Here is a 508,801-nt window from a genome sequence, read left to right on the forward strand (position 1 = left end):
AGCAAGGAAATACTCAAGATCATAAGGGATTCTCTGGGTTCTATTTTATACTTCAAATCAACTTTTGTTTAAATAGCATTCATTGTGCCCCCTTCCCATTGGTTAAAGCAAAATTATATGGAACTTGAAAATAAAGGGAGGGGGGAATTTTTAACAGCTTTGGCCACTTGTTTCCATTGTAAGTACACATGACTTTAGTCATGTTCCTGGAGGAGAGGCCATATTCCATTTGAAATCATAGAAATGAGCACCATGAAGGAGGTAAATCAGGTGGCGAATGTATTTCAAAGCGAGACAGCAAAGGCAAGTAGGGACTAGATCTTCTTTTACAGGACAGGTAACATATTTCCATGTTTACTCTAAGACCCATGAGCAGATGGTAAAGGATATAAGCAATAAAGTATTGATAGGTTTGCACTGCGGATTCAGAATGAACTTACCATGTCACCTGATACCCACATTCTGCCTCTCTATAACCTTTGTGAGTAGTTCAGCCTCTGTGCCTCAGTTTCTCATTCAGAAAAGAGAACAATAATGGTTATACAACCTCCCGCTACCTCTCCATGTCTGGTTCAAGAATTCAATCTGTTGGTAAGTACCTGGGAGGTATTGGGATTATAAATGATCTTCATGGGGTTTTTTGGGAGGAGGGAGTGTTCGTTTGTTTTGGTGGTTGTGGGGCTTGAACTCAGGGCTTTAGCACTGTCCCTGAGCTCCTCTGCTGGAGGCTAGTGCTCTATTGCCTTGAACTACAGCTCTACTTCCAATTTTTGAATGGCCGGGCTGGGAAGGTGGCTCAGTGGTAGAGCACTTGCCTTGCATGCTCAAGGCCCTAGGTTCGATTCCTCAGCACCACATAAGCAAAAAGAAAAAAGCCGGAAGTGGCGCTGTGGCTCAAGTGGTAGAGCGCTAGCCTTGAGCTAAAGAGCTGAGGGACAGCGCCCAGGCCCAGAGTTCAGGCCCCACGACTGGACCCCCCCCCCAAAAAAAAAAAAAAAACAATTTTTGAATGGTTAATTGAAGGTAATAGTCTCACGGAGAATTTTCTGCCCAGGCTGGCTTCAAACCTCAGTCCTCAGATCTCAGCCTCCTGAGTAGCTAGGATTACAGGAGTGAGCACCCAGCACCCAACTACTTACATGGTTCTTAAGAATATCTAACAGCACATGTCTACAGCTGAGTTCTGATTCTCCAATCCAGATTCACTTCTTTCAGCTATCTTTATTTTTAAAAATGCATGTGCCATTTATAGGGCTGGAACCCCAAACAACCACATTATTAGTTTGCAGGTGAACCATTCTGCCTACTCATAATCAGGAGACTAGAAGGAAAATCAACTGCTTTGACCTTTATACCAAGCAGAGGGAAGAAAAACATCACAAGGAGCATGACACAGAGGGCACATTCCGTAAAGATGAAGGGTCAGTTCATTAACTAGACTTAAATCCTGAATTATTCGGTACACCATAATAGAGTATTTAAATGTGGGAAGCAAATTTGACAGAACTAAAAAAGAGGGAGACAAATATGTAATCATACTTCAAAATGTTAACACTCCTCTTTCAATGATAAAGTTGTGTTTTTTTTCAACCTGCAAGAATATAGAAGAGATTAACTCTATCAGCTAATTTGACCTAGCCGACATTTGTCAAATGCACAGCAAAAAATTTCTGGTTGTACACTTGGGTGTCTGAACCAGTCTCAAAAATAAACTATATGTGAGTCTATAAAAATCTCAAAGAGTTTAAAACATTAAAATCATACAGAATGTATAATTTAACTGCAATCAGTTAAATTAGATACCAGGAAGACATTTATAAAAGCTCCACATTTGAAAAACTAAACAACATATATTTAATAACCTTTGAGTCAAATTAGAAAGTATTTTAAATCAGATGGTATTGAAGATATAACACATTTGTGAAACACAACCAAAGCACCACTCAGAGGACATTTTACCATTAAAAATGCTGATGTGAAAAAAAAAGTCAGGCCTTACTATGGAGTTCAGGTTGGCTCCAAACTTGTGCTCCCATGATCTTAGCCTCCCATCTGCTGGGATTATAGGCATGTAATACCATGCCTAGCTAAGGAAGATTTAATGTAATGATTTGAGATTAGGAAACTACATGAAAAATAATGAACAAACTAACCCTAAAATAGGCCATAAGAAAAAAAATGATTAACAACCATAAATCAGATTAACAGTACAGTAATTTTAAAATGAAAAATAGAAAAATTTTGAAGATTTTTTCTGAAAAAAAATCAATGAAATTGGTAAATACTAGCAACACTGATTTTTTTAAAAGGAGAAAACTCATAATTCCAGTTAAGAATAAAAGAAAGAGTCTACTATAATTGCTACCAACATTAAATGTAAATAAATTAATATTAGAAACAATTTTATGTAAATAATACAAAGTACCAAAAACTTAAAGTAATAAATTTATGAAAGAAACTGGTAATTAAAAGTCTCTCACAAAGAAAACTCCAGTGAGTGAATATTTTAAGAAGGAATAATACCACTCCTACAAAAAAAATTTTTTTCAAAACTTAGAAGAACTTTCCAAATTGCTTTGTGAAAACATCATAAGCAGTGATACCCAAACTGACAATGATATTAAAAGAAATGGAAATTAAGGACACATTTCATAAATTATATTAAGTGAAGGAAGCCAGGCCCAAAGAAACATAGGCCCCATGGTTTCCCGTATTTGCTATAACTAGTATAAGTTTAGGACAAGCAGAAAAGGTCAAAAGCTTTGTACATATGACCATATAAGATGATGTTATGTGAAATGAACCCCAAGATAGGGGCAACTTGTTTTTGCTTTCTTGCTATTGTTTTTAACATATCTAGAATGTATATGTGATTCTTTTTTGTTTCTCTTGTATGTTCTTCCCCCATGGTATAACCCATTTTCACTGTAATTCATATTGGTGCTCTGCATCTTGTATATACATTTTTCTAATTTGGGGAGGGGAAGGGAAATAACAAAATGCTGAAACAAGGATACAGGTTGACCTGTTGTAACAATAAGGTATATAAGAAATATTGAAAACGAATTTTACAACTTGGGAGGTGAGGAGAGCAGGAATGGATGGTAGAGGAAAAGCAAAGGAGGAGGCAACAGTGCTTGATAGGAAATGTACTCATTACCTTGCTCATGTGATTGTAACCCCTCTGTATACTATTTTTACAACAAAAAAAAAATAGAAAAAAAGATGCATTTCATTTGTGAACAATGACTTGAAAGTCCTTGGTAAAATATAAAATAAATCCATCAGTACGTGAAAATGGCAATCTTCCATGTGCAAGGGTGTTTTATGGCTTTTTTTTCACCTTTCTTTTTTATGTTTTTTATTGTAAAAAGTGTACAGAGGGGTTACAGTTACATTAGTAAGGTAATGAGTACATTTCCTATCAAGCATTGTTAGCTCCTCCTTTGTTTTCCCCCTATCATCTCTTCCTTCCTTACCTCCCCAACTCCTCCCTCCCCCGCCAAATACAGTGAAAAATGGGTTATACCGTGGGGGAAGAACATACAAAAGAAATGAAAAAATCACATAGTACATTTTAGATATGTTAAAAACAGTAGCAAGAAGGAAAAAAATTCTGTCCTATCTTGGGGTTCATTTCACTTAATATCATCTTATATGGTCATATGTACATAGCTTTTGACTTTTTCTGCTTGTCCTCAACTTATACGAGTTATGTGCAAGGGGTTTTAACCTGAAAATCATTTGACTGACTAGTCTAAAACAAATCAATATACTTCATCAAATTAATGGAATAAAAGAGGAATTCCAAGAGTCATTTTGTACATGCAGGAAAATTATTTTACAGAATTCAACATACAGGGCTGGGAAGGTGGCTCAGTGGTAAAGCGCTTGCCTTGCATGCTTGAGGCCCTGGGTTCAAATCCTCAGCACCTATAAGCAAAAAAAAAGCCGGAAGTGAGTGGTGCTGTGGCTCAAGTGATAGAGTGTTAGCCTTGAGCTGAAGAGCTGAGGGGCAGCGCCTAGGCCCAGAGTTCAGGCCCACAACCGGACCCAAAAAAAAAATAAAATAAAAAAATAAATAAAGAATTCAACATACATTTATTATTACAACTCTCAGCAATCAGGGAAACACTAAAACACTCGTATTAAAAACATCTACAGCAATGGTGTTTGTCCGATGATCTGAGTGTATTTAATACTCTGTTAAATGCTATGTTTATACATGGTGATGATGATAGTCAAGTTTAACAGGGTTGTCATTCTGTGAAAGGTCTTGGTTAGTTGCATAACAATGCAAGTATATTGTTTTTCCTAGAGGAAAGGTTTGCTTGCTTTGCTGAACAGGGGATTGAACCCAGGGCTTTGCGCATCCTTGGCAAACACACTGCTACTTCAGCTAAGGAAGTTCCCTGCTCTAATGTGAATATTCTTAACACTATTGAACTGTATAATTCAAAATGATTTAGTAGTATAAATTTTATGGTATGCATATTTTACCTTAATTTAATGTGTTTTATTTAAAAGTAATGTCAAGAATAAACAAAGTTTCTACGTAAAGATGTCATTGTTCATGGGTCAAATTCTGAGCTCTGTCTTAAAAATTGTAGAATTAGTAAATTTCAGAAGATTACAGTCATAGTACATGAGGTCGTTATAGAAAGATCAATTATGCTTTCACTTGTTAGTGATTAGCAATTAAACGATGAAAACTAGAAAATGTTTCTAAGGGAAAGATGAACAGAATACATAGCATAGACTTGAACGATCAATATGATTAAGATACTTGTTCTCGCTAAACGGAACTACAGAGACAAGCAAGCTTAGTCAAAGTCAACAGTGACTCCTATGACAACTGTGGAGCTGACTCTAGTATTAATTCAGAAATACAAAGGATCTATAAAGGCCAAGGCCAATTTGAAGTAGAACAAAGTTATAAGATTTATATGATTTGTTTTCAAGACTTGCTATGAGTGGCAGTGACCAAGATAGTACAGTACTAGATGAATACTCTGACAGACAGAAGTGACAAGATAATGACATTTTCTTTTCAACAGAGCGTGCTGCAACAGTGAGAGAAACACATACCAACCAGAACCTCAACTGCTCAACACCAGTAACTCATGCCTATAATTCTAGCTACTCAGGAGGCTGACATCTGAAGATTGAGGTTTGAAACCAGGCTGGGAGCAGGGGGGGCAGGGGGAAGTCCAAGCGACTCTTATTTCCAATTAACCAGAAAATGTCAGAAGTATATAGAAGTATAGAGTGGTATAGCACCAACCTTGAGTGCAAAAGCTAAAAACAAGAATTTAAGGCCCTGAGTTCAAAACCCATATCCACACCATACACAAACAAAATACACCTTAACTGTGAGTTCACACCAATCACAATCGCTCAAAATGGGACCCTGGGTGATAGATACAGTGAGGACACATCTCTTCTGTGGTGCTCTTGATGAAATGTCTGACCTCAATTAAACCATGAGAAAAAGTAAGGCCTCGATTGAGGACTATTCTTCAAAGTGGTGGCTAATATGCTTAAAGAATGTCAGGTCATGGATGACAGAGAGTGGAGAAGTCTAAGCAAACATGAAAACTAAATGTGATGTGAGGTTCTGGATGGGCCAGTGGAACACAGAAAAGCTATCACTGAAATAACTAATATAATCCAAATGAAGTCTGTGGTCATCTTTTTCATAAAACCATTGACTTACCTATAAAAGTTAAAATGTATTAAACGTCTAAAAGAAAACACAAAAATACTCCTGTCAGTGGTATTCACTTGTGGATGGGGATAGGAGGGAAAAACTTGGAGAAAGAGAGAGAGAGAAAGGGTGACATTGTTCAAAAGGAAATGTGCTCTTTATCTGATTTATGTAACTGCAACCCCTGTGTATATTTTCTTTATAATAACAATTTAAAAAGCATGAAAAAAATACTCCTGTGTCCTTGGATTGGCAAAGATTTCTTATGGCCAGACACCAAAACACACACAATAAAAGAAAAAAAGGTAAAATGTATTTCATTAAAATTTAAATCTCTGCAATAAATAGGACAATATTAAAAATGAAATGGCAAGCCACAGGCGAGGTGCAAATATTCGTGAAACATATAGCTGGTGAATTCTTATAACTCAATAATTTATTTTAAGGAAACAGATTTAGATATTTTATAAAAGGACACAGGCAAATAGCTAGTAAATACATTAAAAAATAAGTTCTACATCATTAATCACTAGGAAAATACAAATTTAAAGCACCATTAGTTACCACAAAGTGCCTGCTAGTCACAATAGCTAAAAATTTAAAGGCTAACAATAGCAAGTGTTGACAAAATTATGAAGCACCTAGAACTCTTATTCATTTTTCCTGGACTTTGAAATATTTATAACCACTCTGGAAAATAGTCTGCCCTTTCCTGTAGAGTTAAATGGACATCTTCCTTATGACCTAGCCAATCTCATTCTAGCCATTTACTTGAATAAAAGTATGCTCTTCAAGAGTCTTGAACAAGAATTTTGTAGCAACTTCATAACAGCTAAAAATGAGAAATCCAAATATTCATAAGTAGGTGAATGGATTTTTTTCAATTGTGGAATATTTGTAAAAAGATTGCTACTTAACATAAAAGCAGGTGACATGGAAATATGCAATCCCGTGGATAAACTGAAAAAATATGATGCTGAATTTTAAAAGCCAGACATGAACGACTACATATTTTATGATTCCACTTGCAATAAGGTCAGAATAAGCAAAATTACTCTATTATAAAAATCTCTGATTTTTTCCCCATGGGCAGAAGAGGAAGGGATAATTAACTGAATGGGAACTTCCTCATTTATAAAGACATGATCTATATTTTGATGCATGGATTTGGTTACGTAGATTTATATCTCTCTCAAAATTGATGTAAGATTTGTCTAAGTTACAGGACATAACTTTGGCTCAATAGAAATATTTTTTAGAAGACAAAGAAAAGCAACTTTTAAAAGAAAAAAAATAAAGTCAAACTATGTTGTTGATTCCAAATAATACATCTAAAAAAATTCAAGCAGGATGACAATTAAAAGATTGAAAAATGATGCCAAATAAGTCCTAACCAAAAGTGAATGATGCAACGATGTTCTTAACATCTCACTTGGACACCTTTCAGCCATTTGCTACGGGATCTGCTAACCACTGGCAGCTGCCCCCCATGCCTTTGGCCCAACAGTAACTGCTTTGTTTCATAGGTTCTATATTCCAGTCCCTTCCCTCTAATACGGAATCAATGCTAGAAAGCAATCTTAGAACTTTCCTGTGGGCTTGGACTAATACAACTTTCCAGCTTAGATAGTCTTGCGCCTTTAGCTATTCTCTCCTATTTCTCTCGCTGGCTTCCTTTCAAGAGCATACCTTCTATACAACCTGTATATCAGAATTTCTGGCTCTGCCCTCCTTTTAGGGAACCCAAACAAAGACAAACTTTATTATCCCACTAAGGGACTCTAACGCAAAAATGCTTACTTCAGATAAAAAGGTATACTCTATAATTTTTTAAGGCTCCATTTACCAGGAAGCTCTAAAAATATTACACATATATGCATCTAATAATACAGCCTCAAAATATTTAAGGAAAATATCAATGGGACTATAAAGAGAAATATATATCAACCCATTATCTCAATAGTTGATTAAACTAAGCAGAACAAAAAATAATAATAATCAATCAATCAATAGAAGATTTAAATAGCATATTTAGGTTGCTTCTGTCACACATTTCACAACTTCTTTTGTCCAAATTACCTTCAGTTCATATCTTGGCAGTGGTAGGCACTGGTTAGATATTGTAAGGCAGAAGGAAGAGAGAAGTCTTCTCCCTCTTTCCCCAACCCTTCTGGTCCTGATGGTAAGTCCAACAATAAAGACATGAGCAGCCATGGGGATGCCAGTGAGGACAGAAGTGCTTGCACCTAAGTGGACAGTTCTCGGACGTCTGGTTCCAGCAACAACTGTGGCTGCATCAGTGGCTCAGTTCTGGTGACGGCTGATGCATTCTCACACTACCTGTCAGTGTACAGGGTCTTGGTTTGCATTGGGCAGCAACAAAATGGTTCTTAGAGCATTAGTGGATGCTGTAACAAACTCAGATGTGTAGGGATCCCAGGCTCTGAGTGAACCCATTTTTAACTTTTTTCCGCTAAAGAAGGAGATGCTAATTGGTTTCTGTGGTTACTAAGCTCCCTTTTTTTCTTTTCTCTTCTAGCTAATCTAATAACTTTATAATCAGTGCCCTATATGGAATTCCCTCCAGTTGATGTACCTTTAATGATTTCCATTTCCCTGGAATTATGTCCATGCCTCAACCTTCTTTGAAGTACTTGCCAATTTCCATGGTGTAAATATTTCTACTATGGCCAGTAACAATATGGCACAGAAACTGAGGGAAAAAAGAATGGTTGCTTACCATTGTTTAGAATTTCATATATATATGTACATATATTATATATACATATATACATGGAGAGAGAGATAAAAGTAGAATGTACCCTTTTCTATACTTCTGAGGCCATATAATATAAATATCATTTAAATAACTAGTAAATAATGAGTTTTGAATATTACTTTGTTTTTCAAATAATTTATACATGCATTTACATAATTATTAATGCTCAATATATTCAATCACTGATTCACAAATGTCTGAACATTTCAGAACTGCTTTTTCTGTTTGTTTGTCAGTTGTGGGACCTAAACTCTGGGCCTGGGCACTATCCCTCAGCTTTTCAGCTCAAGTCTAGCACTCTACCACTTGAGCCACAGTGCCACTTCTGGCTTTTTCTGCTTATATGGAATTGAACCCAGAGCCTTGTGCTTGCAAGGAAAGCACTCTACCACTGAGCCACCTTCCCAGCCCCTCAGAAGTACTTTTAAAGAGCTAGCATAAACCAGTTCTGAAACCTCACTCCTCCTAGCTGAGTTCAATGAACAACCAAATGGAACCCTTCCACAGGAGAAAACAGGAGATTTTGTTGTTCTCATTCACAGGCCTAGAACTACTGCATGACCTACACAGCTTCCTCAGCCACAAGGTTGGCTTAGTTTGACTCCCCTCTACTCTTCTGGTCTTAGAAAAGTTATATGAAAACTTCTGTAAATATTCAAAGGGCAAGCACTGATTTGGAATATGCGTCAAAAAGAGTTACCAGTGGCCAGTGGCTCACGTCTGTAATCCTAGCTACTCAGGAGGCTGATATAAGAGGATCACGGTTCAAAGCCAGCCCGGGCAGGAAAATCCTTGAGACTGTTATCTCCAATTAACCATCAGAAAACTGGAAGTGGCTCAAGTGGTAAAGCACTTGCCTTAAACTGAAGAGCTAAGGGACACTGTCCAGGCCTAGAGTTCAAGCCCCACAACTGACAAAAATAATAAAAAAGAATAAAGAGTTACTGTTATTTTGGACATCGGTAACAGTGGTGAAAGAATCTAATGTCTTTAGGCCAGAGCTGTCAGCTTCCTTAGGTGGAAAAGGAAAAGTTCACCAGGATCCAGAGAAATCAGTCTGCTAACCACGCAAGCCACTGGCAGCAAGGGGCCTTCTGCACAGCAACTTTAAAATAACTCCTCAAAGCCAAGTGTTAGTGGCTCACACCTATAATCCTAGCTACTCGGGAGGCTAAGATCTGAGGATCGCAGTTTGAAGACAGCCCAGAGAGAGAAATCTGAAAGACTTTTTATCTCCAGGCAGATCGTTGCCATTTTTCATTAGCCTAGCCTCAGAGGCTCTACTATAAAAAGCTAGAAGAGGAGATTTGGCTTAAGTGGGAGGGAGGGAAAGAAAGAGGGTGAAGGGGAGGGAAAGAGGGAGAGAGGAAGAGCAAACCAGGGGAGAGGGAAAGAGGGGGAGAGGGAGAAAGAAGAGAGAGAGATAAAATCCTGAAGAAGAATCTCTAGGTCAGAGGGAAGGCTTTAGCATTATCCCCACCTCTGGTCCTCAGCTCCACCCAGACCTGAGCTCCTCCCTGCCCTAGAGTTCCCACTACATAGCTGGCCACTCCCTCTCTCTACCCAGACCTACCTGTGCTTGGACCTTACCACTAGCCCCAGAGCTACCCACCCACATAGGAGCAGGTGCCATATTGCTCCCTCTCCTGGGAGCGATATGGCCCTTCTAATAAGCCTTGGGATAATCTTTCTCCTGTGCATGCCTGCCTCTGTGTGGTCCCCTGGGATGGTCGAGATGGATCCTAACAGTGGCACTAGCTTGCATGTCCCCCAGGAGCAGTCATTGCTGATTCCCCACATGTGTTCCTTTTATTGTGATGATATGTCATTACAAGTCACTCATGCCCTTTAAGTTCACTTGGATTAATTTTTTTGGTGAGCCGCCTGTCATGCCCTTTGCCAATTGCTCTTTTAGATTATTGGAATTTTTCTTACAGGTCTTTGAGAGCACTTTGGTTATTATTAAAGTTGGCTCTTGATTAAGGAAGGAAAAAAAAGGTGCATTCTGGAGAAAGGAATGGGTTCAAATTCGGAATCTTCCGTTTATAAACTCTGATGAGATATTAAGCATTGGTGAAAGGGGTAAGTTACACACTGGAGAGGCTGTTTATTTATTGTAACGTGGGGGTAATTAAAACTGTCTTTCGGGATTTTTGATTGTCATAACTAATATATAAGTGACTTAATAAATATGGAGAAAGGGTGGTTGGTGGTCACTCCTTTCTGAGCCTTCTTCAGGCCAGTCTGGAGTGCATTTCCAAAACCAGCTTGGGTTTCTATAGCAACCTCTACTCAGACCCAGAAACAAACCAGACCTTTTGCTTCTCACTTGTCAGAGTTGCCCAGGCCTCTCTCCTCCATGCTCTGAGCTGCCTAGGGAATTACTGACCGCAGATGAACATTCTCCGGCCAGTCCTCCTCTCAGCAGGTCAGATCCCTGCTTCAAAACCCATTTCCTCATCAATTTTTAACTTGCAAATGCAAGCTGGTGCTGCATGTTAATTGCTAAGGCCCTTGTGATTTAAATTAATCTAGTTCATAACTGAGATGGGAGTTTATCCCCATCAATCTTATGGTTTGTCCTGTGGCAGTAAGTACTTGTACATTAAAAATGTGCTGCTTCTTTTGGTCTTCAAGATCTTGGGAGGTTTAATTAAGCTTCCTCTGTCCCTTGGGTTTTTTTTTAATGGGAGAGGGGAGTGGATTTTATTCTCGTCTGGTTTATGTTCATTATTGTTATATGCTACCCTGTCGCAGTAACTGCTAGCCCCAAGCACTTGGTTCTTGTAGCCCTTGGAACCCAAGATTTTAGTTCCTTAAGCATAAATCTCATTCACCCCTACAAGATTACCACCAGGAGGGGCTGGTGCCCAGCGGGTCACTCCATCTACTCTGGACCCTTCTAGTTAAAGACAATTTTCTGACAGAGTCAGTCTTTCTATAACTTAAGCCTGAAGACCCTATCTTCTCCCAGTCATACTACTACCTCCTATAAAATGGTATTTCCCAACCTTTTCTAATAAAAGAACTACCTGGGGTGCTTACTAAAAGAGAAAACGAAATGAAAGCAATTCTGTAATCCCACTCCATACCCACAAGTCAAATATCTATAAGATCTTGGGATTCCATACCTTTAGCAATCTCCCTAGGTGATTCATGTGATAAAAACATTTTTCTACCTGATAATAGTTCCTTCATTTTAAAGATCCTATCTTTAAACTTTGCTTTCTCCACAAACAAAATTCCTTGTTCCCATAGCCCATTTCTTTCCTTTTTCTTTTCTTTCTTGTCCATCTTGGGGCCTGAATTCTGGGCCTGGTCACTGTCCCTTAGCTCTTCAGCTCAAGGCTAGCACTCTACCACTTGAGCCATCGCGTCACTTCAGGCTTTTTCTGGTTATGTGGTGCTGAGGAATCAATCCCAGGGCCTCATGCATGCAAGGCAAGCGCTCTACCACTGAGCCACCTTCCCAGCCCAACCCGTTTTTTAATCTCTTTTTTTTTCCTTTTTATTATTCTCTTTAAGCACTTGTATAAGGGCACCACCGTTTAACAAAGCAGTTGTGAATACAATATGTCTTGATCAATGTCATTCCTTTCAACAATTGTTTCCATCAGGTTTCTTCCAACTTGTTTGTTTTCCACACAAACAACAGTTTCTATTAAAATATTGTTATCTCATGTGTGTGTGTGTGCGTGTGTGTGTGTGTGTGTGTGTGTGTGTGTGTGTTCAGGACCTGGATACTATCCCTAACCTTTTCTTCTCAAGGTTGGCACTCTACAACCTGAGCCACAGCTCCTGCCAGAGCTGGCTTTAAACTATGATCCTCAGATCTCAGCCTCCCGATTAGCTAGGATTACAGGCTTGAGCCACTGGCCTCAGCGAGATTGTTAAAATTTTGACCTCCCAAAATGAGTCTTTTGTTTTCTTTCTTAGAATAGTGGGGACTTTAAGAGACCACAGTGAAAGAAGTTTGATTCTTCGCCAAGAAAAAAAGCAGGTAGAAGAGCCTCACAAATCAGCTTTTTTAATGGGAACAAAGAAGAGGGTCCTTCTGAATGGAAGGAGGGAAAAGAGAAGATTTTAGATAATAAGTGTCAGGTTTTCCCAACTGCCACATGGTTTAGGCAGAAGAGTTTGTCGAGGGGAGAGCAAACTGCCAGCCTGCCCCACGGAAAAAGATCAACCCCGGTGGAGTGAGGTAGGAGGGCCACAGTGGATTTGGACATGACCTCAGGGTATGAGAAGTAACTGCCCCCAGGTGTGCTGGCCACCTGGGTAATGCAGGTGCTGGGGGAGGGGAAGGGTTTCTAAGGAAGCCCTTGCCATCCTGCATGGAAAACAAAGGGGGAGGAGAAGTCTATGTGCAGACTTGCATGGAGAAAAGGGACCCTTTCTCTGGGCAGGCCTGACAATGAGTAGAAGGATTCATGCTGCCCACACCCCAACCACAACCCTAGAAAGGGATGGCGCCATTTCGGAGTCAGGGGCAGCCTTTTTGGTATTATAAAATCTAGTTCCTGTCTGGGTCAGCAGGGGGACCAAGCTGGTGCTGGTGGAAAATATACCAGTGGACAAAAATGAGTATGGGGTGAATAGTAGGTCAACAGGGTATCCTTTATGGCTGAGCCCAATTTTGTCTGGCTCCATCCTGCATCCATTTTCATGGCAGAAGCTGGGATCCTGGATATCTTTGTTGCAGATTAGGTAGTTGTCTTGTCTGAAACAGATGGCTGAATAGCAAAAATGATTGTTTTTCTCAAGGTTGGAAGTACGACTCAAGTGGCAGAGCACCTGCCTAGCAAGTGAGAGGCTCTGAATTCAAACCTCAGTTCCCTAATACCACAAAAAATAAAAGGTGTTTGCCTGGTGACACTCTGACACCCATACATTAAGAGTATGTATTTATTCGTTGATATATTTGGTAATTTTAACACATTTTTATTGGGTACATATTGACAGGCATTGTGTTACATGTGAAAATGATGAATGTGACCATCACAGTTCCTATACCATTCTCCTAAAGGTTGGGGGAAGAGGAAGCAAGGGGAGAAGAGAGGAGGAAGGGAGATATAAGGGTAGGAAAGAAGAGGAGAGAAATACATATGTTGGGTACTGCAAAAGCAGTAAGCAGAGGGTTTGGACAGTGACGAAATCAGCAGAGATGAACAGAGAGACTACAATGTCATAAGACGTAGTCACACCAAAAGTGAACTTGGGTTTTATTCTATAGGAAGCCTAAAGCTCAAGAGGATTTTAAGCTAGGAATGACATCTGGTTTTTACTGCAAGAAGGCCAGTCTTCAGAGATTCTCATATAAACAGTTATGTAAATCAAAACTATTTCCTTTTCCTTTCTCCTGGATGCTATACAGGAGCAATAAAGAGAATGAAGGGGAACAAATCCCTACAAATTTAATTTTAACTATCCTAGGAGACAAATATAACTTGAAGACTTCAAAATATGCTAACAAGATGATCCCAAGGGCAGAAAGTAAAAGAGAAGAAATATAGACCTCATAAGGAAGTTCAGGGAGGTCAGATCTGAGACATCTATCCTGAAGGTAAACTGTTCCCAAACTTCCAACTGTCTCGTACTTGTCATGAAAAGATGGAGGAGAGCTGGTGACCAAATGACCTCTCAGGCCAGGTCTGGGTCAGAGACCCAGTGGAGAAGAGATACACAATGGATCACCCAGGCAGCCATATTTGCAGAGAGCAGTCTGCCTACAAGGCAACATATCACAGAAAGTCCTTGGATTTTAAACCCTAAAGTTTTTCACTGATCTTCCCAGAAGGAATATCCTGAAAATCAGCTTCAACAGAACTGCCTCTCATCTAATAATAAAAAATGGAAATCTTATGTTTAATGAAGATAATATAAGAAGTGGTGTGTGGTAGCTGCTCAAAGAAAAAAAATAATCTATGGTCAAAAGACACCTATCTCCGGATACAGGTAGACTCACTGCAACAATGAGATGTACAAGTCGTTATGTTGAAAAACGAACTTTACCACTTTGGCCAGGGGAGGGGGGAGAGGGAGATGGGAAGGGCTGGGAAGGGGAAGCAAAGGAGGAGGAAACAATGCTTGATAAGAAATGTACTCATTATCTTGCCCATGTAATTGTAACCCCTCTATACGATATTTTCACAATAAAAAAAAAGACACCTATCTCTAAATGCAGAAAACACAGCATAAATTATAATGACAGAGCTGAAGCCAAACAGAGCTGTCACATTGTTAATAGAAATAACTTAAGATACTTATTAAAATAAAAGTATTTTTAGATTGATCACAAAGCAAACCCTGCCTCTAACTATACATCTGAGAAAAATCAAAATTTTGCAGCAAAGTTGGAAATGGAAGTTTGTGCTAAGGTACTGCAGACAGATGCAAACAGGAAACACAAAGGTCATCATCTTAAATACAAGGTAAGCTAGAATTTAGGCCAAAAAGCATTAAGCAGAGCAAAGAATAAATAAGATATAGCGTACGTAAATAATTAACGAAGTACCTTTGAGTTGGTATACAGATTGGTGGCAAATTATGAATTCTAAAAACTAGAAAGAAATACACCTTCTTTTCAAGTGTCTATGAGATTTTCATACAAAAAATGTCCATAGATTAAGTCTACAAAGAAAATTCAACCAATTCCAGATACTAAAAATAGTACAGATAACATTTCCTATTCAAAGGCAATAACATTACAAATTGAAAACAATCAGAAAGCAAATAGTTCGTTTTACCTTGAAGTCTACAAGGAAAATATAAACAGAAATTCTAGACTTCCTCTGGGAAAAACAGTAACAAAGACATGTCACAGCAACAGAATACAGATATAATGTCAGTGTCAGATGAAGATAAGTAAATTTTAAGATGTAAAATAAAATAAGAAGCCAGGTGCCCATAGCTCATGATTGTCATTCTACTCAGGAAGCTGAGAGTGGGGGATCAGCATTCTAGGCCAGTCCAGGTAGACAAGCTCTGAGATTCTTTCTCAACCACTCACAGGGTAGAAGCACCAGTCCTTGTTCTCTACAGAGGACTGTGATGTGAAGCTAGCCTGTGAGATTCCTTCGAACTAATGGTGGTGGCACATGCCTACGATTCCACTAACCCTGGGAAGTCCAAAAGTAGGTAAGCTGAGGCTCAGGCAGGTGTGTTTGGGAAGTGAAACCTTATCCTAAAAATAACCAGTGAAAAGCAGGGATGGAGATATGGCTTCTCAGTACACCAGACTAGGTAGCCCAAGGTCCTGATGTCAAACCCCCAGTATTACATAAATAAATAAATAAATATGAAAAAAATGAATTAGGTATTTGACTCATTGAGTTAAGAAATGAGCAAAATAAACAGACATCAAACAGAAGAATATAATTTAAATAAGAGCAGAAATAGGGATGGTGTGTAGTTCAATGGTATAGTGCTTGCCTCTTCCCTGAATTCAATCCCAGCAAGGCAACCAACCATTCAATCAATCAATCAATAAAAAGCAGAAACTGATGTTAGAAAGAAACAGCAGGAAGTGGAGCTGTAGCTTAAGTGTTAGAGTGCCAGCCTTCAGCAAAATAGCTCAGAGACAATGCCTAGACCCTGAGTTCAATCCCCAGAACTCACAAAAGAAAAACTGAAAGCAACTTTCCTCATCTTCTCACATCTTGAGATAGACATGATAAGACATGACTCATATCAGCACTGGTAGCTCAAGTCTGTGATCCTAGCTACTCAGGAGGCTGAGCTCTAAGGATCACAGTTAGAAGCCAGCCCAGGCTAGAAAGACTGTAAGACTCTTATCTCCAACTAACTACAAAAAAGCCAAAAGTGGAGGTGTGACTAAAGTGGTAAAGCGCTTGTCTTGAGTAAAAAAGCTCACAGATAGGGCCTAGGCCTTGATTTTAAGTCAATACTGACTAATCCCGGGAGAGAGAGAGAGACAGAGACAGAGACAGAGAGACAGAGACAGAGAGACAGAGACAGAGAGAGACAGAGAGACAGAGACAGAGACACAGAGACAGAGACAGAGAGACAGAGAGAGAGGAGGGGAGAGGCAGAGGGGGGAGGGAGGGAGAAACAGCAGAGGAAGAAAGTCAAAAGTAATCTCTACTAGTAAATCACTAACCCCTGGGAACACATAGAGAACAACCCACATAAGAGAATGAAGAAGTAGAGGAGGAAAATAATGACCAAGTGAAGTCTACGAAGAAAAGCAGAGACATACAACACATTAACATGAATGAAAACTTCCTAGAAAACTACAACTTAATAAAAGTCAACTAGAAGAAAGAAAATCAAAATGGGCCTGGGCTTAGGAAAAAGAAAGTAAGTTAACAAAATGTTAGGCCCACCCCCTGACATGTCGGCATGAGGAATTCTACCAAACCCTCAGAGAACATATTTCTAAGCAAACTGTTTTAGAGCCTGGAAAACTGAAGAAGATATTCAAATTATGATAATAATGACCACAAAATCTATCAGAGCTTGTACAAAATCAAGTCTAGATCAATCTCACATAGTCACTCATTCTAAATTCATAGTCTATTTGAGACTAATTCATTATGACCAAGTCGGGTTTATTCCTACCGTTCCCAGATGACTCATTGCTAACCAAACTATTACTACAACTTATCATATTAATAGCTCTAAAGAGAAAATTATATAACCATTCTCAAAGATCTGAAAGAGCCTTTGACAAAAATCAATTAACTGGTCTTGAATAAACAGTGAAGTAGGAATGATGGATGTTTCTCAACATTTATTCCAGAAAAAAGAACTAAATAGAGAATAGTGTTCCATTTGCATAGCTATGACCAAAATACTGGATAGATAGAACAACTCTAAAGGAAGAAAGAATCATTTGGGCTCATGGTTTCAAAGGGTTCAGTCCATAGTTGCTTGACCCCATGGGCTTTGGAGGAACTATGTAGTAGAGGAGAATCTTTTCCAAATGGCAGACAGGAAGCAGAGTGGAGTATTAACAGGAAGAGGCCAGGATAAACTATAGCCTTAAGGACATCCCGCCCCCACCATGACCTGCTTCCTCCAATCAGGCTCTGCCTTCCACTGTTCTACCATATCCAATAGACTATTCAAATTTGAATCTACTAATGAGTTAAACTATTCATTAGGTCAGAGCTCTCATAATCTATTTCTGGAAATACCCTCCCTGACGCACTCCTAGACATGCTTTACTAATCTCCTACTTGTTGCTTAATTCAATCAAGATTAACCATCACAGGAACTCTGAGTGGCAGTTTAAAATATGCTGGGTATCCACCACTGTTATTTAACATTATCCTATAGATACGAGCCAGGACATATAAGAAAAGGTTAAGAGCTAAAATTCTGGAACACTAAAAAGGAGAAGCTGGTATTATCATTCTTTGAAGATATTTTATCTTTAACAGTTAAATCAACTGAAAATTAATGGCTAATGATAAAAGTTTAAGCCGTATGTGGGTGGCTCACACCTGTCATCCTAGCTACTTGGGAGTCTGAGAATAGAAGATCATGGTTACAGGGATCATAAGTAGAAGCCAGAAAAATTCATAAGACCCCCTTCTCAATCCATAGCTGGGTCCAGTGGCATGTTCTTGTCATCACCAGTGATATGGGAGGCTGAGATTGGGAGAGCTATGGCAGTCCCAGGTCAGCCTGCGTAGAACAGTGTGGAAGACTCCATCTCCAGGCCGGAAAGCTGGGTGCAGGAGCCTGCACCTGTGACCCCAGCAAGGACAAGCCTAAAGAGAAAGTAGGTGCACATGAACAGGAAGCAGGATCCTATTTCAAAAATAATCAGAAAAACCAGGGCCACAGTTATGACTCAATTGTTACAGCACCAGCCTACTACATGTAAGGCCCTGAATTCAAATCTCAGTACTGCTTAAACCCATTTTGTTTTTAAATGATGAAGCTGGTTACCAGTAGCTCACACCTGTAAACCTAGCTACTCAGGAGACTGAGATTGAGGATCATAGCTCAAAGCCAGACTAGGCAGGAAAGTCTGTGAGACTCTTATCCTCAATTAAGCACCAAAAAGCTGGAAGTGGAAGTGTGGCAAAAGGGGTAGAGTGAGAACCTTGAGCAAAAAAGCCCAGGGACAGTACTCAGGCCCTGAGTTCAAGCCCTAGGACTGGTGCATGCGTGTATGCGCATGTGCGTGCATACACACACACACACACACACACACACACACACACACACACACACACACGTAGTACCCTACTTAAACAGAAAATAAAATCTATCCTTTTCCTTTTCACCATGGCCTACTATGAAGATTATGCAGTTGCACGCTTTGGAGTTTATGGCATGCGACGGTGCAGGAGGCAGGCATACTGTCATGGAAGGAGAGTGGATGCCACAGCCAGGCTGATCTGGTTTAAGCCTGGCCTCAGCTCTTGGAAACAGTGTGCTCCAGAGCATAGCTGCCAAACCTTGGACTGAGTGTGAAGCCCATACCTGCTATGAAGGAGCCCTGTGACCTTGGGCACTTGACCTCTGTGAACCTAAGCTTCCTAACCCTTCAAATGGAGAGAGCGCTTGGGTAGAACTCCGTGACAGCATATGTACTTCGCATTCCCTAGGCTCTGGACTCCATCCCCAGCATGAATTAGTAATATATATTATCATTACTATGATATGCCTCAGAGAGTTGTGAACCTTAAGTGAAAGAGTACACACAGAATTCTTGAGTTCTTGTCATCTTGGGCATAAACATTTGTTAATTAATTTGTGAAGACTTACGTCTAAAATGCATGTATGATGAATATTCTTTGACATCAACCACCTACTTCCTGCCCCTACCCAACTGCCTATGGGGAGTGGGCTGGCAAGCATGTCTACTGCATAGAGGTCATCGATTCTGGAAAAGGGAAATTTGACACTCTGTGGGTGCTAGTTAGGAATATCTATCTATCTATGTGTTTTATATATATGCATATATATACATAAGAAAGTTACAAGATTTTCAAAAGAGACAAAAGAAAAAGCCACAGGAAGCCTAGACACCATGTAAATGGTCACTTATTGAAAACCCAGGAAAAGGAGAATGCCAAAGACCAAAAATATCAGACACTGAAAACCAGTAAAGTCAAAGAGAGGGCCACAATGAAAAGAACATTTTGAAAAACCTGAACAAGAGCCCAAGTGCCCACAGCACAGGACAGCTGAGCAGGATTCACCAGGGAACACTGACATCCCGTCCAGAGAGATAGGCAGGAAGGCCCGGAACACTGAAAAGAGCACTGGGAAGAGAGCCCGTGGGCCACCGAGAACCCTGTCAACTATTTGGGGAGGAGGCAGTGGCCATAGCAGGATCTGTCCATGGAGTAGCCCCCCCTGGCAGAGGCCTCAGAAGAGCAGAAGCAAGCTGGGCACAAGCAGCCACCACCAAGCCCATTGTTCCTCTCTCTGTCACAGTTTGTGTAAACACAGATTCACACAAATGTAATGGCTGCCACTGCTGAGCTGTTTTTATTTTTTGGTTTTTGCTTTTGTAACGAATGTCTAAAGCATGTCACAGTAACATCGGAGGAGACTACAGAATGGTCCCTAACAGGAAGCGTAACACTGCAGTTTAAGGCCACTGAAGGGCAGTCCCCGTAAACTCAACACAGTGTGTCTTTGTCAGGCTGTCTAGTCACTGACACCGCATGATAATTGGAAGAAATTTTCTAGGCTCTAATAACCATGTCAGAGAACATTCCATAAGTGGTTTTCCATGATGGCAGATGACTAACCATGTTCTTCTTTATTCTCCCTTCGGGGCTATGAACTCAGATGCAGTAAACAGAGGCTCTGAACTACCTCTTACCTCCTGACCTCTTCCCCATGAACTGCCCATCCCTTATCCAAGCCTCAAATATCCTGTCACTAGATATCAAGTTCAATGTGATTAAAAATAGTTATTTTTCGTTTTAATGTTGAAAAGAAGATTGGGTTGTGAGGGGCAATGCGATGCGTCTCTTTGATCATCAGGGTTTTACCTTTGCCACTTGGTTCTAAATTTGCTCAGCAAGCATTTTTCATTCCTTAACTGAACATTTGAAGGAGCTCCTTCTCCTAGCAAAGCTAGTTTACAGACACAGGCTTGTCCCAGCCATTAGCTTACTCAGAAAAGATTGGCATTCAAACCTCTGGAGTTTTGTCAGGGTGTGTTTTAGCTTGATTTGCTTTGGAGTTTTATTTGTTTGTTTTTTGTTTGGGGTTTGTTTTTTGTGCCAGTTTTGGGTCATGAACTCAGAGCCTGGTTGCTGTCCCTGAGGTTTTATGCTCAAGGGTAGCACTTTTACCACTTGCATCACAGTTCTACGCTCCACCTCCAGCCCCAGAACATCGCTCTTTACACAGCTTCTACACTGTTTTTTCACAATGGGCAAACATAGACAATGATCCTTACTGAGATCAAGACTCAGGCCTCTGAGGACAAGTGGTCCAAAGAATTGTGGGGTAAGCACTGACTGTCCTGGGCTCTGACTGCACTCACACACAAGCACACGCACATGCTAATTGAGCGCATGCTCCAAGGCTCCTAGGCATCATCTTACAGGAGGTAAGACAGCTTTTCCCAAACCCTTGCAAGTCAATCTATGGTAAGAATGCTGAACAATTTAAGAAGTATAAGATGAACTTAGATGCTTAAAACCTGGGGTTGTTACAGAGATGCAAATAAACTGAAATTTCTAAGTTTTGTGGAATGCAACTAATCATTGAAGAACCATCATTGCAATGACATTTACAGATCAATTACGAAGAGTTGGATGACTCTTAGAAACTCTTGTGGTTGACAAGAATGACATCTAGGATAGAAATAATGCAGTGATGGACAAATAATAATTGCTGGAAGCCTCTTTGAAAGACAGTCTAGGACTCACTTAGGAGAATACTTGGTGAGTCTCATGCTGACTGAATGGATCTAACACAGGAAGAGAAATCCAGACTGGAATAATGACCCTGGAATAATGACCCTTAAATGTTTGAGGTCTTTGTTTTTTTGTTTTTGGTTTTTTTTTGGTCATGGGGCTTGAACTCTGGGCCTGGGCTGTCCCTGAGCTCTTCAGCTCAACATGAGCCCTCTACACTTGAGCCACAGTGCCACTACCAGCTTTTTTTTTCCTGTTTATGTGGTGCTAAAGAATCAAACCCATGGATGTGAGGGCGATCCGGCTGCGACATCTGTCACCCCATTGATCGCCAGGGTTGATTCGGCTGATCTGGCTGGCTAGGCGGGTGTCTCCTTCCTCCCTCACCACTCCATGTGCGTCCCTCCGGAAGTTGCATGCTCGGTCGAAGAGGACAACCATCCCCGATAAAGGAGGACCAGTCTTCAGTCAAGGTTATACGAGTAGCTGCGCTCCCCTGCTAGAACCTCCAAACAAGCTCTCAAGAATCAAACCCAGGGCCTCATGCGCGCGAAGCAAGCATTCTACCACTTAGCCACCTTCCCAGCCCTCCATTAGACTCTTATCTCTAATTAATGACCAAAAAGTGGGAAGTAGAGCTGTGGCTCCAGTGGTAGAGCACTAGCCTTGAACAAAAGAAACAAAAAAAAAGCGTAGGGGTAGTGCCCACACCTTAAGTTCAACTAGCATAAAAAAAAGAGAGAAAACTAAGATATTTGAACACTGTTCAAGAGACTAACCTAAGTCAACTCCATGGTAGCTTCTGAATGGATTAAAGCCTTTAATGAATTTGGTATTTCGCCAGATGTATATTGTTTCGTCCTAGAAAATGTGTGGGTGAAAATGTTGGCAAATTCCTTTTGGTCAAACTAAAGTGATGTTCAGAGAGACACATGATTTCCCCAAATAGATGTGGAGTGCTGACACAAAGTGCCAACCCAGCTACTCATCAGAGGCGTCATTATGGAGCCTCAAGGCCATGCGAAGTCAGCTATGATTGGTTACTTTGGTTTGTCCTGAGTGTCCCACACTGCCATGTGAACAGGGATATTTACATACAATGTGTGTTTTCTATGCTATTCCCAGATAGAAATCAAGTAAGTCAAAGTTATTTCATTTTCAAAATGGTGAAAGAAAGAGGTGACACTGCAAAAAGTAAACTGACATGTTGAATTGAAACCCCTTTGTACAACTACATAAAAATAATAAAAGAAAAAAACAAATGAGATGATTCTATTTAAGAATAGAATCAGGGCTGTAGGCATAGCTTAAGTGGTAGAGAACTTACCTACCAAGATTAAGGCTACGGGTTCAGTCCCCAGTACTGCACACATACATGCACACACACACACACACACACACACACATACACAAATAAATAAATTTAAATATATTTAAAGTTTTTTTTGTTTTGTTTTGTTCTTTGGGTCCAGTCATGGGGCCTGAACTCTGGGCCTGGGCGCTGTCCCTCAGCTCTTCAGCTCAAGGATAGTGCTCTACTACTTGAGCCACAGTGCCACTTCCGGCTTTTTTCTTTTTGCTTATGTGGTGCTAAGGAATTGAACTCAGGGCCTCAGACATGCAAGGCAAGCACTCTACCACTGAGCCACCTTCCCAGCCTGTATTTAAAGTTTTGACATTAAGATTCTCCCTTCCCCTTTGTCTTTTCCTTTCCCATTTCTCCTTTGTCTGATATACATACACATGCACTAATCTATGTTGGACCTCATGAAAGAGATTGGTAAAATGACAGAGAATCCTGTTGTTTTAGGTATTAGGTGCTAAAATGATACTTATCTAAGTTTTGGGTCAGCCCTCAAACATAGGCACTAAGTAGTTCAATGGACTTGTTCAGGAGTTGGTTGAAAACCAGTTTACGGAATGAAGCCACACAGGGCTTAAAGAGGATATAAACACTTACATTGTAAAAAAGAAGAGAGAAGATTGGACATGAGACACACACCTATAATCTTATATATGTGGGAGGGAGATCATGGTTCAGGACAATCTAGACCAGTTCTGGCCAAAAAGCTTGAGATCCTACCTAAATAAACAAATAAAGCAAAAAGGGCTGGAGGTATGGTTCAAAAGCTCCTGCTCACCAGGCACCAGTGGCTCATGTAATGTTGGCTACCAAAATAGCTAGGAGTGGAGATATGGATCAAGTGGTAGAGTGCTACCCTTGGGCAAAACAACTTGAGGACAGTGTCCAGGCCCTGAGTTCAAGTCTCAAAACAAGCACAGAGAGAAAGAAAGAAAGAGAGAAAGAGAGAAAGAAAGAAAAAAGAAAAGAAAGAAAGAAAGGAAAGAAAGAAAGAAAGGAAAGAAAGAAAGAAGGATCAATCCTGCCTAGCATGCAGGCTCTGAGTTCAAGTTCCAAGAAATCTGAAAAACCTCACCCCAACCATTAATCAGGTCAATATCAATAGCTATAATCTAATTAACCATGTATCTTTTTTTTTTTTGGTCAGTCGTGGGGCCTGAACTCTGGGCCTGGGAGCTGCCCTTCAGCTCCTTGGCTCAAGGTTACTGCTCTACCACTTGAGCCACAGCGCCACCTCTGGCTTTTCTGCTTATGTGGTGCTGAGGAATCGAATCCAGGGCCTCATGCATGCAAGACAAGCACTTTACCACTGATCCACATTCCCAGGCCCTTAACCGTGAATCTTTAATGTGATTTTTAAAGAATATGTCTATAGTAGATTTCCTCTTAAAACCAACAGTTTTTTTTTTGGGGGGGGGGGGTAGGTCTGGTCGTGGGGCCTGAACTCTGGGCCTGGGCGCTGTCCCTCAGCTCTTCAGCTCAAGGCTAGTGTTCTGCTACTTGAGCCACAGCACCACTTCTGGCTTTTTTCTTTTTGCTTATGTGGTGCTGAGGAATTGAACCCAGGGCCTCAGGCATGCAAGGCAAGCGCTCTACCACTGAGCCACCTTCCCAGCCCCATAAAACCAACAGTTTTAAGAGGAAAATTATTTTAAGAAGAAAACTCTTGGTTTTAAGAGGATATGTATCATAGACATGATGATTACAGAACCAGTGTAATCATGAGAAAAATCTCAGTCCAGTTTCAACATATATGATCATACTCCTCAAAACTGTTGCAATTACCTAAACCAAGAAGAAAGAAACTGTTATCGCCCAGAGTAACCTGAGGAATCATGACAAGCAACTTCAATGTTGTGTCCTAAATGGGATCCTGGAACATGTTACCAAAAAACTAATTGGAATTATCTCAAATGTACCATGCTAATGTTTAATAGAGAAAGTTGAAAAGGGGAAATTAGAAACTCTCTGTACTATCTGCTCAATTTTTCTGTAAATCTAAATCTGTTATAAAAAATAAGTATATGATAATTTATCTAAAACATCCTACCACTTGAGTCACTACCTCCGCTTCTGTTTTCCTGGTGGGTAATTGGAGACAAAAGTCTCACAGACTTTCTTGCCACAGCTGGCTTTGAACTGCAATCCTCAGATCTCAGCCTCCTGAGTAGCTAGGACTACAAGGCATGAGCCAACGGATTGATTAAAAAAAAACCCACCATAAACAATTGTATGTTGACAAGTTAAATAATATAGATTAACTGAAAAAGTTCCTAGAATGACAAAAAACTACCAGAACTATCCTAGAAAGAAATAGAAAAGCTGAAGAGAACTTTAAGTAAGGAGATTCACTTACTAATTAAAACAAACCAAAACAAAACAAAAAACTACCTACAAAGAAAAGCACAGGCCTATACATCTTCACCACCAAATACTACCAAGCATTAAAGAAGCATTAATATTAGCACTTCTTACTCTTCCAACATATAGAAAAGCGGAAACTATTTCCTAACTCATTCAATAAGGCAAGTACTATGCAGATATCAAAACTAAACATAACACAAGAATAAAAAGTACAGTCAGGTGCTGGTGGCACACGCATGTCATACTAGCTACTCAAAAGGCTAAGATCTGAGGATCATGGTTCAAAGCCATCCTGGGCAGGAAAGTCCCCATAAGACTCATCTGTAATCAACCATCAGAAGGCTGGAAGTGATGCTATGGCTTAACGAGGTAGAACAGTAGCCTTGAGCAAAAGAGCCCAGGAACAGCACTCAGGCTCTGAGTTCAAGCCCCACAACCAACAAAAAGTAAAATAAAATAAAATATAAAAAAGAATAAAAAACTACAAACCAATATCTCATAAATATGAACACAAAAACCTTCAACAAAACACTAGCAAACCAATCCAGCAGCATATAGAAGGAATTGTAAACCACCATTAATGAGTTGGATTTATTGTAGGAAAGCCAGGTTGGCTTTAAGTGAATGTAACACAGAATATTATAGAATAAGGACAAAAAAACAAATATTTAAATAAATTCAAATCCCTTAAGTTAAACACATACAACAAACTGGGACTAGAAAGAACCTTTTTTTTAATCTCAAAAATGGCACCTATTTTTTTTTTTTGGTCCAGTTGTGGAGCCTGAACTCTGGGCCTGGGCGCTGTCCCTCAGCTCTTCAGCTCAAGGCTAGCGCTCTACCACTTGAGCCACAGCGCCACTTCCGGCTTTTTTCTTTTTGCTTATGTGGTGCTGAGGAATTGAACCCAGGGCCTCAGGCATGTAAGGCAAGCGCTCTACCACTGAGCCACCTTCCCAGCCCTGGCACCTATTTTTTAAGAACCCAACATCTAACTTCTTGTTTACACTTAGAACACAGACTGCTTTTGATGCTTTGTCTTGTCATTTCAACTCAACCTTATTTTGGAGGCTTTATACAAGGAAAGTGGGCAAATAAAAGTAATAAAAGGCATCTACATTGAAAAGAAAAACTACCTCTATTTGCATATAGCCTATTATATCGAGAAATCCATAAAGAATTCACTAGCGAACTATTACTGATAATGAGTTCAGCAAAATTTCAATATAAGATCAATATTCAAAATATTTGTAAGCAATCACATCAAGAGTTCAAAAACTAAATTTCCTGCAGTTTCATCTATAATAGTATCCAAAAATAGAATAGTTATCAATAAACTTCACAGAAGTGGTGTAAAAACCTATATTTTTAAAACTATAAAATATTGTGAAAAAAGTCTAAGTGGAAAGACATTCTAAGTTCATGGGTAAGAAGATTTGATTTTGTTCATATAGATATAGCAACACTTTCCAAATTTATTTACAGATTAAATGCAATTCTTATCAAAATCCCAGATGGTTCCTTTGTAGGATTTAAAAACTGTTCCTAAAATTGGGATGGAAATTCAAGAAACTCAAAATAGCCAAACAATCTTGAAAAAAAAGGAGAACAAAATTGAACATTTCCTGATTTTAAAATAGATGTACTTGTCAACAAAAGATAACTGCATTGCAATGTCACTTGACTTTAATCTACTGTACTGAGATACTTCAATAAGTTAAAAAAAAAAAAAAAAAGCCAGGCACCAGTACCTCACACCTGTATTCCTAGCTGAAGTTCCTAGAATTTTTAAAGCCTATAAACAATTGTATGTTCACACATTAAATAATATAGATTAAATGAAAAAGTTCCTAGAATGACAAAAACTACCAGAACTAACTCAGGAAGAAATTTAAAAGCTGAAGAGACCCTTTAAGTAAAGATACTAAGTAAGTAAGTTCAGATACTAATTTTAAAAATAAACAAACAAAAACAAAACTACCTAGAAAGAAAAGCACAGGCCCATACATCTTCACCACCAAATAACTAAAGAAACATTAAAGAAACATTACTACTTGTGCTTCTTAAGCTCTTCAAAATGTAGAAAAACAGAAACTACTTCCTAACTCATTCAATAAGGCAGGTGCTATCCAGATATCAGAATTTAAACATAACAAAAATAGAAAAGTACAGCCAGGTGCTGGTAGTTCATGTCTGTCATACTAGCTACTCAGGAGGTTGCGTTCTGAGGATTGTAGTTCAAAGCCATCCTGGGCAGAAAGTCTGTGAGACTCTCATCTCCAATTAATCTCCAAGTGGTATAGTGGGCTCAAAGTGGTAGAATGCTAGTCTTGAGTGAAAAAGCTCAGGGACCACTCCAAGGCCCTGGGAGATAAAATATAGACTTCGATAAATAATAGTAAGACAATTGGATATCCACATGCAAAATAATGAATTAAGACCACTAACTCCTAGTATTGTTAAAAATTAACTCCAGGTGGAAAAAGGGCTTAATGTCAACACTAAAACTATAGAATTCTTTAGAAGAAAACACTGGTATAAATTTTCATAACTTTTTTTTTTTGTCAGTCATGGGGCCTAAACTTTGGGCCTGGGCACTGTCCCTCAGCTCTTCGGCTCAAGGCTAGCGCTCTACCACTTGAGCTACAGCACCACTTCTGGCTTTTTCTGCTTATGTGGTGCTGAATCAAATGGAGGGCCTCATGCACGCAAGGCAAGCACCTTACCACTGAGCCACCTTCCCAGCCCAATCTTCATAACTTTTGATTAAGCATAAGGTTCTTCGATATGACACCAAAGGCATGAGTAACATCATCAAATGGCACACACACATAATCTTAGTTACTCAGGAGGCTGAGAGCTGGAGGATAATGATTCTAAGCCAGCCAGGGTAAAAAAGTCTGTGACTCCATGTCCTCTCACCCAGCATAATGCTGGACTGGAGGCATGGCTCCAGTGGTAGAGCACTAGTCATGAGTAAGAAAGTTATGCAAGATTGCAAGGTCCTGAGTTAAAACCCCCCAAAAGGAACTTGAATCCAGAATGTAGCAAAAACAATAATGCAAGTGAATAATTTTAGAATGCATAAAAGAGCTGACTAGAAACATCTCCAAGGAAAACATATCAATGTCCAATAAACACATGAAAAGAGGCACAGCATCACTGGCCAATAGAGATTAAAAATCAAAACCAAAATCCAGACTCCAGTGGCTCACACCTGTAATCCTAACTACTCAGGAGGCTAAGATGAGGATCATGGAAAAAGTCCATGAGACCTTTTTCTTTAACAAACTACTAAGAAAAAGAAGTAATACTGTGGTTGCAGTGGTAGCGCTAGCCTTGAGAAAAAGAGTCAGTGCCCAGGTCCTGAGGTCAAGACTCAGGACTGGCAGGAAAAAGAAAGAAAGAGAGAGGGAGGAGAGAGAGAGGGAGGGAGGGAGGGAGGGAGGGAGGAAGGAAGGAAGGAAGGAAGGAAGGAAGAACAGAAGATCAAAACCAAAATTAAAAAGCACTTCATACCTACTAGAATAACTAAAATTAGAAGTCAGATTCTTAAAATTGTTGAGAACATATGTTCAAACTAAAACCTTCATATACTATTAGTAGGAATGCATAGTTGCAAATCTCTCTGGAAAATGGTGCAATTCCACTCCTAAGTATACACACAAGAGAAATGAAAATATATCCACACAATATTTATGTGAAGATGTTAAAAATGGTATTATTAAAAAGTGAAAGTAGCTGAATAAATCTGTCAACTGATAAATGAATAAATGAAATGCAGTATATATTTGAAATGGAATATCAGTCAGCCATAAAAGGAAATTATACTTGAATGAACCCTAAAAACATTTATGCCAAGTGAAAGAAACACAAAGGCCCCATTCAAAGGAATCATGGAGGAAAATATCCAGCACAAAGACACAAAGCACATTAGTGGTTGCTAGGAGATGTGGGTAGAGGGATAAATAACTAATGACAGTATGGAATTTCTTTTATGAGTTAACAAATAATTCTGGCATAAGAAATAGTTATGCAACTATGCAAATATTCTTTTTTATGCAAATATTCTTAAAACTGAATTGTAAACTTTTTTTACAGTGTCTTCTCTATGTTAGACAAGCATTCCCCCACTTGAGCTATGCCCACAGTCCTTTTTGTTCTTATATTCTTTAGATTTTTTAAAACATTTTTATGAGCATTAATTAGTTGTACAAGGGAATCTTATTTTGATATGCCCATATATGCATAAAATGTATGTTGATCAGACTTCCTGCCTTCATCATTCCTTCTCCACTCTTTTCCTCCTCTTCACAAAGCAATTCCAAAAAGCAATTTCAAAATAAATATTATTTTGAAACAGGATTTCTCTACTAAATTTTCCTGGACTTGCTTCAAACTCATAATCCTCCTACCTTTGCCTCCCAAGTAGCTGGGATTAAAGACGGGCACCACAATACCTGGCTTTGAATTGTACACTTAAAAAGGTGAATACAATGTTACACATACAAACACACACACACACATATACACACACACACACACTTCTCAGTCTCCACAATCACGTTAGGGCCAGTCCCCTATAATCCTATAGGAGAAACGTTAGAACATCTTGGCATAGACAGGAACTTTCTGAGTAGTTTCAGGAGCTCAGCAAATCTAAGAGAGAACTGACAAATGGGATTATATCAAACTAAGAAGTTTCAGCATGGAAGCAGCTATGTTCATAGTTAAGCTAAAAAGACATTGTACAGAATGGGAGAAGATCTTTGCCAGCTCTACATCAGATAATTGTATAATATCCAGAAAATATAAAGAGCTCAAGAAATTAAACCCTCAAAAAATCAACAACTCAATTAATGAATGGGCAAATGAGCTAAATAGAGGTTTCAGAAGAAGAAATAAAAATGGCCAATAGACACATAAAGAAATGTTCCACATCTCTAGCCATAATAGAAATACAAATCAAAACAAACAGATTCTATCTTATCTCAGAACTGCCATCATCAAGAATACAAATAATGGATACCAGCACTGGTGAGGGGGGAAAGGAACTCTAATACACTATTGGTGGAAATGTAAACTAGAGCAACCACTCTGGAAAGCAGTTTGGAGATTCCTAAAAAAAAAAAAAAAAAAAAAACTAAACATAGACTACCCTATGTTCCAGCCATACCACTCTTGGGCATTTATCCCAAAGATTACAAATCAGGATAGCGTAAAAACCACTGTACAACCATGTTCATTGCTGCAGTATTCACACTACCAAGATATAGAAACAGTCCAGATACCCCTGAATGGATTGATGAATCAAGAAAATGTGGTATCTATATACAATGGAATTTTACTAATATATTTGAAAGAATATTACATAATTTGCAAAAAATAGATGGACCAGAAAAAATTTATGTTAAGTGAATTAAGTTCAGCCCCACAGAGACAAAGGCACATGTTTTCTCTCATATGTGGAAGCTAGACCTAATTTTAAAATATACAAGTAAACATACGGGTTGTATACAAGTATACACAAACTATCACGCAAAGTATTGTATTTGTAAGGGGGAATTCAAAAGATGTAATTCCTTAGAAAACCCCATAGTCCAACCAAAGGAATACCATGAAACTGGCACTTGAAAAGCAGGGACAGAGGTATCTCAAAGACGAAGAGATAGACAACTGAAGAGAGGAAGGAGTGAGAGAACCCCATCATAATATTCAAAGCATATCATATGAAACTAGGGAAATTGCAGGAGAAGTTGGATAAGGAGGATGGAGGAGAATGGTGAAAGGGGTAACATCGGTCAAAATACGTTGTACTCATAAACTGGTTTCTTCAATGGTAATACCTTTGTAAACCACTTAAAGATAATACAAATATAATTAAAACAAACAAGCTTGGCTAACACAATTAGGGAAACTGAGAAGTCCTATGATCTGCAGTAAACAAGCTGGAGACCCAGAGAAGCTGATGGTGTATGTAGGTCCAGCCCAAGACTCAAGGCCTAAGAACCAGTAGAGTCAACCTGCAAAGGCTGAAGGACCAAGGACATAAGAAGTGAAAACCCAGCTCAAGAAGAGAGTAGGTTTGCCCTTCTTCCACCTTTTTGTTCTATGGGGGCCCTCAACAGATTGGAGGTTGTCCAATAGCATTGTTGGCTACTTCCTTACTTGGTTTCCTAATTCAAATGCATGCAAACCTCTTATAGAAATACCCTTAATGACATACCCAGAAGTAAGGTATAAGCTATCTGAGCATCCCTTAGCCCAGCCAAGTTGACACTTAAATCAGCCACAAAGGCCCTGTTTCCTTGGAGCAGGCCAGAGCTAAGGGAAGAGAGAGCATCTACCTTTAAGTATAGCTGGGATTTTCACTATTTTGTGAGCTCAAACATCCTAATTTCTGGGATGTGATGAGCTGATATTTGTGGTGTAATAGGACTTGATTTTTCCTTACTGAGAGTAACCAAGGGAGAGGGGGTGAACCTTGGGACTTGCTTTCAATCATAAGCTAAGTATGGCAAATTTGAGCTGAACCCTACCGGTAAGGTTATCAATGTGGTTGCTTTGGCTGTATCATAGAAGTCAATTCATTCCACCCACTATGTTGGTTACATAAGGTTGTGCTCCATGGCCAAGCCCCCTATAGGCAAAGGACATGACCACAGTGATTGCTGCAGTTGGGCTATGGTTTGAAAGTATCCCCTCCAATGTCGAAGACTGGAGGCATGGTTCCTATTGTGGCAATACTGAGGTCCTTTAAAAGATGGGGCCTTGTACTAGATTCCTGTGAATTGGGGGGCATTCTCAGAAAGGACTGTGGGACACCAGTCTCTGACTTCCTGTTTGGTAATGTGATCTCATGCCACCATGTGCTCCTGCCATGACATCTTTGCTAGAGCTGAGCGAATACCAATATTATGCCCTTGTGAGTAACCGTAACCTCCTTATAAAGTTAGCCAGCCTCAGGTATTTCATTATAATAATGAAAAATGAACAAATACAAAAACTATCTAGAGCTTTATATGTTGTTGTTGTTTTGGTGTGTGTGTGTGTGTGTGTGTGTGTGTGTGTGTGTGTGTGTGTGTGTGTGTGTGCACCAGTCCTAGGAGCTATACCTTTGAGCTTTTGTGCTCAAGGCTAGTAAAAGCTCTTCCAGCTTTTAGGTGGTTAAGTAGAGATAAGAATCTCCTGGACTTACCTTCCTGGAATGGCTTCGAACCTTGATTCTCAGATCTCAATTTCCTGAGTAGTTAGGATTACGGGTGTGAGCCACTGGTGCATGGCTAGAGCTTTACTTTTTCACACATTTTAGTCTCTGAATTTAGGTGGGCCAGATTCCCTGTCTGAAATAATCTTGTCAGACTATTACATTGGTTACAAGGAAACATGTACCTTTAATGTTCCTTTAAAATGAGTAATCGATGGGAAGTGGCACTGTAGCTCAAGTGGTAGAGCGCTCGCCTTGAGCTGAAGAGCTGAGGGACAGCGCCCAGGCCCAGAGTTCAAGCCCCACGACCGACAAAAAAAAAATAAAAAAATAAAAAAATAAAATGAGTAATCGAGCTGGGTGTGGTGGTTTTGAACTTACAGACCCAACATTTGGGAGGCTACCATGAGGGCTGTGAGTTCAAGGCCAGTCTTGAACTACGTGGTGAAGCTCTCTCTCAAGAAAAGTGATCCATCATGCTACCTCTGCCTATATTTAAATCTGAAATTTCCCTTTCTTTCTCTGACCTTATTCAAAATCTAAGCACAGAACCTTTTCTAACAATAGTCCTTTAAAAATCAAGAAACGCCTGCAACTATTTTCTTTTTCTCTTTCCCAATTACAAGGTTCCCTTTTCAATCACATTGGACATTATCTTGGTTTAATATCTTCCCCTTTCCACTGTATTCCACGGTAATTTCCTAAGGGAATGTTGAGTCCTCTGTGTTCATATCTCTATTAGCTTTTAAGTCTTCCTTCACCAGCAACACTTGTATTGCAGTAACTCAATTATTTCAAGGGAGATTGGAAATGGAAAACTACCACAAAGACTATTTATGTTTGCGTGGAGTTATTGCCACTGGCTTGAAAGTTTTGTTAAGAAGAAGGAAGAGGAGGAGGAGGAGGAGGAGGAGGAGGAGGAGGAGGAGGAGGAGGAGGAGGAGGAAGAGGAGGAGGAGGAGAAGGAGAAGGAGGAGGAGGAGAGGAGCAAGAAGAGCTTACTCTAGGGAGTACAAAGAAATAGAAATGAAAATTGGGTGCTGCTGGTTCATAAAGCTCACCCCCTCCCAGGCCATGAGTATGGCAGACAGTTATAGCTGACAGTTAAGTATCCTTGTTGTAAACCTTAAGGTCAGAATCTAATCTCAGCCAAAGTTTACACATGAATTACATTTTATATGCTAAGAGGAACCCTAAAAGCCAAGTCTATGCATTAAAAAAAGCCAGTCCATGTCAGAAAACTCTGCATGTTAACAACAGAATAGCTATGTGTATAAGCCTAGCCTTATAATCACATAACTTGGGGAACAGAGTCAGCAGGTTCTGAATTCAAGGCCAGCCTGGGGTACACAGCAGACCTGTCACAAAATACCAAGGGCTGGGAATGGCACTATGTGGTAAGTATGCTTGCCTAGCCTGCAAAAGGCTCTGAGTTTGCTCTCTAGCACAGAAAATAAAGAAGAAAGGAAAGAAAAAAAAAGAAAAAAAGGAAAAGGAGGGAGAGAGGGAGGGAGGAAAGAGGAAGAGAGGGACAGAGGAAGGAAGAAAAGGAGTAAGGGAGGGTAAAAGGGAGGGAGGGAGAAAGGAAGGAAGGAAGGAAGGAAGGAAGGAAGGAAGGAAGGAAGGAAGGGAGGGAGGGAGGGAGAAGAGAGGGAGGGAGGTGAAGAAAAGGAGTGAGGGAGGCTTTTAATTTCACCGTTTGTTTCCTTTGGGGGGGCGGGGGTGAGGGGAGGTGTGCCAGTACTGAGGCTTGAACTCAGGGCTTGGACACTGTCCTCAGCTTTTTTACTCAAAGCTAGTCTCTAGCACTTGGGCTAGAGCTCCATTTGTGCCTTTTTGCTGGTTAATTGGAGATAAAAGTCACACAGACTTTCTTGCTTGGGTTGGCTTCAAAACATGATCCTCAGATCTCAGTCTCCTGAGTACCTAGAATTACAGGTGAGCTACTGGTACCTGGCCACCATCATGTCTTGAACTATGTAGTCCCTTTGGTCTTTTTCTGAGAGAACTGTGCTGTACAGAGTAAGAAGATGTGAAAGACTGGAGAGTGCAAGCCCCATCTAGTGGGGAAAGTGGCCACCTGGCACCAGCACTGTCACCCTGTGAGAACGCTACCTTTGGTGCAGCCATGTCTGTTGTCAGGAAATGCAAGTGTTTATGTATTTCCATGTTGTTACTAAATGTTTGTTTATTTGTTTGTTTTGAACACTGTATGGGTCCAAACCAAGGGGACTAATTCCATCCACAGACTGGATTTTACCAGAGTGGAGCAAACTTGCAAAATCTGCAACATACACTCAGAATATTTGGAAAGCTTAGCTGAATATTTGTAAATAAATACTGTAGCTAGAGGACTATCTGCTTCTCTTTTAATATATATTATCCGTGTGTGTGTGTGTGTGTGTGTGTGCACGCGCATTAGTATGTACATGTGTCGTGAATAGCCCTTCATCTTGCCAGAGAACCACTCACCTTGGCTCAGTCATCCATCCTATCTGCCCCACAGCCCACTACTCATTCATGACAGAAGCAACACAAGGGCAAATCGACAGCTGCAATACAAGGTGAGTTCTGATTTGGGACTCATGTTGAAGTCCATTGCTGAGATTCTCTACCCAGCATCTTAATGAAATCAATGGTAGTAGTAGTTGATTCCTGACTAGAGGCCACTGGGCTTATAGGTCTTGCATTGCTGCCTCCTTGCAGTGTGATTTCCAATCTCTTTGAGGTCTGAGGATCTCAAAAACTAAAATTGATCCTTAAAATGTTTAAGGAGCATAGCATATATGACTTTTGAAAGAAAGGACTGCTAGGACTCAAACTTAAGCTCTTGTTTAGCTCTTTCTACTACAGCTGGTGCTCTGCCACTCAAGTCACACTTCTACGCTAGAATTCTTGCTGCTTAATTGGAGATAATATTCTCAAGGACGTTCATGCCCTGGGCTGACTTCAACCCAAGATCCTCAGGTCTCAGTTGACTGAGTTGCTAGGATTCTAGGAGTAAGCCACCAGCTCCCAGATTATAATGATCTTTTGAAGGCCATTTATATTCCCAACTTTATATCCATATGAAGTGTTAAAATGTAACAGAACCAGACAGGGCAAGAAGAAAACCACACAGAATCCAAATAGATACCATTTACATTTCAGAAGTATGGTCTGGAGTCAGGTGCCAGTGGCTCAACCTGTAATCCTAGCTAATCAGGAGGCTGAGGACTGGGGTTCCAAACCAACCCACGTAGAAAAGCCCATGAGACTCCCTTTCTTTTCTTTTCTTGTTTTTTTTTTTTTTTGGCCAGTCCTGGGGCTTGAACTCAGGGCCTGGGCACTGTCTCTGAGCCTCTTTTGCTCAAGGCTAGACTTTACCACTTAAGCCACAGCACCACTTCTGGCTTTTTTATGCTTATGTGGTACTGAGGAATGGAACCCAGGGCTTCAAGCATGCTAGGCAAGCACTCTACCACTGAGCCACACCCACAACCCCACCCCCATGAGACTCTTATCCCAATGAACCACCAAAAAACTGCAAGTGGAGCTGTGGTTCAAGGGTTAGAATGCTAGCCTTGAGCAAAAATGACCAGGGATGGCCCCAACACCCGGCGTTCAAGCCCTAGGATCAGTTCAAAACAAATTTTTTTTAATGTGGCCTGGACAACAGGAACAGATGGCACAATTCAGAAGATAGTAAGTCAGGAAATAGATGAACAGAGCCAAGCTGCAAGACACTTGGTGAAATAGGACAGTTAAGAACTAGATATGAAATTTCAAAGCAAAGAAATTGACTGCAATTCTACTCTATTGGAGCAAAGCTTTGTAAAGGACTCAGATGTAGTAAGCTTCATGGGAAAACTTCCCAAGGCATCTGCAGCCCTGAACTTCTGCTACACAGCCAATCTTTCTTCATGGTTCTCCATTTTTTGCCTTGAGTTACAGCACTGACAGTCTCAGCCTGGGCCCCTGTAACAGCTACCTTTAACCATAAAAAACCTTTATCCTCACATAAGTAGAAGGCGAATGGCACAAATCATAAGGATTAACACTTTCCTATTAAGAAGAGATAGGCATATATTTATATATTAAAGATACTGTACAGAGGGATTACAATTACATGAGCAAGGTAATGAGTCCATTTCCTATTAAGCATTGTTACCCTCTCCTTTTTTTTCCCCTACCATCCCTTTCCTCCCCCAGGCCAGTGGTTTTATAACTGTCATCCTAACTACTCAGGAGCTGAGATCTGGAGGATTGTAGTTCAAAGCCAGCCTGGGCAAAAAAATCAAAATAAAAAGGTACTTCAACTCCAAGATGACCAGCAAAAGACAAAACTGGTAGTGTGGTTCAAGAGATAGAACACTAGCCTAGCAAATGTGAGAACCTGAGTTCCCACTCCATACACCCCCTTCTCCCCCCAAAAGAAGAAGGGGGCCTGGGTTCTCTCTCCAGTACCAAAAATTACATTGTGACTTTTAAGTGCACAACTATTAAGAGAATTTTACAGCTTTATGGAAATATTTAATATTGTAGTCATTGGATTTTTTTAGATTGTCTGTGATATTAGTAAGTTACATCTGTTTTGGCTCTTTTAAGCTTTTGAAATGAAAATGGATATATTAAATTTATAAATTTTTAAGATTTAAAATTATTGGCTGGCTCACATAGGCTATTTGATAAATAATATAAGACATAAGCTGAAAAAAGTTGAGGAAAATAAGCCAGGCTTTTGAATTTATAACATTAATAAAGTAACTATTTTTCAATCCCAGTTGGTGAAGATAGCTGTGGAGTTCACAAAAATGTGACCATGAGGTAGAGCAGGGCCAGCAGGCAGCCACGACCCTGCTCCTCTTCATCATTAGCTTTGTGACTTTTAGTAAGTCACTCTACCTGGCTGGACCTCATCTTTTCAAATATGAGAGGTGGCCTAGTTGCTACCTAAAGCCTATTCTAGGTCTAACATTCTGGAATCCTTTAGTCTGCTTGTTCCACTGCTGTCCCTCTTCACATACTGTTGATTTGACCCATCGTTCAGGAAATCTCCCCCATCTTGATAAGACTCCTGTTTGAGCTGGGAGTCATGGCTCACACCTATAATCCTAGCTAGTGCAGAAGCTGAGATCTGAGGATCGTGGTTTGAAGCTCATCAGGGAAGGAAAGTCTGGGAGACTTACCTCAAATTAGCCACCTAGAAGTCAGAGTGAAGCTGTGGCTCAAGTGATACATCATCGTCTTTGAATGTGAAAGCTAAACACTCAAGTCTGAGTTAAGCTCCAGCACAAACGAAGACTATTCTTCAGCTGTGTTCCAGGGACTCTTGCAAATGGATGACTTGGAGATTTTGATATCATCCTATTTGTTTATTTTTAAGCTGTAAGAAAATGTTTCCTTCCTTAACCACAGCTAGGACAAGAAGTAGGGTCATAATCACGTAAAGCTTTATAAACTATAACACATTCTGACTCTTCTTAACCCCAAGAAGCTCAAGAGGAGAGTCAAATCTCTACTTAGACTTTCCTGATCTACAAGTGAGTTGTTTCTCTCTACAGAATCCCTGCCCCTAAAGTCAGAACTACTGACAGACAATTCCACTCCCAGATGAGTCAGATCAAACCCTAATACCACCCAATAGGAAAGAAGGAAGGAAGGAAGGAAGGGAGGGAGGGAGGGAGGGAGGGGAGAAAAAAGGGAGGAAATGAGGAAAGAAAGAAAAGAAACGAATGTGATCATTGATAGAGCCAGCATGATTTAATGACAGTACACATCCTGAGAAACTCATGGATGGTTAATTGCATCAAGGTGAGAACATTGTAGAGTTTATACATAAACTAAGATGTCACTACCAAGCAACATATGAGTCCAATGAGACAATGGTCTTATACTCAATCTGCTGTTGACCAAAGCATCGTTGTGAGACACGTGTTTGTATTTATATATAAGGGATAATTCTCATAGAAACATGATTTCCCAACTTCTGAAAAAACAAATCAGAAGTTCTGGATAAGCCAAACTCAGGAGAGCAGCAATAGATAACCATCACACCTGGCCTGCATTTCCCACCCGCCTGGCTTCCTGGGATGTTGGCAATGCTGAAGGTTAGAGTTCTTGCTACAAATGAACGGACCGCTTGTGCACTTGTTTATCTGCCACTTCTGGGTTTTGTAGTGCGAGTCAGTGCCTTGACTTGTCTCACTTCTCAATACGACAAACCGAAATCGAGTCTATGAAACCTTCTCAAGCTGGGGCTCGAGCCCTGCCTGCCTCCCCACAGAAATCCTGCCTCCACCAACACCCTCCAGCTTTCCAAACTGCTTTCCGAATTTCTCAAAGCTCAAGGAGCAAATTGCCAAATAATCTCTGAAGGGCAGAGCCATCACACCCCAGCTCGGCCTCAAATAAGACCATGACCCTACTTAGTCTCTGAACTTATGGCAGATGCCTAGAACCCCTCTGCTTGCTCATGACTGTCCTTGAAGAACTCAGCCTTAGACGTCCCCCAACTGTCTTATGCAAAACAAAGACCCATGGAAAATCACTATTGACTGACTCACTCCTGCCTTGGTCCCCTTGCCAGCTCTTTGCGGCTTCCTTCATTCGCTCTTTTCCCCTCTCAGGGAAAGCTTGTGACCTTGATGGCCCTGGTGCTTCCTGTCTTGTCCCTGTAATGGAATGAAGGTGTCTTGCAGCTACCCTGGGAGGGAGGGAGGGCCAGATGCCCTCTCAGCTGGCTGCCCCAACTCCTGCTTCATCTCCGCAGGAAGGGGCTTTGCAATCACACAGCTATTTTCTCTCTTCTCACATCACAGCCGAAGCAAACAATAATTTAAATAGCATCTTTTCAGAAGAAGAAAACCCCTCTGCTTTCAACACAACCAGAAAGGAACCCGTTGGCTGCTGCCTACAATGTGCTAGCAGCATGAACTTGGCCTTGCTTCCTGGGCTAGCCATCTGTACTACAGCAGCTTCTCAAGACCAATGTCAGCCTTTGTGTATCACACAGCAGGCCAAGGAGTAGGCAGGCACTGAAGCTAACAGGCCTAAGAGTGGACTCAACCTGGACTTCACTCCCGTGGTCCCTTCAGCCAATGGCCTGTCCGGACCTCCCTATCCTCCCCAGGCAGACTGCACTCTCTCTCTCTCTCTCACTCTCTCACTCTCTCTCTCTCCCTTTCTCTCCCCCCTCTGTCTTTCTCCTCTCTCCCCCTCTCTTTCTCTCTCTGTCTCTCTCTCCCTCTCTCTCTATCTTTCTCTCTCTCACTCTGTGACAGAGAAATAAATATTGGAACATTCCTTTGGGAATGTTCAGAAGAAATCACCTAGTAAGTATTGTACCTGCAAGAGCTAGGTCTGCCATGTTTATAGATTCTTCTGGAACTCTCAAGATTGATGGGTCATCCACAGTATGATCTGGAAATCATCACCCATCATCACCCATCCTTCCCCTGGAGAGCGCCAAGAATGAAAATGGCTTGCAGAAAGCAGCTCTTATCCACCTTCAGGGCACTTACTCTTCTGTTCCTATGGGGTTCACTGAGGTTTTGAAGGTTCCCTTTCTGACTTTCCATGTGTAAGTCTTTCTTCCTTAGTGATGCTTAGAACCCAGTACTTACCTTGTTTGCTGAAATGACTCAGAACCAAGAAGAACAATACTAAGTCAAGGGACTTGGAGTTCAAAAGAAGTTGGAACTTGTTTCCCAGAGCCCTTCTGAACCTTGAGACCCACAAGGTCTCAGAGAAGGAGGTCTTGTTTTTGTAGGATAAGATTACACTGGCTCCCAACTCAAAGTTCTGCACTCTATTTAGCAGCATTAACTTCCCACCGATTCACTGTTTCTGGTTTTGAAACCAATTAAGGGGACTCAGTCATCCAAGGTATTTAGCAGGGAGTCAAGCATTCTTAGGAAAAGTTCACTGAAGAAGAATGGTGATTTTCATGTTGAATCATTGCTGTAGGAACTGTTGAACGGTTCCCCTCCTTTAAATGACAGAGGCTGTCAGCAGCGGCCAGCTCAGCTGCCTAGATGAGTTGGCATTTAATTCCAACCACCACCACCACAGCCAGGACTGAGAATCAATGCGTTTATTTCTGTGCTTCCCATGTCCCCTGTAAAGAACATTGCTGCTGCTACTGAAATTCCATCAGAGCATGCAGCAGCCAGAACTACAGCCACTCTCTCATAGGAACAACAGAGCTATTCACCTACCAACAGCCTCACCCATGATCTGTAAGAGCCTTCATAATGACAGCCAGAACGTCTCACCAATGTTCAGGAGAGTTGGCTCCAGCTGTGGCTTTGATTACAGAGGCTAAAGTCCCTCCGATTAACAGCTGCTATTTTAAGAGATATTATTCAGGAGGTATTGTTTCTGCGCAGCCACTCCAGACACCCTGCAATGGCTGTGGGAGACATTGCTTTGGCCTCAGCAGCTTTGGATGAGCTCTTCCCACAGCTGCTGTGAGGGGTTCCACTCATCCTGCTGATGTCCTCAGTCAGGGAAAGGATGAGATCCCCTCTACACTCATGGCAACTAGGAAAAAGACATCCACTATGCACAGGCAGACTGCTGTGACGAAGCCAAGGGTTTGGGGTTAGCAGGTGAGCCCTGGAAGCACGCAGGACTGGCAACAGAAGCAGCTGTCATTCTCAGAAAGTCAGGCTGGGTCCCTCCGTCCAGGGCATCAGCACTCTTCCATGTGGGCTACAGTCTATGTCCCAGCAAAGCCTCAACCAAGTGGGTTCATTGCCCACTTGTAGTCCTTCATCATAGACAGAATGCACTGAGCTGTTCACGCAGAGAACAGATAACTCCTGGTACTGCTCATCCCAGGCACAGGCAAACACTTTTAGGAAGCAGCTAAAGAGTTCTCAAGAACATCATGGAGCAGAGACTGTGGAGAACTAAGACTGCCAAAGACTGAAGAAGTGCTGGGAAGGCAGGTGTGAGGCTGGACAATTAAAGATGTCAGACAGCTGAGAGACTGAAGAAAGGCTGGGGACAGCTGAGGGACCATCAAAGGTGGAAGGACTCCAGAAGAGCTATAGGGGCTGGAAGAGTACTTTCTGGCCACTGGAAGAGCTCCAGTATTGCCAATAGTTGAACTATCATCAAGGATGACAGAGGTGTTGGCCTTGCTGCTGGGTGCCAGGTTGCTGGAACAGAAAGTCCTCAACTACAGCATGAAGCACTCAGGGCCACAGTTGCTGACAGTACATAGGTCCTTCAACTACTCATGCTTTATTTGAATGGAGATCAAATGGAGCTCAAAACCCTCAGCCTACTGGGAGCCTCTTGGCTTGAAGTTCCCCACTGCAGCTCGTTGGTGTCCCAGCAGTAACCATAGTTCTCAGCATTCCTCAACAGAGCGCAACTCACATTTCTCCAAGATGACTTCAGTTCCACATTGTATATAAATAGGTTTCAGATCTAAATGGTGAGAATGACTCAAACTCAGTGGCAGGGGCTTACGAAAGTCCTCCTTGGTCTCTTTCTTTTCATCTTTAGAGCTCAAAAGAATTGTCAGAAAAAATAAAGAAGCAGAATTATGAGCAGAATTGTATTCTATAGCCTTACTAGGCAGTCAAAACTTCTACTCTATAGATCTGCAGCCCACAAACCTCACAAACCACATGGTGACCAAAACCCCAGCTCAGCCAGGTGATTCTCCATTGCCCCCAAGAGCCTCATCTGTCTTTCACATTCTCCAAGGATGACCTTACTGACCTCTTTGTTTTCAAAGGTCAATAACCAGAACAAACTCTGTGCTCCAGGTTGAGACCACCTGTGGATAAATTGCATGAGATATAATGCAAATACAGAGCTGACCGGGGTGAAAAATTACAAACAGAAAGTCAACAAGAGATGATCAGAAGTTCCCCATGCTCTCACCACCCCAGTGAGAGCCCAGGATCCAGGGAGCACCTGCATATATCTGGTTCTATACTCTAGGAACGTCCCTTCTATTGCTCTAGGTTTGTATAGGATGAGCGGACTGACAGGTAGGAGAAAATGGCTCAGTATAAATTCTAGCTATCTGGGAAATAAACAGGTGAATGCTCCTAGCACCTGGAGACCTTGTAAAAAATCAAGACCATACAGTTTTTCTCACTGGGCATGGAACACACAGTGGTCCCAGATGACTGGTTGCTAGGCAACCTGTAGAGTGTCTGGGGTCATCCAGTGGACAATCCCGATGGTTTCTCTGTAGGAGGGGATTCTGCTCAATGGCAATGCTGTGTGTTTAGAAACTTGTACATGGACCTCTTCCTGTAATGATAAGTATTTTTTCATTCATTTTTGATAGTTGTTAAATAATTCAAATTTTTTATCTGAATTTACAAATTGAGATATGTGTGATCAGGCTCAGTGGGCAAGTCCTTTCTGTATATTCTTTGCATTCCCACTTTAAATAGTCTTCCCTTCACATTCTGGGTACAATTTCCTAGAATACTACTGGTTTATCTAGATTATTAAAATTACCAAATACAAACAAAAGATCATTACCAATCACTGAGCTGTGACAATGGTCAACTCTTCATCTCTATAGATTCCATACCCATAAATTCAACCAAGGGCAGATATAAACTATTCAAAAGAAAAAAGTGTTCCCATGCAAACTGTTGTCATTTCACTTACTTGATAGTGTCCCTTGGTGCTACAAAATTTCAATTCAGCCTTTTATTGTGAGATTGTTGGCTTTTAAGAAGAATGAATGTTGTCATGAATGAATGTTGTCATACATATTATATATTTATTTGTATATATATATATATATATATATATATATATATATATATATATATATTGCTGTGTTTCTGTGTTGATGTTTGAGGTCAAGACATTGGCTGGGGTTTTAATCACCTGAAGTACTCTCAATGTTCAGGTAAAAGTGGGTATGATTCAGGTAGCATTGATGTATTGCTGATCTAAGACTCTCTGGATTTAGGGTATAATTCAGAAATAACAAAATTACCAATTCAGGACCAAAACAGATTAAATGAGATTAAAAATGCAATCCAAAACATCATCTACCCTCCTCCAATAAGGTTCCATACCCCCCCCAAAAAAATCTAGTGTTCTTACATAGGTTACTCTAGGGGGCTAAAAGTATAGGAATTGAAAATTAAGTAGTAAAAAGAAGATGGGCTAAGGAAAGGAAAAAAGGAAGAAAAGAAAGGTGGGGAGAGTATATGAAATAATACATGAAAGTATATAAAATTATATTAGTTTAATTATTGTGGACAAAGACAATATATGCAGCTAAACATTTTTTTTTGGGGGGGGGTCCGGTCATGGGGCCTGAACTCTGGGTCTGGGTGCTGTCCCTCAGCTCTTCAGCTCAAGGCTAGCGCTCTACCACTTGAGTCACAGCACCACTTCCGGCTTTTTTCTTTTTGCTTATGTGGTGCTGAGGAATCAAACCCAGGGCCTCATGCATGCAAGGCAAGCACTCTACCACTGAGCCACCTTCCCAGCCCCAGCTAAACATTTTTTTTAAAAAACAAAAGTTTTAAGACTAGTAAAGAGGTACAATAAAATAAAAATAGGGAGAGGGGGAATAAAGTAGAAGAAATAAGTCAGTTGACATCTATGTATAGCTCACATGGACCAAAACTACTTAAGGGATCCTGAAGCTGATCATCCATTTCCCCAGCAGTTGCTAACGAGCACTATTAAATACCGAGTTGCTTTACAAAATAAACCGAATTCCTTGTGTGGTAAATTCCCCCAGAAGATTCTATTTTTATCCCTATACCAGTCTTGCACAGGCCAGCCCTATCCTGCGAGCGCTGCTGGCTTGGTCAGTTCACAGTATGGAGCTATGTGGTGCTAGACTTAGGATGTTTAAGGTAAATGAATTCAGAGTCACTACTAAGTGTAAACTTATTAATAAGTAAAACACAAGTCAGCCTTTTCTGCATAAGTGGTTTCTACAGCTGCCTCGTCCTCTCCCCTCCCTCCCTCTCCCACACTGTCACCTCTTTACAAATCTCTGTCTCCCTCCCCCCATGCAGAGCCTGGGGTCCTCACCACCTTGGGTGGCTCCCGCCATCTCCCCCACCATCCCCAGCACTCAGCACCTCAGCCTCCAGATGCAGCTCTTGTGACATCTGCACCTTCAAAACTGGCGCTCAAGCTGGGCGCTGGCCTGTAAACCCAGGCTACTCTGCAGGCTGTGATCTGAGGATCCTGTTTCAAAGCCAGCCTGGGCAGGAAAGTCCCTGAGACTCTTCTCTCCAATTAACCACCTGACGTGAAGCTGTGGCTCAAAGGGGGTAGAGCAATTGCCTTGGGCAAAAAACTCAGCAACAGGGCCCAGGGTCTGAGTTGAGGGCCCAGGGTCTGAGTTCAAGCCCTAAGACAAAAAATATAAAAATTAAAAAGAGGTAAGCTCCAGTGGGGTATGAGATGTAGCACACCGCAGAAAGGGAGGAGATGGGAAAACTTGAACTTGAACCGTATGGTGGGATAAAGAGACACTTCTGTCTATCCTGAACATTTGAAAGCTTATGCCATGCTCAAGCGATTCTATTTCAAGAACAGATGTATTTATATAAAATTGTATGGGGGGAGGAGGGACTGACAACCAGGAGCCAAGCGCAGGCCTGACACCCCACACCAGAAGACAATGACGGGCCTTTCACCCTATGCCAAATAAACCATAATCGGCTCACCAGAGCCACCAATGGGCCTGTCTCCCCTTGTCAGAATTGAAGCCTGGCTGTCACCCACCATGACGTCCTGGTAACCAGGACGGGTGCTGTACCTCAGACAGGTTCACTCTGGAAACTTCCTGCTTCCTTTCACAGCTGCGAAGATGGCATGTTGATGTGAATTAAAATCAGTACCCAAGCCCTGCTGCCATGTTCTGAGTCTTGACCTTGCTGGGTTATGTCTGAAGGAGCAGCTATTTGGGGAATGAAGGCAGACTTCAGAGACAGGCAAATCCCTACCCTGACCCCGCCACACAGCCCAGCCTCCAGTGCATGTAGGAAAAGAGAACTGGAAAGCATACCCCAGCTCCGGAGCTCAAAGAAGATGCGGCAGGTGTTGGTAGAGAAATCGCAATGGCTTCTCACCTTTGAAGGTTCCCTTGGAATTCTGTGGTCTGGTTCCTTCAGCATGGTGGTGTGTGTTACATTTTCCTTTACCTTTTCCTCTTCCTTCTAGAAGTTTGAAGGTGTTGGTTGGACAGAAACCTGAAAAGTACAAAAAGCAGAAAAATCTTCTGGGCTTACATGGCAAAGTAAAGAAAAACTGACTCAGTTAAGAGAATGCCCCTGAGTCTTTTAAGAAATAAGGGGAGGGGCTGGGTAAAGTGCTTGCCTCACATGCATAAGCCCCTGGGTTTGATTCCTCAGCACCACATAAGTGCCACAGAAAAAACCGGAAGTGGTGCTGTGGCTCAAATGGTAGAACACTAGCCTTGAGCTGAAGAGCTGACAGTATCCAGGCCCAGAGTTCAAGCCCCACAACCGACCAAAAAATAAATAAATAAATAAAAATAAGGGGAATCGAAGGAAATAACAGTCACAAAGTAGTCATGTAGAAAAATCTGTAACTTGATGCTTTGTATGTCCCTCCCCCACGGTATAACCCCTGCTTTCACTGTATTTGATGTTGGTATAATTTGTGGAGGGGAAGGGAAAAACAAATGTTTAACTAGGGATACAGGTGGACCCATTGCAACAATGAGATGTACAAGTTGTTATGTCGAAAAACGAACTTGTTACAACTTTGGTAGGGGGGGAGGATTGGGTTGGGGGCAGTGGAGGGAAGTATGGGAAGGGATGGGAAGGGGAAACAAAGAGGAGGCAACAATTCTTGATAAGAAATGTACTCATTATCTTGCCCATGTAATTGTAACTCCTCTGTAGGGTATTTTCACAATAAAAAAAAGATAAATAAAAGAAATCTGCAACTTAATAAGCGATGACTAAGTAGCATGTGTCTCAGGCATGTCGAAGTTTAATCTCCTGGTGGCAGGTCATGCAGAAGCTGAGCTGTGTCTAGCCCACAGAGGCCTCCTAGCCCAGCACATGTGTGGAAAGCCTGTGGCTCTCTAGGCTGAGGATCCTGTGCTATCAATGTTTACTCAAAGTTCTGTCCAGGATCCCTCTTTATGCCTGAAAGAGCTGGCAGGGTCAGAGACACAGTCTGGCCTGTAAAGACCAAATTATTTCCATCTAACCTTTCCATAAAAGCCTTTGTTTTAAGCCAGGTGATGGTGGCTTATGCCTGTCATCCTAGATACTCAGGAGGCTGAAATGTAAGAATCACAATTCCAGACCACTCTGGGTAAGAAAGTCCATGAGACTCTTATATCCGATAAACTATTCAGAAAACCAGAAGTGGACTGTGGCTCAAGTGGTAGAGCACTATCCTTGAGCACAAAAGCTCACCCAGGCCTTGAGTTCAAGCCTCAGGACTGGCACGCATGTGCATGGGCAGGCGCACGCTCCCTCCCTCTCCTCTCTCTCTCTGTCTCTCTGTCTCTCCTTTAAATCAGAGGTGTTTTTTGTTCCTTACTTAAACAAGAACATTATTTACAATATTTGTAAAATCAATTAAAAACATCAACTTCTAGCAGTTCAATGCCAGTTATTTAGTGTGACTTTCATCTTTAGTATAATCTAGTTGATTTGAGCATTTCATATCTCTATCCATATCTCTATATATACACACTAATACATATATATATACTTATTTTCTCACTTAAGTACTCATAAACTCTTGTTTTTTTTAAATTTCCCATGCTTGGGAGATTATTTTTTTGACCAGATTACATATTTAGACCATTCTGACCATCCTAAGGTAACTTTTAGTCAATTTAAAAATTTTTCATTATTTTTCTTTTAGAAATGTATGCAGGATGACCGCACTGTATTTGGCGATATAATCAGATAACGTTAGTAATGCACATCTATCTGTCCCCTTGCCTTTTGGGAACGCCTTTGGTGTTCAGTGTCTCCCTTTGATGGTGTAACAATGACAGGAGTGTGTGTGGCGGGTTGTTTTGGGCTCAGCCTCAAGAATGAGCTTTGTCACTTCTGGTTTTCTGAGGTTAACTGAGGATAATTGAGGTTAATTGAAGATAGAGGCTCATAGACTTTCCTTCCTGGGCTGGCTTCAAACGGTGATCTTCAGAGCTCAGCCTCCTGAGTAGCTAGGATTACAGGCGTGAGTCACCACCTCCCAGCTGAAGGAGCACTTTTCGATGTGCAAGGCTAAGCACCTATTTAACCAGTTGCTTAAAATGTAATTGGTCCAGTTGAATGCCAGGCTAGTCTAAGTTCCAAAAGACACAGCTGGATGTAATGGTGGTGCATATCTGTCACCCAGCTATGGTGAAGAGTACAAATCACAATGCAAACTACCACAATGTAAATTAATCACAGTGTGGATTAAAATGGCTCATGTATTCAAAAATATAATTTCTCTCTTGAACAGTCACTACTTCTATTTATCTCACTGCTAAAAGATGAAATTTAACCCTAGTAACAAGACATGAATTAAAAGAGCATTGTAACAACTGCATCTTTAAATTTGGATAAAAGGCCAGTAAATGCTTCTATGAAAGTAGATGTATTTAAATTCTGTAGTCAGTTTGTGGAGCTGGCAATAAGAAATCAATATGTCATTTATGTACATACTCTTCCCATGTCACAAGGATGTCCACAGTTATGAAGAAGTTGGTCTCTAGGACCACATCACACATTTGGAAACGGGAGCCCTGCAGCATTGTGAACTCAGGATCCCTGTGATGTGAATTAGTATTACAAAATGTCCCTCAGCCACCATATATACCTGTTGGAAATGTCACAGGATTAACAGGGAGTCAAAGGGAAGCCAGACAATGGCCAGTTGGACTACTGGCGAATGGCACTGTATTGGATGGAACATTCTTGCTTTGATGCTGAGAGCTCATTGATGACTCCCAGTGGCAGAGGCCTTCCCACTCCTGTGAACACACAGCAACAGGTAAGAAGACATATCTCTCTCAGGCCTCAACAGTGTTCATAGGAAGAATGTCTATAAAGGTAATAGGGGTAGCCAGGCACCGATGGCTCACATCTGTAATGCTAGCTACTCAGAAGATTGAGATCTGTGGGTCTTCGTTCAAAGCCAACCTGGGCCTGAGACTCTTATCTCCAATTAACCACCAGAAAACTGGAAGTGGCACTGTGGCTCAAAATGGTAAAGCGCTAGCCTTGAGCCTAAAAGCTTAGGGACAGCGCCCAGGCCCTGAGATCAAGCCCCATGATCCAAAACGAACAAATAAAAAAGTAACAGATGGTCCTTTGCCAATACAGGGGCCATGTCCTGGGTGACAGAGACACCTAGATGTCTGTTCTCACAGGCAGGTAAGCTGGACTGACTAGAATGAGATCTGACAGTTCAGAAGGTGGACAAGGCCTTGCCAGGTTCTGTGCAGTGGTCCAGAGGCAGCAGGACCTTTGAGCCCTGCAGAGGCCCCAGGGTGGTCAACGGCTTGGGCAGGAGGATATCAAGGAACTACAAATGGACCAAATGACCAGACCAGAGCGGCCCTCACACACTACCTTTGTAGGACATTGCAGGGGGCAGAGTCAGAAGAGAGCCTCAGTAGTTACCAAAATGGAATTTCCTTTTAGCCTAGCTGTCCCCTAGTCCAGGTGAAGTTTGTGAGGTTTCCCATTAGAAGTAGGGACTCTATTGAGGGTCCTTGACTTCAATATCAGAATAAGAATTTCTAGACAAGTCATAATGGTAAGGAAACTCAGCAGAGCTTTATTGAGTAAGCAGGCAAGCAGACCAACAATCGGACAAGCAGAAAGGCCGAGGTACACTCTAACAGATTGTAGGTGCTCTCTAAGGGAGAGGCACAGAGTTCTTTGACATCAGCGCTATTTGTATGATGAAAGCTGGGAGTCTTAAAGTTCTGCAAAGCTTTTTAGCTTTGCTCTTCAACCCTGTGGGTGTTAGGTTTCTGGAGTTCATGGCTGCTGTTTGGGCATTACTTCCTGGAAAGAATGCATCATGCTATAAAAACACATGCTAATCGTTGAGACAAAGAATGTTGTCTTTCAGAAAGGGTGTATTTAGAAGACAGTGCTTCTAAATACCTCATCTCTTTCTGTATTTCCAGATGCCATTTCCCAGGCCACATTTTTTCCTAATCTCTCCTGCCTCAGTTTCCCCTAAAATGGCTTTGGTCCCTTAATCTAAAGGAGAGCTATATACGGGAAGATCTGTCAGCTGTATTTGCTTTAAGCTGAGTTTTGAATACCTGGCTATTGTTTACTAGGCCTAATTTTCTCTTTTTTGGGGGCAGGGGAGGTCCGGTAGTAGGCCTGAACTCTGGGCCTGGGTGCTGTCCCTCAGCTCTTCAGCTCAAGGCTAGCGCTCTACCACTTGAGCCACAGCACCATTTCCGGCTTTTTGCTTTTTTGCTTATGTGGTGCTGAGGAATTGAACCCAGGGCCTCATGCATGCAAGGCAAGTGCTCTACCACTGAGCCACCTTCCCAGCCCCAGGCCTAATTTTCTCTAATCTGTCCTGCCTCATAGCTAGATTAGACTTGATTTGGAGCAGGAAGAAAGAAAAGAAACAAAGGTAACATCTCATGCTCACTTTCACCCATGAGCCCAATGAGATGATAGCTTGGTGCTTTTTGCTCACACCTATAATCCTGGTTACTCAGGAGGCTGAGATCTGAGGATGCAGGTGTGGAGGCACCTAGGCAGACAAATCCTTGAGAGTCTTTGATAAACTAGCAAGCAGTGAAACTGGCTTGAGCATGGCTTGAGTAGGAAAGCACCAGCCTAATGAGAGCCTGAGGCCCTGAATTCAAACCCCAGTCAGGACTGGCATAAAACAACCAACAACCATATCCATAATCTGCCACGTGAGTAATCCAGAGAACCAGAACACCTGCCCCATTCTCACGGGCCCTCTGGAAATGCAGGGAGTTCCTGGTCTGGGGAAGGTGGATGTCAGCTGCCCTGGATGCTTCTGGAACTCACTTTTAGGGGAGAAGTGATGTGTTCCTACACCTGGGAGTCATCCCAGGAAGGATAATAGGGAGGTGCACGCTTCTGGTCCTGCCTGTCCCTCATCCCAGCACGGCACCAGCACCTCAGCTGGAATCCCCTGTGAAGGACCTTTGGTGTGGGGAGGTAGAGGGAAGAGGTTACCATCAGCCTAAGCAGAGGAAGGTGCAAACTTTGGGGCCAAACCCATGATTCTCACACACAAAAATCACTGGAGAAACTGCTTGGGGAAGAGGGGGAGGCTGGGCCAGTCCCTACCTCTGCTCAAATCTAAACAAAGGCTATGCCACCCTGGGAGAGCCTCAGGCTCTGAGCCTTGTCTTTCTGCCTGAATTGAGTTGTGCTCGCTCGGCAGCAAGCCCACCCACAGACAGCAGAGGGCGCCCGTGTCCTGCTGTTGGAGTCCTGCAGGCCTGGCTCACAGGCGCAGGTCCCGCTCCTAGGCTCCCCTCTTTCCCGCTCCCCCAAGGTGAGGCTAGGGTCAGATGAAGTCAGATTTTCTTAGGTGAATGGAGGACTCCCAAGGAATCCTATTTCCTTGGGCCCCATTGCAGTTTTATTCCAAAGTCGTGACCTACCTTCTCATGTGTCAGCTACTGTATTCCTAATGCCCTGTCAGGAAAACAGCTTTTCCTCCTTAAAAGCCTGGGTTTTCTTTTCAGAGACTTAGAACATAGCAGAGGGACTTTAATTCTTTTCGGAATAATCTCTTCCCTCTGGTCTTCTTTGTTGGGCTCCTGTGTTTTAGACTGAAGAACCCTAGCTCCCAGAGCCAGGAGGGAGGGATCTCTACTTGAAGCACCATTTGCTAATGAAGCTAATCTACTCCTTAGCCGACTAGCTGCAGAGAATCTGCTTTTATTTGTTCTTTTTGAGCCAAGGCCTCCTACGTGGCTCAGGCTGACCTCAAACTTGCAATCTCCTCTTGCCTCAGCCTCTAGAGCGTTGGGATTACAAGGCAGGCCCCATCACGCCCAACATTCTTAAAAGTGTGCCTCTCCTAGGAAGAGATAACCGCTTAGCAGAGATGTGAAGGAAAACTAATTGAGGGCAGAGGTAGTTCCCCTCCGGTTCCTGTGTCCCTGCTATGGGGGTGGGGGGACTGGCCAGGCTTTCTTGCTTTGTTCTTAGCACCACCTGCTATCTCCACCGCTAGAGATTGACACTCAGGCCAGGAGCTCTGGGAGACACAATGGACGGAGGAGGGGAAGTGGAGGGGGTGGGGGGAGCAAGCTTATTAACATAATAATGTGGGCATAGAGACACCCTAGTATGGAGACAGCCCAAGTCCTTCTTTCCCTAGCCCCACACAGCAGGAAGCATGGGCTGTGGGGACCAGGAGTGAACCCCCACTGAGTGGGCCTAAGGCCTTAAGTGCTGGCTTCAGAAACTAAGGTGACCTTCCCCCCAGAGCCCTGATTGCAAATGATGGGTGAGAAAGGCATCTGACTGACCTGTCTGCGGCCCACGGGTCCCCCGTTGACAGCCCCAGCCTGCCAGCTCTGGGAGCAGAGCTTCCTCACCGAGGAAGAGAATGGCCATTGGCCCAGAAGACACAATCAGCATTGACCAAGCTTTCCAACAGTAATCTAAGGAGATGAGAATTACCTGAGATGAATACCATCCCCACCACAAGGGTGGAGATACTGGAATCTCACAGACCTGAGTGAAAATGCAGCTGTTCACTGACAATTACCTCAGCCCTCCCAGCCTCTATGTCCTCACTGGCAAACAGGGATGATGGCTGAGCTGCTTTTGCAAAGTCCCAGAAGCATGGTCAGTGTTTAACAAAAGGCAGCTCTGTTTCTGGGAGTTGGGAGTTAGAGTGAGGCAGAACTTTCCTGCCACATGGAGTTATGCCATGCCAGGTGCAAACTTGGGCAGGATACATACAACATTGGGTGGTTGTAATGCTGAAAAGAGATGGCTAGAATGCTTTGGGGAGCTTTACAACCTGAGCTCGATTGATTGCAGGTATTTCCTCTTGCTCCCCAGGTGAGTTTAAGAATTAAGCTCTTGCTGCCTTTGAGAAAAGACCATTGTGGTAAAAGACAAATAATCATACTTGGACATGGTTAATTAAACAGGACTCAGCACTCACACAGTGAGAACAAAGGAAGATGTTCTTAGGCAAGGATCACAAGGTCTCAATAGCTATGGGCATATCATCATATAAAATGATGCTATTGAAAGGAACTCCAAGAAATGGAAACAAGAGATTATTAATTGTACTGTTTTCAGTTATTTATTTTTTCTTTGTTTAATTCCTGTTGTCACTGTTTTTGATTTCTGTACCCTTTGTCTTGTATATAAGATTATCTGATTGGGGAGGGGGAGGGGAAGCACAGAAATGGAGGGACAAAGGGTGAGCCAGTTCAGCAGTGACACTCACTGGACACTATGTTGGAAATGAACTATGCAACTTGAGGGTAGGGGTTCGGAAAGGGGAAAGCTGGGAGAAAATGTGAAGGGAGTGGCACTGTTCAAAAAGAAATGTTCTCATTACCTGACTTATATCACCTTTACAATAAAATTTAAATAAAAAGACAAGACCATGGCTTGATTCTTATCAAATGCAGACCCCACCCACCATTACACAACTGGACAGCCAAGGGGGAGAGGCCACAGCTGGAAGGGAGACTCTCTGTAAGGAGAGATGGGGGTTACTGTCACCCCCACTAGACCAGGCCCCATCTTCAGATGACACAGAAAGGTGGGAGCAGCCAGTGGCCTTCACATGAAGGTTGCCTGGCCGCTCCATCTCGGAACCACATTTCTCAGGGGTCACAGGGATGCCAGGAGAAGCTCCCTGTGCTCCCCGTGGGTCCTTTTTCGTCTCTTCCATTCTACCTCCTGCTTCTCCTCACAGCCAGTTCTCTGGCTAAAGAGCATCCAGTGGAGCTCCAGGTTCCTGAAGGGAGCGTGGGAAACACTGAGCTGATGGTGCTCCCTCACTGAGCTGATGGTGCTCCCTCACTGAGCACATGTGAGCCTCCAGGCACAGAGGCCGGGGAGCCAGGCCGCCTCCCTGCTCCTCCAGGAGGCAGGCAGAGGCCTTGATGGCGCTGCAGACTGGAATTTTGGTGCATCACTTACTTCCTGCGAGCTCAAGTGTGGGTGTCACCCTGTCACAGAAGAGGAGGTTCAGGGGAGGGAGGAGTCCTGGGAACGGCTGCTCCAGCTACTTTCTCACTGGCCCTGGACTCCAGCCTTTGGGAGATCCTGAGGGCTCCCCAGAATATATGCACGAGACCTTGCATATCTGCAAGGGTGTCGAGAGCCAGTTCTTTTGCTAGCCTTCACCGGGCCAGGTAAACCCAGAAGCCACTGGGCATCAGGCCCTGCAACAACTCTCAGCCCTTGTCATGGGGTTCTTGGATTGAGATTTCTGGTGTTAGTGGGAAGAGGATTGGCGTGAAGGTAGATGTCCTCTCCTTCTGTCAGTGTCCTCTTACGGCATGTCCAGAGGGACAGAGTGAGAGAAGGGAGCATCGGGCCTCTCTCTTCCCATGATGCAGTGAGGCTCTGGTAGAATTAGTAGTTGGGTGTGTTTCTTATGACTCCAGCTGAAACTTCCAGTATATTTCCATCAGTGCTTCATATTTGAGGATTTGGGGGGTCCATGAGGGGAAGAGTAAGCCTAACCCCACCTGAAGAAAAAGGCTGGCTGTGATAAGCTTTGTCCTCTTTCCTTGCTCGGGGATGGAGCAAGTGTACAGGAATTGTGTTTTGATGTTCTGGGATATAGGTGTCAAGACTGACACAATCTACTTTGATCTCTTGGAGCCCTGAGCACCATGTCGGATGTCCAATATGGTGGACACCTTGGAGACTAACACATGAGTGTGAGGGGGTCCAGCTGAGTCTAGGCTTTTATCGTCCCCACTGAACACAAGGCAACAGAATGAGACCACCCGGGGCTCTCCAAACCAGCCCGACTGCAATCACTGAGCGATCCTACAGAAGTCCGCAAGGAGCAGAAGAATCTTGCAGCTGAGCCCTCCCCAAGTGCCTGACCCGTGGGATAGTATGGAATAAAATGGGGCCTGTTTTAAGTAACTAATAATGAAGTGGTCTACATGACTATAGAAACCCAGGCTGGAGGACTAGGTACCAACAGGTGCTGGGCCTCCCAAATGGCTTTGGTGCAACCTGGCTTCTAGACAGACCAGAGAGCTGTGGCTTTGTGCTGGAGATTATACTTGGGAGCAGGGTTGGTTTTGTTCCTTGTTGGTCGGTTGCTTTAGCAAGCAAAAAACTTGAAAGTAAAAACTTGAAATCCTTTGTCTTGTAAATGACTGAAAGCAGGGGTCCACTTTGAAATGATCCAGCAACATGGTTAATAAGATCTGATTGATTAGACCAGGATATGAAATTGATATTGCTGTAGTTTATCCTGAGGAAAGAAAAGTGTCATGTAAGTTTGAAGTAGGTTGTGAAATATTTTTTTTGTTGGTGGTGGTTGTGGGGCTTGAACTCAGGGCCTGAACACTGTCCCTGAGCTCTTTGACTCAAGGCTAGCACTCTACCACTTTAAGCCTCAGTGCCACTTCTGTTTTTGTTTTGTTTTGTTTTGTTTTGGTCTAGTCGTGGGGCCCGAACTCTGGGCCTGGGCACTGTCCCTCAGCTCTTCAGCTCAAGGCTAGTGCTCTACCACTTGAGCCACAGCGCCACTTCCAGCTTTTTCCTTATGTGGTGCTAAGGAATTGAACCCAGGGCTTCAGGCATGCAAGGCAAGCGCTCTATCACTGAGCCACCTTCCCAGCCCCTTTATGGTTTTTTTTTTTTTTTTTTAATGGCTTCCACCAAGCAAAGAAAAACCTGGATGTAATTTGGGTGAGCTTATCATCCAGGTATCTCAAGTCTAGCAAAGCCTTTACCTCACACATCCTGCTTTAGTATGCTTCTCCTGGCTCAGAAGAGCTGGCCAATGGCTTGAGTGCTTAGGGCAGAATTTCTTTGGTTTTTTTTTCTAGTTATTATAAAGGTGATGTACAGAGGGGTTACAGTTACATAAGTCAGGTAATGAGTACATTTCTTTTTGGACAGTGCCAAATTTCTTGACTAGCAGTTCAGGCTCTCCCCTTGAGGGCACTTGCTAAAATGATTTATGGCTTCCACCTGAACCTATTAATATAGACTCTCTGAGCTTGGAAATCCAGAAATAAGAACATAAACAACCTTTCCAGGTAATGGTCTGAGGATCATTTACTTGGCTTCTTGAATTCTTTTTGCTATCCTGATTTGACCTGGTGTTGGACAGGAAGGTGTTTCCATGGTCTGAAATTCATAGGGAGGGCATCTGCTATATAAAAGAACATTAAACCTCCTGGAAGGAAGACAGAGTATCCCCCTATGCTTCAGGTATACTTCTACTTCTCTCTCTGCCCCTCACACCCATCCAGTACCAATGATGCTTCCTGTCTAGATTCCTTGGGCAGGGCTCCTGCCACTAGGCCATGCAGAGGACCAGTAGGTTGGCACCAATCAGAATGACAATGTGATTAAATATAGGTTCTGGTATCACAGAGCTAGTGTTGACATCTCTGGGGCTCAGCTTTGCTTGTGTAAAATGGGGGCATTTCTAGAACTCACTCCACGGGGCTGTCGGGGGAACTCAATGGGACAAAAAATGTACATGAAGCAGATGCACCCTGAGTGCATGCTACATAAAATTCTGTTTTGATGAGGATAAGGCTCTAAGCTGGGACACGTGCAAAAGTTAAGATAACAGAGATTTTTTTTTTTTTTCTGGGGAAGAAGTACTTGGCAGAGCTGACATTCCTCAGTATGTTACTGGCTGTTACAACAAAACTTGATTTGTTTGTATAACTTGAAGCGAGGTGACTGACAGAATTGCAGACTTTATAGGGAAGCAGATTTTCCCTGAATAAAAGGACAGACTTGAGAGAAGTGAACAGGAAAAACATGCAGTCTCAAGCAGGGCAAAGCTTCCCATCACTGGGTATTCTCAACCATGCAAGTGGCTAGACGTGTGGCAGGACAGCAAGGAGACAGAAGCAGGCAGGGAGGTGCTGTTTGGTCCCAGCTCTGTGACTCAGGACTCCAAGTTTATTTCAAGAGAGCAAGGGTCCATTAGAGAGAGAGGGTGGGATGGCATGTGTGCACAGTGGTCCCCAGGCTGATTCCTGACTTCACTGTCCATTTCAGAAGTAAAACCTTTTCCCTGTATCTCACATCCACTCATTTCAACTTTGCCTCTAGGACCACGTAGATCAAGGCTGGGTTCTTTTCATACCACGATTCATCAAATACTTAAATGCTGGTGAGCAGGAACTCCATGCCCCTTGCCTCCCACTCACCAAACTGCTCATCAGTGAAGCACCTGTTGCCCAAGTCCTAGCTCCTACTGCAATTGGGATCTTTTATATTCAGCCAGACAGTGTGCCATTTGTGGTGAATGTTTTAATAGGTAGGCAGAGCTTCCTTTGTCTGAAATGTGCCTACACGGAGTACTGACTAAAAGAAAAGTTTGCTAAGCATATTCATTGCTAAAGACTGCAGAGCAATGCTTAAGCTTCTTATGAGAAGTAACTGTTTTCAAATACCCTAAGCTCTTTAGAAAAATTACCAGGTCAGTTACAAATCCATTTTACCTCTTCACTGAGACAAGTGACTAAAGGACCACCTCCAGGGAAGTATTGAGTAATTTGTAGCAATTTGAGGTTGAGTAAAATTCTCTCAGAGCTCTTATGCCTGGGAACACAGGAAGCAGTGTGTATATATATACATATATATGTGTGTATATATATGTGTGTGTGTGTGTGTGTGTATATATATATATATATATATATATATATATATATATACACATACATGTTTGGGATGGGAAAGGAAATGGTTTCCTTGGGTTTGGTGATGAGATCCAGGGGACATAGACCCAACTATCTACTTACCAGGTGGGTCAGTTTAGTGCCTAGGGAGCAGAACTACTTAGGGCATGGGGCAGTGGTGGAGGTGTCCTATGGATCTTGAGAATCCATACCTTCCCAAGCCATCCTTTTTTTTTTTTTTCAACCCAGCAAGCTGGATTTTATTGGCAGACAGCCATTTGCTGATGCTTTTCTTAAATACTGAATTAGGAAATGTCAAATTATGAAATGCCTAGGAGCAGTGTGACAAGGTGATGAGCTCATTACAGGCTCAGGGGTATGGCAACAAGATCTAAAAGATGAACTGGAAAATGGGCCCATTGAAAAGAACCCAGAACTTTGGGCAAGGGCATGGAACCATAGATACATCAACAGAAGGCATGATGAGGTTGTCATGGAAGGAATTCATGGCTCTAGAGATGCAAGGTACCCAGGGCTTAGGGTGATCATTCGGTTAAAAATGGCTCATGCAAACATTTAAGGGCTGGCAGTGCCTGACAGAGAGCTGGTTAAGTGGACTAATGAGATGCACTTATTTAGAGTAAGTAATGGAAGGAAATGTAAGCAGTGCATGTGTACTCACAGGACTGAAGGCAAGGGCGGTTGAAAGGATCTAATGAGAGGCAGAATGAGAGAAGGAGAGGATGGAAAGCTCCCTTGGGTCTCAGGTGTGATGACTCAGATGCACACGGCAAGGTGGAAGATATTTGATTTGAAAGGATGAAGGACCAGAGGGGCATAATCCAACAAGCAGTCAAGGAAGCACAATGCAGAGAAGAGAGCAATAAAATGGCCAGGGCTGTAATTACTGTCTCCGAGAAGGCAGCAATGTCTCCAAGTCTTTGAGCTACAGCTTATATAAGGATAAACAACCCTTCCCTCCTCTTCTTTCCTTCTCACAGTCAGTGGCAGAGAAAATGAGCTACTGTTTGGTGTGAGCATTTGAGTTTAGGTTTCTTCATGTGGGCCAGGTATAAGGGCAACTGGGAAATGCGCTTGTCTGGTTACTATGGTGATTCCAGAGGTTCTTGGGAGATTCAGGCAAGTAGATGGAGCTGAATTTGCAAGTTGGTGACATGAATTCAACAGTCTCAGCCTGGAAGCAAGTGTCTGTCTCTGTATCCCATGAGGCCATTATGGTCATCAGCTTAGGGCCTCACCCAGGGCCTCTTCAACTATCACCCCAAGCTCTGCTTTCCTTAGCAGTACTGCCATTCAAACTGTCAAGTTCCCCCTCCCCCTGCAAGTCACCAGGGTCAACCTTTGCTAATCTGACACATGGTCTTGTAATTACTGGTGGTGAATGAGTTCTGGATTTATCTAGGTACATAGGTGTTTCAAATAATCAAGTGCAGAAAGTTCTAGGCAAAGGAAGGCCAAATCACTGTTTTAGTAAAAAGAAGAGGGAAAAATCCCCAATCTAATTAATTAGAGTTTAAGCAATTTTCCATATGCAGGTGCTATGTCGTGATGCTCAGGCATGCAGACAATGATTTCAGTGTCTATTTTCCTCATTACTGATGCTGGTCCTTTAGCCTCTAAAACTTCCTTCTCGAGAAGCATGGTCTTGTGGTCACCTAGAAATCTACATTTTAATACTAGCTATTCCTGTTCAATCACAGCTGGGGGATGTGATTTGTGCGTAATGAACTGCCCAGGAACTTATGAGGCAAGTTTGGGTTACTGCTCTAAAACAGAAAGCCAAGGGCATGAGGCTAAGGGGGATCTCAGCTCTCCCCAATTCTTCAGGCCCACTTGGCTCTTAACATTTGACACACCAGGACAATAAAATCTCTGTCACGTGAGATGGAGAAGGGAGGACTTTTTTTGTTTGTTTGTTATGGTCTCTAGTACACCTGGCAACAGTTGACTTAACACCAATGTTTTGCTAACAGATGAGACTTGAGCCCTTTCACCAAACTATGTTCCTATGCTCAGGTCAATGGTTATGTTTTGTTCTTAATGGGAAAAGTATCCACTATTAGGTGGCACCATGCTTGTAATCCCACATCTCATGTTAGCAACGTCCAAGTATTTACAGGTGGTGGTCAGACAGTGTGCCATTCCTGCACTGGAATCTGTTTTATTCATCCAGAGAAGCAGAAGCTGAGGGATGCTGGAACATTGCGCTGAGACAGGAATCTGGCTTTAGATCATCCTACCTTTAGCTAGAGGCAAAAGGATTACATTTGTTTCATCTCTTTCCTTGCCTCCTGAATTACCATTTTTGAATCCCCATCCTAAGGAGCTGGTAACTCCACTCAGCTATCACCTGCAGCAGACTCTGAGCCTGGCCCATGGACCTCTCCAGTCCACTGAGGGACGAGAATCCTCCATCTATCAATGCAGGCCAATGGCATCTGCCCTGAGGAGCTCCTAATCCATGTCAAACCCTTCAGAAACATGGTATAAACCCTTCAAGCCATGTTTAGAAGCAGTCTAAACAGAGCTTCTCAGCCTGTCAATCAAAATATCTTGTGGCATCCATTCTCATCCTACGGTGTAATTCTAGAATTTGCCAAACTGTCGAACCAAACAAACAAACAAAAATCACCCAAAAAACAAAAACCTCCTGTCAGTTCTCAATTAGTTGCACCATTGGAGAGGAACAGTGATGTGGCGGATTAAAAAAAAAAAAAAGGTTCTGCTTGACTTTAGAATACATTGATTTTTTTTCAGTAGATTAACTTTTCCAATTATATTTTTGCATAGCCTAATATTAACAGGCAATTCTATTCCCTGAGCACACAACAACTTCCTCTGAGAACTCGGGTGTGTAGTAAACAGTACACAAGTGTGCAGGTCTCAGGGAATGATAACACTGTTAGCTAAGACCTACATGTGGAAAACGAAGAGGAAACCAATTCACAAACAGTAAAGCAAAATGGGAACTCTCCATGGACATGCAAACAAGCATATTAAAATGCTGGAAGACAAACTGTCAAGACTCATCTTTACTGTTAACGGAGCTCGATGAAAAATAAGGCGCAGCAAGGAAGGTCAGTGAGTTACTGGGTGGTCTTTCAAGCAAGAAAACACTAGGCAAACACCACCAACACATTTTACAAGAGAGTTTAAAATGAATTTTATTGTTTGATTTTACAAGTAGTCTTTAGAGGCTTCAAACAAGAACTCTGTTGCAAAACTCTAATAAATAGCTTGCCCCAAGTCCCAGAAGAAAATGGGAAACAAAATGAAAACAAAACTCAGAGGGGTAAGCAAGACACAGAGTGTGTGGATGATAGCAGTGCTTCTCATTTACAAAGGATTTCAGGCAATGCATAATCTCCTTCATACAGGTTAGAGAGAGGGACAGACAGGTTGAAATCTCTACAAAGTACTCTGAAATCTTCCTACTTCCATGATAGAAATGCCAACAACAGCATCAACAACAAAAATCCCATGGAGAAATCACAATTATAAATGAAACGGTAGCAGAAAAATCTGGCGGAAGGTATGTGCGGGGGTGGGAGGGAGCCCTCCTGTTCTCAGGAATGGAGTACAAACCAGTTGAGATTACTTAGGACGGAGACTTCTAAGCACATACCACTAAGTTGGCTGACATTCCCTTAGATCAGAGTCACCACTGAAGGGGCAGAGGGGCCAGTTTAGAGACAATTATGAAGGCATGAAATAAAAGTCTTCTCAATTCAGTCAACACTGGCTGGCCCCCCGAGTCTTCATGCTCTGCAGGGCTGAGGCCCAGAGCCCCAGAACAGCCTGCATCACTAGACAGGGAAAACAGCACATTAATAATTTCTGCAGCAGAGTCCTTTGGATGGCCACAAAAGGATGCAGAAAATGCCGTGCTTAAATTTCACACTGGAGCATGCAGATTCCAAAAGCTCATTCTATTACAGTCATTGCTCCCAAGGACCAAGCATTAAAATTCATGGTCTCACATTCACTGTTGATTTCTCCTAGAGAAGTTATTTATTTAGTCATTTTGAGAAGCAATGTTGCTACATCTCTTAAAATCTCTAACAACCACTATATACTTTTGACCAAAATGCATTCAACGTGTATACAGGTAAGGTTCTAGTTTGGCAGAATTTGGAAACCAATTAATGCTTGGAGCCAGGACTCGGTAAGAGAGGTTGATTCCAATTTAGTGGGGTTTATTTAAGCCAAACTAAAAAGAGCCCCTAGAAAGAACAGGCAGAAGGTGACATCAGGGTTTGGGGTCAGAAGGGGGTGTGGCCTGCAGGCCTGGCAATATGGTGCCTCTCTGGGTTACTGGCTGGCTATTGTGAATGTCTCCAATCCTGCTGGGCTCTGGTGATAGGTCAAACAGTCCCAGCTCATATACAAGGGAGGTGGGACTTTTCTCAAAGATGCCCTCTCTGGTGTTAGGAAAGAAGGTAAAGAAAGAACCCTCCTACTCCCCAAATAAATGAGTTAAAAAAAGTGTTCATTTCTCTAGGACAATGATATTTTGCAGGATAACAGGGAAAGCTTGGGTTACCTGAAGTAGATCAGAAAGCTGATGGAAATACAGGCAAATGGGCCAGGAGGGACCTGATCCTAGGCCCAGTTTCTTTTTATACATAACAGATAAAGATATTGTGCAAAAAAATAAAGACATTCACATTTTAGCAGTTAAACTTTTATTTTACTTTTTAAAATTTTTATTTACTTTTTTGTTTTGCTTTTCTACAAAAGGCAGATAATGATTGTGGATCTGCAGTTGTGTTGTGCACTCCCCAGAAGGGGGCAAAGTGGGAAGCTGGGAAGATGCTCTGAGAATGCTTTCGAAGGCATGAACGAGGGTCTTCAGGAGACCACTAGAGGGCGCGCCACCCCCTCTCCCCTCAGCAGCCCTAGCTCATATCTATGGTATTGAAGACCCACTCTGTGAACTTCTTCAGCTTGTCGGAGGCGTTCTGTGACTCCTCCTGCAACCTCAGGTTGTCCTCCCGCAAGTGCTGCACTTCCGCCTGAAGGTGGGCTTTGTCTTCTTTTTCCTGGGAGGTAAAGTAAGGCAGAATCAAACTAGGAGGGCTGATATTACCTTGCCCCGCCTTCAGGAGAAGTAGCTATCAATCCCTTCGATGAGCCCATTTCCATTCTTCATTCCACAAAACACCTGCCTACATGGCCTGGTCCCGGAGGCACAGCCGCTCTAAGCCCAGGGCCTCTAAACAGATTTACTGCTACAGGATTAGCTCGGCATGTGAACAATTAGTATGTATTTGTTAAGAAGGGCTGTCTTGAATTTTAGGCCATTTCTTTGGTGGCTGCTGTCTTGATGAAGTCAGAGGTACTAAAGAAACAAAAGTGTCCCCTGCTCCTATGCAAAAGCCTGCACAACAGTGCCAAGGTAGGTGGGAATGACACATTACACAGAGGCTGGCACGGCCACAAGAGGGTCTAGATAGGCCTGACTGAGCTTCAAAGACATTCGTAAAGGAGGGAACAATTACTCTGTATGTGCAACAATGAAGGTTTCTGCACACAACCCCCTGGACTCATGGACAGGACAACTGCATTAGGAAAATGCCCACACCTGGCTCTACCAACACACTGACAGTCAAGACAGAGTGTTTCCAGACTGGGAATTAAGAGAATGTGTACCTTCTTCAGATCTTCTCGAAGCATCTTCAGCATACCTTCCAACTGGTCCACTTTAGAAGCCAGAGTGGGAGAGGAATCCTTACTGCGGGAACAAGAGACAAAAGGCCATGCTGGCAAATGCCGCCATGGCTGGGGTGGTGCTCTCTCTTCTTTAAAAATCTGAGAAGGCTGTATTTGTAACATGGATTTCAATGTCAAATTACTCAGTATGGCAACTTCATGTGCATCTCTACTTTAAAAGAGAAAAATGGTGATCTTAACAAAAGATAATACACGATTGAACAGCAGTCAATCAATGGTTTCCTTTGTTAAGGATGATACATCTTCTGACAAAAGACTGCTTGACTATGAGCAAGAAAGGTCTCTGGAAGCACTAGAGGTATTTTCTGGCAGCAGCAACAGTCACATAGTGCAATGATTCCTCAGATCTCTTCTATGAGCTTGGTGCTTTGTGTAGGAGAGAGTTCAGGCAGAATCTGCTTGTGGCCACCAGGATAGGCAGGTCTCTGAGTCCCAAAACAATGGTCTGTAACCACTCTTGGGCCTGTAGCTATGCTTCTATACTCATGTCTAAAACACTAGTCTATATACCCCCAATATTAAAAAAAAACATTACATGTTTCAAAAGTTTAATGCCTTGAATTGTGTGCTATTACAATTGGCACCAGGCTTAACTTAGTTTTATTTAAGTGCTATTCAGACTAGTGGGGTCTCAATGGAGGTGCAGGAGGCTGGAAGGCCAAGCAGACCACAGACCAGGGGTGCTTCCACAATCCAGACCCTCGGCTGCAGACCTCTGTCAACTCTTTATCTCCCCCTCACACCTGAATTTGAGCTGTTAAAAATTTCCTGCATAAATTCTAGCCATATGCATGACTTTAGATTCCTTCAACAGAGAACTTGAAATTTTCATTGGGAAAATGTGCAGCTGCCCCCTTCCAGAGCCCAAAGAAAAGAGGTGGTGAGCCCAAAGAAGAAAGGTGGTGACCCCAAATTGTCTCAATCATGGGATAATAGGCATTTTTTAAAATTCTTTACTTCAAAAACCAAAGTCAAGTTAGAATTCCTGATGTGAAGTGAACTGGGCTGATGCCTTTTGCAAATTCTTATTCTATAACAGACAAGGCCCATGTGGCCTGAAGTAAGGGCAGGCAGCTGGCAAATGAATGATAATGACTTCTGAACTTTTCAGACAAGACAACCAAGAGATAACAATGAGTGGCTTTTAACTGGGAAGGGGTGGCTGCCATCTATGATGTGGGAAACAGGCTGGTCACACCTGGATGGGGGAAGGCCAGAGATGTGGCAGAATGGGAGCAGAAACAATGGCATGTGGGGACAAGGTGCCCAAGGGCCTGCCAGGCCTGACAAAACGCTCAGGCACTTGTCTTGTAAAGCTTCTTCAAAATGAATTCTGTGTCCGAGTGCACTGACAGTATGTTAAAGCACATTCGACCCCGGCTGCATTTGCTCAGTCCACTCTGAATGCGGAGTCCAACTCACCCTCATCCTAAGATTCTAAGACAACGGTCTCTCCCCCAAGAAAAGTCTGACTACTTCTCTTTATTGGAGATGTTATCCTGAGAAGGTCCATTCTGGACTCTGCTTTGACTCTCAATAACCAAACTGCTGCTCTGCTCACCTTTGCTATCCTAGTGGTGAAAGTGAATGAGGCACCTCTGTTACATTCACAATGCACAGGAAATCACGTGTGCTTTTCTCTTCTAAGCGCATGCCCCTGTAGGTTTGTTGAGAAGTCTTCAAACCTTAGTCCCATAGTCCATCAGTGTGACCCTAGCAACCTTGCTTTTCCTATCATTGTCTGCTTTGACCACATTTAATAGATGTCTACCTTATTTTTTTTTATTTTGTTTTATCTTATGAGACATGGCCAACTCTATATAGCTCAGGTGGGTCTTGAATGTATGATCCTCCTGACTCAGCCTTCTGTCAGGATTATATGCCTGCATCAATTACACCTAGCTTACATCCCTGGATTCTTAATCATCCTCAGATGGTTTTAAAGAGAGAGATTTCAAACTGGTGGGATTATTCTGTATGTTCCACGGCTGACCACTGGGTGCTTTCATATACAGAAATATAACACATCTAGCCTGTAACTTCACCATTTTAAACTAAGAGGAAAACAGGAAACACAGTTTCTGCAGTTAAATGGTGGTCATCAAGTCCAGGCTTTCTATCCACAGAAAACCTGCTGAGCCTCCTCCCTTGCTCATTCGCTTGGTGTGTTACACGTCTCTCAGGCATATATATATATATATAACACAGGGACTCTGAGGTGTATGCTATGATGTGGACATATTTACAGCATGGCCACAATGGCAGTTGGGGAAGTGACTAACAAACCAGATTCCAGGACTAAATTGTACAGGGCCCAGGGACATTTAATACTAATCATTTCTCTTGCAATTACGCCCCCAGAAACAAATGATGGATATCCTACAATTTTGATTTCATAATTCAATAGTGAGAGATATTCGTGATTTTGACCTTCAGTCATCCAAGAACAGTTTGTGTTTGCAGTACTCTGTTAGAGGGCGTTCTGACTAAAAAGTAAAGAGGCACCACTGCCAAGACGAGCCTCATTCGGCAAAACCCTGTGTCATCCATCTCCTCTGTTGCATCCGTTGCTATTGGGGTGATATGCAGGGCAGAGTGGGGCCTTACAACTGTTGACCAACCTGCTGTATGCCTTCATCTGCACCAGAGCCTGTTCATCAAGCTGGTCACTGTTGGACGCCGCACTCAGGGGGCGATGGTTTTCATCACTAGCAGCAAAAAATGAGGCTCTCTGGACTGCAAGGGAGAGGAGAAAACAACTGAATGTTCTGGAACTGCATCCTTGGGGCCTGTCTCCCCAAACTTAATGAATGGCCTACCTGACTAGTACATTCGAATCAAAGTCCCGGGACATACTGGTGATCTTATTTCCTAACCCTCACAGGGAGAAATATTATTCTTTTGGTTATAAAGGACCATAACATTGTAACTTCCTTTCATAAACTAGTTGCTATGAATCAGTTTTAGTCTATTCTCTCCCTGGTTATCTTATTTCCTAACTCTCACAGGGAGAAATATTATTCTTTTGGTTATAAAGGAGAGTAACATGGTAACTTCCTTTCATAAACTAGTTGCAGTGAGTCAGTTTTAGTCTATTCTCTCCCTGTTCATCAAAGTAGCTATTAACTAATGTTTCCCTGGAAAGAGGCCTTGTGCTAAATTTTGGACCAAGGCTCTTCACTCAGTGATGATGCCTGTTTACTGAAGTCTTGACCCTTCCTTAAGTGTGTTTCCCACAAGATGCCTGGCCACTCTATGGCCCAATAAGGACTCCTCAAAACCATGAAGTCAGCACAGCTGCCACGTGGCTTTCAGGGAAGCATGAGGAGGGGATGGGGATAGGAAGGCTCGAAGAGGTGGCCTTTAGCCCAAGTCCCTACTTTCTGTATTACAAATTCCTTCCTAAAATCCTTCTCAGATTAACCAACAATTTGAGAAATCAAGTTAATACTTGGGAATTTCCATTAGCTAAATAAACACAAAGGAGGCAAGAGAATTCACTGTCTACTGCTCCCTGGTTGCTGGACTGCTGACTTCTGAAGCCTAGGAATTTTATCCCCAACCTGAAACTTGACAGAATAGCAACATTCAATTCTCCCAAGTAAGACTAATAACAACTCCTCCCCCAATTATTTGCTATCATGATTTTATAAGGGATATTTTTAGTACTGAATGTTTTGGAATGATAAGAACAAAATCAGTCTTTACTCAAAGAAGAATAATTGGCAACCTTATGTCAAAAAAATTCACTGCTTGTAGTTTTTTTCATTTTAGCAAACTAGGACCACGCCAATCTGAGGCCTTGCATTATAGAACCTCTAGCCTAAAGCTAGTACAGAGTCAGAAGGCTGCTGGCACAGGAACAACACAGTCAGCAGGTATGCTACTGCACTAAACATGAAGGGCCAAGAAAGCATCCCACATCTATTCAGACTGGTCACAACCAAGTAGGTCGAGCATCCTGATATCCCCAACTGTGTGCTTTGCAATGCTAACTTTGTGAAACATGAGAATTTACATTCTTATATGAATGCTGGGATGCTTTACCCTCTCCAGCTATGGGAGAAGTGAGGTATCCATGCATAGATTCCTGGGTGGAAGAAATATTAGGTTCCATCCTGAGCTGGGGAGACCATGTGCTCAGCCAGGGTGTTGCCCTACTGAGCACTCAATAACTGTTAGCCCCATTGGGCCCCAGCTGTGCAGGTGAAGTGTGCTCAGGATGGCAAAGTAGACAGATTTGATCTCACTCCTTGCAAATGACAACATGGTGCTGCAGGTTCCTGAGCCATACTATCTGGATCATCAGTGGACAGACTCACCCTCATAGGCTTTGGCAGCATCTACCAAGTTGGACCAGTCCAAATCTGCGGCAGTGTCAGGCAGGGGCATCAAGCCAGGGTCAGGCATGGGCTGCCTTCGGGTCTCCTGGATGTCGGTGAGGGAGCTGTCTGAGGCCGAGAACTCCCCTGCACCAGGGGATAAAAGATAGGATAGTGCTTGTACCCACAGTAGAACTACTAAAGACCTTACCCATATCCCATAATGATTGATTTGTAAGCTATTTGTTGCTGGCATTTGTTGTAGTCTAGTAGGTTATTAGTGACCATTCTAAAGCTAACCTGAAATAAGAATTGACTTCTCTGTCTCTCCTCATTTTAAAAATAACTTCCCATCATCTCGCTCCTGGGAGTGAGTCATGAGAATGTAAATTTTGCACCCAGACAAAAGACAGTAGTTCTGCTTTGCAGGAGCCATCTGTCTTCAGTTGGGTCTAGAGCAGCGCTACTCTTTGAGTCTCCCCTCATGAAGTCAAGGGATTCAGGCTAGGAAGACACCTATTCCAAGACACAGCCAGCCCAAGGATGCTTACTACTGTTAGGGAGACAGCTGGGTCTTTCATTTTTGTTTGTGCCAGTGCTGGGCACTGTCACTGAGCTTTGTTGCTCAAGGCTAGTGCTCTATCACTTGAGTCAGTTCTACTTCCAACTTAAAAAAAAAATTTTGGGGGGGGGGGGTAGGAGTTAACTGGAGATAAAGAGTCTCATGGACTTTCCTGCCTGGGCTGACTTCAAATGTGATCATCAAATCTCAGCCTCCTGAGTAGTTAGGATTATAAGTGTAAGCCAGCAGTGTCTGGCTAGTTGGGCTTACTAGATTTTTATCTGGACTAGGAACCTGGATCTGACCACAGTCTCCATAGGCTCTCTCCCTGAGACTGGCGAGGTCCAGTGCTCTGTGCCCTAAGAGTATCATGGTCCCCACAGCCAGACTAATGCAAGTAGTATGAGAAACAAATCCCAATATGTGGGACTGCTAGGTGACCAAAGGAGGCCCACAAGGGGGCTTTTGGATTGATACCTGTATCACTTTCCTTCCCAAGATCTGGGGCATCACACAAACAAACTCCTTGGTTATGGTGGTTTTCTTTCTAAGGGTGACAGTTTGTTGCATACGAGTACTCAATCTCTATAGCAGTGGACATAACAACCTTAAGCTGTCTGGGCAGAGAGGAACACACACTGGAGCCAGTTTGTGCCACCTGAGGGCACATTGCCACTGCTCATGTTTATGGAGGCAGACAACAGAAAGTAAAGGCTGCAGGGGCAGGAGGGCACAGCTCAAGAGGCAGAAGCTGGGATGGAAACATGGCCGAGTGTGCAATTCCATGAGAAGGACATCTCAGAACGTGACTGTAAGTCCATCAAATGCACAGCTCAAAGTAGAACTTACACTTAAAAAAAAATCTATGGCTCTACAAGTACCTGTTTATAAGGGGTTAAAAAGTTTTCATCTCTTATGCCAGCTTGGTAAGCTAGAGTATATTTAGTGCTTGTTTTCCCTTTCAAATTACGTAAAGAACTGCTCTGAAGTGCAGCTGCTAGTTATTAATGTGCTTAAAATTAGAAAAATTATGAGTAAATGGAAGGCAGCAAATACTGGCAGATATTAAATGCTCATTCCTATTTAAACTTGCTCCCACCAAGGGTAAGTAGGTGGAACAGACAATTTTGTGTGTCACTCACAACCCTCTGCCCTTTTATCTCTGGGACCCAAATTCCCATATAAGGGGAAGAAACAAAACAAAACAAAATGCTTTTTCATCCCCCAAGTATTTCAGTGGTAGTCACTAAAGGAGCCAAGGGCAGAGAGATCAGCCCAACAAGGATTGCTTGAAATCATGAAATCACCCCAGCTGCCATGTGGCTTTCAGAGAAGCCAGAGGATAGGGTGGGAAGGCTGGAAGAGGTGGCCTGTGCCTTCCCTTCCTGCTCCCAGCACTCTGCAGGCTCACTCAGCCTTGACCCCCAGGGCTGCCAGTGACCTGGGAGAAATCTGGGAGCCAGATTTCCAGGCTGTTCTCTTGGAACGTGAGCTTCTTGGAAGAGAGGGCCCACTGTGATAACGGGCATGAAGACAGGGTGCACTGAGGGCTTTTTATTGTTTAAAAAAATAAAAAAAGGAATGGAATAGTATCCAAGTTAAACTGCAGGAGTAATGGGATTCAGCACAAAGTGGGAGGGACATGTTAAGTTACCATCAGGAGTCTTATTCTAGAGTCCAATGGCAGGAAGTGATCATTTCATGTGTGCATTTTGACTTACTGGGAATGACTTTCTGTAGCAAAAGAAAGCTGGACTTGTTCATATGTAGGTGGAAGAGGGACAGAGGAAGAGAGCACCATGCTGAGCGTGTCTGCAGGGGTGAGAGGGAGAGGGGGACTGTGCTGCCAAGCAGTGTGGAGAAAGGAAGACATATTTAAGAGCGTGGGTGCTCAAGAATGCTGTAGGGCAAACAGCAGGCTTAGAAAATACAGCTTCTGAAAAGGAGAATAAATGTGCATCTGAATAAACAAAAGAGAAAAGCTACAGCAGAATTCACAGAAGGAAAAAAAGATGGGAGTTAAGTGTTAGAGCATGGTGTGAGTCAACAGGTGTGTGCTGGGCTAAGCCAGGGAAACTGCCAAGTGGATCTGGACAGGATAAAGGAAAAGACTAAAATTTAAACCTAAAGTCCCTAAAACATGGTCATTAATGAACTGGAACCTAGTTAGGTCTCTGAGAAAACATAGCATAGATGAGCAAGGTACCCATTTCCTTAACTAATAATGCTGGATGAAGGGATGGATGAATCTTCAAATGGGTGGCTGACCCCGTAGGCAATATTGTCACAGCCTGGGAAAGACAGAGGACAATGGCAGGTCTGGCTTATAGGAGGCTGGGAATAATTCTGGAAAATAATATAGTGTTACCATGTCTACTCAGTCCCAGTAGGAGCTGGGATGTTGTTATTACAAACTTCCAGACTATTCCTTTGGAGATTCAACTTCAGCAGGTCTTGGGTGAGGCCGAGGAATCTGTTTTAAACAGGCATACCGGGTGACTGATGTGGGACAAAAGGGCTCACAGAAGGGAAGGGTAGGTGCATGGCGCAGGAAGCCCTCCACTGACCACCTGCAGTGGCAGGCACACTTACCATGCAATGACTTCATTCCTAAGGTGTATGACGGCCTCCGCAGTGGCAGGGACTTGGGGAGAGACGGGTACGTGCTGCTGAAAAGGACATCGTTGGGCAGCGCTTGGTCCAGAAATGAAGCCCTTGAGGTGAAGAAGTGCTCCCTCTGGCTGCTGTAAATGCTCTCGTCTGACAGTGTCCTGTGCAAGGCCCGCCGCGAGATGGGCGTTGGGGGAAAAGGAGACTGAGGGGAGGACAGTGCGTGGAACTGGAAAACAGGGGAGACAAGCAGGCATCAGTGTCTGGCTTAGAAACTCTAGAGCAAGGTTGGGGTGGGAGGGGTCATGTGGCCACTGTTCTAGATAAGCCCCTTCCAATTATGGGGCTCTCATCTATTTCCCCATCCTTAAGAAGAGGAGTTTCCAGTTGTTACTTCATTCCTTGGCTGCTGGAGGGTGGCATGGCAGGGTCCATCTGTAACTCAGACTTAGAACTTAGTGGATTTTATCAATATTATATACAGTGGATAAGAGCAAGACTTAGGGTCAGAAAAATGTTTTATTTGAATCCTCTTTGACCAAATCATGTAATCTCTCTGGGCTTGATTTCTCAGCTATAAAACAAGAGCACAACAGCTGGCAGGATTACCATAAGTTTTAAGTGGAGTTCTGGCTGATCACAATACTGTTCGTCAGAGGTGGTAAAAAACATTTTGTATAGATACACAAATAAATTGACTAAAATGTAGTATATACAGGGGAAGATCCTAATGATGTGACTCCTTTGGACAACTAACTTAGTTTAATGAAACAAATACCAGGAAGCTGAAATGTGTTGTTGAAAGTGGGGGGTGGGAAGGGCAGATAAATGGAGAGAGGAAAGGTGGGCAGTTGTTATATTCAATGGAAGGGTGGGAAGTTGTTATATTCAATGTACACAGGTAAACATGGAGCCAGGCAACTTGAGCAGATGAGTGTCATTGGAGAGATGGGGGAGAACAATGGAAAAGGTAACAACAATCAAGATGCACTATACTCTCATAAACTGACATGTTGAAATGAAATTCTTTGTACAACAACTTGTCAGAGCCACCCAGTAGGGAGAGCAGCCTCGGAAGTTGTCAGCGTGCTTGCTGGTAACAAAGACATTTGATTATCAAAATAAAATAACTTGAGTAATAGATTACTCTTAATAAGAATTAATTATGAAGTTACACTAATTAAACCTCTCAAGACAGAAATTTTCAGTCCTCCTTCCTCAGCCTCTGGAGTACTGGGATTACAGACAGATATCACTGTGCCTGGATTCTATGTATGAAGTAACACAGAAATCAGTCTTATCAATGACAAATATTTAAACCAAAATGACAAATAGTGGGCTGGGAAGGTGGCTCAGTGGTAGAGCGCTTACCTTGCATGCATGAGGCTCTGGGTTTGATTCCTCAGCACCACATAAGCAAAAAGAAAAAAGCTGGAAGTGGAACTGTGGCTCAAGTGGTAGAACGTTAGCCTTGAGTTGAAGAACTGAGGGACAGCACCCAGGCCCAGAGTTCAGGCCCATGACCAGACCCAAAAAACAAAATGACAAATAGTTCCAGACAGGTTTCTTGTGGATATGTTTTGACTTTGGTGACCAAATCAGATTTCAGTTGAGATTTTTTCCACAAGAAGCAAAACTCTGAGAATCCTTTTAACTGAGAAACAGCAGACACAAACTGCAACCTAGAGACCAGCATATTCTGTCCTGTGAACAATCAAGTTATACCTCCTCAGGTTCAGGTCCTCATGGGCTGTTGTTCACATTGATGGGAAACAGCCTGGGTGAAGATGGGAAGAGGAGCAGAGTCGCTGTTGGCAGAAAGACACTAGGGTACTTTCCACCACAGTGAGAATGCAGAATGACTGAAAACGGCTCTCCTATAATACAAATCCAGAAACCTAGAGCTAGGTCCTTGCATATTTATGTTTAATAAGCCATGGGTTAATCAAGTCAAAGATACCACCACACAATAGGCAGAGCTTCTGCACACACCATTCATTAGGCACAGGGTAAAGAAGTCCAAGGCCAAAACCAACTGGGGGAAAAAAAAGTTTACTTTTTTAAATATTTTGTACTAGTCCCAGGGGCTTGAACTCAGAGTCTGGGTGATGTCCCTTTAGCTTTTTGCTCAAGGATAGTACTAGTACTTTACACTACTTTACTCTACTTGAATCACACCTTTATTTCTGGATTTTTGGTAGATAATTGCAGATAAGGTCAATCTTTAAATCACCATCCTCAGATCTCAGCCTCCTAGTAGCTAGGATTACAGGTGTTTGTCTCTGGTACCTGGTCCAAGCATGTTTACTTTTAAAAATCCAAGCCTAGTTCAGCCAGGTCCATGAGATGCTCATGAGGAAGACCAGCTGCTGCAGCAAGCGCTCTGCAGGAGAATCTCGTTTGGTGCGGAGGTGGCAATTTCCTCCCGCACCTATGAGAAGAAGAGGCTAACTGGTTTTCTGATTATAGTTTTTTGTGGTTTTGAAAATTAGATCACCTCTGCTGCCTTCTAGGACTATCTCAGAAAGCTTCTGCCTGCCAAGCCCAACCTCTAGAGCTTAGACCTATGTCTTCAAAACCTGTTACTAAATCTTATTTTTGCTCTTTTTGGGAAATAGTAATAGACTTCAAGATCCTCTGGGTGGCATGCTTTACTTGAAGCTGTAGCATCCTGTACCACAGGTAGGCAGGTTGGGACTAGAAGGACGCAACCCTCCCAGAGCTCCTATCTTATACAAAAATGCTGGTGTGGCACCTCACCTCCTACCTCCTCAATTCCTAGTCTCAATGGTGTGCAATCCTACCCGGTTTTCCAGAACACCCTGACTGCTTTGTCAAACCATATGCCATTCACTATTCTCTTGCCAAACTGTGCTCAGGAAGGAAGGTGTCCCTTCCCACCCCTCCCCAGCCCTCCTAGATTGTGGTGATGGATGCTCTGTCACTGTTTTCCAGGCAGAGCTCAGGGCAGCTGCTTGGATACTCTGGGCTCCAGCCTGTCCAGGAGGGTACTGTCATGTCCTGCAATAGGGAGTCCTGTTACTGGCAGATGAGCCTTGAAATGACAGATAATAGCTCAGACAATAGCAATGGTCATCCTAGAAAGCCACTGTAAGTCACAAGTATCATGGCCCTAAGCTGGCCTCTACCAGTAACTTGAAGCCTGCCACAGTGGCTTGGGTCTTTGAGCCAGGAGTAGCCTGGGAGACTTCTTCAGGCATGCTCCCTGACAAAGCAAAAACCCAGACATTTAGATGATGGCTCTCAGAAGACACATGGAGTTACTTAGCTAGACTCATCTGAAACTAAATCAACTCAAGGAGAAGGGAACAAACCAAAGAAAGCCAGCACATTCCCAGCTCTTGCTCTCAGCTAGCCCCTTGCAGTAGGCTAGAGCCAGCAGACATACTTTCTTTGTAGAGGGTCTCATGTTAACATAGTCAACAGAACAACAAAGTGCACCCCTGACTCAAATAGAAATGTCAAATTCATTTTGAAATTGAAAGCCAAGGCCTACAATAAGGGCAAAATAGACATTTGCCTTCAATTATTTCCACTGCACGAATAAATCAAAAGAATGAGAGCTCTTAATTTGTTTGTTCTTTGCCAAAATGTTCAAGTAGCAATTAGTGGAAAGATCCTTTCCTGGGCAAGTTTTATTTCCTCTGACCTCAAAGAAAAATATCTGTAATAATTTTTATTTTGAAACTGATACTTAAAATTTTTAATATACTTCTTTGGGTTTTGATGGATAAAGAAGTTTCTAGCAAAATCTTCTGCAAGGTTACTAAGGAAACCATTTGTACCCTGGATGATGAATCAAAACTGCTAAGTGCTGGCTTCTGAAACAGAAATGACAGAAGTTAAGAATGGCTGCATCTATAAAACAAGTTGGTAATATAGTAACTCATGTTAATAAATCATTTGTTTTCCAGAGTGGTCCTTCAGAGTGGACCACTTCAGAGTGGTCCTTGGGACACACTGAATTCCTGCAAATGTCGATTTTTTGAGTTTAGGAGGTTTATCTGACCAACATGGGAAAAACATGCATAGGTGTGTATGCATACATATACACACACACACAAATGCACAACATGGGCTGTGAAAGCCTAGAAGTGCCAAGAACACATGGCAGCTCCCGCCTGGTATACCTCTCTCCTCTGCTCAGCAAGAAGCTGTGAGTGGGAGGGACTGTAGCTTCCATTTTCAATCCGTTCTCCAAGTTCTTATGAAATTAAAGCTTTCCAGACCCTTCAAACGGAATTTAAATGATTGAACTAAGGAAACTTTAGCTGAATGCTGGTGACTCCTATCTATAATCCTAGCTACTTGGAAGGCTGAGATTGAGCAGATGAAAGTTCAAGGCTAGTGTGGGCAGAAAAGTTGACCTCTTCTTAATCAATAGCTGGGAAGAGTGTTATGGGCCTGTCATTCCAACAAGTAGACAGATTGTAGTCCAGGCATGTGTCTGGAACTTATCATATAGGAAGGATCATCCTTAGCAGAAATCAAGATTTTTCTTCAAAAATAACCAGTGCAAAGAAGGCCTGGAGGTGTATTTCAGCTGTATGTAGAGTACTTTCATAACAAGTAGGAGGCTCTGAGTTCAAACACCAGTGTCCCCACCCTCATCCCAAACCAAACAAACTAACAAAACCTCACTCTGTGATCCTAAACAAGTCTGGAACTGATACATGAATAAAAATGCTAAAACAGTATTCAGGGCTAGTAGAGGAGAAGATAGGACTTTAGGAAAGTTATGAAGCATCAAGAATTCTGAGGGAAATAGAGAAAAGCTTTAAGAACAGAGATCTGGGGGCTGGGAAGGTGGCTCAGTGGTAGAGCACTTGTCTTGTATGAGTGAGGCCCTGGGTTCGATTCCTCAGCACCACATAAGCAAAAAGAAAAAAGCCGGAAGTGGTCCTGTGGCTCAAGGAGTAGAGCGCTAGCCTTGAGCTGAAGAGCTGAGGGACAGCGCCCAGGCCCAGAGTTCAGGCCCCACGACCGGACCCAAAAAAAAAAAACACCAAAGAACAGAGATCTGAAATGTTCAAAAGACACTGATGAAGACTGGGTTTGCTAGACTGAAGAGGTCTGTCTCTTTTTGGAATGGTATGCTGTGATTAGCCACTAGGCAGGCCTGCTGGTTCCTGGGGAGCACACACCCCGTGTGGCCAGCAGGTGAGCTGGGGGCTTCTGTGAGAGCAGGATGAGGAACCCTCTAGAGGCAGACGGCACTGAAGGCCTTGTGGAAGGGGCAGAATTCTGTGAAGCAATGTCATATGAGGACCAAGGACCATGAACCTTAAGTAGGACACATTAGAAGAAGCAACAGCTGTGGGGAGGGGCAGGTTAATAGGCACCAAGAGTGAAGAGACTGAGTGGGGAGAGCACTGTGAAAAATCACCAGAAAATTGGGTGAGGTTAGGAAGGAGGAAAGTGAAGAGGAGCTAATAACCAGCGCCCCCTGGAGGGTAGAACTTTGACCTACAGTTCCATCATGCCTAATTGCCTTTTTTTTTTTTTAATTGTGAAAATACTGTACAGAGGGGTTACAATTGCATGGGCAAGATAATGAATACATTTCTTATCAAGCATTGTAGCCTCCTCCTTTGTTTCCCCTTCCCATCCCTTCCCATCCTCCCCCTGGCCCCCCACCCAATCCTCCCCCCCCCATAGGGATACAGGTGGACCCATTGCAATAATGGGATGTACAAGTCGTTATGTCGAAAAATGAACTTTACAACTCTAATTGCTTTTTATCCTAAGCCCTTTCCTGTACCTTAAAATTCTTCTGTGATTCGGAAGTTGGGCTTTCAAGGTCGATGAGTTTTTTTAGATCCTCTTCAATGGTGGACTTGGAGGTTGGTTTGGGGGATGCCCGGAGGTCCCTGGTTGAGGCGCGCAGCCTAGTGTGGGATATCTCATTGCCATCACTCTGATGACGCCTGGGAAGGAAGGGAAGATATGGGGAAAACCAAAGGCATGATAGGCTGTAGAGGAGGGGAGTCAACAGACATATGTTAAAGAAGAGAACGACTTCTGTTTACACCACAATCCACCCAGTTACATGTTAACTGAATCCTACAGAAACATGAAATAAAGTCTGATGAGCAAATCATTCTTCGTAGGAAACTATTAGTTCTGCTGTGCCAAAATTAGCACCATGCTTACTAGAAAAGTATAAATTTAAAACTTAACCTTCATAAAACCAAAACAACTTAACTTTTGGCTATACTGTGTCAAAAAGTCCTTTATCCTCTTGTATATTCTCTCATTTTCTAATATTGAACTCAGACTGTGCTCCCAGTCTTTGTGAGAAGGTAGGAGGACAGGATATATGAGGCCAGCCTGGGCTATAGAGCAGGTTCCAGGCTGGCCTGGGAGATACAGTGAAACTGTCTTATGTTAAGGTAGAGACGGACAGAATCAGAGGCTCTAGAAGCAGTCTTAGCACCAGAGGCTCAATTATTCTGAAGTGTGCCCTTCAGACATACTGTTTCCTCAGGGAGCCAAGAGTCTCAGATCCAAATGTTCTGCAGTAAATCTTCAGGGAATAAGGGAGAGAAACAATTTAAGAAAAGTTTATTTGGGAAAGAAAAATAATCCTTCCACTAAACCAATGCCTCCAAACCCCATAGCCTGACTTTGTTCTTTGTAAGATACTGTCCAAACCCTTTCTGTTCTGTGCCATCTTGAAAGCAAATCACTCAGCAAGAGAAGTGAAAGAACCCTTACTTTCTTGTGTCCATAAATCCCACGGAGTTAATAGTTCCTTCGGGTTTTTTCCATCCAATCAGGTACTTGCTGGTAGCTCCCTGACGGGGGTAGAATGTTCTAGGACCAGAGGAAGAGGAGGAGGAGGAAGAGAAGGAAGGTGCAAGCTGTGAGGAGGCGGCAGGATGAAGTTCTTCTTTAGGTGAACTTCTGGCACTGGAGAAAACAACCGGGCTGGCAGAGTGCCGGGAGCTCATGGTACTAAGGAGAGGCAGAACAAAGACAAAAGGTCTTAAGTGTGCATCTCAGGGTCTCTATGTCAGCTACAGAGCTGATATCCAGGGTGGGTGTGATGCCCAGCTTAAAGAGTAGTGAATGTTTCATAAAGTATTAATGGAGATGACTGGCTGGCCTTCTTGTGTTCTCAGTAGAATTCAAGAGTCTGCTCTTAAAGTCGCAAATGGTCACTGGGGCTTAGTTTGTACTTTTAAATTTAAAGGTAAAAACAGTTAAGACTGTCACATTGGTACCACTAAAGTTGGTTCACAGTTAAGTCTAGAAGAGGCAAGTGACATGAGAAAAGAACAGGGGAAAGCCTGGCAGGGTCACTGGCAATGTGTTTTGTTTTCTTAGAAGGAACCCCAGTGATTTTTTCTAAGGCCAAGGTAAGGAAAAGAGAAGACAGAGTGAGGGACATAGCTTTCCCCTCACACCCAGGGCTAAGGGGTGCACCGAGCTCTCCATCAGGGAATCTGGCTTTAATATGAACTCGAAAAAGCTGTTTTATAACAAAGCAAATTTAAAACTATGACGAAGGCAGAATTTTCCAAAACTGGGGATGAGAGAGTAGCTACAATGGCCTCTAACTGCAGGACCTCCAGAGGCCCCACAGACCCAGGGTCACACTTTTTTTTTGGACTCTACTGAGTTTCCTGCTTAGGAGTCCAAGAACAGGTGATTCCTATGGCAGTGAACTTTCTGTTGCTTGAGGTCTCAGAGCACATGGTCAATGGCAGTTCCATTTGTCAAAATCTGATGAGCCACAGCTAAATAAATATGGACTTCAGTTAATGCATCAATATTGACTGCTTGGCTATGTCCTACACTGATATGAAAGGAGGAGAAGCCAGGGGGGCTAAGGAGTGCGTGGGAATTCTACCCTATTTCTGAAACTTTTCTGTAATCTGAAACTTTTTGAATATTTAAAAATGTATGGTAAAACACAGATTTTAATTGTCCCTAGATACTATATATTGGTAAAAACATACAATCAATTCTAGCTGGATTATATATTTAAGCTATACATCAAAAGATTCTGAACTATAATACAAAAGAAGATCTTCACAAGAGATGCACAGGTTTCTTTAACAGGACCATAAAGGAAAAGACTAAAGACATTAAAATTAAGAGCTATTCATGAAAGGACACAAACTACGAGAATATACACACAGTATTTCCAACAATAGGGTCCCAGAAGGAAAATGAAAAGCAGTTTGAAAAACTTACTCAAAAGAGGACATTTAACCAGGCTCCAGTGGCTCACACCTGTAATCCTCACTACTCAGTAGGACTGATATCTGAGGATCATGGTTCAAAGTTAGTCCAGGCAGGAAAGTCAGTGAGACTTTTATCCTCCAATAAATTACAAAAAAAAAAAAAAAAAGACCAGGAGCAGATCTGTGGATCCAGTGGTAAAGCATTAGTCTTGAGCAAAAGAAGCTCAAGGAGGGGCTGGGAAGGTGACTTAGTGGTAGAGTGCTTTCCTTGCATGCCTGAGGCCCTGGGTTCGATTCCTCAGCACCACATAAGCAAAAAGAAAAAAGCCGGAAGTGGTGCTGTGGCTCAAGTGGTAGAGTGCTAGCCTTGAGCTGAAGGACAGTGCCCAGACCCAGAGTTCAGGCCCCACGACCGGACCCCCCCCCCCCACCAAAAAAAAAAAAAAAAAAGAAGCTCAAGGATAGCATTCAGGTCCTGAGTTCAAGCCCCAGGACTGGGGGAAAAAAAAGAGTGTATTTAAAAGATAAAAATAAAAGAGACATAAACACTGGTACTCAACATCCCCAGTTACCAATACAAATTAAAATCATGAGGAACCACTCATATCTACCAGAATGGCAAAATTAGAGTTCTAATATCAAGTGCCAGAAAGGATGTGAAGTACCTAGAACTATGCTGTGTGGAGTATTCCTTGTCATAACCATTTTGGCAAGCTGATTCAGTTTCTACTAAAGCTGAACATAATGTATATCCTTTGACATAGAAAGTGCTCTCCTGCCAATTCAAAAGAAATGCACACAGAGTTGTAACAAAGAACATGCTCAAGAAGTTGTAATATCCCCCAAATGGAAACAATTCAAATGTCCAACAATAGGATGCAGAATTCGGTTGAGGAATGCCCTAACCGTTCTATGCCTCCATCAGAAAGAATGACATTGCCCCATTTGTTAGGAAATGGAAAGACTTGGAAAAAATTATATTAAGTGAAGTAAGCCAGGCCCAAAGAAACATAGGTCCAATGGTTTCCCTTATTTGCAATAACTAGTATATGTCTGAGTCAAGCAGAAAAGGTCACATAAGTTGATGTTAGGGAAATGAATCCCAAGATAAGTATTCAAATGTTTTTTTTTTTCTTTCATGAGATTGTTTCTAACGTATTTATAAGATGATTTCTTTGTTGCTTTGTATGTCCCTTCCCCACGGTATAACCCCTGCTTTCACTGTATTTGAGGTTGGTATAATTTGTGGAGGGGAAGGGAAAAAACAAATTATTTAAATAGGGATACAGGTGGACCCACTGCAACAATGAAATGTACAAGTCGTTATGTCAAAAAACAAACTTTACAACTTTGGTGGTGGGGGGAAGATCAGGTAGGAGGGTGGGGGGATATGCGAAGGAATGGGAAGGGGAAACAAAGGAGGAGGCAACAATGCTTGTTAAGAAATGTACTCATTTTCTTGCCCATGTAATTGTAAACCCTCTGTACGGTATTTTCACAATAAAAAAAAATCCAGCAAAGGATACAAACCAATGCTACTTGCATACATGGGTAAATCTGAGCCAATATAATGCTGACTACAGCTGACTACAGCTGTTATGGCTCGATTTTATAAAGCCTCCTAATAGACAAAATTCATCTGAATTTCTAATTCAGGGTTGTGTTTACCCTGAGGAAATATGAATAAGGAAGGAATGGGGACATATGTAGCACATGGATGCTGGTAATATCTTTTTGACGTGGATAATGATCATGTGGAGTTGTATACCCATGACTGTGCCTTTTCCTGTATGGATGTTACCCTTCCATGAAAACATATGCACCCAATAAGCAAGTCAATAATCTGAAAGGAGGAGATCTCATCAGTCCTTGAGGCTCAGCCAATGGAGTGGAACAAGATGAGGGGAAAATAGGAAACTAAGCAAAGCTCATCTGGTGGGCTTTCCATACGAACTAGATTTTATTACTTCGGATCAAATAGAACGATCCTCTTTAGAACTAAGAAGGAAGAACTGGATTTAAACCTTATAAAAAATATAGTAATAAATGCTTAGCTTTACTCTGGTATCTCCCCCACCCCCCACAACCAGGTATTTTCCAGATAAAGAGAATGGAAGAAACCTCATAAAATCTCAAGCATAAATAAACTGAAAAACAATGAAACCATACCTCTTGATAACAAGTATCAATTTTAAGGAAATACAATGTAAACTTGTTCCAAATTAAATCAATACTAGATAAATAATACAGAATAATACTAGATTATCTGCTATGGTATGGAGATTAAAAGTAGAAAGGTGAAAGAAAAGAAAAAAGGAAGTGAGTAAAAACACAGAGGCTGATAAGCTCATTAAGACAATGACACCAGAGGCCAAGATTACTAACAGCACATATTCATGGAGGGAGCAATGACAAAGACGCTTCCACAATGTAAGAGAACAGCCTTTGGCATACTTTCAAACAGTATGACAGGCTTGTGACTGTTTGTTACCAGGGGAGATGACATAGTCTTCGGTTTGCAGATTTCCCTTGACTTTACTATGTCTACACCTCACATATACTTACAACACAGAAATCTCAATCCTCAAGCCTGGATGGAATTTGAAGCAGATTCTGGTAAATGGAAAAGCAATGATCTATTATCATCTAGCTTACACATCTTTCATCTTGGATAATCATGTGTATATTTTAACAACTTACCATGTCTCATATGCACTCTTTTGAGGGCAGGCATGTTTGAATTACTAAAGCCAGTTCTCAAACTTGAGCAAGATTGCTGCTACCCTCCAGAGATTCTGAAATAGTAGGTGGGATGGGTTTAGGGAGCATGAGAATTCTTGCTTCTGATGTATTCCCATAGGATGCAATGGTCCCTCACCCATACATTGAAAACCACTGTATTTGAGGTACACTTGAATTCCCACATTTTAATTGAACAATATCAATCTTGATATGGTAACCTACTATGATAATAGTGGGTTAATAACTCTGAGGATTTCAAAGACTAATGGTTGAATCAAAGTAGAAATAATTGGCTAGGTATGGTGGCTCATGCCTACAATACCAGCTACTCAGGAGATGGAGACCGGGAAAGTCATGATGGCACATATCTGTTATCCCAGCTCTGTGTGAAGCATAAATAGGAACGTGGTGGTCTAACCCAGTCCAGGAATAAATCCAAAACCCTATTCAAAAAATATGTAAAACAAAAAGATCTGGAGGCATAACTACAATAGTAGAGCACCTATCTAGAAAGTCTAACACTGTGAATAAAAATAAACCCCACAAAAACCAAGCAGATTCTAAATCAGGAAGTGTGGGATTATCATCAAGACCACAGTTCAGATGGCCTGGCCCTGGCAACAACTGAAAGACCCTACCTGAAAAATAACTAAGGTGAAAAGGGTTTGGGTCATACTTCATGTGGTAGAACACCTGCCTTGCACACTCTGAGGCTCTGAGTTCAAACCCCAGTATGTTCCCACCAAAAACAAAGCTGGAAGTAATTAGCCTGGAGAGTAGAAAATAAGTTGAGGGTTCATCAATCTACAAAATACTGCTTCATGTTGTAGAAAATAGTGACTCTGGTTTTGTTGTTGTTGCTTTTTTTTTTTTTTTGCTAGTCCTGGGGCTTGAACTCAGGGCCTGGGCACTGTCCCTGAGCTTTTTATGCCCAAGGCTAGCACTCTATCACTTGGGCCATAGTGCCCCTTCTGGCCTTTTCTGTTTATGTGGTGCCAAGGAATCAAACCCAGGGCTTCATGCATGCTAGGCAAGCACTCTACCACTAAGCTACATTCCCAGTCCACTACTCGTTTTAGCAATACCTTCTGTATCGCACAAAAAGAAGTTAAAGAAAATGCTCAGAAACATCAGAGACAGTGACATATACATTCTATAAAATTTCAGAAGTTTCTGTTTCTCTGATGGACAACAAATAATTGTTTGAAGGCAGAAATTTAATCTTTGCCAGCAACAAAGTGGACTCCCTCCAAAGTATTCCTCAAGCAAATATTCCTATTTAGTATTTGTCACCCTGGATTACACTGTATATTTAATTCCTTGACCTCTTTGCAGTCTCTCCATTCAACTATAAGCTCCATGAAGGCTTGTAAAGCTTTCAGTTCTGCTCACTACCACATTTCTTATGCCTAGGACAGTCCTTGGCAATTATAAGAATTTAATATATGATGAAAGAAAGACCAAATAAAAGACAACTTGGTGATTAATTTTTAGATGTAAGGAAGAATTATGTATGCAGATTATGTGTTTTGTTCAAAGTATTTAAAACAAGCTGTTGCTTTCTTTTTACTGTAAGAAACAGTGAAATCTACAAATGATGTTTCTGCTTCTAAGTGTATCCTCTTAGGATAATCACTTAAAACTATTAAACCTGATTATTGGCTGATTATTGGTTTTATCTATGAACACGACAGTGGATACAGATCTGGGTGTGAAATGCCAAGTACACTTTGTTCACTAATGGTTATAAATCAGTTAGCTTTATTTAACAACTGATTAGATTTGAGAACAAAGACCCAGACAAAAAATATTTCATTGGCCTCTCTTAATGTACAGTATCAACTCTCAGCATGAGTGGACATAGAGTATCACCTGTAAACTCTTCTAAAACATGCAGCATCCTAATCCCAGATGGAATAGTGTTGGGAGATGTCTGGACACTTGGAAAAAAAAAAACCTCCCTGAAAATGTGCATACCAATTAAGAACTGTGTCCCAATCTATGTGAATTGTTGTATTTGGTAAAAATCCAACTTCTTCTTTATCCAAATCCAGATGAAGCTATGGGTTGTGGTTCCTGCAGGTTGAGGTCAATGCAGAGTTAAGATTTTTCTAGAACCCCCAGACATGTGTATTGGAAAACAGTGCTAATAGATCCTTCTATTTCCCAGAGTTTATCAACTGTTATAGGAGCCTATAAACCTCTCACTCTACAATGGCCTGACTCCTTCCCTGTGGCTTTGTCTTTGGACAGCTGTGAGTGGGATTTCATTGAAGCTGAACAGCTTGTTGGCCTCAGTCTACCTTGAGGATGTGCAGCTACACGTCTCCCAGAAATCTCTGAAAGGGGTTTAATTACAGTACAGCTAACATAAAACTGACAGCCTCAAGCTTCTGAAGGGGAACTGTACGGCTGTACTATTGCATAATCCTACAGATTTTATGTTAATTCAACAGGTTCCAATTTTGTTTTACCCATGGTGACTCATTACTTGATAGGAATTGTATAGGAAGGTAACAGGCTAATAATATAAAAGGAAGACTGGCAAATATACCAGGAAAGACAACTGTAGTTATCTATTTCTTTTCTTACTGTAAAAAAAAAGAGTTCATATGTTTGGAGGATTTAGACAGGATGTCACTGTGAACTGAGCATTATCTCCTTTTTTTTTTTTTTTAATGAATACCACAGGCTACTTCTTTCCACCAAATGGAACAACTCAGGCTTCTGTTTGGTTGTTTTAGGATATGCATTTTGAAAACGAACACATATACACACATACACACCAACACCACCACCACCACCACGACCACCACCACCATCATAAACACAAGAAGGGAATAGAGCAACAAGGTAACTGAGAATATGAGACTCTGAATTTGTCCAGATTTCACATCATGACCTGATACTCAAAAGAAAGCATGAACCCAATGTGCTGCAATCTGGCTATTTTGCATTCCTTGTTGTGGTAAAACTTTGTAAGTGGGAAGGATCAATGGGCAAAAGTGATGCTACTCATTATGGTACTGTTTGCTGACTTCACAAAGGAATAAACCACTGGGATGGGGAACCTGAATATTGATCAAATCCCCAAGTGTCAAACAAATGACGGCTGGGGAAAATGCTATGGATTTCTGCATCATCACTGGGACCAAACCTTCCCATGAAAAATATCTGCTCACCACTGTCTGTACTGTTATAAGCTGCTGAAGGGTTTAGCTGGGACTCATCTACTATTCAGGCATGGCACAAGGGAATGGGTTTTAGCCATGCTGGGCCTGCTAAGGATGGTGTTTTCAGAAGGAGGAAAGCAGTAATTAGTCACCTGTCAAATGGCTGTGGCAAAATCTGGGCAAAGGCTGAATGCTGGCTTAATACCAAGGGGAGGGGAGCTAAATGGGTTTCCCATGATTACTTGTACAAATAACAAGTCTTTCAATGATAGATAATATGGAAGATAATGATTAAGCAGGGCTCCTCTGACTGACTGTGTTCAATACCAGCCAATTCGATACTATACCTAATACTGGCTCCACAATTTAGGAGGGCTTCAGGAGACACTAATTCCAAAGCACTGGGGGAAAATAAGTGAAATAGGAATGATTAAATGGGTGAGAGGGATATCCAAGTGACTACCCTCTATGAGAGGGACATATTCAGTAATCACAAAAGCATACTAATACAGAGAGCCTAGAGAAACATGTGGCTCAGGTTAGAGGTATATACAGCAACAGAGGCTTTAGGGACCACTGCGGACCACAACATGAATAGGTCTTCATATTAAGCTATTTAAAATAAGGAACTATGCAAATACATCACCCCCCCCCACACACACACCCCACCCCCACCCCCACCAACTAAGTTTGGCACCTAAAAAAGATAAATGAAGATGAACACTGGTGGTTCACGCATGTAATCTTAGCTACTCAGGAGGTAGCTGAAAGTAAGGTCAGTTTGAAGCCCAGTCTGGGCATTGGAGGGTCTTATCTCCAATTAACTAGAAAAAAAGCTAGAAGTGGTGCTGTGTTCAAGTGATACAAAATTAGCCTCGAGTGAAAAAAATGAAGAGATAGTTGTTGAAGCCCCAGTACCAGCACACATGTGCATGTTTGTGCACACACTACTCACAATAAATAATTAGCTAATTAATTAAAATGGAAACAAAGAAGTTAGAGGAGAATATGACTGCAAAATGAAACAGAGGCAGAAATACATAAAGCTGTGAGAGCTACATGGGTACAACAGGAAGAAAGGTAGGTGACTGTTTAAAGTAGGTGATGAAGAGCCAGAAAAAATGACAACTCAAATGGACATTTTACCTCTGACAACTTTCTTTATTCTTTTTTTTGCAGGTCATGGGGCCTAGTCATTGTCCCTCAGCTCTTCAGCTCAAGGCTAGCCCTCTACCACTTGAGCCATAGCGCCACCTCCAGCCTTTTCTGCTTATGTGGTGCTGAGGAATTGAACCCAGGGCCTAATGCATGCAAAGCAAGCACTCTACCACTGAGCCACCTTCCCACTCCCCAACTTATTCTTAACAAGCACAGAAGCTAAAGGACTAGTCTGGGGAAATGGCCTGGCAGGCCACAAGTCACAAAGCTGGTCAGTGGTTGAACTGAGATGTGAACTTGATCTCAGGCTCCAAATCTATTTTCCCTATGGTTTTCTCTACATGTGCCTGAAGGTGAAGGGGTATGAAAAAATTTATTCTTTTTCTCATGATCTGCACCCAACAACTAGGATAGGGCAAGCAAAGCCAATCATGTATTTATATACTTTTTTTTTTGGTCCTGATGCTTGAACTCTGTGCCTAGGTAGGCATTGTACCTGAGCTGTTGCTGCTTTTTTTTTTTTTTTTTTAAATTCACAGTGCCAGTTCTGGCCATTGGAGAGTCTCATAGACCTTGCTGTCCCCTCTGGCTTTGAATTGTGATTCTTAGATCTCAATCTCCTGAGCAGCTAGGATGTTACCAGGCATGAGCCATCGATGCCCAGTTCACATATAATCTAAACTGCCTGTTACAGCTGTACCTTGAGGAACAGGACCAAATGTCAAACAGGAAGAGAACTGTTGTAGACACTGAACACACAGTGAAGCAGAAAAATCTCTCCTGTGGAGATTTGTTTTCTCTTAATGATACAGTTGCATTTAATTTTCATTTTGATGAGGCTTTAAGTATAGCAAACAATGGGCTCTGCACTTTCAGAATTTCTTTTGGGTCTATAAGTTAATGGCATTTGGAAAATTTTCCCTTACTATCTCAATCAAATGAAGGGGTGAGCTACTCTGTAGAATCAAGTCAAGCATTTGTGGCTTGACAGAGGGCTCATTTCAACCAAACAATTCTATTTTTGGCTTTGCAGTCAGCAAAAGTAACCCAATTCCTGATAAAATAACCAACCACCCATCTAAACTGGGGTAAATTTAACAGGATATTTTAGACCAGATTACCTGGAGTTCTACTATATAAAGGCTAAGCAACTATATTCTGAATGTATGAGAAGCAAAAATTACTAACAACTAGACCAAGGCAAACATAGATAAGACACATCATTTAAGAGAAGTTCTCGGTTTGGAATTTTAGAGAATGCACATTCTGTAGAAAATAATATTCTCATCCTCAGGAAAAAAGACATACAAGAGAGGCAATTAGTTATTAATAACTGAAGATACTCTAGGTAGAAAAAGATTTAAAAAGGGAAATGAAACAGATAAAAGACAATGGAATAATTTCTAAAGGAGGCATAATTTTTAGATAGATAAGATGCCAAAGGGGTAAGAGAACAACATCTAAGCCATGGCTCTAAGACAAAACCAAGGCATACACAAGTAGCTGATAAGTACATCAGTCTGAAGCTTTTCTTGATGTTGCATGTAAACTATATGCAAGAAACCCTCTGCCTTCTGCTTTCAAGAAACATACAGCTTTTCTGGCATGAACAGTTAACTTAGTAAGTCAGTCAGGGGAAGCCTACTCATAAAATTGAACTGCACTGGGCAACTATGGGCAGACATTTCTCTTAATCTTTAACCAACCCTTCTAGTGAATATCAGGCACTGACCAACACATATGTAGATCCCAACTGATATTTGCATAAATAGTATTAAGAATTTTCTTTCTGATGTTATATCTCTGATTTCTAAAACATTTATACAGAAGTGACCTTACTAAAGGAAACTATGCTATACAAGGCCTTTAAGTACATTTTAATACCAAAATCTATGCATACAAGTATTATAGCTGTATCGAAGAATCAGTATAATCTTTGAAATATGGGTTATGCAGGGGAGAGGGCGTTGAAGATTTCTGACTTGCAATTGATTTACTGCAAGGCCTAGAGTCATCAAGCAAAAAGTGGGAATAGTAAATGAGTTCTTGTTTGTTCACTAGAATGTACTAATAAGCCCTTGTTTATGCAGAACATGTGGCAAAGGTGGGAAATCCTCCTGTACAGGAGGCAGGACACATGTCTGTGAGCACGTACGTGTGTCTTAATTTGGCTATAGGCTCGAAGAGGGCGCCAGTGGGAAGCACAAAGAATTATCAAACAGTGAATGTCTGGCTAATAAGAGTGAGGAAGAGGTCTGGATACATAAAGAAGTCAGGTCCATATTTTACAGAAAATGTTATGTTAGACATGGAGTATATCCCTCAAAAGGCTCATGAGTTGAAGACTTAGTCCCAGCTGGTGAATCCAGTCACTGAATCATGAGGATTCTGACCCACCAATGCTTAATCTACTGATGGATTTAGCATTTGACGCCATTATTTGAAGATGATGAAAACTTTCTGAGGAAAGCTAAAGAAAGTAGGTCACCAGGATTGTGTCCTTGGGGGCTAAATCTTGCCCCTTGGTTTCTCTATGCTTCCTGGCTGACATCAAGGAAGCAGCCTCTTCCACTGCATGCTCCCACTGCTGTCATGTTCTCCCTCATTTCAGGGATGGATCTGGCTGGCTCAAGTGGTATTTCAGACATTGTGCGCCAAAATAAATCTTTCTCCCACCCAACAGTAGGTATCCCACTGGTCAGCAGGAGTACAGCACAATATACTAACGGAGGAAGTCCTTGGCTGCCACATAAACTGGCTTTACCTATTACCAAGGCAAGAATTCTAAAAAAATAAACAAAAAAACCAACCTTTCCCTCTAAACAAACAGAAAATAAATCCAGCTTGCAAGGATATACTAAATTGGAATGATTTTTACTTCTCCTATGCTTGCCACAAATAATTTTTTTCTTAAAGGATTCACTTCAGGATATGGAAGTAAAATAGCCAGTACAAAAAAGCCATGGAAGTTAAAATATCTCTCTAGATTTTCAAGCTTCATAGAAAAATATATATTCTAGAAAGCAACGTTTTAGATTAAGACTTTTAAGGCTGGGATGTAGCTCAGTGGCAAAGTGCTTGCCTAGCAAGTACAACGTCCTGGGTTCAATTCCCAAAAAAGAAAAGACAAAAAAAAAAGGCTTTTAAAATGTAGCAAGTTATCAGTAGGTATTACTCTTCTTAATGACATTCAAATCTAACAACCCTAGTAATTACCCACCTGCACTAACATGGTTCTCATGGGGCTCACAAAAAAACCTGCACAGTCATCAGCAGAGACTGGAGGACAGAGGGGGTAGGAACAGCCTAGCCAGAAATATACAGCAGAATTTAATCACTGTAATTTAGAATTTTGTCACCGAGTCCCAGGTACAAGCTCTTTTATACACTGTCAAGAGATCTCCACATTAATTGCTGTTCCTGTCTTCTGAGGACACAAACACTCTAATTTGCTGTGATTTTAGCTTCTCTAGCAATGTGTGTTTGGTGGCTAAGTCCCCTTTTCCTCCAAAAAAGAGAGGCTGTTAAAGCCCTGATTATCCAACTCATTCTGCCAAGATCAACAGACTGAAGTTACAAAGCATCCCAGTTTACGGGAGTCTAGAAATGAATGTGACTCAACACTCTGGTAGGCGGGAAGTCCTGCCACCCTCCCTGAAAGGCCACATTCTTCTCTTTCCTGGTAAGTTTGACTTTGAGTAGAAGGGTTATTTCTAAGTGATGAGTTCAATGATTCCATATGGTATATTGGAGGCAGAAAATTTACATCATCATTTGAGGTCTTGGGGTAGATCTAGTCAGCACAATTGGAACAATAAATGAAAACCCGGTGCCTACATTTTATCTGGGGGAAGAGGGAAGCTTTATAGATTCCATAGATTTGTCCGTAATGGCATGACCCTAGGTTTTGTGCTTTAGCAACAGAGGTCCAGCCTCTTTGCAACCTTGCTCACAGTAATGGCATTCTGAACAATCCTCCTGTAACCTACTTTCTGCTGCTATCATGTTAGACCATAGATTGCTCTATTGGTAGAATATTATCCTTAAGTAAAGGTATCTCCTTTCAAAAGGAAGAACTGATCACCAAAGAAATAGGAGTCCAACTAAACTCAGAAACGATAAAGAAACCACTCTGAGGTGAAAAACGAACAGCCTGTAATTGGTGAGATAAACCATTATAATCCTGGGCCATGTGATCAGATGGGTACACCATTAAGGCATTCAACGCACATTACTTACCTCTTTTGAGCCCAACACTCTTACTGTTTGAATTGTGGAAGGATAAAGAAATGATTAGTACCCAAAATACTGACTTCATTTTTGTTTGGGTGTCATGGAGTTCTCAGACAAATCACAAATCATTTTAAAATAAGGCATGTGGGAGTGGGAAACAGAAACAGAAATGCTTCCTACCCATGGGCCTGGAATTTACAAAGAAGGAAAGCTTAAAAAAATCTTATCAGTAAGAATACAAACACCATGAGAAAGCTAAGTAGCTAACTCCAAATTAAGTAGAGAATATCTTCTTTCATTCAGGTTGCAGGAGCCTTACTAAGAGATTATGAACCTGGCTTCTCATTTGAAAAATAAAAAGCTAAGTTAAGCTTCTCTATTATTTTTATTTTTTGGTAGAGTATAAGAAGCAAAACTCAGAAACAGCAAGATTAGATAGTATTACACAAGTTGACTGGTGACTGACAACAATGAGGGATAAGAGGACAAAATGACTTAGAGGCTGAAGAACATGGAGAGACTTCCTCCCTCAGAGAAAGAATTCTACCAGACTTGTGATTTTTGAGGGAGTGAAAAATGTCATTTATTTTGTTTGGTAGAGTGATTGCCATGGATACAGGGGAATGTTGTGTTTTTCTGTTCTGTAAGGTACACGGAGTATGTCTAACTTTAGCTATGGGTTTCTGTTGGACATCTCCATGCTCAACACTTCACTGTCAGGAGCCAATTACTGAAAAGAATTATCATGAAAACAAAGGGTCAGTAGTGTTCTCAGACAGCGGGGCAGTGGGAAGATGTGTTCTATATAATGAAAAATGCTGTTACACTTAGCAAATACTTCTTATAAAAATACTATCCAGATCAATCTTTAACAATTTTTAAAAGACTATTCCATTGTATAAAGTCTATCACTAGGTGAAAATCCAATTACCAAACCCCTCTCTAATTCTGGAAAACAGAAAAAATAAATAAATAAAATCCAGCTAAGCAGCAGTGGCTCATGCTCATATCAATCATCCTCGGATCCTGGAAGGCTGAGATCTAAGAATCACGGTTTGAAGCCAACCAAGGCAGACAGATCTGAGACTTTTATCTCCAATTAAGCAGCAAAAAGTCAGAGGTGGAGGTATTGTTTAAGAAGCAAAGCGTTAGCCTTGACCAAGAAAGCCAAGTAAGAATGCAAGGGCCTGAATTCAAGCCCCCGATCAATCAATCAACCAATAAAATAAAATGAAAGCCAACTTTATAAAAATTAAAACTGAAAGTTTTCTCAGCTTAAAATAATGCCTTAGCCAGGCACCGGTGGCTCACGCCTGTAATACTAGCTATTCAGGAGGCTGAGATCTGAGGATCGTGGTTCAAAGCCAGCCTGGGCAAGAAAGTCTGTGAAACTCTTATCTCCAATAAACCACCAGAAAACCGGAAGTAGCGCTGTAGCTCAAATGGTAGAGCGCTAGCCTTGGCTGAAGAGCTAAGGGACAGCACTCAGGCCCAGACTTCAAGCCTCACGACCAAAAAAAAAGAAAAAAAAAGAAAAGAAAAAAAGCCTTATGATTGTAGGGCTATTCTGCTGGCAAGCAAATGTCATGGCACATAAAAATGCAGTGTTTTTTACAGGATGGAATAGGAGAAACCCTAGGTCTCCTTGGCTCAGGCCGAAATTTTCTGAATAGAGACCCGGAAACACAACAAATCAAAGAAAGGTTGGACAAATGGGATTGCATAAAGTTGCAGAGCTTCTGCAGGGCAAATGACATAGCTAGCAAGATCAATAGAAAGACCACGGATTGGGAGAAGATCTTCACTAGCCATACAATGGACAAGGGTCTCATATCTAAAATATACTTGGAACTCAAAAAATTAAACCCCCCAACAACAAATCCTCAAAGAAACAACTGCCCAATAAATAAGTGGGTGAAAGACTTAAAGAGAAACTTCTCTGAAGAAGAAAGAAGGATGGCCAATAGACACATGAAGAAATGTTCAACATCCCTAGCCATAAAAGAAATGCAAATCAAAACAACATTGAGATATCACCTCACTCCAGTTAGAACGGCAAAAATCAAGAACTCTAACAACAACAGATGCTGGAGGGGATGTGGACAGAAAGGAACCTTACTTCATTGTTGGTGGGAATGTAAACTTGTTCAACCACTTTGGAAAGCAGTATGGAGGTTCCTCAAAAGACTTCACATAGAGCTCCCCTATGACCCAGCAATCCCACTTTTGGGCATTTACCCTAATGTTTACAAACAAGACCACACTAAAGCTACCAGCACAACTATGTTTATTGCAGCATTATTTACCATAGCTAAGATATGGAACCAACCCAGATGCCCCTCAGTAGATGAATGGATCAAGAAAATGTGGTATATATACACAATGGAATTCTATGCCTCCATCAGAAAGAATGACATTGCCCCATTTGTTAGGAAATGGAAAAACTTGGAAAAAATTATATTAAGTGAAGTAAGCCAGGCCCAAAGAAACGTAGGTCCCATGGTTTCCCTTATTTGTAATATCTAGTATATGTATGAGTCAAGCGGAAAAGGTCAGATAATGTGATGTCAGGAAAATGAACCCTTAGATGTGTATTTTAATGTTTTTTTTCTTTCATGCATGTGTGTCTAACACATTTATAAGATTATCTCTTTGTTGCTTTGTATGTCCCTCCCCCACAGTATAACCCCTGCTTTCACTATATTTGATGTCAGTATAACTTGTGGAGGAGATGGGGAAAAACCAGTTGTTTAAGGATACAGGTGGACCTGTTGCAACAATGAGAAGTACAAGTTGTCATGTCCAAAACGAGCTTTACAACGTTGGTGCGGGGGGGGGGGGTGGGGGGGGGTGGGGGGGAAGGAGAAGGATTGGGATTAGGGGGGGAGGGGGGAGGCTGGGAAGGGATGTGAAGGATAAACAAAGGAGGAGGCTGCAATGCTTGGTAAGAAATGTATGCATTATCCTGCCCATGTAACTGTAACTCCTCTGTACAGTATGTTCACAAATAAAATTAAATTAAATTAAAAAAAAAATGCAGTGTTTTTAAAAAAAGATAAAAATCTACTGCCTAATTTGAACATCACTGTATGTATACACTGTGGAGTAAGGTAGGGCAGGGATGGGAAACTGGAGAGGAGGGCAGCGTGGATGGACACAGTTACCTTGTGTGGGAAGCAGCATCATTTATACTGAAAGTGCTGTTCTCCCTTGTCAGAGGGCTTGAGCCGCCTTGGCTCTTGCTGTGGATGTCCAGGCTCAGCGAGGACTCAGCTTTACGGTCCATGCCATGGCTCTCTGTCTCTAAAGTCCGTTCTGCCATGGAGAGCACTTCACTGGAGCTATGCCACAGGGGGGGCACTTTCTCCTTGCCTGGCCCCGAACGGGGTGATGAGGTGGCAGCCCCTAGGGAAGCTGTGCTGCCATGGCTGGGGCCATAGGAGGTGGTGTCGATGCCACTGTCAGCAGAGGTGCCCTGAAGATAGTTGTAGCTATTGAGTTCAGATTCTGTGCGGTCCCCATCGTACCACTTCTCATCACTGTGGGCACTCGATGCATTGCTGGAGAGGGTATTGCTACTGGAGTGGCTCGAGTAGTGGCTATCAGCCTGAAAGGAAAGTACAACTGACTTCAGAGCAAGATCCCACTTTTCCACAACCCAGAAGAACAATGGAGAATAACACTGTGATGTGCAGTCTAGTTACAGAGTTCCAATGGTACAAAAGTTCTAAAGTGACAAAGTGATGTCTTGTCCATTTAGTAGTGCTCATGAAAAGAGTGCAGGAAAAAAATTTTTTTAAGGAGCCTATTTCTCATTATTTGACTTATGTTAAAGTATCAATACAACTGTATGAAGACCATTTTAATTGGAAAATAATCTAAATAATCATAGAAGTTTTTAATATCTTTTTTTTTTTTTTTTTGTCGGTTATAGGGCCTGAACTCTTGGTCTGGGCGTTGCCCCTCAGCTCTTCAGCTCAAGGATAGTACTCTACCTTTTGAGCCATAGTTCCACTTCTGGCTTTTTCTGCTTATGTGGTGCTGAGGAATTGAACCAGGGCCTCACGCATGCAAGGCAAACACTCTACCACTGAGCCACCTTCCCAGCCCAGTTTTTAATATCTTAAAGAAAGGAAATGACATTTCTAAAAGGCTTAAAATAGGAAGTATGCCTGATTCTAGTGTTACCAATGTTTAACTGACTTTTTAATTGGTTACATTGAGATCGGAACTCAAGGTCTCATGTTTGTTAGTCAAGTGCTCTACCACTTAAGCTATGTCTTCAGTTCCATGCTTGATTTTGCAGTTATACTCAGTACAGATATAAGACATATAAGAATATACAAGGTACTGGTGGCTCAGGCCTGCAACCCTAGCTAATGAGGAGGCTGAGAGTTTAGGATTGTGATTCACCTTCTTGGGCAGTAAAGTCCATGAGATGCGTATCTCCAATTAACAATAAAAAAACTGGAACTATAGCTCAAGTTGTAGAGTGTTAGCCTTAAGCATAATGCCCAAAGACAGTGCAAAGGTCCTCAAGTCAACCTCCTTCCTCTCCCAAAGAAAAAGAATACAGGACATATTAGGTCTGAAGACTCTCCTGTTCCTTTCTCTATTTAGTCAGTTTTCTAAGATAATTCTGTAGGGAAAGCAATCCTACCGACAGATGGTCCAGAGACAACATGAAGAAAAGAATGTAGCTGGATCCTTAAAAGACACAAAGATCTAACCATCAGAACTAAAACTATAAAGAGCGTAAGTTTAAGTTCTGTGACTGTGAGCTATATGATGTGTTTCTAGATATATAAAACCAAAAGCATAAGAAACAGAAAGAACAACCTCCCAGATAAATTGGACTTTTATCAAAATTAAAAACTTTTCTGCTGGGGCTGGGAAGGTGGCTCAATGGTAGAGTGCTTGCCACCCATGCATGAGGCCCTGGGTTTGATTCCCCAGCACGACATAAACTGAAAAAGACGGAAGTGGGTGCTGTGGCTCGAGTGTTAAGAGTGCTAGCCTTGAGCTGAAGAGCTGAAGGACAGTGCCCAGGCCCAGAGTTTAAGCCCCACGACTGAGAAAAAACAAAACAAAACAAAAACCCCTTTTGTGTTTCAAATAACCCAATTAAAAATGGCCAAAGATTTGAATAGGCATTTCTTCAAAGAAGATATGTACATATCCAACAAGCATGTGAAAGATATTGAGTACCATTAGTGCCTAGGGAGATGCTAGATCACAGCAAGGTCCCACCTTACACATACTAGAATGGTTATGTGCAAAATGGCAGACAAAAATGGTGTGAAAGAGTTGGGAATGTAAAGTGGTAGCTGCTATGGGAAGACAGCTACAATTCCACTCCTTGGTATGTACACAAGAGAAATGAAAGTATGTTCACATAAAAATGTGTATTGTTTCTAGCAGTATTAGCCAAAAAGTAGAAATAACCCAAATGACTATCATGTTATGAATGGATTAAAGAATACATCTTTTCCCCTTAAGAATCAATTCCAGCTGCTTTCGGTAGAACTCTTAATTTTCTTGGGAACAACTTATAGGATGTTGCTCTGAAGCCATATTTAAATATGGCTGGTCCTAAAGTAGACATCCTGAGAATGTAAAGCAACGTGAAAATTCCTACAGAGATATAATGTGAACCACCATAACACTATTTTCTAATAATCGGCCAGGTAAGCTGGTGTAGGCATTTAATTCTAGCACTTGTGTAGGGCAGGCAGCAGGATTGCAACTTGAAGACCAATGTGGGTGACAAAGAAAGACTCTGTTGCAAAACAACAAAAAACACAAAACCAACCAACATTCATCTCCAAGACTTTAGTAGCCAAAAAGCAAAGAAAAAAAAAAAGGAAAGATAAAATTTTAATAAATTCCTCAGTAAATCACCAGAGCTAAATATAGGGTAGTATTTCCCATGTCTGCAAATTCAGTGTTCAATATGAATCCATTCATTAAAAGTTTTTGAACATCTTTATAAATTAGTGATATTAAGTAGATAACCTCCTCCCCCATCCTATCAAACAACATGAATACAAATACAATTCTACAAAGAGACAGATGAAGGAAATCAGCTGCACTGGCAGGGGGAGGGAGAATGATAAGGGACTGTGTGTTACTATAGTAAAAGGACATTATGTGTAGCTGTGGAAGATGAGCAGTAGATGCAAGGGAAACTGTCTGTCCCTTTGACTGATGCTCCCATCTTCTATCTCATGCCTACAACTACCTAACATTATTCATCTCTTTCTAGCACATTTCTAGCTCTAATATTTTAGGATTGTTTGGAATTGAACTAATCTTCTTCCATTCAGATATGCCAGGTTGCAAGGGCATAACGATGAGATTACAGTTTACCCCAAACCAACCTTATAGTGCTATGGCAGCAAATCCCCTGTTAGGATGTAGGATGACTGTCTTTTTGACCACACAGAGCAGAGGAGGGCAGGACAGAGCAGACTTGTCCCATTTTCACAGCATAGGCAAGTATGTTAATAGGAATCTACTGTATTATTACTCAAGTTTACAGTTCACTTACATGCCCTTGTTTGTTTGGAGACAAATGGACCACTGGATCCTGCCGTATTAATCTCCCACTGGGGCTCTCTCGGAAAGCTGGCAGTACCTTTGATACTGCTGGGAGATGGCATGTAGGTTCTGGAATACAGCACAGGACATTATGGTGCAGGTACTAAACAAAGATAAGCCCAACTGACAAATGGAGATGGCTTGCCATTGCATCTTCAGTTCACTGACCAGCCAACTCTGAATTTCAGTACTAAGCTTGTTCGGAGTCTACACAATAGATAGCATTTCACAAACTAAGTAGCTGATGGATAAAGCTTGTAGCCGGTGATAACATGTCACATCATATACATGTAGCAGTCAGGAACCACCAAACCAAAGGCCATGAAAAAAATGCAGCAAAATTTGGAACCAATTTTTGGTGTGGGAGCAGGTTTAGAATCTATGGATTAAAATGTGCAATTCACTCACTGCAAAGTATGGCTAACCTAACTCAGTCTACATTCCCTAGACAGGCATGGATGCAATCCCGTGTTACTTACCATGACATTTTGGAAATGTTTTACCTGTATATTCATGCTGCTCGAGGACAAAAGAATTGAAATCCTGAGGTCCTCTATAACTGTAAGCTAAGCACAACAGAAAAGACACACAGCAACTACTTTACTTAAAACAATTGCTTCCTTTTGGACTCCAAACTGGCATCAAGATTGAGCTTCCAAAAGCGAGACAGGTGATTAATCCTCTAACATACTTAAGAGTTAACAGCAAGAATTCTGCATTTCTGCAACATCCCTTCCAACTTGCAGAGGATGAGGCAGACTACTCCTTGAGTTTGGCTCAAAATCATTTCCAAGAGTAGAGAAACAAAACATCTGTGGAGATGAGTGAGCCAATTAATAAGCAAGTTAAAGTTGCATGTGTCAGTTCACTAGGGTCCAGTTTTGTTACACATTGGTGTATGAGGACAGGTGGGCCTACCTAACAGAAGAATCTCGTCAGTAATCTCTATCACTGAGTCGTTAAGAGAAATATGCTCGTACAATTTGAGCATAGAAAGGTCTTATACTTCCACTATCACATAGTGAATAAAGAAAATGTTTAAGAAAAAAGCCTTGGATTCTTTCTGATGTGCCAGTTAGGAAAGGCTGGGTTCTTCATTCTCCTGGACTACCAAAACTTATAAAACTTATTTGAACATAATATTCTGACCTGTAGATTTTGAGCACACAAAAAAGCCAGTGGTTAGGCCTCTTATACTATGGTGAAAGGGGCTTCTCTGAAAGCTCCAGGAGTATCTCGTGTATTTTGTTAAAAGAAAAGAAAAAGTATACCTTACTTGAAGGATAAGCAACTATGTTTCACCCATATTCATGTTAAGAATTAATAAATAGTGGGATGCCCTAAACTGTACTAGATGCAAGGACAAAAATATGAGAGGTAGCATGTATGAGAATGAACATGGGTGTAGGATGAACCCTGCATTTAACTCTGTCCAGTCCTTGGTCTCCTTCTCTTACCCCCTGGGACTGTCTGTGAGTGGAAGTGTGACAATGTATTCTGTATAAAAGGCTGGCTGCCAGCCTTACTCAAAACCTGCACTAGAAGCCAGAAAAAGCCACTAAGATTATGCTCGAAAAGGGATCATTTTCATGTGTCGTTTCTATCTCAACAGTATCAAAACATATGGGATTAAAAACATTCTGTCAAGAACAGAAAAGCAGATCAGAATATGCTCAGGTTTTCTGTGTCGGGGGTGGTGTGGTAAGAGTGGGGAATGACAGATGGCTTCAATAACAAGGCACAACTCGCTGAAGTGACTAGAACAAAGCATTTCTTTAGACCTGAGAAGTATATTTCTTTTCCTTAACTTTAGTCTTAGATGAATATTCCTCTGTTCCTTTCTAGGCTCATGTTGTTACGTTTACTTGGGCATGGTCATTAAAATAGAACAAAACCAGGAGACTAGAAATGATAAGGTATGATAACTTTAAGGTCATTGACTTAAAATTTATTTCAGCCCCGAAACGTACATCTTTTTATCTCCTATGGATGGCAATGCATTTAGGCACAAGATAAAGGTGAGGGGAAAAATAAAACAGTAAGTCTAAATTCAAGTTCTTGAAGTATCAAGTACACTGGTACCAAATACCCAGTGCTGCTGTGCTGGAACTTAATCTTGTCTCATGGCAATGTTTTTATTGTATCACCTAGTGTTATGTTAGGGTATCATTGCAGAACATCACCACACACACAGAAGGCTGTGCATCAGAAATCCAAATGAGTGCTCAATAATGCAAATTGTTTCCCATCCAGTTGTTTCATACTGCTAAGATGTCTTCTTAGCTGACAGCTTAATGGTACCATGGAAGAATTAAAAAGAAATGCACATAAGAGGAGGAAAGAGCTCCTAACCAAGCTGCAGGTATAGACTTATCAATAATCCTTTCTTCTCACTTCTATGTAGTTTTTTTCTTTTTCTTTTTCCTTGTTTCTGGGAGGGTCGTGGGGCTTGAACTCTGGGATTGGGCACTATCCCTCAGCTCTTTAGCTCAAGGCGAGCGCTCTACCACTTGAGCCACAGTGCCATTTCCAGTCTTCTGGTGGTTTAGTGGAGATAAGAGTCTCATGGACTTTCCTGCCCGGGCTGGCTTTGAACTGCGATCCTTAGATCTCAGCCTCCTGAGTAGCTAGGATTATAGGTGTGAGCCACCAGCGCCCGGTTTGGTTTTGTTTTTAACTTGACATTAAGAATGCCAAGGAATCTTTTAGGCCCTAGCCCAAAAATCAACAGACAAACAGGGTCAAAGCTACTTAGGATACAAGTGGTTTGTTAAGGCTTTTTATCTTGGTTATCTTTGTATGTTTCCTGTGTCCTTTCTGTTTTTAAATTCTGGGTCATGCAGAATTCCTTGACTTTCTCTCAGGTCTTAATTTGTTACTGGCAATTAAATCACTGTCTGGCAGTGATTTAATTCTAATGCAGTTATTAACCAAGGCTGCTTTAAAAAATGATTAGCACACATTAGTTGTACAAGGAGGGTTTCATTGTGACATTTCTGTACATGCATACAGTGTACACTATCAAACAGCCCCTCTATCATCCTCTTCCCCCTTCTTAAAACAATTTCAATAGGGTTCATTGTGCTATCTTCATACTTTTAAATAAATCATATGGACCATATTGATCTACACAATACTTTGATGACATCAAGTCACCAAGAGGTGCTCAAAATCAATTTTTCACAAATGCATCTGATTTTCTTAGAAAGTATCTACTTACCTATTGGGTCGGCAATGCTATCCTCACTTCTTTGCCAGCTGGGTGTGGATTTTCCACTGCCCCCAAGGTCTGACTGGGTGTTCTGCCTGTCCATGGAAGCTGGTGATCTGCGACTCACTCCAAACCTGTGGCAATTCCCGAACAAAGGCTGTTAAAGATAGATCAGATACTCTCCCAGGGAGGGAAAGGAGTCCTGTGTATAATGAACTTGACTTTAATGACTGGTATTACTAGTTTTTGCTTACATGTCTGTACATGTAGACATATCGTTACGAATGGGTGTGGAAATGTGTTTATTTTGGTCAATATATATTGCTCTGCTCAGAAGGTAATCATGCCTAGGGCAGAAGCCATTAGAATTGAGCTAACCTAAGTCATGGAGAGTAAGAAACCAAATCTAGCCCTCAAGGAGACAAACTCAGATTCATTCTTAACTAAAGGAAAAATTTCACAGTCGAAATGCACCCCCCCCCCCCCGCCATCTTTCAAATGGTTCATTTACATTTTTGGGATAAGATTCTGCCAACTCAGAACTTCACTGAAAATATTTTCTGAGCACTTACTTGCTCTATGGTTTGCATGACAAAGATCAAAATTGCTATCACTTACATTACATGGAAATTATTTTTAAAGTATACAAATTTTAAATTGCCTTTGGGAATGACAATTTGAAAGTAAGCATGCTGGGATGTATAAAGGCAAATGACTATTTCTGGAAAGAAATGTAGCTATTTAGTGAGGCAGTTTTATTTTCCCCTAGTAAAATAATAATATATACTTAATTAAAGCATATGACTTAATCATCAATCAGCAAAAACTGAGCCAACAAAAACGGCCAGAGTGTACATTCAAGTGTTCTTGTGTAAATTTACTAATTTCTATGATTACTAGTGTTCTAAGCAATCTACATAATAAAGAGTAGGGCCTACATCAATCAAGAATATGATGGATATTGTATTTCCTATAGAGTGGAAATCCTATGGCCAAGACAACAAGTGGTATAATGTAAAGAACAGATTAAGAGTAAGAAGATTTAGAGCTGACTTCCAACTCTATTACCTAATGTGACTGAATAAAGTCACTTTTTTGCCTCATTTTCTTTCTTTCTTTCTTTTTTTTTTGTCGGTTGTGGGGCTTGAACTCTGGGCCTGGGCGCTGTCCCTCAGCTCTTCAGATCAAGGTGAGCGCTCTATCTACCATTTGAGCCACAGTGCCACTTCTGGTTTTCTGGTGGTTTATTGGAGATAAGAGTTTCATGGGTTTTCCTGCCTGGGTTGGCTTTGAACTGCGATCCTTTGATCTCAGCCTCCTGAGTGGCTAGAATTATAGGCGTGAGTCACCAGCTCCCAGCTCTCAGTTTCTATATATGCAACCTGGTCATTCTATTACAGAGTTCACAGGAAGAAAAATCTACATGAAGGATCTGTGAAAGCAGAGAAAGCTATTAGATATTTGCTTTAGTAAAACATATCATCTCTCTAGTTGCTTGGCTAATAAGCTCATTTACAGGACTATTCATAGGGCCCACTAAGCAAAGTTGCCTTATGTACCAACATAGCCATTACTAAAAATGAAAATCTTGATTCACAGAAACTTCAGAGAAAATATTTAAGAGAAAAGGGAAATGTGTGTTTTGTATGTATAACTCACAGCTATTTTTTGTTTCTTTTGCTCCCTAAGTGAATATCCTCAAACGGACCCTGTGATTGTCTAAATCTGTACTAAATTAGAACTTCCTGAGAAAGGTACAGTCAAGTTAGAAATGGATTTGAGGGCTGGGAAGGTGGCTCAGTGGTAGAGCACTTGCCTTGAATGCCTGAGGCCCTGGGTTCAATTCCTTAGCACCACATAAACAAAAAAAAAAAAGAAAAAAAAAAAGAAATGGATTTGAATCTAGCTTTTATTTATTTCTTGCAACAGTAGAAACTAAAGATGCTAATTTAAATCTCTGAATCTAAAGTGAAATATTTTTCTAGCTCTCTGCTTTTAAATAAATGATAAGACTGTCTTTTGAAAAATATTTCCATTGGGTGAACTTCTTAATTTCAGTTCTTGCACACACCCCTTGAGTGTGTGCCAGGATATCAGTGATATAACATCTTGTCCTTGAAAAGCTCAGACAAATCTTGTTCTAAATTTTACACAGTGCTTCAATTTGAAGAGCTTGAGCATGACTCTGTTTGGAGGAGCATAGTCGTTCAGGACGCTAAGGTCAGATCTGAAGCTCAGAGATGACACCCAGACCCCGAGTTCAAGCCTTAGTATTGACAGAATAAGTAAACAAATAAATATAATGGAACAACCACCACCTTGTTAACAAAAACTGAACAGTAGCACAGATGTTAGCATCATGCTTTTAAAATCAAAATTTACCAAAACATGAGTATTTTCATGTTTGGGGGTATGTATTTAGCAAGGGTAGGGAACTTTGTTCTGCCAAGGGCAGTTTGAGTATGAATAAGGATATTCAAGGGCCATATAAAATTATCAGCCCAGCAACTCTGAGCAGCTCAGGAGAAGCCTATAAGAAGTCTATGTGTTTGCCCAGTCATGTACTGAATGTACTGAATGGGTCTAATATGATCCAAGGGCTGGACAGTCCCCAACCCTGAAATTTCAAAGAATGTAATAGTCTAGAAGACAGCTTTTACGTTTGCTTGCTCATTTATATTTTAGTGCTGTACTAATGCTGAAGTTGCAGTGACTCTTAATTTTTAAGGCAAATCAGGCTATTCAAAATCTAATTAAAACAAGAAATAATTAGTTGGGCTTGTGGTGCAGTACAATAAATATGTAATTCATAAACCTTTTGCAGAGACTTATGAATAAAGGCTAAAGTTATTTTCTAATTGTCACTGAAGCAATTAAAATAAGAAATGTGCATCTCAGACAGGCTATTGTGGGAGTCCTAGGGGAAAAAAGTATGGAAGCAATATTTTATAGTGGTTTTACTACCTGCTTTCTGCTAACATAAACATTTAGCAACAATAACAAAATCAGACCTAATGGCTGTAAAAACTAGCAAAATACCCATTACAAGGTATTGTTAGAAAGCATGCTTGAGTCAAGGTGAAATCTCAACAAAGTAACCAAATCAAGTATCCATTTGTTTAAAAATACATTTGGGAGCCGGGTGCTGGTAGCTCACGCCTGTAATCCTAGCTACTCAGGAGGCTGAGATCTGAGGATCGCGGTTCAAAGCCAGCCCGGGCAGGAGAGACTGTGAGACTCCTATCTCCAATAAACCACCAGAAAACCAGAAGTGGCGCTGTAGCTCAAGTGGTAGAGCGCTCGCCTTGAGCTGAAGAGCTGAGGGACAGCGCCCAGGCCCAGAGTTCAAGCCCCACGGCCGACCAAAAAAAAAAAAAAAAAAAAAAAATACATTTGGGGAAAATGTAGAAAAGAAATATCTGTTTTTATAAATATCTCTAATTTGATTTTGAGTTCTTTTTAAAATTGTGCAGGGAGAACCCCTAGCAGGAAGTTTGATAGTTCTTTTACTCTTCCCCCTGAGCAAAGGTGGCTGGTTTGTGCTATGTAGGACTGTTCTACTAATTATTTCCCTAGCTTCAGATATTCCAATCTCTCTACCTTTGGTCTGGTCGTGGGGCCTGAACTCTGGGCCTGGGTGCTGTCCCTCAGCTCTTCAGCTCAAGGCTAGTGCTCTACCACTTGAGCCACAGTGCCACTTCCAGCTTTTTTTTTTTCTTTCTGCTTATGTGGTGCTGAGGAATGGAACCCAGGGCCTCATGCATGCAAGGCAAGCGTTCTACCACTGAGCCACCTTCCCAGCCCCCAATCTCTCTACCTTTGAAGTGGCCTTAAAATCATGAATACTTTGCTTGGGATTGAACTCAGAGCCTTATACATACTATGTAATCATGCCACCACTGAGCTATTTGCCATAGGGTACACACTCAGCCTATTTTGTAAGTTCTGTCTGGAAGCAAATAGCTACTTTTGTGCACTTAGTACTTTCATTGATGAATGAAAAAGGAAAGGCAAAGTAGTCTATTTATTTATTTATTGTTGGTACTAGGGATTAAACTAACAGGTTTGTACTTGCAGATTGCATACTTGAGCCACAACTCCAATCCTTTTGCTTCAGTTATTTGGGGGAGGGGGAAGAATATCCAGTGTCTGCCTGGACTGGCCTAGACCATGATCTTCATATATAGCTGAGATAACAGGCATATACCTATTGGTTGATGTGGGGACTCTCCTAAACTTTCTGCTTCGAACCACAATTTTCCTAATCTCTGCCTCTTAAGTAGCCTGGATTGCAGGCATGAGCCACCACACCCAGACAAGAAAGTCTTAAAGAGTATGAGACATATAACTTTAATCTGTGGATATGGTTGTCATTATCCTTGCATTAATAGCAATATAAAGTCCAGTAGTCTGCTGAGTTCACTTTGGAGGACATATTAAGAAGTGACAAAACCCTTCCTGTAATATTAATCCATAATGTAACAGAAGAATGCCTGTGATTTGGTTTCTTTGCCACTGAAGCTAATGTAGACACTGATGGATGAGAACAACACAATTTCATAAGAAAAGGTTTTAATCAGTCATTAAAACATTTTCTACCTGGAATATTAGCTACATTTCTCCTAGTATCTGTAAATTGACTAGGGTTGACTAAGTCATTGTATTTTACATGTCTAAATACAGATGAAAGACAGTCACATGGTCTAGAATCATGTACAATGGGACAAACAGCATGCTTACCCTTCAGGCATGGATTTCTGTCTGTAGGTGCTGCCCCCAGAGCCTGTCTCGCTGGATGAAGACAGGTTGCTAGGGGAGTTACGACATTGAGATCTTGCTAAAGCCATGGATGAGACAGTCACATAGATGTCCGAACCCGGAGACAGGCTGCATATGCAAACCAAAAATATGAAGTCAATCCAAAAGGAAAACTCCTAATGCAATGCATGATGGATAATATCATATAAATGTGACAAAGGCAGCGACTGCATAGAGATAGTGAAAATGAAGCCAGCTGGAAGCCTACAAAAGAATCTTTCCCATAAAATTCCCCAAGGGAACAGCTGGAAAATTGCCTTGAAAGGGGTGGGGGTGGGGGTGTCAAAAAATAATGGAGGAAAAGAACAAGAAAACATGTATGCTTCCAAAATCTGCCAGAATTCAGTAGAATTACTTGTGTAGTCTCCTAGCATGGCAGAGCAGAGCATAATTGAACCCAAGTGACATTAACACAGCAATTAATTCTGATTTCTCACAGAAATTTAGTCCTCCCAGAATACATAACCACAGTGAGATAGCCACGGTCTTTGTTTGCTTCTTTGTTGTCCAATTTTACTGCTCAAAGTCTGGAATGAATATTCAGACTTTGCTATTTAGTATTTGATACTAGCATCACCATACATAAGAACCTCCATGAATTTACTTAGATTTATATCATTTCACAGTAGAAATGTGTTACAGCATGGACCCTTCATTCTATCCACTGGTTATTGAGGAAAAAGCTGGAGCTTTTGGGAAGATTTTTTGGGAAGATTTTCTCCCTGTATCTTCTCTACTCTAGAAGAGAACGGGGTGACTACAAGGATGTCAATACATGTCACTGGCCATTGTGACCAGGTATTGAAAAAAGTTAGTATTATCTTGCTCTAAAATTGAATGTTGGCACAGCCTCTCAATTCTGAGAAAGTAGGATTTAAGTCACTCCTTCCAGGTTGTAATGTACCAGGCTTCTTGATTAAGTCTACTGTGCTCTATATTATAAACTACTGCTATTAAAGACGGCAGTTTCCTTTTCTTCCTGAGTCTGTAATGGTTCTAGGATGTTCCAAGATCTTTGTACCTCAAGCTATTTTATATTCTGGAAGCCTTGGGATAGAACCTGATTCACTAGAATGAGGTCATTCCCACTGTGAGCCTATGGACCTATGCAGCAGGAAAGAGACTCGGGCAAAGAAGGTGACATAAGGGATAACAGAATCACACTGAGAAACGACTTTAATAGAAAAAGAACAAGAATACATTTGAAGAAGTATGTAAGTCCCAAGTTTATCTATGTCCACGAGGCAAATCTGAGTTGAGAGCTCCAAGTTCTCTCCAGATGTCTCCTGGCCATCTCCTCCTAACTACCCCATCAGTAATTAAAAATAGTTTGCCCCAAGGCCCTAACACTCAACTTACCCCTCCTCTGCTTGTTATCTCAAGCTAAACATCTTGAAGCCATTTTTAGGTTCCTCTTTCCTCAACTGCCAGAATCAACAGACCTAATTACATTGAACTCTTGTTACTGTGCAGGAACTATGTCTCAGGAACCCTAGGTGCTGGTCTTGAAAACACAAAAGATAAGATATCTGGTCTCCATCCTGATGGTCATCCTCTAAGTTATCTCCTCACTAGTCTAGACCAGTAAAATCTTTTGGTCTGCTGATTTCCAATGCCTCCTTCTCATATTCTCTATCATTCTTCCTCTACCATGTCATCTAAATGCTAGAAGCTTTTTTCAAGTTTCCCTTTTACAGGGATCAAATCCCTGGCACCCATACAAGGCTCTCAGTCATCTGACCTGACCCCACCCTCATCTCTACCTGCACCCCACATGCCTGACAAGTTGAGATGCATGCTTTCTCCTTTCTCCTTACACAAAATCCTTTTTTCAAAGCCAAATTCATCTTTGAATTCATTAAACAGAACCTCCTCATATCCTGGAAGTCTGTTCTTCGCACCATCAAATTATATCCTATAGATCAGTGAGGTTTTCAATGTATGTGTCTCTCCACTAGCTTCTTCCCTGAAAAGATAGGACTAATCCTTATTTATCTCTATTTCTTGGTGTGCTTAATGTATGTTTTCAGAATGAAGGATCAAGTAGAAGGGGGCAAGAGCCCACAATTACATTATATATTCAACTCCAGGGATCCTTAACCATTGTGGAAATATACAAGTCAAAAAAATTGATGGTTACTAGTAATAAAGTACTTCAACTTGTTAACTGAAAACAGTGATAATGTTAGTATGCCTTTATAAATGTAAGAAAACAGGGATGGTAGAATTATGTCACAAAGTCATTAAACTTACAAATAGTGAAAAAGCGTAATGACAATGCCTGCTCTAAATAGTTTGAAATAAGACAAACAAGATGACCTTGGGAGACTAGTCTTTGGGGAATGTGACTAGGAAAAAGAGTTTCTAGGCTCTTCCCATCATGAATACCAATCTTTGTCCCTGTAGCTAATGTCTAATTAATTCCATGTTTTTTCATGTCATAGATGCAGTGTGAAAGCCCAATTTTCACAGATGTCTGAGATACTTGCTTTTTGTTCTACCACTAATTAGAGTAAGAGTTGTTCCCATACTGTATCTGCTGCTTTCAACATCACCCATCCTTGTATTGTTACCCAGTCTGAGAAAGGAGAAGTCTGCCACACAGACTCCAGTGAAGATCCCAGGAATGGGGGGGAGTAGCTATAATGAGTCAGAGATCAATGGAACACTAGCTCATCTCTATTATGGGGTAATGAGTTTCGATAGGAGAAAGATCAAAACATTTATCCAGGTATCATAAATTGATGCCTCATAATTCCTGTCCACCAAGAAATCTCCGAAATTTTCTCACAACTTATTCTAAGTAAAGTTTGGATTGAAGGAGAAGTTGAGGAAAAATGTACAAAAAGACAAGAACAAGCAAAAACTTCCCACAAAAACTCACCCCAGTTATAATGGCTAAAATCAAGAACTCTAATAACAACAGATGCTGGAGGGGATGTGGTCAGAAGGGAACCTTACTGCATTGTTGGTGGGAGTGTAAAGTTGTTCAACCACTTTGGAAAGCAGTATGGAGGTTCCTCAAAAGACTCCACATAGAGCTCCCCAAATGACCCAGAAATCCCACTTTTGGGTATTTACCCAAATGTTCACAAACAAGACCACACTAAAGCTACCAGCACGACTATGTTTATTGCAGCACTATTTACTATAGCTAAGATATGGAAACAACCCATATGCCCCTCAGTAGATGAATGGATCAAGAAAACGGAATTCTATGCCTCCATCAGAAAGAATGACATTGCCCCATTTGTTAGGAAATGGAAAGACTTGGAAAAAATTATATTAAGTGAAGTAAGCCAGGCCCAAAGAAACATAGGTCCCATGGTTTCCCTTATTTGCAATATATAGTATATGTCTGAGTCAAGCAGAAAAGGTCAGATAAGTTGATGTTAGGGAAATGAACCCCAAGATATGTATTCAAATGTTTTTTTTTTTCATGTGATTGTTTCTAACACATTTATAAGATTATTTCTTTGTTGCTTTGTATGTCCCTCCCCCATGGTATAACCCCTGCTTTCACTGTATTTGATGTCGGTATAATTTGTGGAGGGGAAGGGGAAAAACAAATCGTTTAAATAGGGATACAGGTGGACCCATTGCAACAATGAGATGTATAAGTCGTTATGTTGAAAATGAACTTTACAATTTTGGTGCGTGGAGGTGGGGGGAGGATTAGGTGGGGGGGGGGGTGGGGGGAGGATGAAAAGGGATGGGAAGGGGAAACAAAGGAGGACCTACAATGCTTGATAAGAAATGTACTCATTATCTTGCCCATGTAATTGTAACCTCTCTGTATAGTATTTTCACACACACACACAGAAAACACAAAAATCTAAGGATTAAGAGATGGCATAAATCCAAATACAGTGGATACCATTCTGCCTTAAGAGTTTGGCTTTTACATGTACCTAAAATAAAGTTTCATATCATAAGTTTCATTTTAAAATTAAATCATTTTGCTGCAAAGAGGAAGTGATATTTCAGAAAAATGGGTGTGGGGGTGGGGAAAAAGGAGACACAATAGAATGTGAAGACACCTGGGGCTAAGGTAGTATCTGGCCTGGTAACTTTTTTAGTTTCTTCTGGATAGGCAAGAAATGCCAGTGATAACTGGTAAAATGCTTATGCTTCAGTAAGGATGTAACAATAGGGTTCCTTGGGAAAGTTAAGATGTAACTTTGTCTTTAGGGCTTGCTTTTCTTAGCCTGTTCTCCAAAACGCACATTAAGCTAAAATATCTCCTGTTAGTTTCAACCCTCAGTTCTTTTATTTGGTAAATGTATCAGAAAATTCTATCTGGTTACTGGAGTTGTCTCCTCCATTCCCCCCCCTCAAAAAAAGGCATTTCCAGAAGGCCAGCATTCATTCCCCCATCCCTCTTTAGAATTTATATAACTCAATAGTAGCTTTGTTTTCCGACTGTTCACACACACAGAGCACACATACAGCAACTGATGGAATATTACCCAAATGTTTTACGGCTCCAATGCAAGTACACTGGGCAAAAAAATAAATTAAAAAAATATATAGAGAGAGATTAGTCCTTATTCTTACTACTTGTGACTTTCTATTCTTTCCAAATACTGTGACGTTAATGCCATCACCTAAATATCTGAGACCAGACATATTCAGGGAGGAGGCACTACTCCCTTAATGCTGGTGATCTACTTCTACCAAAGGGCAGAATGATACTTATTGCTAGAACTTGGCCTGCATGCTGCTCTTCCACTTTAAAAAGTGTGCTGACAAAGAACAGTCTCCTCCAACTGGCTTCTGGCTTGCTGACCTCCTCAACCTGTCTACCTGTCCCCACCCTGCAACTATGAATTAAGAGTTGCTACATCCACTAAATTACAGCAGTGTCACCAGTCTTTTTTTCTGAGATAAATCCAGATCTTTCTGCTTTAAAGGGCCCAAAAATCTGAAGCTAGTGACCAAACAGGTTTATAAAATGAATACTAATAACTCAGCTACTGTGAGATCTTTCAACTCTATGGAATATAATATTTTTAAAGAACACTCTGGTACTTGCCAGAAAGGAATTCTCTAAATGTTTTAGCATTGATTTCAGAGGTCTCTCTTCCCTACATTTAAAATTCTTCTTAGTTAAGAAATAGACAAATGCAGTTGCATGCTGGTAGTGCTCATAACTGCAATCCTAACTACTTTGAAGGTTGAGAGCAGAAGGCCCAGATCAACCCTGGCAGAGAAGTTCTAAAATCTTATCTCAAAAATAACCAGCAACAGGGCGGTAGAATGGCTCAAGTGGTAGAGCCCAAGTGTAGCAAGCACAAGGTTTTGAATTTAAATCCTAGTCTCACCAAAAACAAAATACAATTTAAAAAGAAATGAACATTTTTGAGCTGGGTGCTGGTGACTCATGCCTATAATCTTAGTTGCTTGATTGAAGTTGGGAGGAATGTGGTTCTAGGTTAGCTTAGGCATAAAAGTTCTCAAGATTTTCTTCTCAACCTAAAGATAGAAACAATGGCATGTGCCTATCATCCCATATCAAGTGGGCCGAGATTGGGAGGACTATAGTTCGAGACCATCCAGGCCAGAAAAATCAAAGAAATTCCATTTCCATGGAAGAAAGCTAGATGCGGTAGCAACATATGTTATGGTTCCAGCAAACATGGGAATTATGGCATGATACTACTCTAAAAATAACCAGTGAAAACAAGGGCTGGAGGCATCGTTCAGCAGTAAACTGTCAGCCTAGTAAGCATGAGGCTCTGAGTTAAACTTTTTTTTTTTGGTCTGGTTGTGGGGCCTGAACTCTGGGCCTGGACGCTGTCCCTCAGCTCTTCAGCTCAAGGCTAGCACTCTACCACTTGAGCCACAGCGCCACTTCTGGCTTTTTTTTTTCTTTTTGCTTATGTGGTGCTGAGGAATCGAACCCAGGGCCCCATGCATGCAAGGCAAGTACTCTACCACTGAGCCACTTTCCCAGCCCTAAACTTTTTTTTTTTTTTTTTAAATGCCATGATCTGAATTTCTTTTATTTGGTTATACTGTTTTCTTTTCTTTTTTTTTTTTGTTGGTCGTGGGGCTTGAACTCTGGGTTTGAGTGCTAGCCCTCAGCTCTTCAGCTCAAGGCTAGCACTCTACCACTTGAGCTACAGCGCCACTTCTGGTTTTCTGGTGGTTTACTGGAGATAAGAGTTTAACGGACTTTCCTGCCAGGGCTTGCTTTGAACCGCAGTCCTCAGATCTCAGCCTCCTGAGTAGCTAGGAATACAGGCGTAAGCCACCGGCGCCCAACTTCTGAGTTAAACTTGCCCATTCCCCCCCCCCCCCCCAAAAAAAAAGAAAAGAAATAAATCCTTTGTTTTTACATTTTTAAATAACTAATGCTACACATTCCTTGTAGATCCCTTTTTGTCCCCCCTCACACCATAAAAAGAAGACATCAAGTACTCTGTCATGGTACTAAGGATGCAGCGAGTGGAAACCTCAAGCTCATGAGCACCAGCAGACAACACATCTGTATTCTGAAGGACAACACTTGATGCCTGCTCCTCTTTCTTTTTTTTTTATTGTAAAGATACTATACAGAGGGTTACAGTTACATGAGTAAGGTAATGAGTACACTTGCCTGCTCCTCTTTCATATTAAGTTCATCTCACTGAAATAGAAATGAAGAATAGAAGGGGTCACACATATGGGAATAGATGGTCTAAGATCACTATCAGTTCATTTTCCTCATTTTCCCAGAAGTATTCCAATACCAGGACTAAAAAGAGAACTGTCAAAATAATCCCAATTTCTAATAAAATAATTCTTGTTCCTACATTCCTCCCATGAATCAATTCACTGGGCAGAGAGAACTTTTTCAAGGTAAAAGATGCTTAATAAAGCTGACCACTCTAGACTATGACTGATTAGAAATTATTAATCTATCAGTGAGGGATTATTGGTATCCAAGTAGTTATGGGTAAAATTGTTTCCTGAGTATTTAGGATTAATTATACTTCTATTTTCTGTTTTTTCTTCAAAGTGACAATACTGCTTAAATGAGTCCAAGGAGATAAGGCCCTCTGTAACCCAAATACAAAGAGTCAAATCACAGTCTAAACAATCCAGAGGATTTCAAATAACAGCCATGACTGACAAATTAGATACCTGAGTCTGTAATTATACACAGCATTTTGCCACAACTGAGCAATTAAAATGCTATTCACCCAGGGAATGGGACCAAGTTAAAATGCTCTGCCCTCATCTGTGTGTATCAACTAGGTTTCTTTTGGAATTATGCACAGAAAACCTCTCTGAAATGGTTCAAGGTCATATAAGTATTTTATCCAGAACACATCTGGACAAGTTGTGTTCAAATTCAAGTAACTCATCCCTCTGTCCTTCGTGCTTTCCTATGTGCTCTGAAAAGAGTTACCATGAGCTCCTGACCTTATAATTGACATCAGTTTTTAGCCAGGATCTGGAAATACTATTCTGATAAGCTTCCAAATGACAAGGTCAGTGTACAAAACAGAACTTTCTTGTACAGCTGGGACAATACAATGTTTTCCACACTGAGATAAATGGATTATTACTTTACAGCTCCTGGCAAGCTGCGAGAGTTAATAGCCAGTATACATCATGGATGCCTCAAGAGAAGAGTCAATTTTATATCTAAAGGTGATTTTGGAGGATGAGAAATAACAATGACTGCAGGCAGACCAGCTACTTAATTTGTGGCATTCAGGAAATAGTGAAAATGTGGGTCCCCTTGATAAAACAATCTCAAGATGACAGCAGAATACTCTGTCCCTGCTAAGTGTGAGGACCTATACAACGGCGCAGGTAGCAGGCTCATAAAGCTGGCCCTGACTGCAGTGAATGTGGCTAGACCCCCTGGCAGGAAACACACATTTGTTCTGTATACATTTAGTGAGCTCCATTATGTGTGGTGGTAGATTTACTCATAGACTGAGTATACTGGCTCTCCAGCATGAGCTGATTCTAATCTCAGTTCCACCACTAGCTAGCTAGGACCTTGTACAAATTATTTCATCTCTTAGTTGTTGGGCAACCTCACCCACATTTATACCCATGTTTATAAAGGAGATAAATAACAACCAACTGATTATTCTGTTGTGAGGATTAACTGATAAAACCTATCACAAAGGACTGAACAGAGCTAGACATAGAATAAGATCCCACAATAGTTCCCTATAATTTTTAAGTAAAGTGTACTGGTCATGAGTGCAGGGGACCCTCAGGCAGGTTAGCAGTCAGCTCTAGCTGGGTACTATGGAAAAGGAAGTTTAATGAAGGAAATACTCAAGATGGGTTTGAAGGAAGGCAAGAACATTTCTAAAAGTCAAGAGTAAGGGTGTAGGAATGTGAGGCATCAAATCACTTTCCACAATGGCAATGTTAGGCTGGAGCATGACACAGGCAGAGGACTGATTGTACTCATGACTGAAGAATGAGAGAGTAAACCCTAATTAAGTAAAGCGAGGAAGTAGATCTACAAGGCAAAGGGAAGAAATTCCAAGGCAAAGCAATAGTGTGGTCAGTAGTCAGAGCTTATCCTATAAGCCAGGGTGAATACGCGTAATAGGAAATATCTCCTCCTCTCTTTCTTTTCTTTCCTTTCCTTCCTTCCTTCCTTTCTTTCTTTTCTTTCTTGACAATTAGGCAGTATTTGGTCTTTTGGAAAGCCAGGAGTATTATACATACTTTCAGGCAGAGCCATAGGAACATTGTGAGTCAATTCCCATTGTCCCCTCTCTGTGTACTTGTGCTTTGCTCCCTAAAATCAGCCTGCAAATTCTAAAGAGGTGGGTATAGATCAGATGCCCTGGGACAGAAGCTGCGCCTTATTCTACGCTCTTGTGATTCACCAATCAGTTGAGAGCATTCAGGTGAAAAGAGCACTTCACCAATGCTGGCCTATCTCATTATAATGACAGCAATTGTTCCTGTAAGTCAAAAGGAAAGAAAAGCCACTTTATTTCAGCAATTTAATGATTGGCAGGTAGCAAATGGACACTTTGTCATTATCCTAAGTGATTTTCATCACAGGACATAGATCTTAGGCCATTTATAGTTCAGGAAGGTTATATCAGAACACATGATAGATCTGGATTTTGAGAAGGACTTCGATGTATCTTGGTACATTTGTAAATAGGTGAGGGAATTAGGCAAAGCCTGCGACCAATGTGACAGATGATGTGTGACCAAGCTAGACTTTCCAGAGTGGTCCTTATACAGAACATCTCTTAAAGGAGACAAGTCCCAGCTGTTGGGTTTATATGACAGTGACATAGAGGACACCCTACCAAGTATCATCTTACTGTTATTCCAGAATACAGAGTCCATCTTAGTTGAACACATGATTTTTCAGACACCATCTTATAAGTCTCCTTCTCACACAACAGATCATTATGCTCATATTCAGCACAGCTGGCATCTTGAATTCATTTCTGTAACCACAATGTTGTTGCTGAAGACAACAGAACTTGCACAGAGAAATTCACTGGCCTACCACATGCTCGCCAACACCAACATGAAGCTGAACATGGATTCATCAGTTCAGCCCAGGAGGCTCTAGCATACTGGTATCCCTACTATGTTCAATTTCCTGATGCCTCTCTCTGTTCCAGGTGGGAAGTAGTACAGCACAAGTGGCTCTGAAGGAAGGAGACCCCTATGAGAAGGCTTCTCCAGACTAAGTACCAAATAGCTGGCTTAAGGAATGATTAGTAAGAATTCTGCAGCCTAAGCTGGGGACTATGTTTAGCCATTGTTCTGTCATTTTTTGAGCCACTGTAGAATGTATGCATAAAAGGGGAATCGGGAGACATGCCAAGTTTGTAAAGCTGTGCCCACTTCCTAAATGCCTGAATAGTACCCACTGTTGCAACAGCATCTAACAATGTGAACTTGCAAATCATGTTAACTTCAATCCTAATGAGAAGCTCCCTGAAGAGAGAAAAAGGAAGTTCAAAGCCCAGTGATTTCACTTCAAGCATGGTGCTTTGCTTTTCTACCTTATCATAATGACAACTATATACTATAATATAGGAGATTCAATCAAGAATTTGAAGTCATCTGGAGTCAGTTTAGACCAGTTTTATAAGAACGAACCTTACAATCCTAAACTTAGCCAACAAAACTTTAAAAAGCTATATGAAATCTAGTTTTAATGTTATCATTTTATCATGCTACAAAACATTTTTCTTTTACCTGTCATCTAATTTGTTATTTGCTCCTGATTTGAGTAACATCTGAACTTAAGTTATTCATTTGGAATCTATGAAGGGCAGAGACTGTGGTTGGTTCTTAGATTATAAAGATGAATAAAGCAAGCTAATTTGGAAAAGTGGACAAATAAGATTAAAAGGAGATGTAGTATGTTCTATGAATGAAGAGGGCATTTGGTACTGTCAAAATCACAGAAAAACAACTGAGATAGAGATGGGAGGAGGGTTTTAGAGAAATTAAAAGCAACTTATCCAAAAGGCTCACAGGAATTGAGCTGTGGGGAGAGTAGAGGATGGACAGGGTAGAGTGGAACCATTCAGATAAGGGTGAGTGTAGTCCTTCCAGAGACCAGTCATCCATACCAGATACTGAGGTTTGTGTGGAGTTGTGATGACACAGGGAGCAGGAAAAGTCAAGGCCAAGCTAGCTCACTTGCAGGTCTATTACCAGCAATGTTCAGAAGTTGGACCCGACCCTGAACACTATACAGAACGATAGAAGGCTATTTCACTGTATTTGATGTTGGTATAATTTGTGGAGGGGAAGGGAAAAAAACAAATCATTTAACTAGGGATACAGGGGGACCCATTGCAACAATGAGATGTGCAAGTTGTTATGTCGAAAAACGAACTTTACAACTTTGGTGGGGGGTGGGGGAAGGGAGGGAGTATGGGAAGGGATGGGAAGGGGAAACAAAGAGGAGGCAACAATTCTTGATAAGAAATGTACTCGTTACCTTGCCCATGTAATTGTAACTCCTCTGTATGATATTCTCACAATAAAAAAAAAAAGGAAAGAAAGATAGAGGGTTGTAACAAAATGCTTGGCCTGAGAAACATCTCAATTTCTGTTAGACCAGCAGGAGGCTGGTCAATATATTTAAAAGCTTTTAGAAATAATTTATGCAACCCTTCCCACCTTAGCACAAAACAAGTGTTCTTGAGGAAATAACAAGAAGCTTAAATATGGGGAATTTAACAAGAGCCAAGGATTTTGTGGGTCACTGGGTGTAGGGAGAAGAGCATAGGGAACGTTGACTGTGAATCCTAATGATCTGCTTTGGATACTTGAGAAGGTGCCATTCACTGAGAATCATCACATAGAAGAGGTAGAAGTTGGGCTGGGAAGGTGGCTCAGTGGTAGAGTGCTTGCCTTACATGCATGAGGCCCTGGGTTCGATTCCTCAGCAACACATAAGCAAAAAGAAAAAAGCCGAAGTGGTGCTGTGGCTTAAGTGGTAGAGCGCTAGCCTTGAGCTGAAGTGTTGAGGGACAGCACCCAGGCCCAGAGTTCAGGCCCCACGACCGGACCCCCGCCCCCCCCCCCCAAAAAAAAAGAAGAGGTAGAAGTTTAATTCACTTTGGATTTGTGAGTAATGAGATACTATGCAACATTCAAAGAATATAAGAGAGGCCAAAGTGAAATATACAGCTGGGTTCTAGGACACATCCATAAGCCTAGCACTACTTGAGGCTGATGATGGAGGAACACAAGTTGTAGGTCACCTTGGACTATAGAGTAAAAGTCCAAAAAAATTTTTTTTGAGGAACAGTAACATTTGTTTATAAAGAAAGTATCAAGCAAAAAAGTAGGATAACTAGAAATGAATCTTGGGTTATAAAAAACATTCTTCAAATACCACAGGAAGGCTTACTTATTACAATGAGTTCATTCTTAGGCAGAATGCTAAAAGGTGAGGTACATTAAACATTTTAGGGGAGCCAACCACTGAAGACACAGGTATGATTTTTTTTCTCAAAAAAATTTTTAAAGGGAGTGCTTATATACTTATGATGGCTGAGATTACCAAAGTAGATAATTATCTAGAGCTATTACATAGTGTGGAATTAAAGAAAAATAATGAAACTATCATGGAGAACAAAAAATGAACAAAGAACTGATGATAAACAGTAATAAAGTTTAGGAAGACAATATATTTGTTAGCTTCACATTACTACTATGGGAGACCTCAGAGTGGCTATCTATGAAGAAAAAGAGCTCTATTTGGCTCACAGTTCAAATCAAAGACCAAATAGTTCTATTAGTTTGATCTTCTGGCAAATGCAGCAATCATTGCAGGTGAGTACTGAATTGGGTGCTCACATCTCAAGTCAGAAAGCAAAATAACAGAAGGGATTATAAAGGATCCTAATATCCCCTTGCAAGGAACACCACCCAGACCTAAGAACCATAGGCCTCACTTCTTAAAAGTGCATGGTATCTTCCAATAGGGCCATCCTCAGAACCAAACTTTTACAGTTAATCCTTTAGGGATCATTCACCCAAACTATAATAATAAGGAAATAATTTAAAGAGAGGAAGTTAAAAACAGTGTCAAAAAAGCTACGTACTGAACAATACTCAGTGCATTGGAAAATATGGAAATCAAAATGTACTTAGCCAGAGTAGCCTCAGTAAAGCTCTCAATTCAACATAGGGGTCCTCATGTCATGTCCTACAACTGTGATCCACGTAAAGTGTAGATTACAGCAATTGTTGATAAAAATCTAACATCAACTACTATGCTTGCTCTTCATACAAAACCCCTAAAATGGCTAGACTTTTTCAAGGATATTATTCCAGATCAGGATTTTATTACTGATCCCCTATGGTCAATGTGATTCTCATTCTACCTTGAAACTCTAAATAAACTTAAGGCCAAAATATAAAATCACATTATCTATTTATCTACCAACCTATCCCCCACTCTCTTTCTCTCTATTAAATATTATGTTAAAAATACTACTATCAGAAATTCGATGAAATTCTGTCATCCAATGGCCACCTGAGGACCATAAAACCACATAGAATTAGATTTGAGGTTCTGATGTGTCAGAATCCATCTAGCTGAAGAACTGCTAAAAACTCAAATCTTAATATGTCATAAAAATCGTGACCTTGGTATTAAAGAAAATAACTTAGTCTACAAATTTAAAAGAAATGTTCCTTAGTGACTTCCAAATCTCAGTTTTTGCATACAATGATAGAAAAACTAGGTTTCTCTAAGCAGCAAATGAACATTTTCATCCAAAATGAACTATGCTAGACTCGTCCAGGGTGAACAAACCAGACAGACTGTACAGTCTGAGCAGAAGAGACTTGAGAGTGATGCTAGCTTAAGCTTAAACATAGCTGGGTTTCTCAATTCAACATTCTGGGGGGAGAAAGATGAGTGGAATGAGACAATTCTAAGGGAAGATTCAAAGTATAGTAGACCATGGCATTCATTTTGACTATTTATGACTCATCCGGAAATTCCATGTCTTATTTACTGTGTATGCCAGACACAACTCCAACTGGCACTCAGGGCAGGAAAAGACCAAGTAAATAAGGCAAGCTCCAGTATAGAGCTTCACACTTTCACATCTCAGGTGAGACATTTTATTTCCAGCAAAGTAACAGAGTAATGACTATACTTTCCATTTCATTCCAGGTAGAAGATTATATTCCAGTGTGAGCCTCACAAACCTGGAGGTTCATAAAGCACTAAGGAGTATTCTTCATGAATGTATACTCTATGCCCCAATATTCTACTGTTCCTTCTTAGACTTTAAAGTTAAACTTTTAACATGGAAATTGCATGTTACTGATGTTACTGAAATCTAGGAATGTTAGAATAGGAAACAACACTGTCCATCTAGTAGCCATGTACTTCAACATTAAGATGAGCCAAACGACTCCTACCAGCCTGAGATTTTAAAAGCCATCTCCAAGTCCTCCATCCTACAGTCTGAAATTGTAACCTAAGATATACAAAGACAAACTACAAAGCCTGAGAAGGTGTTGAACAGCATGAAATGTTCCCCTCAAACCAATGCAGTATCACTCTGCCTCTTCTATCCCCATATCTCAGAGGCACAAGGCTGCTCCTGTTTTCAGGTAAGCAATGAGATGCCTTTTCCCCTGGGAAGAATTAAGATGGGCAGCAGGCACAAGCATACCCAGGAGTCTCCTATGGAGTCCCAGGAGCTATCTGATAAAAAGAAAAAGAAAGTAGTCCTGTGACAAGCTGCTAGAATTTTAAGACAATTAGCCACAAGAAATATTTTCACTGCTGAAAGACAGTTTCCTGAACTTTTGTTCAGCAACAGGCTTCAGCTTCTGTTGCAGAAATTAAATTCAACACAGAATCAAAATACATTCCATCATTTTATCATACAGAATATTGTGAAGGCAAATGCCTCAACCAGTTTTACTTCTGAAAGCCCCTAGATCATTCTACAGCAGAAAAAAGGTCCCTCTCTAAACAATGGCTTCCTAGGTTCATCTTTCAAAATGTAGGCCAAATCATGAATTACAGCTGACACACCCTGGAAGAAGCCAAGCTTGAAATATGTAGAACAAAGAGTTTATTCAGAGATCTCTTGGATGCATTTCCCCCTCAAAAATAATGAAAGCAAGAGGAGTCCAGATGGGAATGGGCTACTTTGGGAGTGGAGTCTTTTATTGAGATAAGCTGCAAAGACTCTGAATAAATTTCTGAGATTAAATGAGGAATTTTAGAAAGCCAATATTTGTGTGTGCATTTGTTTTGGTAAATTATTTCTAGTGCGCTCTACTGTTCTGAAATGGGTTGTTGTTAAAATGGGTTATGTTTCACACAACAGCACAGAAGCCAGACTATGATAAAAAGAACTCCTAGTGTACTTTCTCTGATTCCTGCCTTTTTGCTCTGCAGTAGACCAAGGACTACTTATGCATATCGGATAAGAGTGACATCCCATTCTTGCTGAACCTGGTTCTATTGCTCAGATGAGTAAGGATCATGTTTTGGCTTCCACAAGGACTCTCTTACCCAACATAGTTCCTGGAACACAGAATTCTCCCTAGCTTATAATGGTTTCCACACAAATATCCTGAGATGTGACAGAACAAGTACTAGTAAGAGCACAGGTCAGTAGTAGAGAGAAAAAAGCTGGCTGCTCTCACCAGGTGACTTGCATATTTGTTCAAATCAACTGGTACCTCCAATAGCATTCACAGTTAAAGAAACTAAATTCACAGAGAATTTCTTTAAAAACAAAAATAAAAACAAAGGAGGATGCAACAATGCTCAATAGGAAATGTACTCATTACCTTGCTCATGTAACTATAACCCCTCTGTATAGCATTTTAACAATAAAAAATGTACAAAAAATCCCCCCCTTGATGGTCAATTTGTTATCCACATTTTGAAAGCATGTATTCTAGTATAATTTTATGGGTAGAGTTCAGTCTAGTCCAAGGTGCTGCATCTCACAGTTAATTTCAAACTAAAGCACTCACTGGGCATGCTTTTGTGAGGAATCTACTGTACCATTCAATTTATCACCAATCCTTGGTTCCTTACACTCTGGGATTCCTCCATTCTTCTCTCTTTTGCTTATGTAACTCAGGGTTGAATGTTTTTGTGTTATCCTTGCATGACACTTTCTACTGACTATTTTCTTCTACTTTCCAAATAATGAAAAATATGCTGTGTTGTTCTAGGTTTCCTTTCTCAGAATATTTTTCTTTACTGAAGAGAAACACAGATAGTCCATAAAAAAAAATAAACAACGCTATATTTAGATGCTCCTATCTTATCACTTGCCCTGGAACAATGAAGACTGGAAGAGATGATAATATAGTCATTGTCATCTCAAAAAGTCTACTACACTCTAATCCATGTGGTGCTAAGTACACAGTGATAATTTGTTGAAAACCACATAGAAAATAAAGAGCAAAGCACAAATAAATACTACCACATGGGGCTGAATGTTCTGCTGGGTGTACAGCTTCACTTACCCCAACAGCTCTAGAAACCCCCCATGCTTTGAAAGTCATGCATGCATCCATCTTGTATTTATGTTTTGATTTCTAAAAACATGTGCATGAATCTAAAGTGTTGCTTAAATTCAGGGCTAGAGCGTTCTAGCAAACTTTTGAAGGTGCACTTACCGCCTCTCTAGTGGGCGTCCATCGCTGGAGATGCTTCGAGGAATGTTGGCTGCTCTTTCTGGAGGAGGCATTTTCCCATCACCTTTCCCGGTATTCATCCGGGAGGTCATGGGACTCTGTACCTGGGATGGGACTTGAGGTGAATGAGGACCTTTGTTAGCATTCCGCTGCCATTTGTTATTATTTCGGAAGGGAAACTTGAACTCATATGAAACGCCATCATTCATTTTATACTCCATCACTGGCATGCGGTAGGTTTCCGAGCAACTCCTATAGAGTGGGACGAGGAGTGGGAGGAAGGAGGAACAGGGAGAGAAACAATACACTCTGTCTTATTTGACATGAATCCCAAATTTCGTCTTGTTCCTAACCCTTTCAGTCTTTAGGCCACGTAATTATTTTCCTCTTAAAAATCAGAATCCCAGCAATTACTACACTAGTGTTTTCCAAATGAATTTCAACTGAGGAGCCTGAAATACTGAGACTCTTAAAAGAAAAAAAAAAAAAAACAAAACCCCAGAAACCAAGATCACAGTGGGAGATCTGAGGAGGAAGACCAGTTGGGTAAAGGGGCAGATCCTGCAGCATGCAGTCTTGGAGGAAATATGTAATCAGCTTGACATGTCTTTTCAGAGTATTACAATTGAGGCCCTATGAGAAGGTATAGTTCTAAGTGTGCTAGGGTCCCAAGAGTGAAGAAATTAAGTCAGGAGAAATCTTGAAATCCAAACAGAAAGCTAAATTTAGCTTAGGAAGGGAAAAGACCTAATTATAGAAATATTGTAATTATTAAATCCCCAGGGAACAAAGCATAATCTAAAATCAGACTTCTGTTTTCCTTCATAGAAATCTCTCAGGGTCAGGATTGGCTCTAGGGAACAGTCGGAGTGAAATTAACAGCAAGCAAATGGATTTCTTTAGTTTCATTTTATGTTATCACCTGAAACCTAACCCTCAGGACCCAGGAACCCACCTTCCATTGCTTTATATCCAAACAGTAAAGGGAGGTGCAATCAATTATTAATTTGGCAGGCAAATACAATTCCTACTAAAGTATTAACTCAAGGTGTATTTGAAGTTCATCACTAAGTAGGAAGATCATTTCCTTTCTTTAAAGGAATTGTAAAGACTGGGTAACAAGTGGGAAAATTTGGAAAGAAATGATAACACAGCAACTATTAATCAGCCCTTCAGCAGGGTACTTTAGAGCTAAAGACTTTTCAGTTCGAGACAAACGGAATGAGAGCCAAACACATGACTCTAATAGAAGGTAAAAATGGTGGAATAAATGTTAATGATACACTCTATGTAACCCAAATGGTTTTCATGGCAAGGTACCCACTCCTGGCTTACTGCTCTCTTAAGGATCTGCAAAACATAAGAATGACTTAAGAAATAAAGAAGTAGACAGTACACTGAAGAACAAAGATAAAGGTGGGTTGTAATACTACACATAAATACTAATGAAAGGCTTTTCACTAGATCAATCAAAGTAAAAGACAAAGTCAGGCGAGATTAGTTCTGGCCTCAGACTCAGGAAGTAGTGCTGCGTCCAGCCTTCCACTGAGTCTCCTCAGATGCACGCCTACATAGACTCACCCCTGGAAGGTGACTCCTATCCATATTGGTCCTCAGGAAACAAGACACTTGAGGGAGGTGCTCTCTCCCCTGAGGTCTGAGGCACTCACCTACAAGGGGGCTTCTGGGGGCCAAGGTCCAATGCTGTCCAAATGGATTTTCCCAGTCAGGGAACCAATGTAATGACCTCAAGGTTGAGAAAATCCATGGAAGCATGGGCAAAGGTGTCAAGGAGTTTTATTTGGCTGGCTGTGACTACCTTGTCCCAGGGCTGAGAGCAGCCCCAACCTCCAGCAGGGCAGAGTTTATAAAAATTAGAACCACATACAGGTGGCAGTTTACAGAAGCTTAAAGATGATTAGGGGCAGGGATATTCTTCAGCTGTGGTCAGGGTCAGGCAGACATCATTCTGTAGCCCAGAGATTCAGGACTGGAGGGATTGGGGTTTATCAAGGAATGAAAAACAAGCTGGGTTATTACAAGCCCAGGAGAAGTTATGGTCAGCAGGAATTATAATTTCATTGCTAAAAGTGACAAAAAGATAACCCTTTGAAATTAAAAGCCACATCATCCCCTCATTTTATTTTTCATTCTCCTTTCATTGTTATTTATCATCACTCTCTCCTTTTTCCTTTAAAACTATGAAATATAAAGAAATGAACCATGTATTGAATATAACAGCTCGACACTGCTCCCAGTTCTGAACACTTTATGTTTTGAGTACAGCTCTATCACTAGCAGCCATGTAACTAGGGGTCTGGAGAAAGTGTACATCTTTCAACTCAAAGATTGAGATTTGAACTAGTTGAGTTCCAACAGCCTTTCTACCTCTAAAGCAGTATGCTTTCCCACTTTCAAAGGAAGAAAACACTCTGCAACCTATTCTTATTTAGAAAGTAGTTTGATTCTGAAATCTCCCGGAAAAAAGTAATTTGGTCTTTTTATATAACTGTTTGTTTTTAGCTCTTGAATGGCCCTTGATTGCCTTCTTTAAGAACTGCAGGCTAGTGTCTGCAGAATAAAGGTTCTCCACTGCCCCCCCCCACCCCCCACCTTGCAATTCTATATAGAACATCGCAATTGATTTTGTTAGCTAGGTTATTTTTCCTCTTGTCAAGGATGACTTCTAGACTTAGAGGTCATAGATAGTGATGGTCACAGACTCTGAAGGTGGTGAGAAGAGGAGGTGAGGAGGTGGACGGACATGAGAACATGATGGACAGAAGACTATTCTGACAAGACTACTGAGACTGCTTTCATCTGCTGTCCTCACAGCTACTGCTGTTCAGTCTCTGGGTAGATATTTCACCCTTCAGGCCTCATTCTCATCATTTTAAAGGAAACAAACCTACTATGAGGGTTTAAAGAAAAATAAATGCACTTTACATAGTAGAGGCTCAGGAACTTTGCTTTTCTCCCTATCTCTTCTCTTGTTAAAAAAAAAATAGTTGGGAAGCAATTCACAGAAGGGCATGCTTATTTTCCTAGAACTGGGACAAGAGCCCTATTTTACGTTTGTTATTTAAGTGCCTTTTTGTACCTGTTAAATGAGCTTTCATTTTTTTTCCCCTAAAAAGTATCTTTACAAAATGATTGGCTATCCCACAATCTCAGGAGTCTGTATGTCATTAACATGGCCTTGGCTGTTTGGGACCCTGAGGGTCCTGGTGATGCCAAGACCTGTGGGGCAGTGGGTAATGGGCAAGGCCTGTTCTCTGAACCTGCCTAAAAGAATGGCTGACAAAGAGAAGAGTGACTAGTCAAAGAACAGAGTAATTAGTTGCTAGGAAAACAGCAGTGGGAGTGTGAAGTGCAGAGGAGAAGAAAAAAAAATGACAGAAAAGCATTAGCGTATTTTGTTGAAAACTATAACAAGGTGTTAATGCTTCAACTGTTCACTTTGAAATCATTTCTAAAGGGAGTAGGGAGCAGGATTTCAGTTCTCCAAGGCATCCCTATACTATCTTCCAACCCAGAGTCAGATAGTGGCTTCACTGATAGAATTCACAGTGAAAGTGGCTGAGATGGATCCACTATCCCTTTATCCAGCCTCCAGTCCCAGCACCTAGTACATGCCAACATGTACTAGTCCTGGGAGGTCAAAAAGATGTCAGAGTACTTCCTAGCAGTGCAGGGAGAGGCACAGATGCAGCTCACTTGCTCTTGGAATATAGGAGCTGCCTGTACTAGGTTGCAGGAGCTGGTTGTCCCCACAGATATCAGAGGTAGCTTGAAATCAGCCACTTTGAATTACTGGCCCGATGAGAATTGGCAATACTACAAGTCAAGACAATTTACTAGCATTTCCACACTACTAACTGGCATTTAAGGCAAGGAACTATAAGAGTGTTAAAAACAGTGGCTACAATCTCAAGTTAGACCTAACTAACCTTCTTGAGTCTTAGTTTTAAGACCAGAAGAGTAATAATCCTGTTACCTCACAGAATTGTTATAAGGATTAAATGTTGTAAGAATTAAATCTATAGTGCTTTTTTCCAAAACCTGGTGCATTAAGAGTACAACATCCAGAAAAATGTTATTTTTACAACACACTAAAGACAGAAAAAAAAACCTATCTAGTACATTGCTGAAGACAAATCGCTTTTCATTGTGGGTGCAACTAGAAGGGCTGGTCTTTCAGAACCATCTTCCTAGGAATAACTATTCATGGTTTCAGTATCAGGAATGCTGTGTACCAGCAGCAGCACCCTCACATCAATCTGATTCTTCTCTGCTTCCCAACACAAACCTTGGGATAATGAAAAGATTTCTAAATAGATAAGTCAGCATCACAATTCTGTGGGCTTCATTGTTGAGAAGAAAATCCTTACACTAGTCTCTATAATTCTTAGTTGTATATAATTAAGAATGACAACTCACAAGCTGGGTTTACACCTATAATGGTACATGCCTATAACCTCAGCTACTCAGGAGTGAAGAGGATATAGACTTTAACCCAGCAGTGAAACTTTTCAAAAAAAACCAAAACAAAGAAAACAACAAAGGAAAATATGCAAAAAAGAACTTGAGAGCATGGCTCAAGGGGTAGAGAGAGCTTACCTAGCAAGCTTTAGGCTCTGAGTTCAATACCCAAAGCTGGAAAAAACTCTAAAATTCATGAAGCTTGGTTATTTTCTCTTGCTTAGAGACATCAAAGGACAGTAGACAGACAAACGGGAGTATAGGGCACTTGGAGTCTCTCAGTAAGAACCCAGATCTCCCTCTGAGCCACCAACAGTAATGTTTGAATTCCAATTCAGAAATATGTTTAATACTAATGATGATGTACCTGAGGAAATCTGAAAGACTAATGGTCTATCAGACCTGGTTGGCCAGGACAGCACATGCATGTGGGACATTTTTTGAGTATTCCTCAACCCCAAAGTAACTGACAGACCAAGTTCTGCATAACTATCTTCGTTTCTTGAGAAATCTACCAAGTTACTCTTAAAAACCTTCACTGTATTTTTACATAGACACATAATCCCTGGTTCACCTAAGAGAAGCAGAACTAGGAAACACTATGCTGAGCAAAGTTTGCTTTGAATAGAAGAACATTTGGTTGTCATTGTTACTTGATCTTTAAAGAACTCAAACCATCGTAACTTTATAATCTACTATTTGATAATCATAAATCCATGGGCACTCAGGTGCAAGATAGGTCATTTAGAGGAAAAAATAGGATGAGAAACTTTGTCTTGGCTTATGAGACCTATGAATTATTTGCCAAAGCTTAGGAGAAATTCTTAGAAAATAATGGCTAAGGGGCTGGGAAGGTGGCTCAGTGGTAGAGCGCTTGCCTTGCATGCCTGAGGCCCTGGGTTCGATTCCTCAGCACCACATAAGCAAAAAGAAAAAACCAGGAAGTGGCGCTGTGACTCAAGTGGTAGAGCGCTAGCCTTGAGCTGAAGAGCTGAGGGACAGCGCCCAGGCCCAGAGTTCAGGCCCCATGACCGGACCCAAAAAAAAAAAAAAAAAAAAAAGAAAATAATGGCTAAAAGAAACAGATATTTTTTAAAGCCAGCAAAAATAGCATGTGCAAGTCTAAAGGGGAGACAGTTGATTAAATTTATTCCAGCAGCAACCTCTCCAGAGGAAGAGAAATTATTATTATTTTTCACAGTGCTTCTGGCCTAGCAAAATTTGGGCAGGCAGATGCTCCGGGGTTCTCCTTTTGGGAGAAGGCTGGAGACCAAACTTCCAAGGCATCATGAGCAGATCATGCAAATCATGCAGATGCAGTTAGGAAAAAACTCGTAGGTCATGCTCAGCTGCCTAGGCTCTCAATAGATTTCAAAACAACACTTTGTATTTTGGATAGTAATTGGGTACAAATGGGTTAAGTGAGGAGAATATGAGCATCATGGAATATAAAAGAGAAAAAAATCTGGCAGTGCAAAATGCTGAGTGTCCTTGGATTTGTTTCTTGGCTACTGGAGCAAGATGTTTGAGAACATTACCAGACTTCTTTATCTGAAGCAATCCTGGGGCTGGCCCAAGCAGTCATTCTTTCTAGCTGTTACTGCTACATGCAGAAAGGGAACTGTGATCTGAGTCAAGCTTTCCATGGAAGGAACTTCCAGCATTGCACAGAATCTACTGTTCTGCATAACACCTGCCTCCCTACCTGCTAGTCATTCTATATGGCACACAAACCCCACCCTTCAAGTCTCAGACCTACCTTCGTGGGGTACAGTCATCATGGGGGGGAATGATGACAACTTTCACTGTGACGGATGTCCTCAGGAGATCAATCATCTGTTCATGGCTCAGGGTGGCCACAGCCACCTTGCAGATCTCTACCAGGCGGCTGCCCTGCCTCAGCCCTGCCTGCCATGCATAGCCATACGGTTCTACATCTGCCACAATGCCCTCGTAGTTCACGTGAAAGCCAAGCTGTCCTAAACCATTTCTTCGAAGAGTCATTTCCACTGATTCACAACCTTTTGAAACAAACTAGAAAAGGAGATAAAAAGATTGGGGCTTAATGTATGAGGTATTAAGGAGAGACATGGAACTGGAAAACTGCTGCTAAAGTAGGGTTATTGCTGAATGCCTATGACCAGCTGAGGGACAGGCTGGTCCTTCCTCTTTCATTCATTTTTTTTTTTTTTTTTAGTTCTAGACATTTTTTTTAATTGTGAAAATACTGTACAGAGGGGTTATAATTACATGAGCAAGATAATGAGTACATTTCTTACCAAGCATTGTAGCCTCCTCCTTTGTTTCCCCTTCCTTCCCCCCCCACCCCCCCACCCAACTCTCCTCCCCCCCCCAACCAAAGTTGTAAAGTTCATTTTCAATATAACAACTTGTACGTCTCATTGTTGCAATGGGTCCATAACACATTTATAAGATTATTTCTTTGTTACTTTGTATGTCCCTCCCCCATGTCCCTCCCCCCATGGTATAACCCCTGCTTTCACTGTATCTGATGTTGGTATAATTTATGGAGGGGAAGGGAAAAACAAATCTTTCACTCATCTTTTACAGCCAAATGTTAACATACTATTGCATCCAAAGAGCTCAATGGCTTTCCTGAGGTTTAAAGGAAATCTCTAACAGAGACCTGCCAACAATGAGAAACTATAAAAAATTTATGACAATAGATCCTCCAATAACTCTTTAAACATCTACATCAGTCACCAAGATAGAGAGGGATCAAGTCACATGCAAATGAGAAATGTGTATTCCCCCACTTGACTGAAACTTTTCTCAATACATGATGGAAAACATAAACTTTTATGTTGCTCTCACTTGCTTTGATCTAAGGGAGTTTCTAGGGTAGTTAATAAAAGTACTAGCTTGGATAACTGAGAACTGAAAACTTTATGTAAGAGAAGAGGCCTGTGAATGAGAGGAAGGAAAAGACTCACCTGCAGCCGTTTGACAATCTCTTTGATATCTTCATTGCTAATGAAACTCTCTACCGACACGCACTCTCCTCGCTCATAGAAGATTTTGACACTGGTGTCAGTTGAGGTCCACCCTATCACATCTCTGCAGGAACAATTGAAAACCACACTCTTTGTTTCCTGTTCAATAAGGACGATGAACTCATTGGAGATCCCGAGAAGACAGTCTATTTCCATAGCCTTGTTATAGTCCTTGGCCCGGACTGCCCACACAATGGCCCCCATGCTACTAAGCTCAGCTCCTGGATATGGCTTAGACTTTTCCTTCTTCTTAGAGGCCAGAGAGATGAACGGAAATTTGCCAGAAGGGTCAATAGGGGTGTTGGTGACATTCTTTTCTGCCAAATCTTTCAGGTATTCCTGGCGAGTCCGAGTTGCCATAGCCCGGAACTTTTCTGATTTATGAGCAGCATTCTCTGCATTAATCACTTTGGCCAAAAGGAAGTCCCTGAACACATTTGACTTGGGAAATGTGACCCCTTTTGGGATAGGAGGTCCAAAGGAAGGCACATCTCTGGACCTGGTGACTGCCACACTAGGAGACAAAGCAAAAATCAAAGGGAAAGAGCATATCAATATATCTTACAATATGAAAATAAAATATATTTTTACAAACACAGAGCTGGGGAAGTAAGGGAGTAGTCAAGTATTTGCCTAGCATGTACAAGGTCCTGGATTAAAGCCCCAGGAAAAAACAAAGGGCATACCTCGAAAGAACGTCTATTTCTCATCTCCTTCCTTCAAAGCAATACACATTTCTGCTAATATGAGCATCATCTTTTATTCAATCACATTCAGACATTAGGGAACATAAAATACTTTTCTAAGGCAAAAAAGTAAAGTTAACAAACTTCCAATTCCTTTATAAATAGCAGGCTAAACAAAACTCCATTAATAAAACCTTTGTCATAATACTCTACATAAAAAAATCAAATGTATTTTGAATACCTAGGAACTGTTTTGGGGTTGGTGGGTTATACAATTATTGAACCTTCTAGACCATAAGCAAATACACATTGTATTAGAGCACCAATGTGCCTTCCATTTGAGACAGGATGCCTATAAACAACTTATTATGAAAATACCACAAGATACAAAATATATAGGAAGCAAATTTCTATTAAACAAATAAATATTATCTGTTGTCCTATGCCATGATATGACCAGATTAAAAGCATTGATTTTAAAATAAAAATGCTGAGTAATAGGATGATTATGATCTTTATTTAATAACAACACTTTAAAACTGTATTTAAGCTTTATATTTTTGTGCCAGTACTAGGGCTTGAACGTAGAGCCTGGCACGTCCCTGAGCATTTTTTTTTTTTTTTTACTCAGGGAGTTATGGAGCCATGGCTCCATTTCCAGCTTTCTGGTGGTTGATTAGAGATAAGACTCCCAGGGACTTTCCAGCCTGGGCTGGCTTTAAACAGTAACTCTCAGATCTCAGCTACTCAGTAGTGGCTGAGTAGCTAGGATTTTAAGTGTGAGACGCCAGTGCCTGGAAAACTGCATTTATTTTTCTTAAACTGGTATAAATTGTCTGTTTTTGGTATGTAATTCTGACAATCTACTTGTGAGGAAGATTTTCCCTTTCCTATTTCTTTAGGCAAGACTGTCATGAGAAAGTTTGTTTCCATCATTTCTTCTGCATATGTATTTCTAAAAATGGAACTAAGAAAAGGGCCATATGAATATCTCTATTGACCTGTAATTTTATGGTTTTTCTTTTTTTTTTTTTTTTGGTCCTGTCGTGGGGCCTGAATTTTGGGGCTGGGCGCTGTCCCTCAGCTCTTCAGCTCAAGGCTAGCGCTCTACCACTGGAGCCACAGCGCCACTTCCGGCTTTTTTCTTTTTGCTTATGTGGTGCTGAGGAATTGAACCCAGGGCCTCGTGCATGCAAGGCAAGCACTCTACCACTGAGCCACCTTCCCAGCCCTGACCTGTAATTTTAATCATAAAAAGTTAAATATTAAATTTAGAAACATTGAAAATTCTAAATTTCTGCTGATTTTCTGAAACAGAGATTAAATTTAACAGAAGTTAAATGGAGAGCGTGTAAACAGAAGTTAAATGGAGAGCATGTATCTCCACATTATATTCTAAGACTACATGTGATATCCTTAGCCAAATCTTAAGATGTCTGGAATTTATGATTCTAACAGTTCAAACAATCCTCTTCTCAGATCATCTAAAAGTGACTCAATTATGCAATTATACTATTAAGGAAATAATATAAAAATTGGCTTCATCTAAACTCCCAGAACAGGAATCATGAGTATGTACCTTTCAAATTAAGCTGAGGAACTGTTTCACATTCTCTATTTTAAGAAGAATCTGCTTTAAGATATTTAATTTTACTTTTACTATGCCTTATGAAAGCAGGATAAAAATCAGTACTCTTATGACAAAACTATTTGGTGAAATGGAAAAGCCATACCAGAAGATATAGATAGATTTGCCTATTGTTGATTCTACAAATACACACACAGACACACACACATATACACACCCAAGACTACCTGGCTTACATTTTAACAAAGAAAGATGTCAAGTAATGCTACGTTTTCCAACTGAAGAATTCATAGAAACCTCTATATGCATGCAGTATAGCCTAATTACACCAGTATTAGAAAGGCATTTTTTCTGGTCTGTTGTAACTGTCTGACTTGAATGCTGACAGCTGTATAATTTTGATCTTCTTCTCCCCTGCCCCCCCGCCCTGCTATGGAAGTCGAGCAAAAGATGCTGAAATCTAGATTTGCTAGATTTTCTAAAGGAATCCTGTAAGTGTCCAGAAATACTTAGTATTTTTTCATTTTAAAACCGGTGATTTTTTTCTGTTGCTAATTTCACTCAAATCATTCTTCTTCCTCAGGGAACAGCTGGGATTTTATTTTAAACAAGGAGAGGAACATGCTTAGCAGGGGGTGTGATTATGAGCACCGTCTATCTATTTGCTCTCAAACCCACTGGCTTTCTACAGATCTATTTATTAAGTGACAGAATTTTAGACAAACATATACTGAAAACCCACCAATAATTAGAAGCCTCCAGATTGAATTGAGGGAGAGAACTGAAACTTTAACATGTAATTATCAGTGATTCACCACAGTAGGGAGGTAAATGATATAGACACTAAAATCAGCTTTGTGTTATTACAAATAGAATCTTTACAGAAAAAGAAGATGAGGAAGATGATACTTTAGAATGCTCTTTTCAAATGAAGAGTTTTGTTGGGATAAATCTAACTTTCAAGGTTTCTATGAGGTTAAGAGCTTATTAATTTCAATGCCACTTGTGCTGACCTCTTTATAATAAGGCCTGGTTTAAGCAACATAGTATCATTTGTCTTAAAAAAAAAAAGCCCATTTGCTATAGATACTTAAGACATATTAATTATAAATGGTTCTAACTATTTTTAGAAGCAGATTCTCTAAAAAAACGAGCCTCAGTGTGGCCAAATTCTGTTAGCTATGCTAGTATGCAACACTGGATCCCAGAAATAATACATCTTTTGCAGTTATAGCCATGGTTTATGCATTAGGTAGGGTTATAAACTAGGATATCCTGTCCAGGAGTCTAACCTGGAGGACGGACAATGCTAAGAAACTAGCGCAAAGCAGTCAGGGAGCTAGCACATGAAGTTACTGCCTTTTGAACTCTTCTAATAAAAATCTTGGGCTTTAAGAATTCACTTTGCTTTTACAAAAACCATTAAGGAACATTTCTGCAACATCTGAGAATGATGGAGAGAACTAGATGGTATCCTGTGCTTATCTCCCTGAGAACATAACATATAGATTCTTCACTTCTCCAGGAAAGAGATGTAGAGAAGTGAGATGATTTATACAAAACTGTCAAGAGAGAGCCAGGGCTAAAGTGAAGCCCTCAGAAGCCAACAGAGAACTCCCGGACAAGATACCACACTTCCCTCTGAAGATAGGTTTTTCAACCTCCCCTTCGAATCTCAAGATACTTGCTAAAGACTGCCATCCACATGAGTCTCATGGGCCAAGAGACCACCATGAGGCTTTACGTAGTTGATTAGGGCTATGTAACATTTGCTGACATCAAACACCTTGGATGAAGCAGTGGGTCTTGATACTCAAAGCCAAACTGAAGTTGATATACAGGGATACATCTGAATATAAGTCTGACACTTGAACTTTAGAAGCTCAATGGAAACAACAATAAACAATATTTCCCAATCCCCAATCTAAATGAATAACAAAGAATAACAATCTAAATGAATGGCAAGCTAAAATGAATGACAAAGAAAACACCCAAATAGAAGAAGGAGGTTCCGCTGGTTCTCTTCTTGGAGCCTGGCTCAAATTGCCATGCATGTGGGGAGCAGAACTGGGCAAAGGAAGAAAAGATCAAGGACAGAGCATACCTTGTCACTCATTTTCTCTAGGGAGCTTTATATTTCTACTGGTACTCATTCCCCCAACAACACTATCCAGTTCCCATTAGTTAAGCTCTAGGCAACTTTTAAGGATAAAGGATAAAACCCAAAGACTGGCGAAGATTAATTCCAATAGATTGAGCTACCTGCTAAAATCACCATAGTCCTAGGAGGTCAGGAGTTTATCAGGTGAAGGAGGGCAGGGCTGTGAGAGCAAAGACATTGGCCCACAGAGCAGTAGATACAGACTACTGCTCTTAAATTCCTGGAGATTAAGTAGTTTCACAAGAGTAAGTGGGTAGAGACAGGGAGAGGGGTTGGCAAAGGAGTCAGAAGAGGCTGAGACAAGAGATCAGACTTGAAGGACCCCACACAACAGACTATATTGAACCTGAACTTTTCCCTAAGTTATTTTAAAAACAAAGTGAACACACATAAGTCTTAGGAAGATCTGGTAACGTACTTTTATGGGGGAAAAATCCTACCACTTGGCCATTTTGGCTTTTTCTTCTTAAATGAACCTTAACAAAGTATGTACATTTAATGTGCATATATCTTACTCCCTTGTACACATCCCATATTGACTGGAGTTTGAATAGATGTCACAAACAATCTTCCATTGTACAGAAAGGGAAATTTAACACCTCAGAGGGTTTACAATCTGATTTAATCCAAGAGCAGTTTTAAAAAATTATACTGACTCTTCTATATTTATTTCATTCTTGACCCTAAACTAAGCTACCAATTACAAGAAACATTTGTTCTGAAGGCTCAGGGTTGTTGTTGTTTTTAATAACGACTTATTGCAACCATAAAATTAGTTATTTCTTAATTTTTATCAAATAAACTATCCATTATCTAATTTCCAGTTGTTTACAATATCTTAAGATTTTTTTGCCTAAATTACGACTCAAGGTCCACACATTGCAATTATTTCCCCCCCCCCCCCCCCCCCAGGTATGGAAGCCAGGGCCTTAACTCACGCTAGACAAGCCTAGACAAGTTTGAATTTATCCACTAAAACTAGGCTGCTCTCTCTTCTGTATTTCTTATCAATTGGCTTATCTAGAGATTTGATCAGATTCAGATTTAATGAGAGGGAACTGATTCATAGGTGAGGTTCTGTTTTTCCATTATGAGGCACACATTTGTCTTTTTTTATGATGTTGGCAGCCTTTGATCATCAAGGCTAGATTCATTAATTCATTAGTTGTTGAAAAATGGAGATATTCTACCCTTTGTTTTGTTCTTTCTTGCCCTCAGGGGTGAGTGAAGTATATTTGGTTGTTTGCCTCCAATCAAATGACCTCATACTGCTATGCTTATTGAATTTGTATCTTTGATTTGAGTAGTGTTTTCTGCATCTCCCCTAACAGTAATCACATGTTGATGGTTTTCTGTATATTCTTGCCTTTAACGGCTCCTTCATCTTTTTGATTTGTTGCTTCTAATTTGCTCTATCAGCTGGGACCAGGCAATTAAGCTTACTGTAATGATGCAAATAAAATAACAGAGACTGGAGGCTTTCACTGATCAATTACAGGGTATACTTTAGTACATAGACTTAAGTAACTATTTGAGTTCTTGGCTATGTCAAGACTATTCAAGGTTAACTGGCTTCTAGAACTAGTCAGTTTTTCCTATATAAACTTCCAGTTCTCAGGGAGAAATAGCATTTCTTTAGTTCAGGACCTTCTCTCTGGACATACTCTAGGTAGCACACATAAGTACTGAATAAATACAGAAGCACAAACAGATAACAATAACTTCCAAATTATTGTTCTGTCATTGTTTAGATGGATTTTCCTAAAATTTTATTTTACTCTGATGCCCAGCATTGAAAAACACTCTACTGCCTAGTTCTCTTCCCTACATTATAAGTTCCCTAATGGTGCTCTCCCTCTTCTTTCCTGTCTCTATTTTGGGCATAAATGACTATTCATTACTCCTAGACTTACTCCTCTTGTTACCATTGAATTCCATCCACAAATGCTCTAAAACACACAAACTGAGTCCCATTTTTGATTTTTCTCTGTAACTTGACCTTGCAGTGCTCTATGTTCCATTTTCACATAAACTTGTCATGGAGAAAAATTTCTAGAGATGAGAATGGCTGAAGAAATTAAAATGCAATTTATGTTCTAGTTTAGTTGAGAAAATAATGCTTCCATGATGTATACATCAGATAGTAAGTAGGGGACAATAAGAAAAAAACATTAAGATTTCTACTGAAAAAAGTTGGGAACAAAAGATTTTAGATGATAGAAAAGTAATTGATTTACTGTCTCACTAGATTACTTAGGGATAAAGGTAAATGAGATTTAAATAAATTTAGAATAACTCAATGTATTTAGAATAACTCTAAACATTTTCACCATAGTAGCTCTAATGAAAGAGGACTATAAATTAATGTTCCTTTTAGTTGGGAGAGTAGCTATGGTTTGAGGAAAGCTCATAGCTGTGAAAATTATTTGAAGGCTCCTGTATCATGTTAAAATTGATGAAAACTTTCCATTCTAACTTATATTTATTTTCATGAGGAAATTAACTCCTCCCCCCTTATCCCCAACAATAAAGGTTGCAAAAAGGTGCCTTATTTACTGAGCCTCCAAACACCTCTGATATGTCACAAACTTCAGGAACTATGTACAGCTCATTTGAAAAAGTCAGTGAAGAATCTGATTCCTTAAGTTTACAGCAGAAAAAAGTCACAACTTTATAATTTTTGTGATTTGTTTTTCAGTGATACTCAAACATAATTTTCTTGGATTTGTAAATAGCTAAAAATTCACAGATGATAGCCATGTGTTGGGTCTTCAGATAACTTTTACAACTAGGGAATTCCAAACAGAAGTCATGAGCAGGAGTGTGTTCAGTGTGCTACTATTAGCAAAGACAAGCACAGTTTCACATGATGGGGTTAAAAACGATGGGCACTTTAGCCAACAGGTCAAAATAAGGGAGATAAAGAAAGGGGTAACAAGGTTGACTAGAAACATACTCATTACCTTACTTATGTTACTGAAACCCCTCTGTACATCACTTTGACAATTAAAAAAAGGAAAGAACTCATTTTCAGTGTGTGTATTTGTATTAAGTACATGTACTTAACATACCTAATTAAGCCCTAAGTAAGGGCTTAGGCTTTTTCTTTAGTAACAATAATTTCAAATAAACTTCTTCTCTCTCCTAATTATTATGATCATTTTTCTCTGCTCCCAGCAAACCAAAAACCATATATAATTAGTATAGAAGTAATTAGTTAGATGGTGACCAGATGGTATGGATGAAGGACAACCACACAAGGAGGAGGTGCAAATGAAAACAACAGGTGTCTGACCAAGTCTGGGAAATGCCAACACTATCAGATTATGTCACCAGGTGAATTTTAGCCATGTGCACACAAATTGTGAAGACAAAATAGTAATAGACTCCTATTGCCACTTTAGAAAGCACAGCTGGATGATGCCTCTGCACAGCAGCCACGGTCCACATAGCCAACGTTGCAGCACTCACACATACCTGTAACAGACACTGTCCGTGCAAGGGTTGTGAGCTCGGACAATAACGAAAACATGCTGAAAGTGAGACCGGATGTTTTTGGGGCTAAATGGCTGTGCTCCAGGCTCTTGGAAAACAATTGTTACAATGTCATTGCCAATGTGACGCTTCCGTAGGAGCTGAAAGAAACAATAAGCAACCAACATAAATGACAACGCTCTGACTGTTTGCCCACCCCAATTCCCTCAGATAATTATATTTAAAACATTCATTACTATCCACACACACCAGAGTAAAAAATCTACAGTTACTATCAATATTTTAGAGTGTCTTATCATTCCCTCCAAGGAAGAATACGGAACTTGCACAGAAGACATAGCCATTTAAATTGATCTAATCAATATTTGCTAATATTTAGTATGCCAAGTTTCAGCATCTCCAAATCTTCAGTTTCTATAACAAGAGGTCTGTTCCATTTTCATGTAAACTTGCCATGTGGAAGACTTCTAGAAAAGAGAATGGCTGAAGTAATTACAATGCAATTTATGTTTTTGTTTAATTGGCTTTATTTAAAGAAAATATTAGCTAGAGACAATATTAGCTAAAGTTTTATCTGACAGAATTTTGTGTCACAAGCTGGGAATAAAGGAATTGATGTTATTACACCGTGTAGTAACAAGTTAAATGCAGGTTAAATTTTTGGCTTAAATAGTTCCTTTAAGTACAAAGAAAGGTCTTTAAAACCACCTTCAGTTTTGTGCTAACAGGTAGTTGAAATGGGTGGTTGGCAAATGCAGAGATTCCCCATATCATTCTAGGACAGTGCTTTTTCAGGAGAAGCTTTCTAAGTATTTAATGTCAGTTGTGTAAAGAAAATTAAACAAAATTTGTATGTCTGATGCTTAGGGAAGCTCATATCTGTAAGCTCCTATTTACAAAATTCATTTTTAAATTTGCTAATGACATGGGCTAGGGGTATGGTTCAAACAGAACAGTGTTAGCAAGTGCAAGGCCCTGAGTTCAATCTCTAGTGCTAAAATAAAAAACAAAAACAAAAAAACCTCTGGTGACATTAAGATACAAATTGCATACCAGTAAAATCAGTGACTTACTACTGGCTGTCATCTGGAAGAAATAACAGACTGGATTGAGAACCGAGACTTAAAAATAGTTGGGAAATATACTTTTAACTAGAAATTTGAAGACATCTCAAATTATTTTCCAGTGAGGCAACTTACTTCATTTCTAAATACGACATATAGTCAGATGTAACAGAAATAAAACCCAGTCTGAATTGATTACTCTATACAATATACCAATAATTTAAAATCAATATACTCAAGATGAACATAAAAATATACTACTCATCTGTATTCATTCTATCTATCTATCTATCTATCTATCTATCTATCTATCTATCTATCTATCTATCTATCTATCTATCTATCTATCCAATTCCTGCACAGGTGATACCATAGTCATTTCATATGGTATTCTTTCAACATATATGAAGTTAATCTTAATAATGAAGTCAAATAGAACCACCTTATGGTATATATAATGAAAGATTATACTTATTTTGAAAAGTATGCAAAAAGTGTATGCAAAACAGATTTTAAACATAAAATCATTTCTATAAAGAAATCAAATTCACTAGCTAGAGAGTAAAAATGTCTTAATATAAAGAATTACTTTGCTGGGTACTGGTGGCACTAGCTACTTAGGAGGCTGAGATTTGAGGATTGTGATTCAAAGCCAGCCCAGGCAGGAAAGTCTGTGACTCTTATCTCCAATTAACCATCAGAAAAAAACCTGGTGGTAGAGTGCTCGCCATGAGCTGAAGAGCTGACGGGCAGCATCTAGACCCAGAGTTCAAGACCCATGTCCGACAAAAAATTGTTTTTTGAAAAAACAATTACTTTCTCGACCATATCGTGTGTGTGTGCGTGTGTGTGCGCGCGCGCGCACACGCACTTGAATTCAGGGCCTCTAACTCTTTTTTTTGCGGGGGGGGGGGGGGGGCGGGGGGGGGGGGGGTCCGGTTGTGGGGCCTGAACTCTGGGCCTGGGCGCTGTCCCTCAGCTCTTCAGCCCAAGGCTAGCGCTCTACCACTTGAGCCACAGTGCCACTTCTGGCTTTTTTCTTTTTTTGCTTATGTGGTGCTGAGGAATCAAACCCAGGGCCTCATGCATGCAAGGCAAGCACTCTACTACTGAGCCACCTTCCCAGCCCAGGGCCTACAACTCTTGAATTGACTCACTTGCTCATGGCTGGCACTATACCACTTGGAGCCAGCCTTGCTTTTTACTGATTAACTGGATAGGAAATCTTTCAGACTTTTCTGACCCAGCTGGCTTAGAATCTAAGTGCTAGGATTATAGATAGGCATGAGCCACTAGTACCCAGCTTGACTATAACTTTTTTTAAAATGTCTTTTACTTAAGTAATCAAATTCCCTGATTAAATTATTTAAGTAGTCGTCCATTTAAATGACAACTCACTCTGTCCAAACTTTAACTTATTTAATAGTCATATGTTGTTATTAACTATTTTACCTACACAAATTTCTTCTTTCTCTTTGTAGGAATCAGGTAGAATAAGCCTTTATCTCCTCTTAAAATGTCATTAGTTAATTTTCTTTTCTCCTCTACCGATTGGTCAGAGTAAGAAATCTAGTATGTCTTTCTTTTTTTTTTTTTTAAATTGTGAAAATACCATACACAGGGGTTACAATTACATGGGCAAGGTAATGATACAAAGCATTGTTGCCTCCTCCTTTGTTTTATTATGTCTCTCTTAACATATTTTGTTTGTCTTGTTTTTGGTGGTCCTAGGGTTTGAACTCAGGGCCTCTTTCTGCTTGCCAGGCTGGTGCTCTACTACTACTTGAGCCATGCTTTTTTGCTGATTAATTTGGAGACAGAATCTAGCAACCTTTTCAGCCTGAGGTAGCCTAAAACCTTGATGTTACAGATCTCAGCCTCCTGAGTAGTGAGGATTATAGTCATAAGCCACTGGAGCCCAGTTACCATGGTACTTCTCTCTCAGAGAAATGTAGAATATGGAGTTTGCATCAAAAAACTGTCAATAAAGTCTAGGTCAGGGAATTTAACATAGGGTTATTTCATATTTATAGCTGATTCATTGCCTTATTTCCTGATTTTGATTACTTTGGTAATCAGGAACACAACATTTTGTTGGTGAGGTTAGTAATTTAATCAAACCTAAAGTGATGATGTAGAAGATTAGATCAGTGTTTGGTTAAATTCTGTAAAAGAGGATGTGATTCATTCTGCAGCTGGCTGGTGTTCTATTAGCACAATTGACAAGAACAAAAGTTTTTCTACTTTAAGGTCAGAAGTAAAACTAGACTGAGAGTCTGTGAGTTCTCCACTTCTTGCACATTTCAGTCTGGCATTGTTCATTTAGAATTTGTCACTTCTTACATTCTGCATTTTGCTATCTTGGTTCCATTTAGTATTTGGGCATTGTGCTTTTAGATGTTTTAAAGATAAGCCTCTGGATCTAATATACATATATGAAATGGTTATTTAAGTTCTTTGCTATCTCCTGATGAACAGGCTAAGAAAGAACATTATCAGATCCTGCTGACACCTTTTCTTCAAGATGGTATACAGAATTTCCTTTGAAATTTCAATGAAACATCATTACTTGTCTCCTTTGTGCACTGGCCTCTTAGAAGAACCTTTACCCATTCATATCTGATCTCCCAACTCTTTCTAGTCATCTAGTCACCATGATTTCAACCTATTCTCTTTAGATTTCATGGGAACCTCTACCCCATGTGTGAAAAACAAATGATTAATCCACAGAGCCATCCAGCTGGCTGTTAACCTAGAATTTTTGTCTCATCATTTATTTGTAGCTCATCTGTCATTCCTTACTTCCACAAAGCACAAAAGCTTCCTGCTGCTATAACAGGTGAAACATTGAATTCAGATTTTACAAACTTGCAACTTAGGCTTGAGTTAGGAAGTGAATTGAGGGGGAAAACATAGATAACATAAGGATCTCTTACCTGTTGCTTGTTGTTAGGTGTATATGGCAGCATAGTAGAAACATGGAACATAATTTCATAGTCTTTGTATGCCGTGTACAGAGAATGGGTTCCAGTGGAGTCAGCTGCAGTTAAAAAAAAGTGCACAGTAATGACTGTGAGAATAGAGAAAAAATAATTTGAGAAATATCTCAGAATGATTTGAAAGAAAAGAGTCTATTAAAACCTACTGTAGGGGCTGGGAAGGTGGCTCAGTGGTAGAGTGCTTGCCTTGTATGCATGAGGCCCTGGGTTTGATTCCTCAGCACCACATAAGCAAAAAGCCGGAAGTGGCGCTGTGGCTCAAGTGGTAGAGCACTAGCCTTGAGCTGAAGAGCTGAGGGACAGTGCCCAGGCCCAGAGTTCAGGCCCCATGACCGGACCCAAAAATAAAAAAAATAAAAAAAAGACCTACTGTAGATGTATTCATGTTTTTAATACCTGAGCCTCTGGCAATCTAATTTCAGAAGCCTATGGGCTGGAATCCATACAGAAAAAAAAAATCTATAGTATCAAAAGAAATTAAATCAGAAGATAAACTATTAAATGATTTTAAAAGGTGCTGAGCACAAGATTGATATTATTGAGATATCTGCAACAAGAAGCAATATGAAGATATCTGCTTCTGATAAGTCTATAAATCCACAGGTAGAACTTATAAAACTATAGTTTACTGTCTATGTTCATAATTGAAAGAGATGCTAAATTTCAAACTAGGGACAGTGAAAATAAAGGCAAAATTGTTTTCCATCCATGCTCACAGACATCACGTTAAGAGCCTCTTTTCTAATTCTCTGAATACAAGCCAGGAAGCTGTTTTGTTCATTACAAAAAAAAATGACCCCTCTGTTCAGCATCTTAAAAATAAAAAAAGTTGATAATTTAACAATATTATAACATGTAAAAACAAATTTACTGCTGGGTGTCAGTGGCTCACAGTTCAAGTCAGGCCAAGTAGGAAAGTCTCTGAGACTCTTTTCTCCAATTAACCACCAAAAGCCAGAAGTAGAGCTGTGTGGCTAAAGTGGTGGAATGCTAGCCTTTAGCATAAAAGCTCAGGGACAGAGCTCAGGCCTTGAGTTCAAGCCCCAGGAATGGCACCAAAAGAAAACAGAAGAATGGGGGAGAGAGGGGGAGGTACTATAGGAATATCCAAGAAATTGACTTGAAACTTAAATATTTGTTGTATTCTCACTGTCCTTAAGGAAAAAAAATAACCTATACTGCCTAAATGAAAAGGTTTCAGAATCAACAAGCACACAACTACCTGGGGCCAAAACAGAGAGTGTAGATACTTATTACTGCCCAGCTGAAAGGGACTACCTGTTTAAACTCACAGAATCCTGGATGCATGGACTCCAAAAGGAGCAAATGTGCATCCGTTCTGGGTAAACTCACCTCTATCAACCATATTTTTGAAGAGCAAAACACTTATTACATTTTAGAGAATGATGCTGCATCAGGGGTGAAAATGTTCAACCTTTAGAACATAAAAGATCCTTGAAATAATTTGGCATCCAATGAAATATGTGTTTCTTGTATGCTTCTTGTCAGCTGCCCCAGAGATGTCTACCTATATTGATATTTTGTATGGTCCATGGATGAAGTTATAAATACCTAAATGGCTCTGGGCAGAAAAAAATGTTCCCCATCCCTTTAACAAAACCCCTGGCTTATACTTAAGTTAGTAGTTCTCAAAATTCAGCATGTACATCATCAGTTAGGGAACTAGTTTAAAAAGGCTTCCTCCCTAGAAATGCTACATGTTGGGTGTGGGGCTTCAATTCTTAGATCGCAGCCTCCTGTGTAGCTAGGATTATAGATGTGAGCTACCAGCTTTACAGACAGCTTTAAAAAAGCTGTTTCAAGCTTGAGCTTAATGGAAGCTCTTATTTTTGAACCTGATGTAAAATGCAAGGATTTAAAATAAACCAAAAGCAGAAAAGAGCAAAAATGACTAGAAAACTGCAAAAATATGTAACTCAAGAAAAACAACATTAATGACCACCACTACAAAAGACTGCATATTGCTATAATAGAGTTTCACTGAACTGCTTAAGATCAGTCTTGAGTATAAAGAATTTATCTATTGTGAAGAACCCCTGCTATAAATAGCAGAAATGATTAGTACATTTTTAATATTTTAAGGTGAATGTGTCAGTATTGACAAGTATTTACATGTGTTTCAAGCCAATTTTAAGAAAAATTAATGAACTAGAAAAAAAGACTGTCACCAGTATTCGCTTACTACATTTTGCTTTATGTCTGTCTAAAGCTAAAAGGATTACTACCTGAGAAGAAAAGTAAAATGGAAGACAGCCCTGAGGATAGTTTGTTTTGTGCTCTCAGTCCATTTTCTCCTTTATATGTCTCATTTATACAATGCAAGCTACCTGACTAGCATGTTTTTCCCCTGAGGATGTTTCTAAAAGTTCTAAATTTTTGCTGATATTTTTAACAGTTTGGAAACAACTTCAAAAGTTTTAGACATGAGTCCAAACAATGAAATCTTCCTTTCTGAGAAGAAAGGATTTCCAAAATCTTAAAATTACCACATATGTAACAGAGTTGCTACACTTAATCAGGAAGAATAGAAAGGAATGTTTGCTATTTTCTATAAGGCAAGTATACAATGATCCTACACTTGGATTTTGAGTGACTATGAAATCTTGAACCATGCAAGTCTTAACCATGCAAGTCTTAATAGGATGACAAAAAAATGCATTTTATCTTGTTAAAGAGAAGATATATTCAGCAATCTCTGAAAGGAAAAAATGCTTGTTAAGCAGAGTGATGAAAAAAGATAGACACTTTATATTTGTATGGGGTTTTAATACAGTAAATTCAGATATTATATGGGTCATTTTGATAGTCAACGGCCCACCTTAAACTCACACCACCAATAGGTGGCATATAACCATTACTATGGTTCATACTTTAACACTAATGTGGTGCTACGCCTGTAATCTCAGTGCTCGGGCAGCTGAGGCAAGAGCATCACAAGTTTGAGTCTAACCTGATCACACAACCAAACTGTTTCAAAATAACCAAACTAAAACAAAAATGTAAATTATTGAAAGTAGGCATTGAAAAACGGAGGAATGATGACATTCTCAGGTATAGATCAGTGATAGTATGCTACTGTGCACATTTCTTCTTAAGGATGGTATCAACAGGTTAGCAAACTCATAGAAGCAATGTCAGTCTTTCTTAACTTCTCTTTTCACTCAACTGTTTTGCTTTTGAGTAGCCAAATGCTTGGATGGTAAAGGTATATGCATGTGAATCTGAGTCAGAAAAAAAATAGGCTTTTGAGTAACCTTTGCGTTAACATTAAAGGGGGCACAAGAAAAACTAGATGATAACTGAGCCAACTAAGTTTTTGAAAAGCTTATAGCTTCTCTATGGAGACCGGATGTAGAGCTTAGAAGGACAGCACTTGCTTGGTATGGGTGAGGCCCTGGGTTCTATCTCCAGTACTCCAGGAAACAAATCTATGAATACATGGATAAAAGGAGTATCACTGAATGCAAGAGAAAACCAGATAATTTGTGGGCTTAAAATACTATAATAGGTTGCTAGCTGTTGGAATCAATCATTTGTGATCCTCATGCAGTCAGAGAGAAGCAGATCTCCTATGCATGGAAACTAGCCTGAGAATGGTGGTGGGGTGGGCTGGCACGGAAATCAATGCTGAAAAGCACAGCCAGGCTTGGTGTGCTTCTGGAACACTGCCATGTATCTGAGATGATAACATTTTGGGCCCTATGGTGCTATTTCACTCATCAATGAAGCAGTTGGAGAAATCAAGGATTCCACCATTCTAGCATCTATATTTACTTATTTTTTTTAATACGATTAAAACCATGCTCAGGAGATTGGCTACTTTATTCCATTAAGGATAGAATCAAAGAGAGCATAGATATATCTTGGCAAATTGATACTACTTGATTTGGTTCAAATAATGTACATGGGGACTCATGGCTTCTCAAAATTGATAACTGAGAGAAAAGAACAGAGGTAGTGTTGAGCTGGTACTTAAGAGTCAGCCACTACTATTTTCCACCTCCTGTGCAGGTTGCAAGAATTCTGCAATTACATTGATTCCCTATATGAAGTAAGAAGATCACAATTAGAAGTCCAACAACATCATTTGCTAACTATCTACCAACTAGTCCCTCACTCTCTACTTAGGGCTCTCACTGCCATAAGGCTCATGTGAAAGTATATGCAAACATTAGCCCATAAAAGTTAATTAATAGATGTGTTGGTAACAATGTAAAACTTTGCTTAGTTAGATAAAAAAGGCAAATTTCTTAAAAAGAATCCTTTATCTATATAAACACTCTTCCTTTACTAGTCTAGAACTCTGAATAGCCTTTTGTATATGCAAAGCATACAAGCAATGCTGGTTTGGTCCTTTCCCTTTCAAAGTTTAAATGTTCTTAATGAAAAAGGATTTTTTTTTTTTTTAATGAAAAGCCTATGTCCTTTCAGAGACTCTGAAATCAAAATTGCCTTTACACGTCACTAAAATATATGGAGGCAGTGACAAACTCTAATACCACAGCAAATTAATGAGGGCAGGGATTTGAAGGAATGATTTCTAAGTGCTTTTAAGTCTCCCTTGTGCTGATTGGACAAACAATGCTCAGTCAGGAAATAATTTCCCTATGAATAATCCATATATGCAGCTTAAAACGAGGGTGGTCTCCAGCTTTCAAATAATAAACTGCCTAGTGGGAAGTTGATTTTTATGTTTATTTGTAGTGTGAGGAAATGGAATTATCTAGAGCTATATCATCCAAATACAGAAACAAAAACAAAAAGTTAAAAAAAAGCCACTACTAAAAATTTCTTTATGGCATCCTGTGACACATTTACTTGTAGCTTATTTGTTCAATAAATATATTTCTGAGATGAAGAAATGAACTTTATGCAGATAACTATGTAAAAGAAAAAATGGTTCATAGTTGTATCAACTCCTCTCTTCACTAACTGGTTCACAGAGTGGAGCTATCTTCTCATGAGATGGTGTGGGCACTGTTGGGCTTGAGAGAGAAACACAGAATCAGAAGGCAAGGTGGGGAGATTCAGTTACGTTTTCTGGAATGATTCATTAAGAACACTACTGGGATCTGTTCTATTTCCCTAATTTTTACTAGCTATCTCATCACAGGCATGCTAATTAATCTAAAGAAGCCAATTCTGTAAAATGGGGTTAAATGCTGTCTCACAGTATGAAGGTTTTAAATAAAATGGCGCGCGCGCGCGCGCGCGCGCACACACACACACACACACACAAAATCTTGGATTTCTCATTCTAGCCATTAGAGGATTCCTAGTATAAGACTCACCCTTCCAATGCAAATTAGAAAAATTGCTAAAATAATCTGAGCCTATTGTTTATGTCATGGAAGCAATGATAGCTTTAGACAGTGATTTCTGGAAAACAACAACAACAACAACAAAAAGATGAAGATTATGAATCCTCAGTTTTCTACCTCGAGTCGCTTCTTAGACAATGGCACAGAGCAAGACTTTGAAGAGGAAAGCCACAATAGCGTAGAAGTCAGGGAGTACAAGCAGGGGACATTTGCTAGGCAAACTACCCAAGAAGAGGACCCACAGTGTGAATTGGGTTAAGAAATTTTAACAAAGTTCCCTTGACCTTGGGGCTTAGTAGTAAACTGCATATGTATAGTATTAACTTCTAAAAGCCAATCAAAGAAAAACTATTACGAAAGAACTACCACCTAACTTTAAATCAAACAATCCATCCAGTTTCACACTGAGTCAGAACACATTCCATTTGTGACCTTTGTAGAGGCACCTCATTTAATGAGTGGGAAGCTGAGGGTAAGAAAGACAAACCTATTGGGCTCCATTAGCCACAGTGTGTATTGTAGATATACTCGAACAAAGATTAAAATCAAGCAAGATTCAAGAAGATCAAGCTATTCCATGAGTGAACCAACTGTTCACACAAAACTTATCACTTCTTAAAAATAACAGTATAGCCAGGTGCCAGTGGCTCAAGCCTGTAATCCTAGCTACTCAGGAGGCTGAGATCTGAGGATTGCAGTTCAAAGCCAGCCTGGGCAGGAAAGGCCGAGAGACTCTTATCTCCAATAAATCACCAGAAAACCGGAAGTGGCGCTGTGTCTCAAGTGGTAGAGTGACGGCCTTGAGCTAAAGAGCTGAGGGACAGAGCCGGGGTCCAGAGTACAAGCCCTATGACCAACATGGGGCTGGGAAGGTGGCTCAATGGTAGAGCGCTTGCCTTGAATGCATGAGGCCCTGGGTTCAATTCCTTAGCACCACATAAGGCAAAAGAAAAAAGCCGGAAGTGGCGCTGTGGCTCAAGTGGTAGAGTGCTAGCCTTGAGCTGAAGAGCTGAGGGACAGACAGTGCCCAGGCCCAGAGTTCAGGCCCCACGACCAGACCCCCCCCCCCAAAAAAAAAACCCAAAAAACAAACAAAAAAAACCCAGCAAAATCTTATACCCAAACAGGAAAAAACCCAAAGAAAAAATACATAATATGAAGGAGATGACAGAATTGGTGGATTCAGATGATTCAGACTTTGAAATAACTATTATAAAAGTGATCAAGGATTTAAAAGATAGCATAAACCTAATGAAGAATGAATAGAAGATACTTTTGAAAAAAATTACCAAATATAGTTGAGTGCCAAGAGCTCATTCATGCCTGTAATCCTAGGGAGGCTGAGATCTGAGTATCATGGTTCAAAGCCAACCTGAGCAGGAAAGTTGGTGAGACTTTTTTTTTTGGTCGGTCTTGGGGCTTGAATTCTGGGTCTGGGTGCTGTCCCTGTGCTCTTCAGTTCAAGGCAAGCGCTCCACTGCTAGAGCCACAGAACCACTTCCGGTTTTCTGGTGGTTTATTGGAGATAAGAGTCTCACAGACTTTCCTGCCCGGGCTGGTTTTGAACAGCTACTCAGCCTCCTGAGTAGCTAGGATTACAGGCATGAGCCACGGGCTCCCGGCTAGTGAGACTTTTATATAAAGTTTAAAACAACAAAAAGCCAGAAGTGAAGCTATGTCTCAAGTGGAAGAATGCAGAAGAGTGCTAGTCTTCAACAAAAAAGCTAAGGTATAGCACCCAGACTTTTGAGTTCAAGCTCCAGGACACAACCGGCCCCCTCCCCACACCCTCCCACCAACACACACATAAACCTTAATGAAAATTTAATTGGACTGGTTTAAAACCAGGGAAGGAAAGAAAACTACAATAAGCTTCAATAGGACTGAAGCATGGAGAAGAATATAAAGCATTAGAAAAAAGTTAGGTAGAGCTTCATTAACCTGTGGTACCATAGTACATGGTAGTACATGTAGAACTGGAGACTCAGAAAAGAGGTGGAATGGTGAAAAAAAGGCAAATATTTTAATTTGATGAAAAGTACAAATACAAAGATTTAAGTGGGATCTACTATGGGAATTATTTGTTTGAAGAACATTTGTTCTGTAAAGCATTTTCTTTTCTTTTCAAACGAGTACTGAAAGAAAGAACTTCTTGACACAAAAAAATTCCTTACAATTAGACAAGCTGTGCTGAGGATATAACTAAGAACATGGGGCAAAGTCCTTTCTGTGGGTGAGCAGAGAGAAGACATTTCTCTGCCAGTAAGGGTGTTGTATGTTCTTATTTTGGTGGTCTATTATTATGTAATAGCAGGTAAAATGATGATTCTTTTAGTCATCTAGACTCTTCTAGTTTTTATCGCAATTAGCTTAGGATAAAAGGGATAATTCTGTCCCATTAAAATACCAATATCATTAATTACAGAATTAGAGAAATAAATTCAAAAGTTCATAAAGGACCCAAAGTGGCAAACATAGTACTAAGAGTAAGGTTGAAGGTATCACAATACCACACTTCAAATTATACTACAGAGCCACAGTAACAATAATAACATGGTACTGGCACACAAAAAAAGACCTGAAGACTAATAGAACAGCATATAGGACCCAGGGATAAAACCACACAGCTACAGCTAACTAATTTTTTTGACAAAGGAGACAAAGCATATTGGAAAAAAGATGACTTCTTCAACAAATCATGCTTGGAAAATTGGGTGTTGCAAGATCTCGCACCTCCTACAAAAATCAACTCCATTTGGAACAAAGCTCAAGAGCTCAAGCCTCCATACTAGAAAAAAAAATCAGTTTAAAGTCTTGAAACTTTAAATCTACTACAGGAAAAGAGAAACACTAGAAATTACAGGTAAATATTTTCTGAATAGGATACCAGTTGTACACAGAATGGGAGCAAAGATTTACAGATGGGACTTCATCAAATTAAAGTTGCTGCAGTGCAAAAGACTCTATCTCCAGAACTAAGAGACAACCCACAGAATAGGAGAAAAATCTAACCACCCATTCATAAGATAAGAGAATAATAACTAAAGAAATGAAATGTCTAGAAAACAAATAACCCAACTAATAAATGGAAATTGAACAGTTCTCCTAAGAAATGCAAATGGCTAATACATACATGAAGAAATGTTCAACATCTTCACTCATAAAGAAAATGCATATCAAAACCATACTAAGATTCCATCTCACCCCAGTAAGAATGGTAGTTATCAAGAAAACAAATGCTGGTAAAGATATGGGGGGAAAAGGAAACTTTATACTCTGTTGGTAGAAGTATAAATTAGTATAACCACTATGGAAATCAATATAGAGGTTCCTCAAAAACCAAAAATAGACCTACCTATGATCCTGCCATTCCATTATTGGGCATATATCCAAAGGAGAGTAAATCAATATACAAGAAAGATATCTACATATTTGTTTATTGAACATCATTCAAATAGTCAAACAATGGAGATACTCTGAGATGCCAATATGGTATACACACACACATACACATACACACACACACACACACACACACACACACACACACACACACACACACACACACACACACACACACACACGGAATATTACACATGCATAAAGAAAAATAAAATCATGTCATTTCCAGAAAAATGGATGGAATTAGAGAATATATTGAACAAGACAAGGTAAAAAAAGAAGATACTGAGCTGGTACAAGTGACTCATGCCTAAAACCCTAGCTACTCAGGATACTCAGGAGGCTGAGATCTGAGGATTGAAGTTCAAGGCCAGCTCACAGACAAATCTGCCAGGATCTTATCTCCAGTTAACTAATCAAAAATTAGAAGTAGAGGTATGGCTCAAGTGGTAGAATACCAACCATAAACTTTCTTTACATAATTCTAAAACATTAGTGAGTGTTGTAAATCCCCCTCTTCCCCTCAAAGTTTTGGGATATTGGGGGTAAATGTGCACAGAGTGCTATGTTGCCTTACCTACTGCAACAGTGCAATCAAATCCTAGATGCACATCTCTCACATCGCTCTTTATTATGAAGGAGTAGCCATGTATATATGAACATACAAATAATATAAAATCTTTTTAACTTAATCTGACCATACTTTTATAGAACAAAGGTAATTAGACCTTTTCTTCTTAGTTTTTTTACATAATTATTTCATTATTATTGTTCTTGTTATTATTATTGGTAAAACCAGGACTTGAACTCGGTTCTGTGCTGGCTAAGAGGTACTCTACCACCTGAGCCACATCCCCAGATTTTTTTTGCTTTATTTTTCAGATAAGGGCTTTTTCAAAAATTGCTACAATAAAGGTGATGTACAGAGGGGTTACAGTTACTTAAGTCAGGTAATGAGTACATTTCTTTTGAAATGTACTATCAGGGCTATCCTCTGATGAAAATCATCCTAACTTTCCTCCCAAGTAGCTAGGATAAAAGATGTATACCACTACGCTTGGCTTATTGGCTAAGATGGGAAGTCTCACCAACTTTTTGCCAGGGCTGTCTTTGAGCCACGATCCTTCCAGTTTCTGTCTACCAAGTAGTCTACCATTTCTGGCTCAGATCTTTTCAATATATTTTTGTGGTGATGATGAAAGTTGATCTAACATAACAATAAATACAATAAATTGTATGAGGTGAATATCAGAATATTTAGATAAAAAGAGCTTAAGAGAATATTGCAATTTAACATCTCATGCGGTTACAAGTAGAGTACAGAACATTAAAATAATATTTAAGAGACTAGGCTATTTATGGGTTTTAATAGTCTCTCTTGTATGTCGTTTCCAAGTTGGCAACAGCAAAACCATGGCAACAGGAAATTCTTTCCTGCAGTGGAGTTTATGAATGCTTTTCTGTTTTCATGACTCAACTCCTTATTTAATTTCCTGTACAAAAAAACTAGGAGAGATTACTATAGACTGCAATACAGATGTGCTAATCCAGAGACCCTCTCACAGGAAAACAGGTCACAGGTGTCTATGCAACAATTTTGAAATAAAATTTAAAATGACTTCCATGCAGACAAGCAGCAGAAGCCAATGAACTTGAACAAAAATAGATATGAGAATTCAACTATTTTATCTACAACTTAAAGTATGTGAGTGGACACCCTTTCTAGATTTATGTATCATAAACAGATAGTTTCATTACTGCACCTTTAATCAACACAATTTATGGAGCCAAAATAACATTAAAGCCAAAAACCAAATTCTCTTAGAGATTAAGATGGAATGTGGATAATAATGGAAGAAAGAATTGTTAAAAAAAAAAAAAAATCTCCTAGGTATTAAAAGAATACAAAAGAAAACCATAGGAAGGCTGACTATATAGACCAATATGAGGATTAGCAAATGAGTAACAGTAAAACCTTCTAGGGTTTACAATCAAATTATAAGTTTCTAGAGATTTTAACTACGCTTTCATTCTGCTAAGTATAATACAATTAATACATTGCTATTCTGAAGCAACTCTGCAGGATCTACATCCACTGCCCTGTGTTCATTGTCTACCCACACCTCTCCTCAGAGAGCAGTCCAACTCTGGTGACTCTGATTATGAACCCAAGTATTCTAGTAGTATATCCTCTCTCTCTGGCTCTGTATCTCTATAGCTAATAGTTCGCTTCAATAAATGGTAGTGTTTTATGGATAGCTTAGCAGATAGATGTGCATCAGCCCAACAGGAGCAACACAAGCATAACAGGATATGTTTTCTTTACTTTTGGTATCAAGTTGTGCACGATACTTCTCAAATCCTTTTAGTCGAACTCTTTCTCCCAACAGTTGAAGGAACTCTTCAAAGGCTGGGCCTGCTGATTCATTGTTGTACATCTCTTCTTCAGTACTCTGGCCAGCTTTGCAGTACATGATGCCTACTTTCTGCTGATAGTTCAGCTGTGGAGACAGGCAAATACAATGTACATGAAATTACTGACAGATACACTCTGTCCCACTTCAATGCTAGTAAGTTCTAGTAAGGAATATGCACAGCCAATAGCTAACATCCTTCTATTTAAGTCCCTTTATTTTAAGTCTCCGGTCTTTGACCCAAAACTTACAATGGAGAAAACATCTATAATCTTCATGAATTACAGAAAAAGACCAGCTGGGCATCAGTGGCTCATGCCTGTAATCCTAACTGCTCAGGAGGCTGAGATCTGAGGATCATGGTTCCAAGCCAGCCCAGGCAGAAAAGTCCCCATGAGACTCTTATCTACAATTAGCCACTCAAAAGCTGTAAGTGGTGCTGTGGCTCAAGTGGTAGAGTGTTAGCCTTGAGCATAAAGCGGCTCAGGGACAGCACCCAGGCTGAGTGCAAGCCCCACAACCAACAATTAACCAACAAGAAGGAAAAGAAAAAGGCCAGAAAAAGTAAGTTATAATCCCTGTTGATATTTCAGAAAATTTCTTTTAATGGGTCACAAAGTATTGCCTCACTTTGTGAGGCAGTAAGAAATGGTCTGGCAATGGTTTCCTCGTTGAAAGTGAAGCCTTTGCAAATTTAAAAGCAGAGATCCACTTTATAAAACATTTTAAAATAAATTGCTTCACATTGCAAAGTCCATTCGAATCCTTGCTCTTTTTCTTATAAAATTAGACTCGTCATGATTAAGATGTAGACTTAACAACTTCATGTGCCCAATTAAATTATGAACGTGGTTATATCTTTGTTAGAGTGCTAGCTAGCATCATCAACAATGTACTTAGAGAAACTTCTTTCTCAAATATTTTTCTCCAAGTTGAGAATGTGGCATAGTGGTAGAATGCTTGCTTAGCATGCATGAAGTCCTGGGTTTGATTCCTCAGTACCACATAAACAGAAAAAGCCAGAAGTGGTACTGTGGTTCAAGTGGAAAAGTGCTAGCCTTGAGGAAAAGCTCAGGGACAGTGAGTGCCCAAGCCCTGAGTTCAAGCCCAGGACTGGCAAACAAACAAACAAATAAATAAAAGAATAAAAAAAAATTCTCCATGGAAAGTACCTGGAAAGAAATGTTAAGAGGTGCCTCACAATGGCAATTCAACTTGTGACAAATACTCTTTCCTCAACTATAGTTAAAGCATTCAAGTGCTGATTCACACACATCATCACAACTACTCAAGAGGCAAAGATGGGGAAGTTAATAGTTCAAGGCCATTTTGGTCAAAAAAATTAATACAAAGCCATCTCAATAAAAGAGCCGGGCATTGTGGTTCAGAGCTATGATTCTAGCTAGATAGGAGGCATAAACTGAAGGATTATGATTCAGATTAGGCTGAGCCAAAAAAAATTTAGAGTTTACCTAAGAAGCATAAAGGTGTGGCTCAAGTGGTAGGGCATCTTCCTAGCAAGCACAAGGCTCTAAACCTCAACCCAAAGCAATGACAAATAAGTAAATAGTAAGTAAATAAGAAATACCCGAGTTATAAATATAACACTAATCAAAACATCTGTTCAAAAATATTCCCCTAAAAGAAGTGACAGGTATTCAATTAATAATAAACAAAATACTAGCACCTATTTCATGGTTGTTTAGTGAACTATGCTCATCTCCTTGGTAGATCATGAATACATTAGTGCTCGCAGATAGATGAATAGATATTAAAAATGATTCATCATCGAAAAGTCTAGTAATTTTGCAAAGTTTAAGGAGACACTGGTCCTCAAACAAGAAATAAGTTTGCAATATAAAAATTTAGGCTCTTAAAACTCCCATAGCATTAGGAAAATTCTTTGTACATAATATTTTTTTTTTCCAGAATGGCACTGTACTTACTTAGTAAGTTTTTGTGTAATAGAAACAAATTAAGGATGTAGCTTGCTGGTAGAGAATTTTCTAGCATTCACAAGGACCTAGGATCCTCAGCAGAGAGAGGGAGCAGGGGAGAATACAGGTGAAATTATGATTACTATTATAAAGTGAAAGAATGGGCTATACTTCCAAGCTGGACCGAAACTCTTGAGCTCAAGTAATCTTCCTGCCTGGGTCTCTTGAGAAGCTGTAGCTACAGGTAGGTGCTTCTATGCCTGGAGAGGTGAAATTTTAACAACTAATAGTATTACAGATCTTACCATTTGATCCACAAGTATATGGAAGGTCAGAGAATGGAAGATAACTTATTTAGGAAGGAGGAACACAAGCTCACCATTGTAGTAGTCCCATGATATGGTCCAAGAATACTATTAAGAGTCAATCAGCCTTGTCTAACTCTATTTCTATCAATACACACATAGGCCCACAATCTCACATTTGCAATTCTGAGGTTGAAAGGTAAGATTCAAAATCTAAGCAAATACATTTTGCGGCAAAATTGGATATGAGACTGACATTAGCATATTAATTTATTCTTTGTGTGAATATTCATATTTCTTCCTGCATAAATATTAATGTGTTTGATTATGGGGTGTTGTCCCAGATCCCACAGGGAATATATTAATATATGGTGCATGCATTTCATTACTCTTCTAGAAATGTGAACTTTTCTGAATTCCGAAACACACCCAGTTTCTTCCATTTTACACTGAGGGGTTGTAGACCTGAACTTTCTTTTTTTTTTTTTTTTTTTGGGGGGGGGGGTCTGGTCGCGGGGCCTGAACTCTGGGCCTGGGCGCTGTCCCTCAGCTCTTCAGCTCAAGGCTAGCACTCTACCACTTGAACCACAGCGCCACTTCCGGCTTTTTTCTTTTTGCTTATGTGGTGCTGAGGAATAGAACCCAGGGCCTCATGCATGCAAGGCAAGCGCTCTACCACTGAGCCACATTCCCAGCCCCTGGACCTGAATTTTCTTTTACAACTTTCTGAATCAAGTGTTTCCGAATACCACCACTATGAAAAATGTCACAGGGAAGAAGGTGTGCTTTGCCTGCTTTCTCTGCTTGTCTGGATAACAAGGAATCCCAACAGCTTTCACATAACCAACGGACATATATGCTCCCTGGGAGTTCCATAACTGCACAGAACAGTCTGCTCTGAGCTACCTACTCCTGTGGGTAAAGTTCCAGGTCTAGAACTTGCAAATAGCTACATATACCAATCTTAGAATATTTTTTAAATAGCATACAAGCTGACATTATTGCTACTTAATTATTAACAGGAATACATTTGGGACTTTTTGGTGAGTTAGGAAAGGACAAAATAACAACAACAAAAATCAAAGTAAAACCTGTTAACATCACGGACATTGAACTCTTCTGGGCTGGTCTGTTTCTAAAGTCTCAGTGTGCTTAATGCTTGAGAGGAGCTCCCACCGGTAAAAGGTTTCATCCTTAGAATTGAGTTGAGTACCCTTATTAGGTTTGACAAATAAAGAGCTAATGGAGGGAGTAGTAGACTCCAGGTCTATTACAAGGGAAGATCTTAGACTCCAGGACATCAAACTCTCTTCCCACAGAAAAACTATCAGAGATAAAACAGTCTGGGGGAAGTAAGAGAGCTTAGAGTTGTAAGTTGTCAGCCGAACAGCTTCCTAAGGCATAATACAAGTCACTCAGGTCAGTAGAAAACATTAGAACTCACTGTATTTGTGGATGCCTTTAAAAAACTTCTTAGATAAAAGGCCTAAGATTTCACTGTGCAACATCCAAAAGGATTCATTTATCTACTGAAAAAAATTCACTGAAGAAAGAAGATAAGTAAGGAAGCCTCCCTCAAAGCACCAGATAAGCAAGCCCCAAAGGCAATGAGACAATGTGGCTTTTCATGGGTTTCTCCTACTCTGGTCAGCGCCACCTGCAGACAGGAGAACTAGCTTCACTGTTTTGAAAGGAATGCTTTAAGAAAATTAGGAAATGAACAATGTCAAATTTTCTTCAGTTTGAAACTGCAAATGCCTCCTGTTCTATCCTCCCAAGGAGGATTGTTTCCTGATTTCTAATACAATTAAATCAAATGTAGGTGGACTTCTCTGAACTCAGCTTCTGTAATTTTTAGTAATCATGTTCAGAAAGTGGAAATCAGTGACTTAGGGAACTGTAACAAAAAAAATCCAGAAAAGAAACAAATGTCAGTGGACATACATGTCAATGGCTTTGAGATTTTTATGAAATAATATTTCCTATTTTTCTTTTGAGAAACACACAGACAAGTATCCATATGGATATTTGGACAATATTCAATGTTATTATCAAAACAAGCTGGTTTTATCTGATAGGAGATTGTGCTTTGGGTGATCTCTGGCCATTGTGTACAGTGACTGGATTTGTGCTTGCAGACAAACTGTTCCTTTGGAGTACAAATGAGAGTGTTGGGCACTTAATCTTTTGTGTCATAAAAAGTGAAGATGTTCAAACCAAGAGGACAAAGACTGCATCTGAGAGAAAGGTTTTTTAATCTCAGCAAAGTAAAATATCTTTCAACACCTACAGAAAGTGCTGTGGGCTACGAGGGCTAGAAAAGTACAGTACTGAGTTGTTTTTTTGCTTCTCCTAAGTATGTACTTCAAGAAGAATCTAAGGAACGACACAGGCTGAAAATCCCTACATTTTTGAAATTTTAGATTAGGAATGCTCGACCAAGAAAGTTTATGAAAACATTCCCAATCTTCAACTCTCTGAAATCTGAAGCATTTTTGGTCCCAAGTATTCTAGTGAAGAGTCAGTCAATTGGCACTGGAATCTGACTTACACAATCCCTAAATTCCTGGGAAGATGACGGATAAAGCTAGAACCTTTTACCAGTAGAAATAGGTTTGAATAACCATCTTCTCAAAGACCTCCCAAGAAATCTGGCATGTTCACAGTCTTTCCTGGTGTAATGGTCATAGAAAGGACACTAGGATGACACAGAGATGTAGACAATACATTTTATACAAAAGCATTAGTATTTAATATGAATCTAGAACTTTATGAGGTAGGAATGATAGAGGTCTTTCAATGTGCAACAATTCTCCAACAATAGAATATGAACTATTAAAGGTCTGAGACCTTCCGGGCTAGGCCCAGGATTGTCAACATCATCTTCACAGTAACAGGAAAAGGCTATTTGCCCTTTTCCTGCCATTTGCATTGATGGGCCTACACTTGAATCATACCAATGCCAATACAGGGTTTGATGGTATTCTTTTTTACAACACATTCACTACTATCTCCAAAAACACCAGTTAAGAAGTCCTTGATGAAGCAATAAAACACTCATCTCCAAAAACAATCTACCCATATGCATATACACTCTAAAAAATATTCTGTGATGAAATGGAGTGTATGCAAAAAGCATTTGCTGCCTAGTGAAGTACAACAGATGCCTCAAGGAGAAGCCCTTGTTGAATGAGTTTCAAGCTGAACTAACTAGGCTGTAAGAGGGGAAATGACTCCTTATCCTACTAAGATACCTACATCTGAATTTGTGGATCCTTTGAATATGTAGTGTTATGTGGAAGAGGAGAAGGTAAGGTATGAATTTAATTAAATTTGCTTATCAACAGATAAGGAAGGGATTCTGGATTATCCAGCTGGGTTTAATGACAAAGGAGTCCTTAAAAGTGGAAGAGGGCTGGGCTGTGGTGGCTCAGGCTAACTATTCAGAAGGCTGGTATCTGAATACTGTGGTTTGAAGTCCAGACAGGAAAGTTTATGAGACCTATCTCCAATTAACTAGCAAAAAGCCAGAAGTGGAGTGATGGCTCAAGTGGCAGAAGATCTGCCTTCAGTGGAGGGAGAAAAGAGTTAAGGGGGAAGTGCCCAGGCTCTGAGTTCAAGACCACAGGTACTGGCACACGCAAAAAAAAGAGGGAGGCAGAGAGTGATGGATAATTGCCAGGAAAAGTATATGACAGAGGCAGGGAAGACTGCTAACTTTGAAAAAAGGCAAGTGCAGGAACAGAGAACTGCAGGCCACACAGTTCTCTCCTCAAGCATTGAGGTGGGTTTATCTGTTATACAGCAATAAAAACTAAAAGGAGTGACATTGATCAAGATGCCCTATATTCATAAACTGCTTTGTTGAATGGCAACTACTTTATACAACTACTTAAAAGTAATATAGTAAAAATACTTTAAAGAACTGCCAACAACACGGCTGTTTACACTTGCATAGATGGCCAATTCTTGCCTGAAGACTAAAAAAATAAGTCTGTTACTTCAGGGAAAACAATCGACAATATTTTATGCCAATTATGATGTTTAGTCTTTATGGCAAAACATTGAACTGTGGAAAACTTGTAGCTATCCCAAAAAGCTTGCACGCTCCATAACACTGGAACTTTTCCAATAATATCAATGCTTCTGTTACTAGGATGTTTTCATTATTATGAATCGAGTAAACACCTGCAAAATCTACATAGGTGGGTCAATATTCAGTAATAGCTACATGAAGTTACAAAATCATGTGCTGGTAAAAACTTATTCAAAGTGCACAAAAGACAATACATTTTTAGTATAACTACAGTACACTCGTGGTTTCAAATTTCATAGTGCTATTTATCTTTAAGAAACCACCAATTTGCATTGAGTTTTAATATCATATCAAAGAAAAGTAGCCACAATCATCTGAAAGGCCATAAAATACCCTTCTTTCCCCAAGTATCTACACCATGTGAAGACAGATTTTCTCCAACCACTCCAACCCAAGCAGAATGCACAGACAAACAGTAGAAGCAAATATGCCAGCCCATTGCCTCCTCTTATACCAGATATTAAATCATATCTGCAAAGATGTTCAATGATGCTATTCACTGCATTATTTTTAGTTGTTCTCGCAAAATTTTATATTATGGTAAAATAGCCTTACTATTGTTATTTTTAAATGAATTAACATCTCAATGTCTAAAATTGTCTATTTAAAAGTTAATACTGTAAATAAACATAAACAAGCAAAAAGTCACATAAACTAAAGCTTTGGGGGGGGGCCTTTGGGAACTTGAGAACAAGATGAAAATGTTTGCAAACAAAATAGTTTTTTAAAAAGATTAAGAAAAATAGAAACAAACTTAAGAGAGCTATTGTCTACCACTGCTTTATTCTGTGCTTCTCAATCAGGACTAAGGCGGGCAAGTACCGTTTCTTATGTTTCTCATTATTCTGATGATGTCTTTTCTGAAGATTCTTTCACGATTTTTCCCTTTGTCTGCATCTAAGGTTTTCTCTGTACCAGTGGTTTATAGGTTTTTGTATTCTTGAATCTGCACTGGGATCTGTGAGTTCAGAGTCTGAAGCCATATGGAATATGTTGAGTTGTTATAGCCTCACTGACACTGTCAGGTGTTGCTAACCCCTCTGAGGACTCTATTATAAACTACTAATAGGCCAGGTGATGGATATCCCACAGCACACTTGCTAGTTTGGGGATTTTTTTTCTTAATTAACTTGTTGGTATATAATTTTGTTTTTAACTACAATTCTGTGCACTGTGTAAGCTGCAGTTAATCCTACCCAATGTATTTTTTTCAATGGTTTGTAGTTTTTACATCTATAATTTAGATTTGGAAATTTATATCTATTTCTGTTTAGTACTCTGTAATCTTTCCTCTTACCTCCTCAACATATAGAAAGAAATTTGTGTCATTAACATGATTGGCTTTAATTTTATCTTCCCTTACTAAGGACTTGTCTTTTTTCTTGCTTGCAACTTCTAACTGATTGGTCAATGTAATTTTGAATACTGTACTAGGCTTTCAGGTACTAAAATATTCCTGTATACCTATTAAATATCCTATTTTGAGGGAGGCAATTCAGACAGAATTTCCTCCCTGTAAGTATTCTTGGGCTTTGTTCTGGGACAGTCAAATTGTTTGGAAATAGCTTTATTCTTTTAGTTCTTGTTTTTTTCTAATTTTTATTTTTTATATCTGCTCTACTTGATCTAGGTTTAATCCAGTAATAATTTCTGTCCTACTATTGGGCAAGAATAGTCTGAGACTCTACCCACTGGCAGATGAAATCTGAGTTTTCCTGTATGTTTCCTGTATGTTTTGTGGAAGCAGAAACTATTCTCACATGAGGGAAATTGAGTGTATTCTCTTCCCTAATGCACTATTCTAGGAACTTTAGTCCCCCAGCCTTTAACTGTGTGTTTCAACCTGAGCTGCAGCATAGAAATTATTCAGGTTGAATGCTGGAGAAGTGTTAAGAGCTCTCAACTTCCTTCTGACTTCACTGTCCTGCCGTGCCTAATGTCCAATGTCACATCTCCCTTCAGTTTGTAAATCAACTTTACTGAGATACAATTTCTAAAGGGTACACTGCATGTTTGAGGCATGCAACTTAATGTGTGCTAACAAATGACCACTCTAATGACCACTCCCCGGTATTTCATCCATTTGCACATCATCTCAAGCAACTGCCTAAGGCAACTAGTGAAGGCAACTAGTGACTGAGTTTTTTTTTTCACTATGAATTACTTTTGCATACACTTTTCATGAATATTTTCAGTGGCAGTACTCTACAATGCCTTCTACCTACTCTTAATGCTTTGTAGCTCAGCCAATATTGATGGCCAACTGTCTGTCTTATTGCATCTGGCTAGTCTGCATTTTTTTCTCTTTTTCTCTTCAGAAGTTACTATTAAAATTGGTCCAACTCTAAATTAGTATTAACTTGCTAGGTAAAGAGAGAAGTTCTTGATTCTGTCTTAATACATGTTTTCAAACTTCTCATCAGTTTTAAGTTACTTTCTACAAATATCAAAGTATTTCTTGGAATATTGCTTCTATTCCCAACTGATGCATAAATGTCTTTTCTTCTAGAAATCCAATCACACATTTGTATTACACTGGGACTCACATGCCTTTTAGACATTTTTCTGTATTTTTCATGTTCTCTTGTCTTTATTCTTCAGCTGTTACTTTTTTCTGATAAACTGTCTTCATTGATTTTCTCTTTTCTTATGTTGAATACAGTTTTAAACACATCTACTTTTAGATGAATACGACCTTATCCTATTTTTATATGAGTTTAACTTACATTTATTTCCAGCTTGATTGTTTTATAGGTTTGAGTTTCTCTGGTATGACTTGAAATCCATTTTTTAAAATCTCTGTAACTCTGAGAGCTGTGAGAACTCTTAGCTGTCTGCTGATATGAATCTGCTGCTCTATGTAGGACATCAGCCTCTCCCTTTTACATACCAGGCAAATATCCTAGGGAAGAAACACTGCAAGATATTTCAGAAGTTCAACTCTAATTTCCAAATTATTTCTTTGGATCAAAGTTTTTGTGTCATGTTCATGAATTCCTCCATAAAGCCACAAATCCCATTAAAACCTTTTTTTTAGGTTTTGGAAATAATTTTCATGTAGGTTACGATATTTAAGTCCAGGATTATAATTTTGTTTACGGATGTCCAGTTGTCCCCAGCACTATTTGTTTGAAAAGCTTATCCTTCCTCCTTCAAATTGCTTTTATAGCTTTGCCAGAAATCAGTTGGATACATTTGTGTGAAGCTATTTCTGGTTTTTCTATTCTGTTCTACTGACCCATGTGTTTATCCTTTAACAATAACACTCAGTCTTGATTACTCTAGCTATATAATACATCTTGAAATAAGGCAGAACACATTTCTTCCATTCCCAAATGATTTTAGCTCTTCTAGTTTCCTTGCCTTTTCACATAAATTTTAGAATTTTTGTAACTATAAAAACTATTGCTAAGATTTTGATAGCAATTGTGATAAATGAAGAATCAGCTTGGAAAGACCAGATGTTATTAATATTAACATGCACTGAATCTTTCTATAAATGATTACAGTATGCCATTTCTTTAGCCTTCTTTGACTCCTTTTACGAATGATTTGTGGCTTTCTGCATGGCAGTCCAATGCATGTTTAGTTCAGTGTGTGCCCAATTATTCTTCCTTTTCAAAAAAGAGGTATTACAAATGATATTGCCAGTTGTCACATATTCATGGAAAGAGATATAATTAACTCAATGTAAGTAGATGCTGAATCATCCATCCTAGACAAACATACTTGGTAGCTCTAACATTTTACTGATTCTCTGAGGTTCTGCACAGCCTAGCACTGCTATTATGTTATCTGAAATCAAGAGTTTTATCTTTTCCTTTCCTGTGTCTACATGATTTCTATTTCCTTTTCTTATGTGGTTAAAATGACTAGAACTACCAGTACTATGCAGATTATCAGTGGGGAGAAAATCTGAATACTGTTCAGACTTTCATTATTATAGAAAGTACACACGAGGTTTTCTTGTCGATGTTCTTCTTCAAGAGAATATTTCTTTCTATCTTTGTTTATTAAAATCATGAGTGAGTTTGAATGGTGCCAAATATATGATTTTCTTTCTTTAGTCAGTATTTTGAATATACATACCAGTACAGTAAGTTTCTTAATTGACTTTTTTTGTGTGTGTGTTGGTCGTGGGGCTTGAATTCTGGGCCTGGGTGCTGTCCCTCAGCTATTCAGCTCAAGGCTAGCGCTCTACCACGTGAGCCATAGCACCACTTCCGGCTTTTTCTATTTATGTGATGCTGAAGAATCAAACCCAGGTCCTTATGCATGTGAGGCAAGCACTCCACCACTGAGCCATCTTCCCAGCCCTCTTAATTGACTTTTGAACATTGATCCATTGTAAAAAAAAAAAAAAAAAAACTACATATACATATATACCCACACACATATACATACCATACAAATATATTTATAATTGAGTTATAGTTGCTAATATCTGACAAGGAAATTTGCAGGTATATTTATGAGGTATGTGGTTTGTGGATTTCTTTTTCTTACTTTGTCTGCTTAGGTAATTTTTTGCCTAAGCAGACAACAGCTTTCAGTTATTTTTCAGATAGGGAGTTCCCTGACAGTGATCCTCTTTACCTATAACTCCAATTGTAGGTAGGATCACTGGTGATATCCACAATATCCAGCTTGTTTGTTGAGATGCAGGCCTCATTTTTTTGCCCAGGTGGACTTCAAACATAATTTCACTCTTCTTTATGGCTGCATAGTACATCATTGTGCGTATATACTACATTTTCTTTATCCATTCAGTCAATGAAGTGTACCTATGTTGATTCAATATCCTGACTACTATGAATAATAAATAACATATGCATCCAAGTATCACTATTGTATGTTGCTAATTTCCCTTTTATCCCCAGTACTTCCCTTTGCTCTAAATTCTACTTTATCTGGTATTATAGACATTATGGTGTGTGTGTGTGTGCGCGCACGTTCATGCGCGTGTATATGTGTGTATGTGGTGTGTATGCTTGTACCTGCATGTGTGCATGCATGCACCTGCACATATTGGGTATGTTTGTACAGTCTTTTTGTCTTTTACTTTCACATTTCAAGTGAGTTTCCCTGAAATAGCCTAATAGCTTATATTGTAACTGGACATTGGTTTTTAAAAGCCCGTCCTATCAATCTGTGTTCTTCAGTATATTTAGACCATTTTACATTTAAAGAAATAATTTGGTGGACTAGGGATGACCTCTACCATTTTATTATTTTTCATTTATTTTTGTTATTCTGTCTTTCTCAAGGACTAAGCTCTGTTTTAGAACTGTGCTTTGACTTATCTACAGTGCTCTGGAATATGTGTCTTAGCAGTGTTTTTAGGTATTGTCATGTCTGTCTAGTTATATCTATGCATTAGATCCATGTCTTTAAGTGTCAACCTCCTACTAACTGGAGTGAAATGTATATACATGATTGCCCTTTAGTGGTAACATTTCCTATTTATACAACTGCCTTAATTTCTCTATGTACCTCAATATACATCTCAGATAATATCACTATGGATTCAAGTGCCAAAATAATATAGAAAATAGCAAAAGTACTTGCTAAAATTTTTACTTTTTTTTTTTTTTTTTTTGCCTGTCCTTAGGCTTGAATTCTGGGCCTGGACGCTGTCTCTTGAGCACTTTCACTCAAGGCTATCGCTCTACCACTTGAGCCACAGTGCCACTTCTAGCCTTTTCTGTGATTCAATTGGAGTCTTACAGACATTCCTACTAGGGGTGGCTTCAAACCAGACCTCAGTCTCCAGAGTAAAATTTTCACTCTTTATATTTTTTGTTCCTCTTTCTTGAAGGTCTGAACCTCTTCTTTTATCATTTGCTATATAGGGAACCTTTTTTTTAGCCACAATTCTCTTTCACGAACAGGCTTTTTTTCACTACTAAAAATCTGAATTTTCAATAGATTCATATTCAACTGCCTGGTCCTGGTCTCTACAGTAGCTTTCCCACAACTATGACCTTCACTATGATGTTCCATGATTTTTCCCAATTCAAACTTGTGCTTTTTCAGCATTTTTACTTTTTTTTTTTTTTTTAAAAACAAAACCTCCTATTGGCAAGCCTTTAACTAAGTCTCTCCCAATGCGGCCAGCAATCACTTTAACACTTTCTGAGCATGGAATTCATTTTGTCACAGGTAAGATCCATGTCATGGAAGATGGTCAGGCATTTCTGGCTTTGAACATCCTCAGTAATTACCATGAACTTTATAAATGCCACTTCATGGTTCTGTAGATCAGCAAGATTCATGTCAAACACATGACGCTTTAGACCATGTGTTTCCGTAAGAACTTATTAGTATTTTTCGATACTTCTTAGATTGAACATGGCCAATTGTAACAATCATACTTAGAAAATGGATCAACCACTTTCCTCTGGGCTACCATTTACTGCCTTTTGTAAGCCACTTGTTCTTACCACGGTGTTGCTCAAAGAGTCAAAAGGGAATTAGCCATATTTTAGGGGTAGGTCTACTGGTGACAAAGTCTATTCGTTCTCCTATGATCTCAGCATCTTGACTTGCCTTTCATTCCTGAAGCATGCTTTTTTTTTTGAATACAGAATTCTGAGTTGATAGTTTCTTTTTTTTCTCCCAGTACTTACAAAAAGAATGTCATGTCATTGCCTTCTGCTATCCACGGTTTCTAGTGAAAAATCTCTCATTCAAATTGGTTTTCCTTAATAGGTAGTATGTCATTTCTCTATTTCAGCTCTTAAACTTCTTTATTTAGTGTTCATAATTTGACTAGAATGTGCCTTTGCTGTGGCCTTCTTTAGATTTATCTTATTTGGTTTTTAATTAGCTTCTTAAATCTGTGGGTTTATATCTTTTGCCTAATTTATCTATTTCTTTTTGCATGATTTTTCAAGACCTGTCTACTTTCTCTTCTCCTTCTAAGACATTAAGGACACAATTGTTAAGTGTTTTCTTTTAGTCCTACAAATCCTGAGGCTCCCATTTTTTCACTGTATTCTTTTTTGTTCAGAACTGGTGATTTCTACTGTCCTATCTTCAAGTTCATGGATTCTTTTCTCTATCCCTCTTTTGCTATTAAGCCCATATATTTGAATTTCTTTAATTTTTTATTTTTTTTAACTTTTAATTTTTTGTCGGTCATGGAGCTTGAACTCTGGGCCTGAGCACTGTCCTTCAGCTCTTCAGCTCAAGACTGGTGCTCTACCACTTGAGCTACAGCGCCACTTCCAGTTTTCTGATTACAGGCGTGAGCCAGCAGCACCCCAGTTCTAAAATTTTTATTTTGTTTGCATTTACAGCTTCTATTTCTGTGTTGTCTTCTTATCATCTCATAAATAATAATCATAATTGTTCAGCGAAGCATTTTTAATGGCTGTTTAAGAATCATTGTTAAGGGTTGGCATTCATTGTATCTTTTCATTTTCCAATTATCCTTATGGTAAGTATGACTAGAAATTTACAATACAAATATGGACATTTGGGGTATAATGTTATGAGAGTTGGGCCTTATTTAAATCTTTTGTTTTAGTAGGCTTTCATTATTACCACTCTGGGAGGTAAAGGGAACACAACCAGGTGATGTTCAGAGTCAAACTTCCCTTTTAGTCTCCATAACTCTTTAAGGGAAAGCAATACCTTTGGGGTAGAAGTTTCAGCTTCCTATTAGAATTCTATTGATGTGACTGTGGCTGGAAGTATATCGTTCCTGTATTCTATGTGGCTTGATAGACGTTGTAATGGGTCTCAAGGGGATATCAAAACTGCTCTCCAGGGCTGGGAAGATGGCTCAGTGGTAGAGCGCTTGCCTTGCATGCATGAGGCCCTGGGTTCGATTCCTCAGCACCACATAAGCAAAAAGAAAAAAGTCGGAAGTGGTGCTGTGGCTCAAGTGGTAGAGCACTAGCCTTGAGCTGAAGAGCTGAGGGACAGCACCCAGGCCCAGAGTTCAGGCCCCACGACCAGACCCAAAAAAAATAACTAAACAAAACTGCTTTCCATTAAGCTTTCTCTGATGCCCTTCCCCATGGGAATAGCAAGGAAGGGGTTCCTTGCCACTCTACAAATAAGGAAGTTCAGCTCTTCACTTAGCCCTTCTCCAGCAGTGTTGCACCAAGGATCAGGAAGAAGATCAGTAGTCAGCTGGGATAGAGAGACTATTGTAAATATTTTTTCTCTTTCAATAGCTTTCCCCTTTGGGTCTTTTTGCTAAAGATAAGAAACTATTGGGGCATTTTTTGTCTGAGGTTGCTGACTTCTTCAGATTCATACTGGGATGTATAAACAACAAGAACAAATAAAAACTGAGAGACTTCACCATGCTTATTCCTAAGATCCCAAGGCTCCTAGCAAGTCTGTTTCTTCTGCTTATTTTCCAGATTTGTGTGTGTGTGTGTACACGCGCGCATGCACACGCCAATACTAGGGCTTAAGCTCAGAGCCTGGGCCTGGGTACGGTCCCCTATCTTTGTTGTTCAAGGCTGGTGCTTTACCATTTTTTCCACACTTCTATTTCCTGCTTTTTGCTGGTAATTGGACATGAGAGTCTCATACACTTTCCTGCTAAGGCTGACTTTGAACCACGATCTTCAGAACTCAGCCTCCTGAGTTGCTAGGATTTTAAGTGTGAGCCACCAGAGCCCAGATTCTAGATTATTTTAATTTTTTTCTTTATATACAATGTCCAACATTTTTGGCTATACTTAGGAACAAGAATAGAGAAAATAAAACAAAACAAAATAGACCTATCCTTTTTTCCAGAAACTGAAGTCACAAAATAGTTTTAAAAATATTTCGTCTATTTTTTCTAAATAGTGGGTGTTATTCTCACTGGACAATCTGGTCTACAGTAAGCTACTCTGCCATGGCTGGTCCTTTGTGTTTTGAAATCTTTATGATTCACATTGACAGTACTCATTTTGGTTTTATGTTCATAAACATAATTTTCTGAACTACTTCCTTCAGATAAATCTATATTGTCCTCTAAAAATGAACACCAAAGAGACTAGGAAAAAGCTTATTTTTGAGAGCAAAAAAATGCTAATTTGAAATTTTATCTTCATTGGAAATTACTAACAAAAATCCAATTAAAAAACAACATATGGATACTGGGTAGGAAAGAGTTTTTATAAAAGTTTTGGCAGACGTTTTCAAAACTATTTATGCATACTTACATAGATATATTCTATTTTTATCTCTAGCATAATGTAAAGGAAATATTCTATATCACATAATCTTACTTAATGATGTGTTGTGAAAAACTTCTCACAAAAATAAAAAAGCTTCATCTGGGGTATTAATCTGATACTAACTCTACACGTGATTTGACACTGAGATGAATTTCAATTAAATAGGAAAAAAAAAACCTCCCTTGCAGAATTGTTAACTGTAGAAAAAAACTAAAATCAACCCAAATGCCCATCAATAGAGAGGCAGTTTAAATCAATTATGGAACAGTAACATAATGGAATATTATGCAGCCATAATGATGATAATGGGAAACTTTTCTATGTAATGACATAGAAACATCTCCAAACTCTATTAATCAAGTAAAAATGTATGGTCTTCAGATTGCCTTATTTTATATAAGAAAGCAGGGCAATAAAAGTACATATGTCACAGTAGTAGGACAAGGAAACACAGAAATACTGTATATAAGAAACCAATAAAAGTAGCTGGGCACCAGTGGCTCACACCTGTAATCCTAGCTACTCAGGAGGCTGAGATCTGAGGATTGCAGTTCAAAGCCAACCCAGGCAGGAAAGTCTGTGAGACTCTTATCTCCAATCAACCACCAGAAAACTGGAAGTGGCAATGTGGCTCAAGTGGTAAAGTGCTTGCCTTGAGCTGAAGAACTGAAGGACAGTGCCCAGGCGCAGAGTTCAAGCCCCACGACTGACAAAAAAAAAGAAAAAAAAAGAAAAAGGAAAAAGAAAACAATAACTGATAACTGAAAGAATAAAAACAAATAGGTAAAAGGTAGAAATGAGATTGCTCAATATAGTTACATTATTTAAGGCTACTACTACTCAAAATCCTATAGTGAAGAAACAGTTTAACTTTTTATTTTATAGTTAAGTGTAAAACACAAGCCATAATTTAAAAGCAGTAAGCTGTACAACTGTCACCAGTCTTTCTGTTTTTGTGGACTTTGAACCAAATAATCCTTACTACAGGTAACTGTATCTTGCTCTGCTGTTACCACAGTCAATGTCTCCCAATGCCAATGCCATCAGTCATGTTAATCATAGGATATTCTCAGTAGAAATGTCTCCATCCTGTCATCCAATCCAGCCTCAGTCAGGCAAAACATGGATGTGCTAACATAGACTGTCCACTACTTGTAAATATATGAGACAAAGTTGCCCCTGCCCCCTCCTTTCTCCTGACGCAATGGGTGACAGGTATATTTTCCTCATGAGAATGCACATTAAGGTGCAGTTGTGGTCTGAAACTACTTTGTAGCCATCTAAACTTTAAACATGCATCAGCTACTCATATAACCTAAAAGGAGATTTAAATTCTAGGAATGACATTGTTCTGCCAAAGTGTCATTCACAGAAAATTGGTTTTGAAAAGTATGTTTCCCCAATGGGTCATTTTTCAAAACCATCTAACTGAATCAAAGAAAAAAGTGGCTGGTCAAACTCATTTATCCTTTCAATAAAATAATCCAGCCCAGCAGTGAGTAGGCTAAGTCAGCAGTGAATTTCATTCATGCTCAAAGGCTCAACGTTGCTTATTACTGGATAAATATTGCACTTTCCTTATATTCCTTAATATATATTACAAGTTACATTAAATACAATTACTGTTCTTCTTAATCTAACTTACATGACTTGAAGATCAACTTTTTACAATTTAAAAAATCAATACATATTTTTTCATTTCAGTATAGATTTAACAAACATCTAGAAGAACATGACAGACACTTTATTTAGGCAAAATGACTACTGTGTAAATACAACCTAACATTTCCTAATTGAAAAGGACTACTATAATGTTTAATGAGGACTACTATAATGTTTGTACTTTAAATATGTACAGGAGAGCCCTGCTCCAATTTTATTTGGGTTTAATGTGTTAAACTTAATATTGACCACTGAAGCCTGCAGCTACCTGCAGCTATGAGGCTTGGAACCTGTTCCATGCTCTTCACTTCTCATGGGAATGGAAAGGAGGTGAGGTATACAGCATACTGGTTGAGAATGTGGGCTCTGCAGTCTGTGTGCCTGAATTTAAGACTATTATTTGGAGATCCTAACTGATCACCTCTGACTGCCTCAGTGTACCTGTCTGAAAACTACAAATAAGAGAAGAAACATAAAAGGATTCTGAAGATTAACTGAAAAAATTTATGTAAACTGCTTCACACAATACCTGGCTTTGTCACTACTACATTATCTACTTTTCTTACTCTACTCTCTAACATGTACCTCATGTTCCTGCTCATCCAGACTTCTTATTGCTCATGAACACACTCTGCTGCTGTCACTCTACTTTGTTATTTCTTGATGAGTTTGGGCCACCCTACCATGTATTTTTCTCCAAGGTACAGCTCATTTGGATTCTATGAACCAGCCATTGCTTAGTCTCATTGGTTTGCACTAACATTGCTCTGTTACTCTTATTATATGAAGCTTGACATCCATTATAATAATGTATAATCTTCTCCCCATCATAAGTAAGGAGCATATCTTACTGCCCTATTTATTCTCTGCAATATTTAACAATCTACAAGAGTAAGACACCAAAACATTTATTAGATTTGAAATGGTCATTCCTACTTGTAATAATCAAGTATAATGTCACTTATAGTAAGAGTTTTTTCATAAGATGTTCATAAAGATTAAATGAAGTAATGTATGAAAAGCACAATCAGCACATTTATTATTTCATAGTCATCAACAACAGCTCAACAGCTAATGTTTACTCTGTGGTCAGCATTACATTGAGGTATTGTACACGTATGAATTCCTGAGCTTGGCATGACAAGCTTTCATTCCCCTATACAAAATAAATGAGATAGAGGTGTTTTTAAATAACCTCTTAAGAAAAATAGCCTTTTTTTTTTTTTGGTCAGTCATGGGACCTGAACTCTGGGCCTGGGCGCTGTCCCTCAGCTCTTCAGCTCAAGGCTAGCGCTCTATCACTTGAGCCACAGCGCCATTTCCAAGAACAATAGCTTTGATACAACAAATTTTAAAATAACTGAATTAGTCATGTAACTTAAAAAAATCATCTGAACAATAATGGGATTCCTAATAATTGGCTATATAGTTGTTTTACTGATAAAAATAGCATGAAAGAATAAATAAAAATTAGCAAAGCTTAAAATATAAATAATATTATTAAAAACTGCTATTCAAGAAGCTGGGATACAAGGATCACAGTTCAAAGCCAGCCCAAACATAGAAGTCGATGAGAATCTTATGTCCAATTAATTAGCAAAAAGCTGGAAATGAACATGTGGTTCAGGTGGAAGACTGCCAGTCTTGAGCAAAACTGCCAAGTGAGACCACGAGGCCGAGTTCAAGCCCCAGTATAAGCACAATCCAGTGATTATTAGGAAATGAGAGGAAGAAAATGACTGAGAACTAGTGTTTAACTCAATCCCCTCAACTGTAAAACAGCCCAGTATCATACTGCTAAAGGGGTGCTGCCAGCACTAAATCATATGATACTAATTAAGTGATTAGACCATAGTAATAATGCAACATACACTTACCTAATTTGTCTCTATCATAACAGATGTTCTCAATTAGCTAATAAATAATGACCTGCAAACATGACAGGTAAATGGACTCCAGAGTTGATCCAAATTTTCTAAAGCCCAAAGTATGAAAACAATGTCCATGATTTATAGCTTCTCACTCTCATTTTATGTAACAATGAAAATAGACAGAAATAAATAGTGAAAGATCCACATCATTATCAGGAAGTAGATGTGAATGTCTGGATAAAGTGTAAAGCATAAAGTTATTTTCCAACATGTATCTTTTCAGGTCAGGAAAAAAAGCATACATCCCACTCATACATACGTACCATTGTAAAGTCAAAATGAAAAACAAATTATTAGGTCTTGTGCAGTGTTTCCTTGTATATCTTACAGATAAATTTTTAAATTTTTGTTTTGCGCCAATTTTAGCTTTTTGTAGTAGGAAAAAAAAATAAAGGAACAAGAATCTGAAAGGCAAAAATGCCACCACATAGGAACAAATTGTGTTTTCTTTTCTTTTTTTTGCTGGTCCTGGGGGTTTGAACAGGGCCTGGGCACTGTTCTGAGCCTGTTTATGCTCAAGGCTAGTGCTTTACCACTTGAACCACAGTGCCACTTGCAGCTTTTTCTGAGTAGTTTTTTTTTTCTTTTTTTAAAATCAGAGATGAGAGACTTTCTGCCTAGGTTGGCTTTGAACCAAGATCCTCAGATCTCAGCCTCCTGAATAGCTAGAATTACAAATGTAAGCCACCAGCACTTGGCTTTGTGTATTTTTATAGACATAATTAAGTCATTTAGTAAGAGTAGAAAAGGTAGTAACTGATTAGCTTTTAAACATTTAAACAAATTTAAAAGTTCCTTATACTAAATCCAATTTCTCTTTATTACATTAACTCATTTTAAAAACAAAGACCTAGAAATACATGAATTACATCTCAACATATAGCTTGAAATTTTAAAAAAATGACTGCAACCATAGAAAACAGGATGTGTAATCCATGCATGTACATTGTGCATTCACATGTGTAATTCATGCACTTGCATATGCATTTCATTTAAAAATACATATTTCTTTAGAGAGGGGGGAGAAAAAGAAGGAAGGGAGAGTCAGAGACAGACGCAAAGATAGAAACAGAGTGGTGTGTGAACCAGTACTTGGGATTGAATTCAGGGCCTTGCCTTGCTGATGATCTATCAATTGAATTACAACTTCAGTTCAGGGCTTTTGGCTAACTAACCGGAGATAAGAGTCTCAAAGACTTGTCTGACTAGGCTGGCTTTGAACTGTGATCCTCAGATCTCAGCCTTTTGAGTAGCTAGATTACAGGTGTGAGCCGCTAGTTCGCAACTTAAAATAATTTTTTTTTTTTTGGGTGCCAGTACTACTGCTTGAACTCAGGGCCTGGGTACCTCCTTTAGCTTTTCCTACTCAAGGCTGGTCCCTAATACTTGAGCTACATATTCATTTCTGGCTTTTTGGTGGTTAACTAGAGATAAAGAGTTTCATAAACTTTCCTGCCTGGGCTGTCTGTGAACCTCAGTTCTCAGATTTTAGCCTCCTAGGTAGCTAGGCATGAGCTATCAGCACCAGGCAAAATATAAATTCCTAAAAGCACACAAAAAAAATCACTTTCGCAAAATGGTTCCAAGGCATTAATAAGATTTTCTGGCCCCAAAGTAACACTCATACTGAAGTCACCTTTGTATACCATGTCACCTTTATACAACAACCTGTATACTCCTAACGCTGAATGCTAGAGATGGACCTAAATAAGCAAAGACAGGGGTCATTGCTGGTGCCCTTAAGTCCAAATATGAAGCTGCTACTACAGCGTAGCATACTTAAAACTTCTAGATGCTACTAACTGGTAGCATAGTGAGATCTTTTCATAGGATAGCATATTTAAGGCATTCTTTTCCAAAATAAAATTGGATAAACTCAGTGATTGCCAAACTTAACTTTTAAGACAATTGCCATAGATTATCATTAAACATTTATGAAGGAAGGGATATTTTAATATCTCCAAAAATAGGAAAGCCATATTTACAAAATAACAGCCAATTTTGTGAATTAATTTGTGTTAAACTCACACCCTGAAGGAACCATAAAGTGTTCATTACAAGGCACTATCTTCAATCTAACGTTTTTCAATCACTAATAGAGGACATAAGATGAACCAGAGATCCCAAAAGGTATTATAATTGGAATATCTATGTTTGAGTACCATGGTTTTTAATTTATATAACTTTTTATTATCTTTAAGTAATTGTGCAAAAGAGTTTCAATTCAACTTGTCAGGTTATGAGTACAATGCATCTTACTCAATGTCAAGCTTTTACATGTTTAAAACAAGGGAAATTCATAATATATACTTTCTTTATATACAAGATTTCTAATATAAATTTATGCTAAATATGACTATGGTATTAGTGTCTAGGTGAGTTTATTTCTTTGATTAGCATAGTATCTGAAATGAATAAATCAATGAAGATGAAGTTGAATCTAATCTTCATTAGCACAAATGTCTAGAATATTTACTAGAAAAATAGTTAAGTATCAGTTGCCTTCTGAAGCATTCAGAAGCTATGAATTATTAAGAGCAAAGTGGACAGAAACCTGAGGATGAGAAAAGTTATAAGCAACTATTGGTTCATTTCATCTTCTCACTGGCTGAAACAGAAAAGCAAAACTGATTTTTTTGGTCTCTATTTTAATAAAACTGGAAATTTTACTTAAGAAAATGTTATCCAAATTTGTTATGATAATGGCATTCAATGTCTGGACCAATACATTGTAAAGAAGTTTTTCAACGGTATTTGAAACTAATTGTACCTACTAACAGGGTATTAAACAGGTGATATACTAAAAAGGAGATAAAGAAAGATTATATAAATGCAATATAGTAAATCTCCTTATTTGTAGATTTATTACCTAGATCCCACCAGTCAAAAATAATAGTAATTAACATATCAAAAGACATTTCAAAACATTTCAAATATTAAGCACATCAAGTTGCTCAGTTATTGAGGAAACTCAATCAGTTCCCATTTATTATCAATTGTGTTTAAATTGTGTATCTGCTGAGTACTTCCTGGCATTTAATTTTAAGAAAATACCTCCTCCCAAAAGCAAATGATGCAGAAAGGTGAAAGTTAATGTACTTAATTTACATGATAAAGGGAAAATGTATTTGTTGAAAAGCATCAAGGGCCTGGTGGAAGTTGGGATGCTATGGAGAAATGAATGAAAATACCTTCAATATGGTACCTGAACTCTATGCTTTCTGGAAATTTATGGTTTTTTTCCCTCATTGATGGTCTCCTTGGAATTACACCTGTAGATACCAAGGGTCGGCTGTATCTATAAAATTAACCCATACGCTAAAACTTCTTCACACAGAATGTGAGTAACACTCTCTGGTTAGTGACTGATTCAGATCATAAACTTCTACGCTTCCCTTCTGCAAGCTGTAGAGGGAAAACATTTTTTTAAAGTATATAGAAACGGACTACAGAGGCAGCAAGTATTTGCTAAAATGCATCTTTGGTGCTACTTATAAGTTTTAAACTCTAAGCTGTTAAGAATGGTGTGGTGTAGTGGCTTGTAGTGGTTAGCACCCAAACTTTGAGGCAGATGATTGTTAGAATCCTGGTTTTACAACTTTCCAACTGTAAAACTGGATTTAGTAAGTAATTTCTCTTTGCCTCAGATTTCTTATCTATAAAATGGGAAGAGTAACAGTATTATTTTCTTAGGGCTGGAAGACTAATTAACATATTTAAGATAGTTACACCCTGGTGAGTATATTCCTTAGTGCTAGTTATTATTATTACTATATTACTATTAATATAGTAACATTACTATATTACCACTACAAATTATTCCCACATACTCAAAATTTTATTTCATGTATGGAAGACTCTTAAAAGAGGTGAGCATAGTTTAGGAATTCTACCTATCTCCTGTGATACTCTACCTATCTCCTGATTTCATCAGATGAACAATGTTTAGAGTTAATTAAAAAAGAGATTCAAAAAAATAGCACTGTGAATATGCTTCATAATAGATGGTAACAGTTTCCAAAAGAAAGAAAGAAAGGAAAGAAAGAAAAAAGAAAGAAAGAAAGAAAGAAAGAAAGAAAGAAAGAAAGAAAGAAAAGAAAGAAAGAAGGAAGGAAGGAAGGAAGGAAGGAAGGAAGGAAGGAGAAGGAAGGAAGGAAGGAAGGAAGGAAGGAAGGAAGAAAGAAAGGAAGGAAGGAAGAAAGGAAGAAAGGAAGGAAGAGAGAGAGAGAGGGAGGGAGGGAGGGAGGAAGAGAGAAAAAGAGAAAGAAAGAGAGAGAAAGAGAGAGAGAAAGAGAAGGCAGGAAGGAAGGCAGGAAGGAAGGAAGGAAGGAAGGAAGGAAGGAAGGAAGGAAGGAAGGAAGGAAGGAAGGAAGGAAGGAAGGAAGGAAGGTTAAGGTTGTGTCCTCGAAGTCAGCAGGAAATATTGAGTAGCAAGAAAGGGCTCCTTTGGAAGCCACACTCACCCCTTGCTCATCCAGTTTCATGAGCTGCTCCGTGACTTTGGGTGTGTTGAAGGCCAGCCGCAGGCACTGGACATTGAGCTCTGGGATCACATGTTCCAGCACCTCTTTCAGAGGCAGTCCTCTGGCTGTTGAATGCTTCGCTGTGGAGGGAATGGCATCTTCCAGGACAGAACCCCTTAGTGTCATGAGCTGCAAGAGAGATAGGTATAGGGGTGAGGCCTCTCTGGGGCAGGGGACTGCTGAATGTGTTGAAGGCCTAGACAGCCATTCTCTACAAAGCTGGAAAATGGTATCTGTGGCCAATCTGCCACAAGCATCTTATGTAAGATTCTTTATATATGAAATTGTGCATATGATACTTTACACATGAAGATATACTTTAATATACTTTCATATACTTTGTATATGAAAAACAATACTTTAGAACACCCAAGTTCAAAGGAACTCATAATATATTATCCAGAGGATAAGTTACTTAACTGCCAAATATCACATCGCCTTCAAGAGATCAGTAAGATCAAAGGTTCTATGAGGCTATATAATGGCACTAAACACATTAACCAACATATTAAGAAAGACATCTGAAGAACACATACTTAGAATGTGAATGTTGTAACTTTTGAAAAGTTGAGTTAATATATATATATCAATCATATATCACTGATCAGCACAGACTTGTGTTCTTTCCTTCCTCTTTTTTTTTTTTTTTTTGTGCCAGTCCTGGAGTTTGAATTCAGGACCTGGGCACTGTCCCTAAGTTTCTTCTGCTCAAGGATAGCACTCTACCACTAAGCCATATTCCCAGCCTTCAGCACAGACAGTTTGTATCTCTCAATGCCTCTCTATCAGAACAGCAATTGTAGCAGGCAGCACTGAGAAATACTTACCCTTTCCTTCAATCCTTTAAATACTTTCCATTATTGTGAAAGATAAACTCAAGTAAAGACATTCCTCTATGTCATGATGATTCATCAGAGAAAAGCTAACCAGGCATAGAGCCTAAAGTAGTATTGATTTCCAAAAAAATTCATGTGGCAAAATTGTTAACATACTTCAAATGCTGCTTGTGATTGAAAAAAAAAAGATCAAACTGAACACTTTTACATTAAAAATATATAGGCTTTAAGATGTTCTGCTCCAATAGCAATCTATGAAATTAGCAGAGGAACATGTATTGAGAGAGGGGTGAAATAAGAAATACACACAGGTAGTCTGGGAGGAACACATTTACTAAGAGAAGCACAATAGCAGGTCTCAAGACAGTCCAAAGGCAGAGAAGGCATCACAAAAGCTCAGACCACAAGGAAAGGCCATACTAGGAGGGGTGTCATAAGAAAGAGCTATAGAATAGAACAAAGGTACAGTTTCTATAAATAGAAGTTGTCAGAGAGAAAGTGAATTAAGAAGGAAATGGAGATAGTAAAAAAACAAAACAAAACAAAAAACAGGCTACAAGTGGGAAGACGTGACAGATAAAGTTAGATTAAGAAAGGATGGGGCGGTTTCTCTGTAAGTCTTTAGCCCATTTATTTATTGGGCAGTTGTTTCTTTGGTGATTTGTTGTTGGGGGATTTAATTGTTTAAGTTTCAGGTATATTTTAGATCTGAGACCCTTGTCCATTGTACGGCTAGTGAAGATCTTCTCCCAATCCGTGGGCTTTCTATTGATCATGCTAGCTATGTCCTTTGCCATGCAGAAGCTCTGCAGCTCCATGCAATCCCATTTATCCAACCTTTCTTTGACTTGTGTTTCTGGGTCTCTATTAAGAAAATTTTGGCCTGTGCCAAGGAGATCTAGGGTTTCTTCTATTCTTTCCTGTAATGTTTTCAGTGTCTGCTTTGACTCTGAGGTCTCTGATCTATTTGGAGTTGATTCTGGTACAGGGTAATATATAAGGATCTAGCTTTAGTTTTCTATAGGTGATTAACCAATTTTGCCAGCACCGTTTACTGAAGAGGCTGTCATTCTTCCATCCTGTTTTTTTTAGCTCCCTTATCAAGGATTAGGTGGCTGTAGGTCTGTGGTTCATTTCTGGGGTTTCAATTCTATTCCATTGGTCCTGAGGTCTGTTCTTGTGCCAGTACCAAGCTGTTTTGATTACTATGGCTTTGTGGAAGAGTTTGAAATTTGGTATTGATATTCCTCCAGCACTGTTCTTTCTGTTAAGGATCATTTTTGCTATTTGGGTCTTTAATTGTTCCATATGAATTTTTGGATTGCCTCTTCTATTTCCTTGAAGAATGAGGAAATGGAAAGACTTGGAAAAAATTATAGTAAGTGAAGTAAGCCACACCCAAAGAAACATAGATCCCATGGTTTCCCTTATTTGCAATAACTAGTAAGATAAGATGATGTTAAGCAAAATGAACCCAAGGTAGGGACATAAGAGGTTTTTTCTTTCTTGCTATTGTTTCTAATGTATTTATATAGTACCATGTGATTTTTTTTTTTGTTGCTTTGTATGTCCCTCCTGCACAGTATAACCTGTTTTCACTGTATTTGATGTTGGTATAATTTGGGAAGGGGAAGGGAAAAACAAATTGTTTAAATAGGGATACAAGTCGACCCATTGCAACAATGAGATGTACCAGATGCTATGTTGAAAAAACAAATTTTACAATTTAGGCGGGGTGGGGGGGTGTAGTTGAGGAGGTGGGAGGGAAGAGATGGTAGGAGAAAAACAAAGGAGGAGGCAACAATGCTCAATAAGAAATGTATTCATTACCTTGCTCATGTAACTGTAACCCCTCTGTACAGTATTTTTACAATAAAAACTTATTAAATTAAAAAAAAAGAAAAAAGAAAGGACAGGGCATGATGGTGGAATTGTGTGCAGGGGAAGAGCAGAGAACGCAGAGCAGAAGGCCCTGCCATTGATGAAGGGTGGGTAACTCTGGCTCCACAGGCAATATCAAAGTGGGTTCAGATGGGAACAAGGATCCATACCTTCAGAAATTAAATGGGAAAATAAGATAAAATGCACATGGAAGAAACTGGAGGCAGAGAAGAGTTAGGAAACTAAAAAATTATTCCAAGTAACAAGAAAAGAAAGTCAAGTGTGGTGATGCACATCTGTAATCCCAGCACTTAGAAGTCAAAGTAATGGATTGGCACATCAGGGAACAGTCCAGGCAGTGAGATGCTTTCTCAGGGTTGGAGCATGGCTCTGACTAGCAGGTAAGATTCTTTAATCCCCAGGACTTTGGGGGAAAAGGAAGAAACACTGAAACCACAGGAAGGATTGCCAGGGAAACAAAATCTATAAAATTCGTCAACTGGTAAGAGTAAAAAGAAACAGGAAGCCAGTCACTTGTGATTCATACCAATAATCCTAGCTACTCAGAAGACTGAGATCCAGAGAATCATGGTTCAAAGTCAACACAGGTAGAAAAGTCTGCAACATTCCATCTTAAAAAAAAACGCCAGGGCTGGGAAGATGGCTCAGTGGTAGAGTGCATGCCTTGCAAGCATGAGGCCCTGGGTTCGATTCCTCAGCACCACATAAACAGAAAAAGCCGGAAGTGGCACTGTGGCTCTAGTGGTAGAGCGCTAGCCTTGAGCTAAAGAGCTGAGGGACAGAGCCCAGACCCAGAGTTCAGGCCCCATGACTGGCAAAAAAAAAAAAAAGCCAAAAAAAAGAAAAGCAAGGAAAGGCATGGATCAAGTGGTAGAACATTATCTGAGTAAGCAAGGCTCTGAGTTCAAGCTTTGGTACCAATTAAAAAAAAACAAGAGAAGCCAGGTGCTGGTGGCTCATGCCTGTAATCCTAGCTACTCAGGAGGCTGAGATCTGAGGATCATGGTTCAAAGCTAACCTGAGCAGGAAAGTCTGTGAGACTCTTATCTCCAATTAACCACCAGACCCAGAAGTGGTGCTGTGGCTCACCTGGTAGAGCACTAGCCTTGAGCTGAAGAGCTCAGGAACAGCATCTAGGCCCCGAGTTCAAGCCCCATGATCGCAAAATAAATAAATAAATAAATAAATGAATAAAAAAATATATATATGTCATTTGTCATTTGCAAGGAAATGTATAGACCTGGACAAAATTACACTGAGTGAAATAAGTTTGGCTCAGACAAAGGGTGAACCATTTCTATATGTGGAGATCAGATCTAAAATATAGCCATATTTGAACACACACACAAATATATATATGTATATATATGTATATATATACACACACGATCAAATTGACTGAAGTATGGTATAAGAAGGAGCATATTTCTTAGTGTAACACCCATTATAACTGAACAATTGACAGGTAGTTCAACAAAATGACTATCAGGAAGCTGAAACATGTCTTGAGGGGGCAAGGATTAAAAGGGGAGAGATGAATGATGGGTTAATGTAGTCATAATATTCACTGTACATACATGAAAATAGAACTGGGAAACTTGAGAGAACAGGTGGGATTGGGATTAGAAGGAAGAGTAAGGAAAATGATAGAAGGGGTGACACTGATCAAGATGCACTGTATACAGAAATTAACATGCTTAATTGAAACCTCTTTATACAACTATTTAAAAATAATAAAAAGTGAATTTTTAAAAAGTCAAATTTATTTACATCTTGCTCTCAATAAAGAAAAGGGGATGAAAGGTATTTTCAGTTTATTCATTTGGTAAGTATCTTTTTCTCTCTTACAGTTTCTTTTTTAAATAATACATATAAAAGTAATCATTTTCCTATCAATCTCTTGTTGTATGGTTCCTATCAATCTCTTGTTGTATGGAATGTATTTTTGTTCTGCTTTTGTTTCTAAATCACATAAAATAGCTGGATAACTCAGTAATTACTGGGTTCTTCTTCCTTCCATAGGATAATGTACCTTGGATCAGAGATCACAGGAGTATTTTCAATTTAGAAGACAAGACCAGAAATGCAGATCATTGCATCTTGCAGTACTGAACGACTGCAGCTAACTTGAAAGTCAAAGCAGATGAGAAAAGAATGGCTCATTTTTACAACCTAACCACTAGCATTATGTATTGATATATTTGTTAATGGCTTCCAGGAACAGAGATTTCTGTGCTCTTAACTGTTTATAAACAAACCACCATGCCTACAAATACACGTCAAGTCTTTTTTTTATTGTGTTTTGCAGTGAATACTGCTAAGAGATTTGTTTGTATCTGTTATTTTGATGCTATTCACTGAAGCCACAGTGATGAACAATCTTTTTTCTCGGACTATTTACTGACGTGAGAAATTTATACATGAGAAGCCTCTAATTCTAATTTTATATATATATATATATATATATATATATATTACATATAGTAAGCTCACTTCTATGAAACAAGTAAAATGACTGTCGCTAGAAGTCCAGAAGTTAAGGTTAAAGACCTACTTTTTAAAGTATACCTATCAAGCCAGGCACCGGTGGCTCACACCTGTAATCCTAGCTACTCAGGAGGCTGAGATCTGAAGATCTTGATTCAAAGTCAGCCCAGGCAGGAAAGTCTGTGAGACTCTTATCTCCAATTAACCACCAGAAAACTGGAAGTGGAGATGACTCAAGTGATAGAGCACTCGCCTTATAGCCTTGAGTATAGAGACTCACAGACAGAGCCTAGGCCATGAGTTCAAGACCAGGACTGGCAAAAAAATAAAGTAAAAAAGAAAATAAACAGGAGGGAAGAGGAAGAGGGAGAAAAGGGACAATTTTCTTTTCATTATTTTATGCCCTTTTTTTGGCGGTGCTAGGGATGGAACCCTGGATCTTGCACTTGCTAGGCAAGCACTACACTACAGCCTATACCCTGAACCCTGAAAAGGGACTAGGCATTAGGCAAGCAAACAGTAATAAACAACTGAGATAAAAGTGTTCATCCTCATGGATTAGTGGAGAAATAGCAACAAAATACATAAGTATAGTATGTAAGATAGTGTTAAGTATTAATGAAAATAAAGCATGCAATTAAGATATGAAATGAGGCAGGGTAAAGAAATCTAGTAGTCTAGGAAGGTCACTGTGACAAATAAAGGCCAGGGGGAAATGAGAGTGCTGGAGCTAAGGGGTGCTGTGGAAACCAGCACTAGACTAGAAACTAAAACTAGACTGGCGAGAAAAGACTAAGCCAGAGGAAGATCCTGGAGATGAGATTAGATAGATAATGGAAAGCACATCTGCTAGATTTGTTAGGCTAGCAAGGATGTTATCTTTTACTCATAATCATAAGAACATGAGAGTCCTTAAAGGAGGAATGAGGAAATATGGATAACATTTTGCAGAGATGAATTTAACAGGCTGGAAGGAAGCAGGGCTTCAGAGCAGAGGTAGAACAGAGTAAGACCAGGCCCAGACCACAAGTGTGGGGGTGGAAAAGTAGATGAGTTCCAGACATATAGCATTTTGAAGACAAGATCAGCAAGGATTGTTAAAAGACTAGATCTTGAAGCAGGAAGAAGAGAGGAATCAAAGGTGATTTTAAGGTTCCTGGTCCAAACCTACAATGTAGGTTTGTAGAAACCTACAATGGCCCGAAACTGAAAATTATTTGAACCTACATAATAAGTGCAGTGGTTTTCCAAAACTACATCTGACTTGGACCTTTTAAACAAAGGCTATGGAAAGGAACTAAGGATGGAACTCAACTGAGTGGACCTTCCACAGAACCTGTGACTATAGATCTGGAGGAAGAAGCACATAGAACACTTCAGGAGAGAAGGCAAAGTGGAAGCACAGGATAAAGACCAGAGTTTGTGGGTTCACAGGCCATAGCAGAGAACAAAACAGAATCAATCCTGGAGAGTATGTAGCGCTTGAAGCTGTCCTTGGTAACTAAGGAGGTGCAATGCAGAAAAACCACTGGAAGAACCCATTGAAGAAACTCCACCAACACCAAGGAATCAGGTAGGCCAGTGGTTAGGAAAGTAGAAGAAACTGATAAAAACAACACACAGAAAGAAAACTATGATGATGGGACTCTGATTCTAATAGCCTTGGCAGGGAGATAATAGTAAGAGCAGATGAACAGAAACAGTTGGAAATAAGAGAAGAGCCATTCAAGGAAATCTAATAGATTTGGAAAGCCAGAAAGAGGCAGCTACCTGTGTGCATCTCACTCATCTCATAGAATGTGCACATCTAAGGATCAGATCTGGCACACACAAGAGAAAAGCAAACAGGCTTTCCCTTTCTCCTTAACCACTACAGACAACACATTAGATAATAAATCCTTACTTTTAAAAGTCATATTTTTAATTTCCCCAGAGTTTCAGCTCAGGGAAAAATCCTAAGTGAAGCTAACCTCTGAAACTTGCTGTGTCCAGTGAGGGAAATGAAGACAAATGTCCTATCGAAACTAGATTCAAAACCATTATTTTCTATATATCTCAAGGGAATATCGGGCATTACGACATATAAAGTAAATTAGGAGCTGAGAGGCAATAAATTGATGATGGGAACAATTATATACAAATGCTTCGAAAGAAAACAAGTAGGAATTTTATAGTCCCAATCAAGTTTACAAGTTCAATTTAAAAATGATTTGTTAGCTGCTTTTTTAAACTTTTGCTTTAAAATAGAAACTCATATACAATATGTATTTCATGCCTAAAGATTTCTCAGGGCTGGTTTTACCCACAATTAGATAGCTTCCCAGTTCAAATACTCTTTGTTGTAGGCCTCAGAGAAAAGACAAATTATAGAGAGGTAAAAGAGGAAGAAGGAAAGTCTTTCTCTTCTAGCTTCAGAAATGTTCTTAGCAATAGTTTGGAAGACTGAGCTAAATCTTAGATGACCCTTTCTCATCTGTTAAATCTCTTTGTTTACCAACACTGGGTACTTCCCAATTGTCCTGGGTAGGATATGCAATAGTCCATTTGAGCTTTTAAGGATAATTTCTTTTAGCCACACTTCATAAACCTATCTCTCTGAATCAAAATTTCTATTCATTTATTTTATCTACTCAAGAATTAGAAAGGATCCATTTATACCCATCTTGTCTGCTTACATTTCCAGTAGAACTACAGAAAAGTCTTTTTTACTCTGACATCTGTGATCGTGGGCTACTGAATATAATTGCTCTTCTATTGCTTCTACTCATCCTCCCCAGCCCCCACACACAAACAGACATTGCAATTAAGCCTCAAACTCCTCTCACTTGCCACTTACCTCACTAGTTCTAAAAATTATTCGATAGTTGTATGGAGATCCATTTTCTTTCATTTCTTCTGGTTTTTCCCTTCGAATACTTACAGCCACCGGACCAAGATTCTCATCAGCCCCAAAATAGTTCCAGTGTTCTTAGATAAAATGAAACAAAACAAAATTAGAAAATTCATCTAACACTGGAATACCTGCCTGGTTTTTAAGATCACTTCTGAGAAATTATACCAGTAAGATATAAGCATGCCTTACAAATACTAATATCCTTCAATGAATTACTTAAAACTAAAAAGGCAATGCGGGTTTTGTTCTGGAAAAGGTAACACTGAACAGAAATGGTCTGTTGTTGTTTTGTTTTTTACTAATCTAAAATTGATTACTGTAATTTCTTAAATTTGCTTTTACGTCCTATGTCCCATCATTTTAATAGATATATTATGTACAGGTACTTCAGTGTATAAGGGGAAATTTAACATTGAGACTTTTTTTTAAAAAATCCAAAACCTACTGAGAATAGAATGCAAAAGAGTGAGAAATCTCCTTTAGATTCAACTGATATCCACAGAGTGAGTGGGACATTGTCTCTGGACCTATGTCCCCATTCCCAGTCAGCCCCAAGCTGGATTAAGGAACTCAGAAGAAAGAGCTTCAAACAGCTCTGCAGAGGCAGCAGCCTGGACTCAGAGCTCTGGGGTTTAGCAGTGGTCCCTCTGTAGTAAGCACAAAAGTAGCCCAGCAAGGCCATCACACCCAGGAGGAATCTGGGAATCTAAAGAATAAGCTTCTTTCAGTCACCCAGTGTAGCCAGGGCACTGTCAGTGAGGTCCAGTCTAGCCTAAGGTCCCAGTATAGCTCAAGGTCCCAGTATATCCTTAGAGTTAAGGCCAAGTCACCAAATGACCCTGTAGAAAATTACCTTCCTCCCAACATGGAAGAAGGTAACCAAAATTAAGTGAATTGGGAATAAGGACGTAGTTAATGATAGGTAGAGGGCTTTCCTAGAATGTGTGAGGCCCTGGGTTCAATCCTTAGCACAGAAGAAGAAAGAAGAAAGAAGAAGGAAGGAAGGAAGGAAGGAAGGAAGGAAGGAAGGAAGGAAGAAGAAGAAGAAGAAGAAGAAGAAGAAGAAGAAGAAGAAGAAGAAGAAGAAGAAGAAGAAGAAGAAGAAGAAGAAGAAGAAGAAGAAGGAGAAGAAAGAAGAAGAAGAAGAAGAAGAATAGGAGGAGGAGGAAGGAGAAGCAGCAGCAGCAGCAGCAGAAGAGTTCATAGGAAGTATTAAACTATTTATTGGGCATCTAAGAATATATTTCTTTAAAAATTAAAACACTTATATGAACATGGGATATTCACACATGAAGTCAATATCAACATGAAAAATTCATAAGCAAGAGTATATAACTGGTTCTTCAAACCGTCCAGAATATTTGTTTAACTTTGTTCCTTTACATATGACATGGGTACATGACCAAGTTGTGACATGATATGTTACTTTCATACAAATGCATAAATAGTTGAAAACACATGTTATTTCCATATAAAATATCAGTATTTGAAAATCCATGAGAATAATAAATAATAATAATGTCTAAAGCGGGTTTAAAATTTAGCTAAGGATTATGAAAATATAAGAACTAAAACACAATTACAAAGATATAATCATAAATATTAAGGACTAATATATTATAATCCATGGAAATTCAAAGTAAGAAAATAAACACAATGGAAATACAAGCAACAAACATTTCACATGGACAACTGAGAAACAATCCAATAAATGTCACAAAATTCATGTACAAACACTCATGTACATCCTCAAAGCACAGCACATGAGAATCACACTAAGATGTTATATACTCTTACTTTGCACAAAATTCTAACAAGCTTGGTTGTCTGGTCTTCAAGCCCACAGCTTTATTTCAGGTGTGATAATCCCGAAGTTGACAAAGTCCAGAGTGTAGGGCTGATATAGACTTGCATGCAGACAGCAATGTGATAGAACAACTGACAACAAGGAAAAAAACAGAAAGGGAGTAGACAAATAGTATAAAAAAGCAGACAAAAACTTAAAGGAAAACAAGACAGCAGTCTGGAACCATTTACTGAAGAAGTAAAGGGGTTCAGTTCACACACACTTCAATAACTTCAGAGGAATTTTCAATACTGCAGCACAGAACAATGGTGGATGTTCAAGGAAGTGAATCACATTCACTGTATTTCCTTCCTTGCATTTCAGAGACCCACACATCTCAGGAAAGGCTAGTGTGATTGCTGTTCTAAGCTGCTGGAGAAATTCATGAAGATATAGTCCCACTATGAATTAATCATCAATACCTGAAACTCATTCTCTTCCTCAAGTTTTCCCTGGGCCCTGCTCTCTCTACTTCTACATACCTAATGTTTCAGACATCCTCTATTCTCCTTTACTCTTCCCTTCCACCCTCTTCCCAAACATTCTCTTCAGTTCAGCAAATGGGAATGTTGTGTTTATCACAAAGAAAACAGAGAAGTCGGGGCTGGGAAGGTGGCTCAGTGGTAGTGCGCTTGCCTTGCATGCATGAGGCCCTGGGTTCAATTCCTCAGCACCACATAAAGCAAAAAGAAAAAAAGCCGGAAGTGGCGCTGTGGCTCAAGTGGTAGAGCGCTAGCCTTGAGCTGAAGAGCTGAGGGACAGCGCCCAGGCCCAGAGTTCAGACTCCACGACCGGACCAAAAAAAAAAACAAAAAAAAAAAAAGAAAACAGAGAAGCCACTACAGAAAACCTCCTCACCCTCTACCACCAAGCATACAAGCTCATCTGCATTCAGACTCTCGCTCATTTTGGTATTTTGTTATTTTTTGTTGGTCTTGGGGCCTGAACTCTGGGTCTAGGCACTGTCCCTGAGCTCTTCAGCTCAAGGCTAGCGCTCTACCACTTGAGCGTCAGTGCTACTTCCAGCTTTTTCTGCTTATGTGGTGCTGAGGAATTGAATCCAGAGCCTCATGAATGCAAGGCAAGCACTCTACCACTGAGCCATCTTCCCAGCTCCTCTGGCTCACTTTTTTTTTTTTTTTGGTCGGTTGTGGGGCTTGAACTCTGGGCCTGAGCACTGTCCCTGCTCTTCAGCTCAAGGCAAGTGCTCTACCACTTGAGCCACGGTGCCACTTCCAGTTTTCTAGTGTTTTTTATTGGAGATAAGAGTCTCATGGACTTTCCTGCTCGGGCTGGCTTTGAACAGTGATCCTCAGATCTCAGCCTCCTGAGTAGCTAGGGTTACAGGCGTGAGCCACCAGCACCCGGCTTACTTTTACCTACTGTCTAAACCCAATATAAATTGGGTGCTGGTGGCTCATGCCTGTAATCCCAGCTACTCAGGAAGCTGAGACCTGAGGATCTCGGTTCAAAGCCAGCCTAGGCAGAAAAATCCATGACACTCTTATCTCCAATTAACTTTCAAAAGGCTAAAAATGAAAGTTCAAGTGGTAAAAAGCCAAGTAAGAACAGAGGCCTTGAGTTCAAGCTCTAGTACTGGCATAAATATATTCACATAAATCCCAATGTCCCCAAAGCATGCTCCCAAAGCCATAACCTTCGCTCAGTGTACGCTCCAGGAATGTCAAAGTCTTGATCACCTTCTCTATCTTCAACTTCTTCCTCTTCTTGCCCATTCCTGTCACTCTATCTCTTTTGATATAGATTTTACAATATATTGTTACGAGCTTTCAACTCTAAGTTATTCCCTTCTCTCCTTTTAAACTTTGGAAGGAACTCTTAATTCTCACTTGAGAATTGCTGTAATATGACTTCCATTGCATGGGTCATCAATGATTCCTTTACAGTTAAAATAAAGTACTTTTGTTCCTTATCTTGCTCAAAATCTCTGCAGTAGCTCAGATCACTATTACTTCTTTCTACAAACACTTCACAATTTCTATGACATCACTTTGTCCTAAATTTTGCTAGTACCACCTGGATGGTCTTGCTTACTTTTCATTCTCATTTCCATCTTGAATATCTATTTATGATCAGAACTTCAATTGTTATCTCAATGCCTTCGGCATACATCATTCATCATTTGCCTGTGTTTGTAGTAAGGAGTTTTTAATCAACTCATTCACACAGAAGTCAAATTATCTGCCTGAAACACAAATCTGACTGGCCATCATTAAATTTCTTTATGGTCTTGGGATACTTTTCATGGCTTCCCAAAGGGCTTAATAATATGTCACTAGCCTATCATACCACTCTCCACTCAAACCTTTCTCTCATCTTTGCATGTCCTACACAACTCTATAGAATTTCTTGTTGTGCAGTCTCATTATGTTCTTTCCCATCTAGAAAACTCTGCCTAGAATATTCTTCCCATAATTCCTCATCATTTGACTAAATCTTCTCATCTTAAGTCCCATCAGAAGTGTCCTTTAGACATATAAGACTGTGACTGGAATCTGGAGCAAAAAAAGTGTTCACATAGTAATATTAATATACTAAAAATGTTTGCAAGAATCAAGAACTCATAATATAGACTGGTGAAAAATTTTAATATATCTCAATGTAAAAATTTAGAAATATCAAAAAGCAAAAATATAATAAACTAGAAAATACAGAAGAAATAATTTTTTAAGTAAATTTGTCCTTCTAAAATTGAATCAAGAGAGTGTTAACCACTAAAAAAGATCTAAAACAAGCAATAAAGTTGAAAAACTAATAAAGAGCTTAGTACTGGATGTATTCTCTAACAAACGCTACTACACTTTTAAAGATGAATCCACCAAACCTATTCTATGCAGCCAATATTATCCTGACACTAACATCCAATAAACACACACACACAAATTCCTTGATGACTATGGACACAAAAATTCTCAATAAAATACTTGCAAGCATATTAAAAAGATCGTACACCATAATTAAGTTGGTTTCATTCCAGAAATACAGGATGGCTTCACATAAACAAATTAATGCAATAAAGCACATAAACAGAATCAAGGGCAAAAATCATATGGTCATCTCAATTAGATGCATGAAATGTTCAACATCTATAGCTGGAAAGGAAATGTAAACCCTAGCCAGAATGGTAATCATCAAGAAAACAAACAAAGGCAGGGGAGGGTTGTAGGGAGAGGACAGATGGGAATGTAAACTAGTGTAACTCCTATGGAAATCAGTATGGAGATTTAAGATTCATCAGATTAAAAAGTAGACCCATTTTAAGACCTTGTTCTATCATTCTTGGGCATATATTTGAAGGGTCATAAATCAACATACAAAGGGAATACCTGCACACTTCCATACTTCCATGTTTATCATGGAACCATTACAACAGTCAACCAGTGAAATCAGGTTAGGTACCCAACAACAAGGAATGAATACAGAAAATATATATTTATATGAACATAATGGGATATTCAACCAAAAAAAAAGAGTGAAATTATGCCATTCACAGGAAAGTGGATGAAGCTGGAAATCACGATACAGAGCAAAATAATCTAAGCTCAAAAAGCAAACTAATGTTATGACTCATATGCAGAACTGAGGTCTACATGATAATAATTACAAGACTTGAGGATAACAGAGGTACTGTGGCAGAGGGAAATCAGCAACAGGGGGAGTGGCAGAAGAAGAAATGTGTAAAGAGGATCAAAGTCTATTACATATATATGCATGAAGACAGCAAGTCAATTAATTCACAAGTAAATTAATGTAATTCAACCCATCAATAAAAGCAATGACAAGAACTACATGATCATCTCAATAGATCCAGAAAAAGCATATGACAAGATCCAACACCCCTTTATGATAAAAGAGTTGGAGATATTAGGAATCCATGAACATTCCTCAATATAATAAAGGCTGTAAGCTGGGCATCGGTGGCTCACACCTGTAATCCTAGCTACTCAGGGGACTGAGATCTTAGGATTGCAGTTCAAAGCCAGCCTGGGCAGGAAACTTCATGAGACTCTTCTCTCCAATAAACCACCAGGAAATGGAAGTGGCGCCATGGCTCAAGTGGTAGAGCAGCTAGCCTTGAGCTGAAGAGCTGAGGGACAGTGCCCAAGCCCAGAATTCAAGCCTCACAACCAACAAAAAGAAAAAGAAAAAGAAAAAGAAGAAAGGAAGGAAGGAAGGAAGGAAGGAAGGAAGGAAGGAAGGAAGGAAGGAAGGAAGGAAGGAAGGGAGGAAGGGAGGAAGGGAGGAAGGGAGGAAGGGAGGGAGGGAGGAAGGGAAAGAAAGAAAGAAAGAAAGAAAGAAAGAAAGAAAGAAAGAAAGAAAGAAAGAAAGAAAGAAAGAAAGAAAGAAAGAAAGAAAGAAAGAAAGAAAGGAAGGAAGGAAGGAAGGAAGGAAGGAAGGAAGGAAGGAAGGAAGGAAAAGAAAGAAAGAAAGAAAGAAAGAAAGAAAGAAAGAAAGAAAGAAAGAAAGAAAGAAAGAAAGAAAGAAAGAAAGAAAGAAAGGAAAAGAAAGAAAGAAAGAAAGAAAGAAAAATGAATCAAAGAAAGAAAGGCTGTATATAACAAACCTACAGGCAGCATTATACTTAATGGTGAAAAGTTTAAACCATTTCTGCTAAAATCACAACACGACAAGGATGGCTGCTCTCTCCACCCCCTTTTCAATATAGTATTGTAATTCCTAGCTAGAGCAATAAGGCAAGAGGCAAACATAAAGGGGATCCAAATAGGGAAAGAAGAAGTAAAACTCTCCCTCTTTGCAGATGACATGATCCTGTATTTAAAGAACCCCATAGATTCCTCTCCAAAGTTATTTGAGCTGATCCAAAACTTTGGCAAAGCAGCAGGGTATAAAATTAACCCACAATTTACCCACAGAAGAATGAGGCTGAAGTCAGGAAAGCAATTCCTTTTGTAATAGCCTCAAAAAAAAAAAACCTTGGAATTAACCAAAGAGGTGAAGGAGCTCAATAATGAAAACTTTAAAAGCCTGAAAAAGGAAAAAGTAGATTTAAGGAACTGGGAAAACATCCCATGCTCCTGGATTGGGAGGATTAACATAGAGAAAATAGTAATACTGCCCAAAGCTATTTATAAATTCAGTGTAATATCCACCAAAATCCCAATGTTCTTCCATAACTCAGAACAAGAAGCAACCCAAAATTTATATAGAATAATACAAGACACCAAATAGCAAAAGCAATACTTAGCAGGAAGAACAGTACTGGAGGAATTTCAATACCAAACTTCAAACTCTATTACTAAGCTGTAGTTATAAAACAAAGCCTCTTCAACAAATGGTGCTGGCAGAACTGGCTATACACAAGTAGAAAACCGAAGTTAGATCCTTATATATCACCCTGCACCAGAATCAATTCCATTTTGATCAAAGACATCAATGTAAGACCAGAAACTGAAAATATTACAGGAAGGGATAGGGGAAACATGAGTGCTCCCTGGCACAGGTTGAAACTTCCTAAGATTCAGAAATACAAGGACTCAGAGAAAGGCTGGATAAATGGGATTACATTAGACTGAAGAGTTTCTGCATGGCAAAAGACATAGCATAGCTATCAGTTTAAATAAAATGCCCACAGATTGGGAGACGATCTTTACCAGCTATACTTCATACAAAGGCCTCATATCTAAAATATACTTCGAGCTAAAGGAAGAAGAAATAAGAATGGTCAATAGGCATCTCTGGCTATAAAAGAAATGTAAATCAAAACAACACTCACCCAAGTTAGAATGGCTATTATCAAGAAAACTAATAATAACAGATGCTGACAGGGAGGTGGCCAAAAGGGAGCACTACTACACTGTTGGCAGGAATGTAAACTTGTTCAACCACTCTAGAAAGCAGTAGGGATATTCCTCAAAAGATTAAACATAGAGCTTCCCTATGACCCAGCAATCCCACTCCTAGGCATATACTCAAATGACCACAAACCAGCCCACACTAATGCTACCAACACAACCATGTTCACTGCAGCATTATTTACCAAAGCTAAGATGCCCCTCAGTGAATAAATGAATCAAGACAATGTGATATATATACACAATGGAATTCTATGCTTCTATCAGAAAAAATGACATTCATAAGGAAATGGAAAGACTCGGAAAAAATTATATTAAGCAAAGTAAGTAAGACCCAAAGAAATATAGGCTGCATGGTTTCCCTCATTTGCAATAACTAGAATAAGTCTATAAATCTACAAGTTAACCCAATGGGTAATAAAAAAAACAAATAATTAACTCGGATATGATTAATCAAACAGCATTCTAAGCACTGCACAGTGAGAACAAAGGAGGATAGTCTTAGGAGAGGATCATAATAGCTCAATAGTTATGTGCATATAAACATAAAAAATGATACTTATCAAAATGAACTCCAAGAACTGGAGACAAGAGGTTTTTGTTTTTGTTTTTTCAGTGTACTGTTTGCAGTTATTCCCCCACCTTTTGGTTTTTTTCCCTATTGTCACTGTTTTTGATTTCTGTACCGTTTGTCTTGTGTGTAAATTTACCTGATTTGTCCCACAAAAACAGTGGGACAAAGGGTAAAACAATTCAACAGTGAAATACACAAGACATCATATAGGAAATGAACTTTACAACTTGGGACAAAGGAGATTTGGTAAGGGGAGAAAATGATAAAAAGAAATGTACTCATTACCTTACTTATGTAACTGTAACCCCTCTGTATATCACCTTTACAATAAAATTTAAATTAAAAAAAGACATCATAATGAAACTCACCAAACTGTTTTACTAAGGGAGGGGAAGAAGGAGTAGGGGCAAAGAAAATGTAATAGACTGGGTAAACTTGCTCAAAATACACTGAACTCATATGTGTCATTCACATGAAACGTCTTCATACTATTGAATTTTATTTTTTTAACTTAAAAAACCAAAAATAACTATTAAACACAATCATTCTAATATTAACTGACAGGCAAAATTTAAAAAGATTATTTAAAAAATAAACTGTACCTTATAGATAAAACAAGCTATAATAAAATTAAAGGCTAAAAAATAAAGACCACACATAATTAATAATCATTTAAACTTTTCACATTTTTCTATATAAACCTAATTATATTTTCCTACACAAAAGTTGTCTACATTGGGGCTGGGAAGGTGGCTCAGTGGTAGAGCGCTTGCCTTGCATGCCTGAGGCCCTGGGTTCGATTCCCAGCACCACATAAGCAAAAAGAAAAAAGCCAGAAGTGGCACTGTGGCTCAAGTGGTAGAGCACTAGCCTTGAGCTGAAGAGCTGAGGGACAGTGCCCAGGCCCAGAGTTCAGGCCCCATGACCGGACCCAAAAAAAAAAAAAAAAGTTGTCTACATTTTTATGCAATTTTTCTCAACTATTACAGAAGTATAGTTCTGAGTTGGAGAATGGTAATGAGATAAATGTAAACTAACTTCAAACACATTCTTTAGAACCTATCTTCAAACAACCCACCTTTAGTTTGATAAGGATGGAAAGATCTTTTTGAACTTATGCCCCTGTTTGTGCAGACCCCATCAATAGTTTTAATTGAAAAAATAGTTCTAGTTATTATATCTGAAACAGCCTCCCCTGTCAGTCTTCCATCTATGTCCTTTCCGTTGGTATAGAGAAGAGATTATAGCCTGGATTCTGATGTGAAATATTCTGCTATCATCATCAGACACTGCTTCCTCAAAAAAAGTTTTTCACCTTGAGTAAGAATAATTCTTACAATTAAATTTTGTCTTTTCATCCACTGACCATTTTTTCCTTCCAAGGATTAAGTCATAGACTATTTTTTTTAATACCTTTTTACACAAAGACCTAAGTTTACTAATACAGAATCCTAGCATGTGTGTTACTCTCTGGAACAGAAGAGTTTTAGTACAGCAAACAAACTTAAGTTAAATTTTCAGGTTTTTAGACTTTGCTGTCAAAAGAAATGAGTCACATTTTACAGCCACAGTCCACTCCTTAATACTCTTGGCTCTGCCTCTCCTTCAATTTCACTGGAGTACATTACTCTCAGCACCTCAGCCTCTGGGCTTTGCTTCTATACTTGCTTCTTAATGCAGCCCCATTCCACAGCCATTCTGGGGTAGTAGAGATAAGGAGCTCTTTCAACCAAATCCATAGTCAACTCTCTCTTTGCACATGGAATGATGAGATGAGAGGAGAAGGGGAACAAGAACAGAGAGTGACAGATGGGGAGTGTCAAAGGAAGGCAAGGACAACTCTCAAGTGGGAATTAAGATGAGGAAAATGAGAGAAGAAGAGAAAGGGAAGAGAAATTGAAGACTTAAGTAGGAAAGCCACTGATGGATTAATTGAAATACAAATAATACCACCAAATATAGTAATACACCAGCACTAAGAAGGTCAAAAAGCAATATTGTAACCACCACTCTATTAGAAGGATAAAATTGAGCAACTTTACCAAGTACTCTCTTCATTCACATTAGCTATGAAAAATATAGGTAGCTCCTTTTTTCTTAGATATGACAAATATGATTTATACAGGATGTCACAAACAGTAGTCCTAGTCAAATACATTATTATAACCACTGATATTAAAACTCATTTTCTTTACAATTGCCCATTAACATTATATTCCTGAAGAATCTGAAACTTTATTAGGAGTAGAAGTCAATGATGCCTAAAGGGACAAGCCATTTATCTAGTCAGACCACAATTAATGCTTTATTTCCTGGTATATCATGTGGCCAATGTTTCTCTGTGTTGACAGAGAGAGGTATTATTAATATTACATATGTATCATGCATATTTGTTGATTCCTCCCTTATCTTCACGGCTCACATTTGGCACTTTGCCAAAGCACATAAATAGCTGCATTTTTAGCTGATATAATAATAAAAATATAAGAGGAAATAGTGAATGATTCACAGTCCACCTACTTAGGTGAGATACAGTCAAATTGTCTTTTTATAAGCTGTGCACACAAAATACATACACAGACAAAAATGGTGAACCTGGAATTTTAATTGTAAAGAAAAACAAGTCACAAAAGTTACAGGCTTCAACCAACAATTTCTGAATTTGTCAGAAGGTTCTATACCTATAAACTATTGTACCTGTTGTACCAAGTCCCTAGAAACATCAGTATAATAATATATACTAAGTATAATTATGATGATTATTTAGCTTCTTAATAGCATACATTTATCATTTGTTGCCTAAAAACTCATGCACAATTTTTAATTTAAATTTTTTGTGGAGCTGGTCTTTTATTTTTTTTTTGGTCAGCCGTGGGGCTTGAACTCTGGGCCTAGGCGCTGTCCCTCCGCTCTTCAGCTCAAGGTGAGCACTCTACCACTTGAGCTACAGCGCCACTTCCTCTTCTATTATTTTTTAAAATATAAATTCATTGTTATTATTAAGGTGTTATACAGAGGGATTTCCATTTCATAAATCAGGTAATGAGTATATTTTCTCTTTCAGACAATGACACCCTTTCTTCACTTTGCCCCAATTTCACCCTCCCATCCTTGCCCACAAGTTACACAGGTCATTTTCCATGGAGTTTATAACTGAGTTGTATAATTACATTTGTTCACACTTCGTCCCTCCTTTTCTGCACCTCCTCTTGGCCTTCTTAAAAGAAGAACAAATCCAAAGTAAAGACAAACTGATCACCACCACCACCACTGATAACAACAATAATAACAAAAACATGTTTCTATTTCCTGGAGTTTGTTTAGAGATATAATATTTTAAATGCTCAGACAAGTTTTCCTTCCCTAATGTTCTCCCTCCTTTATTCTGACTGTTGGTATGTGAATGTCTAGAGTCCTGTATATATTTTAGATCTAGCTTCCACATATGAGAGAAAACATATGCCATTTGTCTCTCTGAGCTTGGCTTACCTCATTTAGCATGATTTGGTCCATCCTTTTCCCTGCAAATGACATAATTGTATTCTTTGTAATGGATGAGAAAAATTCCATTGTGTATATATGCCACATTTTATTGATACACTCATGTACTGTAGGGCATCTGGGCTGTTTCTATAATTGGGCTACTGTGAATAGTATAACAATGAACATGGATGAACAACTAGAAAGACAGCCAACAGACTGGGAAAAAAATCTTTACATCTGGTACAAATACCTAGTATCAAAAATATACAAGGAAGTAAAAAACTTAACACCCCCCCCCAAAGCTAATAAACCAATTAATAAATGAGCAAAGGAGCTTAAGAGAGACCTCTTGAAAGAAGAAGTAAGAATGGCAAATAGACACATGAGGAAATAGACACAAATAGACACATGCTCAACATTCCCTGCTGTAAAGGAAATGCAAATCAAAATGACTTTGAGATTCCATTTCACTCCAATCAGACTGGCCAACATCAAGAATTTGGACAACAACAAATGCTGCCAGGGATGTGGGGAAAAAGGAACCCTCCTGCACTGTTGGTAGGAATGTAAAGTAGTATAAACACTCTGGAAGGCGGTTTGGAAGTTGCTCAAAAAACTAAACATAGACCTTCCCTATGACCCAGCCATACCACTCCTGGGCATCTATCCAGAACATTACAAATCAGGACATAGTAAGGACACTTAATTTAAAGTTGTTGGTTTTGTTTTTTTTTTTGTCGGTAGTGGGTCCTGAACTCTGGGCCTGGGCACTGTCCTTCAGCTCTTCAGCTCAAGGTTCACGCTCTACCACTTGAGCTACAGAGCCACTTCCAGCTTTTTCTGCTTATACGTACGGAGAAATCGAACCCAGGGCCTTATGCATTCCTGCAAGACAAGTATTCCACCACTAAGCCACCTTCCCAGCTCCTTAATTTCAACTTTTAAGTAAGGAAAGTAAACAACATAAACATACATCAAAGAAGCCCAAGGCAAACTTAGCTACTATCTCATGCCTAACACAATTAGAAACAAAATCTTTGATATGAAAAAAATATACAATGAAAACCCAGCTCTTGGCAAAGCAGTAACATATTCCTACACTGCTACTGGTGGCACTGTGGACTGATACCAACCATTTTAGAAAGCAATATGGTAATATATGTTAAATTCACAAAAATATTCATATTCTTATCTTAGAGTTACCTAATTGACTATGCAGAAGGAAAAATAAATGCTTCCATTTTCTCAGGAAAAGAAAAAGAGATGCTCAAGATACAAGTAACAAGCAGAAGACTGAGCAGCCCACAAAAGGGAATAGTGACTGACCTGTATTAAAATTATTTCACCAGTTTTGACATTTTCAATACTTTTTTTTTTAAGCAGCGTACTCTACTTTGAAGTATAGTTGTGTTAAGTCTCAGTACTGGGATATTAACCCTGGCTTGTTCAACCTGCTTGCTGGCTGATGCTTTAATATAAGCCATGCCTCCAGCCCAGCCTTTTGCTGGTTATTTTGGAGATACAATCTTGATGACTATTTTGCTTGGGTTAGCATTGTAATGAGACCCTTCCAATCTCAGTCTTCTGAGTAGCTAGGATTACAGGGATGATCTACTGCTGCCTGGAAGCTGGGTTTGCCAAAGTGGAGGTTAGAAATGGCCAACTATTTAAACAAGGACTCTCTTTGCTTGGAAACACCCCAATCAAAGATTCTGTCTCTGGTCCCCAAAGAAGTTATACTAATTATAAGGGTGGAGGTTCCACAAGAACTAAATAGGTTAAAATTTTGCATCATAATTAAAAGCAGGTCAGAATAATGGAGACATTTGCACAGTACTGGCCATATGCCAGAATTCTATCCTAAAGCACTGCAGTAAGCTTATAATTATTGCTGCATAAGAATAATTGTTAGGCACTTATGCTCAGGACTCAGGTTCCAAGTCTTTTTCAGAAGTAATTCTTCAACACTTTCTGGAAGCCAGGTGTGGTGTTATACATCTGTAAGCACACTTGTCATCCCAGTACTCAGAAGGCTGAGGCAAGAGTCACCAGTTCGAGAGTGGCCCAGACTACATAGTGAGCACACCAAACACAAGAACAAACAAACAAAAACAAACAAGAAAGGCTACATAGAGTGGTCAAGATTAAAACAGCATTTGCTAAGCAGTCATGAAAAGGCAAGCTTTCAGATGAAGCTATATTGACCTTACAAAATTGCATGGAGTTGTTGAAAAAAAAAAAAAGAAAATCCTATTTAAATAAAGAAGAAATAAAAAGAATTGCAATCACAAAAACTTTTTATTGACCACTATCAGTCTATGACAGCCAATTATCTTTTTAAATAGTCAACCTTACAAATAATCAAAAAAAGTCTTACATCTTTTTCGGCCTACAACAGATGTTTAAAAAATAAAAGTGTAACTGTTCTTCTACTTCACCATTTTGAACATACCATCAGTGTGTCTATTCAAGTTTACAAAGTTAAAGTCATGACTGCACTGACTTTATGGGAATTAATTGGTGGTCTTTGCTAATCTCCACAAAACCGTTAGGATCACTCACAGACTTGTCTGTGGTCTCTCATTTCCTGAAGAGTGAGGAAAAAGAACTATATGCTCTGTTGGGTATCTGGAATATATTTAACACAAGGTCACAAACACAGAGGGCCCTAAATGATCATATCTGATGCTGTAAGTACAAGATTCAATGGCTCATCAGCTCAATCCATCTAATACTCAAACTAGCACTAAACATTCATTAATTGTGAAGCATATGCTGAACCTTCTAAGCTGTGGTCCTGACCTCAGAGGTGTGCTTAGACTGCTGTGGCCCAGTCAGTGTATCCTCAAAGCATCCTGAGGAACAAGGGTAGTGCTAAAGGATCCAAGGCACCTTTGAGAAGACTGCAAGGCTTCACAGCCTGGAGGATAGGCAGTTTGTCATGTGAAAGTAGACTTACCCATTTCACTGCAGGCAGTGAGGCTAGAAAGAAAACACAGATCCAAGGAGAGTAACATAAAGCTCTCTAACTTGGATAAACCATGTTTCTATCCTTTACCCTTCTCTTTCTTGGTCCCTTCACTTCAATGCAACATCTACCTGTGGCGAGGTCATACTACTTTTCCAGTCGTAGTCCTCAGCACTCCAGTGTCTAGAGAACATTCAACACTGCTTCAGGCAGAGAACCCAAGCCAACTTGGTTTTTAGTCACAAATACAGCATAACTTTGTGACCACTATGGAAAACCAGTAATATGAAGGAGAACAAAAATCAGAAAAAAAGAAAAACTGTGACTGAGAAGATAAAAATCATTCAAGAAAAGAAACATAGGAAAAAAGTTTAAAAATTAATACCAATAGAGCTGGGGCTAGTGGCTAATATCTGTAATCCTAACTATTCAGGAAGCTAAGACCACAGTTCAAAGCTAACCTAGGCAGCAAAGTACATGAAACCCTTATCTCTAATTAACTACCAAAAAGCCAAAAGTAGAGCCATGGCTCAAGTGGTAGAGCACCAACCTTGAGCAAAAGGGACAGTGTCCAGGTCTTGAGTTCAATTCCCAATACTGGCAAAAACATACATACATACATACATACATACATACATACATACATACATACATACATACATACAGCCAACCTTAGAAATGATCAAATACGTTTCATGTCTCTTTTGGCCTACAACAAATGTTTAAAAAATAAAGGTGTAAACATTCACAGTTTTAATCATATCATCAGTGTGTATACAAGGCCCAAAGTTCAAACCTCAATACTTCCCCAAAAAACCCAAAAACTTTTCCACTATTTATTTTCACAGAAATTACTGTTAAGTTCAAGAGCAGAGAGCATAATATAGCTCAGGAGGGCAGACATGTTGGGTGCTTATCATTTACACAAAGATAAAACTATCCATGTCAGAAAACCAAACATGGAATAATATTCAAAGAATTTGGAACTGTAAAACATTTGGTAGTACTTTTCTCACAAAAATTAAGCTGCTCAGTTTGTTACATAGATTACTAGTGTGTCAGGGCTGACTATTCTGGCCATGCTAGTTACACCAGAGCTTAGATAGTTTACCATAGAATCACTGGAGAGGTTTCTTCACTTGCTTCTCTACTGCAAACAAAAGGACTAACTGCACATGAAGAACTCAAGCCAGTTACTAGCTATTAACAAATACAAAACTGCCAGGTAGGGCAAAGCTGTAGCCAAGGTATAGCTAATTACTTATCCAGGTTATTAGGTATGCTGATGTTCCTGCCTCATACATAAAATGTGCTATATACACAAGAACTCCTGAAGAAAAAACAAAGCTTACTCTCTAGTGTACAATAAAATAAAAAAACAAAGCTTACTCTCTAGTGTACAATAAAATAAAATAAAACTCATGTACAAAAAAATTATTCTAAGAGCAGATAGTTTAATGATCTATTATTACAGTGTACAGTTATGAGTTGTAAAGTTGGTATGGCTCTTTGGGTCTCAATTGAGACCACTTTTATTCTGGCTCCTGCTTTATGATACTGTATAGAAACTATAACAGTCCACCAAAACTTAGAATAGCTACTTAATGATGATCATTTAACAGAGTAGAATCTGAAAAAAACTAATTCTTGGTAACAAAAGGATTTAGAATGTGTCAAAGTACTGAAGCTGTCACTTGTAAGAATGGTTGTTAGAGATGGCTGATTTCACAGGGAGTGAAAAGTAAAGAAAGAAAATTGGACTATAGTAGTATCAGAGTTCTACTCTGGGGATTATTCTGGGGCCTGGCTTACTGCTCAACCTCATACACATCATGTGGCAGGAAGAGGAAGGTGAACAATAAGAACAATAAAATGCAGTGGCATAAAGTTATCAGACTAATTAACACATAAGCATTAGTTTTCTCTCTGTTTAAGGACTGAGAAAATATTCTCAAATGGTACAGTGCTAACTTTCTCTTGGCCATTGAGCAATAGAGGAAGATCTTTCTCTATCATAATATCTTGACTTTGAGAGCAACCCCAACCTGACATAGGGATAAACCTATCAGCATAGTTGATCAATGGTTCTACTCTCAAGGCAAATCACTGGCTCCTCTGTCTTCTATAAATACTTCCTTTCTAAGAGTGATTGAGGTGTGTTCCTCATAGAGAAATGTAAGCCCAGTGAAAAGCAGAAAATGTTATGTGGGGCCACAGTGAATGAGGTGATAGTTGAGAAAGAGTCCTATCTTCAATAAGGCATATTCGCTATAGTAACATTTAATTATTATATAATAATATATTCCACTTACAAATCTACCTGGTACTTTTAACTGTTGGAAGTAAAAACTAGTCACAAAACACATAAGTACTCAAAAGAAAATGACTACCTTGATTTGAATGCTACCCTATTGTCTAGTCTATGATTCTATTACTTGAACTTTGATCACATGTCAGATTCTCTTCATAATCCAATGAGTATTAAGGAAGGAGGTCTACTCAAAGCATGAAGCAGTAAATGTTAGCTGTTATTACTGTCATGTCATCCTGGTTGTACCCCACACATATTAGCAAAGTGGCAGATAGAAGTGACAGGAGAAAGTACTAGAAGGAAGATCGATGGTGTATTGCTTATTTTAACCAGTCCAAGCAATAAAGTCCTTCTATTGGTCTAACATTTTTCTAGAAATAGTCTTGGCTTATAAGCCAAGTCAAAGAATCTATAAAGTAAACTTGCAAAATAACGGAGTTTATAAAAATAAGATAATATTAAAGTGATCATAACTTCTTTGGCAGAAAAGTAAAATTTTGTTTCTGGAGACTTAGGCAGAATAAAGTCAGGAATGCATTAAGTAGCAGAAAATAAACTAGAGATGAAGACACTGGGTCATGTGCACTGCTAGAGGGTAAATTCCACCTGATACTGCTATACAGCACTGTTTTAACAAGAGGATATGCTTTGGTTTTCACCAGGAAAAAAAATGGGTTAGGTCCCTAATCTTAGTGAAATAAAGCTGTATAGTAAAAATCATCCCATAGAACCATTAATTTGTGATGTTACTATGTTGTGATAGATGACTAGAACTCTCTAAGCTGTGTCTTAAGCAGAACTATCAAGAGTGGGCATCCTTTGAGACTGGCTTTCCTGGGAGTAGCCTCCTGGATTAACCATGCTTGTCCTTCCTGATACCAGGCTGGGCAGTGCCCACTGGTACTGGCCAACCATCTCTGGTGCCACACACACCTTCTGCTGGCACCAGCAGGACTTCATATTGGCAGAATCTGCTGCATCTTCCCAGACCTGCTGATGCCAACAACTTGTTATTTTAATTATGAAACTTAATTATCATGAAAGCTGATAAAACATGAGTACAAAAGACAAATGTGGTTTCTATGAAATACTGAGTTGAAAGGTTTGGGAAGACTTAACTAAAGGCCAAGTCATTAAGAAGAAAGCTGCTGAATCAGATATAAGAAAGACAGCTACAGAAATAAGAAAAAAAAAATGATAAAACAAATTCTGTGCTGAGACTTCTTTGCAAGGTCTATACTCTTGCCTCGAGGTTTATTCTACTAATACAATGTTGAATTCAAAACAGTTAAAGACAAGTCCTTCAACTTAGGAGTTGGGCAAATATATTTTTATTTCTCAGTGAAAATGAATACATGTATATATATACTTTTCAACAACTTTTACTGTTTTCTTCTTTTTTTTTTTTGGTTGGTCGTGGGGCTTGAACTCTGGGCCTGGGCGCTGTCCCTCAGCTCTTCAGCTCAAGGCGAGCGCTCTACCACTTGAGCTACAGCGCCACTTCCATCTTTTACTGTTTTCTTGGGGGAAAGGGAGAAGGGGGTCGGTTGTGGGGTTTGAACTCAGGGCCTGGGTCCCTGAGCTCTTCAGCTAAAGGCTACCACTCTACCATTTGAGCCATAGCACCACTTCCAGCTTTCTGGTGGTTTATTGGAGATAAGAGCCTCATAGACTTTTCTGCCCTAGCTGGCTTTCAACTGTGATCCTCAGATCTCAGTCTCCTGAGTAGCTAGGATTATAGGTGTGAGCCACCAGTACTTGGCTTTACTGGTATTTTTAATCAAGCAGTCCTACTTATTTTCAGCAGAACGGTGTTGTCCATGTCCCATATTAGTATCTATTACAGTTGTGGCTTTTAAATTTATGAGGTATGATAAACAGGACTTCTCTGGATTGTAGGTGTACAAATTTTGTATATTTGAAAACAAAATATGTGCATCAGACTCCCCATATGTGCATCGGACTCCCCTTCTCTTTCACTTTACATAATACTGATCAGGGGATAGTAACTAACAACATGTCATATGCTGAGAGAGTAAAGTGGAATCCTGGCTCCCACATTTACTAACTCCATGACAGTCTATCACCAAAGCCCCAGTTTTCTCATCTGCAAAATAACATACACACCAATGCCTACCCCATGGGCACCAAAAGGGTGAGATGGGAAAAAAAATGTGTGTTGTATCAAAGGCTTAGCACAGTGCCTAGTACCTGAGTGCTAAAAATGTTCACTATTGATAGTATAATACTGACTAGTAGAAAGAAAATTACTCACTACTATACAAATAAGATAAAAAGAATACATGCCAGGCTGGCAATAAGGCTTAGCAGTAGAGTGCTTGCCTAGCATGCATGAAGCCCTGGGTTCGATTCCTCAGTACCACATAAAACAGAAAAAGCCAGAAGTGGTGCTATGGCTCAAGTGGTAGAGCCTAGCCTTGAGCACAGAGAGGCTCAAGGACAGTGCCCAGGTGCTGAATTCAAGCTCCACAACCAGCAAAAAGTAAAAATAAATAATAATACATGCTGTCTTAGGCTCAACTCACTGTGTCAGTTATAGGTGAAGACAAGATGGTTCCTTTTAGAGACAGCTGAACAGTTGAGAAATGCTTTTTTAAAATGTCCCAAGTATCATAAAGAAGTTGTTCTTATCTAGGGAAAATTTTACCACCTACAGGACATTTGACAATGCCATCTATATTTTAGGCTGCTGGGGGCACAGAAGAAAGCTACTGGCTATCTACCAGTAACATCCTATAATATACTAGACAGCCTCCACCTCAACAAAGAGCCATTTGCCCCCAAATGCCAAGTTGGTGAGTTTGAGAAGTCCTGTACTCTTAAAGGCTATTGAAAAACAGACATGTTTCTAAAACCTAAACTCCAGGCAGTACTTCTGAAAAAACATACTTCAAAAATGAAACTAGAATTTTCATTATATTGAGTCCAAGACCTTTGCCATAGTTATTTAAGAATGAGAAGAGATGTGAATATTTAGCAATGAGACCAGTTCTTTCTATTGATGCACCTTCAATGAGATTCTTCCTAAAATAATCTCAAAATATTAAGGTTCTAAAGTAAACAATGTCATAAAGCTATATTTGAAACAACCAAACACTGCTCAAGGAGTTTATAGAAAGAAGCCTCTTAATCACAGGCTTCTTTCCATAGCTGTAAACATTGCTGATCTATGCGATCTATACCTTGCTTTGGCTATCACCTGTTTATAGCAGGGGGACCCAGACTGAGGGATTAAACTCATACCTCAATTTTAACACTTAATGCTTAAAAAACACTACTACAAAGGCTTTAAGAGTTAATTTCACTTTTTGCCTTTCCTTTTTTGTCTAAACATACTTTTAATTTTTCTATTAATTTTTATTTTTTATTGTTAATATAAAGGTGATGTACAGAGGTGTTCTAGTTACATAAGTCAGGCAAGGAGTACATTTCTTTTTGGACAATATGCCAGTCATGGGACCTGAATTCATGGCCTGGGTACTGTCCCTCAGCTTTTGTGCTAAGGCTAGCACTCTACCACTTAGGCCGCAGTTCCACTTCTGGCCTTTTAGTCATTAACTGGAAATAGAGTCTCATAGTCTTCCCATTAAAACTCTCATATGACTTATTTCCATTTGGAATATACTTTGAGAAATAATTGAGATATATATATTTCAATATAGATATCTATATATATATCAATGTATATATATTCAGTATATATGTATATGTCTGAGGCTTTGCTTCTTAAGTTATGTCATCAAGAACAATGACTAGATATTTTGTGGCTTTTGCTGTTAATGTTATAATGGGGTTGGGAAAATAAAGGCACTATAATCAGACTATAGGCTTGGCTCTGAAATGATCCATCCTCTTCTTCCTTCTCCTCCTCCTCCTCCTCCTCCTCATCCTGTGCTAACTTAAGTCTCTATAATCATCAGTTCAATCATCCATGAAATTCAGACTATAGAGTTTCTTCACAGTGAATTTATTTCCTCCAGACCCTTGTCCCGCTTTTACTCATTTTTTTTTAATTTGACTGGGGTGTAGAACCTACATCCAATTAAACTATTTTGACATTGTTTTTATTCACCTCTTTTAATACTTCTTCCTTATCTACCTCCCTGCATATATCTTTATATTCTATCAGTATAAAGATAAATATTATTTTCAATTTTTCTTATTTTATTTTTTTAATCTTCATCGAAAAGGTGATGAGCAGGGAATTACAGTTACATAAGTAATGTACTGAGTACATTTGTTTTTAAACACTGTTACCCCTCATTTTCTCCCCCTTACCTCTTCCTATGTTCTCCCCCCAAGTGTAAGGTTCATACCCAAAAAAATCAGTGCCTTTCCTAAAACGAAGAAATATCACTGAAAACATAATTGCAGCTCTATCAAACTAGATAGACCAATTCCTCCAAGAAAGACTGAAAAGAAAATCACTTTTTGTACTTTTTTCAGTGCCTTTTCTATTCCAACATATGACTCAGACTTAATTTTCTTGGCTGTGAAACATTGCTCTGTAACTTTTGTCAAACAGTGCAATTCATTTTCACCAAAGTTCCTATAAAATAAATAGGAATTACACATTATAGTTCCCACTTACTAATTAGAACACTGAGGTGACAAAGAAATGATCCTGTATTAACTGCAAAAGTGTCAAAACATAAAAGAATTTTAATTATTTTAGCAATCCAAAAAATATAAGCTACAAAACATTTCATAAAATAAAAATACTTTGAACTTAATAATCCCTAAGGGTGACATATCAAATTAACACAACAAAGACTATAACTTTATCTAAGTCAAACTAACTTAAGAAAAAAAATCCTTATATTTAACTTATAATACCTCCAGACCTCTGTATAGCTAACAGGGGAAATGGGGGGGGGGTGGGGGGAAGCAAAGAGAACAACAGAGAAATACTTTAAATATTTTACCAGTAATAAAGATAAGAAATTCACACAAATTTTAAATTACATTACTAAAACTTTTAATAAATAATACCTTTTTATCATGTATTGCAAAAAAAAAAAATTCCAGTAGACAATTTCTACTCACCCTTCTGGTAGAAGAATTTCCTATAATAGTAAGCGCCGAGATCCACATGCTCCACAATGTACCTTTTCACTCTATCTAGATGCAACACCAAGTTTTCCTTGGGGACTTCAAGTACTGCCACTCCCGCATTTGTGCAATGGGAGCTGAGGGTAGACTCAAAGGAGGCACTTTCACAGCCACTAAACGAGCCAGAATTTGATTTTGACAGGCTGATTTTCCTTTCGCCTTCTCCACCTATCTCATTCCGAAAATACGGACAACTCATTACAAGTTCATTGCTTTTATCATCTCCCTGGTCCATGCCAAGGCTTCCCTTGGAATTCAGGTCCTCTGTGCTGCCCATTGGTGAGCTGAAACTGGCCGAATGGGACAAAGGTCCAGAGACCAAGGACGCCACAGCAGCTGCCGAGGCTCCTGTGGTGGTGTTTCTCCTCTTAATAACGTTGTGCCGGTTCATAATCGCCTCATTCAAATCAAATAATATGCTCTGGACATCATAATGTGCAAAGCACTTTGGACAAGTCCAAGGCCTGACAGAGTCTTCTGATCGGTTGTCTTCAAGGTCCGACGATTTCCCAAGTTCTTCACCTTTGGCATTGCGTAATTTACGAAAAATGGATGAGTCTCCAGTTTCAGACTTGGAACGTCGCTTGAGTGGTTTTTCCCTTTCCTTAAAAAGCCTGAGATTCTCTCTCTGTGAAATGGGCCCATCAATAACATCCAAAGAGAAACCAGAACCCTTGCCCCCACCAGCAATAAGAAAGTCACTGAGCTTGGTTGGAGTTGGCCCTCGATCAGATTTGTCATCTTTGTAGCCCTTTAACAAATCAAAAAAGCTTTCTCCAGACGTTCCCTGCTTATCAATGGAAGATGTGCTACCATATTCTCTGTGCAGTGATGGCCCAGTCTTGTATGTGGGGGAAATACATTCATCAAAGCTATCCACGTCAAGTTCACTTATGGTGATATCGCTGTTGCTCCTCTGCCGTATTCTGCGAAGGGCTTTCCTAGGGGAACTGGGATAGGCTTCAGGCATGAGGAATCTGGAGTCCATGTTCTCCGATGGTCTGGTCTTGTTTTTCAGTGTGTTCTGTATGCTCTTTAGCATGGCTGAGTCATTAGAATTGAGGCTAACAGAACTTCCCTGACTCACAGGACTGCTTTTGGAGGACATGCTCTCAAGGCAACTTGAGGTTTCTATTTCCTGGCTTGAACGGTTAGACTCTTTTATGTTTTCCTTTCTTGGAGGCCAATCTGCAATCCTTGCTCGAACCCCCATCTTTGGGACTCCAGGAGTGGAGGTTATATGATGAGAACCTTCACTTCGTGGGGGCCCTACGGGAGCCATGACTGATGATCCTAAGCTGCCATTTTGGGACCGGAAGCGGCGCATGTAGAAATCATCCGTGTGGACCTTGGGAGGGCCATCCGTGCCAACAACAGAGGTCCTATCAGTGGCAACAGGCCTTTCTGTCTGTGATCGTTTCAAGCTTGTCATGATGTAAAAGAAATCAGACTTAAATCCCTGCAGAAAGGAACATCATGTCTGTGTTTCAATGTGCACTTCTGTTTAGGAGAATGGCTTCCAAAATATACAGCAGTTGTATGAGGTCTTAAGCTTTTTCATCTAAAAGGTTAAAAATGATGCTTTATTTTCATATGACTGAAAATCCAAATCGTCAAAATATTGTAATCCACAATAAGTCCCTTTTGCTTCACTTTAACAGACAGCTCTCTTTCAGAAAAAAATGAATGGAACTTGTGTTACTGAGACTCTGTGATTGCCATAATCCCATGTTTTCTCTAAAAGAGAGAAGAAATTTGAATTAGCATTTGACAAAGCTAAAAATAAATATGCAATGGCCAAAATCAGATACATGAAAAATCAAAAATTCAATACTGGATTATGGTTCACAGTTCCATTATCCAAATTGTTAGTAAGAAGGTTTAAAAGAAAGAAGTGAAAGCATTTAATAAAATCCATACTTAACAATGAGAAAGAGCTATAATATTTCAGTCTGACTGAACTCTTTCATAAAACTGGGAGGGGGTATGCTCTTGTCCTGGGACCTCAGACACCCACCCCAAGCCTAGATTTTTTTTCTCTTATGACCTCTAATAATGTAGAACATCAAAAACCACTGTGCTGATCTGAAGTTTGAGACAAAATCAAGTCAATCTGATAGAGCAATGCAGTTTCTTGATAAAACTACAAAATAATTTCACTAAATATATTGTAACATTCACTTTTTTAACTCCTTCCATATTTCAATATCAATACTTGTTTCCTCACAGAAGCTTAAACATACCAAGAAAAAGCAAACATAGCAGAGAGAAAATAAACAGGGTTTTCCCGAAGCCATTGTATCCATTAGCAGTCTTCTGCATTTTCCTCGACTTTATAACTTACCCAGATGAGGAATATTACAGAATGAATCCAGTATTCACCACCACCTCTTTCCAAGCTCTCCTTAGTTTCATCTACTTTCAAAGATGAAGTCTTTCACTAATTCACAAAATGCCTGCATTTCCTTAAGCAGTGAGTGCAACCTCCTCCATTCCACCAGCATTAATTTATAACGGCAGAAACAAAATGCTACTCTGGGCAGTCCTCTTCATGTCCCCCAAAAGACTACAGAGAACTGTTAGCATCCTTCCAGGTGAAGGGCAGGAAGACAAACTTCCTCTTGAGCACGTCAGACAGAAGACAGCAGGAACAGATTTTGAATACAAAATCCTCCATGGTTGCGTACATCCTGAAAAGAAAGGCAGACGATCCTTTTCCAAGACTCTGCAAATTACACAAGAGGTGGCCTTTAAATTCTTGCCAGATACATGTTTGGAAAGATGCTGCTGAACCAGCACTGAGCTGACAGGGCGGCATTGTCTACAAATCACACTCTGACACCGAGGAGGACCCGCTCACTGCATGCTGTACTCAACAGTAACAAGCACTTACTTCCACGATAATTAAGCATCTCGCTAGTCGGCTTCCTGCCTCCAAGGCAGCCACTTTCATTTCTCCTGCAGCACACAGCATCATTTTAGGAGACTCGCTGCTATTTAAAGCTGGAACATTTAGGGGTGTTTTAAAAACTGCTCTCTGCCTGCAGAATGCAAGGCTTCACAGGCTTGGTCTGGCCAGCTGGCCAGATAAGTGCCCATTGTTTTCATGCACACATTTCAACCCATCTTGCATGAAAGGGATAATGGTTTGCATTGCTACCTAATTAAACCTGGCTTTTGAGCTTTCTGGATACTTCTAAAGTTGGACTGTTATGATTCCCTTTACATTCCTGAGCTTCATATACTCCTCTTTCAATTGGGAGCTTTTAAGGAAAACAGTGTACTAACTGTTGCTTCCAACAACAGCCAGGGACAGCATGTGTGACCCCCAACTTAGGCCAAAAAGTGTTTCTTGTAACCTTGAGCATAAAAGCTAAGAGACAGCCACCAGGCCCTGAGTCCAAGCCCCAGTACTGGGACAAAAACCAAAAATTAAAGTGTTCTTCGTAAGATGGAAGGAAAGCTAATCTACTAAACTAAAATGCAAACACCATGCCAAATGCCAGTGTGCCGTGCCTGTAATCCTAACTACTCAGAAGGATGAGATATGAGGATCACTGTTTGAAGTCAGTCTTGGCAGGAAAGTCCATGGGTATCTTATCTCAAATTAAACACCAAAAAGCTGGAAATAGAGCTGTGGCTCAAGCAGTAGAAAACTTGTCTTGAGAAAAAAAACAGAGATAGTGTCTAGGCCCTGAGTCCAAGCCTCAGTACCAGCACAAAAAAAGAAAACACTTGTCCACCACTCTAAGTAGATTAAGTATTTCTCATAGCCTCCTAGAAAGCCAAATGAATTATTTTCCATAGTGAAAACATTCATTCCCTCAAAAGCCAACACACCAATCCTTCCAAAATAAAAACTCATTCTTGCCATATTTATTTGCTTTAAAAAGCAGCTTACTAGGGGAAAAACAAAGGAGGGATAACAATTACCTTACTCATGTAACTGTAACCCCTCTCTACAGTATCCTTACAGTTAAAAAAATTTTTTTTTAAAGCAGCTTACTGTAGATTGATCTTTCTTAGGATAAGTGAAGTTATATACATTATAGAAGAAAACTACAAGTAACATTAAAATATACTAAATAAAGCTACTAGAAATGACCAATCTTCAACATGAGTTTCTTTTCCAAACCAGTCATTTGCTTCCTGTATTTTTAAGAAGTTTTACAAACCGTATTTTTAAACATAAATATTTAGCAATTTACATGTCAGGAGTTCTATTACATGTTGGTTATAACAATTCAAAATTTCCATTCCAAGATATAGGGGAGAGAGAAATCAGTTTAATGACCTATAAAAGTTGAAGTTGGAGAAAGGCAACTAAGTGAAATAAGATTTTTTTTTACAGCTGTCAGAACTACTTTCCCTTCTTTCTGTCCTTCCTTTCTTTCTTCCTTCCTTCCCTCCATTCTTTGTCCCTCCTTTCTCCCTTAATTTGCAGAACAAATTCCTTTGAGGTACAAGCTCAATTTTGGGTACTAATGAGGAAATATAGAAACATAATAATTTGCACTTATTAAAACATCAGCTGCAAATGACTTTGTCTATCTACACGTGCCATATGATGGCAGATCAGTAACAACCTATTCCTTAGAGTTCACTGAAAGAGCAAGCATATGTTGTCAATTATTAGCAGTTCTCCTAAATATCAGCAAGCCTGCCTAAGCATCATTATATATGGTAAAAGGCAATAGAATTAAACATAGAACAATATTAACTTACAGCATGTCGCCTCCATCTGTTAAAAGGGCAGGCTATATAAAAATTTTCCTTATTACATATTTAATTTTATAGCACTTTGGTGCTATTTAAGTCACAATAACTCCATTTAGCTAGAATATTAATCTCATTTACAGGGACTACACTTTCGTTCAATGAGTTCAATTCTAGTTCAAAGTTGTTTCAACCTAACCTACCAACTTGTCTAAAGCCATTCCTGCAAAAGTGTCTCCTTTTGTTTTCTAAATCATTCCCAGCATTTCTACATTCTCTTCTGAGCAGGAACCACACATGGTGCTTAGAATTTTGAAGGAACAGCCCATCATTTCCAGGGAAGCTCAAGTACAGTAGGGAAAAGTAGATAGGTAAAAGTAACAACAAAGAAATGCACAGTTCCATTGTACCTCCTGATGGGGCTTGATTGTACCATAGCAACTCTGATGTTCAGAATAGCAAGTCCCTAGTAGTACTAAAAGTGAAATCTCCAGGGATCACATCAAGGCTAAAAACAGTATTTGTCTTAGACTCAGTAAGACATTTGCACTTTGACCCCCTTCATTCTCCCTGAAACTCTTCTCTATGGACCTCTGTGAAAATCCTATACTTTTGCTTTTCTTTTTACCCTCTATTTAGTGTTATTCATGGGCTCTTTTTAAAAGCTAGTGAACTCAGGGTGATGTTCTTGAGTTAGTTTTCTTAACACCTTTTATATTTTTGGCAAGGGAGAGAAAGGGTATTATATTAAGATACTTAGGAGCACTGAGTGGATTAGGGTAAAACCACAGGCATGAGTACAGTGATACAAAAGTATTAGTATGGAAAGCAGGTGCTGACTTGTTTGGGTCATAATTAAAAGCAAACAAAGACATAACAATGAAACTGGGGAGGAGGGTGGCAATTGTATGACAACCAGTACACTGGCAACATCACATTCCATGTGCTCACCTCAGCTTTAAGGTCTCCTCCCCTATCCCCTAAACTCCAGCCAAATAAGAGTATATGCTGGTATTTATTTGCTATCTTCCACATCAATCTAGTTCCTACAATGAATTAACACCAGGAAAAAAATATATGGGAAAATTAGTGTTTTTAAAGAAATGAATGAAGTGGTAAGGAAGTGGAACAATAAATAATTCAAGGAACTGAATGAAAGAAACAACATAGGAAACTTTCTGTGTGCCAAGGGAATGCAGTTTCAAAGTTACACACATGTGGAAGGGATAAGGGTTGAAGAGAATGCTATAATTCCTGTTCTGAAACAATCACAATGCAATATGGCAAAGTCTTAAAAATATTTAAATCCTCTAATCAAAGTGGAGTTCATGGGAACTATTACACTATTAAAAGGAAAGTATTAAAAATGGTAAGATTAGCAGATTTTATAGTATTTAAATAATGATTTCACATTGATGATTAACATACTCACTATCTTTCCTCGTTTGCTGATGCTTTCTTTGCAGTTAATATTACCACTAGAGTCTTCAAGAGCAAGAGCCCTCGTTTGCCCCCTCAGAGCTCTAGTGACTTAGGAATAGCAGGTGAAGGTCCTGCAAACAAAGCCAAGTTGCCACCAGTGTCCCTTTTCCTGGCTAGGATGCACCTACCTTCCCAAATACAGTTTTTCTGCAATACTTTAGGCCAACTCTGAAGAATGCCAGCCTCCAGACTTTCTGAAGAGCACTACTATGCAGGTGCTCAGAGAGGAAGTGGGTGTATAGGCTGAGGAGGAAAAACATGGCAGTACTGAAGAGAAAGAGGTTATCTAAACTATGTGAACTCAGATGAGCAATAAAAAGTGTCACGGATTGACATTTACTAAACTCCATAAAAACACTGGGGTGAAGAATAAACCTCACTAAAATGTTTTTTCATGCCACCAATATGGGTTGTTTGAGCTAGTCAAGCTTGGCCATGGGAAGGCACATTTCCACTCTTAAGCCCCTGCGACCTACCTGGAAGCAGAGAGGCGTACAATGCAGGGAATCAAAGGGCTCATTAAGAAGCAATGTCACAAGGGGCTTTCTTAAGAATATCATGGTTTTCATAGAATATTTATATCCCAAACGGAATTTACGAAAATGCACTTGGAAAAAAGCAAATTAAATTTAGCCTAGGGAGAGAGCAGAAAGGAACAGCAGTATGAACAGTAGATGAACAACACACTGTTCTATAGAACTCCAAAGCCCAAATCATCACCAACCATGATTAATATCAGATAATAGCAAATAATATCAGATTAATGGCAGAGCTTAAAATACATAAAAAACTATAAATATAAAATTTGAAATCCCAGAACATTGCCTTATATGCAGACTATGAGATCAGAATCTATGTGTCTGTTTTGTTGTATCCTTATTTGTAGGCATAAGACTGCAACATGCACTTCACCTTCTAATCTGTAGTCCTTCACTCCTCACCAGCACCCAGTCAGATCAGTATCTCCACTTTCATGAATAAGCAAACAGTTTGGGGATAAATGCTGTGCCCAAAGTCATAGACTGTGGACAATACAAAGTGCTTACTCGGTAGTAGACTCTCTTTCAACTAAAACAGCTGGCAGTTAAATAATTTGTAGCAGGAAACTACTTTGAATTTTTTTTTTAAAGGGCTTCCATTTACAGCCTGAATATCACATCTGAAGTCTCACCCAAATTTTATGCAATAAAAATGTATCTAGTGAGAGAAGAAAAAAAATATACTAGTGATTACTTTTTTAAAATGTTCCAGTCATCATTGAGTTTGGGAACTTTTAATGGCTTACCAGCTGCCACTGATCATGGCCTGTCTTGACTTAGGATCCAAAACTAACAGGCACCTACAAAGTGCTTCCTTCTTGCCTGAACACAAGAAAAGTAGGTCTGGCCCAGGCGAACTACAGCACTATTTCCACAAAGCTCTACCAGCCAAGTGAGCCAGAACTGAGAAGCTGACATTTAGAAATCAGAACTGTGAATTATTGTGAAGAAACCACCTGAACTCAACATTTCCCACATGCAATCTCTCAGGTTAAACAGCCAGGACAGAGTCCACACATGAGGTTAGACTTCCTAATTACTCTATTCTTACCGAGTCTGTCATACTATGCTGACCTTCCAGACATGCTTTTCAAGTAATACAATGCCACTCTGCTGTGTACTCAGTTTGAAAAAACCGCCGTAGTTTTCCCAGGAAGATCCTACAGTCCCTGGGGCTCTGGGGTCTGATGCTGAGGCCATGTTCCTTGCAGTAGGGCATCCTCCATTCCAAAATGTTTCCTCCTCCTACTACTTATGAAATTTCATGAATAAGTGTACACATAAGAGCCTTTTCTCTCCTATTAGACTTGTAGCTCAGAAGGCAGAGACCAGTCCAATCCTCATCCCCAAAGCTCATAAGCTTAATAGCTCTGCAATGTTCAATATTAGAAATAAAAGCTCACAAGATTGCAGTAAAATGATCTGAATTGTGTTGTAGTAACAAATATGGCTATAGTAATCTCATTAATATCTGTATTAATAATTAAGAGACAAGCCCCAAATTACCATCACTATAATTTCATAGGGATTTCATATTTTTGTAGTTAACAAAACATGTCAGTTGGATTATTTTCCTTCCTGATGAATGCACATTAAAAAGCATGTAAATAAGTACATCTTTAGCAGAACAACAAGTAATCTAGTTGAAACTGGTTATGTCACAATAACTGAAAGTAAACTAACATGCAATAGCTCAGCTATTAAAACCCCACAAAGTCAATAAGCAAACTCACATTGGACAGCAGAAGGCAGAGTGATTCGTTAATACAGCATATGTGGAAAGATAAAAGATGACAGACTGAAAATTAGTTACCATCAAATCCGTGATGATTAAAACAATCTTTAAGTACTTAACTAGCAAGATATATAGAAAGCCCACAGACTGGGAGATCTAAGATCTTCACTAGCCATACAATAGACAAGGGCCTCATATCTAAAATACACTTACAGCTCAAGAAATTAAATTCCCCCAAAACAAATCCCCAAAGAAACCATCACCCCATTAACAAATGGGCTAAAGACTTAGAGACTTCTCTGAAGAGGAAAAAAGAATGGCCAATAGATACATGAAGAAATGCTCAACATCTCTGGCCATAAAAGAAATGCTAATCAAAACAACATTGAGATTTTACCTTACCCTAGTTAGAATGGTCATTATCAAGATATCTAATAGCCACAGATGTTGGCAGGGATGTGGCCAAAGGGGAATGCTACTACTCTGTTGGTGGGAGTGTAAACTTGCCCAATCACTCTGGAAAGCAGTATGGAGGCTCTCAAAAAACAACATAGGAGAGCAGCCCAAGATGGCCGATTTCGAGGATCGGGTGTCGGATGAGGAGAAGGTACGCATAGCTGCTAAATTCATCACCCATGCACCCCCAGGAGAGTTTAATGAAGTATTCAATGATGTTCGGCTACTACTTAATAATGACAATCTCCTCAGGGAAGGGGCAGCACATGCATTTGCCCAGTATAACATGGATCAGTTCACACCTGTGAAGATAGAAGGATATGAAGATCAGGTCCTAATAACAGAGCACGGTGATCTGGGTAATAGCAGATTTTTAGATCCAAGGAACAAAATTTCCTTTAAGTTTGATCACTTACGGAAAGAAGCAAGTGACCCCCAGCCAGAGGAAGTAGATCGAGGTTTGAAGTCTTGGAGAGAATCCTGTGACAGTGCTTTAAGAGCCTACGTGAAAGATCATTATTCCAACGGCTTCTGTACTGTTTATGCTAAAACTATAGATGGGCAACAGACTATAATTGCATGTATTGAAAGCCACCAGTTTCAGCCTAAAAACTTCTGGAATGGTCGTTGGAGATCAGAGTGGAAGTTCACAATCACACCACCTACAGCCCAGGTGGTTGGAGTGCTGAAGATTCAGAATGAAATCCAAACTGCCAAGGACTTTATTAAAATCATAGAGAGTGCAGAAAATGAGTATCAGACAGCAATTAGTGAAAACTATCAAACAATGTCAGATACCACATTCAAGGCCTTGCGCCGGCAACTCCCAGTTACCCGCACCAAAATCGACTGGAACAAGATACTCAGCTACAAGATTGGCAAAGAAATGCAGAATGCTTAAAAGCTGACTATAGGATTCTTCAGTGTGTGGAAGGAAAAGGAGTCAACGTGGTCATATGATAAATAAGTGATTTATAAACAAGAGTGATATTTTGCTAGGGCTTTCAAAGTTAACTGATTTTCTAGCCTCATGGAATACTGTTGAACCTATAGCATTGTCTTAGTATTTTTTTTTTTGTGTTCTCTACCTTGTAGTTCTCTGTTATCACTATATCTACTAGTGTAAATCTTTTTTTTTTCCCCCTCCTTGCTACATTTAATGGAGAGATCTATCCTGGAGTCATTTTACAGTTTAGAAAATTTTCCTAGCCATGAATTCCTGTTATTGATTTAAACAGAAAATATGGTCAGTAGGGGTTTTGTTGTTGTTGTTTTTAACCCCTATTCTTCAAAGCACTTCTGGTACCTGCAGTAGTTTTTACTGATCCACCAACAGCTAAAGAGGCTATGCTACAAATTAGCTAAATAGAAGACACATTCATCCTTCTCCCTCTGCTTAGATCATCACCTATAACATCTCACAAATGTAGTTTGCAGAAGTTTAGACTTTTCAGATCTATAGGTTGCGGGGGTGCGCAGAGGAAATTTTCTAGAAATTCCATGATACTTGGCTTCTCTGGGGATCTTGTTTTTAAATCCAAAGAGTTGAACCACATTCCTTACACATGAACATTTGCTTTTTTTTCATTCTCGCATTGTCTTCTCATTAAGCAGCATTGTAGTTAGAAACATCTACATTTTTAGGCAAGTTCTGCCCATTTATATTTTTGTTTCCTCTCCAAGAACTGCTGACATATTGTGGATGTAGTAGAGTATGAAACTTGAAAAACATAGATGTTGAAGGAATGAATAATAGGTATCTTGTGCTTTAAGATTTTGTGGCAGGATTGTAATATAAGCAAATGAAACAGACAACTATGTAAATCACAAAAACTAAAAATGAACCAAAGTGAAAAGGATAACTTCCAGGCAGTATCTTTCTATTATTACCTGTTATTTAAGGGAATACTAGTGTTTTCTTCTAAATAGGTATAAAACTTGTTCCAAATTACTCTTCCTTGATCCAGCCTGCCAAGAACTCATGTAACTGTGATATAAGCAACCCTTCCCAGGTATATTGGCAGGTATGTTTATGATCTCAGAATATGCAGGTAACATAGATATGATAATGACAACTGGTAATGGTGGATTCATTTACATTGTTTACACTTCTATGACCAGGCCTTAAAGGAAGGTCAGTTTTTTAAAAACCAAGTAGTGTCTTCCTACCTGTCTCCAAATAATTGTCAAAACAGAAGGGTGTTTGTGCTTCAGCTTTGTTTTTGCTCTGTAATACAGTCAAGCAACAGTTTGTTTCTCAGTGAAAGCTATGTAAGCATTTTTGTTTATTTCAAATAAAATATATTTGTATTATTTGTCATTCATACTATCCATCTATACCATGCTATCTTCTGTATCAGGTAGTCCAATAGAAATATACTTGTTTTGTTCTAAAAAAAAAAAAAAAAAAAAAAAAAACATAGGAGCTCCCCTATGATTCAGCAATCCCACTCCTGGACATTTACCCAACTAACCACAAACAAGATCACACTAAAGCTACCAGAACAACCAAGTTCACTGCAGCATTATTTACCATAGCAAAGGTATGGAAACAACCCAGATGTCTCTCAGTAGATGAATGGATCCAGAGGATGTGGTATATAAACACAGGAGTTCTATACTTCCATCAGAAAGAATGGTATTGCCCCATTTGTAAGGAAATGGAAAGACCTGGAAAAAATTATATTAAGCAAAGTAAGCCAGACCCTAAGAAAAGCAGGTTGCATAGTTTCCTTCATTTGTAAATCCTAGAATATGTCTATGATATTCTTAACAGATGACCTCAATAACGCAATTGCTAAGTGCATAGGACCACATATAATGAAGTGTATCAACATGAACTCCGAGAATTGGAAACAAGAGGTTCTTATTATGTCCTGTATGTAGTTAATTTTTTTTCTTTTCTCTTAGTTTTCTGTACCTTGTGTTTTATATGTAAGTTTAATTGATCTGTTGAAGGGAAAAGGAATCACAGAAACAGCAGGACAAAGGATGAACTAATGCAACAGTGATACTTACTCGACACCATGTTGGATATATACCTTACAACTTGAAGGGAGGGGAGTAGGGAGGTTTAAGTGGGAGAAATTAAGGTAACAGTGTTTAAAAACAAATGTACTCATTACCTCATTTATGTAACTGTAACCCCCCATCACCTTTCAATAAAGATTTTTAAAAAATGAGTAACCATCAAATTAATGACGATTAAAACAATCTTTACCCTCAAATGATTGTTTCCCCATACAATTTAATCCAAATTTTCAACTTTTAAAAATCAACCAATTATGATTGCCACTAAAAAGTTTTAAAAGTGAAAAGTATGTGACTTCTTCAAGATGTTCCAATCCAAATATTGTGGTAAACATGCAGAACAGTTAGTGTATTTATCTAGACATGCTCTCTGTGTAAGCTGGCTCACAAGATAGACACAATGTCTGTGTATTCAACAGTGTACTTCTGAAGAGACTTGAATGCTTACAAAAGCAGAAAAGAGGAGAGATGTTCAGGAAAGAAGGAGGACTTCCTCATTCAAAATTGACAAAAGACACCTCATGAAACATTTTACATCTGAAACTTATGAATTCTTCATGCATATTATGCTTCTGAAAATAGGAACCCTATACCAATAACTCCAGCAAACTGTCAAGAACAATTAAGACAGGTGACGATGAAATATTTTTCTCTAGTCTGATGCACTCTCTATCCCTCTAGGTTTCTTTTTAAATTAATTGTGCACACACTTAAATATGTATACAAAGTAAATTTTATCTATCTCCAAAACTTAAATGTCCTTGATTTCTAAATGAGATTTTTTTCAGAAAAATCTGTTTCCTTGATCATTTAAACTTTCATTTACAAGTTAGAAAAAGCAGTGAAGAAAAACACAAACCAACCAAGTTGCATCTTCAAAGATAACAACTTGTAATTGAAGCTCTCCTTTTATTTTTTGGGCACGCTTTTCATTTTTTCTGGTAGAGTGAAATTAACTTCCAATCTAGAATGATGAGTTTGATTAGGGCAGTTGAGAGGGAAAGTAAAGCTTAGAGAAAGACTATTTACTTACAACATACAGGCCCTATGTTCAACCTTAGCACTCACCCCCAAAGCAGAGTAGTCTTTTAAGTAATCTTGCAATAGTGTGACCTTCAAAAGTAGGTATATGCAAGCACAACTCACAAACTATCTTGCTTAAAGCTTCACAGTAACATCCTTATACTTTCAGGGTAAACCAAGAGTTACTTGAATGCAGAACGTATCTCCCTGACAGCAGTTCAATCTTTGTATGCTTTCCACCTCCTCTTTCTCTAAACCTTTAACTCCAATCAAAGGGAACAGAAACCTCTGCAGTTCCTTGAAACAGGTTCTTAGGAGACTCCAGAGGAAACCAAGAAGTGACTTCTACCAGACACAACCCTATATAATTACCTTCCTTCCTTCTTCTGCCTTACTCCAACCTGTAACTTTTCTTCCTTAGTTTACTTACACAGTGCACTTCAGTATATTCTCTCTTTCAAAAACATTGTACGCCCACTCCCACCAAGACCATCCCCACCCTTTGGTCATATTTTTAGTGTCCCTTACAAAGTTCATGAGGCACTAATAATGATTATATTTCAAAATTATTACATTAGAAGCCAAAACTTTCCTTTGAAGAAATAAATCATGATTTCACTATATATTATAATCTTTTAACAGCAAGTCTGCTGCCAAGAAAAAGTGAGGGACTGCCTTTTTGAAGTTTTCTGGCAAAACTGAAGTTCAAACAAGTTTAAGAGAGAGAATATGCTGGAATAAGAAAAAATTAAAAACACAAGTGCAAAAGAAAAAAAAAAGCCTATTTAGCCAGATTTTATGCCTAGCTACTAGGAGGCTAAGATCCAGAGGATGTCCATTTAAAGCCAACCTGACAGAAAAGTCTATTGAGACTCCATCTTTAAAAAAAGTCATCGGCTTGAGTGATGTATGGCTCACATGATAGAGCATCAGCTAGGCAAGCAAGCCAAGCAAATATGAGGCTCAGAATTCAGTACCAGCACTGACAAAAAGGGAAAAAAAAGGGTGGTTGTGAGTCAATCCTGTAATCTTAGCTACTCAGGAAACTGAGATCTGAGGATCTCAGGTCAAAACTAGCCCAAGCAGGAAAGTCCATGTGTCTCTTACCTCTAATTAATCACAGAAAAAGCCAGAAGTGGTAGAATGCTAGCCTTGAGCAAAAGAAGCCCAGGGACAAGACCAGGCCCAGACCGTACAACCAGCAAAAAAACAAAAAGAAAAGGGAAAAGGCCCATCTCATGTTAAAGCAATATCGCTACAAATAAGAGCCAACAACATATGAACCTAAACAACACTACATCACTTTATATCTACTACGAAATTTTCTAGAAATGCCACTGTTTACTATTAAAGGTAATTCAGTTAAAATGGGCATGATTATGTTACAATGTGAGGCAATGGAACGTAGAAGAATTCTTTTAGGAGAAATAACTGGTAGGTAAGCCAGAAAATATTCATCCTGTTGAGTGTCCTATTCTCTAAACATTTAGAATGTACACAAGGAGAAGGGTCTTTTCTGCACAAGGCTTTGGTTATCTTCCTTCCTTGGGCAGGTTCTACTGTCTGCAGTTTGTTTCATTGGCTAACTATTTTCTCCAATGCTTTCTCTTAAGGCCCCAACCCTCTCCCCACCCTTCTAGTTTTCAAAAGACAACCATACCGCATATCATGATTTTTCAAAATCTTCTCCATGGAATCCTAAGTATTTCAAACCAGGGATCACACCTTAATTTTAGGATTATTAGAGTTTAAACATAAATGTCAACAACATCTGATAGGGAAACAAATGGCACAAAAAACCCTGATAAATGAATTTAAAGCCTATAGGGAGGCAAATCTGTTGTATAATGATGTTCACCAAAATGCTATTTATTTAACTTTTAAATTGATTAGTTTTTATCAAAATAATGCCTAAAGACTATTAATAGCACCAAAGTCATGAAAAGAGTAAATAACAAGTACTGCTTTACTTCTTCCAGAAGCAACTATTTCTAATTCAAGACACTGTCTCCTACATTACTTCCATATTCCTAAATCGCAGGTTCATAATGGCCTTATACTTGTGATCCTCCTGACTCAGACTCCTGATTGCAGTGATTACAGAAGGGTGCCACCACAACTAGCAGTATTCCTCGCAGGATTTTTATTTTTATGGCTATGTTTGCTTGGTTGCTTGTATTATTTTTCCTAGATTTTAGGACTCTTCCTCTTTCCTTTTCTTGCTTTCCAATTCCTTAATTTCTTCTTTTTCTTCTCTCCCTCTCTCTTTGATGTACTTAGTTTCTTCCTAAACTCTACATGAGATGCAAAAAGGTCTGCTCAATAATGTTTTCTGCATGATCAAAAGGCATGGATCCCCTACCGTTTCCACTCTTCTTCCCTGGAGAACCCTTTCCTCAAAGCCCAATCCAGCCCTCACAATTTCCAGGTCCACTGGGTAGGTATTTCCAGGAACATCCCATCAGTTACCACCTAGAAAGTTCCTTCTCTTTTCTCCTGGATGGAGATACGATGTTTCCGAGATGTCATTTTTCCCTCTTAGTTTACTCCCTATTTGTCTTCATTTGGCTACTGCCTAAGAAAGAGTGCATGAAAGCCAAGCAATAGTGGGCTCATGCCAATAATCCCAGCTACTGAAGAGGATGGGATCTGAGGATCATGGTTCAAAGCCAGGGCAGGAAAGTCTAAGACTCTAACCTCCAATTAACCACCTGAAAACCAAAAGTGGAGTTGTGGCTCAAAGCAGTAGAGCACTAGCCCTGAGCAATCAGTACTCCTCAGGCCTTGAGGAACCAATATCCCGGGCCCTGAGCTCAAGTCTCTTTACCAAACAAAAATAAGGGAGGGAAGGGAAGGGAAAGAAAAGATGCACAGGCAGTAAAAGTTTTAAACTTTAGCAAAACTAGCTTTACTGATGGCAGGCTGAACAGAAAACCACAGGTAGTAAAACATTTACTGAAAGGATTTTCAAGGCATCCTTTTCATTATCTTCTATTTTCTACTGTTTGAGTTCAAAATCTAATAATATTTTGATTATAAGTTACATGTTTTTCCCTGGAATGTCTTAAGAATTATAGTTTTAATATTATAGGGGCCTTTTATAGATCTTTCTGTTGTCCTAGTATTGAACAACCTAATTGGCCTAGTTAAAATGTATTTCTCTCAGTTAGGTGATTTTTTATTACATTTTCAAAGATTAAATTCCTTTCATTCCCCTTCTTTGTTCTTTCATTCTGTAGATGTTCAATTTGTTGGATACAGGACCTTCTGAACACTATCTTTTCTCTCTTATCCACCATTACTTTTTCTTTAGTTATTTTAGAAATTTTTTAAATTTCATTTTTAATCAAATTATTTGATCTTTCATAACAATTATTGGGCTTGATTCTGTGTCTTGTTTCTAACAAAAAAATATCCTATTTTAATTTCATAATTTTAATTTTGTATCATCCTACTAATGTTTTTTTCCCCTGGGACAGTCTGGCTATGTAGCTCAGGCAGGCGTCCAACTCATGGTCACCCTGAGTGCTGAGATTATAAATTCAAGCCACTATATACCCAGCTTAACCAACAGTCTGCCTTCTATGATAGAAGCTAGAATTCCATATGGCCACTCAACCTACTATTTCTTACAAAGAAGGCTCAGACATGCAACCTGACAAGATGTACACATTCTGAACTCTAGATTGAAAGGAAATATCAGATGCAAACCAGACAAAGCAAATCAATTTACATGGAACTTGGTGCCAGCACTTTGGCAAATGAAGTATAGCGCTGGTGATGGCAGTGCAAAGCTGGACAGTCACTGAGAATTGCCCCCTGGCATCCTCCCTTATCCACTTTTCAAACCTATGTTACTCCCATAAATTCCTGTCCTGTTTCAAATTGACCAAGGGTCTTCCGTTCTATACTAGGCAACCCACAAATGCCAGTTTCCACAGGCCATTCATTTCTAGAATACACTTATCTAGAGAATATCTTCATTTCCTACCTGGATGCCTGCATTCTGGAAATTAAGTTCAGAATTTTTTTTTCAAATAATTTCTCCCTGTATCCAAACTTTCCATGATTACACTGAGGAGGGAAGGAACCCATCTACATCCAATCTCACCTAAGTCCAATCTTCCCAGTGACTGAGGCCTCCAATCCAAGGGTTGTATGAGGACAACATTTCAGCCCAGATATATCTCAACTCAGATTCAGACACTTCCCTATTACAAAATCAGTTACAGCCCAACTTCTCCAGGTCTTTTCAGAGAATCTTTTCTCCACAGAATATGATTACTTTTTTCATGCATACTCTTAAACTATGGATTCATACCAAACATGTATGTACCCACACAACAATTACTGTGCTCCTGAAACTGATAAGAGATGGTAGCATTTGGTACTCATTCTTATCCTTTCCCAATTTTCTTTTTCTATGTGAAATTGTTTCTGAGATCTATTTGTGTTGCTACAAAAGGTTACAGATCCTTTGTAACAATTTCTTTACATTTCCCATTTCTTTCTATTCAGTATTTATGTATAATAGAACATGTGGCTAAAGTCTAGATTATTCCCATTTACAAACTAATAAATAAACATTCCTGTCACATTTTTATTGGGAAAGTCTTGGAGAATGAAGTAACAAAACTGCTGAAAACCTGAATTGAAGTACCTTTCAGCATCATTAAGAACTGTTAAATTGAGACTGGAGGCTCAGTGGTGGAGCCCTGGCCTTGCGTATATGACAGATGAGTTAAATATCAAACCATCCAAAGCAAACAAACAAACCCTCCAAAATGTCTGAAATAGCACATTAGAATCCATCAGTAAAACATAGGACATCAGAAGTTGCCACATTTTGACTTTAAATTATCAATATGAAGATATAAAATGGCATCTTACTGTGCTCAGTGGCATTTTCCCTAATAATTTAAAGTTAGTGACATTATCTACTATGTTTTATCTATTTTTCTACTATACCAGTGTCATCTTGTTAGAATTTATAGGCCACCTTTTATATGCTATCGAAATTATTCCTTAAGATATGAGTGACATTTTCATCATATGTAACTTATCTTTGATCTGTGCTTAAGGTACATTTTCTTATACCTCTATTTGAAATTTTTAATATGATCAAATTTATACTTTCTCATGTTTATGTTTTCTTCTCAAAGTTCTCTCCATTTCTACTATCATACACATTTTCCTATATTTACTTCTAAACTTTAAAAGTCTTAAAAACCATGTCTTTCATTTATTTGTAAGAATATAATTTAATGTTCATCCCAGTGTCCTATAATTACAACTTGAGCAGTCATCAGTACTTTTTACTTTTTGGCAAGGTCACAAAGAAGTACTCATATACCATGCACGTGGTAGTCTTTCTTTTCTGCCTGGGTCACAACAATGTGAATACTACAGCATTAATAATTGGCTCACTTCATCTTACTTCCCCAATTAAGTTTAGAATCATTCTGTCAAGTTTTGTAGTAAATGTTCTCAGTTCTTTTCTTTTCTTTTTGAATTACATTCATCTTATAAGTTAACCCAGGGAACATGAAATTCTTTTCAATATTGGGTCTTCACATTTAGTAACATATACAGCTCCTATTTTTCATTTTTAAAAAATTTGTGCTGATACTTGGGCTTAAATTCATGGCCTTATATTGTTGCTTAGCTTTTTTACTGAAGGAGAGTGGTCTACTTCTTAAGCCATGCTTGCACTTCCAGCTTTTTGCTGATTAAGTAGAAGTAAGAATCTCTTGGATTTGTCTCTCTGAGTTGATTTTGAACCTAGATCCTTATATCACAGCTTCTTGACTAGATAAAATTATAGGCATGACTTAATGGAACCTCCTGGCTCAACTGCTATTTGTTTGGCTTTAAGACTTTTTTTTTTAATAGTCTGGGGTTTGAACTCAAAGCCTCATGCTTCTCAAGTGAGCTCTTTTACTACTGAGCAATACTTCCAGACTAGCTTTTCAATTCACAAGACCACTGCATAGTCTAGGTTTGTTTGTTTGTTGTTGTTTTTAAAGTTTATTATTATCTTTAAGTAGTTGTACAAAGAAGTTTCCATTCTACAAAACAGTATATGAATACAAGGTATCTGACAACATTGTTATCCATCGCTCCTAACCCATCCCTTCTCTCACTTTTTTTAAAATTGAGATTGGCTGATTACATAAATTTCACATATTTCACAGTATTGTGGAATAGTGATACTTAAAGTCACAAACATATTTTAACCTTCACAAGGCACATTGTCATTATCATGGTCTATACAATTTGTAAATTCTATGAGCTTTGAAAATACAAATTATTTTTTTCCATATCAGGTGATGTTTACATTTCTTTCCTTTTGCTTAGTGCAGGCTGTTACCTCTTTCGCTCTCATTCCTCCCTTCCCATCACTATCTTTGGATTGTTTAGTTCTTTTTCTTCTATGTCCAGTGCAGCTGATGGGACCCTTTGTTGTATGTTGTTCCGTTTCCCACTTATTCTGTGTCCTTCTCCTGTCTTCCCTCCTGTGTGTGCATATATCTACCATATATATGGTTAAGAACATGGAGTCATTTAGTAATGATATGACAAAATGAGTGGCTGTCCTTTGTTTCTCGAGTCCTGTTTACGTTGTCATATCTTCTTGCATTTTGGCTTTAGCATCCACATATCAGAGAGATCATGTGCCATTTTATCTTTTTGTTCTTGGCTTACCTTGCTCAAAATAATTTGCTCTAGTTCCATCCATTTCCCTGCAAATGCCATTATATTGTCCTTTCTAATGGCTGCATAATATTCCATTGCACATTGGTACCACAATTTTTGAATCTACTCATCAGTAGTGGGCAACTGGGCTGTTTCCAAATCTTGGCTACTGTGAACAGTCAGGCTAGGTTTGTTATATGACACTTTTTAATATCTTACTCTTATAACTAGGATTGTTTATTATATAATCACATTTTCTTTTCTTTTTTGTCAGTTGTGGGTCTTGAACTCTGGGCCTGGGCGCCATCCCTCAGCTCTTAAGATCAAGGCTAGCACTCTATCACTTGAGCCACAGCACCACTTGCGGTTTTCTGGTGGTTAATGGACATAAGAGTCTCACAGACTTTCCTACCCAGGCTGACTTTGAACCATAATCCTCAAATCTCAGCCTCCTGTGTAGCTAGGATTACAGGTGTGAGCCATGGGTACCCGGCTTTGTAATCACATTTTCTAAACAAGAAGTGCTTATAGAAGAAAGAGGAAAGTTCACATTTATAAGAGAATAAAAGCAGGTCTTACGTTTAAAAGTTGAAAAGAAAAGAAAGAAAACTCATTATTCATTTATTTACATTTGACCCCCAAAAAGTTGAGTTTGTAGTACAGGGAACAAAAATAATCAACTTATCTATTGGGGTTTATTTTTGTGTGTGATGGTCCTGGGGTTTGAACTCAGGGCCTGGGCACTGTCCCTAAGTTCTTTTGCTCAAGGACAGCATTGTACCACTTGAGCTATAGCTCTCTTTTGGTCTTTTCTGGTATTTAATTGGAGTTACGAGTCTCACAAACTTTCCCTCATCCTTATACCTCAGCTTCCTGTCTACTAGGATTATAGATATGAGCCACTGGCACCAGCTTGTTTTGTATCTTTGTTGTTGTTTGTTCTGGGTTTTGGTGACAGGGGTGGAATGAAAGTCTGGAAGTATGATGGGCAAGCATTCTAGCACTGACATATATCCCCAACTCCAAAACAATATTGACCTCTGAACTCTAAAAATATTATCAATATTCTAGTCAGCTGTCTACAGAATGTATGTGAAAACTAAGTAAACATTAAAATATCTAAAATGTAACAACTTTTCAAAACTTAAGTCTATATTCTCAGATCAACTTAATTTTCAGGAGTATCCAATAAAAACAAAACAACAATAGGTAAGATGTAAACTATCCTGATCAAGTAATAGTGGCACACAGCTATAATTCCAAATAAGAGGATCTCAAAATTCAGTCCAGCCTGAGCTACATAATAAGACCTTATCTCAACAAACAAATTAAAATCTCTAGAGTGCTAGAAATAAGTCTCTCTGACATCTCGATTAATGACTTCTAGGTTTTTGAACTGCAAGAATATAAATGTATGATGCTCTAAGGAGGAATAAAAAATTCTGACCTATTGGTTTAAGACAAAGTTGTATGCTAAGAAAATTTTATCCTTTTTACTACAAATGATGAAGTGAGCATTCAACTCAAAAAGAAGTGAGAAAGTAAAATTTTGTAAACTGTAAACAAGATAATTGAATAAGTGTGTGTGTGTGTGTGTGTGTGTGTGTGTGTGTGTGTGTGTATGTGTAGGATTCTTTGGCTAAAAAATCACATCTTTTGTATCTTTGTATCATATCTTTATATAATTTGTATCTTTACAAAAAGGACTAATAGAAATAAGTTCAAGTAAAACAAATTAACACACATGTAAATATTTTTAAAAATCTGAAAATGAATATGTAAGGAAGGACACAGATGATTTCCTATTAAAACACAATAGCAACAATGGACAGTAAAAGACAAAAAAATTATACTTGGACATGATAAATTAAACAGGACTCTAATCATTCACACATGAGACCAAAGGAGGATATTCTTAGGAGAGGATCATAAAGGTTCAACAGCTATGCATATATGATCATATGCTTATTGAAATGAACTACAAGAAATAGAAACAAGATTTTTTTTTTTACTTTTTGTGGATTTTTTTGTTTTTTCCCTTTTTGTTTTCCCCTTTTCTGTGTTTAATTTCTATACCTTTTGTATTGTATGTAAGTTTATCTAATTTGGGAAGGGTCAGGGAAAAGCAAAGAAATGGTGGGACAAAGAGTGAACTAATTCAGCAGTGATACTCACTAGACACTATGTTGCAAATGAACTATACAACTTGTGGGGGAGGAGGTCAAGATGAAAACACAAGGGAAGAGGTAACACTGTTCAAAAAGAAATGTACTCATTACCTGACTTATGTAACTTTAACCCCTCTGTGCATCACCTTTATAATAAAAATTAAGAAATAAACAAAAAACAATAGCAGGCTATTGTTGGTTGGATTAAGAAGTAGATATTTGCCTGGCATGTTAAAGGCCCTAGATTAAACCCAACACAAATGAACAAACAGTAGAATAACAGAAAAAAAACTAATAAAAAATACTCTCAAATATAGCCTATATAGAAACTGCTAGTAATCCAACTTTTCATTTTAATTCTTTTGGTTAAGAATTCATGTATACTTTCCATTTAATATATGCACAACAAAGTATGAAATAAAAGAAAAATCTAGCAGGTTATCTGTAAGAGTTAAAAAGGGTTCCAATAACCACACTCAAGATATTACAAAAACTACTTATTACAATTTACTGTATATCCAACACCATAAAAATGCAATTACCAAAGCACACAAATGAAATGTGAGAAGATACTATCAAATCTGCTATCAATCCACATAAATGAAAGAGCAAAAGTATAAAATGATTTAACAGACACAAGTAGACATGATGAAATTCAAAGTTTGAGGAGAATGGACTCTATATTTGCTACCTTTAAAGGAAAGATAATCCACAATGAATTAGAGATTTGAAAATTCAGTATCATAAAATGAAATGATAGAAAATGTAGGGGAAAATGTAAAAGTAGTACTATTGTTAGTCACAGACAGACTGATACTACATTGATATGCAGTGCCCCTATGGTCTAATATATTATCGATCATATAATTTATCAGACAAATACTATATATATACATACATGCATATAATGAATTAATAATTCCTTGCATATTGTGCTTAGAGACATTGTTCAGAAAAATATTAACAATAGTACTGTGTGAGGTGACAAGGGCTAACAATTTTCTTCACTGAGTGTATCAATTTTATAATGAAACTACATTTTGTTACTCTAGAAGTAACAAATTAAATAAAACAGGAAGCAGCCATTTAAAAGAGAAAAAAGAATGTCAAGAGAAAAAAAGACTAGCCTTACTACCATAAAATGAAAATCAAACCATTCATTCACTTGTTGACTAAAGTTTTTTCTTTTATACTTAATAATTATTCAACCATCCTGGAAAGCAGTATGGCAGTTCCTCAAAAAATTAAATATAGAACTACCCTATGATCCAGTAATTCCATTCTTGGGCATTTGTCCAAAAGATTATAAACAAGGATACAGTAATGCCACCAGCACAACCATGTTCATTGTTGCAACATTCACTATAGCCAAGGTATGGAATCAAGCCCAGATGCCTCTTAAGGAACAAAATGGGTCAAGAAAATGTGGTATATATACATCATGGAATTTTACTCATCCATTAGAAAGAATGGTATTATACTATTTGTAAAGAAACGGAAAGACATGGGAAAAAATTAAGTGAAGTATGCCAGGCCCAGAGAGACAAGGATGCATGTTTTTGCTTATATGTGGACACTAGATTTAGCCCATAAATTTATGTGAATACTTTAGGTGGTATGCAAGTGTATACCAATGTATTAAGTGAAATATGTAGATTCTAGGAAGAACTCAAATAGCATAATTCCTTAGAAAGACAAAGTCAAAGTTGAACAAAACAAACACCAGGAAGTGGGTACTTGAAAGGAATGGGCTGGGTCAAGGGGTAAAGGGTAGAAGAATGAAGAGAAGGTACGAGGTAGAATGGAGCCAAAAATTCAATGTATATCCTACAGAATTAAGAAGTATAGGGAAAAGGTAAGTAGGGGAGGCATGGGTGAGGAGAATGTTGAAAGGGGGACATGGATCAAGATATGTTGTGTTCATAATAAATTGCTTTGTTAAATGACAACTCCTTTGTACAACCAGTTAAAAAAAAATTTTTTAAGGAAATGGGCTTCCTATAAAGAAAAAAAATGAAAAAATACTGGGGGATGTAAGTAACTTGTGTTTTTATGTCTTGCTGATGGGCACTGTAGAATATGACTCTATTACAATTAGCTAAATGCCTCAAAAGTCAGTAAGATGTAAAGAGTCTGAATAAATTAACCCACAGTATTAAAAGTTAATCTACAATAAATATGCAAATTGCAACATTGTAATAGCAGAACAGAAGGAAGGTAACTTAAGTGGATGACCAGAAAGTAGTTGACTTCATTAGGACACCAAAGCAATTAATTTTTCAAATGTATGATACTACATGGGAAAATCATACTACATGTGACAGTATGGTATCAATTTTAAAAAGCAGAATGAGTCAGGTGCTAGGTACGCACACTTGTAATCCTAGCTATTTAGAAGGCTTAAGTAAGAGGACTGCCATTTGAAGACAGCTGGGGGCCAGAAAATCCATGAGACTCTTATCTCCCATTAACCAGCAAAAAGCTGAAAGTGGAGGTATGGTTCAAGTAGTAGAATGCCAGCCTGGAGTGAAAAAGCAAAGGAACAGAGCCTAGGCCCTGAGTTCAAGATCCAGTACTAACACACACAAAAAAAGGAGAATATGAACTCACACATTTACACACACACACACACACGATGGTCAATGCCCATGAAATTTAAAAATGAATTCTTCAGAGTATTTTATTTACAAATAAAACCAAATTAATCTTTTAGACAACTACTAAAAAGAATTCTTTTTGAAAGTATAAATTTATCAAATTGGTTTCAACTATGAATTCTGAAGAATAACTGAAATTCCATTTTTTATCATATAATTGACATTAGGAATAATCTTAAAAATAGTTTTTGCTATTCTAGCATCTGAGCCACCTAGCAAATTGACAAGGATGACTAGAGATGAATAGCTAAAAGAATGTCAAAAATAAAATCCATAATTTATTCCAGGAAATTAAGAATGAAAGAAAGTCAAAGTGAACTTCTGAACTTATCTAGCATATACGGACTCATTCCAACAGACTGGCAGACACTGTACATCACCTACCTTGTCCAACCCTTCCATTCTTCACTATCAATAGATTCTGTTTGTTCAGGCAGTGTGCAGTACCATGGCATGAATTCTGTACTCATGGCTCCTGTGCTTCTTGGTAGGCTAGGTGTAACTAGCAGGTCCTCTCAGTCTGAGTTAGGAAACATAAGTTCAAGTCTCCAAATTGCAATTTATTGGTAGACTTAAGCATTCCTGATATCAAGGAAGGTCTCAGCCTATCTTTCCCACCACTTTCTGTTTCCTTTTTGAAGTAAGGATGCCTGGAAGAACAGTAGGCATTGTCATAATAAACCAACCATGAGAAAGATACCAGTGGAATTAAGGACAGAAACCAGCATCCTGGGTGGTACACCAAGCACCAGCCTTGGAATAACTTCAAAGGCCATTTCTCATGTGAGAAAATAAACTTGCATTTGCACACGTCACATAAGTAGCTTACCGCTGACAATACTTAGTGATAAACACAAATATGTTTGAATAGATTAATTTTTATTCACAAATAATTGTCATTTAATTTCTACCAAAACTGTGCAATATTTTGAACAGAGAGGAAGGTTTAAACAGGACTTTGTAAGTAGAAGAAACAAATGAATATATAAATTGTAAGATATACCTCTAAATTGAGATGCTGCAATAATGAACTCACTAAAGCTATACAAAGATCTTACACATCAAACACATATTTGGTATATAAGTAAGTCTCTCTCAGCCTTTATTTCAATGACCATCATGGGCAAGTATTCCATGGCTCAGGAAAGTGAGCCAAGAAGTGAATACACACACACACACACACACACACACACAAACATACACACATACATAACCCAAGCAACCTTATACAATTTAACTTTAAACAGGAGTGTGCTTCTTATTATTTTCAACTAGTGGAAAACACATCTTCAAAGATTTCAAAATTAAATTTTACATTTGGTAGGAAAAAGCACTGACAAATTTCTGTCTGTTTGTAATAACCAATGGAGTCCTGAGTATTCTAATGATGAATCAGGACCTAGGTGCTGGTAGAAAAAAATGTCTTTACAGGGTCCCACACTATTCTTCAGAGTTATCTCTTTAAGACAATTACCCCTCTAAATAACAAAATTATAAATCCTTGACACAGACTGTTTTGCCAATTATAAAACTTGTCCTGAGAGAGTCCAGTGCTACTGAGGGAGTGTATTTACTAAGAAAAGCTAGTGAAGTGGTGCTATGGTTCGAAGTGATAGGGCACTAGCTTTGAGCAGAAGAGCTCAGGGTCCAGGTCCTGAGTTCAAACCCCACAACAACAACAAAGAAAGAACAAAAGAAAGACAGAGAGAGAAAAGCTAATGTTATGCTTTTCCTTACAAAAAGTGAAGTTGCTCCTGCCCATGTAATTGTAACCCCTCTGTACAGTATGTTCACAAATAAAATAAAATAAATTAAAATAAATTAAAAAAAACAAAAAAACAAAAAGTGAAGTTGCAATATTGAACAGAAAATGAAAATATTGACATCTGTTAGTTTGTAAGCATTCAAAATGTTTCAAAAATTATTAAGATTCACAAACCAAATCCTACATGTGTGTACAAAAGTACCCCATCAACCACAGCATCTACTCACCTTGCATGCTATCTACTTCTGATTACCTAAACATATGGAATGGTTCACTGAGGCACGTTGTTTTGATTTGTGGTGCTGGGAATGAATCCAAACCCTCGCACATGGTAGGAAAATACTCTACCACTGAGCTGCACCTCTAAATCCCACTGAGGCTTGTAACTAAGCTCCTCTCAGAATAGAAATCTACTTTCAAAAACTTTGGAGCTCTCCACAAGCCTAGTTTTATGCCAGCTTCTAAAAATCTATGGCTCAGGACTGATGTGTAGCCTGGTGGTGGAGCACTTTGCTTGCATGCAGAAAGCCTTGCATCTGATTCCCAGAAAGGAGGGAGGGGGTTGGAATCTAGAAATAATTACAAAGTATCAAGCACTCCTATACTAAAACTAGCCTGCTTATATTTTGCTATTTGTCTCCTGTAATTAAAAAAAAATCAGTACAATGTAGAGGATCCGCAAGTAATAAAATATGATTTCTGAAGTAGAGAACTACAATATGTATGGAAATCAAATTAAAGGGCTTCCAATCTACACATCTTCTAGTACATTTTCCCTTCTCTAAAAAAATCTGTTCAAATTATACTGCTAGTATTTTCTAGAAAAAAATGTCCAAGAAAGCATGCCTTTGCTACCTTGACTCCCAATATAAAAACATTTAAACTAATAACACATTTCTTTGGCTAAGGAGGAACAGGAGGGAAAGAAATGAGTTTTATCTTCTTCAGTCATTACTGTCTCTCAAAGTGTTTAGCTCCATGGTAATGGGGAGGCGGAAAAAGGAAAAAGGGGAGGGGAGGGGAGGGAAGGGAATCACTGAAAGTACCAATCCCATCAGAATATTATAGCACTTCTAATGTAAACATTTAAATGGAATTACAGAAACACACAAGTTGAAAATTCATTTGTATAATATAGTAACAGTATACAACAATCATTCTTTCATAATCACTTTTAAAACTCTGCTTAATTTCCCCAGCTAAAATATCTCATCTATATCAGCTATTTATCTGATTTTTCAATTATAATCCTGCAATATAGAGAAAACCTATTTAATGTAGAAGTGTAGTTTTTGGTAGGGAAGATTTTGCCCTCCCAGAGGACAACTGGCAGTGTCTGGATGCTGCAAAATACTAATCATAAACAGCCTTTTAGAAAAAAAGAATTTTGTGGCCACTTATACCAAGGTCCTGTAGTTGAGACGTGATTTAACATTGGTTTTGGTTTTGTTCCCCCTGCCCCCTCCATCTCCACCATCTCAATACTGTGGCTTGAACACAGAGTCTTGCACATGGCAGGCAAGCACTCTCTAAGACCCACACTTGCAGCCCAGAGCCTCTGCTTTACATGTTCACTCATGTGTCCTTTGATGACAGGGCTTGTTTTGAGAAATTTTTATTTGGCATTTCTGTTGTTCAACAGAACATTATAGTAACATCATAGATGTTACTCAAGCCTAGATGAAATAGACTACTATATACCTAGTGCTTGACGGTCTAGGATATTGTTCATACAATCTGTTATATACCACATGGTATAACTTCAAATGCAAAATTTTGTAATTGCCTAAGTGATTACATTTGCTTAGGTCTAAGCAAGGAAGACACTAAGGCTCTATACACTTCCTTAGGCAATGCACCATATAGGTTCTGCCTTCACTGTCCAGATACAGTCTTGAAAACTGCTATAGGAAGAGAAGCCATTTTGAATAACTTAATGAATTTAAAAAATACAGGATATGGAAATGCATTTGTGAATAAACTTCAAAGGGTTTCTTTTTCTATTTGTTCAACAAAGATAGAGATAACCTATTAAATGAAAATGAGCACCAATGATATTTATAGATTTCGTAGTTGTGATCATTTTGTAGTTGTATACTTACTGATTTTTGTTTGCTAAAAAGTATTTCAAGATCTCCTTTTTCCCAGAATTTTAATTAGATGCCTTGGGGTAAATTTATTCTTTACTTCAATTAATGCTATTTCCTGCAAGAAGGTGGAAAGAAGAAATGAGAGTGACAGAGGCAATGAATCTGATTGGGGTACACTGTATGCATGCATGGAAATACCACAATAAACCCCCTTGAAAAACTCATATATGTTAATAACAAATACTGAGGGGAAAAAAGTTCCCTGGATGTCTATCATTTGGCTTGCTTTACAGCTTGGAACATCAACTGACCTTTCTAACGGGGTTGCCTAAAGGAGAGAGCAAGAGCAATAAGCACTATGGAGGAGGGCAGTGGCAAGTGCCATTCAGGAAAATAAAATATGATCATGCAGCCAAGAATGTCTGGCTGGCTACTTTATACTGACTGGTCAAAAAAGGCCTCTCTGGGTGCAAAGTCATTTAATAAACTGATAACCTAAGTGTCAAGGAGGAATCAAGTTACACAATCACACCCTTTTTGTAGGACATGCCAGGCAGAAAGAAGAGGAAGCATAAAATTCTTAAACATAAACTAGCATATCCAAGGTAAAAAGAGCCAGTGTGGCTAGAGAGGAGAGGAGATAAGAACCTGGGATGAGAGGCAGGTGGGTATGGCACTATGAGGAAGCGTGGAGAGTCTAGCAAGAGGGTTGGATACAGAGTTGGATTTTAAGAGCAACGAACTGGAGTATAGCTCAGTGGTAGAACACTTGGCTTAGCACAAACTAGTCTCTAGGTTTGATCCCCAGCACTAGGGGGGAAAAAAGCTTCAGAGCAGTGGTAGGGACTGAAGTGAATCACTTAAGCCCAGGAATTTAAGAGACAAACCAAGACAGATAAGAATACCATGGTGGGATTGCCAGGTTCCATAGCCCAATATCATTATGTGACTTAGACTAGATAAAAATGGCATTCATGGAAGTGGCGCTGTGGCTTAAGTGATGTAGCACTTGCCTTGAGCTGAAGAGCTGAGGGACAGCACCCAGGCCCAGAGTTCAAGCCCCATGACAAAAAGAAAAAAATAAAAAATAAAAATGGCTTTCATTAAAGTGGGATCAGTAGAGATGAACTATGCACAACTGGCTATTTTTGAGGGTGCAGAGAAGAGAAGGCATGATGATGGATCATTAGACGTTAAGAAACAGCATGGATGGGTTGACGAGAGTTGAATCAAGAACACCCCTGAATACCCAATTTCAGCAACAGGAAGACTGAGCGGAAGAGAAACAGGTTAGAAAATTAAGGTCTACTGGATGAGTAGCCACACTGGCTAATCGGCTGAACTTTTTTCACTTGATGACCAAGTAAAATGAGCAAGGTTTGCTGAACATAGATAGTTGTGAAAATTCAGAGAGTCAGTGGGAAAAATCTGAAGAAAGTCTGAGCAGGGAAAAAACAGAAGGGGGAACTCCAGAGACTCACAGAAAACTAGATGATATCACCTTGGGAAAGGAAAGATAAGGGCCCAGAACAGAGCCACTATTTTTTTTTTCATAGAAAATACATTGTAAGCACATTGCTTCACAGCCACTACTCTGTGTGGCCTAAGAATCCTCATTTTTAATTGCTTTTCAGATCTCATAGAAAAATGAGATAAAATGTACTTCCAGATTTCTGTGTAGACTAAACTAAGTTGTTTAGATCTTGAGCTCTGACTCCCTTCCCAGTCATACACTTCCTGAGCTCTTCCCCTGAGAGGTTCTTTTCAAGAGCCTAATGGGCTGAACAGCCAGCCAGCACCCTGAATTGCCCATGGTTTCTCTTAATTGTTCCAAAAGCTACATTGAAAAGAGCTGAAGCTACTGCTATGGCTACTGCCAAATGTCTGGTGTCATTTTCCTATTCCCAAACCTATTTCTCCTTCTAGCTAATTATCTCCAACAAGCATAAGCTTCAACGTCCATAATGACAACACCAAATTTCACAACTCAGAGAAAGGGAACACAGAAGGAGAGGAATAGACAAAATTATTCAGGGCAAGTTTCAGTACAGAGGGTTGGCTATAATGCCCTTTAGGTTTTTGAAAGGATCCCCAGCACCCTTGGATGCAACTTAACTGGGTATATTGATACTTTAAAAAAGGAACAATTACAGGAGTAAATCAACAGATGGCCCATTTAAACTACGGGATTAATAAAATGTGTCTGGTGACCTATTTTTATAAAAACCTCCCAATTGGTCAACTTGTGATTAGAACTATCAAATGTTTACAGCTGACCTTCAAATCTAATCTTGTCTAGTCAATCTTATAATAAGAATAAAAGCGACATAAATGATCCAAAAAGGTCCTGAGACTTGGAATGGCCATCAGCAGTGCACCTAGGACATTACCTTGGATAGCTCTTTCTCTGTTGGAGTAAGTACAGCTTTGGAGGGAGGGATGGAAGGAGGGAGGGAGTATTTCCCACCGAGAAAAATAACTGAAAAGCACTTCAGAGATAAACAATAATTAGGAATAAATTACACGCAGTAAGTCCCAATATACTAATGTAGTTGGCAGTACTGGGGAATAATCCCAGTACCTGTTAGGTAAGCGGTCTACCACTGAGCTATACCTAGTCCCAATATACATACTTCTTACCTTATATGTCTCATTTTAGCTATATGGATATTATTTAACAAATAATAAGTAAGATTTATTTCCTACATCATGAAACAAGAAGTATATAATTCAATTTGTTTATTTTTAAATTGCTTTTAAGTACTATACATTCATTCCCATGAAAGCACCACATAAATGTCTCATGTATGGAGACAGGCACTGGTGGCTCAAGCCTGTAATCCTAGCTACTCAGGAGGATGAGCTGAGGATCACGATTCAAAGTCAGCCTGGGTAGGAAACTCCGTCAGACTCTTCTCTCCAATAAACCAGTAGAAAATCCAAAGTGGCACTGTGGCTCAAGCGATAGATAGCCTTGAGCTGAAAAGTGCAGGGACAGCGCACAAGCCCAGAGTTCAAGCCCCACGACTGACAAAAAAAAATTAAATTAAATTAAAAAGTCTCATGTATAGACTTTACAGACACTGTGCATGTCTTATGATTTAATAATCTGAAAGCTGGTTGAGCACTCCTTTAAAAATGTGTTTTATGGTATTAATACTGTTTTAACGAAATTAAGCAGAGCTAGAGCTGAGTGTGGTAATACATGTCTTAGAGGTATGCGTAAGAGGACTGTGGTCCAAGTCAAAATCAAGCAAAAGTCCAAGACCCTACCTAAAAAACAAAGTAAAGAAAAAGAGCTGGGATGTGGCTGAAGTGGTAGAATACTTCCCTAGTAAGTTTGAGGAACCAAATTCAATTCCCAGTACTGTCACAAGAAAGGAGGAAGAGAGCGAAGGAGGTGAGTGGGAAGGGGTAGGGAAGGAAGGGAATGTGTAGACCAGAGGGAGGAGAAAGAAAGGAAAGAGGAGAAATAAAGAAAAAGAATAAGCTGAATTATATGAGAGGCAATCTGACAACAATAGCAACAGACATGGATTAAGAAAAGAACGAAAGGAACACAAATTACACACATTCTACTGACTAGCAGTTGCTCAGAGACATACTATAGGCCAGTAGTAACTCAAAGTCTTCCAAAAGGAAGTTTCACTAAGGATTGTGGAATACATTCCAAAGTTAACTTCATAATTTTTCACTATTGCTATCTAATGATGAAACATAGGACATCCATGAAGAAAAATGATAGTTTCAGTGAGCTTTTCACCAGGCCAGGTGACATGCCTCGGCCAATTTCTTCTAGAATACCCTGAAACCACCCTCTTTCAAAGGACTTTCTCATTTTTCGTGCTTGGCAGGTGAACTCTCTGGGACAGAGACCTGGTTTCATATACAAATATGGCTTCACATGACACATTTAAACACATGGACCTAATCAATACATGAAAGATGTTTATAGTAATATTACTCATAACAGCCAATATGTATAAACAATCCAAATTTTAGCAACATTTCAGATTTACATACTTTATTACACATATACTATATGTAACCTTCTAAACTTTAATTCCCTGGTACTGGGGTATGAACCAAGGGCGCTTCCCTTGTTCCTTCCGGCACATTATTCTCCACTTCTCTGATCTTTCCCATTCTTCTATGTGGAAAAACAAAAAGCAGTAGAGAGGAAGGACTATTTCATAACTCTTTTTATGTATTTACTCTTACTTAAAGTTATTTGGTGGCTAGGAATGTAAACTCAGTGGTACAGTTCATGCTTACCATGTGCACTCTATTCCTGAGTTATGCATTCATTCCTACACAGTACTTAAAAAAATAGAAAGTTCCTGGGGAAAGAAAGTCTATGAATCAGATTTATCAGAGCTTTTTATGTTATTTGAGTCTGGTACAGATCAGCAAGGAAAGAGCAACTACATGAGCTCAGAAATGCTCCCAATCAGGCAGATTTACAATACATGCAATAATTGGTCCGTCTCTTCCTCTCAGCAGAATCATTTATTGACACTAAGTGATTAGTGTTCTGAAACAGGTGTTCTGAATTCCAAGAGCCTTTCTTTCCATGGGAAGACTGGCAAGCCACAAGAAATGTCAAACTGCCAGGATACAGTATTTTTAGGGCTCCCCATTAGTCAATGCAGGTTTACTAGAAGAAATGGCAGCCACAGTGGAAGCATTGTCAGCTCAGGCCTGCTTCCAAATGTGAGATGGCACTGCGAGGCTCCTCACCTGCCTCTCTGCACCCACAGGCATTGCTGAGGTCACACAGGCAACCACACTTCTGCTCTCTAGCTCCATAGGTATTTGATTATTTTGTTACTTCAGGAGAGAAGGAAAGGAAATATCATTCCCCCTCAATTCTCCTTGCAAATTCTACTTCCTGTGGTTCATTCAAGTCACAGATCGCTGGGTAAACAGAAATTTTCACATTAATGATGCACACTGACAAGCCTGAGGACAAGAGTTAGGTTACCAGAAAAAAGACAGAACAAAGGCACAAGTTCACCTTTTACAAGAAGTTGGGCTGAGACTGAAACAATCATTGCAAATGCAGCTGTTCTGCTTAGGGCCAACTTGTGGTCAGGGGCAGCAGACATCTTGCTGGTGTATAAAAAGGGCAGGGTCTCTTCTATTTACAAATACTATGCAATACCAACAACATGTAATACATAACACATTCATTCAATGTCAAGAAATTTCCTTTAACAAAAGGTCCAAGTAGGTAAAGCTGGGCTCATCAAGAAATAGCTATTTCCTGGAAACAGTATTATCAAAAGTGTTTCTAGCAGGTTGCCATAAAGTGAATGGGCCACTTAGGCAGAGAGTAACAGTAAGGAAAGTCATCTCCTCTCCGATTAGCAACACTTTGTGTCTTACTACATACTATTTTTGTACTTTTATTTCATTTGGGAAAATGGGCTACAACACAGGAAGGGCTGCCAAGAGTACCCCCTGAAGCAGGCCACAAAGGAGCATCCTCCCAACAAACCACATGGCTTTCTAATGGTGACAAGAAAAAGAGGCCCTCTGCTCTTGGAAGAAAAAAAAAAAACAAAATAAAATGATTGTATCTCCTCTAATTCTGAAAAACAGTGGAGAAATGGTAACTAAGTTGCTATGTAGTAAGACTGCTTCTCCCGGACTTGAAAGAAATACAATTGTGGGCTGGAAATGTGGCTTCATGGTACAGTGTTTACCTAATATGCATGAAGCCTTGGGTTTGATTCTTCAGTACCACATAAGCAGAAAAAGCCAGAAATGGTACTATGGTTCAGAGGGCAGAGCGCTAGCCTTGAGCACAGAGAGGCTTGGGGACAGTGCCCTGAATTCAAGCCCCAAGACTGGCGAAAGAAAGAGAAGAGAAAGAGAAAGAGAGAGAAAGAGAAAGAGAAAGAAAGAGAAAGAAATGAAAGAGAGAGAGAAAGAGAAAGAAAGAAAGAGAGAGAGAGAGAAAGAAGGGAGGGAGGGAGGGAGGGAGAGGGAAGGAAGGAGGGAGAGAGAGAGGAAGGAAGGAAGGAAGGAAGGAAGGAAGGAAGGAAGGAAGGAAGGAAGGAAGGAAGGAAGGAAGGAAGGAAGGAAGGAAGGAAGGAAGGAAGACGTGATTGCCATTAGTAAAGAACTGGGCTGAACCAGAAGGACCAGAAGTAAGAAAGAAGAAACCAGACCTGTTTATCATCCTCCCTCTTTCCTTGCATCCCTGTCCTTATCTTTCTCTCTGTCTCTCACCTACCCACCCATCCCTTTTTCTTTTTTTGTCATGCTTTGAAACTTAAAGTTGTATTGAGACCCATCCATGGGTCTGCTCCATCCTTTTATAACCAGAAATACAAGTAAACACAGATGTGTCATTCTCTCCAAAGCAACACAGACCTGCCCATGCTGTGCGGGGACAAGGTGATCCTGAGGCAGCAGCTGGGAGACCTAGCAGCCAGGACTGAGTGCAAGCACCCACTGGATAAGGTAGAAGAAACTGGGGAGTCCAGATCCTATCCTCCATATCTCACTAATTCAATTGCCTTCCTCATAAAGGCACATATTCCTGTGCACAAGGAGAAAGAATCCTCCCCCTATACGCAATTGTTCCAAGCTGTGCTTCTACTGTTAGAGGATTCTAAGAACTGCAAAGAATTTTGACAAAATTTTTTAACAAAACTTCAATTTAACCAATTCATGGGAAACTAAGGGAAAAAAGTAAGTATAGTTGTAAATCACCCCCACTGGGCTCTAAAGAACTATTCAATGGTTTGTGTCTGTTGGTGGGGCAGGAGGGCATGCTAGGCAAATGCTCTACTACTAGAGTTACATCCCAGCTCTTTTTGCTTTAGTTACTATCCAGGTACAGTCTCATTCTTTGTGGCAGGGCTGGACTCACACCAAGATCCTCTTAACTGAAGTCTTCCCAGAATTACAGACATGAATAACCATACTCAGCTTGTTTGTTAAGTCTTCCTAACTTTTTTGCCTCAATAGCTTTGAATCATAATCCTATTGACTCCTGACACTCAATTCTTGTTTTGAAACCTGAAGAGAGTAAATAATTTTATTTCTCCGGTAAAGAATTTTAAAAATAAAAAAAACAGATCCTGGTGTATTATAGTAGGGAAAACAAGTCTATTTTTAAATAATAGTAATGAAGTTCCACTAATTTCATAGATTTTTCAAAGAAGTAATGAAGAATTTACCTGACAGAAAATTCAAATGCTATTTTAAAGAGAAGATCATTTCTAACACATCAACAACTATGCCAAACTTTCTATTAACTGAGAATCTGCTAAGGGAAAAAAAAAAGTCTGTTAAGTTAGTTACAGCTCAAAAAATATCCTCAGACTTTCCCTAGAAAATAAAAGTAATCAATTCCAGATTTTACTTTTCAGACTACAAACAAATCTTCACCAAAACTTGTTTTCAATTTTCTTCCCAGGTTGGTTCACCACTTCATTCTTTGCCCAAGCTTGGTTTTACTCCCATCCTCCTATAAAAGGTCACATCACATCTCTTATCAACAAAGGAGAAGGCAATGGAGATGGAAAAGAAATATAATCATGGTAAGGGATGGGGAAGAGGATGAAGATGGAGAGACCATTTAAGGCTGGGTCTAAATCCTGAAGAGAAACTACAATGGAATTGTGAGAGACAACCTAAAAAATATCTTGTGGCGCCTGCAAATTAACCAAAAGCCTCCCACATAACTTTATACTTTGATCTGAGTTATTCCCTATTACAGATACTTTACAATCCCTTGGAAGCTGGACAGAGGTAGCTCATGCTTGCAATCTTAGCTTCTCAGAAAGCTAAGATCCCAGGACTGAGGTTCAAAGCCAGCCCCAGCAGACAAATTTGGAGACTCTTTTCTCCAAATGATCAGTAAAAAGCAAGAGTATGGATCTAGAGGTAGAGTGTCAAGCCTTGAGGGAATGAACTAAACAAGAACGTGATGCCCTGAATTCAAGGCCTAGCAAGAAAGAGAGAGAGAAAGAGCGAGGGAGGGAGGGAGAGAGGGAGGGAGGAGAAAGAAAGGGAGGGAGGGAGGGAGGGAGGGAGGAGGGAGAAAGAAAGGAAGGAAGAAAGAAGGAAAGGAAGGAAGGAGAAAGAGAGAGAGAGAGAGAAAGAAAGAAAGAAAGAAAGAAAGAAAGAAAGAAAGAAAGAAAGAAAGAAAGAAAGAAAGAAAGAAAGAAAGAAAGAAAGAAAGAAAGAAAAGAAAGAAAGAAAGAAAGAAAGAAAGAAAGAAAGAAAGAAAGAAAGAAAGAAAGAGAAAGAGAGAAAGAAAGAGAAAGAGAAAGAGGAGGGAGGGAGGGAGGGAGGGAGGGAGAGGGAGGGAAAGAGAAAGAAAAGGAAAGAGAGAGAGAAAGATATATAGAGATAGGAAGGGAGGGACAGAGGGAGGGAGGGAGGGAGGTGGGGAAAGACTTACAAAACTTGGGTTTCAAGGAGAATAGAATTCACTGGTAAGTATCTGTGACTGAGACAAACTGTCCCTCAATCAGACAATTCCATCTTACCATCTTGAAGAAAACAGCCAAAAATATCTCAGGATGCCACCCACCAAGGAACTTGTTCCCCTTCAGGACCAATAAAGTGGTAATTCCTCCAGAGGCAAAGACTAAGCTAATGATTAACAAGGCCATACAAGTTACTTGAAACTATTATTGTGCATATCGTTCTTGCCCTCTGCCCTATTTTCTCCCTATTTAACCTGATACTGATGTCAACAGCTCTAAAGATGGCTAAGGATATAGTGAGTGTTGCCTTCCCATGGCTCCCACAATAATAAATCTCTTCTCTCTATATAGCAAATGGGGGCAAATGGCTAAACCTAACTTGGAACTCCTGGATTTGGGACTCTGGGTCTAAGGACCTGGTTTCTGAATCCCACTTAAAATAAAATCCTATGGCTATGTCTTGGTACAAGTAGGAAATAATACAATCAGGAATCTTGCTGATAGACAAACTGCTGGTGATCCAGTGAATTGTAAATTGAGTCCAAGAAGCAAATAAACAGAATAGTCAATTGAAACAAATCTAGTAAGTGCTATTCAACAAATCCAATTGCTGCACAGATTAAAAAACAAAAGTGTTCAAACTACTCTACTTCTTAGGAAGCCACCTGTGAGGAAAACCAGACAACAGAAAGGATAGAATGGTATTTATTAATGATAATTTGAAAACAAATAAACATATTTTCTTCCACTCTAAAATCTCAATCTGATGTCTGAAGTTAAAAATGTTATAAATCCAATGCCCCAAAATTTATGCATTTTCTAACAACATGCTACAAAATGATTTAGAACTGGCAAGATTTGCCTAACACAAGTGAAGTCAAACTGTGAATGGAAATGAATGCAGTTACAAAAAGTGAAATCCAGCAAAATGCTACTTTCTACCAAAGAATCTTTGAAGACAGGCTGAAGAAACACTTGCTTTCAGAACATCTTCACTTTCTTCAGAGTGGAGTTTCCCAGAAAATTCTGAGCTAGAATCTAGAGGGATGCTTCTCCAGAATGTAGTGGCACCACAAAATGCAGATGTCTTTTAAAGAAAGTGTGTACTTTCTACTTGGAAGAGTGCGCAGAGGACAAAGCTCTCATCATTTGCTCTGTTTACACCACAATGGCTTCAGGACAAGGAACTGAGGGGGTCATTACTGGTCAACTGGTGCATCATTGCTCCTGGAGAATGCCTCTGTTAGGCTCAGCCACTTAAAAGCAGCCCATTGGAAATGAAGCAGGCTCCCACCAGACTAATTTCAGCATCAGAGGAGGCCAGCAAACTTGCCTAGAAATTATCAAAATACCAAAAAAGGACAAATACTTTCAGACCAAGGCAGATATCTGCTCCTACCCTGAATGTCTGTAGTGTGCTGAGTTGAAAATCAGACAATGACACATGTTGTCTACAAGGAGGCAGGATAGTTCTAGTGGGATTATGTGAACAGTGTTAAGTACAGAATGAAAATGTTTACACAAGAGCACTCAGGTTACTTGAAGCTGCTAGTGATATAAGTTAGCAGAAAAACAGCCAATCAGGGAATTGAGCAGCTCATGAAGATATGACACAGGTTAATAGAAAAGCCTGCAGGGAATTGTAGACTGGTGACAAAATGGAGTCAGGGGCTACAAAAGAATGAACACGTAAGAAGGACAAATGAATGGAGAAGAGTAAGGATGGAACAGTAAATCTTTGGTATCACAACCTTACAGAAAACAAAAAGGAGACCCACCAGTCAGAAAGCCATCCAATTCTTAATATTGAACCCAAGGCAAGCTCTGTAACAAAGAAGCCAGTTAGATCGCTGACTTAGACTGTCTTTTAGCGACACATCTATATCACTTTCTCTTTCTCTCCCTTATGTCTTTTTAAATAAACTTTCCTGTCATTTTTACTTGCCTGAACCTTATTTTGCATCCTACCTGAGAAGTGAAGTTGTTTAGCTGCCCTAAGCTTTCTGGCAACACATTTGGTGTGCTGGCCATGAAGTTAGGGATTAAGTATGTCTTAGGGATTAAGTTTGTGTCCTAACTTGGACACAAACAAATAGTTATACCAGAACAGAAAGGCAGGCAGCAAAGAGAAAAGGCACATCACACAGAATGTGGCAAGGGACAGATATACTTTATAGAAATAAAATTTAAATTTCAGGAAGGACTCTGACATTCTAATATCCTTGATAATTACCATATAAAGTGTCCTATGACTTCACTTTTCTCTCCTATCTTCTTTTTTTAAAGTATACTATGCTTCTCCTCTTTCAATATAAAAGTTCTTTTTATGTGAAAGCATCACATAAAAATCACCTGAACATTGAAAACTGTGCCCTGCACTAAAGACAATAATAGCAACAAAAATCTCTTCCTAAAATTAAGCAGAAACAAAAGTTAACCAGAATGGGCCAGAGTCCAGTTGCTTCTTCAGAGGTGCAAAATAAACAACGCAGTATGTGAAAGGGAAAGGAATTCACAGAAACAGCAGAACAAAGGATGAATCACAGCAACATTGATAATCACTTGACACTATATGGGATATAAACATTACAACTGGGGGGGGGGGATAGGGAGGAGTAAGTAGGAGATAAAGAGGGATGGGGTAATGATGATGATTACAAACAAATGTACTTATTGTCTCACCTACGTAATGGTAACCCCCCAGCTCATCACCAAGTCACAGCTAAGTTTTACACCTATCATATGTAGACATTTAAGAGTCTCTGGCTGCAATGATCTCTAGCCCATCCCTTATCACTAACTGTTGTGTCCAATGTGTATATTTTAATGGTAGGCTCTGTGTCATATAAGCTCACACTGTTAGCTGATATTAACAATAGCACTTATGGGTAGTAAAATTACAAGTGATTTTCTTTTTTTTTTTTTTTTTAATTTTATTTTATTTTATTTGAGAACATACTGTACAGAGGGGTTACAATTACATGGTCAGGATAATGCATACATTTCTTACCAAGCATTGCAGCCTCCTCCTTTGTTTACCCTTCACCTCCTTTCCCAGCCTCCCCCCTCCCCTACAAGTGATTTTCACTTTTTACTTTTATCTGTATTCTTATATGAGTTACAAGTTTGTATCATTTTTGTAAAATTTATTCTAAACTGAGATCAGAATGTTAACTTAAATTTTCTTTGTAGCCAGCAGATCAGAGGAGATGGACACACCATGTTTTCTCTATTTTTAAACTGAGGCCACTGTACAGTAGCAATAAAATGGAGATGATATTAAATGTGGGAGACAAGTGCTAAGTAGTCATAGAAAACAAGAGACAGATGGTCTCTCTCTACTCACACTGTTTGGTAGGGCTTTCCAGATTATAGAGGGAACCCCTAAACTCCACACTAATTCCATTTAATTAGTTTGAGAGAGAAATAGGAAAAAAAATGAAAGCAGGAAAGTTTTCTCAGGGATTAGCACTCATTCAGAAAATTGAGGCATCTGTTACTGGATGTGATATACTAGAATCAAGCATAAAACTCCCTCAGATACATTCTACCCACTAAGAACTTTGGAATTTTTGACAGAAATCTTAAGCTCACTCTGCTAACAAGAGATTCACTGCATTAGAAAAAATAATTTACCCAAGAAACGAGAAACCATAAAATGATCATACTTCCACTATACAGAAACCTTTCACACACCCCTGTTTAGATGTTGGCTAATGACCTAATTATTTATACAATATGCAAACTGAGGATAGATTGAATGATTTGTTTTTAGTACTAAAGGATGGTCCCTTGAGCCCTAATTACAAAAAGAGAATAAGCAAAAGGTTAATTGGGTACTAAACAAGTTCATATGAGAAACAGGATCACAATTCTTAGTGAACAGGCACTGTTTATTACAGTCTAAATCCCACCTAATAAGAGATTTTTATTAAAGATATTTACTATTAAAATATTTTATCAACTACCTTCTTAGAAACTTAAAATATTTCAATTTAACTCGACAGATGTGTTAACAGTAATTTCATAATGTAAATTTCTAATTTTCAACTACTCCAAAATGAACCAAATCTAAGGAACTGCAATTTCTATTCTAACAGACAATCCAACTCACACCTGTGCACTTACACCCACAGACACCAGACAGTAGTTAGGCCTACAAAACACAAAATTACACAGCTGGCTAGCTTTGGCTTCTTCTTCCTGCCAAAAGAAGCAGGAAGCTTCTTGAGAAGCCCACCTACTTATATTCCAGCATGAAAACAAAATTTACCTACATATTAAAATATCAACTCACATTACAAGTTAAAAATGAGATCTTTCTAGGCGCTGGTCTAGCAACTGAGGAAGCTAAGATCTGAGAATAGTGGTTCAAAGCCAGCTCAGGCAGGAAAGTCAGTGAGACCCTTATCTCCAGTTAACCACCAAAATGCTGGAAGGAGAACTGTGGTTCAACTGATAGAACACCAGGCTTGATTGAAGTTAAGAGACAGTGCCCAAGACCTGAGCTCAAGTGTTACAACTGACATTAAAAAAAAAAAGAAAGACTGATCTTTTTGCTACTGAATGGATAAATCTGCTTGTCCTTTTCTCTTCAAAGCAGACACAGTAAGAAGATATTAAGTGCCAGACCCCAATTTACCCTCAGAAAAAAATCAGAAGAAAAGTCACCATTAAAAAGCTTACTCTGTAAGGAATAGTAGGAAAAAACAAAGAAGGGAGTAACAATGTTTGATAAGAAATGTATGTACTTTACATTACTCATGTAACTGTAACCCCTCTGTAGAGCATCTTTACAATAAAATATTTTTTTAAAAAAAGCATACTCTCTATATCTAGGAGGAGCCTTCATTTTATCTCTGACCTGAGTGAATTATAAATGACTTCAACTTTAGAATGAACAAAATTATTTTAAAGTTTTACTATAAAATGAAAACAAATTAAGTTTTTAAAATATTTTTAATACATAAAATAAAAAGGTGCCAACTTATTGGTTAGTAAATACAAAAAGAGACTTTCATCCACTTCATTTCCAGACACCTAACAGGTTTCAGTAAGTCTGCTGGACCATCACTTTGAGTGAAGAAAGAAAAAAAGCTGAAAGCACTGAGGAATCCTTTCAGTCACAAAGGAAAGAACATAAAATGAGAAATGATCTTTTAAAACAAACCTAGAAATCAGAACTGCTATAACTGTCAAGCAATTCATACTTTTCATTCTATGGGAGAAGAAATCTATTTTCACCAATGTGAATTTACTCTCAATAATCCTTTCAAACTCAAAAACAAAGTCTCCTTTTCTAATTTCCTCAATCACAGAATAAAGAGTAGAAACATTACAGATAATTTGTGCCAATTTAGATGATTCATGCATTGCTTTCCCAGACTAAATGGTCTATGGTCAGTGCTTTCAAATCAACAAGGGTGCGGAAAGCAAGACCTAATTACAGATCTGAGTCACTGTCTAGAAGCTCCCGCAGCCCAATGGACCATTCCCACAAAGGCACACTTCATTTTGAGGAAGGAAAACAAACCAACTCTGCAATTCCCTTCATAGATTAAGAAGAAATAAAGAGGGCCGGGAAGGTGGCTCAGTGATAGAGTGCATGCCTTGCGTGCAGCGTGCATGAAGCCCTGGGTTTGACTCCTCAGCATCACATAAGCAGAAAAAACCCGGAAGTGGTGCTGTGGCTCAAGTGGCAGAGCACTAGCCTTGAGCTCAAGAGCTATGGACAGCACCCAGGCCCAGAGTTCAGGCCCCAAAACTGACAAAGACAGACAGACAGACAGATAGATAAAACAAGACACCATTCCTCAGAAACAAAATAGAGCCACACTAGTGATCTTTCTAAGAAATTTTTCCATTGCTTTACCACTTAAAAACCACATGCAATCTAAACCAAGATGATTTAAACCAACTTAACAGACCCATATCAAGCAGCGAAATAGAAACAGCAATAAGAGACCTCCCACCCAAGAAAAGCCCCACAGACCAGACCTACAGTCAACTAATCTTTGATAAGGGAGCTAAAAAAAAAATAGAATGGAAGAAAGACAGCCTCTTCAGTAAATGGTGCTGGCAAAATGGGTTAACTACTTGTAGAAAACTAAAGCTAGATCCTTCATATATCATCCTACACAAGAATCAACTCCAAATGGATCAAAGACCTCAGAGTCAAAGCAGACACCCTGAAAACATTACAGGAAGGAATAGGAGAAACTCTAGGAATCCTTGGCACAGGCTGAAATTTTCTTAATAAAGATCCAGAAACACAACAAATCAAAGAAAGGTTGGACAAATGGGATTACATGAAACTGCAGAGCTTCTGCATGGCAAAGGACATAGCTAGCAAGAGCAATAGAAAATATGGATTGGGAGATCTTCACTAGCCATACAATAGACAAGGGTCTTAAATCTAAAATATACTTAGAACTCAAAAAATTAAATCCCCAATGACAAATCCTCAAAGAAACAACTGCCTAATAAAGTGGGCTAAAGACATAAAGAGAAACTTCTTTGAAGAGGAAATAAGAATGGCCAAGACACATGAAGAAATGCTCAATTTCTCTAGCCATAAAAGAAATGCAGAGCCGGGCTCAGGTGGCTCACGCCTGTAATCCTAGCTACTCAGGAGGCTCAGATCTGAGGATCGTGGTTCAAAGCCAGCCCGGGCAAGGAAAGTCTGTGAGACTCTTTTCTCCAATAAACCACTAGAAAACCGGAAGTGGCACTGTGGCTCAAGTGGTAGAGCACTCGCCTTGAGCTGAAGAATGCAGGGACAGTACCTAGGCTGAGTTCAAGCCCCACGACCAAAAACAACAACAAAAAAAAAGAAATGCAAACTAAAACAACATTGAGATTCCACCTCACCCCAGTTAGAAATATAATAATAACAGATGGTGGAAGGGATGTGGCCAAAAGGATACCCTACTGCATTGATGGTGGGAGTGTAAACTTGGTTCAACCATTCTGGACAGCAGTATGGAGTTTCTTCAAAAGACCACACATAGAGCTCCCCTATGACCCAGCAAACCCACTTTTGGGCATTTATACAAATGACCACAAACAAGGCCATACTAAGATATGGAACCAACCCAGATGCCCCTCAGTGCGCAAGAAAATGGAATGGATCAAGAAAATGGAATTCTATGCCTCCATCAAAAAAAAATGGCACCGCTCCATTTGTTAGGAAATGGAAAGACTTGGAAAAAATTATATTAAGTAAAGCAAGCCAGGCCCAAAGAAACATAGGTCCCATGGTTTCCCTTATTTGCAATAACTAGTATATGTCTAGGACAAGCAGAAAAGGTCAAAGGCCATGTACATATGAGCATATAAGATGATGCTAAGTGAAATGAACCCCAAGATAGGGAGGGACACAAGAAGTTTTATCTTTGTTGTTTTTAAAAATGTACTTACAATGTACTGTGATTTTTCTGTTTCTTTTGTATGTTCTTTTCCCATAGTATAACCCCTGCTTTCACTGTATTTGATTCTGGTGCCCTCCATCTTTTTTTTTTCCTTCTGCTTATGTGGTGCTGAGGAATCGAACCCAGGGCCTCATACATGCAAGGCAAGCACTCTACCACTGAGTCACCTTCCCAGTCCTGCCCTGAATCTTATATATACATTTTTCTGATTTGGGGAGGGAAAGGGAAATAACAAAAATGTTGAAATAAAGATACAGATTGACCCATTGTAACAATGAGATGTACAAGACACTATGTTGAAAATGAACTTTACAACTTGGCCGAAGGGGAGGGGGGAATTGGGGAGGGAAGAGATGAGGAAAAACAAAGGAGGGAATAGCAATGCTCGAAGGAGATGTACTCATTACCTTACTCATGCAACTGTAACCCCTCTGTACAGTATCTTTACAATAAAATATAAAACTTTTTTTAAAGAATTAAAAAAACTCACATGCAATATTAAAAATGTTTAATCAACAAAATGAACTAAAAGTAGGATTGTAACATAAATACCTTGTTTCTTTATTTGACCTGATGTCCAAAATGTCAGCCCATCTTGAATATGATATGTTGCTCTCAAAACTAAAGATTTGGTACTATTTTCATAGAGGTGTCATAGATTGGCTTATTTCCATTTGGTACCTCAAGTTGTCTTACCATGGATTTTTTTTTTGAGGGGGGGGGCAGTTGTTTTTGAAATAGCATCTCTATGTGTAGTCCTGGCTGGCTGTGAAGACATACCTCGCCCAGGCTAGCAATGATATCAAGATCCTCCAGCTTCAGCCTCCCAAGTATTGGAATTAAGGGTATGTCCCAAGCATAGTTTATTTATCTATTCATGAAACTGGGACATACTATGCAGCCTAGGCCACTTTCAATGTCCTCCTGTCTCAACCTCCCTAGTTCTAAGATTTCAGTCCTATATCATCATACTTAAGCCATGGTAGGGGGGAAGCTAAAGACAATTACATTTAAATAAAAAACTTTCGAAGAACCTATTCTTTTTTTTTTATTGTGAAAATACTGTACAGAGGGGTTACAATTACATGGGCAAGATAATGAGTACATTTCTTATCAAGCATTGTAGCCTCCTCCTTTGTTTCCCCTTCCTATCCCTTCCCATCCTCCCCCTGACCCCCAACCAATCCTCCCCGCTCCCCCTCTCTCCACCAAAGTTGTAAAGTTCGTTTTCGACATAACAACTTGTACATCTCATTGTTGCAATGGGTCCACCTGTATTTAAACAATTTGTTTTTCCCCTTCCCCTACACAAATTATACCGACATCAAATGCAGTGAAAAAAGTGGTTATACTGTGGGGGAGGGACATACAAAGCAACAAAGAAATAATCTTATAAATGTGTTAGAAACAATCGCGTGAAAGAAAAAAAACATTTGAATACATATCTTAGGGTTCATTTCCCTAACATCACCTTATCTGACCTTTTCTGCTTGACTCAGACATATACTAGATATTGCAAATAAGGGAAACCATGGGACCTATGTTTCTTTGGGCCTGGCTTACTTCACTTAATATAATGTTTTCCAAGTCTTTCCATTTCCTAACAAATGGGGCAATGTCATTCTTTCTGATGGAGGCATAGAATTCCATTGTGTATATATACCACATTTTCTTGATCCATTCATCTACTGAGGGGCATCTGGGTTGGTTCCATATCTTAGATATAGTAAATAGTGCTGCAATAAACATAGTCATAGTCGTGCTGGTAGCTTTAGTGTGGTCTTGTTTGTAAACATTTGGGTAAATGGCCAAAAGTGGGATTGCTGGATCATATGGGAGCTCTATGTGTGGTCTTTTGAGGAACCTCCATACTACTTTCCAAAGTGGTTGAACAAGTTTACACTCCCACCAACAATGAAGGTTCCCTTCTGTCCACATCCCCTCCAGCATCTGTTGTTATTAGAGTTCTTGATTTTAGCCATTCTAACTGGAGTGAGGTGGTATCTCAATGTTGTTTTGATTTACATTTCTTTTATGGCTAGGGAGGTTGAGCATTTCTTCATGTGTCTATTGGCCATCCTTCTTTCCTCTTCAGAGAAGTTTCTCTTTAAGTCTTTAGCCCACTTATTTATTGGGCACTTGTTTCTTTGAGGATTTGTTATTGGGGGATTTAATTTTTTAAGTTCCAAGTATATTTTAGATATGAGACCCTTGTCCAAGGACCCTTGTCCTTGGCTAGTGAAGATCATCTCCCAATCCATAGGCTTTCTATTGATCTTGCTAGCTATGTCCTTTGCCATGCAGAACTTCTGCAACTTCATGCAATCCCATTTGTCCAACTTTTCTTTGATCTGTTGTGTTTCCGGGTCTCTATTAAGAAAATTTTGGCCTGTGCCAAGGAGACCTAGGGTTTCTCCTATTCCGTCCTGTAATGTTTTCAGAGTGTCAGCTTTGACTCCGAGGTCTTTGATCCATTTGGAGGGTGATATATAAGGATCTAGCTTTAGTTTTCTACAAGTAGTTAACCAATTTTGCCTGTCTTTCTTCCATTCTATTTTTTTTAGCTCCCTTATCGAAGATTAGATGGCTATAGGTCTGTAGGTTCATTTCTGGGTTTTCAATTCTATTCCATTGGTCCTGAGGTCTGTTCTTGTGCCAGTACCAAGCTGTTTTGATTACTATGGCTTTATAGTAGAGTTTGAAATTTGGTATTGATATTCCTCCAGCAGTGTTCTTTCTGTTGAGGAGCGTTTTTGCTATTCGGGGTCTTTTATTGTTCCATATGAATTTTTGGATTGCCTCTTCTATTTCCTTAAAGAATGAGGTTGGAATTTTGATGGGTATCACATTGAATTTGTAGATAGCTCAAAGAACCTATTCTTTTAACAATAACACAATGCATGTGGCAAAATGGAAACCTGAAGCTTGATTTCAACAAAAGCTGTTAGTGTTTTCCTTCCTGTAACATGGATATAACATGTATGAACCCAGAAGAAAAAAAAAACTTCTAGGTTTGCCTCTTCTGAAATGTTAAACATTTAAATAAAAATGTCACCAAAAAATAACTGAAAATCCCTCTGATTGTGCTAAATCTTTCTCAGACACTATTGGTAATTGAGTCCCCAAGATAAAAGGATTAATGGTTTCTGCATGGAATTGACTACTCAGTTTCCTAGAGGCAATAGACCAAATAAGAACAAAGGGTAATATGAATCCCCCAACAGTAAAAAAGTGAGTTTTCTGAAAGGGGAAATTAAATGATTTAAGATAGATTTCTGACAAGAATAATACCATGTGATCTGTTAGACCCACAGAAGAAATTAGGGCACAGTAAAGATTTTGAGGGCAGCTTCCAAAGACTTGGGAGGTGTTTCAAGGCATAATTTCCAAAACCACTGTCCCAGTACAAGTAACCCATCAACAAATGGGCAAATTTAGAAACCCCAGGAATATACTGTGTATTGCCTGTTAGTAAAATGCATATATTTATGAAAGTTTGCAGGAAACATGCAAATGAAAGTATACATGTGAATAAAACATTACCTAACACATTCTGAGAAGGTCACTGGTAGCACTGTTGGTGTGAAAGTATCCTGCCCCAGAATGCAGCAGCAGATTCAGATAGTGAACTAAGTGGCAGACTAAGTGGCAGAAGAACATACTTTAACCAGCAAATAAGATAAAAAGCTGCCAGCATGTTAAGTTCTTCACACACTTAAACCCTAAAAGTATTTTTTCTTCACACACTTAAACCCTAAAAGTATTTTATTACCAATCACGAGAATGTTCAGTAACAACCTTGACAGGTATCTAATCAATTTTTTACCTCTATCAGTGATCCTAAAATGTCCTAAACTCTTGTGATTTTAAACAAATGCACTTCCCAGAGAGAGAGAGAGAGAGAGAGAGAGAGAGAGAGAGAGTCAAAATCATCATAAACATGGGAACAATGAGAACCAAAGCCAGAGAAGTGGTTCACCGGAGTAGATAGGAGCTACCAACAGGGAGAATGATCCTAGACTTTCAACTTTTGGTAGACTTGGCAAGCTTTCAATTTATATAATGTATTGGGGCCTACATGAATATTTTTATGCTTATCATGAAACAACTTTGAATCTGAAATATTTATATCAATTTCTGAAGAACAAAAACAAGGAATTAGAAATTGAGTACAGAATCATCTACAAAAACATACAAAGAACAGGTTGATACTACTCTCAATATACACTTTTTTCAGAGATGGTTTCACAACTGATGTTTCAAAAGCCTTTTTCAGCATTCATAGCCTGAGTAAATTAAGGGCAAAAAAGACCAAGAATAACACCTGAAAGTAACACATTATCCCCCTGCTTCTGAATGCTAAATCACTACCTGCTCCCTGTTACAAATGAAGAGGATGCCAGTCAACACCAACACAATGTGCCAGCTTAATTTAATGGTATTATTTTGCCTTGCTTTGCAATTACTCCCACATTCCCCAGAGAGAAACTAATGGATTACTAAAAATAAAGTGGAGATTAAGTGACTCACTTGGAATGTTTTGGCTCTCAACTTAAACTGGCTTAAACAAAAAGGAAATGTATGGGCTCAATATTGATGCCCAGAGGACAAGTATCAGACCTAGTTTCCCTGGATTCTAGACTCTGTCCCCTACTCTGTGTGGCTTCCTGCTCAGGCTGGAAGCCAGGAAGCTGTAGCTACAATAGCTCTCATACTACCACACAATACTCAGAATGAAGAAGCAAGCAACAGCTTCCAATATGAGAACACTTAGCCAGATGCTCCAGGCAAATCTGCCTTGGAATCTCACTGGCTGCAACAAGATTACAAGACCATCCCTGAGATCACCCCTGGACCATGTAACATCTAACACTGACTGATGTAGCCAGAGCTGTAGAATCAGTGGTGGACAATGCAGAATGGATTGCTCCCACCACCCCTCAATAGGGACAACCTGGAGTGACAGTCAGTTGTTAAGCACATAACATGGAGAATAAACTCTATGCATGATACTGATCTAACCCTACCCTAATGTCTACTCTATTGGCAATAATGTGTTTCACAAGATAAAATAAATCACCATTGTGAAATATTTATATATAAAATTAAAGTCTCAAAATCTAGATTATAAAAAAAATTTGAGAAAATAACTTTTTTTAAAACAACATTTTGGTTTCTGTCTGTCCAATTACAAAATTTGAACACACTGGCTGTGAGTGTAACTCAGTGATGCAGTTCTTGCCTGGCATGGTCAAGGCCATAAGAAAAGGAAAAGGATGGGGACAGAAGTGGGGAAAAGGAATCAAAGTGAAAGGGGGAAGGAAGGGGAAAGAGAAAGGGGGAACAGAGAAGGGGGAAGGAGGAAGGGAAAAGGAAAGTGAAAAAGAGGAAGGGAGAAAGAAGAAGGTGAAGAGTGAAAAAAATAAGGGGGAAAGGGAAAAGGAGCAAAGGGAAAGGGGAAAGGGAATTTAAACAGAATCAACACTTTGTGAGTATGTTAAATACTTACCCTGTTTTTCAGTCATGGCAATGAAAACATAGCAACATCTGCATTAATGATGTACAATCTGGAAAAAAATGGAAATAAAGAACATGAGAAAGGTAACTAAGATAGAGTGGTTGCCTATTTTTGTTCTGAAAGGAGCATAAAGCTTTCCTGGAGGAAGCAATTGCAGATCAAGTAGACATGAGAGAAGATGCCTACGTACAGTTAAGAGCATCAAAACTATTCTGTAAATTATTTAAAATATTTTTTAAAAAGAAAAGAACCCAAATGCCCACTGGTAAATAAATTGATAAATTAGATAAAATATAGGTAAAATGACTCAGCAATAAAAATTAATTAGAAATAAAAGATCACATGCAACAATTAAAAAAAAAACTCATTTCAATCCCCAGTTATACACACATACACACACACACTAACTCACTCACTCACTCATTCTGCCCGAGACTATTTGTAAAAGCAATACAAGATGTGGGGGTTGTGAATTATTCAATGGACTTCATATAGCCTTAAATTTTTTTAGTGTAGTCTAATTTCTATAAAAAAAAAAAAAAAACCCTATTCACTCAAATGTAACTTAAAGCTGGATAAATCAACTTAAATTCCTAGATTTCTAATCAAGGATCTAAAGAAATAGTTCTGAAAAGAAAAAGAAATGTGAATCTCTGATTCAAGTACTTGATTGCACTTCATCTTACTTCATAAAAATCTCTGTTAATTCGAGCCAGGCACTGGTTGCTCAATGCCTGTAATCCTAGCTACTCAGAACGCTGAGATATGATGATCAGGGTTCAAAGACAGCCCGGGCAGTAAAGTCCATGAGACTCTTATCTCCAATAAACCTCCAAGAAACCGGAAGTGGGGCTGTGGCTCAAGTGGTAGAGCACTAGCCTTGAGTTTAAGAGCGCAGGGACAGCTCCAGGCCCAGAGTTCAAGCTCCATGACCTGGGGCAGGGTCGGGGGGGGGGGGGGATACCTCTGCAAATTCAGCATGCCATGGAGTAAACAATCATATCCATGGAACTGAAGACATAGGAATCACTTTTAATATTTACAAGTAGAAGTAGAAGATAAGAACTTTGTCCTTGGCCAGACAAGGAAAAGACACCAACAAAACAAAAGCCAGGCTACAAAGCACTAGGCCCTCCAGTCCTAGGCAACATATTGAAATCTGATCTCTTAAAACTTAAAAAAAAAAAAAAAAAACCACTCCCAATTACAGGAGATTTAAGTCCATAAAAATTTATCTAAACTTCAAAAGTAGTGCTTCCTGGTAACATCATGACAAGGCTGGGGATAATAGCATGTCTATCTTCAGATACTGTCTAATTTTAAGTTTCCTCATTGTGTATGACATCCAGTCATGCTGCAACATTATCTATGTTGCATTTTTCTTAATGTTTAAAGAACCAAACAACTATAGGTAGAAGTCTCAGAACAGAAAAAAATATTTGGAATATATATGTCTAAAGAACTCCAGAATGTATAAAGAATGCCCACAAAAACAAAACAAATACAGGTCACTCATAAGGGTATCAAAGACATCAATAAGGATACATATGGACAAATGGATAGCCTCCCTATCAAACTACAAATTAAAACTACAGTGACATAAAATTACATTGGCCAACATGACAAAAATTTTAAAAACTAACATCATGTCTTAGGATGAGCCACTCTTCTCTCATACACTGCTGGTGAGAATATAAACTAGAAAATGTACAGTATGTAATAATGCAGACTACAAACAAACCCCAGGAAGGAACCCTGGGTAAACAAACCTCCTAAGAAGGTTCATGCATGAGTTTCTGGGACACTTAATATTCAAAGAAGCACTAATAGTAATAGCCAAAGCCCAGTAACAATCTATATTCATAATGAAATACTAGACAACAGGAATCAGTCACCTTTTTCTGTAAAGGGCTAGACAGTGGATAATTAGACCATACTGTCTTTGTCCCATCATATCTAATTGATTCTGCTGCTGAAGTACAAACAAGCTTTAAACAATATGAGTTTGGTTATTACAATATTTTTTTTTCCCCTAAAGCTAGGCATTACTGACTAATGTCAGTAAGCCTAATTACTAATAGAAGGTGAGGTATGGAGGATCCAGATCAAAGCCAGCTGGGGCAGAAAAGTCCGCAAGACTTTTTATCTGCCAAGAGCCAGGTTCAAGATACAGCTCAAATATAGTGAAGCAAACTGAATGAGAACATGAAACCCTGAGTTCAAGTCCCAGAACTAGCAACAACAAAAATTTTACAAAACAGTCAGCCAGTCTAGCAGTTGTGGTTTCACCTGCTACACAATACTGGTGAACCTTAATTTAACTAACAATGTTGAGAGAAGCAACGCAAACATACAAGATAAAATATTACAAAATTCTATTCTATGAAGTACAGAAATAGATAAAATTATGGTGGTGGTAGTAGTAGTAGTTATCTTTGGGGGGTGAAGGAAGTAAAAAGCTGTGAAAAGGAAAAGGCTTGTCAAGCTATTAAATTCCCTGATTTCAGTGAAAGTTTCTTGCAACTTGGGAAAATTCACTGATATATGCATTTAAGACTTACTTAAGGGACTGGGAAGGTGGCTCAGTGGTAGAGTGCTTGCCTTGCATGCATGAGGCCCTGGGTTCGATTCCTCAGCACCACATAAACAGAAAAAAAGCCGGAAATGGCGCTGTGGCTCAAGTGGTAGAGCGCTAGCCTTGAGCTGAAGAGCTGAGGGACAGCATCCAGGCCCAGAGTTCAGGCCCCATGACTGGACCCCCCCCCCCAAAAAAAAAGACTTACTTGGTATCATTTCAATCCACTCAGTGGATTCTTTCACATAGCTCACTGTCCCTAGACATCAAACTCAATTGCCATGTGTTTTCATAACAGGCTCCTGAAGTTCCACCTCTATTTTCAAAGGAAGATCTGCATGGCAACCTAACTTCTCTTCCAGGATGCAGAAGTACTTTGGAGAACATCAGTGATTAGACAGAACCCACATGAATGGCAGAAGGTGAATGTAGTACAGAGGAAGAGAAGAAAGTAACATATGGGTGGATGAGGACCCCTGTAGGATAAAGTCCTACATTTTAACATAATCTGCTCAATAATCTATACAGAATAGAAAGTAACTTAAGCTGCTTAAAAGCACTATTTGGAAGGTCACCAATCTTGCCTTTTGAACAAAAATCATGACAATTTTAAAGCTTACTAAGGTTCTTAAAAGATTGTTGAAGGGATTTATTTCCAGTCCAACAATTTCTTCCAAGCTAACAGCTTAAATGGTCAGGAAGTTCCCATTTTACAAATAAAGACCCAAATTTGATATGAGTGATAGCACAGTCAACTTTCTAAGCCTGCATGCTTTCAACAATTTCTATATCTTGATTTCATCTTATGCCTAAATGTGGTAAACTGAATTTTATTATGTTTAAATTTTAATTAAGACATTGTAAGGGTCACAGAAAGTCAATAGGGTGGAAAGCAAATTTATTAGGAAAGGCAGAGATTATTCAAAAGCCAGGACAAGATCACAGGCATCACATTGTAAGGATTTACATCCTATTACAATGAGCTTTTATCATGAGTGAAATGAAAAGAGGAATAAAGAAAGAAATACGTGAAAGGAATAGAAATGTGTTCACTATACTCCATAACTGACCTGCAAGAAATTAGACTACACAAAGAAGCTAGAAACATAAAAAACTCCATCTTAGTGGATCTCACAGTATAGAGAAGCTGTCAGGCTTTTGTAACAATAATTTAATGTCATAAGAGTTACAAAGCATGTACAAGTGCTATGGGAGCTGGGAATTAACAGGAAATAATTATTAAAATGCAAGAGGGATGAAATGCAAATAGGAAGAGGAAAGGAAGTCTTCCCACAAGTGAAGGAAATGTGCTTCAGGTTACTACAGATGAGCAAGGTAAAAAGGAGAAAGAAGCATCATTCCAGGCGGAGAGGGTGCTTTAAGCTTGGAGGCAAGACTGAGGCAGTCATTTCTTAGGACCAACAAGATATTTGAAGCAGACAGAATTTGGTGCAAGAAAACAAATATGATCGTGGGATTTGTTGATCACAGGTTTGCACTTTATCTTATAAGAACTATGGAACTCTTGGATATGGGGGAATGAGAACTTAATAAGAAATTAAAAGAAGGGCGATAACATGTCTCCAAATGTTTTTGTATAATTCTGATATTTAGAATCATGATAATGTCTTACTGGAAAAAAAAAAATACTGAGCATGTTGGTACATGAATATAGTCCCAGCACTTGGAAGCCTGAGACTGGGGATCGCATGAGCCCAAGAGTTCAAAAAATAAAGTTAAAATATGTAAATGATTAAGATCAATGAGTATGTGTAAAGAACATTAGGAACATATAACTACACTAAAGAGAATGCAAGAGAATTAATCACTTTGGAAACCAATGTCTTAACTAGACAACTAAGGCTAGGGATACAGGAAGAAAAAAGACAGAATTAAAATGAAATCAGACTTGACCCAGAATTATCACCATGATCTCTTAATACTCATTTTGACAGATGGCTAGACAGATATAGATGTAAACATGTGTGCATATACACAATTTCCTAACTCTCTCTTCTGAGAGACAAGGATATGGATGGACACATTAACCACCCAGATACTGTTTTCTGAACATTATCCTCCAATAAAAAAGAACCAGGTCTGCTTAGAGAAATGTCCAGCCTCAAAACTGGGGCAGAGAATATACCAGACGGGTCTAAAAATGTCTTAAGGTACCACAAAATTAGAAAATATATTCAAAAAGGATGGGAATGCATTAAAAAAGGCTCTGAAACAACTTAATTAATGAAAGTATAAATTGCATTAGATGAAAATTTGAAAGTTCATATTGATACCATTTTTTTAAAGTAACTGTGCCAGCAGGATATTCATACCTGTAATCCTAGCTGCTAAGAAGGCAGAGATCAGGAGAATCACAATCCAGGCCAGTTGGGAATATGGCGCAAATGATAGGAAGGGTGCCTGCCTTGTAAACATGGGACCCTGAGTGCAAACCTCAACACTACATATATTTGTGCATGCACATATACACATACACCACATAAGCAATCACAAATATGTGTACTTACAGATATCTGAATGCATAAATAAATGCAAGAGTAGACAAACTTCTTTCTTGAAGAAATTCAATTAATAAATGCAGAAAAAATGGTGAAAATCCATCCTTTCTTATACTCTGTGGGATATAATCCATTAATATTTTTTACTATAATCAATTACTACCATCATTTATTTGGTGGCAACCTGCCCAGATCTGGCCAACAGAAACCCAGATCTGGCCAACAGAAACCCAGATCTGGGTAGGTTGTCATTTGATCAATATCAAATAATCCTATCCTTTGAAGATCAAATCATTTGAAGATTAAAACTAGATGTTTCCATCTAATTTTGTTTTTTGTTTTTTTTTTTTACCATAGAAGCAGCCATTTCTCTAAGACTATCTTCCTTTTACTAGAGAATGGTATTTTCAATTCAAAACTTAGGTGCTACATCTGTTCATTGCTATTAAACTCTTAATGGATGGAGAAAGGGAATAAATATGCTTTTTATGCTACACATACATGCATTTTCATGTATAACTACAGAATTTTTTTAAACATCTTGACAGGCTGATTATATGAGAAATGGAAAAGTCCATGATGGAACACAGTTTTCAAAAAAAAAGTGAGATGGTTTGCCTTACCAACTATAATCACAGCACAGCAAGAATTGTAAATGTGTATAGAAAGACTGAGTTACTTGATAATGGTACTTGCGCATATGCTTATCTATGGGGAACAAAAATTAAACGAGTTCTCATTTTACTTTCTATGTAAAAAAATTCTAATTTAACTGAATATTTACATGTAAATTCAAAATTGTAACACTTTTAGTATACAATAAAAGAGTATTTTATAGCCTCACAAAAGGTTAACAATTTAAAACAGGAAAGTCATAAAGAGAAATAATAAACTCATTGTACATTACAATAAAGAACTTCTGATTAAAGGACACCATAAAGAAAATAAGCGACAAATTATAAAAAATTAACTATCTAGGGGCTAGGAAGGTAGCTCAGTGGTAAAGTGCTTGCCTTGCATGCATGAGGCCCTGGGTTCGATTCCTCAGCACCACATAAGCAAAAAGAAAAAAGCCGGAAGTGGTGCTGTGGCTCAAGTGGTGGAGCTCTAGCTTTGAGCTGAAGAGCTGAGGGATAGCACCCAGGCCCAGAGTCCAGGCCCCACAACCGGACCAAAAAAAAAAAAAAAAAAAAAAAAATTAACTATCTAGGATGTACAACGCTAATAAATGTGTAAGAAGGACAATTCAAGAGAAACAAAGAAAATTCTTAAGTTCACAAAATGAGGCTGAGTTCCTTTAGCAATTATAGGCACCTATTTAACTTGACTAAACTTTAAATCAAACAGTGTTGAGGATAAAGATGTAGGGCAAGAAAAATGCTCAGAACTCAAGTGGGAATGTACTTTTTACAATGTACATCATCACTTTGGAAAACAGCCAAGCATGGGCCTATCTGATAATTCCACCCCTAAAATTTATGTTTACCAGAACATAGGTCTCACTGAAAACAGCACAAATTCCAATAGTAAAATCAGAAACCAATACAGATTTTTTTATAAAGTCAATGATTTTAAATGTATCAAGTGGGAAAACCTAATGGGACACAGGACACTTTGAGCACCTTTTTAGAAAGTTATAAAATTTAAAAATAAATTAGGCTATGGAACTTAATGAAGGCTGGATCAACATCTCATCATAGTTGTAAAAGTTTCTCTGCTTTAGTTGTTGTGGTTGTTTCCAAATCATATGCTATTAAGGACTCCAAGAGATGGCCCCTAGCTTTGGATACAGTGTTAAGTCTAGTGTTAGGATTAAATGGGGGCGGGGAGGGGGGAGAGAATGCATGTAGAGCTCATTTATTATTTAGAGAAAGTACCTTAATTCCCAAAACCCAGTTACAATATTTGAGATAGCATCATTTCACACCATGGATTTACAGAAGGGGAAAAGAGGGCTGGGAAGGACATATTTAAGGAAAAGGCAAAACAAAATGTTAGTTCCCTATAGGGACAGGTAAGATTGTTTTTCAGGTAATAAAAAATTGTTTTTTATCAATTTATTCAAATATACTATATATACTAGAACAGCATAACTTTCAACCGAAAAGATTAAACTTGAAATCAATATAACTAGAATTTAAACAAACTGCATGAGTGTAATGCTCAGTCTCCACTGTGTCTTTCAGACACTTGACTGTCATCTGCTTGTTAAGATAGGATCTGTCTGTGGTTGGGGTGAAGAGTGAGTACGCAGAGCATAAGTCACCACCCTCAAAGCAAAAAGCTCTTCATACCATATTAAGTGAACAGATTCTAATACTGTAAAATATATATATATATAAAATACATAAGCCATATATTTTAATTTGGTATCAAAGATACTATTTCTCTTGGGTTTAAATGTTATTTAATGTTATATAATGCTGTTTATTTAGAATTTAAATATTATGGACTATATTTTGTGAGTGACAGTATGTACAAGTCTTTATAACAGATGGTAAGTTACATAGAGACATCAAGTGACAGTTCTAGCTGATTCAGCTCTAATTCATTTTCTTTGCTTTCTAACAGCACTATTTCAAAAAGAGCAATTCCATAGCCCCACAGAAGAGATTTTCATTTTAAGCAGAAGTGACATCTTTATGTAAGAAGCAATTGCACAGGTTAACAGAAGAAATGAACTGCCATAGAATACACTAGAGATATGTTTTTGCAAGCCATTAGTTCTCATTCTCAAGGGTGTGTGTGTGTGTGTGCACGTGTGTGTGTGTGTGTGTGTGTGCGTGTCTGTGTGTGTGTACTATCAGTCTTACAGTCACTGAATTTATTAAGCCATAATTTTGTTACACAAATCTCCATTCTTTTCTTCAGAGTACACTGAATAAATCAGAAGGCAATGTTTGCTTTCCTCTCCACAGTAACAACTGTGCATTTGGATTGAATTCTAAATAATCAGGTTCTTTATGGAATTTCTGAAATGCAGCCAATATACAGATCTTTTCACTAAAAATAAGCATGAAGGAAATGGGCTGAAATCATAACTGTTCTATTTAACTAACTCAAAATGTGGGAGGAGAGCCTGCTCAGGAAAAGCTGGATCAACACACACAGATCTCACTATCTTTGCATATGCTCTAAGGTCACCAACACAGCACTTTTTTTAAGAACCTGAAGCACGAATATTCAATTAGCTGATTCACAGCATCAGCATCTTCAGCCAATCACAGTGTCTTTCTATCCTGGTTAGGCTGTACTAGGTATGATTATGAGTATGCTTAGTATGAGTGAGAATCTAAATTAGATCCCCTGCATAGTAAACAAAACTCGACTAATCTAGATGTTGGTATGAAGTTAATTTTTTTATTGGGGGTGGGGCTCACATCTACAATCTGTGACCAGAAAGTAAGAGAGATTATTCTCAATAATGGGAATGAGCTTCATCCAATCAGCTTGAAAGGCCTTAAGACCTACATAAAGATTATCAAAGAAGAAGCACTGCCTCAAGACTATATTAACTGTTTATGTTTACAGTCTGCTCTACAGACTTCTGACTTGCCAGCAAAGGACTGAGCCAACTCCTTCCTTAAAGTCAGTCTCAATCACTCTTTACACTCATTATTTTATAAACATATGTAACATGCATGTGCATAAACTCATGTGCAGACAAACAATTCATATTGGTTGTGTCTCTCTAGAAAATGTTCACTAATAAAAATCTTTACCAATACAAAAAAAAAAAAAAAAGGAAAACGAACACTTTCTCCCACACATAACAAAGGAATTCCAATATTTAATGTGGGTGGGGTTTTCTCACACCATCAGTTTTTCAGTTTTTGGTAGACACCCACAGGACATTCATCCTACATTGTTGACATAGTGTTCCATGAAACCTCACAGGGGCATGTTCTCACAAGACTGCCCCCTTCAGATGTCAGCTGAGAGGCAGGTTCTCTATACCTCTGAAAAGTAAGTCATACAAACTAGAGGTTCTTATGATCCTCTACTCAGACTAAACAATTGCTTGTAATGGCTCACAGAACTCAAGATACCAATTAAGTCAATTGCTAATGTTTACAGATTTGTTACATACAACTGAAGAAGAGTCAAATGGAATAAATGCACAGCGCCAGATATGGGTAGATAGGATGTCTTCTTGATAAACCATATAAACTAGGGGTTTATATGACCCTTTGCTTAGATTTGATAATTGCTTAGAATGGCTCACAGAACTCAAAAAATCAAAATGTAGAAGGGATAACCCAGATCAAGATATATTGTACACATAAGGTGCTTTGTTCAATAGCAAAGAAAAATTAAAATACATATCCTACAAAATTAAGAAAAGTAAGAAAAAGATGGGTGAGAATGTTGAAAGGAATAACATTGAACAAGGCACATTGTACTCATAAACTGCTTTGTTGAATGTCAACATATAACTACCTTAAAATAATAAAAATATATAATAAAAATATTCAAAAAAAGAGAATTCAAATCAATTATTCAGTTGCTTAGGTTTATTGTTCTGTTACATACAACTGAGGAAGAGCCAAATGTAAGAGTTGCACAGGGCCAGGAATGGGTAGGATGTCTTCTTGGAGGAAATCACCTGGATGTGTTCACCATCCCAGAAGCCCATCTTTTTAGGATTTTATGAAGCAAGAAGGCTTCCTCTTAGAAACTTCATGTAGTGATTTAATCTGTCATAGCTGAGTAACTATATGTGAATAACAATTCAGCTTCCAGAAAGTTCCAAATTTTCCTCCCTCTTTCTATGGAACATGAGAAAATTTATCTGGATTTTAATCAGCACACTGGAAAATACCATCAGATAGTGAAAACACAGAAGTGTATCATGTACTTTTGGTTTAAAATAATTTTTAATTACATAAGCTAAAATACATTTGCCTATTAGGCTTCTTCAACAAAATTATTATAAAAATGGTAGAATATGGATGAATCCGTAAGAAAATATAAATTCAGTATTAAACGTATGTGGAAATAGCTTTTTTCTTGGGTAGAACTATGGTTTGAACTCAGGATCTATGTTTACCAGTCAGGCAATCTACCACTTGAGCCAAGCTGCTATCCCTAAAACACCTTCATTAACAATTTAAATTAAAAAAAAAAAAAAAAAGCTGGGTGTTGGTGACTCAAGCCTTTAATCCTAACTATAGGAGACTGAAATCTGCAGATCAGGGGTTCAAAAGCCAGCTGTGTAAGAAGTCCATAAGACTCTTTATCTCCAATTAACTACCCCCATAAAAACTAGAAATAGAGCTGTGGCTCAAGTGGTAAAATGTTAGCCTTGATCAGAAGCTCAGGGAGAGCAACGCAGGCCTTGTGTCTCAAGCCCCTGGACTGGCACACACAATTAATTGAAAAAAGTGAAGTATCCATCATCATAGAGCTATTAAGTTAGCTATTCATTTCAAGTATTTTATACATTTGATGCTACTAAGCCTGAATTGTTGATTCAGGCCTGTAAACTGGGATAACACTTGTAAAACACCTGTAAATACTTTCCAGACTGCTCAAAAAGTATTCAGTGATTCTCCTAGAAATGGATCCTACTCAAATAGTACAACAGAAGAAAAATGATATATGAGCATACACTCTGATACAGTTATTTAAACAAAATAGTCTGGAAATAAATCAATGATCCAGTAACAAAAATATTATAGTATCAATAATATAATCAATCATTTTTTAGGGAGACAATTAAAATGATATACAAAGCTGAAAAAAATAAATGATAGCATATCAAAGTAAAAGAAAAAAAATGTCTACCATGACTACCAATTAGGAACAAAATGGAAGCTTGTATGTGTGTCATTCTAAGGATGGAAATACTCAAAAAGCAGAATATTAGAGTTCACAGATTTATTAAACCTCTACTTAGTATTTTTCTAATAATAAAGAGTAAATAACATAGGCATAAAATCTAAGCATCATAGTATTATAAAATGGGGGCATAAACCATAAACAAACAACAAAAGAAAAAATAACAACAGCCATAATGCCAGAAAACAGAAGATAGGGAGAGCCCCAGAAATTTTAACACATGAACTAAAGAGTGGTCATCAGCTTACAAATTGAGGGAAGTACTGGTAGCCTAAGAAAATTATGGTTTCAGCAGAAAGGTAGCTGCTCCCCTAAGATGTGTCCATACATCTTAGACAAACAACTAATTAATAAACTACTTAATAAGTAAGTAATAAATAACTGAGATGACAAAGTATCTTCCAGTAATGCTGGTAATTCTGGAAAAGAAAGCATGGGATAATCTAGAAATAGAAAAAAAAAAAAATGTGGTTCTCTGCCAGGTGCTAGTGGCTCACACCTGTAATCCTAGCTACTTAGAAGGCTGAGATCTGAAGATGGCAGTTCAAAGCCAGCCTGGCAGAAAAGTTTTTGAGACTCTTATTTCTAACTACTAAAAAGTTTGAAGTGAAGTGTGCTCAAGTGGTACAGCACTAATATTGAGCCAAAAACTAAGGGACAGCTCCCAGTCTCTGATTGAGGAAAGGCTTTTCCAGATTATAATTATAATTTGTAGTCATAATAGATATATTTTTTACTTTGTACTTTGATATACTATCATTTATTTTTTTTCCAGATTTGCAAACGTTTTCATTGTCTCCCTGAAAAAATAAATGACTGGTTATATTATATATATATATATATATATATATATATATATATATATATATATATAATGTATTAGTTTTGTTACTGGATCACTGATTTATTTCCAGACTATTTTGTTTAAATAACTGTATCAGAGTGTATGTTCATTCCAGAGTATAAAAGGAGTGAAGAGAAAAAACTGAAAAGCAAAAAGAGAAAGAACTTTATAAAAAAGGCTTTTAGAGGCTACATATAGCAAAGACTTAGTTATATTGGAACATAGACTTGTCTTTTAAAAACAAAAGTTATCTTCCCTAAAACAAACATTCAAGTTTGTCTAAAAAAGTGAAATTTCATTGAAAATGTTCATATCTTCTTAAAGTAATTTAAAAATTATTATTTAAATTACAATATTTAAGATTTAAATTTAAATATTTAAAATTATTCAAAATATCTCCAACCATATTTTAGCACAAAGGAACCCAGAGTTCAAATAAAAGTTCCTATACTGATTTCTAGAAAAGCTAGTGGTCCCAAGTTAAATCCCAAATAAAACAACTGCATTAGAGCAGCAAATGTTTGGCATGGATCTAAAATCCATTTTTCTTCCTTTTATATGGCTAAAACCATATAATTGATGGGATCCCAGCACTTTCATACTTTTGAAGACTACAATTTCATTCTTAATCATACATAAAATAACTGTTTTTTCAGCTGAAGGCATCTTTAAATCAGTAAAATGTGGATTGGCATCCTTCTGTTCTTACAACCTGCTGTTTTCTACTACTACATAACTACGAACAAGAAAAATAAGGGGAAGAAATATCTGGCATATGCGATTTTAAATTACTTTAGCTTTTGTTTCAAAAGTATGAAAGTCTAAACACTTCACCAGGCAGATGACTGATTCTATAACTAAAGAACATCCATGATCCATATTCAATATTTATTTATGCTCAAAAGTATAAACATAAATCCCACATAACACAAATATCTCACATCATTCCATAGATTGATATGTTACAGCAGAGAAAAGGTACCATTTAAGGAAAAAAGAATTTAAATAAAGTTCTATTTAAACACAACATAATTTATAACAAAAATGTTTTTCTTTTGACCAAAAATCAAAAGCAAGAATATTTTTGTTTAAAAAAAATCAAACTTTTAACAGAAATACCAATTAATTAATTATCACTTAGGAAAATCTGAAATATACAATACCATCTTTGCAAACTTCTTGTAAATCTGGTACCTTTTTCAAAATAAAGAATGTATTAGCTAGGTCCTGTAATCCCAGCTACTCCAGAGGGTGATTTTTTGTTGTTGGTTGTTGTTGTTGTAGGACTTGAACTCTGGGCTTGGGCGATGTCCCTCAGCTCTTCAGCTGGTAGCACTCTACCACTTGAGCCACAGTGCCACTTCCGATTTTCTAGTGGTTTACTGGAGATAAGAGTCTCACAGACTTTCCTGTCCAGGCTGGCTTTGAACCAAGATCCTGAAATCTCAGCCTCCTGAGTAGCTAAGATTACAGGCGTGAGCCACCGGCACCTGGCACAGAGGGTGATTTTTAAATATATTCTCTGGTTCAGATTCACTCACTCAAACACTGATCACTGCAGCCTCATCTGTCTTAATTCTCTGGGCTTCTTCAACCACACTGCCTTTCCTCATTTTCATTTTACCAATTGGGAACTTGCTTTTCTCCCATGATTTCATCCATTTGATTTTCTTCTAACCTTTGTGTTATGCATTCTTCGAAAGTTATATCTCTCTATATTTGGATAGTATAATTGCTTGTTTATGCTTATCATTCCCTATGAATTAGTGTACAGACTTTCTGAAAAGAATGTCAATGTTTATGACATTGGAAATGTCCTTGGAAAACTACATTTCTTTACTGACAGAGCCTTTGACTCAACAGATGTTTAAGAAATATCTGAATTAACTGGACACTGGTAGCTACAAAAGCTGAGACTTGTGGAATCACAGTTCAAACCTGGCCTGGGCAGAAATGTCCTTAAAACTTCATCTTTAATTAACCAGCAAAAAGTTGGCCTAGAAGTACAGTTCAAGTGGTAGGGTTGCTAACACAGTGATCAAGTAAACCAAGCCAAGTACAAGGCCCTTAAGTTCAAGCTCAGCTACTGGCACCCAAAACAAACAAACAAACAAACAAAAGATTAGTTTACCAAGATAAATAAACCAAGAATTGTGGTTCATACCTTGAATTCCAATACTTTGGAGAATGAGGCAAAAGGCCAGTCTATAATACGCAGTGAGATCCTATTGAGGAGGAGAAGGGGAGGAGAGGGGAGGAAGAAAAGGGAAGGAGAGAAGGATGGAGAGAAGGAGGGAGGGAGAAAGGGAGGGAAAGATGTATACACAAACCACTAAGAATTTTTTTAGTGACAATTCCTTTGTTTTCAGGCTCAACAGATAAGTTATCTGAAAATATTAAAGAAAAAATACTTGAAACTTAGAGCATCAAGCACTTTGGCAATTACCATAATTACAATTGCCCACTACATCGGCATGCACTACAAAATTTTAAATATTTATCAAATAAGAAAACCCAAAAATTTTACCCAAGTTGCTAACCAAAAAATTTATTATACCCTGCCTATACCATTAGAAATACTTAAGACAATATAATCACCATCTTAAACTGTTTATCAGCATTGTTAACTTGTTAGAGTGGGCCAGTGATTTACTAAACATATATTAGGCACATATCATTTCAGATGGGACAGCTTGCAATAAGTTGCATTATTGCCATATGTAAGCAATAAGTAGCTGGGTGCTAGTGACTCAAATCTATAATCTAGGTACTCAGGAGTCTGAGATCAAAAGATCAAGGTTCAAAGTCACCCATGGCAGGAAAAACTCTTATCTCCAATTAACCACAAAGAGAGAGAGAGAGAGAGAGAGAGAGAGACAGAGACAGAGACAGAGAGAGAGACAGAGAGAGAGAGGCAGGGAGAGAGGGAGAGAGAACGAGAGAATGAGAGACAAAATTGGAGCTGTAACTCAAGTAGTAGAATGACAGCCTGAGTTCAAGCCCCAGTAGTGGCCATAGACAGACAATCAGACAGACAGACAGACAGACTGACTGACTGACTGACTGACTGAGAAAATGTATTAGAATTCAAAACTTTTAGGATTTTACTACAAAGTCTTCTAAGAGTTTTGAGGCAAACAACATTTGCTGTTGTTAATAAAGGCAATGTATTATACTAGGAAAAAATACAGAAACAGTTCCTGCCCTCAAGGAAACTATAGCACTCTGAGAAATAAAATATACAGAATTTTACCAGGTGCAGAATATGGTAAATGCCATTAGTCTTATGAGAGCACAGGATGATAAAATCCTAAGATTAACCAAGTAGTATATTAAACTGTAACTGGATTCATGTCATTGCAAGTGATAGATATTCTCTTTAGACTTGAAGGATTACCAGTAATAATATCAGCACATTATTTTAGTTCTTTGTAAACATATTAAGCACTGACAAATTTTCATATTTTATAAATCTACTATAGTTTATTCCCAACATAACAGCTAAGACTTTTTATCTGGCTCTTTAAAATATTCTCTAACTCATAATAATGCCAAAATAACCAAATAAAAGCATAAATCCATGAAGACAAAAGGTTTTTAAGAACCATTATGGCCAACACTAAAGAATTCTAATTACATATCAACATTCTAGAATGCAGTATGAAGCACAACAGGAAAAGAGTTAGGGTCAACAGATTTTTTGGGGGGGAAGGGAGGTCCGGTCGTGGCACCTGAACTCTGGGCCTGGGTGCTGTCCCTCAACTCTTCAGCTCAAGGCTAGCACTCTACCACTTGAGCCACAGCGCTCTACCACTGAGCCACCTTCCCAGCCCCAGGTCAACAGATTTTTTTCAGTTAAATGTTTATAAAAACTGAAAAGCACATAGGAGTATACAAGTCCTAAGTGAATATATAATAATTTTTACAAATTGAACCTACCCACAAAACCACTACTCAACTAAGTAAATATCTCCAACAGATATTACAGATCCTGAGTAACTTCTAAAGCCAAAGACCATTATAGGTTCTAGCACCATAGACTGATTCTGTTTTCAAACTGGTTATTTTACAGCATAGCAAAAGTAATTTATTTCATGGGAAAAGTAACATTTCACTGGGGTCATAAAGGTATGCATGCTTTCCTACCTGTGTTCTTTCACCCAACATTATAAATGTCATCTGTTACAGAAAGCCAAATATCATAGATGAAAACTATGTTCTAGTTTGTTGCTAGCACAAACCAAACTATTAGAAACCTTTTTTGAAAATATTCTTTGTAGTACACACGTGCACTTCTGTAGAATCTGTATACCTGAGGATGGCACCACTAGGTCAAAGGGTAGACCAACTTATGATCATTCCTATGAGCAAGGTATATGATTTCCAGTTTAGTTGTTCTACATTTAGAATTATTGCTCTATTTCATTTGTTATGCTGGTGATAATGTTATACCATCATGATGATAATTTGCATTTACCTGATAAGAAATAGTTCTGGGAACATGTCTAAAGACTTCTTAGTCAGGAGTGGTATTGCTGAATCATAGGGGAGCTCTATGTTTAGTCTTCTGAGGAATCTCCATGCTGCTTTCCAAAGTGGTTGAACAAGTTTACATTCCCACCAACAGTGTAGTTAGCATTCCTTTTTGGCCACATACCCACCAGCATCTGTTATTATTAATTTTCTTGGTAATAGGCTTCTAACTGAGATAAGGTGAAACTTACCCAAATGACCACAAAAAAGGCCACACTAAAGCTACTAGAACAATCATGTTCACTGCAACATTATTTATCATAGCTAAGATATGGAATCAACCCAGATGCCCCTCAGCAGATGAATGGGTCAAGAAAATGTGGTATATATACATAATAGAATTCTACGTTTCCATCAGAAAGAATGGCATTGCCCCATTTGTAAGGAAATGGAAAGCCTTGGAAAAAAATTATATTAAGCAAAGTAAGCTAGACCCAAAGAAACATAAGCTGCATGTTTTCCTTCATTTGTAATAACTAGAATATGTCTAGGATATTCTTAGAAGAGGATCACAAAAGCTATGTGCATATGATCATGTAAAATGATGCTTATCAAAATGAACTCCAAGAAAAGGAAACAAGAGGTTTTTTTCAGTGCACTGTTTGCAGATTTTTCCCCCTTTGATTTATTCCCTATTGACAACTGTTTTTATTTCTGTACCCTTTGTCTTGTATGTAAGTTCATCTGATTTGGGGAAGAAAAGGGGAATTACAAAAAGGTGGGACAAAGGATGAACCAATGCAACAGTGATACTCACTAGACACTATGTGGGTAACTTGGAGGGGAGGGAAGAGGGGTGGGAGAAAATAAGGGAGGAGGTAACTGTTCAAAAGAAATGTACTCATTACCTTACTTATGTAGCTGTAATCCCTCTGTTTACCACCTTTACAATAAAAATAAATAAAAAGTAAAGACTTCTTAGCTGAATAGGCATCTTCTGTGAACTGTTTTAAGTTTTACATACTTGGCTGGGATATGAATAAGTGTTGATTTGTAATTCTTTTTGTACTTGTTTTTATACTGTGGCTATGAGTCTTAAGACATATACATAGGGCTGGGAAGGTGGCTCAGTGGTAGAGTGCTTGCCTTGCATGCCTGAGGCCCTGGGTTCGATTCCTCAGCACCACATAAGCAAAAAGAAAAAAGCCGGAAGTGGCGCTGTGGCTCAAGTGGTAGAGCGCTAGCCTTGAGCTGAAGAGCTGAGGGAGAGCGTGCAGGCCCAGAGTTCAGACCCCACGACCGGACCCAAAAAAAAAAAAAGACATATACATATACATTGCAATTTTCTCTTCTGATGGGGGCTTAACTTTTGCACTCTCTTTCTTCTCTCTCTCTCTCTCTCTTTCTCTCTCTGTTATGGGGCTTGAACTCAGGGCCTGGGCCTTGTCTCTGAGCTCTTTGGCTCAAGGCTAGTGCTCTACCACTTTGAATCACAGCTCCACTTCTGGTTTTTGAGTGGTTAATTGGTCTTTTGTAGCTTTTTTCCCCCCAGGGCTGAGGACCGAATCCAGGGCCTTGCGTGTGCCGGGCGGGGCGCCCTTCCGCTGGGCTAAACCCCCAGCCCCTTGAGTGGTTAATTGGAGATGAGCCTCATAGGGACTTTTCTGCCCAGGCTGGCTTTGAACCACGATCCTCAGATCTCAGCCTCCTGAGTAGCTAGGATTTCATGCATGAGCCACCCATGCCAGCTTAACCATATATTTTAATATAGTTCAAATTATCAATTTCTTCCATTATACAGTTAATTTCAATGAAATTAAAACATTATCTTCAGGAACCTTTAAGGTCAGGGATATAGACCAGTGGTAGATTGCTTGCCTTCACTGAGCCAGGACCTGAGTTCCATCCTCACCACAAAAAAGAAAAAAGAAAACATTTAAATTAATTCCACTAAAACTAGAATATTTATAATAGAAAGATGATCATTTTAAACAAGTTCATAAAAAGTTTTCTGCAGATTTTTTGGGATATTTTAGTCTATTTTTGTTGTAGTATTATGGAATGAACCCAGACCTTTAGCATGTTAAGAATACACTGTCAAATTTAGTGTAAGTAATCATTCAGTAAAAATAAATAAATTGCAAAACCTTAGGAGGTATTTTACTGTCACAAAATTAGAAATGTAATCTTTTAGAAATGTTTTAGTGGGCCTCATCACACCTTAACAACTACTATCCCCAGCAAACATTTTCAAATTTCCACTGTGTTCAAACAGAAGCTCCTAATGATAAAGCTATTTGGGAAACTAAGTACACGTGATTTTTTTTTAAGTCCACCAAAACAAACTACAGCCCTAATATAACTAAACTTAAAGCAATAATAATTTAGTGTATTTCACAATTTAGGTAGTTTTTCTCTGCTTACTTTCTACTAATACACAAAGATTGCTATCCTAATTCACATCCTGAAATAAGAACCAAAAATAACTGAAAAAAATAAAGTTGTCTGGTTGATAATTTAAGAGATGGCATTTGCATAACAAATTACCATATTATGATATAATTACATACTCTTTAAACAAGAGCTTTCTTGACAGTGTGAGGCATGTAAAGGAGTAAAGCACTTAGATGAATCTGATGGGTAACTGGAAAGTAGAAGTTGTGCTTATATAAATTACAGAGAAATCGTTTCCTTTTTTTGCATGCATAGGTGTGTGTGTGTGTGTGTGTGTGTGTGTGTGTGTGTGTGTGTGTGTTTGTGTATGCTTGTGCACACTAGGGGCTTGAACTCAGGAATCCCACTTGTGCTTGCCTTTGTTTGCCCAAGGCTGGCATTCTACCACTTACGACACATCACTACTTCCTAGCGTTTTGCTGGTTAATTGGAGATAATGGTCTCAAAGACTTTCCTGCCAGGACTGGCATCAAACTGTGATCTTTAGATCCCAGTCGCATGAGTAGCTAGGATCACAGGCATGAGCCACACCAATGCCTGTCTCAAGCCACTAAACAAGTTTTACTTAAAGCAAATGTTTGATAAATTTACAATAAATGTGTCAAAATGACACGAATGGGAAATAACCAACCCCACAACCCATGATTTAAATATTTTATATGCAGTAATGATGTGAGGAATACACCTTTTCTTGTCACCTTTGAGACTAAGGCTAGTAATAACTCATGTGGGCCTTCTCATTTGGAGATTTGGAGAGCTTGCATATATATCCCAATGTTTACAAAAATCTTTTTCTTTCTTTTTTTTTTGGTCAGTCGTGGGGCTTGAACCCTGAGCCTGGACACTGTCCCTTAGCTCTTCAACTCAAGGTGAGCACTCTACCACTTGAGCACAGTTCCACTTCCGGTTTTCTGGTGGTTTATTGGAGATAAGAGTCTCACACAGACTTTCCTGTCTCGGCTGACTTTGAACCCTAATCCTCAGATCTCAGCCTCCTGAGTAGCTAGGATTACAGGCTTGAGCCACCGGCACCTGGCTTACAAAAATCTTTTGAATAAAATAGTCCATACTGTAAAATCAAAAATTAGTATAATACCTTAAAATGAATATTTGACAATCAAACTACACCACTACACAAACTACAAAACCTCTTGGATCCTGTCAACACTTCTCAGGAAAGCTCTACCTGGCAAATTCCACTCACCACACCACAACTTGCCAAGTAAAGAAAAACAGTAAGAGTTGATAAAGTAAGTACAGGAGAAACAACTGAAACTCACAGCTGTTTAACAACATCCATACACTGCTGAAAAATAGTAGAGTCCATACAGCAAAACATATTGTTTATTCAGCCTACCAATGCTATGTGGTTACAATTTATGGCCTTAGACCCTTCATGCCACTCATGGCCCCAGTATGACAAGCATTAAAACAGATGTTGCAAAGTTTAAGTACTTTACTTGGAAAAGAGCTCTCAGGGCACTTACTAAGAGGTATATCACTATTCTTTTTCAAATTGTTCTAACAGACTTATTCATGATTATTTTATTAAAGCAGTAAACCAGAAAGGGAATGGGAAGTGGGATTGCTGCCAGGATTCGCCATACCAGCAGCAGGAAAGTAGCACTGCAAAGACAGGCACGGCCCTGCTACCCCACCGTACTTGATAGCTTCCCTGTAATTCCAACCCCATATAACAATCACAGCTCATAAATGACCTTTGTTAGCAAGGAAAGATTATGTTCTGTGTACTTAAAATCATTTTTCTCAGAAACAGTTACTAGAGAATAGTTAAAAGCTTAAAAAGAAAAACACTTCACCAATGACAGAAGAATAAAACAATACATGAGATGTTTAAAATCATAAGCCATTAACACATGCATATTAAAGCCAGGAAATAGATACTGCTATGCATTTATTATAATTTTTTTAATCTTGGGAATATGAAGAGGTAGGAAGGATGGAGAGCAGCTAGAGCTCCCAAACACTGCTGATAAACAATACAGTCTTAGAAGTTTAATATTGGAGCATTTACTCAAGAAAAATGAAAACTCATCATGCTGGAGATGTACCTCAGTGGTATAGTGGTAGCCCCACGTGCATGAGACCTTAGGTTTGATTCCCAGCATGGCATGAAACAGAAAAAAGAAACTCAAACTCATTCACAAGAACACAAATGCTGCAAGCAGCTCTATTCATAATCACTCACAGCCAGAAATAACCAAAGTATCCTTCAATGCTGAATACATAAACAAACTGGTACATCTACCAAAGGCAATACTGCAGCAATAAAAAGGAATGAACTACTGATATTGGTAATCACTTGGACAAATCTCAAAGGCAAGCTAAGAGGAAGAAGTCTGTCTCAGAAAATCATGCACTGGATGACTTTATTTATGGCATTCTAATTCAGTAAGTTAAATGAAAATCTCAAAAGGAAAAAAGTTAAAGGAATGAAGGAAGACATGCGTAGCTATCAAGGCTGTGGGTGGTAGGAGGGGACTATAAACAACATGAGGGACATTTTTAGTTATGAGACTCTTTGAATCCCTTACTGTGACAGAAGTTAAAACAGCAGAGAACTGTATGCATGATGATAGTTTAAAATTCTATGATAATTTCCAAAAAATCTTTTTGAGTTCATTATTATCATGTGAATAAAAAAACTATGAAAATGCAGATCTGAAAAAATATATAAAAATTACACTATAACATTCTCGACATATGACTTACATTAATGCCTTGAAAGAAGGGAAAACATACAACATAAATAGTAGCCCTAAGAGACCTGAAGGTTAGGATAACCAGGGGGTAGACAGAGCATATGCACAGCACACATTAGACCTGGGTTCAATTCTAGGAACATCGGGAAGTAGAGCTGTGGAAGGAGTATGGGGAAGAGCAGATCTATATAATGATGAAAGAGCAAAAGCTGGAGAAGTTGCACTATTATTAGACAAAATAGATATTAAGAAAAAAATTACTGAACAAAAAGAGAGATGAGTTAAGATGGTAAGAGGCAGTTTGCCAAGGAACTATAAACATAAATGTCACCAAACAGCAGAGCCTTAAAACAAATGGAACCAAGTAGAGAGAACAGAAAGGAGAAACAATTCATCAATAATTGAAGACCTCAATACCTCACTCTAAAAAAATTAATATAACAACTATACAAAAAAATTCAGTAAGGGTAAAATCACTATTAACTATATAGACATGACATCAGCCAACATCACAAATATATTTGTTACGGTCCAAGATAAACCTATGATGCCACCAATTTCAATAAATTTACAAGTACTAAAAGAAGATGAAATATGTTCACTGACTAAACCAAGGGAATTTGCACAAAATCTCCAATAGTTGGAAATTAAAAGATAACTAACTTCTCAACAATCTATAGGTAGAAGAAAAAAACAAAAATATAACATATCAAAATTTGTGGGATGCAGCTAAATAAAGTAATGATAGAATTTTAGCTTTACACTTAAGACTATGTTAGAAAATAAGAGCTCAAGTCACTTCTACTTTAAGAAACTAAATAAAACTAAACCTAAAAAGCAAGCAGAAAAACATTATACAGCAAAAACCAATGAAATTAAAAACAGAGAAAAAAAAAGTAAAATCAAAAGTTGGTTCTTTATAAAAGTCAGTAAAATTGATAAACCTTTTAGATTGGCCAAAAAAAAAAAAAAAAAAAATTACCCAAACAATCCCCAATTAGCAAATTCAGGAATAAAAGAAGGAATCAACTTTTTTTTTGGGGGGGGGGGGGGGGTTGGGGGGGGCGCAGTCCTGGGGTTTGAACTTAGGGCCTGCACACTGTCCAGGAGCTTCTTGTGCTCAAGGCTAGCAGTCTACCACACTTGAGCCACAGTATGAAGTGTTCCAACTTTGTCTTTTCATGTGATATTGAGAAATCAAACCCAGGGATTCATGTACACTAGGCAAGCACTCTACCACTAAGCCACATTCTCAGCCCAAAGGCACATAGTCTACAGAAAATGATTATAAGGAAATACGAAAATGTGTATGCCACTGTATTAGTTCATTTCTAATGCAAGATCAAAGACCAATATGAGAGAGAGAGAGAGAGAGAGAGAGAGAGAGAGAGAGAGAGAGAGAGAGAGAGACTAGATTTGGTGATGATCTTCGCTGGCAGAGTTCTGCAATGGCACTGATCATGATATCAGTGTAACTGGTCCTAGTCTCTCTCCCAGTTCCATAAATCCACCAGTATCCAATCACAGGCCCTCAATCCTAAAGACTATCTAATCCTAATTGCTTTGTTAAGACCCTGCCTCTTAATAGCACAGTCAGATTAACTTTCTACCTCTTAATTGAATTCCAACAGTTTCACAGAGAACAAATCCTAGTCAAATGTAACATCCACCAAATTAGACAAGTTAGATAAAAGCAACAAATTCCTAGAAGGCAAGTATAAGTAAACTAGCTCAAAAGAGGGAGGGGGGGGGGGGCACAAGGGACAAAAAATAGAAAATCTATAAATCAAATTATCTATAAAAAGAAATTGATCTAGCAATTTAAAGTCTTACCACAAAGAAAACCCCAGACCCAGATGGCTTCACTGTGGAATTCTATCAAATAATTTTAAAAAGAATCAATGTTAATATTTCACAAACTTTCAGAAAATAGAAGAGACAACCCTTCCTATTCATTCTATGAGTTCACTGTTACAACCAATGCCACACCAAGATACCATACAGACATACAAGAAAACAATAGACTAATACTTCAAAAATATACACCTTAAAATTCTCAATTAGAAAAAAAATCTTCAATTAGTAAACCAAATTCGGTAACAATATAAAGGGTTAGGAGGTGCCATGTTCTGATCAAACAGAATTTATAACTGGAATGTAAATCTGGCTTCACATTTGAAAAATCAATTGCAATGCATGATCTACAAAATCAACAAATTTAACATATTATCTGAACAAAGGATAAAAGAACACATGATCATATCAACATATCAACATCATCAACAGAAAAAGCACTTCACAAGATTCAGTGCCACATGTTGGTAGTTTACACCTATATTGAGCTGTATTTCCTGGTAGGATCTACTTTGATAGAGACATTCTGTCAAAGTATTGGAGGAGAGGTTGTAACTTCGGAGAGTTATAATGAAGGTTTCAGTCACTTTAGTCAATTGATTTAATTTTTCACTAGAGTTTTTTCACTAGAGTTCAGAAACCAAACATAGTAACTTCACATTGTTCACAAAAGAAAACAAAACTTAGCAATAATACACAGTTGTTGTAACTGTTTTTTGAGGGAAGAGTCAAGTGATCTGCACCATTGACTTGCTCCTTTGACAGGAACTGAGTTAGACATGGAAGAGCAGTAGGGAAGTAGAAGAGATGACAGACCCTCCCTTCCAGTGCAATAAAAATAGATATGTGAAAATGACATTTACTTCCCTAAAGAGAAAATGAGATAAACTATCTCAGGCTTTACAAGAATAGTAAAACCACTTCCAGGCCCACTTATGGTAAAGAGATAGAGCTCAGCATTCATGCACAATTCCTCCTCACTAGGGCCAGCATAGCACTACACTGGCCTCCACACCTGAACTTTTGAACCATTAAGAGCCAATGGATGAGCCTGATCCTGCCATACAGTCTTCAAATCTGAACCAAAGAATACACATCATTTACACATAGAGTTTATATGAACACAATCTAGCCTCAAGAACAAAGTGGATGCCCTCCTTAACATATGCCCCTATTACTTAACAGTTGTCAAGCTCTGTCACAGATCTATCTTAAGTAGTAGGAACTTACTGAAAATGTGACCTACAGGGCCTATTTCTTATTTCTCCCTCTCTAATAAAACATCACACTTAAGCTGTTGGGGAAACACAGTTATTTTGAAATTTAAAACCTGTTCCTAATTTTTTTGCCTGCTTCACCTGACCTTGAAACTTCAAGAAATCCACACTTGCTGCCAGCTGCCAACTCCTTATTGTCGCCATGCCTCCAGGATACTGGCTAATGTACTAGTTTCTTTGCTCTTTAGGCCTAGTGATACCAATATTTCCCAAATTAGCCAAAGATATGTTGTCAAGGACAAGAACTTAAGCTTATGCTGCTGCCTTGGTTCTTTACCATCAGACAGGTTTAAATACAATCAGATCACCTGGGTTCAGAGCACAGGACATGCTGACAGTTGTGAATTAGCAAAAATCCTAAGTGACATTAGAGTGTCAATCCCTTCAGATTTTTCCCTCTGCTAGAGATAAAACCTAGTTTCATCCAGAACTAAATAAGAGTACCAATAAAATGTTTAAGGTTCCAAATAATTTGTTTTCACATACAATTTTCTTCAAAGGTAACCTATAAATTCTGACTTAACTACTCTTGCCTCTTTGCTATTTGTTGGTGTTTAATACAACATTAGAAGCAGAGGGTGGCTATAACTCAGCAGTAAAGTGCATGCTTATATATATGTAAGGCCCTGAGATGAATCAATCACTAACAAAAAATGATCAGTTATCAGATTGCTTATTACTATAGGAAAGACACAGACTTCTTCCAAAGCATTTATATTTACTTGTTTCATGTCTCTTCCACTAAACTATAAGCATAGTAAAGACAAGTATGGTATCAGTTTGTCTGCAGAGCCTAGTATAATGTCTGACACATAAGAAGGGCTCTCAGAAAAACAGAACTATTACTAATGGGAACATGTGTAACTTTAAAAGTTCTGAGAGCTGTAACTTTTAGTTTTTAACTCAATTTTCAAGAGTCAGCTTCAAACTTTTATGTTGTAATGGAAAACCCAACGGAAAATAAAACCAAGACTGAAAAGAAACTGCTTAAAAACAAATAGTAGTTGACAGTTCCTTTTTAATTTGTAAGAAATACATCAGTATGCAGACATAGTTTCTTTCTTTTAAATGTGGATGGCCTATGTATTTGAAGGGAGAATTCTGAGGATCAAAAGGAGTGTCAACTGCTTAAGCACTCAGTGGCCTTTCTAAAACACTATTAAAATATTGACACATTATAAATCTTAACTGCTAATAGGTAAATGAGCAAATTTCTCACTCTTCATTTCTACTGATCCAGAAACTAAAAATGTGCTCTATACCATATGGATCTTATTAGGTAACTAGTACTTATAACTATCTTGTTTTGTTTTGTTTGTACCAGAACTAGAGCTTGGAATCAGAGTATTGTATTCTTGCTTGGCATTGTTCTCAAGCCTAAGACTCTATCATTTGTCTTATGCCTCTATTTCTAGCTCTTTTGCTAGTTAATTAGAGAGGAAAATCTCTCTAATTTGTCTGCCTGGGTTGATTTTGAACCATAATCCCCAGATCTCAGCCTCCTGAGTAGCTAGATTTAATAAGCATGAGCCACTGATACCCAGCAAGTCATCTTTGTATGGAAATTCTATTTTTTTATTCAATATTTATATTATGATGAAAAATGACTATTGCACACAAGTACTTTGCTTTTATCTCAATAAATAAGAAGGTAATTTTAAATTGCCAAAAATGTCTCAAACAATGTCACTGTATAACAATTCTATCTTGGCTAGTTTGGTGTGGTAATTATGGTGTTCCCATAATTACTTGTATAATACAAAAATATTCACAGTAGTGTTCTGTCAGAAATATATCAACTATTATAATATAGAGTACATATCCTCTACAAACAATATATAGTTTAAAACACCTACTTTCTGTTGGAAAGATACTGGTCTCATCTAAAAGAAGTTACATTGCAGAGTGAGGTCACAAAATAATATATAATCCTATAGCTGAAAGTATCAAAAGACATAATGTTAATCCCTGACATCATGAAAGGTATGTGCCTCAAAAAAAAACTCATTGTATAATTGTATTTGTAAAGATGATAGTCATTACATCTCTAAGAAAAATGGAATCCAGAAATATAATTTTTTTCTTTTATATTTTAAGTCATGCAGAAGTATTGTCCTTCACAGATTTTTTTTCAATGAGGACATATTAATTGAACTATTTATGTTAAGTTTACAAGTTTGTTTTAGTTTTAGAAAAAAATATACACAGGTCAACTCCATCAATATATATTTCTCTGATAATTAAAAACATCAGTAAGCTTCTCCCCAACCCCAACCTTATCCTCTTATGAACCTTTCTGTTGAACACTGTCCATAAAAAACATAAAGATGCCAGACATAGTGGTGCATACCTTTGTCTAGCTTGCAAGGCAGTAGGAGGATCACAATCCAAAGCCAGCTTCAAAGCACAAGACCCTATTTGAAAAATAAACTAAAACAAAAATGGCCAGGGATGTGGCTCAAGTAGTAGGCAGTTTACATAGCATGCAAAAGGCCAGTATTCAATAAACAAAAAGAGCCAGGGATGTGGTTCAAGTAGTAGGCAGTTTGCATAGCATGCAAGAGGCCAGGGGTTCAATAAACGAAAATGGCTAGGGATGTGGCTCAAGTAATAGGCAATTTGCATAGCATGCAAGAGGCCTGGGTTCAATCTCTAGGAGGACAAGGAGAATGAATAGAAGGTACGCGGCGGGGGGGGGGGGGGGGGGGGGGGGTAAGAATAAGGAAGAAGAGTCTTAAGCTTGGGTATGATAAATGTTTCAAAGAATCACTCCACACTTTGATAACATTATGCATTATTTGTCTGACTTTCTACAGCAGGCGAGAACTGTGACTAGTCTCATTTTCTCATGGTTGAGGGAAAATAACATTTATGCTGTCCCCTGAGGAAAATTCCTGCCTCATATAAATAAACTGAATAAAATATTAACACAATGGTTTGTATCAACTTAAAATTAACTGGTCAGATTTTCTGAGTTCTCTAATCTTTCTTAGTCAAACTAGAAACTCCAATAAAATTAGATTCAAATATCAAATTCTATTCTGTAACAATTAAATTCTTATCTCACTCTGAATTTAATGGAAGTAATAGTATGGGATGAAGCACCTGATGTGTGGCCCAATGACTGAATCCCAAGTTACAAGTATACACTGCCTTTGAGAGTCTAAAAGAACTACATGAACTATATGAGCTAGCCTATCATACAACAAGTACCACATATGCCAAAAAAGTCATTTTTCTAAAGCCACTGTCTATTTTTAAGCAAATATAAGTTGGGTTCTAAATTTGACCTGCATTTAAATTATCATCCTCTAGTGAGGAATGTCCGGCTGGACATTTAAGTAATTTAAGTTGCTTAATGAGGTCCAAACAAAGTTCATTTTATATGCAACAGACAAAGCTTTCTCTTAGCAACTGGTGTCCTCCACCAGGCAAAGCACAACAGCTGGGAAGGAAGAGTCATCTCACATCAAGGAGCCCTGGAATTTCTTCTTCACATAACTGATGCAAGCAGGCCATTCTTAACAATAAGACAATTTGGGAAAACCAATTTCCGATTGCTCAGCACAACAAAATGAAGTAATAGAGTGTATTTTCAATGTTGTGCAGAGTACATGGATACATTCCAAAGAAGATAACAACAAAAACCTATTTGAGCTTCCTCACAAATACACTGCTCTCCAGAGAGTACAAGTTCACAAGGCCACTCTGACCAAAATAGTTTCACAGACAATGAAGAAATAATTTTCTTTTGAATTTTGTATTCAGAACTGAGAAGGCAAAAGAAAACCATGCATTCTCCTTTATAATATCTGTTAAATAATTATGGCATGGATTGATAATTTTGGAAATTTATACCATCTGCAATTTTAAGAAAACTTCAAAGCTCTGAGAACTTTAGCATTTCCCCAACTGCCCCACAACCACCACAACCAGCACCACCACACCACCACCATCACCACAGGCTGGCCATGTAACCAAGATGGCTTCAACCTTGTGGCCCTCTGGCTACCACCTCCCAAGAGCTGAGATTACAAGCCAACCTCATCTGGCTTTTGTTGTTTTGGTTTTTTTTATTGCTATTATAAAGGTGTTATGAGGTGGCTTTTGTTTCTCAAAAACATATTTTACAAAAGTAACCTAGTGTTGGGGAGGTGGAGAAGGAAGGGATGGTAGGGAAAAAACAAAGGATGAGGTAACAATGCTCGATAGGAAATGTACTCATTACCTTACTCATGTAAATATAACCCCTCCGTACAGTATTTTAAAAACAAAAAATATATACAAAAGATTTAAGTAATCCAATGGTATAAGATTAATAATAAATAGCATACTATACCACTTAGGAAATTATGTTCGATCAGTTTTAAAAGCAGTATTATAACATGTGAACACTGTTATATATTACAGACTGTGGTAGACAATTTGCTCCAGGGAAGTTAGAATGAACTTGTGACTTTGAAATTATGTAATCACTTAATCACAATCAAAAAAAAAAAAAAAGAACCTCGGGGAAGGGAGGGAGGGAGGGGATGGTAGGGGGAAAACAATGGAGGGGGTAACAATGTTCAAGAGGAAGTGTACTCATTACCTCAAAAAAAAAAAATAATAATACAAAAAAAAATAAAAGCAGTATTATAAAAATCACCACCAAGACATAAGTGAAAAAAATACATTTCTGGAAAGACATTTTTAAATACAGAAATATGGCTAAGTGTCAGTGGCTTACACCTGTAATCCTAGTGACTCAGGAGGCTGACATCTGAGGATCGTGTTCAAAGTCATCCCACAACCAGGAAAATCCCTGAGACTCTTACCTCCAATTAACCACCAGAAAATGGGAAGCAGCAAGCACTGTGGCTCAAGAGCAAAGGAAGTCAGGGACAGCACTCAGGCCCTGAGTTCAAGCCCTACAACTCACACACACACACACACAAAGCTGGACGTGTGTGTGTCTGTGTGTGTCTGTGTGTAACAAAGTTTGTTCTCTTATCGGCCTGTCATTCTGACCCACTCCACATGCCTAAAGATGAGTTAACATTGTGCTTCAGAAAGCAGAACAAATCCAAATATTTCATTTTCTTGGTATCTGAAAGGTCAATCTGTTTTTTAATAATAAACCATAGATTGTGAAAAGTGAAGTTCAGTATCTGCTCCAGAAGCCTTGACTCCACCATGCACACTCTCACGCATACTTTCTGATCAATGTTTCAGGTTCTTGTTCCACTCAATATCTACTTTCCTCTAGTTCCCAAATGAACTGCCAACTTGTCTATAAGAAGAAACACCTAACTTTAAAAGCTAGTTTTCAAAGCTTCCCTTGCAGTTAGTTGGGTGCCCATATGACAAAGATTTGGCCAATGAGAAACAGTATGTGTATCTGGAGAAAAGAAAAATTAAACAGAAAGGATTATTAAAGAGAGCTAACTGTTGAGAATTTCTTATTTTTCTCCTCCTTTCTACTTTTAAAAATATGAATAATGATGCTTTAGCAACCAGTCTGTACTATGCAATCACCTTAGAATGCATACCCAAGCTCAGAGGAGGTCTAAGCAGTATTATGTTGTCATATCCAGGGAATTAGCAGTCAAAGATTCTGGCACTGTGGAGCTACACAATTGCCTCACGCTGGTTTTGCCTTGCTGTTGTAAGCAATGATCTGGTGTCTCTAATGTATGAACATAAACAAGTTCATAGATTCTGAAGAACAGAGCTTAAAGAACAACACTTACCTTCCATAAAGAGAACTGCTGTTCTTAAGGAAGAAACAAAGCCTAAGAATCATGTGTTCATTCTTGGTTCGTAACCTTCATCTATCACTTAAACATACACTGAAGACTGGGTATGTATGTGTGTATCTATCTCTACTTCCCCCATCCTGGAAAAACTTAAAAGCTAAGATTACTCTTACTAATTTTCCCACTCTAAAACCCAGCACATATCAGATACTCGTATGTTAAAAGATCATCTTAAAGAAATAAGTACTGAGGGCTGGGAAGATGGCTCGGTGGTAGAGCGCTTGCCTTGCATGCATGAGGCCCTGGGTTTGATTCCTCAGCACCACATAAGCAAAAAGAAAAAAGCCGGAAGTGGCGCTGTGGCTCAAGTGATAGAGTGCTAGCCTTGAGCTGAAGAGCTGAAGGACAGCGCCCAGGCCCAAAGTTCAGGCCCCACGACCGGACCCCCCCCCCAAAAAAAAATAAATAAGTACTGAGCTAAGTTAGGTCTCCCAATCACAGAAAATTCTACAGTTACAAAGCATGCCATGCATGTGCATGAGGTCCAGCCCATCCAAAATAGCAAAGCACAGTGGATCACTGTAGTTTCCTGATGAGCTGCCAGGATCTTTACAAGGGTCTATGTACTTTAATGCTTCAAGTTTCCAGGGGCTGGATATAATAATGTGAACACTAGAAAGCTTTATCTAGTCTTCCTTCCTCCTTCTCGTATCTACTCACTTATTCATTACACATTTACTGAGCACCTACTATACACTGCATACAGTGCAGGGATGCCAAAATTGTTTTAACAAACAAAGCAATTGCCCTTAGGAATTTGTCACCAAAAACAGCACTTATCAAGTTATAATGCAATGTGAAAAAATGTAAGATATACAAAACATGCTTTCTATGCAGAGACAGGCATGGTTTGGAGGGCCTCAGGAGTACTATCTCATGTACTCCAAGACATCACAGCTCTATTCCCTCCAGAGATAAGGTAAGCCAAACCAGAGAACATTCCATGAAAGCATGTACCAAACAAGCCACAATGCCAGTCAGGAGATGATGCGGTAGGCAGGCATATTGCATGAACCATGAGATAAACTAGAGGAAGTAAAACCTGAAGGACCAACACAATCTTTCCAGGTTATAACCTACAGGGAGAACTTTTCATGCAGATAAATTACCAGGCCACGACAGAGGCAAAAAAGATTATGACACTAGATCAACAAGCCCAGCTGACCAGAGCAGATCAAAGCAAGAAAGTGGCAGAGCTTTGAAAAGTTATGTCTGTGGAGTGGCTCCATGAGAAACACGGATGGTTTTTCATGAATGTGTCTATAAAATGTACCTTTGGGAAGTGCATGAAAGAATTTCTTAATCTATAGCACATTATATCTTTCCTACTCTGTTTTAAATCTAGATTATTAATACTTAGAGGTTAAATGGTTATTTATTAGAGAGAATTTTTAAAGTTCATTAAGAATTTTATGAAAGTGCAGAAATGAACTGGGAAAGAAATCTGCCAAGACATGAAATATTTCTTTAAAGTAGTCCTCTAACTTTTGGAATGATGGTTAGCCAGATTCATGACTTACAAAATAAATTTTGCATTTAGTAGCAGAGTCTCAACTTTGCAAATTTGATTTCCACTCTTCCCAAGTAATAGAAGATTTTATTTAGGTTGGCAACATGCCTACTTAAACACCACACTTGAGTCTCCCTTGAAGACAGCAGTGGCCAAGAGTTTCAAGTAGAAATCAAGAGATCACAAGGAGTTCCTTCTGCCCCTCTTCTTTCCCTTACTCTTGAGACACCTAGGCTGGAGCTCCTATAGTGCCCTGTGGTTTGGGAGAAAAAGACCTCAAAAGTAGTTATTCTGACAAACAGAAGACACTCAGTAGCTCCCGAGGATTTGGTAGAACCACCACTCTAAATGAATTCCCAAGACATTTGGGGAAATCATACTCAGTGTAATCAGATACCTGTTCCCACAAGTCACAGACAAACTTCACTGCCAATGCTAGAAAATACTAAAGTATAGAGGGTAAGATTTAGTGAAAGGCAGTTTTCAATTATGAATACTAAAACAGTTCATAATTTACTACCTATTTTTGTTTAAGCCATACATCCATTTTATGATCATTAAATAGTCTCTGGATTTTTAATATTTCAAGAACTAGCCATCGAAAAACTGAGGGAAAACAATAGAGGCTTAGTGGAAGGATCACTGGAGAGCCAGCATGTAGGTTAAACATCTACAACACAATAAACACTACAAAAATTTCCTTCCTGTTTTACAAGTCAGATGAGCTGTTCCAGAAGAGTTAACATGGAAATCTATGATCTTAGAGACTCACTATTAAAAAACCATAGTATAACTGAAATAGCTTATTTTTTTTTTAGTCCACTTCCTATCCCTGTCATTTCATTCTTAAAAGATATAGTTGCTTTAAATTAATTTGTCTTATATAGGTGAAATAATTATTGTACTTCATCTTTGAAGAAATGCTAATATACCTCACACTTGCCAACAACTAAAGGATTGTAGGCAGTAATTTTGCCAAACATAATTCCCCAGAGGTAGGATACGGTAAGAGGAGGGGACACTAGTCTTTGAGCAGAATGAGATATTTATTGAAAAATAAGTCAGAGTCACCTTCTTTATTCTAACTTAAAGCTAGGAACAAAATCCAAATTGACACGCTAAATAGAAAATAATACTATTTCCATCTGTGTTCATTTTTTTTTTTTTTTTTTGTAATACGGGGCCTCAGTGCTCTACCACTGAAACCATGCCTCCAGCTCCTTTGCCTGGATTATTTCTGAGGTAAAGGTCTTTATATTCAAGCAGGCCTAGACTGGAATCCCTCTATTTGTGCTTCCCTGTGTCCCCTGTGTGGTGATAATAAGCATACATCATTTCACCTAGACATTGGCTGAGATGAAGTCTTGGTTTCTTTTGCCCAAACTGGCCTCAAACCATGATCCCCATCTCTGCCTCTCAAGTACTAAGAGTATAGGCTCTACCACCATGTCCAGCCCTCTGTATTCACTTTTTTTTTTATTGTCAAGGTGATATACAGAGGGGTTACAATTACATAAAGTAGTAAGTAGTAATAAGTGCATTTCTTGTTGAACTTGTACCCCCCTTATTTTTCTCCCACCTTCTCAGCCCCTCTAGCCCCCCCCCCAGTTGTACAGATCATTTCCAACATAATGTCTTGTGAGTTTCACTGTTGCATTGGTTCCCTCCTTGTCCTCTGTCTCACCATTTTGCTGTTCCCCTTCCTTTCCCTAATTCAGATAACATATACACAACACACAGGGTACCAAAATCAAATACAGTGACAACAGGGGATAAACCATAGGAGGAACACTCAAAAGAAACAAGAAATCATAAGTATACTAAAATCAACAAGAAAGCAAAAGTTCTTGTGCCCATGTCTTAAGAGTTCATTTCAGACTTCTTAAAAAAGTTTTTCCTCTGTATTCTAAACAGTGTTGTCAGTCTAACAGCTTTCCAGTCCAGTCACTACTGCCTAACAGCTATAGAATTCTTGCTATATGTCACATCATTACACAAACTGTTTTCTATAAAGCACAGTGCTATGCTGGAAATGTACACAATGGCCGGACTCAGGCCTTGGATTTCCATCGTCAGTAAAACAATCACCAACTATAAGGTCAAACTTTGGGCAAACTAATTTACTGCTCTCTAGCTTCAGTTCCCAAACCTTAAGTGCAAATGGTGTCATCATTCCCCTTCCATTATTATCAGAAAAAAGTGAGACTGTATATTAAAAAAGAACACACACACAAAATTTTTACACAAAGGAACGAAGCATTTTTAGCTATTACTATGTTAATTATTAAAAAGATTTTTAAATACTTAAGTTACTGGGTTGCTATGAGTGTCAAAGATAAAGTAAAAGAAAACTAAAAGCATCACCAAACAAAATGAAAGGTCAAGCAAAACTAACTGAACAATAAGAGCCCTTTCAAGTGCCTTCTGAAATGCTGTAGTGATGAGACTTGACCACCACAGGAGGCACAGTCATCTTCCATTCAGTTTCACTGAGACATACTGAGGACTGTATCTTCTATGTATCCGTTTTTGCATAAGGCTTGAGGGACACGGCTGTCAAGGAATCCATAGCTCCATCATCTTAGTGCACAAAGTCAGTACAGTAATGAGCAGAAAGGTACATACACAGAGCATAAGGTGGGGCACACAGCCCAATTCATGGTGTCAGAAGGAAGGAACTCCCTATGCATTATCTTATAGAACAAGAAGGTAAATAGACAGTGGACAGGAATAGCAGAAGCACCCTGAAATGAGACACTGGAAACCAAGTTAAAAGCAGGAAGTGGTAGATAATGGCAAGGTTGCTACCAGAGGGTTTGAATTCCACATGGATCATCCTGGACTTACTCCTTTAGACTATGAAGAGCCCTAGAAAAGATTTCAGGAAAGTGACACAGCTAAACATACTTTTTTTGTGTAGAAACTCTGGTGGTAATGTGGATTTTGAACTGGGGACTAGGTGGAATAGGACCATAGTCAGTAGTTCATGAAAGCAAGAGTAAGACTGCAGAAATAGAACTCACATGTTAAGTTCATCCTGGCTGTTAAAAGGTTTATTAGGGAAACATGATTATGCTATACTTCCTTTTGTTTTTTCTTTCCTTTTTTTTTTTTTTTTGCCAGAGACCTGGACTTGAGTTTGGTATCTGATGCTAGGATCTGGCTAGGATCTACCAACTAAGCCATGCCTCCAACCCCTAGAGGCTTTCTAAATTTTCATAATGAGAATTACAATGTTATATATACACACTGTAAATGAAAGGAGAATTAGACGATACTAAACAACCTGAAACTTCATGATAAAATACAGAGCATGTTCCTCATTGCCAGTTTCACACACAAACGCTTCTACTTATAATTAACTATTACTAATATGAAGACTAAATCCAAAATATTTTCACTTGTCCATGTGATGAGCATAAACTATTATCTAAAACAACCACTTCAATTTTGGTAAAAATAATGTTAAATAATGTCTAATTGCTCTCAAATTTCAATCACTTTTAAGACTTGAAAGATGCTAACAAGTCCTTGGCCTACCACTAAAGTAATTTTGTTGTGTGAGTATCACAAAAGGATCTTATCTGTGCTCCGTTGACAGCTAAAATTATTCATAAAAGGAAGGAATACCACACACATTGTCTGTGTTAGCTGCAGTCTGTATATTCACAAAGAAAATATGTGTAAACATGAACATCCAGGCACAAACATCATCTGCACAGGATGTTAACACCATTCCTCAATTCTTCAAGGTCCTATTCACTATTAGAAGTTTAAAACTTACCAATTAATTTAACTGTGTGAGAGAGGGGGAATGATAGAGAGAAGCAGCCATAAGTTCTGAACCAAAACAAGGAATTTTCTCTCCATAAAATCATTTGGAAAGCGTTAAGATGCTAAACACACCAGGATCCTAAATCATACCCATGAAAAAAGCACCAAGTTCTCTTTTTGAACCTAATCTACCTATGTCTTCCTCTGGATGTGATCCTCAGCACTAGATTAATAAAGCTTATCTCAGCCACAATGATATTAAATGAGATGTTATCAGGAAAAGAGTGGCAGTGAAAAGTAGTTATTTATTATCAAACTGACATCAAAGAAGTACTCTGATGTCATAAGGAATCACAGAAGGAAGGCTCTTTCCACTCTTTCTTTGGTTTGCACTGGATAACCACTAAACTCAGCACTTAACTTAGCTTTTAAAGCTTCTATTTACCTGGTCAAAACAGCCTTTCATTTTACTAAGGATACATAGTTAATTTCTAGTATTTAATTTGCTCTTCTCAATTCCCTCTCCCAGAAATTTACCTAGTTCAGGGCTGGGAAGATGGCTCAGTGGTAGAGTGCTTGCCTTGCATGCCTGAGGCCCTGGGTTGGATTCCTCAGCACCACATAAGCAAAAAGAAAAAAGCCGGAGGTGGCGCTGTGGCTCAAGTAGTACAGCGCTAGCCTTGAGCTAAAGAGCTGAGGGACAGCGCCCAGGCCCAGAGTTCAGGCCCCACGACCAGACCCAAAAAAAAAAAAAGAAAAGAAATTTACCTAGTTCAAATAGGGGAGGGATTCTGGTTTGCTGTTTTGTTTTTGTAGTGCTTAGGGATTAAACCCAGGACACCTTTGCTAGGTAAAGGCTGTATCACAAAGGTGTAACAGCCCTCAACTAGGGAGTCATAGAGCTATATATTTAACAGTGAATTACCTAGAGCCTGACCATCTCTCCTCCTTGGTCCCATGTGTTCCCCAACCCACCAGCCAGTCTTTCAGAGTTCTTACAAGGATGTCAAGGGAAAAGCAATGGAAAGCACTCAGCACAGTCAGTGGCACCATGTCCCATAAATGCTCCCAACTCTTGCCAGTCTTAAGCAACAAAAGCAAAGAAATCATCAGGGGCAGAATTAATTACCATGGTGATATATCTATAAAGGGATACCAAGGGATTACCAACTATCTGTTATCTTTATATTTTTACTGTCATTTCCTATAATTCAAATGCTAAGTGAATTATTCCCAATTACCTCTTGCTTGGCCTTCCTAATTATCTATTCCTATACTTCTCTGCTGTGATCCCATTAACACAGCCTCCTGAGGTATATTTCAAGGTATTTATGACATCCCACAGAAAATTCCCTCCTCATTAATCTTTTATGATTTTGTACTGATAAGCAATAACCTAAAATAAATTAGTTAATTTCTAGACATGTAGTTGTTTCCATTAGGAATCCACAGAACTGTATTTGTTTTTCACCGGCTGTCTGGATAATTATATTTAGTCCACATTTTTTAAGTCAGAAAAGAATGAACATGCACATCCTCAGCCTCTTCTTCTTGGACTTCCCTGCATTCTCTAATTTCCCTGAAACCTTGTATGAGGATTTAGAAAGGAGACAGGTCAACTCACATCTTAAAGATAACCAGTAACTAGATATCAAAGGATTAAATTTAGACAATTCTTAGTGTGACCAAAGATGAGAACCACAAGGCAAATAGTGAGTGACAAAAAGCATCGGTGGGTATCCTTCTGCACCTGAAATCAAACACCAGCAAAAGGTAGTTTGCATGCAGTATTAAAATAATTACCTTAAATTATCTACTTTTCTTTTTGATTGGGAGAAGAATCCCAATCCACAAAACTTAAAAGTTTCTGCTTTGTTAACATACTTTATACAATGTGAATCAACTTAGCCAGTAGCTATTAAAAAAAAATCTCTGAAAAAACACTGTCCACAGAATGTCTATTATCTCATGTAACAGACAATATTTACAACTTGCCCTAACACGCCTCAAATTTTGTACTTAAAAATAGTAGGTCACTGGTTCCAGAGCAGGATAAAGTCCTTCCAGCCATTCTATGCAGCTGAAATACCTGGACAAGCTTCATGAGGCAAAGCAATGGCAGCAAACTGACAAGGAAGGAAAGCAGTGCTCAGAGGACACAGCACCAGCACAGTTTCCCCACATTTTCCCTATAAAATTCCCTAACCCTGGACTCGAGGCAACCTGATATCCAGAATTGCTAACAGAAAGAGTAAGTCTTTTTTTTTTTGAGTTCTACCTGGAGGAGCTAGAAAGGATTCCTAAACCTAAACAGCAGGAACCACAGTCATCTAAAACTGAGGAAAAGCCATTTTCCTCTCTGACCTGAGAGAAGAGTTATGATTCCAAAACATAGAGCCAAACATCTGTTGCCATCTTCCTCTTCCATCCTGGACGTTAGTAGTCACAGGAAGAACAGAGCTACATTCTAAAGTCCTATCTTTGTAAATGCACAAGGGAAGCCCCAGGAAAACAGGAAATACTAGAAAAGTCAACCTACACAAATACAATCAACTAGCTGAAGTACAAAGGCAATTCAATGGAGAAAAGCTAGCTTTTCAGCAAATGGTTAGATGTTAGACATTCATATACAAAAATGGAGACCAGCCTGAGATGCAAACCTCAGATTTTCTACAGATATGAATGCAAAATAAATTATATTTATCTAAGCTATGGAATTTTTTGAAGAAATTATAAAAGAAAATACATATAGACTGGAATAAGTCAAAAAATAATTTGGCCATATTCCTCAAGGCTTAAGCCATTTGAGAAAAAAATAAGAGATTAATCATACTTCTTCAACTTAAAAATTCTTGCTGAGATAGTATTATTAATAGGATGAAAAAAATAAGTCACACATACAATAAAGCTTCTGTACCTAGGGTATGTTTTTTATAAAAACTCTGAAAATTCAACCAAGAAACAAAAGAACTCAATTTTAAAAAGGTAAACACACACATATAACACCTTGAACAGACACTTCATCATAAAGGATATACAAATGGAAGCTTGTCCATGAAAGAATGCATTAAATATTAGGTCAAAAAAGATTAAGAGCAAAATAAGCTATACAAGCCATCTGTAAGAATGGTAATATAAAAAATTCTAACAACCCTGATGGTACCAACTGTTGACAAAGATGCCAAGCAACTAAAACTCCCAGACCTTGCTAATATGCATGCAAAATGACACAGCCATTCGAGGAAATGGCTTGAAAGTTCTTTAGAAAGTTAAATGTAGGCCAGGCACATAGATCACATCTGCAATCTCAATCTCAACTACTCAGAAGGCAGAGATCAGGAGTATTGTATTTTAAGGCTAATTTAGGCAAAAAGTTAGAAAACATAAACTTAACAAAAAAGCTGAGTATGGTAGCACACACCTATAAAATAACCCCCAACTAGGCAAAAGCACAAAACCTATCGCTGGGCGCTGGTGGCTCACACCTGTAATCCTAACTACTCAGGAGGCGGAGATTTGTGAATCATGGCTCAAAGCTATCCCGGGCAGTGCAGGAAAGTCCGTGAGACTCTTATCACCAATAAACCACCAGAAAACTGGAAGTGGCACTGTGGCTCAAGCAGTAGAGCGCTCGCCTTGAGCTGAAGAGTACAGGGAAAGTGCCCAGGCCCAGAGTTCAAACTCCACAACCGACAAAAAAAATAAAATAAAATAAATAAAAATAAATTTTTAAAAAAGCAAAAAGGATTATAGGTTTGGCTAAAAGCAAAAAGGATTAGAGGCAGAGAGCCTAACTAGCAGGACAAATTAGGTCCTGAGTTTAATCCCAATACCACCAAAAAGAGGAAAAAATGTTATATGGAGCAAAGCAGTACACCTAGAAAGTGCTGCAATTTGGCATCAGCCTATGCAACAGCCATGTATAATCCAATACCCCACTCCTAGAAGAGAAAGAAAAGCAAATGTCCACATGGACACAAATGTTCACAATAAATTTAACTGTAATTCTCAAAAACAACAATAGCAAGGCACTGGTGGCTTATACCTATAATCCCAGCTACTCAGAAGGCTAAGATCTGAGGGTCATGGTTCAAAGCCAGCTCAGACAGAAAATTCTACGAGAATCTTATCTCCAATAAATCAGCAAAAAGCCAGAAATGGGGGTGTTGTCTCAATTGATTCAGTGCCAGTCTTGAGTGAAAAAGCCAAACAAGAGTACATGGCCCTGAGTTCAAACCTCAGTACTGGCACTAAAAAATGGGGGGGGGGGGAGGGGGGAGGGAACCGGGGAACCTCTCACAAATATATTGTGATGGGATACTGAATAAATACACTGCAGTGCATGCATGGAGTAAACTCCTTGGCAATTGAGAGAAATCAACTATGCAACCCACAGAATGTCATAGTTGAGAGAAATCAACTATGCAACCCACAGCATGTCATAGTGAAGGAGATCAGGTTCCAAAACAAGCTATAAAGTAGACTTCCATCCAAACCACATCCATCCCCTGGTTGCTAGGTGGTAAAGAGGGACTAGGTACAACCCCAAGGAACTTTAAGAAGAGGGGGGGTGGGGAGGTGGCCTACAAAATCTGTATGTAATGCACTGACCTCAAGGGCAAAAAAACATTTCATTCATGTGAACTTAAAAAAAAAAACAGGAAATACTTTAAATTCACAATGTTTTGTATAACTTAAGCCAATTATTGTATTGAATATTACTACAGAAATATCTTTTAAAGATAATGCAGCAGTGTGGTATTATTTAAATCAAGTATTTTTAAATATACCACAAAAAAACCATTCCTTTACAAAGTTAACTGTTCATCCTCAAAAATATGACTTAAGAAGCAAGAGTGCCAATGATCAACAAAGCTCAACAGTTCTGGCCATTTTGGTTCCTGGCTTTAGAGATACTGATGTAAAAGACAGACAGCAGGTGAACCATCAGGAAAACAGGCAAGAGCCCGGTCACCTTGAACTACTCCCATCTCTTACCCACTAAGCTTTACACACCACTACATACCCTCAATAGAGAGCAAGCACAGACACAACCACACACACACAATTTTGGAGTGTGTATACAAAAAGGCCATGGGAAAGAGAAGCAGCTTCACCCAGAGCTCACTGCCACCCCAGCCTCCACACATTCCGTCAGTCTCACAGTAGAGCTAATGTTTCCTCAACCCAATGGGCACCCAGGAGGAAAAAGGTCTCCATGCCACTGCTAAAGTGAGACGATGCCACCCTCATTCAAAACACAGTGATAAATTCAAAGACACATCTCTACACTCTGTCAAAACATTGTTAGTCTTCCACCCACTTCAAGCAAGTTTAACAGACACAGTTGTTGCTTTTCTCAAGCAAAAACACCACCACTGAGCCACCCAGATCCTGTCCCCTGACCACTTTCATTGATTCTTTTGCAAACATAACCCAAATACAGAGCACCAACCACTCTGCTACAGAAAACAATCACAAATGTGCTACTCTGGAAAAAACGTTTTCCAAATAAAATGCTTATTTTGATACAGAGGCTATGTTTGTCTGCTTTTGTTTTCCAAAGGTTTCCAACACTCAAACATCAACATAGACACACAAACACACTCCCAAAAGATTCCCTCATTCTACTCCTGAAACAATTTTTCATGAATTTTGACAACTATTGTGCTCATTAATACTCTGAGGGAAATCCTACTTCTTAAGGATATTATCTAGTTCCTAATTATTGCCACAAAAATGAAAGAGGGAGGTAAAACACACTTGGCTTTCCAATAACATTGTTCTCACCAATTATTCAGTCACCAACCTAAAGAAGTGCTGGTTATTTCTCAGTGGTAGTGGTAGCTTCTTGAGTTTAACTTTCTGGAGACAGTATATGGGGACACTCAAGCATTCTGCATAATTGCCTTAATTATAACATCCAAGCCTCAAGTATACTACATTTTTCTTTACAGAGGAGAGTGCTGCCTGGAGTCTTATTAGATATGTATGTATGTGTATGAGTCACCTAACAGCACATGAGTGAACCCTGACTCAAGACACACACAGGGGGTAGGCTGCTTTCTGTCAGGTGTCTTATGTGGAAGGAGATGTCAAGTAATATCACCACCACAGAGCTTCCTTTCCCTGACTGAAGATGCAATTGCATCCGTTAGACTTAGTGGCCAGCAAAGATACATAATGCATTCACACATAGAATGTAACATACTCATGCACACAAGCATGAAAACTCATTTTTACATGACTTAAGAGTCTGAAATGTACCCCTATATTATGGTTCAGAATAAACTATAATAGTAATATACCTATCAGCAATAACACAATTTCAAAAATAAAAACTAAGAATTTAACTATAATTACATCCGATTACAAATGACAAAAAGGAAAGCTTGGTACTACTCTGGGAGGCCAAAGTGTCGCTCAGGTGGCTCCAAGCAAGGCTGATCAGCAGAGTGGGTATGGCAGACAGATCTTCATCTGAACCATTAAAGCACATACTAGTGAAAGAATCCCTCACAACTAAGCAATGGAGGACTGATGCCTTTTTAAGGTTTTGTCTTCTCCCTAACAAGCTTCTAGGAGCTAGAGACAATAATAAACAGGGATGGCATAAAATGAAAAACAGAAAGTTTGCTTTTTTGAAAAGATAGTAACGCAAATCCCACTAGTACACTAACGCGCCCAGTGCATGCACTCTCTAGCACAATCTCCCCCATTTTGTGTTAATTCCACAAAGGAGAACTGAACTGTCTTAAGCAGAATTCACTTTCTAGTTAATGCTATAGTGGTAATAGATTATCCTGAAGAATTCTCAGCTTTGCTATATTTTTCCAGGTCATTTGTGTTTGCAGCATCAAAATTACCTTCCAACCCACTGATCTCCGCAGTCACTTCTTTTTTTTTTTTTTTTTGGTCAGTCATGGGGCTTGAACTCTGGGCCTGGTGCAGTCACTTTTTAAAACCAAATGTCAATTTTGTGTCTGCTGCATTAATTATAATTGGTTAACATAATCTGCAACTTTTCTGAGGAACATGTATGAGTAGTTACTCATATGTATTGAGGGCTAAAAGTAGTTGGGACCTTCTGCTTTGAGGAATCCCACATTGCCCCAGGAGTAGCTATGGCCCAAACGAAAGCCTTGTCTTCAGAGGATCTGAGGTATCTCAGGTTTACTTTCAAAATTAGATATCAGCAGTCCCTGACTTGTGAGACTTTGACCTAATTTGTTTCCGTTTACAATGAGGCAAAGTGATTTGTAATTTCCACTTTGATCTTTTTCTGAGCTCGAGATAATCAGCATGTCCTGCAGCAGTATCAAGCTCCAGTTCTAGTCAGCTATTGTTCCCAATCAGCCAGATAATCTCAAGAGTAAATGACCAAAACTCCAGTGTAGTAAGAAGAATGCTCATTTGATAGGTTGAATGCATTAGCACATTTTTTTACTTGCTATGTATTTATCAGGACAGAGCCTCATTGTAAGCTGAAGAGCATGCTTATTAGTAAATTTAAGCTTATTTCTTTTCTTAAAAAATTTTATTTTATTGTAAAGATGCTGTACAGAGGGGTTCATAAGGATGAGGCAATGAGTGCATTACTTGTCAATCTTTGTTACCCCTTCCCTTGTTGTTGTCCCACTATTCTTTCCCTTTCCCGCCTCCTACACTTCTCCCCACCCCACCCCACCCCCGAAGTTGTAAAGTTCGTTTCCAATATATTGTCCTGTGGGTATCCTTGTTGCAATGGGTCATATCACATCCTTTTTTCACTGATTTGTTATTCCTCTTCCCCTCCCCAAATTAAACCAATGTATATACAAGATGCAGGGTACCAAAATCAAGTACAGTGACAGCAGGGGATATACCATAGGGTGTAGAACATACAAAGGAAACAAAAAAAAAAAAAAAAATCACATAGTACATTTAAAACAACAACGAAGACAGACCTCTTCTGTCCATATCTTGGGGTTCATTTCACTTAGCATCATCTTATATGGTCATATATACATAGCTTTTGAGCTTTTCAGCTCATCTGGTAAGATTATCCTATATTTATACTAATTATTGCAAATAAGGGAAACCATGGGACCTAAATTTCAGCTACCCTATGACCCAGCAATCCCACTTTGGGGCATTTACCCAAATGAAAAAAAAAAGGCCATAATAAGGCTACCAGCACAACTTTGTTCATCACAGCATTATTCACCATAGCTAAGATATGGAACCAACCCAGATGTCCTTCAGTAGAAGAGTAGATCAAGAAAATGTAGCATACACACACACATGCACATGCGCTCACATGCACACACACGCACACGCACACGCACACGCGCACGCGCACGCACACACACACACACACACATGTCCGTGCATGCCTGTACAATGAGATTCTATGCCTCCATCACAAAGAATGACAGCATCCCATTTGTTAGGAAATGAAAAGACTTGGAAAATATTGCATAAGCTTATTTTTTAGAACAGCTCTAATACTCTCTTCTGGAACTCTAACCGATGCAGTTATTTGAAGAAAAAAAATCTATTAATAAAAATATAATTATAAAAATAATACCTATTCAAAAGTGGAAAACTAGAATCTTTAAAATAAGTTTAAAATATAAACTCATTCATTTACCATGCAGAGATTAACCCTATTGATATTGTATTCATTTAAAAATTGAAATCAGAGCATATGAAACATTATGTCAACTTTGTAATTTAACAATCTGCTGTGTTCAATTTTCATGTCATTTAATATTCTTCAAATACCACATGTATGCTCACTGTAAGACAGCCAGGTCACTACATAAAGGGGCAGCAAGCTAACCACATAAGCTGCACATCGTTTTCATGTTAAAATTGTTAAAAAGATAAACATCTTGGGACATAAATGTTTTCAAATGGTTAAAAAAGAGATGTCTTCACAGAATGAAATCCTAGAAATGTTATAAGCAAGACATTAACTATTTTATGAAGGTTCTTAGCACAAACTCCAAACTTGTTTCTACCAAGTTCATATAGTAAAAATTCACTTAAAGTAACAGGACAATAATTAATTTGGAAATTGAGAAGGCTTTTTTGGAGAGAGAACCATGAACATTGATACATTAATTTTATATTGGAAATTAATGTGCTATATATATTCACTTACCAAAGTCAAAGCCTTTTCTAAAATATTCAATGTTCAGATTGAGTGTTCGGCTAGCCATTCTCATGCAAACCATATACCCAAACACACAGCACAAGTTCCGATTTCCCTTCTTCATTAGCATGGTATACATACTCAGAGACTATCTAGAAGCAATCTGAAAATTCTTATGGAAATTTATTCCCCAGCCTTTTATACTCAGCATGACCATACATAATTTAATGACATTTTTTGGAGACTTGCCTTTGGAGGCTTTCCAAAATATTTAGCATATTTCTGTAAAAAGTAATATTCATATTTGATCAGATTACATAAAATTTAATTACACAGTTATAACAACAAGAACTACTTACAAAAAGAGGTTTCATTAAGCAGTGAAACTGACTGGATACATTCCACTCAACCAGCTGATCCAGAAGGGCAGGACTGCCTGGGGGTGGCTGTCTATCCCTGTTGAACACCATGGATGTCACAATGTTTCATCAGAGATCAATGTAGAGATCAATGCTCCAGTAACTACCACCATCCACACAGCCACTGAACAAACAGCCAAGCTGTCCTTGACTTTTCTATTCCCAATTCCACATCCAGTCTAACAGAAATTCTTAACACCTCTGTGTTTGAGTATAGTTCCACCTCCTTGCCTTAAGAAGTGAGCTCCCTCCAGAGGGCAAGGATTCTTGCCTTGTTCATGGTTCTATCTCCAATCTCCAAAGCAGTCTCTGGCACAAGGGCTTTAACTCACACGGTTGATTGAAAGCAGTTCTGAAAATGTTTAACTCCTCTGGGAAGTCTGCCATATATAATTAGAAGGCCTGTGATAATTTCCAACCCCTTTAAGACTATACAATATTCATAGTTTAGGATCAACCACAACTACTGCCTCCATACCCTCATTTCACAAAATTGTACTCCATAACCCAGAAAATTTACATAGTTTATCCAAGATATTTAGGATCCAGAGCTCCAATACAAAACTCAATGCAGTACAACCAGCCCTGCCAGATGGCTACTCAACTGAGTTCCTACTTCTTTTGTTGTATAAAACATGATTCTTGCAAGTAGTTAGAAAACTGAGGTGAATTAATATAAGACATGTGTACATTTTTTTTTCCATTTGGGGGATATAACAAAACATTGAGCCAAAGGCCTCCTGCAATGCTTCAAGAAATGACACAGCAAGTTGAAAAGCCCAGGACCAGTTTGGAGACTGATACAATGCCAGACAGTAGTCACAGCAGACAGAAAGTAAAGGGCAAGTTGACTGGATTCAAATCCCAAAGTCATTGGAGAAACCTGCTGCTGCTAACTTTGCTTCCTGCTAACTTTTCTTCCTTCGTCTAAAAGCTCATCTTTCATTGAATCTAGTATAAATCTTTAACACAGCAAGAGAGAGAGCAAAATGGTAAATATATTGAAATAGTAGGAACTACTGTTATCTGTAATTTGGTAATAATCATCTGTTTTCACGGTTACTGTTCAATACAGTAACATAGCTGGGTGCTGGCAGCACAGGCCTGCAATCCTAGCTACTCGGGAGGCTGATAACTGAGTATTATGGTTCAGAGCCCGCCAAGGCAGGAAAGACTGTGAGACTCTTAACTCCAATTAACCACCAAAAAAATCGGAAATGGAGCTATGGCTCAAAGTGATAGAGTACTAGCCTTTAGCAAAAAAGAAAGAAAGAAAGAAAGAAAGAAAGGAAGGAAGGAAGGAAGGAAGGAAGGAAGGAAGGAAGGAAGGAAGGAAGGAAGGAAGGAAGGAAGGAAGGAAGGAAGGAAGGAAGGAAGGAAGGAAGGAAGGAAGGAAGCTCACACTCTGCAGTCTTACCAATTTGTCCTTATTATATGCTAGGCACTGTTCTAAGCACTCTATGCGTAATAGCTTTCATAATCATAAGTCTATAAAGTTGATCTACTGTCTCTAAAATTACCATTTTGCAAAGAAAGACTGAAGTACAAAGATGTTAAGCAGATAGTCCAAGGTCACAAATAGTTATGTGGTAGATACAAGACTGGAATCCAAATAGTTGGGTACCAGAGTTATGCATAAAACCTTATGCATCAAGTTCCTTCTCAAAGTAATCTGTTATACTAGAAAAGCATGAGGACTAAATGTTGCTGCCATTTTAAATCTGTAGTAGCACTCATATATTTTTTAAAATCTGACATCATGTAAACCACATTATGTTTTTGGGTTTTTTTTTGGGGGGGGGGGGGGGGTTGTTGTTGTTGCTGCTGTTTTTTGTTGTGGGGGCTGAACTCTGGGCCTGGGCACTGTCCCTCAGCTCTTCAGCTCAAGGCTAGCGCTCTATTACTTGAGCCACAGCGCCACTTCTGGCTTTTTCTGCTTATGTGGTGCTGAGGAATCTATCCCAGGGCCTCATGCATGCAAGGCAAGCACTCAACCACTGAGCCACCTTCCAAGCCCCCATTACTTTTTTTTTTTTGGGGGGGGGGGGTCTAGTTGTGGGGCCTGAACTCTGGGCCTGGGCACTGTCCCTCAGCTCTTCAGCTCAAGGCTAGCGCTCTACCACTTGAGCCACAGCGCCACTTCCGGCTTTTTTCTTTTTTGCTTATGTGGTGCTGAGGAATCAAACCCAGGGCCTTATGCATGCAAGGCAAGCGCTCTACCACTTGAGCCACCTTCCCAACCCCCCCCCATTACATTTTCTAATGACAAATCCAAGATTTTAGTATGCTTCTAAGTAATATTTAGATTTTACTTTGAACTTTGCATGTTCTTTTTACTAAGCAGTCTATCTGCTCTTGGCATTAAATATGACAAAATTAGTTATTTGATGATTACCTAACAAGAATGTCATGCTATCACCTGTTCAAACAATCAGTCAATGCTAAATGCTGCATCTTCAAGAAATTTCTTTTTAAAAACATTCAGGTATACATAGCTAAGCAAATGCTACTTAATTCAAATCACCTAATATCTATCACAACAAGACAGCTCTTTACCTATAAAATATAGTCAGTAGTCACTTGGACAAGGAAGTACTGGAGAACAGTACATTTTACATATGACCCCCCCCCCACACACACACACACTCTGTTAGCTCAAAGCATCCCCTGGCAATAAGTAATGTTCATATATGTATAGATACTGAAATGACAATTGCTACTTTCACATGACAACTGTAAGTTCTGTTCCAAGCAGGCAAGATGTGTTTCTAAGATATGTTCCAAAGCCCTACCTATGAGTTAGGAGACACAGCTAAGTGTCCGAAGATCTAAATGTCTGTATGTTGAAGTTGATTTATAGATCAAAGCCATTTATATGGCATGGCTTGCTTCTTTTACACAGAGAAAAGAGAAAATTGCTATCTAAACACAGTGACTGTTGGTGGAATGTTCGCCCAGTATGTATGAAGGCCTAGGTTCCGCAACCAGCAATGCACATGTGCATGTTCTAAATATGTTATATGTAAACTATATAAATATACATACGTACACTTAAAAAGTATACACTAAAATAAAAATAAGGCCATTAAATTTGTTTCTTGAGGACAATACAAAATAGCTCATGAAAAACTAATTGTTCAACATGCTTAAAACCACAAATACCCATTTAAGGCAAAAAAAATAGTGGCAAACACTAAGCAAAACTAGTACTATTTAAGAAGAAGCTGTTAATTTAGTTAATAATGTATACAAATCTCTACTTTAGGCATCATTTTGGGGTTAAAAATGCAGTATAAGCCTGTTAGAAGGACACAATTAGAACACAGTGAATTTTATTACCTCTGCTTTCAGCATGGTTCTATTAATGCCTGTTGTTTATCTAGGCAAATAAAGAGCAGCCTGGGAACTGTCCCAGTTTCTCTGAGAGTTATCAACTGAAGCTAATGTTTCCTGAGAGAGAATTCCACTTTAGAGGGTACTATGAGCTGGCCAGTGCCCTGTGCTGTTCCCACAGGCCCTGCTCAGTGTACAACATGGGCAATACCATCTCTGAGTCAGAATTGGGGTTCTAGGGAGTCTCCTCTCAGTCCACATTGCATTCCTCTCATCAGACAATCTAAGACCAAGGACAGCCCCCTAGCAAATAGCAAGGTACATCATGAAGTCTGCTGGGTGGCAGTGCAGTAACAAAGTGAAGATCTTTCTGATAACAACCCTGGTTTCTTTCTGATCTGTTTATCTGCAGTATCCCAGTATTAAGCAGTGCCATGGACATCCACACAACATGTATACCCCTGAAACGCTTCCTTTTCCCATTAAGTACCTCAGTATTGTAGTGTTGAGTATTCCAACAAATACTTAAAAGGACTCATAAGAAGCCACAACTAGAAAGTTGACTGGAAGACTATTGTATGCTCCCCTATGTATCACCCAAGTATGACTGACAGCCTCCTCACTTCCTCTGTAAAACTGGAACGTTGTGAGAGGTAACACGTTTACAGTATGGCTGGCACACACTAACTAACCATTCAAAGTACACAGCACTAACAAAACAGATCTGCAACAAAGAACTCTCCCAGCCTGAGAACTCTCCTGGCTTCAGGAGCTGGTCACTGCAACACAGGAGAGAACCCCACACACCAAGAATAAAGTGTGACTCGAGGTAATTAAAAATAGACAGTAATATCGCTAATGAAAACATTAAGGTAGGCTGTCAAATATCTAAGCCAACTTGATTCCTTCATATCAACTTGATGCAATGTGATGAAGTCTCTTAACTCACACAGGTCAGCTACACATAACATCGTACATCGATATAATGACTTACCTGGCAACATGTATGCATGCCAAGGCTGCATGGCTGCACTCTTCCAACCACTGATTGACTATGAACCAATAACCAAAAGCACATTCACTTGTAAGCAACAACTTGACACTGTCATGAAAATTATGAAGACGTAACTCAAAATATCTAACCAAATCACAGCATATAGAGTTTGACCTTTCTTGTATTTTCACCATCATCATCCCTCAACAGTGCCTAAGTTTCTAAATAACATGTCTGCAGTGCCCAAGTATCAGAGGGCCCCAAATCTTCATTTACAAAATAGAAGTTATACTTCTTTTAAAGGACTGAGTGTTAATAACCAGGCATATGGAAGGAAAAGAAATAAAATAGATTATCAACATAATGCCAAACTCAGTCTACTATTTTCAAGAGAAAATAGTAAGTATTGTCCTAAAATATTTTAAGGATAGGAGGATAGGTTAGGGCTTCCTAAGGCATAAAGAGTAACAATCATAAAAGAAAAAGCTGATTGTCTTTCATCATATCGCTGGGTGCCCACTGGCTCAGACCTATAATCCTAACTGTTCAGGTGGCTGAGATCTAAGGATCCCAGTTTGAAGCCAGTCTAGTTAGGAAAGTCCCTGAAACTCTTTAAGTTCAAATTAACCAGCAATAAGCCAGAAGCAGAGTTGTAACTCAAGTGGTAAAGTGCCACCCTTGAATGAAAAAGCTAAGGGACAGTGCCAAGGCCTGAGTTCAAGCCCAAGTACCACAATGAATGCACACATACACATATACAATCAACTTTTTATCATCAAATAATGCTGTTAAAAAAAAAGACTAAATGCAAGCATCAAACATGGGGGAGGGGGGTGCAGATATGAGACAGTTGCAAAACATAAATCTCAAAAAAATAGAATGATTATCTAGGATGAATGACTATCTTCCACAATGCAGTATTAAACTATACACTGCCAGTGGTTTATAACAGCCTGTGTAGAGGAATATCATGAATGAGAGACTAGCCATGCTGTCCTGTGAAGAACTAAAGGCTATGAACTGAAGGAGAAGAGTAGATTGCCTAGAAGACTACATGAAGAAGGAAGAAAATAAAAAATAGGTGCCAGTATAGTTCAAGTTACTAAAGAATAATAGATTATAATTATAAAGTACCAGTAAGTCTCCATTGAAAAGAAATTTGGATCAAAGTGGCCAGCATTAGCAAGGCAGAACATTGCTGGCCTGTAATCCCAGTACTTGGGAGACTAAAGCAGGAGGAATATGGAGTATTCAAGGCAAGCCTGGGCTACACAGCAAAACTCTACCTAAAAAACTAGTATTAATGATAACTTATTATACTGATTTCAAAAAAGCCTCTGCTCAAAATTTAATTTTGGAAGCAATATTCTAAGTCAGCTATATTAACTTATCCAGATAAAGAAGTATAAGGTTGTTTGAATGGAAAACATAACTTACTTTAAAAAACTGGATTTTTCAGGTTGTAAAACAACTACTCAAAGAGGTACAGTGCCTGCCTAGCAAAGTGCTGAGCTTAAATCCTCCTATTGAAAAAAAAAGGATTCATAGCACATCACATCTCAGTAGACGTTCTAAGATTTGTCTAAAAAACTTCTACAATAGGCTAACACTAAGAAAACACAAAGTAATATAAAATGACATAGAGCTTCCAATAATTGTTAAAATTATTCAACCAGAATTCCTGAGCCATGACTTAAGTAATTATACAGTTGGTTCTGTCTAGACATGCTATTCAGCTGGATTCATAAATCATGCCATCCTACCCTGAAAGTGCTGGCAGACTAGTATGTAAGAAGCAGTTAGCCTTTCTAGTATTTTAGGATATGAAATAACCATTGTATTTCAATATAGATATGACTACTTATGAAGATTTTTTTAAATTTTTATGGGGTTCAGACTCATACATGCTAACCAGCTTCTCAACACTGAACTATTTACATTTACTTCAAGTTTTTTCAAAAAACATATCTAAATCCTGCTCTGTCACCTGCTTTGTCTTTCTCTTGGCTTTCAGGGCAGAAATATAAAAGGCCAGCTTAGTTTGCTATCCACTCACCACGCCCTTGCAGTTAGACCACACAGCAGCATCAGATGCTGTTTTGCACAAATTCACATTAGAAAGTATGAGTTCTGCTTCAGAGGACTACTGGAAGCTGTTCAGCCTGAACTGCCACTTAGAAAGTGATACCACATGTGAAATAAAATCATTTCCTTTCTTCCCTTCAGCAATAAAAAGAAAAGAGAAACATGTGATTTCTAAGTACTATAAACACAATAGTAAGCGAAAGAGCTTTGATCAGAGTAGCTAAAGATGTCAAACCAATAAATATTGCTACAGAGAAGACAGACAAAAGGTCTATTATTTTCAGCTAAAACAAGAATGTATCCTACTTCTATACTAAGTGAGAAGAGAGGCATCATAAATATTTAGGGGGAAAATAGGAAAAGAACAACTTAACGTATGACACAAATTTGAGTTCAAATCCCAGCTCATCCACTGACAAGCTCTTAGTCCTCATAAACCATCAGCCTCATCAGTGACATAAAATTGTCCATCAAAATGTCACAGGATGACTAGAAACAGTAAATGAGATAAATACCAAAGTATTTAGCGAAGTCCTCAATTAATGGTAACTATTACTGTAACTGTTAACTTAAAATTCCTCAGTAAGGACTTGGAATTATCAAAATGAAAACCAAATTCATTAACAAGAATCATACCAATTAAAGCTTTCTAGTTGAAGAATTTTAAATTAACAAAACAATATAAGGATTGTACTTCATCCTTTTTCCTATTCAAATAATTTAAGTAAAGGGGTTTTTCTAGCTTTTTATTTCTTTTTTTTTATATTGTGAGCTTTTTATTTCTTTTTACTGAATTTTTTATTGTAAAGGTGATGTACAGATGTACCGTTACATACATAAGGTAATGAGTACACTTTTTTTGAACAGTGTTATTAGCCCCCTCCCTCATTTTCTCTTATTTTCCTCCCCAACTCTCCTCCCCACTACAAGTTGTAAAGTTCATTTCCAACATATTGTCTAATGAGTATCACTATTGTATTGTTCCACCCTTTGTCTAGCCATTTCTGTAATTCCCCTTTCCTTCTACAAATTAGATAAACTTATATACAAGGCAAAGGATACAGAAATCAAAAACAGTGACAATTGGGCATAAAAAAGGGGAGGAAGAAGAAAAAAATAAGTAACTGCCAACATTACATTATAAAACTTCTTGTTTCCATTTCTTAAAGTTAATTTTGATAAGCTTTATTTTATATGGTTATATGCATCCAGCTATTGATCTATTGTGATCTTCTGCTAAGAATAAAATAAATATTTTCCACCCAAAGCTAAGGACCAAATTCAGGGCTTTGCAAGTGCCAGGCAAGTGCTCTTCCACTGAGCTAAATCCCCAACTCCAGAAAAGGAATTTTTTAAGGAGAACAAAAACAATCATCTGGAATCCACTATTGCTGTCAATCATTGAAACAACCATTGCAAAGGTAAATTACTCTAAGTAAATATAAAATTGCACAGTTCCTTTACCTGTAAACCAACTTGTTGGGGTTACAGTGAAGTTCTGAGGAAGGCTGCCAATTATCCAAACACAAACCTGTTTGTGAAAAAATACGAGCTTAGTTTTTTGTTTTGTTTTCTTTTCTTTTAAAAGGTGCCCTATCTTGTTCTCTGCACAACCATTCCTGAAGGTTCCAGCCAGTTCTGTAACAGACTGTCAAACACTGATAGGACACGCAATCCTTTCAAGGAGAAGAATACAAAGTGTAAAGAAGGTGTGACAAATCACCTCAAGCCTCACAGCCCATGATTCTGAACTTCCATAATAGAAGAGTAAAGGCAGTCGTAAAAGTAGGGTGAACCATACAGACAGGACCACAACTGAAGGGCTCCTCTGTTGTGTGCATGATGTTCATACTAAAAACTACAATTTTGCTACACATGCCATGGCACTATACACAATTGTATGGATTTATTCAGCCATAAAAATATGAACTCTGTTCTGCCATTGCCAGACAGTAGTTTCTATGCATCTGCACTTGACCTATTCTTCCTAGACCACCCTCTCTAGAAAGCATTTCTCAAAAGGCTGAAATCATTTTTTGTTGATTTCCCTATAGCACCACCTGCTTCATGCCAGCTTCTTTCTCTGTTTTGAACTAATGTCATCCTTCTGTACATCTAGATCTCTTCTATACTTAGGAATCCTAAGAACAGGCTCAGTTCGATTCACCTAGAACAGGGCTTTCCTCTGAACTCCATACTCTTTTCTTTTTTTCAAAGACTGAAGTTAGCCGGGCACCTAGCTACTCAAGAGGCTGAGATGTGAGGATCGCAGTTCAAAACCAGCCCGGGCAGGAAAGTCAGTGAGACTCTTATCTCCAATAAACCACTAGAAAACCGGAAGTGGTGCTGTGTGTGGCTCAAGCCGTAGAGCGCTCGCCTTGAGCTGAAGAGCTGAGGGACAGCGCCCAAGCCCAGAGTTCAAGACCCATGACCAAAAAAAAAAAGAAAGAAAGAAAGACTGAAGTTAGGACACAAAATTTGCTTGAAGATGTTTTCTTTTTCTGTGTGCTGGTACCAGGGGGCTTCGACTCAGGGTCTTGTACTCTCGTTTGCTTTCTCACAGCTGGTGTACTACCACTTGAGTCATACCTCCAACTCCAGCATTTTTGCTGGTTATCTGGAGAAGGAATTTTGTAGACTTCTCTGCCTCAATTGGCTTCAAATTATTATCCTCCAGGTCTCAGTCTCCTGAGTGGTTAGGAATACAGGCATGGGTTATGGGTGCCCAGCTGAAAATGTTTTCTCAATTTGAGAATTTATGTATCTGTAAGAAGCTTCTCCATACAATTCCCTATTTGTTGATCTGAGGCTCAGCAACCTGCCTCCTGTTTAACTGCCTCCTGGTAACCAAGACTAAAGAATTGATAGAGGATTATTTAAAACAAAGGTTCTAAAGCTGTAATTGTCTATCAGAATAATCATAAGAAGGAAGTTCCACCTATTTTTTTTAATTATGTGACCTTTTTCAATCTTCATTTCCTTATAAGAGAAAAGGTACAACACTGCCTTACTCACAGCAGGTTTAAATATAACATGTCTGACAATGTTTGCCTCCAAACCTAGGGACACAAGACTTGCTCAGTCTCTATGTTATTTCAAGAGGACAGATTGAAATTCTGCTATAAGGTCATCCTCTTCTAAGATCCATAATTCATAAATTTCATATCTCTTCATTATCAAACAAGTTTAATATAAGAAGCTAGAAGCTGAACTCCAGAATATCAATCCTCCCACAAATATTCCATTTAGAATCACTTTATTCTAATACCTCATGATTCAGTTTAACATTCACCAGTAGCTATTTACTCTCTAGGGAAAATAGTGTTACTTTGATTCCAATCCTAGATACTCACCCAAGGACTCAGAAAACTGAGAAATCTGTACATATCAAGAACAGGGAGGAGGTTACAATGTTGAAAGAGTAGGATTGTTGTCTTTTCCCTTTTCTCCCTGACTGACAGCAGAAACAGAAAATTTCTACTTAGATTTCTCTCTTAGATTTCTTACTAACCTCAGGATAAATTAAAAACCATTAATAAAGCAATTCAATTGAACATTCTCTTCCATTAACTTCAATTATTTCATGTAAACACTTTTCTCTCCTCAAGTAAATCATATATACACAAAATTCATATCAAAAATAATTTTATATATAAATCTGACATCTATTTGCTTAGGTTTAGCATTCTAACCCCAGGTCCTGTGGTGCAGGTTCCCTTGTGTAGGAAAAGGTTTTTATGGGCACAAAACTGGCTCTTGGGGAGTGATAAGCACTAGTCATTTCCCATCCCAGCCTTTAAGTGGCCAGTACATCATTGACTTCCTTATAATCTCCCAAAGCTGTGAGCATCATTTGTGATTCCCTCATACAATATAAAGACTCTAACTCAACAGCATGTAAGGGTAAAGACTAAAATAGTTCAAGCATGTAAGGGTAAAGACTAAAATAGTTCAACCATGGTCCACACAGCAAAAAACAGTGAATAAGTACTCCTTGTAGGCATGGTACAAAGATGCCTAATGTCAACACCATTTTCCCAGAAGCAATGAAAAAAGAAAAGTTTTGTTTCTCACGGTCCTATTAAGAACACAAACCATTTGCATAAAAAGAAATCACATCCTATCTCCCAAGATAAGCTAAAGAAATACAACCTGGGAACAGTGGCTGGGAAATAGTCTCAGGTACTGAAAAATCTGATAAATATCCATTTCCTCTTATAAGAACCAAGAATAAAGAGAGTCCAGGTATTTTCTACTCTGTTCTTCTGAAACTGCTCTGATTTCAAAATGTTCTCTTCAATCCCAAGGAAAAGGACTGAATGGCATGCTATTTTTTTTTAAATGAATGTTAATTTGATGAGAACTTTATCCTGGTCCCATTGAAATGAGTAAGGTCTTCCTTTGTATCCACAGAGAGCAGGGAAGGATGGTAGTTTCACACTGTTTGTAAAGGCTCTGGGCACCCACAACTTAGCCATGGATATTACTTTCAGATACATGAACTGCCTGCCTGTTTAACGTACTCACTAAGTACATGCAGAAACAAGACCCCAGGGTTCAGAGTGTCTGAACACATAAAATGGAATGTGCCAAATCACAGACATCTAATCTTCACAAATGTCTTTTCTTGCTTTGTTTAATGACTATAATAAGAGTTCCTTGGACAGGAACTGAGAACTAAAGAACAACTTGTCAAAGACAGTCTACATCCCAATGTTACTCATTTCTATGGGACAAAGAAATAATGAATGCTAATTCTAGGCTCTCCCTCCTACCTCTGCAGGTCCCCAGAGGTGTACTCCACAGATGTAGAGCTGTGGTTCAAGTGGTAGAGTGCTAACCTTGAGCAAAAAGACTCATGGACAGCATCGAGGTCCTGAATTCAAGCTCCAGGACTAGAAAAAAATTACTTCCTTATAAAAACTATAACCAGTAGATTGCATAGAACACAACTGAGGCTGTATCAATGGCCTCCTTCAAACTAGACACCAGGCTGCAAAATTATAAATAGAAACTGCAAAAGGCAAAATATCTTCAGAAATCATCATGAATTGCCTAGGGCTTGCTGGACTCCAGAACTGTAAGTACAACATTCATACTGCTACCTACTACTCTAAATTGGCTCTATTATGCCTAGCATAGAGAAGATTCTACAGGGCAATCTAAAAGTCAACCCAATGTTTCTCATCTCCTATTAGGCTACATTAGCTTCAAAAGCCTGTGAGGAAATCACAGACTCTCTCAGGATGATAAATCTCCTTTCTTCCCCTAGGGTTTAACTTCAGGACCTTGCACTTGCTAGATACTCTTCCACTTGAGCCATGCCCCAGCCCTTTTCTAGTTTAGTTGTTCTTCAGATGGGGTCTGGCTTTTTACCCGAGGCTGCCCTTGAACTGTGTATCTCTGCCTCCAAAGTTGGAATTACAGAAGCATACTACCATGCTGGCTTGTTGAGATGACACCTCACTAACTTTTTGCCCAGACTAGCATGGAACCATGATCCTCCTATCTAGGCTCACCTAGGGTTTTAGGTAGAAACTACTATTTTTCCTCAAATTACCTGTTTTTCCTCAAATGTTCCTATTTACCTGTTAGGAAAAAAATACTTAATATTTACCCAAAAATTATCCATTTTTTTCAACTGCTTCTTTATTAAATGATAACAAAATAACAACTTTTGTCATTAATTACTAGAATTAGAAAATTTCCAAATTGTTAGGGATGGGGAGGAGGTAAAATCTCATTACTGTTTCATGCTCTGGCAAACCTTACTGTACTTCCATCTATGCTCTGGGCTTTGAGTCAAGTAAATGAAATCTTGGCGAGAAAGGAGATATGTTAATTTAGAATCCTGACCCTTCATAAAGCAAAAGGAAGAGAATGTTAATACTACATTCTTTGAATTTTTTTTAATTAGCCCAAGAGGTTTTATATTTTTACTTCTCTTCTGTTTGGTTATTTTATCTAAAATGAATTATAGAGTATCATTAACATTCTAAAGCAACCTATCAAAAAAACCTTTTAAATCCTTTACCATGAACTAAAAAATATCAAACTGGAAGAAAAGAGTCTTCATTTTCAATGTAACCAGTTTTTCAGTAAACTACAATAGCTATGACATGGCAGATTCATTCAATGTACATTCAACAGCACTTAATATCCCAAACACTATCCCCAATCATGGATAGAACACGAAGAACAAGACAAATGCAGGACGTGATTACAGTCTGATAAGACAGTGTCCTACCACCTCTAGATTCATCTAAAAAAATGTGCTTGAAAATCAGTCCCAACTAATTTTGAACACATTTTCTCCTCACATTAATGCTAAATGGAAACTTTATTATTATAAAGCACAAAAGAAAATTCTCTCCCAATAGCAGTCAAATAGCCCTATTTTTATAAATAATCTAGATGGCTCAAGGTCCAAAAAGCATACTCTGGGAACTTCTGGGCAGTATATCAAGGACAAAGGTCATCAGAAGTCTAGCCAGATCTGGCTCTTTGCTGGGACTAAGGAAGACAACTCAGGGAAAGCCCTGTGGAGTCTCAGCAAAATGTTCTGGCTAGTCTTATGCTCCATGGGAAAGACACTCCATGTATGACTTGGATTAGAAATAGACTCATAAATCACCTCCATCTGCAACATACTTAGCTGTGTAAGCAAAGAAAGATGTCTTCCTATTCAAATATATTTGTGGCAGTATTATGTCTCCGCTTATTTCATAGGCACAAACCCACCTCACTGACAAGATTCTGAAAACAGAAAATCAGAATTAAAACAAACACATAAAACGAACTAGGTTTAATGATCTTTCCTAGATGGCAAAACTGAGATGCTTTTACATCATCTTAACTTTCCTCAGCCATATCTTTTAAAGAGTTTAAAAACAATTTCAGTTTCAGAAATCATACAAGACATTTTTACCTTCTCCAAAACTATCAACGGTATCTCAAAAACAAATGGTCCCAATATTTTGGGGGGTGGAGGGGAGAAGGGTGGGAAGAAATGCTGGCACTGGGACATGATCACAGGGCTGCATGCTCTTGCTCAGCTTTTTTTTTTCTGTCTGAGCTGACTCTGGACCATAATCCTCAGATCTCAGCCACCTGAGCAGTTAGAACTACAGCTGTGAGCCACGGGTACTCAGTCCCCCTGATTCTTTAACTGAGCCCTCCAAGCTCAGTTTCCGATCAAAGCTTTCCACTTCACTTCCTGCTCGACCCCTTCACACATTCATCACTACAGGTAAACTGAACTATCCTCACCCATCTGGGCATGCAGCTCAGTTTAGCTTTTCCATGTGTTTTCTCTTATATTCTCAATCTGTATAAAATTTCCCAGACACCACGGTAATCTGCCCAATTCAAGGGCTATCTCTTTAGCATTCCAAATGCCCTTCTGCTGAATTTTCATACAATGGGTTCATGTGGAACAAGCATGAGCTTTGGAAATAAACATCATTCAATTTTCAACACAACTGTGTTAGTCAGGCCCTGATCATGAACCTTCTCTCACAAATTTCAACATGAACAATATGTTCATAACAATTGCTTTGCAGGATCTGAAAGCACCGAGCAACATTTACTGCCAATCCTAACAAAGATCTGGACTTTAAAAAGAACTGAAACACCACAAACCTCACTTTCTATCAGTTGGCTCACAGGTGCTGCATCTTATCTCCAAACCTAAATAACAAACTGACTCCAACATGCTGTAGGCCTCTGCATGCCCACATCCATCCCCCAGAGTGGTTGGTGACTTGTCTCTCCCTGGGCTCCAAGGTACCCTATGTTCTCCTCACTCAGGGTATCTCTAGTTTTCTCCATCAGGAGCTCCTCCAGTGGCACCTCTGCAGTCCAAGAACAGTCTCCCTAGGTAATAAACACACTTGAAAAGAATGTGAAACACAAAAATAAAACCCAAAGACATTTTGAGATTCTGAAGCTGAAAAACAAAGAAAATACTTGCTAAAATGCTGCAGTCTTTAAAATTCAATATAAAAAATAATGGCTGTGAATTCAAATCACCTACTAGGCACTAAACTGCATTGCCTTTGCCTACAACCTCCTCAGTGGCAGCTACCTTCTCTGCAGACCTGGGGAGGTCATCTAACCTCTGAGCTACCATCACAGGTAGCTCATCTCTAGCATAATTGACCATACACTGTATACATTTTCATTTTTCTATCATCTTCCTTCTACAACAAGATTAGAAATTCTAGGGGAATGAGACCTGTGTGCCACTGGTCTTTCTTTCCAATGCTTCTCCTTTTCCCCTTCACATAAAACAGAACTAACATGAACTAAAAGGGAATGACAAGCTTCCAAAAATAAATATTGACAAGCACCCATGGCCTAGCCTGTAATCCCAACTACTCATAAGGCTAAGCTCTGAGAGATCAAGGTTCAAAGTCATACTGGGCAAAAAAGTGTGACAGAACATATCTCTAATTAATCAGTAGAAATGGTAGACTAAAGATGTGGCTCAAATGTAGAGCAGAACCAGCCATAAACAAAAAAAGCCAAGTGAGAGCATGAAGATACCACAATTAATTAAATAATAAATAAACCTATTAATTGGTAAATAAATAAATAACCCAACCACAAGGACATTCAAAATCTTTTGGTTTTGGAGGGGGGAGTCCAGTCATGGGCCTGAACTCTGGGCCTGGGCACTGTCCCTCAGCTCTTCACCTCAAGGCTAGCACTCTACCACTTGAGCCACAGTGCCACTTCTGGCTTTTTTTTTTTTCCTGCTTATGTGGAGCTGCGGAATCGAACCCAGGGCCTCATGCATGCAAGGCAAACGCTGAGCCACCTTCCCAGCCCAGAAATTCAAAATCTTATGGTTGCTTTGACAAGTGATTCAGTCAAGGTTCTGGTAAATCCAGTCAGCTTTCTCACATCTAGGCATGTAATCAACAAAATCTCTTAGTTAAAAGAAAACAAATTCTGACCTGAAAAATATTTCATTAAGAAAATCAGAAAATAACAGAAAAAGAAATGAGCTAAAAGTGTAAGGAGGCAAAACCTCTTTCTCTCTGATCAAGCATTGTAATGTCCATGATACTTTAATATTCTTTTCCCCTCCAGCCAAATATTTTTGTTATAAAGAAAAAACAATGTTTAACATTCCATAGTCATGATTAGTTATAAAAATAAGCTAGCATCCAGTAGGGTGGAGGGTTTTAAGTTACTGATCAGATTAATTAAACCAATGACATTTGACTTACAAAATAAATTTTGACCTTCCTGCTGCCCAACAGGATATCAACTCATTAGAAAACCTATTTTTTATCCCCAATACCTCAGAATCTGTAAATGTAGAATAAAAGTTGAATGCTTCACTCATCTTTGTATGGAGTGGTGATGAAGAAGAAAGATCACAACTCTAGAATTAACCACTGACTTTCCCTCTTGTTGACAACACATTCCTAACAGCTACAAGAGTAACAGAAGCTACAAGAAGTAACTGAGCCCACTGATGCCTGCACACACTGCTAACACAGTTTCAGGGGGTCACATTAGTGACCCTTTGTTCCACCCTAGTCCTCATGAAGTCTTCCTGGTGAGGACTGCCCAACCCTCCCTGGGATCCCAGAGAGCTCTGGGGAAAGGCAGTCCTTAAGCTAACATCAAGTTAGTTAATCAAATCCAAGAACAGCAGGCAGGGAAGCCAGAGGCAGGAAAAAAAAAAAAAGGAGGGTTTCTGGGCCATATTCCAAGAACTTTCCTTCTCCCTCTGCCAGCAGCACCCATCAATTCCCATAGTAACCAGCCCACAGTTTTCCAACTTGTCCAAGAGGGAGGTGTATAAGCTGTAGCAGAAGCGCATGAGATCAAGGCCCAAAACCCCAGGCACCAACTGGATAGTTACTTAGTGGCTTAAATATTCCAACTCTGCTCCTGGCTTTCCAATTCCCACATTACCAGATGGTTCCCTTTCCTCCCTTTGGTGATACTGAGACAAAGGAGATTCTTTCCAAGGAGTCTGCAAAAAACAAATTTCTGTTTTCTAATATGATTTTTGCTCAAGTCTACTTGTACTAAAGCAGCCATATCCTTCTTACCACCAAGCATGACTACTTACCAAATGAAGGAATCTCCTAGAGTAGAAACTGAGATTGTCAAGATATGGTTGAAGAATATGAGATCCATGATAATCAGAGGACATCAGGGAACCAGGACCATTTCAGTTCCCATCACATTTCTCAAGGACATTTCAGTTGACTTTCCACAGGGCAAGAGGGAGTTGTCAGAATTACAGAAATATAGGTGATAATTTAAGAAATTTGAGGGAGAGAGGGAGAGAAAAGGGAAAAAGGAGGGGGTAGAGAGGGAAAGGGAGGGAGGGGGTGAAATCTATCCAATCTGGTTATCTAAAGAATTACTATATTTGAAACCGGGTGCAAGTGACTCACGCCTGTAACTCTAGTTACTCAGGAAGCTGAGATTTGAGGATCTAGGTTCAAAGCCAGCCTGGACAGAGAAGTCTCCACGAGACTCTTATCTCCAATAAACTACTCAAAAGAAAAAACAGAAGTGGTACTGTCTCATGTGGTAGAACACTAGCCTTGAGCACAAATAGCTCAGAGACAGTGCCCAAGCCCTGAGTTCAAGATCCAGGACCAGAAAAAAAAAAATGCTGTATTTGAGATACTATTTTTCCAACTAAAAAAGTAGACAATTAAATTAGAACTTCCTAGCATGACCTATGAACCAATTCTGCAAGCTTCACATTTCTCTAACAGTTCAATGGCTAAAAGGAAAGGGGATAATAAGGGTGACAGGAGGTAACACAAAAGGCAGTAGTGAAGTCACCACCCATGGAGGCTATGCTCATTAGTAAGACGCACATGCTTAGGCTGGATGTACAGTAATCTAGCTAAAGAATAATAGTGTATGCCAGTGCACATTTTAAATTTTAAGAGAGATATTCCTAAATTACCTACCTTGAGAATTCCATAGCAGTATGAATGAGAACTTCAAACTTTTACCAGCTGTACTCATGGTACTCTGCTAATTATAGAATGTATAGGAATAAAAGATTCTAAAATATGAGTCAGTACCACCAGAAATGTAGAATAAATGAAAAGAAATATATAAACAGGAAAGCTTGTTGTGGTAAGAAGGGGAAATTATAAGTATCTGACCTCTATTCTACTCAGTAATAAAATCTTTTTTAAAATAGATTTTTAAAAAACTACCATAAGAAATAGTTGAGTTGTAAAAAAAAAAAAAAATCCACAATTGTCTAGGGAACTAATGCTTTCAAAAAATCTAAATTAATATGTAAATTTACTACAATCTCAGTAATACCAACATGATATTCTTTTGGAAATGCAGCAGCTAAGTTCACAAGAGAAAATAAATGAGCCATTATAATTAGGGTAATTATGCAAAGGAAGATTAATGAAAGAGACAAGACTTAACACGTGCCCCATAGCAAAAGTGTTATAAATCTGTAATAATTAAAAAGGTATGAAACTGGTTCATAATAGGCCATGAAATAGATATACCAAATAACTAAAATATTTCAGGAATTCAAAATAAGATGAAATTTGACATTTAAAGTTAGTGTTGCAAAGGTAAATCATCCAACAAATGGTGATAACATAATCATGTAGCCAAGTAGAAAAAATAATAGGGAACCAATTTACAACAGAATAAAACCCAAACTGAGTGAAATATTTAAATGTATACCAAGAATCCACACAAGTATTAAAAGCAAGTAGAAGACACTGTACATAATCTTGGAGAACTTACAAACTTTCTAAGTGGAACACAAAATCCAAAAACAGTAATGTAAAAATTTAAAATTTGAAAATAATTATATATGACTAAAGTTAGCATAAACAACAAAATACAAATCTAGTATTGAAAATAGTAGCTTTGCTCAATTCAACAGCTTATTTAAATAGACAGATGGGGAAAAGAACACAAGAATAAATTCATACAAAAGAAATTGCTCTGAAGCACATGTCAGTATATTCACCTCCATCTATGTCAAGACAAATGTACAGAAAAATCACAATGAGAGTCCACAGTCACATATGAAATTTCAGGGCTATACTCCCAGATATTCAGAGAATTATAGTTCATGGCCAAGATGAGCAATGTGAGCAAGACCCATCTCAAAAAAAAAATAGATATCATAGCATGTGATATGAGGGAGGTATGGGTAGGAGGACTACAGTCCAGAGCTAGAGGGGGAGGAGGTGGGGAACAAGACCCAATATGAAAATGAATAAAATACAAATGTCTGGGTGTGGGGGACATAGATCAAGTGGTACAGTGCTACCATAGCAAGTACAAGGCCTTGAATTCAAACCCTGGTGCAGAAAGAGGAAGAAAAAAGAAAGGGAAGGATGGAGAAGGGGAGAAGAAAGGAGGAAAGGAGGAAGGGAGGGAGGAAGGCAGGGAAGAGGGGAGGAGAGAGGAGAGGAAAGAAGGGAGAGAGAAGAGAGGGGTCTCAAGCAAAATAAGATGGCACACATGTACAAAAGTTAAATCCCACACTAGTGGCAAGGGGGGAAGAAGGGATATATTGCAGATGACAACATACATCTATAAAACTTATCTTTTTAAAAAAAGTAACTGAAGAGCATCCACAATACATAAAGACAGGAAGACATATATTCTTTAAACCAAAGTTTCCCCTATATATACTTGAAAGTTCAAGGATCTGGGAACCAGTGGCTCACCTCTGTAATCTCAGTTACAAATGAGGCTGAGATCTGATAGAAGTAGTTCAAAGCCAATCCAAACAGAAAAGTCTGTGAAACTCGTATCGCCAATTAAGCACCATAAAAGCTTAAAGTCGAGCTGTGGCTCAAGTGGTAGAGTGCTAGCCTTGAATGAAAAAGCTCAGGGACAATACCCAGGCTCTGAGTTCAAGTCCCAGGAACAGCACCAAAACAAAGAAAAAAAAACCATCCCAAGGATTCCACTATCTTCAGCCATTTTCTGCTGTAACAAAATGTCCGAGACAGCAGAATAGATGCAGGAAAAAAAATTTGTATGCTGCTATTCCAAAATTGGGTGGCCCATCAGTTCAGCTTCTGGTAAAAAGCTTTCTAGCTTAAGCATGACTTAGCAAATTGCATCATGATGGGAGGATGCTTGAGAAGGAAACAGCAATCTCATATCATGCAGGTAGAGATCCAGAGGCCAGGCTTGATCATGTAACAGATCTTCATGAGAACTAACTCGCTTTACAAGACCAGCATACTATCTGAGGATAGTATGTCCATGGCAAACGTGCCTTGCGTAAAGCCCCACCTCTTAAATGACCACCACATAAACTGGCCATCAAGCTTCTAGCACATCAACTGTCCATATCCAAACTAGCAGCTACTGTCATGTTGTTAATAATATCTAAATATGAGAAACGACTTACAGCCCATCACTAAGAGAGTGAAGGAATAAGAAAGGACAACCTTAACCTGAAGGAAAGCACAGTATAGTATGCTACCATTTGTGTCAAATTTTAAAAAAAAATAAGACTCTAAAATCAAAGGGATACTAGCAGATAAATTCCTAACAGTATCTATATAGCTTGGCTTAAAAGCACAATCTCAGAATATTATTCTGTGGACATAGATTAGCTATTTAAAACAAGCATAAACTTCATTTTAAAAGGTAATTATTTTATGGCTAAACTCACTTCATCCATGGTATCCACATTCTTTTATGACTGCTAATGAGAACCATAAATAAGCTATATTGTACTTCCTCACTTCTAAAAATCCTTGGGGGAACAATCATAAAACTCAATACATTTCCTACAAAATTAAGGAAGCTGAGGGGAGAAAAAGGGTTAGAAGGGATGAGGAAGATTAATGAAAGGGGTGACATTGATCAATTTGAATTGTATTGACAAACTGACTTGAGTGGTAACTCTCTTGTACAAGTTAAAATAATAACAATACAAAAATTAAAAAATCCTTCCCTTACTGTACGTATCTCACCTAGAAGAATTCATAGACTTCATAGATCAGCTGTCAAATACAAAAGCCAAAAATTAATATGCTCCAGGCCAGGTACTCAATACTTGAGTGAGAAATCCTGTGTTCCAAATACAGTACCAAATATTTTTTCTAAAGATATGCCTTGGTCCTTAGTCATAATGACATGGAGGAGAAAAGAAGCCAAGAGCAGAGAGAGAGAGAGAAGTAATTATCACTGAAGATATAGATATGAAATCTGGCACGTTAATTATACTACACCGTAACATGCTAAACATTTTGCTCCATCCTAGAGGCTGTAGAATACAACAGATAAAATATAGCTTTTAAAGCACAAGTATAATTAATAATTATTGAAAGTCAACATTTAAAGAGGTAAACACTATGAAATTTGGCTTCGATTTTCAAGAATATTTTCTATAGATACAATAAAGTAATTTTTTAGGAAAAAAAATTCCTTATTCTGGGCTGGGAAGATGGCTCAGTGGTAGAGTGCTTGCCTTGAGCCAAAAGAGTTGAGGGACAGTGCCCAAGCCCAGAGTTCAGGCCCCATGAACAGCACCCAAAAAAAAAAATCCTAATTCTGTAGGAGAAAAATTGATAAAACTTCAGGTTTGACAAAATTTTGCTTTCCTATGTTATGTTCTCAGGAAAAACTCAGGCTTTAAAACATGTAGAAACAAAAACATACATACATACATACATACATACATTACAATGAAGAAATAACCAACCCTTAGGGGTTGGAGGCATGGCTCAGTTTAAATCATTAGCTAATGAGTCAAAGTGGCCATAGGAACCCAGTTTGAGAAAAACATGTAGAAACAAGATTTTAGCTTCAACCTGCAATGATACTCTAATCTTCTACATGTCTAAAGGACAAAAGAGGGTCTAATTTTTGAAATATTCTTGAGTCCCTTAAATGGGTAAAGAGGGCTGGGGATGTGGCTTAGTGATAGAGTGCTTGTCTTGAATGCATGAAGCCCTGGGGTCAATTCCTCAGTACCACATACACAAAAAAGGCTGGAAGTGGCACTGTGGCTCAAGTGGTAGACTGCTGGCCTTGAGCAAAAGAAGCTCAGGGACACTGCCCAGGCCCAGAGTTCAATCCCCAAGACTGTTAAAAAAAAAACAGGGGGGCGGTGTAAAGAAATGCTACAGAGTTTCTCCCTAAAACATCAAGAGTTCCCTATCTCCAGAACTCAGAGCTCTGGGTCTCATCTTCCACACCACAACATAGGATGAACTTAGCACCATCCCCTGCTTTCTGTGAATATTCACTTCTCATCTGTAAAATGAATAACAACTCATTTGTTCCCAGGCCTAAAATTCCATCATACCTCTTTCTCTACATCAAAATGTCAGATCTTACATTCCTTTCATAAAGATACATGCTACAATACATGCATTGGTGAATATCAAGAAGCAACTGCCTAAAAAAGAAGAGAGGAAACCCATATTAATAGGATTAGGGATGCCACAGGAAACATCACAACACGTACCCAAGATATCCAAACAATTCTAACAGACTACTTTCAAAAGCTATACTCTCTAAAGGAAGAAAATCTGGTGGAAATGGATGCATTTTTAGAGAAATACAAGTTACCCACACTGAGCAAAGAAGAAGTTAACCAATTAAATAAGCCAATATCCTATAATGAGATACAGGAAGCTATCAAAAGTCTTCCAACAAAAAAAAAGCCCAGGACCAGATGGATTCACAGCAGAATTCTATAAGACCTTTAAAGAAGAACTAATACCCATACTCCTCAAGCTCTTCAGAGAAACAGAGAAGGAGGGAGCTATCCCAAACTCATTCTACGAAGCCAATATCACACTCATCCCCAAACCAGGCAAAGACCCAACCAAAAAGGAGAATTACAGGCCAATTTCCTTGATGAACACAGATGCAAAGATCCTTAACAAGATTCTAGCTAACAGAATCCAGAAACACATAAAAAATATAATACACTATGATCAGGTAGGCTTCATCCCAGAGACACAGGGATGGTTTAACATACGTAAGTCAATAAATGTAATCCAGCATATCAACAGAGCCAAGGTCAAGAATCACATGATTATCGCCACAGATGCAGAAAAGGCCTTTGATAAAATTCAACATTCATTCATGCTAAAAGCTCTGGAGAAAATAGGAATAGAAGGAACATTTCTAAAAACAATAAAAGCCATTTATGACAGACCAATAGCCAATATTATACTTAATGGGGAAAAGCTACAACCAATCCTCCTAAAAACAGGAACAAGGCAAGGATGCCCACTGTCTCCACTCCTCTTCAACATAGTCCTAGAACCCTTAGCCAGGGCAATAAGGCAAGAAAAAGACATTAAAGGGATCCGCATAGGGAAAGAAGAAGTTAAACTATCCCTTTTTGCAGATGACATGATACTATACCTCCACGATCCCAAAAACTCCATCCCCAAACTTTTAGAAATCATAAGTCACTTCGGCAAAATAGCAGGATACAAAATAAACCCACAAAAATCAGTTGCCTTCCTATACACTGATAACGTAAAGGAAGAGAGGGAAATAAAGGGAGCAACCCCATTCACAATAACCTCCCAAAAAATAAAATATTTAGGAATTAACCTAACCAAAGATGTAAAAGAACTATTTAATGAGAACTATAAAAAGTTAAAGAAAGAAATTGCAGAAGACACTAGGAAATGGAAAGACCTCCCATGCTCCTGGATAGGCCGACTTAATATAGTAAAGATGGTGATACTTCCAAAACTAATATACAAATTCAATGCAATTCCTATTAAAATCCCAATGACGTACATCACTGAAATACAGAAAACAGTCCAAAAATTTATATGGAACAACAAAAGATCTAGAATAGCCAAAACAATTCTAGGGGATAAAGACAATATGGGAGGGCTATCCATGCCGAACTTCAAACTCTACTACAGAGCTATAATAACAAAGACAGCATGGTACTGGCACAAAAACAGACCCGAAGACCAATGGAACAGAATAGAAGATCCAGATATAAATCCACAGGCCTACAGCCAGCTGATATTCGACAAAGGAGCCAAAGACATACAATGGAAGAAACACAGCCTCTTCAACCGCTGGTGCTGGGAAAACTGGGCAGCCACATGCAGAAAACTAAAAGTTGACCCCAGCCTATCACCATGCACCAACATCAACTCAAAATGGATTAAAGACCTTAACATTAAACCTGAATCTTTGAAACTACTGCAGGACAGAGTAGGAGAGACACTTGAACTAATAGGCACAGGAAGGAACTTCCTGAACAGAGTCCCAGGGTCACAACAAGTTGGAGAGAGACTCGACAAATGGGACTACCTTAAAATAAAAAGCTTCTGCACAGCTAAATCTATCGCAACTAAGCTAGAAAGACAACCAACTAATTGGGAAAAAATATTTACCAGCAATATATCAGACAAGGGGTTAACATCCTGTATATACAGGGAACTCAAGAAACTAATCCCTCCCAAACCTAACAAACCAATTACTAAATGGGCAAGGGAACTAAAGAGGGACTTCTCAAATGAAGAAATAAAAATGGCAAAGAAACACATGAGGAAATGTTCATCATCCCTGGTGGTGAAGGAAATGCAAATAAAGACAACCCTGAGATACCACCTTACCCCAGTCAGAATGTCCCACATCCACAAATCAGCCAACGACAAATGCTGGAGGGGATGTGGAGAAAGAGGAACCCTATTATACTGCTGGTGGGAATGTACACTTATACAACCACTTTGGAAAGCAGTCTGGAGGGTCCTTAGAAAGCTAAAGATTGACCTCCCTTACGACCCAGTCATACCACTTCTAGGCATCTACCCTGAACAACAGGAACCAATATACAAGGACACGTGTACCTCCATGTTTATTGCAGCACTGTTCGCAATTGCTAGGATATGGAAACAACCTAGATGCCCCACCACAGATGAATGGATCCAAAAATTGTGGTATCTATACACAATGGAATATTATGCAGCCATTAGAAATGACAAAATAATGGCATTTGCAGGGAAATGGATGGAGCTAGAAGGAATCATGTTGAGCGAGGTAAGCCAAGAACGAAGAGACAAACGGTACATGGTCTCTCTGATAAGTGGATGCTAAATCCAAAAGGTTAGGTGATACGACAAAACTAACAGGACTTAAGAAACAAAGAACTCCCGCTCATCTGGTTGAACCACTACTAAATATCCCCATGCTGCTGATCACAAACATGGTATATAACATGTGAACAGTGTTATATATTACAGACTGTGGTAGACAATTTGCTCCAGGGAAGTTAGAATGAACTTGTGACTTTGAAATTATGTAATCATTTAATCACAATCAAAAAAAAAAAGAACCTCGGGGAAGGGAAGGAGGGAGGGGATGGTAGGGGGAAAACAATGGAGGGGGTAACAATGTTCAAGAGGAAGTGTACTCATTACCTCACTCATGTAACTGTAACCCTCTGTATAGTAGCTTTACAATAAAATAAAATTAAAAAAAAAAAAAAAGAAGCAACTGCCTGTCACATTTATTTCCCATACCCATAGAAGTCACGGGGGGGGGGGGGAAGAAGGAAGATAAGGAGGGGGGGGAGAAGGAAGGTATTTAATTACCAATTTAATTACCAATCATACAGCAGTTCCCAAATGAGAAGAAAAATAACTTATTTAAGTAAATATGTTGACGAAAAATATATATGCTATTTAATAAAACACAAACTCAATTGTTCATTCACAGTTAGGGTGGTATTCATTCAGTTAGTTTCCAGGTGAAATTTTACAGGGATCATTAGTACACAAGTAATGTCTTCTGAAAGTTTTGCCACTTGTTATTTTTGTTTCCCACATTGCCTACCATGAGAAGTGGCAAGAATGTTCACCCACATGCAAAGTCACATGAATCACCAGTGGAGAGTTCTAACTTATTTAACAAAATCCTTACAAATGGGCCGCTGACTTGGAGGTGACTGCTTGAAAAGCAGGCTAGAGATCTGTGAATAGGAATTAACAGGCTAAAAACATACTATGTATTTAATAATTTCTATAAATTCAAATTTTCCCTTCCAAAACACACAGATGACATTGGGTTGTGAACAAACAGAGCTTTGTTCTACATTTCTTTTTCCCTAAAGAACCAGCACTTTATGACACAGATCCTTTGTAAATAATATGAGAATAAAGTGTTTTTCAGAAAATCTACAAGTTAGATAAAATTTCCACAATCAAAGATATACTAGAGTTAAATAGGAAATGAAATAATATCCATCTGTAAAGATGAGCCAGAATCTGCCTTCCTGAGGAAATGAACTGGAACATGTTTCAAAGTACAGAAAGGGACTGACAGTTACAGAGGAGAGGGAAATGGTAGGCAAGGAAACAACCTGGGTGATACTGCCTCTTCGGTTTCTCAAGGAACAGAAGAAGATCCTTTACTCAGATAGGACAAACAGGAGAAACAACATGTTGTACCATATTTTTACCTCTGGGTCCTGCTCAGCTGACACCTTGCTTCCTATGAGACACTGCACTGGTACCTAGGGCTCCCATCACCATGCACCTGGCACACGGGCCTATTTGATAAATGAACAGAGCAAGGCTCAGAATACAGATAAGGTTTTCAGCTAGAGCAGTTTGAGAAATAAGAGGAACTGTCAAGATCACTCATGTAAGAAAGAAGTGGCATATGAAGACTGATGATTTTCAATATCAGAGGTTTTAGACATAACATATTTTTTTCAAGTACCACATTGTTTCCTTATCTTGAGAAAATAAAGACATCTTCCTCATCATACCAGCCACACTGAAAAGAAAGAAGACATTTTGTGACCAAGAGTCCTTTAAGACCCCAAGAAGTGCTGTCTCTCTTCCTGTCCCAGCAAGAGCTCTCATTCCAACATGAATTCTTCAGCCTGTGGTATCCATAATGAGGGAGGTGCTGTGCTGGGCACACAGTAAATTCCTCAGCCACTAGAACACAGATCAACCTTCAGTGAAGAGGCCTCTCAAGCCTCAGAAGCACTTCAGACAGTCCTCACCCAGTACAACTTTCAATGTACAAATTATAATGAACTGTTATTTTATACTGTAATTTGTTGCTATATACAACAACAAAGGCCCAATGGTCACTATAATACTTGGCTAGTAATCACTTATTTGCAGAATACTCTGCTTCTAAATAAGTTCATATCTAGAAACATATCTACAGATGACCTCGTAAACACTTGGCCTGACAAGTGCACAGAGAATCACATGCCCTACACCTCCATGTGCACAGAGCCATGGCCAAGGGTACTATCTACAGTCCTTGCAAGAGGAACTACTGAAAACAACCAATTCTGATCACTATCACCTTATGCTACTGCAGCAGCTGCCCATCTCTCACAGGCAGCCAAGGGTAGAGAATTACACACAGGTCCTACAGGAGCCAGGGTAGGTAGGATCTATGTTATGATTTGTGCCCTGAGTATTTTTTGCTGCTTCTGATCACACAGGTACAGATGACACTGCTGCATCAACTCCCCTTATTGCAGCCATTCTATCCTCTGCTGATGTGAACTGACAAGATATAAAAAGATATCACACTCACCCCACCCCCTTTTTCTCTTTTCCTCTTTTAAGAATCAGAAGATACAAACAGGACATTTGGTTAACTAACTGGGAGGACATTTGGCTAACAACCACAAAGCCTCTAGATTCAATCTCAGCACTGCCCTCCAACATCTCCTCCCACATCCTCCCCCCCAAAAAAGATTGGCAATTCAAAAGCAACTGCACATGTAAGGAAAATTGGAAAGTGATCATATACATCAAGGGAAAGGGCAAAAAATCTAACTCTTGGCACAGAAATAGCCCATAATAATAATAATAATAAAAATCCTGAGTAAAGGAGAGAATCTGATTTCCAGAGTTACCATGTGTTATCAGTTCTCTAAGTCACAAAAAAGTCAACAAAAAACATTCCCTGAAAAACACCTGATGGCTTGGTGCTGGTAAATCAGACCTACAATCCAAGCTATTGAGGAGGCTGAGCTCTGAGGATCACAGTGCAAAACCAGCTCAGACAGGAAAGTCTTTGTCCATAGACTCTTTTTTTATTTTTGTATGTTTTTTATTTTTTATGTTTTTAGTGTACAGAAGGGTTACAATACATGAGTAAGTCCATAGACTCTTATCTCCAAGTAACTACCAAAAAGCCAGAAGTGGAACTGTGCTCAAGTGATAGAGTATCATCCTTAAGCAAAAACCTCAGCCCCAAAACTAACAAAAACAAAAGCAAAATACAAACAGTGATAGCAGATTTTCTTTTTCGTTTTTATTGTGAAAATACCACACAGAGGAGTTACAATTACATGGGCAAGGTAATGAGTACATTTCTTATCAAGCATTGTTACCTCCTCCTTTGTTTCCCCTTCCCGTCCCTTTCCATCTCCCACCTTCCAACACCTCCCCACATCTCCCACCCACCCCCACTTTCCCACCCCTCCACCACCACCACCCCCGCCCCCCCCCCCCCCCCGCCAAAGTTGTAAAGCTCGTTTTTTGACATAACGTCTTGTACATCTCATTGTTGCAATGGGTCCACCTGTATCCCTATTTAAATAATTTGTTTTTTCCCTCCCCTCCACAAATTATACCAACATCAAATACAGTGAAAACAGGGGTTATACCGTGGGGGAGGGACATACAAAGCAACAAAGAAATCATCTTATAAATATGTTAGAAACAATAGCAAAAAAGAAAAAAACATTTGAATCCTTATCTTGGGGTTCATTTCACCTAACATCAACTTATCTGACTGTTTCTGCTTGTCTCAGACATATACTAGTTATTGCAAATAAGGGAAACCATGGGACCTATGTTTCTTTGGGCTTGGCTTACTTCACTTAATATAATTTTTTCCAAGCCTTTCTATTTCCTAACAAATGGAGCAATGTCATTCTTTGTGATGGAGGCATAGAATTCCACTGTGTATATATACCACATTTTCTTGATCCATTCATCTACTAATGGGCATCTGGGTTGATAGCAGATTTTCTAGACAAAGATTATATACAAACTGTTAAAGATGCTAAAAGAAGAAGGTATTTTTTTAAAAAAGCAAGAGGGCATGGCTCAGTTGACAGAGCCATGGGTGAAAGCGGCAGGTACCAAGTTTGAGTCCCAATCTTGGGCCTAAAAAACAAACAAACAAACAGAAAGGAAAAAAAGTCAAGAAATGCTGTGAGAACAAAATGAAAACACAAACAATAAGACAGAAATCCTAAGGAGAGGGCTGGGAAGGTGGCTCAGTGGTAGAGCGCTTGCCTTGAGCTGAAGAGCTGAGGGACAGCACCCACGACCAGACCAAAAAAAAAAAAAAAAGAAAGAAACCCTAAAGAGACTCTGAGAAGAAAAACAATGGAAATGAAAAAATTTCACCAGAGCATTAAAAGACAGTTTTGAAGAAGCAAAAGAATGAATAAACTTGGAGAAAGGAAAATGGAAATTTTCAAGTCTAAGAGAAGTCTTTCAAAAGAGGAAAGAAGAGTGAATCAAGAGTAGGAAACCTACTCTCTGGGTCACCATCCAGTGACTCAATACACATACTGTGGGAGTCCTAGCAAAAAAAGGAAGAAACAGAGAATATTAGGAGTTTTAGGTTCATAATTTATGCTTGTAATCCCAGCTACTTAGGAAGTATTGGATTACAATTCAAGGCCAGCCAAGGCAAAACTTAGGGAGACCCCCATCTCCAACCAATAAACTGAGCACAGAAGTAATACATCTATCATTAGTTATGTGGGAGGTGAAAACTGGAGACTTTATAGTCTCCAGTTTAGTTGTTTGGTCTACAATCTCTACTTTATTTATCTGAATAATAATTAAAGCAAAATGTGCTGAGGCATGGCTCAATTATAGAGTACCTACCTAACAACCAAAAGACCCTGAGTTCAAACCACAGCACCACCAAAAACAAGAAAAAAGAAAATAAAGGAGAATGAAAATGGGAAAGGGTAAAAAAGGAGTAAAGAGAAGGGATGAATGTCCCTCCAATTTGGTGGAAGACATGTATGTAATTATAAACAAAGGTAAAAGTAAGCTGTCAACTAAGACTCTCATATCTAGCAGAACTGTCCTTCAAAAGAAAGAGTTAAGATAGTCTCAGAAAAACAAAAGCTGAGGAAATCTGCTACTATTACACCTGCTTTCTGAGGCAGTCCTACAGAGTAAAAAGGAAGGCCACTAGACACCAACTTGAAGCTACATGTAGAAATGAAGATCTCAATAAAAGGAAATGCAAAGGCAACTCTAAAAGCTGACACTACTAACAGTCCATAACTGTACTTTTCGATTTTTTAAGATTTCTATAAGATTAATATATTTTAAGTTATTAGTCTGAAAGCTATTGTTATAACTCTACATTTTGCTTTCTATATGATTTCAGAGACAAATGCACTAGCCTCTGATTAGTTCATATGAGTATATTTTTGAGTAAATGTATACAGATATAATGTTGTGACAGCAACACTGTAAGGGATGGGGCCAGAACTTGTAAGAGTGTAGTTTCTGTATGTTATTGCAGTTAAGCAGGTATAAATTCAAATTAGGGTGCTATAACTTTAGGTTTAGGTTTTTAAATGTGATTTCCATAGTAACCACAAAGGAAATAGCTAAGTGTGTGTGTATGAAGAAATGCAAATTTTAAATAGATAGATACACACACACACACACACACACACACACACACACACACACACACACACACACACAAATCAACTGAACACAAAAGAAGATCGTAATTCAAGGGACATAAAAAGTTACAAGGGGACTGGGAAGGTAGCTCAGTGGTAGAGCGCTTGCCTTGCATGCCTGAGGCCCTGGGTTCGATTCCTCAGCACCACATAAGAAAAAAGCCAGAAGTGGCGCTGTGGCTCAAGTGGTAGAGCGCTAGCCTTGAGCTGAAGAGCTGAGGGACAGTGCCCAGGCCCAGAGTTCAGGCCCCACGACCGGACAAAAAAAAAAAAGTTACAAGGGCCAGGCACCAGTGACACATGTCCATAATCCTAGCTACTCAGGATGCTGAGATCTAAGGATGGTGGTTTGAAGCCAACAGTGCAGGAAAGCCAGCTCTTATCTGCAATTAATTATAGAAAAAGCAGGAAGTGGCACAAGTGGTAGAGCACTAGTTTTTAGCAAAAAAAAGCTCAGGGATAACAACCAGGCCCTGATTTCAAGCCTTAGGTTTGTTACAAAAATCAAAAAACTAAAATTAACAAATAAAACTGAGAAAAGAAGGAAAACTCAGCTAGTAGATGGAAGAAAACAGTAACAATTAAAGCAAAGATAAACAAAATAGGGAATAGAAGAATAGAGAAAAATCAATGAAACCAAAAGTTCATTTGAAAAAATGATCAACAAATGTTTAGCTGGATAGGCAACAAAAAAAAAGAGAGAAAACTCACACTGCTAAAATCAGAAATGAGAGTGGAAATACTGATTGTACAGAAATAAAAGATCTTAGAAATGACAATTGTATGCCAACAAAAGGACAAATTCCTAGGAACATGAATAACTAAGATTCAGTGCTGATGAAATACAAACTAAAACAGATCTAAAACTAGTAAGAAGATTAAATTAGTAATCAAAATCTCCTGACAAGGAAAACATTTCAATCTGATAACAACCTCACTTTCTACCCTGCCCACAAAGGCTATATAAATTTGAGGTACTCATCAAATGTTACTTAGTTAATTTCTCAAACCATTTATTTTCCAGCTAACTGTGAGGGAGAGAAAAAAACAGCTGTCAGTAACAGAAAAGGGCCAGCTGCTGAATTAAGATATAGACTTTTTTTAAAAAGGATTCCCTTGAAAAAGAAGTCCATTTCTTCTTCATCCTTAATGCATCCATTACAGAGCTTACTAAATGCTCCTCTTGAGCACCACTGCTATTAAGGATGCTAGTAGTATGGGCACAAAACAGAGGTGGTCATGGGCTAGGACAAGCAGTAGTGGTTCAGGAAACATGTTACACTCTGAAAGGCTTACATGTGAAAGGCTGCTCACCCACGATGCTCATGTGTTCTTTATCATCTACTCACCAGAGACCTTGACACATTTAGGACAGATGTGAGCAGTAACTTTTTTCAAATCCAAAACACTCATCTCTAACTCAGTCCTGCTTTAAAATTCCTCTCCAAAAGAACAAAATAAAGGCTTTCTCAAAAGAGCAAAAAAAACTCTGTAATGTGGCATATCAGACTTTTCCACAGATAAGACTTCACTCATCATATAACCTTGACTTTTCATATATAAGTTTTGATTTAAGGCACTTAAATATCAGTAAAGATCTTTACAACTTCCTTTTATTTTTGATCATGAGGCTTCAACTCAGGGCCTGGATGCTGTCCCTGAGCTTTTCTGCTTAAAGACAGTGCTTTACCACTTTGACTCATAACTCTACTTCAAGTTTTGGGGTGGTTAATTGAAGGTAAGTCTCACAGACTTTCCTGCCTGGGTTGGCTTTGAACCATGATATAGGCAGGTGCCACCAGTGCCCAGATTAACAACTCCTTTTATACTTAAAATATATTTAAGGATTGACCAACACTAAAATAAGGTCTATATTTTAAAACACAACTGCTGTCACTAAGAGTTTCCCAGTCCCTTAAGAAATTTGTCTGAAGAACTGGGAACGTTCTCTTTCCCTCAGCCTCACAGCTTCATCTCTAGTCCCCCAGGTAAGGCAGGTCTTCAGAAATTCTTTTGCCCACCCAACTTTTTAAGGTGGTTGCAGGATTTGAGCCTGCACAATTCACACACTGATCTGTTCTACCTACATCTGCTCGTTTCTCTGTTTTCTGTTTTATTTTTTTTATTTTTTTTTGGGGGGGGGGGGGGGTGTCCGGTCATGGGGCCTGAACTCTGGGCCTGGGCGCTGTCCCTCAGCTCTTCAGCTCAAGGCTAGCGCTCTACCACTTGAGCCACAACGCCACTTCTGGCTTTTTTCTTTTTGCTTATGTGGTGCTGAGGAATCGAACCCAGGGCCTCATGCATGCAAGGCAAGCACCCTACCACTGAGTCACCTTCCCAGCACCTGTTTTCTGTTTTAACTTGAGATTATTGCTCAAGTCTACTCCAATTAAGAAATCTGAAATTCATTAAACAATCAAAAAGTGGGAAACATAACATCATAAACTACATGATAACATTATTACAAAGAATCACAGAGACCCTGCCTCCAAAAAAATATGACAAGGTATTAAGAAATAAGACAATCCTCCAGAGACAATTTAATCTGAACCTCCATTTCCAAGTATATTCTTTGTCAGCAGAACCTAAGTTTAAAAGAGGCAATCAGCTACATGATATGGAAAGCTGTTCTCTCTTCTTATACTCTAGAGAACATAAAAAGAAGAGTTCAGTGTAAGTTGTCCCTAATTGAGGGAAAGGGTGAAAAGACATTAGTAAATGTGAAGGAGAATATGAAAGTTCTATAGGCTTTCTAAAAACATTTGCCAAGCCAGAGGATTTCATATCTTTTTTTTTTGCAAGAATAAAAGGGCTTTGAATAAAAAATAAGCTTAATAAAAAAATTCTGGGGCTAGGAAGGTGGCTCAGTGGTAGAATGCTTGCCTTGCATGCATGAGGCCCTGGGTTCGATTCCTCAGCACCACATAAGCAAAAAAGCAGAAGCGGCATTGTGGCTCAAGTGGTAGAGCACTAGCCTTGAGCTGAAGAGCTGAGGGACAGCTCCCAGGCCCACAGTTCAGGCCCCACGGCCAACCGAATAAAAAAAATTCTGAAGTGGCCTCAGGATGTGCCAAAATTTAACTCAAATTATTTACAGACAACCATAAAAAGTAGCCTTTATAATCGTCCCTTTGTTAGTATTCACATTTAGTAATTCCATAACAGTAAACATTTTCAATCAAATCTACTTAAAAAAAGAGTAGATTTGACCTTAACATAAAAGTATTTATCTTAGGTTGTCTCTTTTTGGTGCCCTAAGTGCCAACTGTTAAACTTTACTTTAGGATTAGTTGCTAAAAGAATTCTAACAAGATTTCTCAAGGTGAATGTGGGAGTTACTTTCTTTTGGGGGTTAAAATATTCAAACACTAAGCCAGGAACCAGGGGCTTATACCTATGATCCTATCTACTCAGGAGACTGAGATCCAATATTGTGGTCTGAAGTTAGCTTTGAAACTCTTGTCTCCAATTAACCACACACACACACAAAAAAAAAAGTCCAATGATAAAGACAGTGGACAGTAGGTTAAACAAAAATAAGTCTCTAAAATAAATTTGGGGGAGGGGGAGAGCTGGTCCTGATACTCAGGGCCTACATGTTGTCCCTGAGCTTTTCTGCTCAAGGATAGTGCTATACCAGTTGAGGCACATCTCCACTTACAGTTTTTTGGTGGATAACTGGAGATAAGATTTTCATGGACATTTCTACCCAGGCTGGCTTCCAACTGCTATTCTCAGATCTCAACCTCCTGAGCAGCTAAGATTTCAGGCATGACCCACAGGTGACTGGGTGTCACTGGACATTTAACAGGAATCTTTACTGGATGTGGACAGCTTTTCTCCCATGTACTAAGAAGACACACTTCCTTAGAATAGTGAAAAGAAGCAGGGTGCATCAGTAGAAAGGAGGGATCAACAGAGCTGTGGTTCAAGTGGCAGAGTGCCAGTCTTCAGCGGAAAAAGCCAAGTGAAAGTGCAAGGCCCTGAGTTCAAGCCCCAGTTCCAGCACCGAACACAAAAAGAAGGGAGGGGTAAGTGAATCTTGAAGAAGAGACTGAGGACGCTCAATCACATGTATACTAATCCTTTGGTATCTATGGAAGAATTCCTCACAGATTGAGAAGGAAAAAAAAAAAAAAAAGGCCAGGCACCAATGGCTCACACCTGTAATCCTAGCTACCCAGGAGGCTGAGATCTGAGGACAGCAGTTCAAAGCCAACCCGGGCAAGGAATGTCCATGAGACTCCAATTAACCACCAGAAAACTGAAAGTGGTGCTGTAGTTCAAGTGGTAGAGCGCTCATCTTGAGCTGAAGAGCTAAAGAACAGCACCCAGGCCCAGAATTCATGCCCTATGACCGACTAAAAAAAAAAAAAAAAACACTCCAGAGAAGCTCTAGTCCCTTATATAACATAATGTTTGCATGTAATCTATACATATCTTCTGGTGTAACTTCAGATAATTTGTAGTTTGCTTCCCATATCAAATATAATGTAAATACTAATGTAAATAGTACTATATAGTGTTATTTAGGGAATGTAAGTCTGTACATATTCAGTACAATGCAACTTTTTTTAACAAATAGTTTCGACCCACCATGGAACTGAAAATACTTTCCTCTTGGTAGCACAGTGGCAGCTCCCATCAGGGAGCATTCCTACTTCATCATTAAGCATTTCATGATGTTCCAAAGATGGTACATTCTCAAAGACGGTTTTTAAGTTGTCTTGCTAATATTTTTCATGTGTTTCTCAAATGGCTAAAAATTACAAAAATAAAACATCTTTCTTGGCTCCACCTCTTAAAAAAGAATGCTAGGAATAGTCAAATAAATGCATCCCAGAAAGTTGTCCTAACGTACTTTGAAAACATTTTCAGAAATAACCCTTCCCCAATTTCTCTTACTGAAATTTAAGGAGGTCAGAAATAGAAAACCACTTTAAAAGCAGTGCTCCAATTACCCAGCAGGCATCAAAAGAAAGCCATGAGCTCCGTATAAAGGTTTGTGGAGGTGAGATGCTCAGACAGGCTTGACCATCTTTTTCATAGGATGCAGTTACTGCAGAAGAGCTGACTCCTTAGGCAATTTTCTTCTGACAAAGCAGCAGATAAGAAAACTCCCAACACCTTTGTTTCAGCACCTGGCTAAGATCAAGGTTAAGTACAAAGTAATAAAACCCGAAACCTGTGCAACCCAAGCCACTTGTTTCATCTGAATTTAAAAGTTAAACATATTTACAGTATTTTTTGGCCTGTAGAAAAAAAGAAAGACCTTTCAATTTTAGTTAAGCTGTTAATTTTCTCAATAAGAGAGTACCTTTTCATAGCTGATTAAAATGTTTGAGAAGTACCCACTAAAATATATAAACCTAGGTTAGAACTTTCTACTTAAAAGTAACCAAGTACACCTAGCTCCAAGAGCAATAGCAATACACATACCAGGAAGTGCCACAGAGGAGAATATCCTCTCATTATTCAGAGTAAGCTTGCTATTCCAGCTAAATATCAGTGCATCAAAGTCAGCAAGGCTCTCACTTAGAAAATAGTATGAGGTTTGAATTCACATAATTTAAAATAAACATATTTTAATGAAGTTACCATGGAAACATAACTATGGAACAGAAAACATTCTTATTAATTAAGCAGCCAGGAAAATATCTGAACTATTTTATCTGTAAAGATGGCAATTCTGAGTCTAGTAATCAATGAATAAAACTACACAAGCATTTCATATCTTACACTTTTCTACTGTGCCTGTCAGCAGAAAAGCTGCAAAAGAGGAAAAGCCAGTAGGAGAAAAATATATAGGACATACATTTTATGAATTAATATTCTGCTGAAAGTGAGCAGGTCTTCTAAGATTGAGGGTCTGATTGACATTTCTTACCCACAACAGGACTTGGTGGCAAATCCACTTTATTCTATCTCAAAATATGAAGTAAATATTGCTTTTGAATCCAACTTGAGGTAATCTCTCAAAACAAATTAAAGTGATTGCAAACTTTTGTGTAATAGTTATCAAATACTAGAAAATATACAACTGTAGCTCATTTACTATGAGTAAGTAAATTATGAAAAATGATAATCACTACAAATGGAATCTTAATCTAAAACCCTATGTAATTTGTAATGTATATGCAGTTCAACACACTTAAATTCAAGCTAAACAATGCCTTAAAACTGACTATTCAATCTCTATGGAGATCGACTTTTCGAGGCTACCCCAATAATTTGTTTAGAAGTATTGGGAGAATCCCAGGAATTTATAAAAAGCCACCCTAGGAGGTGATACTGACACAGTAGTCAGTCCACCACCCACGTAGAGGATCTGCCTTTCCAAAGCAGAGGTTTTCAACAAGGGCAAGTCTATATCCCAGTGGAACATCTTAGAATGTCTGGAGACATTTCTGAATGTCACAATCAGAGAAAGCCAGGGATGCAGCTAAGTATGCTATAATGTACAAGGCAACCCCTTCACCTCCTATCAACACAGAACTATTCAACCCAACATGAAATAATCCCAAGGTGAAGAAACCCTGACCTAAAACAGCCAGACTGGCTATTTAGACTTTCTACAGTCCTCCCACTACTCATTTTCAGATAGCTAAGTTCTAACCACAGTCACAAAACATTTTCTATGAATGCTGTTTTTTATTCAAAGAAAATACATGTATGCTCAACAACAATTTGCAGTAAATATATCCATTTCCAAAAATACTTAAATAAATCAGAGCATGTATGATCTTAGCACTTCCCAAGAATTTTTTTTTTAATTTTGCTGAGGTCAAATACTACTTCACTATGAATTTGCCAAACCCAGTGCCTAAATCACGTAAAACAAACACTGAAAAAAAAAAAGAATACCCAAAACTATAAACTTTAATCACAAATATTCCTAATTCCTAGTGAGACAAACAGGAAACTTCTCTTTTCAGTCTCTAACAAGACATTAACACCCCCTTTCCCCTCTCCCCACCCCCCCACCATGCTTGAACTCTGGGCCTGTGTGCTGTCCTTTAGCTCTTCAGCTCAAGGAGAGCACTTTACCACTTGAGCCACAGTGCCACTTCCAGTTTTCTGGTGGTTAATTGGAGATAAGTCTCAGACTTTCCTTGCCTGGGCTGACTTTGAACTGTGATGCTCATATTTCAGCCTCCTGAGTAGTTAGGATTATAGGCATGAGCCACCAGTGCCCGGCTTCATTAACACCTTTATTCAGCCAAATGGAAAAACATTTCACGTCCTTTAATTTTATATACTAACCAGGACCTACTCAAAGCCTCGTATGTCTTAGGACTATGAAGCTATATGGATACAGCAGAACAGAGTTGTATAATACCCTGCTAGGGTCTTTCTTACACTGCTTGAGTCAAAAGCTACACACTTTAGAAGCAGTGAGGCAAAGAACCTATTTAGTAGGATATTTTCTGATAGTCAGATATCCCAGATAATAAAATATCGTTTCTATATGATTGGCATACAAAGTACACCCCCATAATGGACAAAAGATATCATTAACACTCAAAGTATATACTTTGCTTTGTCAATTTTAATTGTTATAAATAACTAATCATATAATAAGACATACCTGACAGATTTGCACTAGTAAACCACTTAGGTATATGAATAAACATGCAAATATGAAAGCATGTAGGTTTCTTCAGAATTATTCTTTTCCAGCTAGACAAGATTTTCAAACATAGAAAATGAACTTGTTCGGACTAAAGACTGGTAAGCCCTTCTGAATCTTCAGTGCTCTGCAGAAACAGCCCAAATCAGATTCAGCCACATTAACTCCATCTAGCCAGTGGGCAGGAGGAGAAGGAAGAGGATCAGGCACTGGCACTTGTATCGGAAAGCACCAAGAGGTTTGATAGTCCAGACAGAACCTATGTGTTATGGGCAAGACTCCAATAAGAACTTCTACTTGCACTCTGAAACATGTGAACCAGCAAATTCCTTGGAAACTTTGCTAAAAGTTGTATATATTTTAATGTGGGATAAAGTGGATGGGGCTAATAGAAGTCCTAGATTCAAGGTGCCTGTGAAAACTGTGGAGAGCCCTCCATACCTCCACTGCTGAAAGAAAACAACTGAGGAGGGTGGCCTGAGTCAAGAGCCAGAACAACGATGGATGCAAAGAGCCAGAAAAGAAAAGAGCCAGAAAAATGGTGGAAGCTGACTTCCTGATATCCACCAATGGCTGAATAATAAAACAACTCTACAAAGGAAGGAAGGCACAAATCCACTAGGAAGGTTCAGAAGCAGCAGTACACAATGTGAAATTTAACCCTTATCCCTATTTTTCTGGATTTAAATTGGTCTTTAAATCAAAACTCATAATAAACTTTCAAAACATAAACACTTCTTTTTTTCCTCTCTCAGCAGTAAAATATATTCTGCTCAAAAAAAAAAAAAAAAAAAGAAAGGTTGTTCAATTTCCTGTCAAAAGCAATCCGGAGAAAGCCACCTACACTGCAAAAGTAGCAAGAAAAAAATGCTAAAGAAAAGCCTGTGCATGTGGGTGTAAACTAAATGCAATGTAACTACCACTCTGGGATTTTAAAAGCTCTTTTACTTGATCATTCTGAGAAATATGAAAATTAGTATAACTGCTAAAGAGAAATTTGTCCTCCAACCTACCTAAAGAAAAGAAGAACTATGGTAGATTTTAGTTCTACCAGAGAAAGAGCATTCTGGAGTGGGAGGATTCAATATTTTTAATCCATTATTTTCTATATCCATGGAAAGGGCAGATTCTCCAAGACAACTTAATGTAAAATGCTCACACAAAGACCTCTGTCTGCTCTGACCATAAACCTCTTCCCCACGACTAATAGGACTAACCCAACAAATGCCTGGACTAGCCCCCATTTAGTCCTAATGTGTTTAACACTAAACTGCTGAGAGCTAACGATTAAGAATATGAACATTGGGGCTGGGAAGGTGGCTCAGTGGTACAGCACTTGCCTTGCATGCTCGAGGCCCTGGGTTCGATTCCTCAGCCCCATATAAGCAAAAGGAAAAAAGCCGGAAGTGGCGCTGTGGCTCAAGTGGTAGAGTGCTAGCCTTGAGCTGAAGAGCTGAGGGACAGCGCCCAGGCCCAGAGTTCAGGCCCCACGACCGGGAAAAAAAAAAAAGAATATGAACATTATGAATGCACATCCACTCCTGCTGGTACTTCCTGAAAACTCCAAATTCTGAGATAGGCAATGAAATAGCCCAATACCTTAAAATAAAATAAAAAAATTTTAAACTCAAAGCCTACTAAATCATGCTCAATACTGAAGTAAATGCTATGTGGTAGAAAGAGAAACAAACTGCTTAACCAGCTCATCAACAAGCTGAGGAGAAAGAGCAGGAATGCACAAAGTAAGCTAAATGTTAACATTATTGACATGTGACACTTTAACATGCCATATTTTAGTAAACCACACTTTGCATTCAGGAAAGCATTTCTACAGGGGCAAAACTGAGGTTGCGGAAATAGCAAGCATAAAAAGAATGCAGTGATGAGGTGACAGCAAATTAAAGAGCCAGCATAGAGAAAGATGAGACAGGAAGCCTCAATACAAGATCAGCTGCAGTTGTACACAAAGCAAACTTTTTACACCTTATACATGATTTCTTTGATAAGCTAACAATTCTGAGCTACTCAGTTAGCAGAAAGGGTTGTATTTTGGGTTTTTTTTTCTTTTCTTACACAATAATCTCAGAAAACTTATAAGAAAGATATAAAAACAGTACAAATAATCGTTTCTTTTAACCACTTAATGTAAGAAGCCAACATGATAGCTTACCAGATGGTTTCATGAGTAATTCTTATGAACAAGGGCATTCTACAAAAACTACCATGACCATAGAAAGTCAGAAGTTAACACTGATGTCAGAATTGTTATCTATTATACATATAATCATCTTTCTCCAATTATCTCAATAATGTCCATTTTTATTAAAAAAAAATACCCAATATAACCTCACACATGTACTTAGTTGCTATGTCTCATTAGTCCTAATTCAATCTGGAAGACTTCCCTATATTACTATTAACTCCTGATCTTCCCATTTTGGAAAGTTCCAAGTCCATTTTGTACAGTGCATCTTTAATTTGTGCTTGTTTGACATTTCTAATGATTCGGTTCAAGATATGAATTTTCAGCAGACATACCATAGAAGATTCTTTCACCACATTCTACCATTATTCCTCATCTTTCATTATTTGGTATTGTTAAATTTATAGCACTTGATTTAGGTAGCATTTGCTAGATTTCCTCATCATAAAGTTACTTTTTCTCTTTTTGTAATTATTATTTTGTGGTCTTATTTCCAAAAAAAAAACACAAATCTTTACCATACTTTTAATGTCCATTGATAATTTTGGCCAAATTAATTATTCTTTGATGGTTGCCAAAAAAGTGATTTTCTACTCCAAAAATGCTTATCATTTTACTAGGAAAATGGTACTCTGAAACCAAGATCTGGGTATTCATTGTAGCTACTGCAACTGGTTTATTACTGTTTTTAAGCTCTCAAAGTGAAGAAAAGTAGGCACACACATACGCACACACACACCACCCAACATATTTATTTCTATTTTTCTTTTTTATGAGCCATCTTGAATTCTAATCCACACCAAATAGTTCAAAAGTACTTTTCACATTCCTCTTCCTTATAAAAGCAGTAAATCTGGTTCTCATTAACTTTAATATATTTATTTATGGGGTTCATTTCCTGCACTGTGTGTCATATAGTATAATTCCTGTCTATAATGCAATAAAGAAAAAAAGCCTATTTTCTCTAACTAAAAGACCTGTAAAGGGCTGGGAAGGTGGCTCAGTGGTAGAGCACTTGCCTTGCATGCCTGAGGCCCTGGGTTCGATTCCTCAGCACCACATAAGCAAAAAGAAAAAAGCCAGAAGTGGCACTGTGGCTCAAGTGGTAGAGCGCTAGCCTTGAGCTGAAGAGCTGAAGGACAGTGCCCTGGCCCAGAGTTCAGGCCCCACAAACCGGACAAAAAAAAAAAAAAAAGAAGACCTGTAAAGAGGGCATGCTAGCAAGACAGAAAGTGTAAAAATAAGAAAAATTAAAAATTTTAAAAAAAACTATTGTATTCCAGCCAGGTGGCAGAAAAACTGAAAGCCTACATTCACACCCTCTCTTATCAGAAAAGGCCAAGTGGAGAGTCAGGAGTTCTACACCCACCTTGATGTGATGAGGCTTCCTTATTTATAGACGACATATATTATGACACCATTTTACAGAACCTAAATAAGCACAGCTTAAAATACATTCTTCACAGATACGCCTATTTTAAAAACAAGGGATTTGTAGCCTACAATTAAGGACAATGGTCATCTCCAAAGGGAGACAGGAGAATGCCATTGTAGAAGAACATACAATAGCTGCAGAGTATTTCCATGCTCTGGTTCTTTAAGAGAATTTGAAAGTACTAAGCACACGTTCCTTGACAAGCAAGACTTGAGCCTCACTAAACCACAAGAAGGCCATAAGATGCGTCTCAGTTTTACATCTGAGATATGAGGCTTTAAAAAGTTGTGCTATCCATGATCACACAAAAATAAGCAAGAATTCAGGTACAAATACATGTCTGTCCAACTTCACACCTCTCTCTGCTATGTCTTCTTCTATCTTTAACACAGGAAAGAAAGAAGAGAAAGATGGCCATGATTCCAAACAACTTGACGACTTCTCAAGTAAGAAGCTTTCCTTCTGTGTTTCTGAGCCATTTCAAGAAGACAAACAAGAGAAAGATGGCCATGATTCCAAACCACTTCATGACTTCTAAAGTAAGGAGCCTTCCTTCTGTGTTTCTGAGCCATTTCAAAATAGTTATGGGGTATGGGCAAGTCTAGATCCACAGCTAGAAGTGGAAAAAGAAAATTCCTAAAAGCAGAAAAAAATAGGCAAAGGCACAAAAATGTGGACCATGTTTGATAATTCATCTGCAAAATGAAATAAACATACATTCCTTTATGGAAATATTCCATCACATTTAGAGACTGAAAAGTCTCATCCAACTCAGTCATCAAATAAATTTAAACACCCTGGTAAAATCATATCTCTAGCTGGTTGTTTTGTTTTAAAATCTGGACAAGGGAAAGAATACCAGAAAACAAATCATGAAGTTGTAAATATAGTCTAAGTACTTTTAAACTACAAATCATTCATTCATAGTATAAAACATGAAATTAGTAACAAAGCAGAACACTAAGGCAGAACATTACTTCTCTATAGCAAAGGCAAAACATCTTGGGAAATTTAAATATCATTCTGTTATTTATGGATGGTTAAAAAGCTTTTTTTTCTTTCTTTTTTTTTTTTTTTGGTCAGCCATGGGGCTTGAACTCTGCACCTAGGCGCTGTCCCTGAGCTCTTCAGCTCAAGATGAGCACTCTACCACTTGAGCCATAGCGCCACTTCCGGTTTTCTGGTGGTTTATTGGAGATAGGAGTCTCACAGACTTCCCTGCCCAGGCTGGCTTTGAATTGCGATCCTCGGATCTCAGCCTCCTGAGTAGCTAGGATTACAGGAATGAGCCACGAGCACCCAGCTGAAAACCATTTTCTAAAAACTAAAATGATAGTCACCATAAAAATAAAAATGAAAGGCAAGTATTGTCTTTGTTAGTTTTTGTTTGTTCATCGGTCCTGGGGCTTGAACAGGCCTGGATGCTGTCCCTCAGCTCTTCAGCTCAAGGCGAGCACACTTTACAACTTGAGCCACAACGCCACTTCCGGCTTTCTGAGTGGTTTACTGGAGATAAGAGTCTCATGGACCTTCTTGCCCGGGCTGTTTTTGTATCATGATCCTCATATCTCAGCCTCCTGAGTAGCTAGAATTACAGGCGTTAGCCATTGGCACCCAGCTTGTCTTTGTTTTAAAAACCAGAAAGAGTTTAATTATTAAAATTGGAAGTATTTTAGTTGCATTTCAGGTTGAAATAGCTCCAGAATCATTACAATCATTAATACTAAGTCATATTACTTGGAAGTCTCCCCTCCAGCACTGATATGATTTTGTGACCTCAGTTCATCCCTTCTAAGACTATCTTTAAGATAGAATTGAGTTTTTCTATTGCATAGCATAAATGAATTTTTTTTAAAAAATGGAAGCCTTGATTCCTCCTACAAAGGAGGGAAAAAAATTACTAAGTTCCATCTTTCTTCTCCTGTCAATCTTTCCCTCCCAAACAAAAAAATGTAAACCTAAGTCACACTCCAACAAAAATGCTGCAGAACAAATATATATATAAGAACATGTACAAGATGGTATAAAAATAAGTAAAAACTAAAACAAATGTCATGTTGCAGCCTCAAGCTACCTAGAATACATCGAAGCTAAGAAATGTAAAGTCATCCTTTGTAATAAGCAATCATTAATATAGGAACACTAGATATCTTTATGTACTTTTATCTATTTAGTATCTGTTAGTCAATTATTCATCATAGTAACAAAATACTGGAGAGAATCAACTTAAAAGGAAGATAACATATTACAGTTCAGGATTTCACTTTTCATTCCAAGACTAATCCATTGCTTAGGGACTGAAGTGAGACAGAATATCAGGGTAGCAAGTGCCTGGAAGGTTGTTCCCCTCCTGGGCATAGGAAGCAGGCTTCCTGCCCCTTCTACTTTTGTTCTAGGAAGCCTACTTGTCGGGAGCCCTAAGCTTGACTATCTCGCTGGAACATGTCGAGGCTGTTTATAGAATCCGGTCCTTTCATCCTGCCCCAAACAAACACCAGGTAGCTGCTAAGGACCACCTTTTCACACTGCCCTAAGCAAACATCCTGCAGCTGCTAAGGCCAATGAAAAAGCTTCCTTATTCTAAGCATATAAATACCCCTGTGGGAAAAATAAAAATTGACAGCTTGATCAGAACCCTTGTCTTGCTGTCATTCTTCGTGTCTCTTGTCCCTTCATTCCTTCTCGCTTAGGTTCACTGCCCTCGTTGAAGTCCTGCGGGTCGGGACACCTACTGTTCCATGTTCAGCCTACTTAACCAAACCACCTACATTTAATAGGACTGTCCCTTTCAGTGTCAAATCTCTGGAAAAGTGTCACAGACATACCCCAAAGTATGTTTTACTAATCTCACAGGTCTCTCAATCCAACCAAATGGATCATCAAGACTAACCAAAACAGTGATCACTCTCCTTGAGGGTAGAAATTTTGTCTTTTTGTCATCCCTAAATGCCAAGAGCCAAAAATTTGTCTTCTGTAAAACTGTTAGATAAAGACATAATTATTACAATCCCAAGGATCAAACTATCTCCAAGTAAGTTTGAAAAAAAAGGAAGGACGGCACTACACAGAAAGCAAAGCGTAGGAGCTAGGAATTCTAAATTCAAATTTCCAGAGTCATCATGTAATGGTGCTCAAAAAATTCTCAGTCCTCAGTAAAATGAAGAAAATCTCTCTCCTAAGTTATTTAATCAGAAGCCTTTACAATACTAAATATAATTTTAAAGCTTCCAACAAATTGCTTATAGTCATAAGCTAGTTATTCAACCAGAATATACTAAACCCCTACTCAGGCTGTAACCTAAGATGAAATTATAAAACATTTTTCTCTTTAATAAACTTGGAAGGAATCAATTTTACCTTTCAAATCCCTTTGAACATACTTCAAATTTTTTTCATTTAAAAGGGAACTTGGTTTTGCCTTCTGTCCATCTTAGTTATGATTTTTTAAAAAGTCACTCAAAGGGGGCTGGGAAGGTGGCTCAGTGGTAGAGCGCTTGCCTTGCATACCTGAGCACCACATAAGAAAAAAGCCGGAAGTGGCACTGTGGCTCAAGTGGTAGAGTGCTAGCCTTGAGCAGAAGAGCTGAGGGACAGCGCCCAGGCCCAGAGTTCAGGCCCCACAACTGGACCACCCCCCCCCAAAAAAAAAAAAAGGAAAAGTCACTCAAAGGCAAATTTAGGAAAAGTTAAAGACTATTATCACACTCCTGAGTGCCAGTCTCCAAATCAAGATTTTTTTTTTTTAGCTTCTGGCAAAAATTTATTAGTTCACTAATTTTATGCCCTTATTGATCTCAACTGAAACTAAAGCATAGTGCCTTCACTGCACGTTAAGAATGGAAGAAGGGGGCAGGAGAGGGAAAGGGAGATAGGGAGACAGAAAGACAAACAGGTGAAGGGAAAATAGGCATCACTCTATATACGAATAACTTGAGTAAACAAGTGGCCACTAGAAGAAATATAAGGACCAGCTTGCATTGTGAACAGAGGACAACAAGGATAAACCCAAGCCTTTAGACCAGCAAGTACACTGAGCCTCATGACAACAATGTCTAAACTGGTCAAAAGTGTTACAATACACATTTATTGAAAAGCAGAATGTAAAAACAAGTACGATTAACCCATCTTTTTATGACCTTTTCAACTTAATATATATATATATAGGTAATAAAATATATATGTATAAATTAAATCGGTGTGTCTAAAAATTAAGAACATAGAAAATCAAGGGAGAAAGAAACTACATAGGAAATCTACAACTGCTGGAAAAAGACCTTGTTTGAGTGGGACAGATATACATGATCTACAAAGTACCAACAAGAAAAATTAATGGCACATATATTACCACATAATAATTATACACAGTAGCTTTTCATTACACATGTAAAGGTCATAAAAAAAATTCCTCTCCACATATTATTCCAAAATTGGGGATGGAGGAAGCAGCTAATATCAAACTATTCAAACAGTTCACATTTAGCCACAAGTACTTTAGATAGTAAGTTCCAATAAAATCTAGGGTATTTAGAAGCTTCCTCCTTGATATTGTACAAATAGTCTAATGTCCAAATTTATCATCTAAGCAAATAATTAAATAATAATGATAGTAACTATTCTGGAATATCTGTTAATATGTCAGGCACACTGTATTCTGTATATCACAAATGTAACAATCCAAGGCAGAGAGTATAAGTAAGACATATTTGATATACTAAGATAAGCTTAGAAGTGATGGCAATGGAATTTAAACACAAGATTGACCTTTTCAACATCTTTTGTCTTTCCTAATGTAGTATTTATTGTGAAGCCTCTCCATAATACCACTTGATACTCATTGCACTCCTGGCACTGTGTAAATGGAACTCCTGTAATGCCCTCAAAAATGCTTCTTACGCATATTTTTATTTGGGGAAATAGACTCATCCATTTCTATGCTTACCAAGTGCATACATTTAACTTACTCACAGGACAAGAAGGGATGTGTACCTAAGTCTGATGCAAAGCCTAAGTTTCTACCTCTGCACTGGGCAGCTTCCACTGTGTGCAATTTGGGGTGGCAATAACTCAAACACCACGCATAAATTACTAGTTTGCTGTTCACGATACTACATGAAAAGAACATATTACCGATAGCAAACTATGTCAAAATATGTACTTTATGAACATTTTTAGAAATGGGAACTATGCATAAAGTTAAACAATAACAGCATTTATGAATGACAGTATTACTGACAAATTTTTAATTTGTTAATTTTCTACCTTTTAATTGTAATACATAATTTGCTCAAGGGTTAATTTTTCCTTAGTGTTCACTTAACTTTTTATGTTAATATTTATACATTATTTGTTATAATTACAAACATAACTTATTGGAAGTATTAGGGGACAAATGAGCACAATGAAAAAGTAATTTGTAGAAAAGTGTTAAAAAGAACACATAAAAAAGATATTTTAATATAAAGATTTTCTTTTTTGTTTTCCAGATAGTTTATCAAAACATAGTTTATCAAAACAAAAATTTTATTGTACAAGATAATATAGTTTAATGTAATTTCAGATTTGGGCAATGAAGAAAAATCTGCCATATAATTAAGTCACCGAAATATTAAGTAATATCAAGGAAAACAGCCTTTTTCCTTTTATATTTTCTTTATTAAGATGGGAGAGGGAGGGAAAGGGAGAGAGAAAAAAGGGAAGAAGGAAAAGGAAAAGAGGGAAGGAAAGAAGGAAGAAGGGAAGGGGGGGGATTAATTCAAAATCCAGATATGGAGCAAATATTTACCAAAAATTAACAGAACCAATGGAAACTGAAAAAACAAAAACAAATACTTTTGGAAACTACGATTCAAAACAGTCACATACAAAAAAAGGTCATATTTAATTATTATTCTGGCATTTGAGCAAATTATTAGCAATCTGAACAACAACTGACAAGCTCTTAGATATTGTAGATGCTAAACAGCTAATCAGAATGTGAACACCCACATTCAGTCAAATGGACCTTTGGAAATACGTATACTTCTCACCTAGTTCAAGACCCTACATCATATTCACTAAATCTCTTCAGAAGCACACTTCCTTTGAGGTAGAAGATGCACCAAAGCGAAATACAAGGTTTCATTTCCCTGAAGGAATCCACCACTACACTACTCACAGGGTGATCTCACTGGAATATAATGGAGTCATCAACAAATATGCACTTTAGTACAAGAGAGGTAGTATGGAATCAGGAGGAAGAAAATGACAGCTTCAACTTTGGGGGGATTTTTTGCAGTTCATTTCAATAAATACTATTTTATATGATCAAATATAATATAAATGTGATCAAATATGATATATTATTTTATATGACCATTTTGGAAAATGGTCCCTAAAGGAAATAGGGTAAAAATGTTAAGAGTCAATGAAAGTGGAAGATATTATATAATTCCCTATCCTTTCCACTGTTTGAAGTATTTACAAATTAAAAATAATAGAATGCTTACAATACTCATTCCTCTACATTGAACTGATTGAAAACACACACACACAGAGTACCAACATTCCTCCAACACAATCTACAAACTCTTGATTGGCCAAGGAAGCCATTACTGAAAATTCTGAAAAACTGCACAGTAAAGAACTAAAAAAAAAAATTAAAACTGTTCATGTAATAATGCCAAAACAGTCAGAATTCACCTGAAATATTCTCCTGGTTTTCATTGAATCATTTCTAAACTGGAAACAAAGTGGCTTTAGCTCTTGAAATAACACACTGCCAGAAAGTATAGACAGGGAAAGCACAGGCTCTCCAGACACCTACAAAATGTACCACCAACTCTTCATGCCAAAAAAATCACTTTGGGTACTAAGGTGACAAGAAGACATATTAAGACAAGCTTAGAGCCTAATAAAGTAAACTGACTTTCTAAAAGCGAGATCCTAGGGCTCTTCACATCACAACAACAACCTATGTTCATATGTTGCTTCCAGTTACATAAATGAAGGGCACCGATGTAGAAATTGCTGGCTCTTTATACAGGAAACAGATGGGGTAGATACCAGGTAATCAACTGCCTCTTCAGTTCCCTTCACTGGAACTTAAGAAACATGTAGTTAATGACAAAACAAAAACAGAAGTTCATAGTTGGAGACTTGGATATACATCAAGAAACACTTACTAGGTCTGATGCTGGTAACTCACACCTATAATCCTAGATACTCAGGAGGCTGAGATCTAAGGACTGAGGTTCAAAGGCAGCACAGAAGGAAACACTGTGAGACTCCTGTCTTCAATTAACCACCAGAAAACCAGAAGTAGAGCTGTGGCTCAAAGGGGTAGGATCTCACTTTCAGAAAATCAGTTTACTTTATCAGGCTCTAAGCTTGCCTTAATATGTCTTCTTGTCACCTTAGTATCCAAAGTGATTTTTTTTGGCATGAAGAGTTGGTGGTACATTTTGTAGGTGTCTGGAGAGCCTGTGCTTTCCCTGTCTATGCTTTCTGGCAGTGTGTCATTTAAAGAGTTAAAACCACTTCTGCCTTGGGCAGAAAAGCTCAAGGACAGCAGCTAGGCCCTGAATTTAAGCTCCATGACTGATCAAAAAAAGGAAAAGAAACACTTATTAGCACTCAGAAATGATCAGACCTAAATTCAAGAAAAAGTCCCTCAGTTTCCTTTTTCCTTGTGAGTGCTGTTTGCTACAGCCTCAATTAAAACTCAGATCTATCTTCACCCAAACCAGCAAATGTTAGATCACAACTGACTTTAATTTTTTTTTTCTGCTAGTACTAGGGCTTGAATTTAGTGGGGTATTGCATATGCTCAGTTTTCCTTTCTTCTGGCAGTCTACCACTTAAGCCATTATCAATAAGCCTAAATTTTTGTTGGTTAATTGGAGATAGACTCTCAAAGATTTTTTTTTTTTTTTTTTTTTTTGCACAGGCTGGCTTTGAACTGTGCTCCCTCACATCTCAGCTTCCTGTGAAGTTAGGATCAGAGATGTAAGCTACCAGCACCCAACTAATTCAGACTTTTTTTTTTTTTTTTTTTTGGCAGTCCTGCCTGGAACTTGATTTCAGAGGCCTGTGCATGTCTCTGAGCTAATGCTCAAGGATAGCATTCTACCACTTAAGAGCATCACTTCCAGCTTTTTCTGAGTAGTTTATTGGAGATCAGAGTCTCACCGACTTTTCTGCCAGGGCTGGATTCAAACCACAAATTCAGATCTCAGCTTCCTGAGTAGCTAGGATTATCCGCCTTTTTTTCCCCCAGACACTTCTTAAACATGGTCTTTTTGAGTAAAAAGCTCTGAGCAAAGAAATGTAGATCTCCAAAGATCATATAAACAGTGACATTCCTTTCAAAAAGTCTGCAAACTAATTCACAGGAAATGGTACATAAAACAGGCAATTGTATAAATCCAAGTATAAAAAGGTACAACTTTCAAAGAATGCATAACATAGAAGTTAGAAGAAAGTAAAGGTTAGAAGATAAGTCAATGGAATCATGGAAGAAAAATGAGTAAGTTTCCAACTGGTAAAATGAAAATGAGAAAAGTAATATGGAGAAAGAAGCCCAGAAAATAAAGATAGGTGAGGCTTTAATGTTCATGGTGTTTCAAGTCCAAACTAGAGAACACATTTTAAATAATATTACAAAAGTCTTTAGGTATCAGACTCCTGGGTAGCTGGGATTACAAGACTGAGCTAGCAAACTCTTTATCTTGGAATGATTTCAGACTTACAAGAAAGTTGTAAAGATGCTGATATGTATTTCAAATTCTCAATTAGTATTTCTAAAAGTCTGGTATTTTTTAAAAAAGATATTCTTGCACCTGATTTTTAGCCAAAAGTAAAATACTTTGTTTAAAAGTATATTTTTATTTAAATGGAACTTTGATGTTTGTTGTTTTTTCCTTAAATGCTACTTTTTCTGTGTTGGAACATATCCATCTGTGGAATGCTATGAGATATTTGTGTTATGTGGAACTTGTGTTGTATATTTATGAGCGTAAATACTGAATATGAATTATGAGTATCATTTAATTATAGAATCAATAATCTGACTGGTAAAAGATGAGGGGATGGGAAGGGGAAGGAAAAGAGATGAGGAAGAGGAGGGGAGAGGAAGGGGGAAGGGGAAGAGGAAAGAAGGAGGAAGGGAAGAGAGGGAAAATGGGGAGGGGAGGGGAGGGGAGGAAAGGCTAGGGGAGAGAAAGGAGACAGCAAAGAAGAAGAAGGGGAGGGGAGGGAGAAGGAGAGAGAAAAGGGAAGAGAAGGGGAAGGGTGAAGCGAGGGTGAGGAATGAGGAGAAGAGAGGGGAGAAGGGGGAGGGGAAGAGAAGAAAAGGAAAAGGGGAGAAGGAGGGGAGAAAAAGAGAGGGGGGAAAGGAGGGGAGGGAAGAGGAGAGAAGAAGGAGGTAGAGGTTCAGGAGAGGAAGGAGGAAGGGAAGAGAGGTGAGAAGGGGAGAGGAGGTGTAAGAAAAGGGAAAGGGAAGGGGAAGGAGAGGGGAAGGTGAGGAGAGGAAAGAGGGGAGAAGGAGGGGAAGGGGAAGGGAGAGAGGAGAGGGAGTGGACCATTCTTTTTTTATTTTTTAATGCAATAATGGGGCCTGAACCCAATGCCGGGAGCTGTCCCTCAGCTTTTTCACTCAAGGCTAGCACTCTACCACTTGAGCCACAGCTCCACGTCAACTTTTTATTAATTAGAGATAGTCTCACAGACTTTTCCTGCCCAGGCTGATTTCAAACAGCAATCCTCAGATCTCAGCCTCCTAAACAGATAGGATTACAGGCTTGGGCCACCAGCACCTGGTGGGAGCTACTCCCTCTTAAATCATGTACACAGTGGATAATGATATACATATGGTTATGTGCATAATTTCTTCTGAATGATCTTCCTTTTCTGCTTATACCTTAGAGCAGTTAAAACCTAAGCAGTTAGCTCTGCTATCACAGACATATATATATATATATATATATATATATATACACACACACACATATTTCTTACTGAATAACTTGCCTGTTCATACTTGTATTATCCCAAAATGAGCAATAGTAACAAAATATTTTACAGTACCTACTACTGATTTAGGGAAAGCTTAGAATTATATTTTAGTTTGATCTTTTTCTCAACAAATGTCATTTTTTGCAAACTAGACCTGTTTCTCACAAATTCATACATACAAAATATCTTGCATAAAGTATGTGCTTTACTCTAATATCTCAATTCATACACCTAGCTCTGCAGAGTGATTTGTCTTGGCTTCTAACCAAAAGGATGCTGAAATGAAGTGTTTTCCTAGTATATTGATAGTCTAAGTGTTAACTTTAATTCATCTTTAGCCTTTTAGTCATAACAAACTGAATCACACCCAAAGAATCTTCCTTAAGTGTTTATTTAAATGTTAAGCACAATAAAAGCCAACCCTCTTAATGGCTCAAGATACAGCATAAAATCCAAAAACTTAATCACTCAAGGATAATTATGCTAGGTGAGTATTTTCCTTCTATATAAGAGATAAGTCATGATTCCACATTCTAGAAAGCAATCTCTATATAAGATACAAGTCATTATTCCACATCCTAGAGAGCAATCTCTGTACAAGCAAAATGTTTATACAGAAGCACAGGTGAACACGCCCTTTTATAAAGTCTTTTTAGGGGGCTGGGAAGGTGGCTCAGTGGTAGAGCACTTGCCTTGCATGCATGAGGCCCTGGGTTCGATTCCTCAGCACCACATAAGCATAAAGTCTTTTTACTCATCAAACTTGTTATGTGCCTTCTCTAATTCCAAAGTTCCAAGAATCTATAGAATCTATGTAATGCTGCTCTCCTGGCTATGGTATCCACATCTTTGATTACTAAAGACAAACTATAAGATCTAACCATTCAGTAATTTTAAATAGTTCAGTATTAACAATATTTAATATCTATTCTTACCAAATAGCCAACTTCTTTCTAAGCCAGGCACAGCTTATAGAAACCAGGGAACAGATATGCAGTAGTGAGAAGAAACTACACAACTGGGACTCAAAAAGATTTGAGTCTGTATCCTGCTAAAATCACATATATGTTCAACCTACCTTCAACTTTAGCTATGGATCCTATAAACACAACACCAGTCAAACCAATGCCATTGGGGGTAAGGCATCAACAAAATATGTTTGAAAAGAATCTTCAACTAAAACTATAAAGCATTATGCAGTCACAGTTATAGCTAGAAACTGCCCAAACAAGTAAAACAGTTTTCCTTTTTCCACTCATCTTTGAACTTTTACCATTTCCTCCTCCTCCTTTTTCTTTCATCTCTTTTTTCTTCCTTCCTTAACAGATACTTACACCTCTGTCACAGGCCAGATACAGTAACATAACTTCATTGGTGCCATTGGTAATGGCACTAGTCCAAATTGAGTTGCAATGCAATTATAAAGTACACACTAGATTTTGACTTCATGTGAACCAAGAACGTGAAAAAACTATATATTGTTTATATAGCTTACAGGTTGAGATAATATTATTGATAGAAAGTGTTAAATAAAACAAACCATTAAAATTAATTTTACTTCTTTCTTTTCACTTTTTCTTAATTTACCAACTAGAAAACTTTAAACAGTTTCACATATTATTTATTTCTCCCAGATAGGCTATTCTAGACACTAGGGGGTTTAACAGAGAAAAAGGCAAGTCCTGACCCTTATGGAACATATGTTTGTCAACATTTATAATACTAAAACCTTGAGCAGTCAATGGCAAAGAAAATCTGAAAATCAGTCACTGGGTATATATAGAGGGGACACTGAGATGGGGGCCAAGCCTATGCCTACCTTCCTTTCGGTGTTTCCAGAATAATCGGGACAGGTTAAAATTGTGAGCCATGGCCACGGGAAAACTGTTTCTTCCATGTCAGGCTCTTCTAAGTACAGGCTCAGTTTTCATCTGAACTTAGGAGGAAGGAAAGCTTTTCATTTGAAGCACCGATAGTTGCAAGGCATCATTTCATTAGTTATCTCTGGGTTATACCTCAAAGACACTTTCAAAGACTCCCAATGTTGGAAGATGTTTCTAAACAAAAACTCTCTCCTATATCATGAAAGCCCTTATCAATTTCTTCACAAGTCCAATGAACACAGACCCTTAAGTCCTCACATTGAGCAAAGGACTTCTAGATAAAAGAGCAAGAAGCTAGATTTAAGTACCTAAGATCCTTACAGCAATGCTGAAAGTCCTCACTGATCTGCAAAGAAACAAAGGAAACTTGAGCCAGGGTGGGTACAGAAGACATGCCAGTTTATATGAGGTTACTTATGGCTTCAAGATCTTAAAGAATTTCCACAGGATAAGTTTAATTCAGACCAAACGGGCCTATTTTTTAACAGCAGTTTACCACCAAAAAGGCACCCTGAACATTTGAATGTCACATTCCATATGTTAGGAACTTATCTTAAATGAAAACCACCACATGGCAAATGTTCTGTTAACCTATTCATCTTTCTGGCAGACAGTTAAGAAATCAAGATTTTGGAGAGATTTTCTATGCCAAAAAAGTCCTGAGCATAGTCAGTAGGCAAGCCTAGATAGGGACTCATGTTTCAGAAGCAACAGAGTATAGTCCACTCAGTCCACACCTCCTGCTGTTCTCTCCACTGGGTGGGCCGCAGCCCTTTGCCAACTTAAACGTTACACCTCCACTAGAGCCAAGCCCAACAACCAGGCTGCACACAAAGCCAGAACAACCTACTGTCTTCATTCTCACTGGAGTCCTAATCAGCCAAACTATTAGAGCATGAAGTACTTTATCTCTTTTGTAGGTATTCCAAACACCTGTAACTTAGGAAGAAACAAGTCAGCCCAACCTGAAAATTCATCACCTTCCCTTTTGTTCTGGTGAGATTCTATCTTTATATAGCAACAATATATCCTTAACACCAGGAAAGGCAAAATATCATTTAGCAATCCAACTTCAAGTAATTTACAGTTTGGCTGAAGGGGGAAAAAAAGGTAAATATGACCTTATGACCACTGTATTAAAGGCACAGTACAGGCCCAAGAGCAGAGTTCCCCAGACTGCTCTTCTTCCTAGATGATTCAAAACAATACAAAAGAAAAAGTAATAGAGGAGCAAAGAATTTTAAAATGAGTAGAATTTACCAGACAAACTAGGAAAAGCATTCCAAAATCAAGAAAGTACTTTCTTAAACCACTTTAGTATATATATGTGTGTGTGTGTATATGCATATGTATATGTATATATATATGAATATATATGTGTGTCCTGGCCAGGCATAGCAGTTCACACCTGTAATCCTAGCTACTCAAGAGGCTATAATCAGAAGGATCACATTGTGAGGCCAGCCTCGATAAAATGTTCAAAAGACCCCATATCTCATCTAAGCTATGTGAAATAATGCTCACCTCTCATCCCAGCAACCCAGGAAGAATATCAACAGGAGAATCACCGTCTGCCCTGGAGCGTAGGGGGGAAGGACGGAAGATGAGACACTATTCAAAAAATAATAATAATAATAAAAGAGTACTGGAGACATGGCTGAAGTGGTAGAATGCCTGCCCAGCAAGTATGAGGCACTGAGTTAAAATCCCAGTACTGCCATCCAAAACAAAAAACAAAAGAATCTTCCAATAGCCAGCATTCAAGGCCAGCTAGATTAGCCCCACTTCCCCAATTCTAACACAGCAAGCAAGAAAGTACCTATCTGGAGTCAAATCCTACTTGTAACCTCAAATATGTCTCTTAATCTATCTGGGCCTTAACTTCTTCATTTGTACAACAAGGGTGATGGTACTACCTACATCAAAGAGTTATTACTGTTAGAAGAACAATATACGAGAAGCATTAAAACACTAATTAGCTCAAGTAAACTGTCAATGAACAGCTAGTTCAGTTAGCATTATTTACTTTTCCAAGGTTGATAATGTAACAAATCTGAAGTCTTCATTTATTCCTAACACAGCCCAAGAACTCTTTATAGGTCCAAGTCCCATAGGCAACACTGCTTACACATTGCTTCCCACACACATCCTCACTTCCCTCATTCAGTGGGAAAGAGTCACTCTTCTCCCTCCTCTAAGTCCCGAGGGCATTCTGCTGAATCTCTCTTTAGGCATTTGCCTCTGCATTATCCATATGCTCTGGTCAGATTTTTCCCTAAGAACAGTAACTGCATGCTGGTCCCTCCCCAAGGAAATGATCAATAACCTTCATGCAGGAACACATAATATTTGTTAATCAATAAAGTACAATAGCCTCCCTTTTAACTAAGTTAAGAATATAATTCTTACAATAAAAACTCATTAAGAGAGAAACCATGAAACAATTTTATATCACGCTGCTCATGATGCCTAGAGAAAGGAGGAACAAGAATGTATTCTAAAAGCAAGTGATAACTGTCTAAACTGAATCACTTTCCACTGCTGCGTAAACCCATCCCTTCCTCCTTTCTTAACCCTTGACAAGTTCTAATGTAAATTTGTTCAGGCTATTGTTGTTTCTCCATTACATGTTTACCAAAGGCAGGACAAAGTTTCACAGAGTGTCATTTCATTGCTTATCTGGATACTAAGCCTATCCTGGCTGCTTACCATTTCCCACCTACCAAGTACAAGGCTAGCCTAGACCCTCCCTCAACAGTTGGCTTCCATGTAACAGTGTCAACACCAAACAACACAGGATTCTTAAGTGCCTCTTTCTCCAATGAAAGTCACTGGAGGACATTCAGTCCAGAATCATCACTCTCCATACTTCCTAACCCAATTGCCATAATCATGCCTTTTAATAGATTCAAATAAAAAAAAAAAACTTTAGCAGAAAAAAAAACAACTCCTTAATCTGGATTGGCTTACTCTTTCAATGAAAACATTTGACATTTAAGTGAATAAAAGGAATTCAAGGACAGTCTTCAATGCATACTGATGACTTTTATAAAACAACCTAAAAAAAGTAAGGTTAATAACAAAAAAGAGCAGAGAAAGATAAAGTAGGATTAAAACAGCACTTCTCATCCTTAAAACACATATATGTCATTACTTCCCATAATATAACAATAGATATAATGGATTCCAAAAGAAGGAATTAGGTTTAGGAAGGAAGTGAAGTTATCACAACAGAAATATATTCACAAAGACAATGGTACCAAGAGTAAGTAACCTGACCAGCACACGCAAAGTAATCACATTGTGGGTACCAACAAAGTACTAACCTCAACAACAATGCTATGTTATGACACATTATTGTAAACAGTTCTAGAACCAAAAAGATCATTTTATAAAGCAATGCTCTAGAATTTCTTTTCTTTTTGTTCCCCTATCCTCTTTCAGGATGCAGGGTACTGAGACAGAGCCTCATTATACAATCCAAACTCCCTAGAAATCTGCTATGTAGCCCATGTTGGTTTCAAATTTACAATCCTCTGGACCCAACCTCCCAAATACTGGGATCACAGGCATGTGCCAACATGCTCCACTAGAATTGCTTCTAAAACCAAATTAAAGAGTTGGTGCACTAAAACTGTTTACACTTTTTGTTAACACATATAAAAAGTCAGAGTTACATAGCTCTATTTTCTATTTTTAAATGATTTTTAATGATTACACCAAAATTAAAAAAACCATTAGAAATTTACCATTTCTCCAATAATTTAATTGCTTTCAAATATAATAGATGGGAAAGAGAGCTTCCAAATTCCTTAAGTTTTATCAGTTAATGCTTTCCACTTGGTCCAAATGCCAAATGTGTTGTGCTAGGAACAGCAATTATTAATAGTCCTCTATTCTTCTGCCTTTCCAATTAAGTGTAGGAACACTTCCATTTTCCTCACTCTGAAACTTGCTACGAGAAGCTTGCATAAGCAGCACTACATGTTGCTAAGCTACTAGTATTTACACCTTTGGTCTTCAAGTGCCATCAATTTCATGCTTGAATAGGACAGTGACCAAATAAATATCCCAAGTGGGACTGGATCTAAAAGGGATTAAATAATAACCATATTATTCCCACTGAAAAATATTCCCTTGCTTTCCAAGGCACTAGGAGATATGACTATCAAAAGCCTATCATCCCTGACATTCACTGATTTCAGGTTTGTCCTATTCTCAGCTTCAAAAAAAACTTGATAGATGGGCTGGGAAGGTGGCTCAGTGGTAGAGTGCTTGCCTTGCATGAGGCCCTGGGTTCAATTCTTCAGCACACATAAGCAGAAAAAGCCAGAAGTGGCACTGTGGCTCAAATGGTAGAACGCTAGCCTTGAGCTGAAGAGCTGAGGGCCAGCGCCCAGGCCCAGAGTTCAGGCCTCACAACCAGCAAAAAATTAAAAAAAAGAAAAATTGACAGACATCTCTCTCTCATTCCCTTTAAGTTATACTCTCCAGATACACCAAATGGATCTAGCATGCCAAAACTACACAATATCTCAAGATATAATTTCAGTGACAACAGAGGCACTTAGGAGGTTTTAAAAGCATCCGAAAATACTAGGTTGAACATGAAACAATTTAGAGGCCTGTAAATTCCTGAGCATCACTAAGTAACATGTAAGCAGCTGTCTATTCAACCTTCATGCAGGACTGAACTAGGTTATAAAGGATTTATGAGATGAAATCTTGTTTTACAAAGCATATGACAAGTCTTACACAATAAAGAATATTCAAAAGTTACTTCCAAGAAGCATTCAATTACCAGTGAACACAAACAGAAACAGCATAATTCCAGACTACATAAGAGTACAAAAGTTCATTCATCACTTTACACACGTGACCTAATTTATAATCTTTCGAACATTTTTTTGTATCTTACTAAACGTTTGTTGTCTTAAGGCAAAACACCTTTAGCAACTTTGTGAAGCTTACATTTCTCACTTCCGGGATGTGCATGTATTTGTATGTGTGCATACACATGTACACACATGGTTTGTCCCGAGAATGGATGATCTACCAAAGAAAAGTCCCAAAGTGGCAGCTCCATGGAAATCAGAAAGCATGCAGTCTAGAACCAGAAAGATACAGATCCCTGGGAGAAATAGTGCCAACAGAAAAATAGAACTTGGATGGGAAGGGGAAACAATGGAGGAAGCTACAATGCTTGATAAGAAATGTACTCATCATCTTGCCCATGTAATTGTAACCCCTCTGTACAGTATTTTCACAATAAAAAAAAAAAAACAGAACTCATTGATGACCTAATACAGTTTACCCATTTGAGTTTTTATGGTCGATAAGTAGAAAACTAAGCAACTGAAAACGAACTAACCACTATCTCTGAGGAATGCTAAAGAAATAAGAACAATGAATGCTCTGTGGCCAGTAAAATTCAGATGATAATATTGTACACAATGAATAATGACTTAACCAAAAATTTGACAGAATTATCACTGGGAAGATGGAAAATGAGATGTGGGGGAAGATAAATTTTCATCTTCTGTAGGAAGAAATCAAAAGATAATAATAACAACTGAAATTGCAAGCTCATTTGAAAGAAAAAGAACAGTTGCCTCTGAAAGAGTCAGGAAAGATACAGAACAGGGATTTATTATTTCAAGTCTTGTATCTCTATTTTTCTAGCTATTTAAACCCAGCAGGTCTGGAGATGTAGCTGAACAGTAGAATGCCTGCCTAGCAAGCATGAGGGCTTGAGTTCAAATCCCAGTACACAAAAAAATTTTTTAAAAAGAATAATAAACCTGACATAATGATTACTTTGCTAATAATTAAAGTTTAATTAGAAACAATAAATACTTCCAATAAAAATCAAGTAAGTGTTCAACATTAGGCTTCTGAATTTTTTTCTTAAGTTACAAATTTAGTTTGAATAAGACACATGAGAAATGTACACAATTATAAAAAAGTTAGAACTCGTACTTTACACTGAAAGATGAGTCATTCAATAAAATGTTTAGTAGAACATTTAAAAATGCTGATTCTGGGCTGAGGATGTGGCTCAGTACAGAACATTTGCCTAGTGAGTATGTACGAGGCCCTGGTTTTTATCTCAAGCAAACACAAATAAAGAAAAAAGCCAAGTCTTATACAAATATAATCAATTTCCCGATAAATACTAAAAAAGACAATAAAGCAAGTAAAACTGTCCAAAAATATTCACACCATCTCTTTTGGGCATCTTCAATATGCCCAAAAAGGCTCTTCTACTATGAGCAAACAGAGACACAGTATTTCATTTCTTCAGAAAACAAACATATTATTTAAGCACTTTCAAATGCTGCTCAGAAATCCCAAAGACCAGTCTCACATCTGTAACAGAGTTATGGACCCATTACCAATTATTTCAAATAGAAGTCTATTCCACTCAGTCTTAGAGCTTGAATTTCAAAGCACAAAAATGGAAGGGAGGGAGGGAGGAAAGGCGAAAAGGAGAAGAGGGAAGAAAGAAAAGGAAGAAGAGAGGGAGAGAAAAATACCATTAAAAATTTGGGCTGGGAAGGTGGCTCAGTAGTAGAGTGCTTCCTTGCATGCATGAGGCCCTGGGTTCGATTCCTCAGCACCATATAAGCAAAAAGAAAAAAGCCAGAAGTGGCACTGAAGCTCAAGTGGTAGACGCTAGCCTTGAGCTGAAGAGCTGAGGGACAGCACCCAGACCCAGAGTTCAGGACCCACAACCGGACCCAAAAAAAATATTTTTTTTTTTGAAGAACACATACATTTTTTAAATAATCTAGCAAGTTATCTCATTCCTGGCATCACTGTCTCAGAAAATCCTCAAGGAAATTCTACAGACACTTTAAGTAATAGGTTCAAGATGGTGAGGTAACTTCTGGTGGATGCGTGTGGTCCATGTGCTCACTCCTGTACGATTGTGCAACTGAACATTACAGTCACTCCACACTGTTCTGTGTTTAAAAATAAGTGCGTATATGACCATATCCTGCCAAACAACCATAATACCACTTAACCTCAATTCAACCACTGCTTGAATGAACTTGTTAGGATTACATTGAAATAACAGATTCAAAACAAGTAGCAAATATATTGCCAAGGAATGTGATGGCAATATAATGAGAAGAAAAATTCCTCAGTCAACAGTAAAATGTAGATGAGTATTTAAATGTATAAGCTAAACATGTAAGTGCCCAACAGAAAAATAAGGCAATTGTAAAATGTGGAGGAAGTAAATTCCTCTAAAAGTGGAAGATATCACCTCAAAAAGGCAGTTCATGCAGGTGGCAATAAAACACAATGCTACTTTGGATCTATCCAAATAGTTTCATACATCTAGAAACAAGAGAAAAATATAAAATGAGTTTTTAATATGTATAATATATTATATAATATGCATAATATATTATCCAGAGCACCTATCCTCAGTCTGATATGAAATCTATGCATAGCAATAGCACCTAAAAGTTCTACTACCCAAATACTTCCTGTAATGCCTTGTATTGGCAAATTCTTAGTAAACAAGTCCACACAAGAAACTGAGCCAACACACACTCTTTCCCTTCTGTCAGCTACCAAATGTGTATCAGCCAAAACACTAATCAGGAATAAGATAGCATGATAATACCTAAACTACAGTTTATTGTGTTTTTTAGCTTCTCAACAAAATAGAGTTTAGCCAATAAGTCAGTCTACCAATAAAGTTGTTTCAACCATTCAGGTACCATATTTCAATCATAAGACACATTAAGGAAACAGCTAAAAAGCTGACATGACATGAGCTCCAAGCTATACCACTTAGAATTTTTTCACTCCTTTAAGGGAAATGTAGCACAAGGATCCACAAATAATGTACATGATCACACACTGGCTAAACCTTGAACAACAAGAATCATTATTGAGAACTTAAGCACCAAGTGGCTCATGCCTGTAATCCTAGCTACTCAAGAAAGAGGCTGAAATCTAAGGACAGAGTTGTTTGAAGCCAGGACAAGGAAGTCTCTAAGACTATTATCTCCAATTAACCACCAGAAAACTAGAAGTGGAACTGTGGCTAAAGGCTAGCACACTAGCCTTGAGCAAAAAGCTCAGGAACAGCGCCCAGGCCATAAGTTCAAGCCCTATGACCAACAAAAGAAAAAAAAAAGAATCATTATTGAGAAATACCCACCCACAGTTCTATAAAAATGCATAATCATACCTATGAATATTAACAGACATTTCAGTTGCTTAAAAATCTCTGAGGAAAGTGGTTAAAAAGAAATCTCTGAGGATGTTATTACTTTTATCAATAGAGATAAACTATTTTCATCTTTCATTTGTCAAAAACAACTCCTCCCGGAAATGCCCTTCTTATTACTCAAAATAAGCAGAAGTATTGCTAGAATTCCATTTTGCAATTCATCTGGATTACTACAGCCAAATGTTCTCACAAGTATTAAGCATTCACAGTAAGTTACTTAGGATGACAATTGAGTAAGTAGCGCTTAGCCTAGCACTACTTTGTCAGTGAGGAAACAGCATTATTTTTTTTTTTTTTCCGGTCATGGGGCCTGAACGCTGGGTCTGGGTGCTGTCCCTCAGCTCTTCAGCTCAAGGCTAGCGCTCTACCACTCGAGCCACAGTGCCACTTCCGGCTTTTTCTGTTTATGTGGTGCTGAGGAATCGAACCCAAGGCCTCATGCTTGCAAGGCATGCACTCTGCCGTTGAGCTACCTTCCCAGCCCCGGAAACAGTATTATTTATCAAAGGTATCCTGTTATCTAACATAAAAAAATTCAAGATCAACTGTCCACTTAGTGGTCTGTTTCACACTATTAAACGCAGTAAGAAGCATTTACGTTCATCATCTTATATACTTAGGTTGTATACAGTTTTCTTTATATGTGCTTTGTATAAAAATGGATACTGCTGAGCTTGGACTCTTTCTGCATGTTAAATTATTAATAATAAGCCAGATGCCAGTGGCTGAGATCTGAGGATTGCAAGTTTGAAGCCAGCCCAGGCAGAAAAGTCCTGAGAGATTTTTTTTTTTTTTTTTTGGTCAATCATGGGGCTTGAACTATGGGCTTGGGCGCTATCCCTGAGCTCTTCAGCTCAAGGCAAGCGCTCTACCGCCTGAGCCACAGCACTACTTCTGGTTTTCTAGCCTCTAGATTTTAATTCTGCATAATTCTATGTTATTTTACCATTTCAGTGAGACTGTATTTATGTTGTACTTGTGTAACCTATGAACACCAAGGAAAGTTTGCCAATAATGAACTAGGGCAAATACAAGTAAAAATAACTTCTAGAAAGCATTTAACAGCTTACAAAATCCTTTAACGTATTATCTAATCTGATCTCCACAATAAACTTCTAGTATTTCAGAAAGTATCATTACTTTAAATGTGAGAACAGACTCAAGTATTTAATAATTCATAGTTAATGAATGCAGAGCTGAACCAGAAATATGGTCTTTTGAGTCTAAAACCAGTTATTTTGTCTTACAGCTATGATATCTCCAAAGAAGTCTGGCATCTACTGCAAGGATGTCTAAATCTGTGTAGTTTCTGTTCACATCAAAAGTCATAGTGTAAAGGAAAAATCATTAATTAAATGGGAGTTAAAAGACCTAGATTGTAGCCCTGAGTAATACTAACACTAAGACTTGATAGAAAATCACTCTACAAATATGATTCTCTGCAGCTGCATTATCAAAATACTAATCCTCAAACTTGACATCCAGAAACTAGGACTTAATCAGTATGGCACATCAGACCGTATGTTAAAATTTCATAGATTAACCGTATGTTAATCTAATGTGAGCTGGGTGAAAAACCACAGCTTTAATACTTAATACCTTTAACTGATAATAAAAATAAAAGGTATTATAGGACAGTTTCCTATATACCTCAAAGAGGTGAAATGATGCATGAATACAATGTATGAGAAACCCCCTTATAAATAATAAATGCCTTTTGTAGAAGTGTAAAGCAACTGTTATTCTCTCAAAAGTATTAAATTTTCCATGTGCCAAATATGTGCTCAGTCAGGATCAAGAAAAAAGATAATGCTCTCAAGGAAGTAAAAAGCTATCATGACCTCAACTAACTGCTTAACAGTGACAAAAGGCACAGCAACGGCCAATAACATCCTCAGGGCTTAGAAGTGCCTGGAGTGATGGTAGAATGCAAAGTCAGGAGGATTTGTACAGAGGAAACCCTTGAGCTAGATGGCATTCTAGAGAAAGGATGCAGCATACCTAGTAAGCCATTTAAGATGGCTAGAACATAGTATGAAGGCCGCACAGAACCCCTAGGGACCTTGAAACTCTTTGACCGGCCTACAAGGTCAATGCTAAAACACCTAACTACCAAAAACTGGAAGAAACTCAAATGCCCTTCAACTGGTTCAAACTGAGTATATTCCTACATTGAAATAGGAATGAGCAATAAAATAAAATAGTAATACATGATACAATTAAATCTCAAATGCATTATGTTGAATCGAAGAAGCCAAATTTAAAAGACTATATTCTATAAGACTCTATTTATGTAACTTTCAGGAACAGGAAAAACTATTCAAATTTTCGATGTTTTCTACTGGAAATAAGTCAGAGAAAGCAAGGATAAGGGAACATCATGAAGAGATAAAAAAGTCCTGTATCTTCATTGTGACCATACAACCACCTGAATGTATCAAATCCCACATAGAACATCCAAACATTCAAACACAATTTTATTTTCGATTTCAGTATCATAAGCATATACAGTGTTTTCCAAAAGTCATAAGACTTAGCCAATGTCATCATGTGACAGATAATGAATATACATTTGTATATTCTTATGCTAAAAAAAATTTTTTTGGGGGTGGTCCAGTCGTGGGGCCTGAACTCTGGGCTTGGGCGCTGTCCCTCAGCTCTTCAGCTCAAGGCTAGCGCTCTACCACTTGAGCCACAGCTCCACTTCCGGCTTTTTTCTTTTTGCTTATGTGGTGCTAAGGAATCGAACCCAGGGCCTCATGCATGCAAGGCAAGCGCTCTACCACTGAGCCACCTTCCCAGCCCGCTAAAAATATTTTTGCACTTTAACTTCTAAGACAGTAAATTGTGAAGGATATTCTAGATATAAAAGTTATCTTGAATACTCAAAAATTTTAAACAATAAAAAAAGTTTCTAAAGCCTAAAAATTTAAAACTACTGCTCTAAGTTTTAGAGAAGCAGGAAATATTCCAGCAGGGAAAAACAGAGTGATACAGGTAAGAAGGTGCTACAAAGGTCTGATCAAGGCTGGGATGGACTGAAAATTAGGTCCACATATCATCTGTAGTATATTATAAACCTCACCCAGTTTCTCTCAATTGGCCTGCTTTTTTGTTAGTGTACTGACCAATTTCCATACACTGATGGTAAAGTTAAAGAACTAAGCTGGATGCTAATGAGTAAATTTAATTCACTCAATTACTACTATTTACTCTTAGCACTGACTTTTATATATATTTAACCTTGAAAAGTAGCCCTCTTTTTTTTTTTTTTTTTTTTTGCCAGTCCTGGGGCTTGAACTCAGGGCCTGGGCACTGTCTCTGAGCTTCTTTTTGCTAGAGCCACAGTTCCACTTCCAGCTTTTTCTGCTTATGGATATTGAGAAATCAAACTCAGGGCTTCATGCATGGTAGGCATGCACTCTACCACTAAGCCACCTTCCCAGTCATAAAAGTAGCACTCTTAAAAGAGATACTAAGCCAGGCATTAGTGGCTCACACTTGTAATCCTAACTCAGGAGGCTGAGATCTGCAGATTGTGGTTCAAAGCCAGTCAAGGCACAAAAGTCCATGAGACACTTACCTCTAATTAATCACCAAAAAAAAAAAAAAAAACAACGAAGTAGAGCTGTGGCTCAAGTGTTAGATCGAAAAAGCTTAGGGACAGTGCACAGGCCCTGAGTTCAAGCCCAGGACTGGCAGGAAAAAAAAAAGGTACTAAACTAATAGGGAAGTAATTCAATATCTCACGGTCAATCATACAAATTAGGTAATTATTTTAAAAGCCAATTTGGTATTACTTCTCTAAAATACATTTTTTACTTGTATACATAAACGTAAAGTACATAAAAGTACAAGTTTTTCCTATGCAATGTGGCTTTCTGGATCGGGGCATGGGGCAATTAGACTTGTTCTGTTTTTGTTTCCACATTGGGGGAACTTCTAAATGCTTGTCCTATAAATTAAAAAATTATTTCATTACAGATATGTTTCTATAATTCTTTTATGCCCAGAACTATTATTTAGCCAGGACACAGAGACAGAGACAGAAAAATTATTCTTAAAACCATCCTTTTTTTTTTTTTGGGTCCGGTTGTGGAGCCTGAACTCTTGGCCTGGGCGCTGTCCCTCAGCTCTTCAGCTCAAGGCTAGCACTCTACCATTTGAGCCACAGCGCCACTTCCGGCTTTTTTTGTTTTGCTTATGTGGTGCTGAGGAATCGAACCCAGGGCCTCATACATGCAAGGCAAACGCTCTACCACTGAGCCACCTTCCCAGCCCAAAACCATCCATGTTTTTAAGCTGTAAGTAAATAGAAGATGACTGTATGGATGGACAGATGACAAACTGATCAAGTACCATGTGATGAAAATGGTTTTAGAATTCTTCTCACGCACACATAAAAGTTAAACAGCCATCTTTAGTATGTATGTCTGCATGTATATGTCAGTGTGTCTGTACATGTTTTAGCTGCCATTATGTATCATTTCTTTAATTGTTTTTAAGTAGCCAACCTACTGATAACTTAGTTAAACAAAAATCTGTCTAGAGAATTCAAATTAGATTCATTTTTAAAATTCATGCATACTTACATTCCAGAAATCTAAACAATTCCAGACTAGCCAAAGTAGCTGCGAATTATTAAGATAAGGTAAAATTAGAACTCTTACCTGAAAGTATAGTCCTTATGATTCTACCTTTTATAAAAATCTTCAAAATTTGATTACAGTCAGTACTACAGGAGATTCCAATACAAAATTTCACCTATGGATTGAAAGAGAAAATACAATTAATTTAAAATATATGCACAATGAAGATAAACACATCAATTTAATCCAAGATAAGATTCCCATACATTTGTTAAAGCCAAATAGTTTCTGCAAGAAAAGTGTTTCTGTGATATAAATCCAAAATGGAAAACACAGCAAGAGCCACACAGCTTCAGCTAAAACTATCCTTCCATCAGCCCTTACACTGCCTAGGCTTAGATAGAGTAACCCTCTTCAGCCTAAAAGTTCATTCTCTACTAGAAACCTTTTACTTATTCTTTTTAAATAATATTTTAATAGACTACAAACAAATTCAAAAATTCAATTTAAATCTAGAAAATATGCAAAATGGTAAGATCTAAATCCCAAAATAGTAACTCTGGAGCTGTGATCTCTTTCTTTCTTTTGTGTGTGTGTGTTGTATATGTATGTGTGCATGCCCCTTTTGGGGGCCTGAATTTAGGGTCCTCATGCTTCATTGCTGGGCTAGCTCTCTACCACTGAAGTCACACCTCTAGCCCATCATTCTGGTGGTTAATTGGAGATGGAGTCTCGAAGACTTCTCTGCCCAGCCTGGCTATGAACTTCAATCCTCCAGGTCTTAGCCTCCTGAGTAAAGTAGGATTACAGACAGGAGCCACTGGTGCCCAGCAAGAGTCATGATTTCTAAAAAAATAAAATAAAATAACTGATGGGCTCTCTGGGGTCCTAAGCTAGAGTAGCAGAATGGAAGTAGGGCAGGGGACTGTTGCCTTGACCATAGCTGTTCTACTTTCTTTACTCACAGGGCACCCAATATTTGCAAACACATAATTAGCCAAAGACACTGTATCTGAACTTCTAAACAAACATTTAACTATCAGCATAGGATAGGAGCCTATGAAAACTTATGAGACTTATGATCTAGCTGGATGAAGTAGATCACATAGTAGGTTATACAGGGAGGAGCCTTCAGACATGTCTGCTCCATGGCCCTTCCTGCCTCTCTCTCTCTCCTGTCTCCCTTCAGGTGAAATTCCTTAACTGTCCCCCTTAACACACGCTTGCTACCATGGTGTTCCACCCAAGCACATGAGCCCAAGCAAACTGGACTTAACTTTCTGAAGCCATGTGCCAAAGTAAGGCCTTTCTCCTTTAAGTCCTTTATGTCAGTATATGATCACAAAGATGAGAAAAGTAATATGGAATCTAGTGATCCTATAGGGTGTTTCTGCATATCCACCTACAACTGGCAAATTAGTTCGCCTTCAGTGAGGAAAAGATCACAAGAACAGGAGAACACACCAGAACAGAAAAAGAATTGCACATATGCTACTATCCAACTAAATATGAAGTCCATAAATTATTGAAAGCCTGAAACTATGAGACAAAAATTCAGACAGCTGCTTCTAACGTTAATATGAGGATTGCCCAGAGTTAACAGAAATCTACTTATATAAAGATCCCAAAGCTGGGCACCGTGGCTCACGCCTATAATCCTAGCTACTCAGGAGGCTGAGATCTGAGGATTGCAGTTCAAAGCCAGCCCAACCAGGAAACTCCATGAGAATCTTATCTCCAATAAACCACTAGGAAAAAAACTGAAAGTGGCACTGTGGCTCAAATGGTAGAGTGCTCGCCTTGCGCTGAAGAGCGCAGGGACAGCGCCCAGGCCCAGAGTTCAAGCCCCACGACCGGCCAAAAAAAAAAAAAAAAGATTCCAGGCCCAATGTGAAAATTGTTCAAGTCTTGGGGGGGGGGGAGGGGAACTTTCCTGGGCTACCAGTGACTGCTTAGCAAGTATTGCCATGGGTATTCCTCTAGTGGACCCACAGGAAACCCCCCTGATCCAGGCTGCAACCAGGGGAACCAGCTCCTGAGACAGTTACTGAAATGAAAAATATGCATACTATTAGTACATTTTGAATTTTAGAAAAGATTTATATGGCACAGCTAAGCATGTCATGGAAAAATACAGAGCACATGGGCTGGGAAGGTGGCTCAGTGGTACAGCGCTTGCCTTGCATGCATGAGGCCCTGGGTTCAATTCCTCAGCACCACATAAGCAAAAAGAAAAAAGCCGGAATTCAATGAAAAAGCTCTGGGACAGCACCAGGCTGAGTTCAAGCCCCATGACCAACAACAAAAATCAGTACTATAAAATACAGAAGAAAAAAAAAAGAAAAAGAAAAAAACCAAAAGAAAAAAAATCAGTACGAATTCATACAGCAAAAATAATGTCTTCCTTCCCTTACACAGAACATGAAAATAGCCAAAACAACAATTTTTTCTTATGAAAATGGGTTTACTATATAGCCTAAATAATGTGTTTTCACTACATTATAATTACTTTCCTCTAATATGTCAACTTCAAACTAGTTCAAGTAAATATTTTTCTCTGTGGTACTTTCCTTTAAAACTTGGACTTTTTAACATTTATTCTAAGACAACAGCCTAACAATGATCTTTCATTCTATTCATTTCCTGTCCAAATGGCAATTCCTCAAATAAGCACATTGTTGCATGAGTAATGAAAATAAACAGGCTAAAATACATAAAATAAGAACAAAAGCTTGGTGCTGATGGCTCATGACTTTAATCCTACCTACCCCAGGGAAGTTGAGATAAGGATTTCAATTCTGTGCCAACCAAGGCAAACAAATCCAATTAAACAGCAAAAAGTTGGAGATGAAGGTGTGGCTCAAGTAACAGAGTACCAGCCTTAAACAGAAAAAGCTAAGCAAGAGCTTGAGGCTCTGAGTCTAAGCCCCAAAACCAAAACAATTAATTTAAATTTTTAAATGGAAGCCAGATGTCAGTGGCTCACACATATAATCCTAAACTATTCATGAGGCTGAGATCTGAGAATCATGGTTCAAAGCTAGCTGTATAGGAAAGTCCATGAGACTCTTATCTCCAGTAAACCACCAAAAAACTGGAAGAGGAGCTGTGACTCAAGTGGTAGATCGCTAGCCTTGAGCAAAAAAGCTTAGGGACCAACACCAGGCCTTGGGTTCAAGATCCAGGACTGGCACAGATTAAAAAAAAAAAAATTAAGGACAGACATAAATAATTTATATGTATGACTTTTTTTAACTTGCTCCTAGCTACTAAGAAGGTTGAGATTTGAGGATCCTGGTTTGAAGCCAGCCCAGGCAGAAAAGTCAGTGTGACTGTTATTTCCAGTATCTCTAATAAACTGTTCAGAAAAAGTTGGAAATGGCACGGTGGCCCAAGTGGTAAAGCGCTAGCACTGAGCACAAAGAGGCTCAGGGACAGCACCCAGGCCTTGAGGTCAAGCCTCAGGACCAGCAGAAAAAAATGAAAAAGTATAGTTGTTCCATGTTATTTCCAAAGAGAGGTTTACATGCTATTAAGGATACTTTGTTGGGTGCCAGTGGCTCACCTTTGTAATCCTAGCTAATCAGGAGGCTGAGACTGAAGATCACAGTTCAAAGTCAGCCCAACCAGGTAAGTCTGTGAGACTTTTTCTCCAATTAACTACCAAAAAACCAGAAGTAGAGCTATGACTCAAAGTGGTAGAGTGCTGGCCTTGAGCAAAAGAGCTCAGGGACAGCACCTAGGCTCTGAGTTCAATAACAACAACAAAAAAGAAGTTATGATGCTGGGAAGGTGGCTCAGTGGTAAAGTGCCCGCCTTGCATGCATGAGCCCTAGGTTCGATTCCAGCATCATATAAGCGGAAAAGGTCAGTGGCACTGTGGCTCCAGTGGTAGAGCACTAGCCTTGAGTTAAAAAACTGAGGGACAGCACCCAGGCAGAGTTCAGGCCCATGACCAACAAAAACAAAACAAAAAAGAAGTTTTGACAAAAAATGGTCCCAATTCTGCTATTAAGTAGCTGTAAGATACTGGGCAAGTCATTTAATCCTTGAACTTAAGCTCATATGAATAGTATGTTTGATTTCTAGGATATTTTTTAGTTTCCTTAGCATTTTTCTAAGGCATTTTCTCTTCATTTCTCTTGAATTCCTAAAGTCAAATATATCTTTAAATGATAAAATACAACACTTATAAACTAGCTTATATTCTAACAACCATCCGCTTAGCTAAATGGTAATTTTAGAATATTCCAAATTTAATCATTAGGAACAGATACCTTGTCTTAATTCAATTTCTCCAAAAAGGAGAGATTGGAATGTACTAGCACCTCTGGATGGCTACTGAAACATCTTCTAACTCTGCCAAGATACAAGATCTCATTCCTCTTCCTCCTCACCCCTAGTCCATCCTCTCAGAACCTCTAAAACCTGACTTAAAGCTATCATGCCTACATCTATATGTGAGAACTTCTGTATACATTTTTATCATTTACATTCTAGATATAACCTTTGTTCATCTTAATCAGTTTCTTACTTGCCAAATAATTTATCAAATTACTAAATTACATATGGAGATATATACAGTATTAATAATTATGTGCCTTTGAAAAAGACAAGGATAAGAGAATCCATGGATGAATGGAAAAGAGGGTAATTCATTCTTAAGTAGGGTGGGTTGGGTAAGATTCACTCTGAACAAAGCCGTGAAAGTGATGGAGAAGTAAACCTGACTGAGGCTTCCTAGTAACTCTTCACAAGTATATAGTAACTCTTCACAAGTATATATGCATATAAAAGCAAGTATCTTAGCAAAAGAATTATGAACCCAGAAGAAAAGCAAAAGAGCTGTTTGTAACTCCATTTTTTAATCTTATTTTACCAAGTAAAACTGACATCTTCAATTAGACATGCTCAGTGAATTTTCTAAGTGATATTTTGAACAAATTCTTACTTCCGCAATTCATTTTCCTTAAAACTTGAGAACAAACATCCAAGTATTCATGTGACACATAAAAGAGCATCAACATTATCCAACCAACAGTAACTACAGTAAGACAATTATACAACACTCAAGTCTCCGTGCAGGATGCATAGCAGCTTTCTCCCAGTAATCCCTACTAGAACTGATTACACTTTAGAAAAAAGAAAAAAATTAGAAAAATAGCCATATATTATGCTATAATACTACGCTTTGCAACTCCTCTAACTCACCACCACAATTTCTGATAAAGTAATGAACTGGCACTGGTCCACTGAAAAATCTCAAGTCTCTAATCGAAAGAACAAACTCACAAAAAAAGGGTCTTAACTTGCAGTGGTATCAGCCAAGAACAAAAGAAACTAAAACTGTTCTTGTTACCAACCCACTCTTAGTAAATTAACAGAACTCTAAAGTAACAGAAGCATGAAAATACTGCCAATTTGAGCATTCTTCCCACTATAAAAGTACATTTTCTTGGATGCTGGTAGCTCACACCTGTAATCCTAGCTATTCAGAACGCTGAGACACAGTGGATCACAGTTTGAAGCAAGTCTTAGAAGTCCAAGAGATTCCATCTCTAATTAACCACCAAAAAAACTGGTCTGACTCAATGGAGGCATGACCCAAGTGGTAGAGCCAGCCATTATTCAAACTATATCAAATTGGTGCTATAATGAATCTCTGTTATTCATGGGGCCCAGAAACACCTTTGTTCCATTTTCACCTCAATTCCCTATCATGTAAAGCTTATTTTCCCAGTACAGAATTAAAATATGGAAGCAGGTAAATTGGAATAGGAGGACTATCTCTTGCCATACAGAACAACCATGCATTTAAGTTAGGTGCCTCCAATCAGACACACATGAAACTCTTAAAATGGAATCTCACGGAAAAGAAGCAGGATAACAGAATGTGTTATCACTGTGCTGGAACCAAGAAGCAGGTGCTTCTGGGTCTGACTTTTAAATTGGAGCACTCTCTAGTCTGCATCAGAATCTAAATGGGCCACTTCTGCAACACTCTAATAGCAATGATCCCTACAAACACAACCTACATTCACTTCAACCCTCCAGATGATTTGCTAAACTAGTTGTACTAATAAATCACTTTTTGCTGACACTAACTTGAGTAGATCTTGCTGTCTGTAACTTAAAACTCTAACAAATATGTGTAGAAAATATTTTCATTATGTCTATATATCAAGGGCTGGATTGAAAGAAACAAATAAAAAATTAAAAAAAAAAAAACAGGGCCCTATATAAGCCATGCATTTTCTCTGTCTCAACCAGGACTCATATCCACAATCAACACTTCAAACCTTTCCTTATATGTCCATTCTCAAAATTTCATCACCTCTGCATGCAAGAAGAAAATGATATTTGCCTAACTAATTTTCTATCAATAAAAAGTCTGATGACAGTAACTTGGCAATACTGTTATAGGATATGATAAACATCACTCTCTATACTAGTTCAAGTTTATGGAGAATCCTACAGTTGGTAGCACTTTTGGAACCAAAGTGCAAGTGAGGTGATCTAATGTTCTGTATATGCCAAAATGATCAGCACTGTATGCCAAAGCATAACTTAATTCACAAAGCAGCAGTGAACTTTTCACTGATTTTTCTCCATCCCTCAGGGTAAAATAATCACGTTAAAACTACTGACTCATCAAGTAACTGAAATATGACACTACTGCCTAACATTAAAAGCAGACCAAAAATGCCAGTGCCTATACACGTTAAAAAAAAAATCGGCATAAAAGCATTCAGATCCATACAGCCATTTGGCAAAGATGGAAAAACTAATCAACCATTAATAATACTATTCTTTGAAATGGCAAGATTCTTAAAGGACATTTGATATCTCTAACAACCAAATTACTTCTTATGACCAAACTGCACAAAATGTGCTTCAGCTAACACTCAAAAATATAACTTTCTAAGAGATCACTTGCACTATTCTGAAGCCAGGTAATGGCATTGATACTCATGCAGAAGGTGTCTCAAGACTCTGACTGACAGGAGGAAGTGGAAAGAAACCTACATCAACAGCTATACTAATGATAACAGACTACTCATAATGGTGCCAAGCAAGCTCTAGGTCACAAGCCCTTGGAGTAGCTCTTCCTTTGTTACTGAAGGACCACCTGCCCCACTCCTGCTGCCCCAACTTGCTTTCTTCAAACTTTACAATGCATTATCTTTAGTTCTAATAGGAAGAACTAGAACACAAAAAAGTGAAAATATTTCTCCTCTAAGCACAAAGCATATCAATTTACTAAGGAAAACTTAGAATGTGGCAACTTCAAAACAAAATTCTAGAAACAATTATTTCATTAAAGCTATCTGTCAGCAGGAGTGACTAAACTGAGTACTGAGCTTTACTATGAGTGCATGTGTACCATATGTGTCCTTTGGCTGCATCTGGCTCTTTCTTTTTTAAGAAACGAAGTCGTTACTGGTTACAAATGATAGGTTGCCTACTTTCAATTTTTTTGCTCATTTGTTTCTTATATGTCGACAGACTCATCTCAACCTTTAAGGATATACTATTTATTTATTAAGTGTCAAAACAAAAGCATAGACCATACTACAGTGATTATCACAGCTTGTCTAAAACATACTTGCATTCATACATCCAAAGGATAGAAGATGGGGAAGAGAACAAGTTTGACTACATCAAAAAACTAAATTTTCCTAATGGTCTTTCATTATAACATGTTGAAAATATGGCAAACATCTGGGTGCCTCTGCTCCACATTTCTGTACCTTCTCCATCCACAACATCCCAGCACTACTCCTTCCACCCACTCATGCAAATAAAAACAACAAACTTTGTGCCATTCTTAACCCCATTTTTTTCACACCCCATTTTCAGACTGTGTATGCATTCTGTCAGCTTTACACCCAAAAAATATCAATATTTCTCCTACCTTTGGGTCTATGTCCCCATCACTAATACCTGAGGACCAGCAACAAAACTTCTTAACTGGCCTCCCTACCTCAGCCCCGGTTACAGCCATCTACTCTTAACACAGCAACCTAATGGTCCTGTTAAAACTCAAATTCATCATGACGATCCTATGCCTAAAAACCCTTCAGGAATCTGTCTTGCCACCTCTCTGAGCTCATCTCTGCAGCCCTGCTTCTTTGGCCTAAAATACCTAACAGTACACACAGTCCTGCAAGATTACATTACTTCTTTAGGTAGTTACTCAAATTCTATCTTTATCTTTATGACTTTGGGGTATGCAAAACTTTGCTAAATAGGAAAATATTAACAGCCAGCAAACACACACATACACACACACACACACACACACACACACACACACACACAGCATACATCCAATAAAGTAATCATGTATTAAGATACGGGATGCTTGAGGTATGGTTTAGCTCTACTGCTAAGAGCTCTACTGCTTAGTTGGAGTAAAAGCACAAGCCCTAAGTTCAAATCCCAGTACGACCAAACAAATACATAAATATATATAATATATACTTTCTATAAATCAGTGGTATTTATAATAGTTATGTATTGAAGTAAAACTTGCATACAATATGCACTTTATAGTGTACAGTTCTATTAGTTTTGATAAGTGCATATAGTCATGTAATTGCCACCACAATGAAGACATACACATTTCCATCATCACAAAAAAGTGGTATCAAGAAACATGAAAAGTCACTCAAATACATTAGTCTTCTATGATGGAATACCTCTACACACTCACCAGCATGACTGAAGTTAATGGCAGACATTACAAAATACAAGAACGTGACGTTCTCACATGTTGCTAGAAAGTCTATAATAAATTGATATAACCATTCAGAACACCATGTCTGTGTCCACTGAAGTCAATGTCACTCGTAATTATATCCCCTAGAGATGTCTTCACTAAAAAGACACATACCAGAAAGATGGCAGCACTACTCATTAGCCAAACAGGAAACGGTAAATTATGGTATCATCACACAATAAAATACAGCCAAAAAAAACTAATAAATAATTGTAAGAGCATGGAAAATTTTCATAAACACAATGGTGACTAAAGAAGTCAAAAACAAAAGAACACAGAACGTAATAACGCATTAATATAAACCTCATCCACAGACCCTACTGAGTTATGGTGTTAGCATCAGGAGGTAATGCTTTGGGAGAAGGGGTGATCAAGTCTGCTGAAGAGCTAACAACACTGTGTCTACAAATCTGAGTAAATTTCCCTTGTAAATAATAGACATGTTTGTGCTTGCTTGTATTTTTCTGTTTGCTACACTATAATGTAAAATTTATTTTGCATTTTATTTTGTATTTGGTACTGGGGATAGAACCCAGGAAAATTTTCTCACATATGCTAGGCAATTGCTCTACCACTTAACTACATCACCAGCCTTTAACATTTTCTACAAATCATTTCAATGAGGCTTTTACTAACCACCCTATCTAAAATATCCAAAATTTCACCTTCTCTATCCTTATTTTCCTCTTGAGCATTTGTCACAGAGCATTAACACAGAGATATAATTTAGAGAGCAAGGGAAGGGATGGCATGGTTCAAAAAGAAATGTACAAAGCCAGGCGCCAGTGGCTCACGCCTATAATCCTACCTACTCAGGAAGCTGAGACCTGAGGATCATGGTTCAAAGCCAGCCAGGTCAGGAAAGTCCGTGAGAATCTTATCTCCAATAAACCACTAGAAAACCAGAAGTGGCACTGTGGCTCAAGCGGTAGAGCACTAGCCTTGAGCTGAAGAGCACAGGGACAGCGCCCAGGCCCAGAGTTCAAGCCCCACGACCAACAAAAAAGAAAAAAGAAAAAAAAAAGAAAAAGAAATGTACAGCCAGGCACTGGTGGCTCATACCTGTAATCCTAGCTACTCAGGAGGCTGAGATCTGAAGATCACAGTTCAAGACCAGCCGGGGCAGGAAAACCTATGAGACTCTTATCTCCAATAAAACCAGAAGTAGCCCTATGGCTCAAGTGGTAGAGCAATTGTCTTGAGCTGAACAGCACAGAGACAGCACCCAAGCCCGGAGTTCAGGCCCCATGACTAAAAAGAAAAAGAAATGTACTCATTACCTGACGTATGTATAGTATGTAACTATAACTCCTCTGTACATCACCTCTATAATAATAATAAAATATGTGTTTTAAAAAAAGAATAAACTCTATTTTTTTCCTTCACACAAAAATATAAACCAAGGAACATTATTCTACAATGGTTCTTTGGGGGCCTGGGCTTAACATAGCACACTTAGGTATCTTCATCTATTCCTATCATAAGTTTTTGCTCATCATTCCAGCAGTTAAGTTTGGATTTGTTTTCCCATTCCTCTTTTTCAGCTGAGTTTTTGGGTTGTTGGTTTGTTAACTGTACTAATGTTTGAACTCAGGGCCTCACGCTTGCTAGGCAGGTGGATCTAGCACTTGAGCCATACCTCCAGACCCTTTTACCCTTGGTTATTTTAAAGGTAGGGTCTCACTTTATACCCAAGATGGCCTGGACTGTGATCTCCTACTTGTGTTTTTCCATGTCACTGGGAAGACAGATGCACCACTGCGCTCAACCAATCATGCTACAGAGGACGCATGATTGGCTCAGGGGCAGTGCCCAGGCCCTGAGTTAAAGATGCAGGACTAGCAAATATAAAAAAAAAAAAAAAAAAAAATTTAAAGACAGCATTCTTCTACGTAGTAATATATTTCATCTTTTCATAATCATTTTTAAAAAGAAAACAAGATTGGGCTAGGAAGGTGGCTCAGTGGTAGAGTACTTGCCTTGCATGCCTGAGGCCCTGGGTTCAATTCCTCAGCACCACATAAGCAAAAAGAAAAAGCCGGAAGTGGCACGGTGGCGCAAGTGGTAGAGCGCTAGCCTTGAGCTGAAGAGCTGAGGGACAGCGCCCAGGCCCAGAGTTCAGGCCCCACGACCGGACCCAAAAAAAAAAAAAAAAGATTAACTAAAAATAACTTATTTTACTCTCTCCTAAATCTAAACTAAGTGACAGTACATAAGATATTATTCAAAAAAAAAATAAGGCTTCTTTTCTCTGTTCCCCAGTTTTAAGCTCTCCCAAACATAAACCACAGACACACTGCAATTTTCCTAAGGCATCTCTCTTCTGTCCTAAAAAGGAAGACTCTAGTTTACTTCTTAATATTTGAAAAAAGTATGGTCAATTCCAACGAAGTTTTGGAATCCTCTTGTAACTCAAAAAAGACACACAGAAAAATCTAAGATCAAGGGCTGGGAATGTGGCTTAGTGGTAGAGTGCTTGCCTAGCATGCATGAAGCCGTGGGTTCAATTCCTTAGCACCACAGAAAAAGCCAGAAGTAACACTGTGGCTCAAGTGGTAGAGTGCTAGCCTTGAGCAAAAAGAAACTCAGGGACAGTCCCCAGGCCCTGACTTCAAGCCCCAGGACTGGCCCAAAAAAAAAAAAAAAAATCTAAGATCAATGCTCTAAGATCAATGCTGCTCTCCAGGTTTTACTCCCCATTTTCAGGAAAAATATGAGACACACCTTCCCTAGACAAAAATACTGCAATATTCCCAGCTAATTGTTTCCCCTTTCCCGACCAAATTTCAAATTTAAAGCACCTTTTTCTGGAAGAGCTCTGTGTTTTGCCCATTTTGAGAGGCCATCTTTAAAAGATAGGAAATTAATGGTGGTACTCCTTGGATAGTAGAAAGATGAATGACTATTCTTTTTATACTTCCCTATACTTTGCAAATTTTCTATGGATGTGCAATTTTTTCTGGGTTCATAAACAAAGAAAAGAAAGAGACAAGGTACTTCAAAGGTTTCCTGTGTCTTACTGAACATTTTCCTTCCTCCTTGTGGCTTTGTAGCTTCCTTAACTGGAGGCATCTTGAAGACAGACTTGTAAATGCCTTATCCACACAATACTCAGCATAGTCCTTGCATATAGTCCATACCAGCCAGTTCAGCAAGTATCTAGCAAGTGAATGATGAATGAACCTACTTGGTAGTGACAAAGGGGAAAGCAGACGGTGTGAGTGTGACATGTCCTTAACGGACTCAGATTACTGCAAATCATGTAACAATATTTTAAAAGTAGCCCTCAACAATTTAAGCAGTTACACATGAAAAGTTTATAAGGCAAAGACAAAGTGACCTCCTGGGTGATATACTGTGACAGTGGTGAACCAAGAACAAGCTAGCAAATATGTTGCTAGTAAGTCACCAGGATTTGAATTTATTAAATCAGTTTGAGACTCTGTCATTTCAAAAGCACATCATAGCCCTGGTTCAGACATCAAAACTTTAACAGTGTTCTCCAAAATTAATTTTTGTTCATAACAATAAATAAAACTAAATACTAAAGCATACAAACGATTAAGATAAAAACCATCCTAGCCTTATTATTAAATACCAGAAAGCCTTATCTAATAAGCCAAAACAAAATTTAAGGATTTAAGAGAAGTCTCAAATATTTGACTTAAAAGAAATGACCTGTACATACAATCTGAAGAGATACAACATCTGAACAAGGATTCAACAAATATACAAACCCTGCACTCAGTAGAAAAGTCCTTTTTCCCAAAAGTTAACTTTTACCACTGATTTCAACTGTATGATCAACTGAATGTGCATTCCTCGAAATAGCTATGATTGAGCTAACACCAGTTTTTGCATTTTCAGTTAACTTCACTTAGATTAACCTCCTTGTAAAAATTCTAATATACCTCTAGGCTCTTAAAAGACACTTATTTCAAAACAAAGCAGATGCTGAATTGATGACAACATGGGTAGAAGTCTATGATAGGAGTCAACTTCTCATCAGAATCCACAATGCAAGATGAAAAACAAAGTATTCTACCACAGAAAATAAATGTTTCAAGTTTTCCTATCTTGCCTGGTTTGGGAACAAAGTGAAAATATTATATATATATGTATATATATATATGTATATGTATATGAATATGTATATACAAATATATATATATATGTATCTTGTTATTACAAAATGTTAAGATTTATACTAGCTTTACCACAACTATAAATGTTTGCATTTCATCTAGATTGTCTAACTAAAACTTCACAAGTCTTTTACTTCCCTATCAGGTGTGATCATAGTGTATGACTGCTCCCCAAATTCTAATAAATTCAGTTAACCAGAGAAGGCATTCAATAGCAATGATGACCTTAGCTCCACTGCAAGAAATTAAATATACTATTTGTCTAGAAGGCTGTAATACTTGCTTATCTTTACCTCCTGAAAGTTTATTCAGTTGCACACTTGCTACAGCCAAAAATCTAATCATTCTTAGTGAGTCCATAGAAAACATGAGAAAAACCATGCCTGAGTCCCTTGGGAAAACAGCAAACACATGAGCATATGTAAGCTAGGCAAATTAATTAGCCTTGCTAGCCATCAGAATCCTCATCTGCTAAATGTTTTCAGTACCTATATTCAAAGAATTTCGTAAGGACAAATGAGATGGAATGAGTTAAGAATCTAATACAGGATGCTGTATTGGGCATTAAAGAGAGCACCCTGACATACCAAAGTCCTATAAAAGGTAGCTGAGGGGAGATGGGGGAAGATCAACAAATCAGACATATGACAGGTTTGGAAAAACCAGACCTTCACTGAAGATGTCTTCTGTGGCACAACACAGTCAAATGGTTAACTGTATACCAAGTTTTAAAATGATACCAGCAAGACTAGCCTTTCATGGGAGAAATGGGTGGAGAGGTTGTGTCATCATACAACATGGTGTTTAGAGCAAATTACCAGTTTAGCTACCAGGGTGATGGTCATAACTACCTTATTATAAGTAGGCAGACTTTTGGCATTAACAACAATAAAATTCACTTTACTCACATAGCCAAAACATGACTCCAAAACATTTACTCCCAAGAAATGGTGTGCCACTGCAATGTATGCTAATGCAAGAAGAAATTCGGAGGGAAGCTCAATAGCCTGGCTCTGAATGTGAATGTCTAACTTGCAGGCCTGTTACAAAGATTACTAATAATGGAGCATGAAGGGCAGGCACAATAGATCCTCAATAATGGTAGCCAACATCTGAAGCAACAATATCAAAATGAGAAATGTTCCATGTCCTCAAAGAATCTATCTTCCAATACCTAAAGAAAAAGCATGGGCTTTCACTGCTCTATCTGTATTCTCTTCTAAATTCTATGCCCTATACAGGCAAAACCAAAACTTTACATTGCCATACAAGAGAGCACTCAATAAAAGTGTGGTAAATAAACGAGGCACACAATCTAAGGATTGAAAGCAAATGAGGCACACAATCTAAGGATTGAAAGCATCATTTGATACAAAAGTTTCTAAGCCAGGCTTCACAGACTGTTTAGTATGAACTTCCACAGTAGAAACTGAGAATATGTGTACTTAAAACGCTTCCCAGGTGATTCTAATACGCCCTAGGAATTGTGAACCTCTAACTTACCTGGGCCTCCATGAACTGTCTGACTGTCCTTATCATGACCTTGTCCAGGAATTATTGTGCCTTATACATAGCCACCTTCAATAATGAGGAACGTAGCCTATCACACCTTCAAGTAAATGGTCTTTCTGACATTCAGTCAAGTATCTGCAATTTAATCTCTTCATTGTATTCCACGCCATGGGTATTAAGAAGACATTCATTTCTGCTATATGATAGATTTTGGCAAAGGATAACAACACCTCTGAGTCTTCTTTAAGCTAGACATCTCTGATGAACTCTATACATCAATAATTAAATGCAAGGTTCTTTAAGCATATCATATAATACAACTGAATTTCAGAGAAGGGAGAAATCAGATTGTGTTACTGCATTTAGAAAAACCTCAATGAAAGAGATGGGTCTTGAAGGGTAAGAAAGATACAGTTAAAACTAGAGCTCAAGCCAGGGGTGGTAATGAAAGGTAGGAGGATCATGAATCTGAGGCCATTCTAAGCTATAAAGCAAGACTATCCCAAAAGAAGAAAAAAATATATATGAGTTCAGGTACTGGTGTAGCAACAAAGAGTAAAAGAGAGATAAGATAATGATAAAAAGCAGGAGGTACTCGGAAAGAATTAAGATAGATAAGACTATGAATAAGCACCTTGGGAGACTGCACTTATAATATTGAACTAAAACAAAAAATAAGGACTCAAAGGAATCAGAACAGTTGGCAAAAGCAGAGTCCTATGACAGTGTCTCACTTGTTTACCAAATTTTTATTGAGTTCTTGTGATGTATGGCACCATAAAGCAGGAGCCCAGCATATGAAGTCAGAGACACATAGTCCTGAAGAGGCCAAAGAATTCAGAGCAGCAAAATTGGAGAAATCCATACTGAGAGGTGGCTCACACCTGCAATCCTAGCTACTCAGGAGGTTGAGATCTAAGGACTGTGACTCAAAGTCTGCCCAGGCAGGAAAATATGTGAGGCTTATCTCCAATTAACCACAGAAAACTGTAAGTTGTGCTGTGGCTCAAAGTGGTAGTATGTTAGCCTTGAGTAAAAAAACTCAGGGACAGTGCCCAGACCCTAATAAATTCAAGCCCCACTACTGCCCTTCCCCCTGAAAAAAAAAGAGATAGACCCATGAGAATGGTCATAAGCCCTAGAGAATGTGAGTTTGGTGTGGCTAAGTGCAGGAGCCACTGCGGTTCCTAGAGAGCGACGCATGTATCTAAGGGCACATTAGAAAAACACAAATCAGATGAGAAGGCCTAGGACAGCAAGAGTCAGAGTAATCAGGAAGGTGACTACTTCAGCCACTGAGATGGTGGCAATAACAAGTAAATAGCCAAGTTGAGAAATGGGAATCAATTCAAAGAAAAAATAAGGGCAAGGCCTGGTCACAGATCAGATCAAAGATAAAACAAAAGAAAGAAGCAGAGATATCTGAAAAATCTCAGGGAGAAGCACAACCAAACTCAGGCAAGGAGAAGTTACAGACTGATTGCATGCATGGCTCCATAAGAGGTGGCTTTACTTTGTTTACAAAAGCTTCAAAGTTCATTCCTTTCTCCACATACTCCTTTCTCCACATACTGGTAGATTTTTGCAGGTCCAAGTACAGGTTACAATTTCTGTGTCAACGAACGAGGCATATCTGGTTGGTTGATTGGTTTTAATTTTTTTTTTTATTATCTTCCAACTGATTTACAGAGGGGTTTCAAGTCAGCATGCCAATTTATGTGTAAAATTTATTTTGATCAGTATCACCCCTTCCATCATTTTCCCCATCTCCCATCTATCCCAACTCTACCCATCTCAAGTTTACTAGTTGCAGTTTCTCATGTGTATACCAAGCATAAAGAGAGTATTCTCTCTATACAAAATTTGTGGCATTTCTAAAAATTTAGTATTTGCAAGAAATAAAATGTACTTTAAGATAGCTACATAGAAGCCAGTCACAAAGTACTATATATCATATGATTCCACTTAAATGAAACTCTTAGAACAAAGAAAACAGATTTTTTATTTTAGAGCTGGTGGACAGAGGGTAGAATTGGGAAGAAATGGGGAGTAACCACACATGGGTTTGACCGTTCTTTGAGGGGTGATAAAAATGTTCTAACATTGCTTATATAGTTGCATAACCCTATGAATAAACTAAAAACAAAAAAGTAACATATGTTGTACAGTAAGTTATAATTTAATGAGGTTATAAAAAAAATTAACAGTTCAAAAAAGCCAGGCATCCATGGTTCATACTTATACTCCTTGCTACTCATGGGGCATGCTACTCATGGGGCAGAGATCTGAGGATCATGATTCAAAGCCATTCTAGCTAGGAAAGTCCATGAGACTATCTCCAATTAACCACCAGAAAACTGGAAGTGGCACTGTAGCTCAAGTGGTAGAGCACTCACTTGGAGTTAAAGAGCTCAGGGACAGCGCCCATGCCCAGAGTTCAAGCCCCAGGGAAAGATAGATAAGATAGATCAAACTATTGAGAAGGTATGAGGAAATATTGCATTTCTAGGATATAACTCTACTACAATCTTTAAGGAAAGACATTTAATAAATTCAAAATATTACCAATCAAAATGTAAGCCCAATGTTTTCAACATCTTTACTCAATTTAAAAATTTAAGTCAACAGGTTCAAATATACATACATGGCTCATCTGCACATGAAAAAATTTAAACTGACCAAAAAACCTAGCACTATATCAATAGATATGTTTAATTGAAGAATATGCAGAGTGGCATCACTAATAAATTTGGCCTGTTAGGTCATAATGAGCTGTCAACCTAAAATGATAAAACAACTTGAGAGTCAGTTTCCCTACTATAATATCCTCCCACTTAAAATTTCTTTGTTTAAAGCTGGGCGCCGGTGGCTCATGCCTGTAATCCTTGCTACTCAGGAGGCTGAGATCTGAAGATCGTGGTTCAAAGCCAGCCCAGGCAGGAAAGTCCGTGAAACTCTTATCTCCAATAAACCACCAGAAAACCGGAAGTGGTGCTGTAGCTCAAGTGGTACAGCGCTAGCCTTGAGCTGAAGAGGCACTCAGGGACAGCACTCAGGCCCAGAGTTCAAGCCCCACAACTGACAAAAAAAAAAAATTTTCTTTGTTCAAAACTATGTTTACAAAAAGGCAGGTCTAATGCCCCACTTCCACACACACTGGCCCCAGTAACTCTACACAAAACTAAGGCTCTGACAGCCAGGAGGGAACTAAAATAACAAGTTCTGATAGAAGCTGTACAGAAAATATAGGATGGATCAAAAAGAATGCTTACCATTTACCAGGAAAGACATGTGCCTTTGGTGGGCAAATGCCCTCTAAACTTTCCACAGTACATTCAAGCCTATGAGTGAAATGGTTCATTCAAAAGACCAGAAAGTACATAAGATGGCAGTCAGTCTTGTTCCCAGTAATAAACCCACAACTACAGGACGCTGCTTTAGCTGCTTTACTCTCCACACCCTCATTTGGTTTCTACATTCTGAGAAGGGCAGTGCTTTCTCCATTTCACAGATGAGCAGCTCCTCGAGGCTGACAGACCTGCCTGCCTCCCTGTCTATTTGACTTTGCCACTTGCAAGTCAACTTGAATCGCATACCCGAGATGTACAAATCAACTCTGAATTCCCCACCCAAACCTGCTGGTTCAGTCATCTCCATCCCCAGTAAGTGACACCTCCATTATTCCAAATGCTATGGCCAAAAACCCGGTGTCATCTCTGACTGTACTCCTCTCGCTGTCAGCACCTCACCCATCAATGAACCGCAGCAGCCCCACTTGAAATACTTGCAGAATCCAGCCACTTCCCAACACCGCCACTATCCCTATCCTATATCTAACATCTCCCTTTACATCTCATCCCCATTCTATTCTCTATAATAAGTTTGTCTTCTCAAAGTATATCACATCTCAGCCCTTTATACAAAACCCTTCAGTGGCTTCATGCTTCTTTCAGAGCTATTCACTAATATATCTCTGGGTGGAAAAAGTATCCGCCACCTAGAAGGTGCTCAATGAATCAGTACATTGAAAAGAAAACAGCCAAAATCACACCAATAGTATATAGCAGAACCACAACTAGAAGAAATTTTCTAGTGTTCTTTGGCAACAATAAGACCAGATTTAAAGCAGCCAACAATCCACATGGGAAAGAATTCTTACACTTTACATAACTGGATCTTTTAATGCATAATAAATAAAGTTGGGTTTCTAGCAAGAAATTAAAATGAAAATGTTACTTTATAAAGACATGAACTCTCATGGTAGGTGCTCTGAGTATTTACATACCTGGCAGCCCAGGCAAATGTCAGGTTAATTATCAAAGCATTAACACGCAGCTCTTCGATGTGATTCCTCTGCACTCAATGAGAAGATATCACCAGAGCTGAAAATTACTATAGGCCTCAATGGCCAGGATTCTTAAAAGACTTGAGTTGAGCATCTAGAAGAGGTAATAAGCCTTTCCCACACTATACCAATCATCTGACACAGGAGTTTAGTTTGTAGAGTCAACACCAGTGTAACAACAGCATATAGTTTTGACTCAGGATTATCTACTACCAGTATGACTTGTGAGAAAGATATGAGAGCCAAATTTAAATGTTAGTTGTTTCTGGATGAGAATGAAAGTAATGCTAAAAGTAATCACACTATAGAATTTTCTTACTTAAATGTTTTAAGAGTAAAAACAAAAACCTTAAATTTCTCATTCCACAGTTCTTTTAAAAAACATTTCTACCATATACAAAAAGTGCAACAAATCTTATCGTCATAATAATAAATGCACAGAATTTTAACAGTAGGCCTTAATAAAACTTAGTTCAGTCCTTTACCGTTTTCCTTCTTAAAAAATAAATTACTTGGCAATGTAAGAGATGAACAATGAAGAGTTAGGTAAATGAACAAATGAGTGAGTAAATAAAGATGCAAAAACATCATGACTCTTCCAACATCTAACAATAAAATTCAGGATTTTCCAGGACTAGATTTTTAGATTCTTTTCAAGTAGATGTAGAGGAAAGCAAGATTTGAAAAACCTCAAGTTCCTTAGGAAAACCTTAATCAAAACGTATTAAAGCAATTTCCTTTAGTTCTCTTACTTAGAAAAGCATTTGATAAAATAAATTTTGCCAAGACTTATCTCCTTGGAAACCAGGAAGCAAAATTGTGCAGTGTTTCTTCATCTATATAAAGAATATTTAATATAGAACCATTTTTATATTAAACACCTACAATTGTTTGGCATCCAAACTAAAACAGAAAGGCTTTGTCTAAAAGAAAAAGCCCAAACAGATAATGAGAACAGAACACTGAAAAAGACCTTATAAGTAACTAGAAAAATATTAGCTGCTTGAGAACAAAAATCATGTCTCTTCTATCCACCAGAAGTGGCCACCAGCACTAGCATAGTGGAATTCAATAAACATGTAGGAAGTGAGTGAAGATCAGCCCAGGCAGACACAAAATTTTTGGTCAGTATTAAACAAATTTTTATAGTACACCTAATATATGCAAGTATACTATATTTTTTCTCACAGAAATTCTACCAAATGACTGTTCAAGCAATATGCCCATCCAAAATATTATCCATAGTTTTACTAAGAAAATAGAAAAGCCAGATATGGTGGTAGCTATAGTCCCAGCTACTGAGGAGGCTAAAGCCAGAGGATCAGAAATTCAAAGCTAAACTGGATAACAGTGAGACCGTGTCTCAAAAAAAAAAAAAAAAAAAGTGAAACAGTATGTCTTAAGGATCCAAAATCACTTACAAAAAGCAGCCACTTCATTCATCCAATTCATCCTATGCATCCCGCATCCCAGCAAGACTAATTGCTGTTTACACATCCAGAAAATGAAATAGTACTGTGGTTGAATATTCTGCTTACATACTGATGGCCCACAATTTAAAAAACATAAAAGAAATCAGAAATGGCTGAAAAAAAATAGGAAAGGCAACACTGTGTCAAGGGAAACCATATCACAAGTGGCATTTCTTATTATAACTAATCCAAATGAATAATCTTCAGATTACCCCGAGGGTCTTTTATTAAAGACCTCCCTCTGTCACTGAGACAAAAGTGACAGAAGATGGTGTTGAGCTGAAATTCAGACCAATTAATACACATGAAATCTTACAAAGTCTTTTTTGAAGCATTTCCCAAGCCACTGAATGTACTATCTGTGATTGTACCTTGCAAATAGTTAGTGCTAGACACACAGTTCTTATTATACTGCAGGCCTTATTGCATTTTTTAAAATATACGACAAGCTTTCTGTGAATTCCCTATCACTCAACATCTGTATCAGCATAATTTTAGAGTGTCACACTTGATTTCAAAAACCTATTACAAAACTAAAGAAATGCAAACAGTGTAGCATTGATATTGACAGACTAATAGGTCAATGGTCTAGAGTCCAGATATAAATCCATACATATATGGTCAAAAGATCTTCAACAAGAGTATCAAGGCCACAGTATAAAGTACTGTCTTTCCAACAACGAGTGCTGGGAAAAGGGTTTGTCCACATGCAAAAGAAGGAAGCTAGGGGCTGGGAAAGTGGCTCAGTGGCAGAGTGCTTGCCTTGTATGCATGAGGCCTTGGGTTCAATTCCTCAGCATCACAAAGCAGAAAAAGCCAGAAGTGGCTCTGTGGCTCAAATGGTAGAGCGCTAGCCCTGAGCTGAAGGACAGTGCCCAGGCCCAGAGTTCAGGCCCCACCACCGACCAAAAACTAAGGAAGACAGATCTTTATCATAGACAATATCAACTTCAAACAAACTACAGATAAACAAATATGAAACTCATAGAAAAAATAAGGAGGGGCTGGGAAGGTAGCTCAGTGGTAAAGCGCTTGCCTTGAATGCCTGGGGCCCTGGGTTCGATTCCTTAGCACTACATAAGCAAAAAGATAAAAGCCGGAAGTGGCGCTATGGCTCAAGTGGTAGAGTGGTAGCCTTAAGCTGAAGAGCTGAGGGACAGCGCTCAGGCCCAGAGCTCAGGCCCCACGACCGGACCCAAAAAAAAGAAAAAATAAGGAAAAGGATCATGATGATGATTCTTCTACACAACCAGAAAAGAATAAGCCACAAAAGCAATCATGGACAAGTGGGCCTAAATCAAACTTTAAAACATAATTGTGGGGGCTGGGAATGTGGCTTAGCGGTAGAGTAATTGCCTAGCATGCATGAAGCCCTGGGTTTGATTCCTCAGTACCATATAAACAGAAAAAGCTGGAAGTACCGCTGTGGGTCAAGTGATAGAGCACAAGCCTTGAGCATAGACAGTCTCAAAGGCAGTGCTCAAGCCCTGAGTTTAAGCTCCAGGACTAGCAAAAAAAAAGCATAATTGTGCATCAAAACAACAAAAATAAAAAAACAATAGTATTAAACACATAGACACTGTTGTGAAACAGATGTCCAGTAGTGGTTTATTAACACTTCAAATCTGAAACTATGTACATGTCAAACAACTTTCTATCTCTAAACCCCTTCCCCTAGCTTCTGACAACCACCAGTAACTTATTTACTGTCTTTACACTATGACAACTCTAGGTACCTCATAAGTGAAATCATGCAGTATTTGTCTTTTTGTAATTGGCTTATTGCACTGGGCATAATGTCCTCAAGGATAATCATGTTGTAACATAACAGAATTGCCTTCCTTTTAAAGGCAATAACATTCTATTGCATGTATCTATCACAGTTTATCCATTCAACCACAAATAAATATGTAGATTTTATTTACCTCTTCCCTATTATGATTTTGTTGGTGGTATTGTTATAAACATGGATGTGGAAAATATTTCAACGAGGCCCTACTCAAGGCTGGAATTGCTGGGCCATATGGTTCATCCTATCTTGGAGAGACCACCATACTATTTCCCACAGTGGTTGTATGATGTTCCAATCCCACTAGGTTTCACAAGTTTTCCAAGTTCTCCACAACCTCACCAACACTTATTTTTTGTTTTGTTTTGTTTTTACTAAGTGATCATCTTACTGTATAGGAGTATTTTATAGTGATTTTTTTATTTTCCCTGATGATTATTTATGCTATCTTTTCATACATTTATTTTATATTTATATACCATCTTTAAGAAATATCTGTTCAAGACCTTTGCACATTTTTAAATAGCAAAGATAAAACATTTCATGTTTTTAGCACATTTAAAGTGCCAACATCAAATTACGAAATTAAATTTGCCAGTCCTTTTCCCACTGCAAAACCTAAGGAGACTAACCTTTCTACCGTTGACAGTTACTTCCAGATTTCTTCCAAAGTGGTCTTTTTCAATCAGTGGGACTCTGAAGGGGACTCAAGGGCTCTCCTTTTCACCTATCCAAATGACATGTCAACTATGCCAAGCAGATGCTTCCTGGTCTAAGCTTACTTTTTCTTTTTTCCCCCCAGTTCTGGGGCTTGAACTCAGGGCCTAGGAGCTGTCCCTAAGCTTTTGTGCTAAAGGCTAGGGTTCTACCATTTGAGCCACAGCTTCACTTCAACTTTTTAGTAGTTAACTGGGGACAAGAGTCTCATGGACATTCCTACCTAGGCTGGATTTGAATTGCAATCTTCAGCCTCCTGAGTAGCTCTAGGAGTATAGGCATGAGCCACTAGCACACCACCACTTAAGCCTACTCTTTACTTATCTATCAAATATAAGCCTAAAACTGCTACAAAAGCCACTATGTTTTCACCAGGGTGAAGGTTCAGAAAACAGAACCACCCATTAAGTTTCTTCAAGCTACCCATCCACTTCCTTATACAGGGTATTGCCCTGAACTTCACTGTGATTCTCTACCCTCCCCACCTACTTGCTCACTGCCTCCCCAACAACTATCGACCCAAGTAAGACACTACTTTAAAACAATCCCACCAAAAGGGATTATTAGGGTGAGGTTCTTAAACTTTAAAAAGCCTTTCCTTGAATTGTAGACACTTCATAACCATCACTTTCCTACCAGAACATTATTTTGTTATCCAATTATTATGCTTTATTTCCTGTTACAGAAGAGCAGCACTAAGATCCTAATGCTCTAAAAATGAAATAACAATGAAACTCTCTGAAGACTCACAGGTATTTTTTTCTCAATCTGCAAAAGAGGGTTAGGAAGCATATATGAGCTTCTAAAAGCAGAACGTAAGCTAGGAGACAAAGCCAGGTCTGCACACAAACATATACATACATACAAGCACTCTTAACTAGTCCAATATCAGCTACTAAGAAGTTAGATTCTGGCAAAGCACACTGGCAGAATCTTCTGAGTGGGGCAATCAGAAGAATGTCTGGGGAAAAGAGAAGAATTAACCAACTACATATAGCCCTCATTTCAAGAGTGAGCATGTATTTTTGTCAAGTCTTCTAAACACAAGCAGTATGAATTTAGAAGAGCCACAATCAGTGTTTCTTGCAAAAATAATGAGAAGATACTGCCTTTCTATCCCCCCAACCACCAAGGGCAGAGGATACAAGTAATAAGAGCCAAATATGGTATGAACATCCTCTGTTCATGTATAGTTACATTCCTTATAGGTATCTTTTAATAAAGAGATTCTCTTTTTTTGTTCTTTTCTTTTTTGTACCAATGCTGGGACTTGAACTCATGGCCTGGCACTGTCCTTTATCTTTTCATTCAAGGCTGGTGATCTACCACGAGTCACAGCTCCACTGCCAGCTTTTTTTGGAGATTAAGAGTCTCATGAACTTTCCTGTCCAGGCTGGCTTTGAACCACTGTTCTCAGATCTCAGTCTCCTGAGTAGTCAGGATTACAGGTACAAGTCACGGGCACCTGGCTCAAATGTCTTCTGAACTGAATGTGATTTCATAGTTCATTTATCAGTTGCTTCACTGCTATCATCATCAGGTTGTAAAAACAAACGGTCAGTCATTTCTGGGAATTAGAGAGTATCAAAGGAATTGCAAGATGCTCACAATATAGCCAACTAGAATTCCCATTTAGACAAATCATTTAGAAAACAAATTACAGAAAGATAAACACAGGGCTAAAATAAAAAAATACTGATCAGGCAGTGACAGACCATTTGCCTTGCATGAGACCCTTGGTTACATCCCCAGTACATCTATCCCACACACACACATATACACACGAAAGTACTGATCATGTCAAGTCCTGACTACAGAAATGTAATCATTCAGCACATAACCCCATGCTTTGGGGGGTTATTCTTGTTGTTTTTTGGGAATATAGGGAAGGGGGCAGTGCTGGCATCTAAACTCAAGGCCTTGAGCTTGTAGGATGACACAATACATCTTGAGCCCTATCTCCAGTCCTACTTTTGGCTGAAAATGGAGTATAGCGAACTTTTCTGCCCTAGCTGGCCTTGAACTGAGAACCTCCAAATCTCAGCCTCCTAAATAGCTAAAACAACAGATACAAGCCACCAGTGTCAGGCTCCTAGGCTTTCTATTTCTTGATAGTCTTCTGAGTAGTTTAAAATTCATTATAAAAGGAAACAAGACTTAATGAACTATAAAAACAATAATGACTACACTAGTTTTGGTAGAGGCTTTATGGGAAAAGTACAGAGATAAGATTACCCAAATTCATTTTTGTGTCTGGAAAATGCACTTAACCTAGATCTGCCCTGGGGGAGAAGAGACAGAAAGGAATTCAATGTCAGCTGTAGCGGAATGTCCTGTTGCCTCTAAGTGACCCCTGTGTTTGTACAAATCAGCAACTCTCCTCTCCAAGCTGGCATTCCCCAAAGCGTACATTCTCCTGCCTCTCCTGAACTGAATAAAGGAAAATCTAACATTATGTAATTGCCTGTTTCCCAAAATTTAAAGTTAGGCATACTACAATCCTAATTAGAGGGAGAATTTAGTGCAACATGACAAGTAACAAATTAGAAATCTACGAGCTAGAAATTCTCATCCAAGACCTCCAGAGACAAAGAAAAACTTAGCCTTACTTTTTCACAGCATAACAACCAAAGCACTACTACTTACAAAGCTCTTGCTACTGCAGCCCTTTTTATTCCTCTATGTCATTTTAGTGTCATCTCTCTAGACCTTTAAGAAAATACTTCCACCTCAGGTTATTCTACTAAGGTCATAGTAAAAGGAGAAAATAGATGAAGACAGACAAAGCTCTCCCTACTCTCAAAAGATCTACCCAAGCTAAGAGGAGCCTGTAGCTCATGCATATAATCTGAGGAGGCTAAGATCTGAGTTCAAAGCCAACCAAGGCAGTAAGTCTATAAAACTCTTATTTCCAATTAACCATCAAAAAAAGCCAGAAGTGGAGCTGTGGTCCAACTGGTAGAGTGCTAGCCTTGAGCAAAAAAAAAAAACCTCAGGGACAGCACCCACACTACTGGGGACAGCCCCAGGACTACTACTACTACTACTACTACTACTACTACTACTACTACTACTACACACACACACACACACCACAGAGAAAAAAAAATCTACCCAGAGCTTTTTCTTGCTCTCCTGAATGTAAAATCAAATTACACTCTTCTGTCTCTCACTCAAATTACTTGTGTTGAAGACATCAGAAGAGCCAAGATAATCCTCATGTTTCTATCATTCACTCTAGAACCAAAAGAATGTGATATCTAATAATCATTTATCTTACTTTTAAGGCAAAAAGTGCCATAAGTACATGGGGTTTGTTTTTAATTATGCATAGAAAACCAACTAAACCTGCAATGACACCAATTTATTTTGATTCCCCAAAAAATCAGAAGTACAGAGGACAGAAACCTGGATTTCAATCTCAAGCATATGACATAGACCCCTCAGTGAGCCCTGTAAGAATACAGTAATGCATGCCTGTAATCCCAGCTACTCAGGACATTAAGACTTAAGGAATGTGGTTCAAAGCCACCCCAGGCAGAAAAGTCTTTGAGACTTTAGTTTCCAAATAAGCAACAAAAAGGCCAGAACTAGAGATAACGGTCAAGTTGATCACTAGCCTTCAGCACAAAAAGCTCAGGAACAATGCCCAGGTCCTGAGTTCAAGCCCCAGGACCCTCCTCCCCCCCAAAAAAAAAAAATCACCACTGTAAGAAACTGTCCAGAAAATGGTAGGTATCTGAACATTACCTTCTTCTGAAGGTAAATACTGGGCTATGTTATTTCAAACTTTTTAAATAAATTGAAAGTCAGACATAATTGCCTGATACGAAAAACTTTTCAGGAGATATCAGGGTATCATCACAGGAAACAGAAAAGGTTACTACAAATGGCCCCAGTGTCCCAACAGTTCCACAGTCAAAGAACACAAGTGCTTTCCACCAGAATCATAGAAGCCAGCAGCACATCTCCCATGCAGTGGGACCCAATAAATTCTGCTTGACTCATCACAAATCTCGAAAGGATATAATAAGTACTGTTATAGGAGAGGTTAAAATACACACACATACACACACACACACACACACACACACACACACACACACACACACACACTTTTGTCTTTTATTAAGATTCAATTTCTGTGATTTGAGCCAAATCCATCAGAGCTCTAGCTCTTTATTGTGGAAGTGAGCCTGCTCATCTTCCTTGGTGAAAGTCCAGTTTGGTCAATGATCCAAAAAAATCAAATGTGAGTTGTCACCTGAAAACCTTAAGGATTTTCACAATTCATTTGTACACTGGCTAGGCCAACACAAATGATTATAGAAAGTTGGCAAGAAGCACATAATGATGTTATCATTCATCAGTACTAACTTTCCACTAAAGTGGAAAGAGTTGGAGAAGCTTTACCCTTATAGCAATTCAGTTCTCCTCATGCTACACAGTTGCATTACATTACAGTACATTTTTTTAATTCAAAATGCAACTTAAAAGTACACATCGAATCTCTACCAGTACTTTGTATTATCTCATCAAGCAAGCTTTTGTTTCATCCTGGTAAAGGGAGCTTAATTACAGCTTTCAAAAAAATGCAAAAGGGGGGCTGGGAAGGTGGCTCAGTGGTAGAGCGCTCACCTTGCATGCTTGAGGCCCTGGGTTCGATTCCTCAGCACCACATAAGCAGAAAAAAAAACCCGGAAGTGGCGCTGTGGCTCAAGTGGTAGTGCTGGCCTTGAGCTAAAGAGCTAAGGGACAGCACCCATGCTCAGAGTTCTGGCCCCACAACTGAACCCAAAAAAAAAAAAAAATGCAAAAGGGGAATGAAAGTGAAAGTCATTAAATCAAGATTATATAGAATCTTGTACAGACTATATAGAAACTGTGTACAGATTTCCCAGTTTATAGAACTGCTAGTCTCAAACAATCCCCAATCTACAACCTTCAGTGAAACTGTAGATTTTTTTAGCTATTAAAAAAAAAAACAAGATGAGATTATAACTAAAATTGCACACATAATCCCAAGCCAAGTCTAAATAAATACAAAAGCCAGAGAATACCATGGAAAATAGCACAGTCAGAAGAGTTAAGTGGATTTCAATATGTAATTTCAGTGAAGTACTTTCAAACTACTAGCAAGAGTTCAAGCCAAACCTGCCATAGAATTTTGAAATGAAATCACTACCTGACACTTGAAATCTAAAAAGTAAGAATGCTCTGATTTTAAACTCAAGGAGCAGGACCAGGAACTGCAGAGAAGCTAACAACAGCTACACCTACTGACTGTCTCCAGCCACTGGCTAAACTTGTTCTCTAAGTCAACTGAGGAAATATTGTGACAGTCAATTTCATGAGTCCTTTAATGAGACAAGTAAGTCATCAGCAAAACAAAAGCATTCATCCCTTCCCCAAAAAAGTCTTAATTTTCCCCTAAGCTCTTATGTACAAACTATTACCCAAGTCATTTTAAATGCAGTTAATCACTGCCTTAGAATAATGTATATTCCACAAAAATGCCTTAGTAACAATATTCTAGTTAATAACTAGGATGCCATCTTAGTTGGACACATCAGTGACTGTAACCTGCTTTAACTTAAACCTTTTAACTGAGACTTACTGCTATTACCAGTACTTTGTATTATCTCATCAAGCAAGCTTTTGTTTCATCCTGGTAAAGGAAGCTTAATTACAGCTTTCAAAAACTGCAAAAGGGAAATGAAGGTGAAAGTCATTAAATCAAGATTATATAGAATCTTGTGCAGACTATACAGAAACTGTGTACAGAAGCCGTTTGGGAGAATTTAATCTTGTACTTTTCAAAAAAAAAAAAAACTGCCAGAAAAATCTTCACCGTGGAAGATATTCTTTCTATATAAGAGCAAACAGGAGAAAGTTGACACTTAACTCCCACAGAGTACCAGTATAAAAACAATGGCTTTAAGATTGAGTCAGAGTTTCAACATGAAAGGCTTGCTTTATAGAGGAAACAGCCACCCCGGTTCATCCAGATAGACCTGGAAACGGATGAAAGTAGACACCTTTCACTCTGAAATTTGCAGTGCATCACTGGCTCCAATTTAGAAATATAATCGTATCCTAAGTAGTCTGAATTTCAGTGAGTGCTGCCTCTACCCGTCATGAAAAAATAAAATCTATAAGGTAAATGCAATCCAGGAACCATCCATGCCCAAAAGCTTCCCTTCAAAGACAAACGACCACAATTCAGTCGGTTCAGTAAGACATCATCTTCCTTCCAAGTGGGCTGCTTCCCTTGTCTATCTTCCAAACCGTGAGCCCCGATGAAATTTCAACCTACCCAATGCAGTAACTTGTCCAGGAAGACGTGCCGGGGAGCGATTTAAGAACCTTGAAAACTGCCTTTAAGGTCAGAAGAGAAGTTGGAAACGGGGCGAAGGAAGAAAAGTTCTTTACGCAGCCCCTCTCTGCACTGACTTCCTCCAAGGCAAGCACGCACGTTAAAGCATCCCCGGATTTCACCCCCCCCCCCTCCAGAGCCCCAAGAGGGAAATGAACCACCACGGGCCCCGAGCTGAACCTCTTTCATGATCCCACAGTTAACCCACTTGGCCTCCCCCCCCCACACACACACAAACACACACACACACAACCTGCAGCCAGCTCACCCGGGCGACTGAATGGGGAAGGGTCGCTCCGCGGGGAGGAGAGCCTCAGGACCGGGGGGGGGGGGGGGGGGGTGGAGGGGAGGACGCGGGTCTCCCGGCCTCCCGAGGCGTCCGCCCGCCGCGTACTTGTGCAGATTCGGATTCCGAGCTGCGTGCGCGCGCGCCCCGGTCGCGGTGCGGCCGAGACTCGCCCCCGCCGGGCTGCGCTGCCGCCACCACATCGGAAATCAAACTTTCAACGCCCTCCGGGTGCCCGGCTCGGAGCCCCCCTCCCGGACTCGAACCCCTGCCAGAGACGGGAGTCAGGGCCCGGGGCTATCGGCAGTCCTGCACCCCCACACTCCCTGCCCCGACCCTGGGAGGGCGCGGGTGGGGGAGAGAAGCCCACTTACCGCTGGGCCCGGCCTCCCGGGGGCCGCCGCGTCCGGAGCGCGTCCCGGGGTGCTGTCCCTGGGGGTGGGGGGGAGAGAAACCGTGCGGACGGTCGGGGCCGGGGTACGGACGGCCGGGGTCTGGGTCGGGGAGCTGACCGTCCCGTCGCGCTCGCCGCCCCGACTGCCGAGCCGAGTCTGAGGGAAGCGGAGGCGGAATCAGCCCGGCTCCGCGGGGGACCCGGGACGCCGCCGCGAGCAGCCCGCCGTGGCCGAGCCGCCTGCTGGGGCCCGGGCTCCGGGACGCGTCGGGGGCGGAGGTGCGTCCCCCGAGCATCAACTATTGTCTGGGCGCCCCGGCTCGCGCCGCCCCCGAGGCTCGGCGCCCCTCATCCTGCCTCCCGGCTCCCCACAGCGAACGCGCCGAGCGGCGGCGGCGGCGGCGGGAGCGGGGGAGCGCGGGCGGAGCGCAGGGGCGTCCGGCCGCCCCGGTCGGAGGCGGGCGCGGGGCCGAGGTGCGTGCGGAGCGGGGGAGGGGACAGGTAACCACCGGCCCGGGCGGGGAGGCCCGGAGGACCCGGGGAGGGGGGGGAGGGAGCCGGAGGGGCGGGAAGGGCTGAGGTGATGGGGGCGGCCTCGGGGGCCCAGACCTGGCCCTCCCTGGGGCCCCTCTTCCCGGGGACTCGGCGCCGCACTGACTTTTCGCTCACACGCTCACGCTTGCAACTGAACTCGTTCACAAAGTTGCCGGCGGTGGCGGCGCGGCTCCCGCCCTTCCCCTCCCCTCCCCTCCCTGCATCCCCGCCCCATTCCTTTCCCCTCCTTCGCTCCCTCCTCCTCCTCCTCTCCACGCCCCCTCCCCGCCAAGTCTCGGGTGAGATCACCGCCCGCTGGCTTAGAGCTGCGCACAAATCTCGCGAGAGAATAGGCAGAGGTGGAGGGGGGGGGAAGTGGAGAGAGACGAGGGGGAGGGGAATCGCGGAACTCCTGGTTGCCATGACAACGGCAAAGCCTTGGATTCCTGTGTCTGGCGGAAGACCAGTGCAGTTTTCACCTGCCCCCCACCCCCCATCCCTTGGCCCAACTCCCTTACAGGAAAGCTGGGAGCTGAGGGAGGACTTTCCCCATTAGAGAGGAAGGAATCTGCAGACCAACTTCATGGTACCTGACCAAATTTAGCAAAGAAGGCTCTGGGACCGTAGAAGCCAGCTTTATCTCTACTTCCAAATTTCTACTACGTATTCAGTTTATCCACTTTCCCCGTCTAATCTTATCCCATTCCTACACGCCATGCTTTCCACCTTCCCTAATAGTAAATAGACAATGTCTGCTTTTAAAATTTAAACAGGCAATGCGGATCCTCAGTACTTTCCTTTGTCCTTAGAGTACTTATATTTTATGTGTAATTTTCTGCACTTCAGTGGGGTTTTTGAATCCTTTAAACAACACCTCCATTTTTTTTTCTTCCCAGATTTTTTTCAGGGGTTACAATCCCTCCTTTCTCCATCTTTGTTTCTGTAATCATGGATGGTAGAAGGGGGGGGGGGGGTCCCGTGAGAAACAAAGCATTTTAAAAGATCATCAAGCATCCTCAGATGCTGTGTGTGTGTGTGTGTGTGTGTGTGTGTGTGAGAGAGAGAGAGACCAAGCAAGAATAATGAAGCGTTAACTCGGGGCCGCCCACACTTATCTTTTTCACTCAGGGTTGGTGCTCTACCACCTGAGCCACACCTCCACTCCCCCTCAGATATTTTTGTAACTGCTGCAGAATTCTATTAAGGTGGAAAATGAAATCTTTTCATCCTGTTACTTCTTTTACTTGTAGAAACTTTCCTGTGTGTAAGGGAGGTAGATACTTGCTGCCTAAGTAAAGTAGGTACTGTTATTAGAAGTTAAACTTAAGATTTAAAAAATAGATAAATAAAAATAGATTCTAAGGCATGTGAAGTATATGTTGATTTCAAAATAGGATCCATCTATAAACATTAATATGAGACACCATCACTTAACTCAATCCCATAAAACTAAAAACCTAACATAATTTTTTTAAGTGGTAGGTAAAATCAAGAAATAAAGGTTTGACTCCTCCTTCAGAAGCATTTAACCTCTTTCACTCTACATCTGTAAAATTAGGGGGTGACCCACAGGTTAGGTTATTACAGCTTTAAAATTCTAAAGCACTAAGCCGGGCGCTGGTGGCTCACGCCTGTAATCCTAGCTACTCAGGAGGCTGAGATCTGAGAATCGTGGTTCAAAGCCAGCCCGGGCAGGAGAGACCGTGAGACTCCTATCTCCAATAAACCACCAGAAAACCGGAAGTGGTGCTGTAGCTCAAGTGGTAGAGCGCTCGCCTTGAGCTGAAGAGCTGAGGGACAGCGCCCAGGCCCAGAGTTCAAGCCCCACGACCGACAAAAAAAAAAAAAAAAAAAAAAAAAAATTCTAAAGCACTTAGACCTATAAAAGTTCCAATAAATTACAGATATTTTCCTGTTGCATCAAGCAATAGAAAGCAAATGAATGCTCCATACATGTTGGCAATTTTTTCATATTGACCTTTAAGTTCTCTCTTGTCTCATCTACAAAACCAACAGAAATATTAATCCTGTTACAGTCATTACAAAAGTACTTTTGACTGTGATTTGTTTTTACACTAACTCAAAACAGATTCCTTGTTTTTAATAAATATGCCAAATTCAAACCAAAGATCTAGACTAACTACATCCCCACTACCTCTAAGATAACTATAAGAAGGAAAAAGGGTGGTAAGGAAAAAAGGAAAGTCTTAGATTCACAGACCCATGTGTTTAAAATCACATTTTTACAAAGAAACACAATGGAACATTACCATCAATCTTGTGGATTTGTTTTATGGTCCAACCCTTCATAACATAGCTCAATATTATAAATCAGTTGTTGCTCATTTTACTCTAAAAATAATTTTGCCCTTAAAAGTTCACTGCCAATCTGTATCCAGCAGCACTGTGCAATTTCAAGGCCTTTTATGACTCCCAGATACCCATTTGAAACAATTGACCTAAGTGCTAGCCAAATCTGTTAACTTTCTTCAGTGCTTCTTATGAAGCTCGGGAGATAGTTGTTGGATTTCAAAGTCCAACAACATCAACTTACAAAGGTAATTTCCCTAATCTTTACACACAGTCAAATAGTAGAATTGCCCCAAGTATCTAAAACTCTTTCCAAGCTTTGGACTACTTACCTACTCCTTGGTTTTTCTGTAAATATAAAAACTGAAATCCACCAAAGCTGAGCATACAACCACACATACTCTGAGTCAAGAACTCCTGCTCTATACTTTTTGACCTCCCTGGTGTTTCAAAGTAGCAGAGAGGCAGCCGCAGCACCAGAGGGAAAAGGGGAAGTGGAGATTTAGCCAATCACAGAGCAGATCTCAACCTCTTGCCTACCACTCTCTCCACTCCTCTAATCTTCTGGGCCTCTACCCCTTCCACTGACACAGGATCAGCAACTTCCTACTGATAAGAAGAACAGCTCCTCATGTATTACATTACCTCCTCCCTATTTGCTAGTTTGTTAAAGCTTCATTTCCCTCTGGCTGTTCACTTTTGCTCCACAGAACACCCTAACACATGGAATACAGAACAAACTTTTGAAGTAGAAGCAGGCTCAGCAAGGAAATTTTATAAACATACATAATATGTATGTATTTTTAATATCACAAACATTTATATTTGCAGATTTATTCTGGCTTACTCGCCCTTTTAGCATGCAGTTCAGAACTTTGCCTTACTAATATCCTGAAAGTGATTCTGCACCATTGAAAAGTCCAAAAATGCCTCCCAAACCATCCAACACCACTGGTTAAATTTCATTAGCTTAGCCTTATGTAACTCCACCAGAATAAAAATTCCTTTTTTTTTTTTGCTCATTTCCCCATCTAGGTAATTGTATTTATTACAAATTTAAAACACCAATGACTTCATACTAAAGTAATTTTCCATGTTAAGCAATTACAAGGAAGGAAGCTACTACACTTTCCTGTCACTCTCCTACTCCATAAAGGTCCATTTCATCTCTCCTTTAGCTTCATCAATCTCTGCTTGTTACTCACCACCAATGGCCTCGTAATGCTTCTTTCTTTGGTGAGACAGAGCCATCAAAAGAGGACTGAGCACACACACCTACTCTACCTAGAAAACTACCTGCATCTGTCTGCACACACACTCTTCCTCCTATCATTTCTGCTGAACTATTGGTGCTGATCTTTTGTTCTGAATACTAGTCCCATCTTCACTAACTCAAGGACATAAAGTCAGCAAATTTTCTATTTCTGAAGAATCAATTCTAAAGTTGGAGGAATGCTATAATGTCTGCCATGGTAAATAATAATAAAATACTTTCATTATGCTCTATCTGCTCCAGTTTCTGTTTACCTTTGCTGTTTTCAATCCTCTCTACCACCTCTACTCTGAGCTGTCTTTCACTCCCTCAAGGCCATGGAAATAGGTATCTCCAGAAATATCAATGATGCTTCATGGCTAAATCCAGTGCTCAGCTGCTCTGCTCAGCTGCCTGGATCCCATAGCAGCTGGAGGGGGCTAAGTAAGCTCACCTTTGAAACACTTTTCTGCTGTGGCTTCTAGGTGACGTTCTAGAATTCCTTTCAGTCTCCAACATGCAAACACAAGAAGGAGGCGAATCCTCAGATACCTTCTCTTTGTGTTTTCTGACCCTCTGGCAGCCTAATGATAGGCCATTATCTAGATACACACTGCTCCCAGATTTTCCCAGGCATCCCTGCAAACCTCGCCCATCTCTTATTCATTGTCTCCAGATGGTTATACACCCAGAATCTCAAACCTCATAAGCTCCAAGTATCCCCCCAAGCAAGTGCCTTTTGACAGTCTTCCTAATCTCAGTCAAGAGTGCCCTCCCAAAGGTTCAGAGGTTTTGATCCTGTTTGGGTTTTTTTCCATCTTCTCAGAGCAAACACCTGATATTCATCCTTAACTCTCTTACTTTTTTCACACCCCCTCAGACAAACTCTCAGCGAATATTCTTGACCCTTTCTTCAAAGTATGTGCAGAATGCAATCACTTCCCACCTGCTACAACTCTACCTCCCGGTTCAGGTATTTCTTACCTGTCACAATAATCTCCTTATTGGTCTCCATAGCTGGTTTACCTACTTCTGCCTTCTGCCCCTAATTATTCTATATAGAGGATCCAGAGTGTGAACATAAATCAGACCGTGCCATTGTACTGTTCAAAAGCCTTCCTGGGCTTCTCAAGTCACTCAAAGGAAAAGCCCAAATGTATATTCTGGCCCAGAGAACTGCATAAAGTTGTTCTTTGGTATCTAAGAGGAATTGGATACCAAACTTCCTAGTGCTTAAGTTCCTTATATAATGTGACACAGAATTTGCATAGAACCTAGGCAATACCTTCAGGAATACCTTAACTCATCTTTGCATTACTGTACTTATCATATTGAATATGTTATTAAATACTATATAAATAAATGTTAAACTACTGTTTACTAAGACTTGTAGATGTTTAATAGAGTTTTTTATTAATTAATTTATTTTGCCATGCTGAGGTTCAAACCCTAGGCCTCCCACGTATGCTCCTATGTATGCTCTGCCACTGAGCTATATCCCTAGAGCTAATAAAGACACATTCTTACCTTTCTGATTTACCAGGTGCAGGGACTCGTGCCAATAATCCCAGTTACTTGTGAGGTAGCAATTAGGAAGATCAAGTTTTGAGGTCAGATTGGGTGAAAAGTTAGGGAGATCCCCATCTCAATGAAAAAACATGTCTGTCATCCCACCTATTTGGGAAACTTAAGTAAGAGGATCATAAAGTTGTAGGAACAAAGACTGAAGGAACAAAGCACAAGATTGTGCCCCCAAATAACTAGTTCAAGTGGTAGAGCACCTGTCTAGCAAGTGTGAGACCCTGAGTTCAAAAGTAGATATATATATACACACATATATACATATATACATATATACACATATACATATATACATATATATGTATAGATATTAAATTTAAATTTTTGCCAGTCCTAGAGCTTGAACTCTGGGCTTGAGCACTGTTCCTAAGCTTCTGTGCTCAAGGCTAACACTCTACCACTTGAGCCACAGCTCCACTTCTGGCTTTTTGTGGTTAATTGGAGATTAGTCTCATGGACTATCCTGCACAGGCTGCCTTCAAACTGCGATCCTCAGATCTCAGCTTCCTGAGTAGCTAGTATTATTACAAGTGTAAGCCACCAGCACCCAGCTAAAAGCATACTTATATATGTACATATCTGTATTTTTTTGATCCACAGTTGATCAAATCTATTGGATGTGAAACCTGCAGATATGGAAGGTCAACTGTATTGCTCTCTGACTCTGTGTCCTTTTTCCTTTCTACCCAGCCACAGTGGTGCCTCTGCTTCTCCCTGAAGGCCTCAGGTCCTCTCCTGCCTCTTGGCTTTGCATTTGTTGCTCCCTCTGCCAGGAAAGCTCTTACCCAGTAGCTGCATGACTCACTCTCCAAGTTCCTCTAGCTGCTCTGTACAGAGGTAATTGTGTTGGTTCTTTGCCTACTTACTTTTCAGTGCTCTCTCTTCTGCTCTATGTTGCAGCAGGTGCATCTCCTCCTTAGCTTCAGGTTCTACTGGACGAGAACACCTTCAGGCTGAGCATGGTAATACCTTCCTGGTGGCAGTACCTTCTCTGAGTTGGGCTGGTGGTGGTGGTCAGTAGTAGAACAATTTTAACCTAGCATAAGGCCCAGGGTTCATCCCCTGCACCACAAAACAAACTCCTCTTGGTTGTCAGTCATCCTGATTGGCTTGGTAGCCCTTTGTGATAGTTTCTTTGTTTTGAATTACCAAGACAAGCTTCCTTCCTCAGACATGTCCTTGTTATAATCAACATTATGAAACTGTAGTTGGCTGCATCTTAACCTCCCTAGGGTCCCACACAGCTTTATTTTTCTCTAGAGCCCTATCACCTTCAGATACACTGTTTCATTATTGATTGGTATACAAGCCATCTCCCATCTGGAATGTAAGTTGCCTGAGGATAGGAATTACTTGTCTGCTCTCAATTCACTGCTGTATAACCAACACCTAGAATTAGCACATCTGGCACATTGTTGGTACACAGTACATATTTATCAAATAAATAGTCCTGTTGGTTTGATTGGTTGGGTGGTGAGGTGGAGAGTGGGTTTGGGGAATTTGTTGTTTGTTTGTTTTTGTTGGTAGTGGGGTTTGAACTCTGGTCCTGGGCACTATCCCTCAGATCTTCAGCTCAAGGCTAGGGCTCTACCACTTGAGCCACAGTGCCACTTCTGGTTTTTCTCATGATTAGTTGGAGATAAGAGTCTCACAGACTTTCTTGCCTGGGCTGTCTTTGAACTGTGATCCTCAGATCTCAAACCCTAAATAGGTAGGATTACAGGCGCCCGGCTGTTGTTTGTTTTTTACTGTAGTTGTTTTGAGACAAAGTCTTGTTGTGTTGTCCAGGCCTGTTGCAAAATTCCCTAGAAGCTGGAGCAATAGCTCTTCTGTTTTAACAACAAAGTAGAAAGGACACAAATACAGTAAATAGTCCAAATCCTAATCCATAGAACCCATGAGAATGGTATCTGACATGGCAAAAGAGACTATAAAAGTGTCCCTTGGTTAAGAATCTTAATAGAATGAGATTATCCTAGGTCATCTGAGTGGATCCAAATAATCACAACATTGAAGTTGCTGTGTAGCTCAGGTTGGCCTTGAACTTACAATCCTTCTGATGGGATTACATGTGTGCACCACCATACCAGGCCAGGACATATACATTGTTCACTCTTCAATCCCCACAGTCTCACTTCCTGACACATGTGAAGTACTGAAGAACTGCTTGTGGAGTGAATGAATGAAGTTGTACCATAAAGCAGAATCAGAGCTCTTATCTCTATGGAGCAGTAAAATCCCTTACTTGCCTTAACCTGATCTCAAAAAGAGAAGAAACCCCTTGCTATTAGCACCTTACTTCTTGAACTTTCTGAATGATAAAGAAGATGGGAAGGCAATCCAGGTCTTAGGCACCATTGTCAGCTAGAGAGAACAAGGACAAGATACAAGGGCCTGGTGCAATAATGTTAAGGACCAGGGGATTTATTCTGTAAGCAATAGGGAGTCATTAAAGGATTTACAGAACCCTAAAAAGTATGAGATTTAGAAATAAATAGGGGCAAAGAACTCAGGGCTAGTCATAAATATTTATAGTCATAAATAATTGCTAATTATGTTTAGATAACATTTTAATTAAAAGCACCCTCAGACATTTTTTTTACCTTCTCCTGGGTATCTTCTTTTAAAACATCTTCTAACAAGATGCTGTATTAATTCACTACTAAGTTTACTGGTCCTCTTCTTACAATCAAGAAATCATTAAAAACCCCGGAACAACCCAAGCTTCTTGGCCCACCAGGTTCTCTGTAGGCATTTGCACATGCTATTCCAGTTATAATGTTTGAAAGAAATCCCTGAGTCATTTCACAATTTTCACAAAAATTCATCTCTCCTATAATATCTCCTCTCAGGAAACTCATTGTTCTGTTGTAGATAACTTGAATATTCTCTTATAGGCTAGAATCCTCTTTCAGCTGACCCTTACCTCTTTATTCCTCTAATCAATTTTTATGGTAGAGAAAGTGTGAGGAGAAAAATAATGACAAAAATAAAGGCCTCTCTCTACTTCTTTGTCTTCTTTTTTTAATGTCTAGAAATGAAAAGAGACTTGTTCAGGATTTGGAAGTGGTGGGCTGAGGCCTCTTGTGCCCATCTGCCTTGTTCCACTGCCAGACATTGGAGGCAAAATTCACTCCTAGGAGCTGCAAGGAAGCTAGAGTTACAGCTGCCTGATGGCACTCAGGGAAAACACAGTGAGAATCTACAGGAGAAATCACACTTTGCATGTTCCTGTATGCGGGAAACATGTGTAATGGGAGGTCTGTTAGTGGTCATACCCAGGAGCTCAACTGAAATACCAAAGCCATCATCACCTGTATTTAAGGAAAGGAAAAAGAAGAAAGAATGAATGTGCTGATAGCTTAAATATACTTAGGACCTTGCAACAAAACAGTTCAACACTCATCCTGAGTTTTATAACATCACTGATCTAATATGGAGCTTTGAAAATGCATTTTTAATTTTACTTGTTCATTTGGAAGATAGTGATGAATACACTACCCTTCCATAGACAAAGCACTACATATAATTTCTCTTTCCTTTTTTTTCCTATCTCTTCTCTTCCCTTTCCTCTTTCATTTATACTCCATGTGGGGATCAAGTCCAGGACTTTGCATATGGTAAACACAAGGTCTGAGCAACTCTTCAATTTATCCTTTTTTTTTTTTTCCACACAAAGAATATAATGCCCCACGGAACACAAGAAAATCTCAAGACCTTGAGGCCAACTTGAATTCTGTCCTCTAACTGAGAGCCTATCTTTAATTAGCTGAGTAATTTCAGTTAAGCAACTTTATTTTTTGTTTTAAAGAGAGGGCAAAGAGCCTATTCCTTCACATCAAATGTATACTGTCATGGTCACCTCCTTAGAAGTCTGTTTGCTTCTAGTCCTGAAACTTAAGTCTCGACTTTTTGCCCAAGGTTTCTGAAGCTCTCTTCCTTATCATCCATTCCCATCTTCTTATTGGATTTTCCCTCACCTCTCTTGTCTTCCACCATCACCTCCATTCCACAACCCATCTGAGATATGAAAGATGACCATAAGTTAACATCATAGAATGCATTGGGATGAAGACCCAGGAGCAGATCTTACGGACTTCTGTTGCTCTTTCATGGTGACTGGAATTGCTAAAGTAGATGTCAATCATTGCTTTTGGTATGGCCAACCTGTACCAGCTGCTATTGTTGGAGGTGGAAGTGCAGGGATTGCCACACCCTGCTGATCCCTTTTAGAATCTTTTGCAACTGCCAACTTCAAGGTTTCTCTGGGCTGCTGGTTGGTTATGCTTTGCTTGTTGCATACTGCCTCTAGAGGGCAGCGCAAATCACCATCCCCTACTAGGTCCTGATGTAGGACTGGCCTATAGGATTCATTCCCATCCCTGCAGCCTGGCTTGATAGTATAGGAACAAAAATGAATAGATCCCTCAACACTCCACCTATGAGCATGTAATTTGGCAAGATGGAGTCAGATGGACCCACCATATGTTCCACATTACTTCTAGGCTTAGTAGCAGAATAGCTTTGGGAAACTTTACTTAACATCTCATCTAGGTCTAAGATTTTTAACTTTTAAAATAATAATAGCAGTGATTGCTTTTTAAAGACACATGGATACTTGATAAGTGAGATAATACATGTTTTTTTAGATCCTATGGACTAGCTACCTGGAGGCCGTCTACAATCCCTTTTCCTAACTAGCTTAACGCAAATCAAGGGCATCTAACAAATAAATAAAAAGAATAATGGTATTCTAAGTTCCAAAATATATCCTGGGTAGTAATACAGTCCTACCAAATTCTACCACTCATTTGTCTCTCCCTCTGATCTGCCACTACAGCATCCTACTTTCTTTCTACAGATCAATTTCCTCCATTTTTCTAGTCCATAGGGGAAAAAAAAACCTCCTGGATTGATTCCAAAGTCAAAAGTCTCTAAAGCTGTCAAAATATCTATGGAGAAAAAGGTCTGACCCACCCAGATTAAAATTGGGCTCACCTGTGACTCAATATACTATGACCAGGAGTCTAGGGAACAAGTGCCTACAATGGCCTGGAAGAACAATGGAAAGACTGGAGTGCCAGCATTTTCCCTGGAGAGAGAGAGAGAGAGAGAGAGAGAGAACAAGAAGGTGTAGGGTGAGGGAGTAACATAAGAAGCCTAAGGATGGGCTTTCATCTTTAAGATCATAATATTACTGGGGAAAGATGGAAATATTGTCTCCAGTTTAAATTAATTTTCATACCAGGAGGGATGATAAAGGGGGAAAATCAAAACAATAAACAGGGAAGGAAGTCTTTTTGTCTCATGAGATCCCAAGTTTGAAGCCCAGTGCAATGACAGAGGTGGTGTTATGACTCTACAGTGTTCGCTGCCAGCCCTCTGCTCCTCAGGACTTCCTGATAAAGGTCTAGGACCCATCTTTTCTTGGAAAGCAAGATGGTAAAGCACTTTGAAAAATAGCTAGGAAAAGAACTTGTCAGAGAAAGAAACCTTTGAAAGTGGCTTCTTTCTGCCTTGGGCAGGATTTAATGGAATTGAGCCATAAAGGGGGATTTACTACACACATGAAAGAAGCTGCAAAATAGGATAAGACAGGATTACTTAGTACAATTAGAGTTCACAGAAGAGATCAAGAAGCCCAGAGAAGTCTGCATATCTTGACCTCTGCCATGAAAAAAGGAGAGGTGTTTATAGAGAAAGAGTCAACGAAGGAACTAAGGTTGAAGTGAACATAGCATGTTTATGGACAGTCTAATATGCAAGGGAATACAGCAATCAGAGCTATGGGATCTACAGTAGAACCCTCCAGAGTTCCTGTTACAATGTAGGTTCCTAAGCTGGGCTGAGTCACAGGTCTGGACTCTTATAGATGGTGCTGCCAGGGGTCCACAAAGCAAAGTCTGAGAAACACTGGTGTCATTGTGAGCACTGCCCACTAAATTAGGCAAAAGAAAAAGCTTTTCCTTTGTGTTCTAGATAACAGTAGCTAACCACTATGATGTCCTTTATGATGGCTCAGAAGAGCTGTCTAGACCATTGCCTTTGGGGCCACTGAGCTGTCACCGACCTATGCTACTTCTTCAGGCTCCATTATACTTCTGATGTCCAAAAGTGCCACTTGATCACAAGCCAGTCTGTCCATCTCTCACATCTGGTGTCTTTTGATGGGATTGTGCTCATTCAAAGAAGCAACAGGTATTGCCAAGATATTGAATTCTTAGTGTTGTTTACATGACTTGCTGGTTTTATTTACTTGCTTTCCATTACATAACCACAATTAATTTTTTTACATAAACTTAATCATCAACATATGGATAACTAACTGAGTGATCTGTTTAATTTTTTAAAAGAGGATATACATTTGAAACGGATGGTTTTGATTCCATATTTCTCAAAATTTGATGCTACTTAGTAATTGCATATTAGTTTTCTTTTTTCCTCCTTTTTAAACCTCCTTCTCATCTCCTCTGAAGTTCAACCCACATAATTTCATGAGGGAGCAGAGAAGTATCATTTTACAACAAGAAAACAGTTTAGAAATAAGTCAAATCACTTGCCAGGTGTTGAGCTGATATTGAGGTTTCTTCATATTTGAAAAATCTCTGCCTAAGGATTTCACATTAAGCCATTATCTTCTCATTATTTTATTCTTGAGCTGTTCCCTTAAGTTGTTTTTTTTTCTAATTTAAATGCTAGTTAATGTGTTTCCCAGATCTCTAAATCAGAAGTTCCAAGTACACACAAGATAAATGAGTTTTCATTGGCCTTCTACTCTCTACTCAGATATCTCTTATACTTTGCCTCATCCATATTTCTATTTTTTCAACATATTTTTCTGGATCTACCATTAGGGTAAGGAAAAATTGTATCTGCCTTCCATGGTTTTAATTTAGTCTTGTGATTCTCACTATATCATCTCCATGAAGTCTTTGAATCTTATATCTAATTTCCATCTAAGCCTATTCTATTAGAAGTGTTACTTCTACCCAGTGGTTTAACTCTGGGTAGAATATTGTGGCTTTCCCAATAGTCACAAAAAAGAACTGCAAGGATTCAGTGCTTTTGGGTTCTAAGTGTTAAATACAATCTCTATGTACTGAAGCACAAAGAATGAAAAAATAAAAAATAGCATTTTAGCTTATTATGTATGAACTGTAGTAATTTCACATGCACTTACCTGATCACATTCATCTTACCTGATCACACGCATGCCTTCCTGCACTAGTCAGGTAAGCAATACTTGTGAGTGCATAAGCTGATCCCCTAGAATTTTGTTCCGTTTACATTATGTAACAAATTACTCCAAAACTTAAGAGGATTAAAACAACAACCATTTATTATATCCCATGATGTTATGGGTCAGAGAATTCTGGCAAGACCCAACCAGACAATTGTCCCATTCCTAGAGGTATCTTGCTGGTAGACCGGAGGCTTCCCTCACATACCTGCACCTTGGCGACAGTGGATAGGAGGTTGAATGCTGCTGGACCACTTCTCCAGCAAAACAGCCTTGTGGTGGTCAGACTTCCATGCAAGCCTTCCAGATGAAGTGTTCTGAGGGACAGGAGGCTGAAGCTACCGATCTCTTCAGACCTGGGCCAAGTAATGGGCATGTCATTTCTGTTATTTTCTACTGATCAAGCAATTATATCATCTGTCTATATAGTAAAGACTATGTGGTTATCTTTAACCTATCATGGAACTTATTCATGAAATGGTTACAGCATTTAGTAAGGATCAGCCTGAGTGTGAGACACTGGGAATGTGGGGAAAGTTTACAAATAGCCCTGCCAGTTAGAAGTTAAGAGGAAAAGCCAATATGGATAGAGGATTATACGTGTGTGTGTGTGTGTGTGTGTGTGTGTGACCTATTTGCCACCTTTCAGCAATACTTTCAAAGCAAGATATTAATGAAACCCAGAGTAAAGTTTAGAAAATAATTTAAAGAAAAGAAAAAAATTACAATTATTTCCAGTTACCCATAAATCAAATGTCTGTTTATCTAACAATACCCAGCATGTAAATAAATTGCAGAGTGGAGGTAAGGGGAAGCTTGAAGGGTTAGAAGAGGGGAAGCTAAATGGCAGGGAGAATGTCTGTGAGAGATAGCCCCTGTGCATGCTAAGAGGAAATTATAGAGAGGGCTTGGTGACAGTGGGATGAATTCCAAACGACTTGGGCTCTCCTTAGTAAGGCAAGCAGTTAAAGTCAGTGACAACTGACCTTGGAAAACTTGTCAATCACCAATCAGAAAAGGCTGTGCCCTAGAACAGTGTTGGATCACAAACGAAAGGCAGAGCCGTCACAATTCATTTTTGGGGGGGGAGAAAAGGGAAGGTGTTTTTTAATCTAGCAGGCTTCTAGATGTTTCTAATCTAGGCTTGCTTCTCCAAGAAGCAAGGCTATTAGGCATGAAGCCACTTACATAGCTTAATAGACTGGCATGTCACAGTTGTTTAAGGTTTGAGATTTCTAAAAGAGTCTGAGAGAACATAGTCATATTGTAATAGACAACTATACTCATGAATCAAAAATATGTAAGCATTTTGACTCCAGGGAAATTGGTTTAGATTTCGTTTTTAGCTACCCCCCCACACCCCCCCCCCCCATGGACATGGTCATCAAGATCACTGACATTCAAGCCATCTTTTGAGTGCCATGAGCGGGTGTGTCTCTGGGCTTTGCACCTGTTGCTTTTTTTCTTTCCTCTGGAATACCTGGGGGCCACTGGAAAAGAGAAAAAAAAGTTGGGACCAGAGAAATGGTCTTGGGAGCCCAAGAGCTGGAAGACACATGATGGTAGTGTTAGTGTTGCAGGTGACAAATGCCTTGGTTTAGAGAAGGAAGAAATCAATGAGAACCAATGTGGTACAAAAGTCCTCTTGCAAGATGGATCTTTGACTAATCAGAGATATCAAAGGAAAGGATGTCAAGCAGGTGACACAGGACATGTAATAGAAATTGCATATAGTTCTGGCCAGTGGTTTGTAAGCACTAACCATGTGGTCATCATTGGCTGGTAATGAGCCTGATATGCACACAGGACACATTTAAAAGATCTCTAGAAGCCTGACCCAATGCTTTGCTGTTTGGAAAATATTGGGAAAGAAGGGTAGCACCACTGGTATGACCGTGTTAGGGAAAACACTGAATCCTCTACTAAAGTCTTTGAAGGCAATATTCTTTATTCTAGAAACATAAATTTCCTTGTCTGCATCTAAGAAATTCTTGCTAGATTCTTTTCCAAAAGCAGAGTGTTTATTTCACAGCAAAAAAAACTCATACATGTCTGTTGTCATTATTGTTAAGCATAATTTATAGATCGAATCAAATCTCAAGATTTTTTTTAACCCAGTCCTTGTAAACTTTAATTCTCATTCTTATATATTCTTTGGTTTAGATATGACCTAAACTGTGCACTGTATAGGCTATCTTTAGAATAGTATTAGGTTTATTTGGATTAGAAATTAAGAAAAAAGCTAAATTATTACATATTCCTCAGTCACATGATTAAGTATTCCGTTTACTCCAAGATGATGATGCTAGGAGAAGGAAATATAAATAGTATGTAAAAAGCAATTTCCTCTAATAATCTCTATCCTCTCTCCATTCCTTTCAGCATCTCTTCTCTACCCATCACATTTTATGATGTTCTTTCTAACCTTTCTATCCCCAGTGTTCCTCTTTCACTTACATAGTTATTTCTTTACCTCCCTCTCTCCCTTCCCTCTCTCCCTCCCCTCCTCCTTCCCTCCCTTCCTTCCTTCCTTTCTTCCTTCCTTCCTTCCTTCCTTCCTTCCTTCCTTCCTTCCTTCCTTCTTTCCTTCTTTTCCTCTCACTGTCCCTCCATCCCTCTTTCCCTACCTTTCTCCTTCCCTTTTCCCTCCCTCTCCCTCCCCCCAATCTCTTCTCTGCTTGTTTTAATGCTACTGGAGATTAAACTTTTAAACTCAGGGCCTTGAGTTTGTTTGCTGGGCAGGTACTCTTCCATTTGAGCCATGCTTCCAGCCTCTTTTTGTGTTGGTTATTTCTAAAGTAGAGTCTCACTCTGTGCCCAGGCTGGCTTGGGCTACAATTTGCTTAGTAGTGCTTCCCCCTGTTTCAAGGATGACAGGTATATACCACTGTTCCCAGCCAGTGGATGAGATGGAGTCTCATGAACTTTTACACCCAGGCTAGCCTCATACTGTGATCCCTAGTCTCTGCCTCCCAAGGTGGTAGGATCACAGGCCCAGCTCTTTCTTTTCTTTTGTTTTGCTTTGGTTTTACTTTTATATTGCCCAGACTAGTTTCAAACTCACTCAGGTGATCTTCTTGCCCCAGTCAGTCAAGCAGCTGGGCCAATAGCTGCATACTACTGCACATGGCTTAGTTTTTAGCAACTAAAATACTAAGCGTTTTGAGAACAAGAAGTAAGTTACAAACATCTTTTAGATTTGTTCAGGATGCAGCTAGTAATAACAATATCCCATATTTATTTTAGCAATTAATTTTGCCAAATGTTTTATATACATCATTTGAATGATTTCCACAACCATCCTTTAAGGATGGTGCTATTATTAATTCCCACTTTACAGATAAAGCAACGGAAACTTAATCAATGTTATATGGGCAGGATGAAAGGAGTACAAAATTTGAATCATGCCTTTGGACTCCAGTCCATGTATTTAACTACCAAATAAAACAAATATCTTTTTTTAAATATTTACTATGTGTCTTATATTGAGTTAAATTCATTACATGGATTATTTCATGTGGTTTGTACACATATCAGTGAGGTAAGTGTTATATTATTATTCTCCACCTGAAGGATAAGAACATTGAGAAGCAGTGAGGTTTTAATAGCTCTGTCAAGATCATATAGTTTGTAGTGCTTGGCATAGATTAACACCAGCTCTGACTCAATCTAGTGCTCATCAAAGTGCATAGAACCTTCACCCAATTTGGAATGCTGTCCTGTGGATATGCCAACATTTCAGGTCCAAGAATTCTCTCACTTCAACCCTTTCTTCCAGGACAGCTTTGTAATACCTATTCTAGACTAATCTTAGTTAATAGCCATCTTGAAACATTGTTTTCTGCACAACTGCTAACAACTTAGATGGGATCTGATCGGACCATGTTGTCAGTCTGCTCTCCTGCATGTCATTATAGTGTGCCACGTCTGTTGCTTCTTCTGCCACACATATGCTCAGCTGCAGACTCTGAATGTGGTGGTTGTTAGGATTTCCACTTCCACAGTGAGCAGGGTATTACCTTGGACTGCTATCCATTGTGAACATTAAAGTATCAATAGTTTAAACAAAAGGGGTTATCATTCTTCCCTAGCAGTCCAGATGTATGAAGTTTTTAATATTTAGTGCCTCCATGAAGACAGAGTTGAAATCTTTGTGGTTATCTTGTTTCCGCCCCCCCCCCCCCCAAGCTAAATTTTGTCAGGAAGAGAGGATGCAGGACTATGTCAGTTTTGCTCCTTTCAACAATGCAAGATTCGGGCTGGGAAGGTGGCTCAGTGGTAGAGCGCTTGCCTTGCATCCATGAGGCCCTGGGTTCGATTCCCCAGCACCACATAAGCAGAAAAAAAAGCCAGAAGTGGCACAGTGGCTCAAGTGGTAGAGTGCTAGCCTTGAGCTGAAGGGCTGAGGGACAGCGCCCAGGCCCAGAGTTCAGGCCCCATGACCGGACCAAAAAAAAAAAAAAAAAAAAGCAAGATTCCCCTACACCATCACCTGCAAACTTCTCCTTGTGTCAATGGTTACCACTGTGTCACATGTCACTTGGCTAAGAGTTCAGACAACAGGATTGCTAAGACCCCCTTATTCTTTTCATGGTCCATTGCCTGGGGTTAGATGCTAGGGGAACATAGTAATATATCTGCTAACATGAGGCATGAAACTCTGCAGCCCTATACCTAATATATAGTTTACTTGGGGGTAAAATTAGACTTTGGGTAGAAACATATGCATCCTACTACAGATGTTCCCCCTACACCTAAACAGCTGAAATCCATTCCCACTGATTTCCCACCAGAACTGAGGTCCAGTAGATGTTGTGAATCCATCTAGCTTGTGCCAGTCCCTTTCTTTAGACAATGTCCCTAGTTACAACTTGAGGAATCCAAACAGATGTTCTTGATTTGGGACTGAGATGTAATCTCAAAGAATTAATACTATTTGTTGCTCAGAAACCCTGCATCATGTCCCATTCTAACTTTTAAATCAAAGTTTTTGGTTTTGGGTTTGGACTGTATTGGGTAATGGTTCTGGCTGGTTTCAGCTCAAGTCCTCTTCTCAGCTGACAACTTCCAACATACATTGTAGCTCAAGACACATTGACTTCTGATAGCTGACAAAAAGTTCTTGGTGAATTGCTTTGAATATTTATATCCTAGGATATCAATTGCTACTATTATCAGCAATAGCCATGCGTCAGAAATGCTACTAAAGAAGTAACTCCACTTAAGGAAGATTTGTAGCAAGTTAACTTCAATGGATTAGGCAATGTGGCCAAAGATAAATGAAGTTTCATTTGTTAAGTAAGAAACTTTGGAAATGTTCATACACTGAATTATGAGCCACTAAAACAAATGGACAGTGATAAAATAGGACAGATCTGAATATGGGTTGATCTTATTATGCTCTATGGACAACTTACACTGAATACTGATGACGGACACTTTATATAAAGGAACTAAAAAGAGACATATAGAATACTTATTGGATAACAGGGATGAAAGTATGGCAATATCATTATGAATCTTAGTATCTATATTCTGGGCAGAGTCTTGTGTGAAAGAGTGCAAATAATTTCTTTTACTTAGAAAATTCGAATCTTTTAACCCACCATATTTCTCTATAGCTCTGAGCTAAGAAGAATGGTTCACCACACTTTCCTGGAGCCCTGGTATATGGATGGCCCTATACCAACTAGAACTAGGTAGATGGCACAAACACTTCATACATTCTAAGTTGGTCTATTAACATCCTTTGACAAGTTTTCAATAAGAAGTACATGGAGGCTGAGCATGTACTGCTACAATGAAATTCCATGTGCTATGGTGATCAAGCGCGCCCATGTCAAAGATGGTTTTAAAAAGTTCAGAAGCCAGGAGCCAGTGGCTCACACCTATAATCTTAGCTACTCAAGAGGCTGAGATCTGAGGATTGCCGTTCAAAGCCAGACCAGGCAAGAAAGTCCATGAAACTCTAATATCCAATTAACCACTAGAAAACTGGAAGTGGTACTGTGGCTCAAGTGGTGGAGCTTGAGCTGAAGAGCTGAGGGACAGTGCCCAGGCCCAGAGTTCAATCCCCACAACTGACAAAAAAAAAAAGTTCAGAAACTCAGCTTATTTTCTTATTATCTGTAGGGTCTCAACTTCCTCCTTAGGCCGTACTATTATTCCAAGGGAAATTCAAATATCTGAATGAATATTTGCTTGAGATCTTCCAGCACTAAACCTTAGGCGGTTATGCCAACCCTGACTGATTTGGAGTGATATTTGTTGGCCACTGTGTTGGAAAGGGCTCTCATCCAGACTCAATAGGAGAGATGCCCAGCTTCAATAACAATGTCTGTCAGGAATGGAGGGCGTCACGTGCAGTAGGAAGCGTAAATATATACCATCCATGTCATGGATCATCACTCCCACAGACTTATTAAATCACAGATTGTTATGTGCTGATAGGTCTGGGGTAAGACCTGAGAATCTCCATTTCTTTTCTTTCTTTTTTTTTTTTTTTTGGTCGGTCATGGGGCCTGAGCTCTGAGCCTGGGCACTGTTCCTCAGCTCTTCAGCTCAACAGCACCACTTCCAGCTTTTTCTGCTTACATGGTGCTGAGGAATCAAACCCAGGGCTTCATGCATACGAGGCAAGCACTCTACCTCTGAGCCACTTTCCCAGCCCAAGGGGAACATACTTGAGAATCGCTGTGCTAGGTTAGAGCAGAAATAATAACCAAGATACCTTTAAAAAAAAACAGAAACAAAAAAACAGGATCAGAAGTGGCACTGTGGCTCAAGTGGTAGGGTGCTAGCCTTCAGTTGAAGAGCTCAGGGACAGTGCCCAGGCCCAGAGTCCAAGCCCCATGACCAACCAAAACAAAACAAATAAAAAGCAGGATTGAACAATTGTTTCAATTGTTCTAACCACTTTTTCAAAAAACAAATTTGTTACTAAAAGATTTTCTGATGTTAATTAACAAACACCTCCATGAAGTCACTTGGAAGAATTAACTGCCCTTTGTCCTCTGCAGCAAATGGTGCGTCAGATGACTTGTTAAAAACTGACCATTTACAATTCAAGGACAGAATAGCTGAAAGTAGTAGTCTGAAGTTTAGTCTAATGTAGATGGTTCTCTCAGTGCTGATTAGATAACCAGGAAAAGCTGTATATTAAGCCCTCTCCAGGTTCATGGATCATGAAATTGGAATAGAACAAGACATCTGTTCTCCTATTTCCTGGGCCCTGCTCATCTAACAGTTATTAACAGCAGTTCCTAACTTAGTCTGTGGCAGGCAGATGATGTATTTCATATATCATCACATTTAATGTATTGCCATACTCAATGCTCTTACCCATTTCCCAGTTGAGAAAAAAAAAACAAACCAGAAGCTCAAAGTGGTTAAGTACTCCCCGCCAAAGTCATAAGTGGTATAACTGGAAATTCAATATAGTCGATTGACTTTCAGGATTAAATGTTTACTCCTTTGATTGTAGCTGGAAGCCAAAGCTAATTAAACAAGCATTGTCTGAACAGGAGGGGACAAGGACATAACATTTGAGCCAGCCACGGGATATCCAGAGCTGGTTTCTCCTCACTTTGACTCTAGAGAAGCTATTTTAATGCAACCTCCGTGCACTTGAATCAGTAAGGCTGCCCAAAAGACATGGATGGGGATGTACCTCTATAAAAGCTTCACGTATGTCATCTGCTGTCAATCAGGTCTCCTTTCAAGCATGCCAAGGGAATTGGTTATTTAAAGGAAATCTATTGGCAAATACTCCTCTTGGAAAATGAAAAAAATCTTTTCTCATAATTAATCACCCATATTCTGTTTTACAAGTCTGATTATATTTTAACACCAGATTTTTTTTTTCTTAGCAGGTGGGAAGTGTTTGGTTTGAGTGGGAAGAGTATTGCCTGGAGAAGAAATCCAGAGTCAAAGCCAGAAGCCCATTTGGTTTTTTATCCTTTTTAAATCTAAGGGACAAGATAGGCTTGAGACTAGGAGTAGATGCTGAATGCAGATTTCTCTGCAAAGATAAATTATTGTCCTATGCCAAGCAAGAGTTGCCTGGCCTACCAAGCTTCCCCAGAGTCATTTCCAAGGCTGCCTGGTAAGTACATGGAGCCAGACCACTAGCACCATTCATGTTTTGGTACAGACCAAGGCGGTGAGAGGAAAGGTAATGAGAGGTTCTCATATGGGAAGCCAAAGGCATCCTTCATAACTTTCTTGTAGTCATCCAATGGTGAATTATGAAAAAACAAATCCAGTGGTACTTTCTCACAAAAAACTCTCATCTTGGGAATCTTAATGGAATTCTTCTCACGATTGTGAGTTTGCCTGGGTTTGTGTCTGTATACTTAACTGATATATAGAGCCATTTAGTATTGGGAAAACTCTGAGGCCATGAATAGGGAATGGGAGGGAAGACACAAATCCCAGACTAAAGCTTGTGTCTCTGGAATAATTGCTCTGCTGCACTAGCTTCTTTATGAATCTTCACACATTGTTATTTAAATTATGTTTAGAAACACTGAAAAATTTTCCCTTTAATACCTTAGCTAAATATAGATTAGTGTTTTTCAAATATTCCCACTGAAGTATCTCTAACTGTGAAAGGGTTGAACCATCCTTTGTCCCAGATCCCCACTCTCTCCTGATGTCAATGGGTCATACAAAGAACCTGCTCCAAAGTCTTCTAATCTTCCTCAAAGTATTCTATTTTTAGCTGAAAACTTCGCAGGGGTTTTGTAGCACCTATGAATTGCTACCACATAGGAAGATGGGCATGTCATCTGCCTACTGAATTCTGGATTAACTAGTTTGGACTTCAAGGCTACATGTGAGGCCAAATAGATTCATAGTCATAAATTCAAGGTCATACATGGGTTACACTTTACTTCCAGCACGGTAAGTAACCAGACTGTGTTTCCAAATTTCTGATTTTTAAATATGAAAGAGCACATTGAATCAGTTTAATTTTTAACTGACTGTGGTAAAGGCAGAGGAAATAGACAAGGGAGTGAATGTGTATAATTTTAACCTGACAGAAGGATTTGTAAAAATATGAACATCTTAAATGTAGTATAATACAACATACAATAAAATTACTATACTCTGTATAAATTTAGAAGGGGTGTTTATAGGATAGCATGTATAAAACCATCCTCTTTTTTGTTGCATTTTTGTTGTTGTTGTTTGTTTTCAGTACTGGGATTTGAACTTAGAGTCTTGCTAAACAGGCACCCTATCATTGAGTCATGCCTCTTGCCCTTTTTTTTTTTATTTTTGATGTTCACATTCCAGATTGGCCAGGCATAAAGCATGACACATCTCAAAAATAACCAATGCAAAAGGACTGGCAGGATGGGTCAGTGGTTAGTAGAGTGTCTGCTGAGCAAATGCAAGGCCCTGAGTTCATCCCTCAGTACTGTAGAAAGAGAGAGAGAGAGAGAATATTAAGTAGGGCCATTGTGGGGAGGGATGGAAAAGCATAGATCATGATTAAACAGTCCTGGTCAAAGTAGTCCAGTACTAGTTTTTCAGTACTAGTTTTGACAGGGGTTCTGGAAGAATTGTTATTGCTGTCATCATCATTTGTGGAAAGAGATATGGTCAGGATCAGTAAGTCATTGTTGCCTGATGGGTGGTCTGTCCTCTGGAGGCTCTGTCATCACTCTTCTTGTGGGTAGTTTCCTCCCTTCCTCCTTGTAAAAACGTTATCAATCTATCCTATCCTTCCTGGATTCCAAGGTGATTGCAAAGTGACTGCCAAAAGACTGACTTAGAGCAAAGACAGGTACAAAATGGAAGCCAAAATGTCAAGCTTTTTCACTGCTAGTAGTTAATTCATGGGCCCGAGTAAGGAGTCAGTGCTTTTTAGCCAAAGCAATCTGTGTCCATTACATCTTCAGTGATCATATTGATGATGATAATATCAGTACTTTTACTCTTAAACCTGTAGTATAAAATGTAGGATGAAGCTTTAGCAACCAGAAAGATGTACAGTTCATATACATTTTAGGTACTGCTTGGGTGCATAAACAACCAACACCCTCTTGGCCTTTTGGATTAGCACTGAGGCCACGCCCCCAGGGCTGCTTCCAGCCAATGAATGAGCACAGACAGGTACTTTAGTGCATACTTGTTCTTTCTTAAAGAGTTTACCTTTGTGTAGCTGAACTGTTCTTAGAATTGAGCCTCAGTCTAAAGCTCTTTTTGCCCAGCATTTCCCTAGCCCCCTGTCCTGGTGTTAGACTTGCATTATTTCCCTGCTACATTTTATTTTCTTTCCTTTTTGTGAGACAGGGTCTAGTGGTGTGGCCAGGTCGGCCTGGAATTTGCTATCTTCCTGCCTTAGTTTTCCAATACTCACTACTCTTGTTTCAACTCCTATTTATATTTCCCAAGTGCTTCCCCTCCAAAATACCTTGTATGTTTAATTTCGACTTGGTGTTCCACTCTTTGAAGACCTAACCTATCATAAAAATAAAAAACAATTATGAAAGATTCTATTTGCTACAGTGCTTGCTATGAAAGAAAGGAGCTATCGTATAGAATACGCTAAGGAAAACTGAGTTTTGAGGAAGTATCAATATGAATTCATGAATAATTTTTATTTATTTTTTTCTTTTGTGCTGGCCCTAGGGCTTGAACTTAGGGTTTGAGTGCTGTCCCTGAGCTTTTTCACTCAAGGTTGGTGCTCTACCACTTAAGTCAAGCTCCACTTCTGGCTTTTGGTAGTTAATTGGAGGTAAGAGTCTCACAGACTTTCCTGCTCAGGCTGGCTTCAATCTGTAATCCTCAGGGCTGGGAAGGTGGCTCAGTGGTAGAGTGCTTGCCTTGCATGCCAGAGGCCCTGGGTTCGATTCCTCAGCACCACATAAGCAAAAAGAAAAAAGCCGGAAGTGGCGCTGTGGCTCAAGTGGTAGAGCGCTAGCCTTGAGCTGAAGAGCTGAGGGACAGCGTGCAGGCCCAGAGTTCAGGCCCCACACCGGACCCAAAAAACAAACAAAAAAAGTGTAATCCTCAGATCTCAGCCTCCTGTAGAGCTGGGATTACAGGTGTAAGCTGCCAGTGCCTAGACAATTTTTATTCTTAAGTACCAGCCAAACTGTTGGTCCCCAAGAGTCCTTTGCTTTTAGTATTTGTGCTGTTTTGTAGTCTTATCTCCTATCCTGACCCACGTATATCCTAGGATTTATAGACTGTAACTTCCAAGAATACATCATAAAATTACTGTAACTTCTGCCATGTTTTCTTGGCTCACCCTGTTTAGGGAAACCCAGCTGCCATTCGGGCATTTGAGAAGCCCGGTAAGAGAGATCCTGTGGTGACCAACTGAGGCCTCCTGCCAGCAGCTAGCATCAACCACTTGCCAGGCTTAAAGAAGCCACCTTGGAAGGGAATCTCGGCCAGGTCAGCCTGGCTGACATCTTGGCTACAACCTCATAAGATAACCCTAAGCTGATTCAAACCAGCATGTCAACTACTCTGGGAATCCTGACCTGTAGAAGCTGTTTGATATAATAAAGATTTATTGTTTTAAGTTGCTGTGCTAGGAAGTGATTTGTTACACAGTACTGGATATACATACACACAGAATTTCTACTTTGTCCATTGGAAAAGCCTCCAAACAACATCTCCTTGAAATATTTCACTCTAAAAGAAACAGCTTCTTGAAGAAGTAAGTTAGGTTAGGAAATGTACCAGATAAGTATAGAATATATTCCCATTCTAGATAGTCCTCTCAAAAGGACTCAGGAGTGAGCATTGGTGGCTTATGTCTACAATTCTAACTAATCTGAAGGCTGAGATCTAAGGATTGTGGTTCAAAGCCAGCTCAGGCAGGAAAGTTCATGAGACTCTTACTTCCAAGTAACTACCAAAAAGCTGGAAATGGTGCTGTGGCTCAAAGTGGTAGAGCACTAGCCTTGAGTACAAAAGTTCAGGGATAGCGCTCAGGCCCTGAGTTCATCCCCCAGGGCCAGCACAAAGAAAAGGACTCAGAAGCCAACTTGAAGTGGCTCTCACTAACCCAAGAGGTGATAATTACAATGGATTTGAAACCCTATCAAATATTCTTAACTACTCAAGCACATAATTAAACAGAAAACAATTGTCCATCATTGGAGATGACAAAATAACTTGTTATTTTGAAAACTGATTAAAAATTGAGAAAGAATCAAGCGCTTATTAACCTGGCTTTATAACTTGTGCCACTGAATAGTCAATGAGGGTAACATTTCTTTATAAGTATATTTTGGCTAATAAATGAATAAAAAAGGTAGGATTAGAAGATTATCATTTTGCAGCCCATAATGAGTTAATGGATCTAGGCATTTTCAGCCCTTTTTCATGTCCCCAAAAAAATGACAAGCAGACATTATGTGCCTCCTGATGAGAGATCAGCACACAGCCTATAGTCTTGCCAACGAGGTCAACCTGAAAGCCAAATAAGCCTCTGGATTCAGTGGCTAATTTCCAGGGAATACAGAGGACAGAGAGTCTGTTGGACTGCATCATTGACTCCATCATCAGTAAAATCCAAATAGTGGGACATTTCATAGACTGATCAGCCTGAGTCCCTTAACAGATACACTGTAAAGAAAGAAAGACCTGAAGAGGAAAACTTTGCATTAACAAAGTGACTTCAAGATATGTCCAATATTAAAAAAAAATAAGCAAGAACAAACTAGTGTGTAGAGGTGCATACTTTGATGAGAAAACAACAAAGAAACACAAGGAAGCGATCATTATAAATAATGATTCTCAAGCTATAAACACATGTGAGAATCACCCGGAAGGTTTCTTAGACGAATTGCTTGGCTTCACACCAAGAGCTTCTGATTTCCTCAGAACATGCTGGGACCCAGAATTTGCATTGGCATCATAATCCTAGAGAATGGTGCAACTTCCGGCTCAGAGACCACACTTGAGAACCACTGCTGTAAAAAGTCAGGATAATCCTTTCTTGGCATGAGAGGGTGAAAAAGGCGGGGTGACTGTAATAGGGACAGGGAACATGAAGGAGTTTCCGGGGTGGTTGGCCAAATTCTATTTCTTGACTTTGGTACTGGTTATAACAGTGTTTCCATATAACCATCCCTTAACACTATACATTTGTTTCATGGGTTTTCTGAATGTATTTTAAAATATCAAGGTGGAAAATTCAAATTCTATAAGATGAAACAGATATAAACCATCATCATCATCATCGTCATTGTCATCAGTATTTTGACTTGTAGGTAATGTTGGTGATCAGACCCTGAGGACATTGCAAATGCTAGGCAATACTTCTACCACTGAGCTATACCCCCAGGCCCTAGACTTTTAAGTTTTGGGTTTTTGTTTTTGTTTTGTGCCAGGATTGGACTCAGGGCCTAGACACTATCCATGAGCATTTTTGCTCAAGGCTAGTGGTCTACCACTTGAGTCACACTCCACTTCCAACTTTCTGGTGGTTAATTAGAGATAAGAGTCTCATGGACTTTCTTGCCCAGGCTGATTTCAAACTGCAATCCTTAGATCTCAGCCTCTCAACTAGCTAGGATTATAGGCATGAGCCACCAGCACCCAGCTAGATTCTGAAGTTTTATGGTCCAGTAGAGTGACTTCTTCATGTTGCAAGACCAAAAAGGAGGTATGGCAAATAAATCTCAATATTACCTAATAACTTGGATTCTAGTTCTGGACTTGATATAGCTATCATGTACACTTCTATAAAAATTAGATAAATAACTGAGAAATGAAACATCTCATATAATATGACAACTTGTTCTTTTTGTTGTTGTTGATAGTGAGGCTTGAACTCTGGGCCTGGGCACTGTCCCTCAACTCTTCAGCTCAAGCTAGTGTTCTACCACATGAGCCATAGCACCAGTTCTTGTTTTCTGGTGGTTTATTGGAGATAAGAGTTTCATGGACTTTTCTGCCTGGGCTGGCTTAGAACCACAATCTTCAGAACTCAGCCTTCCGAATAGCTAAGATTACAGGCATGAGCTACCTGCACCTGGCTAACAATTTTTTCTTTATACTTCTCATTCATCTTTATCACTAATAGTATCTTTTTCCTTCCCTTCTTTCATCCTTCCTTCCCTCCCTCTCTCGCACCCTCCCTCCCTCCCTCTGTCCCTTCCTTCCTTCCTTCCTTCCTGCCTGCCTTCCTTCCTGCCTTCCTTCCTGTCTTTCTGCCTTCCTTCCTTCCTGTCTTTCTGCCTTTCTTTTGACTGGTACTAGGGATTGAACGCAGAGCCTAGGTACCATCCCTTAGCTTTTTCACTCAAAGTTGGTGCTCTACTACTTGAGCCACAGCTCCATTTCTGGCTTTTTGGTGGTTAATTGGCTTTGAATCATCATCCTCACTCAGATCTTAACCTTTTAAGCAGTTAGGATTACAGGTGTGAGCCACTGGCACCCAGCAGTAATAGTAGCATCAATTACTCAGTATTACACACCAGACATTAGAAAGAGAAATCAAAACATACCATGATCCCACCTTCCAAGCCACTTTGGTGTATCAAGGATAAATAGAGTTTTTAATGTTAAATAACGCAAAATAAAGTTAGAAAAATACTTTTAATTGTCCTCTTAAATATATCTGATATTTTTAATTTACAAGGTGATCAGGTTAGAAGTCACATTTATCCTTATTCTTAAACTATTTGGTAAAATTGCTGGGGATGTGGTTTGATGGTAGAGAATCTGCCAAACCAATGCAAAGCCCTGAATCAAACCTAAGCACCATCAAAAGAAAAACAGTTGACAAATTTAATCTTTTGCAAAGCTTTTGTGACAACATCTTTATACTGTTTCATTTTTACTTCATCCTGTTTCCTTCTTAGCACCATTAAATATTTATTCAGTTTCTTTTCAAGATACACTATCAAGAGCCTTACAATAGTTTGATTGTTATTAAAGTCAATAACCTAGGTGTAACATCCTGGCTAGAGGAAGGGTATAATTATTAAATGAGAACTTGCCTCGTGTCAATGCCAGTAAAATGATTGTAGTGCTCAACTCCCCCTCCCCCCTTTTTTTTTTTGTCGGTTGTAGGCCTGAACTCTGGGCCTGGGCACTGTCCCTCAGCTCTTCAGCTCAAGGTTAGCCCTCTACCACTTGAGCCACAGCGCCACTTCCGGCTTTTTCTGCTTATGTGGTGCTGAAGAATCGAACCCAGGGCCTCATACATGCAAGGCAAGCACTCCCTCCTTTCCCGAGAAGACAGAAGTGGAGCTGTGACTCAATTGGCAGAGGCCCAGCCTTGAGTGAAAAGCTAAGGGACAGAGCCTAGGCCCTGAGTTCAAGGCCCAGTACTGACATAAAAATTGAAAAAAAGAAAAGAAACAAGTTAGATTAAAATATTTGTATTGCAAGAGAAGTATGCTTTAATTGATCTATATACTGGTAAAAGCCTTTTGGTGAATTACACTATTATTTATATAGCTGTTGTTATACCTTTTCCCAAATAAAATGTCTTAGAGCTTTTCATAAACTATATTGTTCTGGACAGAAAAAAAATGGGAGGAGAAGAGAGACTCTGAGCTTGCCAAATATGACTCAGCAAGTCAGTGACATCCTAAAAATAGAAATGAGAAATGAGAAGCATTTTCATCAGTCTACCTTGAAACCAGCAATCTCTGCACTTGTTCAACAGTGCAGTGGGAAGAAAGGCTACTCTTGACACTGGGGGAGGAGGAAGCCGGTGAGTCAGCTCTGTGTGGAGATCAGATTTCACGAGAGCCCTCCTATGTAGAATGTTACAGAAGAAGGGACTTTGTGTCTTAGTCACTTCCTCCCCGGTGGCTGGACAGCCTTGACCCAGCTTTAGTCAGCTGCCCGTGCTGTCACTTGTATTTTACTTTATCTCTACACAGATCAATGCCTCTTGTGACTTCTTAGAGCATCTCTTACAGGTAGACCAACTGGGTAGAGGCTGAAGGTGAAGGGAGTCCTGACTTTTAACTCTGTCCTGTGGTCTTTTAGTGGAAATTTGTCTTGCTCATTCGAAAGTCCCAAGAGCCCCATCTCCTGGGAACATCATTTATTTCCCAACTCATCTATGAAGGTTCTGGCTTAGTTGGATGCTCAAAAACGGTGGGTTGCAGTTGTATGCAGTGGTTCATATCTATAATCACAACTACTTAGGAGGCAGAATACAGGAGGATCACAGTTTAAGCCTAGCCTAAGCTAAAAGCTAGCAAAACCACATTTCAACCCAGAAAGCTGAGTGTCGTGGTATATACCTGTAATCCTAGATATAGTGGTTATGTAAGTAGGAGAATCATGCTCCAGGTTGGCCTGAGAAAAATCATGTGAGATCCTATTTGAAAAATAAAGCAAAAGCCGGGCGCTGGTGGCTCACGCCTGTAATCCTAGCTACTCAGGAGGCTGAGATCTGAGGATCGCGGTTCAAAGCTAGCCCGGGCAGGAGAGACCGTGAGACTCCTATCTCCAATAAACCACCAGAAAACCGGAAGTGGCGCTGTAGCTCAAGTGGTAGAGCACTCGTCTTGAGCTGAAGAGCTGAAGGACAGTGCCCAGGCCCAGAGTTCAAGCCCCACGACCGACAAAAAAAAAAAAAAAAGAAAAGAAAAATAAAGCAAAAGAGGACTGGATCCCTAGGTCAAGTGGTAGAATACCTGCCCAGTAAGTATAAGACCCAGTACCACACAACACACAACACACAAACATGTGTGATAAAAGTGAGATACTTGGTTGTTGGGGAGGTAGGGAAGGAAGGGATGGTAGGGGAAAAACAAAGGAGGAGGTAACAATGCTAGATAGGAAATGTACTCATTACCTTACTCATGTAACTGTAACCCCTCTGTATACTATTTTTACAATAAACATATAAAAAAGTAAGATACTTTATAATATGTGAAGTGATAAAATCATGAAGTTGTATGCTTAGTATTATAAACTGTGGCTTCTAAAAGCAAATATGACATTTATTTATTTCTGCATCCTTAATAAGGAGGATAGTAGATAATCAGTTAATGAATTTCTATTTTATTTATTTATTTATTTATTTATTTGTGGGGCTTGAACTCTGGGCCTGGGCGCTGTCCCTCAGCTCTTCAGCTCAAGGCTAGCGCTCTACCACTTGAGCCATAGCACCACTTTCAGTTTTCTGGTGGTTTTTTGGAGATAAGAGTTTCATGGACTTTCCTGCCCAGGCTGACTCTGAACTGTGATCCTCAGATCTCAGCCTCCTGAGTACTAGGATTACAGGTATGAGCCACCAGCACTCAGCCTAAGTTAATGAATTTCTTGAGCACAGAATTATGGAGAATCCATATGTTAGTTTTTGAGAACAAAAATAATTGCAGAGGAAAAAAGCAGATCAGTAAGGACATTTTATTGGTTTTTTTAATTCCCATAGCAACCACAGAATAAAGAAATTTATCTAAATTTTTTTTAAAAAACTACGATTAACATTGGGTTAACATTATTCCAGTCACCTCTTAAAGATTAAAAGGTAATAAATGTTTACAAACAAGACCACACTAAAGCTACCAGCACAACTATGTTTATTGCAGCATTATTTACTATAGCTAAGATTTGAAACCAACCCAGATGCCCCTCAGTAGATGAATGGATCTAGAAAATGTGGTATATATACACAATGGAATTCTATGCCTCCATCAGAAAGAATGACATTGCCCTATTTGTTAGGAAATAGAAAGGCTTGGAAAAAATTATATTAAGTGAAGTAAGCCAGGCCCAAAGAAACATAGGTCCCATGGTTTCCCTTATTTGCAATTTCTAGTATATGTCTGAGTCACGCAGAAAAGGTCAGATAAGGTGATGTTAGGGAAATGAACCCTAAGATATGTATTCAAATGTTTTTTTTTCTTTCACGCGATTGTTTCTAACACATTTATAAGATTATTTCTTTGTTGCTTTGTATGTCCCTCCCCCACAGTATAACCCCTGCTTTCACTGTATTTGATGTCGGTATAATTTGTGTAGGGGAAGGGGAAAAACAAATTGTTTAAATAGGGATACAGGTGGACCCATTGCAACAATGAGATGTACAAGTCGTTATGTTGAAAATGAACTTTACAACTTTGGTGAGGGGATGGGGGTGGGGGGGTGGGAGCGGAGCGGATTGGTGGGGAGGGAGGATGGGAAGGGTTGGGAAGGGGAAACAAAGGAGGAGGCTACAATGCTTGATAAGAAATGTACTCATTATCTTTCCCATGTAATTGTAACCCCTCTGTACAGTATTTTCACAATAAAAAAAGAAACAAAAAAAATCGCATAGTACATTAAAAACAACAACAACAAAAAGATTAAAAGGTAATATTTTGAAATATTTAACAAATTCATTGTCATTTCCTTCCTAATTAGTTTCCCCAGTAGCCTTCTTCATTATTGAGTTACTGAATAGAAGACTGTTCCTGGGGGGAAGGACAGGTAACAGAAACAGGGAATATTGGTCACAGCTGAATTCTTCCACCTCTTGATTTCAAACAAGGCAATATTTATGAGAGCCAGACATGATCAAGAGAGAAAACAATTCCCAAGCTATGTTATTTTCCCCTTTATCATCCAGACTAGCTCTGGAGGGCTCAGACTATAGTTTCTTCCCCAGTATGAAATAGACCTTCCTCCTGGGTATGATCATGCTGCAAAGCTGGCTACTTTAGGAATTGCATGTCAGAAGAAGGACATGAGCTAAAAGTTAAAAACTAGGCTAGCACCAGTGGTTCTCTCCTATAATCCCAAGGAACTTGACAGGCAAAGATAGAGAGGATTGCAGTTGGAGGCCAGCCTGGACAAACCATTCACTAGACCCTTTCTCAAGGGTTGAGTGAGGTGGCACACACCTGTTATCCCAGCCACAAAGGAGACTAAGATCAGGAGGATTGATTATTCTCCCCCTGATTTCCCAGCATACCTGGAGCAGAGATGCAAAGTTGCTGATGGACAAAAGCCTGAGTGGGTGGGACTTCAAACCAGAGACAGGTGGCCATAAACTCAAGTGGCCAGTGACTGGAAAGCCACCTTCAAGGAAACAGCCTAAAGATGCTAGTTCATAGCAGAGATCAAAGATTATGCAAAAGTAAAGAAATGTACATATCACCCCATGTGGAAGAAATAACTGCATTGTCAAAGCTCATAGAACTCATAAACTTTATAGACCACGATAGACAATTTGCTGCATGAAAGTTAGAATGTGTTTGTGACTTTAACTAAGCATCACTATCCCACAATACTGTGAAATTATGTAATCACTTAATCACAATAAAGAATTTGCAGGGGCTGGGAAGAGGGCTCAGTGGTAGAGTGCTTGCCTTGCATGCCTGAGGCCCTGGGTCCAATTCCTCAGCACCACATAAGCAAAAAGAAAAAAGCCAAAGTGGCGCTGTGGCTCAAGTGGTAGAGCGCTAGCCTTGAGCTGAAGAGCTGAGGGACAGCACCCAGGCCCAGAGTTCAGGCCCCACTACCGGACCCAAAAAAACAAAAACAAAAACAAAAGAATTTGCAAAAAAAGTGAATGAATGAAAGTGAATGAATGAAAAAAAAAGATGAGGAAGGAGTGGGCATTTGAGGACTTTGTCTTCCCCTCCCCAACTGAAGCCACCATGGTTTCATTGTTTCCTCTGCTTTACTTCCCCTTGGATAGCAGCTAGGAAAAGGAGAGGAAAGCCAGAACATTTTCCTGAATGAATTCTTTATATCATTTCACTGTATTCACTTCAACAGATTGAAAAAAAATTGAAATCATTCCTTCTTTGTATTCTACCCACTTCAACAACTGTATCTATATAAGCTGAAGGAGCTTGTGAGAAAGAGAACATTTATTTATTTACTTGTTTATTTATTTATTTTTGTCAGTGGTGGGGCTTGAACTCAGGGCCTGAGCACTGACCTGGAGCTCTTCAGCTCAAGGCTAGCACTCTATCACTTTGAGCCACAGCTCCACTTCTGGTTTTCTGGTAGTTGAAGATAAGAGTCTCATCGACTTTCTTGGTGTGCTGGCTTTGAACTGCTATCCTCAGATCCCAGCCTCCTGAGTAGCTAGGATTACAGGCCTGAGCCACCAGTGCCCAGGTCAGCATTTACTTTTCTGGAGAAAATAATTTCATTAATCCATAAGGATTCTCAGCTACCAGCTACCTTTCATGACTTTCATGGGGAGACATTTGTTGTGGTTGTCTTAACTGCTACCTTTTCTGGGACCCCTATCTGGTATAATAATTCTGCTAATACTGTATTTGGTTCTGCATTCTCAATCTGCTAGTTAAGTTTGTTTCTTCTAGAGTCTATCAATCTACAAGGCCATTATAAAGGAGCTGCATATAAACTGTCCTCAGGGGTTTTATTGTGGCCCACTGGAACAGCACAAAACACTACTCCTACACCTAAAATATCTGTCCCAGAGGATCCCCAATTGCTCTACTCCCTCTGCCTTTCTCATCAGGAAGCACCCTGGAATAGTCATCACCCCTTTTCCCACAGTAGCAGTTAGGATTTCCATCCCAAAGGAAGAATGAGGGAGAGAAAGGAGACCTGCTAGTTTGCCAAATATAACCCAAGACAGATAATACATGGCCCATGGTACTTCTCGCTTCCATAGTGCCTTGGGCTCCTGCTCAAATGCTGCTTCTTCCCATAATTCCCTGGGTGTCCTCCCAACCAATGAAAAGAGCCAGGGTAAATCATCTGTACAACTTGGGGGGGTTAAGGGGGAAGGAATAGAGGGAGAAAAATGAGGGAGGGGTAACAAGTTAGACAAGAAATATAATCACTACCTTACTTAAGTAACTAACCCCTCTCTACATCGCCTTGACAATAAAATTAAACTTTTTTTTTTTAAAGAGCCAGGTGGGGGCATGCACAAACCATCAAGCAATCAGGGAAAAGACCAAGGGAGAAGGTGGAGGAGCCCCCTACCCTTCTATTGTATTCCTCTTGGAAGCCCTCTCTTTGGGGAGTCTCCCAACTTCCTTTTGTGGCTTCCCTTTCACTTTCAAATAAAATCTGTCTGCTTAAAAAGAAAAAAGAAAAAAGAAGAAAAGGAGCAGGGCACCTGTGGTTCACAGCTGTAATCCTAGCTATTCAGGAGGCTTAGATCTGAGGATGGAGACTCAAAGCCAGATCCCGAAGGGAAGTCTATGAGATTCTTATCTCCAATAAACCACCAGAAAACTGGAAGTGGTGCTGTGGCTCAAGTGGTAGAGCACTGGCCTTGAGCTGAAGAGCTCAGAGTTCAAGTCCCATAACCACCACCACCAACAACAACAAAGAGGAAATAATTTGAAAGACATTGGGATTTTTGTTTGTTTGTATCTATTACTATAGCAAATTTGTAACCTAGTTATACAGATACTCAGAAACAAGTGTGTTCAATGCTGATGGACAGGATGGATCCAGGATCCAGTTTTACATAGCATAAACATTCTTGTACTTTAAGCAGGCAAGGAGTTAGACACAAACGTGATGACTGGATAGCCCAATGGGAAGACATGGAGTTCAGTTTTTCAGCACCAACTTCCAGAATCTGGTGTTGCTAGTGGCATTTACCTCTGAATAGTCAGTAATCTAGAGAACCAAGGTACCCCACATTCAAGGCCCAGAACTATGCTCCTTATGATAGACTGGATATAGGCCTCCAAAAGGTATTCACATTCTAATATCTAGTATCTGGGAATATTATCTTATGCAGAAACAGAATTTGCAGATGATCTGGAGGTAGAACTATTCTGGATTATTTGAGTTGACCCTAAACAAAATATAAGTGTTATTATAATGGATTTAACACAGGTGGTGACTGAAGATGGAAGAAGGCATTAGTGAGGGGGTTATGGCCATGAGCAAAGGTGGAAGATGAAAGGAACAGACTTCCCTTAAGTCCCCCCGCAGGAGTGCTGCCTTTCTGATACTTTGATTTTGTCCCAAATAATAATCAATTTAAACTTTTGGTGTCCCAAACAGAAAGACAGAATACTGTTTGTTGTTGTTGGTGGTGGTGGTTGTGGGGCTTGAACTCAGGGCCTGGGCACTGTCACTGAGCTGTTTTGCTCAAGGCTAGCACACTATCATTTTTATCCATAGCTCCACTTCCAGTTTTTGAGTGGTTGATTGGAGATAAGAGTCTCAAGGGGACTTTTCTGCCCAGGCTGGCTTCAAACCATGATCCTTAAATCTCAGCCTCTCGAATAGCATTACAGGTGTGAGTGAGCCACCAGTGCCCAGCAAAGAAAAAGGATTATGTGTTTTAAGCCCTGTGTGTTATTACACAGGCCGCTTTCTCAGTGGTGGCCTCAGGAGCTATGGGGTTATCTTAACTGATATCCAGAGGTCAAGCAGTCTGGGCCACAGAATCACAGTATAAATGCTGGTGCTTCAACACAGATCCCTTGCTGTTCTCCCACTGTTACTGTCTTGCTAAACTCAAGTCCCATACAAGTGCACCTGGCTGCCAGCACCTAAATCCTTAGAATAAGAGCCTTGAGGGGGTCTGAAAATAGACTTTGCCATCCCAGCCCCTAAAGAAAAGGAAGATGCAATAGACTGACGTAAGTCTATTGTAACTACCAAGCTAGGTGTGTTATTTTTAGTAAACTTCTAAATTTAGTACCACTCTCAGAAAGAAGTTGAAGAGATAAAAGGGAAACACCTAACTTACACAACTATATCTGTATCACCTAATGATAATACATCCTAAAAGAGCCCTCTGGAATTAATGGAAAAACATTATTCTTTAAAAAACACTTAATAGATTGGAATGTTTGAAAACAATGGATACAATTTGAGACAAGATATTTTGACTTTCTAGGATACATTTGTACTTTGCTCCAAAGATTACCTAATTTTTTTGTGTGTGTTTTTAAATTTATTTTACTCTTGAGACAGTTTTGGTTTGGGTTTTGATCTAGCTTGGTTTGCCCTCTTATTCTCTCCAAACTTGCTTGTGTGTTTGGTTTTTTTGTTTTGTTTGTTTGGAGGCACTGGGGTTTAAACTTAGGACTTTGTACCTGCTAGACAGGTGCTCTACCATTTGAGCTACACTTCCAGCCCAGTTCCCTTCCCCCTTTTTTAGTGTTTTTGTTTGGAGAGGACATTTTATTATTTGCATATTAATCTGGGAACCAGCTCTTTCTGTCATCTTTACCTAAAATTCTCCAAGGACTACTTTGGAAGATAAATGTGTTGGAAGGTCCATTCAGTAGCCAGGTCCTCAGGACCTTATTGGTCACAAATGTTGAAGACACACAAAGCCACTCCATCCAGGCTGGCTGTCTCTGCTACAGCAGAACGCATTCCCAGTGGCAAGGAGCATCTTGGGAAATGGTGCTCATACAGTTGAAAATAGTTCTTCTCTTCACAGTGTCTTCTTATTACCAGCCAAGGATTCCCAAGCTTTCCACATCTTCTCCATCCTGAGTTTTTCTTTGTCACCTTCCCCATGAAATGATGATGCCCAGTACATAGCATTACAGATAGGAACTCAGTAGAGCAGGGCCTAGTAGCCCAGATCTTCTTTGCTTTGGACCCAGTAAGTCCATAAATATGCTAATATTTTTGGCAGCCATATTTCAGTATTTACTCATTAGACTCTCTAACTCAACCAATAAGGCCTTTGTGCTTGTGTTGCTGTGAGACTGTCTGCCTCCCAGCCGGTATTTGTGTAGCTGCTATTTTCCACTGTGATGTGTTCTGTTTTTAGGCCTTCAGTTATATATCCTGTTTACATTCGTTATTTTAAATTTGGTCTATCATTCTGCACTGTTAATGTTTTGGATAATGATTTTTGTCTAATGCATTAACTGTCCTTGAGAGCTTTTAATGTTATAACAGAATCCTAACAGTGCTTACCTGGATAATAGCAATGGTTTGTAGTTGAAAATGCCCAGGTTTAAGTTGTAGCTTACCTAGCTTATCTTCTTACTAGTTAGGGTCTTTTTTGTTTGTTTTGTTTTGTTTTTGTGGTACTACAGTTTGACTCAGGACCTTGCACTTGTTAGACAGGCACTCTATCACTTTAACCATGACTCCAGCTCTTTTTGCCTGGTTATTTTTCAGATAGGGTCTTGTGTTCTTGCCGTGGTGCCGGACTTGAACCACAATCTCCCTATCTCTGTTTCACACATAGCTGGGATTACAGGCACTTACTACCATGCCTGACTTGTTTGCTGAGATATATATCTTGCTAACTTTTTGCCCAGGTTAGCCTCAACCAATCCTCCTAATCTCTCCTTCCCTGTTTTGTGATTAGCACCTACCATTTCCTAGCAGCAAGAACATCTGTCTTATTCATAAGACATATGTCATTTTTCTAAAGAAGCCCATTAGCTTTCTTTCCTCTCTACTTTTATTTTTAATGTCTGCATCTTTTAGATGTTGTGCAATGAGCAGTCTTCAGATGCAGCACTGGTATGAATGCAGAATCGTGTGGGCATTGGCTGTTTTTCTCTTCTTGTGCCTCTGGAGAGTGACATTTGTCTCTCACAGATGTTGCTTGTTCCTGGAACCATTGTGTGGCAACACTGCTGTGGTCCTTGAGTCTGGAATAAACAGTCAGTGCAGGGAAACAAAGGCTCAGCATGCAGGCCTGCCATGAGAAGCTCCTTTGTCATTCCCACACCTGGCAGTTAAGCACTTCCACTCTCTTCACTTGTCTCAATACGGATAGACGTCTGAGCAGGTGTATGGACAATGGCAGCAAAGAAAGTCAAGGTTCTGGGTAAGAAACTTGCTATGGGGCACACAGAGTGGTAACAAGAACCAGATAAATGGCCTCTGGGATTCTAACTGATCTTATTGTCTATCCCACATCTCCCCTGGGAATCTAGAAGTCCAGGAGCCACCCTGTATCCTCATCTTTACTCCTGTATCAATCACTGAGTACTTCGTAGGTGCCAGCTACTGTTCTAAAACTTGTACTTGTATTCCAACTTGCAACTTGTATCCCAATCCAGGAGTTGGGATTTAATCTTATCCCCATTTAGTATATGAAGGAACCGAGACACAGAGGTGGCCCAAAGCCACCCAGTACTGAGTAGCAGGGCTGCCATGTGAGCCCGGCAGTCTGCCTTCTCACTCTGGCCCAGACACTTTCAAATAGATATTCTGTCCTCAGTGTAAGTAAACCTCTCAGAGAAATGGGAAGGGATCTGAGGCCAGTCTGTGGGCTGCCTCAGAAAATCCATTCTTTTTTTCTTCTTGCTCACAAAGCTCTGACCTTTCCATTATGAAAGCACACATGCTTCCACAGACCAGGGCCTCTTCCAGGCAGTTAGCCATGATTGCTCTCACTCCCAGCCTTGACTGGTGTGGGTTAGACTTAGAGGCTGACTGAGGGGATCTGGGTATTTTCCTTCGTGTTTCCTAGAGTTGTACAGGAAGTTCTCCCATCTTAACTTCAGGTAGTCTCTTGAACAAGTAACTGTGATGCTTGTAGCTCTTGCATGATGGAACAATCCAAGGACAAGACTATTGAATGGAATGGTAGAGAAGAAAGTGCCAGATCAACGAGCCTCTGAATTTACCACCTCAGGGTGCCTCATGTCAGAGGTTGTCATTTGAGGCACCAGCTGTTCCTTATTATCTAAGTAGGGTCTTTCCACCTTGATGCTATTACTATTAATTCTTGGTTGGGGGGGGGGTGCTCTGTACATTGTGGGATGTTCCCCAACGTCCTTTACTTACTACAGATCAGTAACATAACAAACTAAAAAAAACCAAAAAACAAAAAGAAATCTTCAAATATTTTAGCAAAATCAATGGGTTGAAACTTCTGGTCTCTAAAATGGAGCATACACAAAATGAGGCATTGATCTCTTTGGTGGTAAGAGGCATTAGGACTTGGATTTGAAATAATTTTATCTCATCCTCTAAAATAGTTCTACTTTGGAATTTTTTTTTATTATGTACATACATTGATAGAAATTCTTTAAAAAGTCAAAATGGCTACAGAATGTTTTTTGAGATCAAAAGTAAAAATCCTTTCTTGAGCTTTAGAGATTTAGTGACAGGGAGAAACTTGCCATGTAAACACCATCTTGGAAACAGGATCTGCCGCAGGGGACAATTTTCTGGAATTCTAGCAGTACCTTGCAAGACTTGAGAAATGCTGGAGTGGCCAGGTTACACAAGGTCACCAGGCTTTATTTTCAAATAAGGAGGCAGAGCCTTGAGGCAGTGGAAGAACTTCTCTATGTAGCAATAAGCCATCAGCACCAAGAAGACTTGGTCCATGGGAACTCCCAGCCCACCACGATTTGTTCTGTTCCAACAATGAAGAGGGGATGTTAGAATCAGTTGTGCCCCACCCTTCCTCTCTTCCTGTCTCTTCCTCTCTTTCTTCTCCTTTACTCAGATATTAACTGTCTCTCCCACCACCAGTACCGATCCCAAAGCTTGATCTATATCCTTAAGATTCATTTCAAAGTGCCAGAAATCTCAGAAAGCTACCAAAGCCCCCAGGATCCTGTCCTTGGCTGAAGTCAGGAAGCACAAAGGAAACTCTTTTTATTGGCTTGTGCTAAGCAAATACAAGTATGGTAATATGTTCACTTTCAAATTCCATTTGTTTATTGATGGAAATTGCCTGCACTTGTTCTTTAAATTAAAGCAATTTCTTCTTCAGAAAGAAGATTAAAGTAACCGCCATTGACCTTTGGTCTTAAAATATCTTTACATTTCCTCTGCATGTGGCAAAGCACAGGTGGATTTCCCAAGCCCTCCAAGTGCTGCCTTTCCCCTTCTCAGAAGCTGCTGCTCACTTTCCATCAGAACAGCTGGGACTAGAGCTCAGCGCAGAATGACCAAAACTAGTAGATGTCACCAGAAAATACTCGGAAATGTATCACCCACGAGTGATATGAATAAAAACAGGAAGCCATGGTCAGAGTTATTTCAAGACTCTTCTGGAAAATAGTATAATCCCTTAGAAAGGCAAAGTCAAAATTCAACAAAATAAACAGGAATAGGGTCAAGAGGAAAAGGGTAGATGAATGAAGAGGAGAAGAGGGGGAGAATGCAGTCAAGAATTCAATGTACATACTACAAAATTAAGAAGAGTGAGGGGTAGGGGACGGATGAGTGAGAATGTTGAAAGGGGCAACATTGAGCAAGATGTATTGCATTCATGAACTGCTCTTTTGTTTTGTTTTCCTTTGAAACTCAGGGCCTGCGCACTGTCTCTCAGTTTTTTTCTGCTCATGGCTGATACTTTATCACTTGAACCACAACTCCACTTCTGGTTTTGCTGGTTAATTGAAGATAAAAGTCTTATGGACTTTCCTGCTGGGCTGGCCTTGAATCACAATTCTCAGATCTCAGCTTTCTGAGTAGCTAGGATTACAGGCATGAGTCACCAGCTGCTCTTTAAGGTACTCTTGGATACCTGATTTACCATCTTTTTGATGACATCATAGTTGGTATATATATATTTTTTTCCAGATGCCAGGTCAGATCTCAGACTGCCATGTTGGAAAAAGGCACACATAAGGTTATGCCATTGAACCTGCCATTTGGCAACAGTCCAACCTTGCTTACAATCTTGGCAGTATCAACAGATTGTGGGGATGATTTACTGGATATGGCCAGTACCAGTTTCCCAGAGGGGACACCTATGCATTTCTGTGTAGCATGTCCCTCCATGAGGCCCAAGTTTTCATGGATGACCTTGGCCAGGGGTCAAGAGGTTGGTGATACAGGAGACATTGCTGATGATCTTGACTGAGTTGTATATCTCATGGTCTGTGTCCTTCACAAACATGTAACATTGGCAGGAGGGACAGAGACAGATGACCCTTTTGGCTCTACTTTTCATGGAAGGCCCAGGATGAGAGTAAAGATGCCAACACACTTAACATCAGTCTCACTGGAGGTGAGGTTGCAGGTTTTCACTCTGGAAGACAGAGATGAGCTTCCTATTGGTAACAAGCTTCTCATTCTCCCCTTCATGGGCTATTGATCTTGTCATGGCTGACATAGTGGGTTGAGGTCAACAAAGGGTCATTGTATTTTGTGTTGCTGGCACAAAATATCTGCCATAACTTAAGAGACGGAATTATTTATTTTAGCTTATGGACTCAGAGGTTTCCGTTCCTAGTGCCTGGCTCTGTGGCTTCTGAGTTCACAGTGAGGCAGAACATTGTGGCAAAAGCATGTCGCAGAGACTACTCGTTTCTTGTCAGGCAGGAAGCAGCTGCCAATTAACAGAAAGAGATCAGGCCATGTTATTGGGAGCTCTCAAGGACCTGCCCCTGTGGCCTACTTCCTTCAGTCAAGCTCTAGTTCCTGCAGTTCCACCATCTCTCAATGGTCTACTCAGATTTTGAACCTATCCATGGATTAGATCTGGAAACACCTCACAGACACATGCAGAGGTGTTTACTCTCTTAGGTATTTCTTGATCAAATCAAGTTGACAATCAAGATTAACCGTCATGGTCATTAACAGTGAGAGCCACTTTGCTGGATTTACAAGCAGCCCTGGTGATTGGGCCTTCAGTACAGTCAAATTCATTTACTTTCACTATCATATCTCAAGGACACAGCTCACAGCTCACACTACATGTCATCCAAGGAGGAGAGGCATATAAAGCCAGACCATGGAGCTTTTAAAGTTCTAGTGAATGGGGAAGCTGAAGTTGGAGGAGGAGGGTGGGTGACCTATAGAAACACTCCCCACTCTTGCATCAAAAGCCCCAGGAAAGCTTCATGTTCATTCTCTTGAGACCTTCAAACACTCTCAGGATAACATTCTTGGCTGTTGTGATATTTTATGGCCTTCTGGACTTCTTGCCTGGACATCTTGCCTCCTTTGATCTCTTATCTAGTACTCGGATTGCAGGATATTTGAGAAGGAGGCAGATACTGGAAAGCACAACAGGCAAGATGCCAGGAAATGATCTACCCATCCCACAAATAGTTGCTGAGTAGCCTGTATATGCAATGTGCTAAGGAGATAAAAGAGAAGTCATTTCAGGTCTCAGCCTCATCTGGAAATGAGTCTCATAAATAACTCTAATACAATTTCTGTCACCTCAAAATGGCTTGAATAACAATTAGTCTCAAGTATCAAAATAGTCAAGAGATAGGGCAGGTGTCACGCACATGAACAAAATTCTGTATTTTCTTCTGGATAATTGAGATCTATTCTGTGTCTTAGATATGTGTTTCTCTGTGTGTCCTGACACCTGATCCAGGTTAGAGGTCAGAGGGTGGCAGTGGCAGCTCCAATCACATCAGACATCACAATATTCGAAGGGAGAGACAGGACCATTCCTTTCTTTGCTTCTTAGAAGGAAAGAAACAGTTCTCAAAGTTCCCCTGTAGATGTACCTTCTTGTCTTAACTCAGGATGGGCTCACTGCCAAAGGGAACAAGATTATGTTGGTTTGCTCAGATTGCTCCCAAAAGGCTGTACCAACAACAGCAGAGTGCTGATTTCCAAAGCAAGAAATAGTCTTTTTACTCTAAGTCAGAGACTTCAGTCATGCAGTCTTCCTGTTTCCTATGAGGTATGATTGTGCCCATCCTAGAAATGAAGAAACTAAGGCTCAGAAAACTTAGCTGGCACAACTGAGCCATGTGCTTACTTATTGGCAAAATTAAGAGTGAAACCCTGGCCTGTCAGATGAGTCCATTCTTTCCAACCAAGCAAGACTGTCTAGCAGCTTTAGCTACACACTGAGAGAGGGACCAGCTGCCCTGGCCTGCCTTTTGATTCTGCCCAGAATTCCTAATGTTGCAAATGCTAGAGTTAGGAAGTATTGAGTTATTTTTTTTTTTAGAATAAGTTTCAGGTACCACAGAGTCATAAGGTAGTATCACCTGCAAACACAACCATTGAGTACCATAAACAGGGTTCCTTTTAGTGGCTTTCAGCAGTGAGAACAACACAGGAGCAAAGGGAAATTATTTCACTTTCCTTTAGCCAGAGCTAAAAATATGTGTTGTGGTAGTATTACTGAAGAAAAGCCTAGGCTTTTCTTTTTTTTTTTTAATAAGTTTTTTATTGTGAAAATACTGTACAGAGGGGTTACAATTACATGGGCAAGATAATGAGTACATTTCTTATCAAGCATTGTAGCCTCCTCCTTTGTTTCTCCTTCCCATCCCATCCCATCCTCTCCCCACAACCCCACCCAACGCTCCTCCCCGCCACACCAAAGTTGTAAAGTTCGTTTTCGACATAACGTCTTGTACATCTCATTGTTGCAATGGGTCCACTTGTATCCCTATTTAAACGATTTGTTTTTTCCCTTCCCCTCCACAAATTATAACAACCTTAAATACAGTGGAAGCAGGGGTTATACCGTGGGGGAGGGACATACAAAGCAACAAAGAAATAATCTTATAAATGTGCTAGAAACAATTGAATGAAAGAAAAAAACATTTGAATACATATCTTAGGGTTCATTTCCGTAACATCATCTTATCTGACCTTTTCTGCTTGACTCAGACATATACTAGTTATTGCAAATAAGGGAAACCATGGGACCTATGTGTCTTTGAAGCCCAGGTTTTTCTTGTTCTTTGCTGTGGACTTGGATGAGATTCTTACAGGTCCCCATTTATGCCTGTTTGATCTTGAGTAGGAGTGTGCCCCACCACACCTAGAACTAAACTTCCTTCTGTTCTCACATGACCACTGCAGGAGGGGACAGAAACCAGTGAATGAGATGACCTCTGCTCACAGGAAAGGCTTTATGGAACAAAGCCAACAAGCTATACTAGTAAACGATCATTAACCTGTTCACAGAATCCTGATAAGAAGTACTGAGCACTTGGGTTATACCTAGGAGGCAGATACTGGAAAGTACAATAGGCAAGATGCCTGTGACACACACACACACACACACACACACCTGTAATGTCAGGTGTGGGAGGTAGAGATCAGAAGGATTGTGGTTCAAAGTCAATATGAGCAAAAAGTTAGTGCAAGCCTCTCAACGAACAAGTTAGATACTGTGGCATGTGCCAATCATCTCAACTAGGTAGAAGGAAAAGGTAGAAGGGTCACAATTTGAAGTTAGAAATGAAAAACGATGGAAGTGAAAAGGGCTGGAGCCATGGCTCAAGTGTTATAGTGCCTGCCCAGCAAGTGTAAGAGCTTGAATTCAACTCCTAATACCACAAAAAAAGTTCTCCCTATGGGTAGGCACTGGTGGCTCACACCTATAATCCTAGCTATTCAGGAGGCTAAGATCTGAGGATCACAGTTCAAAGCTAACTAGGTAAAGAAAATCCATGAGACTCTTATCTCCAATTAACCATCAAAAAGTTAGAAGTGAAGCTGTGGCTCAAGAGGAAAAGGCTGGCCTTGAGCACAAATGCTCCGAGTCAGTGTTCAGGACCTAAGTTCAAGCCCTAGCCCTAGGACTGGCTGGCATACACACACACACACACACACACACACACACACACACACAGAGGCATTTTTCTTTCTTTTGTGAAGAGGGGAGTGCTGAGATCAAAGCTTGGGGCCTAGCACATGCTGAAGATAAACTCTATCCTTAGGCCATATCCCAAAGAAAAGTGGGTAAGGGCAGGGCTTAAATGGTCCATGCAGATCCTGGGGTGCCAAAATGAGATATGAGAACAACATTGCTAGGATTTGCATATGGTTTTTGGCCCAAAGGTTCAAGAGATGGAAGCTCAGTCTCAGTGTGGTGATGTTGAGTTGGGAGAAACTGTAACAAGTACGGCAAAAAAACACAACAAAGAAACCACTGGGATGTAGTTCAGTAGCAAAGCACTTGCCTAGCAAGTACAACATCCTGGGTTCAATCCCTAGTACCAAAAAAGAAGACAAAGGGGGAAGGAACAGAGGGAGAAAACAAAGAGGGACGGAAGGAAAAGATAGAGCCTTAATAGAAGACAATTCATAGTGGGCTCCTCCTTCATGAGTGGACTAATGCTGTCTTGCAGAAGTGGGCCTGGCCTGGTAGGAGTAGATTAGTACCTAAGAGAGCAGGGTCTTACAATAAAAAGATCCCTTCCTTAGTCTCTTACTTCCTTGCTTGCACACATCACCCCTTTTACATGTAGCTGGCTCCTTTTTCACTTCTCTATCATGTTGTGATATACCCAAATAATCCTCAACATGGTACCAGTGGTACACTGCTTAGACCTCCAGCCACCAAAATGATGAGATACATAAACCTCTTTATAAGCACTCAGCCTTTTGGCATAGCTAAACAAAATAGCCTTTGAAATATATATATATATATATATATCCTTCAGTATAGTCACAAAGTTGTGCAACATCAAATAAATAAATAAAATTTGCAATATTTTCTTCTTCCCCCAAAAGAAATTTTATGATTGGTATCAGTTACTCTTTGTACTCCTGGTTCTCAACCACTACAAGTTTAATTGTCACTGTAGATTTGCTTTTTATGCTGGACATTTCCTATAAGTATAATCCTACAACACATGGTCCTTGTAACTTCTTTCATTTAAATAGTTTCAAGATTCACTCATGTAGCATGTATCAACATTTCATTCCTATTTATTGTCAGAAAATATATTTATTATCAGGGATATGCTGCATATTATGTTGATAGATGGGTGACTGACTTTTTTCCGACTGTTTTACCCTTCATTTCTAATATAAGCATTTACAAATATAAAATCCCTTCTGAATACTTGGCCTCAGGGCCCAAGTGCTAGCATTTAGCTTTTTCACTCAAGGCTAGCCTGGGCGCTATCCCTTATCTATTTCTCTCCATTCTACCACTGGAGCCACAACCACATTTCCAGCTTTTTGTTGGTTAGTAGGAGATAAGAGTCTTGTAGACTTTCCTACCAGATCTGGTTTTGAACCATGAGCCTCAGATCTCAGCTTCTTAAATAGGATTACAGGACTGATCCACAGTTCAGTTTCTCATGTGATTTTTTTAGTTTAATGCTGGCTACAATGAAAGTTACAATGTAGAGACTCTGGATTCCATTATGCTCCTTTGAAGGGTAATCTTTTTTAAACTTGTCTGGACAAATTCCAAACTTGTCTCTCAGCATTCAGCAGCAATTGAACTCTGCTCAGTTTTTTTTTTTTTCAGCTTGTAGTTGCTACATTTCTTTATTCTCTATTTTATTTTTATTTATCTTCCTATTTCTCTATTTTTGGATCAGTCAAGTCCAATAGATTATTTGGATAGAATTGGAGTCTCAAAGTGCATAAAGGAGAAATGAAAGACAGAAACAGATTTCTTTCTAATACCTCTCTCCTTAATTGTGCTCATCTGCCAGTCTGATCTCCTAGAAGACTAGACAAAAGATATCTGAACACGCTCAGATTAAAAAATTGCAAAATGAAAAATCTCACAATATATGTATTTGGCCTGCAAGAGTGGACATCTTTCTGCTGTGCTTTTGATAGATCTCCAGGGTATCTAAATTCTTCTCCTTTCTTTTCTCCATTTTCCTTCCTTCTCTCCCTCCCTCCCTCCTTTCTTTCCTTCCTTCCTTCTTTCCTTCCTTCCTTCCTTCCTTCCTTCCATTTCCCCCTCTCTATTATATTTTGTCCAGGCTTTTGGTGTTGTTTCTGAAAATATTATTATTCACAAAGCCTTGAGCAAAAGAAGCTTAGGGCCAGAGCCCAGGCCCTGAGTACAGGCCAGGCCCCAGGACTGACAAAAAAGAAAAGAAAAAAGAAAAAAAAAAAAGAAAAGAAAAAAAGAAGATGTTAGCATGAATATACTAGCTTTACCATTATCCAAAGTTAAAAACGGGGCCGTGGGTAACAGCACAGTGGTGCAGCACTTGTTTAGTCTGAACAAGGCTCTGGGGTTGATGCCCAGAGCGCACGCACACACGCACGCACGCACGCACGCACGCACGCGCGCGCATACACACACGCACCACACACACCACACACACACACACACACGCACGCACACACACACGCACGCACACACACGCACGCACGCACACATGCACGCACGCACACACGCACACACACGCACACACACCACACACACACGCACACACGCATGCACGCACGCACGCACGCACACACACACACGCACACACACACACACACACAAATAAACTATTATACCAGAATTTCTGAAATTCTATTTTTTTTTACCAAGTTTCATTTAACGCTTGAAAAGGTGATTGTATTTCCGAATGCAATTCTAGGTCTCACATTTTAAGCATGCTTTGCCAGTTGCTGTGTGAGATGTCCGCTAACTGATCCCATGTCCCTCAAATGGTCTGTAGCTATTAATGACCAGCACAAGTCCCTGCGGTAGTGTTTAAAGCAGCTGCAATGGACAGAGCCTGTGACCCTGAGGGTGGCCAGGTCACAAAGAGGTTCAGACTCCAGTGCCCACCCACCGGAAGGAATGGCAGTCCAGCATGGCCAGGCCTGCTTCATGACTAAAGGTTATGACTAATTTTATCATCAAGAAAAACTCATTTTTCCTCTTTGGCCAGAGACTTCTGTAGTAAATATGTAAGTTAACTTTTTTAAATGGTGCTAGGTATTAGACGAAGGGCCTCAAACATGTTAGATCAGCAGTCTACCACCAAGCTCATCCTCAGTCCTAACATCCATCAAGTCATGTAACTCAAGCTATATTTACAACCAGGTGGCTGATTAGTAAATCAGCAAAATGAGCCAGTTCAAACATTATTATCATCAAGCAATCCGTTTAGGTACTGAGTGTTCTCTAAGATTTGTGTTTTAGAAATGAAGTTACAGCCAGGCACCCATGGCTCATGTGTGTAAGCCTACTATTTCAGAAGTTGAAGATCTGAGCATCAAGATTTGAAACTAGCCTGGAAATTGTGAGACTTTTATCTCTATAAACTACTCAAAAGAAAAAGCAAAGATTAAAGCTGTGGCTCAAGTGGTAGAGGGCTAGCTTTGAGCAAAAGAAGCTCAGGACAGTGCTGCAGGACTGCCACAAAGGGCTGGAGCTGGGGATGGAGAGGAGGAGGAGAAAGAAGAGGAGGAAGAGGAGGAGGAAGAAAAGGAGGAGGTGGAGGAGGAGGAGGAAGAAGAGGAAGAAGGGGAAGAAGGAGGAGAGTAGGGGGAAGAGGAAGAAGAATAGGAACAGGAGGAAGAAGAAAAAGAGGAAGAAAAAAGAAAGCAAGAAAGAGAGAAAGAAGAGGGAAGAAGAGGAGGTAGAAGAAGAGGAGGGAAAAGAGAAGGAAGAGGAAGAGGAGGAGGAGGAGGAAGAAGAAGAAAAAAAGGAAGAAGGAGGAGGAGGAAGAGGAGGAGGAAGAGGAGGAGGAAGAGGAGGAGGAGGAGATGGGGAAAAGGGAGAGGAGGGGGAGGAGGGGAAGAGGGAAGAGGGGGAGGAGGGGGAGGAGGGGGAGGGGGAGGAGGGGGAGAAGAAGAACAAGAAGAAGACGAGCACAACGAGGGCACTCCCATAAACACTAATATCTTTTGTTTTATTTTGTTTTTAACACTAATATCTTAACACTTTGTAATGAAAATGTCTTCTAAAAATCTTTCTTTCTCTACCTCCATGTTTAGGGATTGTTGAGTTTTAAGTACCATAATTTTTGCCCTGAAATCACTGAGTTTATGACCTTAATTTAGATTTTAAAAGTTACAAGGTCAGATGATCCAATGAACCCATGTTCAGAGGGAGTGAAAAAGAGAGGAAAAACCTAGGTTTCCAAGAGACACAGAGAAGCTGATGACCAGAAGATAAGATGGAAGGAGAGATGCTATGGAATGTGAGGTGGAGCTGATGGTAGACAAGAAGAAAGCTAAGCAATTCAGTGTCATTCTAAGACTCAGACATGGAAAGTTCAAAGCACTATGACCTGTCATTTTAACAGTGTATTAGCTCTTACACATTTTTTAAAGCTTTTGACAAAATTGGTCATCATAATCTTGTTTGGTGACACCAGGGTTTGAAGTTGGGGCCTTGTGCTTCTCAAGCAGGTGTTCTACCATTTGAACCATTGTTAAGTACATTCACATTGTCAGTTAACTCCAGGGAGGAGTTCCACATAACTTTTATGGGGACTTTGTGATCAGTTTCCCAGTGCCTGCTGTCTCTTAAGTCTAATGGGTTTTCCTTGAGAAAATATCTTCTCTTCCAAGAGAAGACATTGGTCAGCTGATAAGGTAACAGTCTCAGGAAGGAAGAATTTGGCTCAACATGAGAAAGAACGATCTATGTTTAGATTGGACCAAGAGGGACAGGAGGCTCCCCGCTCTTCCCCCCAAGCTGGCTTTGAAGGTGGAAAGACTAGGGAAGAGAAGCCTGGGGCCACCTGTTGGGCCAGTTTAGGAAGGGATTCCTGATCTGGGTGGGAGCGAGACCTCTGGGCTTGCTTCCAACTACCAGATCCCAGAGTTGAGATGACTAAGGGCTTGCCATAAACTCGGATTGAGAATTTCAGATGAGAATGCTAGATTTGACTGTTTAAGTAGTCACTCTTAAAACCAAGCCTCGACAAATTTGGTCCTTTCCTGGAGCATTTCTCTGCTGTTTTATCCTAAACTATGGAGAAATAATTAACAACAGGATATTTGGTTTTGGGCCTGGTACAACCAGTTATTAGGCAAGCGATGCCGGCAGGAGACCTTCACCATCAGCCAGCTCTCATTTACAAGGGCCCTGCTGGTTTCAGGTTTGCTTCATTCCAATCTGTTTTTCAAATGACATCCAGAAAAAAAAAAAATTCCACTGAGCATGCTACTTTCTCTCCCATTAAAAAAATTCTTGCCTAGTGCTGGTGGTGACTCATGCCTATAATCCTTGTGACTCAAGGAGGCTGAGATCTAGAGGATTGCAGTTCAAAGCCAGCCTGGGTAGAAAAATCCAAAATAACCAGCAAAAAGCAGGGCTGAAGGCATGGGTCAAATGATAGTTGAGCAAGCCAGCATTCAAACCCCAGTACCAGCAAAAAAGAAAAAAAAAAGTTCTTCTGTTGGCTCCTCTTCATTTCCAGACCACCTGCTGTCTCTTTACTTTGCTCACTATTTCCCCCCTCAAACTCTAATCTTATCTAGATGGAATTAATTTTCATTCTCCTATCCTTATTTATCTGGCTCCTACATATTTCATTCTATCAATGGAGTGCATCCATGCAGTGGATTATTATACAGTCATTAATGTGATTGGAGTAACACACTTCTGCAGAAGAACTACAAACTCTGTCATTTACTGAAAGAAGCATCATGCATCAGTGGTCTCCAGAATGGGGAGAATATGAGGCAATAGATTGAAGTAGGGAAAGACCAGAATTTCTGTTTGCTTTTACTTTAAAGTGAATAGAAACAGAAATCCATTCATATAAATTGAGCATTGCTAGTCCAAAACTTGAAAATGTTCCCAAATCTAAAACGTTGTAGCCACTGACGTGATGCTCCAAATAGAAAATTCCACACTGACCTCATGTTGCTGGGTCACAAGTCAAAATGCAGGCTCATTATAACCATGGCAAGAAATGACCTCGGGGTCATGTGCATGTGGCACGTGTGAGGCATGAAGAATTTCATCTTTATATTTGGGTCCCATTCCCCGGAAATCTCCTTATGCATATGCAAATACTCCACAGTCTGAAAACACGTCGAAAGCATTTCAGAGACATCTACTCAACCTGTATATGTATTGGAATTAATTATCAATAAACAGATTTTTAACCGATAAGGTTTGCATCAGCAAAGCCTAGGCCTGTTCATTTTTTAAGAGGATATATGTGTATGCTAAAAAGCGGTATGTTAGCAGAGTTGACAGGAGAATGGCTGTGGTGAACTCTGAGGAGAACTGCCTGTCTGGGGTGAGGAATAAGAAGAATTACTCATCCTGAATATTCTTCTGCTCCTGATAGGTGGGTCACATTGCTCACCCCCCTTTCTATTTAGAACAGTATGCATGCAACTTCTCTACTCCAGATCCTTGCTTCTTAACCCAGCACCAGCAGTGCAGGTGTCCCTAAGTGACTCAGGTGAGGACACAGAGCGGCCCAGACCCTGACCTACTGGATGAGAACAGACATTTAGTAAGATACCTGGGTTACTGTTCTTATACATAAAGTCTGAGACACTCAGTTCCTGATATTATCATATACTTATGATACTACGGTGCTGTTTTCTCTTTCTCTCTCTTGTCATTTAGAACTCCATCTCCTAAACCTACATAGCAATTGGTACAGAGTAGACACTCAATAAATGCTTGCAACGTGAATAATGTGGGCATACTTTTTGAGGGGATATTGTTTGCTTTGGGGAGAGGGCTGTGTCTGAAGCCAGCTGGCTAGGTTCATGGCTAGGTTCCCGCTAACTCTCAGGCCCCAGCAATAAATGGATCTACTGTCTCCTGGTACTATGGACTGTTCCATTTCTTGTTGAAACAATTAGCATGGTGATTAAGAATGTTTCCCTCCCCCCCCTCCCCTTAAGTCAGAGATCAGAGAACTATTTATTTGGTGGCTTATTTAGGTTAGGATGTTGGAAGCATCCCAGAAAGTCTTTTAAAAAAATAGAGTCAAGGAGAATGGAATTCTATTAGGCCTGGCTCATTGCATAGAAGAGAGAAGTGGTCTGGATCAAAGTCTGAAATGTATTATCAGAAAGGGAGTGATAAAGGGAGACTGAGAGGGACAAGAATGGAAAACAAAGAGAACAGAGAATGTCTGTGGAAAAAAAGAAAATTCCCCCAGCAGCACCAGGCCCCACAGACAGGAAAGAGAAGAGAAATTTGAGAGTCCCATCAACTACTCAGTGCCTGTTAAGTACCAACTGAATTAAGTACAGATACGGTAGGCTGACACTGAAAACTTGCCATGTGATTTCTGAATTCACCGAGCAATCACTCTTCCTATTATCCCTATGTGTGCCCCATGCCACCCAAATAATATTACTTCAAGCTGATCTTACCCCAAGCTGATCTTGATCATTGCTCACAATGCCCCTTTGACCTACATGGTCACCTTGACTATCACCTAGAAAAATTCCACTCATCTTTCAAAGGTGCTTCCAAATGGTCCTTCTTCCTACAAGACCTCTATTTCTTCTCGTAGATAGCAAACTTTCTCTTTTTATAGCAAATTCTCTTTGTCACTTTAATCATCAAATCTAGATCTTTGTGTACTTATTTCTTCTAACTCAAATGCAAATGCCACAACTTCCCGGAGCAGAGTCCCCAAAAGTTCAGGTCAATACACATGATATTTATTGGACATGATAGAAGAAAAACACTTAGTTGATTAAATCATCATTGAAACTGATTTGTAGTATACTGGAAGGATTTCCTTCTTTAAAAAGTTACTCAGCTGGACGCTGGTGGCTCACACCTGTAATCCTAGCTACTTAGGGGGCTGGGATCTGAGGATGAGTGCTAGCCTTGAGCAAAAAAAAAAAAAAGCACCCAGGACCTGAGTTCAAGTCCCAGGATCAGCACATTAAAAAACAAACAAAAACTTCTCACTGTATTAAAGAACTCTGGAGTCATTCACTATCAAGAGGAAATCAGTTTCCTTTCTCTGTGCATCTCAGTCTCTCAGAGAGGTCCTCCTCCATCTGCCTCTGCAGATAACTTCCCTTAAACCCGTGTTTCACATAGAATAAACACAGTAAGCCACTGTCATACTTTACCTTGAGTTTCACTCTTTTTTTTTTATTGTTTAATTTGGTCAGTCATGGGGCCTGAGCTCTGGGCCTGGGCGCTGTCCCTCAGCTCTTCAGCTCAAGGCTAGGGTTCTACCACTTGAGCCACAGCGCCACTTCTGGCTTTTTCTACTTATGTGGTACTGAAGAATCAGTGCCTCATGCATGCATGACAAGCACTCTACCACTGAACCACCCTCCCAGCCCGAGTTTCACTCTTGATCTTCTATACTCTATGAGCTTTGAAAAATGCACAACATCATATAGTCCCCACTAGGGTACTATACAGAATAGTCCTAGAAACCACTGGCCTTTCCTTTTCTTTTCTCTTCTTTTCTTTCCTCTCCTCTGTTCCTCTTCCTCCTTTTGTCTCCTTATCCCTTTTCTTCCCTCACCTCTTCTCTCTTATTTCTTTCTTCTCTTCTCTTCCCTTCCCTTCCCTTCCCTTCTCTTTTTCTCTTTCCCTGTTCTTTTCTGCAGTGGGGTTTGAACTCAGACCTCAGCTTTCCAGGCAGGTGCACACCACTTGAGCACCGCCCCCCCCCCCCCAGCTCACTGATCTTTTTTACTGTCTTGTAATTTTGTATTTTCCAGAAAGTTGCATAGTTGTATGCTTCTAGTTTGGATAAAGATAAAGCTTCTGTGCACATTTGTGTGCAGGATATTGCCTAGACAATATAATAAGTCAATGGTTAGCTTTTTTTTTGTCAGTCGTGGGGCTTGAACTCTGGGCCTGGGTGCTGTCCCTCAGCTCTTCAGCTCAAGGCTAGTGCTCTGCCCCTTGAGCCACAGCGTCACTTCCAGTTTTCTGGTGGTTCATTGAAAAGTCTCACAGACTTTCCTGTCTGGGCTGGCTTTGAACTGCGATCCTCAGATCTCAGCCTTCTGAGTAGCTAGGATTACAGACCTGAGCCACCAGCACCTGGCTAATGGTTAGCTTTTTAAGAAAATGCCATTTTTCCTACCTCTGCCATTACTCTCATATTGAATACCTGAGCATCATAGAAATTGGTGGGACAGAACATTGTTAGTCCTCTAAATCCACATTGATCCCTCTAGAACATTTTCTATACTTTAGTACAGTCATACTATAGGTTATAATACAACGTTCTGATCACCATGATCATACCATTTCTGTGGGAATACATGTTAGAGTTACAAATAAAAAAAGCTTAAGGTGGAATTTAACCTCCTATGTTTTAGATACACAGTGTTCCCTTCAAAGGCTCATGCATTTCATTGTCCTTGATGAACTCAGTGTTGGGTGGTAAGGCTTGGGGAGGTGTTTGGCTCCTGAGGGATCTTTCTTTACAATAGATTTATCCTTTCATGGATTCATAATCTGGTGGCATTACTGGGAGGTGGTAGAAAGTATGAGGAGGAGAACATGGCCTGGAAAGATGCATCATCTCATTGGCCTCTGCCTCTGCCTCTGCCTCTGTCTCTCTCTGTCTCTTTCTCTGTCTCCGTCTCTGTTTCTCTGTCCCCCTCCTCTGTTTCTTGGCTTCCTGGCTATCATGAGGTAAATATCCTCCTTCTCTGTTCTGTCTCATCTCAGGCCCATTATTTCCAGTTTATTTCCAGATGCAAATAAATCTTCCTTCTCAGTTATTCTTTTCAAGTATTTGTCACCCCAGTGAGAAACTAACACACAACTCTGTGTGTTAAACTGAAGCCACGTATAGCCCAATAAGTACAGGAAGAACATTTAGTGCTTTGTACTCACAACTGCAGTAAAAGAGCCAGGCTAGGCAATCAGGGCAAAGACTCTCCCATAGAGGTTCTGTATCACTTACCATGGCCTTGAGCAGGCCCCTAACCATCATATCATATCACCATGGCCTTGAATGGTCACAAGGGTGGGCCCCTGGGCATCAGGTCATGGTCCATCTCCTGGAAAGACCTGCATGTAAACAGTGGACTAGTTGGATCCTACAGGTATGCCCAGGAAGGGCACCTAGTCAGAGAGGCAAAACAAGCACCAAGAGTTTGAGCAAGTTGCATGGACACTTTGGGTATTGGCTTGCTACGGCCCACGGGCTGTTCAATGTATCTTTCTCCTAGATATACATTAACCGCTGCACATCACCCCCCACCCCCCACCCAGGCAGTACTCTCCCTGAGACCACTTCTGCCTAACAGGAGCTCCGCTTATCTTTCCATTCAATGAATCTTTGTCAATTTACTCTACCTCTCTGTCTGTGGACTCATTCTTCATGACCATAGAGACCACGCATCTGATACAGGTGTTGCAATTTATTGGGATCACTAGACTGAAGCAGGAGTGTGTGTGGAAAGCTACACCACTTACAAATGCATATTTACAGACATTAGTAAGTGTGCATGTGGGAGGGAGAGAAGGACAGAGGGAGGGAGAGGAAGAAAGCATTGTTACAGTTCACTCAGTATTCAGATTCAAACCTCTGTCTTCTAAGAATCTTGGCTCTTAGAGGCTTTAAGTGTTAAATTTCCACAAGGACACAAGCACCTCCATGTTTATTGCAGCACTGTTCACAATAGCCAGGATATGGAAACAACCCAGATGCCCCACCACAGATGAATGGATCCAAAAATTGTGGTATCTATACACAATGGAATATTATGCAGCCATTAGAAATGACAAAATAACGGCATTTGCAGGGAAATGGATGGAGCTAGAAGAAATCATGTTGAGCGAGGTAAGCCAAGAGCAAAGAGACAAACGTTACGTGGTCTCCCTGATAAGTGGATGTTGAATCCAAAATGTTAGGTGATATGACAAAATTAACAGGACTTAAGAAACAAAGAACTTCCACTCATCTGGTCGAACCACTAATAAATAACCCCATGCTGCTGATCACATGTATGGTGTATATGTGTACACCATTATATGTTATAGACTGTGATAGACAATTTGCTTCAGGAAAGTTAGAATGAGTTTGTGACTTTAAATGAGTATCACTATCCCACAATACTGTGAAATTTGGGAAATTATGTAATCACTTAATCACAATTAAAAAAAAAAGCCAGAAAACTAGAAGTGGTACGATGGCTCAAGTGGTAGAGCATGAGCCTTGAGCTGAATTGCTCAGGGACAGCTCCCAGGCCTAGAGCTCAAGCCCCACGACTGAAAAAAAAAAGAGAGAGAGATCTTTCATGCAATTGTTTCTAACATATTTATAAGATTATAGCCTAGTGATGGTGGCTCACGCCTGTAATCCTAGCTACTCAGGAGGCTGAGATCTGAGGATTATGGTTCAAAGCCAGCCCGGGCAGGAGAGACCGTGAGACTCCTATCTCCAATAAACCACCAGAAAACCGGAAGTGGTGCTGTATGTAGCTCAAGTGGTAGAGCGCTCGCCTTGAGCTGAAGAGCTGAGGGACAGCACCCAGGCCCAGAGTTCAAGCCCCGAGACCAACCAAAAAAGAACAAAAACAAAAACAAAACATATAAGATTATGTCTTTGTTGTTTTGTATGTCCCTCCCCCATGGTATAACCCCTGATTTCACTATATATGATGTTGGTATAGGTGGAGGGGAAGGGAAAAAACAAATCGTTAAAACAGGGATACAGGAGGACCCATTGCAACAATGAGATGTACAAGTCGTTATGTCGAAAAACGAACTTTACAACTTTGGTGGGGGGGACAGGCGGCGGGGGGGGGGGGGGGGAAGGGGGAGGATGGGGAGGGAGGAGCAGCCTATCAGCCTAAAGAATCTTCTATAGAATTCAAGAAGAGAGTTGTCTAGCTCACAAGGCAACTAAGCCAGGCAGGCAGGGGCAAATTTCCCAAAACTCTGAGGCAGTGGTTTTCAACCCTGCTGCACATAAAAATTATCAGAGATCTTTGAAAACCTTCCAGAACCTGAGTTCTGCCTCAAACCAATTAAGCTAAATTCTCTGGTGTTAGGCCCAGGCCATGCAGAATCACTAAGGTGATTTTAATCTGCAATTTGGGCTGAAAAGGCCTACTCTACGAGTGTGAGACTCAGCCGTCTCCCTCTTCAGGTGTGATGCTAGCACCTAATAAGCTTATCTGAACATGGATCCCACACACACTCCTACAGAGGAGGCTGCTTATAGATACTTTCTTCTATGACATTACAGGCACCTGATGCACTAGACAAGCTCCAGATTGCCTTTTTAATAAACAACATTCTCTCTTTCAAGAGAGAAGGAGGCAGAATTGCGATCCATTGAGATAATTGAAGTAAATAATGGTAGACATAGATGACAAGGAGTTCTTCCACATACCCCTTAAGTGCTCCTTTAAGAAGAAATACAATTTTTTTGTGCTAAATCTTCCCCACTTTGGAATTATCTATAAATTTCTAAATTAACTTGTACTTGTTGAGATATTTCTTATTGTAGAGAAATCAGTCCCTCCCTTCATTCTTTTCTCTCACATCTGTTTTTATTCCTCCACTTTAAAAAGTTTTTGCTACAGTTGTAAGAGCAAAAGAGAAAGTCCTTGGTGTGTTTGCAAAGAACATCTGAAGTCTTATCAAATCAGGAAATCGATCCAACTAAAACCAGGCACAGTGGCACACCTGTAATCCCAGCTAATTAGAAAGCACAGGTAGGAGAGTGGCAGTCTGAGGCTGGCCTGGGCAAAAGCTCAAAATCCTATTAAAATCATACTAAACCAAAAGGGATAGGGAGAGTGTTGGGGATGTGGCTCAAATGGTACAGCACTTGCCTAGTAAGCACAAGGTCCTGATTTCAATGCCCAGTAACACACACACACACACACACACACACACACACGTGCGCAGGCACATACACTCCGCACACACAACAGTATTTATGGTTCATTCAACAGCTACATGAGGGAGAAACTTGTAAATATTAGTTTCCTCTCACACAGATTGGTCAAAATCTAGGTTACCTATAGAGGAGGCTCCCATTTATGGAGACATGGCAGACAGTGAAAGACCTAAGGTGGATTTCAGATGAGCCTAGGATGCAAAATGGGCCAGGCCAAATGAGGAAGTGAGTCACACCAGAGAAATGGGCCAGATAGAATACAGATCTGAAAACCATGAACCGGAGGCCACGTACAGTTCTTGTCTCTGCATGATTGAGAAGTGAGGGACACTGACCTGCTTCAAGCACTGGGGTGGTTTGTTCTGCGATTTGCACGTGTGCTCCACCCCTCAGGGCCAGGGAAGCTGGTGCAGAGTGCTGATTGTTTTCTTCCTGAGTCCGCAGGTGGGGGCAGTGAGTCCACTGGCTCTGCAGAGCAGGGAAAGTGAGGAAGGTGAATATCTGAGGAAATGGGGGAGGGGTGGGGAGTGGGGGAAGAGTGGGGAGTGGAGGGGGAGCGGCTGGTGTGGAGAGGACAAGTGGAAGTGAGAATGATCGGCAGCACAGGTGTGCTGATACATATCCCTACTTCTGAGGTCATTATTGTAATTCATTTACTCTTATTAGATCCGGCCTCATTTGTGACGTAGGCAAAGCTTGAATGGGCCACAGACGGTCAGCTCTTGGGTTTAGAGGGAAACTGTGGCCTTCATCACTTGCTGGCCATGCAGCTGGATTCACTGTCACCCAAAGAACAAGCACTCAGGACCTGCATTCAGTCGATGCCATCATCATAGCAGAAGACAGATGGCCTTTGACATCAGTGCCATCTGTTGGGTTTGTCTGCTCAGTGTTGGGCTGCACTGACAGGCCAGCTTTGTTGGAGTGGAGGAACTTGTTGGGCCTGTAGGGACGGTCTGAGAGGGGCTGGAACACATTTACACTGGCAGAAAGATGACAGAAGAGGAGAAAGGAGACCAGGAGCCTCAGTTCCTCACACAAAGTCTTATCTGTGAGGAGTTGGACTTTCCATTTTTCCAGAACTTGTCTTTAGGATTCTGACAATAAAACAATTAAAAGACTACGCATAAGCATACTGGTAGGAGGATATACCAGGCATGTACAACAGCTGTTCTTATTCTTTGCATGTCCTGCTCCTCCCTCATCCATTTTCCACACCCTCCTCTTTCCTGTTTGGCTTCCTGTTGAGTTTCACCAAGGTTAAGAAGAGAGAGATTGAGAGGAGCGAAAACTGGAGTCTTTGCTACCACATCTACGTCTACCAACTCTAAGCCAGTGTCATTTGTCTTAGACCTTCTGAGCGCCCCACTTCTTGCCATGGTACCTACCTCTCACAGGACTGCCCCCTTTGAAGGAACTCACAGGGCAAGGGGTGCGTGGTAGAGATGGCACTACAGAAATGAAGCAGCCACTATGATCTCTCAGGTAGTCAACAGCCAAACCAGCTCGCTCTGATTCTGAACCCCTTATTGTTTCTACTGAAATGACTATGTCTCATTTCACTATGTTGGCCAGGTCTTCTAAGGTCATGCAGGGATATCTGCCCTGTATTGAGCCTTAGCTACCATGGTTAAAATGCTACCAGGAGGGAACACCAGGCTGTGGTAGAAAGGTGCCAAACTGAGACAGCAAGGAGGAAGATCTCTTCCTACAGGGAACCTTACTTTTCTACACTGATTAATTCTCTGTTACAATTCTTCTCAAAGGCCAGGGTAGAGAGCCGAGGGAAAGGCTGAACTGAAGCGCCCTTTTCCCACAGCTGTTTACCAGGCCCAATCCACGTGCGGTTTGTTCTGTTCCTTTCCCTTGGTGACATGTATCCCAGCCCTGTTTGCTTACCTGTGAATGATCATGTGGCTTCCGCGTCCTGCAGGAGAAGACTCCATTGTCTGCTGAGTCCATTTGCTTCACTAAGAGATTGTTTTAGGCATGAGAATGCTTCATGCAAGTCTGACTGACAAGATGGGAATGGTAGTTGAAGAAGAAACTTCCTGGGAAGGAATTCCTTGCTCCTAAGAAGATACAGAAGTAGCCGGGCGCTGGTGGCTCACGCCTGTAATCCTAGCTACTCAGGAGGCTGAGATCTGAGGATCGCGGTTCAAAGCCAGCCCGGGCAGGAGAGACTGTGAGACTCCTATCTCCAATAAACCACCAGAAAACCAGAAGTGGCGCTGTAGCTCAAGTGGTAGAGCGCTCGCCTTGAGCTGAAGAGCTGAGGGACAGCGCCCAGGCCCAGAGTTCAAGCCCCACGGCCGACCAAAAAAAAAAAAAAAAAGATACAGAAGTGAGGAGCTTTGTATTTTTTTCTGTCTTCAATACTGTTTTCTGCATTGATGCCTAAAACTGCAGAATCCATGAGGAGAGGTATTCTGAGAGTATATTGCTCAAAGGATGAGAAAGGGAGGGAAGGGGAGAATGGAGGATTTGCTCACAGCACCGGGATCCTGATTTAAATAACCCACCTTGCCCTAACTCACCTGATGTCATGCTTAATGAGATGACAGATATTCCTATAATACTTGGATAATTTAAGCAGACTCCTGTGAATTGAGTTCCTTTCTGTGGAGTCCTCAACTACTTAGAACCAAAAGCATAGTGACAGTAGATGGTGGGTCTTCTGTTCACTCTGAATATCCTGTTGTCTAAGGGGATGATTTTGTTCTTGTCATTTGGATCCTATTAGTCTGCTGCCTCTGTCTAAACCACTATGTAGCTATGGCAACATACCTTATAAAAAGAACAGTTGCTAGGCATTGGTGCACATACCTGTAATCCTAGCTACTCAGGAGACTGAGATCTGAGGATCAAGGTTCAAAGCCAGCCTGGGCAGGAAAGTCTGTGAGACTCTTATGTCCAATTAACTACCAAAAATTTAAAAAAATCCATAGATGGTGCTGTAGCTCAAAGTGATAGAGCACAAGACTTGAACATAAAAGCTCAGGGACAGTACCCAGGCCCTGAGTTCAAGCTCTAGGATACACACACACACACACACACACACACACACACAGAGAGAGAGAGAGAGAGAGAGAGAGAGAGAGAATGCAAAATAGTAGACGCTCCAGACTTTCTTTGTTCTGAATCTATAGCCATGACCCCTCCAAACCAACCTTCCCAGTTTTCAGCTGCTGTAACTAGTGTCCCCCAGTGTTCACCTTTCACTCTTCCTCAGGATGGACCTGAGCACCACCTCCTCTCATACAGCTTTGACTTGACATTGGTCAAAATTCAGGGTCTGCACAATGCTGTATTCCCTTCACATGACTTTGGTCAATGTCCCTAGAAACTTCCCCTCTCATTTTGTAGTTCCATGCTATCCCATTGACTCAAAATTGGGTCATCTCAAGACATTTGTTTCCTCTCCTTTTCATTTTAGTTTTTCTTTTGGGCTTTCCTGCCATCATACCTGTTCACCCAGACCAGAGGTTTATCTGATAGTGGAGACTCCTTAGTTTCTCTATTTGCAGTGGTTCAAAGTTCTCTTCCTTTTTAGTTCTGCATTATCATCAACTCTGTTTCAAGGAGGGTTGCCTCTCTGCAGTGCAGACTTCATGGAGAATGCCAGCTGCAGCTGTTACCAGGGAAGAGCTCTCTGCATAGCTGTCTCTGCCCCTTCTCTGTCACACAGGTGGTTTTAATGGGAAGAAAAGCACTCTCAGACTAGAATTACTGCGGACCACCTTCTCAGACCCAAGTTGAGCAGCTAGGGTTTTGTTTTTTTTTGTTTTTTCTGTCCAGTGTTTCAAGCCTATAACCTAAAGACTAAATTAGGAACTGAGAGGTATGCAAAAATGCACCCAAAGTCTCCTTGCCCTTATTTTAATAGGAGATGCCTGCCTACCTCAAAGGTCCCTTCCAGCTCTTAAATTCCAGGCTTCCAATAAGACAGTAAAATATTCAACTTTGTGGATTGCTAACAGATTCTTGGGCTGGAACACAAGCCACCTCCAACATCCCTGATTGGGTAACAATGTAAAGTACAATGGTATAACATGTGCAATGCATTGTCTTTCTTTTTTAAAGATGCATTTTATAAAAACTCCTTAATTAAATCAGGCTTGAACTTCCTGTGGCATAAAACCAAATAGAATTACACAAATGCTAAAAATGTAAATGTTTCCCAGATACTACTGCCTGATATATTCTTGGGAACATTTGAGCCTATAGACTTGCATGCACATACTGTGATGATAAAGCAGAGCATGGGGTTCAGGCATTAGCGATATAAATGCTTACAGGAAATGTTTTTAATTTCTCACTTTCTTATGATTGCAAACTAGCTTTGGCTTTGGACTCCTGGAGGGTGCGACCTGGGAAGATCTGTAGAAGAAGATCATGGGTTCATTCTCCAGAGGAGCTGAAAAAGGATGCTAAGAGGGATAAAAAGACACAACTCCAGGGCACTCAAAATACAAATAGAGCTGGGGCCAGGTTCTGTACAGCACACCAGGGTCACATGTCAACGTTGACTAGTACTGTCCTATGTATTGAGATCCAGAGCCAAAGAACAAACACTATCCCAGCGGCTGGGATATCCAGGTCAGTCTTTGATTTGCTTTGTCCCTCATTCTGAATGGATTCCTGGAGAAGTCTGGAACTGTATGCGTTAGCAGTGTGTGCCTAAGGAGCCTGGGAGAAGGAAGGGAATCTCACCCTTTTCCCTTAGTCTTGAGCCCCTTCCTGTAAGCCCAACCCCTATCCTGACTCAACTAGTTCTGCCTCTTCTACAACTTCATTCTCAGCCTCATTCCTTCCAGATGCTTATTTCTTCTTATTCATTCATAACATATCTAGGCACAGCCTGGTGACATCGCTGCTCATCCATCTCCCTGTTTGGTGGCAGGTTAGAGACCATCCTTTGGCATGGAACACTTATTTTTCTTTTCTTTTCTTTCTTTTTTTTTTTTTTAATTTAAAGGAAAGTAGTCAGCCCTCCATCACCATGAGGAAAACCATATTAGGGGACACTGTTTCCCCAGTGTGCAGATTTTGACTCTAATATTGGGGCCTAGTCTGTCTCTGCCTTGGTGCTGTTGCTAGGCAGACTTGTTACTGACACACATTTTCTCCCTGCTAAGTTGAACTGTCTCCCCCCTCCCAACTTCATTATGCCTGCAGCCGGAGCTCTGCTGTAGAGGATGCCATGCCAGACACTCTGATTCATGCGCCTAAAATATCAACCGGCCTGGGTTTGCAAGTGATGCGATAAATCTGGAAAACATAAATCAGATCATCAGATGCTGTATCTATTCGTGCACACAGGCTGCAGTGGGCATGGTGAAATGCCCTCCGACTCTTTGGGGGCTCCATCTTAAAGAAGGTTAGAGGGGACAGACAGGGACAGGTAGGTGAGGAAGACAGGAGACGACATGAGGAAGAGGTCTTAAAACCATCCACAAACAGCTAAGCTGGAGTCAGCCTCAGAGACCAGGAAGAGATTGGGGACAGGAGGCCCCAGTGTTGGGGGAATCTTCTAATGTAAAGAACTTGGGCTGAAGCATGATCTAAGTTTGGACATCAGGAAGAAGTTGGCTTCAGTTTCCATCAGGATGGAAAATAGAACATACCAAATCTGGCAGCCTGAATGACTCCTCAAAGAGCACTCTGGCAAAAGCCAACCAACAGGCTCTTCCTTTAGTGAATAGAGATTGAGCCACTTGATCACTTCCAAAGCAAGGAAGAATTCAAGCCATCAGATCCTAGCTATGTTGACGTACGTCTGGGGGCAGCTGACTTGTTCACAAATTACCATGCTCTGACATGCCAGGATGCTTAGCTCAAAAGGAGTTTAAAGCTAAGCATTAGTGGCTCATGCCTGTCATCCTAACTACTTAGAAGGCTAAGAGGAGGAAGATCACGGTTCAGGCAGCCCCAGGCAGAAAAATCCAGGAGACTATCTCAGCAGAAGAAGCTGGGTGAGGTAGTACATATCTGTCATCCCAACTATGAAAGGAAGCCTGATCTAGGCAGAATGTAGTCTGGGCAGTAAGACCCTTTCTAGAAAAACAAAAAACAAAAACAAACAAACAAAAAACAAAAAAACAAGGTCAAAAGAGGACTGGAAACATAATTCAGTGGTAGAGTACCAGCCTAGCAAGTGTGGGGCCTGGTATCACCAACACAATGTAGTTTAAAATCATGTGAAAGGAGGGAGGCCTCCTTTCTAACCTTCAGGCATTGCTTTGCTAGGGCCAGGTCATGCTGGGCACTGTAACCCTACCTGAAGTCAGATAAGACTCTGGGGCTTTATGCCTAGGGACTCGGGAGTGGGAGGAAGAGGGGTAAGGTGGGAGTTGCCATTCAGAAACCGTTGCGGGGGCTGGGAAGGTGGCTCAGTGGTAGAGTGCTTGCCTTGCATGCATGAGGCCCTGGGTTCCATTCCTCAGCACCACATAAGCAAAAAGAAAAAAGCCGGAAGTGGCGCTGTGGCTCAAGTGGTAGAGTGCTAGCCTTGAGCTGAAGAGCTGAGGGACAGTGCCCAGGCCCAGAGTTCAGGCCCCACAACTGGACCAAAAAAAAAACAAAAACAAAAACAGAAACCATTGGGGTTATAGGTATAAGGAATTTAAGCAGCAATGTCCCACCCCCAAATGCCCACTAGCTACATCAGATGGGGCCAATAAACACCCAAGAACAGATGGAAAGGCGTTAGGACCAAAGGCTCCACCTGACATCCTAGTGCCAGCTAGGTGAGCACAGCTGACCTTGTTTTCAGTGAGACTATCAATGTATAGCTATGTGAGACATTGAGAAATTAATTGTAGCACCCCCCCCCTCCCTCTCTTTCTCCCCCTTCCCCCCTCTCTGTCTCCTCTGACCTAGCAGCAAAAACAAAGAACAAATAATTTCCTCCCTTCTCACTGAGGAAAGGTAGCCAGGGCTTTGCATTCCCAGGCCTGGGTGCCCTGACCCCAGGCAGGGAATTTCCAGGTCTTTGTGAATCAGGCCTGGGGGGTAGGGTTGGGGCAGGGCAGGGCGGGGAGGAATTAAAACTGCTTCCAAGGAGGGAAAGGGGTAGAGATTTTTGCTGTGGGAGTGAGAGCATGTCAAAGCCTGACCCAAGGAGGGAGTTAGATCCTGGGCACATGGAAAACAAGAAAGGATGCGGCTTGTGGGATTCTCCACGTGGTCAACCCCTCTCCTTCATGCCATGGCCATTCCCAGGTGGCTGGGAATACTCAGGGTCCCAGACACTGTTGTAGCTTTCAGAGCTAGGCTAAAGGTCCTCTTAGAGCCCCTACGGATGTACAGAGGAGCCAAGATAAACAGAGGCTTTAAAGAGCCAAAGCAGCCACATGATAAGAATGACCCACCACTGACTGACAGACAGCAAGCTGGTGAATGAGTTGACCTTGAGCTGTGCCAGGCCCTTGGTAAATACATTTATATGACCTCTGTCTTCTTTTTATAAGTTGGTCTCCCCTCATCCAACAAACCCAGATGGACTAACACAATACCCATGGATTCCTAGTTCATGAGCATTGTCTATTCTCTCTACCTGGGCCAGGGGGATGGTTATACAACTGTGTACCCTTTGAATGCCACCTTCTACAAATGAGCCCACACATGTGGGTACTGGGAGAAGCCATGTGTTGCAAATGCTGACAAGAAGCATCAGCTTGGAGATTGAATGGGGAAAGCTCCTGTTGCTTTCATTGTCAGTCTGCAAATCAACATCTGTACACAGTCAAACTGTGCATTATAGGGGTCAGTTCCCTGTTTGCACAGGAAGCTCTGCTGTGTTCTGTATTTATCAGGAACCACACCGTGGAGCCAGGTGAGGTCTCAACTCTGGCCCTCATACCCAGTTGATTCTGGGTTGGCTTTCTAAGTTCAGCTCACTTTCTGGGTCACTTCCCCAAGAAAGACAACACTGCCACACCATGGCCTGACAAATCGTTTGATCAGCTTGTTCAATAATGCTACTATGCCTAAAACTAGTTAGTGGTCTCAGGGATAGGGCCTGTGGATACATCTTTCTTTGATTCACCTTCTAATGTTCATCCATGTGTTCAAGGTTTAACTCTAGCACACTTCACCGAGGAACCCTCAACGAAACCCAGGCAGAAGTCCTTGCCAGTTCTCTGGTTGGGCTCACTGTTTATTTCATGTAGACTATAATTAGTTGCTTACATACCTTTTTTTTTTGCCAGTCTGGGAGCTTGAACTCAGAGCCTAAGCGCTGTCCCTGGGCCTCTTTGTGCTCAAGGCTAGCACTCTACCACTTGAGCCACAGCATCATTTCTGGCTTTTTTGAGTAGTTTATTGGAGATAAGAGTTTCATGGGGACTTTTCTGCCCAGGCTGGCTTCAAACCATGATCCTCAGGTCTCAGCCTCCCTGGATTATAGGCATGAGCCACTGGAGCCCAGCTACATATCTTTTATTACTTATTAGATAGCATATCCCTAAAGAAAAAAAAGTGATGTTTACTAATTCCCTAAGACTGGTATAAATACAGGTAAGTATTTTTCTTTACGTCACTTAAAACATTCGTTCAAGGGGCTGGGAAGGTGGCTCAGTGGTAGAGTGCTTGCCTTGCAAGCCTGAGGCCCTGGGTTCGATTCCTCAGCACCATATAAGCAAAAAGAAAAAAAGCCGGAAGTGGTGCTGTGGCTCAAGTGGTAGAGCGCTAGCCTTGAGCTGAAGAGCTGAGGGACAGCGCCCAGGCCCAGAGTTCAGGCCCTACAACCGGACCCAAAAAAAAAAAAAAAAAAATTCATTCAAAAGGGAACAATGTGCAGATGGGGAACATGAACTAAGGAAAGATCTGGCTTTTAAGAGATCATAAACCATAGTAAAATTAGGTCATAGTAAAATTGCCTGTGAAAAGCTACATCTAAAAAAAATATGGAGCCATGTGCTAGTGGCTCATGCCTGTAATCCTAGCTACTCACTATAAGGAAACTGAGTCCTGAGGGTATCAGCATAAAGAAAGGGCAAAAAGTATAATCAACATACCAACAGACTTTATTTGGGAGTGAAGCTGGGAAGGGCAACTAAGTCTCCTTCAACCTGGATGAAGGGGAAATTGCACCCTCTTCCCTTACAGCTAGGGCTCTTTAAATATTAGACAAAAAGACTGAAGTCAGAGGGGCAGATGGAAGTGGGGTGAGATGGAGGTGGGGTGGGTGAGCAATGTTATTTTGTCTGAAGAGTTTCAAGGTCTTAAATGTATGTGTTCTTTAGGGCCTTGGTCTCAGGCTCACTTCTAAGACTGCCTGTACATTCGTTTAAGGGGAAGGGAAGGGGAGATGGTTCAGCAGGGTCTATACCAAAGACAGTTCTAAGATATGGCTAAAAGGGGGAAGGTGAATACTTTAGGTTAAGTCATTTTCCATCACTCAGCAGGCTGAGATCTGAGGAGCAAGGTTTGATACCAGCCTGGGCAAAGAAGTCCATGAGATTCTTATCTCCAATTAACTAGCAAAGAGCTGGAAGTGGAGGTGTGACTCAAGTGGTAGAGCACCAGCCTTGAGCCAAAAAAAAAAAAGCAAGAGCTCAAGGCCCTGAGTTCAAGCACCAGCACTGGCACAAAAAGAATTCAAATAATATATATATAACATAAAATATATTTTAAAAGACATTAAATTGATCAATTTTGGTACAGTTCTGTGGTCTTAATTATATTTACATTCATGTCTAGTCATCACCACCATCCAATGACACAGAATTTCATCCTTCCACACAGAAACTATGCACCCACTAAATAGTAATTCCCTATGCCCTCTTCCCCAGCCTTTGTCAATTACCATAACTGTCCACCTGCAGATTTCTCTCCTCTAGGTAGCTCATGTAAGTAGAATCATTAAAATACATCCTTTTATAATGGGCTTATTAGAGTCTTCAGGGTTTATCCATGCTATAGTACAAGTCCAAACTTCTTTCCTGCTTAAATACTATTCCTTTGTATGTGCACACCACATTTGGTTATGCATTCATCTGTCAACAGACAGATGGTTTCTATCTGTTGAATATTGGAATATCAATGCTTCAAAAACATAGGTATATAAATATCTGTTCAAATTTTTGCTTTCTGTTCTTTTGGGTTTATACTCTGAAGTAAAATTGCTGGATCCTGTTATAATTGTATATTTAACTTTTACAAGTATCTCTACTCTTTTCCATGCTGGTGCTACCTTTTTTTTTCTTTTTCTTTCTTTTTCTTTTTTTTGTCGGTCATGGGGCTTGAACTCTGGTTCTGGGAGCTGTCCCTGCACTCTCCAGCTCAAGGCAAGCACTCTACCACTTGAGCCACAGCACTACTTCCAGTTTTCTAGTGGTTTATTGGAGATAAGAGACTCAGAGACTTTGTTGCCTGAGCTGGCTTTGAACCATGATCCTCAGATCTCAGCCTCCTGAATAGCTAGGATTACAGGCATGAGCCCCAGTACCTGGCTGGCACTGTTATTTTATGGACCCATCAACCATGCGTAAGTACGCTCCTTTCTCCAGAGTTTCTCTTACATGGTTTGGACATGACTGAGTGTGGCCCCCATGGATTTGCATACTGGGAGCCTGGTTCTCAGTTTGGTGATGTACCTGGTAGAAAAAGTCATTGGGATGTTGCTGTCCTTTTGGGCTCTGGTTAGTTCTCATGAGAGGGTTGATAGAAAATACAAGGATGAGACTGACCCCTCCCTGCTCTCTAGTTTCTGTCCTTGACATAAAATTTCTCTTTCTCTTGGACATGCTTTCATTATGAGGCTATCTGCCATTGTGTTCTGCAGCTGAAGGGACTTTTACCAGAAGTGCACCTGATTTGGGACTTCAGACTCCCAAATGGTGGGCTAAACAAGTCTCTTTTCGTTGTAAAATACCCAGCCTTGCATAGTTTGGTCATTCCAACAGAAAATGAACTAATGAACTCATCAACACTTACTCTTTTTTGTTTGTTTACTTGTTTTTTTAATCATATCCAATAGCCAGGTATCAATGACTCACACCTGTAATCCTAGCTATCCAGATTTCAGATCTGAGGATTGAAGTTCAAAGCTAGTGTGGGCAGGAAAGTTTCTGAACTTTAACCACTAAAAAGCCAGAAGTGGATATGTGTGGCTCATTCAACTCATAGAGAGCTAACCTTCAGCAAAAAGGGTCAGGGACAGTGCCTAGGCCCTGAGTTCAAGCCCCAGGACCAACACACACACACACACACACACACACACACACACACACACAAATTTAACCCATCCTAATGTGTACAGTATTGCATTGTGATTTTTGACTTGTGTTTCCTATCCTAATGACTACTGATGCTGAGCAAATGATACATTTCTTTACTATAAATGATTTAGATTATTAGAGAAATACCTCATATTCTAAGGAACATTTGGAAAATTCAGAAACAAAAAATAAAAGTGTAAAAAATACAAGGGGAAAAGTCTATTAATTTGATTCTCTAGAGGTAAATGCTGTCAATATTTTAAGATATCTTTCCAGTCTTTTTCTCATATAAATAACTTTTTTCTGGCAAAAATTAACATTCTTAGGAGCAGTTCATCATTCAATCCTGCCCCAGTGACTTGTTTTCCAAGTTTCCTGAGGGGGTTCTACAGAAGGAGAAACTCTATCATTGGTTTGTGGTTTACTACTAAGTTCTGTTTCTGCAGAATGGGAAATGAATGCCCAGGCAATGTGGAAGTATTTGGCCAGAGGAGAATAACGAGAATGTCAGCAAGGGAAGAGAGCTTTGGAGGAAGGAACAGATGTCCATAGAAGAATTTGATTACATTGCATAATCACACAAGGTCTTCAGTAAAGTCTTTACTGTTCATCAGTGCATGGCGGAATGTGTCTGCTTGCTGAGAATGCCATGCACGTTCCAGGAAGTAGAACAGGCTGAAGAAGAATCACAACAAAGGTTTGCCATGGGGCTGAAATACTCCATATCTATACACATGTGAGAGAACTCACGTGTGTGTAGACATGGGCTATAGATTCCATGCACACTGCTCTGTTAGCACTTTCCTATGCAGTTTAATAACCCAAAGCATCCTTTTGTGGTTAAGGTTGTGAACAAAGTACTAAAAACTTATGATTCCTTCCTGGCTCTTTTACTCTTTTCCCTCATCTGAGGAAAAGTAGATTTGGTGTGTACCATTTCTGGGCCAAAGTTTAAAGAAGCTTGCTCCTTCATTCTCCTCATCCTCTTTTGGCTTAATGAGGGTGATGGTCAAGGGGCCCAAGGGAGTCAAAAGATGGACAAAACCTGGGTTTCTGAAAAGCTAATGGAGTCATATGAAAGAGAGCTATTTATTGACCATGGTCACTCACAGAAAAGTAAATTTCTGAAATGTAAGTTTCTATTGTTGCAGCTGGTACATCAATGGGCACAGTTTAATTGTCTAATTCGTTATATGTATATGTGTGTGTGTATACACACATGCATATGTATAATAGGACTAGCTAAAATCAAGCCTATATGTTCCCTTGTTCCACTCTACCAACAGGAAAGTATTTTTCCCACAACCAACCAAAGGCAGCTCAAAGTTCTGTGCTGATTGGGTCCATCTCTGAACCAGCTTCCATGCTATCAAGGCCTGGATAAACATGGCCTAGACCAATCAGGAGTAGAACAGAAGCTAGGCTTTGTCCTACAGAAACCGTAGGACTGCTATCAATTATGGTTGTTTCTATATAGAGGTAGATGGGATGGGTTGCTCAGATTTACAGAGGAGAAAATCACTTGACCTTTGCTTTCTCTGAGATAGAAAAAGTTCTTTGGAGATATTAAGGGAAAGTGAAGTAATTTTCCTCTTATATAAATTGAAATATGTCTTTGGAAAAAAATGACTTTCTGCAAAAAAGACAAGAGGATTGAAACTGTGAATGAGATAAATGATTTAAAGACAAGGACACAGGATTTAACAGCCTGAGGAAAATTAACTGACTTAGAAACAAAGTTCAGATATGTTAGAAATATTTTATAAGAGGCACTTTCATAGTGAGATGACAGAAAGAAGAATAAGAAAGAGAATGGTATGTCCTGAAATCAAGTGTGGAATATCTAAGTTCAGATTTGTTCCTCAGTTACCTCTGTGTCACAGGAATTTCTTACACACTCATCTGTGCAGTACAGATACTGTCTCTGCACTAACTTTAAGCCAGATGTGCGGATCTCAGCTCCTCAACAAACAGAATAAAACAATTTCATTGGACAGAAGACTAAGTAATGGAGAAAAAAGAAAGGTAGTTAGTTGAGTGCTTGTCTTCTCAGACCACATCAGTCTTTATCTTAGATATGTTTTATTTGTTGGTTCAGAGAATTCAACAAACTGTATTGATTTTTTTTTGTGTGCCAGTCTCAGGGCTTGAACTCAGGGCCTGGGCACTGATCCTGAGCTTCTTTTTGTTCAAGGCTAGAACTCTACCACTTAAATCACAAGGTCACTTCTGGCTTTTTCTGATTATGTGGTACTGAGGAATGGAACCCAGAACTTCATGCATGCAGGCAAGCATTCTATCTCCAACTAAGTCACATTCCCCAGCCTGTACTGAATATTTTAATGCACACAAAAACCATAAATCTTAGCCTAGGTTCTCTTGGATTGACTAAACCTGTATCTATACAATCTGCACAAACAAAAGAAATTTGCAGAGATCCTCTGCCATAAGAATGGCAAGACAGGTATTGAATTTGACATTAATTGTCAATGCCACCACATAATGGTCTAATTCACCTTCCTTACTGCTCTAGAACAAAAGCATGGGAGTCTGCTCTGATCATTGTTCTGCTTTCCTCCCTCCCCATGTAACCCTCAATATCTGGCTTAATTTCCACTTCCTCTAAGGAAACTTCCTGTACTTCTCTGGCCCTTATTGCCAACTCCTAGATGACAGTGGAGAATAAATGAAGAAAGCAGACTGTAAAGTCACGCTGTAATTGATTCAGATATCAGGGTGCAAGCTGTGTGGCCAAGGAAAGTTAGTCGTCCATTAGGTGCCTCAATTCTTCCTCTGAAAAATGGAATGAAATGAGATAATTCAGCAGAATGCCTAGCACAGCGACCAGCTTGATGCAGTGAAGTAATGCCAGTTGGTATTAATATTTTCATAGTCTCCCTCATGTGTTTGGAGCAGTACAACATTGAATGGACAGTCCAATTGGACAGTTCACCAATCATCCTACTTACAGTGAACTGAAGGGGATTTAAAAAAAAGTTTGCTAAGGCTGAGACCGTAGCTCAGTGATAGAACATTTGCCTAGCATGTACAAGGCCCTGGTTTCAATATGTAATACTACAAGGAAATAACTACAATTTCTTGCTGGCTGCTGGAGGTTTAAGCCTGTAATCCTAGCTACTCAGAAGGCTGAGATCTAGAGGGTGGTGGTTTGAAACCAGTTCAGCCAGATAATTTATTAGACTCCATCTCCAAAAAATAATCAACAGAGTAGAAACCCATGCCCAGCTATGCGTACTGCAGCACTATTTACAATAGCCAAGCCATGGAAACAGCCTAGATACTTTACAATTGATGAATGAATGGAGAATTATTCAGTTATAAAGAAGAATAAAATTATAACATATACATGAAAAAAATAATCAAAAAACAGATCTGGGGGCATGGCTCATGTGGGACAGCACCAGCCAAACAGACTGAGTAACCTCAAAACAGTGACAACAAAATCCAGCCACACACACACACACACACACACACACACACACACACACACACACACGAACGCTTTGCAAAGTGGAGATGGTTGTGGAAGGCCAGGAAGGCCAGTGGCTACAGGATGAGGTGACTGTAGGTGAATCTCTGCCAGAACTGCAATCAGCTCAAGTGACTGCAGAAGACCCCGGTTCTGCTGGGCTCACAGGAGAGCCTGCACAGGGGCATGGCTGGGCGCCGCACACCATTTTCAAGGGCACTGCTATCTGAACTTGTCTGATGCCCATTCAAACATGAGTCAGAACAGAATTTAGAAATGGGCCAAACTCAATTAGGAAAGTTTTATTGCTGTAGGTTCTGTTTCAGTCTGTTGTCTATAACAAAATACCATATTCTAGGTATTTTATGGAAAGCAGAATCTATTTCTCCCAGTTGTCAAGGTCATGGTACTGGTACATTCGATGTCAGGTGGGGCTTTTTCTTCACATGACAGAAGGGGAGAAGAAACGGTGGGTCCCTTCTAGAAGATCAGCAGTCCTAAAGGCTAAATTGCCCCATCTCTCCCCTACTACCCTCCCATTAGAATTTCAACGTATGAATATGGGGAGGACACAAACATTTAGACCACAGCAGATTCTCATTATGTTGGGTAAAAGACAAACCACTTGATATTTTAAGGACAGCAACACATTTTCAGTTATCTAAAAGTCAACAAATGACCTGGAGAATTGTGGTTTAAAGACAGCCAGAACAAGCCGGGTGCTAGTGGCTCATACTTACAATCCTAGCTATTCAGAGGCTGAGATCTGAGATCGTAGTACATAGCCAGTCCATGCAGAAAAGTCTATGAGACTCTTATCTCCAATTAGCCACTGGAAAAGCAGAAATGGAGGTATGGCTCAAAGTGCTATAACACTACCCTTGAGCAGAAAAGTTCAGGGACAGTACCTAGGCCCTGAGTTCAAGCTCCACAACCAACTACAAAAGTAAGACAGCTAGGACAGAAAAGTCCTTAAAACTCTATCTCCAACTAACCTAGAAAAATGTCAGGCTGGAGACGTAGCTCAAGTACTACAGCACCAGTTAGGAACAAGAAAAGAAAGTCAAGTTAAAGCTTGAGACCTTATGCCCAAGCCCTAGTACTAGACCATACAAACACACACACACACACACACACACACACACACACACACACAATCAATCAATCAATCAATCAATCAATCAATCAATAGATGAGGTTTTTTCCCTGCTTTTTCTCTCCCCCCACCCCTACTCCAGTCCTGGGGCTTGAACTCTGGGACTGGGCTTTGGAACTCTGAGACTGGGCTCTATCCATGAACTTCTTTTGTTCAAGGCTAGCACTCTACCACATGAGCCACAGCCCTACTTCTGGCTTTTTCTGAGTAGTTTATTGGAGATAAGAGTCTCATGGACTTTCCTACCTGGGCTGGCTTCGAACAATGATCCTCAGATCTCAGTCTCCTAAGTAGCTAGGATTACAGGCATGAGCCATGGGCTTCCAGCTTAGATGAGGATCTTACAAAGAATCTTCATGAATTTGTTCATTCAATCAAGTATGTTAGGCCCTAAATGGAGGCAACACAAGCTAACCAATAACCAATGTTTGTTTCTCAAATACAAACATTCATTGCTTTTTCTTGGGCAGTAAGTAGTACAAACCTGGCCCACAGAATAATGTATGTCAGCATCAGAGCTCTGGTTTTGTCTCCCATAAGGTACAGGATCTGGAATGGGTTATAGATCTCTTCAAGTGTTATCCTCCACGTTGAAATAAGGCTACATAATAATTGTCTCCATCTCGAATGCTGGCTCTGAGGATTAAATGAACTAATCCAAGCAAAGACCTCTGTCTAATATCTAACATGTAATCGATTCTCAATGAGTGTATGTCATTAGGATAAAACCTATCCCATGGTATCCATCCCCCCCAACCCCACCACACACCTCAGTTTCCTTTAGCATTGTCTTCAGATCCTCAGAGTAAAGTTTGCTTAACCACCATCTCCACATGAAACTCTGGAGACAGCACTCTGCTGTTTAGAGGTATCGGCACTTTTTCACGCAGTAAATCTGAGCAGTAGCTCTCTGTGGATATTAACCATGATAAGGATAAAAGCTGTCACTAAAAAAAAAATCTGTGGAGGTGAGAAAACTAGACCCAAAGGTGAGGCAGGTTGCTATCATTTACAATTACTTCTGAGAAATCAGCTCTTCTTCCAAAATTGAGTTGTTTCCTTATCCTCAGCAAAACATGCTTCAATTTCTTCTTTGACTGGAGGAAATGTGTACAAATCAACCATGCCCTTGAACTGAACTTGAGCTCTGAGTTATGATTATATACACCTAATATGGCAGGAATGAGTTGGAAAGTAATTCTCCTTTGAGAGCTTTGAAGAGTAAGATGTCCTTTGTATCTCTTCTGAGGGGATATCATCGTCTCTCTGTCATTGGAAGGTGTCAGGAGTTGTGCTAGGGCTGGGTCCCCAGTAATGATGAATTGTGCCTCTCATCTGGACCCTTTAACTCCATTGTAAGATGTGGGCCAGACCCTTCTCTATGTGCACTGACTCTTCTCTATGTGTACTGAAATTTCTAGATAAGCCTTATTTATAGGAAAGGGTGGGGTTTTTGTTTTTTCCTGTACTGACATTGAACTCAGGGCCTAGGTCTCTGAACTTTTTCAGCTTGAGGCTAGTGCTCTACCTCATGAGCCACTGCTCCACTTCTGGCTTATTGGTGATTAATTGGAGATAAGAGTCTCATGGACTTCATTGCCAAGCTGGCTTTGAACCATGATCCTCAGATCTTAGCCTGCTGAGTAGCTAGGATTATGATTACAGGTGTGGGCCATAGATGTCCAGCCATAGGAAAGGTTTAACCATCAAGACTGAAAGTCACAGTTCAGTCTGGCATTGCAGGGAGCTCCTGAGACTGTCAACAGATAAATAACAGAGCAAATGTGGCTTGATGACTTGATATGCAACAACGCACTATTATATTTTACACTGTGATCTGAAGGAGAGGAAGAGGAGAGTTAAGTATCAAATTGAAAACAGAGTTGTTTCAAATTAGCACAGATACATGGTACGTAATCCTGCTTCAGGATTAAAGAAAAAGCTGAAGAAAGTGAAGAAATCACCCATTTCTTAGGAATACTGTGTCTCTGGTTCTTAGGGGTGGCTATAAAGCAAGAGTTGGAGAAACCCTGGTAGGCGCACTGCAGTGGAGTGCTGCAGTGGTGGAAATCCTCAGAAGCAATGACAAGGGGCCTGCTGGACGACTGGAGATCAGCACCCAGCCAGGAAGCCCCTGGCCCAGCGTGGCAGCCACCAATACGTTCCTAGCTATGATGGTTCCCATCCTCCTCCTCTTGTTTTATGTTGCCATTCAATCTCTCCTTCTTCCCTCAGGTGCTGATGAAGCTGTGTGTCTTTGGATACAGAGGAGCCTGTGTACATGTGTGCATGCATATGTGTGTGTGGAGGGGTGGGGGGATGAGCTTAAACAGAAGGCCAGCAAAGAAGGAAGCCACCTGCCTTTCTCATTCTTGCTGCACTCCTTTCACACGTTCCCTTTCCCCTTTTTCTTCCTTCCCTCATTTCTTTTTCTTTGTGTGTGTGTGTGTGTGCTAGTTCTGGGGCTTGAACTCAGGGTCTCACTTTTCTTCCCTTGAAGGTGGTGCTCTACTACTTGAGCTATAGCTGCACTTCCCACTCTGTTCCAAGAACTACTGAATCTCAGAATTCTTGAGCAGAAGCAACCCTAAGTAAAGATAGTAATGAATGACTGAGTTGGGAACTGGTGGCTCACACCTGTAATTCTAGCCACTGAGAGGGCTGAGATCTGAGGATCACAGTTCGAAGCCAGGCCAGAGAGAAAAGTCCCCTGGAGACTCTTATCTCCAATTTACTATCAGAAAACTGGAAATGGAGTTTTGACTCAAAGTAATAGAGCACTAGCCTTGAGCAAAAGAACTCAGAGACAGTGCCCAGGTCCTGAGTTCAAGCCTCATGACCAAAAAAAAAATAACTGAAAAACTTAGATGACCAATAATTCTATGACTTCTTTAGTTATTTGCAAAAGAGCTAGTTATTTGATTCCTTGACATGCATCTTTAACAGTTGTCTTGCTGTTACAATAATTTGCCATAAACAACAACAACAACAAACCTGTTTAGCTTTGTGAGAATCATTATCACGAGCAGAGACTGATAGATGGAGGCTGGGAATTAATCTCATGTTCCTTAAGACTTGTGCTTCTAAATAGATGCTCCACCATAAAATCTGATGTCTTAAAATATTGCACACATTTTCTGACCCAGAAAATCTACCTTAAACTATACCATTGGAATACATACATTGGAAACTTAGTTCCTAATGGGGCAGTGGTGGGAAGAGTTCGGCTCATGATGGGGTCCACCCTCACAAAGGGTCACTCTGTTGTGCATTTGCCCTTCTTCCTTCTGCCATATAATGATGTAGAAAGTGGACATGAAGCAGACGCTAGACAGAGCTTAGCACCTTGACCTTTGACCCAGCTTTCAGAAATGTAAGTGCAGTTAGAGGAAGGACAAAATATTCAATAAATGTATTGTTATGTTTCTCATATGGGAACAGAGAAAAACTACACTCCCCACTCCATCCTATACGGAACCTAACCATTACTCTTTATGATTAAGGAGTTAAGCATAAAACATAAACTAACAACTTATATATGTATATATAATATATACACATTATTTTACACACACACTTAAATTAAAACAATTCCAAGATGGGTAACATCTCCTAAAGCAAGATCCCAAATTCAAAATCCACAACAAAATAACTGATTTGATTACATAGAATGACAAATTTCCCATCAAAGAAGATCCCATGAACAAAATTAACAAAAGGGCCAGACAGAGGCAAACGCAAAGGGAGCTGTATCTCACAGGTCTCTTGATGACCCCTTCTTATCTTGACCACCTAGACTTCAGAGAATGTAGCTATCTCCCTGAGGTGGGAGGGGTGGAGACAAGATTAATATGGAAAAATTTTGTTTGTATGTTCAGCAACCTCAGTGCAACATATTAAACAAAGTAGTCTGTGAGAATGGGGAAAGAGGGAAGGAATTTTCCAGTTCCTTTACAAATAGAATAGTGAGACTGTTAGCACCTCATGCAGATGTTTTGAACAGCACCCAAATGTCAACAGAGGGTTATGAGTTGGGAGTTGGTGATGCCCAGAGGCAGCATAGATGCAAACATCTGGTAATAGGCACATTAACTCTTTGGAGGCCAGGGACATCTTACATACTAATGAACTTGTTACATCTCGGTGACATTTTTCTGTGCTTTAGGAAGTTGGCTGGTTGTGTTGGACTGACAGGAAAAGGATCTTGGTCAGTGTTTTCACTCAGTGTCTAGTTTTGAGGAATGTTTTCTGACATGATGGAAAGTAACTGTATTCAGACTCACATACACAAACAAAAGATCAATATTGTGAAAATACATCATTCAAACTTGAAAGGAAAATGTGAAATACAGGAAAGTTAAGGTGATTGCTAGAAAATGGATGGAAAAACAAGACAATCAGTAAAAGAGAAGAATTGTGAAACTAGTCAATAAGAACAAAAACTACTCCTCCTCATTGTAAGAAAGGAAGTTCATTCACTACATTAAAACAATGAAGCACCTTTAAAGCAAATCCACTGGATTGAGAGCAAAGAAAAAGAAGCTGTTGAGGCTTGCAGGCCAGGAGCCATGGGTTGGTGGTAGAGCTCCTGCCTAGCAAACTCAAGGCCCAAGTTCCAAACCCTACATCACCAAATGGAAAAAAAAAAAGTTGTGAGACCTGGGAAGTAAGTCTCTTCAACATGGCGAGTGGCAATGTATATTAACTGACAATGACATTTTTCAAGGCAACTGTCAGGGCTGTCAAGAACTGCATATACTCATGTGCCTCATTAACCATTTACTTCTGGAACCTATTATTCAGAAACTCACATGAAGGAAGACACATGGAGGCAGATGGATATCATGACATTATCTAGACGCAAAAGAGGATTGAAAAGACTTCAAACTTATTCATTTTTTCTCATGTTATATAAAGTGCATTACAGATTTACAAATTGTGAAGTATAATTTTATAATTTATTAACATTTATAATTTATTTATTTTATAATTTATAAATTATAACTATATATGATAATTATAATTTTATAATTAATTATAAAATAAAATGATAAATTATAGTATTAATCTAAGTTACTTGAATATAAGTTAATTTAAATTATAATTTGTATTAAATAAATTATAAATTTATACTATATACTTTTATAAATGATTGAAAATAAAACTTAGAAATTATACAATATCCTAATTATATATGTTTATTTATTTATACATATATGTATATTTTTTTGTCAGTCAAGGGGCTTGTACTCTGGGCCTGGGCACTGTCCCTCAGCTCTTCAGTTCAAGGCAAGTGCTCTACCACTTGAGCCAGTTTTTCTGGTGGTTTATTAGAGATAAGAGTCTCATAGACTTTCCTGCCCTGGCTGGCTTTGAACTGCGATCTCAGCCTCCTGAGTAGATAGGATTACAGGCAAGAGCCACCGGTACCTGGCTTAATTATATTTATTTTAAGCAGATTCATAACAACATAAAAATGGTATAAATTAAAGGGACACCATGTAATGTTTCCAAAATTTACATATATTATATGTAAACACCACGGGGTGAAATATCATGTAATTGTTAGGAAGAACAGAGGAGCTGGAAAAGTCTCCAAGGCAGCAAATGCTAGAGCATATTGCAGGGCAATGTGAGCAACAGCCCATATTCATGTGTGGCTGGGGAGGGAGGTGAGCAAGTATGTAGAAAGGACGCAATGTTTGAGGATGAAGCTGTTGAAAATAGTTGTCTGCGGGAGAGAAGTAGCTGTGGGAGGAGAAGGTGGGAACGTGTTCCTGTTCATTAAACATTCCAGGTTCTTGCCCTGCCCTGCCTCCCTCTCTTCAAGAAGCAATAGTCTCACGTCGTTGACCTCGGGCAGGGCCTCATGACTTGCTCAGGCCCAATGAGTGGTGCAGGTTACTTAGGTACAAACATTTTAGAAGTCAAGAAGAAAAATGCGTTGTCTTTTCCTTCTGCCATGAGGCTGGAAACAATCACATGAGAGGTTAGGCTGTTCAACCTTCTGTAGTGAAGTTAATAAGAGCAGAGCCACAGTTGTTGTTGTTTTTTAAAAGTACAAACAAGAAATAAATAAATATTTGTTGTTATCAGATCACTGGTACAATTGTACAATGTAATTGTACAATTGGCCTAACCTGACTGAAAGACTTCACAAGCTTTCTTTTGTATATTTTTTATCATATGTATATTTGTAACATTTATTGTTTTTATATTGCTTATAAACTAAATTTTGAAGATTAACATCTTGGGGGCACTGGTGGCTCACACCTGATCATCCTTGCTCCTCAGGAGGCTGAGCTCTGAGGATCACAGGTCAAAGCCATTTAAGCAGGAAAGTTTGTGAGACTCCAAGTAAGCATGCATGCACACACACACACACACACAAAACCAGAAGTAGAGCTGTGGTTCAAGTGGTAGTGTCAGGCTTAAGCAAAAAGGCTCAGGAATAGCACTCAGGCTGTGAGTTCAAACACTACAACTGGCACAAAAAAAAAGAAAAGAGAAGAACGAAGAAGATTATTGACATTTTGGCAAAATTACAGATTACTATCTATCCAGAACATTTGGAATTATTGACAAATAGAAACTGCAAGAGCCTGGAATTCCAAAGGCCTGAACAAGATACTTGCCAGAGTCCTGCCCTCAAGACATCTACCATAGCTACAGCCTGTATGTTAGGGGAGGAAAAAAAAAGAAGCATGCTGTCAGGGCAGTGATGAAGAAATGGGGTAGTTGATTGGATGCGTGTCCATTCTTTTTGTGCATGTACTCAGGAGGAAGAAAGCGCTGAAGGGCACTCCAGCAAATGGAGGGACCATGGTGTTTGCATCGGTAGACATCACTCCTCAGTAGTAGGAATTAAAGTCACAGCAATAACTCATTCCTTGTTGTGTGTGGACATGCCAGTTCCCCAGATGTGTTCTGAACTCAAAACCACTGACTCAGGACACATAGACTATTTCTTGGTGGCTTCTGTCCTGCACTTAAATCTAAGCACTGAAATCAGCCCTTTGTCACGGCTTGAACATCCCTTCCCTGTCAGGGCACCACAATTGCCATTAGCCAGAGAGGCACACTCCTGGCCCTCAAATCCACAGCCCGGTGGAGGAAAGGGATCAGTGACACATAATGGAGGCACAGGTGGCAGTGGCAGCAATGCGAATGCTTTCTGAAGAGGCTATGCGTTTCTATGCAATTCGTTCTGGCCCACAAAACAAGACAAAACCACCCTTGAGCCAAGTATAATCACCTCGACTTTTCAGAGGAGCCAGCAGGTTAGGAGAGATGACACATTCTTCAGTACTGACAGTCCCTTGGTCTGGGCTCACGCACAAGTGCTGTCATTGTTTGTGTTGTCATCACCTATGCAAACGGGTGTCTGCATGGTGGCTTCAGGGCAAACCGAAGCTGTGTGGACCCAGCAGGGGAGTGACTAAACCTTAAATCAGTGTGTTAACCTTTAGAACAGGACACAGAGATCCAGCTTCTTGTTTACAGGGGCTGGGGGGAAGGGGGCCGGGAGGTGAGGTACAGCCTCGTGGTTCTTGAAGCAGCCTGGGAAATCTGACTTAGGTTAGCTATGGTTAGCATTCCTTCCATGTCTGCCTGTAGCCTCTCCTCTTCTAGCACTAGAAATAAAAGTCCTTACTTGCCAGAGGTTTGGGAAGTGGGGCAGGGAGACTTTCACAAAGGGATGCCAGGGAACAAAGAATTCTAGAAGATGCAGATGTAAGTTCAGGCAGCAGTCTAACCCACTTAGTTTCTCCTGTAGATTGCTAAATTGAGGAATTGATCAGGCCTTTCTGCATTCTTCCCAGTTAAGCCCTCAGCACCCAGCAACAATTTAGGAAATCTAACTTACATCTTTGCTTAGTTCCTGAAGAGAATTCAACATGAACAGAGTATAGTAGGGCTTTCAGCCACAAGAATGTGTTCACATGAGGCTTATTTCTCCACTCAGAGGGGTGAACTGACAACAGCCCAGATGATCCCAGCTGGAGGCCTCTAATCTCCTTTGCTGGGCTCAGCATTAGGGCTGGGTGTCCGGGTTCAGCAGGCCCACCAATCCACAAGGCCCTAGTACTACTCAGAACAGAACCACAGGCTTGTCAGCTGGAGAACAGGCAAGCCATTCCGGACAGTTTGTGGACCGGGCAAGGCAGGTTCTGGGGAGCAGCTGGCACTCTGGGAAGAAGGATACTACTGATATTCTTTCAACAAGTGGCTCCACAAGAGAGCAGAAAAAGAGAGAGAGAGAGAGAGCCTGGTATAAGATAAAGAGGCGTGAAGATACAACTGACCAGGATATGAGGGCTTTGTCAGGGAATGTGAGAAAAGTACACAAGATTGTCTGGAGAAACAGGTGGTGAAGGCATGGTGGTCAGTTTTATATTCCTTGAAACATGATGTCAAGCTGATGCTTGTGTCAAGGTTTGTTTTACTAGTGCTATTCATGACTTTAGACTTTTAAATAGTCAAAAAAGAGTCAATTTGTAAAGTATTTTCAATTCCTTAGGGGACGCCTCCTCTGTGCGGTGGTGGCTATCAATCCCAGGCTTTGACCAGAGCGTGTTCCGGCCGCCCCCACTGGTCCCAGGCCTGCTCCTTGCCCTGCAGACACACCCAGCCCAGAGGATAACAGCAGCTCATTGGCTGCATGAGAACGGGATAAATGAAATGTTTGGGTAAAACACACACTCCTTGGTGAACCTTAAGCACAGGGCTGTGTGGGGTTCACAGACCGCTAGGTGCCAGTTGTGGAGAAGGCTCCTGTGGGTAGAGACTCATGAGGGTAGACTCATGGGACCTTCTCGCTGTACTCATCTTATCTTGGGCAGTTACTACATCAGATAGTTTAAATAACAAAAACATGTCTATAGTTTTGGAGGCTGGGGAGTCCAAGACTAGGGTGCTTGCAGATTTTAGAGCCTGATAGCCATCCATTCTGGCTTTTTATTGTTTTTATTGTGTCTTCACATGATAAAGAGAGAGATAGTGTCCTCTTATAAGGACACTAATCCCACCCTTACAATCCCCATTAATTTCATTATCATCTGAAGTCCCAATTTCAAATGCCATTACACATTGTCAGGTCTTCCACAGAAGACTTGAGAAGGAGACTTGGCTAACAGCCCATAATGTAGTGAATTAAAATTAACTTGGGAAGGGGACTTGGCTAACAGCCCATAATGTAGTGAATTAAAATTACACACTTTGGGAAGCTGGGAAGGTGGCTCAGTGGTAGAGCGCATGCCTTGCATGCCTGAGGCCCTGGGTTCGATTCCTCAGCACCACATAAGCAAAAAGAGAAAAGCTGGAAGTGGGGCTGTGGCTCAAGTGGTAGAGCGCTAGCCTTGAGCTGAAGAGCTGAGGGACAGCGTCCAGGCCCAGAGTTCAAGCCCCACGACCAGATAAAAAAAAAAAATTACACACTTTGGGTCCCTGCTTTTGCACAAAAGTTTTTTTTCACCCTGGTAGATAGAATTCTAAGATGGTCCTAACAGTCCCACTCCATGAATTTACAGGCCCTATAATATCCCTTCCCTTAGGTGAGGTGCACCTGACCTGATTAGGTGAGATCTTTTAAAGCAGAATTACAAGCAGCGGTACTCACTAAATACTATGTTGAAAATGAGCTGTACAACTTATTGGTTGGGATGGCAGGGAAAAACTTGGGAATGAGGGAAGCACTGTCATTGTCCAAAAAGAAATGTACATATTACCTGATTTACATAACTGTAGCCCTTCTGTGTATCACCTTTATATAACAATAAAAATAAATAACTAGTATATGTCTGAGTCAAGCAGAAAAGGTCAGATAAGTTGATGTTAGGGAAATGAACCTAAGATATATATTCAAATGTTTTTTTTCTTTCAGGTGATTGTTTCTAACACATTTATAAGATTATTTCTTTGTTGCTTTGTATGTCCCTTCCCATGGTATAATCCCTGCTTTCACTGTATTTGAGGTTGGTATAATTTGTGGAGGGGAAGGGAAAAAACAAATCATTTAAATAGGGATACATGTGGATCCATTGCAACAATGAGATGTACAAGTCGTTATGTGGAAAAATGAACTTTACAACTTTGGGGGTGGGGAGGAGGATTGGAGGGGGGTGGGGGGAGATGGGAAGGGATGGGAAGGGGAAACAAAGAAGGAGGCTACAATGCTTGATAAGAAATGTACTCATTATCTTGCCCATGTAATTGTAAACCCTCTGTACGGTATTTTCACAATTAAAAAAAATAAATAATTTTAAAGAGGCAGAATTATAGGTCAGAGATTGAAGAGCTAGAAATGGAGGGAACTGGATGATGAGAGGGGAGTGACAAGTAGCAAGAAATCAGGAACCTCAATCCTTTTTTTTGGGGGGGGGGTCTGGTCGTGGGGTCTGAACTCTGGGCCTGGGCGCTGTCCCTCAGCTCTTCAGCTCAAGGCTAGCGCTCTACCACTTGAGCCACAGCGCCACTTCCGGCTTTTTTTTCTTTTTGCTTATGTGGTGCTGAGGAATTGAACCCAGGGACTCAGGCATGCAAGGCAAGCGCTCTACCACTGAGCCACCTTCTCAGCCCAGGAACTTCAATCCTATAGGTAGAGCAACTACATTCTGCCAGTAACTCAGTGCACTTGAAAGAGGACCCTGTACTTCAGGTGCAGCTTCAGCCCAGCTAGCATCTTGGATTCAACCTTGTGGCTTTCTGTGCAGAGAACTGTCCATACCATGCCTTGTCCTTCATCTGTGTTCTTTTAAGCAGCTAGAATTATGCTAATCTATTATATAATATAGAAAGCTAATAAAACCTCTTTTCTACCATAGATCAGTCCACATCTCCCAGGTCTCTTTGTTTTATTAAAAACCAGTTTTTATTCAGCTGTTGATGACATTATTTTTCCCTTGCATGAATTTGCAGCCTCCTTTATTTCTCCTTTTTCTGTTCTTCCCCTACTGTTCCTTTGATAATTTGCAACCATGAAGATTTGCTTTGCATATCACGCTCTCTCTCTGTACACTCCCAGAGTGCACTACAACCTTCTTCCCGCCCCTGCAAAGTATCTCCAAGTCACACATCGTTCCAAGGCCACCATTTTCATCCCTGTACCCAGCTCAGAGCCCCCAAAGCTTAACATCGTGTTTATTACATAACAGCAGGACATAAGCCAAAACAACTTGCTGCTGGGCTTTTAAATATAGTAACCGCAGAAATCTTTTCTGAGCTTGAGGAGGAACATTCAAATGTCTCCTAATTTCTGCAATTTTCTGGTCTGTAGAATAAAAAGTCTAAAAATGGCTCCAAAGGTATTTAAGTGTGCTCACGGAGAACCCATTCCTCCAGCAGCTGACACAATGAGAAGAGCAAAGGGGGCGGAAGGTGAAGAGGAAAGCCCGGTGCGTTGGGATTTGCAAGCAGCCTCTCAAAGGATTAGCTGTGTGGGGGGGGGGGGGGGGGAGATGCTGTCAGGGTGGAGAAAAGAAAGGGAACACAAAGGAGCCCTTCAAAGTCGGCACCATGGTAACGTGACTCAGTGGCACAGAGCTGTCTTTCCTTTTGTCCCCTCCTCTAACTGGGAGGGACCATTAGTAGTTGAGTTGATCCAGAAGCTCAGTTAAGATGCCAATTCAATCTGGATGTAGAATAGGAGGTTTCTTGGCCATACCATTGGTTAAAGAAGCTGGCGCTGTTTCCCTTGACTTTCTTCCCCATGTGGGCTTGATTCTCCACTGGTGCCTTGCTCCCGGTGTTCTGGCTCACCCCTGGGACAGGAGCCTCTTATCTCTGCACTAACCAGAGGGCCTTGGGTCACATGTCCAGCCCTTAAATCAATGCTGTGATCAGGGAGATGGAACCCACTGTTGGACCAGGACCAACCAGGGGTTCATGTCCACTTCTAGAGCAGGAATGTGAGGTTTCAAAGACTGGGGAAGGGTAGGCTCCCTAGGAAACCAAATGGGCCATTACCAGAAGAGGATGTCCAGAATGACTGTGTCCTCCAGCAATGAGACCTGTTCCCAGCGTGGATGTAGCTGGGAACCCGGGAGGCAGTGGCGAGCAGAGGGCAGTGCGCTTCTTCCATGCTGCTGCGTCCAATGAATGCTTGCGCTCTACCCAGCTCATCAGCCTGGAAATGGAGTCAAGGTGAAAATGCCAGTGCAGTGTTTTTCTGGGCTCTCCGGGCTCACAAGATGTTTAGAATTTCAGTGTTTCTCTGAGACTAGACTGACTTCCCTCATGGTGCAGAGGAGATGGAGGCAAGAGGCTTTCTCCCTGAAAACTTAGCCAGCTCTGGAAGGGAGTCTGCATGTGGCAAGAGGAAGGCAAGCTGGAATACCTCTGGGCCTACCCTGCCCCTCGGGTGTTGGTTCTCTCTGTGGGCTAGGGGTGCTCTGATGCTACTCACATTCTCACAGACCTGCCTCTGGGCGGGGCCATTCTCGATCCACTTTCTAAGTGCTCTTCCCTGTTCATGACCAGGTCCTCTGCTTCCTGAATATGGGGTGTGAGGAGAATTCTTTCTTTAGTTCTTTTTGAGCCTGTGCCAGACTGAACAGACACTAATCCTAAAAAATGCTAATAATTTAAAAGATTCCTACAAGGCCAAGCTTAGGGTGAAGGTTTTGAAGAGGTTTGACCAAGGCAATGAGATAGTAAGAGACACAGTCACTTTCTGAAAGCCAGTTGGCACCAAAATGGCGCTAGGGTGGGTCTAGGTGACTCCAGAAGAGCATCTGAAGAGTTCTCACAAGTTTTCTGCCTTCCTGCTCCCCTTTCTCTCAATACCCTTGGTTGGGGAAGCTGAGCTGGCTGGAGTGGGCAGATGAGGCGAAACAGGAAAAACAATCAAGACTTGACAGCCTCAAACACTAGAATATCAAGACTTTTCTGTGGACCCTGACCTCAATCTGGCTTGTCTATGCCTGGTTACTACATGCAAAATGCAAATCACATGCAAACTCATGGACAGAGGCCCATCACTGCTTTCTACGCTCCTAGAAAATATCTGCTTGGGGGATGGGAGGGGGGGGTCCCTTGCTGGCTCCTCGGGGAGCATCCAGAGAGACAAGAGGGCTTCAGTGAAGCCTGAAATAGACAGTTCGTGTGAACCACCTCTTAACCATGGAAACTAACTCCAAGGATGTGAGAAGACAGCCTGGTCTCTGGGAGTTCCCTTACACACAGGATGGCTCTGAGACAGAAGTCATAGCCCAGATACAGCCACCCGCCTCAGAGGTGGTGTCAGAAGACACCTTCCCTCTTCTACCTTCCAGGAAGGACAGAAAGGACAGAAAGACAGTTATTGATGCCTTCAGAATGGGAGGTGACAATCAGGACGACCTCTGAGTCATACAAGGTCTTTAAGAAGAAGACTTACTCAACATGTGTGTGTGTGTGTGTGTGTGTGTGTGTGAGAGAGAGAGAGAGAGAGAGAGAGAGAGATGGAGCTTGAACTTGGGCCTGGGCATTCTCCCTGAGCTCATAAGCTCAAGGCAAGCATCTACCACTTTGAGCCACAGCTCCACTTCTGGTTTTCTGGTGGTTAATTGTAGATAAGAGTCTTACAGGGACTTTTCTGCCTAGACTGGCTTTGAACCACGATCCTCTGATCTCAGCCTCCTGAAATAGCTAAGATACAGGGTGAACTACTAGCACCTAGCTTCAACATTTTTTAACTCTAACTTTCATAATAGCAATTAGTTATATGCTTGAAATTACTAGGAGAGTAAGTCGATTTTCAGTGTTCTCTCCACACCAAAAAAAAAAAATGTGTGCTACAATGAATATGTTAAATAATTAGCCACACCATGTATGTATATATTTAAACATGCTATATAGCAATTACACACACACAAATCAGACTCTCACAAAGAAAGGTAATTCAGATATTGCTAAGTGTGTGCATATATATGTCTCCTTCTCTTGCTGCTGGGTTCGTGGAGGCATAGAAGGATGGATGATTGGGTGACAGAAGCAGACAATCTGAGAGGGGTCCCAGCCCTTGTCTAGTTGTGCCACCTTGGGCAATTTACATAACCTCTTGAGCTAGAATCTCCCTGTCTTGAAAATGGATATCATGATAGAACAGCATTGCTCAGAGATGAAATGAGAAGAAATCTTGTAAACCTCAGCTCACTGCTTGGCACATGGAAAAAGATCTAAGGAAGCTGAGTGTGTTGAGAAAGGGAGAGGAAGAAGGTGGCAGAGGATGAAGCAGGCTGTGGAAGAAGGTGTCCTGACAGTGAGCAACGTGAAGGCTGGCCTTTGTCCTGCTGGCTCTTGAATCTCCAGCACCAGGCAGGACCTGGTGCAGGATGGAGTCTTAGCTGGATCCGCAGCCCGGGGAAAGGCAGGCAGGTGAGAAAGAGAAGGACACGGTTGGGATGGCAGCACCTGAACAATAGCGATTCCAGATGATAAACTCTAGCTTGGCCTAATCTCCAGAGGCCCCATGAAAATGAGTGGACTTGTGATGGAATCCTCACAAAAAGTGCCTCAGAAACCAGATGGGAGGCTTATGTAATTGCTTTCACTTGCAAATTCAAGTGAAAGTAATGAGGCCTGCTTCTGCCTGCAGAGGAAGAAGGTTCTGGAACAGCCTCCTCCACCCTTCTCTGTCCACCACTGTTAAGAGAGAGCCCTCCCAGGGCTCTGCAGATGTGCTTTGGAAATGTGGCCCTGTCCGCCAGGCATCCCTGGACAGGTGGGGAGCAGGCGTGGGAGGGGCTGGGCGGTGAGGGTGGGTGGGGAGAACTGGATGTTCCACAACAAAACACATCCCACACCGCTCCCCAGAGGCAAATGGAACAGCAAGAGCAAGGCAAATTCTGAAGCTTGGGTGCTGGCGGAGGTGGGGGCGGCAGGAGGGGGTTTGGAACTTTAAAGAGAAGTTGAAATCACTCAGAAAACTGTAGAGTACTGCACAAGAGAAAAGTCTGGTCGTTTTTAGTGTGAGAAGAAGCAAAAATCGTCAGATCCAGAGAGAGGAAGCATTCATCCTTCCATCTGCTTGTTGTACATCCTCCGGTGGAGAGGCCCAGTAGCTCCTTTGGGCCTTTGTTTTTCATTTCCAAAACAAGGATCATTTTTACAACCCCCATCAATGGTGAAGAAGGACGGTTTGCTTCCCTAGGGCACCAACTTTTTTTTTTTTTTTTGGTCCCAGTACTTGGACTTGAACTCAGGGCCTGAGTGCTGTCCCTGAGTGTTTTTGCTCAAGGCTAGCACTCTACCACTTGAGCCACAGCTCCACTTCTAGAGCTGGTGGTCTCACGGACTTTTCCTCCCAGGCTGGCTTTGAACCTCAATCTTCAGATCTCAGCCTCCTGAGTACGTAGGCTTACAGGTGAGAGCCACCAGAGTCCGGCTTAGGGCCCCAGCTGTTCTTCGACCAGCAGGCCTTGGTCAAGTATGAGATCTATTCCAGCACTTCAGCTGATTATTTATACACTTTTGACTCAGTAGATCATAAGCTCCGTGAAGACAGGGATTGACAGGGAACATAAAAAATAATTATTTATTTTCAATTAGGTATCAAAATGTGCTCATCAGTAGGTGAAATTCCATAAATAAGCAGTAAGGAATTTGAAGAACATTCCTGCTTACTTACAAAAATCATAAAGTGAAAACGAACAAAGGCCAGCAGGGCTTTAGTGATGCACAATTCCAGGGCAGGTGGCACTACTAGTATGGAATACAACCTTGGTGCCACTCTCTAGAGTAGAACAAAGGCCTGCCATAGACCCACGAGTCTGGTCCCACTGCTTCATGTTAGCATTCTGAAAAAACTAGGAAAGAAAATAGGAAAGAAAGCGTGGGTATGGTGGCACATATCTGTAATCCCAACCACTCAGAAGCGGAGGTAGGAAAATTTAGGTCTGAGACCAGCCCAGGCAAAAATATGACACTCTATTTGGAAAACAAATTAAAGCAAAAAGGGCTGTGGAGGCAGGGGGCGTGGCGCAAGTGGTAGAAAGTGAGGCCTAGAGTTCAAACCCTAGTCCTGCAAAATACAATAACAACCACAACAACAAAAACCCACACCTGAATGAAGATGAGTGCTTTTAGTGTGGCAAAACCTTTCAATATCCAAGCTATATCCATTCTTCTCTTATTTTGCATATATGTCTTGGTCCCTTGAAGGTTAGGAGGACCATGAGACTAACTGCCCTGTGAGGTGAGTGTGTGCTCACCTCCCTCCAGCTGTTTCTTCTCCTGGAACAGTGACCAAGGCACTACAGGACAGTGACATCTCTGCTGTCCTGAGTCTCTGAGTGGCATCTATAGGATCCAGATGTCATGACGCTCTTAGCTTCAGGGTTGGTGTGGGAGCTGGTGCTCGGGTTAATGATGCATTCTAGAAGTCTTACTAATCATCACAGAGATGTTATGGTAGGGCAGACAGGTGTAAAAACCTCTAATTCTGCGCCTGCAACATTCCATCTGTCCACAGTCATGAAGTTCTAGTGAGTCAAGCCGTCTCAGGACCTCAGCACAGGTGTAGCTTTCTTCCTCAGAGAATTGCAGGTCAACATTTTGGGTTCATTTGCTGCAGCTTAACCTTTCCAAAGACTAATGGTCTCACCTTCCCCAGGGCGGGGCTTGGCTTGGCTGGGGGACAGTTATTGGGCTGAGCATGGAGCCATTATTAAATGTTAAAGGAAAAAAATAAAAGAACTGCTAGAAGAAAGAGTAAAGCACATGGATGAATAAGTGTCATCAGTGTCTTTTCCCTTTTTGGAATTCCTCTGCTCTTAGAGAACACAATGGCTAACTCATTCATTTCCAATGTATGGGTCCCTTTACCCCCAAGACCTTCTCTGTAGTAGGTGACATATTTCTTCCTTTTCCACACAGGAATAAAACATACCAGCTTCTTTCTATGTGACTCCCTTTAACTGGGAAAGGGCAGAGTTGGATGCCAGGCTCATGCAAAACAACAACACTTGCAGCTGGGCTGTGAGTCTAGACAGCAGCACAGGACCACATGTTCCCATCCCCCACAGAACAGGCCCTGCCCTGCTCTGGATACATTCTCTTGGGTTCTTGGACTCTGCCATGTAACGGATTCTTATGAAAGGCTCATTCAAATAGATTGTTCCCAGAAGGGCAAGTGTGGCTCAAGTGTTAGAGCATCAGCCTTGAGAAAAATAAACAAGCTAAGCAAGAATGCAAGGCTCTGAGCTGAAGCCCCAATATCAGCACAGACTGTCCTCTACCCCTAGACTCTGTGGTGCCTGTATCATTTGAGATGGAGCAGTTCAATGTGCATTTCTAGTGAGTGTCTGGGCAGTATTTAGGCCTACATTTTGCCTAAGATGGATACTCTGTGTCTCAACCTCAAGAGTCATGGCTCTGCCCTTGAGATTCCTGCTGAAGTAAGGGAAAGACTAGGTCTAAGTAAGTCCCCTTGTCTTCACAGCCATTCTAGAGCCCACCCAGATGATGGGGGCTCTTCACTGGGCTTCAAAGGCCTAGAGGTGAGACAAGCCCTCCTTTGAATTGCAGGCACACCCCGCGGTTTAAACCCAGAGAGGATATGTAAATGTCCAGGAAGTCCCACCTCCCAGGTGATAGACATGCCTGTATTCCTAGAGGCAGGGGCGGGGACTTGGATGATAGGTTACTGGACCTGTCAGTCCCGTGCTTTATACTTGGGAGACTCTGGAGTTTCTTGTGACCCTGACCCCTGACTTGGCCCTATTTTAGGGTCAGACCAGTGCAGATGCCATTAAGCCAGGCCTCAAGTGCCGTGTCCTGTCTCCTGGCTCTGTGCCTGTCAACATGTGTTGCATTTCAGCTCTCCATTAGGGTTAATTCTGGGTTGTTGGTATTGTTTTCTGCTCTTTCCTTCCTCTCCTGCTCTCGTGGCTCAGGGTTACGTGTATTCATGGGACTGCAGGTCTTTGAGACAGAAGTCCACCTGCAGATGCCAGCTTTCTAATGAAGAGTCCCAATTGAGCTTTTCAAAATGTGGCTTCTCTGTATCTCACCGACTGGATTTACCTTACAACACTGCCATACCTTGCTATTAGCCATTAATAACACAGGGTGAACTAATTTCTTCAGACTACTCAGATAGGGAGGGACAGAGGAAAGGTAAGTTTCAGGGAGGGGTAGGCCTGGGAAGGAATCCAGTGTGAAGGTTTCTGTTCAGAGAGGACAGGCTAATGGGTGTCATAAAGGGAGGCTCTGGACTGAGAACCCGAAGAAACCTGGGCTCAATACAGAAAGACAAGCTTGTGCGCTGATCATGACATGGTAAAAAGAGCACAGGGGATAGAGTCCAAAAATCTGTAGTCTTCTCCCAAGAGGCTTTGCAGCTGCTGGCAGCTGCCAACTTGAGCCGCTCTGAAGTCAACTCAAGCAGACTTCACAGCTCTTGAGAAGAGTCTGCCAACTTTCTGAGTAGGTCAGCCCTACCCAGGGCACTTCAGTACCTCTCCAGGGCCTGACCTGGGGCAGAAAGCTAGGAGAGAAGTCAGAAGAGCTTAGCATCTTTCCGCTGACTTGCGATCAGTGGTCCCCAGCAGGGTGGGACTGTGCCAAGGGTTAGCGTGGGTGGCCGTGACTCACTCAGCCTCGTAGGGAAGAAGCAGATGCTGCCGCTGCCACCAGTGCTGCCACGGAAACACAGGCTAAATAAATCCCAGATTCCCGAAGCCAGTGAACCGAGTTGCTCTGGGGCTGTTCTGGGTTCTGCCACTGCTACCAAAAGCACAGCCTGCAACAGGCAGGAAGGCAGTGTGGATTCCCTGCTTGGGTGTACAACGGGACACCTCAGGCCGAGCCTGAACACTAAGCTGAGCAGTTCACATTCCTTTTTAAAAGCTGTGGGTCTTTATGTTTATTAGCAGGGTGGGGGAAAGAGACCAGGACCTCAATCTGGCCTTTTTTCTTTATTTGCTTTTTGTTTGTTGGAGACAGGATCGTCAGGGTCTTGCTACAGAGCCTAAGTTGACCTTGAACTCTCCATCTTCCTGCCCTAGCCTCCTGAATGCTGGGATCATAGGCGTGTAGGTGCTACAGAGAACCTCCTCATTCTTGGCTTTTCTCAGATCCACCTTCTATTCCATCTGGCCTGAAATAAATCCCTGAAAAGCATCTCTTTGACTGGAAATGAAGAGGGAGAAAGTGAGGCCACACCTCACTGAGCCTCACAGACTGCAGCGACAGTCACATTCCCACATCGCATTGTGCTACTAGACCCTACCTCTGTAGCAGGCGGGTCAATGGCCTTGGAGAAGTGCTTTGCTGAGGTCTGCTCTCAGGGGTGCCATCAGTAATGTACCCCGTCTTTCCCCACAACAACATGGAGACTTCAGCCAAGTCACCCAGTCTCCAGCTGCAAAGCCAGGCCAATGGGTTTCTACTGGTTCTACCTGAGACAAAGCAGAAATCCAGAGTCAGTCTCCAGAGTTGCCCAGCAGCCCATTATTCCAGGGTTGGGAGAGAGCCCAGAACTGACTTCTTGGTTTTCATCAGCCCTCCAGGGAATAGGTGAATGGCTACACTCACCACCTCCACCTGGGTAGGGCTGGCCACTCCTCACCATCTGTCTGCCTCTTTCTGGCTGAGGCTCCGTATGGCGCAGTAGCTCCACAATGTATTGCCCTGAGGTCAGGGTCCCCGCAGCTCCCAGCAGCCACCTCACGCCTGACCCTTGCTCGGTCCTCACCAGCAGAGGCTGTGAGCAGCCTCCTCAACCATCCCTGACTTACTTCATGGGTGGGCCTCCTGCATGTTCCTGCCTTTGTCTCCCTTTGAGAGCATTCATAGTCCCTTCCCTCCTACACCTGCCTACGGTTCATTAATGATCACCTCTTCCCTAACTGTCCAACTTCTACTTTTCCTCCTCAGCCAATAAACATGTTCATATATTCCATGTTAAAAAAGAAAACAGCCAGGCACTGTTGATGGCTCAGGCCTGCAATTCTAGCTACTTAGGAGGCTGAGAATTGAGGATAATTATGTAAAGCCAGCAGGGCAAGAAAAGTCCATGAGATTCTTATCTTCAATTAATAAGCAAAAAACTGGAAATGAAGGTATTGCTTAAGTGGCAGAGCACCAGGCTTGAGCAAAAAAGCTAAGGGAGAATGCTTAGGCCCTAAATTCAAGCCCTAATGCCAGCACAAAGTGAGGGGGCAGAGGAGGAAGAGGAGGAGGAGGAAGAGGAAAAAGAGGAGGAGGAGGGTGGGGGAGGAGGAGGGGGAGGAGGAGGAAGAGGAGAAGAAAGGAGGAGGGGGAGGAGGAAGAAGAGGAAGAAGAGGAGGAGGAGGACAATGACCACAACAATGACAAACATGTTCCACTCTGATCAATTTCCTTCTCTACCCAAAAAACTTCAAGTCAGAGAAACCTGCTTTTAGTCCCTTTTTTACTTCCTATTGGGACCCAACTTCTCTCTGTGACTTGCAAGCTGGGTAAAGGTGGCCGGATCCCTTAACATCCTCCAGTGAGGTAATGACCCGCTCTCCCTAGGGTTGCTATGGAAACCATGAGCAAGTCTGAATGCACGGAACCTAGCCCAATACTTGGCACATGAGCAGGGGTACATGCAGAAGTTCTGCCTTCCAGTGCCCTGTCACTTTTCCCGAAATTATCCCAGCAAGTTCTCTGAGAGCTTTCTAATGATGTGTTACATTTTCCTCTCAGTTCTCAACCCACTCAACCTCTTGCCAGCGTGGGGTGATGGTATCTGAATGCACAAACTTCCCTTCCTTTCCCCTGATTCTGTCTACTTTCTCTCCATCTCTTTCCCTGGCTCTTCTCCCCCTACTCTAAGTATTGTTGTGCCCAGGTCTCCTTACTGTACCTGGGCCTGGACCTTCTCCTCCCCATCCATGCCCTACCTGTATCTTCCAGAGTAATCCTCATAGGCAGAAGAGTCTCAGTTCATGAAGCCACTATCCCTCTGTTTAACAGGCAGCTGTAGTGCTGGCCGGTGGGAGCCTCTCCAGGGTTTGGGCCTCAGACATTTGGCTGACTTCATGCTTTATCCCCCCTCACCGTGGTGCATGCTGGGACCCCACAGTACATGTTGGGGTGCCACTCTCTGGATGCTTATGCAGCACTGATTCACCCCACCCGTGCTGTTCACCCATTTTAGAGTTGTCTCAGCCCGTATCCCACAGCTATGGTGGGAATGCAAAGTCCAGAAGACTTTGCCCTGACTCGGGAGTCATTGTAGCTCCAAAGTGCCAGAGGTGAGAATCTAGAGGAGACCTTTATTGAGATTGGATCCCTGTCCATCCCCATCTGCCCAGGTTCACAGATGCCCTTTGGCTTCCTGCCTTTCCTTCCCTTCCCCAGATGTTGATCCAGAAAGTACTCCTAAGGTGCTTCTCCAGAACATGGCCGGGGGCATGACCCAGATCATCCCATTCACTCCACGCTGCCGAGGAATCCTCTTCTCTCCATTTGTTCCTCTTGTTACTTCTATACTCACACACTCACTCCTATTCTCTCTCCTTCTTTCTCCAAATGCTCCCTACTCTTCAAGGTTCTGCTCCTGTGCCACCTCCTTCAGGACATTTTTATTTGACACATCATGCTGATTTCCCTCTCTCCACTTCACAGCTAGAAGCTGCCATTCCCTTCTCTTCAACTGGAATTTTAGGTATGTGCCACCTCGAATGGCCAAGGGGTACTCAGAGATTTGATCAAGCATTATTCTGGCTAGTTCTAGGTGAGATTAGCATATAAACAAACCAACTGATTTACAATAGATTGTACTCCTTAATGTGGATGTACCTCACCCCATCAGTGAAGGGCATGGATGATCTTCCTCTGAGAGAGAAAGAATTCTTCCTTACCTGGCAGTCTTTCCTATTTTCCTGCCTTTGAACTTAATCAGAAAAACCAGCTCTCCTGCTTTTCAGGCCTGCAAACTGGAACTTGTGGGTCTCTAGCTTCCCACCTCAAACAGAAGATCTGGAGACTCTAGTCACCACAATTATGTAAGCCAATCCCTTACAATAAATCTCCTCCTCTCTTTATGTGCATCCTACTGCTCTTGTTTTTCTGGAAATCCCCGATGAGGGGCATAACAAATTTGAAAATTAAAGGATGTCTGCTCTGTGGCAGCATTTGGAATGTCTCTAGCACATAGCTATCAGGCACAACGGATGTGAATGGTGACTGCTTTGTACTATTCCAGTCCTAGGATGGCACCTTCATAACTTTGATCTGATATCACAAGTACAGAATAAGTGTTTGTGGAACTCAAACTGTCTCCTTGATGGACTACCCCAGCCATGTATTATCACGATTTTAGCTCTCCACTGTGCGTACAGATCGGAGCCCCTGCGGAGATGCTGTGTGTCAGTGTCACTGTGTGTCACTCTCTGTCACTGGTACTCTCCACGATTCCCACGTCTAAGCTCTCCCTCTGCTGTTGGGTCCCTCCCAGCATATCAACATCTGTCTTAAATGTTCTTACACTTAACCTTCAGAGTACTTGAGAAGCTGGCTTCCAGATAAGGGGGTAGATTGGAGACTTCCCACCCTGAGCAACATGTCTTCTCTTAGACTCCAGAGTAGTTGTACTATGATCAGGGTTCCTGACTGGGCCCCTTGAGCTTCTGGTCTTGCTAACCTCCAAGTCCTCAGCTGGTTTCAAACTAGTTCACAGGACAAGCCCCCATCCCCTACTAGAAAGAAGCAAAAAGCGTATCTGATCTCCCTTTATCTACCAAGCTAAGTTACGAAGCTACTGAAGAAAAGCGTTTGTGCTTGGAAGGTGGGTGTGTGGGTGCTGGTGGGAGTGGACGGGGGAAGGCCACGGAGGGCTGAGTGCACAGGACAGCTGCTATTGTTGGTCAAAGACACTGAGCTACAATCCACAGATTCCTGTGGAATGGAACAAGGTCCTTTCAAAACGTGAAGCCAGGGTGGGGCCATCAGAGAGCAGAAGGAGATTTGGTTTTAGTCTTGGAATGGATGGATGGACTTTGAAAGGCATGGCTGGAAATGCTTCCTTTGGTCAAAGTCCATAGCTAAAATACACCAGCCAGGCAGGGCTGGCTCCTCTCCCACTTCTGCCAGCTTTGCAGGACCAGGTCTTGGGGCTGAGGCACTGGGCCTCTCTGCCTATGCACTTGCAGCACAGTCCGAGGATACCTAGACTGTGCTGGCCCTGAGAAGTGTCTCCCACTGGAGTCAACCCACTGGGAAGGGCCTCTGCCTTCCATCAGTGCACTGGGCACACAGGAGCTCCTGGCCCAAGGTGCTGCTGGGTATGGGACATTCTGGAACAAGAGCCCAGAATCTCAAGAAAAACCATCTCTGATACTGGGCCTGGTGAGATTCTTCTCCAAACCCTTCTACCTCCATTGACATATAGACTTGTACCCATGGCTCAGGGCCTGTCCCTCTCATGTGGGACTTGTCAGATGAGCAGCCCATCCTGAATGGCCGGGCTGCCTGGCTTGGTTCCTTGGCAGAAGGCTCTCTCTCTGCCTGTTTAGGAAAATTACGGAATGGAATGGGGCTGGCAGAGATGTCTTCTGAATTTTGACCTGAAATCGGCTTAATCTATACCTGCCTCATTCTGCTGTTTGATCTTTAGAAGAGAATGTCTAGTCCATTAGCTATTGGGTCTTACAGTAGGCAAACTCAGTGGATATGGAATTGTATGTGGGTGTCCGGGGAGCTTGAAGAATTTGTGAGAGAGACAAGCTGCAGGTGGATCTGAGGATAAAACTCGTGTCAATTTCTTCAGCCAGTTTTTCATCCTTCTGTTATTTTATATTCCTCAACAACTATTGAATACTTGCAATGTGCAAATGGAATAATTGGGGGTGGTAGTAAAGCATTAGAGATATGATCCGCTCTCCCAGAGTTTCCTACTCAGCTAGGGGAGTTGGATGGATATGAGTGCATGGGTGCATGCATGCACACACATGTATGTGTGCACACGCACACACACACACACACACACACACACACACACACACACACACACGTCAATTCAAAGCGCTTGATCTAGGACAGATTTCTTCCTTAGTTCTAGCTGCTCCCTCCAGCACAGGATGACAGGTAGGGAAAACAAAGATGAGAAGAGCTTGAGCCTGAAAGGAAGAAGGAAGGCCTGGAGAAAAGTCTGAAAATGATAGCTGTCAACGCGCCGAGCTTGGAGAGAAGTGGTGTGTGTGGGTGGATGGGTGGGTGGGCAGGAGGGAGGGATCAGAGCCTGTCATGCTCACGAGGTGCCAAAGCTTAGTCATGTGGCGGCAGGAAGGAGAGAAGCAGGTGCCAGATCTGCAAGCCAGAAAGGCAAGGGCCTGATCTGCACTGAGGCAGGGTCCCAGTAATTTCCAAGGACCTAGAGTTTGGGGCCAGGCCCCACCTTTGGAGATGGCTGTCTGGCCAAGAATCCAGCTAAGAATCACTAGTGCGTGGTAACCCTCATCCTGCGTCAGTACCTGCCTGTGAATGGGGGTGCTCACGTTAGGCACAGACAGACCCAAGTTCTACTACGTGGAGCTTGAGGAAGTAAATTCTGCCTCCTCACGGAGACTCAAAAGCAGAATAAGCAGAGACCTGGTGGTTTGGGAAGTTTACAAGGGAGATGTTCTAAACCCAGCTTTCTACTATGGGGGATGAGGTTGGGGAGGTTGCACTGGGTTCAGTTCTCACCAAGGAATTGAAGGTCCAGTGTGGGCATCCTGGACTCCTAGTATGGAGCTGCCAAAGCACACTTCCCACGCAGCGGAGGGAGTATTTCTAAGGAACTGTGGGCAAAGATTCCCAGCCAAATGAGAGATGGAAGTTGGACCGGGCTCTCATCCTATCTTTGTTCCTATCAGCTGTGTGGCCTTGGGAGACATCACTACACCTCTCTGAACTCTGGTTATGATGTCTCTCACTGGAGGATCTGGTCAGACCTGCCCCCTCTTTGAAGGAAATTGTGATCTGACACATGCGAAAGCACTGTGAAGACAGTTACACGTTAGGGTTAATTGTTTTTCGGAATGACATGGTCTCCAAGGGCGTCAGGTAAGGTCATGGGATGAGGAGTTCCCACTATAGTCCATATGTGGTGAGAAAGCCAGTCTCACAGTGTGTCTCAGTCTCTTGGTGGAGGATAAAGCATGTGAAACACAGCTGGGCTGTTAGGGATGGGGGTGACACACCAGAGACCCTGCTGGGGTTGCACAGAGATTCCAGGACCATGCGGACACCAAGGAGCTCCTACACCTGCAGGTGCCTTGGGTCAAGGCTGGAAGGCCAAGACCCTGCACAGGAAGACCCCAGGGTACAATGGATGAAGCAGAGATTGCCAGAAGGCAATGCACAGTAAGTACCAGAACACAGCCTGTGCCAATTAATAAGTCCAGGAGATAAATTGCCACTGAGGAAACCAGGGAAGGCTTCAGGGAAGAGGAGACCAGTGATCCTGACAGACGCCATTTATAATGAAAAGTCCTTCTGAGCCAACCCTGTTTGAGATCGTGGGAGGAAGCAGGGTACCAAGGGAGCAAACCAAGCAGAAGACCAAAGGGCAACAAAAGCTCAAGCAGACCCCTAGCCTTGGCAACCCACCCCCAGAGACTCAGCCAGTGTCCTTGACTGGGTCCACCCACAAATCACAAATCCCTGATCCGTGTGTTTTGTTATTGTTGTTGTATTGCTGGGTCCTTGGACACAGGACATAGTGGATCATCCTACGGGCCTAAAGGACCAGGCTCAGTACAAATACTGAGCAGGGTTTCAGGAGATGATCAGGGGAGATGATAGAGAGGGAGAAGGAAGCTGAGACTCTAGTCAAGGTCCCAGTGTGATGAGAGGCCCAGAGGGTAGAGTTCGCAGTTCAATAGGGAATCCTGGGAAGCCTAATAGCAGTGCACCTGGCAAGCCAGGAGTTAAAATGAAATCAGGGAGGGCCAAGGCTCACTGCCTATCCTAGGACAATGGAGAGCCCTGGCTGGCTCCAAAGCCAATTAATCAATATGGCAACCATTTAAGACAAAAAGACCATTTAGGAAGACGTAGTACAGACATCTACGACTGCAGGAGTACCGGAGAAGAACAGATTTGAAAAATCATGAGGATAAAATCAATACTACCTGGTGGTTGATTGAATACAGGAATTAAGCAAGAGGAAAAGAGGTCCCCAGAGACTGTTTTGTGCTTGTAAGGGAAAAGGTGTGTGTGTATGTGTATGTGTGTGTGTTGAACTCCAAAGTGGAAATATGGAACCAGAGGATTCCTCTGGGTAAAGATGATGGATTCAGGTTTAAATATAAATATCTTGAAATAGGGTCGTAGGCTGGGTGGATTATGAGTTGTGGGTCTGCCATGAATCAGTGTAGTTTGGAGACATACCCAGCCTAGACCCTCAAAATCATGGAGATAACTGACATTTGAAAAGTGAGGGCTTAATAACAAAGAAGATGGAAATGAGAAATGATGAGATGAGAAATGCACAGGTCTAAGTTCTAAGGCAAGAAAGACAGACAGCTGAAGGAGGCAGAGAAATTGTGGTTGGCAAAGTAGGAGAAAGAATCACATTACCTTTGTGTGTGTGTGTGTGTGTGTGAGAGAGAGAGAGAGAGAGAGAGAGAGAGAGAGTACTGAGACTTGAACTCAGGGCCTCAAGTTTTTTTGCTCAAGAATAGTACTCTACCATTTGAGCCAAGCCTCCGCTGCTGGCTTTTTGCTGGTTAATTAGAGGTAAGAGTCTCTCAGATGTGTGTGCCCAGCTGGCTTGAAACCACGATCCTCAGATCTCAGGCTTCTGAGTAGCTAGGATTATAGACAGGATTCACCAACCAGCGTCTAGCAAAAATCACATGATTTGATGTCTAGAGTGGAGTTCTAGAAAGAAGCTGTATACACTGGTCACACTTCTGCTTTTAAGGAAGTGAAAACCAATCCAAACTCACACAAACAAAGTCAATTTGTTGGCCCAGGAATCAAACACGGTGGAATGTGGTGGTAGTAGCTGAAGTGACCTCTGTCATTCTGTGGCCTTCCACGGTTCAAATCCCTCCCTCTGAGAGCACCCAGAGTTCCTTCCAAGACCTTTTCTCTGACAGGGTCAGGTGGAGCCAGCCTTCACTCAGAAGCAGGTTGGTGCCTCCATTGGGTCAAACCTATAAACTAGTGTCAAGACAAACCAAAGAAGCACAGATGGGCGGAGCTCTCGCCTCTCTGGGGGTCTGCCTGAGTGAACTGTCTATCTGGAGACCATTGTGTCTCTCCCACTTCTTGAGCCTTGAAGTAGCCAAGATGCCCACTAGTCTCCAGACTCTTCAGACTCCCGCCAGTTCTCTGCAAGCCATCTCATCTGCTTCACATCCATTCTCCAGGGCTGGAAAAAACTAGGCTGCCTGCAACCAAGAAATCCCAAGGAAGAGCCAGCCTGAGAGACAGCCTCCCACCCAGACTTCTAAACAGTTTGGTTTTTCCCCCATCACTGGATTTCCTCACCAGTCAGGACCAGGCCTCAGCAGCCCGAGGACCAGAGTGCAAACCCTGGTCACGCAGGCTGTAACGTGAAGTTCTGTAAAAGACAGCAGCCCTCACTCCTTAACTGGGCAAAGTGGAGGGGAGGCGCCCTTCCTAAAGATGAGGAGAGAACTGTGCCTTTGAAATCCGACATCATGCCAGGCCCAGGCAGATTCTGCGATGCTGGCCTGCCCCCGACACTTCCAGAGCCCCGAAAGAAGCCTACACAACAGGGAGCCTTTGGAGGCCGAAGTGGAGGCAGTCTGGCAATTTAGATCTGTGTTAATCAGTAGTTACTGGGGCGAAGGCCAACTTACCAAGAGCGGAGGGTGGCGTGGGCACTGGGGAGGGAGGGCGGGAGAGCAGATGACAGTGTGGGGAGCCTGGTGCCTGTGGCAGCACCTGCCCACCCCTCACCCATGGGTGTCAGAGGGTATGAGGCCCGGAGCGTGGGGTGGTACATGTCAGCACTCAATAGCTGAAGGCAGGAGTGGGAAGCTGGCCAGCTCACCCCTACCTTCTCCTAGCCAGCAGTGAGCAAATCTCCACCACTTGCATCCAAGCATCATGGCCCTTCAGACTCATCCTCTCTGCTCAATGGAGTTTCTCCCTCTTTTCTCCCTCTCTTCATCTATCCTATTTGACGGCATGCCTCCCTCGAATGTCCATGGGAGCATTATTATTTTCACAATAGCCAAAGGGTTGAAGCAACCCAAGTGTTCAGCAACCAATGAATAAATAATCAAAATGTGGTATATCCATTCAATGAAATAGTACTTAGCCATACAGAAGGAATGAAGTATCGATATATGATACAGCGTGGGTATCTCCAAGGGTAAACCTTGCTTGTTGGTTCCAAGGATAATTCCAGTATTTTTTTTTTTTTTGGTCCGGTAGTGGGGCCTGAACTCTGGGCCTGGGCACAGTCCCTCAGCTCTTCAGCTCAAGGCTAGCGCTCTACCACTTGAGCCACAGCGCCACTTCCAGCTTTTTTCTTTTTGCTTATGTGGTGCTGAGGAATCGAACCCAGGGCCTCTGGCATGCAAGGCAAGCACTCTACCACTGAGCCACCTTCCCAGCCCTAGTTCCAGTATTTCTAAGATATATATCTGTCTCCAACATATCTTAATTATGAAGCTATTAATCTGTTTTCTTGGTAACCAGAGAATCAAATAACCAGTATTTTAACAGCAGGGTGGACTAAATTGCTGCGTTGCTCACAAATTCTGTATTTACTGTTCATTTATATTTCTTCAGTGATGCCTAAGACTAATTTTTTATATAACTGTATACATTTCTAATGGAAAAGAGGTGTTTTGAAGTAGCCTGAGGACTATTTGACCTAAATGACACTGCTATCTCTTTCCCAGTGAAAATGATTCTAATCTTAATGAACTTGATATTAATGGTGCTAACATTTTACAGTAAAATAACTCACTAAGTCAGCGGGGAAAAAAATTCCAGAAGTTACCCACAGGCCTGACACTGCACTCAGATCCATACAGGCCTACCATGGATAAATGGTTTCTAAAAAGGAAGTTTACACTCAAAAATTAAAATTCGGGCTAGGAAGGTGGCTCAGTGGTAGAGCGCTTGCCTTGCATGTATGAGGCCCTGGGTTCAATTCCTCAGCACCACATAAGCAAAAAGAAAAAAGCCAGAAGTGGTGCTGTGGCTCACGTGGTAGAGTGCTAGCCTTGAGCTGAAGAGCTGAGGGACAGCGCCCAGGCCCAGAGTTCAGACCCCACAACCAATTTAAAAAATTAAAATTCCCCACTGACAAGGAGCTAGCAGTTATAGATACTTCATTTATTTGAATTTTTGAAAAATAGAATAAATTATAAAATACAAAACATAGCCCACAAATGCTTATAATTTTTCCTCTGAATCTTTCCTCATGTTTTAGACCATTAATCTACTCTGGCCTGGTTTAACTTAGCCATATTGGCTCACGGCTGGTGCTCCACCATTTCAGTCAGCTTGCTTGTTTGTTCGGGTGGGTTTTATTTTGTTTTTTTTTTTTTTGGTCCCAGTACTAGTGCTTGAACTCAGGGCCTTGCACTCTCCCTTAGTTTTTTCATTCAAGAATGGTGTTCTACCACTTGAACCATAGTTCTACTTCTAGCTTTCTGGTAGTTAATTAGAGATAAGAGTCTCCCAGACTTTCCTGCCTGGACTGGCTTCAAACTTGCAATCCTTAGGAAGTGGGGCTGTGGCTCAAGTGGTAGAGCATTGAGCTGAAGAGCTGAGGGACAGCGCCCAAGTCCAGAGTTCAAGCCCCACGACCAACCAAAAATAAATAAATAAATAAAAAGTAAAAAAAACCAAACCAAAAAACTTGGAATCCTTAGCTCTCATCCTCCCAAGTAGCTAGGAATATAGCACGAGCCAATGGTGCCTAGCTTCAGCCTGGCTTTTGGCTACTTATTTTGGAGATGGAATCTCATAGACTTTTGTGCCTGGGCTGGCTTCAAACTGCAATCCTTCAGGTCTCATACTCCTAAGAAGGTAAAATGACAGTCATGAGCCACTAATATCCAGTCTAGAAACAGGTTTTCATAACATGGTATATCAACTTAAACAGTGTTCCTCCAAAATTCTTATTTACATGGAACCTGTGAATGACCTTTTTTGGCAATAGGGTCTTTGCAGTAATGGAGTTGAGATGAGGTCATACTGAATTAGAGTGGGCCCTTATAATGCCACACCTAATAAGGACTGGCATCCTTATAAGGAGAGAGAGAAAGAAGATTTATGGGAGACAGACAGTGAGGAGGCTATGTGATGTCTGAAGCAGGGCCTGGAGGAACAGAGCTACAGGACAAGGACTGCTGGAAGCTCACAGAACTAGAGAGGCAAGAGAAGACTCCGTAAGGCCTTTAGGGAGCATGGCTTGGTTCACACCACTATTTCATACTCCTGTCCTCCAGAACTTAGAGAAAATGAGTTCCTGTTGTCCTAAGCTCCCTGTTGGTGACACATGGTTAAGGTACCTCTAGACAATTAGTGCACAGAGTTGTCAAAAGTAAGTTGAGGCATCAGGGAACTGCTGCCTGGGTTTAAGGAGGTACTCATAAATGACTTCCAGGCTGCCTTTGGGTCTTACCAGGCCTCTCCTGTGCGGCTGTGTGAGAACCAACCCCATCCTTCCAGATATACAATCCACACATGAAGAAAGAGAGACGAAGAAACCTCAAGGATGTCTCCGCCCCTTGGAGGAGTGCAGACAGGACTCTATGTCTTTATTCTGGGCCTTTAGGAGCCTTGCTCAGCTCCAGCCTGATATCTTCTCATGAAGAAGATCCTTCCAGATGAGTAACTCATTAGCATCCTTGCAGTCTGCACTGGGTAGCATCATGAATCACTCAGAAGCAAAACACTTATATCTGATGACAAAGAGGGAAGATGTGGACAGATGATTTCACTGTCCTGTTTTCCTTTTCCTTCTTAGATGCAGTGTATTCATATTCATTTGTTGCATGGTAACTCCTCTGCACAACTAAAGATAATAAAAATATTTTTAATGGCCGCCTTGCCAAGTGGTGGTAACTCATGTATGTAATCCTAGCTACTCAGGAGGCTGAGATCTGAGGATCTGAAAGTTTGAAGCCAGCTGAGGCAAGAAAGTCCACAAGACTCTTATCACCAACTAACCAACAAAAGGTCAGAAATAGAGCCATGACACAAGTGGTAGATGTAGACTGGAGGAGAAAAGCAAAGTAAGAGTGTGAGGCAGGTCCTGAGTTCAAACCCCAGTATCAGCACACACATGACAAAACGAAAACACAACCTTCTTTCTTCTTGGGGAATGGGGAAGGCTTCTATTCTGGGGCTACATTCAAGGTCAGGATCAAGTTCAAGATCTAGAAGAAGTAGAGAATTTTCCAGACACATAAACTAACAAAATAAAAGTAAGAGAATATGTACAACTTAAACAGATCAACAAGAAATGAGATAAAAGCAGTAACAAAGGTCTTCTCTCTCGCAACAAAGAAAACCTCAAGACCAAATAGATTCAATGATGAAATTTACCAACCCTTAAAGAATTAACATCAATACTCCTCAAACTATTCCATAAAACAGAAGGAGAAGGGATTCTTACAAACTCATTCTACCACAGAGAGGGAAAGGAAGGAAAGAAGGATGGAAAGAAGGAAAGAAGGAAAGAAGGAAGGAGGGAAGGAAAGAAGGAAAGAAGGAGAAGAGGGAGGGAGAGAGGAAATAAGGAAATATAGGCCAATATTCTTGACAAATATAGACAAACATTTTCAATAAATAATTTTTAATTGGTCTAGGGCTTTGGTGGCATATGCCTGTACTCCTTACGCCTTAGATGACAAAGATTAGGAGAATTACAGTTCAAGACCAACTAGGCAAAACATTCATGCTAGCTTTGGCAGGAAGAATAAACAGGAAGACCATAATTCAGTCTGGCACAAATATTGAGAGCCTATCTCAAAAACAATCAGAGCAAAAGGGCAAAGGTGTGGCTCAAGCAATAGAATGCCTTGCCTAGAAAACATAAAGCCTTGAGTTCAAACTTCAGTACTGCCACAAAGAGACATTTGTAAACAGAACACAACATACTGAGAACATCACTTACTATGATGATGAAATTTGCCAGGATGGTTCAACACACTCAAACTAATAAATGTAATACAATTTGCAAGGATAGTTCAACACACTCAAACCAACCAATGTAATACAACATATAAACAATATTAAGGATAAAAATCACATGATCATTCAGAAGATGCAGAAAGAAATCCTTGATAAAACACAATATCCCCTTCATGACAGAAGTCCTGAAAAAGCTAGGATTAGAAAGTTCATACCTCAATATAATAAAGACCACATACTACAGACCCATAGCCAACATGATACTGAACCTTAGTGATAACAAAGTAATATCAGCAAAGTGCAAGGACTCCAACAATAAAGACATTTATTTCTCTCCCACAAATCAGTCCAAAATGAATAGGTGAGTTCTGCTTCATAAATTCATATAGAAACCCAGGCTTGCAGGTAGCGCCACCATCTTTGAGCCTTTGTTATCTTCCTGCAGGATCAAAGGTGGCCATTAACTACTAAGCCAGTGTGAAGAAGCAAGAGGTTCAAGGGAGGAGCACTGAGTAACTATATGTTCTGATCCATGGCTGGAAGGGACACCTACAGTTTCCTCTCATTCAATTGACTGGGACTTGTTCCCCTGGCCATCTCTCTGTAGACAGCCTGGGAATTGTAACCCTACCATTTGGTTAGATGGAAGGGGTTTTAGTGGCAGCTGGTAGTCTCTTCCACATTTGGTCTCTTCTGCTGCCCAGAACGTTCCTGGATCCTTCTCTTTCCCATCTTCAGAACTCTGGCCAAGTTCCTTGCACTGAAGAAGAGGTATCTCGTGCTTCAAAGGCAAGCCAAGCCCTTGCCAATGCTGGCAGCAGCCTTCTGTGCTGTAACTTGTAGGACAACATTCCGCTGGAAGAGCAGTAGCTTTTGAAACCACGTGGCAAGCACTTGCTTGTTGTTCACAAGGATCACAGGTTCCCTGGGGAGGGAACATGGCATTTCCCCCCTCATTGTTGAGTCTGAGACAGGAAACCGAGAGGACACAGGCCAACCTGACCCACCTGCTAAGGCAAGCGGTAGTCCAGAGATGAGGCTCCTTTCTCAGAGTTGTGACACAGCTTAGGCAATGCCAGCCCTGAGAAGAGCCAATTCTTCAATGTGATCAAACATACTGCCAGATCAGGGGGTATAGAAGGGTTCCTGGGGTGGGGGGGTGGAGACAGCAGCAATTTTTGAGGCTCTCAGAGGGAGAAGGCGAATGTCACAAAAAGTGGGTGGGGTTTTAGTGGTGCATGGGATGCTGAGAATGAGACTCATGAAATGATGGACACTGGGTGATCATGGTTTGCCCATGTAGGTTTACCTTCTGTAACAAGTGCACCACTCTGAGGTGGGTATTGGTTAATGGGGTCCGCTATGTATACATGGGGAACAAGGCTTAGGGGAAAACCCTGTAAAAGTAGAACTCCTTTAAAAACAGATAAAAAGCACTGGCGTCCTTCATCTACTTCAGAGACAAGAGATCAGAGACTTTCCCAGGACAGTCTCATCGACTGTGTTCCCTTTGGGTCTAGAAGGCCTGAGGAACAGGAAGCGCCCCAAGGCTTCAGTCTGTCTTCTGAGCCCTCTCGTGCCATTATCCTGGTAGGTTCAGGAAGAGACTCAGTTCTGGCTCCAGAGAGATCTGATCTTTGAGAGACCTATGGATGGAGGCATCAAAGCTTGCATAGCTCACAATCAAGGCCACGAGAGTTGGTGGTCCCCGTCATCGAGCTAACTCACCGAGCAAACTGAGCCACACCAGGGCAGCACCGGAGGGCAGGAGGCTGGCATTGGCACGTGCACTGTTTTTCCTATGCCTGTATTTCCTTCTGATTGCTTTGGATGGATTTATTCTTTTGTTCACTCACCATAATTGTATTGAATTCCCCTCAAGGGCAGGTCTAACTTTGGGAGGGTCTTGATGCTCATTTGGAAACCCTCTTGTAAGAAAAATCACAAATGCAAAACGGGGTACACAAATTAAGTCTTTCTGTAGAACGAGAGGGGAAAAAAAAGTCATGACATTGTACTGGTGCCTTGAACATTCGAGCGCTTTCAGTCCGCAATCCTTGGAAGCAACCGTCTTTGTATAGAAACGTGGTGTTCCTGGCAAGCGTTCCTCCTAGAACAAACCATGACTCCCAGGTGCTTGCATTTCACTAATGTTCCACCAAGTTCCACCTCTGCCCTGGCAACAGGGAGGAGCAAACACAGCAAGCCTGCCCTCTTGGCAGCAAATAGTACCAAATGATCACGCTGACAACAACCATTAGTTGCACAAGGAGAGAGATATGGAATGGTCTCCAAAATTGTTTGACAAAGGGTGTGTGTGTGTGTGTGTGTGTGAGTGTGTGTACAATGTTTTGGGCAGAGAAGCGGCTCATGTCCTAAATCCTTGACATGTTCCTCAGTTCTGGGGTGACCTCCCCTTGTCCCCTTCTTCCCGCCCCACTGCCCAGTTCAGAGGCATTGCTCCTATGCTCAGTGCTCAAGAACGCCCCTCATGTAGTGACATCTGGGAATCTACCCATCTCCCCACCCCTGTTTAACAAACTGCAGGTCCAGCTTGGCTCTCTTTCCAGCCGCTGCCTGAGCTGCTCCCAACTGGCCCGCTGCTACAATGCGTGAGGCAGGCAGCAGCTGGCACCACACAGAGCCAGAAAGAGCCACGTGGTTCAGCTGCGGCCACCCCAGAGATACTGGCTGCTGGCCACCTCCAACTCTCTCTTGCTATTGTCTCCACGCTCAGACCTGGACAGACCAGGACAGTCCTGGAGTGATGCGATGAGGTGAGGACTTTGAGGGGCTGGGGGCGGGGCGGGGAGGGACAGGGGCCACCACAAGACTATTCCAAGCATCCATCACAACCGCTTCTTTGAGACGCAGGCCTCATTCCTATGTAATCTGGAAAGAGAGAGAAGCATTGGTGAGGAGCTCCGTGCCTGGCACGTGGCAGACTCGGCAGATGCTTGTGGAAGGAGGTCATTAATGCACGACAGAGCACAGATCCTGCTCCCTTCTCCCGGGGGGGGGGGGGGGGGGTGAAAAGGGCCTTGAAGATGTGTTAAGGGGTGCTTGGGATTCCTCTAATGCTTGGCATCCCAGCCTTGGGCTGCAGGAGTGGTCCCAGACTGCTCGCGGTGGGTGGGTAGAGAAGCTGTCACAGCTGTGAGGCTGTAAAGCACAACGCCCTTGGCCCCTTCCTCATTGCCCCTGAAGCCCAGCCTTTGGGCCCCTGCTGAGCTCAGGCCCTGCCAGGAAGGGGAGGGAGGTGAACTATTCCATGGACTCCTATGGAAAGAAGCACCCACAGCAGCTGCTTCCACCAGCCCGTATGGTGGACTCGTTTTCTCTTGAAAACTAGTCATGGCCCACACCGGTAATCCTAGCTAGTTAGGAAGTGAAGATCTGAGGATTATAGTTTAAAGTTAGCCTTGTCAGGAAAGTTTGGGAGACATTTATCTCCAATTAACCAGCAAAAAGCCAGAAGTGAAGCTGTGGCTCAAATGTTGAGCAAAAAAGCTCAGGGACAGCAAGCTCCAGTTCCAGCACAAATAGAAAGAGAAAGAGGAGGGGTGAGGAAGAGGAAGAGGAAGAAGAAGGAAGGAAGGAAGGAAGGAAGGAAGGAAGGAAGGAAGGAAGGAAGAAAGGAAGGAAGGAAGGAAGGAAGGGACGGAGGGAGGGAGGGAGGGAGGGAAGGAAAGAAGGAAGGAAGGACAGAAAGAAGGAAGGAAGGGAAGGAAGGAAGGGAAGGAAGGAGAGCAGAGAGGAGAAGAGAAGGAAAGATCCTGAGAACCTTCCTCCCCCCACCCCCACCCCTCCCAGTCCTTGGCATACTGGACCTGATGTGTTATTCTCACACAGCTGCCAGACTAGGGCTCTGGGTTCCTCACATCTGCCTGGGGAGGAGTCACAGCTCTCACTTCCAGACCCTCTGCTAGGGCTCCAAACTCTCCCAAAATCCATGGCCAAAGCGGGACTGGGCTTGGGTAGTTGAGGAAGCCACTCTCTAGTCAAGGGAGGGCAGCAAGGCCTACCAAAATCCTCTCCCAATGGAAACATCACAAGCAAAGAAAAGTACCAGAAGGAAGGGGGGTGGATCCTAGGAAAGTGCCCTGGCTGGAAGAGAGGAGGAGGAGGGCAAAGGAGTAAAGATGAAGGTGCTGTTAAATAATTCACCGCAGGGTATCTGGCTGCCCACCGTGGATGACCATCTGAGACCCAAAGCCTACCTACAGGCTTGCGATTTTCCCACTGTCCCTGGCTGGCTCTGCCTCTCATTTCTCAGGCATCCTATCTGTCTTCATCATGGGTTGAGGGCTGGCAATATGCAGAAGTTAGTGCCTCCTCCACCTCCATCAGAGGCTGAAGACGGCCTGTCCAGGAGGGAGAGGGATTCTGGCTGGCAGGCGTGAATGCTGTTGGCAGTGCTGGCCTGTTCCCTTGCTGCATGTAGTTGGGGACCTGGCAGGGACTCTCAGCGAATGCTCCTGACTCAGCTCTAGGTGGGCTGCACACAAGGGAGAGTTGGCAAATTCCCACTTGATTTGGGTGTTCACGACACAGCATGTACTGGGAGCTCCTGTGCACACTTTCTTTTGTAAAAGGAGACTATGGAGTAATAGTTGGGATACTCAGTTGAGGTTCAAAGCCAGCCTGGGCTGAAAAGTCCATGATGACTCCATTTCTAATGACTCAGCAAAGAGCAGAAATGGAGGCATAACTCCAATGGGAGAGCCCCTGCCTAGCCAGTACAAGGCCCTAAGTTCAAGCTACAATACCACCAAAGAAATAGTCATTGCAATAACCATAGTTAATGTAGGCATTGTGTGGCCTCAGTCTCCCCTTTCTTCCTGCACCCTACTTCTTCCCTTAAGAAGAAGAAGGCCCACAAATGATGCTTAGTAATAAAAGGAGCCACATGGCTTTGGGCAAATCACTTAACATCATCAAGCCTTAGAGTTCTCTGTAACACATGTATAAGATTTGACCTGAGCATAGGTATGGAGGAGGCAAGGGCAGAAGCAGAAATATAGGAGATGAGCCTAGAGTGTCACAGAGTACCAAAAGTAAGAAAATACTTAAAAACAAAACAAAAATCCACAAGAGACGTAGGGGAAAGAACTGAAAAGGTTGGAAGTGGTGCTGTGGCTCAAGTGGTAGAGTGCTCCCCTTGAGCTGAAGAGCTGAGGGACAGTGCCCAGGCCCAGAGTTCAAACCCAAGACCAGGAAAAAAGAAAAGGAAAGAACTGAAAAGGCGCTCCTCATGGAAAAAATCTGAATAACAAAATAAAGTAATACTATATTGGAAGTACAAAATAAATATCCCTGAATGGAAATAAGCGATTATTTGAATAAATAATTAGGTAAGATGAGACAAATCTACTCATCAGAACTCCAAGGAAGTGGCACTGTGGCTCAAAGTGGTAGAGTGCTACCTTTGAGTGAAAAAGCTCAGGGACAATGACCAGGCCCTGAGTTTAAGCCCTGTGGCTAACCAAATAAAACAAACAAAAAAATTCCACAGTATTTTGCCAGGCATGGTGGTTTATGCCTGTAATTCTAGCACTCAGGATACTGAGACATGAGGACTGTGAGTTTCTGGGGTACCTAGCTAAAGCCTGTCTCAAAAACAAAATTATATATATATGTATATATATATATAAAATGAACATATATATATATAATGAATATATATACACAATGAGTTTGTTCGTTCTATACCCTCAAGTAAGGGGTGCACAGCACCCCCCCTTCTTAGTGTGGGCCGTATAGAGTAACTTCTTTCCTAAAAGTACAGTATGAAAAGATATGCTGTGTAGTGGAGAAACCTGACAAACATTTCTTCAGCGAGATGGTCAAGGCTCCCATCAACAGTGTCAGGTTATATTGATAACAGTGCGTGCTATTTACTGGAAGCACTGAGAATGGCACTTTATCTCTGTGGTCTTCCTGTCCAGGATATACCAACCAAGTTTAATCACAAGGCAAGCACCAAATTACAATTAGGGAATAGTTACAAAACATCCAAACCAGCACTCCTCAAAACTGAGGAGGAAATCAAAACCAAGGTAGGTCTAACAACCAAGAGCAGCCTAAATGCAATGTGCTACCCTAGGTGGGACCCTGGGATGGCAGAAGTACATTATTTACACAGAGGAAATCTGAAGAAAACTCAAACTTTGATGAACAACAACACATCAGTATTGAATCATCAGCTGTAACAAATGAGCTACACTAGATGAGATGTTATTAAGAGGAGGAAACTGGGTGTGTGGCATACAGGAACTCTGCAGTGTTTTTGTAATTTCTCTGTAGCCCTAAGAATGTTCTAGGCTGGTCATTGGTGGCTCATATCTGTAATCCTAACTACTCAAAAGGCTCAGATCTGAGGATCACAATTTGAAGCCAGCATGGATAGGAAAGGTCCATGAGACTCTTATTTCCAGTTAACCAGGAGAAAGCTGGAAGTGGATCTGTGGCTCAAGTGGTAGGGAGCCAGCCTTGCATGAAAAGGCAAAGGGACCCAGGCCCTGGGTTCAATAGCATATGAGCACATGCACACACACACACACGCACGCACACACACGCACACGCACGCACGCACGCACGCACACACGCACACACACGCACACACACGCACGCACACACACACACACACACACACAGAGTAAACACTGTTCTAAAATTAAGCTTATTTTTCTACTGTAAAAAGCTCACTTTATCTGCCTCACAATGTTGTGAAGATTCAAATGCATGGAAAGTACTTAGCACAGTGCCTGGCAGGTGGTAGGCACACAATAAATGGCAACTCCGTTATTATTAGGGAGCAGAATACAGAATACGCTGGAGAGTGTGCATAGAAGAATGATGGCTCTAATTCCCAGTTCTGGCGGCAGCTCCTGATCCACAGCACATAAGAACTGCCCCCTCCCAGAGGCCCACCACAGGAGGGTGGCCTTGTCTGTCTCTCTGTAAAACCCTGCAGGCCAATGAGTGGGTGGAGGCAGCAGTGCCAGCTGATACACAGATCACAGCCAAGATTAGCATATTAGAGCTTGCTGATCTACATAGAACCAATCAAAACAAAGGTATGTGCAGCCACGCCCCCGGGAATGGAGCAGCCCTACCAGAGCATTCCCAGCAGGAAGACACTGGCTCCCCTGCAGGGGTACCCACCACTGGAAAGAATGAAGTTGATCAGACACTCTGGATCTTATATTCTAACTCCATCCCTTGTACCAGCTGCCTGTCACAAAGAGAGAGACCCCATTAAACAAGTGCCATGGTTAACATTAGGGCTGAGATCCTTAGCAGACCCTACTCAGCCCAGGAAGTGCAGTGCAGGTACGTACCTGTGAACAATTTGATTGGTGTTGGAGACTTCTAAGGCCCGGAGCAACAACACATCCAGCAGCAACAAATCTAGTTCTCACTGTGGTATTTTTGCCATCTTGGGATTGCAAATGATAGAAACCCCAAAGTCGGGGCTAAGTGGAGGGAGGTGAAATTTATTACAAACACAGAAACTAGCCAGGTGTTAGTAGTTCACACTTATAATTCCAGCTTCCTAGGAAGTAAAGA

General features: G+C 39.8%; 2 protein-coding genes across 5 annotated transcripts; one reads left to right on the forward strand and one right to left on the reverse strand.

Annotated features, from left to right (window-relative positions):
* Window positions 1-61,597: 61,597 nt before the first annotated feature.
* On the reverse strand, window positions 61,598-396,746 carry Sipa1l1 (signal induced proliferation associated 1 like 1). 4 transcript variants are annotated; one of them, XM_042692740.1, is made up of 27 exons: window positions 396,684-396,746; window positions 396,055-396,112; window positions 366,338-366,431; window positions 308,036-308,102; window positions 254,951-255,008; window positions 233,574-233,676; window positions 205,139-206,941; window positions 182,999-183,129; window positions 174,878-175,066; window positions 151,208-151,382; window positions 140,075-140,178; window positions 136,057-136,214; window positions 128,085-128,658; window positions 126,890-127,164; window positions 120,631-120,900; window positions 104,419-104,565; window positions 99,688-99,812; window positions 96,971-97,033; window positions 96,418-96,536; window positions 93,032-93,474; window positions 77,087-77,326; window positions 76,131-76,296; window positions 70,331-70,577; window positions 67,177-67,323; window positions 65,476-65,590; window positions 62,774-62,855; window positions 61,598-62,163 (listed from the first exon to the last, which is right to left on the reverse strand). In XM_042692740.1, exons 7-27 carry the CDS (start codon window positions 206,634-206,636, stop codon window positions 62,020-62,022), a joined length of 5,412 nt encoding a protein of 1,803 aa, XP_042548674.1. In that variant the 5' UTR covers window positions 206,637-206,941; window positions 233,574-233,676; window positions 254,951-255,008; window positions 308,036-308,102; window positions 366,338-366,431; window positions 396,055-396,112; window positions 396,684-396,746; the 3' UTR covers window positions 61,598-62,019. The 4 variants fall into 4 exon arrangements, with proteins under 4 accessions (XP_042548674.1, XP_042548678.1, XP_042548676.1 ...); XM_042692744.1 differs by lacking the exons at window positions 96,971-97,033; window positions 233,574-233,676; XM_042692742.1 differs by lacking the exons at window positions 233,574-233,676; window positions 366,338-366,431; window positions 396,055-396,112; window positions 396,684-396,746 and adding an exon at window positions 335,234-335,270.
* On the forward strand, window positions 214,241-216,456 carry LOC122118791 (F-actin-capping protein subunit alpha-1-like). Its single transcript, XM_042692745.1, has one exon. The coding sequence runs from the start codon at window positions 214,245-214,247 to the stop codon at window positions 215,031-215,033; it is 789 nt and encodes a 262-aa protein (XP_042548679.1). The 5' UTR covers window positions 214,241-214,244; the 3' UTR covers window positions 215,034-216,456.
* Window positions 396,747-508,801: the final 112,055 nt, after the last annotated feature.

Source organism: Dipodomys spectabilis, unplaced genomic scaffold (genome assembly GCF_019054845.1).
Source record: "Dipodomys spectabilis isolate Male_0828 unplaced genomic scaffold, ASM1905484v1 ptg000157l, whole genome shotgun sequence".
Lineage (NCBI taxonomy): Eukaryota > Metazoa > Chordata > Mammalia > Rodentia > Heteromyidae > Dipodomys > Dipodomys spectabilis.

Excerpts from the sequence above, each read along its gene's own strand:
- LOC122118791 (XM_042692745.1), top strand. The coding sequence starts at position 214,245 with ATGGCCGATTTCGAGGATCGGGTGTCGGATGAGGAGAAGGTACGCATA.
- Sipa1l1 (XM_042692740.1), bottom strand. The coding sequence starts at position 206,636 with ATGACAAGCTTGAAACGATCACAGACAGAAAGGCCTGTTGCCACTGAT. Across the intron at positions 104,566-120,630 it reads GGACGCCCACTAGAGAGGCG|CCTGTCTCCGGGTTCGGACA; the intron begins GTAAGTGCACCT and ends TTGCATATGCAG. Across the intron at positions 62,856-65,475 it reads CAGATGAAGGCATACAGCAG|TAAGGATTCCTCTCCCACTC; the intron begins GTTGGTCAACAG and ends TTGTTCCCGCAG.